The 480673-nt window shown below is 35.9% G+C and overlaps 12 protein-coding genes and 1 long non-coding RNA gene across 26 annotated transcripts; 7 read left to right on the top strand and 6 right to left on the bottom strand.

The window, feature by feature from the left end:
• Nucleotides 1-30483: 30483 nt before the first annotated feature.
• On the bottom strand, nucleotides 30484-50322 carry LOC123529643 (uncharacterized). The gene is made up of 3 exons (XM_053521267.1): nucleotides 50259-50322; nucleotides 31219-31335; nucleotides 30484-31032 (listed from the first exon to the last, which is right to left on the bottom strand). Exons 1-3 carry the CDS (start codon nucleotides 50320-50322, stop codon nucleotides 30599-30601), a joined length of 615 nt encoding a protein of 204 aa, XP_053377242.1. The 3' UTR covers nucleotides 30484-30598.
• LOC123529645 (uncharacterized) lies at nucleotides 40750-41944 on the top strand. The gene is made up of 2 exons (XR_006682183.2): nucleotides 40750-41090; nucleotides 41621-41944. It is a non-coding gene; the product is annotated as an uncharacterized LOC123529645 (long non-coding RNA).
• Nucleotides 50323-50370: 48 nt separating the features above from the next.
• Nucleotides 50371-223645, top strand: LOC123529641 (synapsin-like). 5 transcript variants are annotated; one of them, XM_045310046.2, is made up of 15 exons: nucleotides 50371-50507; nucleotides 63199-63329; nucleotides 114807-115305; nucleotides 118194-118251; nucleotides 129000-129091; nucleotides 133708-133858; nucleotides 135958-136047; nucleotides 179487-179549; nucleotides 181444-181586; nucleotides 192105-192179; nucleotides 204118-204220; nucleotides 207701-207816; nucleotides 209579-209759; nucleotides 211300-211481; nucleotides 217676-223645. In XM_045310046.2, the coding sequence occupies exons 3-15, from the start codon at nucleotides 115052-115054 to the stop codon at nucleotides 217845-217847; spliced, it is 1680 nt and encodes a 559-aa protein (XP_045165981.2). In that variant the 5' UTR covers nucleotides 50371-50507; nucleotides 63199-63329; nucleotides 114807-115051; the 3' UTR covers nucleotides 217848-223645. The 5 variants fall into 5 exon arrangements, with proteins under 5 accessions (XP_045165981.2, XP_045165984.2, XP_045165980.2 ...); XM_045310049.2 differs by lacking the exon at nucleotides 50371-50507 and adding an exon at nucleotides 53351-53558 and having other exon boundaries at nucleotides 211303-211481; XM_045310045.2 differs by lacking the exon at nucleotides 50371-50507 and adding an exon at nucleotides 53356-53558.
• On the bottom strand, nucleotides 145808-176593 carry LOC123529644 (metalloproteinase inhibitor 2-like). 2 transcript variants are annotated; one of them, XM_045310054.2, is made up of 6 exons: nucleotides 176338-176593; nucleotides 160804-160957; nucleotides 153666-153823; nucleotides 152181-152292; nucleotides 149692-149816; nucleotides 145808-146344 (listed from the first exon to the last, which is right to left on the bottom strand). In XM_045310054.2, exons 2-6 carry the CDS (start codon nucleotides 160931-160933, stop codon nucleotides 146141-146143), a joined length of 729 nt encoding a protein of 242 aa, XP_045165989.2. In that variant the 5' UTR covers nucleotides 160934-160957; nucleotides 176338-176593; the 3' UTR covers nucleotides 145808-146140. The 2 variants fall into 2 exon arrangements, with proteins under 2 accessions (XP_045165989.2, XP_045165990.2); XM_045310055.2 differs by lacking the exon at nucleotides 176338-176593 and adding an exon at nucleotides 163388-163537.
• Nucleotides 223646-229458: 5813 nt separating the features above from the next.
• On the bottom strand, nucleotides 229459-257950 carry LOC123529646 (twinfilin-1-like). Of its 3 annotated transcripts, none has more exons than XM_045310056.2 (11): nucleotides 257836-257950; nucleotides 254696-254773; nucleotides 254162-254212; nucleotides 249291-249418; nucleotides 247845-247940; nucleotides 247351-247455; nucleotides 240902-240919; nucleotides 234206-234331; nucleotides 231803-231953; nucleotides 231104-231225; nucleotides 229459-230462 (listed from the first exon to the last, which is right to left on the bottom strand). In XM_045310056.2, the coding sequence occupies exons 1-11, from the start codon at nucleotides 257858-257860 to the stop codon at nucleotides 230313-230315; spliced, it is 1050 nt and encodes a 349-aa protein (XP_045165991.2). In that variant the 5' UTR covers nucleotides 257861-257950; the 3' UTR covers nucleotides 229459-230312. The 3 variants fall into 3 exon arrangements, with proteins under 3 accessions (XP_045165991.2, XP_045165992.2, XP_045165993.2); XM_045310057.2 differs by lacking the exon at nucleotides 240902-240919 and adding an exon at nucleotides 240427-240441 and having other exon boundaries at nucleotides 257836-257917; XM_045310058.2 differs by lacking the exon at nucleotides 240902-240919 and having other exon boundaries at nucleotides 257836-257917.
• Nucleotides 257951-269892: 11942 nt separating this feature from the next.
• On the top strand, nucleotides 269893-305284 carry LOC123529647 (probable ATP-dependent RNA helicase ddx20). The gene is made up of 10 exons (XM_053521259.1): nucleotides 269893-270165; nucleotides 277790-277884; nucleotides 285467-285635; nucleotides 288379-288490; nucleotides 290886-291028; nucleotides 293547-293685; nucleotides 295765-295906; nucleotides 296741-296846; nucleotides 298848-298949; nucleotides 302200-305284. Exons 1-10 carry the CDS (start codon nucleotides 269982-269984, stop codon nucleotides 304500-304502), a joined length of 3495 nt encoding a protein of 1164 aa, XP_053377234.1. The 5' UTR covers nucleotides 269893-269981; the 3' UTR covers nucleotides 304503-305284.
• Nucleotides 305285-319298: 14014 nt separating this feature from the next.
• LOC123529652 (E3 ubiquitin-protein ligase MARCHF8-like) lies at nucleotides 319299-334130 on the bottom strand. Its single transcript, XM_045310071.2, has 4 exons — nucleotides 333998-334130; nucleotides 324927-325077; nucleotides 320184-320353; nucleotides 319299-319816 (listed from the first exon to the last, which is right to left on the bottom strand). The coding sequence occupies exons 1-4, from the start codon at nucleotides 334085-334087 to the stop codon at nucleotides 319430-319432; spliced, it is 798 nt and encodes a 265-aa protein (XP_045166006.2). The 5' UTR covers nucleotides 334088-334130; the 3' UTR covers nucleotides 319299-319429.
• A 9985-nt stretch (nucleotides 334131-344115) lies between these two features.
• LOC123529649 (serine protease 23-like) lies at nucleotides 344116-345644 on the top strand. Its single transcript, XM_045310064.2, has one exon. The coding sequence runs from the start codon at nucleotides 344139-344141 to the stop codon at nucleotides 345273-345275; it is 1137 nt and encodes a 378-aa protein (XP_045165999.2). The 5' UTR covers nucleotides 344116-344138; the 3' UTR covers nucleotides 345276-345644.
• Nucleotides 345645-353368: 7724 nt separating this feature from the next.
• Nucleotides 353369-365373, bottom strand: LOC123529651 (NADH dehydrogenase [ubiquinone] 1 alpha subcomplex assembly factor 3-like). The gene is made up of 5 exons (XM_045310070.2): nucleotides 365250-365373; nucleotides 360584-360809; nucleotides 359739-359805; nucleotides 359041-359141; nucleotides 353369-354385 (listed from the first exon to the last, which is right to left on the bottom strand). Exons 1-5 carry the CDS (start codon nucleotides 365309-365311, stop codon nucleotides 353918-353920), a joined length of 924 nt encoding a protein of 307 aa, XP_045166005.2. The 5' UTR covers nucleotides 365312-365373; the 3' UTR covers nucleotides 353369-353917.
• On the top strand, nucleotides 365365-389957 carry LOC123529650 (MTRF1L release factor glutamine methyltransferase-like). 4 transcript variants are annotated; one of them, XM_045310066.2, is made up of 12 exons: nucleotides 365371-365506; nucleotides 376803-377083; nucleotides 377897-378065; nucleotides 378519-378670; nucleotides 379392-379474; nucleotides 380198-380291; nucleotides 381545-381664; nucleotides 382175-382289; nucleotides 383132-383240; nucleotides 386142-386240; nucleotides 387516-387629; nucleotides 389431-389957. In XM_045310066.2, exons 3-12 carry the CDS (start codon nucleotides 377918-377920, stop codon nucleotides 389462-389464), a joined length of 1068 nt encoding a protein of 355 aa, XP_045166001.2. In that variant the 5' UTR covers nucleotides 365371-365506; nucleotides 376803-377083; nucleotides 377897-377917; the 3' UTR covers nucleotides 389465-389957. The 4 variants fall into 4 exon arrangements, with proteins under 4 accessions (XP_045166000.2, XP_045166002.2, XP_045166004.2 ...); XM_045310065.2 differs by lacking the exon at nucleotides 376803-377083 and having other exon boundaries at nucleotides 365365-365506; XM_045310069.2 differs by lacking the exon at nucleotides 378519-378670 and having other exon boundaries at nucleotides 365370-365506.
• A 2442-nt stretch (nucleotides 389958-392399) lies between these two features.
• On the bottom strand, nucleotides 392400-404203 carry LOC123529653 (uncharacterized). Of its 3 annotated transcripts, none has more exons than XR_006682184.2 (3): nucleotides 404054-404203; nucleotides 395901-396090; nucleotides 392400-395432 (listed from the first exon to the last, which is right to left on the bottom strand). XR_006682184.2 is itself a non-coding variant. In XM_045310073.2 (3 exons), the coding sequence occupies exons 1-3, from the start codon at nucleotides 402535-402537 to the stop codon at nucleotides 394952-394954; spliced, it is 690 nt and encodes a 229-aa protein (XP_045166008.2). In that variant the 5' UTR covers nucleotides 402538-402657; the 3' UTR covers nucleotides 392400-394951. The 3 variants fall into 3 exon arrangements, 2 of the variants coding, with proteins under 2 accessions (XP_045166008.2, XP_045166009.2); XM_045310073.2 differs by lacking the exon at nucleotides 404054-404203 and adding an exon at nucleotides 402519-402657; XM_045310074.2 differs by lacking the exon at nucleotides 404054-404203 and adding an exon at nucleotides 399994-400488.
• A 4040-nt stretch (nucleotides 404204-408243) lies between these two features.
• On the top strand, nucleotides 408244-460872 carry LOC123530500 (protein mono-ADP-ribosyltransferase PARP14-like). 2 transcript variants are annotated; one of them, XM_053521257.1, is made up of 24 exons: nucleotides 408244-408444; nucleotides 417041-417276; nucleotides 418350-418462; nucleotides 418718-420620; nucleotides 421346-421738; nucleotides 422078-422326; nucleotides 424645-424881; nucleotides 427346-427496; nucleotides 430497-430734; nucleotides 433529-433849; nucleotides 439134-439212; nucleotides 439457-440200; nucleotides 441328-441425; nucleotides 442820-443053; nucleotides 444406-444627; nucleotides 446764-446860; nucleotides 447135-447308; nucleotides 447615-447806; nucleotides 450708-450905; nucleotides 451267-451448; nucleotides 452194-452365; nucleotides 452577-452719; nucleotides 452980-453151; nucleotides 454236-460872. In XM_053521257.1, exons 2-24 carry the CDS (start codon nucleotides 417087-417089, stop codon nucleotides 454514-454516), a joined length of 6783 nt encoding a protein of 2260 aa, XP_053377232.1. In that variant the 5' UTR covers nucleotides 408244-408444; nucleotides 417041-417086; the 3' UTR covers nucleotides 454517-460872. The 2 variants fall into 2 exon arrangements, with proteins under 2 accessions (XP_053377232.1, XP_053377233.1); XM_053521258.1 differs by lacking the exon at nucleotides 417041-417276.
• A 5838-nt stretch (nucleotides 460873-466710) lies between these two features.
• Nucleotides 466711-474606, top strand: LOC123529166 (uncharacterized). Its single transcript, XM_045309386.2, has 2 exons — nucleotides 466711-467427; nucleotides 470687-474606. Exons 1-2 carry the CDS (start codon nucleotides 467060-467062, stop codon nucleotides 472065-472067), a joined length of 1749 nt encoding a protein of 582 aa, XP_045165321.2. The 5' UTR covers nucleotides 466711-467059; the 3' UTR covers nucleotides 472068-474606.
• The last annotated feature ends 6067 nt before the right edge of the window (nucleotides 474607-480673 follow it).

Below are 480673 nucleotides of genomic sequence, written 5' to 3'. Positions count from 1 at the left end.
ATTGTTATTTCATATCATAAATAATGTTAATATAGCCTACTATACGAAATTTGAGCTATATATACCGAAAAATGATGAAGTTATTAAATGTTTTCAAAGCGCACCATGTAAAAATCTTTTTTTCGCTATTTTCGCCTGTGATGTTTAATAGCAAAAAAGCTTGGCGTTCGTTTATTTTTTTAACTTATTGACATGGTTGTTTTTTTCATATCGTCAATAATATTAATAAAGCCTACAATACGAAATTTGAGCTATATAAAAAATGATTGCAAAACGTTACAATATAAGTTATTTATAGTAACAACAAAGGAAGTAAATCTTTAAAAAAAATCAAAGTCCACACAAATATCCTTACCATTAGAGATTTTTAGGTCAAAATACACCTTAAAATTTGATGTAACATGCATATTGTACTACAACTACAGAAAAGTGGTCTTGATTTTTCTCTACGACCAGTAATAAAAAAGTCACAATATAAGCTATTTATAATTAACAGCAAAGGGAAGTAATTACAGGTTCTTGCACATGACACTCAGTCTCATGATGGTGAATAATTGTACCAAGTTACATCAAAATCCCTCCATGCATGAAAAAGAAATGCTCCGGACAAAGTCATTTTTGAATTTAACCTTTGACCTCAAAATGTGACCTTGACCTTGACCTTTGAGATAGGAACCTGCGGTTTGCGTATGGCACTCCGTCTCACTGAGGTTAACATTCATGCCAAATATAAATGAGATTGCTCCATGCATGTCAAAGTTATGGTCCTGGCAAACAAATCCGGGCGAACATAAGCACACACATACACCGAAGCCATTTGGACAACTTTGTCTTCGCTTCCGTATGTGGGCTCGACAAAAAGTAGAAAGAGCTTTAAGAGATGATAAATACATGAATTATTATGCAAAAGCCATGATATGTATCATCTGCATACAGCCTTATTTTTAACGAAGATCAACAAGATCAACATGTTGAAAAAAAATATAATATAAATGGAAAATAACAAAATATAATGATATGAACTACAAGAAGAAACATAAATATATACATAAATATCATTGCGGGAAAACATATGTCAAAAGGACCTAAGAAACAATATTGTTTATACAGCTTTTCGCTGTACGGTTTCTAGAACTACTTAACTACATGAAGCCCTAGACAGAACCTTGCAGGACATGTGATGGCACAGGTATTGATTCAGAATAATGAACAATCTGCTTATATAATTCTAGGCAAAATTTTGCAGGTCATCAGAGGGCATAGGTATTGATTCAGTGGAATGAAAAATGTACTAGTAGTTCTGTACAAAATCTTGCGGGACACCAGAGAGCACAGCTATTGATCCAGTACTTTCATTTCAGTCCGTTGTTACGTCGAACTGATTTACGTCTGAAAACTGGCGTAATTGTTAGTGATTCACATTCTAATAAAATCTGAAAAGTAGATCCCTCGGAAGCACCGATAACAAGGCAAACAGTGAAAATTGCAGACTCGGTTTGATTGAGTCTGTTCATGAGCAGTAATGGAAAATGCAACTCTGCCCACGCCCGCTAGCACCGGCTTAAGCAGTATTCAATCTTCAAATTTAAATGAGTTGAAATCAATGATCCCGAAGGACCAGAAAAAATAACAACACTGAGATGAAGTCGGGGCGACTTTTTACGGCCGCCACACAGCACTTAACACCCGCTGTTGTGAAGTAAATAAAATCTGAAAAGTAGATCCCTCGGAAGCACCGAGAACAAGGCAAACAGTGAAAATTGCAGACTCGGTTTGATTGAGCACAAATTTAAATCTTTATAACAGAAGAAAATGAAATAAATATCTTAGTTTGCTATAGGCAATATATTTATCTCGCGGATAAAATCATTATTTAGCATCTCTGTCATGTTGTCTTCTGCAACGTACTGTCAAGAACTATATTAGTAGATTGTTCATATACTGCATATCTGTTTGTCCAAAACTATAGAAGATTGTTCATATTCCGAACCAATACTGTCTCCTACCATGTTCCTTCTTCTTTTTCTTCGTTCGCCCTACACTGTCAGACCAGCAGCCTTAATGAAACTCCATACAGTTTCTGGTGGATTGAGGTATCTATCGACCAAGTCGCAGCTCGATCCTGGTCATACCTTTCACATTTCTGGAGTAAATGCTCCGTAGTCTGATCTTCCTCACCACATGGACAGGTTGGTGATGGTACCAGTCTGTATTTCTTGTACATGGTCTCGTTAGCGCCTTAATGACGGGGACATTCTCCTGGTAGCTCACATGTGTTTTAGGTTGTTCCGATTGATCCTAGCTTAGCCAGTTGGCATGCCTCTACATTGCCTGCAAATCCACAATGGGATTGAATCTACTGAAGTCCTACTTCGCAGGTGATACTCAGGCTCTGCATTCTCCTGGCTAGCTGTGAATCTTTATTGTTGAACAGAGCTAGGCTTCCATGACAGACATTGCGTTAGGAAGACGACAGAGGAGCTTTCTTCTGTCGAGTCTTCATGAGAGCTTCAGTCTCCACTTTGTAATTGTTGCAGTGTTTTCCTGTGGCTGCATGTAGTGTTTCTCTCTTGCAAAATGGGTATAGAATGAAAACTCCTGCCCCTCCAATCTTTGATGGCGCACACGAGTCCATGTTTCTGGAGGATAGTCTTCATTGATCATAGGTAGCGTGAGGCTCTTCCAAATTTCTTCATTCTCTTTTTTTTCCGTGGACGAGATGAGGAACAGCAAGTCTCACAGTCACAGACAACAGATAATTCCCTAGAAGGGTTTGTAATGTCGTCTCTACCTAGGGGAGTCATTGTTATGTTCAGCTTAGTTTCGAACTTTCAAATGAGTGTCTTTGCCTCGTGAACGAAGCTGCTTCGTTTGAATCGATTTTTGCTGTAGCAATCTAACTTTCATTGGATGGTCTTGGAAAGACCTGAACTTCTCTGCTTGACCTGTCTTGTAATGGCTGTGTACCTGTTAGCTTCTCCATGAAGGAGATTGGTGTAGACTTTGTAGCACCTGTCATCATCCAACACAACTATTAAGACTGATTGGACGATAGCTTGCAGCCTTCTTTGGATCCTTCCCTTTCTTCTGGATGGGGATCATAACTGCCTTTTCCCATATCTGTGGAAGTAGTTCTTGTGTCCAGCTGTAGCTGTAAATTTCTAAGTGGACCAGCATTTCATTTGTGACTCCATCTGGTCCAGGAGACTTCTTTGTCTTCAACTGCCTGAGAGCTGTCTGTAGCTCATGTAGTTTAAGACTGTTTCATGCATTCTGATGTCCTTTGACTTTTGTTTACTTATATTCATACACGTGTGTTTTACTTGCCATACCTTTTTTTCCATAACGTGTTAGAGATTCCCCTGGAGGGGATTACTTTTATTTACTCTTCCCGTGTCTTTGGAACATGGTGGGGTAAGAGTGAGGTCGGGTGCGCACCATAAACTGGTTTAAGCTCCCCAGTGGTGTTTTTGCCACTGACCGTTCCAAGGCGGTGCCAGTGTGTTTCTTTGTTCATTTTGTCCTCGTGTATTGGCTTTGTGTTCGAGTGTGTGGTTTGTGGTGTGCACGTCTGTGTGCTGTGTGTTTCGTTTTAGGGAGGCTGCGTTTTTGGTACGTGGCATTCCCTGTTTGATATTTGTCTTTGTTTTTTGCTTGCCTTTCCCTTTTTTCTGTTCGGGCTTACTTTGCCATTCCCTGTTGATGTGATGTTGGAAACATCTTTGTAGCTGGAGGCAAAATAGTTTGCCACTTGTTTACCAGTCAACAGTTCACCAATCTATTCCAAAGATGTTGAACCTGTCCCTGCATATTCATCGTCCAGCTGTCTCGTCAATCTCCATTGCTTTTGACCATCTCGCTCTAGGTTGAGAGAGGCAGTTTTATTTCTCCAGCTCTTCCTCTGTGCTTTCAGTTTGTGCCAAGGAATTTGGCCTTGGCTCGCTGTAGAGAAAGGTTACATTCTTGTGAGGAATTGTTTTCTGCTTCCTACCTGACTTTTGATAACTTCGCCTGTAGATTCTCCAACTTACACTCCAGTAGGGCTTATAGTCCATTCTTGCCCCCCTTGTAATGGCACTGTAAGCAGCCGTTAGTATGCTGGCGTTGAAGTCTGATGTCTCTACCTTCCACTCTGATGTCTTTTACAGAGGTCATCATTCAGACTTCTTGTAGTTCAATCTGGGGGTGTTAGGTGAAGAAGAGGCTATACGGTCCAAAGTAAGATGGACTTGGCGAGGACTGGGCAAAGGTCGCTATCTCCTAGTTGCTCATCAACTTTGTTTGACATGTCCGTGTATATCATCAGTACATAAAGCAAGGTCAGGGGTTGACGTTGTTTGCCAGCTTCTGGAGTAAAAGGCTGGGGCATTGTCCGGTTTGTTGATAAAGTTTTGTTTGTTATCATCTTGCCAGATCTCCACTTCCTCTCCACGTTTATCCGGATGGTCATATCCTCAGCTTCGTGAGTGACTGTTAAAGTCTCTCTACGATGAACCTGGTTTCATCAGTTGCAAATTTGTCCAGGTACAGAGATTTGTCTGACACAAGTTGAACTTGTTCTTTCTGGGGCTCAGAACTAGGAATTCGGAGCCACCCATATGCATGTTGGTCTGGAAAATACAGATGTTATTCCTGACCAATGTCATAATGCCTCCTATTCGTCTGCCAATTCTGTCACAGCAAAAACACTGGTATCCTCTGACTTTAAAGGATTTCTAGGGGTTGCAGGTGACTTTCCTGAATGCAACAGACATTGATGGCTTTCTCATGAAGGATATGCTAAAGTTCAGCCTTCTTGTTGAAGACAACCTCCGCCTTCCACTGCATCAACCTGAAAGGCTGATGCTGATTGGCTCTCTCCCTTGGTATGTACTTCCTTCTTCGCTTTGCATGATATGGACTAAAGGAGGGACCCCCAGTAGCTGTGGGTGGACTCTGTCGAGGCTCAGAGCCCGACACTGAATCTCCCTGGAGGGGAGACTTACGCACTCGGTTTCTTTTTCAAGCACACAACACACTCTACACTATACTTGACGCATCAACAGACCAATGCCACACACTGTATTCCTTTATTTGTTCGTTTAGTCTTCATGTGTTTGCATTGTATGAGTGTGTTGGCAGTGTGCTTATCTGCATGCTGCGAGTTTCATTTTAGGGAGGCTGCGTTTTTGGAACATCGTGGCATTCCCTTTCTTGATATTCTTTTTTTTCAGTATGATGAACAATCTACTAGTTAAGTTCTTGATAGAATCTTGTAGGACACCTGATTACACGCATGTTGGTTCAGAACATGAACAATCTTCTAGCTGTTCTGGACAGAATCTTGCAGGACAACAGAGGACAGATATTGGTTCAGTCTGGTGAATGATCTACTGAATTTAGTTTTGTTCTGGATAGAATCTTGCAGGACACCAGAGGGCACATTATATTGGTTCAGATTAGGAAAATTCTTCTAGCATATCTAGACAGAACCTTGCAGGACACCAGGACAGAGCTATCGGTTCAGTATGGTTAAATGATCTGCTAGTTTAGTTCTGGATAGAACCTTGCAGGACAACAGAGGGAGCAAGTATTGATTACTATGATCAACAAGCTACTAGTTTAGTTCTGGATAGAATCATGCAGGGCACCAGAGTGCAAAGATATTGATTCAGTATGATGAATGATCTTCTACATAAATGTAGTTTATTTCTGGACAAAACCTTGCAGCACATCAGAGGGCACATATGTTGGTTAAGAATTTTAAAAATCTTGTAGTATTTCTGGACAGATAACAGCAAACGAAGATATTGATTCAGTATGATGAGCTACTACTAAGTTTAGTTCTGGAGAGAATCCTGCAGGACACAAAATAACACAGATGTTGGTTCAGTATAGTAGTTCTGGACAGAACCTTGCAGGAAACCAGACAGCACAGATATTGACTAGTTTAGTTCGCTGAAGAATCTTGGAAGACACGTAGAGGACACAGGTATTGATTCAGTATGACACTGATTTACTAGTTTAGTTTGGGGAAGAATCTTAAAGGACACCAGAGGACATAGGTATTTATTCAGAGGATGAGTGAGTTCTGTTTAGAGCTTTAAGAATAATAGGTTAGATTTTATTTGGGCCAACAATGAGATTTAAGCAGAGTTTGGAGCGAACTACTCTATGAGCCATCTTATTTGAATATCAATCTGTTGTTTCCCAACTGTCCTGGAGTGACATCTGGAATAGATGTTTATCAAATATTTACAAGAATATCCCTTGGAAGCATAAAATGCAACCAAGCAAAATAATCAGTCTGTTTGGAAAGCTCTGTTCATGAAAGGTAATAAAATGTAAAACAACCCTTATACGGCACTGCCATTAGCATAAACTAAGTGGAACTCTATCGTACAGTAACACTGAAAGAAATACAGTGGTTTCAGAGATTTTCCATATAGCCATATAGGGAAAACTAACTCGAACCTTGGAGGCCATGTTTACAATGAAAAATATTGACCTGAAGACATTTTGTAAATGGTCACTCAAGGAACATTGATGCACTGAACTGTTTAAGAGGAGATTTTTTCAAGTTTTCCATATAGCCATATAGAAACAAGAGGACCATGATGGTCCTGAATCGCTCACCTATCCCCACATGACCCAGTGTTGAACTGAGTATGACGTCGTTATTTCTATTATTTGACATAGTGACCTAGTTTTTGAGCACATGTGACCTAGATATCATCAAGATAAAAAATTCTGACCAATTTTCATGAAGATTCATTGAAAAATATGGCCTCTAGAGAGGTCACAAGGTTTTTCTATTATTTGACCTAATGACCTAGTTTTTGAAGGCACGTGACCCACTTTTAAATTTGACCTAGATATCATCAAGGTGAACATTCTCACCAATTTTCATGAAGATCCCGTGAAAAATATGGCCTCTAGAGAGGTCACAAGGTTTTTCTATTTTTCGACCTACTGACCTAGTTTTTGACCGCACATGACCCAGTTTCGAACCTGACCTAGATATCATCAAGCTGAACATTCTCACCAATTTTCATGAAGATCCATTGAGAAATATGGCCTCTAGAGAGGTCACAAGGTTTTTTCTATTTTTAGACCTACTGACCTAGTTTTTGACCCCACGTGACCCAGTTTCGAACTTGACCTAGATATCATCAAGGTGAGCATTCTGACCAATATTCATGAAGATCTCATGACAAATATGGCCTCTAGAGAGGTCACAAGGTTTTTCCATTTTTAGATCTACTGACCTAGTTTTTAACCCCACGTGACCAAGTTTCGAACTTGACCTAGATATCATCAAGGTTAACATTCTGACCAATTTTCATGAAGATCCATTGAAAAATATGGCCTCTAGAGAGGTCACAAGGTTTTTCTATTTTTAGACCTACTGACCTAGTTTTTGAACGCATGTGACCCAGTTTCGAACTTGACCTAGATATCATCAAGGTGAACATTCTGACCAATTTTCATGAAGATCTCATGAAAAATATGGCCTCTAGAGAGGTCACAAGGTTTTTCTATTTTTAGATCTACTGACCTAGTTTTTAACCCCACGAGACCCAGTTTCGAACTTGACCTAGATATCATCAAGGTGAACATTCTGACCAATTTTCATGAAGATCCATTGAGAAATATGGCCTCTAGAGAGGTCACAAGGTTTTTCTATTTTTAGATCTAATGACCTAGTTTTTGACCCCATGTGACCCAGTTTCGAACTTGACCTAGATATCATCAAGGTGAACATTCTGACCAATATTCATGAAGATCTCATGAAAAATATGGCCTCTAGAGAGGTCACAAGGTTTTTCTATTTTTAGATCTACTGACCTAGTTTTTAACCCCACGTGACCCAGTTTCAAACTTGACCTAGATATCATCAAGGTGAACATTCTGACCAATTTTCATGAAGATCCATTGAGAAATATGGCCTCTAGAGAGGTCACAAGGTTTTTCTATTTTTAGACCTAATGACCTAGTTTTTGATTGCACGTGACCCAGTTTCAAACTTGACCTAGATATCATCAAAGTGAACATTCTGACCAATTTTCATGAAGATCTTGTGAAATATATGGCCTCTAGAGAGGTCACAAGGTTTTTCTATTTTTAGATCTAATGACCTAGTTTTTGACTGCACGTGACCCAGTTTCGAACTTGACCTAGATATCATCAAGGGGAACATTCTGACCAATTTTCATAAAGATCCCATGAAAAATGTGACCTCTAGAGTGGTCACAAGCAAAAGTTTACGCACGCACGGACGACGGACACTGCGCGATCACAAAAGCTCACCTTGTCACTTTGTGACAGGTGAGCTAAAAACTAGTCCCATTAGAGTTCTTGTCTTTTTGATAAAAATGAATTTGGAGAATCTGGTAGATGGCCACTCAGTACACATTGCTGTATTATTTTGAACTCGTGCCAAAGGTTTCAGAAAAGATTTTTCAAGTTTTCCATGTAGCTACACAGTCTAAGACAGTAAAAGTGAGCCTTTGAAATAAAAGATTCTTTGTCTTATAAAACACTCTATCTTAAACAATTGTATTTTATCTCACCCACGACAATTTCTTATAAAATTTAGCTGAATCAAACAACCCCCTGCCTGACTCAATAAGCCACTATCTTTTATTCTGAAGCTCCTGTTTTTATAACAAGTATTTCCAGTCTGTCAGTCTCTCAACCATGATATCTCTGAGAAGATCCTTTGTTGAAGTTAATTACTGTGTTTGACTGACATAAAACCTGCACTACAACAACAAATTTGTATATATACTTGTATAAATCCCTATATAAGTCTATGTAAACCATGTGACCCCTGGGTTGGGGCCATATTTGACTTTAGGGGGATAATTTGAAAATCTTGGTAGAGGACCACTAGACAATGCTACATACAAAATATAAAAGCCCTAGGACCTGTGGTTTTGGACAAGAAAATTTTTAATGTCTTTCGTTTTGGTTGCCATAGCAACCACAATTCTGTATGGAATTCAATTCTTGAACAATTTTAAAGAAGACCATTCAAGAAACATCCCTGTGAAGTTTCATCAAAATTGGCCTGGTGATTTAGGAGGAAATGTTGTTTAAAGGAAAGTGTGGACGGACGGCGGACGGATGGTGAGCGATCACAATAGCTCACCCTCAGCACTTTATGCTCGGGTGAGCTAAGAAGGGCCAAGCAACCCCATTTGAACAAGAGCTCACAGAACACAAAATGCCCCCCCTTGATACATTCAGTAATCACACAAAGAACAGAAATTATTTGGTCACTGTGCACAAAAGTTCTACCGTTTTTGGTCAAAGTGACCTTGACCTTTGACCTATTGACCTCAAAATCAATAGGGGTCAACTGCTGATCAAGACCAACCTCCCTATCAACTTCCATGATCCTAGACCAAAGCGTTCTCGAGTTATCATCCGGAAACTGTTTAACTATTGATCAGTATAATTTCAACAGTCATGGTAAAGGGTCACACATGGACCATTTTCGTAAAGTTATTTTAAAATCAGACCAACAGTTTCAAACAAGAGGATCTTAAAATTTTTCCATTTTATACATATAGGGAAATGTGACCATACCCTCTGGCAGCCATGTTTTTTGACGAATCATAAAAACTTGAATAACCTTGGTAGAGGGTCACACAAGAACGATATGTCTAAAATTATTTCAAAATCAGGCCAGCTGTTTCACACAAGATTTTGAAAGTTTTATATACACATAGAAGAAAGTGACCACGCCCCCTGTTTGCCATTTTTTTTTGAATTGTTATAATTTGAAAAACCTAGGTAGAGGGTGACATAAGGACCATTTGTGGGAAATTATTTCATAATCAGACCAGCGATTAATGAGATGTTGTTTGTTTTTTAGCTCTAGTAGCCCCTATGAACACCTAAGCAGAACCATCTGAACAACTTTGGTAGAGGACCACCCAAGGAACATCATGGTCATGATTCATCAAAATCCATTCAGTTGTTTTGGAAGATGTTGTTTAAACACAGTTGTTGACGACGGATGGACAATTTGACGGACGGAGGCACAACGAATGCCGAACACAGCGAGATCACAATAGCTCACCACGAGCATTTTGTGCCGAGATGAGCTAAAAATCTACTTGTTGTGAAACTGCCTCATTTTAAAATGATTTCACACAAATTATTGTCCTTGTGTGACTTCCTACCAAGATTGTTCAAAGTATACCAATTCGTCAAACAAGAGGGTCATGATGACCCTTAATTGCTCACCTGAGTAATATGAGCCACATGTTTCAAATGGCAAACTGATGCTAAAATATTAGGAAGTAGGTTAGTACGTCAAATGCATGGTCACTGAAAGTCAGTTTTAAGATCGGTACATGTCAAAACTGTACATGTCATCCAAATTTCAAGGCTGTTTCTTAAACAAGAGTTGACGATGTATGTAACAAGAGTTGTTTGTATGTTACCAAGACCAACCCTAAACCTGATGAGATGATTCTGACAGTAGATAAAAAGAAAGTGAAATTGAGAAGCTTTCCTGAAAACAACATAGACTGTGGTGCCGGAGAGAGTTCAATAGCCCTCTTTAGTGTTTAAATAATCTAGGTAAGAAATAGTTGGGATAACTACTGCTGGTATATTGTGTAGTTAGCATCATGATCTATATCAAAACTAGATCAAAACCTCCAGTGTCCTTGAACCATCAAACTAATGCTCCCCTACTGAATCAGCCACCTCACAGAGATAACTTAATAATGTCATTTTATTTTCAAATATTAAATGCCTGATACAAAACCAATGATTATTTATTCCCTGTTCAGAATATTTAGAACTTTATCTGTAACTTCCAACATCTTTTTGTGATGTTTATCAAATAAAATTTCATTCCTTCTTTCCAAGTCTTCTCTTGTTGCCACATCTTTCCGCAGTAGGAAATAATCTGGCAGACTAGTCATAAATGCTTCTTTCCATGATTCATTTAAATACATGTCTAGTAGGATCTTGTAAACACAAGAAATTGGTAAAACTGTTGATCCACGACTTTTTAACCTAAAATCATAAAACAACAGAAAAAAGTTAAAGTAATTTGCTTCAAATGAACGTCTAAATACTAAAAAACATATACTTACAAATAAGTAACTAAAATTGAGTTAGCTAACTGGTTAAGCTGACATTACAAAAATAGCACAAACACCACATACATCTCATTAATAGAAACAAGAGGACCATGTTAGACTTAGTTTGTTCACCTGAGATTTACAGCTTGCTTGAACAGATTTGGTCGAGACAGCTAGGAATGTATCTGTGAAATTATTTTGAAATAGGGTCAATGTTTTCTGACAGGAATATTTTTTGAAGTTCCAACTAAATAAAGAAGGGCAGGTAATAACTTTGTGCATGTACCTGTGGGTAATGACATTGTGTGTGTGTGCATGTGTATTTTGGAGAGAAAGTGGGTGGGTGTGGTGGGGGAAGGGGGCTGGGAAGGAATGAAAACACAAGTTACTATACTAAGACATAATACCAAGAAATAGTAAAAACTAGAATGTGTCTGTAGGACACAGGGTGTGCCCCCCCCCCCCCCCCCCATTGGTACATTTGTCACAAATAAGGGGCAATAATTCAAATGCTTGCAGTGTTAATGGGGTTTAGCCTAAACAAACATTTTATGAAAAGGATTCATTATTCTAGGCCATATATTTTTGAGCTATGAGCATCACAAACAAAAAATCCACTATTTTGGCTATTTCAAGGGCCATAACTCTGTAATAAGCACAAAGATTCTCAAGAAGAATGCCAAGTGTGAAAGGTCACATCATGATAAATACTCTAGCAAGGTTTCATGAATTTACATTAAATTCTTTTTGAGCTAGGCACATAATTAGGTGAAAATGTTCATTTTTTTACTATTTCATGGGCCATAACTTTAAAAATTGTGGGTGGAGCCGGCCAAAAAATAGAAGGTGTGCAAGTTTATATCATGATAAAAACTTACGCAAGTTTTCAACCATTTGTATTAAATACTTTTTTAGCTAGGTGTGTCAAAAGGTGAAAATGTGCATTTTTGACTATTTCAGGGGCCATAACTCTGAAAATAGGGGGCAGAGTCAGACAAAAAATAGAAGGTGCCCAGGTTCATATCATGACAAAGACTCATACAAGGTTTAATCAATTTATATAAAATACTTTTTGAGCTAGGTACGTCACAAGGTGAAAATGTGCATTTTTGACTATTTCAGGGGCAATAACTCTAAAAATAGGGGGCAGAGCCAGACGAAAAATAGAAGGTGCGCAAGTTCATATCATGATAAAGACTCATGCAAGGTTTCATGAATTTATATCAAATACTTTTTGAGCTAGGCGCGTCACAAACTTGGGACGGATGCACAGACAGATGGATGCATGGACAAGTCCAAATCTGTATCATGCGGGGCACAAAAATCTTTTGAAAATAGGGGGTGGTAATGTTGACATGGGGTGGTGTTAGGGTGGTAATGTGGGTATTGGTAATTGGTATTCATGTTACTGAAATTAATCGCATATTTCTGCATTTCACATGTGTATTTATTTTCTACAGTGTTGCTACTTCTACTTTGTATTTGTAGTATTACTGGGACTGCCAAAGTGCATACCGACTCATGTACATCTCACTAACTAACAAGAGCTGTCCGTAAGACTTTTCTCAGTGCTTGACTTAAATAAGAGCTTTGTCAGTAAAAACTTTATAAAACTTCAACAAAATAAATCTTAAGTTAAAAAGGGGCATTACTCTGTCAAAATTCAAATCAAGAGTTATGGGGTTTGTTTCTCCTGGTACAGACTTTAATAGTACAAGTCAAAATCTTTTATAGTAACAGTGATATTTGACTTTATCACAAACTTTAACAAAAAAAATCTAAGTTAAAACAAGAGGGCCATGAAGGCCCTGTATCGCTCACCTGACCTATTGACCTAAAGATCATCAAGATTAACATTCTGACAAAGTTTCATTAAGATATGATCATAAATGTTGTCTCTAAAGTGTTAACTAGCTTTCCTCTGTTTTGACCTGGTGACCTAGTTTCTGACCCCACATGACCCACATTCGAACTTGATCGAAAGATCATCAAGATTAACATTCTGACTAAGTTTCATGAAGATAAAGTTATAAATTTTTGTGGCCTCTAGAGTGTTAACAAGTTTTTCCTTTGATTTGACCTAGTTTTTGACCTCACCTGACCCAGATTAAATCTTGACCTATAGATCATCAAGATTAACATTCTGACCAAGTTTCATTAAGATATGGTCATAAATGTGGCCTCTACAGTTTTAACTAGCTTTTCCTTTGATTTGACCTGGTGACCTAGTTTTTGATCCTACATGACCCAGATTAAAACTAGACCTTGAGACCATCAAGATAAACATTCTGACCAAGAATCATGAAGATACAGTCATAACGTGGCCTCTACAGTGTTAAGAAGCTTTTCCTTTGATTTGACCTGGTGACCTAGTTTTTGACCCCAGATGACTCAATATCAAACTCATCCAAGATTTTATTGAGGGTAACATTCTGACAAAGTTTCAATAAGATTGGGCCAAAATTGTGACCTCTAGAGTGTTAACAAGCTTTTCCTTTGATCTGACCTGGTGACCTAGTTTTTGACCCCAGATGATCAAATATTGAACTTGTCCAAGATTTTACTGAGGGTAACATTCTGACCAAGTTTCAATTAAGATTGGGCCAAAATTGTGACCTCTAGAGTGTTAACAAGCTTTTCCTTTGATTTGACCTGGTGACCTAGTTTTTGACCCCAGATGATCCAATATCGAAATTGTCCAAGATTTTACTGAGGGTTACATTCTGACCAAGTTTCAATTAAGATTGGGCCAAAATTGTGACCTCTAGAGTGTTAACAAGCTTTTCTTTTGATTTGACCTGGTGACCTACTTTTTGACCCCAGATGATCCAATATCGAAATTGTCCAAGATTTTATTTAGGGTAACATTCTGACCAAGTTTCAATTAAGACTGGGCCAAAATTGTGACCTCTAGAGTGTTAACAAGCTTCTCCTTTGATTTGACCTGGTGACCTAGTTTTTGACACCAAGATCGTTCAGACCAAGTATGGTGTAACTGTGACCAGCAAGCCAAGATCGTTCAGACCAAGTATGGTGTAACTGTGACCAGCAAGCCAAGATCGTTCAGACCAAGTATGGTGTAACTGTGACCAGCAAGCCAAGATCGTTCAGACCAAGTATGGTGTAACTGTGACCAGCAAGCCAAGATCATTCAGACCAAGTATGGTGTAACTGTGACCAGCAAGCCAAGATCATTCAGACCAAGTATGGTGTAACTGTGACAAGCAAGCAAAGATCATTCAGACCAAGTATGGTGTAACTGTGACCAGCACGCCAAGATCATTCAGACCAAGTATGGCGTAACTGCGACCAGCAACCCAAGATCATTCGGTCCAAGTATGGCGTAACTGCGACCAGCAACCCAAGATCATTCGGTCCAAGTATGGCGTAACTGTGACCAGCAAGTCAAGACCATTCAGACCAAGTATGGTGTATCTGTGACCAGCAAGCCAAGACCATTCAGACCAAGTATGGTGTAACTGTGACCAGCAAGCCAAGATGATTCAGACCAAGTATCGTGTAACTGTGACCAAGAGCTGTCACAGGAGAGTGTGCTCGACTATTTCGATGCTGGATAGTGAAACTGGGCACAATTGATAAAGCTTGAGCTGCTACTGGAGTGTTTAATGACTCCAACGTGGATGAAATATTGTGAAATAACTTGAGTCTGTGTCAAAAGTATTAAGTAATTAGAGAGATAAGGATCAAGTGTATCAAAACATTAAATATTAAGTATAATTCTTAGAAAAAGGGGGCATAATTCATGAAATATTGGTGCAAGAGTGATGCACCTTGTGTCACGTTGAATTAAATCCATTTTGTAATAACTGAGATATAGTGAAAATGCATCAAAATTAACCCTTAATTCTAAGTAAAAAGGGCATAATTCATGAAAAACTGGTGCAAGAGTTAATGGACCTTGTTGTGTCATATGATGTGGGTGATAAGCTGGAACAATTATTTTAAGTTTTAATTAAATCCATTCAGTTTTAATTGAGATAGAGTGAAAGTGCATCAAAACTTTAACCAGAAATTCTAAGTAAAAGGGGAGATAATTCATGAAATAATGGTGCAAGAGTTATGGCACTTGTGTCATATGATGTGGGTGATAAGGTGGAACAACTATTTTAAGTTTGAATCTAATCCATTTAGTAATAACTGAGATAGAGTGAAAGTCCATCAAAACTTAAACTAGAAATTCTAAGGGGGAAAAATTCATTAAATATTTGTACTAGAGTTATGCACCTTGTGTCATATGATCAGGGGTCTAGCTAGGTCCAATTTTTTGGGAGAAGTCACTTCTCCCTCAAGCTGATATAGGGAGAAGTGGGGAGACTTATGGGAGAAGTGGGAAGACTTTTCCTACTGCAATGATGTTGAGTGATTTGAAAGGTGGCTGTAATGTTCTTGATAAAAAGTATTGATGTGACCATTCATTTTCTTAGTTACATCATTTCCCATACAGTGGTTATTGTTTTGTTAAAAAATTCTGAAAAAAGTCGTTTTCAAAACTCAAGCTGATTCTGTAAATGTAACCAGCCGAATTTTGGTTATATCTTGTATTAAGTGTTTATTATTAACACCGAGTCATTCACCGAGGAATGTCAGTATCTCACTCGAATAAAACTGAAAGTAAACTGTGTAATCTAGAAATACATATTCAAATAAATTCATCGATGGAAGTCAATTTAAACATAGTTAATACATTACATGTCGTTCTTTTATCATAGATAACAAATAATTGTGTACCAAATTCCAATTAATCGCATGGTTAATCAGCAGTTTCTTTACAAAAAACTTTGCTTTTTGCACTCAAACATGTTGACAATTAAAAACAAAGTGTCAAAGATGTAAACACGACGCTAATTGGCTGAACACAATCAACGAGGTGTATCGGATAATTTGATTCGCTTTCACACTTCTTGGGAAAATCTCGCAAGTACCTGAAGTAGGCGGAGCTTAAATTATGCTCCCGGCGTGTGTTTGTGTATTCGGCACTCGATATGACACCGTGCAAGTTGTCAACAGTCCGGGTAGCACTAATTAGTGAGTGTGGAAATGAAAGAAAATCGGGCGACTTGCATTTCGCTTTGAGGTTAGATTTGAGTGAAGTTTGAAGTTCTAGAGCGCCTATTTCGCTCAAGTCGCCCACTCGCGAGAGCCCTGATATGACGTGGGAGATGGTGTGGCACAACTACTTTCAGTTTGAATCAAATTCATTTAGTAATAACTGAGGCAGAGTGGAAGTGCACCAAACCTTTAACCTGAAATTCTAAGTAAAAAGGGGGGATAATTCATGAAATACTGGTGCCAGTGTTATGACCCTTATGCCATATGATGTGTGTAATGATGTTGAACAACTATTTTAAGTTTGAATCAAATCCATTCAGTTATAACAGAGATAAAGTGAAAGTGCACCAAAACTTTAACCTGAAATTCTAAGTAAAAAGGGGGGATAATTTACGAAATATTGGTGCCAGAGTGTGCCATATGATGTGGGTGATGATGAGGAACAACCATTTTAAGTCTGAAGTAAATCCATAAAGTAATAACAAAGATAAAGTGCATCAAAACTTTAACCAAAGTGCGGACGCAGAAGGATGCCGACGCTGGGTCAAGTAGGATAGCTCTCCATACTTCCTATAGTCGAGCTAAAAATGTTTTGCCTACATTTTGCAGTTTGATTTAAATGATTCTGAATATAGTACTTTTCAACTGGAAGAAAAGCACTTACAAGAAGTATGTCAAAGGGAAAAGGTGCCTATTTTATTATGTCACTGAAGAAAGGTGCTTACTTGTAGAATTGTCAGTGAAGAGACAGGCTTACTTGCATTATGCCACTGAAGAAAGGTGCTTACCTGTAGAATTGTCAGTGAAGAGACAGGCTTACTTGCATTACGCCACTGAAGAAAGGTGCTTACTTGTAAAATTGTCAGTGAAGAGAGCGGCTTAATTGCATTATTTCACTGAAGAAAAGTGCTTACTTGTAAAACTATCAGTGAAGAGAGCAGCTTACTTGCATTATGCCACTGAAGAAAGGTGCTTACTTGAAAATTGTCAGTGAAGAGAGCGGCTTACTTGCATTATGTTGCTGACGAAAGGTGCTTACTTGTAAAACTATCAGTGAAGAGAGCAGCTTACTTGCATTATGCCACTGAAGAAAGGTGCTTACTTGTAAAATTGTCAGTGAAGAGAGCAGCTTACTTGCATTATGTCGCTGACGAAAGGTGCTTACTTGTAAAATTGTCAGTGAAGAGAGCGGCTTACTTGCATTATGCCGCTGAAGAAAGGTGCTTACTTGTAAAACTGTCAGTGAAGATAGCAGCTTACTTGCATTATGTCACTGAAGAAAGGTGCTTACTTGTAGAACTGTCAGTAAAGAGACAGGCTTACTTGCATTATGCCACTGAAGAAAGGTGCTTACTTGCAAAATTGTCAGTGAAGAGAGCGGCTTACTTGCATTATGCCACTGAAGAAAGGTGCTTACTTGTAAAATTGTCAGTGAAGAGAGCGGCTTACTTGCATTATGCCGCTGAAGAAAGGTGCTTACTTGTAAAATTGTCAGTGAAGAGAGCGGCTTACTTGCATTATGTCACTGAAGAAAGGTGCTTACTTGTAAAATTGTCAGTGAAGAGAGCGGCTTACTTGCATTATGTCGCTGAAGAAAGGTGCTTACTTGTAAAATTGTCAGTGAAGAGAGGGCTTACTTGCATTATGCGACTGAAGAAAGGTGCTTACTTGTAAAACTGTCAGTGAAGAGAGCAGCATTTACTATGCATTATGTCATGAGAGAAAGGTGCTTACTTGTAAAACTGTCAGTAAGAGACGGCTTACTTGCATTATGTCTGAAGAAAGGTGCTTACTTGTAAAATTGTCAGTGAAGAAAGTGGCTTACTTGCATTATTCCACTGAAGAAAGTGCTTACTTGCAAAACTATCAGTGAAGAGAGTGGCTTACTTGCATTATGCCGCTGAAGAAAGGTGCTTACTTGTAAAATTGTCAGTGAAGAGAGCGGCTTACTTGCATAATGTCACTGAAGAAAGGTGCTTACTTGTAAAATTGTCAGTGAAGAGAGCGGCTTACTTGCATTATGTCGCTGAAGAAAGGTGCTTACTTGTAAAATTGTCAGTGAAGAGAGCGGCTTACTTGCATTATTTCACTGAAGAAAAGTGCTTACTTGTAAAACTGTCAGTGAAGAGAGCGGCTTACTTGCATTATGCCACTGAAGAAAGGTGCTTACTTGTAAAATTGTCAGTGAAGAGAAAGGTGCTTACTTGTAAAACTGTCAGTGAAGAGAGCGGCTTACTTGCATTATGTCAATGAAGAAAGGTGCTTACTTGTAAAACTGTCAGTGAAGAGAGTGGCTTACTTGCATTATTTCACTGAAGAAAAGTGCTTACTTGTAAAACTATCAGTGAAGAGAGTGGCTTACTTGCATTATGCCGCTGAAGAAAGGTGCTTACTTGTAAAATTGTCAGTAAAGACAGCGGCTTCCTTGCATTATGCCGCTGAAGAAAGGTGCTTACTTGTAAAACTGTCAGTGAAGAGAGCGGCTTACTTGCATTATGCCGATGAAGAAAGGTGCTTACTTGTAAAATTGTCAGTGAAGAGAGCGGCTTACTTGCATTATGTCAATGAAGCTTACTTGTAAAATTGTCAGTGAAGAGAGCCGCTTACTTGCATTATGTCAATGAAGAAAGGTGCTTACTTGTAAAACTGTCAGTGAGGAGAGCGGCTTACTTGCATTATGCCACTGAAGAAAGGTGCTTACTTGTGAAAATGTCAGTGAGAGAAGGGCTTACTTGACTTTAATACGCATTGCATGAAGAAAGGTGCTTACTTGTAAAACTGTCAGTGAAGAGAGTGGCTTACTTGCATTATGTCACTGAAGAAAAGGTGCTTACTTTGAAAACTGTCAGTGAAGAGAGCTGGCTACTTGCATTATGCCGCTGAAGAAAGGTGCTTACTTGTAAATGTCAGTAAGAGAGCGGCTTCCTTGCATTATGCCGCTGAAGAAAGGTGCTTACTTGTAAACTGTCAGTGAAGAGAGCGGCTTACTTGCATTATGCCGATGAAGAAAGGTGCTTACATTGTAAAATTGTCAGTGAAGAGAGAAGTGTCTTACTTTGTAAAACTGTCAGTGAGGAGAGCGGCTTACTTGCATTATGCCATGAAGAAAGGTGCTTACTTGTAAAATTGTCAGTGAAGAGAGCGGCTTACTTGCATTATGCTAATGAAATGCTTACTTGTAAATGTCAGTGAAGAGAGCGGCTTACTTGCATTATGCAATGAAGAAAGGTGCTTACTTGTGAAACTGTCAGTGAAGAGAGCGGCTTACTTGCATTATGCCACTGAAGAAAGGTGCTTACTTGTAAAACTGTCAGTGAAGAGAGCCGTAACTGTATGAAAGCGACTTGCATTATGTCAATGAAGAAAGGTGCTTACTTGTAAAACTGTCAGTGAAGAGAGCGGCTTACTTGCATTATTTCAATGAAGAAAGGGGCTTACTTGTAAAACTATCAGTGAAGAGAGCGGCCTTACTTGCATTATGTCTGAAGAAAGGTGCTTACTGAAATTAGTAAACACGTCCCAATGAAGAAAGGTGCTTACTTGTAAAACTGTCAGTGAAGAGAGCGGCTTCTTGCATTATGCCGATGAAGAAAGGTGCTTACTTGTAAAACTGTCAGTGAAGAGAGCGGCTTACTTGCATTATGTCAATGAAGTTGCTTGTAAAACTGTCAGTGAAGAGAGCGCTTTACTTGCATTATGTCAATGAAGAAAGGTGCTTACTTGTAAAACTGTCAGTGAGAGAGCGCTTACTTGCATTACGCCGCTGAAGAAAGGTGCTTACTTGTAAAACTGTCAGTGGAGAAGCGGCTTACTTGCATTTGCCGCTGAAGAAAGGTGCTTACTTGTAAAACTGTCAGTGAAGAGAGCGGTTCTTGCATTTGCCGCTGAAGAAAGGTGCTTACTTGTGAAAACTGTCAGTGAAGAGAGCGGCTTACTTGCATTGATGCCGCTGAAGAAAGGTGCTTACTTTGAAAACTGTCAGTGAAGAGAGCGGCTTACTTGCATTTGCCGCTGAAGAAAGGTGCTTACTTGTAAACTGTCAGTGAAGAGCGGCTTACTTGCATTATGCCGCTGAAGAAAGGTGCTTACTTGTAAAACTGTCAGTGAAGAGAGCGGCTTACTTGCATTATGCCGCTGAAGAAAGGTGCTTACTTGTAAAACTGTCAGTGAAGAGAGCGGCTTACTTGCATTATGCCACTGAAGAAAGGTGCTTACTTGTAAAACTGTCAGTGAAGAGAGCGGCTTACTTGCTATTCATAAGTGCTACCTGAAACAATGAGAAGGTGCTTACTTGATAAAACTGTCAGTGAAGAGAGCGGCTCACTTGCATTATGTCAATGAAGAAAGGTGCTTACTTGTAAAACTGTCAGTGAAGAGAGCGGCTACTTGCATTATGTCAATGAAGAAAGGTGCTTACTTGTAAAACTGTCAGTGAAGAGAGCGGCTTACTTGCATTATGTTAATGAAGGGGTGCTTACTTGTAAAACTGTCAGTGAAGAGAGCAGCTTACTTGCATTATGCCCCTGAAGAAAGGTGCTTACTTTACTGTAGTAGATATACCAATTGAAGAAAGGTGCTTACTTGTAAAACTGTCAGTGAAGAGAGCGGCTTACTTGCATTATGCCGCTGAAGAAAGGTGCTTACTTGTAAAACTGTCAGTGAAGAGAGCGGCTTACTTGCATTATGTCAATGAAGAAAGGTGCTTGTAAAACTGTCAGTGAAGAGAGCGGTTCACTTGCATTATGTCAATGAAGAGGTGCTTACTTGTAAAACTGTCAGTGAAGAGAGCAGCTTACTTGCATTACGCCGCTGAAGAAAGGTGCTTACTTGTAAAACTGTCAGTGAAGAGAGCGGCTTACTTGCATTGTGCCGCTGAAGAAAGGTGCTTACTTGTAAAACTGTCAGTGAACAGAGCGGCTTACTTGCATTGTGCCGCTGAAGAAAGGTGCTTACTTGTAAAACTGTCAGTGAACAGAGCGGCTTACTTGCATTGTGCCGCTGAAGAAAGGTGCTTACTTGTAAAACTGTCAGTGAACAGAGCGGCTTACTTGCATTGTGCCGCTGACGAAAGGTGCTTACTTGTAAAACTGTCAGTGAAGAGAGCGGCTTACTTGCATTATGATGCTGAAGAAAGGTGCTTACTTGTAAAACTGTCAGTGAAGAGAGCGGCTTACTTGCATTATGCCGCTGAAGAAAGGTGCTTACTTGTAAAACTGTCAGTGAAGAGAGCGGCTTACTTGCATTATGCCGCTGAAGAAAGGTGCTTACTTGTAAAACTGTCAGTGAAGAGAGCGGCTTACTTGCATTATGCCACTGAAGACAGGTGCTTACTTGTAAAACTGTCAGTGAAGAGAGCGGCTTACTTGCATTATGCCCCGAAGAAAGGTGCTTACTTGAAAAACTGTCAGTGAAGAGAGCGGCTCACTTGCATTATGTCAATGAAGAAAGGTGCTTACTTGTAAAACTGTCAGTGAAGAGAGCGGCTCACTTGCATTATGTCAATGAAGAAAGGTGCTTACTTGTAAAACTGTCAGTGAAGAGAGCGGCTTACTTGCATTATGCCGCTGAAGAAAGGTGCTTACTTGTAAAACTGTCAGTGAAGAGAGCGGCTTACTTGCATATGTGCCGCTGAAGAAAGGTGCTTACTTTAAATGTCAGTGAACAAGTGCAGCTTTATTGACATGTTGATGAAGAAAGGTTTCTTACTTGTAAAATTGGTAGTGAGCAATCGGATTCCATGTTCCTGATAATTAAAGGTGCTGTGCCTTGTGAAAATGATCCCAATAAGAAGTAAGGCTTACGTCATTCTGTCAGTGGTGCCGCTGAAGAAAAGTAACTTACTTGTAAAACATCATAAAGAGAGGTTTTCATTTGGTATGCACATTTGCACGAAATGGCATGCTTACTTGTTTAATACTGTACATGAAGACTAATGGCTTAACTTACATTGTGCCGCTGCATTGAAAAAGGTGCCTTGACTGTTTAAAACTTCAGGAACGACGCTTACTTGCTTAAATTCCTTCCACCAATTGCTTATCTTACAGTGATGAAAACTGTGAGTTTTTGACAAACCTGATCCTTGAAAGCTTTCGGCAGATCTCCATTACAAATATTTAATATCTTGTCTGCAGCAAATGCTTACGCTTGGTGTAAAATTGTCCATCAATAGGTGCTACTTACATTTGCCACTAAGATGAGTAGCTTACTTGAATATAAACATTGTAGGAAAATGAAGGATTACTTGATTATGCACTTTGAAAACAGGCTGCTACTGAAACAGAATGTCATGAAAAGCGCTTTACTTGCATAATATCACTGAAAAAGGTGCATTCATAAAAGAAAACAGTCATGAAATGAGTCATGCTTCACGTTGTTCATGTTTGAACTGTAATGATAGTAACAGGTGACTTATTGTAAAAACTTCAAATTTATTTGGAGGCGCATCACACTCATATATATCATGAGAAATGGTGCGCGTTAACAAATAAAAATAAATAATGAATAAGTGGAGCTTAATCTTCCACATAGTTACCTGAGAAAAGTACTGTTACAATAAAAACTGATCAGTGCTGAGTGAGTCTAGCTTACTTTCTTTGATACCGCATGAAGTAAAGTCACCCCCTCACACATAGCCACTGCTTTCATTTATTGTCCAATGAATTACAAGGCTTGCTAGCTTTTAAAATTAAAAGCCTTTTGTAGAACTTACTATGACCTAAATCAATAGCAGGTATTGGTAGTGATCAACATCTGAAGTTTCCCTGATCCTCCACGTTCATTATGTCCAAAAGTTAAGACTTTGGACCTTGGATTTTAAGTCTAGTGAACCTCCATAACACATATCAAACTTTCGGTCAAATTCTGTCAGTGGTGGACCGTCTGGAGATAAATACACTAAATCTTTGTGCGGAAATACATCTAAAAAATGGTTTTCATGGTAAGTAGCAAACATTTTAGCATCCAAATCTTGTGCATGCTTAATCCTGTAATTGTTTTCAATACTTGTAACATGAATACTTAATGGCTGTAAATGACTTAAATTATGTGTCAACAAGTCTTGCATTTGTATAAAGGCACGGCGCTGCTCCTTGAGTTCTGTTTTAATACTAAAATCTATTATCACCGGAATTTCTGACTTCATAGCTTGAATTCCTTTCCACCATTTTATTTGCTTATCCCTTTGAACCCAGGTGAATGCAAATAGTAGTTGAGTTTTTTCTTTGACATTTAACTCCCATGATTTTCCATTTTTTGAATAAAGCTTTTTCCGTGCAAGTATCTCCCTATTACAAAGGTATTTTAAGTATCTTTGTCTAGCAGCAAATCCTTCGCATTGGGTGAGTAAAATTTTCCAATCAATAGGTCTGATTACATCTGGAACCTAAAACAATAAAGATGAGATTTATAACAAATATACTGTGAAATCATAAACATTTGTAAGGAGAAATATTTTTAATGGATTTTGATAATGATTTACTAAATCAAAACAAGAGCTGCCGGAGAACAGGAATGCTCAACTATTCAACAGCCTTGTCCATTGAATAAATGTTAAGTTGAAAAAGGGGCATAATTCAATAAAAAAGCAAAACAGTTATGAAACCTGTAAGTCATTTCTTCACGTTTGGTTATGTTTTTGTATACATGTAAGCTTGTATCTCAGTAACCTATGGTGGGAATGGATTGAAACTTCACACACATATTCATTTATTTATTTATTTGGGTTTTACGGCGCACCAACACACCATATAACCTATACTGTGTTGGTGCGCCGTAAAACCCAAATAAATAAATAAATAAATGAATAAGTGTGTGAAGTTTCAATCCATTCCCACCATAGGTTACTGAGATACAAGCTTACATGTATACAAAAACATAACCAAACATGACACCAATGCAGATGCTTGAGTGAGTTCAATAGCTCTAGCTGTTCTTTGAATACTCAAGCTAATGAAATGAACATATGAAGTTCCTACACCATCATCCAGAAATTTATGTCCACACCAAATAGCCACTCTGGCTCAAACTAGAGTTGTCACAGGAGTGACGAATTATACCCCTATAATATGGCCTTGTCACAGAACTAAACCAATGTAAAAGCCAAACTTGTTTGACCTTTGACCTACTGACCTAAAAATCAATAGAGGTCATCTGCTAGTCATGATCAACCTCCCTATGAAGTTTCATGATCCCTGGCCCAAGCGTTTTCAAGTTATTGTCCGTAAAAGGTTTAAATGACCTTTGACCTTTGGAACTCAAAATCATTAAGGGTCATCTGCTTGACATGACCGACCTCCCGATTAAGTTTCCTGATCCTAGTCCCAAACGTTCTGAAGTTATTGTCCGAAAACTGTTTAAATGTTCCGAGTCACTGTGACCTTGACCTTCGACCTACAGACCTCAAAGTTGAACTTACCCTGCATTTCATGATGTTACACCTGTGTACCAAAATTTATGATCCTAGGCCCAAGTGTTCTCAAGTTATCATCTGGAAACTGTTTAACTGTTCAGGGTCACTGTGACCTTGAACTTTCACCTACTGACCCCAAATTCGAACTTGACCTGTATTTTCTGATGTTACACCTGTGTACCAAAAATTATTTAAATTGGTCAAGCCTTTCATGAGTTATCATCCGAAAACCATGAAAACCAACGGACCGACCAACCATCCGCCAAGCTCACTCCTATATACCCCCCAAACTTCGTTTTGTGGGGGTATAATTATGACAATGTTACCCATACAGATATTGAGCTATCATTTATATCACCATTAGAAGCTTTGTTTGAAAAGGTAACAGTAGTGAGAAGAAACACTCACTGTCTCCTGTTTAATTCTTCTTATTGCACCTTTTATTCACAACAATCATGGAAATTACTTTATTATTAGAGATGGTCACACAATGAAAACTACGAAAATATTTTGAAATACGGCCAGTGTCCTCCTACAAGATTTTTAGTTACCACTAAATCAATACAGGCAGGTAATTCTTTAGTGAGTGGGTGGAAAAGGGAATGATGATTCAGGATTCTATGGGACAATAGCAGAGGGTCACCCTAGGAACTTTGCTGATAAATAATTTTCAAACTGAGCAAGCAGTTTCAGAGTCTGATCAAGACTTGCACTGTTTGCCATTCTGTCAGTACCTTTTTGGCAAGCACCCCTTTTAACATTTATTTAAATGGTACTGTCCAAATTGATTACCGGACCAGTCCATTTTAGAAATTTAGCAGGATAAGGGTTAATGAAAACCCTACAACTAAGCATGTCCATATAAGTTATGCAAGTTCTGGATTGCTAAACAAACTTGGAGAGACCAATATATAGTGACACCTAATTAAAGTACATAGAGGTTACATGATTTAGGAATACATACATATTGCTTATCAAGTTTCATCATTTCAAGTGTCACTTCAAGTTCCCTCTTCTTCTGCAGACCTTCCTCATCAAGGTTTGATATATAATCTTCCAACTCTTTCTGCCACATCTGTTTCTTGAGTCTATATTTTACTGGGGCATCTGCACATTCATTTGCACTTGCGCTGCTGTCATCCGAGAAACCGCATAAAGTCCTGCATAAAACTGAAATTGATGATTGAAACAAGATGCATGTCATTAATCTAAAACGTGATTTAGCATAGTGTATAACTTGAACATCATTGCATGGAAGACCCGCTGGATCAAAACAATTTTCAGATTAAATGTAGTCTAATAGTAATAGCTTATTGCATTTGAAAACATTCATAAACAAGGCTATCTGAGGAACCAATGGATGCTAAGAATTGTGAGGCAAAACTACCTTCAACTGGAAAGCTGATGCCAATATAGCAACAATGTTGAGCCCTTTATATGATGACACACTGCCTCAATCACTAAAAATTTTCAGCCAGTTAACTGGCAAATCAATGTTACAGTATTCGCAAGATCTTACATGACTTTTGACCCTTTGTGTGACCTTCTCACTACTAACTAAGTTATTGATCATCTAGATGTGTTTCAATAGGACACTGGTAGCCTGACTTCCTGTCTCTCTATATGACCATAATTTTATTTTTATCATATGTTACATGTTGATACTGCAAAACTTAGAAGTTTTTATATTACTTTATGTTGGAGGTGCAAGTCATCATTTGGGCTCGGGGTATGGGTACTACAAAACAGGAAAAGACAAACACAAATGGATCTGGAACTAGAATGTGTCTGTAGGACACAGGGTGTGCCCCCCACTGGTACATTTGCCACAAATAAGGGGAAATTATTCAAGTGTTTGCAGTCTTAATGGAGTATAGCCTCAAGAAACATTTTATGAAAAGGATTCATTATTCTAGGCCATATACTTTTTCAGCTATGAGCATCACAAACAAAAAATCCACTATTTTGGCTATTTCAAGGGCCATAACTCTGTAATAAGCGCTAAGATTCTCAAGAAGAATGCCAAGTGTGCAAGGTCACATCATGATAAAGACTCAAACAAGGTTACATCAAATACTTTTTGAGCTAGGCACATAATTAGGTGAAAATGTGCATTTTTTACTATTTCAGGTGCCATAACTTTAAAGTGGAGCCAGCCAAAAAATAAGAAGTGTGCAAGTTTATATCATGATAAAGACTCATGCAAGTTTTCATCCATTTATTTCATATACTTTTTGAGCTAGGTGCGTCACAAGGTGAAAATGTGCATTTTTGACTATTTCAGGGGCCATTACTCTGAAAATAGGGGACGGAGGCAGACAAAAAATAGGAGGTGCGCAAGTTCATATCATGATAAAGACTCATGCAAGGTTTAATCAATTTATATGTAATACTTTTTGAGTTAGGCGCGTCACAAAGTGAAAATGTGCATTTTTGACTATTTCAGGGGCCATAACTCTGGAAATATGGAGCGGACCCAGATGAAAAATAGGAGGTGCGCAAGTTCATATCATGATTAAGACTCATGCAAGGTTTCATGAATCTATATCAAATATTTTTTGAGCTACGCATGTCACAAGGTGAAAATGTGCATTTTTGACTATTTCAGGGGCCATAACTCTGGAAATAGGGTCTAAGCCAGATGAAAAACAGGAGATGCGCAAGTTCACATCATGATAAAGACTCATGTAAGGTTTCATCAATTTATATCAAATACTTTTTGAGCTAGGCGCGTCACAAACTTCGGACGGATGCGACAAGACCAAATCTATATGCTCCCACCACTCATGTGTGTGTGTGGGGGGGTGGGGGGGACACAAAAATTATTAGAACGATCTTTTACAGCACTATGTGACAGAGGGGTTCAATCCCAAATACACCTGAGATGCACAACTTTCATGAGTCCAGGTTCAAAACCTTTTGAGATATGAAACAAAAACTATAACCCTTGTCTGGCTGAGTGATAAAAAGAAACACACACACAGAACACCAGGTGCACAACGACAATTCTCTGTTATTTCATAATTATAGGTGGAATACTATCTGAGATAAGTGTAACACAAACTTTAAAGCTATTTCATGTGTATTTTTGCTTAAGTGAATTGCCTCTAACTGAATTCCATATTAACCATAGGTGCACAACCTTTTTGTTTTCTAGTCACTTTTTTTTGGCTCTATATAAGTCAAATATTATGAGACAACTGTTCCACAAACTGTAATGTCATTTATGCATATTTTTGACAAAGAGTCATGATTCCTGAATTAGCTGGACACTGCAAAGCTAGTCCATACCATTCCTTAGGAATTAAAGGATCTCCGTGCCCAGGTGGTTAAAGTTGCTGCATTTGAATCACTATCCTCTTGCGTCTTTGAGTTCAAGCCCTTCTCAGATTGTCACATGATGACAGCTTGCAGTGGAAGGTTAGTGTTCGTAAAACCATAAGCTGTTAATAAATTTTTATTAACTCTTTAATAAAATGAATTTTAACTTTACCTATAGCTTTATACTGTTGAGTAAATCGAGGACAGATGTGCCGCAGCTGTTCCAGAAACATATTTCATGTTTTGTTATCTGAAAAAGTCAAACACTGATTCTAACTTGGTCATAATTATACTATTGTTTTTCAGTTTCCTTATGTGTCTTATTCAAAACAAGAGAATGATGTCTACTGTGAAATCATTAATATTCGTGGGGGACTAATTTTTGTGGATTTCGTGATTTCGTGAGTTAATCCACGAAATTTAATCCCAACGAACAAGTAAAATTCCGATTCATTTTATGTTCAAAAGTTGATATCCTCGAATTCATATCCCCACGAAATTGCCGTTTTGACCAAAACCACGAAATTTCATGCCCACGAAATTAAATGATTTTACAGTATTATGATGAATTTATCAACATGTTAATTAAATGATTGGAAGACCTTCAACTTGATACTACCTTACATATACAAAAGCTTTACCAAAATTTGTTAAGCTTAAAAATAGGCATACTTTCATAAACTGCAAGTCAGAGATATTGAACCTGGCTCAGAATGGTCATTTCAAAGACACATGAAGGGTCTGAAAGTATTCAGTACATTAGTTTGTCACAATGTGTGAAACCTGCTTACATACAAAATGCTCAGTGGGCATCATTTTGTTGAAATGTAAGCCAGAGTTCTTCATCTTGCCAAATGGTATCCAAATATGAGATTGAAACTATTTGACCCAATACTTCCAGAGAAATGTGTGTTAATGAAGAACTTAAAGTTGAACATTTGATATTTTTATTAACAAGGATCATGATGGCCCTATATCGCTCACCTCAGTTTAGTTGCTACTAAATTATAGGGAAAAGACCACAGACCTTGGCAGCTGTTTTTTGATGTATTGGAAAAAAATTGATTACTCTTGGTAGAGGGTCACACAAGGACCATTTGTGTGAAGTTAATTCAAAATCAGGCCAGCAGTTTCATACAAGAAGATTTTTAAAGTTTCCATTATATACATAATAGGGAAAAGTGACCACGTCCCCTGGTGCCATGTTTTCTGATGAATCAAAATTATTTAAACATTCTTTGTAGAGGGTCACACAAGTACTATTTGTGTGAAATTATTTTAAAATCGGGCTAGGAGTTTCATACAAGAAGATAAAGTTTCCAATATATACATACTGGGAAAAGTGACCTCTGACCTTGGCGGCAATGTTCTTTGATGAATCGGAAAAAATTAAACAACCCTGGTAGAGGTTCACACAAAGACCATTTGTGTGAAATTATATAACAAGAGGCCCATTAGTTGCTCACCTGAGGCAGACCATGACCTTAACCTAATCAGATCTTGCTTCTGAAAAAGTTTAAACAGCATTCATGAAGCAGTTCATGAAAGGTTATTAACTGGTTGATGACTGATTTTGAAGACACTTGATTGATTGTTTTGATGGTAAAAAAAAAAATTAAAAAATTAACAAATGAATAAAATTAGAAAAAAAAAATTTTTCCTATGTAAGTCTACATAAAACCAGTGAGCTCCCTAAAAGGGGCCAACTTCTGCCAAAGGCCCCCATTTGAACAAATTTGGGAGAGGACCATATAATTATGCTACAGGCAAAGTTTAATGCAGATCCATCAAGCGGTTCAGGAAAAGAAGACTTTTAAAGGTAATTCTATTTTTAGCTCTAGCAGCCCCTAAAAGGGGTCAAGTGCCCCCATTGAACATACTTGGGAGGGGGCCATATAATGATTCTACACACAAAGTTTGATGAAGATCCATCAAGCAGTTCATGAGAAGAAGACTTTTAAAGGTATTTCTAGTTTTAGCTCTAGCGGCCTCTAAAAGGGGCCAAGGCCCAAGTGCCCCCATTTGAACAAACTTAAGAAAAGACCATATAATGATGCTTCAGACCAATTTTGATGAAGATCCATAAAGCAGTTCATGATAAGAAGTCATTTAAAGGTTTTTTCTATTTTCAGCTTTAGCGGCCCCTATATAAAGGGCCAAGTGCCCCCATTTGAACAAACTTGATAGAGGACCTTGCCAGGATGCTACAGACCAAATTTGGTGTTATTCCGACCAGCAGTTTCAGAGAAGAACATGTTTAAGTAAAAATCAATAGAGGAGGGACCATCCACCTATAGATACTAATAGCTCAACCATTGGTGAGCTAAAAAATAGGATCAGCAGTTTCATACAAAAAGAGTTTTAAACTTTTCACTACATACATATAGGGAAAACTGACCATGCCCTATGGTGGCCATGTTTTTTGATGTACATACATGTCACTCTGAACTGCCAAGGTGGTAGATTTGTTTCCAAAAAGTGGCAGATTGGGTATCAAAAGTGGGAGATGTTTCATTCCTTATTTACCCAGTTTACCATTATGTATGTTATGAAAGTACAGTAGATTGTCAAACTTAACCATAAATACAAGAAGATAACTTGTGACACAAATCATATCTTTTATTATTATTATTCAATCAATACATACTAAATAATTTCTTTAGTATAAACAATTTCCTACAGTCTATTGTATAAGCCTCTTTAAGGTTCACATTTATTTCCTGTTAAGTTTGTACAGACTACAGGCCTCTTTTGATGATCTGAGAAGTTCTTTGCTCATATTAAACCTAAAACATTCACTGTTCTCACTGAACTCGAACCTTAACAACGAATTCAAACTCAAAGTTCTGTTTGCCAAATTGTCTCTGTGATCTGTTTGAATTTTTCTAACTGTACTGAAACATCTCTTTGGATAAGCATTGCTGTGGGGCAGGGAAAGGACAGTCAGAGCTACTTCACTGCGCTGTCCAAACCTATGCCCACCACTCATTGTCTTCAGAATTTCGATCTTAAACCAGAAACTGTCAAGACTTGTGTCTTCACTGATAAATGGCAGCTCTGAGTCTTGACTCAGCTGGTAGTCAGCATACTCATCCATCAGCAGGTCTGCTTGAACATGGCACCCAAATCTGTTGGCCAGGCTTAATACTATTAAAAATAAAAAAGAAAAAATACTTATTTACAAAATCTATGTGAAAAAGACCTCATGTAGAAATGTGCGTGTGTGCTGTTGACTTACAATTAGCACTTTGTACAGGCTTGTAGATAGAAAGTAAAATCACAAAAAAAAATTTAATAAAATGTCTAGATAAATAAAATTATGTCAGCTAGTACCTGCAACAGCAGAAATGTCCTGTCTAGTAGATGGATTCACAAAGCCAAGGTTTTGCCTTGTGGGATCATTCAGTGGAAATTTCTTCAGCATTTTCTGGTGACTTCTTCCTGACTGACCTAATAATTAAACAAATACAACAAAACAAATCTGGTAAATTGAAGTTCTGCCACCCTGTTTTCTTGGATTGGTGCTATGGCTTCGTTTAATATGTGTGTGGTCTTGGTTTTTTTGCATGCAAACTTCTGGGCAATTTGCGAGTCTCAGGGAACATTTTCTTGCACAACTCTGTGAAGTGATCCGCTACAGAAAACATCAGATTATGTTCAACAACAAAGCTGGTGAAGAGTACTTTAGCATTTGTTATCTCATCTTCTAAGGGATTCTTCTCCAAGAACATGCTTTTCAAACTCGCTGTGGAAGAAGTATCTCTGGTTCTGCTAGCATGCTGAGATGTTCCAACATGTGTTTTAACATCATTGATTCCACCATGTGTAATTCCGAAGGAGGCTTTGCATAACTTGCAGTAAGTGTGTCAGTCAGTTTCCAGCTTGTCTTTGTAAAGTTTGTTGAACTTTGCTGTCCATTCAGGGTAAAACTTGCAGTCATACCTAGGTTTAGTATGCCATTTTTCCGGCGATTCTACATTTTTAGTAAATATTTTACATTTAGACATTGTTGCTGATCAAACAAAATGAAAGTGTAATAATTCATTAATCGCACTGAATTAAATAATGTAAATTAAAGGCAGTGGCTAGAGAACCGGACTTATTTGTCCGGAACCGGTTCTCTAACCAAAATTGGAATTTCATTTCTATGCATAAAGCTGTTGAAATTCACTTTGTTTCTTTGGGAAAGTGTCATGCATGTTATTATCTTAATTATTTTCACCATTGCAGCAAGCTAGGTATGCCCTTTCATTTATCAGTGTTTACTATGTCTCCAAAAGTGTTCTAGCCGCATACTGTCCGCCATATTGGAAGATAAACTTGTTCGAATGAATGCGAAATCTTCAGCATTGGAGCAAGCCGAAAATAAACTTGAAATTTAAACTTAAAAGGTACAATACAAAAAACAAGAGTGCAAGAATGTCACAATATACGCCCGTCACAGCAAATTTCTTTACTCTAGCACCTGTATTTGCAAATGGAATTTTAATTTTGTGGTAATTTTTGTAATAACTAAGTGTTTTGTTTTTCTTAGTCCACAAAAAAACTCCTTACCAGGTAGAGACACCTTAAAATACACCTAAAATTGGAAAGTAACATCTATGTTGTACCACAGAAAAGTGGTCTTGGTTTTTCCCTACGCTCAATTATAAAAAAGTTACAATATAAGTTATTTATAGTAACAACTAAGGGAAGTTAATCTTAAAAAAAAAAAAAAAAAAAAAAAAAAAAAAAAAAAAAAAAAAAAATATAAGTCCTCACAAAAATCTTTACCAGGTAGAGACTGGTCAAAATACACCTCAAAATTGGATGTAGCATGCATGTTGTACTACAGAAAAGTGGTCTCGATTTTTCCCTACGACTAGTAATGAAAAACTTACAATATAAGCTATTTATAGTAACAACAAAGGGAAGTAATTCTAAAGAAGGGAACTGCACATGACACTTCGTCTCATGATGATGTATAATTGTGTCAAGTTACATCAAAATCCCTCCATGCATGAAGAAGAAATGCTTCGGACAAAGTCATTCTTGTATCTGACCTTTGGCCTCTAAGTGTGACCTTGACCTTAGACCTAGGGACCTGGTTCTTGCGCATGACACTACGTCTCGTGGTGGTGAACATTTGTGCCAAGTTATATCAAAATCCCTCTATGCATGAAGAAGAAATGCTCCGGACAAGGTTTTCATTCTTGTATCCTTTGACCTCTAAGTGTGACCTTGACCTTAGACCTAGAGACCTGGTTCTTGCGCACGACACTCCGCCTCATGGTGGTGAACATTTGTGCCAAGTTATATCAAAATCCCTCTATGCATGAAGAAGAAATGCTCCGGACAAAGTTTTCATTCTTGTATCCTTTGACCTCTAAGTGTGACCTTCACCTTAGACCTAGGGACCTGGTTCTTGCGCATGACACTCCTTCTCATGATGATGAACAATTGTGCCAACTTTCATCAAAATCCCTCTATGCATGAAGAAGATATGCTCCGGACAAAGTCATTCTTGAATTTGACCTTTGACCTCTAAGTGTGACCTTGACCTTAGACCTAGGGACCTGGTTCTTGCGCATGACACTCCGTCTCATGATGGTGAACAACTGTGCCAAGTTTCATCAAAATCCCTTCATGCATGTAGAAGATATGCTCCGGACAAGGTCTGTGGACGCCGCCCGCCCGCCCGCCCGCCCGCCAGGGGCGTTCCCATAATACGTCCCGTTTTTCAAACGGGCGTATAAAAAGGAAACAATTAAAACAAACTAAGTAACTTCTGTTTATTAGTATTGATTACATATCTTTGAATGTGTAATGCCGAGGTGTTACAAACCAGTATATAAAGTGATCAGTTAATATGCAAGAAGTTTTAATGGCAATTAAATTAGTTTGTACATCTATAAACATGTAATGATGCAAATACAAAGTACAGAAATTAAAAATACTATTTTTAAAAAAAATCATTTAAACATTGTACAGGTTTAAAACAAATTACATTTAAAGACGACAAAGTAGTTTTCACGCATTCATTTCGTAATAGTTTACAACATTCCAATTAATATGGCGGACACGGTATGCGTCGAGTAGGCCTACACTATTGGAGACAGTGGATTTCATCAGTGTTATAAAATTCTGGTTCCCTAGCCTATGCACGGTATTTTGGTTAGAGAACCGGGTCCGGATGAATAAGTTCTCTAGCCACTGCCTAAATTAAAATTGCAAATATTTGCACTATCTTGATAGTCACACAACAAGGACCATTTGTATGAAATTATTTGAAAATCGAGCCAAGTGTTTCATACAAGAAGATTTTGTCCTGACCTGTTACCAGTATACCGCCAGTACTTTTACCTTGGGATCGAAATTATCTTTTGGTTCGCATACAGTGCTTTAGGGTATAGCGGATTTTAGGGTATAGAGGATAGGCTGATAAATTTTATATTTAGACTTGGATTATTGTATAAATTTTCATATCATTCTTTTACTGACATGCAAACAGACATTCTGGCATACATTTTAAATATTTGCTCGTTGTGTTATTTTTCATATGTCATCAAATGTAAAATAAAGCTATCCCCTATAGACTAAATCAGTGTATATGTAAAAAACGTCAGTGAATGAAAAGTATTTGATAGAAATTTAAAAAGCTGAATGTTTTTGAAAAGAGAATACATTATTATTCTGATTTATAGTAAAGAAGTCTTGGAAAGTTTGTTAAGATGTGGATTTTAAACTAATAATGTAAAAAATGACCAAAGCTATCCTGTACACCCTAAATCAGCTCATATGTAAACAATGGCGTGGAGAGAAAAAATACATGAATTTCTATGAAAAGCTGACTGTTTTAAGAAGAATAAATGTTTTCTGTCTGATATACTAAAAAAAACTATTATTGTCATTTCTTTGAATTGGAAAGCAGGAAAAATTAGTTAGCTATCCGCTATACCCTAAAGCACTGTAGTCTAAGGAATTTGGTGTCGAAACTTCTTGGTTAGCTCTAGATGCAGTAAATTTTATTGGTGATAGTAGTGTAGGGCCTATTCTATATACCTGTGTTAAACCTAACCCTACTGAACCTCTAGTCAGTGTATTGTACGCTCCAGTTTCTACCTGTATAGTCATATTCGATACTGCATTTAAGAGTAGGAAGTGGCTATTCCTACGGTCCCGTAAGAATAGCCTCACAGGCTATTCCTACGGCTCTCCCGTAAGAATAGTGAAATAGCCCACAGGTGGCTATTCCTACGGCTCTAAAGACAGTTTGTATGTCCACCTTGTATTGCATTGTACTGAATAAATTCAACTGGTATATTTTCGAACAAATTGTTTACTTTTCAGTTTCACACCCAGGGCGCCCCCTCCCAATAATTTGACCAATTAAGCTAATTCTCTTAACAATCTTTTGACAACGAGTCAATTTTAGCTGTGTCCTGCAGTTTTATAGTTGTTTTTGAGGTTTTAACAACCACTTTTTAAAAAAACAAAAAAAAAAAAAAAAAAAAACGTTGTTTAACATTTTATGGAACTGGGTTTGTTATAGGTCGGCTGACTTTCAAAATGTACGCCGCCCTAGCTCCCCACTCTAAAAATGCTTCCTACGTGCCTGACAAGCGCCTGGATTCTTCCTCTAGTACCAGAAAGACTGGAAAATTATCAAATGACACATTTTCCTGTCAATGTTATGTTAAGCATTTTCACACACAATATGTAGCTGTCCGGCAATGAAAGCCTTAATGCATGAATATTTGATCACCACCCGAAAAAAATGCACCTACCTTCCAATCAAAATTTAACAGTGACTTAATGATAATGAACATGTAATGGAGGCCAAATGCAAGTGGTATTAGAAAACTTATTTTTCCTTGAAAAGATAAAATTTTTATGCAGCTTCTTTAAGCCACGTCCTTTAACAAGTGCATGTACTTATTTCACATCTGCCAAATAAGTATCTATTGTGAAATTGGCGAATTCACCCAGATTTTCCCCTTTTCAATAAAAACATGAAAATGTACTCAGAATGTGAAACCCCTTATCTAATGCATTGTTTTATAAGAAGACTTATAATATTTTCTACATGTTCACAAGCACAGGCAGTAATTGTGGTCTAAACTGAAGTAAAACTCTTAAAAAGAAACTTTGAAAAAATAAACAAATTCCTTGAAAAACAGTACAAACTATTATCTGATGAATTGTTCTTCCACCGCTATAAACCATTTATCTACCTGGTACTAACAACATACCGGTAATTATTGGTTTTTAACCGATATTTGCGCTAAGTTCAGTGATTTGAATATTACTTCCTTTTCTTTAAAACAATGTAAAATAGCACTTACATATCTTAAAGACGATTATCTCTAAGTGAACTGAAAAAATAAGGCAATTAATTTGGATGGCAAGATATGGGAACCACAAACTGTGGTTTAAAATGAAATGATAATAATTTAAAATTACCAAAGTGCTCCCTGTAATCTTTATGACTTTATGGCGTGATTTTGCATATCGATGACCATCTGGCAAAATCAACACCTGTATTAACCTAATTAATACTTAGTATAAGTATTTTTTTCTTGAAAATTGGCATGCACACGTAGAAATATATACTTAATAAAAGCTTAAAAGGATTTTAAAAAGTATTCAACACTTTAGATTTTATGTCTTGATTTTGCCTTTTACTTGAGATTTTTTCGCATATAAATTCGGTTATTAATAAAACCCGGCCCGGCCCGGCCCGGCCCAAACCACGGAAATAGCCGATTCCGATTGTATGGAAACCACCGGAAACTTACGGACGGAAGGCTAATATAATTACGAATGATATCGTGTCGATATCAACTTGCATATTTAGAGTTTAGTAAAATGCACTGAACTTTATGAAGCCCGCGAGGAACTTCTTTGATGAATGGGTTAAAAGACTGCGTATTCTTGCAAAAACGTCTTAATATAATTTGTAAACTTGTACACAGGAATCGTTATACACAGCGTTGTTTTGACGAACCTTCTAATTAGTTCCCGAAAGTTTGTATCGTTATATAATACTTTATAATCACGTTTTGTCCAAAAAGGTGTTATATTTGGAAGAAAGGAATTCCTCTCGGGCCTCAAAGAGTTTTTGTTTCACCTGTGCATTCCTAAAGCCTAAATAATTCTTTGTGTCCAGTAACATGCCTAAAATAGTTAGTAAATAGGTAGGGTTTTTTTATACTTTTTTGTTCAATGAGACTTTACAGAAATTATTTTTATATTTCTAATATCACTGACAATTTCTAAAGAATAGAATGAGCAGTTTTTTTTAAACTTTTTATTAAAAAGTTTTTAAAAAATCTCAAAGACCATAAAACGTTTAGGGTCATGTGAAAAATTTAAATTAGGTCGGGATCCCGATTACGCACGGAGAATGCAGCGTTGAATATTGAAAAGTTTTACACACGGTACCCCATATTTTTAAAATATTCCTGTATAAATATATAGAAACAAATACTGAGATAGGTTTGTTCACGCAGTATTCTGAGTATCTTAGTCAACTGAATTGACGTACGATGAAAGTCACACATTGAATTTATTGTGGTACATTGCAGTTTGTGGCATAGTCTTTGCACTTCATTCTCATCCATCAGATGTTCGTCAAAAAGTTCATCCGGTGAACCACGGTAGAACTCTGGTATGCGAGAATGTTGCACTTTGGATATTCGATTTCATATTCGGCAGGTTGCTATGATGTTTTAACATCTTTTTTATTTTTATTTTTTTCAAGTTTGCAAGTAATCTCTGAATAATCTAACTTACTTCAGTTATATTCAAATTAGTTCAAAACTATATAGAGTAGAATCGTGATACAAATTTTACCTTTTTTTTCATTTTTGTACAGATGTCTCGTAATCCGGAGGTCGCGGGTTCGAATCCTGTCAGCGGATTTTGACCGTGACTCCAACAGTCCCTTCTTTCGGTGCGAGTACTGGTTAGTTTCCAGGAAGCAGTCATCGAGTGTATTTGACATTAGTTGGTGAACCAAAACTCGACGCGAAAAAGAAATCTTTTGAATGGGAACAAAATTACCATTTAACTGCACTCAATATATAGAACGATTCACACTGTTCCGTGAAAAAAGACCAAGTAAAAACCTGTTAAGGTTCGTTTGGATATTTACCAATGCTGTACACTTTCAGATTAAGCATTTAGATACTTCAAGATTAAACTTCAAAGGTTAGACATATCTTGCAAAACTTTGCAATTTATTTAGGTTGATTTGATATATTATTGTAAACAGAATGTCCTTTCAGTCAGTTTGCTAGTGCTCGGCATTTTTGATACATAACAACAGAAGAATCGTTTGAGCCCGCTAATCATAATTTACAAATAAGTCTGGAAAAAGCAAAATAAAACTTTAAATGGATGTTGTTTCTTCAAATCTCACAAATTTCTTCATTAAGATTTTTTTTTGTAAATTTATCAATATCACAGTGTACTGCAGACGATTTACTCCAACATTGCTTATTTTACTATGGTCACGTGACCACACCGGAAGTGAACTGTACTTGTATCTATATTGAACAGCTTTAATGCTGTCGCATTCTGAGACCCTACATTTTGTGAGTTTTTCATTGGTAGAACCAAACCTATCGTAACTATGCAAATTTAACTGTTGCTTTTTTTATATACAGAGTAATTGTACGATAGTTTGCAGTTTTTTACGAATGATCTGAGTGTAATTCTCCGGCTAAAATGGTTTGTTAAACTGCCCATGTGTGGCCAAATCCATAAAGCATCTCGGAAAAGTTTTAACCTTACATATTTTTTTTTCAGCTTTATGGTAAAGAAAGTGTAATGAGCGGGATTTTCCAAAAACAAGTTGCATCCTTCATAACTTGTTTAAATAATAGTAAAAGTTGATCTTCACCCGATATTACATTGTAATGAAAAGGTAAAGTTCGTACTTCTTACGCAAATCGCGTCGAGAAATCACATTTTAGCTCAACCCTAAATATATATACATGTAGTTGTGACGTTTCTGTTTTTAAGGAGATTAATTTTTTTTTTTGGGAGGGGGGGGGGGGGGGGGGGGGGTGTCCATTATATCCAAAAAGTAATTATGTTTCATTTGGTATAACAGGCCCATTGAAACCTGTATGTTTTCAAACGGAATGACTAAGTAGTGTGTTCTTTTTTTCCACAAATACAATTATGATAAAAAAAAAAATGAATTGTAATATGAGCGAAAAGTGATAAACAGGGGTCTCCTTCGTTTTCGCGGTATTGTCTTAATTTTCTCCTACCCTATTTTCACGCGCAGCTATTGCACACTCAATTTTTACATACAAATGCTTGTATCTAAGGGAAAAATAAGTTAATCACCAAAACAAGTTTACAACAGCATAAACTTCGTTTTAATTATATTCTTATTTTGTTAGCCATTTTCGATTTCTTTCCTATCTTTATTGTTACGCGTGTATACCTGAATACATGTTACACACAGAAGCGGCGTAATGAAAAACATAAAATAGTACTTCTTATTAAACACTTTATTGATCGTTCGCCACTCAGTATGTATCTTTTATTTTCTAAAAATGTTCCTGAAATGTTTTTGAATGAAATAAAATTATAAAATGACTACCAGGTTCATTTTCATGCTGCGGTGCTGGGAAAATTTGGACTGTGCATATCAAAGTCCCGACCAATTTAAAAGTCAGAATTAGCCGGGAAGAATTATTTCCTGTTGTGGCCTTTTAGGATTTTAAGCCCATTTTCGTCAACATTGTATTGTACATTTACAGTTTAAATACTAAACTCTTTCTCTACAGTAACTTACAATGGTCGCATTGAGAAATATTAGTCACGGATAGAGTTATTTCGGGGGATCACCATCTCAGGAATACATTACTTATTTTATTATACCGAAAAATTAATGAAATGATTTATTTAACATTAAAAAAGGCTATTACTTACCAAATAATGAAAACAGAATTAAGGAGGCTTTACTAGTAAGCACTTAGAAATTGTCGCGACTTTGCTGTATAAAAATACTTTCTGATAGGTATAGTCTTGAGGTTGCATAACGCTGTATTTATGGGCATATTTCAACAAAATCAGCAGCAGTAACATTCGAAAAAACGGCGATAACTACGGAACACATAATGAGAGCACTCATTTTCTTAGTATTTAGTAGTTAGTTAATTTCCAGTCTGATGGTGATAGTTTCAGTTTAATATTTGATGAAAAAATGTTTTCAAAATGTTGCATGTAGAACAAATCATTCAAAAGCAGAAAAGAAAAATAGGCCAGGTTCACACATGTATGAACACAAGACAAAGTAATTTAATCCTATGTATAAATATGCATCGTCTTTTAATCAGTACGAACGTATCGATCTCACATAGGGACATGAAAATGTAATATCACATGCGCAGAAAAACAAAATAGCGTTGCTGCGCATGTGATATGAAATTATTGTTCTTAACATTAAATCTATATCTATAGTCCTTTCCATTGTTCTAGATGTAGTCACATGTTCAACGATAAAAAGTCGTATTTTCTCGAAGGCGGAGCCAAACACACGTATTGACCTCCAGCTGTGACGTCCACACGTTAACGTTAAAACAATGCGACGTCGTTTACAATTAACTACGAAAGATGACCTAAGGCTGCAGACATTTGTATCTAATGTTTATACTTATGAGTAGGCTGGATTTAATAATAAAACAAATGTCGCCTTTTATGTGTTAGTGTTATTTCTAGAGCGACGCAGCGGGGCGCCCCGCCCCGCCCTTTTTAACTGCCGCCACGCTGCCCTAAAATCGGTCCTATGTTCCGCCCCTTTACTGCCCTTTTCAACTGCCGTCAGAGTGCCCTAAAATCGGTCCTGTGCTCCGCCCCGTTACTTCGCATTAGCCTCAAATTTGCATAATCACCTAAGCGCGTGTCGTATCGATTCAGCAGCCTGTTGTATACATAGACGATAATTACGTCACGGAGCGTGAACACACTACAGGTCACATGTTGTGTAATGATTAAATTATGTCAGCGTTATAATGATGTACGGAGATTTGATTGAAGGTTGTAATTGGGATCAAGGGATTACGACTAATTGTATAAATTAATACAAATAAAAGGACTTTGATCGGTGATAAATACGCAAAATTAAACATTGATTAGAATCAAAATATTGCCGTGTTTGTAACGCTATTAAAGAGACAATGGATTACGGTGCTGAAAACAAAAAGGTAAAAATCTGAATTCTAAAATTATATGTTCTTGTATCATTCTTAATTCAGAATTTGACGAGTTAAACCATAAATTCATAGTTTAAGTGAACATGCCTTCTGTAAAAAGAAAATTGGTTCAGTTAGAGAAAGAAAGGGCTAAAATTGCAATAAATAATCATTGTATGACATCGTTCTTCGGAGCTAGAGCAAGGTAAATAAATAGATTATTCTTTAATATTAAAGGCACTGACCGACCAGATCAAACATTTTTAGAGAAATTATTTTATTGTTTGCAGATGCATTCAATAGATGCGTTCACATGCATTTTATTTTTGCTTGATAAAGGTAGATCTATATTGAATCTAAATTTCATATTTAAAAAAATGCACAATTACTTCATATTGTTTATTTGATGAGGACTTTATACATTTGAAGTAAATACCTAAAGATAAATCATTTTAGTTAAAGTTGTCCATAGGATATCTATTATGGAAAAATTTTTTTTTTTTTTTTTTTGGTACTACAGGGTTTTAATTGTATTATTTCAGTGATGAGACAACTCAGGCTACCGAGGCTGTATTCGATCCAGCTCCTGTGCGTCGGGTGCCAGCCACCAGTATCAACAACTTCAACACCAAAACAACGGAAAACGCTGAAAGCTAAACACAAGATTGGCTTTGAATCTGCATGGACATTGACTAGACCTTGGTTATACAACAAACACGAATCTGAATACTTTTCACAGAAATATTGAAGACAAAATTGATACAGCTAATTTCATCACAATTAGAATTGCTAGATTACATTATATGAATGCTAATTTTGCAAAAGATATGAAATTATTCAACTGATTAAAGAAATGAACTGTATAATATTGTATTTGATTCTAATCCTTACTTCAATGCAAGGGAAGCAACACCATAATCAGGTGTAATTGTTCTAAAGCCCTCTCAAACAACATGTTAGAAAATGCCCTTCTTTCCTAATCGCGGTACGGATGCCCCCCTGCCCCTTTTTAGTAGCACCCTGCCCTTTTTGAGCCCTAGAAATAACACTATGTGTGGTCGATATGTGGATTTATCGACCTGTTAAAGCGATATCAAGCCGATAAATTCGCCCGAGGTTGATATTGCTTTTATCATATCAGGCTGATAAATCCACATATGAGTCACGCCGTGAGAAAACCAACATTGTCTATTGCGATTAGAGAAACCGTTAGCAAACAGCATGGATCCTGACCAGACTGTGCGGATGTTGGTTTTCTCATGGTGCGGCTCATATCGACCTCACCAAAAGGCAATTATTGTATAATATCACATGCGCAGAAATTGAAAATAAAATTTTGCGCACGAGATATAAAAACGCTTGTAAATATGATATATTATTCAAGTTAAACTAATAGGTAAATTGCATTGGACATTGTGTTGGGTATAATAATTTAACATCTGAATTGCACACATTTGTAATCCATGCTTTAAAATGTTCATTTTAAAAACAAAAAAGTTAACATTATGTGAATAGTTGTATAAGCATAGGCTGAAATAGTGCGTAGTCCGACCAGATCGTTTTTTTTTAATTCTGTGTTATAAAGGTATGCTAGTATTATTTCAAATATAAAAGAAAGAGAAATCAAAAATTAAATAATCTAAAAACAAAAATAACGTTAGCAGTAAATTGTTAAAACACGAAAGTTCATTGCTATCACTACCCTCCCATTTATCCATATTAGATATTTACCGTTTTTTATGGTATTGTTTTGTTTTGAACAGACTGAGCGGACATGTTTGGGGAGGGGGGGGTCGAAACTTTGCGACCGATCTTTCATATTTTAAACTCCAGTTCATTCATTTCTACAAGTTACTGTAACTCCGGGTATCATCTCAATACATATCACCCGGTTTTGTTTAAAGCTAAATTATATGATTTATCATTTGAACAACATTTTATATTTTTTTCCAGTTTTCTTGTATTTCAGGAACAAAGACCTATTACATAGATTTATACCTTTTTAGAAATGTTTACTTTGATACTTTTATGAAATTTTGTAATTGCCTCCCTTTAATATGAAAAAAATGTAAAAAGTGGGCTATTTTTTTTTTTTTTTTCTTTAAGGTTTTGATATAATTTATTGTTTTATATTCAGATTTGAATACTTGAACAACCTGAAACAAATGGCAAGTATAAAAACAGCGCATAGCTTCGAAGTTAATCTATTTTCGATCTATCTTGGTTGCGCAACCGAGATAGGCGAAAGGACTATAATAATAATTTCATAAACTTACATTTCAAATTAATTTTCGCAAAATGTGTACTTATCAATGCAAATCTTTGACAACCTTAATATAAGAGTGTTTATATTCATATGTTCCCTAAGGCAAGATATTTTTATTAAATTAATACTTAATATGCTAAAACGCTATCTTGGTCGGGCAACCAAATTTTATAAATACTTCCAGTGCACGCGGTATAGACCCCTTCGCCGTACTACACAACCTAGTGTCACATCGTTAGGTGTGAAATAACGACGCACCATTAACTAGCCTGTCCAGTTCTGTTGAAAGTATCCTGCAAACTGCTATCTCGTGTCTGTCCGGTACACAAAATGACACATCGACTGTCGAACGTATTACTTCTTTGATTGTGATTCAAATATCTTGTTATTTTAGGTCTTTGCTTATGTCAAGTGCAATACTTCATCAAACATACGTATCATCAATATTAAATACTTTGCTTCTGCTTTTGTAATAATAAAATAAAATATACATGTACATAAATTTGCCTTGATTAAGATGGCGGTATCACCATTCGTAATTATATTAGCCTTCCGTCCGTAAGTTTCCGGTGGTTTCCGTACAATCGGAATCGGCTATTTCCGTGGTTTGGGCCGGGCCGGGCCGGGCCGGGTTTTATTAATAACCTATAAATTCTGTCCAAATCAACACCCTCAAACGTTTTTCGTGAATAAAAGCTTAAAATGATTCTTTAAAAAATCATCACTTTAAATTTTATATCTTGATTTTGCCTTTCATTTAAAATTTCTGCGTATACAGTAGAATCTGGCGAAATCAACACCCGTATACGTTTTTCGTTTCAAAACCACCTTATATATAACTATTTTTTCTTGAAAATTGACATGCAAAGTTCTCTCTGGATGTGATACTAAAAGGTAAAAAATTTGTTCGAAAATATACCATTTAAATTAATTCCGTACAATGCAGTTCAAGATGGACATACAAAACTGTCTTTAGAGCTGTAGGAATAGCCACCTGCGGGCTATTTCACTACTCTTACGCTGCCAACGGAAAATTCAAAAGATGCCAAAGTGACGTCGATGACGTCGAAAACCGTTAGAAAATCTTGACGTCAGCGGTTATGTTCATGCTAATTGATGCTTTAATTGAATTGTTTTACATTGCGATTATAATTAGGGTTTTTGTCAGTAAATGAAATTTTCTTAAATCTGATCATATACAGGTTATTTGTTTGTGTGAGATTAAAGTATCTTTCACGAGTAAACACCGAATACAATATTTTCATGAGTGGTTTACCCACAGGTGAAAATATAAGATATGGCGTCCATGAGTGAAAGATATTTAGATATTACATGTAAAAACAAAGAAATTTTCTTTTTATTTCTGTTTTGACTAACTTTACACCCATTTTATAGTTTCTTACAAGTGAAAAATATCTTCAGTATTTAATATTTTTTCACTGTGAAAATACCAGCTATATTTCACTCTAACATTTCGATAAATCACTGAAAAGCATTTAATAAGACAGGTAATTCTATATGTTTAGAGCTAAAATGAATACTTTGGAAATACACTGTACTTGTATCTCGGGTCGTGGGTTTCGTTCTTGGGTTAATCACATATATAACTGTAAGCTTCAACATGCATATTCTGATCACTTCTTAATTAGGGATAAGAACAGACAATTTTCTCTTTGTGAAACATCCGAGGACATAAAACTAATGAAAACACTTTATTATGATGTTACATATGACAATTTACAGAAGACAGAACATGCGCGAATGCCGAAGCTGTTGGATAACCCGTGAAACAAGATATTTACGCTGTGAAAAAAAGTATATATTTCGTCTGTATATTTGGCGGATAAGAAACAAAAACAAAGACTTCTCGTTGCAGTACATCGTAAGCTGATCGGATTTTACGTTCGATATATGACAAACAAATTTTAAAATTGATAATCGCTGTGGCAGCATTATGATTTACATAGACAAATGCCACACTTTATCTTTCCTAATACGAATACTCCTGAAACTCATTCAAAATATATCCGCTGCTTGTGGATGTTTACAACTTTGAGCAAGATAATTAATTACCCCTTAAATCTCCTTATGAGTTGTGCATGATTTGAAAATATTTGAGCGTTTTTCTTCAAACCAATTTTAACCGATTCAATTTTGTCTTAATATTTTGCTTTTATTTTTCTTTTGCCTCAAAGGGACAGCCTCAAGACGAACAGATAGCAAACGTTCACTATTGTATACATATTGGATATGTATACATACTGGATATGAAACGTCACAAATCATTAGTATTTCAAGTTTGATATAAAACTACGTGCAGCTAATTTATTCTGTTTTACATCACATTGACTGACTAACCGCTTTAGGGAGCTTTTAGGCTTATAGGTTCATGTAAAGTGTTTGAGACTGCCCCTCGAGTAAATTTTGTTTCATGTTTTGAGACCTCATAGGCCTTTGTTTTGCATACATTGTATACCAAACCGTTCAGAAGGAGTAGACATGTCATTCAAGAGAGGTTGTTTAGCTCGGTACAATAAATATTTCTCTTTTATGACATGTACTTTGCTTGTCACATTCGGTTTTGTAAAAAAATCAAACTTCTTTTTCAAAAATATTTTGACATTAGGTGTTTACTTATGTGTGCCTAACATATTTCTCCAGGTACTCCCAGAGTTAAAATTGCTACAATACATCTACATTTCAAAAAATTTGCCAAAATTGCAAAACGAAAGTGAAAGTAGAGCTGTCAAAATGACAAAATACTCCTATATTTCAGAAAATATGTAAGTTAAACTGTATTCCAATACTAGGAGTACCTAGATAAATATGTTTACAGACACAAACAAAACGTATATTAAAGAAAAAATACTTTGAAAAAAAAGTTTGATATTTTCTACAAAATAGAACCGTGACGGTCGAAGTACCTGCAATTTTAGACAAATACTTATTCTCAAAGAAGCTTACCTTTGTGTAATGTAATTCCCTACTTCCTCTAAACAATTCAGTGTATTTTATAATAAACAGAAACGGTCTTCGGAGAATAAATTTCCAAAATCAAAATTCACCTGAGGGGTGGTGTCCAAACACTTTACATGAACCTTATGGCGTACAATAGGGGCCTCCGTGGCCGAGTGGTTAAGGTCGCTGACTTCAAATCACTTGCTCCTCATCGATGTGGGTTCGAGCCTCACTCGGGGCGTTGAATTCTTCATGTGAGGAAGCCATCCAGCTGGCTTACGGAAGGTCGGTGGTTCTACCCAGGTGCCCGCTCGTGATGAAATAATGCACGGAGGGTACCTGGGGTCTTCCTCCACATTAAAGCTGGAAAGTCGCCATATGACTATCATGTTGTCGGTGCGACGTTAAATCCAACAAAAAAAAAAACAACATATTGAAGACAATTATAGTTATGCCTCTGACTATGTAATTATTGTAATTTGCAACAACAGCTCCATTACAATCATTGTCAACATAATATTTGACATTCTTAACTAAATAAAAAATATCAACAACGGTAGTTACTTTCAACATACATGGAACTGAAACTGAACTATTATATGCAATTTTTCAGAAGCGATTTAGTTACATGTGGTTTTAAATTAATAAAATATATGTTGATGTTTTTATGGATTTACCGATATTTTTTCACGAGCATTTTAGTTACATACGGTGTTTCTTTACCATTTCCCCCGATCTTCAGCCGATCACCACAGGGACCGTGATATGTCTCGCCCAGGATCCGAGCTCCTGAATATGAATATAAGCTTCCCGGCGAGCATAATATAAAGTAAATACATTTCATTGTACTTGTCTTTAAAAGTAGATATGGCATTATTTCTTTTAATTATTTTATTACGATTTCTTTACATAAACCTGAAAAGAAGAGCTTAAACGCTGTCATGTTACAATAAATGATAATCGAGAGAGTTTTAGCCAATTTATAGGGAATCGATCCTAACCGATTATCGTTGCTTTGAAGTCGGGATCGATCCCTCTACAGTAGCATGCGTATTACCGAATGTGATATATACTATCGAATTAAAAAAATCTGTGCTTCCGGCACGTGCACAGAGCGTCTGACTTCGGACTTTGGAAGAATAATACGCTTTTTCCTTGTGACATAACTTGCGTCTGCACATCAGATACAAATATGGCAGTGTTGTTTTTTATTCTAAAATCTACCTTTAAATGATAGGGAAATCGATCCTGCGCGAAACGACGAAAAATCGGGATCGATCCCCTACGGTAACATTCGATATACCGATGACATATTTATTATCGAAAATGTGTCCTTCAATTTCTCAATAAACCATCGAGCATTTTCATCATTTTTTTTCAATGGTTGAAAGTGCGGATAGAAATATGCAACTCTCGGTAACTGTTTTGCGGTAATGCGGCCCGCTTGAAGATGCGAATGAAAATATATGGCTCTCGGTAACTGTTTAGGCGTATCAAGGCTCCGAGAGTCATAATTTCAATCCACACCAACTAATGGTAGATTCTTCTTCCTGCATACCGTATTCTTCAATTAAATAAACAAATGATTCCTTTTAAGTACTAATTTCATCATAGTAGCGTATGAATTTACGCATTCATTCATAAATTTACAGTATGTGAGTCATCTTAAACCCCGAGGGTAAGTTCACATCGAGCTCTAGGGAAGGGTAGGCTGTTGTGTAAATGATACTTACCCCACCAGTAAGTAACTGACCAATCAAAAATTGGGGCCGTGGAAGTATGTAAGACTTTTTTCCTGCACACTGAGCGCTGTGATAAAAGCAAGGAACCAGAAACCCTACCTCGCCATGGAGTTTGCGGAGTTCAGGTCTTCAGCAGGGAAGATACGATGGTGTACTAACTTATACCGTTCAAGTGGGTTATCGAGTACAGTGTCAGTCTCTACTCTACCCTAGAGCTTCGATGTGAACTTACCCCGAAGTGTATGACGAGTTTTTTCCAGCACAGGCAAACCTGTCTGGTATGCAAGAAGGTTTTTTCCAACACCGACAAAAACACGGGAAAATCCTGTCCAGCATGCAAGAAAAGGCAAATTGCGTTGCGCATATCATGTGTGACTTCTCTAATTTAAAAATAAAAGTTCACGTACTGAGGTGTTACAATGTAACTAATAATGTGAGTCTAAAAATCTACTTTTTACTCTTAACTCGGCTTTCCCTCTACTACGAAACACGTGTGCAACTAAAAATGTGAACGTTACTTTTTCTATATTTCAAAAAGAGCCATGAAAGGGAAATGAATCACAAAAAAAAAAAAACACAAAAACAAACAAACAATACATTGTACGATAAAGATGAATGTAGAAACTGTGTTCCGTCGTTCATTTAAAAAAAAACAACAACAACATAAGTTTGAAAATATCCTAATTATCCTAATAGTATTCAATATCTAAACACATCATAGTTTAATTAAAAGTTCTTTTGTTTTCATATCGACATCGTTTCAAATATTATAGGTAAAACTATATTTTTATTTGTTTGTCTGTACTTGAGTGCGCGTTGTATGCGTTGTTTGATTTCATTTTTTTCAACACCGGCAATGATTATAATATCTTATATAAACTTATTACAACACACACATTTATATATATTTAGTATTTTACATACTTCATTGGATGTCTAGTGTATTTTTATCACATCGGTAACCGTACGGGAATGTCTCGAACAGTCGCACACTTATATAAACAGTTCAAATTATTGAATATTGAATCAGTCTCCTTCGAGATATGAAGTTATAATCATATTATATAAAAATGAAATAAAATGTTGTTTGGTTTTTAAAGTCAGATCGACATAATTGTATGTCATGTGGCGACTCTCTAGAACCGTTGACCTTCCGTTTGCCAGCCGGATGCTTCCTCACATATAATAATTCAACACCCTAACGAACCAGCGACGGTGAAGGTCAAGTGATTCGAAGTCAGTGACCTTTATACACTCTGCCAATGAGACCCCTAAACACAATTTAATGGGTCCTAACTGTAAACATTCTCTAGATTCAGATTAATGTAAACATTACTCAAGCTGAAGGCACCTTAACAATAAAATCATTGCAAAGTATTACTTTATTTCAGGATCACAATTGTTTTTTTATATCTGTAAAATATTCATCACGATTTTATGAAAGATATAGGTTACAAGTTTGTTAAACTGTCGAGAACATTTCAAAGGCAGTGCAACGACACTTGGAAGTTCCTTACACAGAGCGTGAAAAGGACTTTTTCAGTAAAATATTTATGCCTCCAGTTTGATTCAATAGAACTTTGTTCGACTTTTTATTAGGAAATATCTTAGTTTTTAAATGGTTTGCTAGGCTGAACAATACTATCAACATAATATTTAGTAATTTGTTCAATGTATTTCGATTTACTGAATAAAAAACATTTCAATTGAATATTCTTCTCGCAAAACGTGCGTTGTAGTCATTTATCACGTTTCTTCGGTCAGTCGTACAACACCCAAACCAACGATAGGTATTTACTATTTCGGCGGGAACTTTTGATACGTTCACGTCTTTAAAGTGACGTCAACTCGAAAATGACGTCATAATATGCCAGTAAGATTGTTATGTTTTCATTTCCATAGAGACAATAGTATGTATATCTGCTTGGAAAATAATAACACTGACATCAAATAAACGGGGTAAATGTTCAGTTTAGATCGGCCCAAATCGGCCCTTGGCACTCAACGTAGTAAACAACATCGGCCCAAAATCGGCCCTTGGCACAGAAGTGGTTAAGAGTAACGAAACGCCTTTGGCTTTGGGTCTTCTTGTACTTGAAAGATTCAAGCGTGGGGAGAACAAAAAATATGTAGCTCCAACACTCATTAAAGGCACTACTATCGATACTTGCTTCATAAATAAATTTGTATAAACTAACAAAAAGATATGCTTACTTTCATAAATAAACACAGAAAGTTGGGTTGTTGTTGTTGTTGCAGTCCGCAACCGGTGTATCATTTAAAACGATGACTGTGATAATGGAAAATAAAGGTACTGTCTGCAATGAAATGAAACTCTGGAAGTTGTCAGACAGAAAAAAGTATTAGGAATAGTTATTGATGACGAACTAAGCTTCCATAAACACATTAATAACCGAACAAAATTTGGTTTCAAAGCTCTCAGCTTATAAGCACTTGACTTTGGTAATAAGAGAGGCACTGTAGATAGATAGATTTATTATCCAGGAATAGTCCCTATGCTCTATCAAAGAAGTATAAAATACATTTTTTACATTATTTTTATAGCTCTTTGGCTCTATATACGGAATGAACAAAAATAATAAAGGGAGGTAAAAAATACGTTGATTTAAAAACCTTTCTGAATGTCATAATTAAATATCTATAAGTTTAACACAGTCTTAGGGGGGGGGGGGGGGGGGGGGGGGGGGGGGGGGGGGGGGGTTGGGGATTGAGGTGGATATAACATATCGATACTTCATTCTGTAGAGGGGGCTATTCCTGGATATTGCCATTATTACAAGTATCACAGTTATATTCAATTATGACATACATATCACAGAATTAATCAGGAAATATTGCACACCTATTGATAAAATAATATCATACAACTAATAAAAGATAAAATCAGATTTTTCAGCACATTTCATACATTCAATGAGTTCCATTTTGACTGCTTTTTTAAAGGTATACTTATTTTTTAAAATTTTTATGTTTAATATTTGGAAGGCTATTCCAGTCATTTATAGCTTGAAAATAAAAAGTAGTCGATGTAGAACTGTCAACCCGAGGTACATGAAAGCTGTTAACACTATGTCTACAATTATAAGAATGTTTCTTAGAGACAAGAGAGAAGTAATTGTGCAAATATGCTAGACAACTATTATTAAAAATTTTATGAACATGATTGAGCCTTAGTTGTTTGACTCTGTTTTCAATATTAAGCCATCCAATATTACAAAAATCTGACACTTTCAAAGATCTCTTACAATCATAACCACAGATAAACCTGATAACTTTGTTTTGAGTCACTTTTAATCTATTTTTCAACTGTTTTGAAATACCACTACCGGTATACCAAGATGAAGAGGCATAGTCAAAATGACATTGTATTAAAGAATTACATAAATTCTTTCTCATATTCATGTTTAAACAGTTACTTTGCAGTTACAAAAATTTCAGTTTAGAATTTACTTTTTTAACAATGTTGTTAACTGTAGATGTAGCTGAAAGATCATTGTCTAATACACTTCCAAGATATTTAACAGATTTTTGTGATTCTATGGTATGACCATTACAAAATACATTGAATTTGTCAACCTTTGCTATATAGTTTTCTTTTAGAACCAAACAAGATACATTCAGTTTTGCCAAGATGCAGAGATAATTTGTTTTCAACTAACCATTTACTACAGTTTTCAAGCTCTCTTCCTAGAACATTTTCAATAACTTCTGGATCTTTATGAGAAAATAGGATAGCACTATCATCTGCATATAAAATTAATTTGCACTTATTACTAATACTAATACTCACATCATTGACATAGCATAGAAAAAGTAAAAGACCCAATATGCTTCCTTGTGGAATACCGCATGAAATATTCATAAAATCTGACATAGAATTATTCACATTGACTGTTTGTTTACGACCGGACAAATAAGAATGAAACCACTCAACTGACTCCACACCCATTCCTTTTAATTTGTCACAAAGAATTATATGGTCCACTGTGTCAAAAGCTTTCTGGAGATCCAGCATGATCATTCCTGTATACAGACCTTTGGAGTTTTGATTTTTGATATGGTCGGCAAGTGAATAAGGCATGAGTCAGTGGAGTAATTACATCTAAAGCCACTTTGAAATTCATATAAAAGACCTTGTTTAACAAGAAAAGACTCTAGCTGACTAAACAGCTTTTTCTAGAATTTTTGATATAATATACAGGATGCTAACTGGTCTTTTTTACTTCCCTCTGTACCATGTTTCTGTAATAACAATATTTGATACAAAATAGGGTTATGGAACCTGCATAGTGCTTATCAGCTCATGACAGTGTACAAGTGTGTGAAGTTTCAATCCATTCCCATAAGTGGGTACTGAGATACCAGCTTACATATAAGAATTAAACCAAAAACTCCTAAGTTGAAAAAGGGACATAATTTTGTAAAATGCAAAGTTGAGTTATTGACCCTTTGCACTGCATGTCATATCATGACAGTGAACAAGTGTGTGAAGTTTCAATCCTTTCCCATTAGTGGATACTGAGATACCAGCTTACATACAAAAACTTAACCAAAAATTTCTATGTTGAAAAAGGGGCATAATTTTGTAAAAAAGCAAAATAGAGTTATGGGACCTACTTTGTGCATGTAAGATCATGACAGTGAACAAGTGTGTGAAGTTTCAATCGATTCCCATTAGTGAGTACTGAGATACCAGCTTACATACAAAACCTTAACCAAAAATTTCTAAGTCGAAAAAGGGGCATAATTTTGTAAAAAAGCAAAATAGAGTTATGGAACCTGTGCATTGTAAGTCAGTTTATCACAGTTTAATAAGTGTGTGAAGTTTCAATCCATTCCCATGAGTGGTTACTGAGATACCAGCTTACATACAAAACCTTAACCAAAAATTTCTAAGTCAAAAAAGGGGCATAATTTTGTAAAAAAGCAAAATAGAGTTATGGAACCTGTGCAGTGTAAGTCAGTTTATCACAGTGAATAACTGTGTGAAGTTTCAATCCATTCCCGCAAGTGGTTGCTGAGATACCAGCTTACATACAAAAACTTAACCAAATCGGGACGCCGACGCAGACGCGGACGCCGACTCATGGGCGAGTCCAGTATCTCTACTATTCTATGAATAGTCGAGCTAAAAACTAGATATCGGACAATTTTTTTTTTGTTACATGCCCAGAATATTTGTGTGATGCGGTCACACAGAAAAAGAAGTAAAACTCAAACGACTTGGTAGTTGATTTAGCACTGGCTAAAAAGAGCAAAAAAAAAAAAAAAGAAAATGAAACGAACATACAACTGAAGTTATAATGGTTGCACATGGTCCAAGAATATTAATTTCCAATTTCTTCTTACAAACTCCTATGAGAGCATAGTGTCAAGGGAGCTAGATCACTGTGTAGGAGTTTGATCTTTCCCAGGAAAACAGCAGATCAGAGGGTGGATCCAGATACTTATGGTTAGAGGGGGAGCGCACTACTTTTAGGCGAGAATTGTGAGGTGATGATGCATTTTGTGAATTTGTGTTTGCGTGTATACCTGTATTAGTGCAGTATGTGACATAGTTTAGCATGAGTACAAAGAAACAATGCATGCATGACGAAGATTTTAAATTTTCAAGAATAAACAAATTTAGATTTTTCTGTTGCCTACTGTAGAGCCATTGCTTAAAATCAAAAATAGAAAACATTCTGAAATGAAGTTTTGCAAGTGGAGTAAAACAAAAGTCTGAGCAAAAAGCACTGAATAAATTTTGCTCACCAGATTCACTCCCACCTCTTCCCCGCTTTAAATCTGCTCTTGAATATAGTTTTATTGCAGTCCATGTGTCTGTCTAAACTTCCAACATCATGGGTAATAATTGTGTTGAGAGGATGTTTAAGGGAGCTCATGCTAAATACTGGAAAATGCTTTAAAGGCTTTGACTAAAAAATCATCTTTCTTTCAAATTTAAGTTTGGTCATATTATGAACATTAGAATATGATCATTAGAATATGACTTTTTGTTTCTTAACTATTTTAAAAATGCCAAGTCAAGAAAAAAAGTTTTCCACTTCATTACCAATACCTCTCAAGAGGATTTAGTGTTCATTGTACGTTAAATGTAGATATTTATAATTGAGGCAAGTTAGTTATCTTGAGTACGCATTACAAACGCTTTTCAATTTTCATCATAACAAGTACTAAAAACAACTAATTCTCATGTGTTTCCGTAACATTATTGTCTGTCAGTAATTAAGTTCCAAAGCATTCTTAAGAAATACAGCATTAATTTCCAGATACCTAAAGAAAATTATGTTCTTAAAATGTTTTCGAATGATCTGGAGGCTAGTGCCTTTAAGAATGTAGGATCAAGTTTGTTCTACAGTTAGAAATTTTTTCATATATAACTCTGTGAGTTTGAAGAACATTAGTTTCTAAGACAAATAAGGGCAGAAAAAACACAGGTCACCGCATTCATTTTTATTTTATAGGGCATTTTCTTCACACACTGCATAAGCATTTCTGAAATTACGTCATATTGAAAAATCGGGGTAGATCTACTTCGTAAATAATATCACACTTATGCGTGTTCAGACTGTACATCTGTGCTCAGACTGTACAACAGTATTGTCCTAATACCAGCTCTAATTTGTGGTTAAGATAAAAAAAAGCCATTAAAATATAATCTAGTTTGCATTTATAGTAGGCAGAGAATTTGGATTTAGGTATATACATGCAAGGGTCATGAATATTTATAAGCATGGATATAGAAACATGGTTGTTTAAGGAAATGATTTGAGGTGCAAAAATGGACAGTTCCCAATCAATAAAAGGACTATTTATTCTTATAACTAAATTAAACATAACAACATTGAAACTATATATCTCCTTAAAATCTAGGCCAAGTTTGAGAACCAGGCAGTTCGGATGAGTATCTCCTGAGTTTCTGCCGTATAGTGTCCTTTCAGTAACTAGTACTTTTCTTTTGATACCAACCCATATTAACATGCAATGTGTATGTCTATGAAATGTAGGTCTTTGTCAATAACCTACTAGTCCAGACCAGATCTTCACAGGATTGATCCTTGAATAAGTAACAGTTGCAAAAATTTACAGCATCGCCTCAAAATTCAGAGTATTTTCAAGGTCAAAACTAATTTTCTGCAAAGAGCATAATTAGACACACTTGCTGTAGTTTGTAACTGCTGTCCTTTATCAGATTTTGTGAGGACTTATTTTACAGGCACATTCAATAGTTTCCATAATGCACATCTTTGCCCGAATAGTGAGTTACCTGACATTGTCCTTTAGCTAGGGGTAAGAAGGTTTGCTTCCTCCATTTAGAGTTGCATTATAACTAACAAGCGAAGCTTCAACTAAAAACTATATTTTAAACTGATACAGTCTATTGTTGCGACTTCTGCAATATACAGAAAGAATCCCCTTTAGCTATATATAAATTGTTTTGAACTTTCAGATGTATACAGAATGAAAGTTCATGAATATTTTTGTAAAAGGGAGATAATAAGGATTTAGTTTAAACATATTTTGTTTCAGTAATACATGAAACATTTACAAAACATTAATTAAGGAATTGGACAGAAAGCTATATCAGCTTACAGTCGTCCTCTCCTTAAAATCCTAATAAGGATTTGACATATAACACAAAAATTAGCAATGCATGGTGTGGTATTTTTATGTTGTTTATTATACATTGTATCTAGTTTTCAGTTAGTTACACACAAAAAAAGAAAAGAAAAAAAGTCTTTTAGAATTTGCTTTGTTTAAAAAAATCTTTGTTTTTCATCAATTTCAAATGTAAAAGTGGTCAAAGCATGATTCCTTGATACAATGATGTGCCTCCATGTCAGCATTCATTCAGATATTGTATTGCAACTTAGCACAGCAAACTAACATAGCTTACTGCTGTATTTTTTCATACCTTGCTGAAAACTGTTATTTTTTAGCTCACTTCAGCACGAAGTGCTCAAGGTGAGGTATTGTGACCGGTCATTGTCCGTCGTGCATCGTCCATAAACATTTGCCTTGTGAATACTCTAGAGGCCACAGTTGTGACTCAATCTTTATGAAACTTGGTCAAAATGTCTTGATGATCTCTAGGCTAAGTTTGAAAGAGTCATGTTGGGTCAAAAACTAGGTCAGTAGGCCAGATCAGATAAAGCTTGTGAACACTCTAGAGGCCACAGTTTTAACTCAATCTTTATGAAACTTGGTCAGAATGTTTGTCTTGATGATCTCTTGTTAATTTCGAAATTGGGTCATGTGGGGTCGAAAACTAGGTCACCAGGTCAAATCAAAGAAAAAGCTTGTGAACACAGTTGTTACTCAATCTTTATGAAACTTGGTCGGATTATTTGCCTTGATGATCTTTAGGTCAAGTTTGAAACTTGGTCATGTGGGGAGAAAAACTAGGTCAGTAGACCAGATCAAATTAAAATCTTGTTAACACTCCAGAGACCACAATTTAAGTTTGAAACTCATGAGAATTAATCAGAATGTTTGTCTTGATGACCTCTAGGTCAAATTCAAATCTGGGTCATGTAGGGTCAAAAACTAGGTCACCCAGTCAAATCAAAGGAAAAGCTTGTGAAAGCTCTCAAGGCCATAGTTATGACTCAATTTTTAGCTCACCTGAGCACAAAGTGCCCAAGGTGAGCTTTTGTGATAGCCCTGTGTCCGTCGTCCGTCCGTCGTCCGTTGTCAACAATTTGACTGTTAACACTCTAGAGGTCACAATTTTGGCCTAATCTTAATGAAACTCGATCAGAATGTTACCCTCATAAAAATCTTGGACGAGTTCGATATTGGGTCATCTGGGGTCAAAAACTAGGTCACCAGGTCAAATCAAAGAAAAAGCTTGTTAACACTAGAGGTCACAATTTTGGCCCAATCTTAATGATATTTGGTCAGAATGTTACCTTCAATGAAATCTTGGATGAGTTCGCTTTTGGGTCATATGGGGTCAAAAACTAGGTCACCGGGTCAAATCTAAGGAAAAATTTATTAACACTCTTGAGGTCACAATTTTGGCCCAATCTTAATGAAAGTTGGTCAGAATGTTACTCATGATGATCTCAAAATCCAGTTTGAATTTGGGTCATGTAGGATCAAAAACTAGGTCACCAGGTCAAATCAAAGGAAAAGCTAGTTAACACTCTAGAGGCCACATTTATGACCATAATTATCATAATGAAACTTGGTCAGAATGTTAATCTTGATGATCTTTAGGTCAAGTTTGAATCTGGGTCATGTGGGGTCAAAAACTAGGTCACCGGGTCAAATCAAAGGAAAAGCTTGTTAACACTCTAGAGGCCACATTTATGACTATATCTTCATGAAACTTAGTCAGAATGTTAATCTTGATGATCTTTAGGCAAAATTCAAATCTGGGTCATGTGGGGGTCAAAAACTAGGTCACCAGGTCAAATCCAAGGAAAAGTTAGTTAACACTCTAGAGGCCACATTTATGACCATATCTTAATGAAACTATCTTGATGATCTTTAGGTCAGTAGGTCAGGTGAGTGATACAGGGCCTTCATGGCCCTCTTGTTACAAAACTTGGTCAGAATATTTGCCTTGATGATCTCTAGGTCAAGTTCGAAACAGGGTCATGTGGGGTGAAAAACTAGTTCAGTAGGCCAGATCAAAGGAAAACCTTGTTAACACTCTAGAGACCACAATTTATGTTTGAAACTCATGAATATTGGTCAGAATATTTGTCTTGATGACCTCTAGGTCAAGCTCAAATCTGGATTATGTGGGTTCACAAACTAGGTCACCCAGTCAAATCAAAGGAAAAGCTTGTGAACACTCTCAAGGCCATAGTTATGACTCAATCTTTACGAAACTTGGTCAGAATGTTTGTCTTGATGATCTCTAGATCAAGTTTGAAACTGGGTCATGTGGGGCCAAACACTACGTCACTAGGCCAGACAAAAGAAAAATCTTGTTAACACTCTAGAGTCTATTGTTTAGGTTTGAAACTCATAAGAATTGGTCAGAATGTTTTTCTTGATGACCTCTAGGTCAGGTTTGAATCTTGGTCATGTGGGTCAAAAACTAGGTCATCAGGTCAAGTCAAAGGAAAAGCTTGATAACAGTCTGGAGGCCACGTTTATGACCATATCTTCATGAAACGTGGTCAAAATGTTTATGAAAGTTAGGTCACTAGGTCAAATCAAAGAAAATGCTTCTGTACACTCAAGAGGCGACATTGTTGGTCCAATCTTGATGAAAATTGGTCAGAATATTTTTCTCCATGAAATCACTATGTAAAACATGTTTACACTGTTATGGTGTTTTACTCAGGTGAGCGACCTAGGGACATCTTGGCCCTCTTGTTTAACTCGCCTGAGCACAAAGTGCTAAAGGTGAGCTTTTGCAGTCACCTTGTATCCATCATCTGTGGTCTTGCACCATCAATAATTAATCTGTAAACACTCTATGGGTCAAAACTTTAGCCATGTCTTAATGAAACTTGGCCAGAATATTACCCTCAATAAAATCTTGGTTAGATGCTGGGGACAAAAAATAGGTCACTAGGTCAATAGGAAAACCTTGTTAACAATCTAGAGGCTACATTTTCTGTTTGATCTTCTTGCTATATCAGAATGTTTGTCTATGTAGCATACGAGAATTTCAATACTGGATTACTTGAGGTCAAAAACTAGGTCACATCGAAATTCCATTTTTTACACCGTACATTTTCTGCTAGATCTTCAAATGTTTATCTCTGTCTAATCTATGCCAAATAAAACTTGGGTTACAGAGGTAAAAAAACTAGGGTCAGTAGGTCAAATCATAGAAAGGTTTTGTTGACACTCTAGAGACAACACTTTTTTGTTTGATCTTCAAAAACTTGGTCAGAATATATCTTTCTGTTTAAATCTAAGTGGGTCACTTGATATCTTAAACTACTACTAGATTGAATCATACAAAAGCCTTGTTAATACTCTAGAGGCCACATTTTCCACTTCATCTTCATAAAAAGTTTTCAGAATGTTTGTCTTTATGAAATCTAGGTCAGATTTGAAATTTTATTATTTAGGTCAAAGTCTAGGTCACTAGGTAAAATCATGAAGTGATATTGTAAACACTTGTAAAGGCCATATTTTCTATCTGATCTTAATGAGACTTGATTGGAAGGTTTGTCTGTTAAAGTCAAGGATATATTTGTACCTAGATTACTTTGGGGGGAAACTAGGCCATTAGGTCAAATCACAGAAAAAGTTTGTTAACATTTTAGAGGCCAGCCCACTTTTTCAGCTTGATCATCATAAATCTTTGTCAGAATGTTTGTCTGTATGAAATCAAGGTCAGCTTCAAAAGTAGGGTACCTGAAGTCAAAAACTATGTCAACAGGTCAAATCATTGAAAAACTTAATGATCTACTTGATTATGATTAAACATGGTCAAAATGTTTGTTGCTATGAAATCTAGGCAAAATCACTGGTAGATACTAAAGTTATCTAGGGTAAGAACTAGGTCAGGTGAGGGATACAGGGCCTTTAGGGCTCTCTTGTTCTGTTTTTTTAGGTTGTTTGTCTTCATAAATGTTGTATCTTAAAACTGTGTGCATCACAGCCTGTCATTTTATTATTTGATATCTGACAATTGCTTAATCATTTAGGAAATCATGGCAGTTGAACAGATAGGTATATTTACAATTCATACAGTTCTTACAATGATGTCAGTAAATAAGAAACTAACATTTTCTTGGTAAGTAATTGGTTCATTCATGCTAAATAAAAAACCTTTTCAGCTGCCACGTTTTCTTAATAAATGATTAGTACATTTAATTTTAGTTTTTAGGCTCTCGTTTGTTTAAGAATGTAGCTGCCACATTTATTGTTAACAACATTATTTTTAGCTCACCTGTCACATAGTGACAAGGTGAGCTTTTGTGATCACCCTTCGTCCGTTGTCCGTCGTCAGTCTATCGGTGCGTGCGTCCGTGCGTCAACAATTTCTTGTCTGCACGATAGTGGTTTCATTTATGATTTTATTTTAACCAAACTTGCACACAACTTGTATCACCATAAGATCTCGGTTTCCTTTCTTGAACTGGCCAGATCCCATTATGGGTTCCAGAGTTATGGCCCCTGAAAGGGTCAAAATTAGCTATTTTGACCTTGTCTGCACAATAGCAGCTTTATTTATGATTTGATTTTTACCAAACTGGCACACAACTTGTATCACCATTAGATCTTGGTTCCTTTCTTGAACTGGCCAGATTCCATTATGGGTTCCAGAGTTATGTGAAAGGGCCAGAATTAGCTATTTTGACCTTGTCTGCACAATAACAGCTTCATTTATGATTTTATTTTAACCAAACTTGCACACAACTTGTATCACCATAAGATCTTGGTTCCTTTCTTGAACTGGCCAGATCCCAATATGGGTTCCAGAGTTATGGCCCCTGAAAGGGTCAGAATTAGCTATTTTGACATTGTCTGCACAATAGCAGCTTCATTTATGATTTGAATTTAATCAAACTAGCACAAAACTTGTGTCACCATAAGATCTTGATTCCTTTCTTGAACCGGCAAGATCCCAAAATGGGTTCCAGAGTTATGGCCCCTGAAAGGGCCAATATTAGCTATTTTGACCTCGTCTGCACAATAACAGCTTCATTTATGATTTGATTTTACCCAAACTTGCACACAACTTGTATCACCACAAGATCTTGGTTCCTTTCTTGAACTGGCCAGATTCCATCATGGGTTCCAGAGTTATGGCCCCTTAAAGGTCCAAAATTGGCTATTTTGGCTTTTGCAGCCATATGGAGACTTCGTTTATGGTTTTATTTAATACAAACTTCCAAAATATCTTCAACAACAATAAATCTTGGATTCCATGACAAATCAGATCCAATCGTAGGTTCCAGAGTTATTTTATATCTGATTACCTCCCTTGATTGTAATCAAAATGGATTTATATCAGTAAGTACTTATAGGACTTATTTGAAATTTCATTATTGTCATTAGTTGGACTGAGCCAATCAGGGTAGATACCTATGGACTGATTTTATTTCAAATTACCTCCCTTTATTTCAAATTAAAATAGGTATATCTCCGTAACTAATGAAGATACTGATCTGAAATTTCATTTATGTCAACAGATTTATTTGGCAGATCCTTCTTTTGTTCACTTACAATAATTTTTTTTTTAATTTCTTCCCTTTTACGTTACTATAAGTAGCTTATTTTTAGTAACTTTTTTATTATTGGCCGTAGGGAAAAACTGAGACTACTTTTCTGTGGTACAACATGGATGGTATCTCCAAATTTTAGGTGTATTTTGACATATCTGTACCTTGTAAGAATTTTTTTTCTTTTTGGTTAAATTTCTTCCCTTTGTTGTTCCTGTCCTTTGGACTTAGATATTTTTTCTGAGGACCTTCTTGTCCTCAAGTGCAATGATAACAGGTGAGCGATATAGGGCCATCATGGCCCTCTTGTCTTATATATTTGTCAAAAGTTTGAATATCTGATTTCCATTGTAAAACATGTTATTGAATTCATTGTTGTTATACCAGAAGAAGTGTTTTTTCTAACCATTTAATTATGCACATTCTCTATTTTCTGTTTTTATGCCCCCCTTTGAACAAGGAGGGGTATGTTGTTTTGCAATGTCGGTCTGCCAGTAGGTCGGTTGGTCTGTCGGTATGTAGACCCATCCGTTTCCGGATGATAACTAAAGAACGCTTGGGCCTAGGATCATGGAAGTTGATAGGGAGGTTAGTCATGACCAGCAGATGACCACTATTGATTTTTAGGTCATTAGGTCAAAGGTCAAGTCACAATGACCCAGAACAGTTGAACGGTTTCCGGATGATAACTTGAGAATGCTTGGGCCTAGGATCGTTAAAGTTGGTAGGGAGGTTAATCATGACCAGTAGATGACCCCTATTGATTTTGAGGTCAATGGGTCAAAGGTCAAAGTCACATTTACCCAGAACAATAGAACTTTTGTATACAGTGACCAAATAATTTCTGTTCCTTGTGCAATTAATGAATGCATCAAGGGGGGCATTTTGTGTTCTATGAGCTCTTGTTAACATAAAATTAAAAGCCTTACAAAACTTAAATAGGAACAACTGAAAATCAGTATTTGAAAAAAAAAATTTCATGTTAAGGTATTGGACCCGTAATAGAGTATCTCCTTTTCGAAGAGTATTCAATTCCTACCATAAACCTACTTTGACTGCAATTTTCATGGGGGGGGGGGGGGGGGGGGGGGGGGGCGTAGGTTCAAACCCCACTGGGACCAAATTTTTTTCTCCATGTTTTCCTTTTTTTCTAGTAAGTTTTTACTTCTTTCAAGACTAATTATGGATGAATTGTACAAAAGTGGAAAATTTTCATTTTATAAGCGATTTTTTGCTGTTCAATGTGAATTTACCTCTGAATCAGGAGGAGTAGAGTTAGACATCTTTAAAAATATTGAGTTACGCGCGGTAAACGTTCTCTAGTTTGCCTTCATTCTTTAGATTACATATTGTGGAAGAAATGCAGGTAGGTTTTACTATTGCCCCAATGTTATTTTTGAATGAAGTAAGCAAAATTCAAATCAGACCCACCGGATTCGACCTTGATTTTTCAATGTTGGAGTTAGAATTCTGTCTTATTAAATCTGTTTACTTGAGGCACCCTAGATAAAAATGATTTTTAAAGTTTTATTTTGTGTTTTATAATTGTTTAAGAATAGTCTGATGTTTCTTTTATCAAAATTAATGTTGTAATGAATTCTCTGCAAACGTTTTAGATAGTGGCCATCACATTGAATTTAGTCTCTTCCTGAGCGTTAGGAAATACCATAAATTATACAAAATTTACAAAAAATGGCACGGTAAAAGTTGTTTAAAATTTGCAAAACAGTGTGAAACATGGTCAACTTTAAGAATATACCAAGCAAATGCCATTTTTAAAACATTACTATTAGGGGTCCAATACCTTAAACCCCCTTTTGGTTAAATTAATATTGGTGTCATTTTGCGGTAAGCAAAGAGTTATCACATAGTATTTTCAATAGCAAAAGCATTTAATACTGAACTTTCCTGAGTATTACAAATAACTGCATTTTTAGAAATAAAATTACATTCATAATTACAAAAATTTACCCATCTTTCTGTAGTGGTGGCTTCCTATCCCATGGGAATAGAAGAAGCTAAATGGAAGAGTCCATTATTGGTATTGGTGAAATTGGAGCTATTGATTTGTGCCATACTCGGTGGGGGAAGCGAGCAGTTGCAGTTAGCAATAGAGGTAATATTTAATTTACTATGATCAATTATTGAGTGACTATATATAGTAAATCAATCTTTACTTCTTTCATGATAGATTAAATGGTTTTTCATCTATGCAGAAAAAAGACTCATAGCCAGATACAGTTTTTAAAAATATAAATTGTGTGAGGAGACTTTGTGTAGAAGCACAATATTGGAAATTGATCTACAGTATTGAAGTATAAGGGTAAGTTTTTGAATAATTCGCAGAGTCTGATCATGACAATGAATTTTGCATAGATTTTTCATAAAAAATTCTCGGTTCTTGAAAGTCAAAGCTTACAGTAACTGTTAATTGTAAATTTACTATACTGGTTGGGAACCATTTTCCGGACACATTTTCATATTTCGGCTCCATCATTCCCTAAAAAAATATTTGACATAAATGAAGCCCACACTGCACAAACTTCAGCTCCTTCCACGTCCGATGTTGTAATCAGCATCGCGTTGTGGCGTAAAATATGGGTTCCATGGGGCCTCAAATGGGGTCACTAAAATAAGTTATTTTTCCCGTCAAGTAAACCAGTATCCGGACAAATATTTTGACGGTGTTTTGTTTTTAACTTGATATCAAAATAAATAATTAAACTAGTTCTACACATTTCTTTGTCATTCATCTCTTCAAAATTGCAAATGAAACATAATTCGCCGTTCAATAGCAGCTACGAAAGCAAACCGAGGTTGACTATAAAAAAACTCGAATTTCGTCTTATACGAATTCTTGATAATTCCAATAGATATAGAATAAAATTATGCAAAAATCGACATCCCTGCATCTTATATAACTTTTAGCGTGACATTAAAAGTAGAACATGTTATCAGCAGACAATCATTATGTAGTTTGATTATTTCTACCCCACTTGATATCTCGGCATGTGTGAACTACTGCGCATGCGCAATGCTATCTTCATGCCCCGTTAAGACAGAAAGTTGTTTTGTCAACGCAGGTGAGTTATCATCAAAAACCCAAACATTATACAGCCTTATAAAATAGTGGTTTGTTGTAGACATGAAGAACAAACATCTAAATGATCTAGATGAAACAATTACATGAATAACAACGAAATAAAGCGGATATTACATGTGTCCGGAAACTGGTCCTGTCCGGAAAATGGTTCCCAACCAGTATGATTATCTTTGCATGTATATCTGAACTAGATGATGATATTGTTTGTTGATCTAAACTAGTACTCAGATTTTAAAAAAAAATTCACACTGTATCTCTTGTACTTCTTTAACTTTGCACTACTTTATATTTTTTTTTGAAGAAGTTCAGTGTCACACGCAACATTTCAAAAATAATGTATGTTTTGTTATTATGATATTGACATAATATCCACATTTGTCTTCCAAATTTGATCTGAGTAATTTTTGTTCTTATTTATAGTTGATGGCAAAAACCTTCCATATGTTTCAGGTTAACTAAATACAGATATTTCCTTTTTAAAGTGTGCTAGGTTTATTTGGTTATTTAAGGTACTTCCGCCATCTTGAATTTAGAGTGACCTTCATTTGAGGTGTGAAAATATAGTGAACAAAAGCTTTCAAATGCAGCTGTTCCAGAGTATAAAAACAGCTCAGTTTGCAAGACTTGAACTAAAAGAAGGTGTATAAAAAGTAAAACTAAAATTTGGAAAAAAAACAAAGAAGATATTTTACCTGCATTTTTCCAAATTTTTGGTTAGATTTATAAATCCTTTCAAAATACTTTTTCAAAAATTCATGAATGGCAAAAGTTAGTTCAAAGTTTCAGTTAGTGCATAGGAGAATTGTCTTACTGAATAGAACTAAACTTAGTACAAAATCTGTTTTCAAATCTGACCACCTCATGTATTAAAACGAAAATAAATCTGTACATATTGCTATTTTCAGCATACATAAAAGTAGTGCAATGTGCGGGCAATGATTTTTTTACGTATGGTGTACCAGACTGCCTAAAATTGTAAGACAAGTCTCAGACTTAATGTTAACAAGATTTAGCAACGATCCAAAATTCTTTTCAAGGATTGTGCAAGTATCATAAAGGTTTAATTTATTATAGCGGAATTTATGTACTTACGCGCTGCTTATCTCACGGAAAATGTGGTGGAAATAGAATTTTCGGCACCCCCTCTGTAACTACCGAAATTACTTAACGTAACTTTCTCACACATACGTGTTTGTATATCTATAAATTATAAAAAACAATCAAAATATTTGCTTTATCATGATATATGCAAATATTTTAGACAATCTTGAAACATTTGGCCACAGTATTTCCGCATACTGGTCCGGGACAAGTTCGATGTGTATATTGATTCCTTATTAGATGTTTCATGCGTCGTAAACTAACCAATTTTGATCTATCGACTTTTTATACAATATGAGAATTTATGCAGCATGTTTTTAAAAACACAGTGAGAATAAATCGCAGAAAAAATGTACAGCCAAATATGTTAGGAGGTAATACAATTTGTATACAATTGTAGATAACTACGAAACATTTTACAAAATGCAATCAGTTGAACTTCTCACGCAAAAACCTGATGATTAAAATCAGCAGTATCTCAAAAGTAACCTTTCTGTTTCTTGGTTCTTCGTTAAACAACGATATTTTTTCACACTTTCATAGATTTAAACTGATAATAAATGTGTATTGAAATTCAGGCATAGAAATGGACACTGACTTTACATTAGTGATTACTGCGGTGTTGACAGCGGAAGCAGCGGTCCAGTACTAACACTGTCTACGAAACCAAGGATAACGAGCTCTTTATCATTCTGAAAATTACGAACATTGGGATCAGTTTCAGTATACTAGTATTATACTTGCTATTTGCCGAGTGCACACTTGTTTTCTATCGTCGTTAATATAAAGCAGACTAGTAAATATCCATACAAATGCATAATCTCATAAACACTTCTTTAATGTATGTTCTCTGAAATTAACAAATAACTGGCTCAACTGAGACACCATACTTTAAAGTAAATTCAGTTTATTCACCACGAGGTTCAAAATGCACGGGAGTCTCGTGATAGTACATGCCTTTAATTTCACATGGTTAAAGTGTAAACAAATAGTTAAATTTGCTTCGTTTTATTTATCACGGAAAAGATCGGACGGTTTTTGATATTGGAATAATTTTAGAACATCTATGCATTTAAAGTTGAACGTTGATCGTTTTCTACAGGATGTAAAACTGAAACAAGTAAGCACTTTTACTTTTTCAGCAATGTTCCTCAGGTGAACTTTGACACTGTTTACAAACTTTAAAAAGAGAAACCAGTTTTGTGTCATCCTGAAATGCGTTGTTCGGCTGAAACTTATAGTTCCCGGAAAAGTTCTGAAATGGTTTATTTTGGGGATTTTTGTTTTATTTATGTATTCAACACAATGTGCAATATTTCCAGTTTTTGAAAATGATTGAAATTGAACTTAATTTTAGAAAAAGTTCCGATCTTTCAATAATATTTTGCCAGCGGATGCTTACACATTTTAAGTGAAACGCCTTTCTTGTCCAAAGGTGGTGTGTAAAGCGAAAAACTATCATTACACATTGCGTTTATTCTTTAAATGTAAAGGATCGGTAACAGATCAAGGAGATCGGGCAGTGCTAAACTATACTAACTGGATATCTCTAACAATGAATAAGGAGGCATATATATTTCAGTAAGGAAATCAAGACAAGATACAAGATACAAGAATCTTTATTTTGAGTCGGATGTTTTAACAATATAACATTAGCATTAGTAATAAGCTATTTGCCGACTATTTAACAAAGACATAAGAAGCAAATAAATATAACAAAACAGCCTGTAACTAAAAGATTAAGTTATGATTATAAAATACATATACATATTTAAAACATTACATATGGTTTTAAAAAACAAACAATGACAAGCAAAGTAAGGGTCCAAAGTAAGATAATATACTATTAAAATTAATCATTTTCGACACTATTTCCATATACATATCTACACGTACACCCATACACATACATACGCATGCACATATATACATTACATAACATACATATACATATTTACGAGCATACATACATGTATGCACTTGCCCACACATATAATAAGTATACACATATAATCTAAAAGCACATGAAATATAGCACATTTAAGCACATTTAAAGCACATTTAAAATTTTAAAAATCTGTGGGAGAGCTGCTGATCCTGACCAATGGCCTAAAAACTGCTATAAAACTACATGTAAATAAGAAACTGAAATTGCAAAACCAGCACAAAAGTGCGACAGGGAAGAAAAATAGTCTTAAGAAATCAAATATCCCCTCAAATTAGATTTGTGAAGAACTGATCAGCAACTATCTCACAGAGAGTCAAGATACAGTATAGTCCAGCGGCATGCAAACTAGCTGACAAAAGCTGGAGCTAAAGACTGAATCATTGTAAAACAAGGTTAAAAATACATAGTCTATTGGCATGCTGACTAGCTAACCAAAACTGGAACTGAAAATTGAAAAGATATAAAAATAAATAGCAACAAGAGGACTAAAAAGCAAGCAAAAAGGAAGCATGCAATAGGGCATCAAGATGAAATGTAACTGAGGTAAAAGAACAATCATATATTTAATTCCTTGAAATAAACATGGCGGCGAAATATTTTAGAAAAACTGTGCACGTGTTTTGCGCATTAGAATGTTTAACGACATTTTCTTGAAAAAGTAACGCTCGTGTGCACTATTTTGGCATTTCTTTGATTTGAAAGTAAATATTTTATAGCAATTTAGGTTGCATACGATACCGAAATTTTGCACCAAAAATGTTCACTCATTTTCTTCCAAAGCACTGTGGAGATAGGGTTCAACGTAGCTTTCATGCTCGCAAGTTTACCTACAGATATATCTTTTCAACTTTTATCATATATTTTTTGTGTTATTGCATTTCGAAAGCTGTTTCGAGGATTCTGATTTTTCACATGAATTTCTAAGTTCAATTTGCGGAAGAACCTTAAGTTGATTGTTACCTGATTTGAAATGTGTTTGGTGTTGTTATTTGACATAAATTTTATACAAGACTAATACAGAAATATAACATCTGTTTAACAGCCCATTTTAAGAATGCCTGTGACAAATCTTTTAACCCTTAGCCTGCTGGCACCGATTGGTTTTGCCTTTGCCTTTGCGACCAGTGCAGACCAAGATCAGCCTGCACATCCGTGCAGGCTGATCATGGTCTGCACTGTTCGCTATTCAGTCAGTAAATTTTCAGTGAACACCCCTTCGAATAATAAATGGTATTGCCCAAACTGAATGATGGAACAGTCCATTATAGAAATTTAGCAGGCTAAGGGTTAAAGAAAAAAATCAATAGCTTGCATGTTAAAAAGGAACTGATTAAATACTGAACTGGTTGCCAGCTTCAATAAGGAACATATTACTTTCAGTTTGCAAAATGATAGATTATGCAGAAAGTGTCTGTGAAAGGAGCAGGATTTGTTCAGGGTATTATCAGGCACATAGGTACTAAATCTGATTCAAGGAATGCAAACACAAAGCTAAATCTGAATCAAGTAAAGTAAACATTTACTAAATCAGTGTCAGGAGAGGTAAACATTTACTAAATCTAAGTCAAGAGAGGTAAACATGCCCTAAATCTAAGTCAAGTGAGGTAAACATGCACTAAATTTTGTGTCAAGTAAATTAACTATACATTAATTTTAAGTCAAGTTAGATAAATACATACTAAATAATCAGACACAATTGCACTAAATCTGAGTCAGGTGAGGTAAACCCACACAAAATTTCAGTCAAGTAAGATAAACATGTGCTAAATTTTAGTCTAGTAAGGTAAACATGCACTAAATGTGAACATGTGTTTATTAATCTGCGTCAGGTAAGGTAAATCTGCATTAAGTTAGCTTAAAGTTAATGTATTAAACATTCACTAAACATGAGTGCAGTAAGATAAAAGTTAGTTAAATACACACTGATTCTAAGTCAAGTATCATTTCTAATGTCCTTGAGTCAAGTAAGGTAAAGACTCACTAAATCTGAGCCAAGTAAGGTAAATATGCACTAAATATGTGTCCAGTCAGGTAAAAATGCATTAAATCAGATTGAAGTAAGGTAAACATTCACTAAATCAGAGACAAGTTAACACATGCCTTATTTGATTATAATAAGGTAATTATGTGTTAAATCTGAGTAAAATATGATAAATATGCACAAAGTTTCAGCACGTATAAAGGTAAATTAGAAATAAAGCTTAGTCAAGTAAGGTAAACATGTGGTAAATCTGAGTTGAGTAAGGTAAACATGTACCAGATCTTAGTCAAGTAAACGTGTGCCAAATCTGAGTCAATATGAATTTAGTCAAATAAGGTGAACATGAAACAAAGCTGTGTCAAATAAGGTTAGTATTGATTCAAAACTCATGCTTTGAAATCTAGATAAGGAAGTAGATGAAAGCCATCTTAAATTAGAAATTCTGCTGTCAACATGAGCAAAGGTTATTTTTTTACCATAGTTCTGAAAAGATCACTTAAAAGTATTGGAACTAAATCTTTGTAGAAAGATGAGACAGCAAAGATACTTCTACAGATAAAGTTTAAGTTAACCCTTAGCCTGTTAAATTTCTATAATGGACTGTTCCATCATTCAGTTTGGGCAGTACCATTTAGTATTCTAAGGGGTGTTTACTGAAAATTTACTGACTGAATAGCGAACAGTGCAGACCATGATCAGCCTGCACGGATGTGCAGGCTGATCTTGGTCTGCACTGGTCGCAAAGGGTTTTAATGCCATTTTTCGACAGTATTTCATTGTAAATTGAGACAATGTCGTTAAACATGCATTATATACTTTGAACATATTTTATGTATTCTCACATTGTATATGTAAGTTTGAAGTGAGAATAATCAAACAACAGTTGAATTACAAGTTTTATTACAATAGAAAGACATTTCAAAACATGGTGTTTATTTGTACTTAAGTTTTGGATATATGAGCTGCACCATGAGAAAACCAACATAGTGCATTTGTGACCAGCATGGATCCAGACCAGCCTGCACATCCGTGCAGTCTGGTCAGGATCCATGCTGTTCGCTTTCAAAGCCTATTGCAATTAGAGAAACCGTTAGCGAACAGCATGGATCCTGACCAGACTACATGTATGCGCAGGCTGGTTTGGATTCATTGCTGGTCACAAATGCACTATGTTGGTTTATTCATGGTGTGGCTCATATCTATAACTATGCTGGCACGGCTTTTTCTTGCATTCTTATATGGTTATACTATACGTTATAGTCAGATGCCAAATTTCTTTAGGGCAAAAATTTTAATATTATGCATCTGTATTGTAATACTGTGATTATATATGCAAAACTCAGGGATATCCAAACTAAATGTACTTGTAAATCAGTAATCCTTTTAGTCAATATACAGTTAAACCTGCATTAGTGGACACCTGTATTAGACAGCCATATGCCATAAGCCAGTCAGTCGGCTAACTTTAATTGTTGACTTTCAGTTCTAATTTCATCTTGTCTTAATTAAGCAGCCAAATTGTGTCACTGCCTTGGCTGGCTGCTAAATACAGGTTTGATGGTTTGTTGTTTCACCATCCATTCAACCTATTTATGTTATGCTCAATGGGACGTAATATGTTATGATGCTGGTGTCCATCTGTCTGTCTGTCCGTTAGCAATTATTTTGTGTCCGCAATGTAACTCTTGAACCCCTGGAAGGATTTTGAAGAAACTTGACAAAAATGTTCACCACATCGAGATGATATGAAGAGCCCATTCTTTGGATGGCTCGCTTCAAGGTCATAGTCACACTTAGGGGTCAAATGTCATACCTTTGGGCGTATATTGCTCCGCTTTGCAGGGCTCTTGTTATAGTATTGCTCTACAAAAAATATGCCTGTGGCCGTTTATTTGATATCAGACTGATGATAACATTATATTATTCTGAAGTCCTCATAAAGTTATACCACCTTTCAGGACAGCTATCTGATATGATACAGAAATATAGAAAATGATGCGGTTCTTATTTTGGCAAGTATAATCACATGATAATTGAGTTTTCTCATCACTACTGACCTTGTGGTTGTGATGTGAGTTCATATTAAGCAAATCTGCATTCATAATTTGTTTTAGCAGTTCTGATAATTGATCATTAGGCTTGTTAACACAGTTCAACTTTATAAAGATTTCTGCTGAATTGCCTCCCTTTAAATCTTGATTACTTCCCCGATCAAGGAGAAACTCTGGGGAGTACTAAATTCCTTATCAAGTCTTACAGCTTTGTGTATTACTGGCTTAATTTAAATTTTAGCCCTCCTTCAAGAGTTTAATGCTAATAATAGTATCACTTTAACGGTAATCTATTTCAGTCTACTTTCTGTGTAATTCTAGTGTTTTTGTAATTGGTTTGGGCTAAAATTTGTCATATTTCTTTTTAAAGTAAATTAATGGTGTCTATGACTTGGTAATAATTCAGTTATTGATTATAGTCTGGATGATCTGGATATCTAGTTAGATGGAAGGCAGTATATTGCAAGAAACGATCATTATCTGGATTATACCTCTTGTCTATAATATTGGTTTCATGAACAAAGCTCTGCTGATCCTGTAGGTGGTTAAAGGGAAAATTTGTGATTATTTTAGCCTAATTTTGACATAGCTGATTAGGAAAAAAGGAGATTTCTTCCAGGAAAATTGATTTTTGTGAAAGCTTCTTAGTACAGGCTGATTGATAGCATGGTATTTAGAATGTGTAGAGGTCATTAATGTTGTAATGATTTCATCTTGTGCAGGAAATTGTCCTGTTAATCAATCTAGAAATGCCCTGAAGATCATTAGTTTTAGAAGTAACATCAATGTAAGGGAGTGATCACCTTTATTTTGCCCTAAATAGACATTACTACTTTTTGCCGATTACCCATCTGTCACAATTTTCTTGACCTGATCACATCTCCAAAAAATACCAAAAAAAGTTCAGTGAAACTTTAAACAGATAAGAGGAAGTGCAATTGCAAGAATGATAACACTTTAATGAATAGAGGTTAAATTATCTCCTTTGTAGCTCGACTATTTGAAGAAAATGTAGAGCTATATTGCACTCACCCATTCATCAGCGTTCCAATTTCGTTAAGTTATTTTAATGTAAGCTGGTATCTCAGTAACCACTTGGAGGAATGGACTGAAACTTTACCAACTTATTAATTGTGATGAGCTTACTTGCAGAGCACAGGTTCAATAACTCTGTTTTGCATTTTTACAAAATGATGCCCCTTTTTCGACTTCAGTTTTTGGTGAAGTTTTTTTTATATGTAAGGTAACAATTCTCAGTACCCACCAACAGGAATGGATTGAAACTTCACACACTTCTCCGCTGTTACATGATCTTACATGCATTTCGCAGGTTACATATCTGTTTTGCAGTTTCACAAAATTATGCCCCTTTTTATGCCCCCGAAGGGAGGCATATAGTTTTTGAACCGTCTGTCCGTCTGTCAGTCTGACGGTCTGTCAGTCTGTCCGCAATTTTCGTGTCCGGTCCATATCTTTGTCATCGATGGATGGATTTTCAAATAACTTGGCATGAATGTGTACCACAGTAAGACGACGTGTCGCGCGCAAGACCCAGGTCTGTAGCTCAAAGGTCAAGGTCACACTTAGACATTAAAGGATAGTGCATTGATGGGCGTGTCCGTTCCATATCTTTGTCATCGATGGATGGATTTTCAAATAACTTGGCATGTATGTGTACCACAGTAAGACGACGTGTCGCGCGCAAGACCCAGGTCCGTAGCTCAAAGGTCAAGGTCACACTTAGACGTTAAAGGATAGTGCATTGATGGGTGTGTCCGGTCCATATTTTTGTCATCGATGGATGGATTTTCAAATAACTTGGCATGAATGTGTACCACAGTAAGACGACGTGTCGCACGCAAGACCCAGGTCCGTAGCTCAAAGGTCAAGGTCACACTTAGAGGTTAAAGGATAGTGCATTGATGGGCGTGTCCGGTCCATATCTTTGTCACCGATGGATGGATTTTCAAATAACTTGGCATGAATGTGTACCACAGTAAGACGACGTGTCGCACACAAGACTCAGGTCCGTAGCTCAAAGGTCAAGGTCACACTTAGACATTAAACGTCATTTTTCATGATAGTGCATTGATGGGCGTGTCCGGTCCATATCATTGTCATTCATGCATGGATTTTAAAATAACTACCCGTGAATGTGTGACACAGTAAGATGACGTGTCGTGCGCAAGACCCAGCTCTGTAGGTCAAAGGTCCTAAACTCTAACATCGGCCATAACTATTCATTCAAAGTGCCATCAGGGGCATGTGTCATCCTATGGAGACAGCTCTTGTTTAACTTCTGTATTCATTCAATTAACTTTCTTCTAAGTTACAAGGCTGTTGAAAAGTCGAGTGTTGCTGTCCATTGACTGCTGTCTTCTGACAGCTTGTTTTTTGTTTTTTGTTTTTTTTTGTCCAGAATGTAAATAGAGAAAGACTTACAATATTTAAATGGAACTTTGAATGTAGACATATATCAATGAGATGAAGTACAGAGCACATGAGTATTACAATTATTCTTTTTTGAATAGTTTTCAAATTATTTTTCCTTTAAATTTGTACATTTTTTTTTTCATTTCTGGGGCATATCTAAAGAGTACCGTACTGTAGATATTTACACAGAAATTTTTGGAAAGTATATAGTTATCTGTGAGAGGAAATGCATTACAGAAAAACCATAATTCTAACAGTTAGATTGATAAAGTTTACATCATGATCAATGGTTACGAATAACAAGCAGTGCAAGAACTATAACCTTTGAAGGCCTTCCACAATTGATTCTCATTTAATGCATTTCTAAACATAGTTATATAGTTTTTTTCTGGTCAGGTGCCAGTGCTTCAAATCTCTTCCACCTCACCTCTTTCATGTAAGGAAGCTGGCTGAAAGAAGACTGGACTGATTCCTCCAAGGTGCCCATTCATTCCTGAAATAATGCCAGGAGGGGGACTTCTTGCAGCATCAAAAGCTAGAAAGTGTGATGTTAAATAAAAAAAAACAATGATAAAACACAATGCATCTGACCACTTGATCCTTCAGGGAGTATCCTTTGTTCTATAGTGATCAGAAAATTTAATGTCCACTATACAAAGCTTGTTAGTATATTGACGCATAATAAGATCAATTCATTGCGTCACTGTATGATAGAAGCCATGTTTGAGTGAAGAGGGGGACAGTGTGGATTTGGTGGTAGGAATGAGGTTGATCACACGTTTCATTACATTTTATGAGCTGACTTGATCAAACCAATTCTGCATTTCTTTTGCTTGATTGTGCTAATGTGGCTTCTGTTCATTGACTTTTCAATTCACAGATTGGCAGAATTACAAATAGTAATTGAAATTTGACAAATTATGGATTTTGATGATCAGATATTATTTTCTGATGGTAAGTACTGGTAAGTATTTGTGATAGAATTATGCTTAAGTGGCGATGTCATTCAGAAAAGATGTAAATTTTGACCAAATGCTACAAATAATGTCTAAAGATGCATTGACATTGTTTTGACCTCACAACAGAAGTTTCAAATGTATCAAAATGAGCCGCGCCATGAGAAAACCAACATAGTGGGTTTGCGACCAGCATGGATCCAGACCAGCCTGCGCATCCGTACAGTCTGGTCAGGATCCATGCTGCTCGCTTTTAAAGTCTATTGGAATTGGAGAAACTGTTAGCGAACAGCATGGATCCTGACCAGACTGCGCGGATGCGCAGGCTGGTCTGGATCCATGCTGGTAGCAAACCCACTATGTTGGTTTTCTCATGGCACGGCTCAATGTTGAAGACTATTAGGTCATTGGGGCCATCCCTATATACGTCTGCAGCTATAATACTATTCTGCTGCTATGAATCCTTGAAAAAATACTTTTGCAAAGGGTAATGGGGTTGGGGTTGGGGGTAGAGATGTGAAATACACTTGAGCTTGCCTACAGTTCTTGCTCTCACTCCACCAATATTCCTGCTTTTCTTTTACTAAAAATCATTTTCATTTCTGGTTTATAATAGGAATTGTGTATTGTAAGCATTCCAGACAGGATCAAAATCAGATATTAAAGTCGTCAATGCTGTTTTATATATTAAAATTTTGTGTCTTATTTCTGTAGATCATTGTTAATTGAAATATAATACTGCATTGTTCTATAGACAGAGTTGCATAAGGCAGTATTCAAACAATACAAAAGACTTAACAACCTGAATTTCACATGAGTTTTCACCTGAACAAAGTTAAATGTTGATGATCCTTCATCTATCATTCTGCATCCGGCTTCAACATTGTATTTACACCTGATCTTTGTTCAAGGTAAGCTGTTTGTGTAGGTGAATGATCCACCTTCTGTCTTCTGACATCCTGCATCAACATTTTTAGCTCACCTGTCACAAAGTGACAAGGTGAGCTTTTGTGATCGCGCGGTGTCCGTCGTCCATCCGTGTGTCCGTCCGTCCGTGCGTGCATGCGTCCGTAAACTTTTGCTTGTGACCACTCTAGAGGTCACATCTTTCATGGGACCTTTATGAAAGTTGGTCAGAATGTTCATCTTGATGATATCTAGGACAAGTTCGAAACTGGGTCATGTGCCTTCAAAAACTAGGTCAGTAGGTCTAAAAATAGAAAAACCTTGTGAACTCTCTAGAGGCCATATATTTTACAAGATCTTCATGAAAATTGGTCAGAATGTTCACCTTGATGATATCTAGGTCAAGTTCGAAACTGGGTCACGTGTCATCAAAAACTAGGTCAGTAGGTCTAAAAATAGAAAAACCTTGTGACCGCTCTAGAGGCCATATATTTCACAAGATCTTCATGAAAATTAGTCAGAACGTTCACCTTGATGATATCTACGTCAAGTTCGAAACTTGGTCACGTGACATCAAAAACTAGGTCAGTAGGTGAAATAATAGAAAAACTTTGTGACCTCTCTGAAGGCCACATTTTTCATGGGATTTGTATGAAAGTTGGTCTGAATGTTCATCTTGATGATATCTAGGTCAAGTTCGAAACTGGGTCACGTGTGGTCAAAAACTAGGTCATTAGGTCTAAAAATAGAAAAACTTTGTGACCTCTCTAGAGGCCATATATTTCATGAGATCTTCATGAAAATTGGTCAGAATGTTCACCTTGATGATATCTAGGTCAAGTTCGAAAGTGGGTCACGTGCCTTCAAAAACTAGGTCAGTAGGTGAAATAATAGAAAAACCTTGTGACCTCTCTAGAGGCCATATTTTTCATGGGATCTCTATGAAAGTTGGTCTGAATGTTCATCTTGATGATATCTAGGTCAGTTTCGAAAGTGGGTCACGTGCCTTCAAAAACTAGGTCAGTAGGTCAAATAATAGAAAAACCTTGTGACCTCTCTAAAGGCCATATTTTTCATGGGATCTGTATGAAAGTTGGTCTGAATGTTATCTTGATGATATCTAGGTCAAGTTCGAAACAGGGTCAGGTACGGTCAAAAACTAGGTCAGTAGGTCTAAAAATAGAAAAACCTTGTGACGTCTCTAGAGGCCATACTTATGAATGGATCTCCATAAAAATTGGTCAGAATGTTCACCTTGATGATATCTAGGTCAAATTTGAAACTGGGTCACATGCCTTAAAAAGCTAGGTCAGTAGGTCAAATAATAAAAAAACCTTTTGACCTCTCTAGAGGCCATACTTTTCATGGGATCTGTATGAAAGTTGGTCTGAATGTTCACCTTGATGATATCTAGGTCAAGTTTGAAACTGGGTAAACTGCGGTCAAAAACTAGGTCAGTAGGTCTTAAATTATTAAAATCTTTTGAACTCTCTAGAGGCCATATTTTTCAATGGATCTTCATGAAAATTGATCTGAATGTTCACCTTGATGATATCTAGGTCAGATTTGAAACTGGGTCACGTGCGGTCAAAAACTAGGCCAGTAGGTATAAAAATTGAAAAACCTTGTGACCTCTCTAGAGGCCATATTTTTCATGAGATCTTCATGAAAATTAGTGAGAATGTTCACCTTGATGATATCTAGATAAAATTTAAAACAGGGTCACGGTCCTTCGAAAACTAGGTCAATAGGTCAAATAATAGAAAAACCTTGTGACCTCTCTAGAGACCATATTTTTCAATGGATCTTCTTGAAAATTGGTCAGAATTTATACCTTGATAATATCTAGGTCAAGTTCAAAACTGGGTCACATGAGCTCAAAAACTAGGTCACTATGTCAAATAATAGAAAAAACGATGTCATACTCAAAACTGGGTCATGTGGGAAGAGGTGAGCGATTCAGGACCATCATGGTCCTCTTGTTACTTAAACATCTCCTCCTCTGGAACTACTGGGCAGAATTACACCAAACTTTGCCAGTAACATCCTGGCATAGTCCTCTCTCTCTTAAGTTTCTTCAGATGTTTTAGCTTGGCTGGTTTTAAGGGCACCTGAGCTGGAAATAGAAAAGTCTATTAACAACATCTTCCGTGAACCACTAGGTGGTTCTTCATCAAACTTGGTATGTAGTATCCTTGTAAGGTCATCTCAGTTTTGTTCTAATGTTTCCAATTGTTCCTGTTACGTACTGTCAGGGCTAAAAATGAAAAAAAGTCTTAACTTCTTTTCATAAACAAGATGATTGTTCATCACCAAACTTAGTCTGTAACATAGTCCTCTCTAATATTTCTTCAAATGGTTTCACTTTTACCCTTTGAAAGGCCACCAAAACTAGAAATAGGAAAACCGTTGAACAGCTTGTTCTCATGAACCACGTGAAGGCTTTTTACCAAACTTTGTCTATAGCATCCTTGTACTTGGTCCTGTTTAGAGACCACAAAAGTTAACAATATAAAAACCCTGTACGCAGTATCTCATAAACCACTTAGTCTGTAGCAGCATTGTAACATCATTGCATGTTCCTATCTCATCATTGCATGTTCCTATTTAGAGCTAAAAACAGAAGAGTCTTATAAAAAACTTCTTCTCATGAAACCTTTGCAAAAATCTTTGCTAAACTTGATCCATGGTATTTTAAGCTCACATGAGCCAGAGGCTTAGGGTGAGCTATTGTGATCACCCGGCGTCCGGCATCCATTGTCCATTGTCCATTGTCCGTCATCCGTTGTCCGTCCATAAACTTTTACTTTAAATGACATCTCCTCATAAACCGCTAGGCCAATTTCATCCAAACTTCACAGGAATGTTCCTTGGGTGAAGCTCTACAAAAATTGTTCAAAGAATTGAATTCCATGCAGAACTCTGGTTGCCATGGCAACCGAAAGGAAAAACTTTAAAAATCTTCTTCTCAAAAACCAGAAGCCCTAGAGCTTAGATATTTGGTGTGAAGCATTGCCTAGTGGACCTCTACTAAAATTGTTCAAATCATGACCCCGGGGTCAAAATTGACCCCGCCCCAGGGGTCACTTGATTTTACATAGATTTCTATAGGAAAATCTTCAAATTTTTTAAAAAAATAAACCAGAAGGCCTAGAGCTTAGATATTTGACATGTAGCATTGCCTAGTGGACTTCTACAAAATTTGTTCAAATCATGACCCCGCCCCAGGGGTCACTTGATTTTACATAGGAAAACCTTCAAAAAGTTTCTAAAAATAAACCATAAGGCCTAGAGCTTACATATTTGACATGTAGCATTGCATAGTGGACCTCTACAAAATTTGTTCAAATCATGACCTCCGGGGTCAAATTGACCCTGCCCTATGGGGTTACTTGATTGTACATAGAAAAATCTTCAAAATTTTCTAAAAATAAACCAGAAGGCCTAGAGCTTAGATATTTGACCTGTAGCATTGCCTAGTGGACCTCTACAAAATTTGTTAAAATCTTTGCCCCCCCCCCCCCCCCCCCAGGGTCAAATTGACCCAGCCCCAGGGGTTACTTGATTGTACATAGGGAAATCTTTATGAATTTGCTGAAAATAAACCAGAAAGCCTAGATCTTAGATATTTGATATGTAGCATTGCCTAGTAGACTTCTACAAATTTGTTCAAATCATGACCCCCTGGATAAAATTGGCCCCGCCCCAGGGGTTACTTGATTGTACATCAGAAATCTTCCAAAAAAAATTCTAAAAATCATCAGTTTGACATTTGAAACATGTAGCTCATATTACTCAGGTGAGTGATCCAGTGTCATCATGACCCTATTGTTTTGTATTTTACTTTTGTTAACAAGCAAACTGACTGTAGGTAGGAGCTGTCTTTAAACAACTCCTCATGAATATGATGGACCAAACTTGATCTTTGCACCTTTGGTGGGACCTTGCTAATTTGCACTTATTGTTGTGCGTTTTTGGGCCACAACAACAAAAATAAAAAAGAAGTTTTAAATGATCTGCTTAATAGATGCTCAACAAACTGTCAGAAGCAAGGTCAAAAGGTCAAGGTTCTCCTCAGCTGAGCAGCTTTGGCACAGTTTGACCTTTTATTTAGAGATACATTCATGTGGAATCAAAAAATAGAATCTTTAAATTGAATCAAAAACTTATTCAGTAGTTTAACATGGCCGAGGGATCCATCCCTTACCCCAGCTGGACACCAACAGAGGCCCAGAGCCTTGTTTAGTTTTAGGTTATCAGTTTGGTCTTTATAAAAGTGACGAGCAAAATTTAAGACTCCTGTTCAGGTTTTAAATGTACATGTGCTCATTCTTGCTAAAGAACCAAAATGTTCTAGACAGGGAAGTAAAATATCGGATGATATATTATGTCATAGTTAGATAAAAATATTGAGGATCAGTTCTTATTGTTTCCCACCTCCACAATTTCAATTTTGAAGATCTGAGAAACGAACAATCCTGCTGGCAGAAAATGATTCTGCCTTTGTGACCAGTGCAGACCAAGATCAGTCTGCACTGTTAGCTATTCAGTCAGTAAATTTTCAGTGAACACCCCTTCGAATAAGAAATGGTATTGCCCAAATTGAATGATGGACCAGTCCATTTTAGAAATTTAGCAGTCTAAGGGTTAAAAAGCAGTAGAATATATGATTCGAACATGTCTTCATACAGATTTGCTTTCCAAATTTTAAGAAATACATGTAGCCAGTATACTTTCACCTTTTTCTCTGCATTAGACAGTTACCTAATATTGTGATTGCAAGAAGGAAAATATGTATTGATAAATTGGGAGAACATTCACTGGTTATAGCTGATACAGATTATTGATAAAAGAGATGCTCTTCCATAGTCCGGGAAATTTCAGATTTCTTGGAGCAGTTCCAATTGCATCTGGTTTTCCAAATTTATCATTTTGTGCTGCTGTATTTGGTTTAACATAATCTAATGCTATTGATCAACAATGATTAAAGGCTTTCTGTAAACTTCAATTATTGTACAAGTCTTTTTCTTTCTATTGGCAGGAAATAGAAATATGTTACGTTTTCCCTCTTTGAGCATTGAGACTTGTAATAGTGAATAATGTGAACAATTTAAGATTTTCTTGTCATGGGCAAGATAGAAGATAACTTTATACTTTATAGTAAAATATATCCTGTTTTATAGTTTTATATAGAAAATGGATGAGATTAAGAAAGAATATTTACCGGACTTGTCCTTTGATTCAGATACTCCCCAACTTCTTTACTCTTCCTGGGCCTGAACATACCCAGTCCTTGGACATTTAGTATATGTTTCTTCTTACCCTGCTAAATTTCTAAAATGGACTGGTCCATCATTCAGTTTTGGCAGTACCACTTATTATTCAAAGGGATGTTCACTGAAAATATACTGACTGAATAGCAAACAGTGCAGACCATGATCAGGTTGCACAGATGTGCAGGCTGATCTTGGTCTGCACTGGTCGCAAAGGCAGAATCACTTGCTGCCAGCATTGTAACTTCTTAACCCTTGTATCATAAAAAATTCATATATCACATAGTAAAATGATCCTTCATTAGCCTCTTTTAAACATTGTTAGAAAGTGTAGACATGGTACCTAAAATTTCAGAGAGCATCTGTTATTATTTTCTGTTTAAAACTTAATACTGGAGTACCTCAATTATATAATGGTTTAACATTGATACTTCATTTTTTCATGCTGAAAGGCAATATTTAATCCAAAAAATTTAGTCCTACTTGGAAAAGTGAAGTCAGTGACAGATGTCTCTTCTAGGACTATTTAGTTATGTGAACAAAGTACGCATAGATTCAGATATGTTTCCCAAAAATATAGTTTACTTCAAGATCTATGAATAATCATTCAAACAAAAAACTTGAGCAATATCTTTCATTTTCGAACAAAATAATTCAAAGACAATTATTTTTATTCATGACTGCCAATAATTTACAGGTACTGTATGATCATAGGAAAGGAAACATTATTCGCGAGAAAAAATATCAATAGACTATAAGAATTTTATGACATCAAATCCCTCAACATTTTACCAAATTCGTTTGCCAAGAATAATCAAGGCCTCAAAAGTTAAAAACAGAGCGATATAAAAATGTAACTATATTCTATCTGATGGTCACACCAAAACCATACCAAAAACTGTGCCGAAAGAAGTTATTTCACGTTTTATGACATGCACCTTGTGTTTACAAATGTACCTAATTTGCATATTGACTGAGGCGTACGGAATCACATTTACCTTGCGGAATCTGCTGTTTAACACAGAAACTTCTTTTAATATAATGCAGACGTTCTTTAGTATAAATAAAATGGTTATGTTAGTTAAAAAGAAATGACAATCACCTTTCTTTAGCTAATCCATCAAAATAACGAAGCCGGTTTCGCTGTGAAAAGTTCCCATATTTACTGTACGGTGCTATATGTTGAAATATTGCTAGCGTGAGATAAGCGATATGCGCTTCAGTTTTGCACTTGATTTGTTGTTGTTGTTGTTTAATAAGTAGCCTACGGTACCATCTCTAGAAAGTGGGCTAGAAGTTGTTTAGATGCAAATAAGTGCTAGTCAGACAGTGAAAAACATTTCTCAGATGATTTTTAGCTTGACTATTCAAAGAATAGATAGAGCTATTGGACTGACTCATGCGTCGTGTCTGCATCGGCGTCAGCTTCCCAATTTGGTCAAGTTTTTGTTAAGCTGGTGTCTCAGTAACCACTTATGGGAATGGATTGAAACTTCACACACTTATTCTCTGTCATGATCTGACATGTAATGCACAGCGTACATAACTCTACTTTGCATTTTTACAAAATTATGTACCTTTTTTGTCTTGGCAGTTTTTGGTTAAATTTTTGTATGTAAGCTGGTATCTCAGTATCCACTAATGGGAATGAATTGAAACTTCACACAATTGTCCATTGTCATGAACTGATATGCATTTTTAGCTCACTTGTCACATAGTGACAAGGTGAGCTTTTGTGACCGCCCTTCGTCTGTCGTCTGTTCACAATTTCTTGTGAACAAGATAGACCTAGAGACCACAGTTTGCAATCAATTTTTATCAAACTTGCACAAAACTTGTATTGGCATAATATCTCGGTTCCTTTCGAAAACTGGCCAGATCCCATCATGGGTTCCAGAGTTATAACACCTTAAAGGGCCAAAATTTACTATTTTTGGCTTGTGAACATGATAGAGACCAACTTTTGCAATAAACTTTAATCAAATTTGCACACAAGTTGTATTTGCATAATATCTCGGTTCCTTTCGAAAACTGGCCAGATCCCATCATGGGTTCTAGAGTTATTGCCCCTTAAAGGGCCAAAAATTTACTACTTTTGGCTTGTGAACACGATAGAGACCACATTTTGCAATCAACTTTAATCAGATTTACATACAACTTGTATTTGCATAATATCTCAGTTCCTTTCGAAAACTGGCCAGATCCCATCATGGGTTCTAGAGTTATGGCCCCTTAAAGGGCCAGAATTTGCTATTTTTTGCTTGTGAACATGATAGAGACCACATTTTGCAATCAACTTTAATCAGACTTGCACACAACTTGTATTGGCATACTGTCTTGGTTCCTTTCAAAAACTGGCCAATTTTGTACCGTACATAACCGCTTATAAGACGCATTTTTAGGAGTCATATTTCCGGGCCAAAGAGTGGGACGCATCTTATAAGCGCGTTCTACACTAAAATTAAAAGAAAATCTTAAAAAATCTTCAAATTACAGCTCAGTACATTTTTATATCTGTCACTGCAAACCGCTACTTTCGTTTTTCGGCTGCCATTTACATAGCGGTGATAAAATCTTTAACTGCACCTACCGTATTTCGGCCCACTATAAAAATCAATACTAATTTATTTTACGATTCAAAAAAGTTTGTTTTTTGTACAAATTTATTATTTTTCCTTTTAAAACACCAGAATGTATTGGCTCTAAATTAACTTGTAAATTGTAATGGAACATAGAAATATTTTCACAGCCTGCAAACCGAAAACAATTAAAAGGTAATTGGTGCCAATTACAGAGAACTGTTTTAGGGTGTTAAAACACACTCGTTATGAAATATTTGATGCTTCAGATCCGCAAATAAACAGCTTTGTGATTGACACTGATTGATGTCAAACTTCGGCATCTTCAAAGAATGGCGAACGGAAATTATTTTGCATAATTTTGGACTAATCTTCTTGCCAAATGACGGGCATGTAGAGATGGCTAGCTACTCGAAACTCGAACACGATTGGATAATATAACGAAGTGGGCATACCTGTATTTGACTGACAGATGTCAAGCTATGATTGATTGACACATGTCGTATTTGAAAGCCCAGCAATAAAGTCGCCGATATTATTTTAAAATACTTTATTTTATTTCGTTGAGTAACATCGGCAAATATTGTCAAAATTTCGGTCAATTTGTACACGTAATTTCGCCGTTTCTTAGGAGCTAAAATGTATTTTATTACATACAAAAAAGGATTTACGTTTAATAAAACAAGTCTGCAAAGTTTTGAATAATCTTGGTGAATAACGCCAATTTTTTCTAGACGTATTTTCGCCGTATTTTGGTTATTCTTATGCATTTTATTATACATAAAAATATTTTTAAAAATACTTTATTCTATTTCATTGTGCAACATCGACAAATATCGTCAAAATATCAGCTGTTTTGTAGACGTAAGTTCTCCGTTTCTAATTCATTTCAATGTATTTATCACAGAAAAATAATTGTATATAAGCTGATTATATATTTTAAAATTTAATAACCGAAGTTTGCATTTTTTTTTTGCAAAAAAAATCGGCGATTTTACCATTTTATTTTTCCCAAAACACATCATGTTCGAAAAATAATGCATTTCTACAAATATTTGACATTGTTGATACCAAAAAATGACCACGTCTTATATGAGGGTTAGTGGAAAAGACCACAGATTGCATGTCCAATGTCGGGATGCATCTTATAAGCGAGTGCGTCTTATAAGCGGTTATGTACGGTAACTTTTTTTATTATTGGTCATAGAGAATAAACGAGACCACTTTTCTGTGGTACAACATGGATGGTACCTCCAATTTTTAAGTGTAATTTTGCATATCTGTACCTGGTAAGGATTTTTTTTTGTGGACTTAGAAATTTTTGGGGAATTTCTTCCCATTTGTTGTTCCTGTCCTTTGGATTTTAACAGTCAAGTTCTTTAAATTTTGCCCCCTTCCTCTGATATAACCCTTTGGGCGTATATTGCCCTGCTTGGCGGAGCTCTTGTTTATTCTTGATTTGGCATTTTTTATGTCTAAATTTTAAAGAAAGATCACTTTTAGCCAAACTCTGGACGTCAGTGCCACTCATCTGCACCAATATCACCATGACTTCCTCAAAACATATTCAGCTCAGCATAGTATTATTTTGTCGAAAATAATTATTCGTCATGACCAAAAATAATTATTCATGATGAAAGATCTTGAAACTGGTCGTTTATATTTATATGGCAACCAAAATATACTTGAAACCTACCACCAGTTTCAGACTGTAAAGTTGTAGCATTTGCAACTCAGCTGCACTACAACATTAAATGTTAAAGGTTTTTTGTTTAGCATAGGTTGATGATGAAGCCCCACCTGGAATGGGGAGAAAAAATTATTTCCAGAAAACTGTTGATACCATGGCAGGTGTCATATTTACTTCCAAGTATTCAGTCTAGTCCAATACTGCATGAAACAGTTCCAGTTTAAGTAAAAATTCACCCAGTGCTGAACACTAGACAGGATATCAACCGCCACTGGGAATCAAACCCGGATTGCTGATATTGTAGTCCAACCTGCGAACCACTGTGCCAATATCTCCCTGTTATCTTGCCTTTGTCAAAATCCTTGGCACAAATGCCCACCACATTGAGATGACGTGCAGAGCGCATGTTCTTGATGTCCCGCTTCAAGGTCAAGGTCACACTTAGGGGTCAAAGGTCTTCACTCGGTAACTCTTTTACCCCTTGAAGAATTTCGAAGAAATTTGACACAATTGTTCACAACATCGAGACGATGTGCAGAGTGCATGTTTTGGATGGCTGGCTACAAGGTCAAGGTCACACTTAGGGGTCAAAGGTCATACTTTTGGGCGTATATTGCTCTGCATTGCGGTGCTCTTGTTTTGCTTGAATGTTTGAGCTGGTTAAGTTTGATTTTATACAGTCTTGCAGTACTGTGTTTAATTTATATGAAAATAGTAAATTAAAAATTGATAAAGCAGCTGTCCAAATAGAGTAAAGCATTTCCCTGTTTGAAGATTTTTAATGGAGAAATGACCACTTAATTGTCATTTTTGGACAGCATTTCTTGGTACTAAAGGGAATATTATACAGCTAGTAGTAATAATACGTAGGTTGCTTTAGCACAACAACATGCTTTGGGCACCATAAATAACTTAACATGGAGATGAGGGGATCCAACATTATGTATTCCCAAATGGGCACCGCTTAAAATCATATGTTGTGCTTCCGGTAGTACATATGTGGTAAACATTTCGCAGAAAAACTGATGAGATTTCTATTTGTGATTGAATTTTGTGAAAATGAGAAAAACTTATCCTCTGTGAAGCGGTATTACTGAAAATAAGCAACATTTTTATCAACAGATGTAATTGCCCTGCGCCTGCTTAAATTTTGCCCTCAAAACCTTCCGTATACTAAACCCCACCCAGAAGAAAAATTATATGGCAATCACTTTGCTAGAAAAATATTTATGGGCAAAAAACCAAATGGGATACATATCTTGTGTACTCCAGTGTGTATAATAGGAGTTAATACAAGACTTGCACTCTTGTGTACTTCAGTGTGTATAATAGGAGTTAATACTAGACTTGTACTCTTGTGTACTTCAGTGTGTATAATAGGAGTTAATACTAGACTTGCACTCTTGTGTACTTCAGCATGTATAATAGGAGTTATTACTAGACTTGCGCTATGTGTATTTCAGCGTGTATAATAGGAATTAATACTAGACTCGCACTCTTGTGTACTTCAGCGTGTATGATAGGAGTTAATACTAGACTCGCACTCTTGTGTACTTCAGCGTGTATGATAGGAGTTATTACTAGACTCGCACTCTTGTGTACTTCAGCGTGTATGATAGGAGTTATTACTAATCTTGCACTCTTGTGTACTTCAGCGTGTATGATAGGAGTTAAAACTAGACTTGCACTCATGTTAACTTCAGGGTGTATGATAGGAGTTAATACTAGACTTGCACTTTTGTGTACTTCAGCATGTATAATAGGAGTTAATACTAGACTTGCACTCTTGTGTACTTCAGCATGTATAATAGGAGTTATTACTAGACTTGTGCTATGTGTATTTCAGCGTGTATAATAGGAATTAATACTAGACTCGCACTCTTGTGTACTTCAGCGTGTATGATAGGAGTTAATACTAGACTCGCACTCTTGTGTACTTCAGCGTGTATGATAGGAGTTATTACTAGACTCGCACTCTTGTGTACTTCAGCGTGTATGATAAGAGTTATTACTAGTCTTGCACTCTTGTGTACTTCAGCGTGTATGATAGGAGTTAAAACTAGACTTGCACTCATGTTAACTTCAGGGTGTATGATAGGAGTTAATACTAGACTTGCACTTTTGTGTACTTCAGCATGTATAATAGGAGTTAATACTAGACTTGCACTCTTGTGTACTTCAGCATGTATAATAGGAGTTAATACTAGACTTGCACTTTTGTGTACTTCAGGGTGTATAATAGGAGTTAATACTAGACTTGCACTTTTGTGTACTTCAGGGTGTATAATAGGAGTTAATCTAGACTTGCACTTATGTACTTCATTGTGTATAATAGGAGTTAATCTAGACTTGCACTTATGTACTTCATTGTGTATAACAGTGCTAGTATAAGTATTACATTTGCTGTGATATGCAAGGACACATGTCATTAAATTGATAATCGTAGTATACTTTCAGCAGTACGATTTGAACAGCTAACCATAAGTGCTGGTATTAAAATAATCCCAGTTAACTATTAACCTTTACCATGCTAAATTTCTAAAATGAACTGATCCAGCGTTCAATTTGGGCAATGCCATTTATTATTCAAAGGGGTGGTCACTGAAAATTTACTAACTGAATAGCGAACAGTGCAGACCATGATTAGCCTGCACGGATGTGCAGGCTAATCTTGGTCTGCACTGGTGGCAAAGGCAGAATAACTTGCCGCCAGCAGGCTAAAGGTTAATGGTTGTTACACAACAGTAAACTGTTGTAGACAACAATATTTCTGAAGGATTTTCAAGAATGACATTTGTCTTCTGTGTGCAGACTGTATTAACTAACATACTCTCCAGGGTTCATAGCTAATTCCCCAACTAAATCTATCAAACCATTTAATGCAAAAACTTGCAAGATGGGGTTTATGTTGGTGCCAAACATGGCAATTATAGCAGAAGAGGTATACTCTTGGATTGATTTCCAATACCAAGCTGACACTTTCTTTACTCAAAGTGGAGGCTCATTAGTTATTGCCTTGGCTTGTACAGTGTGGCTATTGTACTTGTTATATTCTTCACATTTTATTTGCTGAACATACTTTGTTATGCATAAGTGTATCCGATATTGGAATAAACAGTTGTAATAGTGACAGTAAGTATATTTGATATATAACTGAGTATTTGGGTGATAAGTCAGACTGTCAGACATAAAGCAAATGAAGTAAGTTTTTACTGGGAGAGCTGACTAAAAGGTGGTAAATCAGGTTTTGATCAAGTAATGGATTTGTTAGAAAGTTTAACCCTTACCATGCTAAATTTCTATTATGGACTGGTCCAACTTCCAATTTGGGCAGTACCATTTATCATTTGAAGGGGTGTTTACTAAAAATTTACTGACTGAATAGCGAACAGTGTAGACCATGATCAGACTGCACGGATGTGCAGGCTGATCTTGGTCTGCACTGGTCGCAAAGGCAAAACCAATCGCCGCTAGCAGGCTAAGGGTTAACAATGATCATTTACATTTATTTGTATTGTCTGAGTGTTTAATACAGGAAGTATTTTTAAAACTTTATTTTCCTATCCTGGTTGCCCAACAAAGATAGTCAGTTATTTTAGCCTATGTATAAATTCAATAAACATAGTTTGCCTGCAGAATGATAGGAATATAAGTAATATTATATTGTATTTGTCAGAAATTCATTAGAAAATTTAGTATTACCTCCCTTTAGCTATCTTGATTGGGTCTCCAGGATAGATTGGGAATAAGTGAATTCAGAAGCTTCATACTGTAATAAAACTTGCATTTTTGTTCAGATTGTTGGAATGACACATGATTAATCATATGTAGTTGGGTACTTATCAAATAATCAAAGCCTCTTTGTGGTTTGTTGCTTGATATAATACAGGTCAGGGAATTGAACCACATGTGGGCTGTGGGCATTAGCTGGAGTGGTTAAATATCTAAACATCTGAAAAATAAACCATGGTAATTAAGACAATAAACCACAAGACGGCCTTGATTGCTTTCATTCTTACAGGCTTATTAAAACATTTTGATAAAAATTATGCTGGACTTCACTTACCTGAGTAGTAATGGACCTGAAGTCATGCAGTAATTTGACGTCATAATTAACGTTATCTATTGCAGAATATGCAAATTGAGCCATGCTAAGAGTTTTCAGTTGACTATTTCTTCTGTCTCTGATGACAAAGTCTATGAAGGCATATAGTGCTTGAACCATTCATCTCTCATATTCTATCAGTTGTCACACACTCTTGTGTACTAAACTTGTATCATTTCTATCCAGTTGAAATGAAACCTGGTATATATCATTAACATGAAGTGGACATTGAACTTTACATCTGAATTTTCTGTTGGGTATAGAGTCACAAAGACTAGAGGTTTTGTCACATGACAACTTTTCCAGTTTTTGATAGTGGAGTACAACTTTTGGTCTAAAAACAATTGTTATATTTTTAGAAATTCCCTAACAATTTCTCCAGTCTGAAAAATCTAATAAAATTCAAAAGTTTTATGTAAATGTCTTTGTTTATGAACAATCTGTGTAAACTTTAATCAGTTGGTTTGACAAAATTTAATGAAGATCCAGAAATTGTTAGGGAATTTCTAAAAATATAACAATCGTTTTCAGCCTAGAAGTTGTAAATGTTAGCCATGTCCATTCGGTGATTCCTGAACATAACTGCCAAGTTCAGTTTAGACTAGTTGCAAGGATTGGCTTTGTATCGATAGAAATAAATGAAAAACTCTACCTACCCATTTCCATGGAAAAAATTTGTCCTGGCTATTTCTCAGCAATTATTTGCCAGATTTCCATCTAAGCTTGTAATTATTATCAGTACCAAGCCTAGTTATGCACATGCGAAGCAGGTTCTATTTGGACAATTTTTCACTTTATCAATTTTTTCTTTATATGTATATGGAAAAATATTGTCTGCGCTGTTTCTCGGTCCTTGTATGCCAGTCTTTTATCAAACCTTGTAATTATCATTGGTTTTAAGTCAAGTTGTGCATGGCAAAGCATGTTCCATTTGAATGATATTTCACAAAGTTATGGCCCTTTATTAATTTTTTAGCTCACCTGAGCACAAAGTGCTCAGAGGTGAGTTTAAGTGATCGCCCTGTGTCCGTCGTCCGTCCGTCGTCAACAATTTGACTGTTAACACTCTAGAGGTCACATTTTTGGCCCAATCTTAATGAAACTTGGTCAGAATGTTACCCTCAATAAAATCTTGGATGAATTTGATATTGGGTCATCTGGGGTCAAAAACCAGGTCATCAGGTCAAATCAAAGGAAAAGTTTGTTAACACTCTAGAGGTCATAATTTTGGCCCAATCTTCATGAAACTTGGTCAGAATGTTACCCTCAATAAAATCTTGAACGAGTTTGATATTGGGTCATCTGGGGTCAAAAACTAGGTCACCAGGTCAAATCAAAGGAAAAGCTTGTTAACACTCTAGAGGTCACATTTGTGGCCCAATCTTAATGAAACTTGGTCAGAATGTTACCCTCAATAAAATCTTGGACAAGTTCGATATTGGGTCATCTGGGGTCAAAAACTAGGTCACCAGGTCAAATCAAAGGAAAAGCTTGTTAACACTCTAGAGGTCAAAATTTTGGCCCAATCTTAATGAAACTTGGTCAGAATGTTACCCTCAATAAAATCTTGGACAAGTTCGATATTGGGTCATCTAGGATCAAACACTAGGTCACATCAAAGGAAAAGCTTGTTAACACTCTAGAGGTCACATTTTTGGCCCAATCTTAAAGGGAATTCCTATAGTTTTTTATGCGCATCTTTCTGCGCAGCTGACACTTTCTATGAAAAACTGGACTGAAGTCAACATTTGTTGAAACATGTTACAGACAATCTTAAATATGAGGAAATTTGAATGAAATAACATTTTTGATAAGTTATATCAGTAATCACTGGTTTATGTTGTATTGACAAGTATCATGCCTGACAGGTATCTTGCTATTTTTGTGGTTGTGTTTTCACATTGCATTTTAGTACAAAGACAGTGTTGTTCATATAATGTAAGATAATTGACTTAGTACTGATAAGACAATATCACCGTTCAGATTATTTTAGTATTCAATTATAGAAAGAATTAAGAATTTTTAAAACTTTTTTTTAAACTTTTAGCAGACATACATGTAATCAATTAGGCCAGGTTCGCGCCATTTCCGTCCGAACAGGTGTTGCTTTCTAGCGGTCTTAACATATAATTTAGCCTGGTGACCCATACATTTTTAGCCATTTTTATGCTCACAATACAATTATCTATACACAAGGAGAAAAAGAAAAACATCTATGAAAGAGTTTTTTCAAAATTAAAAAAAAATATTCTTCACTATGGGTATTTTTCATTGAAAAAAGTTCACAAAAGTAAATATGAAACAATATTGTTTTTCATTTGTACCCATTATTGTAAGGATAGAGTATTACAAATATGACTATGATATCAAATAAGTATATAATAAAATCTGTAAAAAGAAAAAACCATATTGTGCTGCCTGGATGTATATTTTGGTTGGTATTTATAAAAAAGCAGAACATTATGAAAATGTTGAAAAATTGCTGTCAGTTTCAGCAACAGTGGGTGTGTTCAAAACAATTTTTCACAAAAACAAGCCTGGTGACCTATTGTTTTCATTTGTTCATTGTTTTCAGCACAAATTTTCCTATCATATATATGTGAATTTAAAAAAATTCTATGAAAGGAAAAAAAGTATAGGAATTCTCTTTAATGAAACTTGGTCAGAATGTTACCCTCAATAAAATCTTGGACGAGTTTGATATTAGGTCATCTGGGGTCAAAAACTAGGTCACCAGGTCAAATCAAAGGAAAAGCTTGTTAACACTCTAGAGGTCACAATTTTTGCCCAATCTTAATGAAACTTGGTCAGAATGTTACCCTTAATAAAATCTTGGACGAGTTTGATATTGGGTCATCTGGGATCAAAAACTAGGTCACCAGGTCAAATCAAAGGAGAAGCCACATTTATGATAATATCTTAATGAAACTTGGTCAGAATGTTAATATTGATGATCTTAAGGTCCAGTTTTAATCTGGGTCAGGTGGGGTCAAAAACTAGGTCACCAGGTCATATCAAAGGAAAAGCTTGTTAACACTTTAGAGGCCACATTTATGACTGTATCTTCATGAAACTTAGTCAGAATGTTAAACTTGATGATCTTTAGGTCAGATTCGAATCTGGGTCATGTCGGGTCAAAAACTAGGTCACGGGGTCAAATCAAAGGAATAGCTAGTTAACACTTTAGAGGCCACATTTATGATCATATTTTAATAAAACTTGGTCAGAATGTTAATCTTGATGATCTTTAGGTCAGTAGGTCAGGTGAGCGATACAGGGCCTTCATGGCCCTCTTGTTCTTCATATGTATATGGAAGAAATTCGTTTGCACTATTTCTCAGTCATTGTATGCCTGACTTTTATCAAACCTTGTTATTATTATCATCAGTACCAAGTGCAGTTGTGCATGTGCGAAACACGTTCCATTTGAATGATTTGTCACGAAGTTATGGCCCTTTATTTGTTTCAAATATGAATAGAATTGGAAAACGCTTCAATAATTTTCTAACATATTTCATATGCTGTTAAGTATAACTATTTGATGACCCATAGTAATTTCATGGTCCCTTGACCATGACCATGACCTGCTTTCTTCTTTTTATATGCCCGTCTCTGAAAGAGCGGGGTGTATTATGTGAACACCTGTGGCAGGCGGGCGGTCGGCGTCCAAAAGCATGTCCACTCTCTCTAAGTCTTAAGTTTTCATCCAATCTTCACCAAACTTGTTGACAATGTTTGTGGGCATAATATCTCGGCTAAGTTCGATAAGCACCCAAATCGCCCCAGGCACTCTTGGATTATGGCCCTTGAATTACTCTTAAAAACGGCGAATTTAGCCTTGTCCGCTCTCTAAGTCGAACAGTTTTCATCCGATCTTCACCAAACTGGGTGACTATGTTTTTGGGCATAATATCTTGGCCAAGTTTGATAACCACCCAATCGTCCCAGGCACTCTTGGATTATTGCCCTTGAATTACTCGAAATCTGCGAAATTAGCCTTGTCCATTCAAACAGTTTTGATCCGATTGTCAATTTCATCCCACATGGAACCTCACAAATACCTTGATTGCTTCTTACCTTTTTTTGGGGGGTTAATAAGGCATACAAAATCAACATTATTACCTTTATGACTGAATATTTAGACGGGCGTATTTTGTGACAGTCTGGCACTCTTGTTTAAGATATTGCCATAAAAATTTTATGATAAAATTTGGACCACTTGTACAGTTTTGAACACACATCTCAAAACTGACTTTCAGTGACCTTGATTTTGACCTACTGACCTACTTTCTTCTTTTTAAGATACAACTATGAAATTTGAAGATCTTATACAGTTTTGCATAACATTTTTTGTGCATCTTTGTACATGCAATGAATGTATCATATTTTCAATACCCCTGTTCCTCTGACAGTAAGCTGCTGTCTGGTGGTATTCATCACCATTAGTGATAGGTCTTGTTTTATTTTTTTCCAGGTGCTAACTAAAAGCACTTTAAAATGTCTGCAGTCACAACAGAATATATTTTCTTATTCCCCAAGTGATAGTTTTTGTTTTCAAATATCACATAAACCGAAGATATAGAAATTTGGTGTTTGGTATCTGTTGAGTGAATCAGGATTGCTCAGGAGACACATTGTCTCTGCAAATCTCATTGATGTACTATAAGTGATGTCGGATAGACAGTGATAAAGTCAGAAGTTATACTTTGAAAATATGGCCTTAAAAGTTAAAGCATAGCAAAAGTTCCTTCTAGGGCACATCTATATAAATATAAAATGATCATCTTGTAAAATTTTGGTTGCAATGTCTGTTTTATACTGCCAAAAAATTTCAAGTAAGTATTTACGCTAGTTATTTAACATAAATTGTTAAATCCAACAACAAATTAAATCTGTTACCACTTTCAGTAGAGTAAATACGGCAATAAGACATTGACCCGGTCAATCCATTACGATTTTATGCGTGAATTTGTTGCGCATAATTAGAGGGTCGCAGTGGGGTTTGTTTTCATATATTAATTATGCATTTCAAGGTAACGATAATATTTAGTTGCTTACATTTAAATTTGCTGATATATGTCTATCTGGTCGACTGAATGTATGTTATGTTCTTCAAGAATGGAGGAAATAACATCCTCGGGTTTAGTAATATGTAATCCTTGGAACGCGTTCAGTCAGAGTCACCTCAATTAGAAAAGAATAGTCTAACGTCAGAGGTTATTTCTAAGGTCACGGAGTTTTATTGGCCAGCTTGTAATGACAAGTAGCTCAGTCAAGTGTGACTTATTGAACTATAATATTCTTTCTCAAGAGAAGGAATAAAAATTCCTGATTTTGGGCCAATAAAAATTTTCCAGAGTGCTGTGTTTTTTTGTGAGTCAGTCTGTAGACAAAAAACAAACCTTAGTGACTTTTAAATTTGGTTGATGGGTAAAAGCATGAGGTACTAATTCATATACATATGTTCAGTATCTCTGTACATGTTGATATGTACTTCCACATTCTACTTTATGCCTTAAAACCTCCTGCCTGCAAGTTGAGACTTTGGCTAAAGCCACCTATACTTAGTTTTAACCCTTACCCTGCTAAATTTCTATAATGGACTGGTCCTTCATTCAATTTGGGCAATACCATTTATTATTTGAAGGGGTGTTGACTGAAAAATTACTGACTGAATAGTGAACAGTGCAGACCATGATCAGACTGCACGGATGTGCAGGCTGATCTTGGTCTGCACTGGTCGCAAAGGCAGAATCACTTGCCGCCAGCAGGCTAAAGGTTAATTAAATGTACCACCTATGTATTACTACATTTTGTAATGACTTATTTGATTGTTCCATGCTTGTTCCTTGTGATGGCTAAAAGCACTCTAAACTGACAGCAGTAAAATTACCAGATTTTTTTATTCTTTGGGTGATATATAAGCTTTTGTTTTAGAGTATCGACATAAATCGAAGATCCAGAAATTGCATGGTGTTCGGTATCTGTTTAGAGAATAAGAATTGCTCAGGAGACACATTGTCTCTTCACACCTCATTAAGATATAAGTAATGCTATATAAAAAAGTGACAAAAATAGAAGAGATATTTTGAGAATATGCCCTAAGCTTTTACTTTTGCTTTGCAATATGTTGCTGGTATATAGAATTTATGTACAACATGTATATTGTAATATATCCTGTCTATTTTTATACACCCATGAATAGGGGTCTAGTATGGAACATGAGCCATGGGCAGCATCCAGAAAAGTTGCCCACTCTCTAACTAGAGTAGTTCTTTTCCAGTAAAAGATCTACTGAACTTGGTCAATATAATCATCACCATTTTTGCATACAACTGGATCATCTTTGAAGTTATCAAAATTGTGAACGTTGGCAGTGTCTGCTCTCTTACTATAATATTTTTTTCCTTTACAGGGTTTTTTCTAGCTAATTTGGGAACATAGCCTATACCCCCAAAATTGGGAAATTTGACGTGTAAATGTTCCAAATTGGGAAATATTTAGTCCCATAGGATATAGTAAAGATGTGTTTAAGCACTCTCTCATACACTTGTTTCACATTGTGCAACCTCTTTTAACATACTTCCATTACAAAATTGTCCATAATTTGGTCAATGTTTGTTCAATTTTGATGAAATTTTTTTCAGAATATAGATTGGGAATTTTTGCACTCATTTTGGGAAAAATACATACTTTTTGGCATTGGGAATATTGCCGAATAACGGCTATAAAAACGGCCGAAAAAAAACCCTGCTTTATCTGCAGTGATACTACATAGAATCTGTTGTTGAAAAACGTAGGTTCGGGTGTGGGGGTTTATACTCCATTGATAAAATACACTTTAAATCCAGTTTTCAATGTTAGTTTATTATGAGATTTTGTCTAAGATGGAAATAAAGTCGTCATAATTATAATTCTCTCATTCCTCTGGTCTAAAGTCACTTAATATTATAACTGTAAAATATTTCATTTCTTGTTTCTATGATCTGTCATTTTCAAAGTCCGAGCCAAAAGTAAAGAAACCCCCTCCCTACTTCTGACCTAGGTTTATATACAAAAGCAGTTACCCTCCCATATTTGGAGTGTATCATAGTGATGAAAGACAAAGATTACCCCTAATATTTATGAGGATAACCGTTGACTGATGGTACCATCCCAAATACGGAGCCACCTCTAACTCTAACAAATCAGACATGTTTACGATGGTACATGATGACAACATACCCAGATAAAATGATACAAAATGAAACACACTCCAGTCCCAAGCAATTTATGAGGGTAACTGGTGAATGACATCTCTAGTAGCAGAGGCCAAAGTTTCTCATCAGTAGAATCAATTAATAAATCAGTTTTAATAAGACTGCTATATTTACAACACTCCCCCACCCTTAGCTTCTTAATTGTCCCCAATTAAGTTTAAACATTAAAATATAAGTGACTACTGAGCCAGACTCTTGCTGTCAAATACTATGAAGAAGATACATAAGAATATGAATACACATGTAAAAATAAAATCCAGTGTTGAATTCAGTTCATCTATAAGGTGAATATATATTTGTAAGCACTTTCACACAATGTTTATTTCACTCACACTAAGTCCTGGTGCCTTTATTTATTTTAACATTAACACAGTATGATGATAGAAATAGGCACAGTTTTGATTAATTCCATTGATATGGTAGTCGTCTTTACCATTTACTAATGTAAGTCCTGGTGCCTTTAATTTGTTTAACTTAATTTGAAAAAAAGGGAATAGGCACAATGTTTAATTTATATGGCTATGGTAGTCGTCTCTACCAAAGTTTTAAGTCCTGTGTGCCAAGAGCATCTAATTATACAACAAATGATTTTAATAAACGGCACAAATTTTCATATCTGAAAATGAAACCCACAAATAAATCCATTTGAATACACCAAGGCTGAATGGGATTATTATTACCAATGCAGCCACTAATTAAATCCATACAAAGAATAATTAATCCATTTGAATACACTTGTGCTGAATGGGATTATTATGACCAATGCAGCTACTCATTAAATCCATACAAAGAATAATGAAATGAATAAGTACACACTTATAATCCAGGATGAATATTAGTTAACACTTTAAATCCAGAAGGAATATGAACTTAATCCAAAAAATTAACACTTTTAATATTTATAACTATTGTGTACCATGTTGATATTGTCTGTATTGGGTCCTGTTCCTTGAACTTCTCCTCACTTGTTGACTGGTACTGTCCAGGCAGGATTTGGAAGTTTGCTGGTACCCTTTCATTTTTGCTCTATGATTATTTTCCTCAGACTTAACCATGTTTGATTGCCAATGGGTCATTTTATTTCCATGAAACGGTTTCAATCTGTCATGATGCACTATTCTGTACCGATTTCCGGATTCTGTCTCATTAAGTGGCCCCATTATGTCAGTTTGTATACGATCCATAGGATGGCCAACTGTGTACTCTGTTAATGGTGCCCTCGGTATGTTTTTCGGCCTTTTTCGGAATGCACACTTTTCACAACTTTTGATATGCAACTGGACGTATTCCTTCATTTTATACCAGTGATATTTGTGATGTAATTTTGAATATGTCTTTGAAATTCCTAAATGTGCTCCAGTAATTGAATCGTGACATAATATCAAAAGTTCCTTATAAAGTACTCTAGGCACTATCAACAAAAGCCGATGGTCCTTTGCACTGACAATGTACTTTTTAAATAACACTCCATCAATCAGAGTTAACAGGTCATAATTTAGCCAATAATTCCGCACACTTGGTGAATTCCCAGCCACCTTATCTCTCAGGGGTCGTCTGTTTTCTTCAAGCCACTGTATCACAATTCCTAAATCTGGGTCAGCTCTCTGTAATTTGGCCATTTTGACAGGTGAACAATTAACTGTGTTAAACTGTTTGAGACAACCTAAGTTAGATGTTTGCGCTGCATCCTCGGATAATGCAACATGTTCATCCAGTATAGAATTTACGTCCTTGTTCAACACCTCCTCGTTATTGTCACCAAAGTTGAAGCTATTTCCACTTTGTACGTACCCATTTAAATCCAGACTATTATGGAATCGAAGTCGTTGAACACGATTTCGGAAGTACCTCCCAGTCTGTTTTATTCCATGGAAAAGTGTATTGAAACATCCTATCAACTTCATGATTTGCAGCTGCATGAGCACAAAAATACTGCTCCATAACCCACTATTTTGAGCCTTCGCTCGTAATATGACTGGCCTATTCTGATTCCCCATATTCAAGTTTTTATCGAATAATGGAACAACATCATTGAATTGTGCAAAATCTGACCAGGAATCGTGCTTCTTCAAACAAGTCTGACACCCCTTACATGTTCATGACTGTCATCATCTTCAGTTGTGACAGAATCTTTTTCTTGTTGCTTTTTAGGTCCCATGATTGTCACTTAATTGTCACCACAAATATATTAAATAGAAATATATGTCCAAATTTCTGATAAGCACGTGTGTAAGTCCGTTTCCATCGCTGCCACCAGTGTTGAAAAACGTAGGTTCGGGTGTGGGGGTTTATACTCCATTGATAAAATACACTTTAAATCCAGTTTTCAATGTTAGTTTATTATGAGATTTTGTCTAAGATGGAAAATAAAGTCGTCATAATTATAATTCTCTCATTCCTCTGGTCTAAAGTCACTTAATATTATAACTGTAAAATATTTCATTTCTTGTTTCTATGATCTGTCATTTTCAAAGTCCGAGCCAAAAGTAAAGAAACCCCCTCCCTAGTTCTGACCTAGGTTTATATACAAAAGCAGTTACCCTCCCATATTTGGAGTGTATCATAGTGATGAAAGACAAAGATTACCCCTAATATTTATGAGGATAACCGTTGACTGATGGTACCATCCCAAATACAGAGCCACCTCTAACTCTAACAAATCAGACATGTTTACGATGGTACATGATGACAACATACCCAGATAAAATGATACAAAATGAAACACACTCCAGTCCCAAGCAATTTATGAGGGTAACTGGTGAATGACATCTCTAGTAGCAGAGGCCAAAGTTTCTCATCAGTAGAATCAATTAATAAATCAGTTTTAATAAGACTGCTATATTTACAACACTCCCCCACCCTTAGCTTCTTAATTGTCCCCAATTAAGTTTAAACATTAAAATATAAGTTACTACTGAGCCAGACTCTTGCTGTCAAATACTATGAAGAAGATACATAAGAATATGAATACCTAAACTATTATATCATTGAAATGCTCCTCAATATAAATGATTAAGTGTCGTGAACAGTAGCAAACATGCTATACTCTATGTTTTAATAAAACTCAGGATTACAGTTCGGAAGAACTAAGTGACTAAATACTTCTCAAAGTAGTATACATATAAAATGACTATTATACTAATGTGTGTATGAAACATTAAAAGTGTCAAAAAAAAAAAATCATCAACTGTCCTAGTAAAACACATGTAAAAATAAAATCCAGTGTTGAATTCAGTTCATCTATAAGGTGAATATATATTTGTAAGCACTTTCACACAATGTTTATTTCACTCACACTAAGTCCTGGTGCCTTTATTTATTTTAACATTAACACAGTATGATGATAGAAATAGGCACAGTTTTGATTAATTCCATTGATATGGTAGTCGTCTTTACCATTTACTAATGTAAGTCCTGGTGCCTTTAATTTGTTTAACTTAATTTGAAAAAAAGGGAATAGGCACAATGTTTAATTTATATGGCTATGGTAGTCGTCTCTACCAAAGTTTTAAGTCCTGTGTGCCAAGAGCATCTAATTATACAACAAATGATTTTAATAAACGGCACAAATTTTCATATCTGAAAATGAAACCCACAAATAAATCCATTTGAATACACCAAGGCTGAATGGGATTATTATTACCAATGCAGCCACTAATTAAATCCATACAAAGAATAATTAATCCATTTGAATACACTTGTGCTGAATGGGATTATTATGACCAATGCAGCTACTCATTAAATCCATACAAAGAATAATGAAATGAATAAGTACACACTTATAATCCAGGATGAATATTAGTTAACACTTTAAATCCAGAAGGAATATGAACTTAATCCAAAAAATTAACACTTTTAATATTTATAACTATTGTGTACCATGTTGATATTGTCTGTATTGGGTCCTGTTCCTTGAACTTCTCCTCACTTGTTGACTGGTACTGTCCAGGCAGGATTTGGAAGTTTGCTGGTACCCTTTCATTTTTGCTCTATGATTATTTTCCTCAGACTTAACCATGTTTGATTGCCAATGGGTCATTTTATTTCCATGAAACGGTTTCAATCTGTCATGATGCACTATTCTGTACCGATTTCCGGATTCTGTCTCATTAAGTGGCCCCATTATGTCAGTTTGTATACGATCCATAGGATGGCCAACTGTGTACTCTGTTAATGGTGCCTTCGGTCTGTTTTTCAGCCTTTTTCGGAATGCACACTTTTCACAACTTTTGATATGCAACTGGACGTATTCCTTCATTTTATACCAGTGATATTTGTGATGTAATTTTGAATATGTCTTTGAAATTCCTAAATGTGCTCCAGTAATTGAATCGTGACATAATATCAAAAGTTCCTTATAAAGTACTCTAGGCACTATCAACAAAAGCCGATGGTCCTTTGCACTGACAATGTACTTTTTGAATAACACTCCATCAATCAGAGTTAACAGGTCATAATTTAGCCAATAATTCCGCACACTTGGTGAATTCCCAGCCACCTTATCTCTCAGGGGTCGTCTGTTTTCTTCAAGCCACTGTATCACAATTCCTAAATCTGGGTCAGCTCTCTGTAATTTGGCCATTTTGACAGGTGAACAATTAACTGTGTTAAACTGTTTGAGACAACCTAAGTTAGATGTTTGCGCTGCATCCTCGGATAATGCAACATGTTCATCCAGTATAGAATTTACGTCCTTGTTCAACACCTCCTCGTTATTGTCACCAAAGTTGAAGCTATTTCCACTTTGTACGTACCCATTTAAATCCAGACTATTATGGAATCGAAGTCGTTGAACACAATTTCGGAAGTACTTCCCAGTCTGTTTTATTCCATGGAAAAGTGTATTGAAACATCCTATCAACTTCATGATTTGCAGCTGCATGAGCACAAAAATACTGCTCCATAACCCACTATTTTGAGCCTTCGCTCGTAATATGACTGGCCTATTCTGATTCCCCATATTCAAGTTTTTATCGAATAATGGAACAACGTCATTGAATTGTGCAAAATCTGACCAGGAATCATGCTTCTTCAAACAAGTCTGACACCCCTTACATGTTCATGACTGTCATCATCTTCAATTGTGACAGAATCTTTTTCTTGTTGCTTTTTAGGTCCCATGATTGTCACTTAATTGTCACCACAAATATATTAAATAGAAATATATGTCCAAATTTCTGATAAGCACGTGTGTAAGTCCGTTTCCGTCGCTGCCACCAGTGTTGAAAAACGTAGGTTCGGGTGTGGGGGTTTTATACTCCATTGATAAAATACACTTTAAATCCAGTTTTCAATGTTAGTTTATTATGAGATTTTTGTCTAAGATGGAAATAAAGTCGTCATAATTATAATTCTCTCATTCCTCTGGTCTAAAGTCACTTAATATTATAACTGTAAAATATTTCATTTCTTGTTTCTATGATCTGTCATTTTCAAAGTCCGAGCCAAAAGTAAAGAAACCCCCTCCCTAGTTCTGACCTAGGTTTATATACAAAAGCAGTTACCCTCCCATATTTGGAGTGTATCATAGTGATGAAAGACAAAGATTACCCCTAATATTTATGAGGATAACCGTTGACTGATGGTACCATCCCAAATACGGAGCCACCTCTAACAAATCAGACATGTTTACGATGGTACATGATGACAACATACCCAGATAAAATGATACAAAATGAAACACACTCCAGTCCCAAGCAGTTTATGAGGGTAACTGGTGAATGACATCTCTAGTAGCAGAGGCCAAAGTTTCTCATCAGTAGAATCAATTAATAAATCAGTTTTAATAAGACTGCTATATTTACAACACTGTATAAAATGTAGGAAAAGTTCAGTAAGCAATCAGTGTGAACAAGTGTTCCAGAAATTAGTCAAAAATGTGGTAGAAGAATAATGTTAACATCAAAATTATTTTCTGTGAAAGGTATATAATTATTGTAACAGTTAGGCACTCTTTGTTTTGTAGATGTCAGTACTCCATTGCCTTCTTATCCTGAGTTAATTAAACTAATATCCTGTCTGCATGCTTTATTACCTGCGGCCTGGAGGCCGCAGGTATATTGGAATACAACAAGTAGTATAGCACATGGGGACTGGGTGAGTTCACGTGACTTTTTACCGATATGCGATAGGCTTATCGCATTTATGGAATGCCGTTTTAGCAATAAAGCTGGCACTCTATATGATATATAGAGAAATATTTGTGATCTGAATTCCTCATTCATTAATTTCATATAATTTATTCAAACTTTCAGCAATGATTAATATTGATACCTAGATGTGCATAAGGATTTTTGTGTTAACTGCTCCTCAGTTCCCTAGAGTATGGTCCTGTGTTGTCAACGAAGTGCTGGTGAAGGCATGAATCACATTTGTGAAAGCTCTTGTAAAGTATTTCAGTATAGTCAAGGAATGTAAACCTGTTGAGCTAAAAGTTATGTTATACATGAAAGGGAAATATAGTTATTTTTGCTTAAAACAATTACTTTCAGAATTAAGAAATACATATTTCATTGATCTACTTGTCAATCATGTAGAATAGAGTAATATTTCCTACATTAAAGCGTAATGGTATAATAAAAAATACAAGTACGTTATTCACCCTTAAGTTACTTTTTAGGCTGAGTGGTCACACATATATACATCCATAACAATTTCTGGTTTGTATAACTTCTGGCTGCAGGAAATCTTTAGACTTGCCCATGCAAAAACAGGGCCTTTGCAGAATATACTTTTTATCTTTGCCAAATATTTGCCATAACCTTTGCAGAACAGTTGCAGCACATGATTGCTGAATATATTCCACAGACGAGTAGAAATGGAACGAAACGTGCAACTATTCTGCAAAGCTTTTACAAATATACACGCACATAGAATGCAAATACTTCGCAAACAATTTACAATTTGCAGCTGAAACTTCGGCAAATAAATCGCAAAGTGATAGCAAAGTAATCGCAAAGTGATAGCAAAGTATTTGCAACTTGAATGCAAATAATATGCAAAGTATTCGCAAATACGTAACAAATAGCAAAAAATGAATTTCTGAGGTTCAAAGAAAAGGACTTTGTTTAGTATCTGAAAAACAGATGTAAATTCACAAAACCATTTGCAGTTTAAATAACTATTAAAAGTCAATCATTGCAGTGATCATTCAGTAACAATAACTAAAATCATGTAATAATGACGTAAGTTTCAACAATTGCTTCAGTAAAAAGTGTTTTATATAACTATCATTGATTAACATTACCTTTCCACATGCTGCAATATTCTCTGGTTCTTGGAAGTCTTATTGCTTAACAACATGGTATTGCATTATCCTTATTCAACAAAGTTTATATCCAGAAAAAATAATTAGAATATAATAATCTGTTTAACACAAGTTTGCATCACCCAAAATATTTCTACTAACTGATTTGTAAACATTTCCTCACAATATTTTCAAAAATCCTGCCATTTGAATATAGACCAATCAGAAAACAGAATGGTTAATTGTATACTTCCTGTACCTAGAGTCTACCAGGAAAGCAAATTCATCTATGTTAACTATTTGCAAATGCTTTGCTCTTTCATTTGTGTACAAAGTGTTTATTTGCAATACCTTTGCTAACTAAATGAGCTAAGTGTTTGTTTGCAGATGCTTTGCTGTCTGCTAATTTAATAAAGTATTTGTTTGCAAAACCTTTGCAGTCTGTAATTTACCTAAGTGTTTATTTGCAAACCCTTTGCTTCAGTGTGATACGTTTTGCAGACTGTTTGCAAACGTCTGATGCAAATACTTTTCAATCACTTGGAATATAGTTTCTGAGAAAACAAATATTTAAAATATATTCTGCAAATACATGACAAAGGGTTAAATGTGTATGGGTGTTAAGAAACCTGGAACGCTGGTTCTTTCCTTCAGATAAAGGATTGTCCTGCTGTTTATTTACCAGAATTATATTTTCAGAGATAGCCACCTACTCAAATCAGCTTGACCTTGGGCCAGAGAATACACTTTATTATAACCCTTGCCTTGCTAAATTTCTAAAATGGACTAGTCCATTATTCAATTTGGGCAGTACCACTTATTATTCAAAGGGGATTTCACTGGAAATTTACTGACTGAATAGCGAACAGTGCAGACCATGATCAGCCTACACGAATGTGCAGGCTGATCCTGGTCTGCACTGGTCGCAAAGGCAGAACCAGTCGTGTCCAGCATGGTAAGGGATAATATTTGAATGGCTTGCAGAACAGTTCTCCAAACTACTGCTCAAGGTCCGAATTGAATGGCTCGATGGTCATTAGACAAACCATTTGCCTGAGGTATGGTGGCTGCAAAGCCATTCAATAAGTGTTTTATTACATGACATACATAATACATGAAATGAATGAACAAGAATTGAATAGATTCTGATGATGTAGCACAAAATACTGACTCAAAAATTTATATAAGGAGTCTTTTATATGTTTTTTTTTTTGTGGTTAAATGTATCCTTAATTCAACACAAGGTTTATGAATATATAGGTAACATGACAATAATTATGTCTCCCACCATACAGTGGTATGGGAGACAAATTGATTTATTATTCTGTCACAAATCTTGTCTGCACTCTAAGTCGAATATTTCTCATCCGATCTTCACCAGACTTGAACAAAATGTGTTTGCCAATAGGTCCTCGGCCAAGTTCCATAACTAGCCAAATCGGCCCAGGCACTTCAGAATTATGGCCCTTGAATTACTGAAAATTGCTCTATACACACTTGTCAGCACTCTTAAGTCGAACATTTCTCATCCGATTTTCACTAAACTTGAACAAAATGTGTTTGCCAATAAGTCCTCGGCCAAGTTTGATAACTAGCTAAATCAACCCAGGCATTCAGAATTATGGCCCTTGAATTACCGAAAATCGCTCTGTACACACTTGTCCACACTCCAAGTCAAACATTTCTCATAAACTTGAACAAAATGTGTTTGCCAATAAGTCCTCAGCCAAGTTCAATAACTAGCCATAATGGCCAGGCACTTCAGAATTATGGCCCTTGAATTACCAAAAATCACTCTTTACACAGATGCCAGTTATACATGTATTGGTGTATGGTTGACTCAGATACATAACTATTCAGATGATTAGGCAGTTGTGGGAGACATGCGCTTTTCTCAAAAGCAGCTCTAGTTTTAAAATGAAGGTCTACGAAACAGCACATAGATATTTTGCAAATTCAACGTTTGAGTATTCAGAAATAGAGTCAGTTCTCCTAATTTGTTGGCTATTTATAGTACTGATTGTGCTTTGGATTAATTCAGGAAACATATATTGAATAATCAATAGCTGTTTCTGACACTTTCAGAAAACCATCTAAAGATTAACTGCTTAGTGCTGCCTTCCAACCCTTTGATGTGCTTCATTCACAAATTTATTGTTATTCAGTGAAAATGTCTGTCTGACAAGCCGGTATGTCCAGTAAAATTCCCTGAATACTAGTAATTTCTGGATAAAATGACAGAATTCAAGTCCCTGGAAAATATCTAAATGTCTGGTCTCTTGTCAGTTTTATACAAAAAAAAAGGCATTATGAATGTGTCTTGAAAAAAGATATGCCCAAACCAAAATACAAGCATGCGGCAAGCTTGTGAGAAGTTTGCCATAAGCTTGCGCAAGCTTACAGCAATCTTAAAAAGATTGCAGCTATGTAATATAATGCTTGCGGATGCTCGCATAGAAATTAAGTTTGCGGAGAAGTCTTTCTTCGCAAGCTTGCAGCGAGCATCCTGCGATCTTAATACAATTTAAGGTTGCGACTAAGCTTGCGATAGAAATCAAGTTTGCAGATAAGTCTAACTTCCCAAGCTTGCAGTGGGCATCCTGCGATCTTAAGACTATTTAAGATTGCAAGATTGCCACTAGCTTGCAATCCTGTAACCTTTTTAAAACTCTTTTAGTTCACTGATACATATAAAAGGGAGGTAATATATTAAACCATTAAAATTAAACTTTTTATGTCAAAATTAGTTGTTTTAAAAAATATTGTCCCTGACTGTTAAATCTTTATCTATTGATCACTAAAAATACTGTGCAGTTTGTCAAATAAAAGGAAGTATATAATTACATTTTTAGACTTTTACATTAATAAAACTGTCTCACAAACTTAAGTAAGGTTTAGGAAGATAGTATAGTTTCAAGCTTGCAGGCAACCTTGTTATGATTACAAGGTTGCTGAGACTTGCAAATGATTTTGTCTACACCCATATAAGTGTGTTTAAGCTTGCAAGATTGCGCAAGCTTGCAATCTTATTATGATTGTGCAAACTTGCAAGGTCGCAATTAAGATTGCTAGGGTTCCAATAGCAAGCATGCGCAACCTTACAAGCTTGCAAGATCTTAAATAGGTTGCAGGAAGCAAGCAGATGAGTTTGCGCAAGCTTAAATTATGGTTGCGATGGTTCCAATCGCAATCTTGCTGCATGCTTGTTAAGAACACAACTGCAATCTTGCTGCGACCTTAATGCAAGCTTAATTAAGCTCGCCATTTTGGTTTGGGTGGACTCTGAAGAAGGGAGAGTGTATGGTTTTGCTTATTTTTGTCTCTTTGCCCACCATCGGTCTGTCCATTTTGTTTTCATTTTATAAGTGAAGAACAAGACTAACTTCATGTGATGATTGTCTTCAGTAAGTATAGGTTTGCCACTGTGTATTGAGCCATGTCTGCAGTTTAAAATATAGATTACTTCAGATTATGGGGTAAATGTATCATGTCTAGAGATGCTGGTCACACAAACAATGGGTCAGTGGATAACTGACCAGTGCGACAGATTTCAGGATAATTTCTCTGTTATTTGCTGTAATTGAAAATCAAAGTAGGTGAGTTGAAATGTCTGTTAAAGTATGGAATGCAGGAATCTCGCAAGGGAGCAACTTGAGCGAAGAAGTCTCCTATGCCAAAACCACCTTTTTCCATGATCAAAGCTAAATCAACTTCGCACACAAAATTTCCAATAAACAACAGAGAATACACGACATTGTGTCATCTGTGCCTGAAGCGTTAACTCCACCCACTCGCCTGTAAAAAAATTCACCTATGTACGGCAGTTGTTATCGATAAGTGGGTAATTGAAAAGGTGACGAAACTCGTTTGTTTATATTGTCTGTTACCATACAGATTTAAGGAAATACAACTGTTTGTTTGAAAATGCACGTGTTCAGTTGCTGATGTTTGACTTTTGACTGTTTTATGGATTAAAGAAATTGTGACAATGGCAGGTGCTCATTGATTATGTGCAGCTTTTGATTGTTAAAGGGATTAAAGATGTTGTGAAAACAGCAAGTGCTAATATGAATGTACATTAATTGCCCTTTAAAGAATTACAATTAGCGACTGTCAACTCATATCTGCAGCTGTTCAGTCAGCAAAATCAGCTATATCCAGATATACATGACCTACAGTTTGTCATTATCCTACAGCAAATGGACATGTCCAGGGCTATTCTAACCCAGAGTATTGGCCTCTGGACCATTGTAGTGAAATACAGATCTTAACTTTAGAAACTATGAAAAGAGAGCTGTAGGGACACTGGCAAGAGACTATACTGGTCACAAAGGCCAAATTGCTGTGGGGTCTTATACATTGCCTCGACTTGGTATACGGAGAAAACCACTTCTCCCTTGAGGCCTGGGGGAGAAGTGACAGGGGTTTAAGTCACTTCTCCCTGAAATCGTGTTCTAACTAGACCCCTGGGATGTCATCAAGGTTAACTGAAATAATGTGAATGACCTGTTGGTTACTGCAAAGCACTCATTTGCTAATACATGCAACATCTGTCTCCTGTCTGGTGTATCACAGAGAATTATCAATGAATGAAATATCCAAAGTACTGTATTTTTAAGTTATAGATACATGTAAGTAATGCTGTAAACAAAAAGCTGTGGCATTGAAAAAGGGGTTGTCTTTAAACCTACCACATTTAAGATTTAATACAATGGCATTAAATTTGGTATCTGTTTATATGATATGGCCAGTGATAGTCACTTACTGGATGCAAAATAACACAATATTATCAAAAATAAGTTAAATACTGAACAGGCGTATCACCTCTGTTAAATACCGGCCTTATTTCATTTCAGAAGACAAGAAATAAGACAGAATTTGTCCTGATATCTGTGGCATTTTAGGCAGAAATACCTTATTGGGACACATCAGAAATAATTTTTTACGTATTAGAACTACATGTAATATTTTATGTAGATTTATGTAGTAATTTATATATCTTATTTCATAAAACAGAATGAAAATGCAATACCTTAACGGTTCCTCTTTGTTCCTGGTAGTATATTTCTCAATTCAAAAAAAGCTATTTTATCTCAGAATCGTATGGTTACACTGCAACTGATAAAACAAAACCGAAACTAAGCTTTGTCATTTTCTTTGAAACGTCATGACGTCTTTCCTGTTTACGAACGTTGGTTTCCAGCGCTTTGTTTAAATATGCTACTATAAGAAATAGTTCTAAAAAGAGTTGTTCGATTGATTTTATTTGTACAATAATTTCTTGAAAATGGTATGCAAGAAAAAGATTTGATTACTGGCTGTAGGTACAGATGGGAATATATGACTCTCAGGAAACTGTTTACATAGTAACTCAGCCAAGCCTTGTTACTGCCTAAACAGTTACCCTCGAGCCAGGTATTCCCATCTGCACCTACAACTAGTGAAAGTATTTTATAATCTCTGACAGACTATATTTCTTAAATCCATCTTACATAATATTATGAGCTTGACAAAAAAAAATCGATATCACAGTGGTAGAGCATCCGCTTCGAATGCAGGAGGTTGTTGGTTCGATTCCCGGCTGCATCATACCAAAGACATGAAAGTTGCTTGGCACTCAGCATTAAAACGGGAACTGGCCTCTTCTCTCATACCTTTGTGGCGATGGATTCCATCAGGAATGAGGTGTCAAGAGTGATTGATATAAGTTGTAGAACTTCCGACCTAAAATAAATTATGTATAAACCCAAAAAAATTCTGGCATACTGGTTATCTCATAATATTTTTGGCATTTTCAAAGATACTTAAAAATTTAAGATCCTCCTTACCACCCTCAAAGACCTTCAAAATAGTGTTTAATTTTTATTTAAATCTTGCTTTAAAAAGCAACAGTTCACAAAAAAATCAAAAGGATTTGGTAGATGAAACAGTAAGACCTGCTTTCTGCTCTCTATCTCTGGAGAAAAGTCTTGGGCTAAAGTTATCACCAACAATTAATAGGGGGTTAGCACAAAACTATTGTATCTTATTCTTTATCTATATACAGTTACAATAGTTTTGCACTAAGCCATTATAGCTCTAATTTTTTCTGTTTACCTTGCAGATTTGTTGTAGTTCAGTGAAAATCAATGAACTAATTGCAAATTTTCCTGCTCTTTAATTATTCATCACAAATACATTGTTATTGACAAATAAATTGCAAGGACTTGTTTAAATTGAATGTAGATATATATCTGATATCTAATTAGCTGACTATCTTGTCAGTCAATATTGATACGGAAAACCATATTTCTCTAATTGCAGTCAATATTGCAATGTGTCATCTAGCCCTTACCCTGCTAAATTTCTATAATGAACTTGTCCATCTTTCAATTTGGACAGTACCATTAACTGTAAAAAGGGGTGTTTACCAAAAAGATACTGACTGAATGGCAAACAGTGCAGATCAGGATCAGACTGCACAGATGTGCAGGTTGATCATGTTCTTCACTGGTCACAAAGGCAGAATCAGTCGTGTCCAGCATGATAAGGGCTAGAACTTACTACATCATAAACCTTCTCAAAATCATTGCAAATGTGGTTGGTTCAATTTGGAATCATTAATATATTATGACGTGTACCGCAGTTAGCATGTATTAGGAGGCATATAGAACTTAATTTGGAACTTTACAATGGCTTTAAGGTATAAGAAAATGAACAATTTCTTATTTAGATTAAGGAGATATAGTGTTACTTAGATTTTGTTGTCAGGAGAAATTATGTAAATTAGTCAGATATTTTGTCACATAAGACCATAATATTATATTTTGATCATTTTATGTTGGAATGTATATTCAATGAAGTTGACCCTAAGTTAATTAAGAAATGTTCAGAGTCATAGATAATTCGTATTTGCTTTTGTTAGATCAGCATTAAAGATTGCTTCTTATATTTGCATCTTAAATATAAATTCAATTATACAAACTATTTTTAGCTCACCTGAGCAATGCTCAGGTGAGTTTTTCTGATCGCTCGATGTCCGGCGTCTGTCGTCCGTCGTCTGTCGTCTGTCGTCTGTCGTCTGTCGTCCGTCGTCTGTCAACATTTAGCTTGTGTATGCGATAGAGGCTGTATTTTTCAATTAATCTTCATGAATATTGGTCAGAATGATAACCTTGATGAAATCTAGGCCGAGTTCGAAAATGGGTCATCTCGGGTCAAAAACTAGGTCACTAGGTCAAATCAAAGAAAAACCTTGTGTATGCGATAGAGGCTGTATTTTTCATTTAATCTTCATGAATATTGGTCAGAATGATAACTTTGATGAAATCTAGGCCGAGTTCGAAAATGGGTCATCTCGGGTCAAAAACTAGGTCACTAGGTCAAATCAAAGAAAAACCTTGTGTATGCGATAGAGGCGGTATTTTTCAATTAATCTTCATGAGTATTGGTCAGAATAATAACCTTGATGAAATCTAGGCTGAGTTCGAAAATGGGTCATCTCGGGTCAAAAACTAGGTCACTAGGTCAAATCAAAGAAAAACCTTGTGTATGCGATAGAGGCTGTATTTTTCAATTCTTCTTCATGAATATTGGTCAGAGTGATAACCTTGATGAAATCTAGGCCGAGTTCGAAAATGGGTCATCTCGGGTCAAAAACTAGGTCACTAGGTCAAATCAAAGAAAAACCTTGTGTATGCGATAGAGGCTGTATTTTTCAATTGATCTTCATGAATTTTGGTCAGAATGATTGCCTTGAGGAAATCTAGGCTGAGTTCGAAAATGGGTCATCTCGGGTCAAAAACGAGGTCACTAGGTCAAATCAAAGAAAAACCTTGTGTATGCGATAGAGGCGGTATTTTTCAATTGATCTTCATGAATTTTGGTCAGAATGATTACCTTGATGAAATCTAGGCCGAGTTCGAAAATGGGTCATCTGGGGTCAAAAACTAGGTCACTAGGTCATATCACGTAAAAACCTTGTGTATGCGATAGAGGCTGTATTTTTCAATTGATCTTCATGAATTTTGGTCAGAATGATTACCTTGATGAAATTTAGACCAAATTCGAAAATGGGTCATCTAGGATCAAAAACTAGGTCACTAGGTCAAATCAAAGAAAAACCTTGTGTATGCAATGGAGGCTGTATTTTTCAACTGATCTTCATGAAATTTAGCCAGAATGATTACCTTGATAAAATCTAGGCCGAGTTCGAAAATGGATCATCTGGGGTCAAAAACTAGGTCACTAGGTCAAATCGAAGAAAAACATTGTGTATGCAATAGAGGATGTATTTTTCAATTGATCTTCATGAAATTTGGTCAGAGTGATTGCCTTGATGAAATCTAGGTCGATTTTGAATATGGGTTATCTGAGGTCAAAAACTAGGTCACTAGGTCAAATTAAAGAAAAATCTTGTGTCTGCGATAGAGACTGTTTTTTTCAATTGATTTTTATGAAATTTGGTCAGGTTGATTGCCTGAATGAAATCTAGGTCGCATTTGAATATAGGTCATCTGAGGTGAAAAACTAGGTCACTTGGTCAAATCAAAGAAAAACTTCTGTATGTGATAGAGGCTGTATTTTTCAGTTGATCTTCATGAATTTTGGTCAGAATGATTGCCTTGATAAAATCTAGGTCGAGTTTGAACATGGGTCATCTAGGGTCAAAAACTAGGTCATATCTAAGAAAATGCTTGTTTTATCGCAAGAGACCAATTTTTTTGTCCAATCTTAATGAAAATTGGTCAGAATATTTGTTTCCATGAAATCACTAGGTCAAACATGTTTTACACTGTTATGGAGTGTTTCTTAGGTGAGCGACCTAGGGCCATCTTGGCCCTCTTGTTAAATTAAAGCCTATCCCAAATATTTATATGAGCCGTGCCATGAGAAAACCAACATAGTGGGTTTGCGACCAGCATGGATCCAGACCAGCCTGCGCATCCGCGCAGTCTGGTCAGGCTCCATGCTGTTCGCTTTTAAAGCCTATTGGAATTGGAGAAACTGTTAGCGAACAGCATGGATCCTGACCAGACTGCGCGGATGCGCAGGCTGGTCTGGATCCATGCTGGTCGCACACCCACTATGTTGGTATTCTCATGGCACGGCTCATATGTATATAGAACCAAGTATCAGTCAAATTCAGCTGATACCAAATAAAATTAAAACAAATTCCACTTGTATATATTCATTGAACTAAGTATTAGTTTAATTCCGTTGATGTAGTAGATAGTGGGAGATGTCAAAGAGTCGAGCAAGTTGTGTATGAGAAAAATTGGAACCGCTGTCAAATACCCTTGCTGCATGAATGTTAGAGTCAACTAGTATGGCCTTGACACCTGGTTTTACTTTATCTGTGTGATATTCCAGCAAGTGTTAAGTATTATTTGCCACCTTTTCTCATATTTTTAAGCCCCCCACTCCCCACCCCCATCATACTCTCCAACTCACATTTGAAATTTATTATACATCCTTTCCTCACGTGACCATTTTTAACCTTTGCGATTGGCTATTGTATCCGATATCTTTGCAAAAGACGCTGGAACACCTTTTCGAAAAATGACTTAAATTTTTTTGGGCAGAAATGCATGTTCGTCCTTTTAGAATGAGGCCGACAATATGGGGTCAGTAGGATTAAGGTTAAGGTCACTGATACTAAAAATAGAGTAATTTGAGAGGTGGACTTAGTGTGTGAGTAGACTGCATGGAGACAAAGTTTAGAAGGGTTTCTGGTGTCACTAGTCAAGGTCATTACCAAAAATAGAAAAAAAAACGTTAACTAATGACTCGAGTCAGGAATGACATACGGCATTGAAATATCTGTGGTTCTGGTAACTGTACTTCTAACTTGCATGATGGATACAGACAGTCAGATGTGTATAGTTGACTGTGTGATGCAGAGTTGCAAAACCTGATTTTTTTGTGGAATTTCCACGTTTCTTGTTACTTTGTTATGTTCAAATATGAAATCTGTCAGGATAAATGGTGCATAGACCAAATTGCAGTAATTGCTTTTTTAGTAGAAAACATTTCATAGTACTGTTTTCAAGAGAAACAACTTGAAAAAACTTCTGATGGGAAAAAATATCTTCTTTTTTGTACTTGGAACTTTTTTTTCCCCTCAGATGTACTGGGGTTTTTTTTGGAATGGAACTTGGCAAGTGAATATATGACGATTTGGATGCTGTGAAAAAAAGTTAAGGAAATTAATTCCTTTTTTTACTTGACATTTAGTTGTGCTGAATGTGTCTGTTCTGTTATAATCCTTCTATTAAACTACTATAATAGGAGTGAAATTTTGCTATCTGAGTTAGCTGTAACCTGGTTATAGAGGCTATACACATTACTAGTGGAATATTGTTTCAAATTTCCATGGAAACCATCATTTATTTTGTCATTACTCCATAAAATGAAAGCCATAGTAGTATTTGTTCAAAGGTTCTGATATCTGATTATGAAATCGGTCATTAGTGTCTGGTCAGGATCCATGCTGTTCGCTAACGGTTTCTCAATTGCAATAGGCTTTGAAAGCAAACAGCATGGATCCTGACCAGACTGCACAGATGCGCAAGCTGGTCTGGATCCATGCTGGTCGCAAATGCACTATGTTGGTTTTCTCATGGTGCGGCTCAAAATGTTTATTTGGTGCCATTATTCGCAGGAATGAATGTTTTCATGTTTTGTTCATCTTGAGTGTGTAATGCAATCATATAAAATAACTCTAAATGCTAAAACTGTTTCTCAAATGAAAAGGTTACAAAATAACAAGTTTAGATATAACTACTTTGTTGAAATAATTAGCTGACAATGTTTCTGCAGAAAATATATGCTTTATGGTATTAATATGTATATAAGGGTTGAGATGTCAAGAAACATTTTGAAGTTCGCTCTATTAAATAAGTCATTCATTATTTAACAATAGTAGCTGTTGTGTTATAAAAGATAGATTTTCATAGTTTATTTCTGATTCTTTGCTTTCAGACGGCAGCCATGATGGATAAAAATATTCTCTGGAGAGTGTGGCCATAATCCCCATGGATATAATTCCAGACAGTTGACGATAGTGCTTTTTGACTATGTAAGATTTATGAGGGTGGTTCGGATATTGTGATATAGTGGCTCAAGGTGACAGCTTCTTATCATCACTTGATTTTAGTTCTATTGTTGCACCGCTTAAAACCGTCAAGATTTCGTTCGCAAACTTTCGCAGCACTTGGGACGGAGGGATGAACTTTCTACGCAGGAGATTCAGCTCAGGGGACCTATCTGGGGAGCTGCGGAATGATGATGAACTTAATTTTTCGAGACTCAATTTCTCTAAAAGGGGTCCATCCCCGAGCGCACCAAATTCTCCCACCAAAACACAAAGTACTGCTGGATTTTTCTCATCATCTTCATCTTCCAGTCAACCACACAAACCAGCTTACAATAAAGACCGATGCAAAACATTACTTGTCATTGATGATCAACACACTAATTGGTAAACTTATTTCTGTCATTTTAATGATTCTGGAGGTTTACAAACTGCATTTTAATTATATTACTGCACGGTTTCCAGTGTTATTTCAAATCAAATCAAATATATTTGTATTGCAGATTCGTAAGTTTGTATAATAATTGCCTTATTGATTTAAGACAATTTAAGTGGTTTTATTTTTGGATTGAGTTTTTAGCTCGACTATTCGAAGAATAAGTAGAGCTATCCTACTCATCACAGCGTGGGCGTCGGTGTCACACCTTGGGTTAAGTTTTTCGTACCAGTCCACATTTTGACAAAGTCTTTTGAGATAAAGCTTTGAAACTTTCAACACTTGTTTACCATCATCATGGCCAGTTATAGGCAAGAGCACATAACTCAGTCAAGGATTTTGGCTGAATTATGGCCCCTTTTGACTTAGAAATCATGGTTAAGTTTTTCGTACCAGTTCATATTTTGACAAAGTCTTTTGAGATAAAGCTTTGAAACTTTCAATATTTGTTTACCATCACCATGTCCAGTTATAGATAAGAGCACATAACTCCATCAAGGATTTTGGCTGAATTATGGCCCTTTTTGACTTAGAAATCTGGGTTAATATTTCGTACCAGTTCATATTTTGACAGTCTTTTGAGATAAAGCTTTGAAACTTTCAACACCTGTTTACCATCACCATGTCCAGTTATAGGCAAGAGTACATAACTCCATCAAGGATTTTGGCTGAATTATGGCCCCTTTTGTCTTAGAAATCATGGTTAAGTTTTTCGTACCAGTTCATATTTTGACAAAGTCTTTTGAGATAAAGCTTTGAAACTTTCAATACTTGTTTACCAGCACCATGTCCAGTTATAGGCAAGAGTACATAACTCCGTCAAGGATTTTGGCTGAATTATGGCCCTTTTTGACTTAGAAATCTGGGTTAATATTTCGTACCAGTTCATATTTTGACAAAGTCTTTTGAGATAAAGCTTTGAAACTTTCAACACCTGTTTACCATCACCATGTCCAGTTATAGGCAAGAGTACATAACTCCATCAAGGATTTTGGATGAATTATGGCCCATTTTGACTTAGAAATCTTTGTCAAGTTTTTCGTACCAGTTCATATTTTTTGTAAAGTGTTTGACATATTTTATCACTTGTTTAGTATAATAGTCTCTATCTGTAGGAAAGAGAACATAACTCTGTCATCTTTTTTGGCTGAATTATGGTCCTTTTTGGATTTTGAAATTGGTTCTGTTTTCATACAAGTCCATGTTTTGTCAAAACTATTTGACATATGGCTTTTAAACTTTGAACACTTGTTTATCATTATGATTTCCATCTGTAGGCAAGAGTACATAACTGTTTTGACTGAATTATGGCCCTTTTTGGACTTTGAAATTGGCTCATATATTGCCATTTAGTGCAAGACTTATAGAAATCAAAGTAATAAAGGAACATTGTTTGTCTAATCTATTTATTCCTTTTGTCTGAATATCCGTGGAAATATTTTGACCCCATTCTTCAATCAATTCTTCGAATAGTCGAAAGCGCTGTCATCAGATAGCTCTTGTTTTTTGTGAGGATTAGTTGATGACAATTCAATTATGGGCAGGTTTTAGTGGGTTTTAGTGAGGGAATGATAAAGACATTTAAGTAAGCTGAGGACAGAATAGTTGGAAAGTATTGGATCCCTTCTGCTTAATTTTGCATAATTTTCAATGTTTGTTTGCTTATTAGAATGGAATGTTACACAATAGTAAGTAAATGTTAGATTTGGGATTTTTTTTTTTTCTGAAAAAATAAAATTCAAAAAGTTTGCCTAGAAGATTAGAAACTTTCATCAAAATGTGTTATGTTGTCAATACTACAAAAGTCCTAAATGTTGTTCAGTCAGTTATTCTGAAATATTTCCTTAAAAAATGCAGTGATAAGGTGTTTGGGTATATACAGCAGAAAAATAATTTTGATGAAAATGTTTGGTCCTTTTAAGGGATTTTGGAATTACATTCTTCCAGTTCATCCCATTTACAATTATGATGGTAATATGCAAAAGAAAAGGCGCCAAAATTAGGATGACACCACTTAGTGCTAACGTGCTGCAGCTGTTCTTGTGAAGCCTGCATGTAGTCAAGGAGAACGTTCCTTAGATGACTTTGCAGTTGTTTTGTCTGGTGAACTACTGTCTGGGTAGCTGACAAAATTTTTTGCAGTATATAGAAAAGCCTTGTTAAATAAGATACTTTTACAAAAACTGAAATTATTTTTTCTGAGTTCATACAAAGTGAATGTGATCAGCAGAGTAACAATGAATATCTATCATCAAAACACAGAAATGTTTGATAAATGAACTACATCTTTACAAACAATCTACCTTACCATTACATATTCTGCCTTACTGTCCCGTATGATGGATACTTAAAATATTCTAGAAAAGTTGTCCCCCTTTGAAAATGAAATGTCATTTGTAAAGAAATGAAAATAAAGTATTTCTGATAACTATGTTCCACCTAGTTATGTGAAATTTCAGCTCTGGGACATTATTGCAATTGCATAAAAATGAAGATATATTACAGTTCTTTGAAAATGATGAGGTTTTAAAGGCATTGAACTGTCCAAAAATGTGGTCCCTTTATGCAGCCCTTTTCCAGAATTCAATGTATGTATCAGAATACTGACAATTGTTTTGTAGAGTAACGTACACGTTTTATATGCTGTTCAATTTTCATTTTAAAAAACAATGTCTTTCTATGATTTGGTGTTGTTTGAATTTTTTTCTCCAAATCTAAGGCTAAACGTTAAGTCTTGTTGCCCATTAAACCTGATTGAATTCTCTTTGGTTTGGATAACATTGGTTTATGCTTCTTTGATTATATTAAGGAAACCTTTATGTAACTTTTATTTTTTTAGGGCCAAATACTTCCAGGGTAGAAAAATATTTGGAGACTGGGATGTCAGAGTTGAGCAAGTAAGTGATTACTTTTTTATTATAAGTAGGCAATGCTGACTTGCACTGTTACTACTGTGAAAGCTTTAACATTTGTTGGGACTATTTTTCATGTTGATTTTTTTTTGCATCAAACCACAAAATTAAGTCCAAACAAACAATTAAAAGTCCCATTCATTATATCTTCAGAAATTGAAATCACCACAAAACAGCCATTTTATCTCAAACCATGACTTTTTATGCTCATGAAATTAAACTTTTTCATTGTTTTCACAATAAGCGTAAAGTTAAAAAGAAAATGGCCAAGTAGCATGTTTTTGCTAAATACATTTTTCCACATCTTTGTGAAAAGACTGGTTCAAAAGAATTGAAAAAAAAACTTTCTTTTGATGATCATTATCAAGGTCGAAAGCATCTTGATTTCTGTAGCAATACAGTTTTTTGCCAAGCAAGTTTCTAAAGATACACGGAGAATTTCACTTTAGACTAAACTCTCATGAATAATTGAGTTTATTAGCTTCATGCTACACTTGTCCCTCACACTTGCTTCAACTTTGTGTTTTGAGAATTCCTGAGCTTTGATAAACACATGTCTCTTACACTTGTTTCATCTTCATGTGAGAATCCATGACCTTGGACAAACACATGACCCTCACATTTGTTTAAGCTTGTTGTGAGAATCCCTGACCTCGGACACACACATGACCCTCACATTTGTTTCATGTGAGAATCCCTAAGCTCTCCCTCACACTTGCTTCATCCTGATGTGAGAATCCCTGACACATGTCCCACTTATTAGTTTCATCCAGATGTGAGATTCCCTGGCCTCAGACAAACACATGTCCTTCTTATTAGCTTCATCCAGATGTGAGATTCCCGGACCTCAGACAAACACATGATCCTCACACATGTTTAAGCTTGTTGTTAGAATTCCTGACACATGTCCCTCTTATTAGCTTCATCCAGATGTGAGTTTGCCTGGCCTCAGACAAACACATGTCCCTTACTTACTTCTTACATCTTATACTTACTTCATCTTGATGTGAGATTCCCTGACCTCAGACAAACACATGTTCCTCATACTTGTTTCATCCAAATTTGAGATTCCCTGACCTCAGACAAACACATGATCCTCACACATGTTTAAGCTTGTTGTGAGAATTCCTGACACATGTCCCTCTTATTAGCTTCATCCAGATGTGAGTTTGCCTGGCCTCAGACAAACACATGTCCCTTACTTACTTCTTACATCTTATACTTACTTCATCTTGATGTGAGATTCCCTGACCTCAGACAAACACATGTCCCTCATACTTGTTTCATCCAGATGTGAGATTGCCTGGCCTTAGACAAACACATGTCCCTCATACTTGCTTCATCCAGATGTGAGATTCCCTGGCCTTAGACAAACACATGTCCCTCATACTTGCTTCATCTGGATGTGAGATTCCCTAAACTCTTGACACAGTCCCTCACATTGACTTTGGCATGATGTGAGAATCCCTAAACCCTGATAAAACATGTCAGTCACTGCTTGTAATGTTAGAATCACTGAACTGCGACAATACATGTCCATCACACCTACTTTTCTCTGTGATTTTAGTTACTTACAACACTAGCCTAATAATCTGAGAATCCCTGAACTCTGACAAGATTGTACTAATGGGAGTATTTTGAACCAATGCATTTTTCTGTTAATTTAGCTCACCTGAACAATGGCAAGAGAATCTGATATCTATGTTCAGATTCCAATATTTTACTTTAAACAACTTATTCTCTTGAAGCCTCTGAAAGTCAAGCATTTTCTTTATTTCGCACTGTCTTGAAAAACCTAAAATGGCTGTCAGTCTTCTTCAGGAGTTGTCCATATGGGCAACCATTGGTGATCATAAAATAAACTTAAATATACACATGCTGCTAGAAAGGAAACTTTTTGTTAGTTTGAAACGGTCGATTATCAATATGTAAGTTGTTTGTTGAACAGCCCTTGAATAACAGTGGCATGTCTGATTTTTGAATTTTCCAGAAGTGCACTTGCTTTTGTCACTGGAAATTGCTAATGAAAAAAAATCACAAATTGCTGACAGAATATTTATGAGAATTGATAGAATACATTAGCCTGTTTGAAAGCATGGTATTATAGTTACATTGGGTCACTGGCTTTCACTATCAAGAATTTTACTGGAAAATGACTTTTATGACATTGTTCTAGCAGATGGGTCATGATTTACTTACTATCACTGGCAATGAAAAATGCAGAGAAAGTAGTTCTGAGCAAAATTATTTCCAAGCCCTTTTTCAGCTGGCATGTTCTAATCTCTGGCCTGGCCCGGCCTGGCCTGGCCTGGCCTGGCCTGGCCCGATGAGCCCAATTTCCGACTGAGCCGGGCCAGGCCAGGCCAGGCCAGGCCATAGATTTCAATTTCGTGAAAGTGATTTCTATAGCAACTTTAAAATCTGACTTTTGGAATAAGTTTGGATATTTCAGACATTGTATAAATACATTTTGAACTCCCACTCTGTAAAATTATACACCTGGGAATAAGCCTGTAGCTAACAAAACTATTATGTCTAATCTAAAGGTGATGCCTGATTAATTGTTATGACTATTATCAGGGGATCTCCACCTCAATTGACCCTTGACTGGTGGTTTGGTTTTCCCCAAATTGAATAACCTAACTAATTTTATTATTTTGTCTATTGAGGATTATTTAGTACTGTCTGAAATTATTGAACTAGCACTCAAGAATATATTTTGTAAGCTTCTGTAAAAAAATTGTGCCCAAACATAAATAAAAATATAAATATTGAAAATCAAATAAAATATAAACATTTCTTTACTGCCAGGTCGTACATGCAGATAAAGTTGTGCTGATAAACGTTCAGCTACCAATCTCGGGACTGTAAGTTCGAAACACCTGTTTGATCATTTTCATTATCATTTTTTTTAAATTTCCTCTGTAAACTTAGAATGCAGGAAAATTACCACTTATCGTGATTTATTGTTCATTTATTGAAAGAAATACACAAGTATTTGACATTATTCTACATACAAGTTATTACCATAAAATGTTGTAAGAATAAAACCAGTATCAATAAAATGACATTATATTGATTTAATGAAAACAATCTGAATTGAAATCGAACCCACGGTAACATGTGTGAAAGTCGGAGAACTTATCACTACGCCACTGTGCCATTGGTAAACTTTGCATGTTATTTTGGTCAATTTCGGTTACAAAAATGATGTAAAATAAAGAGTGGCACCTGTCAATACTAACGGACAACAACTTTCAATTTCTAAAATAATGCTACCTCCGTTCTAGAACCTGGGATAGTATGGTGCGGGGAAGCGATATATAAATTTTGTAGTTTAGGTTATACACATACTGAATATTTTTGTAAGATTGTTTTTATATTGATCTAAGTATGTGGAAAAAAATCATACAAAGTCTTGTGAAACAGGCTCAAGAACATCTTTTAGCATGAAATATATCACTTAGAAATAACATAAACACAATGCACCATTATTTTTTGTGCAAGAAAAATATCAATAATCTAAAATGCCAACACCCTGACAATGAGTTAGAGGTCCCATAATTAATGAATATTATTTTCATTACTTTTCCATAGATTGAACATCAAACACATTAAAGGTGGATAATCAGATTTTGGCCATGTAACGGATTTGTTCGAAACTTTAGCATCTGATCATTTACACTCATTTATGTTCACTTAACACTTAATACAAATTAGATTTTCACTGGAGGTATTTTAAAATTTCATTTTCCTATCCTGGTTGCCCAACCAAGATAGAGTTATTTTATCATAAGTATAAATTTGATAAACATACTTTGCCTAAGGAAATGTATAAATATTAGACATTTTGTAATATATTTGTAAAATATTTGCATTAAAAATTATGTATTTAGATGGAATTCATTAGAAACGCAAGTTTGAACAATTATTATTACCTCCCTTTGCCTATCTTGGTTGCGCAACCAAGATAGGTTGGAAATAAATGAATTCAGAAGCTACACACAGCTTTAAAACTTGCATTTTGGTTCAGATTGTTCAATAGTTGATATGTCTATCAAATGCAAATGTAAAACTAGACATTGTATCGAAATAAAAAGAAATACCCAGCTTTTTATATACTTTCATATTAAAGGGGAGTAATTACAAAATTTTATAAAAATAATAAAATATACATTTCAAATAGGAATCTAACTCTATGTAATCGGTCTTTTTGTTCCTTAAATAATTCTCTACCAGAACATACAAAAAGTAAAAAATGTCATTAAATGTTGATTAAATGTGATTGACCGCCTTTAAAAGTTCAACTGAACAGTGAAAAGGTCAGCTAAGGATAGTAGGGACACAACCTGTAATTACAATTCCCATAGAGATGTGTGTTCTCAGTGCATGTAAATATTCAGTTATATTGCAGCAGGTAAACTTATCAATGAAATTAGCCATTAGTTTTAAAACCAAGTGTTAAAGTTGACTATAAATAATTTAATTACAGAAAAAATGGGTAGTTATCATTTAGTTACACCATTTCCTTCAGTGCAAATCTGTATTTCAAATAAGATGAATGACGACTAATTAATGATTCTCCAGAGGACTGGCTGACATGCAGCAAGTAAACAATGCAGGTTAATACTGCCTGCTATTGTAATTGTATATTTAGATTTTATGCCATTCATTTGTCTATGTATAATAAAATCTGGCCTGGCCTGGCCCGGCCCAGTACAAAATAGAGCTCATCGGGCCAGGCCAGGCCAGGCCAGGCCAGGCCGGGCCAGGCCAGAGATTAGAACATGCCTTTTCAGCTGGATTACTCAAAGAACCATTAGGGCTACCATTATTTCCCCAGTGTCAGTGATGTCCTGGTATTGTGGTCAGCACTGATTTAAAGTTGAAAGTTTATGTAACGGTTGTGCCTTTTGTATCTTGGTGATGTAAGAATTCCTGACCTCTGACAAACGTATGTCCATCACACTTGCTTTATCCTGGTGTGAGAATTCCTTAACTCTGACTAAAACATGTCCTAATATGTCTGCCTCATTTGCTTCTCTTCTAAATATGAGAATCCCTGAACTCTGACAAACACATGTCCCTCACACTAACTTCTGCAGGATGTGAGAATTCCTATACTCTGACAAACACATGTCTGTCACACTAACTTCTCTCTGTAATGTGAGAATCCCTAACTCTGACAAACTGATGTAACAGTTCATCAGACTGACTTGTCTCTGTGGTATACCACAACTCTTTAATATATATAATGATGTGAGAATTCCTAACTCAGCAATATTGTACTAATGGGAATACTTAAAACCATTGCATTTTTCTGTTAATTTAGCTCACATAGGGTGAGAGGATCTGATATCTATCTTGAGATGCCAATGTTAAACACACTTTGCCAGAAGTATACTAACTCCGACTTCAGTCAAATTTTTCTCCTTAACAGCATTGAGGTGGAAGGGCAAAGAGAACTAAAGAGAGAATAGGCTTTAAACAACTGCTTTATCTGATTGATCTTTTTTGTTTTTGGATCAGCATTTTTATGTAAAAATTTCTGTGAAAACATTGAATAATTATGAAATCGCTAAATGTAAGATTGCTCACCTATTGTGTGACACTTAACAGGTATGTCTCTGGCTCTAATTAATGAATTGGCAGAGAATTTCTGTCTTTTCTTATGCAATTAAATGCACATCTGACAGTTTCTTTCTAGATTTTTACTTTTTTAGCTCGACTATACAAAGTATGGAGAGCTATCCTACTTAACCCCGTGTCAGCGTCCGCGCGGGCCATAACTCTTGCACCAATTTTTAATGAATTATCCCCACTTTTGACTTAGAATTTCAGGTTAAAGTTTTGATGCACTTTCTCTCTATCTCTGTAACTACTTGATGGATTTGATTTAAATTTAAAATAGTTGTTTCACATCATCACCCACATCATATGACACAAGTTCCATAACCAAATTTTTATGAAGTACAGTGGAACCTGTCTAATCCGAACATGCTCGGACCAGAAAAAAGTTTGGATTAGAGGGGTTTTCGGATTAGAAAGTTTTCTATTTCAGAACGATAAATTAGGCTATTTGTTATACACGATGTGTAGATTTATCTTGTGAAAAGGCAAACAAAAAATAGTTAAATCATAAGCATTATGTAGATAACATTAGTGTTATGTAAATTTCATGTTAATTTAACTTCGCAATATCACTTGTAAACATTTTTTTCACCACTCCTACATTCCTAGAAGGTAGCTAAAAGGAGGATATTTTTACTTGTCTGGTTATTGTAATGGTCCGATCTAGTACCCCATTTAGTGAATCAATTTGCTGCTTTAATGAACAAATTCTACAAAAATGTGTGAGGAAGATACAGATTAATAAGGATCTATTACATTGTCAGTACTTATTGCACATATGAGCCGTGCCATTGGAAAACCAACATAGTGGGTGTGCGACCAGCATGGATCCAGACCAGCCTGCACATCCACGCAGTCTGGTCAGGCTCCATGCTGTTCGCTTTTAAAGCCTATTGGAATTGGAGAAACTGTTAGCGAACAGCATGGATCGTGACCAGACTGCGCGGATGCGCAGGCTGGTCTGGATCCATGCTGGTCGCACACCCACTATGTTGGTTTTCCCATGGCACGGCTCATATGTCTATTCTTACAAATTTCTGTTCAGACAAACTACATAGACTTGTTTCTTTCAAACCTGTGCTAATTGCACACTTCTTCAAAGCAAAAATCTGACATGACTTTTGGTTCCTTTTTCTGTTGACACCTTTATATAGAGTAATAGTTAAGATTGTTAACAGACTCAAAAATGACAGAAGTGAGCAAGATTTATATCAGAGATATTGACTAAGGTTCGGATTAGAAGGGATTTTAATGTAATTAGATATAAAATTTTCAAAAGTCTGTTCGGTTTTCAGAGTAGAGAGGTTTTGGATTACAAGGCTATTTTTACAATAGAGAATGAATAAGAAAAAATAGGACCAAATAATTCGTTCAGTTTAGAGAGGTTTTCATATTAGAGGGTTTGGATTAGGGAGGTTCCACTGCCCCCTTTTTACTTAGAATTTCAGGTTAAAGTTTTGGTGAACTTTCACCCGATATTATTACAAAATGGATTTGATTCTTGAAACTTAAAATAGTTGTTCCACCTTATCACCCACATCATATGACACAAGGTCCATTACTCTGGCACCAATTTTTCATGAATAATGCCCCCTTTTATTTAAGAAATAATTTGTAGCAAATGAGTGCTTTAACACTATTTATGCACGATGGGTGGTTATACGTCTGGCGTAATAATGTCACGAGGGCGCAGCCCAAGTGAATTTATTTGAACGACTTACCCGAGCGTATAAATAGTGTTAAAGCATGCTTGTGCTATAAATTATTTCGATTCTAATATGCCCTTAATCTCAAACATTAGATAAAATATAGAAGCGCTTTTTCTTGGTCGCAACAAAAACTTTGACGTCATCGCACGTTAACGTGACGCCATTCTAGCGTAAGAGTGTTTTAAGCATATTAGAATTAGAATTTAAGGTTAATTTTGATGCATTTTCACTATATCTCTGTTATTACAGAGAGGATTTGATTCAAACTTAAAATAGTTGTTAGGCATCATCATTCACATCATATAACACAAGGACCACAACTTTAGCACAAGTATTTCATGAATTATCTCCCTTTTTACTTTGAATTTCAGGTTAATTTTTGGTGCACTCTCATTCTATCTCGGTTATTATCCCCCGACAAAAGTCGGAGGGATATAGTTTTGGCGTTGTCCATCTGTCCGTCCTTCCTTCCGTCCGTCCGTCCATCCATCCGGACGGAGCCATGTCTAGGAAGTGGTTGTGAATATTTATATAAAACTTCATATACATGTTTACCACAATGAGTTTTTGCGACCCGCCAAGTTTCAGTCAGATTGCCCTAGTAACACCAGAGTTATGGCCCTTAGAAGTTGCTAGTGTTAACTATATAGGGTACTATAAATATGGCAATTTCTGCATCATAACTTTTGATATATTTGACCTAGAACTATGAAACTTAAACAGACTTTAGATCACCATAATGTGGTTGTGTACACACAATTTCTTTCAGATTTATTTTGCAAATTAAGAGTTATTGCCCTTTAATTGTATAAAAATCCACATATTTGTACATAACAAACATACCATTTGGTAGAATTTCATTAAATTTCTTTCATTCTTTTCCATGAACATTTATTGTAAACATGTGAACTTGTGTACCCACACCTGGTCAAAAAAAATTATTCCTTATTTTAGATTTTTTTCAAACAAACGTCATGTACATGTTCACCGCTATGAGGTTATGGGGCCCATCCAGTTTCAGTCAGATTGCCCAAGTAACACCAGAGTTATCCCCCTTAGAAGTTTCTAGTGTTAACTATAAAGGGTACTGTAAATATGGCAATTTCTGCATCATAACTTTTGATATATTTGACCTAGAACTATGAAACTTAAACAGAATTTAGAGCACTATAATGTGGTTGTGCACACACACTTTCGTACGGATTTCTTTTGTAACTTCAGAGTTATTGCCCTTTAATTGTCTAAAAATCCACATATTTGTATGTAACAAACTTACCATTTAGCAGAATTTCATTAAATTTCTTCCATTTCTTTTCCCTGAACATTTATTATTAACATGTGAAGTTGTTCACCTACACCTGGTCACCCACTTGCCTTGGTCACAATCCCGCCCCCCCCCCCCACCTAAATTTTTTTTTATTTTTTTCATGCCATAATTTTGATTTTTTTCAAACTATTTATCAACATGCAAGTTGTACCATTCCCCCACCTCGCATTTGAATTAACTGCATTTAATTTTAAAAGCTAAGCTTAATACAGTAAGCATATCCCATTCAAAATAAATTCTTTAGTCAGGATCAAAGTATCATACATTTATTATGTACTCTTTAATTAAACATTTGTTTTCTGTTAAATTGATTTTGACTAATGAAATTATTTGCTTCTTATTAACGTCCTTAACCTTTTGCTGAATATATTTTTTTGCCATTCCTCACCACAAACCTTTTCGGCCGGTGATACCAATTCATTGAATTTGCTTGATACTAAAAGGATTTGATTCAATCTTAAAATAATTGTTACACATCATTACCCAAATCATGTGGCACAAGGTGCATCACTCTTGTACCAATATTTCATGAATTATGCCCCCTATTTGCTTAGAGTTATACTTATTTAATGTTTTGATAACTTTATCTTTATCTCTATAATTACGTAATTCTTTTTACACAAACATAACCTATTGTACAATACCTTCATCCACACTGGAGTCATTAAACACTCCAGTGACTACTCCAGCTTCCTCAGATGTGCCCATTTTCACTATCTAGCATCGAAATAGTCGAGCCCACTGTCTCCTGTAACAGCTCTTGTGTTTTTCATTTGTTGACTTCCTTGAATTAATGAAAAATAACTAGTAAAATGTATAGGTCAAGGTGTTCATTTGAAATTTATTGCATCCTCTATCAAGATGCAAAACCAGCAAAATATGCAAAAATGCCCTAACTTTTTTTCATTTCATTTTAAAATTTAGTTTTAATGCTCTTAAAGTAGTATTTTAAGGAAATGTTTAAACAGAATTTGTTCAAAATAAATTCCTAGCAATCTTTTTAAAGTATATAAAGATACTGATGGGCCACAACGCTCATTTTCAAAGAAAAAATTATTTTTGGTAAGTATTTTGATCTGTTTTAAAGCATTCCACCTAAAGACAAACGACATTTTCCGAAAAGAAATTTGACTGGAAAAAAATCTATTAGATGTGGTTTTAACTAGAAAAGTAGTATGTAAAAGTGAATGGAGATATATCTATTAGCTGTTCAAGGGTTTCCAGCAGCTCATTGCAAATATTGATGCCTGACACTTTCAGTATAAGTGTAACTGAAGTCATCTTAATGTGTCTAGTGTCTTTTCATTGCATAAAAGCCTATCCATTTGGCAGTGACATTGTCTTAGTTTATGTGAGAAAGATTCTTTGCAAAGTTCATGCCATTTAATTTGTTATCATACTCGAGGGAATGCCAGTATTTCTCTGTAATGTCTGAAATGCAGAAATTTAAATGATTAGACATAATTCTATAAGACAAGTTTTGTGCATAAATGTTTAAGAGAGGCTACATTATTAGATGGTCTCCTAAGGGAAGACAAATGGATTTGACTCCAGTTTTTCCAAGTTTCTAGCTGACATTTTGTCCAACCAATTCCTGTCTCTGTAAAAACTCTACTTTGCATAGGATGGAGGGGGATTCTTAGGGTTGGTACGGCTGTAATTGACAGAAGATTCACCAACCAGATTCTTTGCCCTAAAAGTCAATGTTGTGCATTGTGGTTCTAGTGATACTGGGCGTTTTTAACCCAAAGCTAAAATTATTTCGCATGGTTAATTTGAATGTTCCCTAAAATTACTTTGGACAGTCATTAAGATTATACAAAGCAGTAGGTCATTCTTTAAAAAATCAATGTCACATATAAAAGTCACTTATGGTTAAGTTGTCCTCTGCAATAAGTACATTTTAGCTTGATTTGAAAATAGGGCACATCATGTGAATGTAAGACACACCAAGCATATGTGCATAACTCCAACTGTAAGATCAAGATTTAAGAACAGTTTAGTAACCTACAGGATACAATGTATTGAAACTATCTTTTTCTTTTATATTCATTTTAATTTTTCAGGCAGAATTTAGTGAGATAAATCTGGCATCATACTCCGATACAGGTACTATGGTAGATATACAAGTTACCAGGCAGGGAACCAAAGTTGTAAGGTAGGTTAGCCAGTACTCCAATGTGATATGTTATAAAACTGAGATCGGAGACCAGTGTCGTAGCATCTGATTGGTTAATTTCGAACTCACTTATAAAACTGACCAATCACAAAGCATAATTCTAACAAACTCATTTTTTTTTAATCCCCCACCATGTGTGGTGGGGTGGGGGTTATAGTAATGGTCTCCGTCTGTCCTTCCATCCGTCCATCCATAGCACTTTGTGTCCACTCTGTATCTCCTAAACCCCTTGAAGGATTTTCATGAAACTTCAAATGATCACCTCATCAAGCCGTTAGCCGTTTTGGCTCAAAGGTTTGAAATCTATATCTCCTAAACCCTTGAAGGATTTTCAGATTCATTGATGTCATACATGGACTATAAAATATACTTAACAAGTTCAATGCTTCCACCCAATACCATTAACCCTTTCACTATCCATAACAGCAGCACGGGGGGAGTGGGGGGGGGGATATAGCTGCCTTTCAGACTGCCTTGTTAACTCTGAACCCTGGGCATGTATTCAATATTACTTTGAGGCAAAAGTGCTATACTAATTATTTGTTATAATTTTGTAGTTATATCTGTAGACATATAAAAAGGGGAAGTATTTGTTTACATGACAAGATTTAGCAAAAACAGACAGTAGGGAGTTTGAAATTTGTCAGTCAGTAAGCTATGAGGCACAGTTGTCCAGTGATAAGTTACCAATCTCATAACTAGATCACAAGTTTAATCCCTGGACCATCCGATTGAAATTACTACAATACTGTAATAGTCTCCTTGATGAGGTCCTGTGTAGGATGTTTTACTCTGGAAGTCTTTGAAATTAAAGCCTCTTTATTTTTGCACTGTCCTCAAAAGCCTAAAATGGTTGTCATTCCACTTGAGGAATTGTCCATATGGGCAACCAGTGCCAGCTATAAATAAACTTAAACAGTTAGCGTGTGTAACTTGTTACTGATCAACCCTCAAATAACAGTAGCATGGCTAATTTATGAATTTTCCAGAAATTAGTTTGACTGTGTTTGTGGAAATGGCTAATGACAAAAAAATCACAAATTGCTGGCAGAATGTTTATGAGAATTTATAGAATACATTAGCCTGTTTGAAAGCACGGTATTATAGTTCCTTTGGGTCACACTGGCTTTCAGTATCAATAATTTTACTAGAAAATGACAGATTGTTAATATGACATTGTTCTAGCAGATGGGTCATGATTTACTATCTCTGGCAGAAGATTTAGAGAAAGTAGTTCCAAATAAAATTGTATCCTAGTCTTTTTTAGCTTGATTACTCAAAGAACCATTAGGGCTGTTGTATTTGGCCCAGTGTCAGTGATGTCCTGGCTGCTTTCAGGTTGAAGTTTATGGAACAATTCTCACTGTTGCTATATTAACTGTCCCTGTACTTGTCAAACCTTGCGTGAGAATGGGTCATTTGTTTGTATTTTACACTTGATTGTACTATATGCTTTCAAAGGAACTTGATTGTGTTCTATGTTTTCAGTGAGGATCTTAGTGTAGATTTTTTTTAGCTCACCTGAGCACGAAGTCCTCAAAGGTAAGCTTTTGTGATCGCTCTATGTCAGTCGTCCGTCCGTCCGTCGTCAACAGTTTGACTGTTAACACTCTAGAGGTCACAATTTTGGCCCAATCTTAATGAAACTTGGTCAGAATGTTACACTCAATAAAATCTTGGACAAGGTCAATATCGGGTCATCTGGGTTTAAAAACTAGGTCATCAGGTCAAATCTAAGGAAAAGCTTGTTAACACTCTAGAGGTCACAATTTTGGCCAAAACTTAATGAAACTTAGTCATAATATTACTCTCAGTAAAATCTTGGATGAATTTGATATTGGGTCATCTGGGGTCAAAAACTAGATCATCAGGTCAAATCAAAGGAAAAGTTTGTTAACACTCTAGAGGTCATAATTTTGGCCCAATCTTAATGAAACTTGGTCATAATATTACTCTCAATAAAATCTTGGACGAGTTCGATATTGGGTTATCTGGGGTCAAAAACTAGGTCACCAGGTCAAATCAAAGGAAAAGCTTGTTAACACTGTAGAGGCAACATTTATGACTGTATCTTCATGAAACTTGGTCAGAATGTTAATCTTGATGATCTCAAGGTTCAGTTTGAATCTGGGTCATGTAGGATCAAAAACTAGGCCACCAGGTCAAATAAAAGGAAAAGCTCGTTAACACTGTAGAGGCCACATTTATGACCATTTCTTAATGAAACTTGATCAGAATGTTAGTCTTTATGATCGATAAGTCACGTTAACATCTGGGTCAGGTGGGGTTAAAAACTAGGTCAATAGGTCAAATCAAAGGAAAAGCTTGTTAACAATCTAGAGGCCACATTTTTGACTGTATCTTCATGAAACTTAGTCAGAATTAATTCATTAATTTATTCATTAATAAATATTCACAACCTAATGCAGTTCTATAATTAGTGCACACAAAAAAATAACAACTCAGACCTATTCTAACATTGATAAACTTTGGTGTTCCTTAGTTAGTGCAAAACAGCAAGCAGAAAGGTGGCCGTAAATAATAAAAAGGTTGTTAAAACAGTAGATAGATCTTGGATGTTGCACGTGTGTATTTGGCACTTGTGGATTTTGCCAAGCCAGATTACACTTGGCAATTGCACACCTTGTATGATCAACAGTGTCAAAATCCACACAAGCTGAATACAGTATCCCAGATGAAGCTACGGTGATAAGAACACAATCACTTTGGATATGAAAGTAGAACAAATCTGAATGAATTGAATGCACTAATTTCTCTCATTTTCACATCTCTACTGACAAACATTTACTATGCTGTCATTCCCACACCTTTTGTCCTTACCATACTGTCCAGAAAATCTTAAAAAAATTTAAATTAGAACTAAACTTCAAATACTAGACAAACCTCATTCTGTCACAGATAATTTTCTCCATATTCTATATTGCTTATATTGATTGAAGGCTTTTTCAGCATCTTCTCTTAGTTGCCATATAGAGCTTTCATTTTGGATTAATGATGATACATAAATAGAGGAAATTAAATTTGAACCCGTATGAACTAGCAGATGACAGATAACATTATATAATGGTCATGGTTTTTCATATGGGGGAAACATTTGTTAGAAAATATTCAAAAAACTGAAAACTAGGCCGTTTTTGAAATGGGGTTATATTACAAGTTAAAGCATAGCAAAAGTTCCTTCTAGGGCACATCTATATAAATATAATATGATCATCTTGTAAAATTTTGGTTGCAATGTCTGTTTTATACTGCCGAAAGATTTCAAGTAAGTATTTATGCTAGTTATTTAACATAAATTGTTAAATCCAACAACAAATTAAATCTGTTACCACTTTCAGTAGAGTAAATACGGCAATAAGACATTGACTCAGTCAATCCATTACGATTTCATGCCTGAATTTGTTGCGCATAATTAGAGGGTCGCAATGGGGCTTGTTTTCATATATTTACTGTGCATTTCAAGGTAACGATAATATTTAGTTGTTTACATTAAATTCGTGATATATGTCTATCTGGTGGACTGAATGTATGTTATGTTCTTCAAGAATGGAGGAAATAACATCCTCGGGTTTAGTTATATGTAATCCACGGAACGCGTTCAGTCAGAGTCGCCTCAATTAGGAAAGAATAGTCTAACGTCAGAGATTATTTCTAAGGTCACGGAGTTTTATTGGCCAGCTTGTAATGACAACAGCTTTCGGTATCAGTAGCTCAGTCAAGTGTGATTTATTGAACTATAATATTCCTTCTCAAGAGAAGGAATAATTATGTTGGTCAGTAGGTCTGTTGTCAAGAAGACCAGTTAGTTTCTGATCAACTAGAGAAGGTTTGGGTCTACAATGGAACCTCATGGGATAATTGCCTGAAGTCAGTATATGACCTCTATTGTTTGGGGGCTAAGTAGATTAAAGATGTCAGTGACCTTGGAAGTAAAAAAACAGTTTTGTAATCAACAGGTAGGGATGGCTTTACATAAATGACCAGCAGATTTCATAGCTGCAAGTGACAGTAGATGGCTCAAATAGATTTTTTGGGTAATTAGTCAAAGGTTAACCCTTTGCCTGCTGGCGGCAATAATTCTGCCTTTGCGACCAGTGCAGACCAAGATCAGCCTGCACATCCGTGCAGTCTGATCATGGTCTGCACTGTTCGCTATTCAGTCAGTAAATTTTAAGTAAACACCCCTTCGAATAATAAATGATATTGCCCAAATTGAATGATGGACCAGTCCATTATAGAAATTTAGCAGGCTAAGGGTTAATATCACAGCAAACTTTTGACTGAAAATTATACACTCATTTTCCTCCAGCAGACCATAATTCAGGGCGTATGTTTTTTACAAATATCATTTTCAGAGGAGAACGATGCAGAGTATAAAATCTTAACTTCCCATTGTCAGTGCCATCATTACAAATTCACATTATTCCTCACTTCAGTTAACATTTGAAGCTGTCTCACAAATAAGCACATTACACAGTAGGGACAGAAAATCTGAAATTAGCTTGATAAGGATGAAAACGAATGACATAATCCATGTGATGTAAAAGATCTGGATTTATTTTTTTTACTTTCAGATCTTTTAAGCCTGATTTTCTGCTGATTCGCCAACATGTACGAGATGCCGGGGAGGACTGGAGAAATATACTCATTGGTTTTCAGTATGGTGGAATTCCAAGTATTAACAATCTACATGCTTGCTATAATTTTCTAGATAAACCTTGGGTTGTAAGTATGATATACTTGTTACAATGGGATTTAGTGGTTATAAACAATCAATTTTGAATATATATGGCCAAAATTCTTATAGTACACAAATGAATCTGACTTAAGAATCAATCTTACCAATCAGAACTGATGACAGAATTAAAAGAAATAAATGTATATGACTTTAGAATCAAAGTTAAAAGTCAGAACAGAAGGCAGAATTAGAGGATCATTAACTTTGAATGAGCAGTGTGAACAACATGATAAATGTTTGAAAGCAATAGATGAAAGAGATACAAAAATAGAATTGTTTTATTTATAAATACTGATTACCGTATAACCCCGTATTAACGCCCCCCCCCTCTAATTAACGCCCCCCCCCCCATGTTTTTTGGGGAAAATAAAAAAATCTTACCTTCAAAAATTGGTCCTAGATCCAACACAATAATATCCAGATAATAACAATTCCATAACAATACAAATGAATTTAAAAAAAAAACCCACAGTTTATTAGCACAAACTTTTAAACACGTCAACAGGCATGGCACAAATAAATCTACTGTGTGTAAGTACTGAATATGCTACGTGCAGGTAAATCCACATAAACATCTGGGCTATAAACGCTACAGTATTGATCAAATTTAACTCGGATCACGTCACTCAGCGCGCTACTTTACACAGATTCCCAGTACGATGACGTATCGTGAAGTGCGTGAATTGGGATGAATAGGGGAGCGTTTATACGAGTTACTGACATTGTTTGGATCAAATTTTTCGTAAAATGCATCGCCCCCGGGGGCGTTTAAACGGGGTTATACGGTACATTGAATCAAGATTACTTTCAGCATAAATAGAATTTGATCATATTGATCATATAGTTTCAGTGTATGTCCTTGAAGTCTGCATTATAGTTTTTAAAGGGGAATATTCAACATTTGACAGTGCCTGTAGTTGGAAAGAGTTTAATGAAAAATATTAACTTGCGAAAAAGTTGCGAAAATCTGACTACAAACAAAAAAGATATGGCAATTTTTAAAAATATTATCAATTTAATGAAATGGCAGCCACTTTGGGCACAGTGACGTCATCTATTTTTCCTTTTATAGGCATTACCAGATATGGTATTTATGGCAAAATTATGTTAAATATAATTAAATAGGGAGTTAAATTTAAGGAATACACTTTTTCACACAAACCAAGGCTCATATTATATTACGGCCCACAAAATAAGATTCTCTCGGTTGTTATTTACTGATTTACCATATAAGTTAATGCCCATATAAGGATAGAATGATGATGTCACTGTGCCCAAAATGGCTGCCATTTCATTACAAAGATGGTATTCAAATGACCATACACTTTTTGTTTGTAGTCCTATTTAGATAATTTTTTTGCCACTGCTAATGTTTCACCTAGTTGAAATGTTGCCAAATGTTGCATATTCCCCTTTAAATGACAGTTATTAGCAAACACACTGGAAGATGTGTTACCAGTCATTGACAGTTAATTTTTATGCTCCACTTTCCCCAATTTGTTTTTGGAGGAGAAGGGAGGGCACTTAGAGTTGCCCTTGTCTGTATGTCTGAATTTGTGGTGTGCATTTCTCAAAAAGTATTTGACCAAGAGACTTCAAATCTCACAGGATTGCCATTCAGCATGTGAAGTTGTGCATCTGGGGTTTTAATTGGGATTTCACACAACCATACCAGAGTTATGGCCCTTGACCTAGTTAAAAATGTGCATAAGAAAGGCTGAAAAGTTTGTTTTGCATGTATCTCAAAAAGTATTTGACTTAGAGTCTTAAAACTTTACAGGGTTGTTATATAGTGTGTGAAGTTTTGCACCCAGTTTACTGACTGAATAGCAAACAGTGCAGACTGTGATCGCCCTGCATGGACATAAGGCTGAATGACTTGCCACCAGCAGGCTAAAGGTTGATAGGGTCTGATGCAGTTTGCCGCCTGTTTTCCAGTAGACTGGTGAAAAATAACAAGGTCATTTGTTTTATAGGAGCATCGGAAAGATTGACACTTCTTTCTCCATGTAGCCTGTATTTTATTTTGATGATGACTTCTCTAAAGAGAGACTTCAGATTATTCGTTGCTCCTTTTATTTTTCAGTTTGCCCAGTTAGTCCAGATACAGAACCGCTTAGGACACGAGAACTTTCCCCTGATACATCAAGCTTATTATCCAAACCATCGTGAAATGGTGAGTAATTTATGGGTGAGTGTCGCTCCACATTGGTCGTTGTCCAACCCTGCAACGAGCAAGCGACTGCCCACTTATTTAGCATTACTTGGTTTGTATACTTGGGGTACTGAATTGATTGCAGTACCAAATACAGAAATAAATAGATAATTAAAGTCTAAGTGACTGCAATTATTTCATTGCTCTTTTTTTTTAATTTTTCTTACATTTTATTCATATTTATTGCATTCTTTTTTATAATATCTTGCTTTCAATAGTTCAGTATAAACAATAAAATGTCTGTGAAGCAGTCATATATGATCAGTGCATATCGTATTGCTGAAATTAATAAAGAAATCTGAAAATTTATTGAAAAATCTTCTCGTTGACAAAAGATACGTTTTCTTATAAATGTTAGTCTAACCAGCTGTATAGGTAGAAGATATTGTTTATTTCCAGAAAATCAGTTTTATAACATAATATATGGCAGCTTCAAGACAGCTTCACAAATTATCCCTGTAATTTCCAATATCTATTGGAATGATTTATTGTCTTTCAGCTTCCTGCCCTTCATAATTGATCTATACCTTGTATTTTATTAGTTTTCCCAGCTTTCTTGTGTGTTGCCATTATTGCTTTTGGTAGTTGCTCAGTTTCCATTGTATGGCTTGCTTTTGAAAAATCTGTAAGATGTTTTATAAATGAGCCGTGCCATGGGAAAACCAACATAGTGGCTTTGCTAACGGTTTCTCTAATTGCAGTAGGCTTTAAAAGCGAACAGCATGGATCCTGACCAGACTGCGCGGATGTGCAGGCTGGTCTGGATCCATGCTGGTCGCAAACCCACTATGTTGGTTTTCTCATGGCGCGGCTCAAATGATATCTATAACAGGTTTTACAGTAGCTATTTTTGCAGGTTAGAACTTGATCAATATTAGAATGCTGGCACTATTTGCATTGAACAGGCTCTGAAGGTTGACAGTGAAATGAATTTAGTTTAAAGGGATGGCATTGAAGAATATACATTTTTATAAGCTTCAGAAGCCATTTGTTATTTTAACCTCAGTGCAAAAAGTGGAGAAAGTGTATTGACAGACAGTAGCACTTACCGTAACAACTTTCTGCACTGAGGTAACAATTTCTGAGTGTAATGGCAGAAGGAGAAAGGTGTATTTCTGCACTGAGGTAACGATTTTTGAGTGTAATGGCAGAAGGAGAAAAGGTGTATTTCTGCACTGAGGTAACGATTTCTGAGTGTAATGGCAGAAGGAGAAAGGTGTATTATCCTGTAATAAGGTGGTGGTTGTACTTGTATTTTGATAACACATGCCTTCCCCTATACTAAGTGTCCATGTGTTTGACCTATTGTTTCTAGGGTTGATAAGGTAGTGGGTATAAGTGGTGTCCATGACCTCATCCTTTTTATCTGGTATGTAAGATGATGGCTTTTGATGTTTACTGTCAGGAGACAAGTTTAAGCTCACAGTAACTAAAAAACATTTTGGCTGCCAGTTTTGAAAAAAAAAGTCTGAATGACACCATTTTGTATGTGTATTGATAAATATTAATGACCTTCTATTAAATAAACGTAAGAAAGAGAGGTTTTGAATGTGAGTTTTTTTTAACAGCCGGTCATATAGCATTTTAATTTTACATTACATATGATTGACAGAAATTAAATTAATGTATGTCTGTATTATTGTTATGTTTGTGATAACATTGAGTTGCCTGCAAGTGTAAAGAAAAATATGATCAGAGGTGCTTTGTGCACCTGGTGTTTTTATTAGCTCACCTGTCACATAGTGACAAGGTGAACTTTTGTGATCACCCTTCGTCCGTCATCCGTCGTCAGTCCGTCCATCCGTGCGTCCGTCAGTGCGTCAACAATTTCTTGTCTGCACGATAGTGGTTTCATTTATGATTTTATTTTAACCAAACTTGCACACAACTTGTATCACCATAAGATCTCGGTTCCTTTCTATAACTGGCCAGATCCCATTATGGGTTCCAGAGTTATGGCCCCTGAAAGGGCCAAAATTAGCTGTTTTGACCTTGTCTGCACAATAGCAGTTTTATTTATGATTTGATTTTTACCAAACTGGCACACAACTTGTATCACCATAAGATCTTGGTTCCTTTCTTGAACTGGCCAGATTCCAGTATGGGTTCCAGAGTTGTGGCCCCTGAAAGGGCCAGAATTAGCTATTTTGACCTTGTCTGCACAATAGCAGCTTCATGTATGATTTTATTTTAACCAAACATGCACACAACTTGTATCTCCATAAGATCTTGGTTCCTTTCTTGAACTGGCTAGACTGCCTTATGGGTTCAAGAGTGATGGCCCCTGAAAGGGCCAGAATTAGCTATTTTGACCTTGTCTGCACAATAGCAGCTTCATTTATGATTTGAATTTGATCAAACTTGCACAAAACTTGTGTCACCATAAGATCTCGATTCCATTCTTCAACCGGCCAGATCCCTTAATGGGTTCCAGAGTTAATACCCCTGAAAGGGCCAAAATTAGCTATTTTGACCTTGTCTGCACAATAGCAGCTTCATTTATGATTTGATTTTAACCACTCTTGCACACAACTTGTATCACCACAAGATCTTGGTTCCGTTTTTGAACTGGCCAGATTCCATCATGGGTTCCAGAGTTATGGCCCCTTAAAGGTCCAAAATTTGCTATTTTGGCTTTTGCAGCCATATAGAGACTTCATTTAAGGTTTTATTTGATACAAACTTCCAAAATATCTTCAACAACAATAAATCTTGGATTCCATGATGAATCAGATCCAGTCGTACGTTCCAGAGTTATTTAATATGATCTGATTACCTCCCCTGATTGTAATCAAAATGGATTGATATCAGTAAGTACTTATTGAATTTATTTGAAATTTCATTATTGTCATTAGTTGGACTGAGATAATCAGGGTAGATAACTATGGACTGATTTTATGTCAAATTACCTCCCTTTATTCCAAATTAAAATAGGTATATCTCCGTAACTAATGAAGATACTGATCTGAAATTTCATTTATGTCAACAGATTTATTTGGCAGATCCTTCTTTTGTTCACTTACAATAATTTTTTTTAATTACTTCCCTTTTACATTACTATAAATAGCGTATTTTTAGTAACTTTTTTATTATTGGCCGTAGGGAAAAACCGAGACCACTTTTCTGTGGTACAACATGGATGGTACCTCCAATTTTTAGGTGTATTTTGACATATCTGTACCTTGTAAGAGTTTATTTTTCTTTTTGGTTAAATTTCTTCCCTTTGTTGTTCCTGTCCTTTGGAATTAGATATTTTTTCTGAGTACCTTCTTGTCCTCAAGTGCAATGATAACAGGTGAGCAATATAGGGCCATCATGGCCCTCTTGTTTGAATGTTGGTGGGAGCACTTGCGCCAGAGCCAACACTGCTATAGATGTGATGGTATTTTTACTAATATGCGCAAACAGTGTCACTCAAGAATTGGAATTAGTATTAATCAGCGCTGTACCTTAAAATATACTACCAATAAGTCCCATATTCTTAAGGAAGTGATGAAAATGATATGTATAACAACTCATAAGTTGCACATTCCTAAGGAAGTGATAAAAATGAAATGTTTAACAACCAGTAAGTTGCACATTCTTAAGGAAGTGATAAAAATGATATGTATAACAACCAGTAAGTTGCACATTCTTAAGGAAGTGATAAAAATGATATGTATAACAACCAGTAAGTTGTAAGGTCTTAAAGATGTGATAAATATGATATGTAAAATACCCAAGTTACAGTATTTGATAACAGTTTTGCCTTCCTATAATGTTGGAAAGGTAAAAAATGAAATTTATCATCCAAAATAATGAGTTGTTTTAGTAAGGAAATGGTGCATTCAATTGTGAAGTTACCATATTATGTGACAATTAAAAAATGATGGAGATTAGAGTTAAACGCTGCCAGGAAATATTGAATTTATTGATTCTGTTCAAAGTGAGCAATTAAGATGTAGGATAGCGGAAAGCCCAGCAAACATTGATTTGGTATTCGGATATAGTTGATAGATGACTTGAAATCTCAAATATCATCAGTCTAGTCAGCCTCTCATTAATACTGTATTGTTTAGGCATCTGTATGTGCATATAACCAGTTCCAAAAAGATCTTTTGAAATAACTTTGGGTGGTAATTTGGATGTTATATCCTGCGGAAAGATTTTGTCCAACTAATTCCTCCCAGATTTATTGATAGATTGTTGTAATATATTTGATTTTTCATGTCAGCGTTAGATTCCAGTGAGCTGTATATGCCGATGATTCAGTATCTTGTCAGCTTGTTTACTCTAAATGAGCCGTGCCATGAGAAAACCAACATAGTGGCTTTGCAACCAGCATGGATCCAGACCAGCCTGCGCATCCGCGCAGTCTGGTCAGGATCCATGCTGTTTGTTAACAGTTCCTCTAATTGCAATATGCTTTCAGAGTGAACAGCATGGATTCTGACCAGACTGCGCGGATGCGCAGGCTGGTCTGGATCCATGCTGGTCACAAACGCAATATGTTGGTTTTCTCATGGCACGGATCAAATAATCTCTTCAGGGACTATGCATCAGAATTTCACTAAACTTGGTCTGTAGCATAGCTCTGTTCCACTGCGCAGAAAGACTCAATCATATGAAGGCAAATTTTTTTTTACCGATTGCATGAATGTATCTGCCGCAAAGCTTCATTCTTGTTTAGAAAATTATAAGGCTTGTTGTGATTAAAGTTTATAGAAGATAGAGCTAAGGTGATCCTTTTCTGCGGATATTTTAAGTCAACTTCCTTCAAATTGTTAAAGATGTTACTTAGAAATTGTTTACATGATGCTGATTAATTATTTTACTGTTGAGACAAATTTCAGGAAATGTTGAAACAAATTATGGGATATCCTGAAAGCAAAGTCTAAGATCTGGTGTACCGGCAGTTATTGCTGAGACCTATCTTCAAGCTTGATATATTAAAAAGGGTTAACAGAAAACATTCCTATTGATTTGTTCTTTGAGTTCTGTAGTTTGTATTCAACTCAGTTTTTGACATAGTCGTCACTTCCTTGCAATCAATATCTTTACATCAGTTTACAAATCATGTTTTTAGGGTTATTCTATTTCTTGGCAACAAATTTTGATAGACTGGTATTGTGATTATTGCTTAGGAGTTGTATGAGATGGTTTCGGCTAGCCAGTGTCATTTTGTTTTTTATTTGCAAATAGCCTACAAAAGTTCTGGCATTTGGACACTTGAAGAAATTTGCCTTAATTGAGATGGACAAGATTTCCTTCAAGAGGGAGAGGACTTTAATCAACTGACAGTATTGTCAAACAAATTATGCGATGTCTACAAACCAAAGGGCGAGAATTCTTGTAAAACTTCTAATAATTTTGTAAGAATGCCAAGTCTGTGGCAATATAGGAGGTATTGCAACTGTAACCTATGTAACCTAGTATTGTAAAGTGTAATGCAATTTCCAGTTTTAATCCCCAGCCCTTAATAATTTAATGAAAATGTGAATATATAGTTTTATGCATGGTCAGTTGTGTCAGTAAGAGAGGATGGAGCGGTCTGTGGGTAAAATGCCAGACTTGATTGGGTTCTTCACCCCTCCATTGAAATATTACTAATTGTACTTTTGATAGTGGTAAGGAACTTTATACGTTGTAGCCTGGTTACCTCTGGAATTGGAGGAGCTTCTGTATTTACTTCTTAAAACTGGAAGTCTCGTCCGGCTTTGCTTTTAGTAGACTATATTTGGAAATTTTACCCATCTGGCAAGTCGATAGACAATTTAGTTATAATATTTGTGTCTCACAACTGACTGGGTTTTATGATAGCAATAAATATGTTTGAGATATTCTTGAGATACAACTCCCAGACATATATATTCTGTATGTGCCAGACATGAAGATAAAATGCGGGTTAAAGCAAATCTGTTTTATCCCATTATTTATTTATAATTTTTTACAAATCAATGGAAATGCACTAGTAATTCAAAATAAATGCAGGTTGAATTTGGGAAAATACCTTCTACTCGATTTTTAACGTCCTGAGGTCTTCCCTTTGATTTTTGTGTATGTGGCAAGCAAATATTTAGACAGTGTGGCATTGTGAATACTAGGATCAATAGAGAAAATGAATGCTCTGTTATATTTTGACATGCTTGCCTTCCCTTTGCCTGGTAATAATCAATACAAGTTTTGCCTCCCCCAAAAATAACAAAACTACAGCTGAATCTCGAAGATAGATTATATAATTGAGTAATTTTTTGTTTCCTTGCAAAGTTTCTCTTTATCGGGACCTTTTTTTTTTGCACAAGACAAGGAAAATTTGGAAGATGAATTGTGTTTGCAGACAAAATATCTGATTTCAAGTGTGACATATTATGGTGTTCAGTTAGGGCCATCCTTTTACTTTGACCTTAGATTGATGATAATACCATGCGTAGGTGGAGGATACAATGCAGTTTTGTTATATGATGCAAAAACACGGTGAGAAGACATGATATTTTGCATCATTTATTTTGTGTTTTGGATTTCATGTTACAGTAGTATCCCCTGGACCTGAGGGTGATATTACAATGCAAATGTGAAATATTAAAAAACTTTATCATACTTTTGTAATATCACCCTTAGGTCTAAGGGACAACATGTGCGATAGTTCGAATTTGTGAAAACATGATGCAAGAAAGCAATTTTAACATCCACTACCGTATTTTTGTAATTTTGCCCATAAGTTGAAAGGACGATAGTGCACTTAGATGTGAAAGCTACGATGTGAAAGCAAATTACAGATATCACATCTTCAATTTTTCACATTTTGGTTTCATATTTTCACATCATACTTTTGTGGCAGTGCAATGTATCTTAGTTTTTTCACATCATCTTATCTCACTATGGCCTTTACTAGACCTCAGGATGCTAGAGCGAAAGACACAGGATTAAGGAGTAATCTAAAAGGTCCAGAACTGTTAAAGACTGCGCAAAATCATAACTCCTCTTAACTTAAATTTTCAATTACAGTATTTACCTTTTATTATATTTACTCTTACCACTCCTGTTTAGAGCAGAACTCCATGAAAGGGATTCTGTTATGATGGAAAGGCAGACAACATTTAAAGATGGACATTGATACAAAAAAATGTATCACTACCTGTGCTTACTTTTTGGATTATGTCCCGTTATTTTATTTACTCAATGCTTTGTGTGTATCGCAATCCCAAAACCATTGCAGGAACTTTGTTAATGGTGGACATTGGACAGAGGATATTGGGAGGAAGTGCATAGTACAAGAACCATAACTCTACCATATTTACTTTTTAGCTCACCTGAGCACGAAGTGCTCAAGGTGAGCTTTTGTGATCGCCCTGTGTCCGTCGTCATCTGTCGTCAGTTGTCCGTCCGTTGTCAACAATTTGACTGTTAACACTCTAGAGGTCACTATTTTGGCCAATCTTAATGAAACTTGGTCAGAATGTTACCCTCAATAAAATCTTGCACGAATTCGATATTGGGTCATCTTGGGTCAAAAACTAGGTCACCAGGTCAAATTAAAGGAAAAGATTGTTAACACTCTAGAAGTCACAATTTTTGCCCAATCTTAATGAAACTTGGTCAGAATGTTACCTTTAATAAAATCTTGGACGAATTTGATATTTGGTCATCTGGGGTCAAAATGTAGGTCACCAGGTCAAATCAAAGGAAACGCTTATTAACACTCTAGAGGTCACAATTTTGGCTCAATCTTTATGAAACAGTCAAAATGTTACCCTCAATAAAATCTTGGACAAGTTATATATTGGGTCATCTGGGGTCAAAAGCTAGGTCACCTGGTCAGATCAAAGGAAAAGCTTGTTAACACTCTAGAGGTCATAATTTTGGCCCAATCTTAATGAAACTTGGTCAGAACGTTACCCTCAATAAAATCTTGGATGAGCTTGATATTGGGTCACCTGTGGTCAAAAACTAGGTCACCGGGTCAAATCAAAGGAAAAGCTTGTTGACACTGTAGAGGCCACATTTACGACCATATCTTTATTAAAACTTGGTCAGAATGTTAATCTTGATGACTTTTAGGTCAGGTTCAAATCTGGGTCAGGTGGGGTCAAAAATTAGGTCACTAGGGCAAATCAAAGGAAAAGCTTGCTAACACTCTAGAGGCCACATTTATGACCATATCTTAATGAAACTTGGTCAGAATGTTAATCTTGGTGATCTTTAGGCCAATAGGTCAGGTGAGCGATACAGGGCCCTCTTGTTATATTTGTTACTTGATTTGTATATGATTCATTAGTTCTAAATAGTTCCTCTTCTCTTGACCACCTTTTACATAAATGTTTGTTATGGTTGGGGGTAGCCATGTCCAGCGTGGCTTTTTGTTTGGACAACTAATTTTAAATTATCTGTTTTTCAAATGAAACCTAAGGCATTACTTGCTGTGACTGGTAAATCATTTTTAATGTCTGACACACCAATTATGTCTCCTACCACACAGTGGTGTGGGAGACATTTTGATTTACTCCAGTCTGTGTGTGTGTGTGTGTGTCTGTCTGTCTGTTAGTGTGTCTGCCACAACTCTTGTCCACACTTTAAGTCGAACATTTCTCATCAGATCTTCACCAAACTTGAACAAAATGTGTTTGCCAATAAGTCCTCAGCAAAGTTCAATAACTAGTCAAATAGGCCAAGGCACTTCAGAATTATGGTCCCTGAAACTTGTTTTTGATAATCAAAACTCTGTAAGTCTGATAAGGCAGTTGTGGGAGACATGTTTTTCACATAGGCAGCTCTAATTTCTTTTAACTCTTTCACATTTTACAAATTTAACACTATGTATAATTATGGTGGGTGGGGTAGGGCCTATTGAAGCTTACTTGTACATGATGTCTTTACTGACTTAGTTTTCAAAATTTCTGAAACCCTTCATATTGGTATACTGTGTAGTCGGTAAAGTACAGTCAGAGTTCTGGTAAGACCACCTTTGAATAAATACCACCTGTCTAAAGACTTAAGTTTCATTTCAAAACACATGTAGTTTATATTTTAACCTGGAAATAAAGACATCTTCAGATAAAGACCATCTTCTAAAGACCATCTTCAAATTAAGACATCTTCAAATAAAGACCATCTTCTAAAGACCATCTTCAAATAAAGACCATCTTCAAATAAAGACATCTTCAGATAAAGACCATCTTCAAATAAAGACCATCTTCAAATAAAGACATCTTCAGATAAAGACCATCTTCAAATAAAGACATCTTCAGATAAAGACCATCTTCAAATAAAGACCATCTTCAGATAAAGACATCTTCAGATAAAGACCATCTTCAGATAAAGACATCTTCAGATAAAGACCGTCTTTATCTCTTCAGATAAAGACCATCTTCAAATCTTCAAATAAAGACCATCTTCAAATAAAGACATCTTCAGATAAAGACCATCTTCAGATAAAGACATCTTCAGATAAAGACCATCTTCAAATAAAGACCATCTTCAGATAAAGACCATCTTCAGATAAAGACATCTTCAGATAAAGACCATCTTCAGATAAAGACCAGACCATCTTCAGATAAAGACCATCTTCAGATAAAGACATCCTTAGATAAAGACCATCTTCAGATAAAGACCTCTTCAAATAAAGACCATCTTCAAATAAAGACCATATTTTAGCAATAAGAATACAACAAAGTTTGACTGCATGTAGAAAAGCATAATTATATTCACTTATGCCATAAAAGTTTGATGTATAGCAAATTATACAACAGTTTTTACTGTACTTTTTTATTATACTTTAATATATAGATATTATAATATAATAGACAGTTTCATATGTAGTTCAAACATTCACACTGTTAGGTTTTGTACAATATACTGAAGGGTTTTTATTTGTTTCTACCTACAGTATTCTAATCTGTGTGATACACCTTTTCTATAAATCTTCCACATGATGATATGCAATGCTTGTTCCAGTCGGTGGCACCTTGTTCTTTCCAATGTCAAGATATATTATACATATACCATTAGATTTTCTTGCTGATTTATAGGTAGTTAATTAGTTGTCAGATTTGTACAAATTTAAGTTAAAATAACAAGTTTATGGTTCCAGTCTACCAGACTTTAATTCTTGACGACATTTCCGCATTTTGCTGTTACGCATCCATTTACAGCCTGTTGTCGAGCTGTTTTTGTCATGAATACATGCAGAATTTCTCTCATGACATTTACCAATGGGCTTGTATGGGTCGAATACACACTGGTTGGCATCCTTTGAAGCTCTGGAGAAATGGGGGTTAATTATCTGGAATAGAGAATGAAGTCATATATGTCCGGACAAATTCTGATCTTCTGGCTGGATCTTAACACAACTTTATAAAAATGACTAGAAGCAAGCACCTAAGAATGTGTTTTCACCTTTATAAGTTCAGTAGTTTTTATCATGAAGATGACATCTTCAGAACCCTAATTGAGAGCTTGACTGATAATAGGAATGCAAGCATAATACATGCCTGTCTATATAACTAGGGGTTTTCCTTACCTAAGGGACAGCAAGGAATAAGAAACCGAGTGTTGACAAGATTTTGCAGCCATGCTGTCACAAAGAGTTTAGAAAATGGCTGCAGATGTATAATACTATTTGCTTGCCTATCATGTTAAAAGATATTGTAAAGTATAAAAAAACTGAAACTGAAACTGAATAATTTGATTAAATGCTATATTTCTATACAATGACGTATTCAATGGCATTGTACATAATAATAATAATAACAGTAATAACAACGACAATAATAATAATAACAATCATAACAGCTTTATTTAAACAAAATGTCATGACCGCACCCCCTGTGGTTATTTTACCTCTGTTGCGAACACCAGTGCTAAAAGCCTCACAGGGTAAGCCTGAACAGGCTGCATATAGAGTTTCAAACTCACTGGTTAATGGTGCTATCACAGATTATTTGAAAAAAAAAAAAAAAGAAATACTACACACTACTCTACCCACAGAGCCTGTACCAACAATAATGTTTAATTAAAGAAACCTTGAAAATATAAATGTTGAAATGAAAAACTTTTACAAAAATTTAAAAACTGTCATCAGCTGCAATCACATATAAAACAGTTATCAATGGCACAAATTCTCTTAGATACAGTGTCTTAAGATTTTTTTTTAATGTGTCAAGTGATTTATTTTGTGTAGTTCCTAACGGCAGTTCATACCACAGTGTTGGACCAATAATACAGAAGCGTCTATCATTGAATGTTTTGCACTAAGTCTTGTAAATCCCAATCTGGGTATTTTCCAGATTAATATTGAAAAGTATAGCTCATGACTTTATTATAGACTAGAACTGATGACATCACTTAAAGTAGTTCTGATGTAATCTCATTTCTCCAATTGAACAAAATTTCAAAATCTGCATCAGGTTTACAGAAACAAAAATCATCCTTTGAATAAATGGCAACCTTATTTAAACAGCAAAAATTACATTCTATCTAAAGATAAGATATGACAACAAAAATGTTGACTTGCGCAGTAGTTACAAATAATGTCTTAAAATTTGCTTAAAAACTGCATATCTTTTTAATCTTGGACAAATATCTGAATGCTAGGCACTTGGTCCTTCTAATCATGTATTATTAAACAATGTGTTAGTTTATAATTTCAATAAGTTTCATTAAAATCTATATTGTTCAAAATTATTCCCATAGACTCCTATCATAAAAACTTGATTGAGCTCTAGTATTTGTCTAACCAGACTTAGCAAAAACTTGAAGCAAACAGAGCCAAACTTTTTAGCTGCATTTTGAAGAATCAGGGTTTAATCAAATTCTACACTGTGGAAAAAAAAAGATCTAGATTTACAAACCTCAATAAGTGTTCACTACTTAAGACAACATATGTCCAGATAGACAGGGTAATCTCTCTCAGGCAGTTGATTGGACCATACTTTCCAGGCTGGGTAGGCAAGAATTGTAACACTGTTGTGTTCTAAGATCTTTGAATTATGTCACTACTTCATATTGGACTGCTCAAGCTAGAGAGCTAACGGTAAACAGAACAAGAGCTAACAGTAAATAGGACAAGAGCCAACAGTAAATAGAACGAGAGCTAACAGTAAATAGAACGAGAGCTAATAGTAAATAGAACAAGAGCCAACAGTTAATAGAACAAGAGCTAACAGTAAATAGGACAAGAGGTAACAGTAAATAGAACGAGAGCTTACAGTAAATAGAACGAGAGCTAATACTAAATAGAACAAGAGCCAACAGTTAATAGAACAAGAGCTAATAGTAAATAGGACAAGAGCCAACAGTAAATAGAACAAGAGCTAACAGTAAACAGAACAAAAGCTAACAGTAAATAAAACAAGATCATGATAATAATAATAAGCCAACAGTAAACAGAACAAGAGCTAACAGTAAATAGGACAAGAGCCAACAGTAAATAGAACGAGAGCTAATAGTAAATAGAACAAGAGCCAATAGTTAATAGAACAAGAGCTAACAGTAAATAGGACAAGAGCCAACAGTAAATAGAACAAGAGCTAACAGTAAATAGAACAAAAGCTAACAGTAAATAGAACAAGATCATAATAATAATAAGCCAACAGTAAACAAAACAAGAGCTAATAGTAATAGAACAAAGGTTCTAAGCTTGTATCAGTGAAATGATTGATGAAGTTTCCAAGATTTTCCAGAATAGATTGCCTATAAAGCTATGATTTATCATTCGTGAGGAAGCTGAAGGAAGAATGTTTGTGCTTTCCTAAATAGATAATTCTTGCAAAAAATTGCTGCTTTTGTTGTTGTTGTTGTTGTGAAGAAAGGTATGTTTTAACAGGAGTGTCCTTGTCTGTTAACAATATCACTTGCAGTTAAAACATTTTAGTCAGCCCATCTCACAACCTTAAAAAATTAAAAATTAAATCATGTTTTGTTTGGGATTTTACCCAGCCAGACCAGAGTTATGGCCATCAACTTTAGCTAAAAATATGCATTAAAGGCCTAATTGTTAGATCACAGATGTTCATTCGAACAAATTAATTTCCATGAAAGTATCTGTTGCATGTAATGAAAATGCTTGAATTAAACAAACCATAAACCAACCCATTATAGCAGTATAATCATAAAACCACAGAAATTTTTAGTAAACAAATAACATCTTTATAAACAACCCATCTGTCCAATACCGTTCTGTCCCATAGAGTTGGATGCTTAAAATATTGTAAAAGAGTTGACCCCCTTTGTAAAAGAATGCCATTTGGAAAGAAATAAAAGTAATCAATTGTTAAAAACAATGTTTAACTTAGTTATGTAAAGTTTAAGCACTTGTACATTGTTGCAAATGTATCAAAACGAAGACATGTAACAGCTGTTTAAAAATGGTGAGTTTTTAAAGGCGTTGGACTGCCCCTTCAGGCAGTCCCTTTCCGAAATTCAGTACATATATATGAGTAAATTGACAGTGATTTTGTGGAATAAAATAAATATTTTATATGATGTTTAATGTTCATGTAAAACAATTCTTTTTTTCTATGATTTGGTGATGTTAGCACCTTTTTCGCCGAAACACGGATCTAACTCTTAAATATTTTGTTCATTTAACTTGATGTTATCATGAATTTAGTCCTAATGAAATTAACTAACCTCACAGTCACAGTTCTTTGCATAAGTGAAGCGAAGTCCTTTCTTCTGCATTTTAGAGACCCAGGGCCAGGGTGTGAACATGGAGCTGCAAAGGTCAATTTCTAGGGCATCTTTACGATATTTTCCTGAAAAACAGTTTGAGAAATAAAACTTATGCTGTCATCAAAACTGTTACTGTCAACACTATAATACAAATGTAGGTCACAATTTTTATTTAGCCCAACTTGTCAAAATGTGTCCTGAATAATATCTCTGACAAAGTTGATACTGGGTGGTTTTCAGTCAAACACTAGATCATAGTAAGGTTCTATTATCACACTGGCCATAGCTTTTACTGAAGCGGTGGTTTATCCCAGAAACAGTGGATAAATATGGCTGGGTGAGTGGATTTCCCCTCTGATCAGTATGTTTACTCATGAATTCTTCCTTATTTCTAGCACACCAGAGCACACAGTGCTCAAGGTGATTTATTGTGACCTGTCATTGTCCGGCGTGCGTCGTCCGTCAACATTCGACTTGTGAACACTCTAGAGACCACATTTGTGACCCAATCTTTATGAAACTTGGTCAGAATGTTAGTCTTGATGATCTCTATGTCAGGTTCGAAACTATGTCATGTGGGGTCAAAAACTAGGTCTGTAGGTCAGATCAAAGGAAAAGCTTGTGAACCGTCTAGAGACCACATTTTTTACCCAATCTTTATGAAACTTGGTCAGAATGTTAGTCTTGATGATCTCTTGGGAAACTGGGTCATGTGGGGTCAAAAACTAGGTCAGTAGGTCAGGTAAAAGGAAAAGCTTGTGAACACTCTAGAGACCACAATTTTGACCCCATCTTTATGAATCTTGGTCAGAATGTTCGTCTTGATGATCTCTAGGTGAAGTTAGAAACTGGGCCATATGGGATCAAAAACTAGGTCAGATCAAAGGAAAAGCTTGTGAACACTCTAGAGACCACGTTTGTGACCCAATCTTTATGATACTTGGTCAAAATGTTAGTCTTGATGATCTCTAGGTCAAGTTTGAAACTGGGTCATGTGGGGTAAAAAACTAGGTCAGTAAATCATATCAAAGGAATAGCTTGTGAACACTCTAGAGACCACATTTGTGCCCCAATCTTTATGAAACTTGATCAGAATGTTAGTCTCGATGATCTCTAGGCCAGATTTGAATCTGGGTCATGTTGGGTCAAAAACTAGGTCAGTAGGTCAGATCAATGGAAAAGCTTGTGAACACTCTAGAGACCACATTTGTGACCCAATCTTTATGAAACTTGGTCAGAATGTTAGTCTTGATGATCTCTGGGTCAAGTTCAAAACTGGGTCATGTATGAGTAGCTAGGTCACCTGGTCAAAACAAAGGAAAAGCTTGTGAACACTCTAGAGGCCACAGTTGAGACCCAATATTTATGAAACTTAGTCAGAAAGTTTGGCTTGATGATTTCTAGGTAAAGTTTGAATCTGGGTCTTATGGGGTCAAAAACTAGGTCACCTGCCTGGTCAAATCAAAGGAAACGCTTGTGAACACTTTAGAAGCCACATTTGTGACTCAATCTTTATGAAACTGGGTCAGAATGTTTGTCTTAATCATTTCTAGGTCAAGTTTGAATCAGGGTCATGTGGGGGTCAAAAACTATGTCACCCAGTCAGATAAAAGGAAAAGCTTGTGAACTTTCTAGAGGCCACAGTTGTAACCAAATCTTTATGAAATTTATTCAGAATGTTTGTCTTGATGATCTATAGTTCAAATTAAACTCTTGGTCGTGTGGGGTCAAAAACTAGGTCAGTAGGCCAGATCAACTCTGGTGATTGATATACAGGGCCATCATGGCCCTCTTGTTTCATATTTTTCTTGAAACAGCTAGTGAGACAGGAACCCATATATGTACTCTTACAGCAACAAACACTTGTACAGTACAATTTTTAGCTCATCTGATTTTTTGGGGGGAAAAATGATGAGTTATTGTCATCATTTAATCTGCGTTGGCTTCGGCGTCGGTGTTGCCTGGTTAGATTTTATGTGTAGGTTAGCTTTTCTCCTAAACTATCAAAGCTATTGCTTTAAAACTGGCAACACTTGTTTTCCATCAATAGCTGACTCTCTGCAGCAAGAAACATAACTCCATTCTGCTTTTGCAAGAATTATGGCCCATTTTGGACTTGGAAAATATCAGATTTCTTGGTTAAGTTTTATGTTTAGGTCAGCTTTTCTCCTAAACTATCAAAGCTATTGCTTTGAAACTTGCAACACTTGTTCATCATCAAAAGCTGACTGTATACAGCAAGAACCATAACTCTACATTGCTTTTGGCAAGAATTATGGCCCGTTTTGGACTTAGAAAATCATGGGTAGGACAATATTTCTATTAATCAGAGACAAAAAAAAATCTGATGAGCATCTGCACCTACAAGGCGGTGCTCTTGTTTGTCATTTATGTAAACACAACAGCAGTCAATAGCTTCTTTTGCTGAATTAATGAAGAAAGCAGACCTGATAGAAGATAGTTTGTCCTTTCCTGTAGATGTACACCACACAGTCCATCATCGGGCGCAGTATAAATCTCTGTTACAGTGCTACTCTTGTCCAAACCAAGATTATTTTCCTGAAATAACAAATTTCATGACATATTCTGCGTCAGTAAGTTTACATTATAAATGTTTTTAATATATACATCTATAGATCAAAATGTAAAATTAACAGGAATCCAAATAATTTATATTTATTTCTGACTAATGAGTTAACATAAGCTGAGTACCAGTACCCTATTTAGCTTGAGTATGCTAAGAGTTATTACTCACCCATTCGTCAGTACGACATCCCGATTTGGTCAAGTTTTTGTATGTAAGCTGATATCACAATAACCACTAGAATGGATTGAAACTTCACACACTTATTCACTTTGATATCCCAAACCATAATGGCAAGCTTAATTAAGCTTGCATTATGGCCGCAGCAAGATTGCAGTTGCAGTCTTAACAAGAGTACAGCAAAATTGTGATTGGAACCATCGCAACCATTATTTAAACTTATAAAATTATATATGTACTTCCTTTAATTTGATAAACTGCACAGTTTATAAAACATTCACACTATTTGTAGATAATGACTTAATCAAGGACAATATTTTATAAAAAAAACATACTTTGACATTAAAAAAAATTAATATGGTTTCATTGTAAGACACAGATAAGTACGCAGCAGTACGTCTTAGTATGGGAGAAATGGTGAGAAATTGGGAACAAAAAGATACAGGACACGAGTAAGTACGGATAGGTATGGCTTACTACGTTGAATTACGTTTTACTGTGCCTGGCAACTTGCCCAACGCGTGGACAGGTCTGCGGTGAACTATGTTGAACTACGCTTAAGTACAGGCAGCCTCGGATAACTATCTTCAGCTACGGATCAAAATGCATGACTACGTTCGCATTAAGGTTTAGTAATGGGTCAGTAAGTTTCATATAAATAGGCCACGTGAAGCCAGCGTTTTCATTACGATCATCTTTGACATCATGTCAAACTACAGCAAGGTACGTTTCAGTATGAATAACTACATTTAGTACATTTAACTACGGATGAATAAGTTTCAACCAAGTTGGACTGAAGTCATGCTCAAATGGCTATGGATTGCTCAAACTTTCGTGCATGTTCAAAAGTTGGAGAAACTTGCAAGTTTGGGAAGTCTTGAATATGTCTTGACCAAGTGTTGGTACGGATTGATACTAATTACTACTTTGAGGTACGGCTCAGGTACTGATCAATACTGATTACTACACTTCTATCCGTAGCTAGACGTAGCTGTCCACGCCGTATGTGTGACTGGGGTATAAGTGGTTATACAACAGGATATATAAGGATTAAAGAATCTCAGAACCTAAGTCTTGTCATGTTTAATGGACTAGGTACTAAATTGAAGTATTGAAAAATGGTGTTAGCCTTAAATAAATTGTGTGCAACTGAACTCAACTGACTTACATTGATCTTGAATATTTGCTTGATTTTTACGTTATATTTGATAGCAACTTTTCTTCTGTTGATTATTGTTTCACTGGTGTTGGTCTCCTTGTCAAACATCGTATGCCTTTCTTTCTTGAATATCTCCTCTGCCTTTCCATGTAGTCTCACCTGCATCACTGAAAGATATTATAGGAGAGCCTGAATCTCTTCAATGTTGAGTTAATTTTAATGTGTGGCCCAGGAAAGCTGGACATGGACCCATGTTAATGTTGTTTGTGTGTAGGAAAACTAATAAATCACATTAGCCTCAAATCGAGCTTAGACTTAATTGGTTTACTGATGGTTTTGGTAGAGAAAGGTTATCAGAAAGTTTCTGTCATTTCTGTTGGCTTCAACTTTCTTCAACTGTTCTGATAAAGCCAAAGAATCTCTCAAATTTTTGTACTTTATACATACTATAAAATTAATAACCTGATTAATTTCAAGCTTCCATTTTGAGAGTTAATGTAATGTCATTAGTTTTCTTACACACAATATGTAAATTCATAGATAGATAAACTTGCAAATTTATAGAAAATCTGTAGAGCTAAATATTCAACTTTCTTAGACGTTGTCTGTGAATCAAAATAAGTAATACCAGTAATTCTGTTTTCCAGGGCCCGTATTCATAAAGCTTCTAAGGGAAAAATTTCCCTAAGGGACTAACTTAGGGAAAAGTTCCAAAGCATTTTGTGGACAATCGTCAAGATATTTGGATTGTCTAACAATATTGTCTCATAGAGTCTGGCATAGTAATGAAGATTATCAATAAATCTTATAAAGTTTACCCTTTTCTTTTATGCTATGTTGTTTAGGAAATTTTACAAAGTTAAGGATTTTCCTACGTTTTCTCTTTAGGAGCTTTATGAATACGGGCCCAGGTCTCTGTTACCAAGAGAACTATAGTAGAATTCCTACAGTATCACTGTACTTGTATGACCAATAAACACACCCCTGTAGGGCTGTCATTGATAGAAACGATATCGATGTATCAACGATATTTTTTTGTCGATTGATTATCGATTCCCATTTGCAAAAATCGATATTTTACAGAAACAAAAATCTATCCAAATAAACACTCAGACCCTAAAAAACAACTTAAGTTCACAATGTTGTGAATTTGGATAAATGCAAAAAAGGAGTGAAGGCAAAATAAAAATGAAAGATGCTGTTATAAATACAAATATAATCAAACAGAAATATGGAAAGTAGGCAATAAAACTAAAAATAGCATTTACAGGAAGGTATATAGTATGCATATGAACAAATAGGTCATTGATCTAACTTAATAATCGATATATCGATGTATCATCGATATTTGTCTTCTGATATATCGGTATCGTCGATATGCCTAAGACCCAATCAATGACAGCCCTACACCCCTGGTCTTTGGGAATTCCATATGGACATGCTTTTCTAAGATGGTACAATTTTTAGTTTGATTGTTCCAAGAATAGTGAGAGCTCATGTACCCGCCATGGTTTCTGCATGAGAGACTTACCGCATGCATGGCCATATTTCAGTAACCTGATTGTTTGTATTTGATTGAAACTTTACACACGACTTCTCAGTCATGAGACAGTCCTACTAATATGGTCAAATTACTGATAGCTTTTGGTTTAATTTGATGTACGTTGTGGCCCCTTTTTGGACAGTAAATTTGTTGAATGTTTTGCATGCAAGTAAATATCCAGCAGTTGCTGTATCTCAATTACGACTGAAACTTCATAAAGTTCTTCCAAGCATACTGAAATAGCCATTCTAGATAATTCTACATTGAATTTAAATGTAAGATATGGTTCTTTTTTTTTTCAACATGGAAAATTTGGTTAAAGTTTTGCACGTAACTAACTTTCAAGATGTAAAACTGCAGTTCTTGTCACTTTTCAGGGGTGATTTAAAATGTGTGTTGACAGAGAGATTCTCACGCTCACGTGCTGTGAAAACACCTTTTATAGCTCATCTGATTTTTTGAAAAAAAATGATGAGTTATTGTCATCACTTGAGCGGTTGTCGGCGTCGGCGTCGGCGTTGCCTGGTTAAGTTTTATGTTTAGGTCAGCTTTTCTCTTAAACTATCAAAGCTATTGTTTTGAAACTTGGAATACTTGTTTACAATCATAAGCTGACCCTGTATAGCAAGAAACATAACTCCATCTTGCTTTTTGCAAGATTTATGGCCCCTTTTGTACTTAGAAAATATCAGATTTCTTGGTTAAGTTTTATGTTTAGGTCAACTTTTCTCCTAAACTATCAAAGCTATTGCTTTGAAACTTGGAATACTTGTTCACCATCATAAGCAGACCCTGTACATCAAGAAACATAACTCCATCTTCCTTTTTGCAAGAATTATTGCCCCTTTTGGACTTAGAAAATCAGTTTTCTTGGTTAAGTTTTATGTTTAGGTCAGCTTTTATCCTAAACTATTACAGCTATTGTTTTAAAACTTGCAACACTTGTTCACCATCATAAGCTGACCCTGTACAGCAAGAAACATAACTCCATCCTGCTTTTTGCAAGATTTATGGCCCCTTTTGGACTTAGAAAATATCAGATTTCTTGGTTAAGTTTTTAGCTCACCTGTCACAAAGTGACAAGGTGAGCTTTTGTGATCGCGCGGTAAACTTTTGCTTGTGACCACTCTAGAGGTCACATTTTTCATGGGATCTTTATGAAAGTTGGTCAGAATGTTCATCTTGATGATATCTAGGTCAAGTTCGAAACTGGGTTAATTGCCATCAAAAACTAGGTCAGTAGGTCTAAAAATAGAAAAACCTTGTGACCTCTCTAGAGGCCATATATTTCACAAGATCTTCATGAAAATTGGTCAGAATGTTCACCTTGATGATATTTAGGTCAAATTCGAAACTGGGTCAGGTGCCATCAAAAACTAGGTCAGTAGATCTAAAAATAGAAAAACCTTGTGACCTCTCTAGAGGCCATATATTTCACAAGATCTTCATGAAAATTGGTCAGAATGTTCACCTTGATAATATCTAATCAAGTTCGAAAGTGGGTCACGTGCCTTCAAAAACTAGGTCAGTAGGTCAAATAATAGAAAAACCTTGTGACCTCTCTAGAGGCCATATTTTTCATGGGATCTGTATGAAAGTTGGTCTGAATGTTCATCTTGATGATATCTAGGTCGAGTTCGAAACTGGGTCATGTGCCGTCAAAAACTAGGTCAGTAGGTCTAAAAATAGAAAAACCTTGTGACCTCTCTAGAGGCCATATATTTCATGAGATCTTCATGAAAATTGGTCAGAATGTTCACCTTGATGATATCTAGGACAAGTTGGAAAGTGGGTCACGTGCGGTTAAAAACTAGGTCAGTAGGTCAAATAATAGAAAAACCTTGTGACCTCTCTAGAGGCCATATTTTTCATGGGATCTGTATGAAAATTGGTCTGAATGTTCATCTTGATGATATCTAGGTTAAATTTGAAAGTGGGTCACGTGCCGTCAAAAACTAGGTCAGTAGGTCAAATAATAGAAAAACCTTGTGACCTCTCTAAAGGCCATATTTTTCATGGGATCTGTATGAAAATTGGTCTGAATGTTCATCTTGATGATATCTAGGTCAAGTTCGAAACAGGGTTATGTGCAGTGAAAAACTATGTCATTAGGTCTAAAAATAGAAAAACCTTGTGACCTCTCTACAGACCATACTTGTGAATGGATCTCCATAAAAATTGGTCAGAATGTTCACCTTGATGATATCTAGGTCAAGTTTGAAACTGGGTCACGTGCCATAAAAAACTAGGTGAGTAGGTCAAATAATAAAAAAGCCTTGTGACCTCTCTAGAGGCCATACTTTTCATGGGATCTGTATGAAAGTTGGTCTGAATGTTCATCTTGATGATATCTAGGTCAAGTTTGAAACTGGGTCAACTGCTGTCAAAAACTAGGTCAGTAGGTCTAAAATTATTAAAATCTTTTGACCTCTCTAGAGACCATATTTTTCACATGGATCTTCATGAAAATTGGTCAGAATTTTATCTTGATAATATCTAGGTCAAGTTCAAAATGGGTCCCTAAGCAAAAAAACTAGGTCACTTATCAGATAATAGAAAAAACGACGTCATACTCAAACTGGTCATGTGGAAAGAGGTGAGCGATTCAGGACCATTCATGGTCCTCTTGTTTGTTTATGCAATTTTCTCTTAAACTATCAAACTATTGCTTTGAACTTGCAACTACTTGTTCACCATCATAAGCTGCCTGTTAAAAGCAAAACATAACTCCATCTGCTTTGCAATATTATTGCCTTTTGGACTTATGAAAATCATTTCTGGTTGAGTATTATGTTTAAGTCACTTCTCATAAACTATCAAGCTATGCTTTAAAACTTGCAACAGTTTTCACCGTCTAAGTGGACATCGTACAGTCAAGAAACATAACTTATCCTGCTTTTTGCAAGAATGATGGCCCTTTTAGACTTAGAATATCATGGGTAGGACATATTCTATTATACAAAAAATCAGATGCGTCAGCCCGAAGGCGTGTCTCGTTTATGCTGTCTCTGAAAGAGCATGCGTATTATGTGAACATCTGTAGGGCGGCGTCCAGTGCATGTCCAACAGTTTTCATCTGAATGTCACCAAACTTGCTGACGATGTTTTTGGGCGTAATATCTCATCCAGATTTGATAACCAGCAAAATCGCCCAAGGTACTCTTGGATTATGCCCTTGAATTAGGCCAAGTTCAATGACGGGCGTATTTTGTGACAGTCTGCCACTCTTGTTATGACTGAACTACACTTTTTACAATGTTTATGGGCATAATTTCTCGGCCAAGTTCGATAACCAGCCAAATTGCCCTAGGCACTCTTGGATTATGGCCCTTGAATTACTCTAAAAACTGCGAATTTAGCCTCATCCACTCTCTAAGTCCAACAGTTTTCATCAGAATGTCACCAAACTTGCTGACAATATTAAATTTTGTTGGCATAATATCTCGTCCAAGTTCGATAACCAGCCAAATTGCCTCAGGCACTCTTTTGTTATGGCCCTTGAATTACTTGAAAAACTGTGAATTATGCCTTGTCCGCTCTCTAAGTCAAACAGTTTTCATCCAATCTTCACCAGACTTGGTGACAATGTTTGTGGGCATAATCTCAGTCAAGTTTGATAACCAGCAAATCGCCCTTGGCAGTCTTGGATTATGGCCCTTGAATTACTTGAAAAACTGCAAATTTAGCCTTGTCCACTCTCTAAGGCGAACAGAGTTCATCCGATCTTCACCAAACTTGCAGATAATGTTTGTGGGCATAATATATCAGCCAAGTTCGATAACCAGCCAAATCGCCCTAGGCACTCTTGGATTATGGCCCTTGAATCACTCGAAATCTGCGAATTTAGCTTTGTTGGCTTTCTAAGTTGAACAGTTTTCATCCGATCTTCACCAAACTTGCTGATAATGTTTGTGGGCGTAATATCTCATCCAGATTTGATAACCAGCAAAATCGCCCAAGGTACTCTTGGATTATGGCCCTTGAATTAGGCCAAGTTCAATGACGGGCGTATTTTGTGACAGTCTGCCACTCTTGTTATGACTGAACTACACTTTGTACTACGTACCGGGTTTCATTTTATACATAGAGGATGACGTCACTACTTTGCACGTGCATGGTTTATCGCAAAATAACCATGATTGATTTTCTCCTATATGTATATAGAATATTTGCTGGTCGTGTTAGAATATTGAATAATCCAGTATGCTGTCTTATTGTTATCTATTCTTTTTTAAAGTTTTCTGTCAGTTTCAAAGGCTGCAAAATTTAATGCTTAATGAATTCTTATTGAAATCGTATGAATTTGAAATGTTGAAGGGAAAGTTAGGTTTCTTACAGTAATTTGCTGGTTTTGTCGACATACTTGTGATTAAACTTTAAAAGCTTTTTTATCTGTCAAATTGACCCTGTGGTAATACTTTCTATTAACTAGTATGTCATAAGTCAATTTGGCAAAGAGAGATGTTAATAATGATCTTTATAAAGATTGTTAAAGCATTTAGCATTTGTTTAATGAATGTTGTAGTAAGTTTATGTCTTTAAGTTCATGGAAAAATTGAACTCCGTTTCATGGGGGGAAAAAAAAACGAGAAAAAACCCCAACTAAACTTGAATGTATACATTTACTTATAAGAAAACCATATATACTGACAAATTTAAAAAAAAATCTTTAGGTTTCATGCCTTTATATTATGTGAAAAATATGCATGTTATGCAATTAAAAATTTAGCGCGGGGGTGTAAATTTCCAAGTAAAAAACACTCAGATTTGTTGAGATAATCTGCAGCTGAAAATAATGCAACATTTGTTTGTATGGGTAGTGGGTGTATGATTAATTAGGTAACTTCAAATCTCCTATAAATATCGCAAGGGCATCTGCTGTGAGGAAAAGGTAATCAAACATTATTGCTTGTAAGATTAGCCTGTTATAAGACCTTATTTTCAGCTTGGGTAAAAGAGAAAAAAATAAGATCAAATTTTTTCTGCAGGCTTTATATTATGGTAAAGGTCTTATGAAGCTAAACAGCGAACAGATGAACCAGACCGTTTCTTTCTCACATAAATTATATATGCTAAAAATATTCTATAAAATTATCAACATAATATTATATCAACAGTGAAAAAAACCCAGTTTTTTCTCCTCTATATTTCTTGGGTTCTATTGACCCAACTGCATGTTTTGTTGCAAAAATGCAAAACTCTTAATTTGGACAGTTCTGCCTGGAAACTGCAGTCTCCCCTAAGCTCAAGCCCCTCACATAGATTGGTATTAAGCAGTTTCAACTGTATTATAATGATGGCCAAGTGATTAAACAGACACTTGAACAAATAAACGAAAATACATTTAAAAACTTTCCAAATGATACTATTCTACAGAGCAAACCCTTATCATGCTTAAAACGTGACTGATTCTGCCTTTGCGACCAGTGTAGATCATGATCAGACTTGAGGGATCATGATTTGCACTGTTCACCATTCAGTCAGTACTTTTTATGGTAAGCACCCCTTTTAAACTGTTAATGGTACTGTCCAAATTGAAAGATGGATGAGTTCATTAAAGAAATTTAGCAGAGGAAGGGTTTAGATAGAATGAAAAAGTCTTACCAAAGTCAGCGTCGCAGAACTGTGTTTGTGGATGTGCTTGCAAACAGGAGCAGGCCTCGGCATAGTTGACACTGGTGACAGCAATAAACAGTAATATAACATACATTGTGACACTCCATAATGCAAACATTCTTACTTCTCAATAGTGCCAGACCTGAAACGGAATTTTTTATTTTTTGTTGATAATATAATATCTCACTGTGGGGAATCACATGATCAAAATAATCTCTAAACCAAAGTTATATTTTGAAGAACATGAATAAATTTCCTGTCATGATAAGATATGAAATTTAAACATAGCCTGCCATATGACTAATGAAAATTGTTAAATTATCATGGAGTCGGCAATAATGATAGATATCCTGTAATTACAAACACTAAGGAAAATAAGAAGTATCAGTTTCTTGAAGTGTTCCAGATAATCAGAAGGTGATTGTGATTGAAATCTATGTAGTTTTAGGATACATGTATGTTGGTGTATGAAAGGCTGTATCTTAGATTTACAAAAAAAAATTCTTCAATATTATCCGACATTATTCATAAATTTATTTTGGTTTAGAGATTATTTTGATCATGTGATTCCCCGCAGTGATATCTTTCAAATAACTCCTAGCATATACTCCCTGTGAAAAAGGTTCATGAACTTCATGAATTTATTCATGAATTTGTAAGAATTCATGAATTATTTCATGAATTATCAAAAAAGTTCATGAACTACAAGGAAAAGTTCACGAACTTAAATTCATGAAGTCTCAAGTTCAAGAATATTACTTTCATTTCATGAACTTGTAAATGTACTTCATGAACATTTCAGAAAATCCATTAAATGATTTAAGAAATTCATGAACTTGCAAATGAAATTCAGATAATGATTGAAATTGTGATTCAGAAACTACAGGGTTATGACCCTGTACAAAAATGTTCTAGAACTAGTATTAAGTTCTTGAACATTTAAGAACTTCTGAAGAACTTAGAGAACTGTTCTTGAACCAGCATAACAGTTCTTTGACTGTGATTCTAGAACAATGACAGTTCTTGAACATTGGTTCAAAAACTGCAAAATTTCAAGAACTTATAGAACTTTACCAGTTCCTGAACAGTTACTGTTGGTCTAGACTAAGACTAAGAACCAAAATTGTTCATGAACACAGGTTCATTAAAAGTACTAAAATTCAAAACCTTTTTCTAGTTCAGTGTAACCAGTTCTTGAACCCAGTTGTGAGTTTCTGAGCTGTTCATTCATTAAACATAAAACTTAGGTTTATTACCTTTTACAATAAATGAATAAGTTCCTGAACTTTTCATGAATGTTCATGAACAATAAATTCATAATGTCACATGATCAGTTTCCATTATTTTGTTGCATGCTGGTATATGTTTTGCACGTGATTCAGCAACTTTTGAGAAGTTTGTGCAGCAAATAAGAAGGAAATAATTATCATACTACAGGTAGGAATTGTTTAAAAGGAACATGAGTATACTGAAAATCAAATAAGTGATTATGGTGTTTTCATAAATCATTCATTTAAAAAAAAATAAAATCCTTTTAAAATGTCACAAGTTTTCACGACCCTGAAGCAAAGCTAGTACATGTATCTGAATTTCAATCTTGAGATTTAAGTAAATTATACATTGTTTAACTTAATGTTTTGTATTTTATACAGCAATTGTTTACTTCTTATTATGCTCCCAATCCCACTCTAGTTTACTGTTTTACTCAACATGTCATTTGTCGAGGGTGGAAAATGTCATTGTCACAGTGACTCAGCAGAGACTAAAAAAAACAGTCTCTGGCCAGGCTAACTGAACAATACTTTGACCTACAGGATTTTTTCTTGTATCAAGCTCTAATGAAATTGTTAAAAGAATTCCATTACATGCAGATCTGTCAGGTTTCATAGTGTTACACTCCACCAGGTTTCCTTGACTAGTTCATGAACTTTTTTTTTCTTTACAAAAATAGTTCATGAATAAATATTCATGAAAATCAAAATTTATGTTTCATGAATTTCAATATTCATGAATTAAAATTCATGTATGATATCGAGTTCATGAATAAAAATTCATGAGAATCAAAATTTATGTTTCATGAATTTCAATATTCATGAATTTGTTCATGAATAAATATTCATGAGAATCAAAATTTATGTTTCATGAATTCAATATTCATGAATTAAAATTCATGAATAAATATTCATGAGAGTCAAAATTTATGTTTCATGAATTTCAGTATTCATGAACTTGTTCATGTATTATTTTAAATTCATGAACAAGTTCATGAATATCGAAATTCATGAAACATAAATTTGGTCTCTCATGAATATTTATTCATGAACTATTTCATGAATTTGTTCATGAATAAATTCATGAAGTTCATGAACTTTTTTCACAGGGGAAGTTCATAAGCTAGATGTTTGAACAGTATTTAATTTCCCGCTCCATTGTAAGGCTTCTTGGAAAAGCTATAAATTTCCATCTATAACCTATTAAAGTGTCTGAATATAGCTTAACAATTAGGTTTTACAAGTGTTTTTGTAAACCTAGTTATGTAGTACAAATTAAATATGGACATATTCATACTGACCTTCAGGGGCATTAGATTATCAGATTAGAAAATTGTGATGTCCACCCACACATATATTTATCTAACTCTTTAATGTTATAATCCTGCATATATGATATAATGAAACTCTTTATCTGTCATTCATTAATGACACTAAACCTTTCTGAATGTTTCTGCAGTCAGTTAGTCAATTACTTCCTGGAGTCAAATAAATTCCTCTTTGATTCATAAAGCTAGTTAGTTTTTAAAGAGATGTTATTGACTCAAGATGTAAGGAAATACAAAATGAACAAAAACTTGCTGTAAAATAATGTAAAGTGGTAAGGACATTTTTTACTTGAATCAGTCAATTATATTTCCCACCTCCAAACCCAAATTTTCTTACTTAGTGTTTGGAATCATTTGTCCAATGGGATCGCACTGTTTTTAAAAAATCTTAAGGAAATTTGTTTTGGTTAATTGTCTAAGTATCTAAAACTTTATAAACCATAAAGATTGTATATAACACAGCTTTTAGCTCTCATTCTCGACTAATTTGATCTAATAAACACTGACTATTTAACTGATGATAAAAATCAGTGTTATTAAAACAAATAATGGAATATTTTTCAGCAGTTTTTGAGAAAATTTTATTTTCATGTTTAGCTTGACTGAGAGCTATTTCTACTCACACTGGCATCAGCGTCTGCATCCACATCCTGAGCATAGTTTAAGTTTTGGTGCATTTTCAATTTAACTTTAATATTACATGATGTATTTGTTTCAAACTTCAAATACTTGTTTCTCATTGTACACCCATATCATACATTAGTTTGGATCTAATAGCTCATGAGTTATGTCCCCTATTTACCTAGAATTTCAGGTATTAAAGTGTTTTAATGTACATTCACTGTTATAGTACTAAATGGATTCTGTTCAAACTTGAAACTGTCGTTCTTTTGAAATATACAACGAAAACTCTTGACAAACAAAAAAGTCTGTGGTTTGGTCATTAAAACTCAACTTGATATAAGCAGATACCTGGAAGATAAGTACATGGACCAATACATTTTTTTTTAGGAAAAAGGAAGACAATATGTCAATTTACAACTGTGAGAAGATTCAAACTTAAGATAGTTCGGATTTTTTGGAAGAATACGCTTTTTCCATATGCCTAATAAGCGTCCACATAACTTGTCTGAACCGCAACATCTTGCAAATCAGTACAAATCAGTACAAATATTGGCATTGTTATTTTTGAGTCGGCTAAACGCTGAAAGCGTTTTGACGAGTCCTTGCTGTTCAGCGGTTCTCTAAATGGACCAAATAACACAGTGAAGGGATGTAGTTCCATTAGATTTCTCAAACTTCAAACAGTTCACTGCATGAATGAAGTTAAGTTATGTCAATTCCCTTTGCTATGACCAATATACGATGTAATCTGTCATATTTATGACTTGTAATTGTGCAATACTCGAATGTAACTCATTAAGCATAAATGTGCATTTTATGAATTGCGCAGGCTTACAAAGCTTGCGTAACATCCAGCGAAAGACAAAAAATAGTTCCACAGGGCTCCAGATAAGATGCGTATTAGCGTAAATTACGTATAGAAATAATGCAAATACGCATGTCTAATAATTCCTAAGCGTAAAAAAAACGTATATAAAATTACAGAAATGCACACAATGCTTTTTTAAAAACAAAATCTGAATCGTCTGGATGCGTTAGGTAACATAGCCGATCCCGATCAGCCTTAATTCTCCCACATTGAACGTATACACGCATCGTATGATTTCTATAAACTTTGCGTGAGTTGAATTTTGCAGTCAGTAAAGGGATAAATTATCGGAAAAAGAAGCTCTTACTGGTTTGTTTAGTTACTACAGATATTAAAAATGATTTTAATTCTTATTTTTCGAGAAATAAACAAATCGGCGAAACATTAAATTGTATTTTCTTGTAGTTTCTGAAATCGAAAGTAGATCGTCTGTTTGGCTGCTTTCACGAAACGAAACAACTTTTTTATGAAAAGATTTAAATAAGAGGTAATTTAACCGTAAACTTCAATGTCAGATACTGCCAATTGCTGCTAAATGTCTTCGTATCATCACAATTTGTAAAATATATTGTTGAAACTGGAGAAAAGTGTAATCGTATCCGGATATAATATTTTGGGTAAATATTGAGCTGTGTTATGAAATTTTAACATTCAAGTAACATACATGATAGATATTATTGTAACAGAAATGATTCTAGAATTTATTTTTATTACACCTACATATAATCTATGTCAGACTCGTATTCTAGTCCTGAGGCATGATCTGAAAGTAAAAAGATGAAGTGACAGTCATACTTTGGGTATTGTAATACTAGAAAGAATCTAGATCGTAACCTATCTGGAATTTTGACTGGTTTGGATAATTTGCTTACGATTCAGGTTCGCAAAAAAATGAAACCGTCACCCATTCTGCTTTTCATGATGACACATGGCTTGATTTTTGCCGTCAGTAAGCGGATAAATTATCCAGAGAAAGAGCTCTTACTGATTTGTTTAATTACTACTGATTTTAAAAATGATTTTATTTTTTATTTTTCGAGAAATAAACAAATCAGCGAAACATTAAATTGTATTTTCTTGTAGTTTTTGAAATCGAAAGTAGATCGTCTATGTTAGAGTGCTTTGACGAAACGAAACAATTTTTTTTTATGAAATGATTTAAATAATTTCACCGTAAACTTCAATGTCAGATACTGCCAATTGCTGCTAAACTGTCTTCATATCATCACAATTTGTAAAACATATTGCAGACATCCCAACTTTTTCTGAATGCCAAGTGGGAGTTTTTGCTTTCCAAAGTGGGAGATTGAGGTGTCCAAGTGGGAGATTTTATACCGCGGTAATTATGTTCATGATAACGAAGCTTTTAACAAATCTAATGATAATATAAACTTATTTGCCCAGATAAAATCACTAGTCTTAAAACATTCACTTGTCTATATTTTGGAACAATAATACATGAAGCCTTCTGTGCAAAATTAAATAGTTATGGCACTTTAAGCACTATGTCTTAATTCAAAACACCACTGAGAATTAAACCTGCACTTTTATTTCTTTTTGTTGGAAAGAAGACTCCCCAGGTGAATTTTACATGACAAACAGTGCAGCTGTTAGAACTGTAAAAACAAAATGTATATAGCTAAAAGAATAAAAGTTCAAGCAATAGAAAATTTACTGTTTGATTCTCATCCCTGTCAACCAGTATTTAAAACCCCTCGCTCAAATACTTTTATTGATCAAAATCCTGTTATCCAAAATTGAATGTCCGGGTATTGTTACACTTTCGTAGATTTGCCTAAATCTCCAGTTAAAAGGATGTGTTTGACAAATTGTTTTGATGCAAAGACAGTTTAACAGCATTTGATAGTAAGTGATATTAAAATTTACCATGACATTTCCTCTTCTCAAAATGAATTTAAGAGAAATGTTTTAAAACCTAGCAGGTTGACTCGGCGACCATCTACTTTCGATTTCAAAAAGTTACAGAAAAAGGTAAAGCCAGTATAATTTCTAATCTAAATTTGATTGAATTTAATTAGATATCTAATGTCTGGATTTTAATTTCAATTGTGACACATTAATCAACACCTGGCTTTGTTGAATCGTGTAATAAACAATAATCAGCACGGGTAGAATAAGGTGCGAAAATATCCGAAAGGTGTTGTTTACAGACTCGATCAGTAGTGATACATACAGTATCAGATAGGCGCAAAGAAGTGGATTATTTCATAATTTTTGTTTTTTCATTGTTGTTTATGTTGTTTTGTTGTTGTTTTTTTAATCGGGAGTTTGAGACTTCTGATCGGGGTGATCGGGTTTTACAACCAGAATCGGGAGAAACCCGATCGGATCGGGAGAGTTGGGATGTCTGATATTGTTGAAACTGGAGATTTTGGCGGTATAAAAGAAAGTGTAATCATATCCGGATATAATATTTTGGGTAAATATCGAGCTGTGTTATGAAATTTAAACATTAAAGTAACAGACATGATAGATATTATTGTAACAGAAATGATTCTAGAATTTATTTTTATAATACATACATAGAATCAATATCAGACTTATATTCTAGTGCTGAGGCATGACCTGAAAGTAAAAATATGAAGTGACAGTCATTCATACTTTGAATATTGTAATACTAAAAAGAATCTAGATAATATTTTGAAATTGAAACATAAAATTTTCAGTTAGAAATCGCACCAAAGGCTGTATCAAGGGTCTACATTTTCAAAATTTCCTTGTGGTGATACCCCAAACCCTACTTGCAGGAGGGGGTATCCTCCCACACCCTCAGCAACATTTACATATCTTTAAACGCAAAAGTAAGTATACTTTAAATTCACATCCCTTATAATATAATTGAACAATACCTAGAGTGTGTGACACGGTTATTGCCAGGCCCCTTATCTGTAAAATATCTGAACAGTTCTTTCGTCCTTCCGTTACAAATTGTATGTGGCAATCCGCGCTATAAAATTTCAATATATAAATTTTCATATTCAAATTTTATCATGTGTGAATATATACCAGCCGATAATTGCCTGTTTTGGTAATGCCGGAGGCAAATGTTTACTGGAAAAATATTTATAGTCATGGGCAGTATCTTAGTGTCACCTGTCAAATTGTAGTTTGTACTTTCAACATTTTTATTTTTGCGAACCACTCTTCAATTTTAGAGAAATATATTGGGTTTAAATACTTGTATAATGTCAATCAAAGTTTTACTAGGAATCGATTGAATGTCCATTTCATCTATTGTAACAAAATCTCTGTTCAGTTGGGGAAAAAAAACTAAAACCAAACTGAAACTGGTAGACTATACTACCAGTACATCAATCATTAGCCGACTCTCAGGCCCTTCAGGCCTTTGATTATTAGCTCACCTATCACATAGTTACAGGGTGAGCTTTTGTGATTGCCCTGCGTCCGTTGTCCATCCGCAATTTCTTGTCTGCATGATAGTGGTTTCATTTATGATTTTATTCTTACAAAACTTGCACACAACTTGTATCACCACAAGATCTTGGTTCCTTTCTTGAACTGGCCAGATCTCATTATAGGTTTCAGAGTTATGGCCCTGAAAGGGCCAAAATTAGCTATTTTGACATTGTCTGCACAATAGCAGCTTTATTTATGATTTGAATTTAATCAAACTTGCACAAAACTTGTGTCACCATAAGATCCCGGTTCCTTTCTTGAACTGGCCAGATCCCTTTATTGGTTTCAGAGTTATGGCCCCTGAAAGGGCAAAAATTTGCTATTTTGACCTTGTCTGCACAATAGCAGCTTCATTTATGATTTGATTTTAGCCACACTTGCACACAACTTGTATCATCACAAGATCTTGGTTCCTTTCTTGAACTGGCCAGATTCCATTATGGGTTCCAGAGTTATGGCCCCTGATAGGGCCAGAATTAGCTATTTTGACCTTGTCTGCACAATAGCAGCTTCATTTATGATTTGAATTTAATCAAACTTGCACAAAACTTGTGTCACCATAAGATCTTGGTTCCTTTTTTGAACCGGCCAGATCCCTTAATGTGTTTCAGAGTTATGGCCCCTGAAAGGGCCAGAATTAGCTATTTTGACCTTGTCTGCACAATAGCAGCTTCTTAGACAGTTCTTTTCAAATCTTATGGGATGAGTTGAAGTTGGATAGATTCCCTTGAGGCAGTGCCTTATTTCATATTAAGGTTTAGCAGTATTTCACAAAACCACAGAATTTTTAGTAAACAAACAACATCTTTATAAACAACCCATCTGTCCAATACATTTTTACCATTCTGTCCCACAGAATTGGATACATATAATATTCTAAAAGAGTTGTCCCCCTTTAAAAAAGAATGCCATTTACAAAGAAATAAAAGTAAACAATTGTCGAAAACGATGTTTAACCTAGTTATATAAAGTTTAAGCACTTGTACATTGTTGCAAATGCTGTTCAAAGTGAAGACATGTAACAGATTTTTAAATATGGTGAGTTTTTAAAGGCGTTGAACTGTTCAAAAGTGTGACCCTTCATGCAGTCCCTTTCAGAAATTCAATAAATATTTGAGTAAATTGGCAGTGACTTTAAAAATTGTAGAACAATATAAATGTTTTACATGCTCTTTAATTTTCATGTAAAACAATTCTTTTTATGGCCCCGCCAAAATGGGGGGTGCATATAGTGTTACCCCTGTCCATGTGTGTGTTTGTCCGTGTGTTTGTGTGTTTGCAAAAGGGTGATGTTCATTTCCGGTCCATTAATTTGACATGCATGGTCTGATTTCAAATTAGTTTGACACAAATAATAAGCATGGATAGACGATATGTCATGCGCAAAACCAGGTCCCTAGCTCAGAAGTCAAGGTCACACTTAGAGGCCAAAGGTCACATACACAAGAATGGTTTATACTGATAATGTGGTCTTCGTGTCTGGTCCATAACTTTGACCTGCATGGTCCAATTTCAAAATGATTTGACACAAATAATAAGCATGGATAGACGATATGTCATGCGCAAAACCAGGTCCCTAGGTCTAAGGTCAAGGTCGCACTAAGAGGCCAAAGGTCACATACAAGAATGACTTTGTCTTGAGCATTTCTTCTTCATGCATGGAGGGATTTTGATGTAAGTTGGCTTAGTTGTATACCCTCATGAGACAGAATGTCATGCGCAAGAACCGGGTCCATAGTTTAGAACTACTTCCCTTTGTTGTTACTATAAATAGCTTATATTGTAACTTTTTTTATTACTGGTCATAGGGAAAAAATAAGTCCACTTTTCTGTAGTACAACATGTATGTTACATCCAATTTTGAGAAGTATTTTAACCTATCTCTACCTGGTAAGGATTTTTATGTGGACTTTTTGTTTTAGCTCACCTGTCACAAAGTGACAAGGTGAGCTTTTGTGATCGCGCGGTGTCCGTCGTCCGTCCGTGCGTCCGTAAACTTTTGCTTGTGACCACTCTAGAGGTCACATATTTCATGGGATCTTTATGAAATTTGGTCAGAATGTTCACCTTGATGATATCTAGGTCAAGTTCGAAACTGGGTCACGTGCCGTCAAAAACTAGGTCAGTAGGTCTAAAAATAGAAAAACCTTGTGACCTCTCTAGAGGCCATAATTTTCAATGGATCTTCATGAAAATTGGTCAGAATGTTCACCTTGATGATATCTAGGTCAAGTTCGAAACTGGGTCACATGCCATCAAAAACTAGGTCAGTAGGTCTAAAAATAGAAAAACCTTGTGACCTCTCTAGAGGCCATAATTTTCAATGGATCTTCATGAAAATTGGTCAGAATGTTCACCTTGATGATATCGAGGTCAAGTTTGAAACTGGGTCACATGCCTTTAAAAACTAGGTCAGTAGGTCTAAAAATAGAAAAACCTTGTGACCTCTCTAGAGGCCATATATTTCACAAGGTCTTCATGAAAATTGGTCAGAACATTCAACTTGATGATATCTAGGTCAAGTTCGAAACTGGGTCACGTGCCATCAAAAACTATGTCAGTAGGTCTAAAAATAGAAAAACCTTGTGACCTCTCTAGAGGCCATAATTTTCAATGGATCTTCATGAAAATTGGTCAGAATGTTCACCTTGATGATATCTAGGTCAAGTTCGAAACTGGGTCACATGCCTTTAAAAACTAGGTCAGTAGGTCTAAAAATAGAAAAACCTTGTGACCTCTCTAGAGGCCATATATTTCACAAGATCTTCATGAAAATTGGTCAGAACATTCAACTTGATGATATCTAGGTCAAGTTCGAAACTGGGTCACGTGCCTTCAAAAACTAGGACAGTAGGTCAAATAATAGAAAAACCTTGTGACCTCTCTTAAGGCCATATTTTTCATGGGATCTGTATGAAAGTTGGTCTGAATGTTCATCTTGATGATATCTAGGTCAAGTTTGAAACTGGGTCACGTGCGGTCAAAAACTAGGTCAGTAGGTCTAAAAATAGAAAAACCTTGTGACCTCTCTAAAGGCCATATTTTTCATGGGATCTGTATGAAAGTTGGTCTGAATGTTCGTCTTGATGATATCTAGGTCAGGTTTAAAAAACTGGGTCACGTGCCGTCAAAAACTAGGTCAGTAGGTCAAATAATAGAAAAACCTTGTGACCTCTCTGAAGGCCATATTTTTCATGGGTTCTGTATGAAAGTTGGTCTGAATGTTCGTCTTGATGATATCTAGGTCAAGTTCGAAATTTGGTCACATGCTGTCAAAAACTAGGCCAGTAGGTCAAAAAATAGAAAAACCTTGTGACCTCTCTAGAGGCCATATATTTCATGAAATCTTCATGAAAATTGGTCAGGATGTTCACCTTGATGATATCTAAGTCAAGTTGGAAAGTGGGTCACGTGCCTTTAAAAACTAGGTCAGTAGGTCAAATAATAGAAAAACCTTGTGACCTCTCTAGAGGCCATATTTTCCATGGGATCTGTATGAAAGTTGGTCTGAATGTTCATCTTGATGATATCGAGGACAAGTTCGAAAGTGGGTCACATGCAGTCAAAAACTAGGTCAGTAGGTCAAATAATAGAAAAACCTTGTGACCTCTCTAAAGGCCATATTTTTCAATGGATCTTCATGAAAGTTGGTCTGAATGTTCATCTTGATGATATCTAGGTCAAGTTCGAAACAGGGTCATGTGCGGTCAAAAACTAGGTCAGTAGGTCTTGAAATAGAAAAACCTTGTGACCTCTCTAGAGGCCATACTTGTGAATGGATCTCCATAAAGATTGGTCAGAATGTTCATCTTGATGATATCTAGGTCAAGTTTGAAAGTGGGTCACGTGCCTTGAAAAAATAGGTCAGTAGGTCCAATAATAGAAAAAAAGTTGTGACCTCTCTAGAGGCTATATTTTTCATGGGATCTGTATGAAAGTTGGTCTGAATGTTTATCTTGATGATATCTAGGTCAAGTTTAAAACTGGGTCAACTGCGATCAAAAACTAGGTCAGTAGGTCTTGAAATAGAAAAACTTTGTGACCTCTCTAGAGGCCATACCCTTGAATGGATCTTCATGAAAATTGGTCAGAATGTTCACCTTGATGATATCTAGGTCAGGTTTGAAACTGGGTCACGTGCCTTAAAAAACTAGGTCAATAGGTCAAATAATAGAAAAACCTTGTGACCTTTCTAGAGGCCATATATTTCACAAGATTTTCATGAAAATTGGTCAGAACGTTCACCTTGATGATATCTAGGTCAGGTTCAAAACTGGGTCACGTGCCGTCAAAAACTAGGTCAGTAGGTCAAATAATAGAAAAACCTTGTGACCTCTCTAAAGGCCATATTTTTCATGGGATCTGTATGAAAGTTGGTCTGAATGTTCGTCTTGATGATATCTAGGTCAAGTTCGAAATTTGGTCACATGCTGTCAAAAACTAGGCCAGTAGGTCAAAAAATAGAAAAACCTTGTGACCTCTCTTGAGGCCATATATTTCATGAAATCTTCATGAAAATTGGTCAGGATGTTCACCTTGATGATATCTAGGTCAAGTTGGAAAGTGGGTCACGTGCCTTTAAAAACTAGGTCAGTAGGTCAAATAATAGAAAAACCTTGTGACCTCTCTAGAGGCCATATTTTCCATGGGATCTGTATGAAAGTTGGTCTGAATGTTCATCTTGATGATATCGAGGTCAAGTTCGAAAGTAGGTCACATGCAGTCAAAAACTAGGTCAGTAGGTCAAATAATAGAAAAACCTTGTGACCTCTCTAAAGGCCATATTTTTCAATGGATCTTCATGAAAGGTGGTCTGAATGTTCATCTTGATGATATCTAGGTCAAGTTCGAAACAGGGTCATGTGCGGTCAAAAACTAGGTCAGTAGGTCTTGAAATAGAAAAGCCTTGTGACCTCTCTAGAGGCCATACTTGTGAATGGATCTCCATAAAGATTGGTCAGAATGTTCATCTTGATGATATCTAGGTCAAGTTTGAAAGTGGGTCATGTGCATTGAAAAAATAGGTCAGTAGGTCAAATAATAGAAAAAAAGTTGTGACCTCTCTAGAGGCTATATTTTTCATGGGATCTGTATGAAAGTTGGTCTGAATGTTTATCTTGATGATATCTAGGTCAAGTTTAAAACTGGGTCAACTGCGATCAAAAACTAGGTCAGTAGGTCTTGAAATAGAAAAACTTTGTGACCTCTCTAGAGGCCATACCCTTGAATGGATCTTCATGAAAATTGGTCAGAATGTTCACCTTGATGATATCTAGGTCAGGTTTGAAACTGGGTCACGTGCCTTAAAAAACTAGGTCAATAGGTCAGATAATAGAAAAACCTTGTGACCTCTCTAGAGACCATATTTTTCAATGGATCTTCATGAAAATTGGTCAGAATTTTTATCTTGATAATATCTAGGTCAAGTTCAAAACTGGGTCACATGAGCTCAAAAACTAGGTCACTATGTCAAATAATAGAAAAAACGACATCATACTCAAAACTGGATCATGTGGGAAGAGGTGAGCGATTCAGGACCATCATGGTCCTCTTGTTTAGGATTAACTATCCTTAGTTGTTACTATAAATAATTTATGCCTGTGACTTTTCTCATGTTGCAGGGGCATCCATGTCTGTGACGCATTTCTAGTTTTTTATGCCCCCGAATGGAGGCATATTAGTTTTCAACTGTCCATCCGTTAGTTCGTTCGTCACAATGTTAACTTGAAGGCACTTTACTCGCGAACCGCTGCACCCAGGACTTTCAAACTTCACGTGCTGATAGTACTTATTGATTATACCACCCCTACTGACTTTGGGGTCACCAAGTCAAAGGTCAAGGTCACAGGGGCCAACATTAACTTTTTGCATGAAGGCACTTTACTCGCCAACCACTGCACCCAGGACCTTCAAACTTCACATGCTGATAGTACTTATTGAGTACACCACTCTACTAACTTTGGGGTCACCAGGTCAAAGGGTCACAGGGGCCAGCGTTAACTTTTTGCATGAAGGCGTTTTACTCGCAAACCACTGCACCCAGGACCTTCAAACTTCACGTGCTGATAGTACTTATTGAGTACACCACTCCTACTGACTTTGGGGTCACCAGGTCAAAGGTCAAGGTCACAGGGGCCAACGTTAACTTTTTGCATGAAGGCACTTTACTCGCGAACCACTGCACCCAGGACCTTCAAACTTCATTTGCTGATAGTACTTATTGAGTACACCACCCCTACTGACTTTTGGGTCACCAGGTCAAAGGTCAAGGTCACAGGGGCCAACTTTAACTTTTTGCATGAAGGCACTTTACTTGCGAACCACTTCACCCAGGACCTTCAAACTTCACATGCTGATAATACTTATTGAGTACACCACCCCTACTGACTTTAGGATCACCAGGTCAAAGGTCAAGGTCACAGGGGCCAACGTTAACTTTTTGCATGAAGGCTTTTTACTCGCGAACCACTGTACCCAGGACCTTCAAACTTCACATGCTGATAGTACTTATTGAGTACACCACTCCTACTGATTTTGGGGTCACCAGGTCAAAGGTCAAGGTCACAGGGGCCAACGTTAACTTTTTGCATGAAGGCACTTTACTTGCGAACCACTTCACCCAGGACCTTCAAACTTCACATGCTGATAGTACTTATTGAGTACACCACCCCTACTGACTTTGGGGTCACCAGGTCAAAGGTCAAGGTGCTGCGGGGGCATTTGTCACCATTAGTGACAGCTCTTGTTTATGATTTGATGATGTACGAACTTTCTTCTCAGAAACATGGACGTAACTCTTAATCTACCGGTTCCGATTACTTAGACCTTCATCAGGATTATTATTGGATTGAATTGATTTAAATTCAAAGTATTCATTCCATATTATCACCTACATCTTGAATGACATGGTCCATAAAATGTAGGTATTATTCTTTCTGATTTAAACAAAGTTGGAGTCAACCATACTACCTCCCTGGCCCACTCTCTCTTGTACTATTATTGGAACATACCATAGTTATATTATCATAATGTAACATGCAAAGTATGGACAAGGGAGTCTATTACACATGTATGCTGCATTTTACCATCAATATTTTAGTGAACTTGGAAGAAAACAAAGAATAACATAGGGAAAGTTACACTTTGCCTGCTTAAAATTCCGTACAGAATGAATGGTATATCTTTTTGTACAGACATTTAATTTAATAAGTGTTTCCCTTGTTCAAAACAGTTTAGGCAAATAAAAAGATAATGTTAAAAGATACTGTGCAGGCAATATTATACATATAATCTGGTATCAGGAGGACAGTCTAATTAAAGAATTGATAGCAAATAACAATATGCGCACTCACATGTAAGCTGAACTGTTCCTGATTTCGGTAGAATGCATGGTCTTGAATCAGATGAGCAACATTTTTTTTTAAGATTACATCTAAATATTAAGTAGATTTGTTTAGTGTATAAAGAATTTCTTGTTCTTTGTTTACAGAAATTAAAAGTGAATGAAAAACATGCTATGATTACGTATGCTGTTGCACAGTAATTTATAAGCACATTGAGACTTACCCTATTTTTTAAGGTAGACCTATCAGTATTTTCACAGATCTTTATAATTATACAGCTAGGAGAGTTCACACATAATTTTATTTCCTGTGACAAAAAAAATGGAGGGGTATTAATCACTCCATTGATAGCTCTAGTTTACTGCATTATTTCACTGTCCGGTATTGAAATATAAAAGCTTGAAAAAGTCAAGCACATTATCTGGTCTGACAACACTTGTTTGTCCACATTCCACCTTGATAATCTGCTATTTGACCTGAATCTTTTACAGTATTGCACTTAAAGGAATACTGTTTTCTTAACTTGATAAGTATTTCACTAATTCTTAAACAAACCTTGAATTCATGTACAAGTATTTTACAAGAAAAAATTTAAATAAAATATTCTTTTTCCCATTTTTTGTATATTTAATATAAATGAAAAATCTTACCTTTAGTATTCTATTAGAGTTGATATATACACGTACAATATTCCAGTATTGCAGACATGCAGTGTTGTATGTTCTTCAAACTTTTTCTCCCAACTGATTATTTATATATATTGTAATAAAACTGAGAACAAAAAGTTAATGAAGCTTGTAACGAGCTAGTATGGGAATTACAGAGTTCCCAGATTGTAGTAGCTACAGGATATATATATAATTTGTTTGTTCTGTAGCTTATCAGACAGTCAACAATACAAAAACGATCTTATCTTACCATGTTATACCTGCAGTATGGTATGATGTTGGTAGTAGGAGAGAAATAATTGAGGTTAGGGTGGTTTAACCAAAATAGAAACTTATAGTATGGTAGTGGTGCATTAATTGCTATATAATTGAAGTATTTGTATTAAACATGTATGATTAATATTATCAAGGATTTTAAGTTGCTGAAAGCAATGCATAGTTTAAGATACCATGTCTTGAAACATACCAGTTTTCCATTTTAAAGGTGGTCAATCTTTTGTTTCGTTTATTCAGTTAGAAATTTGTTGAAGAAACAAAAAGACCTATTACATGTTGATTGATCCCTTTTACAAATGTATGTTTTACTGAATGTTTCATAAATTTTGTAATTATTTCCTGCCCCCATCTCCTTCCCCTTTCCATATGATTTTTTTCAGAATGCTGACTATAAATCTTTTTCCGATGCATCTGCATTAAATTTTGATAAATGTTGATAGAATAATTGTTGATAATTATGTGTCAACCATCTGAACCAAAATGCAAGTTTTAAAACTTTCTATAGCTTCAATATTCATTTATTTCCAATTGTGCAACTACAACCAAGACAAGTAAAGGGAGGTAATAATTTTTTTCAAACTTGCTTTTCTTATAAATTCAGCTAAATATATAATTTAAAGTACAGAATCATCAGAAATATACTGTTATGGTTGGGCAACCAGGATAGGAAAATCTGCAAATCTAAAAATACCACCAGTGAATATTTAACTTGTGTTAAGTGCTTTTAAGTGTAAGCGATAAGATGTTAAAGTTGTGAACAAATCCTTTACTTGACCAAAATCTGATTAACCACCTTTAAGACATTGAGTTAATTTTCTAATTCTTTTATTTTTGGCAAAACTGAAAAGCAGTTGGTCTTTTCTGCCACACCTTATATTGCAACTATGTAGGGTGGTTCAAATAGGAAGAGACCTTGGTGGTATGACTCAGATGCTTCAGCTCTTAAATGCCTGACAAATAATGACAATGGATGATAATGAAGGAAAAACAATGTTTTTGTTGAGTGTTAACTTGATTTTGCTGGAGTTACAAATCAGAATACTATATTTTCTCATAATTCTGGCTATGAACACTGATACAATAAATATCTAAATAATAAATATACTGCGCATAAAATTATGTATTTTATGACTAAAAGTAAAAAATCTTGTATTATTGAAATAAAATACCCTATTCAGTACAAAAAAGATACTATTAAATAATTTCTTGAAAACCCATAACTGATAGAATGACATTAGAAACCAAGAATAAACTTCGTATGGCCTAAGAAATTAAAGAATGTAAACATGTTGTTTTTTATAGGAATAATCCTACTTGATAAACTGCCCACATACATTTTTTTCTTTGAAGGGATGTACAGACATTCAGTGAGCAATTACATAAACATGCAAGGATGTAAGTTTCTCTGTAAACCTCTATTTCCAGTAACTACTATTCTGAGAACAGGATGTACTAGCAAACCAGTTAATGAGGACAGGGGATAGTAAACTAAATTTCTGGAAAAAATGTGTTGATAATCATAAAAACTGTGAGGTGAGAGTAGAGTAGAGTGAATGCATTTAAGATGTATTTAGCACTTCATTGTATGGCATTTTGAGCAGTCTGATGCAGTTGTTTTTCTGATTAAAACAAGTACAATATTAGTTTCAGGACCTTCAGTTTTGAGACAAAATTGCCCTAAATTGCAAACCTAGTGAAACCTGTCCCAATTATTTTCTAAAAATGGCTGACACATTTGTATGTTTCTTCTAGGGCACATCTATATAAATATATAATGATCATCTTGTAAAGTTTTGGTTGCAATGTCTGTTTTAAATATTGGTCATCAGTGTGTGGAACCACAGGATCTGACACAAGGACAAGACCATTCTACCTTATTGACATTCCGTATCCCCTGTTTAAGCGCCCCCTTTGGCATTACATTTTGCACCAAAGGTGTGTTTATTTCTGTACCAAAACACAAAAAACTAAAGTTTTGAAACAAAAAAAAGATCTGTGCTGTTTTCTACTGCCTAAAAATGTCATTGTCCTCACTTTGTCTAACCCTTACCCAAACTTTGCCTGCCTTCATTGTTCAGAAAAAGTACAAGTAGTTTCATAAAATATATCTTCCTTTCCAGTGGAAAACAGTCACCATGGCATAAGTAAATAAATAGACAGTCTCCATCCTCTTATTAATTAACTCCACACCAGTCCATTGAGTATTTTTTAACCATTGTATGTGTAATGCAAAACCATTGAGTATTTTTTAACCATTGTATGTGTAATGCAAAACCAGTCCATTGAGTAGCTTTGAACCAGACCATTGAGTAACTCTCTGCCAGTTCAGAGTATTTCTGTACCAGTCCACTGAGGAACTCTGCACTGCTCCATTGTGTAATTTTGTACCAGTCCATTTAGTAACTCTCTGCCAGTCCACAGAGTATTTCTGTACTAGTCCAGTGAGGAATTATGCACTGCTCCATTGAGTAACTCTCTGCCAGTCCACAGGGTATTTCTGTACCAGTCGGCTGAGGAACTCTGGACAAGTCCATCGGGTAATTTTGTACCAGTCCGTTGAGTAACACTCTGCCAGTCCACATGGTATTTCTGTACCAGTTCACTGAGGAGCTCCATTGCCTAATTTTGTACCAATCCACTGATTAACTCTCTGCCAGTCCACATGGTATTTCTGTACCAGTCCTCTGAGGAACTCTGCACAAGTCCATTGCCCAATTTTGTACCAATCCACTGAGTATCTATCAGTCCATTGAGTAACTCAGTGCTAAACCACTGAGTATTGCCTCACAAGTTCATTCTCTCATTTTATCTCATGTACAAACAAATCATTTATAAAAATCTTTTCTTGATTTCAGCTCATCACACCAAAGTTTCCAGTAGTAGTCAAGATTGGTCATGCACACTGTGGTAACGGAAAGGTAAGCTTTAAGAAAATGTCTACCGGTAATTCATTATCATCAGGGCCAAGACTAAAATGAAAGGAATGAATTTGCAATCTAGCCATTCCTTGTTTAGATCACTCAGTCATATACTAGTGTTTTGAAACCTCCTCAATGGTGGTTCAACCTTGGATAAGGAAAACAATATGTCATGTCAGTGTCATTTCATCGCCACTGTGTAACTAATTGCAAAGAGCAATGTCATTGTATCATAGAATAATAATATCTGTCATGTGTTTACGAATCGGATAGAAATATCTGTCCCGAGGGCACCTGCGCATTGAGTGGTAATGAGGCTTGTCAAATTACCACCCATCCGCAGGTGGCCGAGGGACAGATATTTCCTTCCGATTCGTAAACACATGACTGATATTTTTTCTTGCATATCGTATACATGCTAGCATTTTATTCTGGTAGATTATTTTTCTTGCATACCGTATTTTACAAATAACAGGTAGAAATACTTTCCTTATAGCACTCTTTCTTATAGTAGAGAATGAACACAAAGCGCGGGAAATTAACTTCTTTAAACAGAAGTGACGTCATGATGTTTTGCGTTACGCCCAATAACAAAGTTCCACTTTAGTTTTATCGTTTGTAGCGTAACTTTATGTTTTTATGGTAAACTAACGTATTTTGAATCGAGAAATATACTAAAAGGAACGGAGAGAAACTATCAAGGTACCTGTTTTTTTCGTATTTTACATAAACAGTATATTATCAGTGCATGAACCACTAGTTGTCATTAACAGCATGAAAGTCATCTGGCATGGGGGGTGCCAGATGGGTTTTGCCGGCATGGGTACAATCACCAGAAACGCCAGTCCAGTGTGCAAGAAAAGAAGTTTATAAACCCGTTGAGTCATCTATGGTCATGAGGTCAAATAATAGAATATCCTTTTAATGTTGTATAGGCCATATTTTCTACCTGGTCTATATGAAACCTGGACAGAATGTTTGACTTTATGGAATAAAGTTTGTCTCTCTTTCACACTCCAAAAACACCCATATAGTTAAGTCTAACTGGTCCATCTGGGATCAGAAGTAGGTCACTAGGTCAAATTCATAGCACTCCAGAGGCCACAATTTGCACTTGATTCGTGTGATACCTGATGATATTTTTTCTCTATGAAAGTTTTGTCACTTTAAAATTGTATCATCTGGGGTTGAAAACTTAGTAGCTTGTTTATCTGTAAAGCTTTTTAACATTTTAGAGACCATATTGCGAGTGGTCTATACAAACTGGTTAGGATGTTTGCCATGATGAAATATAGAAATTGGCTATCTAATTCTAAAAGATACATGATCCGCATGAAACTTGATAAGAATGGTTGTTTTTTTGAAGGTCAGATTCAAAACTGGTCATCTGGGGGTCAAAGTTAGGTCACTGTATCAAATCATTTTGGGAAACTTGTAATTTTCTATCTCAGTAACTTGAAATCTAATTAGAATATTACCTAGTGTATGTTGAAACTGCGTCATCAAGGCGTAACTACAGGATCACAACATCAAATGATAAAAAAGTCACATTTTTTACACGATCTTCATGGACATTTTCTTGGCCGCCAAGAATTCTATTTGTGCGTAATTTTTGTTAAGCAGCTGTCACCTTGTCATAATTAAAATGTGCAATCTAAGATTATTATTTCCTTCGTGTTTGATGCAGTTAACCCATCTGGATTGATACAAATAAGCTGAAATAAAAGCCGAAATGATCAGGGTGAAACTTTACTTTTGCTTGAAAAAAAAACTTACAATTATTCATTTATATGTCTTTGCTCATTTTGAATATGTACGAATTGAAACTGTATGTATGTAGAAAAATATATTGGAAAATCGCACAGTTTAAAACAGAGTGATTGTTTAATATCAGGTGAAAGTGGAGACCCACCATCAGTTCCAAGATATAGCAAGTGTGGTGGCACTCTCAAAGTCCTACGCTGCTACGGAACATTATATAGAAAGCAAATATGATATACACATACAGAAAATAGGAACGCATTATAAGGCTTTTCTGTAAGTATGTTGTACATTATGCCATTTTGTTCTAAAGTCTCGTCTACATCTGTCCAATGTTTTTCTACATAAACTTGAGTAATGACTCATTCAGCATGTGGCAAGGTTTCCTTTTTGAATCATTTACAGTTAATGAAATGTAATGTTGATTGGGGGAGACATAATGTTATCATGATATTCTTTCACTGTCTGAACAATATAATTTTGTGTGATCTTTTCGATGTACTTGGGAAAAAAAAAATGAATTTGGGAATTACAGAAATATTTGCAATAAAAGACATCAAAGGATGACAGAAACTACTTCTTTAATAACAACATTATACGGACTGACGGAGACATTTTCAACTCAATTAATATATTACATAATTTATAGTAGCCAAGTTGCTGAAAAATTGGAGTATAAACTCAGTATTAACCCTTGGCCTCCTGGTGGCAAGTGATTCAGCCTTTGAGACCAGTGCCAACCAAGATCAGCCTGCACATCCATGCAGTCTGATCATGGTCTGCACTGTTTGCCATTAAGTCAGTATCTTTTTGGTAAGCACCCCTTTTAACAGTTAATGGTACTGTCCAAATTGAAAGATGGACAAGTTCATTATAGAAATGTTAATGCTTTCTATTCAGCTCTTCTTGTCAATGCTGTGGCAGCTATGTATTAACTGGGAAAAAAAGGAACCAGTTCTATAGAAAAGATTATCCTCAGATATCACATCATTTTTTGTTGAGCCCACTTGCAGAAGCGGAGACATAGTTGTCCAAATAGCTGTTTGGTTTATGTACGTGTGTACGTGCTTGCATGCATGCGTGTGTGCGTCCATCCAGATTTGTTTGTCCAGACCATAACTTTGACATGCATGGAGCAATCTTGTTTATATTTGGCGTGAATGTTAACCTCAATGAGACAGAGTGTCATGCACAAATCACAGGTTCCTGTCTCAAAGGTCAAGGTCACAGTTGGAGGTCAAAGGTCGGGTTAGTTCTTATCCGGCCCATAACTTCGTTATGCATTGAGGAATCTTGTTTATATTTGGCATGAATGTCAATCTCAATGAGACGGAGTGTCATGCGCAAACCCCTGTCTCAAAGGTCAAGGTCACAGTTGGATGTCAAAGGTCATGTTAGATCTTATCTGGCCCATAACATGCATTGAGAATCTTGTTTATATTTGGAATGAATGTTTAACTCAGTGAGACAGACTCTATCACAAAGGTCAAAGTCACAGTTAGGGGTCAAAGGGTGGGCTTGACATGTTGTCCGTGGGCATCTAGTACTAACAAACTGGCACATATTGCTCTGTATACTTTGAAAACTTATTGAATGCAATAGTTTAATTAATCTATTGGACAGATGTAGATGATCCGTTTAAAAGTTACTGTTTTGCACTATCTGTAGTAGGGTGCTTGTTTTAAGTTAGCAACATTGTAGTCATGCATGTTAAAATTTGTGTGTTGTGTTGTTGTTGTTTTTTGTTGTTATAATAAATTATTTTATTACCCGAAATCATAACCAGAAGACAAGTAACATTCACATTTTTACATGTTTATTTGTACATTTCAGATATGAATACAGTCACATATTTCAATTACCGGCGCGTAAGATACTGTAAACAGTGCTAATTTAACCTATGAAATATTCCTTTCAATATAAAAGTTATTATCAATATGTTGGCAGAGTATGGCCACTCCAATGAAAGCTATTTGAAAAACCAGTCGACCGGGAGGAAACCAGACGTACTCGTAAAGCACCACGTCATTGCTCCACGTTACCTGTAGAGCAACAAGCAGCACCACACGGACGCAAGGAATACCACAGTACACCACAGTAAATTAAACATCCCCCAAAACTCGACGTTACCTGCAAAGCAATGAGGAATATTTAGCGGACCAACGGAGCAAGGCAAAGTACTGTGGTTCTAAGCAACGAGCAAGGCTACAGTACACAACAATATTTAGCGGACCAACGGAGCAAGGCAACGTACTGTAATTCTAAGCAACGAGCAAGGCTACAGTACACCACAATATTTAGCGGACCAATGGAGCAAGGCAACGTACTGTACTTCTAAGCAAGGCAAATACTATAATGAGCAAGGCTACAGTACACCACAGTAAATTAAATATTCCCCATAACTCGACGTTACCTGCAAAGTAATGAGGAACATTTAGCGGACCAATGGAGCAAGGCAACGTACTGTAATTCTAAGCGAAGCAAATACTATATGATGAGCAAGGCTATGACATCAGCAAGGCTATGATACATTTAAGCAAGGCTAGTCAGATATTGCCAAGGCACTAGAGCAATACCTTTAATATACACCGTAACATCCGTACCATCAAAACGTCCCAAAGCACGCCCGATCGCCCCCACGGTCGACAGAATTTTTCCAGGCCACAATAAATTTGCCAAAATTTATCCCCCAAAAATTCTGTGCAACGATTTCTTAAATTCTAAAACATACTATCTCAGCTTTACAACAATTATACTTGTTCTTTAAAACCAAACTGGTTCATCCATATAACTATAACATAATCGGATAGGCTATTTGAAAGACAAGTAGAGCAAATCCCACCAACATCACGTGATCACGTTTTGCCAATGTATGAAACAAGGAGCAGAAGGATTATCGATCGTCTTGAGTGATTCGGATCATTTGTTCATCATCATGATGATAATCTATAGTTCTATCTTTGAAAGAAATAGCTAACTTAAATGCTTACCTAAAATATATTTGTTTGGATACATGTTTTATCTTAAGATTTATGTCCTAATGTAATCCAATTAAAATTCAATTCCAACCATGTTGATATGCACTCCTACAAGGCTATACATCAATATCTAGAAAGACCATTATCCCTTTTATCCGCAAGCATTATCCCTTTTATCTGCAAGCATTATGTTGTTACTGCATTTTGGTTAGCTTTTCAATGAGTTTACCAGGCCTCAATCGGGTCGGGCATGACAACACAATCCAATACACTACGGTACCAATTTAAACATAGTATTATTGTATAGATCAACTTGATACTAATTAAAACGACTGCATGTATCGTTTGCTTGTTATGGTTCTCATGCATCGTTGAACTCAAGAAGATTGTCAATGAAAGAAGTAAAGTGCATACAGAAATGTTTTATACAAAATGTTTTCTGTATTGAAACGTTTTAATGAAGAAAATCATAATTATCAAACATTTTATCGTTTAAGTTACTGTGTGAGATTTATACATCAAGGCATGTCTGGACTATTAATTTATAATAATACTGCGGTAAAATACCGACGATAGCGGATGGGTCACACATCCCGAAAAATTGTCGTGCAATTATAAATGTATTTATAGATGAATAGATCTACTGCGGAACTAGGTCGATATATTTATCAATTTTGTACTTCTGTCGAATCGTATATTAAAAGAAAACCATGCTTTACTATGAAGACCCTGAATAATCGACTTTTCCAATAATGTTTCGCTATCGCTTTTTACTTATAAATACGTAATCGTTCTATAAATAGATTGCACTATGTCAAGATACTCAACTTAGTCAACCTTATTTGTAGATCTAAATCTAATACATAATGACGTTAACATAACACTGATTTATGAAATCCCGGTTCCGGGCTAAGGTCAAAAAACTACAGAATTTCGTTAACATGATATAGTGCTACATGAGCTATTCGAAGAGAATTCACTTACTGGAACAGGAGAAAAATTAAGACAACCAAAAACAACTTTATTCATACATAACGTAACAAACGACTGGTAGTTTGTTACAGATTTCAACTAAATCCCATGATAACCAGCTCTGAAGTTTTTGCTCACTACACATACATACTCCAATGGTAAAATCAACAGTCAAGAATGTTGTAATACAGTATGATGACTTCCAAAATTTTAAGAACCATAATATGATCTGTGATATTGGATTCGGCTAAATATTGGCAATATATCTTAACGCTACATATTTACAACTATGATGACCTAATCTTATATTAGTTAGCTTGTAACGCCAAACAAAAACGTGGCACTATATAATGGGAAACCAACTGCAAAACGGTTCTCTCTTGTTATTTGCAATGTCACGCCCTTTTAAAATGTCATGTTAACTGACACCAGTGCCCTTAGAATAAATACTAACAGCTCTAACTAAATACTATCAAGAATTAATGACAACCAATAAAAATATCATAGGAAAGCTAGCCACATATACATGTATAAATTCAATTTGATTTCTCTTTAGTTTTAAAAGTTTAGAATGGTGTAAAAAAAAATTTGAGGCCGCAACTTGAATTAACAAAGTTTCCGTGATATCTTATTTGACTCTGGTAACGATTTAATCTATATAATAATATAATAGAATCCGGTTCTGTATGGAAAATAACAAAATATATATTGTTTTTCAGCCTCTAAATTGACAAACACCACGATTCTGACCCCGTTTCTTCGAAAAATTCAAGTAACAATGTGTTTCGGGAAACGTAACAATCGTTTCAAATTTAATGTACGGAAAGTTGAGCTTCAACGAAACAGAATTTCCTCACAAAATTACCAAATGTAGTAGTGAAACAATTAACAATCCTGAACACCAAACAAAGAACAAACTGCCCAACTAATACTGTTTAAAAAAAAAACGTTTGAATCTTATTTTCATGATAGACCACTCGATTTTTTTTTTTTTTTTTTTTTTTTTTTTTTTTGTAAAACGTTTGCGAGCATTTAGCCTAAAATAACAGTGGACGAGTTACATAAAATTTATCAACAACATGCCTCACTCTATTTCAAAGATGCACTACAAAGTAACGGTACTCTTTGTAATCCGTCAACTCTACATGATTTGCATGAAAAATACATGAGGCACACAAGAATTTAGTTCAAAATTGACGGTGACATATTAAGCGAAGACAATGTGTATTGCATGAACTAATGTAGCGATATATATGTACGTCGGTGTGTTTAGTTAAATTTCAATCATATTTTGCTTCCCAGCATAAGAAAATTATTCCTCTATACGTAACAAACTATGTTGAAAAGAGATTGAATAAATAAGTCTTCAGATAATGTTGCGAAAACACATTTATCAAAGGAAGGGCCTAAATTATCCACCTGACATACATATTATACCTGTATATATACAACCTAGCAAGTTCAACATCATTATTTATTTTGGATTAAATACTGTGGATCTTAAATTTTCGATTCTATGGATGCACGTGTTCCCGTGCAATGTATTTGAAGATCATTACCGAAACCAGTCGGAAGAAAATGTAAGTACATCTAAGCCTAATATTGAACCAGTGAATTTGTTAGTGATATTTGTTTATGATATCGAAAGAGTTAAATGACCTAACCTGATCCAACGTTAACAGGTGCTGATGCCTGCGTTTGCATGCCGACAGATTCTCCTGGTCGCAAAGTGAAGGTCGTAATTAATAGTGCTTGAGAAAACCTACTTTAATATCTTACAGTTGCGTCCTTGTATAAATTTTTTCCTTACAATCTTTCTGGTTTCCATAACCCATCCGATCTTAATCCGTATACTATACCCTTGCAATACTAAACTATTCGACGGTCCCATAAAGGGGACATTAACGTAAAACACTCCGAAAATTTGCAATTTTAAACGTGGGAAGTAAATGAGCACAACAGTGTCATTGTCTTATGAAATGTGACGTCATCGATGTTACTACTTACTTTGCGAGCACCTTACGAGTAATAAAACGGAAATGCACTATGTGAATCTCGTGTATTGAAAGTACCACTGCCTGTCGGAATCAAGAAACTATTACGACAGTTGACTGAACTAGCAACATTATTGCTTTGGTTCGAATCTGTAAAATTATGAGAAATAGGGTCGCCACACCCCGTATAAAGTTTACAGTTAATACAATACACAATTAATTCATAATCGGTGCATAGATGTTAACGGGAAGACATTAACTGTGTATAACTATTTACTGACGTAAGTACTGTCATTACCAAACTGCAGAATTAATTGCGACTCCTTCAAAATTTGTTCGAAATCAATAACAAACCTACCGGCATTTTGTCTGATGCCTGGGATTTCTGGCAAATCCGCCATCTAGTTCGCCTTTCATTTCCTTCTCTTCATAATTATCTCGACAGGCTGGCTCGCCTCTACCTTTCTGGCGGGCTCTGCATCGACCACGTGGCATGGCTATTCAATTTAACATCGATCTGAAGCGCTAGCCAATACACCTTTAGTTCAACTGAGAAGATTGCACGTGCTCTCGATTTAATATAACGCTCGAGTGGTTCCCTGACGAATAGGCGTTTATCATTCATCTGTTATGTTTAGACAAGGAACTAGAAAACTGGATTACTTGACAACGACGATAGTTTATAGCTAACACACCTAGCAACGAGATAGATATTAATTTCGGGAAAAAATAAATGTAATTATTTTTAGGCAAAATAATTTTTTATTATTTTTATTTTATCCTTTTCAGTAAAATACTGAAATATATTAGTGAATAAAATTTATATTTTCACTGTTCCAAAGCAGTGCAGATATGCATTTTTATTTTTCACTGACGAATTTACCATTGAAAATGAAAGAGAAATAGAACCCTTTAGCTTTTTTTCAACATATTAAATATTATAATGTTGGGACATTGTGACATCATGTTCAAGTGTGAGAAGCCGTGGCTTCGATCGCTGGCCGCATCATACCAAAGACATAAAAAAAAATGGTAATAGTACAGCAGAAACTTCGAAAACCGGACTCTGTCCGGACCAATTCAAAAGTCCGGTTTTCAGAGGATTCCGGTTTTCAGAGGATTTTGCACAAATTTCTTAGAGGATTTATATATGTATAGTTTTATTTATTTCATCTGACTGCATCATGTTCAATGTCTTTTAGGGTTTTTTTCTTTTCCCAAATCTGCATTGTATCTCTCTGTTATATATTAAAACTGAAATATTTATCTATATAACAGAAAAAAACATCATTTAAAACAATATTTGAGCCGTGCCATGGGAAAACCAACATAGTGGGTGTGCGACCAGCATGGATCCAGACCAGCCTGCGCATCCGCGCAGTCTGGTCAGGCTCCATGCTGTTCGCTTTTAAAGCCTATTGGAATTGGAGAAACTGTTAGCGAACAGCATGGATCCTGACCAGACTGCGCGGATGCGCAGGCTGGTCTGGATCCATGCTGGTCGCACACCCACTATGTTGGTTTTCCCATGGCACGGCTCATTTTATAATGAAAGCTGTTTCGTTTATTGTGGTTTATTGTCTAGCTCCTATTAATCATGAAACATGCATCATGTGACAATCAGTATTTAATAAATTAATACCAATACCAATAATAATTAATAAGAATGAGAATATTTTTCATATTAAAAAATATAATTTTATGAAAAATCACCTGTACACCAATAGATCAGTTGACATCTCCGGATTAGATTAAAATGTTTTGCACTTTTTAAGCATATCTTTTATAGCAAATATACAAAATACAAACAGATAAATGTTTTTCACACCTACTTAGGTATAACAGTTGTGATTGTTAGTTGGTAACAAAAAAAATTATCACCGGCTTGAGAGTATGTTTTTTAAATCAATGCAAAGGCATAATAGACATGAATTTTGACACTTACTGTCCGGTTTTCAGAGGATTTTTTTTATGTACAATATTCCTTTGTGGCCGCGAAAAAACGTCTGGTTTTCAGAATTCAGAGTTTCCGGTATTCAGAGTACTTTTTTTAATTGAACTTATAAGGGACAAACTTGAGACTTTGAAAATCGTCTGATTTTCAGAGGATTCCGGTTTTTGGAGGGTCCGGTTTTCAGAGTTTCTACTGTAGTTACCTAGCTTGGCACTCAGCATTAAGAGGACAGTGCTAGGACTAGTCAGTATAATGTGACTGGGTGGGGTATCATGTCACATGTCTATGGCATGATATTCCAGTGAGGCAACACTACAAAGTTGGGCATTGTGCTCACTGCTACAAGCAGACACCATTGTTTATACGGCTGAAAACATTGTTGAAAAAGACATTAAACCTGAACCACACACACTCATAAGTGAACATACTCAAATGAAATGAGCATTTATTCATTAAGTGAATAATATCAGTTTAACTTGATATTGTATTTTTATACAACTTTTTAGTTTTCCAGTAATATAATGAGCCTGTAAATACCTCACCATCTAAAAAATAGATCCGGGACTTTTCAGAACAAAAGTAACTTCTGATTTCAAAGGATTAGAATTTCTTTAGTCTTTAAATCTTTGATTCAATGAATGAGGATATGCTGTCAAGATGTCAAGCTTACTGCACAATAACATTGGAAATTACATTCTTCTGTTAATTTGTATTTTTGAAATAATATTTCATAAGCACGAAAAAGGAAATACAAACCAGTATTATTGTTTTCATGAAATACATTTTAAATTTTCTTTTACAAATGAAAAAAAAATTATGTAAAATCGTTTTAGGTGTTTGTATGAGTTTGCTAAATGGACTTTTATTTCAAAAATTTGTTAAACAATTCGAATACTCACAAAAAGCAATTATACACCATTACTTGCCAACTGTGTTCATGTTGTTGTTTTGTGTCCTGTACTTTTAAAATATTGTGTGTGTATATATGTTGGACATCATTGTCAGAAGATGTGCCATTTCTCAGACATTTTTAGTTTACATTTTATTTATTAGATGTTGTGTTGTGTGCATTAGAGTCAGGGGATCATTTCTTTTCCCAGAATGGTAAGTATAGTCGTATTTCATTAAAGTTTTCATCAATTAACATGTCAGTATAATTATGCAGTCAAAAACAAAAATGCAATGAGTACACATTTTGTAATGAATAGTGATTTCATTTCTAATTTTAATTAAGAACTGGAGAGTTTATATGTAACTTTGGTGAATTTTTGAGGGCCAGGTATGCATCATAAGTAAACAAGCTGTTAAAATGAACATTTGTGCTGCTCTTCATGATGTATTGCAAGCTGTTAAAATGGAACATTTGTATTGTGCTACATGATGTATTGTGACTGTTAAAATGAACATAGTGCTGCTGTACTCAATGTATTGCAGGCTGTTAAAATTAACATTTGTGCTGCTCCTACTCAATGTATTGCAAGCTGTTAAAATGAACATTTGTGCTGCTCTCCACAATGTATTGCAAGCTGTTAAAATGAACTTTGTGCTGCTCTACACAATGTATTGCAGGCTGTTTAAATGAACATTTGTGCTGCTCTCCACAATGTATTGCAGGCTGTTAAAATGACCATTTGTGCTGCTCTACACAATGTATTGCAATCTGTTAAAATGAACATTTGTGCTGCTCTCCACAATGTATTGCAGGCTATTAAAATGAACTTTTTGCTGCTCTACACAATGTACTGCAGGCTGTTAAAATGAACGTTTGTGCTGCTCTAAACAATGTATTGCAGGCTGTTAAAATGAACATTTGTGCTGCTCTACACAATGTATTGCAATCTGTTAAAATGAACATTTGTGCTGCTCTAAACAATGTATTGCAAGCTGTTAAAATGAACTTTGTGCTGCTCTACACAATGTATTGCAGGCTGTTAAAATGAACATTTGTGCTGCTGTACTCAATGTATTGCAGGCTGTTAAAATGAACATTTGTGCTGCTCTACACAATGTATTGCAAGCTGTTAAAATGAACATTTGTGCTGCTCTACACAATGTATTGCAAGCTGTTAAAATGAACATTTTTGCTGCTCTAAACAATGTATTGCAATCTGTTAAAATGAACATTTGTGCTGCTCTTCACAATGTATTGCAAGCTGTTAAAATGAACATTTGTGCTGCTCTAAACAATGTATTGCAAGCTGTTAAAATGGAAATTTGTGCTGCTCTAAACAATGTATTGCAGGCTGTTAAAATGAACTTTGTGCTGCTCTAAACAATGTATTGCAGGCTGTTAAAATGAACATTTGTGCTGCTCTCCACAATGTATTGCAGGCTGTTAAAATGAACTTTGTGCTGCTCTACACAATGTATTGCAGGCTGTTAAAATGAACATTTGTGCTGCTCTACACAATGTATTGCAGGCTGTTAAAATGAACATTTGTGCTGCTCTAAACAATGTATTGCAGGCTGTTAAAATGAACTTTGTGCTGCTCTACACAATGTATTGCAGGCTGTTAAAATGAACATTTGTGCTGCTCTAAACAATGTATTGCAAGCTGTTAAAATGAACTTTGTGCTGCTCTACACAATGTATTGCAGGATGTAGGAAAAGTGATAAAATGATTCCTTGCAATATCTGATAATAATAATAAGATATGAAAAGACAAAAGAAACGTGTTAGAAATTTCTAGTGGATATTGCCATATTTGTTGTAGAAATATGACATTTTAAGACAAAAATAAGAGTATGTTATAAAACAGAAATGTTCATGTTCTGTGTCCTTGGTTAAAATTGTTTTTATTACAGGAATGATTTCTCTCAGGAAATCATAGCATTATCATTCAGTCTAGAATGAATTACATGTACAGAAACTTGTGTATTCATCAATATTTTTCAGACGTAAATCAATATCCGGAAACTGGAAGGCAAATACAGGGTCAGCAATGCTGGAACAGGTTCAGATGAATGATAGGTAATTGGCACACACTTTCTTGTCAGCAAAATATAGAATATTCATAGTGTAATTTGACGATAATTGTGTATTGTGAAGTAACATTGTATTCATAGTCCTTTCCCTCTGGCATATCAGTAAGTTATACCATGGAAGGAGAATTTATAAGAAAAATTATCATACAAATAACTTTCAGTCATAGAAATACTTGTTGCATGTGTATGCTTTACTTTTATACGCCAGTGTGGAAAAAACAGAAAAAAATTATGTGATGGCGCATGCATCTGTATGTCTGCCCCGCCATCAGTCCGTCATAGTTTGTGTCCAGAGCCTAACTTACTTTTTACCATTAAAGATATTTACTTTCAACTTGGCATATAGGTAGATGGCATTGAGAGGATGTGCTGAGCACTTGAACTGGCTCTGTAGGTCAGAGGTCAAGGTCACATTTTGAGCTCAAAGGTGAAACTGTCCATCTTATTTTAGAGCATACTTAATTACTATGCAAGGTATTGACTTAAAACTTGGCATCTATGTAGGTGGCAATAAGATGATATGCAGAGCACAGGAACCAGGTTTGTAGGTCAAAGGTCAGGCCCAAAGGTCAAATCTGACTTTCATATATCGTGTCTGGAGCATAACTTATTAACCATTCAAGGTATTTACTTCAAACTTGGCATGTAGGTAGGTAGGTAGTGATAAGATAATATGCAGAACACATGAACTAGGTCTGTAGGTTTAATGTCAAGGTCACAAATTGAGCTCATATGTCAAATCTGTCCACCATATTTAGTGACTGGAGCTTAACTTATTAACTATTCAAGGTATTGACTTCAAACTCGGGATGTAGGTAGGTGGTAAATGAGACAGTGTGCATAGTGCATGAACCAGGGTGGTAGGTCAAAGGGCAAGTTCACAGCGAGGTCAAATCTACCCTTCAGATTTCGTGCCGAGAAGATAACACCTCTTTGAAAAAAGAAGTGGTACTGCCAAAATTGCATGATGGACCAGTCCATTTTAGGAGGGTGAAGGTTAAGATATTGTTAAGTTTATTTTGTGAGTAGAATAATGGGTTTCTCTAAATAAGAGTATTTTCAAGTCCTTAATACGATCTAATTATGTCCTAAATAATATCTGAAAATATGTTTAATGATGTCGATAAACCTTTTAAGGATATCTCAACGTTTGTATCATTATTTGATTTATGGATACCAGTCATTCATACACAATGGTATTGCTGTGAGTATTCTGTATAACCTTTTGTTAAATTTTTGTGATATCAAATATTCATTTATGAATATCATAAATTAGAATAAAGATGTTGTTAAAACTAAATTAAGGATATCAAAAGATAAAACTGAATTGAAGATATTGATTAATCAGTTTTTGATACCTTTAAATGCGTTTAACGATATCCACTAATAATAAGTTGTATCATAAACGTAGTAGGGTATCGTATATGGGTGCACTTCCTTGCTTTATGAGCTAGCTTTTATAGTGACATGGTTGAGTGCCCATTTTATATGTGAGGAGTCCAGGGTTTGATTCTCCGTCAGGGCTGAAGTATTTTCAGTTTGTTACTTTTAGTGCCCAACGTAAATAACTCACAGGTAGATATACTTAGACACCTTGGAATGTTCCACAGAGGTTCAGACTCCAAGAATTCGAGGAAAAATTCTAAATGGAGGGGATGTATGTAGTAGGGTACAGTACAAAGGTGCACTTATACTACCTTGATTTATGAGTGTCCGCATTAGATACAAGAGGTCCAGGACTGAAGTATTTTCAGTCCGTTATATAAAATGAATGTTTGATATCTGTAAATGAATTAATTGTTTTCAAAAAATGATTTTGTGTTAAACATGAATTAATGATTTTTTTTTATGATATCCAGAAATGAATTTCAGATGTCACAAACTTTTGAATAAATAATAAAACCGGTCTAATAATATAACTCTAATTCAAGTAATTATCCTTTAACATGTGTAATGGTACACCAGGTTCTCAATAAAATTGAATAATTATGTTTTTGTCCCCAGGATCAATCTGTTGATTAGTAGTCCAAGGGGAATTGGAATACTGGCATTTTATGATATAATTGTTGAATTATTCAGTAAATCCATAAGGTAGTTCTATCAGCTATTTATTCCTGTTTGCCTTGGTGATTTCAAAAAAATATCTTCCTTTCTGATTTTTAGATTTGGTTTTCAGCTTCTTTGTTTTTAGCTCACCTGTCACATAGTGACAAAGTGAGCTTTTGTGATCACGTAGCGTCCGTCCGTCCGTAAACTTTTGCTTGTGACCACTCTAGAGGTCACATTTTTTGTGGGATCTTTATGAAAGTTGGTCAGAATGTTCATCTTGATGATATCTAGGTCAAGTTTGAAACTGGGTCACGTGCCATCAAAAACTAGGTCAGTAGGTCTAAAAATAGAAAAACCTTGTGACCTCTCTAGAGGCCATATATTTAACAAAATCTTCATGGAAATTGGTCAGAATGTTCATCTTGATGATATCTAGGTCAAGTTCGAAACTGGGTCACGTGCCATCAAAAACTAGGTCAATAGGTCTAAAAATAGAAAAACCTTGTGACCTCTCTAGAGGTCATATATTACACAAGATCTTCATGAAAATTGGTCAGAACGTTCACCTTGATGATATCTAGATCAAGTCTGAAACTGGGTCACGTGCCTTTAAAAACTAGGTCAGTAGATCTAAAAATAGAAAAACCTTGTGACCTCTCTAGAGGCCATATATTTCATGAGATCTTCATGAAAATTGGTCAGAATGTTCACCTTGATGATATTAAGGTCAAGTTTGAAAGTGGGTCACATGCCTTCAAAAACTAGGTCAGTAGGTCAAATAATAGAAAAACCTTGTGACCTCTCTAGAGGCCATATTTTTCATGGGATCTGTATGAAAATTGGTCAGAATGTTCATCTTGATGATATCTAGGTCAAGTTCGAAAGTGGGTCACGTGCCATCAAAAACTAGGTCAGTAGGTTAAATAATAGAAAAACCTTGTGACCTCTCTAAAGGTCATATTTTTCATGGGATCTGTATGAAAGTTGGTCTGAATGTTCATCTTGATGATATCTAGGTCAAGTTCGAAACAGGGTCATGTGCAGTCAAAAACTAGGTCAGTAGGTCTAAAAATAGAAAAACCTTGTGACCTCTCTAGAGGCCATACGTACAAATGGATCTCCATAAAAATTGGTCAGAATGTTCATCTTGATGATATCTAGGTCAAGTTTGAAAGTGGGTCACGTGCCATCAAAAAGTAGGTCAGTAGGTCAAATAATAAAAAAACATTGTGACCTCTCTAGAGGCCATATTTTTAATGGGATCTATATGAAAGTTGGTCTGAATGTTAATCTTGATGATATATAGGTCAAGTTTGAAACTGGGTCAACTGCGATCAAAAACTAGGTCAGTAGGTCTTGAAATAGAAAAACCTTGTGACCTCTCTAGAGGCCAAACCCTTGAATGGATCTTCATGAAAATTGGTCTAGGTCAAGTTTGAAACTGGGTCACGTGCCTTAAAAAACTAGGTCAGTAGGTCAGATAATAAAAAAACCCTGTGACCTCTCTAGAGGCCATACTTTTCATGGGATCTGTATGAAAGTTGGTCTGAATGTTCATCTTGATGATATCTAGGTCGAGTTTGAAACTGGGTCAACTGCGGTCAAAAACTAGGCCAGTAGATATAAAAATAGAAAAACCTTGTGACCTCTCTAGAGGCCATGTTTTTCATGAGATCTTCATGAAAATTTGTGAGAATGTTCAGAATTTTTATCTTGATAATATCTAGGTCAAGTTCAAAACTGGGTCACATGAGCTCAAAAACTAGGTCACTATGTCAAATAATAGAAAAAACGACGTCATACTCAAAACTGGGTCATGTGGGAAGAGGTGAGCGATTCAGGACCATCATGGTCCTCTTGTTCATTTATAGGATTCTGGATATTATCTTATTAATGAATGCTTCCAGTTAAAATATTAAAACTGTTTATATGGTTATTGCTTTCCTAGCAGTTGGAAGATTTGTTTGTTTGTTTTGGGTTTAACGCCGTTTTTCGACAGTATTTCAGTCATGTAACGGCGGGCAGTTAACCTAACCAGTGTTCCTGGATTCTGTACCAGTACAAACCTGTTCTCCGCAAGTAACTGCAAACTTCCCCACATGAATCAGAGGTGGAGGACTAATGATTTCAGACACAATGTCATTTATTAGATAGTCACGGAGAACATACGCCCCGCCCGAGGATCGAACTCGCAACCCTGCGATCCATAGACCAACGCTCTTACCTACTGAGCTAAGAGGGCAGGCCAGCAATTGGAAGAGGATAGGCAAATAATCAGTTTACCCGAGTCAGAAGATAAACTATTTGTGTGGAAGGTTGCTCCGATGTGTCTTTTTCTAAGCCTGAACTATTTGTGTGGAAGGTTGATCTGATGTCTCTTTCTGAGCCTGAACTGTTTATGTGGAAAGTTAATCTGATGTCTCTTTCAGAGGCTGAACATTTTGTGTGGAAGGTTGCTCTGATGTGTCTCTTTCAGAGCTTGAACTGGTTTTGTGGAATGTTGATCTGATGTCTCTTTCAGAGGCTGAACATTTTGTGTGAAAGGTTGATCTGATGTCTCTTTCTAAGGCTGAACTGTTTATGTGGAAAGTTAATCTGATGTCTCTTTCAGAGGCTGAACAGTTTGTGTGGAAGGCTGATCTGATGTCTCTTTCAGAGGCTGAACATTTTGTGTGGAAGGTTGCTCTGATGTGTCTCTTTCAGAGCTTGAACTGGTTTTGTGGAATGTTGATCTGATGTCTCTTTCTGAGCCTGAACATTTTGTGTGAAAGGTTGATCTGATGTCTCTTTCAGAGCTTGAACTGTTTTTGTGGAATGTTGATCTGATGTCTCTTTCAGAGGCTGAACATTTTGTGTGAAAGGTTGATCTGATGTGTCTCTTTCAGAGCTTGAACTGTTTTTGTGGAATGTTGATCTGATGTCTCTTTCTGAGCCTGAACAGTTTGTGTGGAAGGCTGATCTGATGTCTCTTTCAGAGGCTGAACAGTTTGTGTGGAAGGTTGCTCTGATGTGTCTTTTTCAGAGCTTGAACTGTTTTTATGGAATGTTGATCTGATGTCTCTTTCTGAGCCTGAATATTTTGTGTGGAAGGTTGCTCTGATGTGTCTCTTTCAGAGACTGAACATTTTGTGTGAAAGGTTGATCTGATGTCTCTTTCTGAGGCTGAACATTTTAAGTGGAAAGTTAATCTGATGTCTCTTTTAGAGCCTGAATATTTTGTGTAGAAGGTTGCTCTGATGTGTCTCTTTCAGAGCTTGAACTGTTTGTGTGGAAGGTTGCTCTGATGTGTCTCTTTCAGAGCTTGAACTATTTGTGTGGAAGGTTGCTCAGATGTGTCTCTTTCAGAGACTGAACTGTTTTTGTGGAAGGTTGCTCTGATGTGTCTCTTTCAGAGACTGAACTGTTTTTGTGGAAAGTTGCTCTGATGTGTCTCTTTCTGAGGCTGAACTGTTTGTGTGGAAGGTTGATCTGATGTCTCTTTCTGAGCCTGAACTTTTGTGTGAAAAGTTGATCTAATGTGTCTCTTTCAGAGACTGAACTGTTTGTGTGGAAGGTTGCTCTGATGTGTCTTTCTGAGGCTGAACTGTTTGTGTGGAAGGTTGATCTGATGTGTCTCTTTCAGAGACTGAACTGTTTGTGTGGAAGGTTGATCTGATGTCTCTTTCTGAGGTTGAACTGTTTGTGTGAAAAGTTGATCTGATGTGTCTCTTTCAGAGACTGAACTGTTTGTGTGGAAGGTTGCTCTGATGTCTCTTTCTGAGCCTGAACTGTTTGTGTAAAAAGTTGATCTGATGTGTCTCTTTCAGAGACTGAACTGTTTGTGTGGGAGGTTGCTCTGATGTGTCTTTCTGAGGCTGAACTGTTTGTGTGAAAAGTATCTCAGATATGTCTGTGCCCGAGGTCAACCTGGTGTCCGAATCTTGATTTTTTTTATGTGGAAGGTTGATGTATTGTCTCTGTTAGAGGCTTAACTGTTTGTGCTGGAGGTCAATCTGGTCAATCTGGTGCCTCTTTCAGAGGCTTAATTGCTTGTGCTGGAGATCAGTCTGTTGCTTCTGTCAGAGGCTTACTTGCTTGTGCTGGAGGTCAGTCTGGTGCCTCTGTTAGAGGCTTACTTGCTTGTGCTGGAGGTCAGTCTGGTGCCTCTGTCTGTCAGAGGCTTACTTGCTTGTGCTGGAGGTCAGTCTGGTGCCTCTGTCTGTCAGAGGCTTACTTGCTTGTGCTGGAGGTCAGTCTGGTGCCTCTGTCTGTCAGAGGCTTACTTGCTTGTGCTGGAGGTCAGTCTGGTGCCTCTGTCTGTCAGAGGCTTACTTGCTTGTGCTGGAGGTCAGTCTGGTGCCTCTGTCTGTCAGAGGCTTACTTGCTTGTGCTGGAGGTCAGTCTGGTGCCTCTGTCTGTCAGAGGCTTACTTGCTTGTGCTGGAGGTCAGTCTGGTGCCTCTGTCTGTCAGAGGCTTACTTGCTTGTGCTGGAAGTCAGTCTGGTGCCTCTGTCAGAGGCTTACTTACTTGCTTGTGCTGGAGGTCAGTCTGGTGCCTCTGTCAGAGGCTTACTTGCTTGTGCTGGAGGTCAGTCTGGTGCCTCTGTCAGAGGCTTACTTACTTGCTTGTGCTGGAGGTCAGTCTGGTGCCTCTGTCAGAGGCTTACTTGCTTGTGCTGGAGGTCAGTCTGGTGCCTCTGTCAGAGGCTTACTTACTTGCTTGTGCTGGAGGTCAGTCTGGTGCCTCTGTCAGAGGCTTACTTGCTTGTGCTGGAGGTCAGTCTGGTGCCTCTGTCAGAGGCTTACTTGCTTGTGCTGGAGGTCAGTCTGGTGCCTCTGTCAGAGGCTTACTTGCTTGTGCTGGAGGTCAGTCTGGTGCCTCTGTCAGAGGCTTACTTACTTGCTTGTGCTGGAGGTCAGTCTGGTGCCTCTGTCAGAGGCTTACTTGCTTGTGCTGGAGGTCAGTCTGGTGCCTCTGTCAGAGGCTTACTTGCTTGTGCTGGAAGTCAGTCTGGTGCCTCTGTCAGAGGCTTAATTGCTTGTGCTTGGGTCAGTCTGTTGCCTCTGTCAGAGGCTTAATTGCTTGTGCTGGATGTCAATCTGTTGCCTCTGTCAGAGGCTTAATTGCTTGTGCTTGGGTCAGTCTGTTGCCTCTGTCAGAGGCTTAATTGCTTGTGCTGGATGTCAATCTGTTGCCTCTGTCAGAGGCTTAATTGCTTGTGCTTGGGTCAGTCTGGTGCCTCTGTCAGAGGCTTAATTGCTTGTGCTGGAAGTCAGTCTGGTGCCTCTGTCAGAGGCTTAATTGCTTGTGCTTGGGTCAGTCTGTTGCCTCTGTCAGAGGCTTAATTGCTTGTGCTGGATGTCAATCTGTTGCCTCTGTCAGAGGCTTAATTGCTTGTGCTGGATGTCAATCTGTTGCCTCTGTCAGAGGCTTAATTGCTTGTGCTTGGGTCAGTCTGTTGCCTCTGTCAGAGGCTTAATTGCTTGTGCTGGATGTCAGTCTGTTGCCTCTGTCAGAGGCTTAATTGCTTGTGCTGGATGTCAATCTGTTGCCTCTGTCAGAGGCTTAATTGATTGTGCTTGGGTCAGTCTGTTGCCTCTGTCAGAGGCTTAATTGCTTGTGCTTGGGTCAGTCTGTTGCCTCTGTCAGAGGCTTAATTGCTTGTGCTGGATGTCAATCTGTTGCCTCTGTCAGAGGCTTAATTGCTTGTGCTTGGGTCAGTCTGGTGCCTCTGTCAGAGGCTTAATTGCTTGTGCTGGAAGTCAGTCTGGTGCCTCTGTCAGAGGCTTAATTGCTTGTGCTTGGGTCAGTCTGTTGCCTCTGTCAGAGGCTTAATTGCTTGTGCTGGATGTCAATCTGTTGCCTCTGTCAGAGGCTTAATTGCTTGTGCTGGATGTCAATCTGTTGCCTCTGTCAGAGGCTTAATTGCTTGTGCTTGGGTCAGTCTGGTGCCTCTGTCAGAGGCTTAATTGCTTGTGCTTGGGTCAGTCTGTTGCCTCTGTCAGAGGCTTAATTGCTTGTGCTGGATGTCAATCTGTTGCCTCTGTCAGAGGCTTAATTGCTTGTGCTTGGGTCAGTCTGGTGCCTCTGTCAGAGGCTTAATTGCTTGTGCTGGATGTCAATCTGTTGCCTCTGTCAGAGGCTTAATTGCTTATGCTTGAGTCAGTCTGGTGCCTCTGTCAGAGGCTTAATTGCTTGTGCTTGGGTCAGTCTAGTGCCTCTGTCAGAGGCTTAATTGCTTGTGCTGGATGTCAATCTGTTGCCTCTGTCAGAGGCTTAATTGCTTATGCTTGAGTCAGTCTGGTGCCTCTGTCAGAGGCTTAATTGCTTGTGCTTGGGTCAGTCTAGTGCCTCTGTCAGAGGCTTAATTGCTTGTGCTGGATGTCAGTCTGTTGCCTCTGTCAGAGGCTTAATTGCTTGTGCTTGGGTCAGTCTAGTGCCTCTGTCAGAGGCTTAATTGCTTGTGCTTGGGTCAGTCTAGTGCCTCTGTCAGAGGCTTAATTGCTTGTGCTGGATGTCAATCTGTTGCCTCTGTCAGAGGCTTAATTGCTTGTGCTTGGGTCAGTCTAGTGCCTCTGTCAGAGGCTTAATTGCTTGTGCTGGATGTCAATCTGTTGCCTCTGTCAGAGGCTTAATTGCTTGTGCTTGGGTCAGTCTAGTGCCTCTGTCAGAGGCTTAATTGCTTGTGCTGGATGTCAATCTGTTGCCTCTGTCAGAGGCTTAATTGCTTGTGCTTGGGTCAGTCTAGTGCCTCTGTCAGAGGCTTAATTGCTTGTGCTTGGGTCAATCTGGTGCCTCTGTCAGAGGCTTAATTGCTTGTGCTTGGGTCAGTCTAGTGCCTCTGTCAGAGGCTTAATTGCTTGTGCTGGATGTCAATCTGTTGCCTCTGTCAGAGGCTTAATTGCTTGTGCTTGGGTCAGTCTGTTGCCTCTGTCAGAGGCTTAATTGCTTGTGCTTGGGTCAGTCTAGTGCCTCTGTCAGAGGCTTAATTGCTTGTGCTGGAGGTCAGTCTAGTGCCTCTGTCAGAGGCTTAATTGCTTGTGCTGGAGGTCAGTCTAGTGCCTCTGTCAGAGGCTTAATTGCTTGTGCTGGAGGTCAGTCTAGTGCCTCTGTCAGAGGCTTAATTGCTTGTGCTGGAGGTCAGTCTAGTGCCTCTGTCAGAGACTTACTTGCTTGTGCTGGAGGTCAGTCTAGTGCCTCTGTCAGAGGCTTAATTGCTTATGTAGATGGTTGAACAATCTAGTGGTTTGTCAAAGACTAGACTAGCTGTTTGTGCCAGAAGTTGTCAGAATCTGGAGTGTTTTTGAAGAGATGTTTAAAATCTTTCTGCCATTTATTATTTCTTATCAGTAGTTTGCTTACAACATCATCTCCTTAAAACTCTTCTGCACAGAGCCCAGATTCTTGGAATGTTGTTTAAACAAGGAGGCCTATCTTCTGGAAATATGCAAATACAAATTGTTTATAAATCATCTTGTTCCCTCTCACAATTTCCTGATAAGATCAGATCAATTACTTGCAGAGGAAAATTTAGAAAATAAAAAAAAGATACAAAAATTCACACACCATGTTATTAAATGTTAACAACAATAAATCAAGTACAGACAGATTATTACTGAAACATATTCAAGCATAGTAAGAATAGTGGCACAGCAATTTAAATCTCCTGATAAATTTTTAAATATTTATGCTGAAATGATTATTCAGTCTTTGAACTTCGGCAAATAAATAATCAGTGCTAATTTGTGAAATAAAACTCATCTATGTTATCTGTTTGAGATACGATGTTGAAAGATTGTTCTTTCAAGTGAAACTTACCATTTGTAGGAAACTCTTCAAAAAGGAAACAACAATAGTCGTGTCAAGGCTTTTCAGTGAGGAAACATCATTAGTCTTCAATTTTCTCAAGGATTTCATCATTAAATTCAATTTTCTGGAAATGTTAACTGTTATTTCTTCCAAGTCATCAATATTCCAAACCACCTTAGTGTATCATTAAATGGAAAACCCCTATTTTGTCTGCCCATTTAAGAAATTGGATATTGCTGAAGGTAGAATCGTCAGCCTTTGTGGTAACATCTCGGATGATTCAAATTTCCTTGCATTCTCAAAACTTAAGTACCAGTAAACATAAAAGAATGAAGTGGTAAATAATCAGTTAATATATAGAAATACTATTAATTTCCCTATTAAACAAAGAAGACTGAACATGCTGTAAAGTCATAGTGTCAAACATCATAGAGACACTTTGGAAAATCACACAAAACAGGCAATTATTTGGTGATATCTACAAAGATGTAGATAATAATCCTATGTTAGAATTGAAATAATATGTCTCTACCAGTGAATTTGCTCTTGAATAAAATGTAGTTGTCATTCAGATGCTCATTATTAGATCTCCTTGGCTTCTAAACAAACAACGATTTTATTCAACAACATATCACTGTTTAGGAAGTATCATTTGAGCTGCACCATGAGAAAACCAACATGGTGGCTTTGCGACCAGCATAAATCCAGACCAGGATCCATGCTGTTCGCTAACTGTTTCTCTAATTGCAATAGGCTTTGAAAGCGAACAGCATGGATCCTGACCAGACTGCGTAGATGCCACTATGTTGGTTTTCTGATGGTGCGGCTCATTTATTAAGTAACATTTAGAAATGAAGTGACAGTTACCAGTTAATCACATGACGGAAACATATGGGGAAGTGCTACTTCTGCACAGAATTTCGAAGATTTTGATATTGAACATAAAGTAGACTAACATCACTGACTTTCATCACTGTCATATTAAACATCTGTAATATGATGCTAAAATCAGATTTTCTTAAAAGACAAATCATTGCATATGCTCTAGAAAGAATCTTTTGGTCTTGTTTCATGAAATATACGTGGTAATTTTAATTATTTAGCAACTACTGGATTTAGCAACTACTGGACACAATGTGAAGACAATGTGTCTCACAGCAGTAGTTCTCCACCTCTCTGATTCATGTGGGGAAAATGGTCAGTTACATGTAGAGAACATGTCAGTATAGTGAATACTCAATATAATAATTTGGTTTTTGTTGACAAATAGTAACTTCCAATATTGTAATAATGAAAATGGTCAAATGTGAATATTTGCATGTTATTTTGTTTATTTTATGACTTGTCATTGAATAAATCATTGTTTGGAGTTAGGTGCGAAGGAATTATATCACGAGGGTGCAGTCACTTAATGAAATATATTACTTCGATTCTAACACGTTACCATGGATTTTTAAGTAGAGTCTTGACGACATCCTTCAAATATTTGCCTGTTTTCAGTTGCGTTCTTTTTCAGGGTGCCGCTATGCCATTTAACGTTATGACGTAATAATTGTGACGTCAGAAAAATGAATTGTTGTATAATAACACACAACTTCCATCCTTCTTTGTTTAATAGGAAAATTAATCACATCATGTTAGAACTTAAAATATGTCGTGACCATGGAACAAAATAAGTGAACGCAGAGAAAACAATATTCTTTCTTTAAACTTATTTATGCTGTTATTTCATTATATATATTCTTGGCGATATATGACCATTTTGTGTCGATTCGCCATAAAACCCAACTCACTCACTCATTAGATATGAATTGGCTAATGCACAATATCATCTGTGCCGTATATGTTACAGGTACAAGGTTTTGGTGGACGAATGTACAAATTCTGATCTTTGCTGTATACAGTTAGCAATTAAAGGTACATGTTATTGGTGGACAAATGTACATGCTTTCATATTTTGCTAACTTATACAGGTACAAGTTATTAGTAATGCCATCTATGCTGTTGTATGTACAATTACATGTACATGTCCTGAGTGGACAGATGTGCAAGTTGTCATCTATGCTGTATATGTTACTAATTACAGGTACAAGTTATGGGTGGATGAGTGCAGCAAAATATTTGGTGGTCTAGATGTTCTTGTTGTAGAAGCTATTCAAGGGAAAGACGGCAAGGATTATATTATTGGGGTAAGATATTTTTTTAGCAAGAAATATGTCACAGTGTAAGGTATTACATAGTGTAGGAAACCATGTTTGCTTGATAGTATTATGTTTAAGAGTAAAAAATGGTAGGATAGTTCACTTGGTTAGGTAAGGAGTATGCTGTTGGGAGACTTTATTTATTATGTCTCCCACCACACAGTGGTGTGGGAGACATATTGATTTACTCCAGTCTGTGTGTGTGTGTGTGTGTCTGTCACAAAGCTTGTCCGCACTTTAAGTCGAACATTTCTCATCCGATTTTCACCAAACTTGAACAAAATGTGTTTGACCATGAGACCTCGGCCAAGTTCGATAACTAGCCAAATCGGTCGAGGCGTATTGGAGTTATGGCCCTTGAATTACCAAAAATCAGCCTTTTTACTCTTGTCCGCACTCTAATTCAAACATTTCTCATCCAATCCGCACCAAACTTGAACAAAATATGTTTGACCATGAGACCTCAGCCAAGTTTGATAACTAGCCAAATAGGTCCAGGCATTTTGGAGTTACAGCCCTTGAATTATTGAAAAATCTGCCTTTTTACTCTTGTCCGCACTCTAAGTCGAACATTTCTCATCCGATCTTCACCAAACTTGAACAAAATGTATTTGACCATGAGACCTCGGCCAAGTTTGGTAACTAGCCAAATCGGTCCAGGCTTTTTTGATTTATGGCCCTTGAATTACTGATTGGATCCACTCGTCCAGACCATCTAATTGGATTCACTCATCTAAGCCATCTAGAGACACTAGACATTTTTCATAGGGGCAGTTATGGGAGACATGCGCTTTTCTCAAAAGCATCTCTAGTTTTAAAATTGAAATTAAACCCAATTACTCAACTGGCAATGTTATTGGGTAGACTTAAGGGTGGTGTCAAACTTTATTCAGTATCTTCAGTTTGGGTTGACGTATTGCAATGTTCATTGGCTTATATACATAGCTTATAGTGATCAAAGTTAGGATGACAGTGTGGCAAGTCCAGAGAAAGTCAAGGTCACTGTTACTAAAAAGAGGAAAAACTGTACAGTCAACATCGTACTTGCAACCACCGCTGTTAAGCGGCTTTTAGACGACTAGCGACCACATTAATATAGTCCCCGACAGGTAAAATATTCGACAAAAGTGTCTATTAAGTGACTGGGCACCGGATTCCCGCCGGGCATTTCTTTTGTGTAATTAGCAAGTACGTTTTGCATCTGACTTAATGCACTTAACCTTTGAAACAGTGTAACTGATGAATAAACAGCTATATTTTCATGGTTTGTGGACTTGGAAAACTGTTTATGATCTTAAAACAGACTTTAGTTATATCAGCAGTTAAAAATAACTTTTCTCTTCACCTGACTGAAATTATTAAGAGACCATTCCATTAAGAGACCACTTTTTAGCAATCCCATTGGCAATGTCTTGATACAATGTTGACTGTACACTAAATTTCTTTTATTGGAATGGAGCTGGGCTTATAGGTAGCTGCGGTTAGTTGGGTTAAAGTCAAGGTTTACTAAGTTTTGCTATATTACTTGAAGAAATTTAAAGTCGATGCACTTGGCTAAGTATTGTTAGTCTCATAGATTTACATTTGAAAATGAAAAGGCAGCAGTTCAAAACCCTGTTGTGGCAGCTTTTCTGTAGATCAAAAACCATTACTCTCTCTTATGTAGAAGGTCATAAGCAGTGTTCTACTAAAATTTGCAGTTTTCATGGAATTTCCAAGACTGCTGTCTTGTAGAGTGATGCAACAAAAAGATTGCAAAGTAGTTTTCATCATGATTCCTTACTGTTACAACATACTTTACTAGGGACAGAGTTTATTTCAGAAAACCTCATCCTAGTATTTTCAATGACACATTGTTTTGTCGTTCCCATATTTGTCAGAACCTGGCAAAGAGTACAAATTGTTGTTCAAGTGTTAAATAGAATCCTGTAAGCATCACACTAAAATGAAACTGTTAACAGTTAAATACCATATAAGTGCATTTATGTTGGTTTTGAAGCATGTGCACCAGATGGAGCATCAAATAAAATGTGACAACCTTTCTTTAACATCTCCAGAAATGTTTGAAAACATCCATTAACTTTTGTGTTCAACAATTTAAAAGTTCCAGAGGAAGATCCTGTCAGTCAGTGCAAGACATAAAAATAATTGTATGTTTCCGGTAACATGTTAAAAAACATAGGGAAGGTTTGTCAGTATTTTTTTTAGTTTTATTTTTTTTTTTTATAAAGTGGGACTTTTCAGAATTATTTTTGTGTCATAAAATGAATACAAATAAGGGGGTTATGCCTTTAGAGCATCAGTAAGTTGATTTCTAACATCACTGACCATGTTTAAAGCATAAAAAGTACAGATTTGCAACTTTTTGTAAAAAAGTCGAAAACGGATTCCACCAGGGCCAGTGCTCTTTTGTGTTTCCAGTGAATGACTCTTTTGTGTTTCAGGTGAATGACTCCCATTACATTGCTCTTTTGTGTTTCTGATGAATAACTCTGACGTGACATTGCTCTTTTAAATCTCAGGTGAATGACTCTGCCATGACATTGCTCTTTTGTGTTTCAGGGGAATGACTCTGTCATGACATTGCTCTTTTATGTCTCAGGTGAATGACTCTGCCATGACATTGCTCTTTTGTGTTTCAGGGGAATGACTGTGTCATGACATTGCTCTTTTATGTTTCAGGTGAATGACTCTGCTGTGACATTGCTCTTTTGTGTTTTAAGGGAATGACTCTGCCATGACATTGCTCTTTTATGTCTCAGGTGAATGACTCTGCCGTGACATTGCTCTTTTGTGTTTCAGGTGAATGACTCTGCCATGACATTGCTCTTTTATGTTTCAGGGGAATAACTCTGCCGTGACATTGCACTTTTATGTTTCAGGTGAATGACTCTGCGGTGACATTGCTCTTTTATGTTTCAGGTGAATGACTCTGCCGTGACATTGCTGTTTTGTGTTTCAGGGGAATGACTCTGCCATGATATTGCTCTTTTGTGTTTAAGGTGAACGACTGTGCCTTTTATGTTTCAGAGGAATGACTCTGCCATGACATTGCTCTTTTGTGTTTCAGGTGAATGAGTCTGCCATGACATTACTCTTTTGTGTTTCAGGGGAATGACTCTGCCATGACATTGCTCTTTTGTGTTTCAGGTGAATGACTCTGCTGTGACATTGCTCTTTTATGTTTCAGGTGAATGACTCTGCCATGACATTGCTCTTTTATGTTTCAGGTGAATGACTCTGCCATGACATTACTCTTTTATGTTTCAGGTGAATGACTGCCATGACATTGCTCTTTTATGTTTCAGGGGAATGACTCTGCCGTGACATTGCTCTTTTGTGTTTCAGGTGAATGACTCTGCCATGACATTGCTCTTTTATGTTTCAGGGGAATGACTCTGCCGTGACATTGCTCTTTTATTTTTCAGGGGAATGACTCTGCCATGACATTGCTCTTTTGTGTTTCAGGTGAATGACTCTGCCATGACATTGCTCGGAGAGACACAGGAAGAAGATCGTAAACTCATTTCTGAACTAACTCTCTCAAAGATGCAAGCAACTTTAAAACCAGTCCAGACTTCCACGTAAATACTTTAATTTTGAATGTCTTTTTGCTCAAATTTTTAAACTGATAACTGTTGAAGCATTTTTGTGGCCCCTTCATGCATGGTGGGGGCATGGGTCTGTCCGTCCGAAGTTCATGACGCACCTAGCTCAATAAGTATTTGACATAAATTGATGAAACCTTACACGAGTCTTTATCATGATATGAACCTGTGCACCTATTTTTTGTCTGGCTCTGCCCCCTATTTTCAGAGTTATGGCCCCTGAAATAGTAAAAAATGCACATTTTCACCTTGTGCCTAGCTCAAAAAGTATTTGATGTAGATTCATGAAACCTTGCATGAGTCTTGATCATCATATGAACTTGCGCACCTTTTATTTTTCATTTGGGTCTGCCCCTTATTTTCAGAGTTATGGCCCCTGAAATAGTAAAAAATGCGCATTTTCACCTAATTATGTGCCTAGCTCAAAAATTATTTGATGTAAGTTCATGAAACCTTGCTTGAGTCTTTATCATGATGTGACCTTGCACATTTGGCATTCTTCTTGAGAATTTTAATGCTTATTACAGAGTCATGGCCCTTGAACAGTTGATTTTTGTTTGTGATGCTCATAGCTCAAAGTATATGGCCTAGAATAATGAATCCTTTTTATAAAATGTTTCTTGAGGCTATACCCCATTGAGACTGCAAACATTTGAATTATTCCCCTTATTTGTGACAAATTTACCAGTGGTTGCACACCCTGTGTCCTACAGACACATTCTAGTTACTTTTACAGCTAGGAAACAGTTAATAAAACTAACATCAGCTATTTACATCATTAAGATGATGTGATGAGCACACAGCCAGGTTACTAGGTCCAAGGTCGAGGTCACACTTGAAAGGTCAATGGTCAAATAACTTAACCTTTTTGTGTGCTCCATACCATCTAAACTGCTTGAAAATGTTTCATAAAACGAGTATCATGTGTTAACCTCATCAACACCACTTGCAGAGCACATGACTCAGGTCACAAAGTCAAAGGTCAAGGTTACAGAGGTCAAAGATCAAATTGCTTAAGTTCTTACCTTCTTTATCACTAAAATGAACTTTATAAAGCGATCAACAATTGTTGACCTCACAAAAATGACAAGCAAAATGACTACCCATGCCATTAGGTCAAAGGTCAAGGTCACAGAGGTCAAAGATCAAATTGCTTAAGTACTTACCTTCTTTTCTTTATCACTAAAATGAACTTTATAAAGCTGTCACCAATTGTTTACCTCACAAAAATGACAAGCAAAGTGACTACCCATGCCATTAGGTCAAAGGTCAAGGTCACACTTAGAGGTAAAAGATCAAATAACTTACATTTTTATCCACTTCTTATCATCTCAACCACTGGAAGGATTTTCATAAAACTAGGATCAATTTTTTAATCTCATCAAGAAGACATAGAGAGCACACAATGCAGGTCACTAGGTCCAAGGTCAAGGTCAGATTTGAAAGTCAGTGGTCATGATCAGAACATTTTACTTTCCCAGTAACAGAGTGGCATCAAGGTCACAGTGACCCAGAACAGTTAAACCATTTATAAGTTGATAGGACTGTTGATCATGACCAGCAGATGACCCCTATTTTGATGTTCGACTTAGACATTGGCTTACTTCTGTAACAAGGCCATATTGTGGGGGTATAATAATCGTCACTCCTGTGACAACTGTAGTAACTGTTGCTTTTAGTGATAGCTTTTATTACAACATAAAACAGTTGTACAAAAGAATACTGTCATGTTTTACAGGAAGACATCAACCAGTAGTTCTGTCATTGGTTATACCATGAATGGTAATGGTTCTGGTATGAGTCTCGGCAGTACAGGGAGCCAGCCTGCTGGTAGACCTCCTCCAGCAACAGCGCAACAACAGCGGCAGCATCCAGATCCCAGAGGTCAACAAGGTCAACCAGTACAACAACAACAACAGGTAAATCTAGAGGACTAATCTATATGTATCAACTGCCGGCAAAAAGGATCATTTTGGGCAAAGAGTGTGGTCAGATTTGAACCAGGGTTTATTATGCCCCCAGTTTTGAACACCAGGGTAGATAGATAGAAAGATTTATTTCTGCATAAAATGTATAGAACATGGCGTCACAATACATTATCCATGAAAACAGAAACAAACATGTAATAATGATCCACGTCAGCTACATAATACGCAAAGGATGACACAAAAAAGAGACGTGGAATCTCTTATTTCCATTGTGGTCCTTTAAATACAAAACAATTTGACATAGGAAGACATACTAGACATGGACTTTTTTATGTACCACAGAATTATAATTGTGTTATGATATTCCAGTGAATAATGTGTTTTACATTATTTTGTGTACATGTTGACCATGCAATGATGATTTTGACCTTGACCTTTGAACCTCATAACTTGGACATTATTTTAGTCCAGAAGTTGTAAATATATTAGTATAATTTTGGAAATGTGCATGTACATTTAATGCAATCAGAAGTGTCTGTACATGCAGTATATACTCCCGATACAATATAGTTATGCTCTAATTTTTCAATCAAAGTCACAGATTGAGGTAGAGTCACATAATTTATTAAATTTTGACTAATGAAATAAGTTTCGTTGTTACTTGTATTGTTAACATTTAAGTTACAAAACACTTCCTGAAAGCAGGTGGCTAAAACTGTGCAAAAGAAATAAAACTTTCAGGGCTAGAAAACATCTTTTTAATGATGTGTTAACATTTTATCCTAAAAATAACATTGACCTTGACCTTTAGTGACATTGATGAGCAGTGAATAGTGGGCTTAATATCTTTACATAAATTACTGCACACACTAAGTTCAGCATATGTATGCATTTTAAACTTTAGTTACCCCTCTACACAATTTTACATACAAATGCTCTGGACAAAAAATTCCTCAAGGGACTTGAGTCTCTAAACTTCAAGTAAATGCAAAAAACTAGACATAACAAGTTTATGAACTTCTCATTTATAATCATAAAACATTTGCATAGATTTCCATTCTTGGAGTTTTTCTATATGAACAAATTTAAATAAATACAAATCATACATATTAATGAATTCTGTCTGAAACAAGCAAAGTCTTATCCATTATAATTAATTTAATTCGTTTTTCCCTATTTTTCAGCAGTAATGCACTTTCCTGTTTGACAGGAGTTTTATCAGAAACAAAAGCAGGGTCTTTGATAATTCACTTGAAATTTTTTTATTCTTCTCATTTTCAGTGATTGCCGAGAGTGAAAAAATGTATAAACTTGTATGTTAAGCCAATATTTTTCAGAATATGTATCAAACTCTATTAGATATATATATAACCAAAGTCTTACGTTATTGATCTTAATCTTTTTATCTAAAAATATTATATATACCGGGTCTGTTTTGAGTTTATGGTTAATAGATTAGCTTTAGAAAAGTGTGTTTACCTCTAAAAAAAAAAGAAAAAAAATGCTCTGAAAACATGATTTTATATTTCAGCAGATGAATGGTCGCAAAGATGTAGATCTTAGGCAACAGCAAATAAATGGACCTCAATCACAAGGCCTACCCCATGCCCCACTACCCCAACAACAACAACAACAACAACAAGGTTTGCCCCATGCCCCAACTCAGCAACAACAGCAGCAACAAAGGCCTCAACCCCAGAGAGAAGGACCTCGGTAAGTCATTTGTAGACTTTACAACCAGTTTAAACTGTGTCACAATGTTGCATATATAGATTAGATTTGTATTGAGAAATATGCACATGTTCTTCAACGGAACTATTGCACAACTTTAGGAGTGCAGTATTCTTTGTAAAAGAACAAGTGCATATTTCCTGATGCAGATCTCATAATATTTTACTGATAGTGCCCCGTGCATATAGTGATTTAGCTGTCTGTCCATCCATTTGTTCGTCCGTCCGACCGACCCAGATTGCCTACAGCCCACATTAATGACCTGATTTAATTCATACTCACACTTAACAATCTTTCTAGCAAGACTTTCCAATTGACCTGTATATAAAGACCTTGACCCTCATCTGACCTTCACCTTCAAACTTAAAACATCGGAGGGGACTATAGGCATGCTATCCATCCATCCACAAATGTGGATCCTGCAATTACTCAAAAAAGTATTCAAGCTAGGTATGAGAATAGAGGGCAATATGAAGATTATGCACATACATGACTTGTGCTTGTAGGTCAAAGGTCAGGGTCACTATTGAAGGTCAAGTTAAAATTGTTTCCGCTCCATAACTTTTATAGCCATTGATGGATTATCTTAATGCTACACACAAACATTTCCCATGACGAGACAATGTGTCAGCACATGATCTAGGCTTGTCAGTTAAAAGTCAAGGACACTGTTAAACAGGGCTCCAGAAATTTGCCGGTTTCTTGGTTTTGGACCGATTTTTTACTTTCATAAAGTGAAAAAAACGGAAAATATCTGTCCAGTAAAAAATTAGAAAAAGTATAGATTTTGGTCTTAAATCTCAATACATAATCACCTGGCAAGCAGTAAATTATTGATTGCACCCTCAGATAATCAATAAACGTGTCAAATGGTCCGATTGTCAAATTGGTAATCGGACCATAATTAGCACATGACACTACAGTGCTCACGCAGCACGTTCCTTAAAGTTGCAAGCAGCCGACTGCAATGTATTAAAACATTTTTGACTGGACCCAAATGCTTCTGACTTTATCCAAATGCTTTTGACTGGGACCCACTTCTTTTATTTAGACAATTAGGTGACAGATTGTTTTATTTCAAAAGGCAATGTTTGAAGATGGGTAAAAAGAAACAAATGGTCATTGCATTTAAGGAGACACCACGCGAGAAAATGATATAAATAATTTTTATAATTACCGTCATCCTACGAATATAAGACGCACATTTTTTTACGAGATTCTGGTCTCGAAGGACCGATGCATCCTATATATGGGGATAGAAAAAGACCAAACATTTCTCTCGACTCAAAAATTAAGAAAATCGATCTTTGTTTACCCCGCGTACCTCTATATTGAAGAGAATTCAAGGGGAGTAAATACCAATGACTCGGGCATAGCTAATAGCCGGTATCGGGACCCGGCGTCTTAAATTATATTTGTATAAAATGTAAAATTTAGAGCTCGCGTAAAAAAAAAAGATAAATAAATGCTGTTTTTCATTAAAATATATTTTACAACGCATTTCTGTAACTGATCATTAAGTTTTTAACAAGACCTGTATAAAACTTTCCTGGCATGTTTTCACACATTTTGCATTAAAATATTTGAAACTCCATATCAGCAAAGAGTTAAATGTATTTTATACTTCTTTGATATCAGGTAGCCCAGAAATCGATTATCTACGGTAATCTTCAAACATAATTTTGATAGTTCTGTTGTCTATAATCCTCTTGGTACCCTACACATGGGAAATTCGATCTCACATAACCTACACATTTGGTCCTTGGTAGAGCACTCCAAAAAAATCTGAGGATGTTTGGCAGAGACTATGTGTCAAGTAAATCACTTTGACACATTGTATTTTATAAAATTCCGTCAAATAATGAGGAAACATCACAAAAAACCTGCTGTGTATACAGTATGGAAGTTATTGCTTTAAACTTGCAACACTTATTCACCATCAAAAGCTGACTCTGTACAGCAAAAAACATAACTCCATCCTACTGTTTGCAAGAATTATGGCCTCTTTTGGACTTAGAAAATATCAGATATTTCGTTAAGTTTTGTGTTTAGGTCAACTTTTCTTCTAAACTATCAAAGCTATTGCTTTAAAACTTGCAACACTTGTTCACCATCAAAAGCTGACTCTGTACAGGAAGATACATAACTCATCCTGCTTTTTGCAAGAATTATGGCCCCTTTTGAACTTTTGAAAATATCAGATTTCTTGGTTAAGTTTTGCATTTAGGTCCACTCTTCTCCTTTACTCTGTCATGTTTTACAAATAAAGTATATATGGTAATACAGTGGGTGGGGTAGTGCCAATGTCTTGATTTTGTTTCGGACCAATTGAGTTTTCAAAATTTCCGGAGCCCTATCCTGCTGTTAAAGGTCAAGTAAAAATTTGTTTCTGCTCCATAACTTTTAATTGCATTGAAGGATTTTTTATCACTACACAGGAGTGTTCCCTATGATTAGACTTGTTTCAGGCACATGACCCATGGTTGTTGGTCAAAGCTTAAGGTCACTATTGAAGGTAAAGTAAAATTGTTTCCATTCCATAAGTTTTATTTGCATTGACGGATTATCATAGTTCTGCACACAACTGTTCCCAATGATGAGACAGTGTGCCTCATACATTATTTATGCTTGTAGGTCAAGGTCACTGTTAAACTTTGTGTAAAAATAGTTTTAATGTCTCCCCCGCCCCCCCCCCACTCCCCCACTCCCCCACCCCCTTCACTCTACAGGGAGACGTATTGTTTTTGCCCTGTCCTTCCATCACACTTCATTTCTGATCAATAACTGGAAAACCATTTGACATAGGACCTTCAAACTTCATTGGACGGCAGGGCTTATGGAGAAAATGACCCATATTGTTTTTTGGGTCACTCCATCAAAGGTCAAGGTCATGAGCCTAAACATGGAAAACCATTTCCGATCAGTAACTGAGGAAATCTGTTAAAGATCAAGGTCACAGGGGCCTGAACATGGAAAACCATTTCCGGTCAGTAACTTGAGAACCACTTGACTTAGAATGTTGAAACTTCATAATTGGACATGCAGAATAAATAAACCATATTTATTTTGGGGTCACTCTGTCAAAGATCAAGGTCACAATGGAAATACATTTCCAGTCAATAACTTGAGAACCATTTGACCGAGAACCTTCAAACTTCATAGGGTGATACAGAGTAGATGACTCCTATTGTTTTTGGGGTCACTCCATCAAGGGGCCATCTGTCCGTCACACTTCATTTTTGATCAATAACTGGAGATTCATTTGACCTACAGCCTTCAAACCTTATAGGGTGATAGAGCTTACAGAGGAGATGACCCCTATTATTTTTGTGGTTACTAAATCATAGGCCATGGTCACAGGGACCTGTACATGAAAAATCATTTCTGATCAATAACTTCAGAACCACTTGACCCAGAATGTTGAAACTTCATAGGATGATTAGACATGTAGAGTAGATGACCCCTATTGCTTTTTGGGTCACTTGATCAAAAGTCAAGGTCACAGGGACCAGAACATGGAAAACAGTTTCTTATCAATAACTTGAGAACCATTTGACCCAGAACCTTCAAACTTCGTAGGATGATAGGACTTAAAGAGTAGATGACCCTTATAGTTTTTGGGGTCACTTGAGCTAAGGTCAAGGACACATGGGCCTGAACATGGAAAACTGTTTCCAATTCATTGCTTGAGAACCACTAGACCCGGAATGTTGAAACTTAGTGGGGTGATTGGACATGCCAAGTAGATGATCCCTATTGCAGCCAGCCATCAGTGTCTCTTTGACTTTCACTCCTGTCCCTTATTGACTTCTTGCCTATATAACTGCATTGGGGGAGAAATGGGCTTTTCTACAAAAGCATCTTCTAGTCATTTCTTAGCTCCTAAATGCACTGAAGCATTTTTAGCTAACAAGGTTTTTCACTGTATTGCCACTTAAATACTCTGTCACTTGTTTGATATACCTGTTGATCTGTGATTTGCATCTCCTACCTTTTCATGAGTGATGTAAATGGTCTATGTCTTTAACTCCCTGAGGCCGATATCATAATATACATGCTGCAGCGAGATAAGAATTACCAACCGACGTCGAAGAACATAATCTGATTTTCTCATAATCACACTCGCAGGCACTCAATTGAAATCATGCATGGAAATATTATTAACATCGGTGTAAATTAAATTTTACTTATAAAATCTTTGAAAAAATATTTATATTTATCCACTTTCGTCCGTAAGTTATATCCAAATAGAATTATAATTTCACTTCGAAACATTCATCATTTTTACACACCTATGGCGTTTAATAAATATTTGAACATTTCCGATTTTATTACTTTTTCAAATGTAAACACATTAGATTCCAATAAACAGAAATACATTATTAACACAGAGAATTGGCATCAGCATTACTCAAAATTAACACCCATTTTTGAGTGAATATCGATGGTTTATTTTGATGTATAATTTATTTCTAAATATGTACACAAACGTTGTGTGACACACACTGAGGCATTTAAGTTGTAATATTTGCACCTATCTTTGAAGAATTATTAAATTTACAAAAAGCGTGTATATACACACATTTTTATGTATGAAATATTTTTTGCTGTGTTAATTTTATCCATTTGAATTTAATGCGATGTAAGTGTACGGATATTTCAGATTTCTAAAAGTTAACATTATCTGACCATTCATTTCTATGATAATGAAATTTTATCGTCGGAATCATCATCCGACGGACTGATACGTCAAAATCAGCATGATAATGAATATTTTCTTCAATTTAAGAAAATTCTCGAGCAGCCGACATTATTTTAATCTTTAGAAATACAGTATGAACAAACACATCCGAGTTCGTCTTTTTTATTTCCTTTTAATACTGAAAATTTACAAACATTTATTTTAACGAGCAAACTAATTATTAGCATAAGTAATAATTATAACATCTAAGAAATAATAGCCGGTATGCAAAATAATCTTGCTTTTATCAGGATTATCAAAAATTAACAAGTATGTGACGCAATCAGCATGATCTCATTGCCACGACTATACTCGTCAATTGCCGTCCTGGGGAGTCCTGATAAAGCGCGTATAGTCGGATATCGACGCTACAGGGGTAGAAAATATAGCGCCTTTAGTCGCATTTTGGCCCCAAGGAGTTAAGGAAAAAAAATCTGTCTTAATGAAATTGCAAAAATGAGTTACTTTTACCTATATAAACTGTCAAATCATAGGTCAGTCAAGTAAACTACATTCTATTAGTACATTTATAGCAAAAAGGTAAAATTCAAGGCACAATCATTCACTTCATATAGATCTGTTTATTATACAAATACTGTTTATAGGGAATTCTGTAGCCTGTATCTAACCTGTTTCCAGATAATGGTTAGCTAGAAGTGTTGCTTCCTGAATGTCTTGTAGTCCAGTAGTCCATGTCTATCTTCTGCATTTATTTCTGTCAATTTTCAGTTTAAATGAAGCAGAGCCAATTTACCAGAGACTTTTAAGATCATTTTCCACCATTTACCAATTAAAGCAATCATGTCTTATCCATACAAAAGTAGAATTCTGTGATTAAAACTAAGCAAGGGAGTGCTTGAAAAAAAGATTTTTTTTCATTTAATTGCAGTCATGTCTAGATGCAATCAACTGGCATTACCTTTACCATATATTTTCACTTATAAGACGCACTCGCTTATAAGATGCACCCAGACATCGGACATGCAATCTGGGGTTTCTTTTAATTTCCTTGTAGTACATGTTTATAAGAATGCTCCCCACTCTTTGAACTTGAAATATGACTCTTAATAATGTGTCTTATAAGCGAAAATATATGATAATCAGAACAACTCGGTGTGTTTTTCTGCTTCATACTTATTGCTGACCTTCAACTGTGAATTGATGAAAGAGACTCTTTTTAAATTTACGAAATGGAATTTTGTTATTTGATGTATCTATGAAATAAATTTTGTTATAATATAATTCTTAACACAAGGGTGACATAATCTGAGAGAAAAGCGTATGTGAGTATACATGACAGAAAAATATCCCTACTACAATTTCTGAAACAACTGGACCTACAATAAGTTCTTCTTAACATGCAGATAAAAGTTATTGTTTAACTTCTACAGAGTGAATCTTGTATTAACTGTATCATCTTGTCTCACTGTTTCAGAGGTCCACCTCCACACAATATGGTGCACAGACCCCCACCCCCTCCCATGCCAGGTGAGGGACCCCAACCACAGGTGCAGAGGCAGATGTCAAAGGGCCAGTCGAAAGATGGGGAAGATGACACCATGAAAAACCTGCGTAAAACATTTGCTGGAATATTTGGCGATATGTAACGTCGGAAATAGATTTAGGAAACCATAGAACTCTTTTTCAGTTAGAAAACAAAAACCTATCAGGCCATTTTATGCTGTGTTAGGATGAACTGATATATCAAAACAATGCATAATAATTAATATATATATATATATACATTGTAAGTTTTGTTAGAATTGATGTTTTGTATACAAGTGCACCTGTTTATAGAATAGAAAATATGTTACTTGTGAATTACTGCCATTTTATGACTATATATATATATATATATATATATATACATACAATATTGTCACATAATTTTACACAAATTCTGTTTTGGTTTTGTTTTTAGATAAAATATCTTGATTGTTGAAAATGAGATCTGTGTCCATGATGATTTATAGTGTAAAGATTTCATCATGAAATATATTAAGGATTTATCTAGTTGTGTATGTCTTATTTATTTTTGTATGTTCTGTTATTCAAAGTAAGGAAAGAAATCCAGAAGTGGCAGTAGAAATGTAGAGAATAAATTGATTGATGCAAAAAATGCTGTAGTTGTATTGATGATATTATTTTACAGGGTAATATAAATATTTCTCATGTCCGATGTAAGAAACAAAACCTCCAGACTGTCTGTAATAACAATGGATTGCATTAGAAGTAAAAAAAGAGTAAACTATTAAAAGTGTTTATATGAATAACACTTTAACAATTCAAGTTTAAAATACAGGAGTATATTGGGTGGTTATTACAAGCAGATATAGATAGGAAAGTATCCATTTAGGTCAGTTAAGTACCCAAATTATTACATAAATATTGTTGACCAATTACTGCTGTTTGCATAATGACCATTTAAGCAAGTTTTAACAGTAATAAGTGTATAAAGTAAATGGTAGGCAAAATGCAGCATCATATTAACCACATTAAGGTATTTCTTTAAATGTTTGGACTTGCATTCAGTCATTTACATAATAGTATCTTTCTAATGGTGAACCTTTCTAATTGTGCATTTAGAAATATTGAACCTTTCTAATTGTGAATTTATAAATACTGAAGCTTTCTAATTGTGCATTTAGAAATATTGAACCTTTCTAATAATTATTGTGCATTTAGAAATTTTGACCCTTTCTAATTGTGAATTTAGAAATTTTGAACCTTTCTAATTGTGAATTTAGAAAATTTAATTTTGAACCTTTTCTGATTGTGAATTTAGAAATACTGAACCTTTCTAATTGTGCATTTAGAAATACTGAACCTTTCTAATTGTTAATTTAGAAATACTTAACCTTTCTAATTATGCATTTAGAAAAACTAAACTTTCCTAATTGTGCATACAGAAATACCGAACCTTTCTAATTGTGCATTTAGAATTACTGAACCTTTCTTACTGTGCTTTTAGAAATATTGAACCTTCCTAAATGTGCATTTAGATATAAAGATTTCTAATGGTGCATTTAGAGATACCAAACATGAAAAAACTTCATTCCTATTATTTTTTTCTGCAAAAGGAACAGCTTGTAACTTACATATTCTCACATTATGAGGTAGGTCATCTGTATCTATTTTAGTATCTGTAAAATTTTAATCATATAAAGATGGAATAGTTTGCCAAATATGTGTGCAGCTGTATTTATTACCGCAAAATCATCATATATAACCATCTCTTCAGTGTCCAAGGTGCATGTGAATGTTGTGTTGTCTGTAAATATTTATTACCCCGTAGCAGTTTCTCAAAAAGTTTGATTTTTTTATACAGACTATATCTGACAATGAAGATAAATCTTGTCAAGTGTTTGAAAAAAAAAGTTTATAAAGTAATAATTGCGTTAAAACAGGCACACATTAAGGGAAGGACTAGATCCTTTACCTTATTTACAAAACATATTTCGACTTATATTGATCGTAATATTCAGCAGTGTAGAAGGTCAGATACAATAATGTTATGTGCAAGAGGTTTTCCTCACTCCCCTATTAAATCACTATGTGTGAGTTATGTTGTCAGTAAATGAACCATAGGGTTTTTTTTCCCAAAGAAGAATTTCTTTAATGTCTATAATTTATTGCATCAAAAATTGTTAAAGAGCAAACATTCCATGACAACAATTTTCTGGGAGAGTTACAATAGTACTGCATCCCATTGTCCATTTCTAAGCTTTAAGATTGCATTCCATTGTTTATTTTCAAAATGTACATTGTCTGCTTTTGTACAAAAATTAGTTACTAGTTTTATAGATTTATATGATTGTAAGTTAATTATGATAACATTTGTGATTTGATTATTTAAACATTCCTGTTCATTTAAAAAAAAAAAAGAACATATACTAGTAAAAGGGTGGATAAAACTATGTGTATTGTATTATATTGAGGTTTCCTTACTGAATACAAGTCTGATAAGAATGAAATGAAAACATTAACATTCTACCATGTGAAAATATTTTGCAGCAGTTAGGTCACATATGGTCCAATGACTTGCTTTTAAAGATGGTATACTGGTATTATGGTGTAAGTCCTGAAACCAAAAACTGTTCAAAAATACTTTCCCTAACAAGCAACACATTTTATATAGCATTCTGCCCACTTGCATTTAATATTTTGAGTACTGGAAAACCACTTGATGTGGACATCAAAATTAAGCAAAAGTCTGTATCATTTTCTGTCCATCCCTGTATGATACTTTAGTGAATGCATAAAATTGTCTCAGTATACTGAACAGTGACAGAAATGTGTATCTGTTGTACAGTCCAACTTTGTTTCCTAGAACTCGGACAGCTCGCACACCTTCCTTAGCTCGAACTTGATGGCTTGGCAAAATTCCTCTATAATGTATGTTGTTCTATCTCGGATGGCTTGAACATCGATGGCTTGAACTCTAGGACTGTATCTCTGAACTGTACAGTTATAGTATTTTACAGATAACATGTTTTCGCTTAAACAACAAAAGGCGTGACTTGAATCTCAATTGTTGACAATCAGTTTGTACACTTCAGCATTGCAAATTTTTAACCCTTTGTGAAATTGGTAATTAAAAGAAAGTTTCTTGGTCTATAATTAGGTGATAGTCTCACCTGTCAGTTTGATGTATCTGTAATTATCTTATTTACTAGTCTTCTTAATTCAGTTATTAACCTTTAGCCTGCTGGCGGCAAATGATTTTGCCTTTGCAACCAGTACAGCCTGCACATCCGTTCGCTATTCAGTCACTTAATTTTCAGTGACGTCCCTTCGAATAATAAGTGGTACTGTCCATATTGAATGATGGACCAGTCCATTCTAGAAATTTAGTAGGGTAAAGGTTAAGATCCACATAAAATTTGAAATAGTATGCAGTTTAAAAGACATTTAACTGCTGTAAAGAAATGCAATTCCATATTCATATCATGTTAACTTACGGCATGCTTTGTGTGGTATGTTTTGTGTACTCTTAATACTACCTATTTTTCATCTAGCACATGCTACTTTAAGAATTTTTACGACTAAAACATCTTATGAAAATATTGTTTTACAGTTCTTTCAAAGTTATGAACAAAAATGAACTGTTCAACCAAACAGTTTTGAAAAATGTTTGACAAACCAATGCTACATTTAAACCTGATAAACGTATTCTCGGGTAACTTAATAAGTACAGTACTGGTGGGTTTTAGTATGTTTGTTCTGACCTTAAATATCAGAAAGTCAGAAATTTAATATTGATATACATAATACAGGTATGGAATATGTGCTAAAGATGCTACCTTGTAAGTCTTGCCTAATATATGCCATAAATCTGTGGTCGGCTAGCTCAAACTACATCTGGCTCAAACAAATGTCCATAGGCCCCACAAGTTGAAGTGAACAAAGTTGGACTGTTTATAATTCATTTTGTTCATTGTTTTACTTTTAGCTGTGATATTTGTTTTAAATCATTTAACTATTTGTTGGTTTTGTAGGAAACATTATTTATAACACCAATTTTTATAACATATTAACTTTAAAGTTACTGCTAGAAGTCTTTCTTCTTAAATATCATTATCTTGTAGTCAACTTTTCGATTTCTAGAAAGTAGTTAGCAATTAAATGTTTGTAGCGTAATATTAAAGAAAAACAATGTTTGGAGATGAGGGCTTCATTGAATTGGTAAATGTAGAAATTGAACAACATTGGCCATATACCATATAACAGGTATTTTTTACTTGCTGCTAATTTTTACTATTTTACACGACCAAATCAGATTCGTAAATATTGGCCTTGTTAGATTTGCCGCGTAATGTCAAGCAAACTGGTAGACCTTGTGATTTCGTAAATTTTAAAATCGTATATAATAAAATATGTGTTTTTACCCCAAATCCGTAAACTTTTACAGCAGTAAAAATAACCCGTTATACAGTACATATTTAAATGCTACTTTCTGTAGAACAATGCACTTATTGGAATGGAGGCATATTATGTATTTACACTTGAAGAGCACAGGTTCTTGTTACCCAATACATTGCCTATAAACCTTCTGGTTGAAAGAAACAAACTTGCAAAGATGGCAGAAAATTACATTTGAATGAAAAACTAAAGAAAGATTCTTTGCTTTTCAGTTTTTATGAAATCATGGGTGTGAAATTAAGCCATTTCATAATTTTGGTGTTACACTAGTGTAGTAGCATTTTGATGTTAACATCGTTTCATGTATAGAAGATGTTGGTCGAATTGACTCGGTCTGTAAAAAGTAGACAGGAACTTTGATGTTTTAGAAGAAACAGCTAACATGTGATAAAGATAATATATTTGTTCCTCTTTGCGATAAATATTTTATTTAACTCAATGAATAAGAAAAATAAATGCTCGGGCAGAGCCCTGCATATCACCATTTTATTCAGCTAGTTTAATAAATTCTCTGTGAATAGACACCCATGTAATATCCTGTAATCCTTAAAGAAAGAACATGATGAAATTCTATTCTAGTTTTGCTTTGCCATTCAGGAACCATTATTACTTTGGTCATTGACTTGCAAAATCAAATCCTAGAAAAAAAGAGCACTACTTCAAGTTTAAAAAATTTAAGAGACAAACTGGTGTGAACACAATGTAAATATAGTTTTTACAACATTCAGGCATGGACCATTTATGGGTGGAAATAAATATACTGTTCAATGTATTGATATTTTGGCACTCATTTACTGATTTTATATAGAAACATTTTTCATCATGTTTGTTGTAAATTCCTTATATATAATGTATTTTGTTTAAAAATTTTATAAGCTGTTTTGTATAGTTATTCGTTTTCAAATTATGTAAGCCTGCACATTGCTTGTTTGAATTAGAAGTGTATATTAAACTGTGTAGATAATCACATACATGTACTCATTATATTTAAAAGAGCTGTTTTACCTGTGTGGAAAATTTGTCCATATAAATTGGAAATATTGAAAAAATGGAATTTTAACAGATGGTTCCCAGTCCTGGAATTTGTTATAGTAGATTGCAAGCTAAGCTTTGTCTATGTCTATTTTAATGGGGGAAAATGTTGCAGCACACTTTTTCACTAACTGAATACATAAAATAACAGCTTGAATGACATACACATTGATATTGCATAATGCTGCCATTGTTACAAAATATATACCTCATATTTGACATTTTATAGTTAAAAGAAAGTGGAGACCCTAACCTTGTAAACAGTAATACAAATGTCTGTTAACTAATTTTTTCTCACTACTTGTATAGTTTTACAGTACAGGGCTGTTTACACCAAGAATATGCACAAGTTTTCCACAGTGAACATAGTATAGATACATTCCAGTAAATATGTTAGGTATGTATATATGCCTTGTGACTGTTTAAAAGTAAAAGCTAGTCAGATTCATTATTCTGTATTATTTGTTTGTATTTTTTTAATTCTTGCAACAAGACAGCCATGGTGGCCCAAGACTGCTCACTTAAGTTTTACAAATGGCTTGAACAGTTTTGATAGAGGTTAACTATGGAACATTTCAGTGAAATTATTTTGAAATCAGTTTCTGACAAGAGGAGTCTCAAAGTTTGCACTTTAGTCCTTTGGTAACAAAGGAGAATTTTTAAAAAAATGTTTCCTAATAGCCGGAGTAACTGTCCGCACTTGCTGATGGTCATGTTTTTAGCTCACCTGTCACAAAGTGACAAGGTGAGCTTTTGTGATCGCGCGGTGTCCGTTGTCCGTCGTCCGTCCGTCCGTCCGTAAACTTTTGCTTGTGACCACTCTAGAGGTCACATTTTTCATGGGATCTTTATGAAAGTTGGTCAGAATGTTCACCTTGATGATATCTAGGTCAAGTTCGAAACCGGGTCACGTGCCCTCAAAAACTAGGTCAGTAGGTCTAAAAATAGAAAAACCTTGTGACCTCTCTAGAGGCCATATATTTCACAAGATCTTCATGAAAATTGGTCAGAATGTTCACCTTGATGATATCTAGGTCAAGTTCGAAACTGGGTCACGTGGGGTCAAAAACTAGGTCAGTAGGTCTAAAAATAGAAAAACCTTGTGACCTCTCTAGAGGCCATATTTTTCATGAGATCTTCATGAATATTGGTCAGAATGTTTATCTTGATGATATCTAGGTCAAGTTCGAAACTGGGTCACGTAGGGTCAAAAACTAGGTCATTAGGTCTAAAAATAGAAAAACCTTGTGACCTCTCTAGAGGCCATATTTCTCAATGCATCTTCATGAAAATTGGTCAGAATGTTCATCTTGATGATATCTAGGTCAAGTTCGAAAGTGGGTCACGTGGGGTTAAAAACTAGGTCAGTAGATCTAAAAATAGAAAAACCTTGTGACCTCTGTAGAGGCCATATTTTTCATGAGATCTTCATGAATATTGGTCAGAATGTTCACCTTGATGATATCTAGGTCAGGTTCGAAACTGGGTCATGTGCGGTCAAAAACTAGGTCAGTAAGTCTAAAAATAGGAAAACCTTGTGACCTCTCTAGAGGCAATATTTTTCAATGGATCTTCATGAAAATTGGTCAGAATGTTTACCTTGAAGATATCTAGGTCAAGTTCGAAACTGGGTCACGTGGGGTTAAAAACTAGGTCAGTAGATCTAAAAATAGAAAAACCTTTTGACCTCTCTAGAGGCCATATTTTTCATGAGATCTTCATGAATATTGGTCAGAATGTTCATCTTGATGATATCTAGGTCAGGTTTGAAACTGGGTCAAGTGGGGTCAAAAACTAGGTCAGTAGGTCTAAAAATAGAAAAAACCTTGTGACCTCTCTAGAGGCCATATTTCGCAATGGATCTTCATGAAAATTGGTGAGAATGTTCAGCTTGATGATATCTAGGTCAGGTTCGTAACTGGGTCATGTGCAGTCAAAAACTAGGTCAGTAGGTCGAAGAAAAGAAAAACCTTGTGACCTCTCTAGAGGCCATATTTTTCACGAGATCTTCATGAAAATTGGTGAGAATGTTCACCTTGATGATATCTAGGTCAAGTTTAAAAGTGGGTCACGTGCCTTCAAAAACTAGGTCATTAGGTCAAATAATAGAAAAACCTTGTGACCTCTCTACAGGCCATATTTTTCAATGGATCTTCATGAAAATTGGTCAGAATTTTTTATCTTGATGATATCTAGGTCACATGTGCTCAAAAACTAGGTCACTATGTCAAATAATAGAAATAATGATGTCATACTCAGTTGAACACTGGGTCATGTGGAGATAGGTGAGCGATTCAGGACCATCATGGTCCTCTTGTTTAGCTCACCTGAGCACAAAGTGCTCAGGGTGAGGTATTGTGATCGCTCACCGTCCGGCGTCAGGCCGAGCGTTGTACGTCCGTCGTCACTTTCCTTTAAACAACATCTCCTCCTAAACCAACAGGCCAATTTTGATGAAACTTCACAGGGATGTTCCCTGGATGGTCTTCTTTAAAAATTGTTCAAAGAATTGAATTCCATACAGAATTCTGGTTGCCATGGCAACCAAAAGGAAAAACTTTGAAAATTTTCTTGTCCAAAACCGCAAGGTGTAGAGCCTCTATATTTGGCATGTTACATCATCTAATGGTTCTCTATGAAGTTAAAACTGCATCTAAAAATACCAGCACTATCCTGTCAAAGTCTATATTTATGAGTGCTGATACGACAGTAATAAGAATTGCTTCGTCTCGGCAATATCCACTTAGATAGGCATAAATATCTTCTTACGATTGTGGGTGGACAGTTATCTTATATTAACTATAATTATCTGAAAGAATAAATGTTCAGATGGGCATGAAAGCCATAGAAATTACTTTAGACACATTTTTGCGGGAAGCTGGTGTCACAATGAATGTACTCCTGTAAGGTTTATTTTTGTAATTACAGACAAACTTTCTTTTCTGTTGGTTTTATCTGCTTTGAAGCTTAAATAGAAAATCTTTACACAAATAATAGATAAAATAGAAGCTTGAACAAGAGGGCCATGATGGCCCTATATCGCTGACCTGCTATCATTGCGCTTGAGGACAAGAAGGCCCTCAGAAAAAATATCTAAGTCCAAAGGACAGGAACAACAAAGGGAAGAAATTTAACCAAAAACAAAAAAAAAAAATTCTTACAAGGTATAGATATGTCAAAATACACCTAAAAATTGGAAGTACCATCCATGTTGTACCACAGAAAAGTGGTCTCGATTTTTCCCTACGGGCAATAATAAAAAAGTTACTAAAAATAAGCTATTTATAGTAAAGTAAAAGGGAAGTAATTAAAAAAAAATATTGTAAGTGAACAAAAGAAGGATCTGCCAAATACATCTGTTGACATAAATGAAATTTCAGATCAGTATCTTCATTAGTTACAGAGATATACCCATTTTAATTTAAAATAAAGGGAGGTAATTTGACATAAAATCAGTCCATAGTTATCTACCCTGATTGTCTCAGTCCAACTAATAACAATAATGCAATTTCAAATAAGTCCTATAAGTACTTACTGATATAAATCCATTTTGATTACAATCAGGGGAGGTAATCAGATATAAAACAACTCTGGAACCTACGATTGGATCTGATTTGTCATGGAATCCAAGATTTATTTTTGTTGAAGATATTTTGGAAGTTTGTATCAAATAAAACCAAAAATGAAGTCTCTATATGGCTGCAAAAGCCAAAATAGTCAATTTTGGACCTTAAAGGGGCCATAACTCTGGAACCCATGAAGGAATCTGGCCAGTTCAAGAAAGGAAGCAAGATCTTGTGGTGATACAGGTTGTGTGCAAGTTTGGTTAAAATCAAATCATAAATGAAGCTTCTATTGTGCAGACAAGGTCAAAATAGCTAATTTTGGCCCTTTCAGGGGCCATAACTCTGGAACCCATAATGGGATCTGGCCGGTTCAAGAAAGGAACTGAGATCTTATGGTGACACAAGTTTTGTGCAAGTTTGATTAAATTCAAATCATAAAAGAAGCTGCTATTGTGCAGACAAGGTCAAAATAGCTAATTCTGGCCCTTTCAGGGGCCATAACTCTGGAACCCATAATGGAATCTGGCCAGTTCAAGAAAGGAACCAAGATCTTATGGTGATACAAGTTGTGTGCCAGTTTGGTAAAAATCAAATCATAAATAAAGCTGCTATTGTGCAGACAAGGTCAAAATAGCTAATTTTGGTCCTTTCAGGGGCCATAACTCTGGAACCCACAATGGGATCTGGCCAGGTCAAGAAAGGAATCATGATCTTATGGTGATACATGTTGTGTGCAAGTTTGGTTAAAATAAAATCATAAATGAAACCACTATCATGCAGACAAGAAATTGTTGACGGACGCACGGACTGACGACGGACGAAGGGTGATCACAAAAGCTCACCTTGTCACTATGTGACAGGTGAGCTAAAAATAATGTGACCATTACTGCTATGAGCATTTTAACACAAGATTATATTTCTAAAACAAAATAATTTTGCGTAATTTTCATGAAAGGTTTCAAGCTAAAGACTGTTGCATTTTTAAAAAGATTTTACTGAAAATTTGCAGAAAAAACTTTTTAGGCACCACTGTAATTGGAATTTTTACTTTTAGAAATTTCTACGGATCTACAAATAGCAGACTTGACTTGTATTTACTGCTTCAGTTATTAACATATTCAAGTATACTGTTCAAGGTAAGAAAAATGACTGATTTTGTAGTAAGTGCCCATTTTACTTGAATCTACTGGTGTCTGCATTTTGTTCATTAAGCTGATTTAGCAAGGCATATCTTTAATAAGCTAGATACTGTTCTAATAGTACAATTGATGTAAGAAAGTCAAAGTTGTTCTCAAAGTAGAATTTAGATTACAATTTGGATGAATGCTGCACTGGAAAGTGATTAGATATGAGCCGCGCCATGAGAAAACCAGCATAGTGCATTTGCGACCAGCATGGATCCAGACCAGCCTGCACATCCACGCAGGCTGGTCTTGATCCATGTTGGTCGCAAACGCACTATGTTGGTTTTATAACAATGCTGGAGTATGGTTGTTTAATCTAGTGTCACTAAGTCTTGATTCACCATGGAACACAACACACAGAAGGGAAATTATTTATATCTTATTTTAAAATCTGTTACTAAGTTTTACTAACAATATATAGCAAGTCTAACAGTTATCAGAGTAACAATATTATTTTATGCAATTGTATCCAAATTGTAAGTATATTTATTTTTGAGAATATATCCAGATGTACATCACAAAGTTTGATCACTAAGTCAAGTCTTGTTCTTTTTTTGTGTATGATTTTGCCAAGCTTTTATACAGAAGATATAGCTTGAAGGCTGTCTGGTCATAATTAAAATTTCATAAAAATAGTAATTTCAAACCTCAATCAGACTATACTCAATAGCATCCTAATTTGTTTGGTAGACTGGACGCTGGCTTTAGTCTTAGGCCCAGACAGTTTATATGATTTGTCCAATTTGTTTTACATTGTGACTAGGGGTTTCTGATTTGACTTTTATTTGACCAGCAGGCTTAATCTATTTGCTTTGCATATACATGTGAATTTCACAATGTGGTCATTGCACAATATATGATACAATAAATATAATCTATTTACTAATCAGAGTTAAATTAAGGTTGTTCAGTAATCAACATTAGGTAAAACTATAGAGTTTAAACAACAATATTTGAAAAACCAAATGTTCAAAAATTTACAGTGTAATAGTTTTCTCATGGTGCGGCTTATATGTACATACAGCAGTAAAAACAAACCCACCCAAAGTGAAGTTGCATAAAGAAGTCATTTGTAAGATCTCTGAAGATATCAGAATATTGATCATATCTTCAACATGATTAAATCTCTACTGAATCAGTCAAGGAACACTGTTGTACTGCATGTTATACAAGACATAGATACAGGAACAGTAGACCCTAGTTCAGTAAATTTCATATGCTGTAGATATGACTTACTTCTGAATCTTTATCATAGAAATATAAAAGTTATGTTTTCCAAGCTGTATAGGTTGACATTACTTGATCAACTGTACCAGTATTAAGATTCAAATATATGTAACAGTTAAATTTTGAGTAGACAAAGGAGGGGGGGATTTTTAGTCCTAAAAAAATATGTCACAATTTTGCCACTAGATACTAACTCAATACAGTGTATAGCCATAGATTTCATTGGATTTTATTTACACCAGTTTTAAGTATAGACAAGAACTGCAAGAAATAAACAAAATTAGAAATATACTTGGGTTTTATTTTATTTTTCTTTAACATTCAATAGAAACAAAAACATGTACAACATGTGAACATGGACTGAATCAACATAAATAAATGCGTGCCATTATGCCATTCAGTACTGCTCTTATAAACATGCATGCATGTATGATCAAAAATCAAATTCCTTCCTTGGACAAATTTTGTTCTATGTTTCCAGATAATGAGTTTATGGTAAAAGATCAGTCTAGAATCTGTGTGTAAATTCCAAGTGAAATATATGGGACAGCTGTGGCATAACAAACCTTTTAAACCTATTAAAGCAATGGGTGATCTTGAGCAATGTTCTAGTCTTTTGTGTGTGTGTTGTTTTTTTTTTTTCACAAAGGTATATGATATAATTTCTTTCATACAATACTTACCATTCCTTTGTCTCCTTCCCTCGAAGTATTCAAATGATTAATCCTATAAGCTATCAGAGTGTGCATATATCTATACCAAAATCAAGGCATAAAATGGGTAACAAGCATTAACAAACTTTGTAATTATGCAGATTAGTTGCAAATATTTAACAATCCCTGCTAGTGAATAAAGGAATGTCTGTAATATGCATGTAAATATGACTGAAATAAATGGGTACTAATAACATAGTGTGATCAAGTTCTCTATCCACATGCATCTGCACTTGTCGTGAAAAAAAAAAAATCACAAATTTCCAATGTAAAAATCTGTTTCTGCCATACTTGAATTCTTTAGATTTTTTTTTGTACATTTCTTCATCAAATGTTGTTAAAAGAATAATTTTTTACTCCCTGTCAAAAAGATACCATTTGTTTTACTGCATACAATTTATATTTTCAACCTAAATTTCAACACATTATCACTGGTCTGTATTTTTTATCAACTTCCTAGGTCCTTTCCTTGCAGGTCCTTTGGGTTTTTCAAATTTCATTGTGGCAATATTTTTCTTTGGATGCAGTTCATCATACAGGAACTCTTCTGTCAGTTCACTTGGATCATCTATCTCAAACTGTATAGATAGAAATAGGTAAAAAATATTAATTGGTCTTTGAATGTACAGTGTTTGCAAACATATGTCATACACTTTATGCAAAGTAGAATTAATGTGGATACAACTTATCACTATCTACATGCTTTACATTCCTCAGTTTATTCAAAATCTTTTAACTCTTTGCTTGTTTGTTGATAGGTTTAATGTTTCACCGAAACAATTATAGGTCATATGGTGACTTTCAAGCTTTAGATGGTGGAGAAAGACCCCAGGTGCCCCTACGTGCATTATTCTATCACGGGCAGGCATCTGGAGAGAACCAACAATTTTCTGTAAGCTAGCTGGATTGCTTCCTCACATGAAGAATTCAACGCCCCAAGCAAGGCTCGAATCCACATCGGTGAGGGGTAAGTGATTCGAAGTCAGCTACCTTAACCACTCTGCCACTGAGGCCTCCTTTTCAACTTTGAGATGAGTACAAGTTACAATGTGATTTCAAAGCTGTATAGACTATTTCGTTAATACCGACAGTGCAATCTCTCCTACACATATTTTATCATTATATAGCTAACTGAATAAATAAGATGCAATAATTGCATGCTGAAACACAATGTCATATCCAATAATTTACAATCAAAATGATAGGGAAGTAAACTTACCCTTTTTTCAATATTAAGTTTTAATGTCTGTTCAAGTTGATCGATGAACTGATTTTTACAAGCAGAATACAACATTCTCTCCTTTATAGGGCATTTATAGCCTGGCATCGAGTATATAAACACTGAAAAGTAAAATAATCTTGCAATGAGTTTAACATCGTTTTTTCTACTGTAATATAAGACAGTCTTGAATTGAAAATCGAAAAGATGTCCTTTTAGAAGCTTTTAGCACACATCATCTTATTATGAGATACATGTACATTTGTGCCAAGTAATATTAAAATCCCTGCATGGATGGCATAGTTATGGACCGAACAGGAAAAAAGCCCTGTTGACCTTTGACCTCCAACTGTGACCTTGACCTTTAAGCTAGGGGTCCGGGTTTTGTGCATGACACGTCGTTTCATTATGGGGAACATTTGTGCCAAGTAATATTAAAATCCCTTCATGGATGACACAGTTATGGACCAGACACGAAATGGCAGATGGTTGGACGGACGGAAAAGCGCATTCCTAGGGGACTAAAAATATGGTCCAGTGAATTTACATGAATATGTCACATAAGGACTTTGCAATATTTTTGCAATATTTTTGAGTGATAGGATATCCAGCATTCACAGAACATGCGGCATACTATATCAATTCTAAAAGGTTGAAAAAAAAAAGTACTTTCTACTGAAATGCAAAAATGAAATTTACCTTTAGAATTAAGAGAGTCACCTTCATGAATATGTTTAAATGAAAACAGATGATATCTTGCAGTCTCTGAAGGCACTTTGGAAGGCAACTCTTTTATTGATACGTCCCCTGAATCTGCTAACTCTATACTTTCTCCAGATATATTCAACTTCTGCAAAATAGATAAAAAAGTTTCATGTAATTTGTAATTCCACCCTTTTCCTTTATATCATTTATGACAGTTAAAATTAGTTGAAACAACTGTGTGGTTATTAACTATCTTGTGGTTATTGGGCTCTTCCAAAAAGTAAGATAGCTTCATTTACTTTATAAACTGGTAACAACCTATTTCCAGCCTGTGTCAACTTTCCAAACAAGAGCACCGCCTTGCGGGTGCTGACGCTCATCTGATTTTTTTTGTATAATAGAAATATTGTCCTACCCATGATTTTCTAAGTCTAAAAAGGGCCATCATTCTTGCAAAAAGCAGGATAGAGTAATGTTTTTGATGTACAGTGTCCACTTCTATGATGGGGGAAAACTGTTGCAAGTTTTAAAGCAATAGCTTTGATATTTATGAGAAAAATTGACTTAAACATAATCCCCAACCAAGAAAATGTTTTTTAAGTCCAAAAGGGCAATAATTATTGCAAAAAAAACAAGATGGGGTTATGTTGCTTGCTGTACAGGGGCAGCTTATGATGGTGAACAAGTGTTGCAAGTTTCAAAGCATAGCTTTGATAGTTTAGAGAAAAGTTGACCCAAACCCTAAAACTTAACCAAGAAATCTGATATTTTCTAAGTACAAAGGGGCCATAAAACTTGCAAAAAGCAGGATGGAGTTATGTTTCTTGCTGTACAGGGTCAGCTTAAATGGTGAACAAGTGTTGCAAGTTTTAAAGCAATAGCTTTGATAGTTTAGGATAAAAGCTGACCTAAACATAAAACTTAACCAAGAAAACTGATTTTCTAAGTCCAAAAGGGGCAATAATTCTTTCAAAAAGGGAAGATGGAGTTATGGTTTTTTGATGTACAAAGGGGCTGCTTATGAGGTGAACAAGTATTTCCAAGTTTCAAAACAATAGCTTTGATGTTTAGGAGAAAAGTTGACCTAAACATAAAACTTAACCAAGAAATCTGATATTTTTTTAAGTACAAAAGGGGCCATAAACTTGCAAAAAGCAAGATGGAGTTATGTTTCTTGCTATACGGGTCAGCTTATGATGGTGAACAAGTGTTGCAGTTTTAAAGCAATAGCTTTGATAGTTTAAGAGAAAAGTTGACCTAAACATAAATTAACCAAGAAATCTGATATTTTCTAAGTACAAAAGGGCCATAATCTTGCAAAAAGCAGATGGAGTTATGTTTCCCTTTTGTACAGGGTCAGCTTTTTGATGGTGAACAATGTTGCAAGTTTTAAAGCAATAGCTTTGATAGTTTAGGATAAAAGCTGACCTAAACATAACACTTAACAACAAGAAAACTGATTTTCTAAGTCCAAAAGGGGCAATAATTCTTGGGAAAAGCAAGATGGGGTTATTTTCTTGATGTACAGGGACTGCTTATGATGGTGCCAAGTATTCCAAGTTTCAAAGCAATAGCTTTGATAGTTTAGGAGAAAAGTTGACCTAAACATAAAACTTAACCAAGAAATCTGATATTTTCTAAGTACAAAAGGGGCCATAAATCTTGCAAAAAGCAAGATGGAGTTATGTTTCTTGCTTTTACAGGGTCAGCTTATGAGGTGAACAAGTGTTGCAAGTTTCAAGCAATAGCTTTGATAGTTTAGGAGAAAAGCTGACCTAAACATAAAACTTAACCAGGCAACGCCGACGCCGATGACAATAACTCATCATTTTTTTTCAAAAAATCAGATGAGCTAAAAATGTCTACAAATAATTATAAAATTCATGAGTGTATTTTTCCTGCTATAGCTCTTTTAAAGATCTTTCCAGAATCAGCAGGCTAGTTTTCAAAGTTATTAAGCAGAAATATTTCTTGTTAGAACCTGTATCTCTAGTAAAGCAATGTAGAAACCAAATGGCCTACAGACAGACAAAATACTTAGCAAATAAGTATACCCCTCTTCTTCCATGTGGGGCATAATTATTTTAAAATCAGTCAAGCTGTTTAAGAAATGTTGTTTAAGAATTTTTTTCTATTTTTAGCTCCAGCTATTTTTCATAAATTTCCAGCTGATGGTTTCAAAGGAGACATTATTTGAAGAAAACGTTGATGGATGGATGGCAAGCAATCTCAATAGTTCGATCATCATGGGCATATCTTGCTCTGGAAAGCTAAAAACACATTGATACCTTTCCCCTGACTATATTTACCAAATGAACATCGGATTTGTACTTCTTGGAAATCTGTTATACATTATGGTACTCTATTTTGATACATGTATTTCAGATCTATATTTACCAGCTGAACGTAGGATATCTTTTCCATATGGAAATCTACAAGTCTATGGGCGGCATCATCTGATATAGGGAATGACAGACTTTTCATCGTCTGATGTTTTGTATCTATATGGATATCTGTCCTTGTCTGAAAATACACAAAATATCTATGTCCTAAATATGCCACACTCAAATTAACCTTTACCCTGCTAAGTTTCTAAAACAGACTGGTCATTCATTCAATTTAGGCAATACCATTTATTATTTGAAAGGGTGTTCACTGAAAATTTACAGACTGCATTGACTGATTGCATTGTATGTGCAGGCTGACCTTGGTCTGCACTGGTTGCAAAGGCAAAATCACTATGTCTTGCCACCAGCAGGCTAAAGGTTAATTATAGCAAGCAGCCAGTCTCACCTTTATGTCTCTGAGATTTGTCTAAACTTAGATTTATGAAAGATTTCAAATCCCACCATAGCATGATTTATGTAAATCAATCACAAGAAATGCCTGATCTATTACTGTGAAATCATTAATTTTCATTCAGAGCTAATTTTTGCGGATTTCATGGTAGAGTCAATACATTAAATTCAATTTCAATGAACAAGTAAAGTTTGCATTGATTTCATATTTGAATTTTGAACTCCATTCATTCATACCCTCATGAAATAGGGATTGAGGCCAAGCATAGGAATTGAGTGCCCATGAAATTGAATGATTTAACAGTTCACTTTTTAATGAATGCAGCAACACAATAATATTAGTTTTTGCTACTGTGAAATCATTAATATTCGTGGGGGACTAATTTTCGTGGATTTCGTGGTTGAGTCAATCCACGAAATTTAATCCCAACAAACAAGTAAAATTCCCATTCATTTTATGTTAAAAAATTGAAATCCACGAATTCATATCCCCACGAAATTGCCTTTTTGACCAAAACCACAAAATTTCGTGCCCATGAAATTAAATGATTTCACAGTATATTTGTATATTTTATTTGTAATTTTTGTACAAAATTAGATTAAATAAACATTCCAATGTTCAGTGCTGTGTTCCATTATTCCTTCATTTTTATTTTTTTGTACAAATGTAAGCTTTTTTTTATACATTCTCTCTTGATTTTGTCCTGTTCAGGACTTGTAACTGCATTACAAACACACTGATTTTGATACCTGAAAGCAAGGAAATAGTAATATTAATATTTTTAAAACCTAAAGATGTGACATAAACATTTGTTCAAGACCAGTCTACTGTGAAGAAAGCTCAATTACATCATTGATAGCTTGATATTAAAACAAGTCAATATAACTCTTAAATTCATGCCAATTCACTTCATAGACAGAAGAAATTGTTCTTTAGTCGCATTATGCATATTGCACTACCACGTTTTCATGCATACAACAATACCAAAAGTAACTAGAAATGTGACTCAATAGAAAATGAATGCCCTAGCTATGTAATGTTGGGACACAGGAGTGAGTCCTGTCAGTAATGGGACTTGGACAAGAGTTATGGACTGGAAAAGAAAATTGACCATGTAATATATTTTCTTCACTTTTTAAGGACACTTGTCTTGTTATGGTGAAAATTCATACAAAGCCACTTGAAAATCCTTATATGAGCCGCACCAAGAGATAACCAACATAGTGGGTGTGCGACCAGCATGGATCCAGACCAGCCTGCGCATCCGCGCAGTCTGGTCAGGCTCCATGCTGTTCGCTTTTAAAACCTATTGGAATTGGAGAAACTGTTAGCGAACAGCATGGATCCTGACCAGTCTGCGCGGATGCGCAGGCTGGTCTGGATCCATGCTGGTCGCACACCCACTATGTTGGTTTTCTCATGGCACGGCTTATATATGAGTATAGGTTATACACCGCACAAGAAAAATGATGTAAATTCTTTTATTGTGTATTAACTTACTGTTATATCATTACCAAAAAAAAATATTGATTTGATTTGATCTGACTTGTTAACAGTAGAGATAAATAATCTTACATTTTTCATCTCTTAATGTGACCTTGACTGCACCTAGGTCTGCATTTTGCATGCAATACATTGTATTGTAATATGGTAGTTATTTGAGCATAGAGATTTTAAATTCGCTAATACCCCAGTCACATATACAGCGCGAATAGCTACGTCTAGCCACGGATAGAAATGTAGTAACCCGTATCGATCCGTACCTGAGCCGTACCTTAAAGTAGTAATGCGTATCAATCCTTACCAATCCGTGCTGCTCAGGTACGGATAGATACGGATTACTACGTTTCTTTCCGTAGCTAGAAGTAGCTTTCCGCACCGTATGTGTGACTGGGGTATAACGCTTAACAAACTTACTGACAAGACATAATTTTGTGCTTATCACAAACACACAAGAACAGACACACTGACAGAGGTAATGTTATATGCCCCTCATTTTTAATGGTGGCAGTCTAAAAGAACACCATATCCCCACATCTTTCACAGCGGAAGGGGAAATACTAGTAAATCAATAATTAACTTGGTTCTGCACTTCCACTGGAAGTTCCAGTTGATTCTATCTAACAAGATATCATTAACTTCCATTACCTAGTTGCAACATTACTGTGGAGACAAAATGCAAAGACTTAAATATAAAGAAGAGCTAAATTGAAAACTATTTAGAACAGGGTTTATACGGCTATTGCAATATGCACTTCCTCTTGTTGCCATCTATAATTTTGTGAATTTTCTTTAATTTGCTTACATAGCTGCAAAGTTATTTTATAACAAAATTCATAAAAATGGACAGTTAAAAAATTCCTACAGATATTTTTACTATTTTTACACTGTGTACTTCCTGTCATTGCCTTTCAACATTATTGAAATTTTCTATGTATTCCCATCAGTTGTTACAATGATACTGCCATGTACAAGCAGATGTCTGAATAGGATATAAAAACACAACTGAGGCCATATGGCAACTTTCCAGCCTTTAATGTTGGAGGAGACCCCAAGTGTCTCTCAAGGTATTCTTTCAAACAGGTGCAAAGACTTTCTCCAGGTGATCTTAAAGAGTTCTGGACAGAGTTATACAGTTCTTGTACTCTGCATTTCCACTTATTGCTGTCTGTCATTTGTTAAAGCACTAGCTGACACCCACGTAAATATAACTACACAAAAATTATCAAAGGGAATACAGTGTAACTTGGATAAACCTGAAATTAACAGCAGGGATCATCCGACAAGGTGACTTGAGCGATATTGTCGCTGTAAAGTTGGCCACTTCGCCTAATTATCACCTACGGGCGAAATCCGAATCGCCGAGTTTTTCAGAGTGTTGTAATCTGCTTATTTAGTTGTTAAACTTGATGCATATTCTAGATTAAATTACTGATAAATCCACACTCAACCCCGCCTACTCACCTGTCAAACTTCAGCCAATTGTAGCCTTAATATCACACTGTAGTTAATCAATAATATTGTAAGCCACCGGCATTTAAAAAAATTTCAATTGGCGTGTAAAAAGCCGATAAACCTAACGAGTGCATAATCTTATGCATCAATTGTATATTATTTCTTGATCTTATTAAAAATTACTTCAAAAATTATTTCAAATACGACCAATTTCGAAATGTATTGCCCAGGCGCAGTGGATAAGAAATAATTCCTCGGACATCTGAACTGCCGTACAAAATATTGTAAAAAGATCGCCAATATCTACAGAAAAGATTAATAAATAAATCAATTAAATGTATAAATCTGAACAAGTTGATGCAAGAATCGGGCATTATTAAAGCATGAGAAGCGAAACATAAATGAAAATTTTCACGGCGTTACAACGATCGTGCACCTGATAAATTTATAATTTATAAATAAATATATATTTACATGTAAATTTCAGATAAAAAATTAAAGGCGACTTTTTTATAATTAAGTTTGTACTTTATTTAGAAAATCATGAATATAATAATGCTATATTCAATTTCCTTAAATATTTACTGTTTATAAGTTATAGCAAAACCCACAGAAAGTGGATATATAGCCAGGAAACTGAATACTAGCCAAATCTTCTCCTTAAATTCCTCAGTTTCTCCCTAATTTTGTGGAGGGGTGACTTCCCCCTAAAATTCTGACCTAGGATGATCCCTGAACAGTAATACAAAAACTGATTATAGCAAGAAGACTATAGAGTTTCACAATTCAAACAAACACATATACACAGCTGGAAACTAGATCAAACCACTAGCAACCATTTTTGACATGAAGGTATCTGGGCAGTTTGCCTCTGGTTACATGATCACAACAACACTATGCAGCCTACAACAAATTATGACCCATAACAGGTAGAGAGAAAAATTACTTTAAAGAGCTTATTTAATGACTCTGACCTTTCTTGACACTGATTTACAGGTTGCAGGTTTGATCCCCGTGCAAATGTTCTCACTGATGATCAGAATGAAGACATTAAACCTGAGGATTCCTCTCGGCCACACCTAATTTACGTCGGGAAGCTGTCATTTACTTGTGGAAGAAAAGTGTCTATACTTGAATTACCAATCCTGGACCACCAGACAGGTTAAAGGCCACCAGTACAAAGTTAAATGCTATTGAAACACAGCATTAGAGTCTAAGACCCATGATCAGACAAACATCAAACAAAACCACTGTCACATTTTATCAAACAATGGCAAAATCTCAGCATGCCAGCACCTCTCAATATATCACTCAATCAATTCCAGGCTGACTGCATAAGCCTCTGAAACACGTATGTAATAACTGGCTATTATATATCTGAATACATATATTGTCAACATCTATATCACTGGCATGAACAATAACAACATTTGAGCCGTGCCATGGGAAAACCAACATAGTGGGTTTGCGACCAGCATGGATCCAGACCAGCCTGCGCATCCGCGCAGTCTGGTCAGGATCCATGCTGTTCGCTAACAGTTTCTCCAATTCCAGTAGGCTTTAAAAGCGAACAGCATGGATCCTGGCCAGACTGCGTGGATGCGCAGGCTGGTCTGGATCCATGCTGGTCGCAAAGCCACTATGTTGGTTTTCTCATGGCACGGCTCATTTTTTCAAAGAAAAATACAGAAACACTAAACACTGATTCCAAGAATGTATCATATTTGCATTAAAAGTGGTCACTTAGATTATACAGTTATAGGGTTACGTGAACATTTTGTGAATAAACGTATAGACCAACTTAAACTCTCTGAGAAATTCTTTCATGTAAAGTACTGGCCTGAAGTAATTTTAAAGTCTTTTTCTTTCAACAGTGTCTCTCTTATCTGGATAGAATTGTAAAATGTATATATAGAGGTACTTGTGAATGAACTACTTTGTCAAAGAACCTCCCCCCACCCCACCACACAAGAAAAAAGAAGTCATTGACTCAATTCCCTCCACATGCAAATGTTAGGATTTTTTCTTGTTTTCCCATGACTACATAAACAAAACGGAAATAAATACTGAACCTAGGACAAGGGCAATCTTATCAGTAAGATGAAGTCAAAATGTCTGCAAAAATGAACAATAAAACAAGAACTTTTCTTAAAGGGATTCTTTTGTGGTTTAATGGATAAAAAAATTAAATCATTTCAATTACTGTGGAATTGATGCTTTTATATTTTACTGCTATGTTTAATTCAAATAAATAAATAAATCATTTCTTACTTGAGAACAGAAGTGCACAATTGTCATTACTTTGTTAACATGACCCAGGTATGTCTGGTAAGGGAAACACATGAAAATATCATATTTCACTTTACTTTTGAATTGTAAGTCATTTTTTCCAAGGACAAGGTAAGATATTTTGTGTTTCATGTCCAGATTATTGATCAGATAGTTTGTCACTTATTTTCTTGACTTCATATATTGTCATATTGTGACTAATAAATAAAAAGTTATTTCAATAAAACAGCCCCTTTTTGTTCCAGTTAATTAGCTGAGTAACTTAATACAGATAAATCATGGATCTAAGACTTGAAAAAAATACTCCATGTATACTTTTAAAATTAAACTTAAATACCAGTTTTTGTTCACAATCATCTCTATACAGGCAGCTAATTATCAAAAAAAGAAAAGTTTTAAGATACCTTTCTCACAGTATTACATAACAGCATGTATACAGCTTTTTCTTTTGCCAAATTAAAATCTGTACAAGAAAACTATAAACATTTTTTTGGGGGAAAATGTTATTACAATATGACTGACCACTTTTAACACAATTCTGACACACTCTTATGTTTTTTAAATAAATATTATACCTTCATCTCAAGTTTCTACAAAAATGTAAAAAAAAAAGTTTTTTAAAAGTCTTACAGTCCCAGTCATGCTTTTAGCAGAATATAAAACAGTTAACTGTATCTGATAAAAGCTGACTAAAGCTAAACATAAACATAGAAACTTCTATATTATTGTTAGACTCTGATCACTAAGTTACCCAGAAAAAGGTTTCATGAAAGATTTCAAACAAAAAATAATGCTTCTCTAGAGAGAACAATGAAATTAAGATTTGTTAAGATGCAATTTTTGCTCATAGCAAAATTTCATCAAAATCTAAAAAAAATCTGAAACCACCAAGTTACTTATAAACTTATGAATTATACATATATATTTAAAGTAACTGACTTTTAGCCATAGCGTAAGACTTTATAGAGTTACAGAATTCCTAAATAAAGAATATTACAGATTATACATGCTAAATAGATCATGCCAATTTAGCTACATGATTCTACTTACATAAGGGCCTATGGCAATCTAAAGTTATAAGCAGGACTGATCAGCCATTATATTTTTGGTGTTATATAATTCCATATCATAACAAGAGGGCCATGATGGCCCTATATCGCTCACCTGAGTAGAGTTGCTTGCTTGAACAAATTTCTTAGCTAAAGCTTTAAGATCTAGGCCTTCTGGTTTATTTTTAGCAAATTTATGAAGATTTCCCTATGCACAATCAAGTAACCCTGGGGCTGGGTCAATTTGACCCTGGGGGTCAAGATTTGAATAAATTTGGTAGAGGTCCACTAGGCAATGCTACATATCAAATATCTAAGCTCTAGGCCTTCTGAGTTTTTTTTTTAGAAAATTTTGAAGATTTTTCTATGTACAATCAAGTAACCCCATGGGCGGAGCCAATTTGACCCCGGGGGTCATGATTTGAAAAAAATTTGTAGAAGTATACTGGGCAATGCTACATGTCAAATGTCTAAGATCTAGGCCTTCTGGTTTATTTTTAGAAATTTTTTGAAGATTTTCCTATGTAAAATCAAGTGAACCCTAGGGCGGGGTCAATTTTGACCCCGGGGTCATGATTTGAACAACTTTAGTAGAGGTCAACTAGGCAATGCTACATGAGAAATATCTAAGCTCTAGGCCTTCTGGTTTATTTTTAGAAATTATTTGAAGATTTTCATATGTAAAATCAAGTGACCCCTGGGGTGGGGTCAATTTTGATCCCGGGGTCATGATTTGAACAAATTTAGTAGAGGTCCACTAGGCAATGCTACATTTCAAATATTTAAGCTCCAGGGCTTATGTTTTTTGAGAAGAAGATTTTTTAAGATTTTCCTATGTACAATCAAGTAACCCCTGGGGCGGGGTCAATTTTGACCCCGGGGTTCATGATTTGAACAAATTTGGTAGAGGTCCACTAGGCAATGCTTCACACCATATATCTAAGCTCTAGGGCTTCTGGTTTTTGAGAAGAAGATTTTTTAAGATTTTCCTATGTAAAATCAAGTGACCCCTGGGGCAGGAACAATTTTGACCTTGGGGGTTATGATTTAAACAAATTTCGTAGAGGTACACTAGGTTATGCTACATGTCAAATATCTAAGCTTTAGGCCTTCTGGTTTATTTTTAGAAATTTTTTGAAGATTTTCGTATGTAAAATCAAGTGAACCCTAGGGCGGGGTCATGATTTGAACAACTTTAGTCGAGGCCCACTAGGCAATGCTACATGAGAAATATCTAAGCTCTAGGCCTTCTGGTTTATTTTTAGAAATTATTTGAAGATTTCATATGTAACATCAAGTGACCCCTGGGCAGGGTCAATTTTGACCCCGGGTCATGATTTGAACAAATTTGGTAGAGGTCTACTAGGCAATGCTTCACACCAAATATCTAAGCTCTAGGTCTTCTGGTTTTTGAGAAGAAGATTTTTAAAGTTTTTCCTTTCGGTTGCCATGGCAACCAGAGTTCTCCATGGAATTCAATTCTTTGAACAATTTTAAAAGGGGGCCACCCAAGGATCACTCCTGTGAAGTTTGGTATAATTCTGCCCAGTGGTTTTCAAGAAGAAGATTTTTTTACAAATTGTTGACGCACGACGGACAACGGACATCAAGCGGTCACAATAGCTCACAGGTGACAGGTGAGCTAAAAACATCTATTCAGATAGGCAAATCTTGCAGACACTTTGTTTGCTTTCAATGTAAGAGCTACTGTAACCCTAGAAATGTTCGCAAACTCTATATTTTGCGTTTTTCATGACAATAGGCGATTTGGTGGCTACAAAGTTTCACGGAATACTTTTGACGCGAGATACCAAAAAACTTACTAGCTTAAGAAAGTAACAAACAGGCAAAATAACAGGTATCTTAAGCAGGTAAGGTAAAATTGCACACAAAATTGCACGGGAAAATAACTGGTCACTTATCCTCAACACATGTTTTAAACTACCATGCTTTATTGTTGTGAGCAAATTCACGTTCCACAATACATAGTGAGCGATCAAAAATCTCTGCAAACTGCTTAATATCTTTATACAGAATTTTGTTACAACAACAAAAATGCTAAATATACAAGTGGTGCAAATAATAATTTTATTGAAAATATATTACTGATGACAAGGGACGCTGCCAGTGACCCTTCAATCCATTTGCAAATGAAGCCGTGAAAAAAAAGTTATAAAATCAGGTGAAAAAAAATAAAAAGGGAATTATCCAACTTAAATAGCGTGAAACCATTTCTAGGTTTACAGTAACTATACACTATATAACTACCACGTCAGTACAATAACACATTTTATAACATTTCAGAATGTATAATTGTTACATGTATATGGTGAAGAAAATCTAACATTGGCATGTTTTTGTTCTTTACATACTGCAAGTTGTATAAGCTAAGGTCTTAACTCGGATCAAACTATACAATGTTGCTTCCCTCTTATAGTTACAGCATACACTGCCTCCACATACACATTGGACTCTATTTCAAACAAGTTATATTTTAACAGTTTTGAATTTAGTTGTGAACTATTTATATTTCACTGGTTGAAGTAGTTCTAAAAGTTTGATAAAACAGAAGTAATGGGATAACCTTATGTATCCAGATAACGTAGAATTTAACTAGAAAATGCTTTTGTAAAAAAGCGCATGTCTCCCCCAATGCAAAGTCCTATAGGCAAGAAGTCAATAGGGGTCAGGAGCGAAAGTCAAAGAGACACTGATGGTTAGCTGCAATAGGGATCATCTACTTGGCATGTCCAGTCATCCCGCTAAATTTCAACACTCTTGGCCTAGTGGTTCTCAAGTCACTGTTCAGGCTCCTGTGACCTTGACCTTTGATCAAGTGACCTCAAAATAAATAGGGGTAAACTACTCTGCATGTCCGATCATCCTATTAAGTTTCAACATAGTAGGTCAAGTGGTTCTCAAGTTTAATCCAAAAAAATGATTTTACATAAACAGGCCACTGTGACCTTGACCTTTAATAGACTGACCCCAAGATCAATAGAGCTCATCTACTCTGCATGTTCAATCATCCTATGAAGTTTCAACATTCTGGGTCAAGTGGTTCTCAAGTTATTGATCCGAACTGGTTATCAATGTTCAGGCCTCTGTGACCTTGACCTTTAACGGAGGGACCCAAAAAACAATAGGTGTCATTTACTCTGCATGAACAATCATCCTATGAAGTTTCAACATTCTGGGTCGAGAGGTTCTCAAGTTATTGATTGGAAATGGTTTTCCATGTTCAGGCCCCTGTGGCCTTGACCTTTAACAGAGTGACCCTAAAATCGTTAGGGGTCATCTACTCTGCATGACCAATCATCCTATGAAGTTTCATCATTCTGGGTCAAGTGGTTCTCAAGTTACTGACCGTAAATGGTTTTCAATGTTCAGGCCCCTGTGACCTTGATCTTTCACAGAGTGACCCCAAAATCGTTAGGGGTCACTTACTCTGCATGACCAATCACCCTATTAAGTTTCAACATTCTGGGTCAAGTGGTTCTCAAGTTACTGACTGGAAATGGTTTTCAATGTTCGGGCCCTGTGACCTTGACCTTTAATGGAGTGACCCAAAATCGATAGGGGTCATCTACTTTGCATGTACAATCATCCTATGAAGTTTCAACTTTCTGGGCCAAGTGGTTCTCTAGTTATTGATCGGAAATGGTTTTCCATGTTCAGGCCCCTGTGACCTTGACCTTTGACGGAGTGACCCCAAAATCAATAGGGGTCATCTACTCTTCATGACTAATCATCCTATGAAGTTTCAACATTCTGGGTCAAGTGGTTCTCTAGTTATTAATCGGAAATGGTTTTCAATGTTCAGGCCCCTGTGACCTTGACCTTTGACAAAGTGACACCAAAATCAATAGGGGTCATCTACTCTTCATGACCAATCATCCTATGAAGTTTCAACATTCTGGGTCAAGTGGTTCTCTAGTTATTGATCGGAAATGGTTTTCAATGTTCAGGCCCCTGTGACCTTGACCTTTGACGGAATGACCCCAAAATCAATAGGGGTCATCTACTCTTCATGGCCAATCATCCTATGAAGTTTCAACATTCTGGGTCAAGTGGTTCTCTAGTTATTGATCGGAAATGGTTTTCAATGTTCAGGCCCCTGTGACCTTGACCTTTGACGGAGTGACCCCAAAAACAATAGGGGTCGTCTACTCCAGCAGCCCTACAACCCTATGAAGTTTGAAGGTTCTAGGTCAAATGGTTCTCCAGTTAATGCTCGGAAATGAAGTATGGCGTACGGACGGACGGACGGACAGGGCAAAAACAGTATGTCTCCTGGGGGAGACATAATTAAAACCCAGACTACATCTCAAATAAAAATCATTTTATGAAATAATGGCAACCCGTGAGTAAATTTTTAAAACTGCAGCTTTATTAACTTTCCAAAGATGAAATGTGAAATTAAAAAGAGGACATGTTATTACATTCCAGATTACGTCTAACAATCAGTTTAAAATGTGCAGATCTCTTTAATCATGCGTAAATATCTCTAACACTAGAGCTGCTTTTGAGAAAAGCTCATGTCTCCCACAACTGCCTCATCATCTAAATAGTAAGTCAGTCTTTATATACCGGTACTGTTTACTCACTACAAATATACCTTTGAATAGTAAAAATGCTGATTTTGGGTAAGTCAAGGGCCACAATTTCGGAGGGGCTGGGGTGATTTAGCTAGTTATCGAAGTTGGCCAAGGACTTCTGGTCAAACACATTTTGTTAAAGTTAGGTGAAGATCAGATGAGAAATGTTCAACTTACAGCTCAGACAAGAGTAAAAAGGCCTATTTTCTGTAACTCAAGTGCCATGATTTCCAAGTGCCGATGCTGATTTGGCCGCTTATCAAACTTGACTTATGGTCAAACGCATTTTGTTCAGGTCTAGTGAAGATCGGATGAGAAATGTTCGACTAAGAGCGCAGACAGGAGTAAAAAGGCTGATTTTCGGTAATTCTAGGGCCATAATTCTCAAGTGTCTTGGCTGATTTGGCTACTTATTGAACTTAGCAGAGGAATCATGGTCAAACACATTATGTTCAAGTTTGGTGAAGATCAGATGAGAAATGTTTGACTTAGAGTGCGGACAAGAGTAAAAAGGCTGATTTTCGGTTATTCAAGGGCCATAACTACAAAGTGCCTGGGCCATTGGCTAGTTATCGAACTTAGTCACTTATGGTCAAACATATTTTGTTCAAGTTTGGTGAAGCTCGGATGAGAAATGTTCGACATAGAGTGCTGACAAGATTTGTGACACACACACACACAGACTAAAGTAAATTAATATGTCTCCCACACCACTGTATGGTGGGAGATATAATAAGCACACAAAGATGTACATATTATTTTACCATTAAATAGATCATACATGTATCTATGACCGTGAGAAGTTTCATTCTAACACGATCCGCAGCAATTGCTATATAAACATATAGCGAAATCACCTATACATGAATCTACGATAAAATATGGTTGGCTGTTACATTTCACCCCCCTATGATTGTAACATTAGAGCTTCTACTTTAGTTCCATTACATACGAATTATTTCAGGGCCAAACGGTTGAAAACAGCACTTCAAAAACATAAATATAATAAAAACTCATACTGACCTATGTGTAGGTCCGTAAAACACGCTCTGATTTCTACGAGCGAATTCAATTAGCTTAATTATGATTCAGCGGTGACGTCATAAATGTATGACATAAAGTATGACGTCATAATGATGTGACATCATATAAAAGTTAATCTCGTCACTCGTAATACAGGGTCAACTTGCTATTTTGATGATTCTGTTCATAATTAGTTTGTGAGCTGTTAGATTACTAAATTATATATACTTTTCAAAATTCTGATAAAAAATAAACAAATGTATATACGTTCCATTGGCTATGCAACACTTTCTAACCATAGGGGGTAAATTGTAACAGCATATGACCCGAATGACGTATTACGCTGAAAATGTAGTACTGTAAAATGCGAATTATTTGCATTGTTAGAATCGAAATAATAAATATGTTCCAATAATTTTATCAATTAATAAAACATGGGCAGTCGTTTGGATGCAAATAATTAAATCACTTGTGCTGGGCACTCGTGATTTAATTATTACGCATCCAAACTCCTGCCCATATTTTATTAACTGATAAAATATAGGAACAGATTTATTATTTCTTAATTAAAATCTACACTGTAGAAAAATTTCTTTTCATTAACATGTTATCAAAATGTTATTTAAACCTTGCATGACAACCAAGGTACATAAATTAGAATAAAATAAAATTTAACGAATTTAGAAATATTGCTACATTTCTATATAATGTTAAGAATACAGATTAAATTTTTGAGCACAGTTAAGGATTTCATTTATTATGGGGTTGTATACAGCGAGGAGACACTCACTACAGACTATAGATGAGATGATGTAATATTATTTATTACCTCTGTTTGTTTGATATATTCAAGCTCCTCCTCCGCTGCTGTTAAAGGAGCTTTAGCTTTCTGTGAGATCAAATGTTTCTTGTATCCTGCTAGAGTTATATCCTCCTATAATATATAAAGGTATAGACCATTATACAAAACTATTTATACATCATGCATAATATATTTCACCAAAGCTGGTCTACATCTTTTTGATGTAACTGAATGGAATTGCCAATGTCAACTCTATTCACATCTTGAAGAACGAAACATCTTTCAAAGTCAGTATGAAATTCTGGAAGATAAGAAATGTCAGACAGTTAAAATAGAGAAAAGTGGAAACTTCACAGGTCGCTCAACATGACAAAAACGAAAATGTTGCAGGCTCAGTTTGATTGAGCCTGTTCATGGACGGTAGTGGAAATGCATGCTACCGTCCACGCCCTCTAGCCCCGGGTTGAGCAGAACTCAACATTTACACATGCTAAAAGTACAAAAAGCAATTAAAATCTTACTTGAACTGTTCCAAACATTTCATCTTTGATAATTCCAGTACCAAACTCTGTCTTCAAAGTTGACCTGGTGGCAGCATACAACATCTTCTCTCTCACCTACAAAATACAGAAAACAATTCCATCACTTCTTCTCCAATACTCAGTGCTAGTCCCATCCACCTAGTATAGGTCATTCTTTATACATACTTTTCTTTGTGACAAATATTTGAAGCAGTCAAAATAAATACAAATCAATACTTAGCTTGATACATTTTATTACTGACTACATGTAAATGGCACTTCTAAAGAACTCAATGTACACATAGTTCAGTTACAATGCAAGAACCAGTTGCAGCTGGAATGTAATAATGCAATACTAATGTTTTCCAGAGTTTTTTTATTCTAAAAGCTAAAATAATTAAGAAATGTACTGCCTAACCATGACTTTTTGAAGCCCTTCCATATATTACTAGCTTAAATAAAAGAGTTGCACCAAAAATGTTTTGGAGTTAAAAAATGTGCATAATTTTGAACCTGTAAGTCAGAGATGCGGACAGTAGTCATTTCATGATGCCAATGACTTAGAGAAAGTTGAAAAGCAAACAGAACAATAGGTCCTGAAAAATCTGTTTCCATGCACAACTTTCACAAAAACTTCTATGTGAAAAAGGGGGACAATTTTTACAAAAATACATGCCAGAGTTATGAAACCTGCCATGTGAGGTCAAATCATGATGCCAAAGATGTGTGAAGTGCTCGAAAACATTTGGTCATGTGGTTTCTGAGAAGCATGCATAAATACCAAACTTTTACAAAATGTCTAGGATAAAAAGGGGCATAATTTTGACAAACTGTAAGCCCGAGTTATGAAACCTGCTCTCTGATATCCTTTCATGATGTCAAAGACTTGTGACGAGTTTGAAAGTATTCTGTCAAGCAGTTTCTTAGAAACAACATTACACGCAAAACTTTTAACAAAATTACCATGTTAAAAAGTGGGATATTATTTTCAAAGTAACAGCTATAGCTATGTAACTTGTCCTGTGAGGTAACCTTATGATGCTGATGATGTATGAAGTTTGAAAGTGCCTGCACAATCAGTTTTTGAGAAACTTGCTTATATGCAAAATTTTAGCAACATTTTCTATGTTAAAAATGGGCATAACTTGGAGAAAATGTAAGACAGAGTTATGAATCCACTCTGTTTGATCATCCCATAATGCCTGAAATTTAAAACCAATTTGCCAATCAATTTTAGAGAAACCTGCTTACCTGTAAAACTTTGGTGATGCAAACCAGGAGGTGGATAACAAAGAAAGATTGAAAACAAAAACTTTACCATTTGGAATTTTCTGAATAGTTAAGACTTTAAATGACACACACACCAGTCTGCTTCCATCATGGAAATTTTAAGTACTTTAAAGTACAAAGTAGACATGTTGAAATACTAAGTAGATGTCAACTTACAGGTGAGAAATCTGGTGACCAAGCTATAAATATCCACAGGTATCCCTGGTTATTCTTGGTGTCCATTCTGTACATGATATAACATGGCTGCTTGTCCTCTAGTTGGCGTAATACTAATTCGTCATAATTTGTGTTCAGTTAAAGATATACTGTCCAACTTACAAACAAGAGGGCCATGATTGCCCGAGATCGCTCGCCTGAGTAAACAATTTTGATACAGGGTCACATATGGAATATATATGTGAAATTATTTTGAAATTAGGCCAGTGCTTTCTGACAAGAAGATATTTTAAAGTGTATTTCTTAGAGACAAACATTATGATCATCTTTTATGTAAATAATGTAAATCATTGACCTTTTTTTTTTCATTGATTTGATCAAATGGCCTAATTTTTCACCCAAGTGACCAAGTTACAAAATTATCCTAGATTTTAAACAGGCAAACATTCTGACCAAGTATCATGAAGATCAAGTAGACATTGTGGCCTCTAGAGTTTTAACAAGGTTTTTCTATTATTTATTAAGTGACCTACTATTTTAACTTAGGCATCTCATTTTTCAAGCTGAAATAGATTTCATAGAGACAAACATTCTGACAAAGATACATGATGATCAATTAGAAAATGTGGTTTCTAGAGTGTTAAGAAGGTTTTTCAATGATTTAACCTAGTGACCTAGTTTCAGACCTTATGTAACCAAATTTTACATTCTAACATTGATTTATGATGATTAAGTAGAAAATGTGGCCTAAATAGTGCTATTAAGATTTTTCTATGATTTTTGACCTAGTGACCTTGTTTAAGATCTCAGATTCATAACCAGTTTAAAAATTTTAACTATAATTCATACAGACAAATATTCTGGCAAGGTTTATGAAATTTACGTATAAAATGTGGCCTCTAGAGTGTCAACAAAGTTTTTTCTATGATTTGACACAGTGACTAGTTCTATGATTTGACACAGTAACCTAGTTTTTGACCTCAGGGTGAACCAGTTTTTAATTTGATCATAGACAACCATTCTGACAGTTTTATGAAAATCAAATACAAAACATGGCCCAGATAGTGTTAACAATGTTTTTCTATGATTTGACTCAGTGACCTAGTTTTTGACCTCAGGTAATACAATTTTGAACCTATCCTAGATTTCATGGACTGATGGAGATATTCTGATAAATATTCACGATAATCAAACAGAAAATGTGGCCTCTAGAGTGTTAACAAGGTTTTTCTATAATCTAACCTAGTAACCTAGTTTAGGGCCAAAATTGTGACCTCTAGAGTGTTAAGCAGGTAAGAATAAAGAACAAGAGGGCCATAATGGCCCTATATCGCTCACCTGTTATCATTGCACTTAAGGACAAGAAGGTCAAACAACAAAGGGAAGAAATTTAACCAAAACGAAAAAAAAATCTTAGAAGGTAAAGATATGTCAAAATACACCAAAAAAATTGGAGGTACCATCCATGTTGTACCACAGAAAAGTGGTCTCGGTGTTTCCCTACGGCTAATAATAAACAAGAGGGTCATGATGACCCTGAATCGCTCACCTGAGTAATATGAGCCACATATTTAAAATGGCAAACTGATGTTAAAATATTAGAAAGTAGGTCAGAAGGTCATATTCATGGTCAATGAAAGTCAGTTTTACGTTCGGTGTGCAAAACTGTATGTGTCATCCAAATTTCAAGGCTGTATCTTAAAAAACAAGAAAGTAGGTCAAGGTCACAGTCAGGTGACCCCTAATCACTTGGGGTCATCAGGTAATTATAATTAAACAGTCTAGGAAATATGATCTGATAATTTTTGAGGTATTTATTCCTATTTAACTCATATAACAAGTGACCCCCAGGGTGGGCCTCTTTTAACCCCGGGGGAATAATTTGAACATTCTTGTTAGACATCCACTAGGCAATGCTACATACCAAATATCAAAGGCCTAGGCCTTGAACTTTCAGACAAGAAGGTTTTTTTTCCTTTTATAAATCTATGTTAAATTTGGGACTCCCAGGGCAGGGCCTCTTTTCACCCCAGTGGCATAATTTGAACAATTTTGGTAGAGGACCACAAGGCAATGCAAAATACCAAATATCAAAAGCATAGGCCTTGCAGTTTCAGGCAAGAAGAGTTTTAAAGCTTTTTCCTATATAAGTCTATGTAAAACTTGAGACCCCCAGGGCAGGACCTCTTTTCAACCCAGGGATAATTTGAACAATTTTGGTAGAGGACCTCAAGGTAATGCTACATACTAAATGTCAAAGGCCTAGGTCTTGTGGTTTTAGAAAAGAAGATTTTTTAAAAGTTTTTTCCTATATAAGTCTATGTAAAACTTGGGACCCCCGGGGCAGGGCCTCTTTTCACCCCAGGGGCATAATTTGAACAAACTTCATAAAGGACCATTAGATGATGTAACATGCCAAATATCAAGGCTTTATGCCTTGCGGTTTTGGACATGAAGATTTTTAAAGTTTTTCCTTTTGGTTGCCATGGCAACCAGAGTTCTGCATGGAATTCAATTCTTTGAAAAATTTTGAAAGGGGACCTCCCAAGGATCATTCCTGTGAAGCTTGATGTAATTCTGTCCAGTGGTTTTCAAGAAGATTTTTTAAGAAAATGTTGACGGACGCACAACGCACGACGCACATTGAGCGGTCACAAAAGCTCACCATGAGCCTTTGGCTCAGGTGAGCTAAAAAGTTACTAAATAAGCTATTTATAGTAACATAAAAGGGAAGTAATTAAAACAAATTTATTGTAAGTGAACAAAAGAAGGATCTGCCAAATAAAAACAAGAGCACTGCAATGCAACGCAAATGCAGAGCAATATACATACAAAACAAAGTCATATGACCTTTGACCCCTTAGTGTGACCTTGACCTTGAAGTGAGCCATCCGAAACATGAGCTCTGCACGTCGTTTCGATGAGGTGAACATTTGTGTCAGGTTTCTTTGAAATCCTTCAAGGGGTTCAAGAGTTACAGAGCGGAAGGGAAATTGCTAACTAACAGACAGACACCGAGGCGATAACATAATATGTCCCTTTTGGCGTATAAAAAGGAATCGAGATCTTATGGTGATACCAGTTGTGTGCAAGTTTAGTTAAAATAAAATCATAAATAGAGCTGCTGTTGTGCAGACAAGGTCAAAATAGCAAATTTTGGCCCTTTTAGGGACCATAACTCTGGAACTCATTATGGGATCTGGCCAGTTCAAGAAAGGAACCAAGATCTTATGGTGACACAAGTTGTGTGCAAGTTTGATTAAAGCAGCATGCCTCCAGATTTGGCTAAAAAATAATCTTTCTTTCAAATTGAAGTTTGTCCATATAATGAACATTAGAATACAAATTTTTGTTTTTAACATATTTTAGAAGTTCCAAATCAAGGAAAAAGGATGACCGCGTCGGGAATCGAAACCCGAACCGCCACGGCAATAAAGACATTTTCCCGGCGTCGTAACTAATAGCGCTGTAGCTAAAGTAGTGAATAATGACTACAAAATATAGATATTTATAATCGAGACAGTTTACCTGGAGTAAAAGCATGACAAACACTTTTCAATTTTCATCGTAAAAAGTAGTAAAAACAGCAAATTCTCAAGTGTTTTCGTAACAGAAAGTTTGTCAGTAATTAAGTTTTAAAACCGTCTTAAGAAATATTGCATTTATTTCAAGATATCTAAAAAAAATAAATTTTTTTTTATTGTCAAACGATCTGGAGGCATGCTGCTTTAAATTCAAATCATAAATGAAGCTGCTATTGTGCAGACAAGATCAAAATAGCTAATTCTGGCCCTATCAGGGGCCATAACTCTGGAACCCATAATGGAATCTGGCCAGTTCAAGAAAGGAACCAAGATCTTGTGGTGATACAAGTTGTGTGCAAGTTTGGTTAAAATCAAATCATAAATGAAGCTGCTATTGTGCAGACAAGGTCAAAATAGCTAATTTTGGCCCTTTCAGGGGCCATAACTCTGGAACCTATTATGGGATCTGGCCAGTTCAAGAAAGGAACTGAGATCTTATGGTGACACAAGTTGTGTGCAAGTCTGATTAAATTCAAATCGTAAATGAAGCTGCTATAGTGCAGACAAGGTCAAAATAGCTAATTCTGGCCCTTTCAGGGGCCATAAAACTCTGGAACCCATAATGGAATCTGGCCAGTTCAAGAAAGGAACCAAGATCTTATGGTGACACAAGTTGTGTGCAAGTTTGGTAAAAATCAAATCATAAATAAAGCTGCTATTGTGCAGACAAGGTCAAAATAGCTAATTTTGGCCCTTTCAGGGGCCATAACTCTGGAACCCATAATGGGATCTGGCCAATTGAAAAAAGGAACCAAGATCTTATAGTGATACAAGTTGCATGCAAGTTTGGTTAAAATAAAATCATAAATGAAACCACTATCATGCAGACAAGAAATTGCTGACGCACGCAAGCACAGACGGACTGACGACAGAGGAAGGGTGACCACAAAAGCTCACCTTGTCACTATGTGACAGGTGAGCTAAAAATGCTGAAACTAAGACATTAATCAATAAATAGGTGGCACTTTTGAGTTCAAAAGGCAAAGGCAAAACTTGGTTTTGTCCTAAACTACAGTCAAGAGATTATTTAGATGAAGAGGTTGCCCTTCATGGCCAGATTTTCCTCAGAAGTTATCATCAAATGAATGTCGGACTAAGTATATGTTTTTTTTTCAAGTGCGTGACTGTCAACCTTTTTGTTTCTATCTACATGTATATGCATCATGAAGTAATATGTTTCCTATTACATAATCTAAACACTTACATACCATTAGAATTGCAAATTGTAATAAATATAAATGTCATAATGCAGTTATTGCTGACACTTTGAACCTAAAAAAAGGATATCTTCTTCCCATGTTCCTGATGGTTTTTCACAGTTTGCCAGTTCTAGTTGCTCTGAAACATGTGATAGCTGAGTATTAAAACCTAAAATTCTCATAAAAGGGGACATAATTCATGAACAATTGGTTATGGACTTGGTGTCATGATGTGGAAGAACCATTTTAAGTTAGAATGAAAGTTTGAAGCAAGTTATTCCATTAAGTTATAACTGAGATAAATCTAAAGTGCATCAAAACTGTAATCAAGTACAATGTGGAAAAGGACGCCGATGCTGGGGTGAGGATAGCTCTCCTGGTCCAAATACTTTGTATACCTTAGCTTAACATATATACATATACTCTTTGTCCCAAGTATAATAACACTGGTAAAACCAAACTATAATATCATATATTGTCATATCATATTAATGAAATAACTTCAAAAATTGTGAGCCAAGTTCACACTGGTGGCATAGTTGTGTATTAAAAAAAAAGAAGTGAGTTAAATCAATATCTAATTAAAGCTATTTAAGTGACAGGAATATTGTTGTATAATTACCATTTGCAATGGAAATCTTGATCAATCTAATGTGTCCATCTCTAGCTTTCGAAAGGAAGTCTTTTAAATCGTCCGAAGCTGAAAATAACAAACAGTTTACATTCAACTCCTGCCATCTATCACACCATCATATTAAGGCCACTGCAAAATTTGACATTCATACCCCTACCAAAAGCATTGTTTGAAAAATAACATTTGGTAATAAATAACATTCACTGTATATCTTTGAATACTACTGACTGTACCTTTTGTGTTCAATCTGGGAAATAATAGTTTTATATTTATTTAAGTCTTGTGCTTTTCAGTTAATATCATTTTTATGGCAGCATTTTTCCATTCCTCTTAATGACATGTATCATTGTAACAAGTTATACTAAAATCCCTTCAATGAAAATAATGTCATTATCTTCAATATTACAAATGCCAAAGATTAAGTAAAATTAGAAAGGGAGAAAATACTGTATACAACAAAAATTTTGTAAAGTCACATTCAATTCTCTTCAGTGAAATCAAAGTCATTCCTTCAAATTTTAAAACACAGGAAAAATGTAGTTTTTTTAATAACTTCATCATTATTTAAGGCAGAGTTTGAGGCCTTTCAATTCCTCTTCTAGACATGTATCATAATGTAACAGGCTGAAAATACTTCAGGCTTGAACAGGAATGGAACCCGGGACCTTTCACACCTAAGGTGGACACTTTACCACGTCGCTATATAAGTTGTTGGATCTTGTATATCATAGTAACCGAGCTGATCTTACGGCGTTGTTCTAGGGTTTGCCAGTTTAGTTCATTTATCATTTTGGAGACACTACTGGTGTAACTGTAGTCATTATTGACATATCTTGCTGCAGATCTTTGAACCTGCTCAATTTTATGGGTTAGGTATTTTTGCCATGGATGCCATATGGTGGAACAGTACTCTAACTGGGGTCTAACATAGGTTTTATATGCAACCTCTTTGACTCTTTTATTTGGGGTTTTGACATTACGTTTGAGGAATCTTAGGGAATTTTTTGCTTTTGATGTTACATTATTGATATGATTGGTCCATGATTGGTCTTTATTAATGATTATGCCTAAATATTTGGCAGAATCAGCCGATTTTAACTCGATGTCATGCAGCTTATAAGGGAATATTACAAGGTTTCTTTTGCGACTGACTCTTAGGACTTCGCACTTATCTGGATTGAATTCCATGGACCAATCAGACTCCCAGGTTTCGAGACTGAAAAGGTCTTGCTGTAGGGCTTGGGCATCACTGTTTGGTTTGACCGTAACATAGACTGTTGTATCATCTGCGAACAGCCTCACCTTGCCTTTAAAATAACACTTTCAGGCAGACCATTTATGTACGAGAGAAAGAGGCAAGGTCCGAGGACCTTGAACTATTTGATACCGTATTCAAAGATACCTTGCCTTTAAAATAACACTTTCAGGCAGATCATTTATGTACGAGAGGAAGAGGCAAGGTCCGAGGACCTTGAACTACTTGATACCGTATTCAAAGACACATTATCATGCAAGCTCCTTTTTTCCCAGAAGCATACGTCTGTGGAACAGTCTCCCTGTGTCTTTGCAAGCTAGTCCCAACTCAGAAGTATTTGTTGGGCAGCTACCACCCTTCTATCAGTTCTAATGCAACTTCTTGCTTTTACTTTTTAACCCGACCTGTAAAATAGTTCTTTTACTTTATCTTTGAGATGCACATAATCTCTGTATTCTTATTATTTTTAACAGCTATCCCTGACAAAGCGCCTGCCAGTTATAATTGATAACGATTGTTAAGCAGTATCCCTGTTTCTCGTATTCTCAGGGTTTCTCATATTTTCGTTTTTTGCCTTCAAGTTGTCAAATAATTTAATGTTTATTTTCTAGACAGGAATGGTACAAAACTGACACACTGAAAATTTCAAGTGATTTGAATGCATATTGACGAAACTATCAGCATTTTAATCAGTTTTCAAAAGAATCCTTATTTTTTTCTATTGATTATGCAATTAATTGTAATATTTCTTGATGTATTTACTACAGAATATATCTTTTTATAACACAATGGTAATTTCAATGTTTTAAATTCTACAACTTATTTGTGATGAAAAGTCAAATCTAAAACCACGGGAATACGAGAAACTCTTGGTCCATTTCTGTGGGTGAGGGTGGTATCAAATACAGAAACAAAATAATTAAATGGGATAATTTCAATAACATTTTATGACTCAATCTGAAAGACAAGTGAATTTTCTACAAAATAACACCCAAATGCTGTTTATGAAATGGTTAATCTGTTATTGGGAATAAAAACAACCCCTTAGGCCCCCGAGAATACTAGAAAACAGGATATAACATATAGACATATCGATAATATTATATTCGACCAAAAATTTCCTTAAAAACGCCGGTCGATAAAATCTCCTGGATTTTCAACTGAAATCTCCTTGAAAATTGTCCAGGGAACTTGACATGTATTCGCGATATCGACATTATGGATAAAATCCAATTTTCCGGTATTAACCACTAATAAACGCCCGTTCCCGTTTTTACGGTGAGGGGGGTATCGGCCATTATGCTACATGGCGGTAGTGTTTAGATTATCCATTTTTTCAAGTTTTAAACAAAGAAAATGAATAAAAAAGTATTGCAGATTATCATTAAACATTGTTGTAATTAAGATGTAGCAAAAATATCCTCAAAGTTTACTTTATTTTTGAAATTTTAGCTTTTATTCTACACTGCCGCTTCCGTGGCTCGATACCGAAGGTGTGAAATTATTCGCATTTTTCAAGGTAAACAGATTATTTTTGCAAAAACAAATGTTGCCGAGGTCGTAAAAGAGTATTTTCATTGTGAGAAAGTAAGAACTTTCCTACATCCTTATCTCCTGGCAAAAATAATCGCTAATATTGTACACGGTCTTTATATCGGTTAATCTCGCCAGCCCCCCTGACCCTGTACCGGAAAACGGGATTTATCAATAATGTCGATGTGGTCAATGTTAGAGCAAACTGATTTCTAACATCACGATCATATCAGCAAGGGTAGAAAAGTCGTTTTTATGTATTCTCAAAATTTTCCTTGACATGTTCGTTGTGTGTAAAAGCTTTCTAATGTTTCCGTTAAGAATATTACAGATCTTTTACCTGAAATACCAGTTTGATGAGACATTTCTTTTTGATTTTCTGAAACACGGAAGTGGAAATTGTAAACACCTACGTATCACGTGATCACATTCGCATCGGTTGTTCCTAATCCCCGTACTGTATCCGTACCATATATCATTATTCGGAATAGCGGAAAGTACACCCGGTTATTCTTACAGTATATAACACAAGAGCATCAAGTCGGCGGAGAACTGTCGGCTAATAATTTTGAAGATTGGATTGAAATAAAGGCTAATAAAGCTATAACTGCTACTGCGGTGCACTGCACTGCATGCCGTTTAAGGTAGTTCTGCACGTTTGAATCGAAACATTTTCTACAATGTAGAATTTGATTAAACTCTGATTTTTCAAAACTTCAGACTATACTAAGAAAATTCAGCATATAAAAAAGATGGGTCGTGTGCTTGATTTTTTACTAGATTAATTTGAAAAATTTGGACCTCGCGCATTTTTTTTATAATGAAAGTCTATGGGAAAATCATAACTATCATAACATTTTCGGGAATAGAAATTTTTCTACCATGTAGATTCTAATGAAACTTCTCGCAGTTGTAAATAAACATATGGCCTATAAGGTGGTGAAATAAAATGTATAGGTCCATGTGCTAATTGTTGAGATATTTGACCACGTTGAAAGTAAACCGCACATTTTTCGCTTATTTTAAGACATTATTTTGAATAATTTAATTTGTCAGATGTTTTAATATCATGTTTTAACTTTAGAAAGATAGTAACAATGCCATAGTAATAAATTTACTCACTGGTTGGCATTAATTCATAAAAGGATTTTCATTTCGTACGCCGAAACCAGGGTTTACTCTATGGTTTACCAAACGTGCAGAACCACCTTAACTACCGAAATTCAGCAAATAAAAAGGATAGCGTCGTCTGCTTGATTTTTTGCTCAACTGATCTGAAAAATTAGGACCTCACGCAATATTTCATAATGGGAGTCTATGGGAAAATCATAACTTTCATAACATTTTCGCGAATAGAAATTTTTCTACAATGTAGATTTTGATGAAACTTCTCACAGTTGTAAATGAACACATGGCCTACAATTTGGTGGAATAAATTTATAGGTCCGTGTGCTTATTTTTGAGGTATTTGACCAAGATTAAAATGAACCGGACATTTCATGCTAATTTTAAGACATATTTGGAATTTTTTAACATGTCATATGTTTTAATATGATATTTTGACTTTAGAAATATGGAAGTGTCTAGGGGTACGGATCCGTACCTCCAGAATCTGATTCAAAGGGTACGGATCCGTACCTCTAGACAAGCCTGTTAGAGGTTTTCTAGGGGTACGGACCTCCGTTTTTCTAGAGATTAAGGGTCATTTATGTTTTAAATTTTGTTGGAAATGAAATAACAAATAAGACTTCATCAGTATTCACCTAAAACTTGGATCTAAATGGTTTACAGATAACAGCATTCTTCTGATTTGTTACATTTTCTTTCGAACGTAAATAACCGAGGAACACCAAATAATTCACGAGGATTCGAACTGGCAGAAAAAAAGATATAAAGATTAAACAAAATAATGTTAAATATGTTGGGTAGCCGTTACGAGATACAATTTAAGGGACGTTTTCACAAACAGTTTCTTTTACTTTATGTTGCTTAACTGATTAAAAAACAATCAGTTCCGTGCCAATTACCATTATACCTTGTTAAATAACAAAATAAATAGGTGCATATTATTATGCCTGATTTTTTTTTGTTGAATTTCAAATAGAATTCATTTAAGGGATAGATTCATTCATTAATCTAGCTGTTATCAACAGTTTACTTTACAACAAACTGATCGGCACGGAACAGTGTATTCATTTGGAGTTCCTCGGTTATTTAGGTTTTGAAAGAGAAGATAAACAATCGGGTGAATGCCAATTGCCAAGTTTTAAGTGAAGAGTGGTTAAGTCTTATTTGTTATTTCATTTTCAACAAAATTTAAGTTATAAATAACCCTAAATCTCTAGAAAAAGGAGGTCCGTACCCCTAGAAAACCCCTAACAGGCTTGTCTAGAGGTACGGATCCGTACCACTAGAATATGATTCTAGAGGTACGGATCCGTACCCCTAGACACTTCCTAGAAATATAGCAACAGTGCCATTGTAATAAATCTACTCACAGGTTTCGACTAAATCATAAAATTATTTTCATTTCCGTACACCGAATCAAGGCTTTATTCTACGTTTTCCGGATAAATGACGTTTTGCCATCACTTCCGGTTTATCAAACATGCAGAACTACCTTAAAGACTGAAAAACGTCGCCTCTAACCATCTTAATAATTTCTAAACATGCTAAGCCTCGTTCTGAATTCCACATGCCAGCATCCTCACGAACAAGAACGGAAATCTATGACGTTATATATTTTTGAACATTTTCAAACAATAAATGCAAAAGATTTCTTGTAACCGAAATATTTCGACAAATTATATTATATATCTTCTAATGAAAGGCCCATAATTTGACAATAAAGTAAAAAAAAATAACGAAATTTAATGATATTCATATACAGACTTTGTTACTTTCCATTGTCTTACAGACAAGAGACAGTCACATCATTTCCCTTAGACCGTGTTACTTCCATTGTCTTACATGCGCTCATGTAGATCTGTTTGTGTTTTTTCATCTGCAGTAGTATATTCTAAATATACGCAGCGTGACGTAGACACAGGTAAAGACTCAGCCAATCAGTGCTCGCTGGAAAGCTCTAGTGGTCGTATTCCTTTACGGATGAATAGGATAGGGATAAGTTCTCTATACATTTTTCCTATTTTCCTAAAAGGTTTTCTGTTGAAATACTAAAAATCTTATGCTTATGCTATATTAATCTGGTATAATAATAATAATAATAATAATTTTCAGCTCCTTATTCCTTTTTGTAAGCCTATCATTAACTGCCTTATTTTTCTTTTACATAGAATCCACAGTATCATTTCTTCATTGTCACATTTTAATAACTTCTCCTACCAGCTAAAGAATCCTAAAGCGTATTAAATATAGTCGCCGGTTTCTACCGGCAACTAATTAGTTCTTGTACATGTAGTTTATGTAGTGTCGAAGCCTAAAGATCATCTAGATGCTAAACGTTTCCGCTCCTTTGGCCCATTTATATTTTTCCCCCATTCGGCATTAGTTAGTTGGTTATTTTTATGAGATTCTTGGAATATCCTTAATTCTATTCCATTTTGACATAATATTGGTAGATTCTATGTACATTCTAGTATTTTTATATTACCATTATTTAGATCTACATTTAAAAACTGCGAAAAACGGCGTTAAACCTAAAACAAACAAACAAACATTTAAAAATACCAAATTTTAAAAACGCAATTCGCTATTACAGTCTTTACACTCTATAATTGGATGCCATAAGAATATGAGGTCGTAAGTGCTACATAATTTCTACAGACCTATGAGCTTACACTTCTAAATGGTCGAATTGCGTAATTATGTACTGCAATTTACAAGTAGGGGCTATTGCACCTTCAGGCTTGTGGCCTGACCAGTGTTTATTCAGCCTAGATTTGAAACAGTTGAGTGTTGCTGCTTCAATTATACTTGTAGGGAGTGTATTGCATGTGTCTACAACACTATGACTGAATGCATTTTTCTTCTTGTGTTCACTTTGGCTCTAGGCTTGAATAGTTTTTTGTGTGTCCCCCCTTGTACTAGTATTTGTTCTGACATTGAGCATGTTAGTGGAAATTTTGTCAAGTTCATGCCTTAGTTATATACTTAATGATATCTGTTCTAGTTCTTGTTATTCTAGCGTCGGAAACCCAAGTCGGATTAACCTGTCGCTGTTCTCCAGTTCTTGAAGTTCATGAAGCATCTTTGTGGCTCTCCTATGCACATTTTCGATGGCGACTGATTCTTCCTTGCATTTCAGGGTCCGTATCACAGATGCATATTCTAAATGTGGACGTGCACGTGACTTTTATCATTGTAAAAACAATTCTTTATTCATTTACGTAAAGTTTTTAATTACCAGTCCAAATTTCCTGTTTGCAATATTAACTTCAGTACTTAATATGTTTGCTAAAGCACATATTACCCCTAGGTCTTTCTCTTCAGTTATATGTTTGAAAATATTTATTCTGTTATCAGTATATTTCATGTGATATTCTGTAATAGGTTTATTTCCTATGTGCATTATTTTGCATTTTTTCTATATCAAAAATCATTTGCCACTTATTTGCCTAATCGCAGGTATCGAAAATGTTATCCTGCAGCTTTTCTAAATCTCCGTTACCTCCTATGACCGAGTATAGCTTGGTGTCATCGATAAAGATCAGGAACAAAACAGGTCCTAACACACTAACATGTGGGACCACTGGTGACATTTTGTCACGAGGAAGTAGCACCATTGACTTTGACCCTCTGTAACCTATTGTTCAAGAAGTCTTCGATCCATTTGTAAATGTTACCCCTTATTCCGACACTCCAGATTTTCTTTAATGGCCTTTTATATGAAACTTTGTCAAATGCAGCATTGACATAAAGGTATATCATGACATCATGTCTATGTCATAGTTTTCGTCAATTGCAGACATCCATTCTTCAATGCATTCCAACAGTAGTTTAGTACAAGATCTCTATTTTCTAAATACATGTTGAAATTTTTAAATGATTTCATTATCTTTCAGATGTTTTACTATAGCGTTTCTTACATTTTCCCCCATTATCTTACAGTATATTGATGTTACACTATGGGTATATAATTTTCAACATTAGTGTTATTTCCACTTTTATGTATTGCTGTGACATTTGCCTTTTTCCCCATTCTTGTGGTAGTTAAACGCCGTCAAGTGATTTTCTGTATATAGTTGTTATAATTTCTTAGACTGCCTCCTTGCATTCGTAGATGATTTTGGGGTGTATTTCTGGCCCTTGGGATTTGAATAGATTTATTTCTTGAATTGCTTTCATTGTAATTATATCATTGATTTCAGTGTAATATATAGCATCATTTTTGTTCTTTCTGAATCTGGTATAGGATTTTTTCAAATGGCGAACACTGCTGTGAAATGCCTATTGAATTATTCAGGTATTTCTAATCATTGTTAGTTTTGGTTCCATTTATCACTATTCCATTGATTCCAGACATTGTTTTAGAGTTGGACCTAACATTCTTCCAGGTCTTTTATCTTTAACGTTCTCTGCTACAATTCTGTTCATATTTGTATTTTGATATTTCAAGGTGATTGCCTACCCTATTCCTTGCTATTCTGTAGTACTATTCCTTGCTGTTCTGTAGTAGGAGTGAGTGAGTTGGGTTTTAATCGACACGAAATGGTCATATATCGCCGAGAAGGAGTTATATTGTAAACGCCAATTGTAAAGCATACATTAAACCATTTATGTAAAAATGTAAGGAATTATATGTAAAGTGATTCTCTCTATATTTACATTTCAGCCATTTCCTTCTTTTGTCTTTAATGGCATTTGCAGTGTTATTGTCAATATAAGGAGTCCGGTGTCCTGGATTATTTGTCTTTTTTTGGAACATGCTTTTCGATACAATTGGTAAGTTTATTTTCAAATAATTCTCAAGACCTCTGAATCCCCATATCGTCCATAATTGTCCAATCTTTCGTTCTAATGTCATCTTTGATTGCGGTGAAGTTCGCTTTGTTATAATCAAATCTTGGTGCATTTTTGGTCTTTACCTCTTTGAAATAGATAAAATAAAAGATCAAAGTTAAATGATCAAATTTTCCTACACTCGGATTATATGTAAGTTCTTAAATCATAATCCTCTTCAATTGTGTAGATATAAAAAAGAAAACAAGGAAGAATATCCAACAGGCAAAGCCACGTTCCAAAAACGCAGCCTTCCCAAAGGCACACAAGAACAACACTCGCACACTACATACACAAACACACACACAAGGACAAAACAAACAAATACAGGAACACAGTGGGGCACCGCCTTGGAACGGTCAGTTGCAAAACCAAGACTGGGGAGTTTAAACCGGTTTATGGTGCACCTAACCTCACTCATACCCCCACCATGTTCCAAAGTCACAAGACAGTGTAAATAAAAGGCAACCCCGCCAGGTGAAACCCTAACATACGTAAAGGAAACAGAAGGCGTGTAATGTAAAACACAAAAATGCTCTTGTATATATACGTATGTACTCAATGCCTTTGCAGAAGACAGAGCAACAAGGGAAACACCCTTAAGGGTCCGACGAAACAGGCTAGAAGACGGACATCTTAATAGCTCAGTCCTGGTGGGATTTAAGAACTACTAATCATAGAGTCCTCCACCTGTTCCGTCAGGCACAATCAAAGAGGAAAGCGTAGCGTCCAACTGTAAAAGGGCTGAACACCAAACATGCGATGCGTCTCAAAACAGTTGGGTCATAACCTCTTTTCATAAAACGTTTAATCACTTTACTAAATACAATTGGAAAATTGCCATGACCCAAAATCTTATGAAGTTTGTAAACCACATCCCCGTGAAAAGCGGGTTTTGATATACCTTCTCGCAGAAGTGTCTTTAAATTGCTACTGTATTTCAAAATCAAATCTGAATTACGATAGTAAAATTTGGAAAAGTATTTACGTAATTTATAATAACGGTAGCCTTGTTGAAGAAGCTTATTTGTAATATATAAGTTACGTTCATTGATATCCTCAACATGACTACACGCTCTTGCAAACCAAATTAACTGAGAAATATATACCCATAAGATGTAGCATGGGGTACATCCCCATCCAAATGGGGGAAATTTACAATACTGAAATTGACCTTACGCCAGATAGCCTGTAACCACGCCTACCAGTTTTCAGGGGGAACAACTCATGCTAGGCCCGACAAACAAAGGAATCAAATGGCGACGGCAGAAATATTTTGCCGGACATTCTAGTTGATTTCGGCGTACGCTACCTCAAATTCACACGTATTTCTAAAGTGAAAAGACAAAACACAATCGTTAATAAGTGGATGTTCTGTAGCGAAACATAAATTCTACAAAAAACAACGATACGTTGTTGTTAAAAGCCGGGAACTGCACCCGAGTATGAGGAAAACTAAACAAGGCAGGGGGCCGAGCGGAAAACACGTAAAAAAGACGGAAATCTCTGAAACCATTATAGCTGATTTTGTGGGGTTTTTTTTAATTGTCCGTTTCTTTTTCATTATAGAAACGTCAAATTTCAATCTCCCGGAAATCATGTAGGGTATGACTATATTAAGCAGACTAGAATATTGATCTTTATTAATTAAGGTTGAAATCAGACTGTGGATTCTGAATCCTATTTCAAAATAATTAGATAAATTAAATAAGGTAATTTACATGTAAAAATTGTCACTTGTTTCATTTAAGAAATGTCGGATTTCGAAATACCGGAACTCATTTAAGATGCTCATATCATTGTTCAACATTATTCAGATACATAGCATTTAATGTCTAATACTTAGACATGATGTGTTTTAAGTATAAGTAAAGAAAGTTCTCTTATTAGAATTAAAACGTATAAATGATAAATAAATAAGATATAGTCCAAGGCGATGATATAGTCCACACTCATATTTCAAGACATATACCGACGCATCGCAGCTTAAAACAATTATGTTTGAGCCTATCAAATTTCTTTATAAAGTATACAGAATGAATGTATATTTTTTTGTTTAAGAACATATCTTCTTTATACGAAATATGCTATTTTTTCTGGAATTTTAGACGAAGTTTACGCTGTCTATTAAAATGAAATTTAGAACGAAAGCACACACCGAGTGCTAAGTCAAAACTTTGAGCGCCTAGAAAATTGTTGATTAGACTCATTAAAAATAATCTTATATTAATCATAGTTTTTTTATCATGTTTATTATTTGTTGTATTATCACTCAGGTATGACTTAACATACACCAGTGGGAGATTGATGTAAACCTTAAAAAATGCATAAATCATGTTTCCGGTACATTAAGGCATAATATTTACACGTTACCAGTCAAATAATATAGAACATCAAATACTTGTGTTTTATCAGTACATACCAGTTACTCTGGTAACTGATGGAATATTTTTACTATTGAATAAAGAATACTAGGCACTTTTGTTAAATAAGAAAGTTAATTTTCATAGAATTTTACACTGATTTAAATAAAATAATTAAAACGTTATAACACAATGAGTGCTAAGTCGAATTGCTTTGCTTTTAAACACCCTTATAAGATTTTTAAGATCAACTATTCTTGAGGACGTCCACAGAGCCTGATACATCGTTGACAATATTCGAGGTCTGAGAGTGGATTTGGAAAAGGGAAGCGCTCTAGTATTACACTCTCTTCCCTGTGTCTGATGTAAAGGTGTCGTAACGTCACCTTTTTACCATTTTGGACGATTTTTCGGTGGTATTTATATTCTTTGACTGGCGAGTCCGGCACTAAGTTTGACGGACAAAATGGCGGCTAACAACAAGGTTTATCAGTTCTGTTATCTGATTGGTCAGTTGGAACCTATCAATCAACACTGGCGTAAGGTCAATTAAAATCATCCCTCTTGGCATAAATTTTGGTATGTATAAAATTGTTGTAAATAGAGAGATGTAAATCTAGAAATGAAACAGTATTATCCGAGTTGTTAGTTTTATTTAACTGCAGCTCCCTGGGATAAATATTTTCCACTAACTGATCAAAAAACGGATTATCCATATCAAGTCTAGAATCAACGGTTCGTTTCCTGGCCGGTATCTAATTGGCTCATTCACGTGTTGACATAAAAACAAATATTTAATCCTTTCTACAAATTCAGTTTCAGAATGGTGTACACTTGTATATGTTGCAAGTAAATCCAAGTCGATATGTTTAGAATTAAAATTACCCAATGTTAAAAAAGTGGAAATGGTTCAACGCATACATGTAGTTCAGCATTTTGTACATTTTCTCCAAATTTATTCTTTCACTATTTGGACTTTTATAAATACAGCCAATTAATAGTTTGTCATTTCCTTCAATGCCGATTTCAACCTATACGGATTCGTTGAAATTGTTAAGATTTTCAATCTTATTTGCTCGTAGTTCTTGATTTACACAGATAACTGTTCCCCATTTACCGTTTTCACAGAAAATGCATCATATCCGTCAATTTTGTATAATTCTTCCGGGGTACAGTCAATAGTCGAGTTTTTTTTTTTTTTTTGGTAAATCTCAGTAATTGCTAAAATGCCACATATCTTTTCAGACAATATTGTTTTTTGGTTGCGGGTTTATCCCGCTACCAAAGTTAAAGTGTATTTCTGACAATCATTTCATCTTTATCTGATTCCAAATCACGTCCAAAGGATGTTCATGTGCTACACAAATTAGTCCCATTCATGAACAGTGCGGATGAATTTTCAATGAACAAGCAGTTCTTATTCAAGCTGTATCCACTCGCACTGACCATTTAGATTATATAAGATCTATCAATGATAAGGTACTCCAGCCCATGGTTACATCACAAGCTGGGTCAGGCAGAGTTCATCTTAGATATGAGGCACGTTAAATTTGTACTTGTTTCTCATTCATGTATATTCATAGACTAGCATTTAAACAGAAATTAAATCTACCAAAAACCCGCAACCATCAGACATTTCAAGGCTTTGATTATTTCTAGCTGCTTTTCTTTTGTGAAACAATCTGCATTGGTATATAGGGCATTTAATTCATCAAGCACTTTCTGTCAATCTTTTACAGAAAGTGCTTTTTTATTCACTTTATAACAATCGGTTAAAGCAGTTCCGTTCCTATTTACAGTTAAAACATTTATCGGTGTGACTGTAGTCTGTGCACGGTACTGCAGTCAGTCACACGTGCTTTACTTGAGCTCTTAAAATTGTGTGTCAGCCAGCCTGAATCACCCCTAGAACAGTCGCATCATTACTCTCGCGATTGTACTCTGTACTTGTTTGATAGCTAGGACTTTTATTCATTATAGTATCTTCACTGAAGACGTCACTTATTTGTTGACTAAAAATGTTTGAAGATACCTCCATTGGACTATTCCCTCCTTTTGGTGGTACTAATAGTAGGTTAGTCTCTACTTTGTTTTCATTATTTTCCTTATTTTTCTCTCTTCCTTTTATGCGTTCACTCCTTTGTTCCATTGTTAGGTCTCAAAGATAACTACCTTTTAACATTTGTCATTTTGATCAATTTACTCATAGGATGCTTTTAATTCATAAATGATTTTCATTTCTGTACGTTGAATGCAGACTTTATTCTACGTTTTCCGGATAAATGACGTTATTTTATAACTTCCGGTTCACCAAACCTGCAGAACTACCTTAAATCCAACCAGGACAGAACTGTTTTGATATATGACTTGTTTCGTCGGACCATAGAGAGCGTTTCTCCTGATGCTCTGTCTTCTGCAAAGGCATTGAGTACATGCGTTTGGGGTTTTACACAAATTTACAAGAGCATTTTTTTGTTTTACATGCCATGCCTTCTGTTGCCATTGTGTATGTTCGGGATTCGTCTGGCGGGAATTACTTTTAGTTACACTGTCCCGGGACTTTGGAACATGTTGGGGTAAGAATGAGGTTAGGTGTGCACCACAAACAGGATTAAACTCCCCAGTGGTGTTTTTTTTTCAACTGACCGTTCCAAGGCCATGACCTACTGAATTCCTTTATTTGTTCATTTTGTCCTAGTGTGTTTGCTTTGACATTCTCTTCTGGACATTTATCTTTTTTTAATGTTGTTTTTTAATTATCTCATTTTTTGGGGGGATGGAGGTTTAAATGCTTTTCTCTCGTTTAGAATTCTATAACAAATATAAAAAATCACTTTCACGATAAATTGAAAAAATATTTTTGAAATAGAAATAGATGCTTTTGTATTTGTAACATGTGCAAATGTTGAGGTCTACTTAACCCGTGACCAAAGAGCGTGGACGAAAAGTTGAATAACCAATAATTATCTCGTATAATAGAACTCCACTTTAGCAGTTTCTAAGGTTTTTTTTATTACCTTCCATGAACGACATAGTGGTCTGAGTCTGCTATCATTTTGGTTACATATAATTCAGACATGTTCAGTTTTACTGTTTGACCTACCAGATCCATAATAGGGTTAATTATGTGGGCTTTACGAATCATATGTAGCTCCTAGGTAAAGGTTAAGGTAAAAGTACATTTTATTTACCGTCGCTTTGTGAAACAATTAACATAAGCTTTGTAGAGCTTTTGAGCGACCCCATTTTAAGGAAAGTTTAAACCAATTATACCTTACCCCCAGCAATTTGCTGGTATCCATTTACAGCTGGGTTGAATGAAGAAATCATGATAAAGTGCCTTGCCCAAGGACACCACAATGAGAGAAGCCAGGATTCGAACCAGGGGCCTTCACCACCGTAGGAAAGCATCTTAGCCCTCTCGACCAATGCGTTCTAATTTCATATTTAATTATAATGAGATAAATGAGAAAAATATATCATCAAAAATGACCTATTAGTTATCCTATCTATTTAAAAAATACAGATATCATTCAAATTAAAGTCACAATTAAGAAAATAAAAGTCCATTTCGAAACCTCCGCGCAAGACTATTGTAAAATAATCATTAGTTAGTTACACTGATCTGTCAATTAATATGTAGTATAAACACGTTGAAGAGTCTAAATAATCATCTACTGTACGGATATCAAACAGGACGCTATGTTGCTGTTGTTGTTGTTGGTCAGGTAGATTCCCTCGTTGACTTGTCGAGGCACCCAAGGGTAAGAATCCTTTCCCTTGGTAAAAATCACTGTTCACCTTACAATCGTGAAATTTACACCATCAGTTATTGCAATTTATATTCAACAATGTTAACAAACCTATTTAGACAAATAAAACTTCAAACTCAAGTAAAAGTTGCAATAAAAGTTCATCAATAAAAGCGTGACTTTCCTCCACCGTTACATTTCATTTATTACATTACATGGAGTTTGTCCATTTCGTAGAAGAAAAGTTCATTTCGCAAAATGTTCTTAACAGAATATTTCGACCAATCATCATCTTTGTAACATTATGGTTTTGCAGACGATTTAAATATGGCGGCGGAAACGAATTTCACATGCGATATTTAGACGTTTTTCCCGAATGTTTTTAATGGCAGACTTTATTTTAAGTAAAGATGTCAAAAGTAGCACATAATTTACAAGATAAAGCAAGAACTGGAGATATTCAAATAACAGAAAGTGTTGACTTTGGAAGTTTATTGCTGTCTGACAATGTTCTAAAAGGTCTGAAAAATTCAGGGTTTGTTAGACCGTCACCGATACAGTTGAAAGCGATTCCGCTTGGAAGATGTGGTCTTGGTAAGATATATAATCAGAGGACAAATATTTTTCTCTGAAAATTGTTTCTTGTTAGCAATAACAGACGATTTCTTTTCTTTTAAATAAATGGCACACACTATATGCTTCTTACCCGTCGATTCATGACGCTTGTTTGGAAAATCGCGCATGCGCAACAAAAACAAAACATACATGCATACAATTTGTGCATTTAATAATAAAATCTAATGCCTACAACTTTATAAACTTCGAAGTTTTACATGTAATGTTTTTCATATGCAATTATTATTATTATTATACCAGATTTATATAGCGCCCTTTTCATGATAAACACGTTCAAAGGCGCTTTACAGCAACTGCAGCCACACAGGGCGCGAAATCATCCTCTACTAGTACAGACACAGAGCGATCTGACCAGAGGGACAGAGTGAGACAAAGCCCCCACAGAGAGATCAGAAATCAGATACAGGCTTGTCCGGCTAACTTAGCCTAGCTCGTTGCGAATAGACAGCCTGGTTCTTTAACGTGCCCAGTGTATAGCACTGATACACGCAAGGATTGCCTGGGTTCCTGACCAGTACACCTCTAGCCGGGTGGGAAACACTGAAAAGCGTTTCTGAAAATTCCCGAGTAGCTGCCGGGGATCGAACCCCCGACCTCAGGATTGGAAGGCCAGTGTGCAAACCACTGAGCTATCCGTCCACCATAACAATATGCAATGCATACCTTTTACCAAAGAGCTATAAAATAAACATATCGGCAACTTGAAAGGCATATAGAGCAAATCTCGCCAACATCCCGTGACAGCTGAATGAGATCTTGTTGTAAGCGTCTGTTGATCATGATTGATCAAGTCAGCAAACGCTTTGAAATAAGATTACTTTCGGATCATTTGTTTATCATGATAATGGCGCATTTTTAATGTTATTAGTATTTTCTACAATTTATGATTGAAAGTCTGAGAAATCAACAGTTTTCGCTTGAAAAAGGACTCAAATTGATTTATTACGTGCCGGGCGTACCACCAGTTTTATACTTCAGTAAGCGTCTGTTGATTTGATCATGATTGATCAAGTCGGCAAACGCTTTGAAATAAGATAACACGCTAACACGAGATGACGCGGGATTATCCCAAGTTGCCATTCTGTGTATTTTATAGTTCTTTGCTTTTACACAGCAGTGCTCCAGCTAGGATTAAAAAAGGGCAGGGTGCTGGCACTGAAAAGGGCACTTCTGGGGTGGTGGTTGGTTCGGGACTGTGCTCCCCAGGGAAAAAAATATAACTGATCCATGCATTCAGTGCATTTTAACATACTTTAGGCATGGAATTTGGCATAATTTAGGCATGTTTTTTTGGCACACTTTAGGCATGGTATATAAGGCATACTTTGTCTTTAAATAGGCTATGTCTGTCATCTCTAATTAATACACCTATTTATTAACTAAAAATTCTGCTGTTTGTATTTTACTTGGCATTGATTATCAACTTGTAACATTTCTTTGTAATTGCATACTGAATAACAATATCTATGTGTTTAGGCCTATTTTACTTGTTACAATTTCAGTACACATCTTCTCCATGTACTTGATATTTATAAATTTATACTGCAACTTATATACAGAAAATAAAGTTTGAACTTCCACTTAAATAAATGAAATCAGGCAAAGTTTTTAACTTACAACAGTCTAAAAGCAAGTTTAGCACTTGTAATAGAACGTATTCCGGGTATCCAAAATTTTATATCTGAGTATGGTTACACTTTTTTTCTAAAAGTCGTCTAATGTCCAGTTTACACAATATTTTTGAAAAATTATTATGATGCAAAGACAGTTTAACAGCATTTTACAGTATCTGACATTAAAATGTACCCTGTCATTACACCTTAGTAAACTAATTTCAAAAAAATCTTCATGAAAAATCGGCAATTTCATAAAGCAGACGACCAGGGGTTCCACTAGACCTGAAAACCCAAGGGTCCCAGGACCCTTGGCCCAAATTTTGAAGGGTCCTTTTCCAAAATACAGGAGTCCTGTCCCAACACGTCCATATAATTGACTATATTTTTTTATTTAGTAATACGTAGATCTTTACCTAAGAAAACAATAAACTCAAGATCATGTTACAGCATAATAAAAATGTCAGTTTCAGGTCATATAGTCTCAAATTGTAAACTAATATTTTTCAAAATTCATATTATTTTTATTAGGTTTTTCTTCAATATTTCATTTAATTTTTAATAACAGAATAATGCTATAACACTCTATTAAAATGTATCCAAAATGCACTATCCGGATACTGGTACACTTTCGGAATGTCATCGGAAAGTAGTTTTTGCTCAATTAACTTGGCCAACTAAGCTAAATCGAGAGATAGTTCCTCAAATAATGATGCTACTTATCATTAAAAACTGCATTGAAAGTCAGTTTTTTTAAGGAAATATGCATATGACATCGGGTGTAATTAGACTCGTGAACGCACATTCTAAACTTATTTTTGCTTTCGAAATTCACCAAAATTTGCAAAGTTTCTTGTTGAAATTACGGTATGATCACTGAATAGTGGTCTAATTTAAAGTTGGCATGAAAAAATCTTGCAGGTCACTTTTCACATGCTCGGTAATCAGCTGCTTACGATAATTTAATAATTGGCGCCTTTTTTGACAGTACACAGGATTAATACGCTTTATCAATTAATTTCAACACATCATTGATACTTGTTACCTATGTGCACTCGCCGTGACGTAACTTGCTGATAAAAAAATCAGTGAGGCATGTCTACAGGAGAAAGGGCGGAATTTAGCAGAAGATCAAAGGCAGGAGGGCATGACCGCGAGTGTTTATTTTGAATACACGTGTCTATCGTGGAAATAGTTTTACTGAAGGAAATGAACGATAAGAGGAGGGATTATCAAAGGAAAATGCCCCGGGTCCCGAAGGAGACACAGGCAAGTATCATGCCGGGTCCTTTGAGCGTCTTTTGAAAATCTCCCGGGTCCGGACCCGGGGTCCCGGGTCAAATGGAACCCCTGCAGACGACAACCTACTTTCGATTTCAAAAACTTGTAAAACGATAAAATCAAAATATTTTCCTATTTAAATTTGATTGTGATCGATTTTTATTAATTAGATTTAAATGTCTGCTGTCTGGACTTAAGTTTCAGTTGTGTATAAAGGGATATTTACGACTATATTACCGAAAACGAAAGTACACTTGACAGGTGGCGCGAAAATGATAATGATTTCAGACTGGTTAGCAAACTGTTTTAACACTAAGGTTCAGTGATTTTAATGCTAGTGGAGCAGTCTAAAATATCATGGTCTGCCTCGGGCACGATTACAGCAGGTAATTGTTTAATTGTTTGCTAATTATGTCAATGCCCCCCGGCGTGTATCACTCGATAAAAAGGGGGCAATAAAGCAGTGTATTATAATCAGTGAGGCAAAAAAGGGAAGTTTGGCTAAAATAAGAAATAAATGGTTGTAAAACGGGCAGGGTGCCTGGCGGGGCAACAGGGCGGAACAAATTTCGGAACGGGCAATGCGCCCTGCTGTAAATAGCTAGCTGGAGCACTGCACAGCAACCCTGGCCGTCTTGATCATTTGGACGCTCACTCATCGATTCGTGGAATTCTATTTTAGGCTATGAAGTCATGGAGTACAGATGCGCACCAAAATTTTTGCACCGCCGAACGATAGTTTGGTTCATTCCAGTCCACTGTGCTCAATATACGTTGAAGGATAACAGATTTGTCTAGCATTATAAGATGACTTCCAATACGACTATCAGAACTTTTGATACTTTTTATACGCCCGTTTGAAAAACGGGACGTATTATGGGAACGCCCCTGGCGGGCGGATGGGCGGGCGGGCGGGCGGGCGGGCGGGCGGCGTCCACAGACCTTGTCCGGAGCATATCTTCTACATGCATGGAGGGATTTTGATGAAACTTGGCACAGTTGTTCACCATCATGAGACGGAGTGTCATGCGCAAGAACCAGGTCCCTAGGTCTAAGGTCAAGGTCACACTTAGAGGTCAAAGGTCAAATTCAAGTATGACTTTGTCCGGAGCATATCTTCTTCATGCATAGAGGGATTTTGATGAAAGTTGGCACAATTGTTTATCATCATGAGACGGAGTGTCATGCGCAAGAACCAGGTCCCTAGGTCTAAGGTCAAGGTCACACTTAGAGGTCAAAGGATACAAGAAAGAAAACTTTGTCCGGAGCATATCTTCTTCATGCATGGAGGGATTTTGATATAACTTGGCACAAATGTTCACCACCATGAGGCAGAGTGTCATGCGCAAGAACCAGGTCCCTAGGTCTAAGGTCAAGGTCACACTTAGAGGTCAAAGGATACAAGAATGAAAACCTTGTCCGGAGCATTTCTTTTTCATGCATAGAGGGATTTTGATATAACTTGGCACAAATGTTCACCACCACGAGGCGGAGTGTCATGCGCAAGAACCAGGTCCCTAGGTCTAAGGTCAAGGTCACACTTAGAGGTCAAAGGATACAAGAATGAAAACCTTGTCCGAAGCATTTCTTCTTCATGCATAGAGGGATTTTGATATAACTTGGCACAAATGTTCACCACCACGAGGCGGAGTGTCATGCGCAAGAACCAGGTCCCTAGGTCTAAGGTCAAGGTCACACTTAGAGGCCAAAGGTCAGATACAGGAATGACTTTGTCCGAAGCATTTCTTCTTCATGCTTGGAGGGATTTTGATGTAATTTGACACAATTATACACCATCATGAGACAAAGTGTCATGCGCAGTTCCCTTCTTTAGAATTACTTCCCTTTGTTGTTACTATAAATAGCTTATATTGTAACTTTTTCATTACTAGTCGTAGGGAAAAATCGAGACCACTTTTCTGTAGTGCAACATGCATGCTACATCCAATTATGAGGTGTATTTTGACCAATCTCTACCTGGTAAAGATTTTTGTGTGGACTTAAAAAATTTTTTTGGATTTTTTTTTTTTTTTTTTTTTTTTCAAGATTAACTACCCTTAGTTGTTACTATAAATATCTTATATTGTAACTTTTTTATAATTGACCGTAGGGAAAAAACAAGACCACTTTTCTGTGGTACAACATAGATGTTTCTTTCAAATTTTAGGTGTATTTTAAGGTATCTCTACCTGGTAAGGAGTTTTTTTGTGGACTTAGAAAAACAAATGACTTACAGTGATTACTAAACAACCACAAAATTAAAATTCCATTTGCAAATACAGGTGCTAGAGTAAAGAAATTTGCTGTGACGGGCGTATATTGTGACATTCTGGCACTCTTGTTAAAACATCAAATTACAAAATATGAAGGGAATTAACAATGAAATGTAGAAGGGTTAGCGACTGACACGTCACCCACCCAAAACTACTTTCAGAAACAAATGTAGAGAATGTAGATAAACTTCAATGACAATTAAACTTGAAACATATGGAAAAATAGAAAGAACTTGTGTAACTTTAAGTAACAAAAAATGTTAAACATCGTACACTTGAGTTCATTGTGTGCAGTGTGGACATAGAAAGGTGCTGTGTCGTCTTACAACTCTTGTTGATGTACAGAATGCAAGGTGTACCCAATGCATGCAGTTGTCACATTGCGCCCAGTTGACAATTTTTAATGTGGGTAGCTCATGAATTGCCGGTGGAGAGCTCTTCTTACAAACACAGCAGACGTCACTTTCGTTTGTTCATCATCAAAGTCTGTATCAGAATCAACAGTGACTGGTTTGGTTCTGTTAATGTTAATTCGATCCACTTGTTGATGGCTTTGGACTGTAAAGTGGCATTGTCTTCTGTGTTGCTTTAGCCTTGTTTATGGTTTTATTTTTTTCGTATTCTTCAAGTTCCTCCATGTATTTGTCTCCGGTGATAGCTGTGCCAGCTGCATTAGGTTTCTGTACCTTTTTCTTGCCACATATGCAAGTGGAACACATTTCCCGTTGCTGGCGTTCTTCCTTTATGCGGAGGAATTCACCAACAGCATCCTTTCCAGCTTTCATTGCCTTTACCTTTTCTATGGGCTTATCTTCCCTGAAACTTTCGCACGGAATAAGCTTTTCTGGTGAAATAACCTCTTTACAAAGTGGGTAAATACCTGTTTTGCGAAATCCAGCTTGAATATTCAAAGGTGTCATGGCTTTCAAGTATGCTCTGCAGGTGATTGAACAAATTTCTTATTTGGTGATTGTTTGACCTAAATGTTGATGCATATATGAGGAACACTCTGAATAGTAGTAGTTCTTGAATGGTCCGAAGATTGAGACATCCAAAGGCTGTAGTAAGTGTGAAGAATGAGCCGGTAAAACAAACAAAATTAGACCCTGTTCCTTGGTCCAGCTGATCAACTGTGGTGTTTTGTGGGAACTATGACCATCATAGATGAGAAGTATAGGTTGAGAACTGGCTTGTGTAGGTCTTACATACGGTATGAAATGGGTCTTCAGGTAGTCTTGGAAGATTTCGCCATTTGACCAACCGGATTCGGACAGTACACCTTTGGCATCAGCTGTGGCTCCTTTCATGAGGTCTGGATTCCACCGTTTTCCTTTGAAAACGAAATATGGAGGAAGAGAATTTCCGAGGGCATTTTCACAAGCAGTCAGAGTTGTTGTAGTGCTTCTGGGCGAAGTAATGGCCTGTGGCTTTGTCCTAGGGTTTGCAACTATGTTGGGTGGGCGATGTTCTGGTTGAAGTCCGGTTTCGTCTAGGTTATAAATGAATTGTGGCTTGTCAAGTAAGTTGTTTTCAGTTAAAACCTGTTTTAGGTTGTCAAAATAACTTGTCAAGAACTTCAGGGGTTGCACACTTGGCACGCGTACTCACAAGCTTACGGGGGTTAACAGACGAAAGGCAGTCATTCCATCGGCGCAAAAATCCAGCCAACCAGTTATTACTCATGGCTTTATTTATCTTCTTTTTACCCAAATCAAATGCTAATTCGCCTGCTAATTGTTGTAACCTGACGTTGGTATACCCATAGCCCAACTCTGCTAAAATTTAAATACTCTTTATTGATAACGAACGAATACGCTGTATTGAACAGGCATTGGCAATTAATCTAATTAGCACTTGTTAACCAACATGAACTTATTAATCATAAGTAAGTTACTTGTGCATGGTCCTGTTAGGTTCTTTCAGAAAAATATTCTGCAGAGTTATGGGACTTTGTTTTTGTTACTATCTATATACATAAAGTCTATATATTTACTTAATTATGCAATCTTGTGTTCATCAGATTGCAATGTACTGTGTCAGTGCATTGGTGGGGGATGGGGGGAGGGGAACATTTATCACTTTCAGTGATAGCTCTAGTTTAGTTTGTTCATATTGATGTATGTTAATCTTGCATAATACATCTTGCATAATAATTTATAATGTCAGTTATTTATTGTGTGCTATGTTAAGGTGGTTTCAAAAGCTCATTAGGGCTATGTTATTTGTTACATTTGCACCATTTTGTAAATAAGATTGACTTTACTTGACTTTTTCAGCCTATAATATCCGACTATTATATTGGACCCTTTCCCAGTGCAAAATATGGATATTTTTTCCCATTTTCAGAAAAGACTTAAAAGGGTGAGTGTTGCCTTGTTCACACAGTTCATGTTTTGTTTTTGTTTCATATTTCAGATTTGATTGTTCAAGCGAAGTCAGGTACTGGAAAAACTTGTGTGTTCTCTGTGATAGCATTAGAAAGTACTGTGACAGATACTGTATCAACACAGGTATTACACATTCTTTTTAGAGCTTACAATGGTTAGTTATTGTTGCTCTGTTCATAGAGTAATGAATAGAGTATGCAGTAAGCAAAAAGCAGTCATGTTACCTTCTTTGCTACATAATTATTAATGTATATATATCTGAATTTATCATTTTTATGCCCCCGAAGGGAGGCATATAGTTTTTGAACCATCTGTCGGTCTGTCTGTCAGTCTGTCGGTCTGTCAGTCTGTCCGCAATTTTCGTGTCCGGTCCATATCTTTGTCATCGATGGATGGATTTTCAAATAACTTGGCATGAATGTGTACCACAGTAAGACGACGTGTTGCGCGCAAGACCCAGGTCCGTAGCTCAAAGGTCAAGGTCACACTTAGACATTAAAGGATAGTGCATTGATGGGCGTGTCCGGTCCATATCTTTGTCATCGATGGATGGATTTTTCAAATAACTTGGCATGAATGTGTACCACAGTAAGACGACGTGTCACACGAAAGACCCAGGTCCGTAGCTCAAAGGTCAAGGTCACACTTAGACGTTAAAGGATAGTGCATTGATGGTCGTGTCCGGTCCATATCTTTGTCATCGATGGATGGATTTTCAAATAACTTGGCATGAATGTGTACCACAGTAAGACGACGTGTTGCGCGCAAGACCCAGGTCCGTAGCTCAAAGGTCAAGGTCACACTTAGACATTAAAGGATAGTGCATTGATGGGCGTGTCCGGTCCATATCTTTGTCATCGATGGATGGATTTTTCAAATAACTTGGCATGAATGTGTACCACAGTAAGACGACGTGTCACACGAAAGACCCAGGTCCGTAGCTCAAAGGTCAAGGTCACACTTAGACGTTAAAGGATAGTGCATTGATGGTCGTGTCCGGTCCATATCTTTGTCATCGATGGATGGATTTTCAAATAACTTGGCATGAATGTGTACCACAGTAAGACGACGTGTCGCACGCAAGATCCAGGTCCGTAGCTCAAAGGTCAAGGTCACACTTAGACTTTAAAAGATAGTGCATTGATGGGCGTGTTCGGTCCATATCTTTGTCATCGATGGATGGATTTTCAAATAACTTGGCATGAATGTGTACCACAGTAAGACGACGTGTCGCACGCAAGACCCAGGTCCGTAGCTCAAAGGTCAAGGTCACACTTAGACGTTAAAGATCATTTTTCATGATAGTGCATTGATAGGCGTGTCCGGTCCATATCTTTGTCATTCATACATGGATTTTAAAATACCTACGCATGAATGTATGACACAGTAAGACGATGTGTCGCGCGCAAGACCCAGTTCCGTAGGTCAAAGGTCCTACACTCTAACATCGGCCATAACTATATATTCATTCAAAGTGCCATCGGGGGCATGTGTCATCCTATGGAGACAGCTGTTGTTAGCTCTACTTTTCAAAGAAAAAGTAGAGCTATTGTACTCGCCCCGGCGTCGGCATCGCCGTTTGTTAAAGTTTTTGATAAAGTCAAATATCTCTGTTACTATCAAAGCTATTGACTTGAAACTTACAATAGTTATTTACTATCAAAGTCTACACCAGGAGAAACAATCCCCATAACTCTGATTTGAATTTTGACAGAATTATGCCCCTTTTTAGCTCGACTTTTCGAAGAAAATGTAGAGCTGTTGCACTCACCCTGGCGTCGGTGTCGCCGTTGGTTAAAGTTTTTGATAAAGTCAAATATCTCTGTTACTATCAAAGCTATTGACTTGAAACTTAAAATATATATTTACTATCAAAGTCTACACCAGGAGAAACAATCCCTATAACTCTGGTTTGAATTTTGACAGAATTATGCCCCTTTTTAGCTCACCTGTCACATAGTGACATTTGTGATCACCCTTCGTCCGTCGTCAGTCCGTCCGTGCGTGCGTGCGTCCGTCAACAATTTCTTGTCTGCACGATAGTGGTTTCATTTATGATTTTATTTTAACCAAACTTGCACACAACTTGTATCACCATAAGTGGGTTCCAGAGTTATGGCCCCTGAAAGGGCCAAAATTAGCTATTTTGACCTTGTCTGCACAATAGCAGCTTTATTTATAATTTGTTTTTTTAACAAACTGGCACACAACTTGTATCACCATAAGATCTTGGTTCCTTTCTTGAACTGGCCAGTTTCCAATATGGGTTCCAGAGTTATGGCCCCTGAAAGGGCCAGAATTAGCTATTTTTACCTTGTCTGCACAATAGCAGCTTCGTTTATGATTTTATTTTAACCAAACTTGCACACAACTTGTGTCATCACCATAAGATCTTGGATCCTTCCTTCAACTGGCGAAATTCCATTATGGGTTCCAGAGTTATGGCCCCTGAAAGGGCCAGAATTAGCTATTTTGACCTTGTCTGCACAATAGCAGCTTCATTTATGATTTTATTTTAACCAAACTTGCACACAACTTGTGTCACCATAAGATCTTGGATCCTTTCTTCAACTGGCGAAATTCCTTTATGGGTTCCAGAGTTATGGCCCCTGAAAGGGCCAGAATTAGCTATTTTGACCTTGTCTGCACAATAGCAGCTTCATTTATGATTTGAATTTAATCAAACTTGCACAAAAACTTGTGTCACCATAAGATCTCGGTTCCTTTTTTAAACCGGCCAGATCCCTTAATGGGTTCCAGAGTTATGGCCCCTGAAAGGGCCAAAATTAGCTATTTTGACCTTGTCTGCACAATAGCAACTTCACTTATGATTGATTTTAACCAAACTTGCACACAACTTGTATTACACAAGATCTTGGTTCCTTTCTTGAATGGCAGATTCCATCATGGGTTCCAGAGTTATGGCCCTTAAAAGGGTCCAGAATTGGCTATTTTGGCTTTTGCAGCCATATAGATACTCATTTATGGTTTTATTTGATACAAACTTCCAAAATATCTTCAACAACAATGAATCTTGGATTCCATGACAAATCAGATCCTTTTATTTCAAATTAAAATGGGTATATCTCCGTACCTAATGAAGATACTGATCTGAAATTTCATTTATGTCAACAGATTTATTTGGCAGATCCTTCTTTTGTTCACTTACAATAATTGTTTTTTTAATTACTTCCCTTTTATGTTACTATAAATAGCTTATGTTTAGTAACTTTTTTATTATTGGCTGTAGGGAAAAACCGAGACCACTTTTCTGTGGTACAACATGGATGGTACCTCCAATTTTAGGTGTATTTTGACATATCTGTACCTTGTAAGAATTTTGTTTTCTTTTTGGTTAAATTTCTTCCCTTTGTTGTTCCTGTCCTTTGGACTTAGATATTTTTTCTGAGGACCTTCTTGTCCTCAAGTGCACTGATAACAGGTGAGCGATATAGGGCCATCATGGCCCTCTTGTTTAACTTAGAATTTTTGGTTAAAGTTTTTGATAAAGTGAAATATCTCTGTTACTGTCAAAGCTATTGACTTGAAACTTAAAATACTTATTTTCCATCAAAATCTACACCAGAAGAAACAATCCCCATAACTCTAATTGAATTTTGACAGAATTATGCCTCTTTTTTTTAAAACTTAGAATTTTTTGTTAAAATTTTTGATAAAGTCAAATATCTCTGTTACTATCAAAGCTTTTGACTTGAAACTTAAAATACCTATTTACCATCAAAGTCTACACCAGGAGAAACAACCCCCATAATTCTGGTTTGAATTTTGACAGAATTATGCCCCTTTTTAACTTAGAATTTATTGTTAAAATTTTTGATAAAGTCAAATATCTCTGTTACTATTAAAGCTTTTGACTTGAAACTCAATAGTTATTTTCTATCAAAGTCTACACCAGGAGACACAATTCCTATAACTCTGATTTGAATTTTGACAGAATTATGCCCCTTTTTAACTTAGAATTGAAAAAAAAATTTATTGATAAAGTCAAATATCTCTGTTACTATTAAAGCTTTTGACTTGAAACTCAAAATAGTTCTTTTCTATCAAAGTGTACACCAGGAGACAATTCCCATAACTCTGATTTGAATTTTGACAGAATTATATCCCTTTTTAACTTGAAATTTTTTTACTGGCAAAGCTCTAATTCAGAGTCAAGCACTGAGAAAAGTCAAGCGCGCTGTCTTAGGACAGCTCTTGTTAACTTAGAATTTTTGGTTAAAGTTTTTGATAAAGTCAAATATCTGTTACTATCAAAGCTATTGACTTGAAACTCAAAATACTTATTTACCATCAAAGTCAACACCTAGAAAAACAATCCTCATAACTCTGGTTTGAATTTTGACAGAATTATGCCCCTTTTTAACTAAGAATTTTTTGTTAAAATTTTTGATAAAGTCAAATATCTCTGTAACTATTAAAGCTTTTGACTTGAAACTCAAAATAGTTATTTTCTATCAAAGTCTACACCAGAAGACACAATTCCCATAACTCTGATTTGATTTTTGACAGAATTATATCCCTTTTTAACTTGGAATTTTTTTTACTGGCAAAGCTCTAATTCAGAGTCAAGCACTGAGAAAAGTCAAGCGCGCTGTCTTAGGACAGCTCTTGTGAACTTAGAATTTTTGGTTAAAGTTTTTGATAAAGTCAAATATCTCTGTTACTATCAAAGCTTTTGACTTGAAACTCAAAATAGTTATTTTCTATCAAAGTCTGCACCAGGAGACACAATTCACATAACTCTGATTTGAATTTTGACAGAATTATGCCCCTTTTTAACTTAGAATTTTTGGTTAAAGTTTTTGATAAAGTCAAATATCTCTGTTACTATCAAAGCTTTTGACTTGAAACTAAAAATACTTGATTACCATCAAAGTCTACATCAGGAGAAACAATCCCCATAACTCTGATTTCAATTTTGACAGAATTATGTCCCTTTTTAACTTAGATTTTTTCTTAAAATTTTTAATAAAGTCAAATATCTCTGTTACTATTTAAGCTTTTGACTTGAAACTCAAAATAGTTATTTTCTATCAAAGTCTACACCAGAAGACACAATTCCCATAACTCTGATTTGATTTTTGACAGAATTATATCCCTTTTTAACTTGGAATTTTTTTTACTGGCAAAGCTCTAGTTCAGAGTCAAGCACTGAGAAAAGTCAAGCGCGCTGTCTTAGGACAGCTCTTGTGAACTTAGAATTTTTGGTTAAAGTTTTTGATAAAGTCAAATATCTCTGTTACTATCAAAGCTTTTGACTTGAAACTTAAAATACTTGATTACCATCAAAGTCTACATCAGGAGAAACAATCCCCATAACTCTGATTTCAATTTTGACAGAATTATGTCCCTTTTTAACTTGGATTTTTTTTTTACTGGCAAAGCTCTAATTCAGAGTCAAGCACTGAGAAAAGTCGAGCGCGCTGTCTTACGGACAGCTCTTGTTTCCATTGTTGTATATCTGTTTTGCCAGTTGAAACAATTTGGATATATATACAGGGATTTTTGTACCCCCAAACAGTGAAGGTGTAAGGGATTGGGTATACTTGTTTTCTTCAGATTTTGGGGATGGTACTGGTTCCAATAAAATGGAAAAATCATTGTAAATTACAGACTTTGGGAAAAAATGAAAGTGATGCAGTAATAGTGTTAAGCTGTGAATGGTGTAGCAGGTGTGATACTCGAGGTTTTTGGGGATGACATCTTGTAGATCTGATATTGATAGGCAATTATAGCCAAATATTTTGTTGCGTTAGACTAAAAAAAAATTATTTTAAAAATAAAAATCCCAACATGAAGATGGGCCTGAGGTTGACAGAATTAGATACCTCTGATTTTTTGTGAGCATATAAATTATCATCATTAAACTGCTATTCAGCTCAATCAACACATCAATTTAAATGTACATTATTTCAAATTCAGTAATTCAAAAAAGATCGATTTGCATTGTCCATATCCTAATATTTATAGTCACGAAGCCTCTGGTTTACAAGATGTTTACAAATTTTATTGAACTTAAATGACTAAATTTTGTTATCAGCATCTTCACAAGGTATGTAGTGCACACTTTTTGTGTCATCTGCTGCGATAAATATTTGTCGGCATTGGAAAATGTTTATAGTTAAGATTCTTTTAAAAGATAATGTATATTTTTCAGTTTTTAGATGCAATTTTTGGATATGACATAAACTTCCAGTTATTTTTAGCTCACCTTAGCCAAAGGCTCAGGGTGAGCTATTTTGATCACTCACCGTCCGGCGTCAATCGTCCGGCATCCGTCAGTAAACTTTTACTTTAAACGACATCTCCTCATAAACCGCTAGGCCAATTTCATCCAAACTTCACAGGAATGTTCCTTGGGTGAAGCTCTACAAAAAATGTTCAAAGAATTGAATTCCATGCAGAACTCTGAAAGGAAAAACTTTAAAAATCTTCTTCTCAAAAACCAGAAGCCCTAGAGCTTAGATATTTGGTGTGAAGCATTACCTAGTGGACCTCTACCAGATTTGTTCAAATCATGACCCTGGGTTCAGAATTGACCCAGCCCCAGGGATCACTTGATTTTACATAGGAAAATCTTAAAAAATCTTCTTCTCAAAAACCAGAAGCCCTAGAGCTTAGATATTTGACATGTAGCATTGCCTAATGGACCTCTACTAAAGTTGTTCAAATCATGACCCCGTGGTCAAAATTGACCCCGCCCCAGGGGTCACTTGATTTTACATAGGAAAATCTTCAAATTTTAAAAAAAAATAAACCAGAAGGCCTAGAGCTTATATATTTGACATGTAGCATTGCCTAGTGGACCTCTACAAAATTTGTTCAAATCATGACCCCCGGGGTCAAAATTGACGCCGCCCCAGGAGTCACTTGATTTTACATTGGAAAATCTTCAAAAGTTTTCTAAAAATGAACCAGAAGGCCTAGAGCTTACATATTTCACATGTAGCATTGCCTAGTGGACCTCTACAAAATTTGTTCAAATCATGACACCCCCCCACCTCCCCCCCGGGGTCAATTTTTGACTCCGCCCCAGGGGTCACTTGATTTTATATAGTAAAATCTTCAAAAATTTTCTAAAAATAAACCAGAAGGCATAGATCTTAGATATTTGACATGTAGTACTTGTTGAACTTTGTTCAAATCATGACCCCCGGGGTAAAATTGGCCCCGCCCCAGGGGTTACTTGATTGTACATCGGAAAATCTTGCAAAAAATTTCTAAAAATCAACAGTATGACATTTGAAACATGTAGCTCATATTACTCAGGTGAGCGATTCAGGGTCATCATGACCCTCTCGTTTTTTTGTCAACTGAAGGGGAATTTTTGCCTTCTATTTGGGGGGAAAAACATACTTTTTCAAATGAGGACAGGCTCCATTTATCAGAGTTAGTTTATGAAGGGAAAACAAGAAATATCTTTTAAAAAGATAGTTTGCGAATTGTAGGAAGACAAGAAGTTATGAGGTTTTCATATCATTTGTTCTAGACTATCATCTGTCTATTAGTAACATTTTGCAAATAGCAAAACTAAACACCACTTTTAAACAATATAAGTGGTTCTCTGTTAATTGAGCAGCACAATAGTTTTCATACTTATAGCCAAAAAGAGCATATTCTAAATTTATGCAGCACAGTTTAATGGAAAGGCCTTGTGTTTGTTCAAATGGAACATGTTTTACAGGTATTGGTGTTGGCTCCAACAAGAGAGATAGCTGTCCAGATCTGGGAGGTGATCAACAGTATAGGGAGTGCCATTAAGGAACTAGAGTGCCAAACATTCATTGGAGGTCTGCCACTCCAGGAAGATAGAATTAAACTGAAGAAATGTCACATTGCAGTCGGCACTCCAGGTAATTACAGAATTTGCTGTGAATGCATTGAAATGAAATGGTACAATATATTACAATGATTTTATACAAAATTCCTATATCCTATGAAGGAATTACAGTTCAGTTGGACAGTTATATCGTGATTATTGTTGTTCAGTACCTGCTTTTGAAATGAAGAATGGGAGAGGCGCATGGAAGTGGACCATGTTTGTTTCTTCATGATACTTTTTCTTGTCTATATCTGCCATCCAAAAAGGGATTTTTGCTTGACTACATGAAGTATACAGGCAGCTGCCCGTCCCACCTTAGAGTGGGTGTCAGCATCAGCACCTTGTTAAAGTTTTAATCTTATTAATGGATAGATTTAATTCAGACCTTGGACAGTTCTGCCATGTCATCATTTGACAGAAGGTCCACAACTTTTCTGTGATGGACAAAGGTTGATGGCACCCGTCACCCAAGTGCTTCAATTATTTAAATTTTTCTTGACAGTTCAGATACTTCTCACATAAATAATTTGTTTCCGCTATGAGGGTATGACTGTAATCACCCCTGGACCAGGGATTGCTCTGTTGTCCTCAGATATGCCCTATTTTAATATCTAGCTCCGAAATAGTTAAGCATGCTGCCTTCTCCGACAGCTCTTATAGGAAAACAATGTTATGTGAGGGACAATGGCCAGTAACTCATAAGGTCAAGGTCACACAAGGAGGTTGTAGCTATACAGGGTCTGGTTTGAGGCTGGTACACAACTACAATTCAGAAAGGGATTTAAATATAACATGGCACAAAGGTTCAAAAACAAGTCAGAGGTTTATGGATGTGTTTTGTGTTCTATCCATAACTACTGTGCAGTCATTTTTCGAAATACAAACCACTTACAGGTATTTATATTATAGACAAGTGAAAGACGATGGGAAATGCTTTTTAGAAGTAAAACTGGCAAACTCTGGGTTGGGTGATTTTATTAGCTTACCTGTGCCAAAGGCTCATGGTGAGCTTTTGTGACCGCTCAATGTCCGTCATGACTGTGTCGTGCATCCGTCAACATTTTCTAAAAAAATCTTCTTGAAAACCACTGGACAGAATAACATCAAACTTCACAGGAATGATCCTTGGGTGGTCCCCTTTCAAAATTGTTCAAAGAATTGAATTCCATGCAGAACTCTGGTTGCCATGGCAACCAAAAGGAAAAACTTTAAAAATCTTCTTGTCCAAAACCGCAAGGCATAGAGCCTTGATATTTGGCATGTGACATCATCTAATGGTCCTCTATGAAGATTGTTCAAATTATGCCACAGGGGTGAAGAGGCCCCGCCAAGGGGGTCCCAAGTTTCACATAGACTTGTATAGGAAAAAACTTTAAAAATCTAAAACTACAAGACCTAGGCCTTTGATATGTGGTTTGTAGCATTACCTTGAGGTCCTCTACCAAAATTATTCAAATCATTACCCTGGGGTGAAAAGAGGCCCTGCCCTGGGGGTCTCAAGTTTTACATGGACTTGTATAGGAAAAATCTTTAAAAATCTTCTTGCTTGAAACTGCAAGGTCTATGCTTTTGATATTTGGTATGTTGCATTGCCTTGTGGTCCTCTACCAAAATTGTTCAAATTATGCCCCTGGGGTGAAAAGAGGCCCTGCCCTAGGGGTCCCAAATTTTACATAGACTTATATAGGGGAAACAAGTCTTCTTGTCTGAAAGTTCAAGACCTAGGCCTTTGATATTTGGTATGTAGCATTGCCTAGTGGATGTCTAACAAGATTGTTCAAATTATTCCCTTGGGGTGAAAAGAGGACCCGCCCTGGGCATCACTTTGTATGTGAGTAATATAGGAATAAATACCTCAAAAATTATCAGATCATGTTTCCTAATCCTAGACTGTTTAATTATAATTACCTGATGACCCCAAGTGATTAGAGGTCATCTGACTGTGACCTTGACCTACTAACCTACTTTCTTGTTTTTAGCTCTCCTGAGCACTTTGTGCTCAAGGTGAGCTTTTGTGATCGCCCTGTGTCTGTCGTCCGTCGTCGTCAACAGTTTGACTGTTAACACTCTAGAGGTCACAATTTTGGCCCAATCTTAATGAAACTTGGTCTGAATGTTACCCTCATTAAAATCTTGGACAAGTTCGATATTAGGTCATCTGGGATCAGAAACTAGGTCACCAGGTCAAATGAAAGGAAAAGCTTGTTAACACTCTGAGAGGTCAAAATTTTGTCCCAATCTTCATGAAACTTGGTCAGAATGTTACCCTCAATAAAATCTTGGACAAGTTCGATACTGGGTCATCTGGGGTCAAAAACTAGGTCACCAGGTCAAATCAAAGAAAAACTAGTTAACACTGTAGAGGCCACATTTATGACCATATCTTAATGAAATTTGGTCAGAATGTTAATCTTGATGATTCCTAGGTCAGGTGAGTGATACAGGGCCTTCATGGCCCTCTTGTTTAAGATACAGCCTTGAAATTTGAATGACATGTACAGTTTTGCACACCGATCCTAAAATGACTTTCATTGACCATGAACATGACCTTCTGACCTACTTTGTAATATTTTAGCATCAGTTTGCCATTTTAAACATGTGGCTCATATTACTCAGGTGAGCGATTCAGGGTCATCATGACCCTCTTGTCTTAATTTACACACTATTAGAAACAAACGTGAAATAATTTTGTGAAGGAATAGATCTGTCTAATTATAATTTATTGTGTAAATTGCAATTATTATTTTGCACACCATTATGTGTTAACTATTCAGGTCGTATAAAGCAGCTTATAGAAGGCGGTGTATTGAAGACTGACAGCCTTAGACTGTTCATTCTTGATGAAGCAGATAAACTACTGGAGGAAAGTTTCCAAGAACAAATCAAGTAAGTTTTGTACATTGTGTGTAAAGTTATAGTTGATCAAGGCTTGACATTAAGGACTGCCCTGTTGGTGGTGCCAGGTATAACTGTAGGCTGGACAGGCAGTGATAGAATGAAACACAACACAAAAGCTTTTGTTATATGTCCAAAGGGATGTATTATGTGATGATGCAGATCATACATATGACCTTCCGCTTGTTAGCAATTTTGTTTCAGCTCCGTAATTAAGAATGCTTTGAACCTGATATGCATATTTGTCATGGACAGTGGATTGTCCAATATTGATATTGAGGTCAGTTGATCAAAGGTTAAGGTCACAGTGACTATAAGTGTAAATGCCAGTTTCTGCTTGGTGTCTTGATAATACCTTGACATAAATTCTCATTCTTGGCAGGCACATTGCTCAAGGATGATTAGGCCTTACGGCGTTCCTATATTTTCCTACTTTTTTAAATGCCTCCTACTTTTTCCAACTTTTTTTATGAAAACCTTCTTCTACCCCTACTTTTTTGCTTAACATAAAAAGGAAAAAATAAACAGTCCTTCAGTTGTTATATTTGCAGATGATGGACGCTGTGTTGCTGGCAGTTTCTGGAGCCATTTGGTGCCTCCTGCAATACCTTGCCTCATATCAAGGTACCTATAATCTAACTAAACCATATGGGCACACTGATTCAAGCTCAGAAACTGCCAGTCAAGACATTAGGAGTCATCATTTGGTTGCCAGTGTATAGGCCGAATCCAGGGCTGGGCCGAGGGGGCTTGTGCCCCCCAGTTGTCGGAGGTTACCTGTACCTCTTTATGCACCCTACTATTTTGGCAAAGGAGAATTTTTTCTCAAAATTTAGACAAAGAAATGCACCAGATGCCACCATTTCGTGTCTGTATTTCAAAAAATTTTTCAAGGGGAGACCCTGACCCTCCTAATATAGGCAAAGGCACCCCCTCCAATACCTACCCACTCTCAGTGCTTGCTGTGGGCCTTGTCGGTGACGTCTTCGTTCTAGACTGGTGCCCCCCACCCCCTCCTCCCCCCAGTCAAGAATTCCTGGATCCTGGCAAGCTGTAGGTGTGTAATGCCTGTTTCTTGTAGATTCGAGCTTTCTCATCGATTCGAGCCCTTGTGTTTTAGTAAAATTCATGCTCAAGTAACATGTTCTTCCATCAGAAACTTGTCATTTACATTTTAAAATGCCTTGAAAAATATTAGTCATGAAACCACTGGAAAATTGAGTAAATACCTCTTTTAATATTTAACATCAAAAATTGCTTATTTCAAAAGGAAATTACTCAGTGGGCAATATTGTGACCCAAAATTTCAAATTAATAGCATCCTGAGCATATTTTGACTGTTGTAACAAGTGAACAAGAAGTCAATCTTTATAGAAATTTGCTTTATGGAAATAGACTGTGCAAACATTAACACTTATTGACCTACCAAATAAAGGGCTCGAATCGATGAGAAAGTTTTAAAATGATGTGGAGTTTGACCTCCTTCAGTCTCTTGCAAAAAAGTTCATATAAAAGATGATAACATTGTAATTCTTATTGTCCATTGTTAAATGCAAATATTTTTGTACCAAAATACAAAAAAATATTTAATTGAACACGTTTACAAAAATATGCACAACCCTTAAAGATTTAAGAGGCTCGAATCAAGGAGAAAGCAGCATATAACAGCTACGAAGCTAAGCATTGCAAATTTTAATTTTATGTTCATAACCGCCTACTTTTCCTCCTTTTTTTCTGCAAACCTCCTGTTTTTTCTTACTTTTTTGTGTAGGTACCTCCTACTTTTCTCCTACATTTTTGCAAGGCCATGCTGGAAGGCCTGGATAGTGGATAACCCTGTTGCTTTGAGGCCAATGGGTCAGGGTCATGAGGTTACAAAAATATACTTTCTATACTATAATATCTCTGAATATTATTTATTTATTTGGGTTTTATGGCACACCAACACAGTATAAGTTATATGGCGCCAAACAGGACTACAAATTTTGGTTTCATATCTCGTTTACATCGAAATAAAAACATGAGGTATGGAATCAAAATTTGCATACCTGCTGGAATCACAGGGCAGTGGTTCCAATTCTTTTCATACACAGATCGTCCCAGAACGACATGGGGCCTCTGAATATTAATTGTAAAGTGATTGTAAAGTGAAAAAAAAAAGAGGAATTTTAATTTTATTTTGTGTTAAAAGGGGCATCACTGAATATATGGATACACGAAGAAAGTCTATATGCATATTGGTGTAAACTCCTATCAATACCGGTATATTGATCCAGCCCTAGTATGGTATTTATTATATTATGTGTGTAATCACTGGTGTTTTATGTAACCACTGGAGTATGATATAGTATGTTTATAATCAGCAGGTTATGATATATTTTTTCAGCTGGATTTATTCCACTCTACCAGAGAACAAGCAGATGTTAGCATTGTCTGCTACCTATCCTGAGTACCTTGCAGAACATCTCACTGCTTACATGAGAAATCCAACGTTCCTACGTCTCAACATCTCAGATCCTGCACTCCTAGGTACATGTATAACAGATATTTAACTATGTATTTCATAATGCACGTAATCTGTATACATGTTAGTCAGTTGTTGAAGATTTAGTCTATGAAGACAAAATCTTAGAACTAACTTGATCTTAACTATTCTTTAGAAGTTGATGTTGCCCTCAATAAAATCTTGGACGAGTTCGATATTGGGTCATCTGGGGTAAAAAACTAGGTCACCAGGTCAAATCAAAGGAAAAGCTTGTTAACACTCTTAAGCAATGGTCACATTTACGTTCACGCACGTAGTTGGTTGTAGTTCATTTTAATCGTAGTTTGTCGTACGTTGAAGTACGTGTAAGTACGAACAACTACGTTCAACTACGAGTAAATCGGGTAGAGTTAACTAGGGTATCACTACGTCTTACCACGAGTTACTACGTTACACTACGTATATACTACGATCGAAGAACGAACAACTACGACAAATTACGATCAACTACGTTGAGCTACGGAAAAGCGTTTAGCCGTAGTGGAGCCCTAGTTTAGTTTAGCCGTAGTGGAGCCCTAGTTGATCGTAGTTGAACCGTACAGTCGATGTGTTTTTTTTTGTACTACGATCAAAAACGATACACACTACTGTTAAGTACGATCAAGTACGTTTAACTAAGATCAACTACGTTCAAACTACGGTCACAGTAGGGTCAAAACATCGTAGTTAATCGTAGTCAGATTTTGAACATGTCGAAAAATTATTTGCTTACTACGGACAAATCATAAGTTCGAACTATGATCATTACTACGTTTAACTACGATTATCTACGTGTAACTACGCTTAGTACGATCAACTACGATCATTCCTTACTACGATTAAGTACGTGTAGTGTGACCACGCCATTAGAGGTCACATATTTGGCCTTAATGAAAAATGGTCAGAATGTTATCCTCAATAAAATCTTGGGTCATCTGGGGTCAAAAGCTAGGTCACCGGGTCAAATCAAAGGAAAAGCTTGTTAACACTCCAGAGGTCACAATTTTGGCCCAACCTTACTTAAACTTGGTCAAAAACAAGGTCACCAGGTCAAATCAAAGGAAAAGCTTGTTAACACTGTAGAGGCCATATTTATGACTGTGTCTTCATGAAACTTGATCAGAATGTTAATATTGATAATTTCAAGGTCCAGTTTGAATATGGGTCATGTAGGATCAAAACCTAGGTCACCAGATCAAATCAAAGGAAAAGCTAGTTTACACTGTAGAGGCCACATTTATGACCATATCTTAATGAAACTTGGTCAGAATGTTATGCTTGATGATCTATAAGTCAGCTTTAAATCTGGGTCAGGTGGGGTCAAAAACTAGGTCACTCGGTCGAATCAAAGGAAAAGCTTGTTAACACTCTAGAGGCCACATTTATTACTTGATCCTCATGAAACTTGGTCGGAATGTTAATCTTGATGATCTTTAGGTGAAGTTCAAATCTGGGTCATGTGGGGTCAAAAACTAGGTCACGGGGTCAAATCAGAGGAAAAGCTTGTTAACACTAGAAGCCACATTTATGACTGTATCTTCATGAAACTTGGTCAAAATGTTAATCATGATGATCTCAAGATCCAGGTTGAATATGGATCATGTAGGATCAAAAACTAGGTCACCAGGTCAAATCAAAGGAAAAGCTAGTTTACACTGTAGAGGCCACATTTATGACCATATCTTGATGAAACTTGGCCAGAATGTTAATCTTGATGATCTATAGGTCAAATTTAAATCTGGGTCAGGTGGGGTCAAAAACTAGGTCACTAGGTCAAATCAAAGGAAAAGCTTCTAACACTGTAGAGGTCACATTTATGGCTGTATCTTCATGAAACTTGGTCAGAATGTTAATCTTGATGATCTTTAGGTCAAGTTTGAATCTGGGTCATATGGGGTCAAAAACTAGGTCAACAGGTCAGATCAAATGAAAAACTATTTAACACTGTAGAGGCCACATTTATGACCATATCTTAATGAAACTTGGTCAGAATGTTAATCTTGATGATCTTTAGGTCAATAGGTCAGGTGAGCGATACAGGGCCTTCATGGCCCTCTTGTTTATTGTTTAGGTCACATACTAATTTTGTGTACTTATATTCCCTGAAGTCAAAAATTCACTTCCAATACCTGTGAATGAGCAGATGTTAGGACTTCTTGAGTATGAACAAAAGTATCTTAACATTATTGTTTGGGGTGTCAGGGGGCCAAAATTCAGGGTCACTGACCTTAAGGCTAAAAACAGGTCCCGATCAATAATAGAAGAATGCTTCAAACTATGGCTGTTCGACTTAAAAGGATTATTTTCTGTGATCAAAAGATGACCCATACTGTTTTTTTTTTTGAGTCAGTCAATCAAAGGTTAAGATTGGAGTGAATGCAAGACTGACGTTTCTATCAAGTTATAATTGAGGACACTTATTTTACCAACAAATATTGTATTGTGATACATTAGTAATGCTAGAATTTCATTTAATACATGAGATAAATGATTATTGAACTGTGTTACTGTGATTTGTTTCAGGCATTCGTCAGTACTACCAGACTGTAGCTTATCATCCCTTGTCACATGTTATATTTGAAGAGAAGTGCAAGGTTCTCAGCAACATCCTTTCCTCTGTCAGCTTCCAACAGTGCCTGGTGTTCTCAAACCTTCAAACCAGGTAAGATATCAAACCAAGTAAAACATTGTATTCTCATACCTTAGAACCAGGTGAACCTCATATTTAAAAAAAAAATTTTAGCCCCATAAAACGTCATACTTTTAAATCAGGTACAACATCATATTTTAAAGCCTTCTTACCTGGTAAATCCGCTTGCTTACCTCAGTAGGGAGAGCACAGCTCTATGGATCGCAGGGCTGTGAGTTTGATCCCAGGGCCAGGTCTTTGTTCTCTGGGACGATTTGATAAAAGACACTGTGTCTGAAATAATTAATCCTTCACCTCTGATTCGTGTGAGGAAGTTGACAGTTACTTGCGGAGTACAGGTTTGTACTGGTACAGAATCCAGGAACACTGGTTACATTATCTGCCTGCTGTTACATAACTGAAATACTGTTATAAAACGGTGTTGAACCTAAAACAAACAAACAAATCTTACCAGGTAATATATTTTCATAGCCTCAAATCTGTAAAAAATAAATTTTTCAAATTTTGAGACCAGGTTAAAACCATATTCTCACAGAGTTAAACCTTTCGTCTTATTACAAGGTAAAACCTCATATTCTTGACATCAGGTGATTTTCTTCTTCTTCTTCTCGTATGCGACTACACTGTCAGACCAGTAGCCTTGATGAAACTTGTGGTTTGCCGCAGATCCTCAATGCCTCCATACAGTTTCTGGTGGATTGAGGTATCTATCGGCTAAGTCACAGCTCGCTCCTGGTCATGCCTTTTACATCTCTGAAGTATATGCTCCGCAGTCTGATCTTCCTCACCACATGGACAAGTTGGCAATGATGCCAGTCTGTATTTCTTGTACATGTGAGCATTGAGCTTGTTGTGCCCTGAGCAGAGCCTGACCATCATCACTTGTTCAGACCGATCAAGGAGATGAAAAGCATTTTCCTCCATCCTTGGTCTCGTTAGTGCCTTGATGATGGTGACTTTCTCCTTGTAACTCACAGGTTCTGTTGGTTGTTCTGAGCTCCTAGCTTAGCCAGTTTGTCTGCCTCTTCATTGCCTGCAAGTCCACAATGGGATGGAATCCACAGAAATACTACTTTGCAGGTTATACTCAGGCTTTGCATTCTCCTGGCTAGCTGCGTAGCTTTATTGTTGATCAGAGCTTCCATGACAGACAGTGCATCTGTGAGAAAGACGACTGAGGAGCTTTCTTCTGCCGAGTCTTCAACCACTGAGACGGTCTTCATGAGGGCTTCAGTCTTTGCCTTGTAATTGCTGTAGTGTTTTCCTGTGGCTGCATGTAGTGTTTCAAATAGTAAATTGCCGTTTTGACCAAAACCACGAAATTTCATGCCCACGAAATTAAATGATTTTACAGTATGCACGTAGACCACTTTTGCTGCAACTTCTTGAAATAGTCAAACCAAGTAAATAGTGTTCTCTATGGTTTCATAAGACAAATTCATTTAAAAATAAGTTTTAAGTAGCTTAAAGTAATAAATGTAAAATGAAATATCAGATTACCTACCTTAAGCATAAAATACCCATGTTTTAACATTTTCATTATGTCTCCCACCACACAGTGGTGTGGGAGACATATTGATTTAGTCCTGTCTGTGTATGTGTGTGTGTGTGTGTGTCTGTCAGTCTGTCTGTCACAAATCTTGTCCGCACAAGTCGAACATTTCTCATCCGATCTTCACCAAACTTGAACAAAATGTGTTTGCCAATAAGTCCTCTAACTAGTCATATTGGCCCAGGCACTTCGGAATTATGGCCCTTGAACATAATTACCGATAGGCTGGTTACTCTAACATGTAAACGGTATATAAAGACAGACTTACTATTCAGATGATTAGGCAGTTGTGGGAGACATGCGCTTTTCTCAAAAGCACCTCTAGTTACTTCTGTTTTGAAAGGAAGATGGATTGAGAAAGGTAGCTTACATGTACTGAACAGATATGCCTATGATAAGTAGCAATGTAAGGGTGTTTTGTGTATAAAGAATAAAAGTGTAGACTATTTTGTTCATTGACATTGACATGGTAAAAGGGGTTACCTGAACTAATAATTTGATACAAATGATTTTACAAGAGCTATTTGTTTATGTTACAGAGCACAGACTCTAGCTGATTCCTTGACAAGTCGTGGATGGCCAACTGCTTGTATAGCAGGTTGTTTAGACCAGAAGGAAAGAAACCACGCCATGGCTAAACTTAAAACATATAAATGTAGGATACTCATCTCTACTGATCTTGTAAGTTACTCTTCTGTCTACTGATAGACATACACAAGTTTGAATTCCATTGGAAAGTAATTCTCAGGTGAGCTATTGTGATGGCTCTGTTTCTGTTGTTGTGTGCTGTTCATCTTGTGTCCACATCATTCATTTTTCAGTTAACACTGTAGTAGTCTTAATTATGTCTCCCACCACACAGTGGTGAATACTAGGTCAAATTTGAAACTGTATTATCTAAGTTGAGAAAAACTTGGTCACTAGGTCAAATCATAGAAAAAACTCCTTTAGCCACATTTTCAACCTAACATTCATAGGACATAGAGTGTTTGTTTGTATTACATCTAGGATAAATTTGTATCTTGAGTTATTTTAGGTTTTTAAACTAGGCTAGAAAAGTTATAGAAAAAAAAAATCATGCCAGGTTTTTTACCTGATCTTCATGCAACCTGGTCAGATTAATGAAATGTAAGTCAACTTTTAATCTTAGCCATCTGGGGTAAAACTAGATCACTAAATGAAATCATAGGAAGCCTGATTAACACTCTAAAAGTCTTATTTCCTACCTGATTTTGTAGGTCAAATAATTGAAAAGTTGATTTGTTCTAAGTGACTTACCAAAAACCTGGCCTGAATATTTGTTGTAATGAAATCCAGGTAAATTTGAATACTAGGCTACCAGAGGTAAGAACTGGCAGGGTCTCCACTGTCGATCACCAATATCGCCATTTGCGATTTAAATTTGGAAAAACAATGCATGATTAGCATAGGGATTACGGCGGATGTGTAGGAAAGGTAGAAGAAGCGTGTTTCTAATGTAGCATTATTTATGAATTAATGCAAACTTCATTTCAGACATCACGAGGCATTGATGCAGACAAAGTTAATATGGTGATAAATTTGGATGTCCCTACGGATCATGAAACGTACCTTCACAGGATTGGTAGAGCAGGAAGATTTGGTAAGAAAATCATTTGAGCCGTGCCATGAGAAAACCAACATAGTGGGTTTGCGACCAGCATGGATCCAGACCAGCCTTCGCATCCGCGCAGTCTGGTCAGGATCCATGCTGTTCGCTTTTAAAGCCTATTGGAATTGGATAAACTGTTAGCTAACAGCATGGATCCTGGCCAGACTGCGCGGATGCGCAGGCTGGTCTGAATCCATGCTGGTCGCAAACCCACTATGTTGGTTTTCCCATGGCACGGCTTATTTGCAGTTATATTAACAGCTGGTTAGCATAAATCTTGGGATACCTTCATAAAGTTTTTAATAATAGGATTGTACATTAATTTTGGAACAAAACTTAGTATTTAGACATGTAGCATAAAATTCTTAAATCAGTACAATGGTTACAAATTTCTATAGTAAAAGTTAATAAAAACTGTTAGATTTGAAGGTCTGCATCTAATTTTTAACTAGGCTAAACATAATTGAAAACTTTGTTATTACGTTGGTGATTGTGCCGAATAGACAGATGGACAGCCTCAAGATTTTCATTTCTATTCATTAACTTGAGTTTTGATTTAGATACTGAAATTAAACTTAACTTATAGGCAGCTTATTTTAAGACCAAGGTTGGGATTGCATTTAAGGTTAGGGAATTCAAGATCTTACATAAGTCTGACCAAGCTGTGGCCCTTGTTTGACTTAGAAACTGTTGAATATCTGAGCAAGCAGTCTTGTGGATATCTGGTGTTGGTTATAAAAAGAGCCATTTAGAGGCCACAGGGTCAAATTCAAGGCCACATTTATGAAAACAGATTGTTATTCAGCATGTAAAGTTGTGCACCTGGTGTTTTTATTGGGATTTCACTCCGGTGTTGTGGCCCTTGACCATGTCAAAAATACAATGACAGGAGTGGATGCTGTCCTACGGACACACTCAGATCATCAAAAAGATGGTAGGTTTTTTTTTGTGGTCACTAGGGTCAAGGTCACTGTTAGGTAGAGGTCACTGTTTCTGAAAATTGAAAATGTTTGAAAAACCTGTGTTTCTTGGAATTCCTACATCTTTTTTTTTCAACCAGGTTTTTCAAAGTTGAAAACCTCGGTATTGGATTGGCAATGTGGTTGGGTGAATGGATGGATGGGCAGCATCCGGTTTTGGTTTTCGTTCAGTAGCTTAAGTTTGGGTAGAGATATTGAAATGAAACTTGGCTTATAGGTATCTTATTGTAAAACCAAGTTTAGGATTGAATTTCGGGTCGGTGAAGTCAATGTCAAGGTCACTGTTACTAAAAATAGAGAGAAAAAGCAGTTTCTGTTCAATAACTTTGATGGATTGATATTAAACCTGGCATATAAGTAGCTTATTGAAAAACCAAGGCTTGGATTGCATATGGGGACAGTTGGGTCAGGTTCAAGGTCAGTATAACTGGTTTAATTTGCATAATCAGTGTGGTGCAGTGGTTTAGAGCATCAGGCCAAAGCTGCATTTTGTACTGTGGAAGGGATGAATATTGGTACAAATTCCTACTGAGAGCTTATTTTTTGTAATAAGTCATTTTAATGCCATTGAGTCATTAAGAAGTCATACTTCTAGAAATATGGGTTTTTTTGCTGGATTTGGTGTCATACTGTCACTAAACCTAAGTGTAGTGTGTAGCAAGCTTATTATGAAAAACTGGCTTTGGATTGTATTTGAGGTCACTGTTACTAAAATAGGAAAACACTTTCTGCACAGTAGCTCTGCATAGGATCAAGATTACTGTTAGGTCAAAGTCAGTGTTGCTAAAAATAGAAAAAAAAATGTTTGAAAAACTGGTTTTCTGAGCATTTCCATGTCTCTTGTCAGTCTTTATTTACTTTGAGGGAGTGATTATTTTGATAATTTGAGAAGTCAAGCATAAGAAATATCCTGTAGAAGTGATTTCAAGATTTAAATTATTTATGAAGGCAGTAAAATGCATAGAACTTTGTAAGTATTGCTTCATTGCCTGAAAATATTTTGTGATTTCAGGATCATTCGGTATTGCTATATCTTTAGTAAGTGATGGACAAGAGCGAATGAATCTTGATGTTATAGAAAAAAGATGTAACACTCAAATCTACTCACTACCAGGTATATTCTGTATGGTAAAGTCTATAGTGCATAAACTGAAATAATTTGATACACATTTGTTTATTTAGTCCGGTAGGGTTTGTTTGGGTATCCTAGTCTGTTATTAGCATGTCTTAAAAGCATGGGTAGTGCTAAAAAATAACTCCACTGCATATATATAATTGGTAAAGTTGGACAGTATTGTCTACTATATAGTACAAGATATTGCTTAGCATGTTTGTTCCCCACTGATTTAATATGTTTTTCATTTATACAAGGAACTCTGTTTACCCAGCAGTGTCCTTGATTTTCTAACTTGATCTTGGTTATTCTCTGAAAGTGATTGACCAGTACCGTCATAGAGAGCACCCACCTTGTACTTGGCTGTTTTCTGCAAATAATTGCCAAGGCTCCTGGTAGACAGCATCCACCTTGTACTTGCTTATTCTTCAATACCCTTATAGAGAACATCCATCTTGTGCTTGGCTATTATTTGCAAGTGATTGATCATTACCCTTATAGAGAGCACTCACCTTGTGCTTGGCTATTTTCTGCAAGTAATGAACAAGGCTCCTGGTAGAGAGCACCTTGTTCTCGGTTATTCTTAGCAAGTGATTGATCAGTACCCTCATAGAGAGCACCCACGTCGTACTTGGCTATTTTCTGTAAGTGATTTGTCAGTTCTGTAATAGAGAGCACCCACCGTGTGCTTGGTTATTTTCTGCAAGTGATTTATCAGTTCTCTAATAGAGAGCACCCACCTTTTGCTTGGCCATTTTCTGTAAGTGATTTATCAGTTCTCTAATAGTGAGCACCCACCTTGTACCCGGCTATTTTCTGCAAGTGATTTATCAGTTCTCTAATAGAGAGCACCAACCTTGTACTCGGCCATTTTCTGCAAGTGATTTATCAGTTCTCTAATAGAGAGCACCCACCTTGTACTCGGCTATTTTCTGCAAGTGATTTATCAGTTCTCTAATAGAGTACTCGGCTATTTTCTGCAAGTGATTTATCAGTTCTCTAATAGAGAGCACCCACCTTGTGCTTGGCTATTTTCTGCAAATAAATGACAAGGCTCCTGGTAGAGAGTACCCACCTTATACTTGGTGAATTATTTGCAAGTGATTGATCAGTACCTTCATAGAGAGCACCAACCTTGTACATAGTTATTTTCTGCAAATTATTATGTCTTTCACATGTAGTGGGGGAGAGGTATTGACTTTGTGCAGTCAATTTGTTCTCTGTATGTCATAAAGTTTGTCCATGTATCTTCTCCGACACCACTTGGCAGATGTTCAGGTTAAATGACTTTTAGCAGACTTATAAATGGCCATTGATTTCTTATATTGTATATAGTGTTTTCACTACTTGCTGTATACTATTAGGCAGAATTTCACCAAATCTCACATAACTGTAGTTGTGCATATCATTGTCATGTTCTGCTTTACTTGATTTGACAAATTCTTTGATATCTGTGCTACTTCTCCTATATCACCGGTTGGTATTCAACCAAACTTCACAGGAGTTAGTACAGTCAAGCCTATTTGTGTATAATATCATTGGAATGTTATGGTTCAGTGATTTTTTTAGCTCATCTGAATTTTTGAAAAAAAATGGTGAGTTATTGTCATCACTTGAGCGGTTGTCGGCGTCGGCGTCTGCGTCGGCGTTGCCTGGTTAAGTTTTATGTTTAGGTCAGCTTTTCTCCTAAACTATCAAAGCTATTGCTTTGAAACTTGGAATACTTGTTCACCATCATAAGCTGACCCTGTATAGCAAGAAACATAACTCCATCTTGCTTTTTGCAAGATTTATGGCCCCTTTTGTACTTAGAAAATATCAGATTTCTTGGTTAAGTTTTATGTTTAGGTCAACTTTTCTCCTAAACTATCAAAGCTTTTGCTTTGAAACTTGGAATACTTGTTCACCATCATAAGCAGACCCTGTACATCAAGAAACACAACTCCATCTTGCTTTTTGCAAGAATTATTGCCCCTTTTGGACTTAGAAAATCAGTTTTCTTGGTTAAGTTTTATGTTTAGGTCAGCTTTTATCCTAAACTATCAAAGCTATTCCTTTAAAACTTGCAAACCTTGTTCACCATCATAAGCTGACCCTGTACAGCAAGAAACATAACTCCATCCTGCTTTTTGCAAGATTTATGGCCCCTTTTGGACTTAGAAAATATCAGATTTCTTGGTTAAGTTTTATGTTTAGGTCAACTTTTTCTCTTAAACTATCAAAGCTATTGCTTTAAAACTTGCAACTCTTGTTCACCATCATAAGCTGACCCTGTACAGCAAGCAACATAACTCCATCCTGCTTTTTGCAATAATTATTGCCCCTTTTGGACTTAGAAAAATGGTTGAATATTATGTTTAAGTCAACTTTTCTCATAAACTATCAAAGCTATTGCTTTAAAACTTGCAACAGTTTTTCACCATCATAAGTGGACACTGTACATCAAGAAACATAACTCTATCCTGCTTTTTGCAAGAGTGATGGCCCTTTTTAGACTTAGAAAATCATGGGTAGGACAATATTTCTATTATACAAAAAAAATCAGATGAGCGTCAGCACCCACAAGGCGGTGCTCTTGTTTCATGGAATTATGACCCTTAATTTGCGAAATTTTAAAATTTCTGCAAGTTAAATGATGGGAGACATACATTTTTTTTCGTGAAATACGATCTAGTTGACCAGTGCCCTCATAGAGAGGTCACCTTTTTTGCTTTGTTATTCTTTGCAAGTAATTGAGTAGTGTCCTCAGAGAGAGCACCTGCCTTGTATTTTGTTATTCTCTGCAAATAATTGTCCAGTGCCCTCATAGAGAGCACCTGCCTTTTACTTTGTTATTCTCTGCAAATAATTGTCCAGTGCCTGCATAGAGAGCACCTGCCTTGTACTTTGTTATTCTCTGTAAGTAATTGTCCAGTGCCTGCATAGAGAGCACCTGCCTTATACTTTGTTATTCTCTGCAAGTTATTGACCAGTGCCCTCATAGAGAACATTCGCCTTGTCTTGGTCATTTTCTGCAAGTAATAACCAGTTCCTATGTAGAAAGCACTCACCTTGTACTTGGTAATTTTTTGCAGGGAATTGACCAGTGCTCTCGCAGGGTACAACCACGTTGGCAAAGATATAATCTTGAGACCCCTGGAAAGGTCACTATTTACTCTTGGTATTATTGTCACATTAAAGGCTGATTAAATGATACAGAAAGATTGAAATACTAGTACTTTGTTTTCATTAGTTTAATTTTTTTTTTCAGACCCACTTCCTAGCGATTTAGCAAAACCAGACAGCCCTATCTTTCTAGATGATGTAGTGTCCTCAGAGGTGATACATACTGAGAAAACTCCCAGTGGCCAAGTCGGTCCATTGAAAGAGAAACTGGCAAGTTCATCCAGATCTGCAGGAAGTTATTCTGATACTAGTGCTGGTATTAAAGACAGAAATGGGTTCACAGATGTAGTCAATACTGGAAATGCAAATGTTTTCGAAAGCAAAATCAACAAAGGAAATTTAGGAGATACAAAAGTTAGCTTAAATGATATAAAAGATAAAAATGAGAATGACTCAAAGAAGTTTGTTAACGGTAACAGCAATGACGGATTAATGAGGCATCAGGTAGAAACTAGAACTTCAGTTGGTTATGAGGGTGTTGAATACTATGAGATGAGTGAAAATTCAGAGTTAAATTTAGGAGAAATAAGAGACACTTGTAAAGATAAGAAATTAAGAAACACTCCAACTGAAAAAAACAGTAATGGCAATCTTGGAGTTAGTGGAGCCGATTGTAAACCTGTAGACAAGGTTTATACACTGTCAGCTGTGGACAGTAAAGGAGGGAAAGATGGTGGTTTGACAGTAGAAGGTAACATGCCTAATGCTGAACTAGAGGAGGAAGTATCTTCAGACATGAATGTTCCGATAGATAAAATGAATATACCAAATAAATTAGAAAATAACATGATGCACAATGTTCAAAGTAGTGGTGTACATTCACTTAAAAATTGTAAACTTTCCACATTAAACTTTGAAAAGGTTAATATATGTAATGTTTACAAAAACAGCATTGGATTTAAAAGATTACCCAAACATCATTCTTACAGTACAGCTAGAGAATCATTGAAAATGTTTAGGGAAAACCTTGATACAGATAAAGAGACAGTTGATAATAAAACTGATCTCTCAATTCCAGAAGTGCAGAGTGATAACACAGAAAGTGAAATGCTGCAACATGCCATCGCTCAGTTACAAGACTTACTAGAAAATCGTCAGTCTGTATATAGCACTGAAACTTCAAGTGAAGTTGAAGTCCCTAAAGCTCTTGGTGTAAAAGTAAATGAAGTAGACATTATTAGTTCAGAGGATGAATTTGAGGCCAAGGAAGAGATGCTTAATAGAAAAAAGAATGCATCTCCTATACCAAATATAAATGTTGCTGAGGATTTGGAACAGAAAGGTTTTGATAATCAGAAGCCTGATGAATTTGAAGGGTCTTTGATTTTAGAGGAAAAATCAAAAGAAAAAGTAAAGAAAACTTTTCAAAAAGCTAGAAAGCAAAGATTTGGTTATCAAGGCAATTTTGCAATAGGTCATCTTTTGCAACAAGAAAGGGAGCAGAAGTTGGAAACTGAAAACCCAGCAAATGAAGGTTTAGATCTAGGAGCTGGGGATGTAGTTGAACTTGGTACAAAGAAAAGTGAATCGGTTAAGACACTGGCAATGCAAAGCTCAGAACAAGAAGGTGTACCAAACAATATTGAGACTATGGTTGGAGCTATGCCAGACAGATTCCAAGACCTATCTATTTACAGTAGAAATATAAGCAAATCAAACTTACCTGAATGTCAGACACAAAAAGATTTTTGTAAGGCATCTTTGCCATCTATGGTAAATGAGCAGAAAAGCACTTCTAGTTTTCCTTGTAGAACAGATGCAGATAAGAAAGTCCATAGTGAAAAAGTGGGAGAACACAAGGTCGGAGAAGATAGTTATAGAGAAACCGATTCCAGCTCTGTGTCGTCTACAACTGATTCTGAATCTTCAGAAGAAGACCTTGGTGCCTTACCAAAAATATACAAGAAAACCAGAGAATACGCCGATAGAGATACCAAACAGGCGGATATTACGAAAAATGATAGATTTACATGTAGAACAAGGATTGATTCAAGGTCTGATGACAGTGGAGTTTGTAGTAGACCATTATACCAGGAACAGTGGAGGCAGTGGTATGAACAGTACGAGAACTGGCATCAACAAAGTATGAACATGTGGGGTTACACAGGGATCCAAAACAACATACAAGATTTGAATAGTGAGGCAAACACACCAGACTATGGCTACTCTGGCTACTCTGGCTGGCAGTATCCAGCTCACTCTGTGTATTATCCATACCAGAATTACCATCAGAGCTATCCTTTTGATAATTTAAGGTATAACAGACCTTATTACCAGCCTCAAACTAGCTCAAACTCAACTGAAGAAATGGCAAGTACATTTCAGTTTCAAGAAGAGTACATCAAGGAAATGTCAAAATGTAGATCAAAGAAGAAAATGAAGAAATGAAAAACGTTACATAACTGTTTAAACTATTGAGCAGATAAGTGACAAATAGGGAGTCATGAAGTGGAAACCAGGAGTGAAATGAGAAATCTTAATATTTGTAGACTTACTGTTTAATAAATTTCCTGCTAATTGAGGTTTCGGTGTATATAAAATTACACACAAAAATAGTAAACATGTCTCCTAAAAAGTTCTGAATATTTATAAAATATTAAAGATGTCTGTTATATCTTCAGTGACTAGGAGAGATATATTGTTTTTGTCTTACTCATCAGTTTGTTTGGGAGTCTCAAAATTTTAAGTTGTTCTCTTAGCCCAGTAGGAAAAGCGCAGATCTGTGGATCGTGAGTTTGATCTCGAGGCTAGGCGTATGTTCTCCATGATGGTTTGGTAAAAGTAAATTGTATCTGAAATCATTCTTCCTCCACCTCTGATTCATGTGGGGTAGTTGGCAGTTACTTGTGGAGAACAGGTTTGTACTGGTACAGAATCCAGGAATACTGGTTGGGTTAATTGCTCGCCATTACATAACTAAATTACTGTTGAAAATGGTGTTAAACCCCAAAACAAACAAAGTCTTCTAGTCATCACATCTTCAAAACAGCATCTCAGATTTTGATAAATTTTCACTGTAAATGCTGTCATCGTTGTTCACAATATTAATGATCTGGTAAAGTTAACTGTGTTTTGATGTATTAAATTCTAGATTATTTTATATAGGTGTTATCAAATGAAATTGTACCGCAAAGCTGATTTCCATTATGTAATAAACAAGTATAATGTCAGCTTCATTTTCATGTTTTATGCTCCTGAAGTGTGTCATAGTGTAATAGACCATCTGTCTGTCCCTTCTGTTTCCAATCCATGGCTGAATAATGCTTTAGGGTAGGAACTTTAGACTTAAAAGACATTGTGACCAGCATATGAGTCTTGTCTAGTGATGTTATATATATAATACAATATTTTCTGGTCCTTATAATTTATGGAGTACATTCATTTTTATGCCCCCGGCATCTACTGATGCAGGAGGCATATAGTGATTGTCCTGTTCGTTCGTCCGTCCGTACGAGGTAAACAAAACGGGACCGTTTCGTCTAGCATCGATACCCCTAACTAGAATGACTTGATACTAAGGCAGATGTAACCTGTGACCATTCCTCATCTTCAGACATCACCTGACCTCAGTTTGACCTTGAACTTGACCTCGTTTTGGACTTGGGTTGCTTTGTATCGACAAGGATGCCACCGGGGGCATCAAGTGTTTATTGAACGCAGCTCCTTGTTACTTGAATAGAATTCCAGTAAAGCCGGTGCTAGTGGCATGAGGGGTTTGGAACATACAATTACCTGTCATAAAAATGTCAAAACAAGAGGGCCATGCCGGCCCTATATCACTCACCTGAGTTAAATTGCTTCCTTGAACAATTTCTTTGCGAAAGCTCCGAAAACAAAAAAGTAGGGGAGTAAGTCATGGTAAAGATAACTACCGAAATCTGTTAAGAATTATACATGCCATCCAAATTTCTGTACTGTAACTTAAAAAACAAGAAAGTAGATCAAAATTACGACTAAGATGAGTATTGAAATCTGTATCAAAAATTATACAAGTGATCCAAATTTCTATGCTTTAACTTGAACAAGAAGATTTTTTCCTATATAATTCGATGTAAAACAAGGCGCCCTGGGCTTGGCAAATATTGACCCCAGGGTCCTGATTTGAACAATCTTTGTACAGAACGACTAGAGCATGCCACATACTAAATATCTAAGCTCTGGGCCTTATGGTTTAAGACAAGAAATGTTTTAAACTTTTTACTCTAAACAAGTCTATTTAAACCATGTGCCCCTTCAGGGGCAGGCCCAGTTTTAACCCCAGGGGGATAATTTGAACAATTGCTTAAGAACTACTACACAATGCTACATATCAAATATCAAAGCCCTAGGCCCTGTGATTTTGTACAAGAATTTCAAAGATTTTCCTATATATGTCTATTTGAGCCGTGTGACCCACAGGGCAGGGCCATATCTAACCCCAGGGGGATAATTTGAACAATCTTGGTAGAAGACCACTAGACGATGCTACATATCAAATATGAAAGCTCTAGGCCCTGTGGTTTTGGACAAGAAGATTTTCAAAGCTTTTCCCTATATTTGTCTATATAATAAAATCTGGAAAGTAGATCCCTCGGAAGCACCGAAAACAAAGCAAACAGTGAAAATTGCAGACTCGGTTTGATTGAGTCTGTTCATGAGCAGTAATGGAAAATGCAACACTGCCCACCATGTGACCCCCAAGGTGGGGCCATATTTGACCCTAGTGGGATAATCTGAACATTTTGCTAGAGGATCACTAGATGATGCTATATACCAAATATCAAAGCCCTAGGTCATGTGATTTTGGACAAGAAGGTTTTCAAAGTTTTTCCCTATATAAGTCTATAATAAACCGTGTGATCCCCTGGTTGGTCCATCTTTAACCCTAGGGGGATAATTTGAACAATTTAGATGATGATACATGCAATCCTCTACCAAGACTGTTTAAATATTTCCCGTAGGGTCAAATATGGCCCGCCCGGGGGTCACATGGTTTATATTGACTTACATAGGGAAAAAAACCACAGGGCATAGGGCATTGATATTAGGTATGTGACATCATCTAGTGGTCCTCTACAAAGATTGTTCGAATTATGCCTCTGGGTTGAAAAGAGGTCATGGGGGTCTCAAGTTTTACATAGACTTTACAGGATTTTTTTTTTTGAAAAATCTTCTCGTCTTAAACCACAAGACATACTCCTTTGATATTTGGTATGTAGCATTGCCTAATGGTAAATTACCAAGATTGTTCAAATTATTACCTTGGGGTGAAAAGAGGCCCCGCCCCGGATGTCCCAATTTTATATAGACTTATATTGAAAAAAAAACTTCCTTTGATATTTGGTATGTAGCATTGCCTTGTGTTCCACTACTAAGTTTGTTCAACTTGTGTCCCTGGGGTGAAAAGAGGCCATGTCTCAGGGGTACCAAGTTTTACATGAGACTTACATAGGAAATTCTAAAAAAAAGTATTTATTCTGAAACTCTTAAGGCCTAGGCTTTTGATACTTGGTATGCTGCATGGCCTAGTGGTCCTTTACCAATATCATTCAAATTATGCCCCTGAGGCGAAAAGAGGCCCGACCTAGGGGGTCCCAAATTTTACACAGACTTGTATAGGAAACAAGATGGCCCTAGGTTGCTCACCTGAGAAACACACCATAATACATCATAACAGTGTTAAAATACAGCTTCTATCGCATATACAAACTTTTTCCTTGATGTGACCTAGTTTTTGACCCAACATGATCCATTTTCGAACTTGGCCTAGATTTCATCAAGAAAGATATTCTGATAAAAGTTCATGAAGATCAATTGAAAAATACAGCCTCTATCGCATACACAAGGTTTTTCCTTGATTTGACCTAGTGGTCTAGTTTTTGACCACATATGACCCATTTTCAAACTTTACCTAGATTTCATCAAGGCTATCATTTTGACAAAAATTCATGAGGATCAGTTGAAAAATACAGCCTCTATCGCATACATAAGGTTTTTCTTTGATTTAACCTCGTGACCTAGTTTTTGACCCCAGATAATCCATTTTCGAACCTGGCCTAGATTTCATCAAGGAGATCATTCTGATCAAAATTCACGAAGATCACTTGAAAAAAAATACAGCCCCTACGCATACACAAGTTTTTTCTTTGATTTGACCCAGTGACCTAGTTTTTGACCCCAGATAACCCATTTTCGAACTTAGCCTAGATTTCATCAAGGTTATCATTCTGACAAAAAATCATGAAGATCAATTGAAAATACAGCTTATATTGCATACACAAGGTTTTTCTTTGATTTGAACTAGTGACCTAGTTCTTGATCCCAGATGACCCATTTTCAAACTTGGACTAGATTACATCAAGTTAATCATTCTGATTAGAAATCATGAAGATCACTTGAAAATACAGCCTCTATCGCATACACAAAGTTTGACCCATTTTCAAAATTTGCCTAGATTTCATCAAGGTAAACATTCTGACAAAATTTCATGAAGATCACTTGAAAAATACAGCCTGTATCGCATACACAAGCTAAATATAGACAGACGACAGACAGACACCGGACATCGAGCGATCACAAAAACTCACCTGAGCATTGCTGAGGTGAGCTAAAAATGAAACAATCTTTTGAGCTCTCAATGCTACCTCTACCATTGAGCAAGTGGTCTTGATTTGCATCAGACACATCATCTTGTTATGGCCGCCATTTGTGCCGTGTTAGTTGAATATCCATGCATGCATAAACAAGAGCACCGCCAAGCGGGGCAATATACGCCCGAAGAGTTACATCAGAGGATGGGAGCAAAATTTAAAGACCTTGACTGTTGAAGCCCAAAGGACAGGAACAACAAGGGGAAGAAATTCCAACAAAAATCCACAAAAATCCTTACCAGCTATGTGAAAATACACCTATAAATTGGAGGTACCATCCATGTTGTACCACTGAAAAGTGGTCTCGGGTTTTCCCTACGACCAATAATAAAAAAGTTTCAAAATAAGCTATTTATAATAACATAAAAGGGAACTTATTAAAATATATTATTGTAAGTTAACAGAAGACGGATCTGCCAAATAAAAACACGAGCCATGTTAGACATGGCCAATCCCCCCGCCGGGCATATTATAATTGAAGGCTAAAGTTCCTGGCAAGTTAGTGTCTGAAAGTATTCATTTTGGGAAAAGCTTTGAAGAACCGTTTAGTTTTGGTCCACATCAGGGGTTTTAAAGATGTGGAAGAAAGAATTATTCAGTGGTGAGATGGTTTACTGCTAAATTTTATTAATTTTCATGAACAGTGGTGGACGGATAGCTCAGTGGTTTGCACACTGGCCTTCCAATCCTGAGGTCGGGGGTTCAATCCCCGGCAGCTACTCGGGAATTTTCAGAAACGCTTTTCAGTGTTTCCCACCCAACTAGAGGTGTACTGGTCAGGAACCCAGGCAATCCTTGCGTGTATCAGTGCTATACACTGGGCACGTTAAAGAACCAGGCTGTCTATTCGCAACGAGCTAGGCTAAGTTAGCCGGACAAGCCTGTATCTGATTTCTGATCTCTCTGTCGTGTGGGCTTTGTCTCACTCTGTCCGTCTGGTCAGATCGCTCTGTGTCTGTACTAGTAGAGGATGAATTATGCGCCCTGTGTGGCTGCATTTGAACTATGTAAAGCGCCTTTGAACGTGAAATTGATCATGAAAAGGGCGCTATATAAATCTGGTATAATAATAATAATAACAACATAGCTATGATGTTTTTCTATATGGCTACTGTAAAAAGAAGGAATGGAAAGCTAACAGGAAACAAGAGTGCCAGAATGTCACAATATATGCCCGTCACAGCAAATTTCTTTACTCTAGCAGCTGTATTTGCAAAATTAATGGAATTTTAGTTTTGTGGTTGTTTAGTAATCATTGTAAGTCTTTTGTTTTTCTAAGTCCACAAAAATTTCTTTACCAGGTGGAGATATCTTAAAATACAGCTAAAATTGGAAAGTAACATCCATGTTGTACCACAGAAAAGTAGTCTTGTTTTTTCCCTATGGTCAATTATAAAAATGTTACAACATAAGATATTTATAGTAACAACTAAGGGAAGTTAATCTTAAAAAAAAAAATGTAAGTCCACACAAAAGTCTTTACTAGGTACAGATTGGTCAAAATACACCTCAAAATTGGATGTAGCATGCATGTTGTACTACAGAAAAGTGGTCTCGATTTTTCCCTACGACTAGTAATGAAAAAGTTACAATAAAAGCTATTTAAAGTAACAACAAAGGGAAGTAATTCTAAAGAAGGGAACTGCGCATGACACTTCGTCTCATGTTGGTGTATAATTGTGCCAAGTTACATCAAAATCCCTCCATGCATGAAAAAGAAATGCTTCGGACAAAGTCATTCTTGTATCTGACCTTTAACCTCTAAGTGTGACCTTGACCTTAGACCTGGGGACCTGGATCTTGCGCATGACAATCTGTCTCGTGGTGGTGAACATTTGTGCCAAATTATATCAAAATCCCTCTATGCATGAAGAAGAAGTGCTCCGGACAAGGTTTTCATTCTTGTATCCTTTGACCTCTAAGTGTGACATTGACCCTAGAACTAGGGACCTGGTTCTTGCGCATGACACTCCACCTCGTGGTGGTGAACATTTGAACATTTGAGATATATCAAAATCCCTCCATGCATGAAAAAGATATGCTCCGGATGATTTTTTTTAAAGAAAATATGATAAAGGGCAATAACTAAAAAAATAGGCAAGGTAGAGTTATTGTTCTTGCACACTGCACTTCCTCCCAATGTGTTCTATCAGTGTATGAAAGTTTGAAGAAAATCCCTCCAGTACTTTTGGAGTTATGCTCCGGACAATTTTTTTTAAGAAAATATTATAAAGGGGAATAACTCAAAACATAGGCAAGGTAGAATTATTGTTCTTGCACATTGCACTTCCTCCCAATGTGTTCTATCAATGTATGAAGTTTGAAGAAAATCCCTCCAATACTTTTGGAGTTATGCTCCGGACAAAATTTTTTAAGAAAATATGATAAAGGGGAATAACTAAAAAAATAGCCAAGGTAGAGTTAAAGTTCTTGCACACTGTACTTCCTCCCAATGTGTTCTATCAGTGTATGAAGTTTGAAGAAAATCCATCCAGTACTTTTGGAGTTATGCTCCGAACAAGGATCGTTGCGGACGCACGGACGGACGCACGCACGGACGGAGAGCATTTCTAATATATAAGAGCACTGCAATGCAGAGCAATATACACAAAGCTAAGTCATATACAACCTTTGACCCCGAAGTGTGACCTTGACCTTGAAGCGAGTCATCCGAAACATGCGCTCTGCACGTCGTCTCAGTGTGGTGAACATGTGTGCCAAGTTTCTTTGAAATCCTTCAGGCAGTTCAAGAGTTACAGAGCGGATACGAAACAAACTGATATGATCTTTGACCCCTAAGTGTGACCTTGACTTTGAAGCGAGACATCTAAAACATGCGCTCTGCACGTCGTCTCTGTGTGGTGAACATTTGTGCCAAGTTTCTTTGAAATCCTTCAAGCAGTTCAAGAGTTACAGAGCGAACACGAAATTGCTAACGGACAGACAGACAGACGGACACCGGGAGTATAACATAATGCGTCCCTTTGAGCGTATAAAGTTATAGAGCATACAAGAAAATGACCTTTAATATTTGAAGTACAAGTTGGACTTTGACCTTTGAGCAAGGGGTCTGAATATTGGACGCAGCACGTCTTGTTATGGTGGCTATTGTTCTGTGTTACCTGAATTTATAGTCGAGATTTTGCATGCGAGATGTTGTCTAACTTATGTATCATACCTCGGTTTTTCTAAAATTGTGCAGGTATCGTATACTGAATACAGGTGCGGTAACTAATGTGCAGTTTAACCCCTCGATAATCGTTTACCTCGAGTTTCAAGTTTCTATACTATATGTGCGATTGTGCCATTACTTCAAACTTTCCAAAGCACAACAAAGTCACTGAGCGGACAAAATTTTACACACATGTGTAACACTACGGCCCCACCACATTCTTAATGGTGGAGATGTCTGTTGACCTTTGACCTTCAAGTGTAACCTTGACCTTTGAGTTAGAGGTAAGGGAGTTGTGCAAGACACATTTCTTTGTTGAGAATATTTGTGCAAAGTGAAGTTAAAATCCCTTAATGGATGGCAGAGTTACAGACCACGCATGAAAGTGTCGACAGATGGAATGGAGGATGGATGGAAAAACGCAATCAGATACCTTTGGACTGGTACTGCAGGTGTCTAATAAACTGTATATAGTTAGATTTTCTTTTTCCTCATTTGTAAGTTGATTGCTTTAACATTTTCTTTAGAGGTCGATTCGATTCGGACATAACATACCTTTGATTTTAAACTCAACAAGACTTGGTTTATCGTTTATTCAGTTAAAATCTATTATAACAATCCCTATTTGTATCATACCTCGGTGTTTTTTCTTAACAAATTTGGTGCAGGTAATTCGTATACACTGAATACAGGGTGCGGTAACTAAAAGTGTGCAGGTATTTAATACCCGCACGCTAGTTACCGCACTGTTGGATAGGAAAGTATGCCAGCGTGTCTGGAACAGTAGACAACGAAGTGTATTTTATTGATTTTCTGCTCTAGCATTGGTTTATTTTACCTGGGCTTTACACATTTGTAAAGCAAGGATTTTAAGTACTCACTTAACTGCTGTATATGGCATTGTGGAACGCCTACAACTACCATATATGGATGGCTATGATACAAAACAGAAAGAACATTAAAACTCTCGGGTAAACGATTTATACTCGGGGGCTACGCCCCCTCGTATAAATCGTTTACCCTCGAGTTTCAATGCTCTTTCTATTACATAACTAACTGACTAGATGAATTGTAATGACATTCCACATTTCATTTTGCAGGTTAAAGTAAGTAACTATAAACTATATTATTTAAATCACATTCTGACTTGATTCACCCTCTGTCTTGAAACTTTAGCTCAAAATTAAGATGCTGTCTTCCTTGTTCCAAATTTTATCTGTTGACAGGTAACAGCATTACCAAAACTACTTGTCTCTACTAGAAATGAGCCGCACCATGAGAAAACCCAACACAGTGCACTTGCGCCCCGCATGGATCCAGAACAGCCTGCGCATCCATGCAGTCTGGTCAGGATCCATGCTGTTCGCTAACAGTTTCTCTAATTGCAATAGGCTTTGAAAGCGAACAGCATGGATCCTGACCTTGGTTTTCTCATGGGGCGGTTCAAATAGTTTTCTCCTCTCCAACACATGTCTCATGTTTGTTGCTGTTGAAAACTGGCAATGAAAATTCAGGTTTATGTGTTTGGTTTAAAATATCACACACTAATAAATGAACAAGTAAACACAGTATCAATGTATAATGCTGCTAAAGATGAAAGTTGTCTTTTTTTATCAATTTTATGTAACTAGATTTTTCTTTGATATTGCAGTTGTACATACATAACTAGAATATAATTATATATATTTAACCAAATTTAATATATCTGGAAAGAATTGTCTAGATTCTAGATTAAAATTAATACGTGTAGTTGAAAAATAGTTCTTTACATGTCTGTCTAGTTAATTTACGTTATTGTGAAGTTCTTTTTTATATAAAAAATATGCCAATCATATTCACGTTTAGTATGAAGATATTTTGTGGGTTTTTTTGTCGGTCTCTCGCGAAAAACGACCTCCTACAGTATTTTACCAGGGCCGATCCTTTTTAAAGATTTTTCCTATACATATAAGTATATATAAAACTTAGGACCCCCGGGGCGGGGCCTCTTTTCACCCCAGGGTAACAATTTGAACAATCTTGGTAGAGAACCACAAGGTAATGCTACAAACCAAATATCAAAGGCCTAGCTAGGTCTTGTAATTTCAGACAAGAAGATTTTTAAAGTTTTTTTCTTATATAAGTCTAAGTAAAACTTGGGACCCCCAGAGCGGGGCATCTTTTCACCCCAGGGGCATAATTTGAATAATTTTCATAGAGGACCATTAGATAATGTCACATGCCAAATATCAATGCTCTATGCCTTGCGGTTTTTGACAAGAAGATTTTTAAAGTTTTTCCTTCCGGTTGCCATGGCAACCAGAGTTCTGCATGGAATTCAATTAATTAATTCTTTGACCAATTTTGAAAGGAGGGCAACCAAGGAACATTCCTGTGAAGTTTGGTGTAATTCTGCCTAGTGGTTTTCAAGAAGAAGATCTTTTTAGAAAATGTTGACGGACACACGACACACGACGGACATTGAGTGGTCACAAAAGCTCACCATGAGCCTTTGGCTCTGGTGAGCTAAAAACAAGAAAGTAGGTAAGTAGGTCAAGGTCACGGTCAAGTGACCCCTAATCACTCTGGGTCATCAGATAACTATAATTAAGAAGTCTAAGAAATATGATCTGATAATTTTTTAGGTATTTATTCCTATATAACTCATATAACAAGTGACCCCCAGGGTGGGGCCTCTTTACACCCCAGGGGCATAATTTGAACACTCTTTTTATAGGTCCACTACACAATGTTATTAACCAAATATCAAAAGCTTAGGTCTTGAACTTTCAGAAAAAAAGTTTTTTTAAACAAGAGAGTCATGATGACCCTGGATCGCTCACCTGAGTAATATGAGCTACATGCTTCAAATGTTAAGAAAGTCAGTAGGTCACATTCATGGTCAATGAAATTCAGTTTTACAATTTGTGTGCAAAACTGTGTATGTCATCAAAATTTCAAGGCTGTATCTTAAAAAAAACAAGAAAGTATGTCAGTAGGTCAAGGTCACAGTCAAGTGACATCATATTACTTGGGGTCTTAAGGTAATTATAATTAAACAGTCTTGGAAATAGGATCAGATGATTTTTCAAGTATTTTTCCTATATAACTCACATAATAGCTAAGTGACCCCAGGGCGGGGCCTCTTTTAACCCCAGGGGCATATTTGAATAATTTTGGTAGAGAACTACTAGACAATGCATCATACCAAATATCAAAAGCCTAGGTTGTATGGTTTCAGACAAGAAGATTTAAAAAAAAATCCTATATAAGTCTATATAAAACTTGGGACCCCAAGGGCAGGGCCTCTTTTCACCCAAGGGGTACACTTTGAACAATTTTGGTTGAGGACCATAAGACAATGCTACAAACCAAATATCATAGGTCTAAGTGTTGTGGTTCCAGACAAGAAGATTTTTAAACTTTTTTCCTATATAAGTCTATGTAAAACTTGGGACCCCCGGGGCGGGGCCATATTTGACCCTAGGGGGATAATCTGAACGATCTTGGTAGAGGACTACTAGATGATGCTACATACCAAATATCAAAGCCCTAGGCCATGTGGTTTTGAACAAGAAGTTTTCCTTACATAAGTCTATATAAACCATGTGACCCCCGGTGCGGGCCATATTTGACCCTAGTTTTTTCCTTTCGGTTGCCATGGGAACCAGAGTTCTGCATGGAATTCAATTCTTTGAATAATTTTGAAAATAGGCCATCCAAGGATCATCCCTGTGAAGTTTGGTGTAATTCTGCCCAGTGGTTTTCAAGAAGAAGATGTTTTAAGAAATTGTTGACGGACGGCGCACGACGGACATCAAGCGGTCACAATAGCTCACCTTGTCACTTCGTGACAGGTGAGCTAAAAATTAGTTTGGTATTATTTTTAAACTGTAGATCTATTAATTCACAAAACAATGCGTACGTACATCTTTTGTAACAATTCGACCAAAGGATCGGCCCTGGTAAAATTCTGTAGGAGATCGTTTTTCGCGAGAGACCGACAAAAAAAAACCCCACAAAATATCTTCATAATAAACGTGAATATGATTGGCATATTTCTATATAAAAAAGAACTTCACAATAACGTAAATTAACTAGACAGACATGTAAAGAACTATTTTTCAACTACATGTATTTAGAATGAAATATTTGTGACCTCAATGCAAAAGTACGGTGCCCCTAAAGTGACATGTTACACACATTTTTTCCAATTAGGTAATGTGAGACTTTTTTTTATTTCGTTTAAACGAAATCATTTCGTTTAAACGAAATCATTTCGTTTAAATGAAATAACTTATTTCGTTGAAACGAAATGATTTCGTTTAAACGAAATAATCATTTCGTTTAAACGAAATAACTTATTTCGTTTAAACGAAATCATTTCGTTTAAACGAAATAAGTTATTTCGTTTAAACGAAATCATTTCGTTTAAACGAAATAGTTATTTCGTTTAAACGAAATCATTTCGTTTAAACGAAATCATTTCGTTTAAACGAAATAACTTATTTCGTTTAAACGAAATCATTTCGTTTAAACGAAATCATTTCGTTTAAACGAAATAAAAAAAGTGTTACATTACCTAATTGGAAAAAAGTGTGTAACATGTCACTTTAGGGGCACCGTACAAAAGCCCAAAGCAATATTGGAAAATGGTAAAAATGATTGAAATGAATTATTTTTACAAAAGTAAAACAGGTACAATAGAAATGCGTTTGTACCAAGCCATTCTAAAATACCACTTAAGTTTATATAGCAATGAGACCAGATGTAAACTAGACCTGTCACAGGAGTGACGAATAATACCCCCACAATAAGGCCATGTCTCAGAAGCATGGCAACCATAAGAAAGAAATGGCCACAAGAAGTGTCAAGTCGAACTTGTCCTATATTTTATGTATCGAAAATTATTTAAATCTGTCAACCCTTTCATGAGTCTGAAAACCATGAGTTCATGGAGTTTGGCAAATTTTAAGTTGGAAAGGGGCCATTACTACGTCAAAAAATGGTGGTTTTAGGCAAATTCAAACTTGACCTGTATTTTATGATGTTACACCTGTGTACCAAAATTTAAATCTTTCAAACCTTTCATGAGTTAATGTCCGACAACTATGAGTTTGGCAAATTTTAAGATGAAAAGAGGCCATAACTACGTAAAAAATGGTGGTTTGTTGGCAAAGTCGAACTTGACCTGTATTTTATGATGTTACACCTGTGTACCAAAATGTATTTAAATCTGTCAAGCCTTTCATTTTGTCCGGAATGGACCAACAGACCGACAAGCTCACTCCTATATAACCCTAAACTTTGTTTGTGGGGGGATAATAAAGCGAACTTTCAACGTCACGCCCTTGGTGGCGATGAATCAGGCTGTAGATTTATGACAAGAATTCTACGTCTATATTTTGTAAAATCTAAACTGTTAAAATGTCAACGGTCTTTGATTCTAGTTTCTACATACAATCCATGTCCCTAACTAATTTTGCACTTGAATCGGTATGTTGTACTTCCGGTGATTTCTTTATCTGTATGAATTGATTATGTTTGTCTAATACAGGTCTCATAGATAGATGGATTTCAAACCCCAGTCAATTCAGGATGTCTCAACATCTTAACATCTTATAAAAATATAATGTGGAGCAGTATCAAAGGAACTAACATTAAACAAATAAAGTCAGTTTATATACATCCGAACAAAAGAAACGGTAAAATTTCATATAAAGTTATCAAGGTATACAATTCTTTTTTAAGGCTTTTAATAATCCTCTAACATATATCCAATTTCTCATAGAAATCTTATGTGTTAGTTTATTTTATCTGCCTCTAAAACACTTTATCACATGTTTGACGTCTCTGGAGTGAAATAAAGCCATTACATAAAATTGATATTACACTAGACTAAGTGTAATAAAGCTTTGACGAATTTTTGTGATGTTTCGACAGGAAAGGCTAACATTTGATAAAAAGAATATTACATTTGTGACTTTCCACATTTAATTTATTAAACTCGTTGAAAAAAATTGATAAAATGCTCGGCTGAGCCTAGGATTTTGTTATTTTATTCAACGAGTTTAATGTAGGGATAACGCATGTTTTTTTCGTGTTATAACATCTGCAGAATCCCGAGGGATTGGTTGGTACCCGAGCCCGGCAGGGCGAGTGTCACGGCACAGAACTTGAATATTAAAACGGGGAGAAAATGTGTAGGCGGCCGGGTAGCTCAGTCGGTAAAGCATCTTCTCACCCTGTGACACGAGGGTACCAACGTTTCCCGAGGGTTTCTGAAGATGTTACAACACAAAATAAACATGCGTTAACGCTATTCGTAGCATAAAACGCGAAAAAAAAAACTAATAAACGAAAAAATTATTCCTCGACGTCATTGAATTTCCATGAAACGTGCGGGAACGTCTGCAATGTTTTTTTCAAATTGACATCGTTTCCTTTTGAATTATCCATTTTGGGGCCGTAATGCGTTTACGCTTTGCCATGGGACGCGCATATATAAAAAGGTGTTTTAACAGCACGTAAGCGCGAGAATCTCTCTGTTAACACACGTTTTCTCTGCTGTTAAAACACCCCCGAAAAGTGACAAGAACATCAGTTTTATGCTGAAATATGACAAGACACTCATGTAATATCCTCTATTTAGTTAAAGTACAATACAGAAACGTTGTTTTATACCCGTTTTATCTAGTGTAGTAACACGCTTTTATAAATTCAGTTTATTATCGGTATTTAAAGGCATTTTTTTCTTAATAACTGATTCACAGGGGTGGTTTCAGTTTTTTAGTGGATGGTGCATTATCAATAGTTCCCCTTTGCCAATCTGTCGGTTATAGATGAAATGGGTAAAGTATATTTTTTCGTGCATGACCATGGTTCTCATAGTATACCTAGGGTTGGGGTATAACATGTACAACGGCATTTTCTTTCTGGTGTGGTGCCAGTGTCTTTAACCCTTAGCCTGCTGCAGGCGAATTTAACAGTCTTTGCAAACAGCTTGGAACCAGATCAGACGCCGATTAAATTGGCGTCTGATCAGGTTCCAAGCTGTTTGCTACTCTGACAATATTTCTTCCAATTTTGGAGCAAATTGAATGAACTTTACAATTTTAGCAGACGACAATTTATCTAGCATGCTAAAAGTTAAATACAGAAGACCAATTGTCATTTAAAGGATACTGTGACCTATCTTAATAGCGCTTTATTTCAATAAGCATTGGACATCCATTGTTTCACCTGTTACACGTAAGCAGACTGCAATTAGCAGTGACGTACTGATCTTCCATACCATTTGAATTTTCAATAAATTCCAATTGGATAGCATCTTAATAGTAAATATGAACAGGACAGACTCAAACTCTTCATTTCAACTGCTTTAAAATTAAATACCAAGAGATGAAGAAGGATATGTTTTTTTTTTTATTTCACATTCGTAGTAAAGCATTTTCAATTTCTTTTCCAAAGATGCCACGCTTTTACCAGAATTTCATATTTCAATGCACATATTCCCCTTTGTCCATTCCATCGATTCACACTGACGTACTTTGTTCCGCTGCCTGACGCCGCCGTAGATCTGCCGCCATTCTTTGAACAGCTTGCTGCAAAATTCGCCGCCGTTGAATGTAGAAAAACAGTTCTATAACCACCCATAACAATATTAATCCAAGTGTTAACGTAACAGAGAAAAACAAAAATGACAGACAAATAGAAAATACGATATGCGCTTTCTTCAGTTCGTGGTTTGTTGCCGACGGATCTTTTGTAACTTCTTGAAACTCCTTATCGGCGCCAAATGTCAGGATTCCCGTCAGGCCGGTTATCAGAAGGAGAAAGATGATAACACCGAGAAGAGCGGTACGTTTCCGGTGTGACAGCGGTTGAAACTGTAACAACTGTTGTCTCAGTGCCTCCAGAGCCTGAAGTATATCAACATTAATTTTACAATCTCTGAAAGGACGCTCCTAAATGAAAGCGATTCAGGCTACACAATTTGCCTTTCCCCAATCTGATAAAAACCAAATATTTTTTCTTTTCTTCATTTTGTCAGAGTAATAACTGAATTCGTGTTTACATGCTTTCATTCATAATCAGACCAAACATTTATAATGTAAGATATCTGGTACTTTTCTTAGTCAATCATAAAATTCAGAATTCGCCAGTTAAACTTATAATCTACAGCTATACTTAACGGTCTGTTTTAGCGAAGTCCTACTTAGTGTAATTTATTTAAATTTGACAAAAATACTGTCTTATCGTTTGCTCAGATTTCATTCAATTACTAACCTCGATTTGATTTACTCCCAGTAAGTTTGCCGGAGGTGAAACACCCCGGAACGTCCTGCAACAAATCTCACAATGGTTCGAGCCTTTGTATCGAACCCATTCCACCAAACAACTACGGTGAACTCTGGCAAGTTGACCTTTGCAGCCACACCGGCTTGTATCTAATGGTTCTGAAATGAACAAATAAAGGAATAATATATTGGAACACAGGGGTTAGACCTCAAAGAATGACCTTGAAGTCACCTTGTACCTGAGTAGCTGGTATGTGCTGTTAGCGCAGCACATATTCTAGTTACGGATTACATTTGTGCCCTTTACTGGAAAAGAAATAGACGTGTGTGACCTTGGTATTTGAGCTGCGGGATTAGTACTTGCATGCAACATATTGTCTGGCTATGGGAAACATTTTTTGCCAAAACATCACACTTTCTTGAAAGATAGCAGAATTATGAACCGAAGTGTTACAGACCATAATCTACACTTGTCATCTTGGCTGCTTTTGTATAGTTACAGACCTGGATTTTACAAGCAATGCATCTTCTCTTTTCCAAATTGTTCGTTCGAAACTTTGTCAGAATAATTTGTATATCTAATATATTGATAACGTAACACATAAGCACAGATAGTGCTTTCAGACTCCCTTTTCAATGCTATAATTATTGTTGAATTGCTGTAAATAATAGGATTTGGGTCATTTATGGACGATTTGGGTTAATTACAGTGATAACTGGATCCCAGCATCACACATTGGCTAAGTTCACGACGAACTCTGGGGTTGAGTAGAGACCGCTCTATAATCGATAACCCACTTGAACGGTGTAAGTTAGTACACCATTCGTACCTTCCTTACTGAAGAGCCAAACTCCTCAAACTCCGCTACGAGGCAGGGTTTATTGGTTCCTGGCGTTTTATCACAGCGCTCAATGTGCAGGGGGAAAAAGTTTTATATATTTCCAGGGCCAAATTTTTGACTCTTCCACGCGTTAAATACTACATATTAACAGATATTAACTAACAGATCAGTGTAACAGACTAGGCCAAATTTCTGATTGGTCAGTTACTTTACAAGTGGGAGAAAGTATCATTTACACAACAGCCTACCCTTCTCTGGTGCTCCGTCGTGAACTTAGCCATTATGTCATATACAATAGTTAAAGGGAACCAAATATTTGATAAAGCAAGTACTCGTTGTAAAATACTATGTATAAATTTGGACCAATCTGAACACGTTCTATAAATAGCAACAATCAAAGCTCACGTCTGCTAAGGTATAAAAAGGCAGATGGATGACAGACAGATCATTCCTTCTCCTTCCCTCCGGAGCGTACACGTTGCGGAGAAGGCATAGGGCATCGACAGACGTAGAAAGCCAAGACAGCTGTCGGTGTCCTGACTAATCCGGAGGGAGTGGCCCTAAAAGGGACTGTTTGTGACAAGGAGCTACGTACTTGGCTGACGGCTTGCTGTTCAGACGGCCTGCAGAACACTGACGGCATGCAGAGAAGCCCCCGAGCTGCTCAAACTCCACGCTCAACGTGGGGGGCGAGCGGGGAGGGGCCCATCACCCACAGCGGAGGAGTGGCGGAGGATTCCAGCGACAGCGGCTTGCAGCACTTACCGCCCTTTTAAGGGCGCCTTCGAGCAACCACGTCTCTTTACGGGTCTCTGTCGTTTAGGTCTCAATGGCCGTGACAGTGATTCACTTTTGGCATCAAAATTATTTTTCTTTGGCATATACACTACGGAAATTGCGTAGAGGTAAATTTTCCCCACTTTGGCTTCAAAAATTTATCTTTTACGGCATGCCTGGTGACATGCCGGGGGTCTATACTCTACATAGCTTAAATGCTATACTGTGCCCTATCGGGCGGATGGACCCTTATTAAACACAAATAACTGAACTGAACAGAGAGATCATTCGGTATCCAGAGATAGAAGAAGACACATCGAGGATTCAACTAATAATTTATCCCAGTACCTTGATAAGGAGGTTATTGCAAGTACACTTTCAGGACTCAGGGCGGATAAGTTATTAAAAAGAAAACGTTTGAAGTTCATAGACTAAAGAAGAGTTGCAGAATTTCAACAAAATTTCGAGCTATAGGGTCAGCGTATAGGAGTTTTACCTTAACGGTAGTTGAATGCTATCGATGATAGCATATATAGGCTGGGCATCGAAAAGCTGAGACGTAGACCAAGAGTTTAGTAATCTGCTGGGTAGAAGAAGGGTTCCAGGCTATAGACGGTTCAGCGTTATTGGCGAAGTACAGCCAAGGCATTGAGGATATACCTATATGGTAGTTGAATGCTACATGTGATAGCACATAGGCGCTGAGCATCCAGGAGTCAGGGCAATCATATAGAGTTGTAACTTCAATTAAGAGGACCGAGACCGAGCATCTATGCGATAGGACTCGTATGTTGTTGATTCAAAGACATTGTTTGACGGGAACTTCAACAAAAAGACCAGTCAAGTATAGTCTCCAGCCTTTTGAGCTAATTATTATTGATTGAAGATTGTTAGTTTGAAACATTTGGTGATTTGCCTGATCCTTGAAATTATCTAGCTCATAATTGAAATCATTTACGAATCACTGGTACACGAATCATTTAGGCAAGGTAGCCAGAGGAAAATTCTATATATATATATATGAGATATTTGGTCTCACCAGCTATACGTTTTAACAAAGGACATACTATTTCGTTTGTCAGCTAGTCTAAGACATAGTCACCTTAGGGACAGGACCCATTTCATTGTTCAAGATACTAAAGGTGTAGACACTTCCCTGGGTCATATAACTCGTATCCTGACAAACTTCTATCATTTAGTAAACAGATAATTTGAAAAGCTTAGCTTGGACAGTCTTTCAGTCAAGCCAAATACGGAATGGGGCAAATGTTTCCATGACTACTTGGGTAGGAGCATTAACAGCAGAAAATTCTGGGATTCTGTAACTGAAATTTTACTGACAAAAATGCTTTACATATTTCTAACTGTTGGTGTAAAATCGGCTGAGATAAAAGACTTACATGGAACGGAAATGGCCAATGACATGGTACAGAATAAACAGATTGGTCTTATGAAATCACATATATGCATACGTTATTGTTATTTTAATATGGACTTTCAGATGCAAGCACGTTAAGCTCATTTCACAACAACCACGTGATAACACGAGTCATAGCATCAAAAGGTAGAACGTAATAAATAGTTGTGTTTTCTTTAACCCATAATATATCCCAAACAGTAATTTGTCGTTGTTTGCAGTTCAGATGCGAAGGAATTATATCACGAGGGCGAAGCCCGAATGTGTAAACTTCAACGGAACTATTGAATACCAACAAATTTTAGAAAATTGATTTTCCAAATTATTGTGTACAGAATAAAATATTGCTATACATTACAAATACAAATGCTTAAAATGTAGATGAATATAGATAGATCATAAGCATTCAGCAAATTTACTAAATAAAATAACTAAGTTGAAAGAAGAAACTGCCTATGTTAGGGAAATTTTAAACAAGCTAGGCAATCTGACTTAAGTACTTGATCTTCTAAACGAAGATCTGAGAACGACCCATTCACATACGTCTTCTGTATATTTTGGATTTCCAGTATTGCTATTTTTATTTTAACCAATCAGACGACTTGTTCGAATGCCAAAGAGTAAGAAAAATATGCAGTTATTCCAGGGTTCGAACCCGGGACCCCTCGCTTACAAAGCAAGTGGCCTACCGACTGAGCTGACCGGCTATCTGACACAATACGACATATGAATTGTAAATATCAAAAGTCAAGGCTACAGGTAGATTTGCAACATGTTGTAAGCTAAGCTCTGATTGGCTAGCGAAAGGGTCGTCAGAACGAGGCCATGAATAGGTCGTTTTCAGATCCTAGGCGTAGCGTAATAGGAGATGTACTTTAGTCAGATTGACAAGCTAGGCCAATTCCAGCCAATAGTAACGCACCTGAAATTTTACCATGTGCTTGCGTTTTTGATGCCATGTAAATCATGATTTCACGGGGGAAAGTTGTCATTTTCCTACTTCCATTTCACACGTCTGATTATTTTTAGAAATCCTTTTGATCAAATTAAGGTAAAATATATATAGGAGTCATCTTGAAAATAAGATATTGCTTTCTGTACTTCTAAAGAACAAAAACACAAATCATTGGCAGTATTGTCTAAATGAAAATAGATTTTGTCAAAAAACATCTTACAGTAATAACAAATGCAGATCATTTGTTCGTCACTTTCCGATCATCTGGTATGAGCGGTCATCGAAGTGAAACCATTACCACGATATAAAAAATAGTGTGTGGAAGTTGTTCAAATGCAACATGCATTCCTACTGAATCATTTCTGGCCAGTCCGATTAATACCTTTGCATTAAAGTAATTCAGAGACTTTTCCGTCTGTATGTACGTTTACTTTAGATTTTAAAACAAATGGCAAGTATGGTATACTTTTGGAATAAAAACAAGCTCTTGAAGAAATGAATTGTCTCCAAACACACTGGAGACAGTATTAAAAATATGCAAAGAACCTGAAAATCGTACACTATCCCTGTCTAAACTGCATCTTAAGAAGATTTTTTTCTGTTTCTAATGACGTAATAATTATGATGTGTTGCATAGTAACACAGAGTTTCAGTCTTCTTTGTGTAATAGGAAATTGGGTCGTTTTAGAATAAAGATTTTTTCTAAGCCGTCAAAGAAATAAAAAAAACAAAAAATTCTACCAGAAGTTTCTCCATTGTCCTGGCAGATACGACAACAAGACGAGCTTGAACTCGCAGAGCAAGCTGCGGCAGTCTCACTAGTTCCACGACTTCCTGTGGAGGAACATGGTGCTTCTGGGTTTGGATCTTTGGTCTTCGTGCTCGGTCCAGGCTATGTTATATAGAAATAATTTATTTTCGTTAATTCACAGTCTGAAGACTATGGAATTTGACAACATTGATTCAGTGTACAAGAACGGATATATAGTTTTCTGACGTCAAATTTCTATTCAGGCAACCCTCCAGTGGGTTTATAAGTTTTTAAAGTTCATTTTGCACGTTCCATCAAAAATGACATTATTTCGAAATTTCAAAATCTTACAGAAGGCATATTTTCATTTCGACATACACGTATATACATACATTCAAAATAATTAGTCATATTAATGAAATGAAACACCTTATATATATATTTATCTTGCCTCCTACAAGTTTCTTGCATTTCTATCGGTCAATAGACGTCACGTGGAGACAGGATATATTCCATATCCTGCTAGTACATTTCAGATATGAATTTTGATTAAAAAAAAATGGCTGCCGCTTTGTTAATTTACAAAATATTAGATTATAGCATTAAGTAAAGGGTAGTCGGCAAGATAAAATCGTTACACAGCTTGTTGGTGACAGGATACGGGATATACGCTGTCTCGAAAATCCATATCAGGCTCGTGCTTCGCTCTCGCCTGATATGGATTTCCTCGACAGCGTATATCCCGTATCTTGTCACCAACCAGCAGTGTAACTAATAATATCCCTCAAGATTCTGCAGATGTTATAACACGAAAAAAACATGCGTTATCCATACAATCCATCCACATGTCAGTCAGTGCAGTGAATTTCAACGCCGTCTTTCTATCCAATAACTTTGCATTCAACGCATTGTATTTTTGAAACCATTTAATACAAAACTTCATGCCGCCCATTGAAACATTAAACGTTGCATTGAAAAACTTATGTCGATGCACCGTAATATGAAATCATCCGACAAAGCATGCTACAACGCAGAACAATGTGAAGACGTTTACACCAACATGAGAACGTGCAGTGTAAAATGAAACGGTTCATTACAACTTGACGTTACCAAGGATTTTTAAGTACATCCTTGACGACATTCATTAAATGTTTGCCCGTTTTCAGCTGGTTTCTTTTCCAGCGCGCCGCTATGCCGTTTGACGCCATGACGTAATAATTGTGACGTCAGAACAGTGATTTGTTGTATAATAATTCACTGTTTTCTGCCTTCTTTGTTTAATAGGAAAATGAATCGGATCGTGTTAGAATCGGTATTAAAGTTTACATTGAAGCCGATGGGAAATATATAATTTCTTTGATTATGAGAATCTGAACTCGAGTTTCGAGCAAATTTTGTGGTAGAAAGCTGTATTATATGATTCTGATACAAAAATAAAAAATAAATCTAAACTTCCCCGTAGGCAAAAGGAGAAAATCTTCTTTTTTTCTAGTTTTCAGGGGAGATAACTCATGAAAAAACCAAACTTATCAGGGGAGGTAATCTAAAGGAAATTTTTGAGAACTTCTGTCACTATATAGCTTGTCAATATGCACCTTACTTCTATCGTTTGACACTTTTAAAGCTTGCATTATCAAGCTGTATGTACACTTTTGGTGAAATTGAGGCCTATTACACCATGTTATCCTTAAAACCGTTTTCTGTAATTCGGAGCGACGTTTAAAAACTAGATGCCATGCAGCCCATGAAGCCATTCAACACATCGTTAGTACATGCCGGTCGACAAAAGGTTGAAAATATGAACATAGAACATAAGCTTTTCTTAGCCTATAAGACAAAATATTGAATCATTTGGTCTATAGTCAAAGAGGTTGGACACATCTTCCAATCTGGGCATATTACCTCGATCGGGGGTGTCTTACAGAGTTGTCTTCCTCCAATCGGGGTAATACAAGAACAGTAGTAAAGCGTATACATGTACAAGATTACATACGAAAACTTAACCAAAAACTGAGAGGACAAAAATGGGCATATTTTTTTTTTTGTAAAAAAAGCAAAAGAGAGTTATTAAACCTGTGTAATGTAAGTGCGTTTATCACAGTGAACAAGTCTGTGGAGTTTCAATCTATTCCCACAAGTGGTTACTGAGATACTAGTTTACATACAATTTTTTTTTACCAAATTGGGGGAAGGGGGAAGCATATGCTGCTCCCCAACCCTTCAAAATTGGTTGTAGGGGTGGGAGTGGTTGGAGTGCCCCCATCCCCTGCTCCTACGCCTATGAACATGTCCAAACTTGTGTCAACGGATTTCTTTTTACTTTACTTTAACTAACACTTTCATACAATTTTGTGGAAAATGTATAAAATATTGGAACCAGCAACAGTAGAAAAATAATTAGACATGGCACCTTGTAGGCAGGTAAGGTTACACTATTATATTACAGGCAAGAGTTCAAAGTTGTATCTGAAATGTGAAAGATTGCTTAAATTTACCCATCTCTCTCAAATGCTTTAAATAGTTACGATAATTATATTGCATGACAAAGGCTTGTTAGAGGTTAAGATGGAACTATCCCGAATCATTAAACTCAATTTTCTCTCTTCTGTTGTAATTAGTAAATACATAATTGCTTATATAACTTTATAAATGTGCCTTTGTGTAATATTAGGTTATTTAACATTGTTCTGTACAATACGGAGATATATTTGGACGAGTACTCAGCTGAGAAAACCATATTGGACGAGCCGCTAGGCGAGTTCAATATGGTTTTCTCAGCTGGGTACGAGTCCAAATATATCTCATATTGTACAGTACAATGTTAAATAACCTTTTTATTCTATATCTATTTTATCTTACTATAATAATAGTTTAAATTAAAAATGTTTCACTGAATATTGTATTCCTGCCTTTTCTAGTTTTTCCTAGCTTGGTATGAGTGCAAATATATATTATACAGAACAATGTTAGACCTTAAATAACCTTTTTATTCTATATTTATTTCACTTCATACGTAATATACGTAATTCATTGAATGTTGTTTTTTCTGCGTATCATTATTAAAAAAAGTATATGGTGCAACCTCCCTACAACAGCCATTTGGCGATTTGGGTGGTAATAATACTTGGCTGAGATATTATGCCCACAAACATTGCCAGCAAGTTTGGTGAAGATCGTATGAAAACTGTTAGACTTAAAAGAGCGGACAAGGCTAAATTCCCCGTTTTTCGAGTAATTCAAGGACTATAATCAAAGAGTGCCCGGTACAATTTGGCTGGTTATCGACATTGGCCGAGATGTAATGCCCATAAACATTGTCAGGAAGTTTGGTGAAGATCCGACGAAAACTGAATTATAGAGCAGACATGTTTTGGATGCTGACCGCCCGTCCGCTGCCATTCATAATCTTCTCCATTTTGTTTCTTAACCGTTAAATAAAAACTGCTGAGGTAGCTATTCAGACAGTCAGGGCTGATACCAATTTCTAGGTTTCGTCCGGAACGGCTTCTTTTAGCGACTTTTCAAATATTCCAACATCTGATGATCCTTTTTACTGTATTTTTAAATTTTTGATTATTAACGAACGTTTTAATATCTAAATCAGATAGCATTGTTATCCCTTGAATCGTTTTTGTGTTTTGTAAACAAAAAAATACTCAAATTAAATCCAGATTTCAAGACGCATAATCAAACTCTGTACATAGAGCGCCTACTTCGTCCGATTTACATTCGGAACATTTTCACGCGTTTCTGGCTTTATCGTATGTTTAACATGGGACTGTTGAACCGTCCAAATACAGAAAATACAGGATTTTTTGTACGCGCGTGCGTCCAAATACAGAAAATACAGGATTTTTGTACGCACGTGCATCCAAATACCGTAATATATTGTACGGTCACGTGTCTCAAACGAACGTTCGCGATTGGATAGATAAAATAGGTATAGAATAAAAATATATATTAAATATGGAAACTCACGTAAATATAATTACTTGCATAACGTCTTAGATATACATGTGACTAGTAAATTTGTACACATAATTACTTACATCACGTTGTAATATTCCATGTCATTAAACAAAATAAGGCCGCCGAAAACGATTTAATGTATACTTGTCTAATGTCTAATTTAGCCTACGGTGGCAGTTGAAAAATTATGTAACTAGTAGTTGCTAAGTGATGTTTTCACGCGGCCGCAGAAATGGGAGTCCTATGGGTAATAGACTGGAAGGTAGAAAATGGTGTTTGGGTGCTTTTCATCTTATAATGGTGGTTACTTATGCCCTGTTCTGTTCTCCTGTTAATGATGGGGGCATAAAAACATAGCTTGTTCAAGAAAGTTCATAATCATCGGAAGCCATGTCATACCAAAATTTAACAAGTGACCGAGTATTGCAGTGGCAATATATTCAGACTGTCCCCTACCGGTGGAAAACTTTGTCAGTGTTCGTCCCTTGTGGTTGTTGGCACACTGGAAACGTATGCAAGGAAACTGGAGCATTTGTTGACGGACCTACCGAATCTGCACTTACTAGGATACAACGATGAAGTTGGACAATCGGAATGCATGGCTAAAACGAACACGGTTCGAATATTATAGGCTTTAAGCAACAAGAACTGATGTGGTTAGCTACTTAGGACTTGCACTGTTTGCTTGTGGGTCTTGCATAATCCATGCACAAGCATGCCAGCATGCCAGCTTTATGTGCTATGAGGCTGATTGGAAATATCCAAACGGTGTGATGCTTTTAAGGATTCAGATTTGCGGACGGATAGTGGACGGATGCAAAGACAGATGGACGGAGTGCATTCCTATTGTCCCCTCCGTTGTTCCATCGGTAGGGGACTAAATACTTCAAGGCATTTAGGAGCTAAGAATCAAAGTCTATTTTCACTTAAATTTCAATAGTGACCTTGCCCTACAAAGATGTATCATGTACGCGACACATTGTCTTAACATGGGGAATATTTGCGTGCAGTACTAAGATAATTCATCAATGCACACAAACGTTATGGAGCGGAATATAATAGTCACCTTGACCTTTGACCGACAACCATGGGTCATGTGCGCGACACAAGTCTAATCATGGGGAACATTTCTGTGTAGTAATAAAATATCCTTCTATGCGATTGAAAATTATGGGGCAGAAAGCTTTATACTAGACAGTCAATGGTAACTTTGACCTCTGATTGACAGGGATGGGTATGCAAAGCAACACAGGCAACACATTATCTGGTTATGGGGACAAGTGTGTGAGTGTATATAAAAATGCTTCAATGCATTTAGAAGAGAAGGAACAAAAACTATTTTCACATTAATTTCAAAAGTGACCTTGACCTTTGACCACTAAGCATAGGTCATGTATGCGACATTTTGTCTGGTAACGAGGAACATTTGCTTGTAGTGGTAAGAAAATCCTTCAATGCATGGAGTGGAAACAGATTTTTACTTGACCTTAAACAGTGACCTTGACCTTTAACCGACAAGCCTAGATCATGTTTGACACATTGTCTCATCATGAGGAATTTTCAGTGTGTAGCACAAAGATAATCCATCAATGCATATAAAAGTTATGGAACGGAAACAATTTTTCTTGACCTTCAAAAGTGATCTAGACCTACGACCTACAAGCCTAAGTCATGCACACGCATAATCTACATAATTATTGCCCTCAGTTTTATGAACCTAGCTTGAATACTTTTGAGTAATTGCATGATCCAGATTTGCGGACGGACGGACAGGGGGCATTCCTATAGTTCCCAATGGTGTTACACCGGTAGGAGACTAAAAGGGACAGCTGAAACACATCGCATTTCATGTAGATGTCCTCCATAATTGAAAGAAATGTCAACTTGAATACATTTTCAGTTATGTTCTCGATTTCAGAATTTTCTGAGTTTTCAAAAGTTTCAGTATCTCATATCTACATTTTTAATATTTTTAGTTTATACATATCCATTTTAGGTCGATTGTGAAGGAAATTCTGCAACTTATATTAATCACTCTCGACACCTTATTCCTGATGGAATCCATCGCCACGAGGGTATGACAGAAGAGGCCAGTTTCCCTTTTGATGCTGAGCGCCAAGCAAGGGAGCTACTGTTACCATTTTTTCACGTCTTTGGTATGACGCGGCCGGGGATCGAACCCACGACCTCCCGCACTCGAAGCGGACGCTCTACCACTAGGTTATCGAGTTAATACTTTTGATATATCTATTTATTACCCTTGAACAATTTTATCTATTTTGCTTTTGTTAATAAAAGTCTGAATTTTAACAACAATAGTTCGGAATAATCTCACTATGTTGTTTATTCTTTATACCTTACATATATATGGAAATAAGTTGTAAAATATCTGTATTTGTACACTTAGTATGTCACCTTCAGAAAATAAAGTTATTATTATTATTATTGTTATTATTATTATAGTTGTCAACGTTAGTAATAAAAGTTATCCAAACTGTTGTACTTTTCTATTGTTCAGGTAATGTATCTGGAGATAAAATTATCAGACTAACTTGCTAATGCATATACGACAGATAAAATACCCGAAATAGCATTGTGTTTTATTATAATTCCCATAACTTAGCAAATTCGGTATGGTGCATTATCCTAAATTGATCCACAGACACTTATGGTAAGGACATCAAAGTTTCTCTGTTGTAATAAATGAATCTATTCTGTATTCGCTTTCATTTTAGCATCATTTTTAAAACATCATGAGCTCAAAAATTGACGTTCACCAAGGAGGCAAGGGACAGTAAATATGAAAATTCCACAAATCTGTGCTGATACCAGTGCGAAAAAAAAAATCCAATTTTGAGAAATTCCACGTAAATTTTGAGCGGATGTATTCACATACTTAGCATTGCACAATGAGACATTTTTAGCCTGCCGATTCTATTGTTTCTATGATAAAAACGGGTAAAACTCCAATTTCAGGACACTAAATTTTGAGGCAAAAAATGGCCCAAAATGCACACCTGGCGCGACCTGTACAATATTATCTGCAAATGACTGACCTAAAACACATGTATATTTTTAAAGCATGTGATCAGACGAAAATAATGGTGGGAAGAAAAGTGTCTCATAACCGTTTACTTTTTCCGCAAATTTGAGCTGAATCTGGATGGATGGATGACCGTTTCCATTTCGTCTGACTTCCGTTACCTCAGGTAAGATTTTAGACCCGGCCGTCTACACGGAGCTAGGAAACATATTTATTTTACACAATAACTACTCGTACGCAGGAATCCTCAGTTCTTTACATAAATAACCAGTTGAATATAAATGTCTTTAAAGTACATCTGTCTATTAAATTTAAAAACGTAACTGGCCTCTGTCACTCAATAAACAATGTTATTGTTCCTTCTCTTGTGAAGGAATATTTTAATTCGGTAAGTCACACTTGACTGAGCTACTGATATCGAAAGCTGTTGTCATTACAAGCTGGCCAATTAAACTCCGTGGCCTTAGAAATAACCTGTTCTTTCCTAATTGAGGCGACTCTCTGACTGAACGCGTTCCGTGGATTACGTATCACTAAACCCGAAGATGATTGATTGGTTCTTTTATTTCCTCCATTCTTGAAGAACATAACATATGAACATTCAGTTGACCAGATTGACATATATCAGCAAATTTAAATGTAAACAACTAAATATTATCGTTACCTTCAAATACATGGTTAATATGTGAAAAAACAAACCCATTGCGACCCTCTAATTATGCGCAACAAATTCACGCTTCGAATCGTAATGGATTGACCGGGTCAATGTCTTACTGCCGTATTTACTCTACTGAAAGTGGTAACAGATTTAATTTGTTGTTGGATTTAACAATTTATGTTAAATAACTAGCATAAATACTAACTTGACATTTTTGGCAGTATAAAACAGACATTGCAACCAAAATTTTACAAGATGATCATTTTATATTTATATAGATGTGCCCTAGAAGGAACTTTTGCTATGCTTTAACTTGTTATATACTATATGATTTAAACATTTTTCTATGTTTCAAATCAGTGATAGTTTAGTGCGGATTTTTCCAGACCCATCATCATAAATGGTCTGATTAAATTGAGTTACCCAATAGATAGGCGTTATTCAGGCAAGCACTTGCAAAAGTCAAAGCAGGAAAATCCACATACAAAGCACAAAATCCAACTTTTCGCATGCCAGTTGTTTGCCCTTTTTTTGCATAGAAAGTCCTCCTGGTTATCTCATCAGCTTACGGATTTGTTTTAAACTTTAAATATTTAGCATATGTAAACTTGAAGTTATATCAAAATAAAAATAATGAGGTTTTTAAATAAATTACATTGGTAATATGTATTAAACACCAAGACATGGATCTTCTTCTTCCTAATATAAACATCTAACAGGATTTACGTCAAGTTAAAATAAAAAGTTAAACGTTATTGACGATCTCAAAAAATGAAATACTTTCCCTATTGAAAAATTGTGTAAAGCCCATAATAATATTACCGTCAAATAAAATAAGCAGTCGATACGGAAATATGATTATTGATTTGTCTTCGTGACAACAAACTACCTACAAACTATCATATCTTGTTCGAATATAAGTTATATAATATCTGTCTCAAGCCTTTCCACTCATTCTACATAATTTTGACACCCTAAGACTGCTAGAGGGCCATCTTTGTGGCCCGACTAATGTACTTTCTTATTGCTTTATTCTTTGAATCAATATCCTGTTTCAACAATTTGCGATCTTTTTTGTACTATATGTATTTGTAATATTGAAACTGCAACAAAAAACTTATCAAAATATCAACGAAAATAAAAGTCTTGCAGATTTCTTCTTCCGAAGTGTACGAGATTACTGTAAAGTGCTGTAGTATACACGTTAATGTAAGAAGTACTAGGCAAATCACGGTAGATCTACTTTATTAGATAATGGTGTAAAATATAAATGAAAAAAATCGAAAAAAAAAAATACTTAAAGTAACATTCAATGTTTGCATACAGATGTTCCGCCATTATCTTTTAACAGCTACATAACGAAAATGAGAAACTTTATACAATCTACTTACATCCGCACTTGCTGCTGTGATGTTTTCGGATGAACTATCATTTGTCCTGATTGTAATCCATTCTTGCGAATTTTTAAAATCGCTACACATATCTCGCAATCAACAAACGGAATCAAAATCCCGCCAAAGAAAGAGACGTCAATAACATCTTTTTTACATGACGTCATGTCATTATTTGACCTAAGTGAGTCGGTATTATAATTAAATATTTAATTTTTGTGCGTATATTTGTTTATATATATTAGGTGTTTGCTTGGAGCAGTACATCTGATATCCAGACGCGAGACGTTAAAATCTTTGGATATCTCTGCCATCAAATTAGTATATATTTTGACGAAACTTTCAACGGAGGAACCTTCTACAGCAGCAGAAGAAATGCAGCATGATAACTGTATTTCTGTCAGCAAGGGGACGGCAAATTGGTTATTTGGTCTTCCCACTGTTCGACACACCTTATCCGTGAAAGGGTTTTCGTAAACTGCAGCTTCATTTTGCAAGATTCATTAACAATTTGAAGGCCTAATCATTTTAAAGGTCTCCTAGGTTAAAGTAAGAACGTTTCTGAATTTTCAAAATCTGACTAGAAACGCACCTTTCCCGTTAAATCGCTGTTTTGAAAAAAAAAGAAGAAGAAATTTTACGAATTTTTGCATGGACATGTTGCTTTCTTATGCTTAAATCTTGAAAGTTTTCTCACAATATCTTTACAAATAAAATTGAATTTTATATATATAAAAAAAAGTTTGCTGTCAACATGGCGATAAATTCAAAACTACTAAAAATGTTTCGAAATTTAGGAAGTTCCTATTATTATCACTAGAATAAAAAACTTCTTTGCACGTATAAAGTAATACATGCGCACGTATTAGTTTATACGTGCGAAGAAGTTTTTTATTCTAGTACGTGCGCACGTAGTTGTTTGTGCGCTTATGTTTTTTGTACTAGTACGTGCACACGTATAAGTTATTACGTGCGCACGTATTAATATAAAAACATCTATGTCACCTCTGTGCCACAGTAGAATGCTGTATAGTAATATTAATGATTTTTTTTCTGTCTTTAAGTTACTGAAGAGAAATTATTATCGACCTTTTTTTAACGCGGTTACATATCGCAAATAGACTTTTTTTCTTTCGCTTTACCAAATGTATAAGCAATTATTTGAAAATTCGTGTGCATTTCGTTGTACATAAAGTTACGAATGTTGGACTGAGATAACAAAATAATCATGAACAGTCTTTTGCCTTTAAACATCAAACATTTAAAAATTTAGAGACGGTTTAATGATATTTTACTGAAAAATAAGTTAATTAACCGTTTCACCACAAACCGTTTATCTATACAACTCTTTATTCTCCCTGTGCATTAGTGCTTTAGAATTTCCGTTGTCATGACAACACAAATTACAATTACTTGTAAAATATGATAGAATTTGATTTGCCTGAGATGACTGAATCACATTATACAAGTTTCTAGTTTCTGCATGGACAAAAGAAAAACAATGATATTCCAGCTATTTAAATTCATTATGCAATAATTATTTACTGTTTCCCTGGAATGGAAGTAGGTGAGCAGGCGAGGGATAAAATTCATTTATTATGAACCAAAATGACAGATAATTTGGACAGGATAAACTCCTTTAACCTCTGCCAAAACGTGCATATTTACGCTTAAATATCTAATAAACTTGTAAGGGCACGAGGGATTAACGACTTAAAGCACGCCTTTCCCCATTTTATAAGTGTATAATAGAGACGTTTGTGACATTTCTTTTGTTGCATGATACGGAGCCATTCAATGGGTCGCTTCTATATTTAGGAAATATAATGCGATTTAGGAAATATAATGCGTTCAGATGTCCTGGTATTTACATTAGAATTGTATTTATAGCATATTACAGGAAAGAATGAACGTATTACCGCGTGTGTCCCACGTTAAACTATTTAAAACTGTTTGAATAAATTTAAAGTTTCCAGAGTGCCAAGTATAAATTTAAAGTATAAATTTAAAGTTTCCAAATATAAATTTAAAGTTTTGAAGTACACAAGTAGCTCCATATTTGCAAAAAAATGGTCTTTGATATTACTTGATAATTAAACAGTGAAGCTATTTGATCTACTACTAACTAGACCTATTTCTCGACATAAATCAAGTGAAGGAAATCAATTGAAAAAATATGGTAATTAAGTGTGTTTAAATAAAAAAAAAAGATGAAGTAGTTGGAATAAATTTCCATGTCCAATAGGACAGTATATAAATCCTTGCAATTACTTAAAATCATACTTCTTACATTAGTAAGATAACATGCAAAATATCCGACTTCATAATTTCATTTGGTTTATGAATTTGTCTTTTATGACTTACATTCGTTTCCCAAAGCGAAAAGTTCTAAACCATCAAGCTTTCATATGACGTCTACTCTTGCTAAAGGTCGCACGCCTGGAGGTTATTATTTCCTTTTTATGCTGTACGACACCGCTCTAGGAAACTTGTTAATTATTTTTGATGTTTTCTGTGCGGGGGAGTGTGTCTGATGTATTGGCAGTCAATGTATGATTGTCGCAATGTCGCAAAATTATTATACATCTATCCGAAACGTTTTCACTTCAAAGAAAAATTCTGACCTTAGCGAGCGGCGACCAAACCTTGCACGAAATCGCCTCAGATTTCCTATAGGGAATGTTTTCAAAATTACCGAAATATCCCCCAAAAGGGATAAAAATGACAGATGGATCCTCTGATTATAAATGGGGCAGTGTGTCGTAATAAGTCAGATTCTACAGTTTTTGGTTGCGGGTTTATCCCGCTACCAAAGTTAAGTGTATTTCTGACAATCATGTAGCATCTTTATTTGATTCCAAATCACATCCAAAGGAATTTGTTCATGTGCTACACAAAGTAGTCCCATTCATGAACAATGCGGATGAATTATCAATGATCAAGCAGTTCTTATTCATCCTCTATCCATTCACACTGGCCATTTAGATTATATAAGATCTGTCAATGATTAGGTATTCCAGTCCATGGTTACATCACTGACTTCCAGCTGTTCATGTAAGGTCAGGCAGAGTTTATCTTAGATATGAGGCACATTAGTATTTGTTTCTTATACATGTATATTTATAGATTGGCATTTAAAATGAAAATAACTCTAGCAAAACCGGCAACCACCAGACATCTCAAGGCTTTGATTTAGTGAATGAATTTCTGTTGCATAGATAAAGCAAGAAATTGAATTTATAGATCTACATTAAACAAAATTTTTAAAAAAACTAAATGGAAGTCATATTTTCAGTATAGCGCTGGGAGAGTTTTCTTTAAATAGCAAAAAGATTGGGGATACATCGTGAGAAAGTCTGTTCAAGGAACATTTGTGCAATTACAAAATCATATACCATTATATCAGACTGGTTGCATGCTGATCCTTCTAGAGAGTGTCTTTTGTAAAAATATAAAATGGTTATAACATGACTGAAAAAGACAGGCAACAAACAGACGATATATGCGAATCCTACATGTGTTACAGGATATATGTTTGGTCAAAATATCTTTCACCGAGCGAATGACGGCACGAGCGAAAACGTACAATATGGTGTTTGAATGAGTGAAAGATATTTCAATAGCACAAGAAAACAAGCACAGTTTCTTTTTATTCCCTTTTTTTTTTTTTTTTTTTTTTTTGTATTTTAAGTGTCCTCCCAAATTGTACCTATTTTTCCAGCGCGACGCCACGTGAACTGCTTCACAAAATTTTGAGGACACGATATTTTGAAAAAAAAAATGTTGAATAATTATAAAGATCACGAAGTCGTGTGGATTCAGTTTTGCTCTTTACTTTATAATAAGAAAAATAACTTTTGGCTAGTTCTATAATTTTATACTCGTTTTGAAATTATGAGCCCGGCTGTTCGAAACTTTAATAGACTGTTACACTAATCGCCTGTTATTTTTTTTATTCAAAATACTAGTCTTGGTGGGAAACACGACTACGTTGTTAAAGTTTTACTGTAAAGACGTTTTTCGTGTTCATATTCCTTAAGTCATACATTCGTTTTTCTAAGTTTTCTAAAATGTTGAAATCACGGTTACTCTAAAAGTTAATCGACTGTAAGCTTAATCAACTGTTAAAGTTTCGAACAACTGGGCCATGGTGTCCGATTTACACCCCCACCCCCACCTTACCTACCCGAACGACGTCATTTTTCATGTTTTTAGAATGGCGTCAAATCGCGCGTGCAATCTCCTGAAAAAGGACAACTGATTACATTACTACACCAAGGAACTTGTTTTCTTTTTATACGTATAATAAATGTAAATATCTAAGTTGAATACATGACTGAAAATAAAACAAATGTTTCTGTTGTAAAGAAACCCCTCGAAAAGAATATGTTGAATTATTTCTGGCCAGTCTATTTAGCGCGGGCACGGTCGCAAATGTCAACACCTGAAACGGATGGAACAAATGCATTTCCAATAAAGCCGAGGGAGGCCAAGAATGCTTTGCTTTGTTTGGGTTTAACGCCGTTTTTCAACAGTATTTCAGTCATGTAACGGCGGGCCCAAGAATGCATCCAGTCAAGGCCATTACTGCTGGTAACAGTACCAGCTTAGGTAGCTCACCCACAGACACTTGGGGTCAGGTGAGCGGCTTTTTTTGCAAATTATCATACCATAAGTACTGCAAACAATTATTAAAACGATTAAAACAGTATTTAACGGCGTTTTAAAAATGCCACCAAATACCATCAAAGCATTTAGTAGTATTTAATGCTTTCATGGCATTTTTAAAACGCCGTCAAATACTATTTTAATTGTTTCAAAGAAGTATAAAATACATTATAGTTCTTTGATTGTTTTAATGATTGTTTGCAGTACTTATGGTATGATAATTTGCATAAAGCCGCTCACCTGACCCCAAGTGTCTGTGAGATAACCCAGTTCTTAAAAGCCCAGCCTGGTAACGGTCGCTGTACATGTAGTCTCTGATATTTATTGTTAGATGTGAATTAATTTTCATGATACTTAAAAAATATGTCCGACGTTAGTTTTTCGGCGAACGCCGTCTAAATTCGTTTTCGTTTCCTATGCCACGTGACTTCAGTTTGCAAATCAAACTACTTGATAACGCATTATAGATAATTTATCAAAATGGAAGATTTATGTAACACTCTGCCTGATTGGACGAGAGTGTCAATTTCTTTCACTCTGTTGATTGTGCTACGCTGAGTGAAATGTAGACAAAGCGTTTATCCTAAATGACGCTGTTCACAGTTTTAAAGCTTACTTTGGCTCGGTATATTTAGCAAGAATATTGATATATCTCAAAATGATAAGTAAGTTTAATAAATATGATAAAAACCTGTTCAAATACCAACATCTGTCAAATTAAAGACAGAGCTGAATACGGTCTGCGTATCACATAAATAAGGGTGTGATAAGAGTCTTTTATGTAGAGAAGTGCTTTTTAAAAAAATTTCCTTGTTACAATTGTCGTCTGTATATGAAAAGGTTTCTTGCTTTTGTGACTTATTCAGATTGCATATTGAAATGAGTACTTGTTTGCTTTGATATATTTGTTATAAATTATTTAACTGATTTATTATATATGAATATTTTTCTTTAGTATGGTATGCAAATATTGAACTCAGTTGAAATCTGTTTATTATATATATGCTATATAATGACTGAATCTCATTACACTGAAATGAAGGTACGCTGCATACAGTTTATCTATGTGATATGACTACGGTCAAACTTTCCTTATGAAACAAAAATATTGAAATAATTACAATTGTATGTTTTGCTTGACCTTCACTTTTTTATAGGTGTGACGTCATTGTCCAAAGATTCATGAGTAGCGAATATGCATTTGTTAAAGCGGGATCAGTTGGCCTATCTTAGAAATAAATAAAAATAATAAATAAAAAATCCTTTAATTGATTTTTTTCTCATGTATTCTAATCAAACTTGATTTGTAGCATCTTTATTAGGCCCGCAGCCAACTTTGTTCAGCTGGGACATTTGACCCCTTTTAGGGGCTGCTAGAGCTAAAACTAGAAATGCCTTTATACAGCGTCTCATGAACAGCTTGGTGGATCTTTGTCATACTTGGTCTGGAGCATCATTATAAGGTCCTCTTCCAAATTTATTTATATAGGAACTTGGGTCCTATTAGGGACCACTACAGCTAAAAGTAGATATGCCTTTCTTCGCATTAACCACTAAAATGTAATGGATTTTTATCAAACTCGATGTGTAACAATATCGTAAGGTCTCCTGCTATTTTGTTACAAATGGGGATAGGGACCAATTTAGCTAAAAATATAAACACGTTTAATGACCTCGCTTCATGAATCTTCATCAAACTACTGCTGTAATTATTCGTAAAAGGATAAACGAAACAAAATTGCAACCCTACGAAACCTTTGCGAAAAATTAAAATAGAACCATTTAAATTGTAAGTGCGGTGTTTAGTTTTGCAATTTGAAAAATGTTAGATGAAAGATGAATGCTAGATGAAAAATTCATAAACTTCTTTCCTTATTACAATTCGCCGACCATCATTTTTAAAGATATTTCTTGTTATGCTTCTGTTTGAATATACTAGTGTGTAAATTTTTGTCCGGAAGTAGATCTAATTTCTTCGATAAGAATTTACAGTTGTCCCGCGTTCGATTGTAGTTCCGTACCATAGAAACTGTAATATAATGTTAATGTCCAGGTTGAAAATTCACCGTGATATTAAAGGGAAAGGAATACCTCAAAATGAGTTATTATTCATATTAATGCAATCCTCAAGCCTTTCATAACACTGTAAGAATTTTTAAAATCGGACCAATATTGAAAAAGATACTGCAGTTTGAAATCTAAGAAAATAGCTGATCATGGAGGCAGCCGTTTTACTGTGTTAATGACGTCATTTACACACTGCTGAAGTTTTTATTCAAAAATTAACCTTTTAAATAGATTACTTCCATATGTGTCTTGAGTGTAAGATGTAAAATATGGTAATTTCTTTCATTATCTCTGGAGAAAAGTAGAGAAATTATTTTACATTAATAAGTAAATACAGTTCAAATTAGTATCTAGAAATTTGATAAATCCGCCATTTTTTTGTTATCATTGAAACAAAATGGCCACCATTTTGATCAAATATTAAACTGCTCAAAATTCTTTAAGTCAATTTTGAAAATTCTTTCACTTCTTAAAATGATTTAAGAAATTCTAGCAGACGGAATTAACATAGTAACAACATTGCCCTTCCCTTTAAGTACTTTTTCACAAGAATATAGACACATCCTTTTAAAACAGCCCAACGCGTGCTTCATGTAGAAAACACGTTTTATAAAATTCCAGTCCTCGTTTGAATGGTGGTTATGAAAATTTGATTTTTTTTTACTGAAAAGGAACACCGAAAAGTATGGTACCTTGAGGAAAACATTCCGACTTCCATAACCTTACTGATGGATTTTGTGAATTCAGTTCAGAAGTCAAACGGGTGCAAGTAAGAGTTCTTGTATTTTCAACATGTTCTGAGAAATATTTCCTTTCAAGCAATGTCAATACAAGTTTTACTTTGAGACAGCAAGTCAGGAAACTAAAAATCCGGAATTTAAAGGGAAAGGCAACGTTTTTCTAAAGTTAGTCTCATCAGCTGGGATTTCTTAAATCATATAAGGAAGTGAAAGAATTTTCAAAATCGGAGTAAAAATGAGAAAGTTATGAGAATTTAAATATTTGGTCAAAGTGGCGGCCATTTTGTTTCCATGACAACAACAAAAAAAAAATGGCGAATTTATCAAATTTTTATATACACATTTGAACAGTATTTACTTATTTCTGTAAAAAAATTTCTCAACTTTTTTCCAGCTAAAGTGAAAGAAGTTACACCTTACACTCGAGAAACATAAGAGAATTAATCCATTAAAAGGTTATTTGCTAAATAAAGAATTCAGCAGTGTGTAAATGACGTCATAAACACAATAAAAATGGATGCCTCCATGATCAGCCATTTTCTTTAATTTTAAACATATCCTTTTCAATAGTGGTCCGATTTTAAAAAATTCTTTCAGCGTTATGAAAGGCTTAATGATGGCCTCCATATAGAATTAAGTTATTTTCAGACTTTTCTTACCCTTTAAATATAACTTTCTGTCTGTGTTTAAGTTTAATTATCGTTCATCCGCTCTTCCGGACACAGTATAGCATTTAGCTATGTATAGTATAGACCTCCGACATGTTTCCCGGCATGCTGTTAAAGATAATTTTTAAGACAAAGTGGTGAAGAAAATTTACCTCTTCGCAATGTCCGTAGAGTATTAGCCAACAGTCCAAATAATTTTGAAGCCAAAATTGGATCTCTGTCACGGCTAATGAGACCATAAACGACAGAGACCCGAGGCGTGGTTGCATGACACTATTTGAGGCATCGCAAGTCGTCCTAACAAGAGTGGTTGGAGCCGCAAGTCGCTAGCTGGTGGTGCTGTCGCTGGTCCCTTGTCGTGGAGATGATGTGCCCCTCCCATCCCGCACCCCACGTTGTGAGTAGGGTTGCTTCTCTGCATGCCGTCAACAAGAGGGTAGTTCCTTTCACGCAAAACGGTCTCTTAGGGCCACTCCCGCCGTCTTTAGACAGGACACTGACAGAAAAAGGATAATATATGACCTAGTTTCGTCAATATACTAGTAATGTGCCTTCTCAAGACGTGCACTCACCGGCGGGTCGGAGAATATATTTATTTTAAATCTGTGCCAGTTTTTATAGCGTCACCTTGCTAAAATGAGATAGAAGTTGCCAACTTGAAAGTGGTGATATGTAGCAACCATATCTGCATGTACCTTTCTGTTCATTTTTTCATAAGTAGCACGGTAAAGATCTGTTTGCCACACTGATACGAACTGGTAGGTCTTACCGGCTCCTAGGTCTAACACGGATGTCGGATACTATCGGATAATAGTATTTGGAGCATAATCTTCCTCTCATGGCTTTTAAATAACTGAAAGGCAATAAGAACTGACATGCAATAAGGCATATTATCATGCTTTTTCGATAATACCGCCCAGTACACAAGAGACTATTCATAACCATTTGGTATATCGTCTCAGTAGCGAACTTGTATTTAATTGGATGATTTTCGCAATTATATTATGAAGCTTGCTATATATAGACATCGGGGAGATTTATTACCAGGAACATATTTTCAATGGATGCTTAGAAGCCGGTACGTGCTTTCTTGCCGTGGGAAAAAAGGTATGAGTTCTTAGAATTTTAAAATAATTATAGTATAACTATTTCAAATTGGTTATATAACATATAAAATAAACTTTTTCATTACAAATATAAAATTATGTTTCATAAACTGAAACATGTAAAAAGATGATAAATCTTTATAACTGTTTTAAGATTGTTAATCTGATCCGTTTATAATTTTCATTATTAAAATTTCATATATATTATATATATATATCCTAGCCATTTTGTGTTGCGATTTTCGGAGAAATTGCATTCTTGAAGATGGATCCCCACTAAATCCAATTTCTGAACAAGAGTAAACAAACATATTCTTGTAAAGATCTATTTGATTAACTTACTTATTCTTGTTAGGATGTATGTGAAAACAACGAACACATTTTTGTAAAAGTTACAATAAATGGACGATATAAAACATTTCTGTACAAAAAGATCTTGTCACATGCGGTATCATAAATTCGGCAGTCGCTCGTGTATAGAATGGTAGCTTTGCTAAATACAAAAATAGGAGCGTCAGCAAGATATGGATATCTTCTCATTATCTTGAGAATTGTAACGTGCTTGAGACTTAGTTGACAAGCAGCTACAAAGTGTACGTGCCAGTCTATAACAACTTATGATTAGCACATTGAAAGCGGAATCTTACTGTGGTACAGAGGTGATGTGACAATGATAGTTTTTTTTTATATAATACTACGTAAAAAGTAATGCGTGCGCACGTGATAGGTTAGCCTAAAATGCCGGCCAACCTCGTCGCAGCGCAGCGTTTTATTGTGTTGTTGACGGCGTTTCAGTGGCTAGCCTCGCAAGTGCGCACAATATTTGATGGTATTGAGTTACATTTTTTCCCCTTTGTATTTTCAGCATCTAGTGATAACTGTCGTAAAGAAAATGAATTGGTTGTCGTTCAGAAATTTCTTATACGTATTAACGACAACAAACGTCGTGTCACAATCTACATTTGAAAAAATAAAGCCGATGTTTTATCAGGCAGTCTTGGATGCTACTACGGATAGTTCAGAAGCGGAACCAAAAGATATCGACATTTTTTATTCGACATTTGATGAGAATGTCGAGTATCCATTGACACCAGGATACATCTCTCTCAGCAACAACCCGTATTTAAGTAGACAGAGGTATGAATCGAATGATGATTTCACATGGTATGGTCAGGGAGATCTTGGAAACGCATTCAGAGAAAAAAGAAACACAATTGACTCCAGCGATAAACTCCAAAAGAATTTTTACATTAAAAAACGTTTGTATATAGAACTTATGCCGGAAAACCGACCGATTTCAAGGCATAAAATGCGACTATTTCCGTATAGCAATGTTGTGAAAATTTCGTCTGGTTGTACTGGAACGTTACTAACGCCAGTCCACGTGCTGACTGCCGCTCATTGTGTACACGACGGACATGACTTCAAAGATAATATGGAAATGTTGAAAGTGGAAGTAACGGATCGAATGGGTTACAGAATACATTATATTGTTAAAATAAACGTACCGGTCATGTGGCTGAAAACACAGACGCTGCCGGAAGTTGGTCGTGGAGCGTTCGACTACGCTGTTTTGCAGCTGAATCTTCCAGTGAGCGGACGGAACAAATTTATGCAGTTGTCCTTACCAACAGTTAAAACGTTGAACTCAGATCTAGAGTTTTTAGGATTTAAATCAAATGGTCTATGGCTATCAACATGTGATGCATACGAAAGCATATTATTCATGAAAGGCAATATTGTACTTAGAAAATGCAAGTCGTCTGCCGGAAATTCCGGCGCAGCTGCCTTTTCAAATAGTGCTGTAGACGGAAATAAAATTGTAGGAATCTTGTCTAATACTGTGTCTACAGCAGACGAAGACACCAACTACGAGACTATTATGCTTCTTACATTACCAAAATGTTTAGACATTTGCGCAATGATTCACCCTGAAGGAGATAAATATGACGTTTGTGAAAACATAAGAAGGAATAACATACAGTATCTAGAAGTTGGTTCTACAAGAATCAAGCCGTTTTTTGGTTAATACAATTAATATTAACTTAAAAACATTGTAAAGAAATAACTGTTTACAACTACATTAAACGTTTTCTATGTTTCCGTGTTTCTGTCTGTTGAAAAAAAATATATGTTGGTTAAAATCTGACAAAGAAGCGCATTAATTAACGTTTGCCCGAAACGTGATAGGAAGTATTTTAATACACATACTGCAGAAATTATTTAAGTATGTTACCCCTGATAACGTTCACTGTTGTTCAATGGACATTTAAAGGTTATGCAAAAATGCCTTATTTTTCAATCATGTACATCTACCCGACGGCCCAAACATCCCTAACCCAAAGTAGAGATCGCCGTGACGTCACGCATTAACATGCTTGTCTGGTGGTAGGCAAAACAAATGTTTTTTTTTTACATCGTTTATGTATGGGATCGGAATTTTTATTTCGTAATAACTTTTTCGATCTTCGATGGATTTTGAAAATTCAGAAAGTTTTGAAATTCTTACAATCGTGGTCAAATATCTTTTTTAAATGAATAAAAGTTTTAAATGACATATATGATTTTAATAGCGGCGTAGTGGTGTTAAAAACTTCTAGGAAAGCACTGTAAGTTAAGCATTTATAATTTATAATTAATCCACTTTATTTCGAAGTAAAGATTAAAATTGATTATTGAATTGCTTGTTTTATAACATTTCCGTTGATCAAAAAATTATTAATATAATTTGTGTTTTAAGAAAGTTTAGGCCGTTAGAAAAACATCACTGTTTACAAAAAACATAGACGTTAGGCGTCTGCCCACCCGATAACAGTCTTATCAGTTCTAAAAATAGAAAATACAACTGATTTGTATACAAACACGATCTCTAACTCCTGGTGAAAACCATGAAACTGATTTTTATATTCCTTTTTTTTCTGGTATATGATGATATATGTAAAACAATATACGCCTACCTTGTATTTGAAAACGACATTACATTTTATTTACAACTAACCACTAGAATTCTAATTTTGGATATGTTTAATGCTTTCGACACGCACTGGAATACTAGTACTATACTTTGGATCCTACTTTAGTGAAACAATGTCACAGAATGTTTGAATAGAATTTAGTATCGGAAAAACTAGTACTAGACATAAGTGAAACTTGTGTGCATGATGCATTTGTAAAACTTTTGAGCCACGCCGTGCGTAAACCAACATAGTGCGTTTGTGACCAGCATGGATCCATGTTGCTTGCTTTCAAAGCCTATTGCCATTAGAGAAACCTTTAGAGAACAGCATGGGTCCTGACCAGACTGTGCGGATGCACAGGTTAGTCTGGATCCATGCTGGTCGCAAATGCACTATGTTGGTTTTCTCATGGCGCGGCTTAAATGTGTTTTATATTATTACCGCCACATTCAGCAAGTGCGCTGAAGTACGTACTAGCTGAAACAACTGATACGTATAAGACCTTCCTTGTACTAGTAAGAACTTATTAGCTAGATTCCTTATCAGCGTGAAAAAAACGTTATACGAATTTTACACAACAAAACGGTCAAGTAGCATTTACGTTTTAATTCTTTATTTTTATATAAACCATTTTGCTGTTTACCGTATGATTTACAGTTGTTTAGAGTTCAGATTCGTAGGCAATGAACCAAGTGGGCGTTAGCGTTAAAACATTTTTAAGTTATACTATGGTAAATCAGGTGACAAAATACATGAAGACATTGTTACTTTCATTCTAACACACTCATTAAAACATGATGATAAAATTATGCTGAATTTTATTCATCCTGGGCATAAGAAATTTACTGGATATCATGCAGTTGACGTCATAATAAACGTCAAAAAGTTATCTCAACGGTCTCGCGCGTCAACTATTGTTTATCGCTGATTATGACACAACTCCATTATTTTGTCAGTAAACAGGGAAGGCAGTCAAGCTTTGTATATTCTACGAAAAGTTAACTAATTTGGTTATTTTAGTGCGTTTGATGGCAGCGTTACAAAAAAAACAAGAGCTGTCACAGGAGACAGCGCGCTCGACTATTTCGGTGCTGGATAGTGAAACTGGGCACATCTGAGGAAACTAGAGCTGTCACTGGAGTGTTTAATGACTCCAATTGTGGATGAAGATATTACACAATAGCCTGAGTCTATGTCAAAAATATCAACTTAAAGTAATAAAGGAGGTAAAAATAAAATGTATCAAAACACTATATAAGTATATCCTCAGCAAAAAGGGGCATAATTCATTAAATGTTGGTGCCAGAGTTATGCACCTTGTGTCATATGGTGTGGGTGATGATGCTGAACATCTATTTTAAGTTTGAATCAAATCTATTCAGTAATAACAGAGACAGAGTGAAAGTGCATCAAAACTTTTACCTAAAATTCTAAGTAAAAAGAGGGAATAATTAATAAAAAATTGGTGCCAGAGTTATGCACCTTGCACCATATGGTGTGGGTGATGATGTTGAACAACTATTTTAAGTTTGAATCAAATCCATTCAGTAATAACAGAGACAGAGTGAAAGTGCATCAAAACTTTAACCTAAAATTCTAAGTAAAAAGGGGAAATAATTCATGAAAGATTTGTCCCAGAGTTATGCACCTTGTGTCATATGATAAGGGTAATATGTTTGAACAATTGTTTAAGTTTGATCAGAAACATTCAGTAATAACAGAGTTAGAGGAATGCACATAAACTTTACATTCTAAATAAAAAAAGGGTATACAATCAGTTTAAAATTGGTGCCATGAATGATTTATATCCTTTTGGTATATGATGTGGGTATGATGTGAAACAACTTGTATTTAAAGTTTGAATTCAATACATCCATAAACAGATGGTAGAGTGAAAGATGAACCTAACTAACTTTAACCTACTTCTAGTAAAAAGGGGTGAATAATTTCAGATGAAAAATGGTACGCAGGTATGCAACTTGTGTCATGTGGGGTGATGATGATTGAAAACTATTTAGAGTTTGAACAAATCATTCGTAATACAGCATGGATCAGTGAAGTGCTTCAAACTTTAACCATTAGAGAATCTAGAGAAAGCAGGGGTAATCATGACAGATGTGCGGAATTATGGCTTATGTCGGATATGATGGGAATGCATGATGTGGATAGTATTTCAGGGGCTAAATGCTTTCTAGTAATTACCAGAATAATTGAACAAAGGGATGCACAAACTTTAACCAAGTGGACGCGAAAGACCAACCGACCACGGGAGTATGGATAGCTCTCCTTTACCGATAGTCAGCTAAAATCGGCAACTGTCAATCTCATTGTTACACACCTACACCCTAACAAAAACGCTATAAGAATTTGTAACATCAAAATTTACCTTCCTTTGAAGTTTAATTTTTGAGTTCTTATATAAATTTTGCGTTGCTTATTTTACATGTAAATTGACAGTATGTGCAATGAACAATGGCGTCAAACATTTTTAATAAATAAATCAGTGAACAATTATATTAAAGATCTTAGCTTACGTTATCTGTAAATGACCACTCCTTAAAATGACAACAATTATGTGATTTTGCATCCGGCAGTTGAGGAATCATGTTCGGCTAATGGTTTTTAACTTCAATAGTTTAAAGTCGAACAGCTGGATCTCAGACAGGACTGCGGCTGTGCAGGCTAGTTTGATCCTGTTTTCGAAACCACTATTATTTCTCAGGGCGTTCATAAACATGATGTAAGGAATCTTGCATTTGGAATCAGATTTTTTTATGAATAGTTGTGAATAGAATATTACCAGTGTTTGGTTAGGGTCTATTGATTAACAGAGCTGTCCAAAAAAAATCGAGCACCGCTAGATTCGCATTTGACTTAAAACTGACTTTATCATCAATAAGAGACTAATTTAAAGGAAGATTTACACCATAGTCAACTTTATATTTACTAAGTATTTCAGAAATGAAAATTGCATAAAACTTAGTAAGAAAGGCATATTTCATTCTTAATTCATCAGTTATGGCATTGTAACTCACATGCAGATGGTGATTATAAAGAAATCTATTTTTTACTTAATTTCAAGTCATTATCTTTTAAAGTACCAAAGATGTCTATAAACAAAGCTTTAGAAAAAAAATAACATGAAAATAATTCCAAGTATATATAACAACTTGGTGACCTTGACTATGGGTATAATGGGCTCAGCCCCTGCACATACTTTGCCTGTATGCTGGACAATGTTTATGTGAAGTTGCAGTAAGATATAAGCAAAAGTAACAAAAAAACAACAACAAAGGTTGCTGAAAAACTTTAAACAAGAAAGCTCACACTGACGTCAATGCTGGGGCAAGTAAATAACACCCCTATTCTCCAAATAGTGGATCTTAAAATGAGTTCCATATAAGAGTGATTCACCACAAATGTGGTTAAAGTCTATCCAGAAGTATATATTTGAATAAAGTATGTTGTTTTTAACATTTTTCCATGTATCTTTATATAAACATGTTACATATTATGGGACTAGGCCTTTCACTTTGATGAAGTAGATTTCTGAAATTTTCAATATTGAGAAAACACCAAAGGGCCACGATGGCCCATAATCACTCACCTGTCCTTCTGAGTTTAGCATACAATATGACAAACATGTCCCATACAAGAAATAACACATTCAAGTTGTCAATAGCATGAAAGAAATACAGCAAAAATATATACAAGAGGGTCAAGATGACCCAGTATCGCTCACCTGTTAAACTTGGCCTTGGAATCATCAAGATAAACGTTCTGACCAATTTCCATGAAGATAGGGTCATACATATGGCCTCTAGTGTTAACAAGCTTTTCCTTTGATTTGAGCATGTGACCTAGTTCTGACCCCACATGACCCAATTTCGAACTCGGACTTGGAATCATCAAGATAAATATTCTGACAAAGTTTCATGAAGATAGGGTAATAAATGTGGCCTCAAGAGTGTAAACAAGCTTTTCCTTTAAATTTGAGTGACCTAGTTTTTGACACCACATGACCCAGTTTCGAACTTGGTCTAGAGATCATCAAGATGAACATTCTGTGCAAGTTTGTATCAAATCAAAGCATAAATGAAACCTCTATATAGGGTCATAACTCTGGAACCCATGATGGGATCTGGCCAGTTTCGAAAAGAACCGAGATATTATGCCAGTACAAGCTGTGTGCAAGTTTGGTTAAAAAATATATTGCAAAATTTGGTCTCCATCATGTTTGCAAGTTCACAAGAAATTGTGGACGGTTGTCGAGGATAACGGGCGATCACAAAAGCTCACCTTGTCTCTACATGACAGGTGAGCTAATAAAAATTGAAATAATGAGATGAATACCTTTCCATGGAGGAAACTATTTTCTGATGAAATATAATCCTGTAATTCTTCAATATAAAAGTTGCAAAAAACAGTAGAAATTTGAGCCGTGCCATGGGAAAACCAACATAGTGGCTTTGCGACCAGCATGGATCCAGACCAGCCTGCACATCCGCGCAGTCTGGTCAGGATCCATGCTGTTCGCTAACGGTTTCTCTAATTACAATAGGCTTTGAAAGCGAACAGCATGGATCCTGACCAGACTGCGCGGATGCGCAGGCTGGTCTGGATCCATGTTGGTCGCAAAGCCACTTTGTTGGTTTTCCCATGGCACGACTCATTTACATCTGCCTTGGCTAGTTATTAAGCAACAGTTCATGCACGTGTGCAAATATTTTACTTATAACTTGGTTTTAAGTCAAGATTTTACATGAATTGGCAAGACATGTTATTAACATTTAAAAGCAAAAGAATTTTGTTATGTTTCATTCCTTCTATTATATCTTTAAAATAAAACAAAACTAGATGTGTGTCCGAAGGAACTCCTGTCACTTTACATGGTTTTATGACTTAAGGCGAAACATTTCTTAAGATGTTTGCAATACAAACTTTAAGAACTTTATGTGTATTGTTCACTTAGTGAAGGACTATAACTCTAGCCTAGATGAGTAAAATCCCAAAGAAAACACCTTGTGCAAAACATAGGATATACTTTTTGGATATGTGCCACACAACTTTTATGCCCTTTTATGACCCAGTTCCAAACTTGGCCTAAGAATCATCAAGATAAACATTCTGATAGTTTCAAGAAGATAGGGTCATAATTATGGCCTCTAGAGTGTTAACAAGCTTTTCCTTTGATTTGACCGTGTAACCTAGTTTTTTACCCCATATGACCTAGTTTTAAACCTGACCTACAAATCATCAAGATAGACATTCTGAACAAGTTTCATGAAGATAGGGCAATAAATGTGGCCTCAAGAGTGTTAACAAGCTTTCCCTTTGATTTTACCAAGTGACCTACTTTTTGACACCACATGACCAAATATTTTTCTTTGCATAGGAATTATTAAGATAAATATTCTGACCAAGTTTCATGCAGATAGGGGCATAAAGGTATCCTATAGGGTGTTAATAAGCTTTTCGTTTGCTTTGATCTGATGACCTAGTTTTTGACCCTACATGATCCAGTTTCAAACTTGGCCTAGAGATCAAGATAAACATTCTGTGCAAGTTTGTATCAAACCAAGCATAAATGAAACCTTTATATGGCTGAAAAAGCCAAAATGGAAAATTTTGCCCCTTTCAGGGTCAGTAACTCTAGAACCCATGATGGAATCCAGTCACTTTTCGAAAGGAACCAAGATGTTATTGTGACTTACCGGTAAGAAAGATAAGCTGTATGCCCAAAAAAATCACACATCATTTGTGACCTTGACCTTGACCTAAGAGGCCCAGGTCATAAGTGTGACACACATTCTAGATACGGTTAACATTTGTGTCAAATTATTTCAAACCCCTTGACGATTGGCAGAGTTATGGACTGGACCAGAAACAGACCCTGTTAACATTTGGTTTCTAAGTGTCACCTTGCACTTGGAGCTAGGGGTCTGGGTCTTATGCATGACATGTCATCTCATTATGGGAAACATTTATGCCAAATTATTTGAAAATCCCTTCATGGATGGCAGTTATAGACTGGACACAAACAGACCATGATAACCTTTGACCTCTAAGTGTGACCTTGACCTTGGAGCTAGTGATCTGGGTTTTGCACAAGACACATCGTCTCAATATGGTGAACATTTATGCCAAGTGATTTCAAAATCCCTTTATGGATGGAAGAGTTACAGCCCGGACCAGAATTTACCGGACGCACTGACGGATGCATGCATGGACTTACAGTGGGATTTTAATATGCCCACCTTCATGGGCATAAAAATAGCAAATTTTGGCCCTTTAAGGGATCATAACTCTGGGACCCATGATGGGATTAAGCCAGTTTTTAAAGGAACCAAGATATCATACCAGTACAAGATGTATGCAAGTTTAATTAAAACGGACTGCAAAATATGGTCTCTACCATGTGAACAAGAAATTGTGGATTGACGACAGATGGACAGATGAAGGGTGATCAAAAAAGCTCAAATAGTGACAGGTGAGCTAAAAAGGCAAACATTCAGAGTTTCTACTGTACATTTTGCGATAAAAAATTGAGGTAGAGACAAGAGACAGAACATTATGACGTTAAACTGCACATGATGCTCAGTTTAATACTGCTTAAATAGGAAACACCCAGTGCAACTTTTCATCTGAAAATGTTGGAATTTAAATAAACATGATGCTAAGACCAGGTCTGATGAAGATACATCAAGCAGTTCATAAGAAGTTGTTTAAAGTTTTTTTTCTACTTTTTAGCACAAATGGCATCTCAAATGGGCCACTTGCCAAATTTGAACAAAAATGAGCGAGGACCTTATAATGTTTTTACAGACCAAGATCCAATGAATGGTTTATGAGAATAAGTGGTTTAAATGTTTTTCTATTTTGAGGGTCAGAGTTCAGCCATTTGTATAAACTTTATGAAGTTCCAAGTCAGGATGCTTCTGACCATGTTTAGTATAATTTCAGAGGTGAAGATGTTTAAGATGACGGAAAGGCAACCGATACTAATACCTCACCCCTTAGTCCAGCTGGGTTAAAAGTTAAATAGCAGGCATCATAATAAACTCTTTTTATGTTTGACTGATTCAGCCCTAATCTAAACGAAGTCCACCAATCATTGAATCAGATCATGTTAAGCATGTTTTTATTGTAAAATAAATAAAAAGTGTCCGTTCTGAAAGTCTGTTTGCTTGTTTTGGGTTTAACGCTGTTTTTCAACAGTATTTCAGTTATGTAACGGCGGGCAGTTAACCTAACCAGTGTTCCTGGATTCTGTACCAGTACAAACCTGTTCTCCACAAGTAACTGCCAACTTCCCAACATGAATTATCAGAGGTTGAGGATGAATGATTTCAGACACAATGTCTTTTATCAAATCGTCACAGAGAACATATGCCCCGCCCGAGAGCGAGAAAATAGAACTCGCGATCCGTACACCTATGCTCTCCCTACTGAGCTAAGCGGGTGAGTTCATTCTGAAAGTAAAACCATATTGCTTCTCAGTGTATATTTAAGGTTTGTAAACTTTTAATAAATATCAATGCAGATTAAAACGCAATATCACAATTTGTTTTAGAATATTTCCATAATTTTGCAAGACACAAGTAAACAGTGATTTGCTCTTTATTGTTAATGTCTAAATACCAAAGCTCTGCACAGAAAAACTTAAATTATATTGCCAGCCAAACACTTAAATTATATTGCCAGCCTAACAATTTCACTTTGTGTCTTTATCCTCTATTTTCCTTTCTTCTGAATATCTTTTCTTGTTTAATGTTTTTCTTTTCACCTTTTGATCATCAGTAACTTCTCTAACAATACTATCACTGGATAAAAAGTCTAGACTTTGTCCAAGAGGAGATTTCACAAAGTGAACATCAGACTCCTTCACTTCAACTACAGTATCTGCCTCAGTATCCTCAGTGGAATCATCCGGTAATTGTTTTATCTTCTCAGCACCTTTCTGAGGATCCTCTAACTTTTGTGTTTTTGTCTTGTCAGTGTTCCTTATTCTCGGCAATTCTTTTTCTTCAGAGTAAATCATGTCTGTGCTATCAAGGATATCATCATACACATTTTGTATATAATCTAATAAATCATTCTGTGATTCTTCTGGTGGAAGTATTGCCGCAGCAATCCAACGCTGATCATTATTTTGGAAATTAAATGCTGCAACAGCCTTATCCTGAAATAGTGAAACATGTCTGTTGTTAACTACAATCAAAGTAAACTGGTTCTAAACAGTACAGACAAGGAGGGTGGGTACCATTATTATTATTATCATACCAGATTTATATAGCACCCTTTTCATTCAACGGCACTTGACATAGTGCATTTCATTAAGTTACAGAAAAGGATATCGAAGAACCAGCAACAACACTGTGACATTATCTTACGCAGTAACAACATTGTGACATCACTTTACACAGCAGCAACATTGTGACATCATCTAACACAACAAAAACATTATGACATTCCATTACACAGCAACAACATGGTGACATCCCCTAGCACAGCAAAAACATGGTGACATCCCCTGACACAGCAACAGCATGGTGGCATCACCTTACACAGCAAAAATATGGTGACATCATCTAACATAGCAACAACATGGTGACATCACTTTAAACAGCAGCAACATTGTGACATCATCTAACACAACAACAAGAGGACCATGATGGTCCTGAATCGCTCACCTCTTCCCACATGACCCAGTTTTGAGTATGACGTTTTTTCTATTATTTGACCTATTGACCTAGTTTTCGAGCTCATGTGACCCAGTTCTGAACTTGACCTAGATATTATCAAGATAAAAATTCTGACCAACTTTCATGAAGATCCATTGAAAAATATGGTCTCTAGAGAGGTCACAAGGTTTTTCTATTATTTTATCTACTGGCCTAGTTTTTGACCGCACGTGACCCAGTTTCGAAACTTGACCTAGATATGATCAAGGTGAACATTCAGACCAATTTTTATGAAGATCCATTGAAAAATATGGCCTCTAGAGAGGTCAAAAGATTTTTCTAATTTTAGACCTACTGACCTAGTTTTTAACCGCAGTTGACCCAGTTTCAAACTTGACCTAGATATCATCAAGATGAACATTCAGACCAACTTTCATACAGATCCCATGAAAAGTATGGCCTCTAGAGAGGTCACAAGGTTTTTTTTATTATTTGACCTACTGACCTAGTTTTTTAAGGCATGTGACCCAGTTTCAAAATTGACCTAGATATCATCAAGGTGAACATTCTGACAAATTTTCATGAAGATCCATTCAAGGGTATGGCCTCTAGAGAGGGCACAAGGTTTTTCTATTTCAAGACCTACTGACCTAGTTTTTGATTGCAGTTGACCCAGTGTTGAACTTGACCTAGATATCATCAAGATAAACATTCAGACCAACTTTCATACAGATCCCATGAAAAATATGGCCTTTAGAGAGGTCACAAGGTTTTTCTATTATTTGACCTACTGACCTAGTTTTTGACGGCACGTGACCCACTTTGGAACTTGATCTAGATATCATCAAGATAAACATTCAGACCAACTTTCATGAAGATACCGTGAAAAATATGGCCTCTAGAGAGGTCACAAGGTTTTTCTATTATTTGACCTACTGACCTAGTTTTTGATGGCACGTGACCCACTTTTGAACTTGACCTAGATATCATCAAGATGAACATTCTGACCAACTTTCATGAAGATCTCATGAAATATATATGGCCTCTAGAGAGGTCACAAGGTTTTTCTATTTTTAGATCTAATGACCTAGTTTTAGACCGCATGTGACCCAGTTTCGAACCTGACCTAAATATCATCAAGATGAACATTCAGACCAACTTTCATATAGATCCCATGGAAAATATGGCCTTTAGAGAGGTCACAACGTTTTTCTATTATCTGACCTACTGACCTAGTTTTTGATGGCACGTGACCCAGTTTCGAACTTGACCTAGATATCATCAAGATGAACGTTCTGACCAATTTTCATGAAGATCTTGTGAAATATATGGCCTCTAGAGAGGTCACAAGGTTTTTCTATTTTTAGACCTACTGACCTACTTTTGGATCGGACGTGACCCAGTTTCGAGCTTGACCTAGATATCATCAAGATGAACATTCTGACCAATTTTTTATGAAGATCTTATGAAATATATGGCCTCTAGAGAGGTCACAAGGTTTTTCTATTTTTAGACCTACTGACCTAGTTTTTGATGGCACGTGACCCAGTTTCGAACTTGACCTAGATATCATCAAGATGAACATTCTGACCAACTTTCATAAAGATCCCACAAAAATGTGACCTCTTGAGTGGTCACAAGCAAAAGTTTACGGACGCACGGACGACGGACACCGCGCGATAACAAAAGCTCACCTTGTCACTTTGTGACAGGTGAGCTAAAAACATGATGACATTCCATTACACAGCAACAACATGGTGACATTCCCTTACAAAGCAACTACATTGTGACATCACTATAAACAGCAGCATCATTGTGACATCATCTAACATAGCAAAAACATAATGACATTCCCTTACACAGCAACAACATGGTGACATTCCCTAGCACAGCAAAAACATGGTGGCATCATCTTACACAGCAACAACATAATGACATCCCCTTACAAAGCAACTACATGGTGACATCACCTTATGCAGCAAAAACATAGTGACATCATCTAACATAGCAACAACATAATGACATCACCTTACAAAGCAACTACATGGTGACATCACCTTACACAGCAAAACTATGGTGACATCACCTAACATAGCAACAATATAGTGACATCATCTAACACAGCAACAATATAGTGACATCACCTTACACAGCAAAACTATGGTGACATCACCTAACACAGCAACAACATGGTGACATCCCCTTACAAAGCAACTACATGGTGACATCCCCTTACACAGCAAAAACATAGTGACAACACCTAACACAGCAACAACATGGTGACATCCCCTTACAAAGCAACTACATGGTGACATCACCTTACACAGCAACAACATGGTGGCATCCCTTACAAAGCAACTACATGGTGACATCCCCTTACAAGCAAAAAAAGTGACATCCCTTACAAAGCAACTATGGTGACATCTACCCTAATCCACAGCAACTAAGACATGGTGACCACCTCCCACTTACATACAAGCAACTACATGGTGACATCCCCTTACACAGCAAAAACATAGTGACAACACCTAACACAGCAACAATATAGTGACATCACCTTACACAGCAAAACTATGGTGACATCACCAAACACAGCAACAACATGGTGACATCCCCTTACAAAGCAACTACATGGTGACATCCCCTTACACAGCAAAAACATAGTGACAACACCTTACACAGCAACAACATGGTGACATCCCCTTACAAAGCAACTACATGGTGACATCACCTTACACAGCAAAAACATAGTGACGTGACATCACCTAACACAGCAACAACATGGTGACATCCCCTTACAAAGCAACTACATGGTGACATCCCCTTACACAGCAAAAACATAGTGACATCACCTAACACAGCAACAACATGGTGACATCCCCTTACAAAGCAACTACATGGTGACATCACCTTACACAGCAAAAACATAGTGACATCCCCTTACAAAGCAACTACATGGTGACATCACCTTTCACAGCAATAACATAGTGACATAATCTAACATAGCAACAACATAATGACATCACCTTACAAAGCAACTACATGGTGACATCACCTTACACAGCAAAAACATAGTGACATCCCCTTACAAAGCAACTACATGGTGACATCACCTTACACAGCAAAAACATAGTGACATCCCCTTACAAAGCAACTACATGGTGACATCACCTTACACAGCAAAAACATAGTGACATCACCTTACACAGCAAAAACATGGTGACATCACCTTATTCAGCAACAACATGCGCCCTCGTGAAATTATTACGCCCGACGTATAACCGCCCATCGCGTATAAATAGTGATAAAGCACAGTTTTGCTATAAATTATTTCTTAACTGATCTAGAAATTAGTTCTTGGTATTGAAACTTTGTAGATATTATTAACATTATATGGCATATATACGAACTTTGCAGCTACAAACTGGGTTATGCAACCTGCACAGTGCTTATCAGCTCATGACAGTGGACAAGTGTGTGAAGTTTCAATCCATTCCCATTTGTGGAAACTGAGATACCAGCTTACATAAAAAACTGAACCAAAAACTGCTAAGTTGAAAAAGGGGCATAATTTTGTAAATATGCAAAGTAGAGTTATTGAACCTATGCACTGCATGTTGTATCATAACAGTGAACAAGTGTGTGAAGTTTCAATCCATTCCAATCAGTGGATACTGAGATACCAGCTCACATACAAAAACTGAACCAAAAAGTCGAAAATGGGGCAAAATTTAAAAAAAATGCAAAGTAGAGTTATTGGACCTACACAGTCATATCAGATCATGACAGTGAACAATGGTGTGAAGTTTCAATTAATTCCCATTATTAGGTACTGAGATGCCAGCTTACATACAGAAACTTAACCAAAAATGTCTAAGTCGAAAAAGCGGCATCATTTTGAAAGGAAAAAAGCAAAATAAAGTTATGGAACCTGTGCAGTGTAAGTCAGTTTATCACAGTAAATAAGTGTGTGAAGTTTCAATCCATTCCCACAAGTGCTTATTGAGATACCAGCTTTCATACAAAAGCTTTACCAAATCGGGATACCGATGCGGAAGGGAACGAGGAGGCATGGGCGAGTTCAATAGCTCTAGCTATTCTTTGAATCGTCGAGGTAAAAAGTGGAAAAAGTTAAATATTTTACAATACTTACGGAGGCCATAACTTCAAAATTTATACGATTCTGTCTTAGAAATTTGATTGTATCTTTGGATAATTCTTGTTTGTGGCTACCAGTACCAATAATCACCAAATCTAGAAAATAAATAAAACATGATCTCTGGTAAAGAAACATTTCAAAATTTAAAGTGAACCTGACATTCACATTACACATCTTCACACTAAAATTTGCTCAGTATATGTATGCATTGCAAAACAAAAGTGCCAGTCACAAAATTCATCTGTCAAAGCAAATTACTTTGGCTGTAGTAAACAGCAGACAACTTGTAAATTTGCAGACATTGTAAATCTGCACAAATCTACATAATCCAAGGGCCATAACTCCTGAGTCACTGTGGCAATCTGGCTGGTAATCAAACTTGGCCCAGATATTATGCCCACAGACATTCTGGCTAAGTTTGGCACATGTATGAAAGCAGACATTGTCAATTTTTGCAATTTAAAGAAATCAATAGCTTAAGCCAAGATATTATGCCCAAAATCATTCTGACAAAGTTTATTGAACACAGGATACGAATTGAGGCAAATTTGTGGATGATGTGCATGACCACAACAGTTACAGATCTTATAATAGGTCCAATTCCAAAGCATATTGAGAACATTTTGGACAAACACTGCCATAACATAGCAGGTCACGCTCTTTCAAATACATTTAACTGAAACATTTCTTACCTAATTTAGGAGTTATCAGAGAAAACAAACTCAATGACCTCTCATTAATATCAGATGGACGAAATATCTAAAACAGAAAATATTTTTAATTATATATCTATGTTATGGATAAAATGCACATTCAATACAAATTCTGATTGTACAAGGCAGAATCACTTGCCACCAGCAGCTTAAAGGTTAGAGTTTCTTCTATTTCAGCTTTAGCATTCATGAAGTGCAGTCATGTAGAACCACTTGAACAAAGTTCAGATAGGTTCATACCAGAATATTACAGACCAAGCTTGGTTAAGATCGACCCACTGGTTCGTGATAAGTTGTTTGAAGGTTTTTTCTACTTCTGGCTCTGGCAGCCCATAGATGCAGTCGAGAAGAACTTTTTGAACAAACTTGAAAGAGGTCTAGGCAAGCAGGATAAAGTTCAAGTTTGGTGTATTTTTTACTAGTAGTTTTATATGAGAAGTCGCTCAAGTAAAATGCTGATGGCAATGAACGATGATGGACTCAGAGTGACCGCAGAAACTCACCTGAGTAAAATCAAGTCTGGGATTCAGTCAAAAATTAAAAACCTGAAAATCTACATTCTCAAACCTGAAATTTATTTTTCCAATAGAATGATATAAGGATATTATGGCAGTCAAAAGCCTGAAATCAGGACCAGTCCTGACAAATCCCAGGCCTGAAAATCCTCAAATGAGCTAAAAGCAACAGCATAACATTACAGATTACCAGCCTATATTCAAAGCCTATATTCAAAGCTTATCCATGTAAAAAATCTTGCAACAAGCAATACTCAGAATGACTGACCTGTCACCAGAATTGACCAAGCAATGGGCTATCATACTCACTTTCCACTTGAGAGCATTACGTGGGAAGAATACTGTTGGTCCAGATAATCTGACATTGTTTTGTAAACCAAATCCTAGCCCGCTGTATCTGGTAATGTAGATATGATCATCTTCCTGCTGGCTCAACAAAGTCATTTTACTTGATAAACTTGGATGCATTTCTGGGTCAAGATATTTTTCAATCACTTCTGGGGCCTTTGTTCTTTTTCTAAACCTGACAAAATGTCTGAAATGGAAATGTTTCTGTTTTGATATTATCTTGAAAGTACATAACTGTAATGACAGAGATAGAGTGAAAATGCATCAAAATTAACCTAAAATTCTAAGTAAATAGGGAGCATACTTCATGAAAAATTGGTGCCAGAGTTATAGACCTTGTGTCTATCAAATGCTAATTCTAACAAGAGCACCGCCTTGTGTGTGCAGACGCTCATCTGATTTTTTTGTCTCTGTCTATTGTCCTACTATGATTTTCTAAGTCCAAAAGGAGCAATAATTTTTGCAAAAAGCAATGTAGAGTTATGGTACTTGTTGTGCAGAGTTAGCTTTTAATGGTGAATAACTGCTTCAAGTTTTAAATCAATAGCTTAGACCGTTAATGAGAAAAGTTGACCTAAACATAAAACTTAACCATGAAAACTGATATTTTCTGAGTCCAAAAGGGGCCATAATTCTTGCAAAAAGCAGGATGGAGTTATATTTCTTGCTGTACATAGTCCACTTTAGATGGTGAACAAGTGTTGCAAGTTTTAAAGCAATAGCTTTGAAAGTTTAGGAGAAAAGTTGACCTAAACATAAAACTTAACCAGGAAATGCCAACGCCGATGCTGACACTGACGCCGATCATGTAATGACAATAACTCATCATTTTTTTCCAAAAAATCAGATGAGCTAAAAATGAAGGAAGTGGCTGGGAGTCAGGTAATCAATATCCTTGTACTGTGTTACAAGTGCATATGATAATTGCCAGGGAAAAGTTATAATTATACAGTTGTCATAAAGTTGTCACTATACCTTCTCATAATTCCAAGCCTTCTCACTGATCCGAGCCTTTGGAAAATTTATACTTGGAATCATTTTTTAGCTCAACTATTCATAGAATAGTAGAGCTATTGAACTCACCCGTGCATCAGCGTCTGCTTCCCGATTTGGTTAAGTTTTTGTATGTAAGCTGGTATCTCTGTATCCATTAATGGGAATGGATTAAAACTTCACATACTTGCTCATTGTCATTATCTAACATACACTGTGCAGGTCCCATAACTCTACTTTGCATTTTTTTTTTAAATTATGCCCCTTTTTCGACTTAGCAATTTTTGGTTAAGTTTTTGTATGTAAGCTTGTATCTCGGTATCCACTAATGGGAAAGGATTGAAACTTCACACACTTGTTCACTGTCATGATATGACATGCAGTGCAAAGGTTCAATAACTCTACTTTGCATTTTACACAATTATGCCCCTTTTTCGACTTAGCAGTTTTGGTTAAATTCTTACATGTAAGTAGCAGTGGGATCTCGATCAGTATCCACTAATGGGAAGGGATTGAATCTTAATACACTTGTCAACTGTCATGAGCTGATAAGCACTGTGCAGGTTCCATAACCCTGTTTTGCATTTTTACAAAATTATCCCCCTTGTTCGACTTTTGTATTCTTTCAATTGTCAAGGCTGTTAAACAGTCAAGCATTGCTGACCTCCAACAGCTCTTGTCATGCAAGCGCTTTAACATTGTTACATTTTATGCATAATTTTTTATACATGCTGAAACTAGAATGTGTCTGTAGGACACAGGGTGTGCCCCCCATTGGTACATTTGTCACAAATAAGCGGCAATATTTCAAATGTTTGCAGTGTTAATGGGGTTTAGCCTAAACAAACATTTTATGGAAAGGATTCATTATTCTAGGCCATATATTTTTGAGCTATGTGCATCACAAACAAAAAGTCCACTATTTTGGCTATTTCACGGGCCATAACTCTGTAATAAGCCCAAAGATTCTCAAGAAGAATGCCAAATGTGAAAGGTCAAATCATGATAAAGACTCAAGCAAGGTTTCATGAATTTACATTAAATATTTTTTGAGCGAGGCACATAATTAGGTGAAAATGTGCATTTTTTACTATTTCAGGGGTCATAACTTTAAAAATAAAGGATAGAGCTGACCAAAAAATAAGAGACTGTGTGCAAGTTATATCATGATAAAGACTTATGCAAGTTTTCAACCATTTATATTAAATACTTTTTGAGCTAGGTGCGTCAAAACGTGAAAATGTGCACATCTGACTATATTAGGGGCCATAACTCTGAAAACAGGCGGTGGAGCCAGACAAAAAATAGAAGGTGGGCAGGTTCATATCATGACAAAGACTCATACAAGGTTTAATCAATTTATATCACATACTTTTTGAGCTAGGCGCGTCACAAGGTGAAAATGGGCATTTTTGCCTATTTCAGGGGCTATAACTCTAAAAATAGGAGGCAGACCAAAAAAGAAAAATAGGAGGTGCGCAAGTTCATATCATGATTAAGACTCATGCAAGGTTTCATAAATCTATATCAAATACTTTTTGAGCTAGGCGTGTCACAAGGTGAAAATGTGCATTTTTGACTATTTCAGGGGCCATAACTCTAAAAATAGGGGGCTGAGCCAGACCAAAAATAGGAGGTGGGCAAGTTCATATCATGATAAAGCCTTATGCAAGGTTACATCAATTCATATCAAATACTTTTTGAGCTAGGCGCGTCCAAACTTCGGGTGGACGCAAGCACGGACAAGACCAAATCTATATGCCCCCCATCACTCATGGGGGGCACAAAAATGAGTAAAAAAGAAAATAGTATTATTCACATATATTACAAACAAAATGCTCATCTGATGATTTGCATATGAATTATATGATTTGCTTATTTAAAATCATAGGATTAATTAATACACCTTCTTATAGGCTATATTATAATTAAACTTAGTAAGCAAATTTGTGTACATGTACCTGTTTTTCATTTAAAAATCAAAACCTTTTCTTTTCAATAGCTAGAACAAATGATTTTGAGTCTTGGTTCAACTTGTAACAGTCTCAGGAAAAATGTGCGGCCTTGACCGGGACTTGAATCTGGGACCTTCGGGACCGGCTTACCATGCCAACGCTCTAAAAATTGAACTTCCAAAGGCCACCTAATACGACAACCACTACACACCTTCCCACTTAATTAATAATGACTTATTGCAAGACATTGGCACTCCTGGTCCATGTCTGCCGCAGACCGTTAACCGAATTCAGATGCACATCCGAGCCAATTAAACTGCTTCGCCCGGCAATTGCTCCCAGGGTGAACATCTTGGTAGAACCTCTAAATGTAACAGTCTCAGGAAAAATGTGCAGGCTTGACCGGGACTCAAACCTTGGCTTCCCATGCAAAAGCTCTCCAAATTGATTATTGAGCTTCCGAGGCCACTATACTATACAAGAACCACTACAAACAAGAAAACATCTGGCTGTGCCATAGGATGAGGGTCATCATGTGAAAGCTTTGATTAATCACTGACAATGATTTTTACGGGCTCTCCCATAAGAATAGTGAAAAGCCTGAATGTGTCTATTCCTACGGCTCTCCCGTACAAATTATGAAAAGACCTCAGGTGGTTATTCCTTTGGTAGTTTTGTTTTACACATCGTACTGAGTTCATTTGACTGATACAATTTCACCAAACTTCTTAACTTTTCCGGTACTGTATCGTAAGTGTAAAATACTCATTTAACTGAAATTTGCCTTCTAAATAAATCGGAAAACGATTGTTGTTGTACAGTTGGTTGAAAACACTTAATATTTATTAGTGTTTCAATATTAATAACCTATGTATTTACATCTGCATCTGTACAACCAACAATCGTTTTCTGACAAATTTCGGTTAAAAATAAGTATTTTACACTTACGATAAACTTACGTAGAGCCGCAGGAATAGCCTCCGGCGGGCTTTTCACTATTCTTACGTGAGAGCCGTATAAGAATCAGGTCTAGGAAAGTGGAATATTTACCGATGATCTATAAATTTACAGATTTTTCAATCTGTAAATTTACAGATCAAGTGTTTGAAAACTGCTAAAATCATATTTAGAAACAAAATCGCTGCCTGAAATTAACTGATTTACTTATGGTATGTATAAATAAAGGTCAATTGTAACTTTCAGTCATTTCTGTTGACCTTGATATTTCTTAAAATGCCAAAAACTCAAAGTCAACAATAATGGCTGAAACCCACAAATGACCTTAATTTATGCATGCTGTAAATAAACCAATTAATTCCAAGCTACGGTTTTGAGAATAAATGTGATTTCATCAGTTTTCAGACACACTAATTATCTGTAAATTTACAGATTGAAAAATTTATCAATTTACAGATAATCTGTAAATATTCCACTTTCCTAGATCTGAGAATAGCCACTAGGAATAACCACCTGTGGGCTTTTCACTATTCTTACGGGACCGTAAGAATAGTCACTTCCATTTTCTTAATATCAAACATCATACATGTAGGAATATATTTTTGCAACTGAAATGTTCTATCCGAAATAGTGTAAGTTACTATCGTACACAAACGTCGAACATATAAAATGCATTGTTCATAAGACAATTGTGAGATAACCATGTAGATAAGTTAACTCACCTGTTACAATGATGATTTTTGGACAAAAGTGTCCAGTTTTTGACTATTCTTCGGAGTGACATTTTTAGTAAATTACAAAACAGAAAGAGTATTCAAGGGGGATAACTCTCCACAAACTGTGTAAGCAGTCACTTGAATTGGATCAACAAGCCTGTTTTTTGACCACACTAAGCACATCTTGCTGCCAATCTTGCATTCCAACAGTTGAAATTTAGCCAATACAGTACATGTAATAGACCTAATGTTCGAATCTATAGGTAATTGCCTCAGTGTATATTGTGCATATTGCCATTGGCCAGGGTGACCTAACTCAAAGGTCTCTTTAAGTTTAGGCAGTGGCTAGGGTTACGGTACCGTAATCCTAGCCTCCGATTCTAGGATTACGGAAGTTCCGTATTTCTAGATAACCCTATAGGGATAGGCTAGGATTACGGAAGTATTTAAGAGGCATCAAATTTATGTTAGGACATGCATAAATGATGTTGTAAACTTACTTATTTCACTTAAAATAGCCACTTTTCATGCCTGTCGTATCATTTTGTGTTATCGATCCGCCAGTTTGGTGGGTTAGTAAAAGAAGAAAGAGAAAAGAAAAAAAGAAAAACGATTAAAAATGAAAGAAAAAATGCAAAATCATGACTACTCTAAACAAAAAACAAAATTACAATATTTAAAAAAAAAACCAAAAAAAAAAAAAAAAAAAAACCTTCAAACAAACACGATTACTTTTTGTGGAGATTGAAAAGAAAAAGAACTGAGCCATGAAGTGAGCGCCTCCTCATGATGTGGCCTGGATGTAGTTGGACAATTAAGTTTACAACATCATTTATGCATGTCCTAACATATATATTTGATTCCTCTAAAATACTTCCAGACAGATATTCCGTCTGTCTAAAATACTTCCGTAACCCTAGCCTAATCTCATAGGGTTGTCTAGGAATACGGAACTTCCGTAATCCTAGAATCGGAGGCTAGGATTACAGTACCGTAACCCTAGCCACTGCCTTAAGTTTAACTACAGTGACATTGAACCCAATGAAAAGCAAACCAGACAATGCCAAATAAATGCAAGAAGTATAACAATAATTGCCAGGTGCTTATTGCTGATGTACCAGTGTGTATATACTAGATCTAGTTGCATCCAGTATGGTTAAAAAAAAAAAAAAAAAGGACGTGTCAAAGGGTAACGGGTCTGATTTTAGAGGTACGTCTAGACAAGCCTCTTAGAGGTTTTCTAGGGGTTTGGACCACCTTTTTCTTAAGATTTAGGGTTATGTATATCTTAAATTTTGTTGAAAATGAAATAACAAATAGGAAGTGGCTATATTATAATATAGGTAGCCGGTTCTGGCTACCTATAGACTTTTAATCTAGGTAGTTCTAGATATAGCCGGCTCTATATCTCCATATCGTACATGAACATGTAAGTCAATGTAGCCGGCTTTAATAAACTATATTATAAAAGGTCATTATGTTATTTAAATAAATAATTACTACACAATTTCTCCGCCAATTTGTTTATTAGTCAATAGAGCGGGGTCGGGCATTTCCGACTGGCGTGTCTGAGCCGAACATTCTTACATGACGTCATAACTTTTGTCAGCGACATTGCACAAAGTTCTAAACCGGCCAAAACAATTAAAATTGGAAGCCTCACTCGGTTTCTACATATAGATTTTACACACACGTTACAGTGACGCTTAAGCTTCGACCCAGTAAGTATACCAGACACTGTTAATAAAAATTACTTAAAACGATAAGGTTGCGAACATCACGAGTTAAGGTTTTGTGTCTAAAGCATTTCTGTTTGTGGCTTTTATAAGTAGATAAACACATTTGTATACATTTTACTATGTTTTCACGGCTGTAAAAATGGAGATCAATGGACCACTTTAAATGATGTAATTTGTGTGTTCGGAAATACACTAATGAATTTTCACAGAGCGTCTTTTTCCGAACACAGTTTGTATTGTATTTAGTACTAGACCGAACGTTATGTTAACTGTCTTATAAAGGACATAGATCTATGTATGCATACATGTGATAAGTTCAGAATCCCAAAACTGGAGGTTTGCCATTTTTCAGCTGGAGTTGGGGTCTCAAAACTGGAGGTTTTTTATCGACATAAATAAGCGCGTGGACACATAACTTAGAGGCAAAATCCAACATTTTTGGCCACGCAATAATGTATATAAGTCTACACCAGAAGAAACAATCCTCATAACTCTTGATTTGAATTTTGACAGAGTTAAATGCGCATGCGTCGAGAACAGTTCACAACTTTTTCGTAAACTATACACAAAATAATAATTTACTTAAAACTTTCTTACAATACCCTTAATTTGTATAACTGGTGGTGGTAAGATACTTATTAGCTAACCAGCTGTGTAGATAATTCTTATTATCTTCCCAGCTTATTGGATGTTTTTGACTCGTACTGCAACTATACAATTTTCGGATAATTACACAATTCGGACAAAGAGTTGCTGGTTGGTCTAGAATCATACTAATCCAGCAAGGATGGAACTAAGGCTGACATTGTTATGCCTTTTCATCTTTATAGTTGCACATCATATTTTTCCCTGCTCAGCAAATCAGAGTAATTTACTGTGCGACCATTTCCCTCCAAAATCCAGTATTGTTGGTATCTCAGTTGCCAACGTCCTCAAAACAGTAATACCATCTAGAAAGCACAAAGAGAAACCCAGTGCTAGTAAGACATCCTTATTATTTCTTTTTTGTCTTCTGGCATGTCAGACCCCAGACATTGAACCAAACCCAGGCATCCTGTGTGACAACTGCGAAACTTGGTTTCACACAGACTGCGAAGGCATTGGCAGTCATACTTACGACAAACTCTCAGACTCAAAGTTCAGCTGGTACTGTCAACAGTGCGGCTCGCTAAACCACTCAAGTTCACTGACTGAATCCCTAGATACTCTCAGTGACACTTCTTACTATTCCCCTCTAAGTCACGACCACAGTAAAGTAAGTTTCAGCTTAAATAGCTCTTCTTTCCTCCATGAGCCTCCAGAAACCCCAAAGGCCTCATCTACCCCAATCCCTAAAAAGAAAAAGGTTACTCCCAAACCTAAACTAAAAACATCTGAACGTCTCACAGTCCTTAACATTAATTGTCGTTCTGTCAAAAACAAAATCCCTGAATTACACCTAGTTGACCAAATTAAACCAGATGTTATTTGCCTTACAGAAACATGGCTTAAGCCAGACATCAGTTCTTCCGAAATATTTACTGATAATCTTAATTATAAGGTATATAGGGATGACAGGAGTGAAGGTCAAGGTGGAGGAGTGATGATAGCTATATCTAACTCACTGATCAGCCAAGAACAACCAGACCTCAAGACTCATGCAACATAACCTGGGCCAAAATTACCATCACTGGCCTTAAAGATATCTTTGTCGGAGCCTACTATAAACCCCAAGAATTAGATGCCGACTCCCTATCCCAACTCTGGTTATCCCTTAGTAAAATACCCAAGGGCAGCATAGTATGGCTACTTGGAGACTTCAATCTCCCCGACATTGACTGGTCAAAAGAGTCCCCTAAACAAACTTGTAAAAACAGATCCTTTATGAAGAATTTATTGAAAGATATTCCCATTATAATCTTGAACAAATAGTTAAGATCCCAACTAGGTTATCCAACACCCTTGATCTCTTCTTTACAAACCATCCATCCCATGTTCACTTGGTTAAATCCCTACCGAGTCTAGCCACCTCGGATCATGATATTAATTTCATGAATTGAATCTTAATAGGGGCCGCCCCAACCCAACCTAGACGCCCTATAAAACTCTACACGAAGGCTAATTGGGAAGGGCTAAAATCTGACATGAAGGCTTTTGGTGCTAGCTTTTCACCGAAAACCATTCAGACCCTGAAGTAGCGTGGAATTCATTCAAGGACTGCCTTAATGAATCCCAGTCAAAACACATTCCATCTAAAATGTCTAAACCCCGTGCCGACTTGCCATGGTTAACCCCGAGAATTATCAGGCTTATACATAAGCGTGATAAACTGTACCAGAAACTACACAAATCTCCCTCCTCAGCCCGCCAACAAAGATTCAAATCCCTTAAGTCTTCTATCCAGAAGCAAATAAGAGCCCAATACTGGTCATATATGGAAAGTGTCATATTTGACCATGACTCACAACCTGGTAAAAACAAAAAGTTTTACAGCTTCATCAAGACACAACAAAAGAAAATGTCGGCATTGCCCCCCTTAAATCAGATGGTCTTACCTACACAGACCCCATCCAAAAGGCTACTATCTTAAACAAACAATTTGAATCTGTCTTTTCCCCTCCCCAGCCCCTTAGTCTGAAGCATTTATGTTCCAACGTCCTCTCATCCCCAGTCTCCATGATGAATAAGATCCAGGTCACCACTGAAGGTGTGGAAAAAACTGCTCTATGGCCTATCCCCACATAAAGCCTCAGGACCTGATGAATTATCCCCACGCATCCTAAAAGAACTCCACCATGAAATTGCTCCTGTACTTGCCCATATATACAGGTTATCTCTCGAATCTGGCCTAGTACCCAGTGATTGGAAAAAAGCCACCGTAGCCCCCGTATTTAAAAAAGGTCCCAAGTCTAAACCTAGTAACTATCGCCCAATTTCCCTAACTTGCATTGCTTCCAAAACTCCTTGAACACATGTTGTTTCCAATCTTATGACCTATTTGACAAGCATAAGCTACTTAGCCAGTTCCAGCACGGCTTTAGATCAGGTCACAGTTGTGAGACTCAGCTCATTAATTTCACTCAGGAACTTTACAATAACACTGAACAGGGTCAACAAACAGATGTTATTGTCATGGACTTCTCCAAGGCGTTTGACAAGGTCGATCACATTAGACTAATTTATAAACTACAAAGCCTTGGTGTCAACCCACAAATTACCAAATGGGTCAAATCTTTCCTGTCCAACCGCTCCCAGAAAGTCGCTGTTGATGGTCATTTTTCCAGTGAACTTCTGTACTGTCTGGAGTTCCCCAGGGGTCTGTTCTTGGGCCATGTCTCTTCCTGGTATATATCAATGACTTACCAGATTCCGTCAAATGTAACGCAAGAATGTTTGCAGATGACACCATAAATACCTTACCATCAACTCCATTTCAGATAGTATATCTCTGCAACAAGACCTGATTAGCTTAGAAACCTGGGAGAAGACATGGTCCATGGAGTTCAACCCGGACAAGTGTGAAGTCCTTAGAATTTTTAGAAAGAAAAATCCTGTAGTCTACCCCTACAAACTTCACAACATAGAGTTAAAAACTTGTGAGGCAGCTAAATACTTAGGCATAACCATTTCCAAAGATCTAAACTGGTCCAAACACATTGACAGTATCACTTCCAAAGCAACTTCCACTCTTCGCTTCATACAACGAAATGTCAAAACTGATAATAAAAAGGTCAAAATTGCTGCCTATAACACCTATGTCCGCCTCAACTTGAGTACTGTTCAAGCGTCTGGCATCCTTGGCAAAAAACCCTCACTAGCAAAGTCGAAATGTCCAAAGGTCAGCTGCTAGGTACGTCATGTATGACTACAGTTACAACCAGTAGTGTTACACAAATGCTGAAAACCTTAGAATGGAATACACTCCATATAGAAGGTTACACAATTCATTAGTAATGTTTTATAAAATAAGGACCCAGACAGTTGCAGTCGACCAATCTCATCTTATTCCAACTAGAAACCTAAATTACTTAATCCCCATGTCTCACACTCAGTACTTTTCTAACTCCTACTTCCCTAGGACCATCCGACTCTGGAACTCCCTACCAACTCATGTTAAATCTAGCCCCAGTCTCAGTATCTTTAGAGAGAGGCTGGCGGTGGTCAGTATGTAATTCTGTTGCCTCTGTCCCATTTTAACTGTAGCATACTGTCTTTTTTAGCTTTTATTCTTTTAACATTGTAACATATCAGTTCTTTAACAACTGTTTCTCTGACAGCGCCGCCCAGTGATAGTCGGAAATCGACGGTTGGGTGAAAGATGTAGATGTAGATGTAGATGTTATCATCTGTTATGCCACTTTTTAACTTCATTTGTTTTGTTAAAGTTTTATATAATGTCTAATATCTCAGTTACATACAATGCTATTGCCTATTAATAATGCCCCTTTTACTGGCAAAGCTTTAATTCAGAGTCAATCACTGAGAAAAGTTGAGCATGCTATCTTACAGAAGCTCAACTCATAAACTATGTTAATTCCTTACCCCACCCATTTTCGTATAAAAAATACTGATGATTTTGACATGAAAAATAGAAAACAGAAATGCATCAACATGTATTTACCCTTACTGGTTGGAGACCTAGAATTTCGGACAACCCAGAAAATCGGACAGTCGCGAAAACACTTATTTTGGCGTTATTTTTTATCATTTATTGTAAAGTGCACAGACGCTTGCTTTATGTGCAACATCCGCTGCAACAATTACAAATCGGTAAGTAAAACTTAAAAAATCGGTATATTTACATTTATTCACGAAATGTTGTGACACTTCTCGCTGGGGGAGCTGCATATGCTTTCAGTGCACATGCGCATACTTGTTTTGAGGTCCCAACATTATTAAAGAGGTACTCATCTACAGTCTGCTAAATGCAAACATAACAATTGTGTGTTTTAAAACAAGCGTCAAGGTTTTTTTTCGTCTATAACACAAGTTAAATGCGTTTAAACCATTTTTTTTACTTAAAATATTTGTGTCGTAAATAGGCCAGCTGAATGTTTTATTGTCTCGAAAGACTTATATCAAACATTAATAGTTGAATGTAAACAAGGTAAACATGTCTTTTTATCATTTTCACCAACCTAAAGTGATTGTGCGTGACAAAAATGATGATAATTAGCGTTTTCCTACTGTCCGATTTCTGGGTCCTGCAACACGCTAAAAAGTTTAATTTACGTACCCTCTTTTGGGCCTCAGTCACGTATTCAGTTTATTTTTATATAACAAACAAATTCGCGTTTTGCGACACCGAAGAACTGAACTTGATTCAGGTAACATTTCATGGATCTTGAATTAAAAATACAAATTTGACAGCTGAAAAAATTGTAAAATTGTCCGAATCTGGGTTGTCAACCAGTACCAAAATAATGTAGATTGATGTTGTCAAATAAATGAGTGTGTTTTCATGCAATTTTCAATGAAATAAGTCCGATTTAGTAGCAAATTAATTTGGTAAACATTGGAAGAAAATGGCGTAACTCCAGAAGGGGAACTAACACTCCTGTTCTAAAAATAGCCAGTAATGGGTTGGTTTTTCCAACAATTATTTATGTGATTTTATAACCGAGCAAAATTTTTCTTTGAATAATCAAAAATCATTTCAGTTGGGAATTATTTCTTATAACTGAGTTTCTTGCTTCAAATTGGTAAAAAATGGAGCTTTATTGGCAGTGAGAATGGGCAGATATTCGGCCCCGTGAGACCGGTGGAAAAGACCCTGCTTGTCTAATCCCTTATCATAACAAACAATTAATAATTAACCTGTGAAAAACAACTCTTTCCTCCAGCTACATGTGTGTCAAACATGTATAATACACAACAGTCGGTGACACTTTGATTTACTGTGTAAACATGTTTGGCACTCCTCGGTAATTATCAACCCAGTCATAATACTGATTTTTATTTTTTGAAAAGCGGGAGAAATATGGTTTTGGTCGGGAGACGGGAGGCAAGGTGAAAAAATCGGGATTTTGACCCTCCCGCGCGGGAGATCACATGTATGATGTATGTCCAGTTGGCTGAAAAGTTACCCATACTCATCAAACTTACACACATTTATTTCGGCAAAGAAATAATATTTTCTCAAAAATTAGACCCCCAAAAATGCACCAGATGCCACCATTTTAAATTTTCCAGGGGAGAGCCCTCTCCAGGGGGTATCCCCTCCCTTAATATTTAAACAAAAAAAATGCACCAGAGGCCACCATTTCATACCTGCATCAGAATTTCTAGGAAAGAGATCTCGAGCTCCCTGATGCTCAATAATGAGGTGGTTACCCTCTCCAGTATCTCATAATTTAGATAAAAAAGGCACCAGAGGCGGCCATTCCAATTACCTGTATTATAAAAAAAACCTCTAGGGCGTGAACCCTTGGCCCCCTAAAATGACAAGAATAACCCTCCAGTACCTTAAAATTTAGTCCCAAACACGCACCAGAGGCAACCATTTCATACCTGACCCCTTCCCCCACCCTACTCCCTCAAGAACCTCAAAATTTACACCAGAAAATGCACCAGAGGCCACCTGTATTTCAAGACTTTGCAGGGGAGAACCCCCTGACCCCCTAAACTGACAGGAATATGCCCTCAAGTACCTCAAACCTAAGACCAAAAATGCACAAGAGACCCCCATTTCATATCCGTATAATAATCCTTAGGGAGACCCCCTTGACATCCCCTCCCCAGCAGTGGCTGACCTATTTCATCTTTGCGCTATGCACCTCCCCAATGACACCTTCATTCTAAACTTCTGCTCTTCCGCCCCCACCCCAATCAAATATTTCTTGATCCGGCCTAGGGTCAAGGTATGTTAAGATCTGTTAAGATGAAAAACATGCTTTAGTACAAACATAAATAGGAAAAACGTAACTTGTGACCAATCAATGCAAGTATTGCACACTTGCTTGTTTTATTGCATTAGCCCGCCGACTCGCACACATGCATATGCACCTTGACTCATTTAAAGCAAAATAAATAAATTAATGTCTCTAGATGTACAACAATTATATTAAAATTGATAATTTGAGTAAAATACCTTTCTCCAGGAACTAACAGAATAGTGCCCTAAAACCGTTCTTAACAGAAAAGGGAAATCTTGACTGGCACAACACAAATTGCTGCTAACTAAATGGAAGAGGAAGACGCTGCTTTGTTTCCGTTTGGGGGTCTTTAATATTGAATGAAATCATTCGCATTAGTCTAATTAAGTCTAAAAATAATCAAATGAAACGTCAAAATAAAATAGATCTAGCTAATTGCTGTCAGTTTTTTGAAAATAAAACGTTTTGTTGTCTAATTTCACCTTTTTTTAAAAAATACACTCATGTTCGGAAATAGACCTTTAGTCTGTTCGGCTGACACTCCATGTTCGGAAATAGACACGAGCGGTCACCTTCTTTAAGTACATGTTTTCATAGTTATATAACGGTTGCAATACAAGTAAGGAGTATATTTCCGTACGTTAGATAAAGGTGAGCTATAAATAACTGCCTAGTTCGGCAATACCCTCTGTCATTCATCACTATGGAGAATCACGCTTAAGTGTTCGGAAATGCCCGACCCCGCTCTAATCTTGATTGGTTTTAATTGTTTGTTTGAACAATATAAAGAACTCTTTATTCTAAGGTAGCGTATACTGTGAAAGGTAATTACATATCAAAAGACATAATTCTAAAGGATCGCCGACAGTTGACATCGTCTATCAAAATTGTTTTTCAATATATATAATAAACTACAAAAAATTTTTGATTTAGGAAGCTATATAGGAGAGATCGTGTTTGTATACAAATCCATTGTATTTGCTATTTTTAGAACTGATAAGACAGTGATCTGGTTAGCAGACGCCGAGCGTCTATGTTTTTTTTGTAAACAGTGATGTTTTTCTAACGGCCTAAACTTTCTTAAAACACAAATTATATCAATAATTTTTTGATCGATGGAAAGGTTATAAAACAAGTAATTTATTAATGACTTTTATTTTGAAATAAAATGGATTAATCATGAAAGCTTAACTTACACTGTTTTTCTAAAAGTTTTAAACATCACTATGCCGCTATTAAAATTATATGTCATTTAAAACGGTTAGTCAATTGAAAAAAGATAACTAAATACGAAAATATGAAAATTGTAAGCATTTCATAACATGATAACGACACTCTGATTATTTGCTGATAACGTAACAAAATATCGGCCGATATGATATGTGTGCGTAAATAAGACGAAATGAACAGGTAACTCATGAAAAGTAAATAATGAATCACAAGAAATGTAATTTATTTAACTATTATAATGATCCTCTATAAAGCCAGCTACCTTCATATACGATATGTATATATAAAGAGCCGGCTTAGTAACCTAGACCTTAAGACTAAAGGTCTAGGTACCTGGAACCGGCTACCTAGCCACTGCCTAACAAATAAGACTTAACCAGCTAGTCTACACTTAAAACTTGGATCTAATTGGTTTACAGATACCAGCGTTCACTCAATTACAAGTTTAACTTCTCTTTCAAAACCTAAATAACTGAGGAACTCCAAATGAATACACTGTTCCGTGCCGATTACTGTGAAATCATTAATATTCATGGGGGACTAATTTTCGTGGATTTCGTGGTTGAGTCAATCCACGAAATTTAATCCCAACGAAGAAGTAAAATTCCCATTCATTTTATGTTCAAAATTAAAATCCACGAATTCATATTCCCACGAAATTGCCGTTTTGACCAAAACCACGAAATTTCATGCCCATGAAATTAAACGATTTTACAGTAGTTTGTCCAATAAACTGTTGATAACAGCTAGATTAAGGAATGAATCATCCCTTAAATGAATTCTATTTGAAATTCACCCCCCCCCCCCCCCCCCCCCACAAAAAAAAAAAAAAATAGGCATAATAACATGCACCTATTTATTTTGTTATTTAACAAGGTATAATGATAATCGGCACGGAACTGATTGTTTAATGATCAATTAAGCGACATAAGTAAAAGAAACTGTTTGTGAAAACGTCCCTTGTATATTATAACGGCTACCAAATGTGTGAAAATCATAAATACACTAAGGGTTAATTATCAATTAAATCTAGTTTTTTCCCAACATATTTAACATTATTTTGTTTAATCTTTATATCTTTTTTCTGCCAGTTTAAATTTTCATGATTTGTTTGGTGTTCCTCGGATATTTACGTTCCGAAACAAAATGTTACAAATCGGATGAATGTTGTTGTGAATTCTGAAGTGTTATTTTTATTTCATTTTCAACAAAATTTGAAGTGTAAATAACCCTTAATCTCCAGAAAAACGGATCCGTACCTCCAGAAACTGATTCTAGAGGTACGGATCCGTACCCCTAGACACTTCCTTGAAGAAAAAGGAGAGAGGAATATAGCAATGTGTATATAAAAATGTATATAGTTGGTCTATGATATCTATTGTCCGATTAGCTCAGTTGGTAGAGCATCTGAATTGCAAGCAGAAAGTCACAGGTTCGAGTCCTGTATCAGGCTGCACATTTTTCCACTCCTATTACACTATGTACTTACTTAAATAAGAACTGAACACATCAGTGGATGAATGCATCAATCATTTAAATAATGATTGGCCTTCGCTGCGTACTTTTGTCCCGGTTAAAAATGTTTTTTCTAAACATTCTATAGTAAACAGTTTTGGCTCGATGTTCCCATGTTATTGCTTCAACATTGTTCAAATCAGACTGGTAGAACATAAATTGTTTTCTGATACAGAAACAGCTCATTAACTCGTCAAGTTAAGAAATTTCTGCATCTACAGGTTACTCCCCAACAATCAACAAAGATTATGACTGTGAGGTGCTAGTCAGGAAAACAGTGTTAGTCTAAAATAAAATAGTTGAGTGCATTAATTAAAAGATAATAAGATAAAAGAAGAGTGCAAAGTTAAAATTAAAATGGAGATAATGCACCAGAGATGACCATCGCCAGCCTCTCTGTAAAGATACTGAGGCTGGGACTAGCTTGTATGTGACCTGGGAGAGTATTCCAGTAGCGGATAGCTCTAGGAAAGAAAGGCTTGAGATTGTACTGTGTTCGAGGGTATGAGGAAATTCAGATTTCACAATTATCATTTAACAAAAGCCACTAGCTTAATTTCTGAAATTTAGCATTTTGCTTTTAGCATTAACGTATATGACATACACATTTTTAGCATCCATCATATAGCATTTAATACTTAGTACTGGTATTTAGCATTAAATAATTGGCATTGAGCATTTTGGCAATTAGTATTACACACACAGGCAGGCGCCAATGTTGCTACTCTGAATGGCAAATGGAAATTAGCTAAGAATAAACTACATTTGAGCCGTGCCATGAGAAAACCACAATAGTGGCTTTGCGATCAGCATGGATCCAGACCAGCCTGTGCATCCGCGCAGTCTTGTCAGGATCCATGCTGTTCGCTAACAGTTTAGCTAATTGCAATAAGCTTTGAAAGCGAACAGCATGGATCTTGACCAGACTGCGCGGATGTGCAGGCTGGTCTGGATCCATGCTGGTCGCAAAGCCACTATGTTGGTTTTCTCATGGCACGGCTCATTTGCTTTACCAACAACATAATTTAAACAGTAGCCAGTGTATAGAAATTTGATTTCATTTTTTACCATTGCCAGAACATTATCTTCTATTCTGTTTCTTTCAAATTTTATGATTGTATGTTGTAATGTTTGCAGATTTAAGTAGCATTAAAGAAAGTACATACAAATATACTTAGAATTCTGTATATGATCCTTGATAAGATGCCCAATAAGTGTAATGCTCAGTGTTAAAATGCATAAAAGTTTACCAGTATTTTAATTATGTTGTTAAATATCTAAACAAATAAAAGAAACATTTTATTATAATACACAGGACAGTTTAGAAGACCCAGAGATGAGTTGTTTGTTTAACTTGCTAAGAAACTATGTGTACAGACGGAGTGCAGCAGACGGACTGTGCAGGAAGTACATGTACACAGCTACATGTGGAAGATACTGTACTTCCCTTTCCATTGAGAAAGGTTACAGAAGCTTCAGCACTAGTAAGTTTTCTGTTTAACCCTTAGCCTGCTAAATTTATAAAATGAGTTGGTCCATCATTCAGTTTTGGCAATACCATTTATTATTCGGAGGGATGTTCAATGAAAATTTACTGACTTAATAGCGAACAGTGCAGACCATGATCAGATCATGGTCTGCACTGTTCGCAAAGGCAGAATCATTTGTCCCCAGCAGGCTAAACATTAATTTATGTGTTCGCCTTATTATTGGGAGTTACATCAAAATAGGAACCCTTGATTGACTGTTTTTACTTTTGATGGTAAAATAACATAGTATTGAGTGAATGAGTTAATACTGAATTGCTTTACAGTTTAATATTTAAAAAATTAAAATGTTTCTGCTATTAGAAATGCATAAGTCCACTTGGTAATAAGAAAGTGAGTTAAAAAGTGTCACATAAAGTTCAATATTGAATTGTGACAAATTCTCTACAGGTTTCCATGTACACAATAGGACCTCTCATAGCAAAGTTATATCCTTCTCACGACTAATACAAACATGGACAGAACGGCTGTCACGTGCAGATGTACCAGAAGCAGAATGCTCTGTAAATCTCATTGTTGCGCATGCTTTTGGAAAGAAAATGGTTAGTCATTAAATAATTATTTTGTTGGGAGGGTGTTCTAGTCAGATATGAGCACAGATTTTGTATATTTATAGTCTTGCAGTTCTTGTAAGTGTTTTAAATTTGATCTGTTACTTGCCTAGTTTATAATTTGATATAATAGGAATATGAAACACAACCAAAATGTAGAAAAATGATACATTTTTTTTTCAAGAGAGAACACCCTTAAAACATATTGCGTATAATTGCACTGTTTGTAATATCAGATCATGCAAGACTATTCTTTCACAGAACTATCAAAAGTTTACATAGTAAGACAGTTGTGACTAGGTCAAACACATTTGACCTTATTAGACTAATTGAACTTTGAGGTATACAAGTACTGAAGTTGATCTGATTGGTTTTAGTAAATTATTGTTAAACTGAAACAGAAAGTGAATTATTTTTTACCATGAAAAATATCAAATACATTTTTCACTGGTAAGAAACTATGAGTCAGATTTAGTTAAAACATTGAATTAAAAGTTTATTTCATATGCAAGATTAAAATCTTTCATTTATGTCTTATGAAAAATGTAATTTTTTAATTGTTTATTTTTACTTCTGGCTAAATCTCTTTGGAAAGTATTACATGTGGTGTTCACAGTGTGAAAGATATTTTGATATTACAGTGAAAAACCCCCACACAAAAACACCATTGATTTATATTCTGTTTATACATGTAATTAATGGTTAATTTCAGGTACATGAGGTTGATATGAAAACAGTTCTATCTGAGCAGATTTTGAGAAGTATAGATGAAATGTGTAGTGAGAGACTAAAGAGGTAATTTATGTGCCGATGTACAAAAATAGGCAGCTAGCAGGACTCCTTTACAAGATATCATTGAATCCACCATCTAAAATCTATAATAATTAAGCCTTAGAAAGTTTATGTTGACTGCTTTGTTTAATTTACAAAAAAGACTCATTTAGTTTGATTTGCTTCATAATTTAGATGAGCTGTGCCATGGGAAAAACAGCGAAGTGTATTTGCAACCAGCATGGATCCAGACCAGCCTGCGCTTCCGCGCAGTGTGGTCAGGCTCCATGCTGTTCACTAACAGTTTCTCTAATTGCAATAGGCTTTGAAAATGAACAGCATGGATCCTGACCAGACTGCATGGATGCGCAGGCTGGTCTGGATCCATGCTGGTCGCAAATGCACTATGTTGTTTTTCTCATGGTGCGCCTTAGATGTACTTTATGTACATTTTAAGGTAGTCCATGTGTAATGACAATCTGACATTTCCAGTTGATTACCTGTTGTCATTATGTGATTTCAGCATTCTCCACTTATTGTGAAAGTTTATTGCCCTTTTTAGCTACATTTATGACTGAAAGATTCCATAATAACATTCAAGAATACAGTTTCACGCGAAGACCCTTGATTACTCGCGTAATGTGTAAAATATTCCCAAAATTATATATATGGCTCACATGCTAAACACTATTTATATTCAATGAAGGTCCGATTCATTATTTATCTATACCTTCTCTTTTTGTACAGGGTACCTGTACAATATATTATTGGAGAATGGGATTTCCATGATATGACGCTAGAGATGAGACAACCAGTACTTATACCACGGCCAGAAACTGAGGTGTTATTTTTTATCCACGTAACATAATTATATTGAATAAAAAACTTGACTTTTTACAAAGAATAGGAGTTGTCTAGTATATATCTAATTCTTTAAGCTAGGAAGATATAAGTATTTTTGAAAAAAAGTTTTAAACAAAAAAGTAATAATCTGATGGTTCACTTAGTTTCCTTACTCTTTTTATGCACCCTTCGAATAAGAGGGGCTTTGTTTTCCGCATTTTTGGTTAGACAGTTTAGTTTCCAATATTAACTTAAAACCCTAAGGCGTACTCTGATCAGACTTCATAGGATATCAGCTTTTGATCAGTAAATGACAACTACAGTTTTTTGGGCCATTCGGTCAAAGGTCAAAGTCAAATGACCTTGAGATTTAAAATATTTTACAAGATCAAGGTACTAGTAACTTTGAGACTGAAAATGGCTTCCAGTCAATAACTAGAGATTGCACTGGCCAAGCCTGTTAAACTTCAACATATGATTGCCTGTGGCCAGCAGATGATTGCAATAGTTTTATGGTCAGTAGGTCAAAAGTCATGGCCACAGTAGCCTTGATATTTTTAACATTGTTTAGTTTGAGAAAGGTTAGGCCTGCATTCACCAAACTTCATAGCATTGCTGTCTCTGGCCTGTAGATGACCAAATTGTTTTTGAAATCAGTAGGTCAAATATTGCCTTTGGTCAGTAGAAGACCACTGTGACTTCTGTTGTTTTGGTAGTGAGTCACAATAACATTTATTATCGATTATTTGAGAATGCTTTGGCTTATGGCTATCATTCTATATAACATGAGTGGCTATGTTCTGTAGATGAGCCCTACTGTATTGAGGTTTTAGGGCAAGGCCTGTGTGGTCTTCAGACTTAATATTTTAGGATATGCATCTGGAAAGCACCAAGGCATTTGGCCATCAAACTTCATAGCATGTTCATCCATGGTCAGTAAATTTTGCCCTTTTATTTTAATGTCAGTTAGTTCAAGGTCATGATGACTGAACCCTGGAAACAGAAAATTATACAACTGTTTGCCTTTAACAGGCTGTTATGGGGGGAATATGATGTTCTACAAACAGCTCTTTTCAACCTGAATTCGTCTCGTTTCTTTTGGCAGCAGTTAGAAATGGGTTCTTTGTTATAAATTTGTATATATTTTGTAACTATATTAAGTCTGTCTGTTCCAAATGCAAGGTTTAGTAACTGGTTTATGAACGTTATTTCTTTAAGCAGTGATAGTCAAGATTTTCTCATATCACACAGGAACTTGCAAGCATTATAGTTGATGAGTGGCCTTTGGAACGTGAACAAGAAGGGACTTTTCTGGAGATTGGTTGTGGGACTGGAGCACTATCTTTGTATATACTTAGCAAGTTACCAAATGTATATTTGTTTTAACAGAAATTTTTACATAATGATATGCTTTCAAAACTACTACATGTATTACTTTTACAATGTCAATTCTTATCATGCACACCTTTGAAATTTTGGTGAAGTATTTTTAAAAATATTTGTGGCAAATAGCTACTGTGAAATCAAATAATTTCATAGCATGAATTTTTATGATATTAGGCAATACAGCTGTTTCACAGGGATATGAATTTGTGGCTTCAGATTTGAACATAAAATGTATAGGAATTTACTTGTTTCTTGGGAATAAATTTTGTGAATTGACTTGACCAAAAAATCAGTGAAAGTTAGTCCCCCATGGATATTACTGTTTTCACAGTACATAGTGATTTCATCATAAATTGAATTTCAGAATTAGTGCATTCATTAATCAAGATTTCATAACAATACTAATAGATTGTATATGAATGATTGAATAAAAAAAGTTCAAATGCTGTATTTGATAAAGTAGAATGTATAAGTTACACCAGCCTTGTATTGTAGGTACAGTGTATTGCTGTGGATAAAAGTGAAACTGCCTGCACTTTAACATTGACAAATGCTTCTCGCTTCAATCTTCAAGACAGAATACAAGTGATCCATGGAGACATATTTAAAGGTTACATTTGAACATTAATGTTTTAAGACGATTTAATTTATATATTGGATGTTTCAAGTGGCCTTGAAAATGAAGGTATACAAGTATTGTTTGCATCGCTCTGTTCGTCCTCTCTGCATGTAGAGCAGGTGCAAATATTATCATCAGCATACAGTTTTTGGCACTTTCTTATTAATTCAGTAGTGTTCCTATATACACATGTCACTGATTATTTGATGATGTCACTTTTACCAGGAATAAGATTGCATTGTTTTGAAGATTTGAGAAACATACTTTTTTGCTGAGACCAAAGTTTTTTGTCTACGGCTGTGAAAACGAAAGTAGATCTATGCTACCACTACACTTTTGATCAATTTTAGATGATCATCCATGGTATGAAAAAGTGTGTGTAATTGTGATCATGGTCTTCCTCTTTTGATAATTTACATAATGTACAGTGTTATATATTATATCAGAAGGGAAAATGTTCTTGACATTTTATCATATTTCTTTATCATCCAGCATCAACATTTGAACAGTATTTGATAAAGTATCTAGAAGAATTATATGAGCCGTGCCATGGGAAAACCAACATAGTGGGTATGCGACCAGCATGGATCCAGACCAGCCTGCGCATCCGCGCAGTCTGGTCAGGATCCATGCTGTTCGCTAATAGTTTCTCCATTTCCAATAGGCTTTAAAAGCGAACAGCATGGAGCCTGACCAGACTGCGCGGATGCGCAGGCTGGTCTGGATCCATGCTGGTCGCATACCCACTATGTTGGTTTTCTCATGGTCCGGCTCATATATATTTTCAATGTGTATGTATAGAAGAAGAACTTTTTTGACCATTCATTTTACAGATCAAACAATATCAGAGTTATCCTGTAATGGACCATACAACGTTCTAGTGAGCAACCCTCCATATTTGACCTCAGATGAGATGGACACCCTTGAAAAGGAAGTTGCTGGGTACATTTACTGTTTGTAAAACAATAATTGTGAAATTCATGTTGATAATGTTTTTTGAAATAGCTCTTCTAATGTCCGCATCAAATGATAATGGACAAATCCATAAAATATAAGTATAAAACCTATTGTAATTAGACAAACCGTTAGCCAACAGCATGGATCCTGACCAGACTGCGCGGATGCGAATGCGCAGGCTGGTCTGGATCCATGCTGGTGGCAAACACACTATGTTGGTTTTGTCATGGCATGGCTCAATAGTTAATACTGATCACAGAAGTGTTAACTGCAACTATAAACTTCCATTCATATCAAACAGTAATGGCTTTTCAAAAGTGGATGATAAAATTATTTGCTTGTATATTTTTAGCTCGACTATTCATAGAATAGTAGAGCTATTGGACTCGCCCATGCGTCGGCGTCCGCGTCCACGTCCGCGTCCGCGTCCCGATTTGGTTAAGTTTTTGTATGTAAGCTGGTATCTCGGCAACCACTTGTGGGAATGGATTGAAACTTCACACACTTATTCACTGTGATAAACTGACTTACATTGCACAGGTTCCATAACTCTGTTTTGCTTTTTTACAAAATTATGCCCCTTTTTTGACTTAGAAATTTTTGGTTAAGGTTTTGTATGTAAGCTGGTATCTCAGTAACCACTTGTGGGAATGGATTGAAACTTCACACACTTATTTACTGTGATAAACTGACTTACATTGCACAGGTTCCATAACTCTATTTTGCTTTTTTACAAAATTATGCCCCTTTTTCGACTTAGAATTTTTTGGTTAAGGTTTTGTATGTAAGCTGGTATCTCAGTACTCACTAATGGGAATGGATTGAAACTTCACACACTTGTTCACTGTCATGATCTGACATGCCCAAAGCAGGTCCAATAACTTTATTTTGCTTTTTTACAAAATTATGCCCCTTTTTCAACATAGAAATTTTTGGTTAAGTTTTTGTATGTAAGCTGGTATCTCAGTATCCACTAATTGGAAAGGATTGAAACTTCACACACTAGTTCACTGTCATGAGCTGTTAAGCACTATGCAGGTTCCATGACCCTATTTTACTTTTTTACTAAATTATGCCCCTTTTTCGACTTTCTTATTCATTCAAGCGACAAGGCTGTTAAATAGTCGAGCGTTGCTGTCCTCCGACAGCTCTTGTTTATGAGCCTATGAAACAATTCCGTCTCAGATCACATGACCATAATATTATATTGTGTTTTTACATGACCTTGTATATAGGGCTGTCATCGATAGAAACGATATCGATGTATCAACAATATATTTTTGTCGATCGGTTATCGATTCCCATTTTCAAAAATCGATATTTTACAGAGAGAAAAAACTATCCAGATAAACACCCAGACCCTCAAAAACAATTAAGTTCACAAAACTGTACATTTATGTAAAATGTAAAAGAGAAGTGAAGGCAAAATAAAAATGAAAGTTTTTATTAATTTTTATTTCTTTTATTTCATAAATACAAATACAACACAATCAAACAGTAATATGATAAGTATGCAATAAAACTAAAAATAGCATTTACAGGATGGTATATAGTATGCATATGAACTAAAAGGTTGTTAATCTAACTTAATAATCGATATATCGATGTATCGTCGATTTTTGTCTCCTGATATATCGGTATTGTCGATATGCCTAAGACCCAATCAATGACAGCCCTACTTGTATATAAATCGCAGGTCCATAGTTTGTGTTATTGACCAGTCTATAGTTAAACACAACATTTTGCTAGGCTAAAGTCAAAACTGTAATAAAAAAAAACTATTTCTGATACCACGTTATAAAACACTTAGCGAATGGCTTGCTGGTCAATAGTCAGAACTACTGATTCCAGGTTCTTCAGACCTCTGACAATACATTTGAGTAATTTGGTTAGCAAGTCATTGAAGAACTGTATAATATGTGAAATAAAACAAGGAATGAAAAAAGAACAACATGTAAAACAGATATGAAAGAAAGGAAAAACAACAACAACAGAACAAAACAGCATTTCTAAAATATGTTATGCTTAAGTGATGTCACGTTGACATGTGATGATGTCAATACTTTTGTTGAGACCAGGAAAGAGGGCTACTATATTTTATGTACTGTTTTATAATAAGAGTATATTAAAATCGAAATAATGTATAGCAAAATCATGTTTTACTTTAATTAATACACTCAAATCGGTTATACACCCCCAGAATAATTCACTCGGGCTATGTCCTCGTGAAATTATTCCATGGTCGTATAACCTGTTTTCTTGCATTTATAATGTTAAAACACAGTTTTTCTATACATTTCCCAAATAATGTCACTTGTTATTTTAAAATATTGAATATTAATATTCTTTATCTCGTAAAACATAAACACACAAGTTTCTAGAATTCTGAACACTACATGTAAGACTGCTTGCTATGAAATTACTGTTCTAAATCAAGCAAAACTTACCCAGTATTATATACAGTAATTCTATGCAGAAATTCTCATTAATATCCTGGGAATTTCTTGAGAAAATCCTGGGAAATATTCCTAGGAATTTCCCATGAAGCTCCTGGTCCTGGTACCTAAATGCCACAATGTGCAATAGAATATGTACAATCTAAAATTATTGAATGGCTTGCAGGTCAATGGTCAAAACTATTACCCAAGGTCTGAAGGATCGAGGGTCCATAGCTTTGAATATTGACTGGCAAGACATTTGAAGTGTTTTATTACATGACATCAGAAATTAATTTTCACATAGTTCTTTTCAAATATTTGAGTTATAGGCCTAGTAAACAGGTTGAATATAGACTGGTCAGATAGGATTAACTATGGACCAGTGATATATTGAAGGGTTCATGTAATATATTTGGTTATAAAATTAAAGGGTAGTGTTTTATTCAAGGTATGAGGATCATGGTGCGCTGCATGGTGGAACTGATGGTCTAGATATAATTTGCAGAATACTTGCAGAATCATGCAATCTCATTAAGGATAAACAAAGGTTTGTTTCCCAGTGTCAGTTTGTTTCTGTCATCAATTTTGAAAATCTTTCATTTCTTTCAAAGAGAAAAGTGTTTGAATAGATACTTTTATGATCAGATGAGTTTTTCAAGAAAAGTATGGAAAGCATGATTTTTAGCTTGACCTTTTTTTAGCTCACCTGAGCACAAAGTGCTCAAAGGTGAGCTTTTGTGATTGCCCTGTGTTCGTCGTCCGTCGTCGTCTGTCCGTCCGTTGTCAGTCGTCCATCGTCAACAATTGACTGTTAACACTCTAGAGGTCACAATTTTGGCCCAATCTTAACGAAACTTGGTCAAAATGTTACCCTCAATAAAATCTTGGAGAAGTTTGATTTTAGGTCATCTGGGGTCAAAAACTAGGTTACCAGGTCAATCAAAGGAAAAGCTTGTTAACACTCTAGAGGTCACAATTTTGGCCCTATCTTAATGAAACTTGGTCAGAATGTTACCCTTAATAAAATCTTGGACGAATTTGATATTGGGTCATCTGGGGTCAAAAACTAGGTCACCAGGTCAAATCAAAGGAAAAACTTGTTATCATTCTAAAGGTCATAATTTTGGGATAAAGCTAAATGCTTTTAAAAATTTACACAATGTTTTAGCATTATGAGAAGATCTCACAGGACAAGCTAATAAAGTCCGCTTTTATTTTGTCAAAATTATGCCCTGTTTTAGCTTAGAAAAATTTTACAGTAAGTTCTACATGCAAGAAGGTTTCTCAAAATCTTCTACGCCAAATGCTTTCAATCTTCACACATGACTTTAGCATCATGATATGACCCCAAGTGGCAAGTAACATAACTGACTTTTATTTTTGTCAAAGACGTGCCCCTTTTTAACAGAGAAGTTTGGTGACAGTTTTGCATGTAAGCATGTTTCTCATGAACTACTTGTCAAAATATTTTCAGATTCTCCGCACATCCTTGGCGTCATGGGTTGACTTCACATGGCAATTTCATAACTCTGGCTTACATTTTAGCAAAATTATGTGCCTTTCTCAGCTTCAAATAGTTTAGTGCACTGGCATTAGACAGCTCTTAATAATTCTTTCAGTTTACTGCAGGAGATCATTAAAGACTTTTCTTGCTAAGATTTTCTGCTACAAATACAGAAAACTGTACATGTAGACATCATGCAGTATTGATGTTAAACAAAAAATAATGTGCGTTTTCGTGATGTTGTGATTCTAATTTGCTTATTTCAAATGAATATCTAATGAAAAGTTGACATGACTGAGGTATCTGATTTTCATTTAGTGTCCTTTGGCTTGAAGTGGGGTTGGAACAGCCAGAGAAAATCAAGAAGATTGTTGAATTACATCCTGAATTCATGCTTTCATACATAAAGACAATACAGGATTTCACACAAAGGTAACATACTTTATGAAATAGTATACTTTCAGAGGTATATGCTTTACACTTAGTGAATAGCTTAATGGTCAGAAGTTTTGACTATTGACTGGCAAGTCATTCAGTAAGTGTTTATTATGTGACATTAGAAATAAGTTTTAAATTGTTTTTCTTCAAGTTTTGACTTTAGCCAGCAAATTTTAGTTTGGAACTATAAACTGGTGGAGGGATCCAGTAATGAACATAGATATAAATGCAAATGAGTTAAGGGAGAGAAATAGTTTTCTTTTAATCAACACTTGTGTGAACTGTGATTCTAACACGACTAGTATTAAGTGCTATATAAAGATATTATAGCAAAATAGCCTATATATGAATCTTCGATAAAATATGGCTGGCTGATATAGTTTACCTCCTACTATTGTGACATAAGAGATTCTACTTCTGTTCCATGGCCAAACTGTCTATACCCTGGGCACGTTAAAGAACCAGACTGTCTATTCGAAAAGACCTAGGCTAAGTTAGCTGGACACGTCTGTATCTGAAAAAGTTCTCTCTGTCTGTTCTGGGGGCTTTATCTCACTCTGTCCCTCTGGTCAGATAGCTCTGTGTCTGTACTAGTAGAGGATGATTTCGCGCCCTGTGTGGCTGCAGTATATGTAAAGCGCCCTTGAACGTGTTTATCATGAAAAGGGCGCTATATAAATCTGGTATAGTAGTAGTAGTTGTAAACAACTTTTCAAAAACATAGTTATTATAAAATGCCGTACTGACTTATTTGCAGGGCTGTAGAACACATTTTGATCTCTACGAGGGAATTAAATCAGTTAATCAAAAGTATGACATAAAGTATGACGTCATACAAAACTAAAGGTCGTAACACTGGGTCAGACAGCAAAAAATGATTCTGTTCATGAAATGTTTGCGAGCTGTTCGATTACTAGTTTATAAATACTTCTCAAAACTCTGATAAAAAAGAAACAAATATCTAAATGTTCCGTTGGCTATGCATCACTTTTTAACCACATGGGTAAATTGTAACAGCAGATGACCCATATGACATATTGCACTGAAGATGTAGAATTGTTAATTGCAATTTAGCTGATCTATCTGCATTGTTAGAATTGAAATGATAAACTTGTTCCAATAATTGTGTCAGTTAATAAAATACGGGCAGTCATCCGGACGCGAAAAATTGGAATGTTTCTCATTGCAGAGTTGGTGCAGCCGTTCGGCGCATGCGCGGAATTATTATCAAATGGAACGCACGGCAAAAATACTCATTTTTTTTGCATGTCCGCATGCATTTAGTGTATAATGTGCATAATATATTGACTAAAGGTTAGGGTTAGAATCACCATGGTTACAAAATATATACATTTAAGGTATTTTTGTTCAAATTTAGTTAATCCGGTATATACCGGAGTCTGTAATATATCACGGGCGCACCAACTCTGTATTTAGTCACAGCCGAAAAATTGAATCACTTGTGCTAGCGCCATGATTTAATTATTACGCATCCTAACTCCTGCCCATATTTTATTAACTGATGAAACACAGAAACATATTTATTATTCCTTAATTCTAAAATGTACACCATATATCAATGTGTTTTGAATGAATTTTAAGGTTTAATTGACTGGTTACACTCAAAGTTTAATACACGTATATAGATTAAGTACAATTGGTTAACAGTAGTATAGTATATTGTACATTCTTGTGAGTGAGAATGCAGAAACAGACCATTTGAAACATCTTAAAACTGAAAAGCATTAGACTAATATGATAAAATATTTGAATTTTAAGGCATTTTCTTTTAAAGGGGGAGGTTTTGCAAGTTGCAGCTGAAGAAATGAAGAAGAAATAGTTGTTGATAATATGACAACAGGCAAGAGATCTGAGTGACAGTAGACCATGATGATAATGTGACTGGTATTGATGTGGTGAGATGAACAATGTTATCTTTGACTAGTACCAGAATGCAATAGCATCACAAGTGGCACATGAAACACCTGGGAGTCTTGATCATACAAAAATCGAAAAGCTGATTACAAGTTGGAATGGCGAAAATGGCAACAAAGAACCAGCTGTGTCCTTGACTTTGACATCCTAGTATAATCACCATCAGTAACGTGTACAGTTTCATTAAATTTGAAAACAAAATGTAAATCTTTGTACTAAATTGTATTAAAAGGGGACTGCTTTATAGAATTCCGCTAAAGACAGTGCTAGTGGGTGCGAGATGTTTTGCACTTTCCATTTTATGCTTGCAAAGGATTTTTTTAACATATTTTATTAAAGGTTCGTCATAAAATAATTGGAAACATAATAAAACATGATGAACATAGATTTTGTTTTATCCATTCTGTCCTTACAATTTAAATTTGCCTAAGTGGTTGTGTGTTGAAACTTTTCCTGAGCTGCATGCTTGTAAAGCAGAATGACAGTTTTAGTAAACATTTTTAGCTCAATGGAACTTTGTTCAGGGCGAGCTTTTAGTATTGTTAAATGGTTTGTAGTCCATCGTCTGTCGTCCTGCATTAAAAGTTTACTACTGAGACATCTTTCTCCAAACAACTAGTCAGGCCTTGGTCTGTAGCATTCTGACATGGACCTCTCTCAGATCTGTTCAAATGCTTATTCTTTGCCGCTAAAATTGTACAAATAAAAAACCTTTAAATATCTCGTCTGGAACAGTGCAAAGAAGTATAAGATACACAGAATGGCAACTGGCTGTAATCTCGCGTGATCTCGTGTCAGAGTGTGAATTGGCGTTATCTTAGTAAAAACAAACATCGGCGAGCATGGAGTTAGATCTATTTATGTTTATAGCTCTTTGAACAGTGTGAAGGAACTTCAGGAAAATTTGTTGGAGTTATCCTATTGTGATCCTTTCTCAAGTTTGTTCAAATGGTTTGGCTTGACATCTTTTAGGGGCTGGTAGAACTTAAAGATCCTGTCAACAACTTCTTCTTATGAACAAGTTCATGGACCTCCACAAGGCTTGGTCTTGAGCATCTGTGTAAGGTATTTTCTCAATTTTGTTCAAACCAGACCACCAGAGCTATAAAAAACAACCTTTAAATGACTTCTTCACATGAACAACTTGATAGATCTTCATCAAACTTGGTCTGTAGCATTGTTGTATGGTCTTGTCTGAAGGTTGTTAAATGGTTTTGCTTAATCATGCCACCAGAGCTAGTAAAAGAAAAACATTCAAAAAATTCTTCCTCATGTACTACTTGATGAATCTTCAGGACTTGGTCTGTAACCTCCTCACTCAGATTTGTTCTTATTCAAACAGTTCTCTTTGACCCCCTGAAGGGTTACCAAAACTAAAAATAGAAAAGCATTAAGTGTCCTTACATGGTCCTCTTAGTAATTGGTTCAACTTGTTTAGATCTAGTTTTGCTAAAAAAATATAGACAAGACTTTGAACAAGTTCTTGTCATGAAATGCTTGAATGATCTTCACTAAACTTTTTGTTTGTTTGTTTTGTGTTTAACGCCGTTTTTCAACAGTATTTCAGTCATATAACGGCGGGCAGTTAACCTAACCAGTGTTCCTGGATTCTGTACCAGTACAAACCTGTTCTCCGCAAGTAACTGTCAACTTCCCCACATGAATCAGAGGTGGAGGACTAATGATTTCAGACACAATGTCGTTTATCAAATAGTCCCGGAGAACATACGCCCCGCCCGAGGATCGAACTCACGACACCGCGATCCGTAGACCGACGCTCTACCTACTGAGCTAAGCGGACGGGCTTCACTAAACTTGGTATATACCATATTTGATGGACGTTCCTCAATTTCATTCAAATACTTGCACTTGGCTGCAGGTTGGAGCTACCAGAGCTTAAAAAAACGAACAATTGAAAGTTGAAAGTGGTAAACTTACTTGCTAACCTAATAGTTTATGTTTTTGATATAGTCTGCATAGCAGTATTGTGACCAGGCAGACCATTCTAAAGTGTAGCGTGAGTAAATAATGAGAACTTGAAAAATACATGCCAGTATACTAGTAAACCTGGCGGAGACAATACAGGTGCATGAAGTGTGTAATCCTTACAGGGTATGGAGACAAGGAATAGTAATCAAACACCAATATTACTTGAAAATCTCATGTTACCTGGTGTCATTTCTACGGTGTTCAAGTGACCTTAAACTTGTTGCATTTTAGAAACACTGAAATAAGTGGAGCTGTCTTTTTGAACCATCTTATTTGCACAATGCTGCTCTTTTTCAGTTTTGTTTTTGTCCTTTCCAGTGAGAAGCATTCTCATCCATCAGATGTTCGTCAAAATCCCGAGACGTTCATCCGGGGAACCACGGTAGACCTCTGGTATGCGAGAATGGTTAGAAGTGACCAAACTCCAAACAGAGAAAGTTTTTGTAAGCAAAGGATAGGGCATTTTTCATTTAAGTATCTGCGACTCGGCTGATGAATCATTTTTGCCTGTTGTGCAGATTTTATGGATGCGAGTGTTCCAAGGTTTAGAAGTGTTCATCCCTGAGTATGGACCTGATCTTATCAAACCGCTAGTTTAATGGGAACTGAAGGAAGAAATTGCCTCGTTTGTCTGTCATATCGTTCGAAAGCCTCTATCCAAGAAATGGTTCTCGCCCATCAGATTGGACCAAAGCCATTTGAGCCAACACTGTTCAATGAGAGTTGTCTGTTCGAGTTCAATCAAGCAGCGGAGATAGACATTAGTCAATTAAAAACGTGTCTATAATAAACAGTTATTAAACTGGATGCATGTGCAATAATAGACAAACTTAACATACATAAGTCAATATATTGTTTATTCTTAGCATTAATTAATGTGTTAATACGAATATAAAAAAATATCGATACACGAGTATGATGATAAATTCAAATATTTGCCCCCGTCACGTCACGTGCAAGCATTTCCAATTTATGCACGTGATATTTTTTCAACAAAGCTGTTGGTTTGGTGTACAGTCTTACGGTGGCGAATTTTTATGAAAATACTTGTGACTAGAATAAGCGTTGGTTAGATATGTTCCATGAGTCATATTCAGGTCATTTCTAAAGATGTCACAAGTATTTCCGGTAGGTTTCAGCAATTTATCATTCTAAAGAATACATTGGTAACTATATTGTAATATAACAATAATAATAGTAATAATAACGTACACTTTAAATATAATCATCTCGGCGCAAAAAAGTGGATGATTGTTGTAAAAAGCACTTAATCCCTTTTTGGCTGTTACGGTATGTCATGAAGTTTTGAATTAATTTTCAAAAATCCATTATAGATTTGGGTATGCATTCGCTTTCAAATTGATGGAAGATAATTATAACTTTTTTGTGATAAGATCCTTAACCTTCACAAAGTTCTGTGTTCAACTTGGTGTAGTATTTTAATGACAACTTATATCACATATTAAAGAAAGTAATATATTTTTAAACGTTAATAACCAAGAATAGCACTGTGATTCTCGTATAAAAATATATTTTGTACATATTGATGTTAAAATCGCAACTACCAATGACATTTCTAGTATTCAAACTAATTCTGTAGTACTTTTGGAGACCTGGTCCTAAGGGTAACTTTATGTTGTTACCAGTTTCGTAACAGTTGCATCTTGTCGGTTGTGTGCATAATTTGAGCCGTGCCATGAGAAAACCAACATAGTGGGTTTGCGACTAGCATGGATCCAGACCAGCCTGTGCATCCGTGCAGTCTGGTCAGGATACATGCTGTTCGCTTTTAAAGCCTATTGGAATTGGAGAAACTGTTAGCGAACAGCATGGATCCTGACCAGACTGCGCGGATGCGCAGGCTGGTCTGGATCCATGCTGGTAGCAAACCCACTATGTTGGTTTTCTCATGGCACGGCTCATTTATAGACTGAGCAATGGGGTTTCAATTCGAAACTGGTCCCTTTCTAGATCTATTTGTTTGTGTGTGGTTGTTTTTGTTTTCGTTGCAGATTTTTTAAGTATAAACTGTTGTCTGGATATGTATATATTACACGGTTATTCTAACAGAACCTTGATCTGCATTGTTGTAATCGGCTCGAGTGGATTATGCCAAGTATGAGCAAGAAGAGCCGAATGCGCATCATCGCAATGCAATTCAAGGTACTGCTTTAATGAATCTTTTATTATATACATATACCTATTTCTAGTGTAACAGCAGTCAAAATTTACTACAATTGTAGATAAATAAAACTAAACATTCGTTTTGAAACAGTGAATGTTTCGGCGCATTGACTCGAGACCCCAAACATTACGTCATTTCCGATTGAATAGACCCCGACATTACATCTCTGACTGAATATTTTTCATTACACAATGGGAGTTGAATACAGGGTTTTGTATTAGTTAGTGAAAAAACATGCTGTTTTTGAGACAGAAAATTCGTAGGTGTACACATAATAAAAGTGTATATTTGATACACAGCAATTGAGCATCTAAGAAATGTTTACATGTAGTATTACGCTGTTACATTTTCTCATCATTCTAACATTAGGCGGTAACTTAAGACTTTTAAAACAAAATACATACTGTCACTAAATACGAGGAAAGCTGACATAAAATAAAATGTACAAAATAAACATGTAAAAATACATATTCAAATACATGATTATACGAAAAAAAGTAGTGACATCTGTGGAAAAAATGGTCTAAATTTTCCTTATTATTTATTCATACATGTATAACAATAATCATTTATTCACTAATGTAAATAATCTGCTGCTTTATCGAGCAGAAAAAATCTACGATTGTAAACAACTATAAGACTAACAATTTTGTCCAAGACATGGTATGTACGGCGCACCATAGTTCAAACGGCCACAGGCACGGTATGTATGATGCACTTAGTCCATGCGGCGCTAGACACGGACTACGGCGCATCCGGCGTAGATCATTCGGTCAAAGACACGGACTATACGGCGCATCCTAAATATTATTTTCGGAAATAATCACTACTTTAAATGTAGGTGACAAAATGAAGATGGTAAAACGAATTATTGTTTTTTCTTTAAAATAGTTGTGCGTGCTGAGAACTAGATTAAAATCTTGCGTAAATAGAAATACGCACAACCGTGTCTTACGCTTCAAAATAAATACATGTTCTATACAACTGGCAAACAAAACCAAACTCACTGAAACTGGCTGAATTACGGGACTAGAATATACACAATAACATGCAAAAATAGTTTAGCACCATATTTAGCGGTTAATCATCCATGTGTTACAGGTGTGATACATCTTCCGGCGGTAACTTGTTTTGTTTTATCTTGTTAACTTACTGTCTGATTATGTAAGCTCGAAAACAGTTCGATTTTTTTTTAAAATAAACGCTTTTACAACGAAAACATTTGTCGTCTGGATGTGATCATTTGTCTTTGGTCTCTTGCGACAACAATGCTTTGGTCTCTAGCAACAATTACTGAAGGTATTCCGTTGGAAGAATTGATAACTTCTCTATATGGTGGTGGCCTGATAATATAACCATTGATTGTTGCCCGGGAACCGGTATCGTCTGTACGTAAAATCTGAGCTGTTCTTGGTGGTGAATTATTCAAATGATCTCCAAAGTGTAAATTGCGTGTATTAATTTGTCTTTGTTCATTATGATGAGGATTTTCACTTCTGACTTGTGGATTTCCTGTGCAAACTTCCACATGAGGTGTTCTGTTTAATACTGGGGTAACTGTTACTGCTGCATCGGATCCGGGAACCAGGTCCACGGTGTCACGTGACTGTGATAATGTTGATTCAGGCCGTCTTTCATCGACTCGAATTCGAAACAAATTATTGCTGTGAATTTCTGGAACATGCTCTCTGAAAATTAAAAACAGAAAAAAATGAAATATACAATAAAAAGGAAAGAGCTATTGGCAAATAATATAATTGAATAAAGTTGTGTGTTGTTATGTTGAGTAAGATGGATAATTTGATAAATATGTTGCATTTTTAACAAATTTCCGAAGTTGTTGGTTTAAAATCTGTTAAATACGCAATTTTAGATAATCCTGCTGAAGGAAAATACACGGATTACGTGTTCCCCGTCCCTTGCTAAAATCAAAATATATGTTATATATAGACGTACTGACCGACAGACCATCCAGTATGTGTCTCATGACGTGACGCCAGAAAAAAATAACAGAAAAAGATCTTTTTAAGTATTGGCCTTTGCCCTAGCAAACATGTGGTCATACATCATAAGCTATTGACTGGCGATTTAAGTAAAAAGTCCAACAAAAAGTTGGAATAATTCATATTTGTTGCTTTTTCCTTCATTTTACTTACAGATAATCGAATTGCTCAAATGGATGTTTCTTCTTGGCCAGGATGATTCGACCGAGCAGTGCTAGGAGGGTGATTAGGAGTATCCCACCCACACACCACACGATGATCGTCAACGTTTCAACACCGCCTTCCTCAATTATGATAAGTTCTGTCGTGTTTCCACTGACTTTAATTGTAGAAACGGCACTCACTGAAATGATACAAATATGAAGTTTTCCATAACTGTTTTATGAAGAAACAACAAAACCCAATATTGAAAGAATTTCTAACAGAAATGGCCATGAAAGATTCCTCGACAGGACAAAACTTCTGCTAAACTAATGTTCAATTGAAAGTTTCGTATATTTTTACTTAGTTTACCTAGTTAAATGTCACAAAATATTAGTAGTAGGGCAGTAATTTACACTGGTTCCCTTAACACGGAAAGGGGAACAAAATCGAAATTGTCTTTAATTCCATATGACATGTTCTCTTTTCACCAAGATTCGCGTATACTAATTTAAAACTTACTTGAAACTTGATAGCTGATGCTCGTTCATATATATATTTTAGCACTGATTTTTCGAGAGAAACAAAACTTTCAATATATTCGGGCACTTTAAATTCTTTCGAAGTACCTATGTCAACAAATTTCACCGATATTCTCATTAATGATTTATTTCAAACCCTTTATAAATATCTAATCAGTTCACTGGCCTGAGAAAATGTCTCATTTCCCTACATGATGGTCAATGAACGGGAGCTGCCCATAACAACAAAATGAGTTGCCCAAACACATACACACTGAGCTTTTGTCCGTTAAATTAACCCTTACTCTCCTGTATTTCTATAATGAACTTGTCCATCCTTCAATTGAACAATACTACTGTGAAAAGGGGTGCTTACCTAAAAGATACTGACTGAATAGCGAACAGTGCAGATCATGATCGAACTGCACGGATGTGCAGGCTGATCATGATCTACTGGTCGTAAAGGCAGAATCAGTCGTGTTCAGCATGATAAGGGTTAAGGGTTAATGGGCGTTTTATTCCAGGAGGTAGCGCCACTGATATCATAGGGACATTAAAAAATAACCTTTATTAATATGCGTAACATACATACAAGTGTAATTACCGCGAAACAAACTAGTATAAAAGTAGAGTGATCTTTATCTGGACAATTCGATTACACCCGTTGTCACAGACCCGAGAGGCATAAAGTATATTTGAACAATTACTACAGTTTCTATGCAATCAAAATTAAACTTGATATGAAGTTGACATGCGCATATTGCCGGGACTCTTAATTTTTGACATGTCCTTTTTTCGATATTTTAATGACACATTGAGAATTTAACTGCTCTTACAGTTTCCATCTAATACAATTGAAACCAACATCAAGTGAACAATAAAATCAAGCAATATTAACTGAAGGGCGTAGAGCACTATCTCTTCGGTCAATTCCCCGATGCCGTACCGCTCTGGTCTCGGTATCTGATGCAGTACACATTGACATCAATTAACAAAACGGACAGATTATACATTTTGAGTAAAATTTACATCTCTTATTCAAATAAATACAAATTAAAGTCTTGTTATATACACGAGAGATCGTTGCCCCTCAAACAGATAATGATCATGAACTTTGATGTGGAGATTTTATGTTAATTTAACAACAATTTTATGCAATACAGAGAAATAAATAAGGCAAAAGTAATCGAAACAATTACATACGTAAGCACTTGTGGTCGTTTAAGGTCGTTCCACTTTAATGCAATACCTGTGGACCAATTACTGAGGTCTTAATAAATAAGGGTATTTCACCTTAATTCTAGGGTACAGAGTCCAATTTAATTATGATTTTGTGTTCAACAATGTTGCGTAGGCGAATGGTGATGTCCATTTTTTTTGTTGTACATATTGGGGTACTTACTAGAAAATCAGTTAATAACGCAGTTGCATGCAATGCAGAATACTCAAATGTTCTAGTTATCTTAGCCTGGAATTCCAGTCTAACAATTTCTAACTCGCATATTGACAATATCAGAAACTCGATGAGTGCCAATTAACAACAATAAGGGATCTTTAATACATATATAGTTGGTATGCTTTTTTCTAACAAAGCACGGGATCTGATATATGTCAATGATGGCGATACAGTATCACTCTAAATATGCATTATGTTATATTAATGCTACATGGCTAGGTATGAATTAGCATGCCGGTAAAAATCCTTTTGAATCTTTATTCAACAATCTTAAATACGAAATTTCATTCTTAAATTGATGAGAAAAAAAAAACTGTAATGGAATACTTCCAAATATTAAAGGGAAGTAATTCTGTTAAAGATACACCAACTTCGATAACTATTCTTTTCTTTTGTTGGTCAGTATATTACTTACTAACTGTAACTAAACAGAAACTAAGCACGATCAAAGTCAGATCTTTATTTTACCAACTTTAACCGTAACTATGTAAAAAGGACAGACATGAAAAAATCCGGTGTAGATAAAATACAAATATTGTCTACTGTGTAGTCAGAAGGGTACAGTTATGTTGCATAATTAACTGCCCATAAATATGATAATGACATGCGATTCTTCATCTTCCATGACACTAAGCCAAGGGCGAAACGCAAATATATTCCAGTATGAGCATCGTTAATACCCGTCCAAATTCCTCAAGTCAAAAGTTAAATTATTGACCTCTGACTTGGTGTTAATTTATGACCTGTCAAAACTTTAGTCATTTTTAATTGACTCGCCCGCCGAATAAGTCAAAATATCGTAATTTTAAAATTGACGGAAACGTACGCATAGTATTAAAAAAAGTAGAGCTAAAGGTGCTTATTTTCATTATGATTTTATCCAGTAATTAACAGTCAACAGATTTTCATAATAATCTTTTTAAGTGTAAAGAATAAATCAGTAATAGTAGTGGCTTGTGCACAAATGCATCTATGAATTTAAAATACACGTAATGTGCGTGTACTTCGAATTCACCATTGAAATTTAACCTCGGTTTCCGAAATATCATTCACCCTTATGGTGCTTTATGTTGCAAAATCATCTGATCTATAAACACCTAGGAATAAAAAATATTTGTTGTGCAGTTCTTATATTTGAATAAACAGCAACAGGAATAAAAAAAACGCATAATATACAGTTGATCTTTATGTAACTGTGTTGAATAAATGTGTGCCATGTCATTAAATACAAGTTATTTTTGTTCCTTAATCAAAACAAGATTAAACTGACCAAAACATTTAACCCAAAGTGAAATATTACCCGTGATTGTTTTGCAAATACTTCGCCTTAAGGATACATAACGAATGTACTGAGTGTGCTGTAAGAAAATAATATGTTATCGCCGATTTCATAACGGAAAACATGTAAATTAATGAAGAAAATTATTAGATACACATTAATGAGTTCCCTAAGGGCGCACGTAATTCGTCGTAAGGAGAAAAAACAAGTGTCGCCACGAGGGACACCAAATTGCCAACAATTCATTAATTCTCTTGTTAATGAAATAACGACATGCATGCTTACGGCCTCAAGTTCACCAGACGTTAGAAACATTTTATTAATGCCTGCATGTGCGTTAAGCCTGGTATAACGTTTTTTTTTATCATACGCCACCTTGTTAATGTGTGTTGAAACACGTATAGGCACCTAGTTTCGTAATATACCTTTGAAATAATGTTTCATGTTCATATGCGACAACTCATTGACATACTTTACACCATGCTACACCCCAGACCCACGTCCTGCTTTTTAGAAGATGCAAAACAGGCCACTCCCAGTCATGATTTTTAAGGCTAAGCAAAATAAATCTATCTTCAACTACAATTTACACTACATTTGCACATGTAGGCAAATTTATATTAAATTTTTTGAACGCATATATTGTGGGTATCCGCTTAACTAAAAATGAATTTTGGAGCGATTTTACTTTTGCTTATTATAATAACCCTCTCTCACACAAACACACCCTCCACCCCATCCGATGCCCCCGCCGCCCCCTAAAAAGTAAAAAAAAAAAAAAAACCTGCCTGCAATATAACGTTATGAATCAATTTTATACCTGTCTAACAGAATTAGTTGTGTACTTACTCGATTATAATTTCATACAAAATATTTCCTTTTAACAAAGACAGCCCAAAACAGAATAAGCAAACCGACATAAATGTAAGAAGAACAGCATTCAATTTAATGATTCCATAAAATGAATTATATATCGCTCATACACAATCATTACCATACTCTCATATTACCAAGTTAGATACCATGTGTCGTATATTGATTCATTTTCTCCAGTTTTAGTGATAATACCTCATTTTCTGTTACCCTGGAAACTGTAATCTCATGTATAACGTATTGATAAATTTGAGTCTTATACGCAAATGAGTAAATGATTTTCATTGATTAGTTAAATGCTGGGATAAGCTTAATATAAGTATAGCGCACCATATTGCGCTTTTGAAGTTACCGACACATGTTTAACTATTCCTAAATTCTAGAAATTTAATCTATTATTTTATTTACTCCCACTGATTGTTACTAAAAGCTTGAGGCTTACTGTCAACATGCCGCTATCTAAGGTGAAAGTGCGTGACACTGTGTGGGTTCGAGCCCACAACCTGATAAGCAACCAATAGTTAATTCATATGGTCAGCGAATGCATTCGGCTCTATCTGGTAGAAACTTGGTAGTTTTTATATGTGTTATAAATTGGACAATGTCATTTGCAAAAAAAAAAAAAAAAAAAAAAAAAAAAAAAAAAAAATAAAATAAAAATAAATTAAAAAGCACGTTTTCACATGAAATAAATTTAAGGGTATGTTTTTGATAGAAATAAAATGTTGCAAGCATTTAACAATCACAATCATGACATACTTTTACATGTTACTTGAAAGTAAAGGGTCATAATAACTTTGTGTAAAATAGTTTCCGTATGTAATTGTGAGTTTTATATCCTTTATATATACAACATATACAACCTGGTACCCGTTTTAAGTCACTTGTAAGTATACGATATCGTTTGATGTACAAACACATTATTTACAAAAGTATCGGTTCATGTTGACATTCGAAAAACTTGACGTGAAAATAAAATCGAAGAACAAAGAAAATGAAATATCATAATTGGAACAGCTCGAAAAAGGGCTTGCTATCCACGAAACCACCAATAACGAACGCGAAATTTTTTTTGAATACACGGGTAGGGTCAGCAGATATATAGATAGCCGGACGGAAAAGCAGCTTAAGGATGTTGAACTTCTTTAACAGACGGCTTTTCTTCCACAGTCTTGGCCTGACTCGGTTAGAATTAAAGTAGTTTAAGAATGGGCTGTTTTCTTCAATACTAAAATGCTTTGGTACAAGATGAAATATATCTATTTAAAAAAACAAATTGTTGTATATGTCGTTTGTACAACAGGGACATAAGTTATGCATACGGGTTGATAACTCCAACTCAACTTTAACAAATACACTGCAGATGCCTACATTTCTTTCACTTAAGAGCATCCACAACATCACGTGCAGTGTTAATCACTCAAACCCAACGCTTATATAGTTATAATCATACTAGGGTGCTAACAGTTTCTACACCTAGAGCGTCCACAGAACAACATCACGTGCAGGGCTAAACCCTCGAACCCAACCCTTACAATCTACACTACAGTTGCTTACAGTTCCTGTACCTAGAGCGTCCAGAACAACATCACGTGCAGGGCTAAACCCTCGAACCCAACCCTTACAATCTATACTCCACATGCTTACAGTTCCTGTACATAGACCGTCCACAGAACAACATCACGTGCAGGGCTAAACCCTCGAACCCAACCCTTACAATCTACACTACAGATGCTTACAGTTCCTGTACCTAGACCGTCCAGAACAACATCACGTGCAGGGCTAAACCCTCGAACCCAACCCTTACAATCTTCACTACAGATGCTTACAGTTCCTGTACCAAGAGTGTCAACAGAACATCACATGTGTCTACAGATAGATCGGATTATTGACATTGCAAATTGAAACAATATAGAGATGTGATAGTATTGTAGGAACTGATACAACGAAATTTGTACAATCCGAAAGTTAAATAGACATAGTAAGATAACAGAGATAAGTAAGATTTGCGCCTTTGGAGGGTCATTTAGTACATTTATTGGAGCCAGTTTCTCAATAAATTTATTTGTTTATTTTGCTGTCCGTTTATATGCTTTAGTTTTTTTCCATTGTCTAACGACTTAAATGGAAACATAATGGCGAAATCTTCGTATATAACGTAATAGTTTGCAATACTACTACTACTACTAATAATAATATACAGAAGATGTTTTTTCTTTCATTTTAACATTGAAATATCTTCACTAGACTCTTTTTATCTGATGCATTTTCAATGTTTAACACGATTTTACTAATGTTGTTGTTCAGTACCACTAAAAATAAACTTATGATTTTGACATTACCTAATAGTATTTCACTCCAAACAAGCATTAATATAGTATCATTGTCAATATAATGAATTAAACGAAAAAAAAAACAACACAAAAAAAAAACGCTGCCTCAGAATTTTTTTATACATTCCAATGTCTATATAAAAGCAGTACCAAAAACTGTCACAGTACCTGTTACGGATGTATCCATAATTTTAAAAATATCTCCAAACTGGGTTCTGTTTAATGCAATATAAACCCCGTTATTTTTTAAATATTCTTTTCATTTCCGCGTTAGAATGATGCGGAAACGTAACAAAAATTGTAACAGACGATATTACAAGTCGTTCGAACGCTTGTTGAAATTGAAATGAGTAAAGCTGCAAGCGTTTGATGTACATAAAAGTTTAAGCAAGCGCGTGGTCAAATTAGAAGGGATGGCCGCGGGTTATTGTTTATATTTATTGCGATGTTCTATCTAACAAAGCCAATTATTAAACATGTAATCGGTGTACTGTTTTCCTGTGATCTTAGTATCAATTTTCTCACCTTTAAATTGAGTAGGAACTTAAAAGGGTAAAAGTGTGACAATTATTATTATTTTTATTTCTGTAAAATTTTAATCTGTTCGTTACAGCCAGTTCTGAGCTTGTCTGAAATAAGAGAAGGGTCGACCGGCGTTGAAAACACAGTATATATTCATTTTTACGAAAAAAATCTTGTTCAGTCGTTTAGAAATTAGTTATTATGCCGCATGTTCTGCAGAAGTAATTGATATCTTTTCCAGTTAGAGAGATAGGCATATGACAAAGTCGTATAAATTCATGACATCATTTTGCTTGTACTTCATCGAAAATCGAGTATATCTTTTTTTTAGTTTTTGACAGGCATTGGATCAGCAAACAAGAGAAAAATAGTAATAAAGTCGAAAACTGTAAACTGTTTTGAAATACTGCTGTATGAAACTTCTACGAAAATCTCCAAAAAAGGACATTTAATCAATTTCTAATATATATTTCACGTATATTTCAACTTTTTATGATAATGTCAAAATAAAAAAGAAAGAAAGAAAAAAAAACATACTAATTTAGTATCATATATATATGTGCGATAACTAAAGAAACGAAATCTTGAAGTGACATCGACGCCGGCTTGCAATATGTTATTGTTGTTATCTTATCTGTTGCATGAATATGGCCTTTAAATTGAATTATGCTGAAATTTGTTTCGACTCCACAACGTGTGGATGATGGCCGACACAACGATATCCCTTTCCCCCACCCCAGCTCCAACAAAAAGACAAGTTTTCTGGCTGGTACTGTGGGCGGCTGGGCGGGTTTGTGCGGTGCTGAGGTGGTATTCGAAAGGGCCTTTGAATGAGGGGACGGATTGAATATAGAGCATCTCGCAACAATAAAAACTACGTGATTACCGTTCAATCAAAGAGCTATAAAAATAATTTATACTTCTTTGGTTCAATCACTGAACTGCATTAAACTCTCAATCTGTCAACGACACCGAGTTATTCTATATCAAAAAATCTGACAAACTATGAATTGATCAGCGTAAATAGATAAAACAAAACAATATTTGTAGATAGATAATACTGCAACTGAATAAGGGAAATGCCATGGAATATACAAATTACGATATACATGTACAATATAGACATGAAATAAAAAAGTATGGATGCTCTAAAACAAGTGTAAAATAATTAAAACACTTACGATATCAGGTAACATTCCAATTTTACACTTGAACAAATTAAAATATCTGAAGAATTTATTTAATCAAATTCATTTTATTGAAAAGATCTGTGGAAGTTAGCCCAGTACACAGTTAAACTACGATAATGATTTGTGTCGACATGTCATTATAAACGTATCCAATCATCACAAATCTATATTTTTGGCACATCAACGATGGTTAATTATAAGTATCCTTGAACGATATAAATTTATAAATTCGTCCAGTCAGATTTTTGTCTTTTTTGCATCAATGTTTAAATGTTTATATACATAACATCTATGTCATTCTCCATTTGTGTGAAATGATGATAGTACTGACAGAAGACGTCCCGATGACAGATCCTTACTGTTTTACATGCATGGTACATGTTATTTTTCAAAATGAATTCACTGTTAATTATTTCAGTCGACCGAAACACTTTATCGTCATGCTAATATACCAGTTGCAAAAAAAAAAAGAAGAAAAATGAACAGAACAAACAGAAGAGAAGGGAACAAATAATAAAAAGCAAAATGAAACAACACCATATAAGGCATATTAATGCAAGAAAGAACCGGAATTGAAAGAAATTAAACAAATAATGGAGACATTTATACATTGAACAAAAATACCTGATCAGTCACGTGGTTTTTCTTTTTTTCTATTCTATACATGGATTGAGTTAATGGTGACGAGTAGTTAAATATACTCTTAGAATAAGCAACAACGTAGCAACCCGGTGTGGCCCCTTCCGCAGCAACAACTTGACTATCTGCTATAGTCTCTTCAGCAACAACAACATGACTACCTGTCTCTTCAACAGGAATAACATGGCTACCCGGCAAAGCCCATTCAGCAGCAACAACTTGGCTATCTGGTATAATCTTTTCAGAAGCAAAACGTCACAATCTGGTATAGTCCTTTCGACAGAAACTACGTAAATTCCTGGTATAATCTCTTCAGCAGCAACAACGTGACTACCTGGTATAACCTCTTCAGCAGCAACAACATGACTACCTGGTATACTAGTAATCTCTTCAGCAGCAACAACATGACTGCCTGGTATAATCTCTTCAGCAGCAACAACATGGCTATCTGGTATAATCTTTTCAGCAGCAACAACGTGGTAATCTGGTATAGTTCTTTCAACAGAAACTACGTGACTCTCTTCAGCAACAAGGCAGTCTGAAAGACAGCTAAATTCCCCGCCACTGCTATGGATAGTGAAAGGGTAAACCTTTGATTTTAGCTGTGAACTTGATCTTGAACTGACAAGGCTGACTCATGAATTCTGCACAACGTCTTGATGAGGTGATCATTTGACCAAAGTTTCATGAAAATCTTTCAAGGGGTTTAAGAGATACAGAGCTGAAACCTTTGACCTTCAGCTGTGACCTTGACCTTGAGTTGACATGGCTGATTCATGAGTTCTTGATGAGGTGATCATTTGACCCAAGTTTGATGAAAATCCTTCAAGGGGTTAAGGAGATACAGAGTGGACACCAAATGGAAGGCTCAAACCTTCAAACCTTAGTTGTGACCTTGACCTTGAGCTGGCATGGTTGACTCATAAGTTCTGCACATTGTTCTGATGAGGTTATCATTTGACCCAAGTTTTATAAAATTCCTTCAAGGGGTTTATGAGATATAGAGCGGACACAAAATGGAAGGCTCAAACATTTGACCCTAAGTTGTGACCTTGACCTTGAGCCGGCATGGCTGACTCATGGGTTCTGCACATCGTTTTGATGAGGTGATCATTTGAACCAAGTTTTATAAAATTCCTTCAAAGGGTTTAGGAGATATAGAGCGGACACAAAATGGCAGGCTCAAACCTTTGACATTGAGTTGTGACCTTGACCTTGAACTTACAAGGCTGACTCATGGGTTCTGCACATCGTCTTGATGAGGTGATCATTTGACCCAAGGTTCATGAAAATCCTTCAAGGGGTTTAGGAGATATGGACCGGACACGATTTTGTTACGGGCGGAAGGACGGACGCAGACCATTCCTATAATCCCTCCACCACAGTCAGTTAAAGTTTGGAACAACTAGGCCCTGGTTGAGCACCTTCCTATGCAAACGTGTCAACCTGGTTTAGTCCTTTCCGCAGAAAAAAAAACTTTGCCATCTGGTACGTGTAGCCCCTTCCGGAGTATCAACAGAACAATGCCTCGTACATATTTACATAATTCCAAACTATGCAGTAAAACGAGTAAGATCATATGTGAACAATATTCTCTTAAAAGCCAGCGCAAATCCTGCTGTACAGTTTTGGGACAGGCAGATGTTGCTATTCTGCACTCCCGCCAAAACAATGTATGCCAAGGGGCATCTTTAAATAGCAATATACATGACTGTCTAGCAATAGCACAGCTTTCTGTGAGCGGCGGTTATGTCCAGAATTATTATATATGCAATCAGTCTGTTAACAAACTAGTCAGTAGTGCATTTCAACGCCGTTTTGTTTTTTAAAAATCCATCCTGCCCACCAAACACCCACTTAACATGAAATGACATAATAAAATCTTGCAGCGATGTACGTAATGTGAAATGATTAATAATTTAATATCGATTTAAGACACTATGTTTGACACAAATATGGCCTAAATTACCCATCTCATATTTTCTGCAAAAAAAAACTTCTCTAAAGCGGATCAATATTTCTATATCACTTGACTAGGCGTAAAATTCCGATTCTATACACTGATGGATGACCGTTCCGGTTTTATTTTAGGTTTGTTTTAGACCCGACCGTCACTATAAGGAGCCAGGAAATTCGATTCAAGCATTCTTTTTTTTTAAACAACAATTACTCCTTCATGCACATATTTGTTTATATAAACGTGATAAATATTTTTTTTACCAACTGAATATGAATACCTATAGTATAAATTTTCTTATTTCATTCAGAAAACAATACGAAACTTGCTCTAGGACGGATTACACCAAACCGGAAATGACTACTCAGTGTTACATGTGAAGTAGTCCAAAATGTAGTTCCATGCTATGGATGAAATCTGGTATAATGAGTGACATGAGGAGGTGACAGTTAAATTTTTGGCTTATGTTTATTGCTTATAGTACTGAGAATAGATCTAGACCATTTTCATTGTAAATTTCTTGGAATAAGTTTTATTCTTTGCGAAAAATGTCTACCTACGCGTAACTGCTAAACGGCTGTTTTCATGGGGGCATTTTTAGAGGGTGATGTTTCTCAGAACAGATTATTTTTCTTATATTCAACATAACATGTCAATATTTTTCTATTTTTGATAAGAAGACATGTTATACTAAATGACCATATATGGTTTTCATATCATTGAAATGCTCTAAAGTGCTGAAAATGAGGTCTGAATGTTTTGTTATTAATATGAAATAAATAAGGACTTGAATTGGTAGAGTGTAACCTATAAAGCAAATTGCATACCTAAGAGGTATTCCGAATGAGAGAAGCTATTTGCAATACACATGTACTTATATTTCAAATCTGTCATATTGCGTATAAGGTATACACCATTTTTCTTAAGAGTTTCTTCGTCCCAATATATTATATGAACTTAAATAAATATACAACATAGTCCTAGAATGGATAACTTAGATGCCGGCGGAGCAACGAATGAAAGAGAATCTTCGACCCATTTCTAAACAGAGAAATAGTGTACATTGTTAAAAAAAAGAGAAATTTGATTGAATTCAATATTGCACTTTGTGTCAAGGGAGAGCCTATATATAAACATTTGACAATATACACCTACATTAAGGTGTATAATCCTTTAAATTAACGAAAGTAAACGTACAAACGCCGAAATTATTTGCTGAAAATTCTCCCCATGACGCGATCCTAGGAAACACTGAGTTATTTTTCTTATGGGCGTTATCTCCATTTACCGTCAGAAATATAAAACAAATTGACCGTCGGATTATTTTGACTAGATCCCCTCACCCTTACCAATTTTGTTTGAAAAGGAATATGGCTGCAAACCAATCATGTTTTATCTATCGGTCTAAAATGTATAGATCTATATACCAAGGACAGAATGTCGTTGAAGCAGAAATATTTTTTTCCTGAACAAACACACACACACACATTAACAAATCTCAGTTGCGAACTTCTAGGTGCTTTAAATAATCAGACCGTAGTTTACCGAATGTAAAATGTATTGCTTAAAGGCTGAGGATCGATTGCATTTAGTACGGTGGGGGAAAACGAAAGTAGGATGATTAATATTTTTGTTTTCCGAAATTCAGTTTAAATAAACAGGAAGAAACGAATACGTTTAAGTGATTTGTAACTGTTTATACGAATTTACCTGACAATAAAGTACAACACTGACACAGGAAGTTTGTGTTTTCACAAACGAAACAAAATGCTGGAGATTACTTAAGGTAAATTTTAACCCTAATTTTTTTTTATTTATATCGGTCACAAAAAATCTTTAAGATAAGACTGGATAGTGTCGAGTGTCGATCGCTCTAATGTTTTGCAACCATGTAGCTCATTCAGATATTTAATATATATATATATATTTTTACAATAGGCAATTAAAGTTCTAGGCCTACTTTTGCTTATAATCATAATACGGCCGTGCTGATAAAATAAAAACAATAAGAATACGGTTTACCCCATACTCAAACTGATTTTGTTTTGAAACCGTATACCAGTATCATAAGTAATCTTAATCACATATATTATTGTACTATTTAATTGACCTGTCAAAACACGTTCCCGGCTTTCATGTTAATCTTATATAGGCTCGAACAGAATATAATGAAAGCCGGGTCCATTTTTTGACAGGTCAAATAAATTGCACAATATTAGTATGATATTTCCTTATAAACACGTTACATTTAAATTTCATCTATCTCGAACTTAGACTTACATTGTTTAAAAAAACCTTATAATAAATATTCTTTTAACTAGGTATATTATTAGAGTATAAATTTTCCTTATAAACACGTAACATGTAATTGTGAAACCGGATTTAAAAATGAGCGAAACTCCAGATAGGAAGGTGAACTCGGGAGCACATTTTTGTTGGAACCCTTTCAGTATCTGTTTATTGAAACCCTGTCTGCACCTATATGTTGGAACCCTGTCTGCACCTATATATTGGAACCCTGTCTGCACCTATATGTTGGAATCCTGTCTGCACATTTTTGTTGGACTCATGTCAATACATGTATATTGGAACCCTGTCGGCACCTATATGTTGGAACCCTGTCTGCACCTATATGTTGGAATCCTGTCAGCACCTATATATTGGAACCCTGTCTGCACCTATATGTTGGAACCCTGTCTGCACCTATATATTGGAACCCTGTCTGCACCTATATGTTGGAACCCTGTCTGCACCTATATGTTGGAACCCTGTCTGCACCTATATGTTGGGATCCTGTCTGCACCTATATATTGGAACCCTGTCTGCACCTATATGTTGGAATCCTGTCTGCACCTATATATTGGAACCCTGTCTGCACCTGTATGTTGGAACCCTGTCTGCACCTATATATTGGAACCGTCTGCACCTATATGTTGAACCTGTCTGCACCTTATATGGACCCTGTCTGCACCTATATGTTGGAATCCTGTCTGCACATTTTGTTGGACTCATGTCAATACATGTATATTGGAACCCTGTCGGCATCTATATGTTGGAACCCTGTCTGCACCTATATATTGGAACCCTGTCTGCACCTATATGTTGGAATCCTGTCAGCACATTTTTGTTGGACTCATGTCAATACATGTATATTGGAACCCTGTCTGCACCTATATGTTGGAACCCTGTCTGCACCTATATGTTGGAATCCTGTCAGCACTATTTGTTGGACCATGTCAATACATTATATTGGAACCCTGTCTGACCATAGTTGGAACCCTTTGCACTATAGTTGGAATCCTTCAGCACATATTTGTTAGACCCATGTCAACACTTGTATCTTAGATTCCAGTCAATACATGCTTATTGGAATCCCGCCGGCACCTATATGTTGGAATCCTGCATCAGTAGGCCTACATTTGTGTTGAAATCCTGAGAGTAGCAGTGTGTTGGAACCATATCAGCACTCTCGTAAAACATGTGTTTGAACTCTGTCAACACACATGCTTTGGACCTTGTCAGCACATGTGCGTTGAAACCCTGTCAGAAATAGAATTTGATCATTATCTCCACAATATATCAAAGTTGAGAAAACATGAGATCGTCAACATTTATTTTTTTTCCACCAATGTGGAAAATGCGTTTTATGTTCTAAGACCCGCTTGAGGTAGAGATACGTACTTTAATGAAATAAGAATAATTATCGCAAACAATTAGGACTTGGGAAAACAATTGAATTGAATTAACTATATGTATTACAATTTAGTTCGCAACAGTGATTGAAACATTCACCTGGATTAAAATTTACAAATGTTGTAACTGTCAAAGTCTCTTTCAAACTTGAAATATGTTTCAGTCGGCTTTCTGTTAAGATAGTTCGGCACGTTTGATAAGCCGGAAATATTAACGTAACTTATATGTTGATTTTTAATTTTCATTTATCCAGATAACTTAGAATAAAACATAAACCCGGCATACGGAAAGGAAAATCATCGTACTTCAAAATGTCATAACCCACGAGTACATTTATAAATACGGCAACATTTTTTTCTTCCCAAAGATAAAAATGGTAACAAAAATGTATATACATGAAATTATTCTAAATAATGCCTTCAATCTGCTTGAAAATTGCGGATCATGTACAAAGATGGAGAAAAAAAATCACGCGGACCTATCTTATGTTGATTTTTAATTGCGAATTGTGTCATTTAAATCTACATTAATATAGAATTATAGAAAAATACCATTTATTCGAGAAAAATGTAGCCAGAATTATGATTTTCCCCCAGAGTCTCGCTATGAAAACTTGTATGAAGACCGTTTTTATTCAAATCAGTCTTGACCCTGTCTTATTTATTTGCCGAATTTTCTTTGTACATAAAATGAGAGTTTAATCCAAATCTACAATGTACAAAATATTTGATCAGAACTTGTAGAGTGCCTTAATGAGAATTGGAAGACTATGTAATATAGGTATGTGTTAAGAATTGAATGCTTTTTTGAGTGTTTTTACGGGTATAAACCACATATGGACTTCTTGCAAATCCATGAATCGCGCTAAAATCGTTTGCAAGAAGTCCCAGTGTGGTATATACTCATAAAATCGCACAAAAATAGCATTATTTTATTACATTTACATTTTTACAGTAGCTTGCTTAAAAAATAAGTGGTTTGCTTTCTGTGAGTATCAGAAAATCAAAATAAATGTCAAAGTATCGATCTTTTCAACATCTAAGTATAACAGCCAAAGCGACCCGCCCACGTTCAACTGTAATTTGCTGTCCTATGAAAATACAATAACAAAACTAGAAATTGCTTTGTAAAAAAGCAGCATGTCTCCCCCAATGCAAAGTCCTATAGGCAAGAAGTCAATAGGGTCAGGAGCGAAAGTCAAAGAGACCTGATGGTTGGCTGCAATAGGATCATCACTTGCATGTCCATCATCCCGCTAAGTTTTTCAAACACTCTTGGCCTAGCGTCTCAAGTCACTGTTCAGGCTCCTGTGACCTTGACCTTTGATAAAGTGACCCAAAATAATAGGGGTCATCACTTCTACATGTCCAATCATCCTATTATAGTTTCAATATTCTAGTCAAGTGGTTCTCAAGTTATTTCCGGAAATGATTTTACATGACCAACCTCTGTGACCTTGACCTTTTATAACTGACCCAAACAAATCAATAGGTGTCATCTACTCAGCATGTTCAATCAATACCATGAAGTTTCAACATTCTAGGTCAAGTGGTTCTCAAGTTATGTGATCGAAATGTTTTCCAATGTTCAGGTCCTGTGACCTTGACCTTCACAGATGACCCAAAATTGATAGGGGCCATCACTCTACATGTTCAATCATCTATGAAGTTTCAACATTCTGGTCAAGGCGTCACTTTTGATCGAAAAGGTTATCAATGTTCGGCCCCTTGACCTTGACCTTTAATGAGTGACCCAAAACAAATAGGGTCATTACTCTGCAGGAACAATCACTGTAAGTTCAACATTCTGGGTCAGAGGTTCTCAAGTTATTGATTAGAAACGGTTTCGATATTCAGCCCTGTGCCTTGACCTTTAACAAGTGACCCCAAAATCGATAGGGTCATCTACTCTGCATGACCAATCATCCAATGAAGTTTCAACATTCTGGGTCAAGTGGTTCTCAAGTTACTGACCGGAAATGGTTAATCAATGTTCAGTGCCCCTGTGACCTTGACCTTCAACAAGCTTGACTCACAAAATCAACAGGGTCACTACTCGCATGAACAAATCATGAGTTCAACATTCTGGTCAAGTTTTCACGAGTAATTGATCGAATGATTTTTCCAGTTCTGCCCCTGTGAGCTTGACTCGACGGCAGTACCCAAAATCAACAGGGGTCATCTACTCTGCATGACCAATCATGAAGTTTCAACATTTTGGTCAGTCGTTCTCGAGTTATATCGAATGTTTTCCAGTTCAGCCCCTGTGAGCTTGAACTTCGACGGAGTAACCCAAAATCAATAGGACTCTACTTTCCAGACCAATCATCCTGTGAAGTTCAACATTCGGCTCAAGTCGTTCTCAGTTGGATCGAAATGCATTTTCCATGTCAGGCCCATGACCTTGACCTCGACGGAGTACCCCAAAATCTATAGGGGTCATCTTCCTTTCCATTCAATCAAAATTCTATAATTTCAAACATTCTGGGTCAAGTCGTTCTCAAGTTATTATCGAAAATGTTCCATGTTCAGGCCCCTGAGACTTGACCTTTACGGAGTGGACCCCAAAAACAATAGGGTACGTTTTCTCCATAAGCCCTACCAATCTATGAAGTTTGAAGTGTTCTAGGTCAAATGTCTCTAGTTATTGCTCGGAAATGAAGTGTGAGTACGGACGGACGAAAGGGCAAAAACAATATGTCTCCCCCAGAGGGGGTGGGGGTGGGTGGGGGTGTGGAAGACACAATAACGTTCAATCCAGTGAAAACCTATACGATTGTGTCGATTCAATTTTGATCTTTGCCATCTGAAAAATTTAAATAGCTATATTTGAACTAAAAATGGCCGCCTCAAATTATGTTGTTTTCTTATTAATTAGATTTCTTGAAAATGTACTGTATGCATTTTGCATGTAACATAAATGCATGAGTCTATCAAACGAGTTCAATTGGAACATCTATTTCTATCTTCAATATACATGTAAGATGGAGTGATTTCTGCTTAAAGGGTGATAAATCTCTTGTTATTTTACAAATCAAATCAAATTTGCTACTTTTTCAAAACACTGACATGAGATGAACCAAATACATTCTTTTAAACACAATATGTGTAAATCAACCATACTGAATGTCTTATTAAGAAAAATGTACCATATAAAGCATATCAATAAAGTAATAAGGTGGGGGTGGAGGCGTGGGGGGGGGGGTGTAAAAACTAAAATATGCTTTTGCTGCTTGGCATTATAAATAATAAGACAATTATCCAGTTATCAGTGAACTGATTGCATTTATTATATAAAATAAGTCAACATAAACCTTGTGTGTTAATATTATCAGTATTTATCTTTTAGGTTTGATAAAAATGTAGTTAATTACAAAATGCGAGAGATGTATCCATGTGTTATAGAATGAAAATTCACAGTATACCTTATATCTGCATTGTTTAACTAAATAAATCAACTGCAGTTGTGTTGCAAACACTGCTTCAGTCTGAAAGCTTAACTTAAATAAAATAAATAAGAAATACAGTAAAGTAATGTTAAGATACATGGTGTTTTCACTATCAAATTATTGTGCATTTTGTTGTGTTATACTTTCACTCAATGGCGACAGTCTCAGAGCAACGCATGACAGAGTGGTTAAAGGACGTTGAGTTTCGAATAACTTTTACGTCACCTCTGTGCATTGAAACCGTACAGATGAAGTAGAATTTTTTCATGTGAAATACCAATGCAACTGGCTTACCGACGGTTGTTGGACCTACCCAAGCACCTGGCCATGCCTAAAATGATGCCCAGAGGGACACTTAACCTTAGCCTTCCTTTACCATTCAAAGCTAGAAAATTGCCATATTCCTAAATTGTTTTGGCGTGACACAATACTTAACAAAATAGACCTTCATGGCCCAGTTCTTTGTGGCAATCTTATGTGGCACATGTTTGTTGAAAGTTTCACATCACATTAATACAGCTCAATGTCTACTGAGCTGTAATTGTCGAGGAAGAGTCTGGGCATCATTTCAAATATTGGTGGCCACCTGGTAGAACCGTTGATCGCACGCAAGTCAGTTGGATGGCTGACATGACGACCCAAGCAGGGTTCGAACCCACAGAGGTTATGGTCAAGTGATTTGATACAATCAACCTTAACCTTCTGGCGACGGAGATGACTCGGTAATGCTCAGCCAGCTAACTAGAAATAACAATATTTATATTTATCAACATGTATAGTAAAGCTGTTCCTAATCTCAGAAATTTCACTGAAGACACCTTTTAGATACTGTTACTTACCATTTCTTGGTATTACAAGAGGTCATTCACTTTAGTTTTGTTGTGCAGCATTTCTTTGTATATTCAACTTCTGTCCTATCTGCAAGTCGACATGTTAAGAAATTGTGAAACCAAACTGATAACATAAAAAAAGAAATAAAGTAGATTTGAATACAAATTACATGTATTAAGGTCTAACAATATTACTGCCATATCTATGATTGGCAATCTGTTGAACAAATGTTTCTTTAATCAAGTGGTCATAGCTCTAGCTGTTTTTCTTGAAGAAAATGTTCTAAGAAGGTCTTGTTCAAGACACATTTAAGGGTGGCTGTTAATACTTCGTAATTATTCAAAGATATTGGATTAAATTTGACTGAAATCATCACATCACGAAAGAACACGTATCAAATGCCTCTATAAGTGAAATATATAATATTTTATAATTAAACGGCACGTATTTATTCACAGTTCGACGGACATATTCCTTTCTAATTCATATAGATATTTCAGTCTATAATATTACAGTTAGAATTAAATAATTATCAAACGAAACGTGAGTATGTGGGGTAAGTGGGGATGGAATTCTCCATACTTCATACAGACAGACTTATTTATTTCCAATGTTAGTTACTCCCAACTAGTTCATAGCCTGAAATCTGGCTTTTGATATTGCTCGTTTGTGTAGTGCTGCAGACAGTTTATTAAAGTCATATCTTACAATTATACTTAAAGTTATTTAAAACTTCTTAAGTAAATTCATGTTGCCTTATACTTTCCGATCCCAATTTATGACACTGTTATATTCTATTTGTGATAAAGTTGTACTTTTACATGTTTAGAGTATTCTAGTTTAAATGAAAGGGAAAATCAGTTACATCTTTAATTTCATCTACGTCTTTAAATATTAGATATAATGTTTAAGGTAAATGTCTTAAGCATGTTTTAGAATAATCATACTATTTCTTTTTAAAAAGGATCGCATTAAACATGTAAGGATCTGATATATACATAAACAAAGGATTTTTTTTCTTAATTTGCATTTGAAAATATGTTTTTCATGTACAAAAATCATTTCTTAGCTAAACTTCATATGAACATGATAAATAACAGCCCTTGCCTTTAAGAAATATAAATTAGCAAGAAAACAGATTTATTTGAAGGCTAGACTAAATATATAACTGTATAATCATTAAAATACTATTCAAGATGGCTGCTATACTGATGGCCAAAAACCATGTTACCAAAGGAATTGTTAATAGGCGACACAAACTTTCATGAAAAATACCTTTCTAAATATAGGAAAACGATCCACGGGATTACAATTCGCCACAGACTATTGAGTCTATATTTCTGTCTGTGCCATATTGTTGGCGCCAAGGGTGGAATGTAGTAATGACACTGTCCGCCTGTTCGTTAGTTCTTTTGTCTATCCGTCCTCCGTCCGTTTCGGCTATAACAGTTCAATGGCTTGTAATGAAATTTAACATAATTGTTAAACAAGATGAGGTGTGTTTTGAAAGAGTAATTGTTAATTTTCAAATTAGAAAGCTCACTTGAAATAGGTTTAGTGTTAGCATATTCCAGGTACTTTCAAACGATTCAAATGATTCCAATGAAACTTAATGGTGGTCAGTCACATTTTAGCAACATTTTATGACAAATTCCAGTTTTCATATATTCTGTTAGAGATTGTTGATAAACAAAAAAACCCATTACATAGAGTTAGATCCCTACTGGAAATGTATATTATATTACTTTTCGTGAAATTTTGTAATTACCTCTCTTTTATATAAAACTATTTAAAAGTAGGACTGTTTCTTTAGATTTCAACATAATTTGGATTTGATAAATATCGGGATATTTCAACTACCTGAAACAAAAAGCAAGTTTTGAAACAGCGTGTAGCTTTGGAATTCATATATTTTCAATCTATCTCGGTTACCCAACCGAGATCGGCAAATGAGGTAATAATAATTTATAAACGTGCGTTTCTAATGAATTTTGGAAAAATATATACTTGTCCATGCACATCTTTGACAAATTTGATACGGTAGTGCTTATATTCATATTATTCCTTAGGCAATATATGTATACTTAACGTTATCCTGGTTGAGGTATCAGGATAGAAAAAGCAAATTTTAGAAATACTTCCAGTAAAAATCTAACATGTATTAAGAACACAGTGAACACACATAAGTGTAAATGATTAGTTGTTAAAGTTTTTAACAAATCATTAGTTGTTTCAAATCTAATTAACCACCTTTAACACAGTTTTGTCCTGGTTTTAAAGTCATATGTGTGCTTTAGTATTTTTATCATAATTTCGATTTTTATCGTATCATATCAAGTTTGTTCATAGTTCGTTTTTAAAATACCATTAATCACACAGTTTATAAAATACTTTTCGCATTTCTTTTAAGAACTTAACAGATTTGTAACGTACCTGGAAACGTAATTGCGAACACAATGTCTGAGTTGTACGAGAGATGTGTGGTATTAAAGAATTTACCGCCTACCTGTGATGAAAGTAAAGTGAGAGAAGCGCTCGATCTGGCGCATGGTGATTGGTGTTTCCAACACAAATACGAGAAGCTACACAGACATGTAGAATTTGACAATGATATCAGATGGATAGTTCTCTTCAAATCAAAACAGGGTAACGTTCTGTACAGCTTTCTACCCATAACATCGTAACATTATGTACAGCTTTCTACCTATAACAGGGTAACATTCTATACAGCTTTCTACCCATAACATGGTAACATTCTATACAGCTTTCTACCCATAACATGGTAACATTCTGTACAGCTTTCTACCCATAACAGGGTAACATTTTATACAGCTTTCTACCATAACAGGGTAACATTCTGTACAGCTTTCTACCTATAACAGTGTAACATTCTGTACAGCTTTCTACCAGTAATAGGGTAACGTTCTGTACAGCTTTCTACCAATATCAGGGTAACATTCTGTACAGCTTTCTACGCATAACAGGGTAACATTCTATACAGCTTTCTACCATAACATGGTAACATTCTGTTCAACTTTCTACCAATAACAGGGTAACATTCTATACAGCTTTCTACCCATAACAGGGTAACATTCTATACAGCTTTGTACCATAACAGGGTAACATTCTGTACAGCTTTCTACCCGTAACAGGGTAACATTCTGACAGCTTTCTACCCATAATAGTGTAACATTCTGTACAGCTTTCTACCGGTAACAGGGTAACATTCTGTACAGCTTTCTACCCATAACATGGTAACATTCTGTATAGCTTTCTACCCATAACATGGTAACATTCTGTATAGCTTTCTACCCATAACATGGTAACATTCTGTACAGCTGTCTACCCATAATAGTGTAACATACTGTACAGCTTTCTACCCGTAACAGGGTAACATTTCGTCACCTCAGCGCAAAACTGCAAAAGGGCTTCTTTATTTCAGTGCACGTATTCACTTTTTTGCGCTCAGGTGAAGATTTGTTTTTCCAATTTTTATTTTTGATTTAATTAGATCTATATACTTTACAACTTTACATTGCACTGATGTGATCAATTATATTAATTTGTTATTCTATATAGTCCTAAAATGTTTACGTTTAGCAGTGAACAACGAACATTTGCTAAATGAGACAGCGTCTAATTTGACATTGGTCGAGTCAAGACATGAAAATGCTTTATATTTATTCGCAGTAGTAATGTAAGTTTTTGTTTTTTGATAGATGCTGTTGATTGTATAAAGAAGGGTGAATGGGAGTGCAACGAAGTGAGGGGAGGCTGTCACGTAACACCAGATTATTGTTCAGGATGTATTATTCCTGACGAATGGACAGAGGTAACATTACGCTGTGCATTGAATTTCACAGTTTGAGAATTTAAGAATAAATTCAATTAGAATTTCCAGTATAAGCAATTGAGTTTTGGAGAGATAGCGTGTGTACTCAAGTAAAAGAAAGTGGTTTAAATACCACAGAATATTACCGACTACTGTCTTGTTGGTATCATAATCTGGCAACACCTTTAATCACCTTATCGCCATATAATGTTGACCCGAAAAAATGACATTTGTGTCTTAAATACTGTATTACAGGATACCTCTGTAGAAGATGAGGATTGGGACATGGCCAGCAGTTTGTATAAAACTGATTGTGCAGTAGGCACATCCGAAGAGTTTCTCCACTCTTTTGTAAAGGTGAAATTGAACACAAACGATGACCATACTGACAGTGATAATGATGGAACAGAAGATGAAGAAGTTACTGTACCGGAATTCGGTTCAAATAATAGAAACGGAAAGCAAGTTGATCCTGTACAAACAGATTTTGGTCAAAATACTTCAAAACTTAGTTCCAGTGAGATAGTGAAGTATCATAATGACTTTGAAACTTTATGCAGTGACATAGAGCCTTCCGGCAGTATTTTTGGTAGTGGAAATCAAAAAAGAAAGTTGAATATTTCCTCTGAAAAGGAAGTCACAGATGCCTCTAAGACGAATACAAGGTCATTAAGTTCCCGTGACAGCCTACATTTGTCAGAAGAACGCTTATCGTCTAGTGATTTATTTGGTAGTGGCGGCACAAAAGTTAAAGCAGAAATAAAAAATGAAGCGACAAGTGATACATCTGAGAAACGCGATGAAACTATAGTACCAAAGAACCTGACTGGAGAAATTAGCGATAGGGATCCAGAAAACAGAATACCATCTGGGGAATTATTTGGAAGTGGTGGTGGTAAAGGGAAGGTACAGATTGAGACCCAGTCTAAAAAATTTCATAATTCTGAAAGAGAGAAAGAGCTGATAGCATCAAACGTAGGAATTGATGATGATGGAAAAATGAATAGTTTTTCATCTTGTGAATTGTTTGACAGTGGCAACAGAAGAAATAAAGCCAGTCATAAATCATCTGATGATATATTTGACAATGGTGGTAGGGGAGAATCGCATTGTAATAACGATGGAACAGATAATGGAAAACGTATGCCACATGGTGATATACGTTATAGAATGACAGAAAAAGACGATGTAGGGAATATGCCACCTAGAGATATACAGCATGCTGAAAGAGTGCCGAAGAAATCTTTCAGTGTGTCTGTTAGGTCAGCAGATCTGTTTGGAAGTGGCTTTGAAAACACAGAATCTATGGAGTTTCAATACAATAAAGAAAACGACCAGTCAGCTGAAGGATGTACAGAAGATATGAATGAGGGTAAGAGAGATAATACAGCCGAAACTGCTACTGCGAATGAACAGCGGGGGGAAACCGTGTCAGCAAAATATAATTCGACATGTAATGATGTTGGTCAAGACGCAACGCCATCATATCATCAAGTTGGGCAATACCTCCAGACTGGAATGCCGTATCAAAACCCTCAAGCCGTATCTGATATGAATTACGCAACATACATGCCAATGGAACAACCTAGGCAACGTCTTCAAAATATACCATCTCAAGGAATTCCAAATATGGGATACCTCGGAAATCCATTTTATCAATTGCCCTATCACTTCCCGATGGCACCAGTACAGATGGATGAAAAGGGGCAACCCGTACATCAGTTTTTTCCTGGCATGATGCCACCGATTCAGTTTGATGAAAAGGGCAAACCCATAACGGGCCAACCTGGTATGATGATTCCGCAAGTCTATTATATACCCTATGTCCCAAGTCCGACTAAGTTTGCACCAACAAGTCAACAGCCAAGTGAAAGAAAGGATCATTTGCAGAGGGATCCTAGCTCATCTCCACAGTTATCAGGAAAGCTAGATAACACACCAGATATGACAACATCTTTTATTTACGACACTCCTTACAGCTCAGATCAGACAAACATATCTAATTATTCAACTCCTCGAAGTTCAGAAGATGCATTCTATAGTTTAGGAAAAGAATGTCCAGATCACGTGGTTTCCCGCAACACTATCGCAGAAAGACGAAATGACGATAATCTTAACCACGCACTTTTATCTCAGAGCAAACATGGGGAAAGTGATGGTAAGTTATTGTATGTTTTATTTAAAACACAAAGGCACTGTCACACTTTATATGTTTGAAGAACGTTCGATCTTGTCTAGTTGTGACTGACATAACACGTTAAGTCGTTTTGAAATTATTTTGCACAGAAATTTGAATGATATGATTATACCACCGGAAAGACCTATAGTCCAAATTGCAAGGACACAATTTAGTGTCAAAAATATCTCCGGCATATGTTTTTATTTCCGTCGATACCTCTGTGATTAATCAATGGATTTTAGATTTTTTAACTTAACCTTGTTGCATACAAAGACTGGATACACATTTGGTGTTTAAACGTAAGCGTCATCCCTGCCATTTTTCAGTGGAATTTGTATTAAGGTTGCTTGAGAAATTGCTGGAAATAGTATTTGCATGTAATGTTTAGGGCTGTCAGTGTCTGCTTGACCCAGTTTTAAAACGTTTTGCTAAAATGTTAATCTTGTTGTGGCGATGGTTTTGAATGCATTAATAATATTACACCCGTCCAGTTTTTTCACCTCTGTTACATAAAAAATAGCGGCTAAGCATGATTGTTCTTTGGGGGTCTCCTTGTCTTGAGTTCTTTGATATGTTATAATTATAATAAATAATTGAGTTTAAAGGTCTCATCCTTAAGACGTTTGACGTAGGACACCTCTCTAAAGGGGGCTAATCATCTTTCAACTGTGTGATATCAGTTGCAGTTATGAAACTAATTTCAGCAAATATTTACGAAGAAATAGATGAAGATAAGTTAAAGTCGTTTACGGAAACGACAAAGGTCTCAGAAAAGGGAACAACCGACTTGACACGACCACCTCTGCCACCTGCATCTCGTCCACCAATAAAAACCCAAGAAGTTTCTAAATTTAAGAAACATACTGTACCAATTTTTGATGACAGTAATTCGTCGGGTGATAAAGAGGAACATAATACAGAAGGCGAGGAAGAAAGTTGTCGAACAATACTAGTGAGAGGGTTATCAACAGCGGTATCAAAGGATGCCCTGGAACTTTACTTTGAAAATAAGAGAAAAACTGGAGGCGGAGAAATAGTGGACGCATCTATAGATGAGAAAAAGCTGGAAGCAGTTATAGAGTTCAAGAAGAACGAAGGTAATTTATGCATGTTTAAGATTAAGCCGGTCTCAGGGGGTGTTAGGGGTACTGAACAAAACATTACCTCTCATGAACAGACTCAGTCAAACCGAGTGTGCTTATTTTGCTGGATTGCGTTCTGTGCTTCCAAAGGATCTTCTTACAGATTTTATTAGTCATATTTTGAAACCTCATCTCCTGTATATCCTATGTATCTCTTTTCTTACTTTAAGCGCAAAAGCCATAATTCATCTTGCTTGTTAATTATAAGTTTGTTCACTCAGACTTTAATGGCTGCATTTGGTATATACTTATATATATACCTGGCTTGTTCAATGTTTGTTCGCTCAATTTTAGATGCAAAAGAAGTAATTCGACGGGCTCTTTCTGGAGAGAAATTTGCACTATCAGGATGTCATCTTCATGTTTCTGAATATCATCCACCGCCGTTGGATCCCTTGAAAGTTTTCATACGTGAAATTGCAGAGACCACAACCATTGAATGTATCACTAACTTCCTGGCAGCTAGTACAAACTCGGAGCCATTTGATGTTGTATATGGCGAAACACCTGGTACAGCCATGGCCAGCTTCGATACACCTCCAGGTACTAACATATTCATTAAACAAATATTAACATCATTAGTTACTGTGCGCATATATTATCTGTCAGATTTTGAAATGATTTCTAAAGACCGTTAATAAAGTTACAGTTATTACGTGTAAGTCTTTTTCAAAATATTTTGATTTTTTTATATCCCGCCTTCGGCGGGGGATATAGTTTTGGCGTTGTCCGTCCGTCTTTCCGACGTCTGTCCGACCGTCCGTTCAGTACGTCCAGTCGTCCGTCCGTAGTCATACCTGTGGCATGGTTTGGAGTATTTAAATAAAACATTGTAGAAATGTTAACTAATGCAGGGAAATGTCACCCTGCAAGTTTAGGTGAGATTGCTTGAGTAAGAGAAGATTTATGGCCCTTTGTACATGTATATATATTACTTATATAGTGTTTTATTCAATTTTTTGTCCGCCCGGAGTGATATCTTAGACATGTTTGGAAGTATTTCGAGGAACATGATAGAAATTTTAACTACTGTAGGGCAGTGCAGCCCTGCAAGTTGCATTCAGATTGGTTGAGGAAGACATGATTTATGGTCCTTTGCACTTATATATAAAGTATATATATATAGTGTTTTATTCGATTTTTTTTCCGCCCAGAGTCATATCTCACAATTGGTTTGTAGGATTTCAACACAACATGGTAGAAACGTTAACAGCCTGCCCGCTTAGCTCAATAAGGAGAGCGCAGATCTACGGATTGCGGGATCGTGAGTTCGATCCCCGGGCTGGGCGTATGTTCTCCCTGATTATTTGATAAAAGACATTGTGTCTGATATCATTCGTCCTCCACCTCTGATTAATGTTGGGAAGTTGGCAGTTACTTGCGGAGAACAGGTTTGTACTGGCACAGAATCCAGGAACACTGGTTAGGTTATCTGCCCGCTGTTACATAACTGAAATACTGTTGAAAAAAGGTGTAAACCCAAAACAAAACAAAAAAGAAAAAGAAACGTTAACTGCTATAAAGAAATGTTTCAGTTGGATTGCTTGAGGAAGACAAGTTTAGTCCATTTGTACTTACATATATATATATATATAGTATATAAATAGTCCATTTTCCGTCCGTCCGAAGTCATATTTCAGACATGATCTAATGGATTTCAATAACACATGGTAGAAATGTTAACTGCTGTAAGGAAATGCGGCCCTCCAAGCTTTAGACATATTGCTGAAAGAAAACGAGATTTATGGTTCTTTGTACTTATACATATCACATAAATTCGGTTTTTATTCCATTTTCTGTCCGTCCGGAGTCATACCTCAGACACGGTTTGAAGAATTTCAATCAATAAAACAGTAGTAATGTTAACTGTAATTGGGAAGTATGGTCCTGCAAGAATCAGGATCACATTAGTTATGACCTAGCCTGGGAATCCAGTCTGACAATTTCTGTCTGCAAATTGACAATATCAGAAACTCGATGAATGCCAATTAACACTAATAAGCGCAAATTTACTGGGATCTTTAATGCATAGATATTAGGTATGATTTCTTCTGACAAAGCGCGAATTATCAACGACTTCCCAGGCTAGTTATGTACCTTAGTACTTGCATAATGTTTACTAAATGGGGGTATATCTTTACAAATTTTATGGCATTTTAAGGTGCAGTTTGTTTTGCTATTGGATATTGTGACCAGGCATAGTACATATATAGCTTTCTTGGAAACAGATGTACGGTATATGTTCTGGTCACTGGGGTCAAGATCATGGTCGCTGTCACTAAAAATAGAAATTGTTTCTGCTCAATAACTTTATTAAGGAATATGATGTTGCGGCCAAACTTGGAATTTAGGAAGCTTGCATAGTGGCCGTGGTTTAAGATGTATTTTGGGTTGCTTGGGTCACTGTCAAGAACTGTAACTAAAAATAGAAAATGGTTTTCTCACAATAACTTCAGTTAGGAATGAGGCAAGCAGACCAAACCTGGTAAAGAGTTAGCTTTCATAGAGGCCAATGTCAAGGTCATTGTTACCAAATACAGAAAAATGGTTTTCAATCAATAATTTAGTAAGGAATGAGTAGCTTTCAAAGAGACTGAAGTTCAATTGCGTTTAAGTGCTTTTTTCATTTTCAAAAGTGAATGTTTTATCTTGTTCGGCGGATGATACCAGTTCACTGAATTTGCTTGTTATCGTTAACTCCAAACGTTTTCATAAGTTTATGCTATCTTCAGTAGATGATATTATATATCAAACTTAAATATACTAGTGAGAAAAAATAAGAGCCAGCCAATTATCACAATGCGACCATATCATTGTAGTGGTGGAGATATTTGTGGTACTCATTTTTTTTTATTCTTCAGACATACCTAAACTACGACAGCTGTGCGACAGACGCAAATGTGAGGGCAGAAATTGGAAAATTGTTGATGTTGAACTGGCTCGTAGTGTCAAGGTTACTGGGCTGAGTACACAAACCACTCCAGATTCACTCTGTCTTTATTTTGAAAATAAAAGACGAAGTCAAGGTGGTGATGTTGAAACAACTAAATATCGGGAAGAATTTGGGGACTTTATTGTGACATTTGTAAATGCTGAAGGTATATTTAACAAGTTTTTTAGTTTAATCATATTTTATTGTAATTATCACACAAGGCAATAATTTACAGATATATATGTAAATATATATACAACAGCAAACAGTCATTACATCAAGCAATATAATACTACTATACATTAAGATACTTTCAGTAACTTTGCAAAGGTGCGATAATACAAAAGGGTTGGACCACAAGTTTTGCCAACATTAGAAGTCGGTCCGTCCCTGTTTATATATTTAATAGGTAGGGAATAATGTTGTGATATTTATTTTCACGTTTGAATTAACTGAGCAGTATCATTTTATAGGATAACTTCAGGTATGTGTGACCAATATGTTTTTGGATGTAATATAAACGTATAAATACCGATTAATATCAAATTGAATCATAATTAGGTCAATTAGAACATAAATAATTTGTATTTAAATGTTAGCCACTAATGTGTTTCAGCCTGTTTTTTAGGAAAACATTTGTTTTTTAATGTAAGGATTACAGCCACTACTGTGTTCCAGCTTGTTTTATAGGGAACACATTTGTATTTTAATGTTAGTGTTACATCCACTAACGTGTTACCGCTTGTTTATATTGAACACATTTGTACTTTAATGTTTGGGTTACAGCCACGAACGTGTTTCCGCTTGTTTTATAGGGAATACATTTGTACTTTAGTATTAGGATTACAGCCACGAACGTGTTTCAGCTTGTTTTATAGGGAACACATTTGTACTTTAATGACAGCGTTACAGCCACGAACGTGTTTCAACTTGTTTTATAGGGAACACATTTGTACTTTAATGATAGGGTCACAGCCACTAATGTGTCATGGTTTACATTGACTTATATAGGGAAAACTTTCAAAATCTTCTTGTCCAAAACCACAGGACCTAGGGCTTTGATATTTTGTATGTAGCATCATCTAGTGGTCCTTTACCAAGATTGTTCAAATTATCTCCCTAGGTTCAAATATGGCCCCGCCAAGCGGGGTACATGGTTTATATAGACTTGTATAGGAAAAAACTTTAAAAATCTTCTTTTCTGAAACCACAAGACCTAGGCCTTTGATATTTGGTATGTAGCATTGCCTTGTGGTCCCCTACAAAGAGTTTTCAAATTATTACCCTGGGGTAAAAAGAGGCCCTGCCCCGGGGGTCCCTAGTTTTACATAGACTTATATAGGACAAAAAATTAAAAATCTTCTTGTCTGAAACTGCAAGGCCTAGGCTTTTGATATTTGGGATGTTGCATTGCCTAGTGGTCCTCTATCAAGAGTATTCAAATTATGCCCCTGAGTTGAAAAGAGACTCCACCCAGGGGGTCCCAAGTTTTACATAGACTTATACAGGAAAAAACTTCAAAAAATTTCTTGCCTAAACTGCAAGGCATAGGCTTATGATATTTGGTATGTTGCATGACCTAGTGGTCTACTACGAAATTGTTCAAATTATGCCCCTGGGGTAAAAGAGGCCCTGCCCTGGGGGTCCCAAGTTTTACATAGACTTATATAGAAAAAAACTTTAAAAATCTTCTTGTCTGAAAGTTCAAGGCCTAGATCTTTGATATTTTGTATGCATCATTGGCTAGTTGATCTCTAACAAGATTGTTCGAATTATGCCCCTGGGGTGAAAAGAGGCCCCACCCCGGGGGTCACTTGTTATATGAGTTATATCCGAAAAATACTTCAAAAACTATCAGATCACATTTCCTTTACTGTTTGATTATAATTACCTGATAACCCCAAGTGATAAGGGATTACCCGACTGTGACCTTGACCTACTGACCTACTTTCTTGTTTTTTTTTAAGATACAACCTTGAAATTTGGATGACATGTACAATTTTGCACACCGATCTTAAACTGACTTTCAGTGACCATGAATGTGACCTACTGACCTATTTTCTTGTTTTTTTTTAAGATACAGCCTTGAAATTGGATAACATGTACAGTTTTGCACTCTAATCTTAAAAATGACTTTTAGTGACCATGAATGTGACCTACTGACCTACTTCCTTGTTTTTTAAGATACAGCCTTGAAATTTGGATGACATGTACAGTTTTGCACACCGATCCTAAAACTGACTTTCAGTGACCATGAGTGTGACCTACTGACCTACTTTTTTGTTTTTTTTTAAGATACAGTCTTGAAAGTTTGGTGACATGTACAGTTTTGTACATCGTTCTTAAAACTGACTTTCAGTGACCATGAATGTGACCTACTGACCTACTTTCTTAATATTTTAGCATCAGTTTGACATTTGAAACATGTAGCTCATATAACCCAGGTGAGCGATCCAGGGTCGTCATGAACCTCTTGTTTTATAGAGTACTAAAGACATGACTTAGTAAGCAAATATCTTCTCATACAATTCATAGATTTATGTTATTACGGCAGGCAATTATATAACAGTTCTAAATGTAGAAAAAAAAATTGAAGCATAATATTAAAATGGATTTGATATTTTGAACAGATGCAGAACGTGTGTGCAAGGCCAAACATAAACTTGGTGGCAAGGAAATCACGGTTACTCTTTTCTACCCGTGTCTTGAACTAGACGAAGACTTCATTGTACGCATACCACCAGCTATACTATTAGATGAACTTGAAGAATACATCCCAAAGTACGTATAATTACTTTCCTGTCCGGATAACCGTGATCATAACACTGTTCAGTTGCCATTGTTGGTCTCCTGCTGGATGAATACCAGTATTGAGGACTATCGACTTGCGCTATGCAAGTCATTTTGTGCGCCTGACAGCCCGTCGACCCGTTCGCCATATTTTCATCTGTCATAACGTTAATTGATTTTAGAACTGCTTGCACCTAAAACCACTATGACACGAGGGCATCCAAAATCAGACTTCTATCTTAAAGATCAAGGCCACACTGAGGTCAAATATTGTCGGTAACAAGGTAACTTTATATGTATGGGAATCGGGTATTTTTAGCCCACCATCATCAGATGGTGGGCTATTCAAATCACTCTGCGTCCGTGGTCCGTCGTTCTTCCGTCCGTCCGTCCGTCATTCCGTCCGTCCGTCCTTCCGTTAACAATTTCTCGTTATCGCATCTCCTCAGAAACTACCAGGGGGATTTTGACCAAACAAATCAGACTGGTTCAACAATTTTTGAATGAGTTATGGCCCTTTGTTTATTTCTATAATTTACATAGATTTATATAGGGAAAAACTTTGAAAATCTTCTTGTCCAAAACCACAGAGCTTTAATATTTGATATGAAGCATCATCTAGTGGTCCTCTACCAAGATGATTCAAATTATTTCCCTGGGGTCTAATATGGCCCCGCCCCGGGGGTCACATGTTTTATATAGACTTGTATAGGGAAAAACTTTGAAAAACCTCTTGTTCAAAACCACAGGGCCTAGGGCTTTGATATTTTGTATGTGACATCATCTAGTGGTCTTCTACTAAGATTGTTCAAATTATCCCCCTAGGGTCAAATATGGCACCGCCCCGGGGGTCACATGGTTTACATAGACTTATATAGGGAAAAAACTTTGAAAATCTTCTTGTCAATAACCTACAACATTCAGATTTGGACCACATGTATGGTTTTGAGTGGCAAGATGAACCTTGACATGAGTTGACCTTGATTTTGACCTAGTGACCTACTTCCACATTTATGTAGCTACAGCCTTCAAATTTGGACCACATGCATAGTTTTGTGCACTGAAAAAAACTTTGACCTTGACATTGACATAGTGACCTACTTTCACATTTTTGAAGGTACAGGCTTCAAATTTGGACCACATGCATAGTCTTGTGTTCTGAAATGAAATTTGACCTTTACATTGACCTGGTGACCTACTTTCACATTTCTCAAGCTACAGCCTTCAAATTTGGACCACGTGCATAGTTTTGTGTACCGAAACAAACTTCGACCTTTACATTGACCTAGTGACCTACTTTCACATTTTTGAAGGTACAGGCTTTAAATTTGGACCACATGCATAGTTCTGTGTTCCGAAATAAAATTTGACCTTGTTTTTGACCTGGTGACCTACTTTCACATTTCTGTAGCTACAGGCTTCAAATTTAGACCACATGCATAGGATTGTGTACCGAAGCAAACTTTGACCTTGACATTGACCTAGTGACCTACTTTCACATTTTAGAAGGTACAGGCTTTAAATTTGGACCACGTGCATAGGTTTGTGTTCTGAAGTGTAATTTGACCTTGATTTTGGCCTAGTTACCTACTTTCACATTTCTCAAGCTACAGCCTTCAAATTTGGACCAATTGCATAGTTTTGTGTACCGAAATAAACTTTGACCTTAAGATTGACCTAGTGACCTACTTTCAAATTTTTCAAACTACAGCCTTCAAACTTGATGCACATGCATAGTTTTGTGTACAAAGAACTTTGTCCTTGAAATTGATCTAGTGACCTACTTTCACATTTCTCAAGCTACAGCTTTCGAATTTGGACCACATGCACAGTGTTGTGTATGGAAATGAAATTTGACCTTGAGCTAGTCATTCAGTCTTGAAATTTGGAACACTCAAAAATGGCACATTGGTGGGCGCCAAGATCACTCTGTGATCTCTTGTTTCATGTTCCGTATTTTTATGCATATACAATAATTATAATGAACTTGGCACAATTATTAGTTGTAACATAGTAACGTTTTATGTACGGGAACAGAGGTAAAGATCCCGTTTAGAGGTCAAATAATTTAGAAGAGTTTTCGTATTTCACCTTCGTATTTTATCCATGGTAAATTGAGCATAGAAAAGAAATTGGCGTGTCAGTCATGCAGAAGACGCAAAATCATAGCTTAGGTAGCAGATCTTTTTAAACGGTAAAGATTGTTATCTTTTGATGGATACTCGTGTATCTTTTCACAAACATTCATCATAACTAGACGACAGCTGTGCATGATCTAGACCATTAGGTCTAAGATCAAGATCATACTTAGCGATCAAACACAAGGTAATTGTTTTGTCTGGTCTGTGCCTTTGATGCATAACTGTGTATTCAAATATATTAGCACAGACATTTACCATAACAAGACAGTATGCAAGATTCACATTGGTCAAGGTCACCCAGAGAGTTTGTTAATTTTATATTGACAATGAAGTTTATTGTGTTGACTTCGTAGCATGGCGGTCACATAGGAGTCGTTGTCGGGGAGAAAAGCTTGTCGGCTCATATCTTGAGTCGGACATTGAGACTTGAGTGGACATAACAAATTCATTTTACAGGGTTACTATGAAAAGGCCGCGGTCACAGTGAAGTTTGAAGAAAAAGTTTGTCTGCTTGATATTTTGAGAAGGCAAATGATCTTGTCATTCCGTAACTCGGTATATACAGATGAGCCTTCGGTCAAAGTGTAATAGTTTCGTTTTGATAATTTACATTTACAATAAAATTCTTCATTAAAGAGATGTTCTTGTTTCATGATGAGTGTTCCTTTACGGGATACACATGGAACCATTCGATATATGCACACTCCCATCATTGCTGGCTTGTCCTTATAATTCTTACCGGTTAAATTTATTTCTACCCGTACTGTGGATTTTCTTATTATGATTTATAAATATATATATCGTCCATGATGGCATTTTGTTGTTTTTAATTCATTGTATTGTTCTATAGGTTTCTTATGAATTCTAAAAAATACAAAGCAGACTTTGAAAGCAAAATACAGACTCATCATGGAAGTATCACCTGGCCCTCCGGGGAACAAAACGTCCTCGAAATAAAATGTACGGTCGACCCAAATGATAAGAAAGGCAATGTTAAAGTCAAGAACTGGACTGAGACATGTACATCTATAGCTAAGGAGATGACTGATGGCTTAATTGTTGACAAAAGCAGTAGTGTTGCTGTAGAGGTAACTTACTTAACGTTTTAGAAAAATGTAAACTGAAATTAATTTATACTAAGGAATTTTAAATTCTGGCATAGCAACATAAATATATAAATACTTTCAGACATATATATCTAGAACATATTTTCAAAGGCAGTTTCCAATGATACATATTGTGACAGGAGGAAATCTGATATCGCCATTTATCTGTTTTTATGTGGCACGATAGTATTTCATTCTGAATTTTTATGCCCCCGAAGGGAGGCATATTAGTTTTCAACTGTCCGTCCGTTCGTTTAACACAACGTTAACTTTAGCATGAAGGCACTTTACTCGCGAACGACTGCACCCAGGACCTTCAAACTTCACATGCTGATAGTACTTATTGAGTATACGACCCCTACTGACTTTGAGGTCACCAGGTCAAAGGTCAAGGTCACAGGGGCCAGTGTTAACTTTTAGCATGAAGGCACTTTACCTGCGAACCACTGCACCCAGGACCTTTAAACTTCACATGCTAATAGTACTTATTGAGTACACAACCCCTATTGACTTTGGGGTCACCAGGTCAAAGGTCAAGGTCACCAGGTCAAAGGTCAAGGCGCTGCGAGGGCATTTGTCACCATTAGTGACAGCTCTTGTTTATAATCACCCGTCATAGAAGAAGGGGTATTTTTCATGTTCCGCCCTCACATCCGTCTGTCAGTCAATCGGCTGCCTATTGATCCGTACTCTTGTCCAGTCCATATCGTTTAACGTCTTTCACGAAACTTTGGTGATGCGGTTACCTCCACTAAAATATAGGAAACCGATGTTACAGCCACATCAGCCCTAGATCAAATTAACAATTTTAGGCAAAACTTTTGCGACCGGCCCGTCTGTCATTTAGACAGTATGCAGAATTCATACTCTTATGATACCGGCTGGTTTCTGTGACAAGATGTTCCTTCATCTCAGTTGTTTGACACCCGTCTCCATTAGTTCGTGGTGAAGCTTTCCAGCTGGCTTTCGGAATGCCCAAAAGCGCTGTTCGTGTACCCGCTTATACATGCAGCTATATCTAGAGGGGCACTCGATGTCTTCCTCAAACACCGTAGATTGAAAGTCATAATAAGGCCTTAATATTACGATATGCCTTTAATTCAAACCGATTAATCTGCCCAAGGTCAACGCAACAAATTTGAATCTTGGGTTATGGTTCAGTCCATACACCCAAAAGCAAAAGAAAATATCTTTTTAAACCCATTGATGGGTTGGTATGAAAAAAGGTCATCAGTGTAGTTTATCAGCGTAATAAGCAGACCCAGCATACGAATCTCGTCAATCAAGCTCACAAGTTTTAGCGTTTATAGTTTCTAAATCCCAGGAAGGCTGTCAATGAAACATTAGTCAGATGTGTTATCAAACCAGAAGTCACGTTAGTGTTAGAAATTCAATCTGGTTAATACAATTTTATTATTTTTATTTTATTCTGATAAGTCTCTGACCCAGTACTGCAGATTTATAGGGTGGAGTACAATCGCAAATTGTAGCTCAATAACAGATCTGACTTAAATTTATAAATTCGAAGAGACTGACTAACTGTTTAGATGTTCTGATTAAACATCCTCTTGTAGTTAAAATAGAAAAAGTCGGAACTCCACAGACTCGGTTTGATTGAGCCTGTTCAGTAGTAGTGGAAAACCATGCTACCGTCCACACCATCTAGCCCCAGGTTGCGCAGAACTCAACATATCCTACAAGTACAAAAACAATTTAGAGACAAATGCAGACGTGTTAACTCATCAAATATGCCAGTTAAGTATATGTACAGAACGTACAAGAATAAATATATATTAGCTACAGAAATCCAAATTGATAGTTGAACGTATGATTTTAACAAAAGATAGTGGGTAGGGCCACAATTTATTATGACCCCACATTTTTAAGGGGCGGGGAGCAGATAGCTTTGCTGCTGTCCGTACGTCCGTCTGTCCGACCGTATGTACGTCCCGAAATCTTGTGTGTCCAACTCCTCCAACACTATTAGCCTGATTTGCTTCAAACTTTTATAGATGAACAAGCTTGATGTGCAGATGATCATAAAGGAAGGAACTTTTGCTGTGACTACTTTTACCGCAGTTTTTGCCCTTTGATAGTTTTGCTCTATCTGATATAGGAAAAATCTTGTGTGTCCAACTCCACTAAAACTGTTTAAATGATATGCTTGGAAGTTTCACAGATGATGGATCTTGATTTTGAAGATGACCACAAATAATGGACCTTTTTCTCCGCTATTTTTTCTAGCATTATGGCCCTTTCTTAATTTCACAAAAAAGGCCATAGTGAAGAAATTTGATGTGTTCAATTCCTCATACACTTTTTTGAAGGAATAGATTCAAAGTTGCTCAGATGCACAACCTTATACGAATATGATCATAAAGAATGACGCACTATGTGGGGGCATCCTTGTCCTATGGACACAATTCTAATTACTACAAGGTTAGTCCTTCCTTCTGGATACATTTAAGATGAATGAATAAAAGACCCACAAAGGCGGGACCCACTTATCATCACAATTTGCGTAATGCATAGAAAATTTGACGTAGTATTGTTTTATACTGCAAATAACATAAAAATAAAAAATCTAGAAATATTTACGATCAAGCATACGGATGACTTTCAAGCTTGAGATATTAATCTTAAATGATATTAAGCAGTAAAATTGTCCTAAGGGATTGAAAATATTTATTGCGTGTTAGAACCATGTCCATTCTATTATAAACATGCTTACAAATACCTTATTTTTTCCAAATCTGTTTTACATTTTTATTAAAAGGTATGGACTCAAATGAAAGAACGTTTACAAGAAATTGAGGTGCCAGATCCAGAATCAGTTGCTGTGTTCCTTGAAAGTAATGTATGTGTGATTGTACTGGTTGGGGCAAAAGATCCCGTACTGACCACGTCTAAACAGATAAAGGGGATTATTAACGATATTGAAAAGAAAATGGAAAATGAACGCCAGATAATAACAAAGAAAAGAAAATTGAAGCATTATGAAATGGCACTAGTACGTGCATCAAGACTTGAAGCAACGTTAAAAAAAATGCTTACCGAGTTCAGTATTGACAATGAACAAAGGGAGATCATTTTCAAGGTAATAGTATTAACGGATTTTTTTCTCATCACCTTTCAAATAACCTTTCTTCTGGTGTATTTATTTTCTGTGATATAACAAACATTTGTTTGCAGGTGAACGTGCGATTTATTTTTATAGATATAAAAAACAATTTTAAAAATATAATCAGCACACGTGAACACAAAGTGCTCGAAGCAAGATGTTTTGATCATTGATCCATCCATCGTCTGGCCCTCTGTTGACCACACATTTCTTTCAACGACTTCTCTTCTGAAACACGGTTTAATGGAAATTGATGAAACTTACATTTGATGTTCCTTGTATTGTCCAACGTTTTTTTTTCTCACCAAAATATTCGGCGAAATACAACCCTATTCCACCTGAAAATAGTATTTTTTCCCTTCTCGAAGCGTAAAAATTTCCTCTGAAGATAAGAAAAATCTCCATTCAGTTGAATCATAATTCACGATATTTTGTTATTTCTATATAGAAAATAGCCCACCGTGATACCGAGATATCGACACCGGTTTTACAAGAGTAACTTACTTTGATAAATCAGTATCATCGAAGCGCTTATGTCGCACAACGCGAATTCTTTTCATTACTAATGAACAGCATATAAAGATACACTGTTGAAATTGTCAAGATCAGGTTAGTCTGTAAATGACTTGCGTTCTATTTGTTTGGCGGGATAGTGTCTGTTGGTCAGTCAGGTTTTGATTTTATGCTTTGGGAAGGGACCAATGTCTGTTGTAAATTTTGGTAGGGCAGTTTGGCTTGGGATTGAATGCTCAACATTTTCTGCTCAAAATGGATGCCTTATCCTCCACATCAGCAAAACTTATTTGGTTATATAATAGTGGTCTTGCCATCTGGTATTACTATGCTGCATTGTGTTATATGTAATATATGTCACATGCCCTTAATTGCCCTAAATTTATCAGTTAACTTGTTTATTTCAACATCGACAAAAATTCTCTTTTTCTTAGATTTACGTTGTTTTTTACCCTCCAAAGGGCACCGACCCCCTTCCCCTAAAAGTGAAAAAAAAAGAAAAAAAAAACAAAAGGAAAAAAAACAACAAACAGTAGTCCATCTCTAAAGTTGTTCAAACGCTTCCGCTTGGTTGCAGCAAGAGATAAATTATTCCAGTTTGCCAAGAGGCACGACCCCAAGAACGTAAAATTTTAAAATATCTACCAAACCATCCACTGATACGATTTTGAAATGATTCCTTGATGATCCTCTACCAATAATATTCAGTTTATTTAAATTCTTCAGAAACCACGGCCAACAGAGATGCCTCTTTTCCCTATATATATATAACCAGCGGAAACTTAAAAACAATTCTTGTTTGACAGAAACTGTTGGTTAATTTTGAAAATAAGTTCACACGAATGATTCACCAAGACTGTTAAAATATTTTGGGTTTTCAAAAGACATAGCCGCCAGAGCTGAATATATAAAAGTCTTTAAATTAATACTCCTTCTAAACGTCTATAATGTTCATTTTTTAGGTCACCTGTGCACGAAGTGATTAAGGGTAACTTTTGTGATCGCCCTGTGTCCGTCGTCCGTCGTCGTCCGTCGTCAACAATTTGATTGTTTACACTCTAGAGGTCACAATTTTGGCCCAATCTTAATAAAACTTGGTCAGAATGTTACCCTTAATAAAATCTTGGATGATAATGGGTCATCTGGGGTCGAAAGCTAGGTCACCAGGTCAAATCAAAGGAAAAACTTGTTAACACTCTAGAGGCCACAGTTATGACAATATCCCTATGAAACCTTGTCAAAATGTTAATCTTGATAATCTTTAGGCCAAGTCCAGATCTGGGTCATGTGTGGTCAAAAACTAGGTCACCAGGTCAAAAAATCAATGGAAAAGCTTGTTAACATTCTGGAGGCCACATTTATGACTATATATTCATGAAACCTAAGCAGAATGTTAATCTTGATGATCTTAGGTCAAGATCGAATCTGGGTCAGGTTGGGTCAAAAATTAGGTCACCAGGTCAAATCAAAGGAAAAGCTATTTAACACCCTAGATGCCACATTTATGAACATATCTTAATGAAACTTGGTAAGAATGTTGATCTTGATGATCTTTAGGTCAAGTTAAAATCTGGGTTAGGTGGGGTTTAAACTAGGTCACCAGGTAAATCGGAAGAAAAGCTAGTTTACACTCTAGAGGCCACATTTATGACCTTATCTTCATGAAACTTAACCAAAATGTCAATCTTGATGATCTTTAGGTCAGGATCGAATCTGGTTCAGGTGGAATCAAAAACTAGGTCACCAGGTCAAATCAAAGGAAAAGCTTGTTTACACTCTGGAGGCCACATTTATGAAATATCATTATGAAACTTGGTCAGAATGTTAATCTTGAAGATCTTTAGGTCAAGGTCAAATCTGGGTCAAGTGGCTTCAAAAACTAGGTCACCGGGTCAAAAAATCGAAGTAAGAGCTTGTTAACACTCTAGGGGCCACATTCATGATGTAACTTTATGAAACTTGGTCATCATGTGAACCTTGATGATCTTAAGGTCAAGTTCGAATCTAGGTTATGAGGAGTTAATAACTAGGTCACCAGTTTAAATCAAAGGAAAAGCTAGTTAACACTCTAAAGGCCACATTTATGACCACATCTTAATGAAACTTGTCAGAGTGTTAATCTTGAAGATCTTTAGGTCAAGCTCCAATCTGGGTCAGGTGGTGTCAGAAACTAGGTCACCAGGTCAGATCAAAGGTAAAACTTGTTAACACTCCAGAGACCTAATTTTAAGTTTGAAACTCATGAGAATTGATCAGAATGTATTTCTTGATGACTTCTGGGTCAGAATGGTCAAAACATAGGTTACCAGGTCAAATCAAATGAAGAACTTGTTAACACACTAGAGGCCACATTTATGACCATATCTTCACGGAACTTGGTCAGAATGTTTTTCTTGGTGATCTTTAGATCAAGTTTGAATCTAGATCATGATGGGTCAAAAACTAGGTCACCAGGTCAAATCAAATGGAACTTGGTCAGAATGCTATCATTGATGATCTTTAGGTCTAGCGCTAGAATAATACTCATATAAAACTCTAGAAGTCACATTGCCATTTTGATCTTCATAAAACTTTGTCAAAATGTATATCTTTATGAAGTCAAGGCCAACTTAGATTCTAACTTATCAGGGGTTAGAATTAGACCAGTTGAGCTATACAGGGCTTTCAGGGCCCTCTTGTTTAGTTTTTCAGCAAGCACCGCTTCTGGATGATTGGTAACTTTTCCCTTATATATATTACGGATATCTAAAAATAATTTATGGTGTCTGAAATTATTCGTCCTCCGCCGCTGATTCATCTGGAGAAGGTTTGTACTGGTACAGAATCCAGGAACACTGGTTAGGTAAACTGCCCGCCGTTACATAAATGAAATACTGTTGAAAAAACGGCTTTAAACCGAAAACAAACAAACAAACAAACAAAATAATTTAGCCAGAAACTGCAGCCCGATTTGAAAACAGAATGCACAAATACTCCTTTTGTGCCCACATTAAAGTGTAGCTGAAATTGTCCTGATTCGTCAAAAACATCGCCACTAGAGGTAAAAGAAACCGAAATGTTCAGTTGTTTTTCATTATCACCATTACCGTTGGTCCAATTTAGAGAGAAATTTGCTTAAGGAAAAGTAGCTAGAAACCAGAAGAGCAGGTGAAATTTTCGTCCCCTCCCATCCATTAAACCCTTGTGGAATGTTTGTTGTTATACCTGTTTGAACTGTGAAAATCTGGTGAGCTATATAACGATATCGTGGGTCTCTTGTTTGGTAAATATCTAGCTAGATGTATTATATAAGTGTGGCATTTGGAAATTTGTAGGAATAAGATGCGAGTATTTTTCTAATTGATTATGTACTGACTATTGTAAAATATATCAACTCCCTAAGTTCGCGACTATCATTGATTCGCGGCCATCTTTGTTTTCACATTATCTCCAATGTAAACATAGGTCCCGTATACACAACCGTGGAAATGTTTTGACAAGAGGTTACTCTACCGTGACGACCTTAATTTTTACGAAAATAATGCCCTTTAAATATCGAAGAGCCTTTAAAAGTATTTTTTCTATTAATTTACCTTATTTCCTTATTCCCAAAATTCCTCATTGTTAAAGTCCATTTTTAGGCAAAAAACAACAACAAAACAAAAAAAAAAAAAAAAAAAAAAAAAAAAAAAACACACAAAAAACCCCACAAAAAACAACAAGAATCTCTTACTTTTCTCCTTCGTCTGCATGCTTAGTCAACCGCCATATTTGAACAGTGGCGCCACCTATTATGAATTAGGCCAAGCATATTTTTATTGTTAAGTTTTCAAGTGATTCTTTTTCTGTTTTAAAGCCACTCAGCAGCCAATTGGGTAAAAATATGGGCTGAATTCACAAACCGTAATGACATAAGCTTACTATTGTGTTTGAGAGGGAGTGGAATCTGTTCTATGTGAATCAAAAATGTATATTCTGCGGGGGATATAAATTCACTGAATTTGCTTGTTGTCTTTGTGTTCACGCTGGTGTTCACCACGTCAAATATAGCACTTCATAAAACTTTAAAATTCGAAATTAAATTTTAATTGAAACCATGTTTTTACTAGGAAAACGAGTGCTCACACGTTTTGATGATTTTTGAAATGTACTGCTGTCTCACTCAGATGTGACACAAAGCTTACTGAATAACTGTATTCCTTAGTTTTTCCTTGATGGTAATTATACATGATTTGCAAGAATTTGTTTTAGAGAAATACAAGTATCTACTGACATGTGTTAGGCCAAAAAAATTTTATTTTTTATTTTATTTATCTAAACATTTTATTAAATGAATGAAGCAGTTATGCACAGTATTTGATATATTGAGGTCAGTTTAAGCTCATACTTGTTTCTACAGATTTTATCTATGTTTTTGGTAAAATATACTGAAAAGAGATATATTGAATAAGTTTACAGATGAAGTTGTGAAAACACATTTATCCAGGGAGGGTCTAACTTGCTAACTGTCATCTTGCAATGTTGCTGTATAATACCAGTATTATCAGAATGGCTTTCACAAAATTCATGTGGGAGGACAAAGTAGGTCAATAGGTTGCTGTAGGTCTTTACATTACACGAATGGTAAAACCGAATTGAAATGAACTTATTGTAGTATGTGCAAGATTTGATGTGAGCTTATTGACGTCTATTGCAGATAATAAAAACAAATATTCCATTATCTTAGTTGTACTGTACCCTAAATAAACAAATGTTATTTTGAACCTAGGGAATGCAAAACGACGTAGACGAAGCACTTGCAAAGCTTGATGCCAAACTGAAATCATTCGTAAAGAAGACAGTACCTGGTATGTGTACAAAGATTACTAGTAGTATCTTTGAAACAAATTGATTCTGTCGAAAATTAGTTTTATTTTGCTATTCGCCTATGTAAGTCATTGATAAATGGACACAAGAGCAGGTTTTATTTTGTTATTAAATTTAATAGTATTTTGTAGAGTATTTTTGTTCTAAGTCACTCGTTTTTCATATGTATGAAGAGAAAACTACTAGCAAAACATATTTACAGCAGATGTTGCTACATGATTTCAGCAATCTCGAAACAAGCAATAGATTTACTTTTCAAGAAGGAAGCTAGGGATATAGTGAAGAAGAAGATGGTTGAGAGAAAAGTTATCGGTGTTTGGGATTCGGTCAGAGGCAGTAGTCTAGTGATGTACAGCAAGAATGAAAAGGAACTGGATGTTGCTATAGAAATCCTACAGTGTACAATTGTTATGGATTATTTTGATCTTGATTCAGAAAAGAGGGATATCCTTGACAGCAAGGATGGTCAAGCAAAAATTGCAGAATTCGAGGAAAATCATAAAGGTTGTGTTCTTTTTGCAGTTCAGCAAAACGAGTTTCGTTTCGTTTGTGTAGATGACATACACAAGGAAATTAGAGATGAATTCACTAAACTTTTCGATCTTCACTCGGTAATTTCCAAACCTGTTTACACGGAACCTGGAATATTCAGTTATATTACCACATACAAAAAACGAGAAATCGAAGCTATTGAAAACCAGTATAAACGTTTATCAGTTTTGATAGCAGTTAAAGACACGTCAAGAAGACCAGGATTTATAGTAAAAGGGAAAAAGGATGGCTGCAAGCTTGCGATAGCTAAGTTACAAACTCTGATTGATTCAGTTGTGCACAAAGATCATACTATTTCATGGCCGGGCTTCGACAAGTATATACAAAGCAGTGAAGGAATGGATTGTATTAAAGTTATTGAAATAAATGAGAAATGTGTGATAAAAATTTCCTCGGAAGTACTCAGTTCTGGATTAGGTAACATAACTTAAGATATATTGTTTTTTCTTTCGCAAGAGAGAGAGAGAGAGTTTGATTATTTTAGGACGGTCGGTCTGCCTGTCTGCATGTCGTTCGGTACATCATTTGGTTTTCAGTCAAATATTAGAGAATGCTTGCTTTCACAATGGTAAAACCTTATAGTATGATTGACGGTGGCCTTTAGATGATCCCAAATGTTAAGGGAGTATTTGCTCAGAAGTCAAGGTCAAAATGACTATTGAGACTGGAAACGCTTTCCTTTAAACAACTAAGACAATGCTTATAGAGTTCATCTACTAGACGTCCGATCGATAATTTAAGTACGCTTTGGCTGTCAATCTTCAGAGGTTTGTTGCCTCTATTCGGTAGATGACTCCTGTTGTTTTTAAACCATTTGGTCAAAGGTCAAAGCGACAGCATACAAAATTACCCAACTGCCTCCGAAGGCCATCATGGGGCATATATGTTTCGCAAACAGGTCTTCCTTACATTTGTGAAGGTAATCCTAAATATTAAGTTAAAGAGCTTTATCTTACATATAGGTCACTTTCAGTTAACATGTTCCTGAACAGTCATTAATTTTCTTAACAAGGTTGAAACTATCACTCAATTGGATGCAACTCAATATTTGAAATAGAAGATAAAATCTGTGGAAAGATCGTTTGGAATCATAGAAGGAAACCAAGCAAGATAATAACAGATCAATTCGAGTCTGATTGTGATAAGTAATGAATTGTGCAACACCCCGCAAGCCCCTTAGCACCAGTTTAAGCGGAATTCTATTACAGTACAAAATGTTCCTCATGATACAAAAGGATAAGAAAATATAACAACACTGAGACCAAGTATAGACAGACCTTTTACAGCCGATACACGGCACTTAAAGACCGCTAGATATAAATCTAATTGATTGCAGTAGTTCTGTTTTTGTATATCCTTTTGCAATTTTCATGGTCTCTTTTCATCGTACCAGCATTTACATGCGGTATCGAAAATCATATGTATATTGAACAAAAAATCATGTCCTTACAATTGACTCTAATTTCCTATTATATTTTGATGTATCATTGAGTTTTCCAGATCAAAATTTACAAATTCTATTGAGTTTGTCGTCCTCTTTTTAGAAAGCACGACGAGGAAGAAAGCAATTTCACCAGAGCGGACAGAAAAACGTGGTAGAATCACAAAGGAGGTCAAGGTTGGATCTTTAGCCTCAGAAAATGTAAGAATAATAATATTCCTTTTGTGTAAAAAGGGTATCAGCAGAAAAAAAATCGTCACATGGCCAAATGGGAAATATCATGATTGCCGATGTAGCTGTTCTCTGTAAACGAGAGCCATTCTGAAAATAATGACAATCGTGCTTGAATATGGTATACAGGCTGTGTACAGACTTCGAAAGTAGTTTACCCCTTCAAAGTATTTGGCATTGACTTCCACGCACTTCTGAAGTGAACGCTGCAGAGTAGTCTCCTCTTTGTATGGTCTTAAGTAAATGAAAAGTGCCACTCCCAAGTGCTTAATTCGATAAGTTTTGCGCTCTATCAGCATCTTTTTCAGTCTTGGAAAGAGGAAAAAGACAAAAGAACTTAGTTATGGTGAATAAGCGGGATCGTGCATTTGTACCACTTTTTTCTCTCAGAAACTTTTGAACGATAGCATTTTTATGAGCCACAACGTAGTCTTGGATCAACTGGGGACCGCGAAAAGTCCTTGGACGCATTTTGGTATTTTCATTTAACAGCTTCCAGTACTTTGTCTCTATTGAGTTAAAGAAGATAGAATACAAAACGTTTTGACACTTTTAGTTCTTTTTGCAATTATTGCGGTCACCTTTTCGCTGCCGCTGTGTGTTGTCAACGTAGCTCCAGGTCTCATCTCCTGTGAGAAGTTGTGACATTGTGCGATCATCTAAATTTGAGAACGTTTTCAGCGATTCTTTAGCACATTTGACCCTATTGGCCTTTTGCTCCTCGGTTAACATGTGAGGCATACATCAGGCACAAACCTTTCTTAAACTCGAGAGCTTGGTGAGAATCTGTTGAGTTCTCCCCGTTGACATGCCAAGAAAGGACACTTTCTCGGATATCGTGTGCCTGGCGTCTTCATCAATCAGACATCTTACAGTAGCAACGTTTTTTGACTTCACTGCTGTTTTGTGCCTACCAGCACGAGCTGTATCTTTAAGAACTTCCTGACCATTTTTAAACTGACGCACTCACCGGTAAACAGTTTTTTCTGATACTGCAGACTTTCCATATGAAGGATGCAGTTCAGTGAGTATCTGTGTTGCAGGTATTGCTAAGGAACAACGTATTTTTATAGATGCTCTGATTTCAGATTTTTGTTCGCCTTTCATAGCTACTTATATTTTGCTTAGTGTATATGACTACACCTGATAGAAACTGAATATGTCCGAAACGGTACGATTGTTTTCCATAAAACTTCGCAGGATTATCAGAGTCATACATGTATCGTCTTTGTAAAACAAGAGTTTCTTGCGCGTCAAACTTGTACTGAAGCGCGCGATTGCCATTATGTTCAGAATGGCCCTCTTACGTACACTGTTGTTTTATAAATTCTGACATATTCTAGTCAGTTTGAAATCATTTTCAGGTTGATGTAATCGTCAACTCGACTAACAAAGATCTTGACCTGAAAATTGGTGCCATATCTCGTACTTTACTGAAAGCGGGTGGTGATATGCTCGACCAAGAATGTAAGACTAAATATCCTGATGGTATCAAATCTGGCGAGGTAGCAGTTACATCTGGTGGGGCAATGAAATGCAAGGAGTTATATCATGGACTTCTCGCAAAATGGGATGGTGGTCAGGGTCATGCGGAAAGGGTTTGTATTCGATAAATCTCTCGATGAAAATAAATGTAACCTTTTCTTAAAAATTGATGAACTGTTCCGATGCCTCCGTGCTGAGTGGTTAAGGTCGCTGACTTTAAAATCACTTGTCTTTCACAGTCCTCACTTGAGGCGTAGACTTCCATATGTGAAGAAGCCATCGAGCTTGCTTACGGAACGTCGTTGTTGTACCCAGGTGCCTACCTGTGATGAAACGGTGCCTAGAGGGACACCTGGGGTCTTCCGCCACCGCGAAAATCTGGAAAGTCGCCATATGACCTACAATTGTGTGACTTTAACTCAACAAAATAAAAACAAAACAAATCAAAGCCTTGAAATGTCTGATGGTTGCGGATTTTTGGTAGATTTATTTTCTGTTTAAATGCCAGTCTATGAATATACATGAATGAGAAACAAATGCAAATTTAATGTGCCTCATATCTAAGATGAACTCTGCCTGACCTAGCTTGTGAAGTAACCATGGGCTGGAATACCTTATCATTGATAGATTTTATATAATCTAAATGGTCAGTGTGAGTGGATACAGGTTGAATAAGAACTGCTTGTTCATTGATAATCATCCGCACTGTTCATGAATGGGACTATTTTGTGTAGCACATGAACATCCTTTGGATGTGATTCGGAATTAAATAAAGATGCTATGATTGTCAGAAATACACTTTAACTTTGGTAGCGGGATAAACCCGCAACCAAAAACGTACAAGAAAAAAAAAGACGAACTGTTTCAAACCATGTTAGACATTTGTGTTTATCAAGTAAACCGCAAAACAAAATGATTTAGTTTGAAAGTAATACTAAGTATAATATTTCTTATTATGTTCAACCTTATTTGCACTTGCGTATCTTTCTGGTATCGTATGGTGTTATGTGCATATTATATAATGTCTTAGAAGAAAAAAAAACATTTCGCGAGTGTTTTCAAACATAATAAGTATTGTTCTTTTGTCTCGAGGTAAATCTTTGGAATGGGAACACTTTTGTATCAAAACGACCGTCTTGATATTGAGAATTCTGTAGCAGACACTTAATAACATACAGTTTTCAAAAAGATACGATAGTCAGACAGATTCGCCTTTTAAGTCATAAGATAACAAATGAGAATTATTAGAAGACAATGATGCTGGAAGTGGGCTTTATAAAACGAAGCTTGTATGTCAAACATTTGTGATATATTATAAAAGATATCTAGTCAGTGTTAAACCCAAAACAAACAAACAAACAAAATCTAGTCAGTGTATAACACATATTTCTGCACGGGTTTGCAACCTCTGATTTCTTTATTTATAATAGTTATCGTATTCCTTTTTCTCTTAAACATACTGAAGGTGATGGAGAATTTCGTGAAGGGTTGTCTTACCCTTGCACACGCACGCAAATATTCTTCAATAGCCTTTCCAGCTTTGGGGACGGGTGCGATGGGATTTCCAGCCGATGTGGTTGCTCAGTCGATGTCGGACATTGTCGATGCTTTTGAAGCCAAACATCCTGACACAAGTTTGAGAACAGTGCGGTTTGTGATATGGTCGGAGGACAAAGTGACTGAGAGGGTAAATAAATGATAAGTTAATGTTTATGAATAACAATGTAATTTGTTGTAATAGGCATAGTTTATTGTATATTCTTACGAGTTTAAAGTAATATATTTCCATGCCGAGTTTACTCGACATCATAAACAAGATATAAAAACGTAGGACTGTATTCCACATTTATACAATATGCCACTTCACGCAGGTTATTAACGCTTTCTTTAATCCTACTTTAAAATTAAGTTCTCATACACCCCCAGCTTTTATTATATTTGACTGGCATATCCTAGTAGGTTGTCCCCCTTGAAAATTACCCGATAATCAATATTGGTTTACCTAGTGATGTCACTTTGAGCAATAGATTTTACAGGAAATTTATTTTCAATGATTAATTTCAAATATATATTTAAGTTTGTGAATATTTTAACACATATGACAGTATACATCAATTTCTCCTCTTCAATTTCATGTGAAAATAATTATTCTAACTGAATATCTTCTTGCTTCCAATTTTGTTTTATAAGTATCACCATCGCTTATATTGAACATATAGTGAAAATCACTAAACTTTTCAATTTCTTTTATTTTAGAGGCAAATAAACTATAATTTTTCAAAACATGACAACTTATTAACACATATGAGGGTGTTCTTGACTTTATAAACAATACAATGGTATATTTATAATTGTAATTGGGTAAAAGCTTCTTGCATCCATTTAACGTCGAAGTGTCTCAAGAAATTAAAAAATGTTGGATTTCTTAAGCTCTGATGTTACTTAAACGGTGATAAATTACGGAACTCATATACCAGCAAATGACTTACGATTCAATATAGATATGGAAATAATAACGTTCATAATTGTCACATTAGATAAAAATAGAAAAAAAAGAGAACAAAACTGAATAGAACAGAGATTTGATTTTTCACCCAACTGTTTAAGTAATTGCAACTGTGTGGTATGAGAACAATACGAATTAACATAAATTACATTAGTTCCGACTGAAAGCTAAATATCCTTAGACTATTAAAACATTCGACAGGAGTAAATGACGTCAATAAGAATAATTTTCTTAGGAAATAGTGCAAATTGCAAGTTTTGCGATAAGGGAAAGCTGGTGTTCGGGTGGGGGGGAGGAGTGTGCATTTACTTAAAATAAGATACTACTGACAGCATGATTTCCCCGCTGTACGAAGAAAGGGGGAAATTAACAGACGACTAATATCATGTCTATTTTGGAAATGAAATCCAAGCCTGAAAACAAAAGAAACAAACGAAAAAACAGTTATAATAGTCATGCTTTCCATGAGTTTGCACGACTTAAATAGACCTACAATTTTGTCACGGTTTTGTTCGTGGAAAGCATGCAAAATTGTCACCTTTACAGCTAAAGAAACTTTAGTTTACACAGGTAAATTTGATTTCATGATTGAATTGTATAATAAGCACAAACAGATATACGAATGGCATATTTAATTTATATATATCATTGTTTATACAAAACTAAGTAACTCAGACACTGTTAATACATGTAAGAATGATATTTCTATATGAATCTATAATTTAAAAACATGATTTATATAAAAACTGCCTACATGTTTCGTTTCTTTCTGTGGTGTAATATGCGAGCTTTATTTCCATGTATTGGCCAAAGCAATATATTAAAATCAATGCAAAATCTGTAACAAAGAATTATTGATTTGGGTTGTGAATGAAACGAGTTTAGCTAATATAAGGGAGATAATCCAATTTGAAGAGAATAGCTTTAACACAGTCAATAATTAAGGGAGAGAATTCTCGAAAATTGTCATTAAAAGCTGACCATGGCGAAAGAAAGATAACTATGTTTTGTTCATATTTTGTTTCGTGCCCGTTCAAATAGTTTATAGTATTCTGGAAACTGATTGTCACTTGTTTTAACAACAGTTTTTCATACTTTAACCTAAAATAAACAAGAATATTACATCTCTATGCTTTGTAAACTTTAATTAATATTTCTTGTATTTGCTCATAAATGAAACGAGTCCATATTTGTCCGGAATATTTATCGAAAGCAGGGATTTACAGATTTTAGTATGCATTCAAAATACAATAAAAGACGCCTTTTCCGTTATGTTTGAAATGGTAAAGCAGTGTACATAATTTTAATTAATCGCAGGCTTTTAAAGATGTAGAATCCAAAACGTTGCGACGAGGGCCAAGTAGTAGACAGAGCTATCGTTATTCCGAAGCAAGTGAAAACCTTATCGTCAAAAGTAAGTTATTATTGCCCCGATTTTAAAGACGGTGTTTTGTTTGAATTAAATCAATACGAATTATCATTAATGAATTATTTATACGAAATTGCAGTTTATTATCCATTCGAGATCAAGTCGCTAGATAACATATCATTTACTTCAGCATCGTATGCAAAGGAACCAAATTGAAAATACGGCACAGTAGCGACTGCCTTTGTAAGGAATTGAAATATAATTAGCATAAACATGGAAATTATCAAACTGCCCATGTTCAAACCCAATATTTTTTCAGATAAAGGATATAGTACAACTATAGGTCCGGTTTCAGTCAGCATCGTCAAAGATGATCTAACTACACTCACATCAGGAGCAATTGTGAACAGCACAACGGATGATTTGAATTTGAATAGTGGCGCCATCTCAAAAGCTATTTTAGCTGCTGCAGGTTTTTCGATACAAAATGAAGGTATGAAATATAAGAGTACTTGAATAACTGTTTAAAAAGACATCGTGCATTTATTGCTATTTTGTTCTGCGTTAAATGTCTATGAAAATTGGTTGTACCTGGCTTAACAACCTGGCGTACACTAAATGATTTTTATATACCCATTTTATCGTATAATAACTGGAAATCACTGCTCAATATGTATGCGTCCGTTGAGTTTTATTTTACGCTTTACATTTTTTACATTGAGACGATGGTTCTTAGATATATTATAATAAGCCAGATATTGTTTTATATTCCGAAGAAATTGTAATCTTATATTTGTAGCCTTATCCAGACAAAGTCGGTTCGCAAAGGATGGATTTGTTGTGACTAGCCCAGGAAAACTTATGTGTCAAAATATAATTCACGTGAGAGCAAGAAACAGTTTGCATAACTGGGCGGATACAATAAAGAAATGTTTGATCATAACAGAAAAGCTGGGTTTGAATTCGATTGCCTTCCCTGCGCTTGGAACAGGTAATATAATAAGTTCGCCTGTATGGAATGCAATGATGAACTATTGTCGTCGCCTTCTTCAGTTGTCTGTCCTTTCGTTCACGAAATACAAATATCGTCTCTGAAATCGCTATGTGAAGTTGGATGGAACCATATACATGTAGTAGAGATAGGGGGAAAAGATGTCGAAAACTTACTTAATCTAGGTCGTCGTTGTAACAAGCTTGTTTGATAAAATTTTCTGATACGGCCTTACTAAGGCTGATTTCTGCCATATCGTTCATATTTTTTTGGCATTTGAAGTTCGTCCGTCTGTCTGTTCTTTCGTCTATACGCATTAAGCTTGACTTTTCTTCTTCTCAATATACCCTGGCTGGATTTCAGTTAAACTTAACAGGACAGGAGTTATTGCATTGGTTTGAAGCCAAGTTGCATGCATCGTCGAAAAGTCCCGTTCTGATATTTTTTTTGCGGAGTTATTTCCCCTAGCATAAAATGTGTCCGGGCTACTCCTTTGAGGTTTGAATGCAGATTCATAGAATTATCAGTATCAAGCCTGTCATGCATCCACGGTGGGTCTTAGTGTTGATTAATATTAATTTAATTATGGGCATTTGTTAACATATATTAAATTCTATGAAGAGATTCTTCTCTAAAACAATTATTATTATTATTATTTACCAGATATTATAGCGCTCTTTTCATCTATAAAATAAACGTTCAAAAGCGCTGTAAAAACTACATATCACAGGATGTGTTGGACACACAATACAAAACAAAAAGTATATTATTAAAAATATCAGCATTAAAATTATCAATTAAGAAAGCTGGAATCAAAGTTGTGTTATGTTGGGCGTACGTGGTTTTCCACTTTTTTATGCCAGCGAAGGTGGGCATATTAAAATCGCACTGTCCGTCCGTCCGTGCGTCTGTGCGTCCGTGTGTCTGTGCGTCCGGTATTCTTGTCTGGGCTGTAACTCTTCTATCCATAATGGGATTTTGAAATAACTTTGCATAAATGTTCACCATAATGAGACGAAGTGTCATGCGCAAGACCCAGACCCCTTGCTGCAAACGTCATACTTAGAGGTCAAAGGTTAACATGGTCTGTTTCGTGTCCGGTCCATAACTCTGCCATCCGTGAAAGAATTTTGAAAGAACTTGGCATAAATGTTTACCATAATGAGACGACGTGTCGTGCGCAAGACCCAGACCCCTAGTTCCAAGGTCAAGGTCACACTTACAGGTCAAAGGTTAACAGGGTATGTATCGTGTCATGTCCATAACTCTGCCATTCATTAAGGCATTTTGAAATTTCTTGTCATGTGTTCACCATGATGAGACGACGTGTCATGAGCAAGACCCAGACCCCTAGTTCCAAGGTCAAGGTCACACTTACAGGTCAAAGGTTAAAAGGGTATGTATCGTGTCATGTCCATAACTCTGCCATTCATTAAGGCATTTTGAAATTACTTGTCATAAGTGTTCACCATGATGAGACGACGTGTCATGAGCAAGACCCAGACCCCTAGTTCCAAGGTCAATGTCACACTAAGTGGCCAAAGGTTAACATAGTCAGTTTCTTGTCCGGTCCATAACCCATTGGTGAAGGGATTTTGAAATTACTTGGCATAAATGTTCCCTATAATGAGGTGAGGTGCCATGCGCAAGACCCAGACCCCTAGCTCCAAGGTCAAGGTCACACTTAGAAGTCAAAGGTGTTTCTTGTCTGGTCCATAACTCTGCCATTCATTCAAGGGATTTGAAAATAATTTGACACAAATGTTAACCGTATTGAGAAGATGTGTAACACTTACGACGGAGGCCTGTGAGGTCAAGGTTACAAAATGATATGTGATTTTTTGCGAATGCAACTGTGGCATTCTTGGGCCTACTTTGGGGGCATTTGTCACCAATAGTGACAGCTCTTGTTATTTTTTGACTACATATTAATTATACTGTATGTTTTAAAGAACAATAGACAACAGAAAATGACGTCTATTGCGCAGTCATACATGTTTCCATAGCCTTGAAGCAAAAGTGTGTGTTTTAATGATCTTTTGAAAGCATCCAAAATTTTAGCGTTTGTAATGGTAGACGGAAGAGTATTCTATAACTTCGATGCAGCTGATGAAAAACTTCGACCACCTTACCTCACAGTTTTGCTTTTTGGAACAACTAGTTGTTTTGAATTGTTCTTGAATCTCAAATTTCTTGCTGGCTTGTAGAGTTCTAGCAAGTCTTTAACATAGATCGGTGATTGGTCATGTAATGATTTGTATGTGTGAATTAAAATCTTTAAGTCTACTTTGTGAGCCAATATATCCAATGCAGTTCTTTTTAGACCGGTGTAATGTGATCATAACGCGATATTCTCGATATGATTCGAGCTGCAGTGTTCTGAATATGTTGAAGTCTATTCAACGAGGACTTCGGAACACCATACAACAACACATTGTGATAATCAAGGTGTGGATGGACGAGAGAGTTTACTTACGATGTTGTAGCATCTGTATTTAGATATTTTCTGATATACAAACTGATTTAATATGTTTTTCCATGCTCATTTTGGAGTGTAGAAAAACAAAAAAATTCCTTACACATTTAGGAGGTTTAATGTTCTTTTCTCCAGTTTTCATAGAAACTGATTCAATATGTTTTTCGTTTCTTTGAGATGTAAATACAATGACATCAGTTTTATCGGCATTGATTTGCAATTTATTGCTGTTTGTCCACGATACAATTTCGACGAGACGGTTTTCAACGCATCATAAAACATCCGGATTTGTTGTTCTGAAAGATGAATAAAGCTGCCCATCGCCGGCTTTGAGGTCTTCCTAACTAGATTGAATGGTGTTATAATAATCAGTATAGGTTCATGCAAAAATGTGATGTCTATTCAGTTTATATTATATACTGTAGGTGGAAAAGGAGTACCACCAGATCGTATGGCAAAACTCATGATAGAAACGTTCCAGGATTATATCAAATCCTCAGACTTTCAAAAATGTCTGAAAACAATTAGGATTGTCATTTTTGAGGAGAGGATGCTAGACTTGTTCATATCAGAAGTCAAGGCAACGCTAGATCCTGTAAAAGCAAGCAAAGGAAAAGGATTTTGTAAGCATATTTCAAATAAATAATTATTTTCTTATAATCTCCATTTCTTATCCCGGCCAGTATAGCCATAGATATTTTTTAAATCGTTAGAATGAAAATATAAATAAAGGATATTAATATAATCTAAAGTGTTATGAAGTTAGAGATTTTAAACATGACATATTCCTTTGGGAAAATGACCATTCAGAAGAAAAGGTTCTAGTCTGAAATACGGAAATAATAACAGCGATTCTGTTAGTATTAACCTTGCTAGTGATCCTTGTTACTTAAAAATCAAATCTCTATGCATTTATAATAGATTAACCCATTCTTTATATAGTCACATGTATAATGATTTGTAGCATAGGAAACATGTTTGCAGTTTCAGATTTAAAATTCTGGGAATCAAAATCTGTTGCGGTAGAAACACCTGGTGTAACATTTCATATCTATTGCGGATCCCGTTATTTTGTTGATGGTGTCATAGGGAAAGTCATTGAAATTCGGAGAGAAAAAGATATGTTCGTTCCTAAACAAGTCCTCGAAAATATGGAAGAAACACACGTAACGTTTCTATTACTATGTTCTTTCAAAGAAATTATGCTTTTGAACTCAATGAGTAATTTTGTCCTTTGCTCGTTTGCTCATTATGTCACATAATCGTATTACTTTTAATGAGACATGATTATATAAATAATGAGAGAATAGGAAAAAGAGACTTACCAGTATTCTACGTAGGATCAAACATTGTCTTTGTGGAGGAAACCAATAAACGGTGTTTAACTTTTCAAAGTGCCTATTTACTAAATTTGTATTAACACTTGAACTGAGCCATTAAACAAATGTTACCCCGTTTTTTGTTCAGTTTTCATATTTGTAGTAACATTTGCCAGATACACAAATATTTACATTTATTAATAATTCATTAGAGTGTCAATTTTTTATGGTGTTCATACAGACGAAATAACTGCCGAATAATGCAGAAGCGTCTTTATGTTAAATGTACGGACTACACCAGTCCCACAATGTGCCTATATTCACCTCCCCTGACTGTCCGAAATGTGAATGGATGCAAGTATTAGACCAGGTTTAAAATATTAGTGAATACCAGACAAAAATGATTTTACCCTTACAATTCCAAGAAGCCGATATTTCAGTTTTCACTGATTTTGTTCTCCGCATAAAAAAATGTCAAAGTTTCGAGTACACTCTATTCTTCGAATCTGTTCATTGCGGCATTGATTGCAACGTATGAATACAACGTTATAAATTTAGTTATAAATATTTGTTTGAACCCGTTTCATTTTAGAAATTAGACTTAAGACGTATTGGATATTCAAATGGAGCCAAAGTTGTTGTGGAAAAATCCCGCGTGAAAGTGATGGGGTATGGAAAAGCAGCAGACACTGCTATCAGAAAAACTCAGGAGTACATAACTTCTGTTGAGAGGGATATGAAAAAAGGAATTTCTTCCTCTGCCGGTACGGAGAATGTTTTTCATCTGTTTCATTTTAATTTAAATATTATTATTGATGTGATAAAGTCAGTTGCTGCTTCTTTCGATATATTTTCTCTGATATTAAGCGTTCTTAAAACATAAAATTATACACATAACCAAACAGGTCTTTAATTGAATAGGTAGAACATGTACATTTTTAAGCCCATTTTTAGTAGTCTGATTTTTTTTTTCAGTGAAACTACCGTCAAGTTGGACAAAAATGAAACTATCTGACCCTACAAAAACTGTGTTGTTGTTACCAGGGGATCCGGATACAGCATGGGTGACTAGAAAGTTTGCAGCGGAATCTGGCTATCCACAAACAAGCATCGTTAAGGTCTTATAATTCAACTTGAATTATTTTCACTTACTTGTGAAGCTGTGCTTTAATTATTATATGTTTTGCATAGAACACACCGTTGTTTTAGAATATGCATGCTAGCATTTCATAGTTCTCTCAAATAGTAAATCTTTGAATTTGTTTATAATAAACAGTAGCTCTAGTTTACAACAAATGACTCATTCTTAAATAATATTTCTATAAATAAAGTGTACATCCTAAATGTGTTAATTTCCTGCTATCCTTTTTGTTACAAGATTGAGCGGATACAAAACCTGACAATGTTCACGCATTATATTGGTAAAAAGAAGCAGATGGAAATACATAATAGCGGTGGACGAAAGGTAGAACAACTGCTGTGGCATGGGACAAAGAGTACAGCTGTAGAAAACATCAAACACAAAGGATTCGATAGAAACTATAATACAGGTGTAGTATATTTTAGGAAATACATGTATGACTCTACCTTTGATTGTTGTTTGGAGTTAACATGTCAGTAAGGTTGACATTTATAAGGACTTTTCAGGAGTTACAAGACATGGTGCAACAAACGCACAGAAATACATGCTTGCTATGTAAGTTAACTTCTCCAGCGAAATTATTGCATTTAATTTTTTTACAATTTTTTTTTTATAAATGTGTAAACGCCAGAAGTAAATCATGCTTATGAGATGCTTATTTAAATAAAAGAAATGAATGCATTAGTTTACGCACGCTAGTGAGACAGCCTTATAACGAAACTTTCTTTGATGAGGTTTTATCACGGTGCATCGTGTTGCCGGATACATATGCTTGTTTCTTGATCACCAGATGGAAACAAATACAATCTTTAGGGACAATCTATCAAATGCTATTCACCTATCTGCCCAGATGTATTTCCACATCCGGACAGTTTACAGTATGTATTGAGATTACTGGGGATAGAGCTAAACATTCTAAACAAATTTATTATCCGCCGTCAGAAATAATTGTCGGTGTCATATGCAGCCCTTATCTCGTAAACCAATTATAAATTGTCCATGAAATGTGGTTCAAACATTCATCTCGTCTTAAGCCGATAACCTCATTTGAAGAATTTTCTTTAAATTTAATCAAGTGTTTTCCTAATCACAACTCAAGTTTCGAGTTCGGTCAGTATTACCTGAACCAATTTCAAGAAGGGTTGGCCAAAGCCAAAGTAAAGTCAAATGATTTAGCACTGAAGTATTTCTATCATTTCTCGGAAAATAGACACACTGCGGCTTACACATAATTTCTTTCCTGGGTTATTGTTTTACTTCAGTCATACGAACTGCTTTTTTAAAACAATATTTCTGTTTATTTAGGAGCAAGCTTTGGAAAAAATCTTCAGGCAGTATCTAATGTGATTAATGTAAATGCTATATTCAGTTGTAGTAGTTTCACATAAAACTCAGATATAAAATGCGACATGTTCCTCATCTAATTGAATAGGCCTTGTATTAAAAAACGGATTTCTTTTTGTTCTAAAAATCTGCTTTATGTCACATTACAGGTGCTTCACATGGTTCAGGAGTATATTTTGCCGTGAAGGCTTCCATGTCTGCACAGGGATATTGTCGGGCGGATGCCAACGGTCATAAACATATATTTTTGGCGCATGTTTTGACTGGTGAATATTGTGTCGGCCAAAACGGTATTAGAGTACCACCGGTAAAATCTATAACTCCGTACGCAACTTATGATTCGACAACAGACAATGTGCAGGCTCCGAACTTTTTTGTTATTTTTCATGACGCGCAGGCATACCCGTCGTTTCTGATTACATTTACATAGACATCAGTGTCTCAGACATATAAAAGTAAAAAGAAACTGCAGTATAATTCAATGCATCCATTTTAAATGTTTTACCTTGATATTTAAGACAAATTTGTAAGTAAATATTAGTAACATTTACTTTCCTTAAGCGGTTCGTACAATCAGGTGTATGGAGATAAACAAAGGGAAACACGTGTGATAGGAATGTTACGAGGAACATTGTTGATTGTTATATTGCTTTGACTATGCTTTTATACATATCTGCATTCACTGAAGTTTAAGAACAGAAAGGAACGGATAATTTTAAAGCTTAGCAGGAGTCGCACGAATTAAGGAGTATTTCATTTATTAGAAAACACGTTTTCGTGTATTCAGAGGTTACAGAACTCATATTTAGTTTTAACACTTACCCTGCTAAATTTCTATGAATGAACTTGTGCATCTTTCAATAGGAAAGTACCGTTAACTGTTAAAAGGGGTGCTTTCCAAAAGAAAGACACTGACTGAATTGCGAACAGTGCAGATGTTGATCAGACTGTACGGATGTGCAGGCTGATCATGATTGCATTGGTCGCACAGGCAGAATCAATCACGTCCAGCATGATAAGGGTTAAAATACAGAAAATACATTAACAAGATTAACTTTTTACTCTTGATGATTGGTTTTGCAGGATTTTATTGTAAAGACTTTAGTTCACGTCATTATCCCATTTCTCTACAATATGAGTACAGATTGTGTTTCATGAAAACGTTTACCCACGAAATACATGTGCAGAAGCAGCATTTAATTATCATACGGTAGCTTGCGCAATGTTCGAAAATGCTAATATTAATTTGAGAACCGGATTTTTAAACAAACTTTTATTTTAATTTTTCGCAAATGAATTCTGGGTCCGCATCATCAGTGTTAAAGCCTGTCTGAAATTTAGCTGTAGAATATCGAGTTTTAATCTAATGCTTTTATAATTATATAAGTCCGCCCGCTTAGCTAAACAAGGATCGCGGGGTCGCGAGTTCGATCCTCGGGCGGGACGTATGTTCTCCGTGACGATTTGATAAAAGACATTGCGTCTGAAATCCTCGTCCTCCGCCTCTGATAATTCATGTGGGGAAGTTGGCAGTTACTTGCGGAGAATAGGTTTGTACTGGTACAGAATCCAGGAAATCGGGTTAGGTTAACTGCCCGCCGTTACATGATTGAAATACTGTTGAAAAATGGCGTTAAACCGAAAACAAACAAACAAATACTTATTTATACTAGATATTTTTATCTGAGCTGTCTGTTGCCGGAGAAGGTACACTCGTGCCAGAACAACGAGGAAATTATGCGTTTTAAAGTTCAAACCTAAAATGTTTTGGTTTGAAACACTGGCACCAGAGCAGAAAGAAAATGCCTCTATACATGTTATACCATACCCCTAGGTATCATATAAGAACCATGGTCATGAACAGGAAAATATACTTACCCTAAATAAGTACTGTGGATATTGAACAAGTGGTGATTTATCTTCCATTGTGTACCGGCCACTTTTCTTCAATATTTCTTATCTGAAGGAATTAACGTGTAGTTTACAGTTTTTTCAACGTTACACAAAAAACTTCGTTGAACTTCCCTAGTGATGCTCCAGTCTAGATTACAGACACGCCCTGATTGGCTGATGTGAAAATGTATGTCAGTCGCGGTTTAACTACACGTGTTCGCTCATATGTATATATGCAGCAAAAATGTGCAATATGAATTAAATAAGCAGTACAAATGTATAACAATGTATGACTTCAAATTCAAAATCATATATAAGATGAACTTCATTCATCATTTCGAGTTTTATTTGTTAACAGTGAATATTTTGCATTCTGTTTTTGTTTGTTTCGCTTCACATGTGCATACTGCCATGACCTCTAGACCGGATGTTCATTAGGGGAGTTCACGCAAGTTTTTTTCTGTAACGTCAACGAAAGCATAAAATATAGTTAGTACCTCTGCAATATGAAATATTGATACAATATGACTGGTGCAAAGTGGAAGATAAATTACCGCTTGTTCAATATGCTGGGTACCCATTCATCGAACTGCGCGTTTTAGGTGAGGAATTTACGACTGAAATGGGTTAGTGCACTTTCCCGTTCATGACCATGGCTCTTATATGATACCTAGGGGTATAACATGTATAGAGCCATTTTCTTTCTGCTCTGGTGCCAGTGGTTTGAAACGCTTACTTACATGAAAACGGGCCATACTTATTATTAAGAAAATCATAAACCTTAGTTGTTAAGACTGACAGCAGACATGTATGTAAATGAAAATAAAAACAAAAGCTGCACTGAATGCATAATCAATACTTTAAATGTACGTACAAAGACTTCCAAATTTTCTTGAAAGTTTTTAAATGGTATTTACGTATGTTAGGTGCCTATGGGTGTTTCTCTTTTGACATATTATTTTGCTTCTGATCCTGTGACGTAGTTTTTGCGCATGTGCATAAGCGCCGAAATGATTAACATGGAAGTTCAGGGAAGATGGTTTTAAATTTTAAATGATTAGTTATAGGAGTCATTCCCTATTTGCTACTTGTTTTTTCATGACCAAATATGGAATAATAAAAATTTGACCATTTTTAGCTGTATGGAGTAACAACATTCTTATCTTTTAAATATGTGCCCGTGGTTACCGTTTCCGTGTGTAATAATTCTATTTTTATTATCGATCGGTCGGTAGGTTGGACCGTTACTTTTCATGGTTTCCGGACAATAACTCATGAAAGGCTTGACAGATTTAAATAAATTATGGTACACAGGTGTAACATCATTAAATACAGGTCAAGTTCAGCTTTGCTTACAAACCACCTTTTACGTAGTTTTGGCCCCCTTTTCAACTTAAAATTTCCCAAACTCATGGTTTCCGGACAAAAACTAATGAAAGGCTTGACAGATTTAGATAATTTTTGATACACATGTTTAACATCATAAGATATAGGTCAAGTTCGACTTTGGCTACAAACCACCAAATATTTTGACGTAGTAGTTACTTAAAATTTGCCAAACTCATGGTTTCCGGACAATAACTTGTGAAAGGCTTGACAGATTTAAATAAATTTTGGTACGCAGGTATAACATCATAAAATACAGGTCAAATTCGACGTTGCCTACAAACCATCTTTTTTGACGTAGTTATGACCCCTTTCCAACTTAAAATTTGCCAAACTCATGGTTTCCGAACTCATGAAAGGGTTGACAGATTGAAATAATGTTTGATACACAGGTGTAACATCATCTTATGGTTGCCATACTTTTGTGACAAGGCCATATTGTGGGGGTATTATTCGTCACTCCTGTGACAGTTCTAGTTTTATTTTAAATATTGATTTATTAGTAGTATATTGTAGGCGTTGTTATTTGCCACATTTCTTTCATATGATAGGGGGTATAGGCGAAATTCCGGATACTGCTTTGTACATGCATGTAAAGTTAATTTATGCTAATTTTTAACCCACTTTATTGTGTTATTTTATTGGTATGTATTTAATAAGTTTTATACTACTGTTTCTGTATAAGCATTTGTTCAGGTTTGTTGTATGTTGTGTGTCGTATTTTTTTATTAAGTATGTAACTCACTCTGCGACTCCTTAATGTACGAGGCTCCGTCAAATCTTAATGTAGGCATGGCTATGCCCGCTCCCTTTTCCGTAATTAACACCAAACGTATTACACAGGACGTACATCTGGAACAAACATCCATAAACAGTGTCTCATATTTTTAGTTTTATACTTTGATTTTTTAAAGTTAAGTATTTATGTGTTTAATGTTTGATATGCATGATTATGGTCAAACTATTTACAAATGTCACCTAACAATAAGGCAAAAAGTGGCCTTTGAACCAAGCCGACTTGTATTTTAAAGTAGCCTTGCTCTATTATCTCAATGTAGGTTTCTTACAGGCTGACCTTTAGTAATATCAGAACAATGGTCTTTCTTGAGAGCTTTTGCTGATTGCACAACATTGACTATTTGTCCTTCCAAAATACCATTTGATCAATATATGAGTATATATAGTGGTAAATGTGTTTATAGTAGTGAACTGTTTAGTCAATATTCATTACTGCGTATTCATAAGCTGTTTTTCTACGGAGGAGGTGAAGAAAACAACAGCAACAACAACAATACCCTCCATGTAAATGCACCAATGTAATCGTCAACATATAACACTTGGGTTATAATTTTCTTGTTAAATTTTATCCGGGCACGTTTTAAACAATTTATTTAGTGTCAGGCGGTGTTGTTTATTTACGTGACTGTCGTGTATGTTACTCGCTAGTTAAACTTACTAATTCAAACTGTCGAAATACGTAATTCGAAATATGACCGTGTAGTTTTCGCACTTCAGATATCACTGTTCTACCCTGTAAGGGTCTCTTCGGCACGACAATATAGCCATAGCATGCACAAACGAGTAGTTATATGTCCGGGAACTGCTTAAACCCGCAGTCGGGTACCTTACGTTTTCCAAGCTGTGAGGATATGCCGTAGATGGTGCCGAACGAAAAATATTTTACTGTTTTACATATATCTGGAGGCTTTCGGCGTGGTTCGATTTCTAACGAACGGCACATATACCCGCACTCTACAACGAACAAAAGTATATTTCAAGATTTCATTTAGCTTCAGTTTAGGTTATACATTGATGCACGGTTATTTGAAGAATATGCAGATATAATAGTGTGCTATGTGTTGACACTTTCTCGTACTATTATCACAGAATAGATAAATTAGACTTCCAAAGTCTGGTATTTAGGCAAAATACGAAGTCAAAACAAAATTATTCATTAACATTTCGTCCATTGAGAGCCAGACGGACTCGTCAGCATATGGATAAAGAACGTTGATGAGCCCTTCTGGCTCTCAATTGACGAAATTTTTTGATTTTTTGCAGACAGACATACGTTAAAATCTGGCGGTTAACGAAGTTAAACGATGAGACGAAATTTTGAGTTACGTAGATCGAAAATTCGAAAAAAAACAAAACAAACAAACAAAACAAGTTGAAATTTTGAGATACTAAGTCAGAATGTTGCTCAACAGCAATCTTTAAGTGACATTGTGGCGGCCGTAAGAAATATCCACGTCCTTAGATTCGATGATTTTTGTCGAGCCCGCTTGCGGAAGCGAAGACATAGTTGTCCAAATGGCTGTTCGGTGTATGTGCGTACGTTCGTGCGTGCGCTCGTGTGTGCGTCCGTGCGTCCGTCCGGATTTGTTTGTCCGGACCATAACTTTGACGTGATTTGGCATGAATGTTAACCTCAGTGAGACGGAGTATCATGCGCTAACCCCCGGTTCCTATCTCAAAGGTCAAGGTCACACTTACAGGTCAAAGGTCAAATTCAGAAATGACTTTGTCCGTAGCATTTCTTCTTCATGCATGGAGGGAGTTTGATGTTACTTGGCACAATTGTTCACCATCATGTGATGGAGTGTCATGCGTAAGAACCAGGTCCCTTGGTCTAAGGTCAAGGTCATACTTAGAGGTCAAAGGATACAAGAATGACAGCTTTGTCCGGAGCATTTCTTCTTCATGCATGGAGGGATTTTGATGTAACTTTGCACAAATGTTCACCACCATAAGACGGAATGTGCAAGAACCAGGTCCCTAGGTCTAAGGTTAAGGTCACACTTAGAGGTCAAAAGTCAGATACAAGAATGACTTTGTCTGGAGCATTTCTTTTTGATGCATAGAGGGATTTTGATGTAACTTGACACAATTGTTCATCACCATGAGACGGAGTGTCGTGCGCAAGATCCTAGAATTACTTCCCTTTGTTGTTACTATAAATAGCTTTTATTCGTAACTTTTTTTATTTCTGGTCGTAGGGAAAAATCAAGACCACTTTTCTGTAGTATAACATACATGTAACATCCAATTTTCAGGTGTATTTTGAACTATCTCTACTGGTGAGGATTTTTATGTGGACTTAGAATTTCGCTTAGGCCGATGCTAGCGGTCTGGAGAGGTGTATTGTGTATGTTTCCAAAGGATCTTTTACAGACTTTATTGTTAATATGTTGAAATTGACATGCGATGTTTTATTCGATGTTATTATTCTGGTAAATACACATATCTTTTTGTTGCGAATTAAATAATATTCTTAACTGTCGTTTAAGTTTTGTTCTCCTATATAATAGGATTATTATAATAGTAGCTCGATCTGGGATGCTTATTCGGCTCGAGTGGATTTTACTAGATCGGATCTCACGAGGCGCTAAAGCTACTGTTATGATGACCCTTTTATTATATATGTACATCTTTAACTTTAACTTTAGTACTGTACATGTCTGTATTAATTTGATAGTGCTTGATGTAATATTTTAAAACCTGTAACTGTGTCTGTTTTGTCTTAAATATCCCTTTTGATAATAGTATAACCCAGAAGACCGATTTTTGAAAAAATGTTAGTAATCAACTTTTGGCGGATGTAAAGTTACCGCTTCTTCTTTCTGTTTGTCAATCCAAAATATAGATATTATTTCGCAGAAGTACTTGTTACAACATTTCGAAGTGCGGTGTACATGGTCCTAAATGTTATCCAGGATAGGTGAAACGTTGTTGAATAGTAAACTGTTTTGTAGGGGCATATAACAACATTGCTGTGTACAGTGCATAATATCCGTCCTATCTTAAATCGAGGGTTCAACGCAATAAGGGCGTATCTACATATAATAATCATATGTAGATACGCCCTTATTGCGTTGAACCCTCGAAATGGCATTGGGAGTTAGAGTGAAGTGGTGTCATGAATTGTGAACATGACTCTTTTATAAAATCTATCAATCCAAGTTAGAAAAAATTGGTGGAAATTTAATTTTTGAGTGGAAATACAGGAAAATTTTAAATACTGCCCGTTTCTAAGAGATATTATCTTATCATGGAATAAAATCAAGCTAATGCCCTTAAGCAAATAAGGAAATATAATAACTGCAAAATAAAATCGAACAACAAAACTTTTTTTTTTTATAAATCATTGTTTCAAAGGGGGAATTCTTTACCTGAAACATTTATATTATTTCAGAATTAACCAGATATATTCATTTGACAAATTAAAGAGTTATATAGTATTCCAAGTGGAATTATCTTAAGATTAAGACGGTAACAAGATGCATACCTTTCTTTCTTTCTTCCGTTAATGACTTCGATCAAGACTGATCATTACGTCATGCGGAAGCCAAGTTAAACAGTCAGAAAAGTTGATAAGACAATTACCCATATCTAATACAATTTATAAAAGAAGTAATTTTGAAGCCGAAATCACTCTGACAACTTATTTACATGTTTAAAAAGGGTAGCTAAAACTATTTACAAGGCCATACTACATTACATTGGCCTTCTTAAAGGAGTCCACTGTGCCAATAGAAACAGTTGATTCAGACAGGCCATTCTAGACTGGTACTAACCTAGGGAAAAGAATATTTGACACAGTCTGTGTGTGGGGAAGGTCTATGTTATTGGAAACGGTGACTGTGTCTGGTTCTAAGTGACCTACTTGTAATCGGGGCCAAGTACCTATCCTTGTCAGTATAAACTAGGTTATTATGTATTTTGTAGAAAAAGGTTAGACTTGAGACCCCTCTTCTACGCTCTAGACTATCCATACCTAATCCAGTCAACATGTCACCCACATGACTAGACCTACAACATCTCCTACATGCCAATCTTTCCGCAGTGCGTTGAACCTTTTCAATCCTCTACACATTATGCTGAGTGTATGGATTCCGTACCGGGAACGCATACTCAATTTGGGGCTTGACTAAAGTTTTGTATGCCTTAAATCTTGTCCCCTGTGGGACAAAGGAAAGGTAATGATGTATGAAACCCAGTGTTCTAGTGGCCTTGCTAGACACATTGTCTTTGTGTTTGGACCAATCCAAAGTATTGGTGAAAGTTACACCTAGATACTTAGCAGAGTCAATTGCTTCCAGGACTTGACCATGAAACAAGTAATTACGTTTGATAAGGTTAACCTGTCTATGTCTGGAAATTCTCATAACCTTGCATTTGGCCACACTAAATTTCATTAACCAAGTTTGCCCCCACTGATGCAGTTTGTTCAAATCATCTCGTGATCAGACAATCTGACTAGGATTGGATATCACGATACAACATACAGTCGTCAGCAAAAAGACGCACTGTTGATGTGATACCTTCAGGTAGGTCGTTAATAAATAAAAGAAATACCACTGTCCAAGCACTAAGCCTTGAGGAACACCAGATACTTCAGTGCAATGAGGTTATTATAATTGCGTTTTTTTTCCGTATATTACGCAATTCACATGACAATTGGTTGAAAAAGTTATCAATTAGTATAGATAACTTTTGAGAACGTTAAGATATTACAACTTACTCTTTGAGAACTGTATATACAATATGAGAACGTAACAAATCAATGCTACTACTTACTCTAGATACATTATGAGAACGTACAAAATAAAAATAATAACTCTAGATAAATATTGTGAATGTATTCTCACTTTGGTCTAATCTCTGTTTATTTCTTTGATCTTACGTTTCCCATTTTAATTTCGTGTGTGTGCGTACGTGTGTGTGTGTGTCTGGGGTGGGGGAGGGGCGTTGAGATTTGTCTTGGAGCCAGAATTTTTTCTTTCTCAATAAAAAACATACTTTTGTTATTCAAGAACTAATAAGCACTATAAAGTATGATTATTATAATAGTAGCTTGATCTAGAATGCTGTATTCGACTCATACAGATCGGATCTCACGTGGCGCGCAGGGTGTGATCTAATCTTCAAACTCTATGACAGCCAAATACAAAATCACACATCCAGATACTGTTATAATGACTAATAATAATAATGACCTCTAATTTTTTACTGTTGTTTTGATATCGGACGAAACCATCAGCTAGTTTGTCGATGTTAAAATAGAACTGAGTGAAGTTTTTGTACGCTATTTATAAAACTGTGTCAGAACATGCATATTAAATGAAAGTAGTCCGGCAACATACAATACAAAAGGTATTTTTTAGCCTATTTTTTGATTTTTTTTTGTTTGAAAACGTAATAGAAAATAAAATTTATTTATCGGCAAATTTATATTTTGTTTGATTTTATACGGAAAAAATCCACTATAACCATAAATATACGAAGACGCATGCTACATCTACACGCGGCTATAGGCGATCCTTAGCATGTAGGAGGAACTTAAATTGTCATCCTTTATCGGTTGGCAACCAGTGGCTGGAAACTCTGCTGTGAGCCTATGGTCAATTTTTAAGTGCATTAAAACATTCACCAACAATATTTAAATTGAAATTTAACTTTAGATTTCCAAAATGATCATAATCCATACTTTTTTTAACTATTATTCCTATAAAATAAGGCTCCGAAACGATGATTGCTTTGAACGGCTGGCAGTCAATAGTTTCATGGTTTACAATGTTTGCTATGTATGTGCTAAAACACAGCAAACAAAAAGTACAAAGTAAATGCTAGAATAGCTATTATTGACAAAATCCACGAGAGTCAGGTCGAGCTACTGTTATAATCCCATTCTACATTGCATAGGTTACGATTCATTTATTGCAAAGCCCGGTTGTTCGAAACTTTAACCGGCTGTTAAATAACCGCTGGTTAAATTTTGATTTAAAATATTAGTCTTGGTGGGAAACACCGGTATGCTATTTGGCTTTTAATGTAAAGAATTAGAAGTGTTCATATTTCATACATTTAAAGTTAATCAACCGTTAGCTTAATAACAATGAAGAAAGAATACTTTTTATGTAATAACTTTATCATTTAACTGTTAGATATTTAATTTAAAAACAATTATGGCTTTCAGAGCAATGGAAATATTTTTTGATCTGACCTTGACCTGGAGCCAGATTTCTTTCTGTTATTTTGAGCCAAAAATTTTATTTTCAGTAGCCTCTTTGTTTGCCAGAATTTTTTTTGACACCTCTCCCCCACCCCATAGAATATCAAATGACTCAGCCGTGAAAAACTACTTTCTGTTGTAATCAATGGGATTTGATGTAAATACTGTTTAAAGCATTTTAGTATCCGGGTGAATTTTCTGCACAGCAGACCAGCAAGAGTTCATGGTCAATATAATAAAGAATCGTATAAAAGTCCAGTAACTCTTGTTTCTCATGAAAATATTACAAATGTATTGTACAAAAACAGTTTCATGAGGGCTTTTAAGAGACGTTAATAGAAAAGGCATAAATATGGAAAAGTAGCAAAAACATGTGGCATGTGTAACTTTTAAATAACAGGTTTTTCATGACATATAGATAAAGGGAAATGTGCATTTGTATGCAGGCGTCCATCCGTCTAATTTTTATAACTTTGCCGTACATTTGGAAAATACTTTATGCTTGCCTCAGTGAGATGTATGAGGGTTGGGCAATGGTCATGGTCACAAAAATTTATCTCACCTAGGCATATAGTAATTTCCCACTGTGCGACAACAAAAAATAGACGAGCGGACGAACGGACAAACGCATATTACCCTTTATCTATCTACATGTTTATTTTTTTTTGTAATTTAAAAGTGTCACTGATAGACACACTGATGGATTGAAGGTTGGGGTTTGGTTGAGGGGTTGGTGGTAAGAGTGAGCAAATTCTTCTGGTGGACTAAATTTATCATAACTATTAAATAGTACTAACTTTATCTCCAATTTGATCAATATTATAATGTTATTCCGAGAGACAAAAAGACGACATTCAGCGGGGCGGCGTTTGGCGGGCGCCGTCGTTGTTTCGCTGCGACAGAACGAAATAGCGAAATGGCACAAATAAGCCACCATAGAAAACACGGTTTCTGTGTTACATTATCCGTTCAGTTTCAGTAATGTAAAACTGAGATTTAAATTACTTGCATAGATGATATCCAGTGCCACTGTAGTAAATACTCAATCACTGTACCATTATCTTATGTATCTAACAACATTTGTTGTTGAAAATGAAACAAAATATTTATTGTGTATAAGTCTCGTTCATTAAACATGTTACAATTTTCAAAATGCTCTTACGCAGTCACCGAGAAGATTATTATCTGTGTAATAAAAAGACCTGATCGTCCCTAATCCCCTAATAAAAAGGTGTTGATAAGCAATAACCTTGCAAAAAGCTGTTAATTGGTAACAAACAACTATCGAAAAGGGCTTTAATATTGCTGTTTCAGAGGCTCCGAAAACAATTTACTCAAATGTTGCATTATATAAATTCTTTATAACATATTTATGGTAAAAACTTAAACTAAGGGGTATAAGTATAATTATAAGAATTTTTAAAATACGAGACGGTGGTTTAGAAAGAAATATATATAGTTGCAACGTGCATCATGTCTTCTATTTTTTTATTTATTAACATGATACGTCAGCATGTTTCCCTGTAACATTTCTTTTGCGGTAAGCTTGTAATTCCCAAAAGTTATGGTTCGCCTTAATATAACTGAAATTATTCCCGCACTATTATTATCACTTAATACTATGTTGTAACAATAATATTTTCAGTATCATCGGCAGCTAAACTTCGGGCGGGTTCGTGCGTTTCCGCACGCGTCCGGAAATACCACGGACATGGCAAATAAAGAAATAATACGAAAATCACCAACTTTTAAACGTCTAGGGAAGCAAGAAGACATTAAAATAATTTCAAAATAAAAACATATATAAAAAGTTTATTGTCTGTAATATACTTCGTTGAATAACGCCGTTTTTCAACAGTATTTCAGTCATGTAACGGCGGGCAGTTAACCTAACCAGTGTTCCTGGGTTCTGTACCAGTACAAACCTGTTCTCCGCAAGTAACTGCCAACTTCCCCACATGAATTATCAGAGGTGGAGGACTAATGATTTCAGACACAATGTCGTTTATCAAATAGTCACGGAGAACATACGCCCCGCCCGAGGATCGAACTCGCGACCCCGCGATCCGTAGACCAACGCTCTTACCTACTGAGCTAAGCGGGCGGGCTTACTTCAATAGGATAATAAATATTCTCAATGTATGAATAAAGTGACTACAGGGAAAAGAATAAGATACGTATCACAGGTTTTTGCTTATTTTATTCAGTAACTGTATGCCGTAAACAGAGACTGATAGTGATGTTTTTTAATCGCCAAGGGAAGCATTAATTCTTCATTTTAGATAAATGAATTTTATATCTTTGTAAAGAGAAAAGAATGACGAACACTTCAATAGGATAATAAATATTGTGTGTTCGTTCTAATTAAAACAATATTTGTTCAAACTTTTTTTCCTTCTTTGTTTCTATTGGAAAATATCAACCAGATAAAAATCGATATCGCACTGCCAGGTGATTTCAAGGGGGATAATTTTACCGATAAGACGACAAATTTTACCTAATTGTTGATCATGGTATAGATTAGAGTGGCATTATCGTAAAATACATTTGCAAAAAATAGTTATCGCGTAGTGATAAAATCATCTGTTCAAACAGACAGACGACCGGAAAATGAACCACTACTAATAAGGATCTTCAAGGTTTTTAACATTGTACTTCAGCACACCACTGAGGACAAATATGTCGACCACAGACGAGAACTTAGAAAACGCTGCAGAAATAAATCATGGACGAGAGTATTCCACTGAGAATGACACTTGCATGCCATCTTCTGCCAAAGAAAGCACAATCGAGCTTCAAAACAGTCAGTTTAGAAGTTTCGAATCGGAAGAAGCGCCAGAAGATGACGCGATAGAACAAACACGAGAGAGGATTAGAGCATTTAGTTCGAATATCATGACTGAACGAAGTGGACTAAATCGGTCATCGTCCGAAGAAAATGCTTCAATGACTATAAGGTGTGATAAACATTTTGGAGAGGTGATTAAACTCTATTGTGAAAGACATGACGTAGTTTGCTGCTGTATATGCCATGCCAAACATCACAGGTAAATTGATCTTACTATTCTGTTCTCTTCTGAAACAAATAGTTACTGATTATTATAAAGTATTAGTTTTTATACTTTTTCTGTTGTTTTTTTTAACCCAAAGAAGCAGAATATTTTGCGAAAAGTGGTTAAGATAGGGGTACATGGGCTCATTACAGACTTAGCTTAAAATTTTTTCTTTGACGTGAAGTTACATAGAGTATGTATCTATTCCATGATCTAGCAGCACATAGAATTCAGTATATGTTACGGTAAGGAATCGCGATCCTACCCAAAACATTTCTTGGAAAAGATATGGTGCAGTTTAAAACTATTCCAGAAAAAATATCTAACGAAGTTTAGAAGTACACCCTAAGTCTTGCCATTTGATTTCATTTATGACATCAAAATTTGCCAAAACAAATAGTGGGTTTCAAAGTCGTTTCAGACAAAGCAATCTGATCAAATTATATTCAAATGTACAATACTACAAGTCTTAATAATTAGAGTACAGTACAGTTGGGGTCCGGGGGATCAGCTGTGACAATTTGAATTCTACGAGACAGGATTAGATTATTTAGTGCACCCTACAAGCCTTACATAATTGGAAGACAGGTAATGATGGTGGTTCAGGCTCCACCCACTCTACCGGAAAGATGCTGCTTTTAAAAGTCATTTCACGCACGCACGCACAAAACATCCTAGCAAATCATGTTGATATCTAAACTCATTTCAAATCTGAACAAGTACATGTAACGTTTTGAGTACACGACAGAGCGTTCAATGGTCTTTCACGAGAAATGAATTGTTGATTTTTTAAAGACAAATGGTACTATTTTAAAGTTATTTTAGAAGCAACTTTGTTAGCAAATCATACTGTGACATGCGCAAAAGCATACTCTACTAGTAAGTATAAATGCTTTGGAAAAACTATTTGTGAAAGTTTTAATTGACTCTGCCACTTCACAAAAAAGCACAACGCACCAAGTGCCCAAGTCAATGAAAACAAAATCAAGTCTGGATATCGTTTTTGTAGAAATGTGTATGATTTAGGTATTTCTGACATCCTGACAATAAGTTTATAATGCACATATATCTTAAAATAGGGGAATACACATTACAAAATTACATCTTCAAAGAAGTTGACCCTTGGGTGACCCTTTGCCACGATTTTTAGCTCACCTGAGCAGGAAGTGCTCAAAGTGAGTTTTTGTGATCGCCCTGTGTCCGTCGTCCGTCATCGTCCGTCGTTTGTCGTCAACAGTTTGACTGCTAACACTCTAGAGGTCAAATTTTTTCCCATTTTTAATGAATCTCTATGTGTTTATCTTGGTTAATGTGGGTCATGTGGGGTAAAAAAATAGGTAACCATGTCAAATCAAAAGTAAAGCTTGTAAGCACTCCAGAGACCTAATTTTAAGTAAAACTTGAAACTCATGAAAATTGATCTGAATGTTTGTCTTGATGTCCTCTAGGTCAGATTCGAGTCTGGGTCTTGTGGGATTAGAAACTAGGTCACCAGGTCAAATCAAAGGAAAGCTGGTTACCATTCAAAGGTAAAGTTTTAATCAGGGTTATATGTGGACAAAAACAAGGTCACCAGATCCAATCAAAGGTAAAGCTTGTTAACAATCTAGAGGCCTCATTTATCACTATCTTCATGAAACTTGGTCAAAATGTTAATCTTTATGATCTTTAAGTCAAGTTTTAATCTGAGTTATGTGGGGTAAAAAGCTAGGTCACTAGGTCAAATCAAATCAAGCTAGTTACCACTCTACAGGCCACATTTATAACCATATAACCTTAATAAAACTTGGTCAGAATGTTAATCTTGATGATCTTTAGGTCATATTCCAATCTTGGTCAGATGGGATCAAAAACTAAGTCACCAGTTTAGATCAAAGGTAAAGCATGTCAACACTCTAGAGACCTAAGTTTAAGTTTCAAACTCATGAGAATTGATCAGAATGTTTGTCTTGATGACCTCTGGGTCAAAATCGGATCTGGGTCATGTGGGGTAAAAAACTAGGTCACCAGTTCAGATCACAGGTAAAGCTTGCTAACACTCTAGAGTCCTAAATTTGATATAAAACTCATGAGAAATTATCAGAATATTTGTCCTGATGAACTCTGGGTCAAATTCGAATCTGGGTCATGTGGGGGTCAAAAACTAGGTCACCAAATCAAATGAAAAGCTTGTTAACACTCGTACTTTTCCAATTTAAAACAACACCCTGCTTTTCGAGCGCTAGAATAACACTCGTATAAAACTCTAGAAGTCACATTTTCTACTTGATCTTCCTAAAACTTTGTCAAAATGTTTGTCTCCATTAAATCAAGGCCAGCTTAGATTCTAACATATCAGGGGTTAGAATTTGGTCAGGTGAGCGATACAGGCCCCTCAGGACCCTCTTGTTAAAATTACGTTTGGTTGTCAAAAATTGCCGCTAGAGTATATGGTCATGTTTCCCTTACATGTAGTGGAAACTTTCAGAAGTATCTGGCTCAGTTTTGAAATCCTTTCTTACAAATGTTCCGTTCTTGACCCTTTACTGACTCGGAAATTCTATTTCGACTTTGCTTTTTGCAGTGGTTCATACGCAGTCGTGCCACGATCTCTTTATTAGCCAGAGTTATTTTCCTTTAATTATTTTACAATCCATAACTTCTCACTTAACAAATTAATTCATTGATGGATCTCCATGAAATTTAACACAAATATACACCACTATATGGGGTGATGCATGCATATATTTAATATGAAATCCTTAGTAACTGCAGAGTTATCCCCTTTAATTGTTTTAAAATTCATAAATCACCACAAAACAAAGCAAGCCGTTAACGGATCCTGATGAAACTAATAGATCACTATAAAGCTGAGTTTTCCCTTTGATTTTGTAAAACATGAAATAAAATCTCTTTCAAAATATACTTCCCTTATTCTCAACACAACTTATTCGGCGGGGGATATAAATTCACTGAATTTGCTTGTTCTATTTTGATATACTGTCAATTCCTGTGTTAAACGGACCAGTCTTGAACAAAGGCAATTGTCGTAAACTCTGCTTATAAAGACAATGACTCCCCACCCCTTTACCCATAAATAGTGTAGATTTACCTGTGTTGAGAAATCACCTGCCACCAAAGACCACATTCGTTACTTTCTAAGGATGCCTTTTATAGACTGTACTGTCAGTCATATTTCTTAATCAACACAAAATATTTTCATAAACCAGTATAAGAAACCTTTTGGCATAATTGTGTTTTATTTTTTATGTAGCCAATGTCGTGAATCCGATATAAAGTACATTCCCGATGTCGCTAGCGGAATTGGTGAGACAGATCACACCGAGAAAGTACTGCAATGCATGTCATTGATCAGTGATGCTGCATCTGATTACCAGAAACGTCGGATAGATGAACTTGTTTTACTTGACGAAGACAAGAATGTTATAATGCAAGACATTAGACAGTTCACGCAGACAATAGTAAAGAAAATTGAAGAACTGGAAAAAGCATCAATTGAAGAAGTTGTAAAACGACACAAAGCTCTCTCTAGGAAGATCAGCAATGACATTGCTTTTTTGGATGATATGATACAAAAGGTGATGCAAGAACGTCGTATTATTGCTGAACACACTGGAAATAGTGCGGACTTGTTCATTCTCTTGAATACTGGGAAGAATAACAATGATGAAAACTTAAAGAAGTTGACAGATGTTCAAGCTCATGCGGAGCGGGTAGGATTGTGTTACTCGCTTTGTTATAGTATTGAATCTTTCTTTCGGGATCTCGAGAAGTTAGGAGAATTACTCGAACCGGTAGATGTTGATGAGACGAAATTTTACAACGTAAAAGTAAGCGAAGACCAAAACCCCTGTCAGATAACAGATATCACCATACTCCAGGATGACACTTTTGCTATTACGGATTATGGAAATGGTAAGATAAAAAGGCTTGGTCAGGACTTCAGTGTGAAACAAACAGTATGTATTACTGGAGGCCCATGTGGTATAACAACAACGGGTGAAAGTGAAGTACTCGTGAGTCTAACTTTAGATAAAAAATTACAGTTTCTTTCGTTTGGTTGGTTCAAGACAAGTTTAGGTGATTGTATAAATGTAAACAAATACTGCAGAGGTGTTACATATAGCGGCTACACCAATAAAATATATGTTGCATGTGGAGGCGGGGATTTGTTAAACGAAGGTCCAGGTGAAGTAAGGGTATACGACCGAAAAGGTACCTTTCTCAAAGTTTATGATACAGATCAGTCTAGAAAACCTCTCTTTAAACATCCAGTACATATGGCCATAAGCAAAAGTGGTTCAGAACTGTTTATTACTGACAGTAAAAATGGTCTTATAGTCATTGACAATAAAGGCGATAAGCTCTATGAGGTATCAGTACCATTCACAAAAGAAACGTCTGGAATTTGTGAGCTGGATGGCGACGAACGATTAATTATAACCTGCAAAGTTTCAGGCAACATTGTTGAACTGGTAAAACAAAAAAATGGTGTTTTCAGAATGATGTCTGAAGTATCGGTGACCGCGGGAAATCCCGTTTCTCTTGCTTATCTTAAAAGTGCGAACTCTGTTGTGATTATCAGTGAAAAAACTGATCAGATATGTGTGAAAAAGCTCAAGCCATATAATTAATGGCCGACTTAATTTATTGTGAATATTTGTCGTTCTGTCAATTCCGAGTTATAAGAAATGAATGCTGAGTATATGTCCAAAAGTGGCTATATATCCATACTGAAGCTACTCATGAAGAAAGAGAGGAATGTTGAATAAAGCATTTACATCCTTCATACAGTTATAGATAGAAAGACACGTTTCGAAATCACATGTATAAAATGTCTCTGTTGAAAATCAGTTTTAACCTTTTGGTAATATGGATAATCAAAGACTAAATAACATAATGTTTATTTATTTGGATAAATAATGCCGCAAGCTATTGGTATAAGAACTTGAATTGAAGAGTTAGTCAAAGTCAGCAGTTTGCAACTGTACGTGCTGGTTTTGAATACTGTTTACAAAGGTGAAGTTTTAAATGTCATTTTACGAAAGACTATGTAGGACTTTGTTCAAGAATGGAATCAGATTGTAAATCGAGAGAATGCACAGTTGGAAAGGGAAAATGGAGGTAGGCGGGCGGAGGGGAGTTGACAAGCTCAAAATATAAAAATTGAGAAACCTTCAAACAGAACTTTGAAGTTGAACCGAAAGTTAAGACTCTTTTGAATAGGTCCTACATGTGTGGTCTTGCGAATTTCACTATTGGCACAGCCCCGATACGCAGATTCAAGTTATAGATAGAGTTTATGATGTGAATTCTTCGTGGAAAAGAAACCGATAGGGAGGGAAATGGAGCTCGAATTGTCTTTTTTTTCTCGAAGAATTCTCTTTATAATCTCTATCTGACATAGTGAGAAATGTACGTTTGACCAATCAGAATTGTAGAGTCAGTCGTGTTGACGTTTTCAGTTCGTATCAAATTCTCTATCTACCTTTGCCAGACACCTCGAAGTAACAAAAATGTGTCGGCTTTCTTTGAAATATTAACGAAGGGGCGGTCATTGGTACGCATGCGCATTCAGTAGACGCTCTTCAGCGTCACAGTAGAGCCGTTCTTTGAAACTTATTGCTACAGTCACACTGGTCTTCAGAAAAAAAAAGAAGCCACATTTTTGAAAAACTGACTAGCTCGGACTGGTCAAAAAGTAGGCTGCATACTGTTGGCAGTTACAGTGGCGTTACAGGAAGGGATAGAACCTGTTTCCATTGAGGATGAAATTTGTTTATTATTTCATTGTCCTTTGTACAACTCTCCTCGTATAAAATTGTTAGAAGAAGCTTCTGAATATGATTTTTAAGAATTGTAATGATAACGAAAAACCGGTTTTATCTTCTTTCAAGCTGAACTTCCAAAGCATGTTTTAAAATCTTAGATAAGAAAAAAAGGTTAAATAAAATTAGGTCATGTAAACAAAATGTACTATAGTAATGGACTTCTATTTTCTAATGTATACTATATAGTAATTCAGTTTTAATTGTGACTATGTACAAACAACTAAAAACTGTTTAAAACTGAATGAGGATTAAAACTGTACAGATATAAGATTTAATTGTCCAGTGCAGATTGTTTAAGTACAGTAGTTATTATAATTTTATGATTTTATAAAATGCAGTAACTTGTAACTCTTGTCAGAAAGGTTTTCATGACATTGCTCTTGTGTACAGTCTCATGCAAAATGAGACAAAATTAAAAAAATCTTACCATATCTAATCTTATATACAAACATAACTTTACAAAAATATAATAAAGAGTAACTGGAAGGGTTAGGGCATTTGGGTTGTAATTGAAATGTGAGACAAAGAAGAGTTATAATACTTCCCGGCAATGTACTAATGGTATCTCCGAGTTTAATTATTTTTGAGGTATTTCACACACACACACACACACACACGCGCACACACACACACACACACACACACACAAACACATATACTAAATTTTTGAGAAAGGGTCTTCATCGAAATAAAATTCAACCATGAGCTATCTACATGTTTTGTACCGTGGGTACTTTAGTAGGCTACGTATTCGGAACGTGTCATTCCGTATTGGATATTCATCCAGGGTTGTTGTGATGACTGTGAATGATTGTGCTACTTTTTGTTTAATCTGTCTAATACATACAATTGTTACTGAGATACTGCTTGATAAGTAGTTACACGTAAAGCTTAAACAAACTTGAAAAAGGAACAAAGTTGAAAAGTCCACAGTATGTATGAAATTCAGTAGTTAACTAACATGGTTATTTTATTGAATTTGTTGATAAGAGAGCCTTGTATGACGTTTCGTTCCATTACATGCAGTGGTTACTGAGTTATGACGATGCAAACAAAAATGTAGTGAATACGTGATGCCAACGGCGACGGCGACGCCGGCATTCGGATTTATAAATAAGCTTCGATTAGACGAGCTAAGAATGGATCATTGAAATGCACTTTTCCTTTCCTTTTCCAGATTTTGAAGGCTATTCGTAATTATATTAACTTCCGTTTTTATAAGTTGATAATTCAAAATACTAGTGTTGAAATGTGATAAATTTCTAAATAGGTATATATTTGATACATAATTATTGCTGTGGTGTAATAGCGTTCTACGCATCATTGCTGAAATAAAAGATATGTACATCATCGTTCGCGTCCTTAACTATTCCATGTCACTGTTGTTACATAGCTTAAGCAGCTATCAACGTTTACCAAAACCATTTGCAACATCTGCAACATTTTTGTAACATGTTTCTATGGTTGCAATAATGATATACTTAATTCGCATTTTATGCATCAGGTAGATAAATAATGATTATTGCATTTACCTAGAGTAAACTATGCTCACAGAATTTTGGCTTTTATATCTCCAGTTTCTTCTTCAAATACTGTTTTGACGGTAAGTTACATTTAAGTTTATAGATTGCTTCCCGGAATACATTTCTAAAACCAGTGTGTAAAATTTTGACAAATGCACAGCTATATTTGCGAAAATCGTTGCCATGATTTATGAAGTAATTGCCCTTTTTAGCTCGACTATACGAAGTATGAAGAGCAATCCTACACGACCCGGCGTCGGTGTCCTGCGTCCGCACATTGGTTAAAGTTTTTATGCGCTTTCTCCTTATCTTTGTTATTACTTGACGGATATGCTTCAAACTTAAAACAGGTTTTCCTCACCATCACACACATCATATGGCAAAAGGGTCATAACTCTGACATCAATCAATATTTTATGAATTATGCCCCTTTTTACTTAGAATTTCAGGTTAATGTTTTGGTGCACTTTCACTTGATTTCAGTTATTACTAAATGGATTTGATTCAAACTTAAAATAGTTGTTTCACATCATCACCCACATCATATGACATAGGTCCAAGGCACCAATTTTTCATGAATTATGCCCCCTTTTTATTTAGAATCTTATGTTAATTTTGATGCATTTCCACTATATCTTAGTTATTTCAGAAGGTATTTGATTTAAACTTAAAATAATTGTTCATCATTATCACCTACATCATATAACACAAGGGTCATAACTGTGACACCTGTATTTTATGAGTTTTCCCCCTTTTTACTTGAAATTTCAGGTTAAAATGTTGTTGCAGTTTCACTCAATCTATGTTATTACCAAACGGATTTGATTCAAACTTTAAATAGTTGTACCACATCGTCATCCGCATCATATGACACAAAGATAATAACTCTTACACCAATATTTTAATTATCCCCATTTTTACTAAAAATTTCAGGTTTGTCATACATTTGTCTGTCTGCTGTATTGGGAAGAAATGTCATGTCCTTTCAAATCTGTATCTCTACATGTATTGAGTATTCTATTGTAGTATATTGGAGCACCAAGTTAGGCGTTTTCCATCATGCAATGAATATTGTCCCTTGCAATAACCTATACTTGTCCCGACCTGCCCAGACAACACAGTGTGTATGTTATATTTAAAGTTAGACACATGACCACTTCGTTTGATGTTACAAGGGTCGCCAATAATACATGTACTAAATATATATTGCACATGAAAGTCCTGACAAAGAATTATGAAATTTCGTCCCAAAACATCTTCTTGCTTGATTGATTCGCCTAACTTTTCGGGATCCCGTAAAAAAAGAAGTCAGTACTTTAATAAAGTGTGTAACAGAATCCTACATTCCTAACCGCTTCGCATTAACATTAGTTTAAACATCTATCACCTTCTTTAAGTGCGATATTGTTATTCTTCCCTTCCCAGGATTCAAGAGAACGAACAAGTCAGCGTGTTCAGCAATAATACGCCGTTCTTGCATCACCTTTTTTATCATATCATCTAGTAGCAGAGCAATGTCTGTGCTAATCTTTCTATAGAGAGCTTTGTGTAATTTAATAACGTGTTAAATAGATGAATGCCGTTAATTAAGGTAGTGGACCCGTAATGTCAATAGGCAATTTTTGAAGGAATACCCATTCTCATACACAATTTTGGCATCCGAACGGAAAATACCGATACACTACATTGGTGAAAATCTATGTAAAAATTAGAGGACCATTTTGACGGTATATCGCCCTATAGCTGGCAACAGGGTTTCACATATCAAACATGTGTATCAAGAAACATTTCGGTCAATTCTATTTGAAATTAAGACAAGAAGATTTTAATAGCTACAAATTCAGTGTTGTTATATTTTCTTAGTCATTTTGGGATGATGGTGTCCATTTAATATCTTCGTAACAGACATCCGCTCAAGAGGCTTGAAGGATGTTGCACTTTCCATTAACTCTCATAAATCGAGTCTACTATCATTTGGCTTGGTTATTTCCCTTGCTTCCAAATGATCTTCAGTGTTCTTATATTTTCTGGTCATTTGGGATCATGTAGCCTGGGAAGCCGTTGATAATATTTATGCTTTGTCAGAAGAAATCATACTAATATCTATGCATTAAAGACCCTCCACTTAATTGGCGCTAATTAGTGTTAATTGGCATTCATCGAGTTTCTGGTATTATCAACGCCTGGGGAAATCTGAAGGAGTTTCCATGTAACTATTGATACTCGATTTTCTATAAATAACCTAATTAACATGTGATCATATTTGTGCTTGTTTTAAACGAAAACGAGGCAATGCTGTCGAAAATTCGTAAATTTTCGTAGATCACTAGGTCTGCATTAATTAATATAATATCTTACAATTTGGTAAGTATGACACACATTTAAGTTTATTCTGACCTATTTAAAAGTTGTCACAACTTGTTGGAAAAGCTATGAGAGGTACAAACTGGTATTTGTCTTTAGCCGGAAATGTTCGGAAACCTTCGTAAATACACGATTCCGATCTGTCTTTTCCGTGAGAATTCCGTTTCTATTTTTAGCCGCGGATAATTGCTTTCAGAAGTTATCGTTCTTTATCATACAACCGCATATTTCGGGTGTAATATAGGTGGCGCTGCGGTCGGAAAACAGGTTTCCCCAGGCTGTCAATTTGCAGGTAGAAAAAAGTTAGAAATTGTCAGACTGGATTCCCAGGCTAGGGATCATGGAGTCAATACAATGTTTATGGATGATAACAGGTTTCCGCTTAAGCCAGTGCTAAAGGACACGAGGGGCGTTTCACATTTTACAAGGAAATTCATTGATGCAAGCATCAAAGACGCCGCCAAGTGTTGTGTCTGAAGTACATTTATTGCAATATGAGAAATCACCTAATCATTACTTTATTAGACTGACTGGCTGCAAGTTATCAACATTAGCACATAAAACAATATATGTTATAAACTGTTTAAAACATGAAGAATAAACATGATAGAAAAGTTTTACCATGCAATACAAATCCTCTACCTGCAATGACATTAACATTGCGAGTAGGTGGTCCCTTTACATACAAAATTAAAGTAATTATTTCACTAACTAAGGTCACCTCCTGTGAAAAGTTCTTATATGCAGGAGCGTGTGTATGAAGTTTCACAGAAATGCAGTTTGTTGGGAAATGAGGAAATGTTGAAATTATTTCAAAGTTGTGGTTCACAGAAACCATTATTTTTATTATCATGTAATGTAATGAGTGTTTTCTATTTACTGATGAAGTTTTATGGACCTTAGTCACCTACATTATAGATTTCAGAATGCAGATTTTACACAGCAATTTACTGTTTCCCTTGCCAAAAACAACCAAAAATTTTGCCCAAGAAAAGAATGATATAACATAAATAATCTCCATATTGCCCCTATTCGCAAAGCATGAATCTTTCTTATATACAAAATGTACTTTTGAATATCATAGAATTCATTTTTTTTCCGGACGAACGATAAACTTGAAGTCCTCGTTGAACTGTAAGGTTACTAGGAGTATTAGTCTGGCTACCGACTAGATAATCTTTTTTTTTTTTTTAGAAAAAATAATTCTTTTATATATTTTGACTTCATCAGTCTTGGCTCTGATTATCTAGTCTGGTAAACTCTGGTCAGAGCTTGTGACCGATATCTCATGATAAACCGTTAACTGACCGATCACACAGTATGGCACACTGCAATAAATTTCTCCTATGGATAGAGATCTTAATCAGCATTTAGTTAACAGGTGGTTAGCACTAGTCTGTGTTCAGACCGTATGCTTTGTTCACAGGAGATAACTCCTGAGGCAATACAAATTTTGTATCATTATGTCCCTTTTATTCTCAAAACATACGGTCTGTGCAAATCTGGTTTGAGCATCTCCTGAATTCTGGAGATCGACCTTTATCTAAGGTCAAGCTATTACAGCTGAAAATGATCATGTTACATGACCTGGTGGTTCTGGGATATTTATTGCCATTCACACATGTTTATATACAACCCCTTGATCTGTAGATTACAGGGAGCACTTTGGTAAAAATTATTGAACTAGAAAGAATACCTAATGAATAATTGATATATAGTGGATTAATGCTGTTGTTTAACTTTTTAGATATTATGTATTCTGTGTTTAAATTTGAATGATTTATTAAAAAAAGATGTTGCACAGATGAAAATGCTTCTATATAATAATTCATGTCTTAATTGCTAAAATAAGGAAATGCTGATTATAATCTACAATGGAAAACAATTGGAGTTTTAAGAACAGAACTAACACCTTCCTACAAAACAGAAATCATGTATAATGTGGGAACTTGAAGTGAAACTGCTCCCAAGGGTCAGAAAGAAACTGACAACAGTTGGCAACCAAAACAATGATTTGGGTGTTTTATGAAACAACTGAAAAATATATCTGCCTATCACTGATCTGTTTCAATTCATTATTCTAAAATAAATTTCTTTATTTTGAAATAAATAAGCGTGATCTGTAAATAGTTTGCTTTGAATTTCTCTTTCTTGCTTTTCATTGACTTATTATGTACAACTCGCATGAAAGGGAAAAAATATAAGAGAACATCTAGAAAAAGGAGGAAGTCGTTTCCTGAGTCTCCTTTTCAGCCGCAGAAAGTAAACCAGTTTAAATCAATAATACAGTATGTTCTTTTTGCCCAGTTTTTCTAGTAGAAACTACTAGGGCCCCCTGCTTACTTGTGAAGCAATTAACCTTATCACTATAGCAGTAAAATTCCTGGCCCCTGTAGAGTCATTGGACAACAGGTCATCACAATAGTGATTTATTGTGGTGTATTTGTATTTGGATCATTTTGATATGTACTTGTATTGTTATAGCTTGAATCTATTACAAAAGGAAGTCTGTGTTATTTATAATTCAATATTGTGAAATTTATTTCAAAAAGATGTGTTTGTTTACAATTGTGGCAAATGAAAACGTCAAGTAAAAATATTATATATCTTAAGCATTTTGTATTTTCTAATTAAGCCCCAGTTTGATATTCTATATCATCTGAAAATAATATTATAAAGAGTATTCCATATTCTATTTCCTAATTAAACTGCATGACCAAGATCAAATACATAGAGCATCATGTGGATTTAAGAAAATGGAAATAAACATTCATGTTATAAAAGTGGTAATATGACAAAATCTTCAGTTTTAATAGAAAATCATTTTTAGCCAAAATCTGGAGTCCAGTCCCTTTGAGAAAGCGATTTGGTTTTAACAGTGTTTCAGGCTCATTTATTGAAAAAGTATTAAAGGCACTAACCTACATATCTAACCATCTATGATCTAACGTGTCACACACAATTAAGGTCAAACAGTCAAAGTCAGGTGAGCGAATTCTGTTAAAAATAAGAAAAAATATCCTTATGATTCACATCATTTACATAGTTTACATGATTTTGAAGAAAAAACGTGTATCTTTAATTAAGATGTTGCAGTTTTGAAACTTTTGATATTGAGATGTACCAATAAATATTTATACATAACTTAATAATTGTTCAGCGAAATATAGTACAGTCCAACTTTGTTCAAGTGCTCCAACTTGCTCGGCCATGTACCAGGCTGGACATGATTAATTCTGCCTTTGCGACCAGTGTAGATCATGATAGGCCTGCATATTCGTGCTGTCTAATCATGATCTGCACTGTTCGCCATTCAGCCAGTATAATTTTGGTAAACATCCCTTTTAACAGTTAATGATACTGTTCTAATTGAAAGATGGACAAGTTCATTATAGAAATTTAACAGTGTAAGGGTTAAAAGATTTGTTTTGATAGATGATGTAATAATGTCTTATTAGTGCTTCCAAACAGTTCTATTAGCTTGAACATGCTTGGCATCCGCGTAAAATACTAGTATGACGG

This window comes from Mercenaria mercenaria, chromosome 13 (assembly GCF_021730395.1).
Source record: "Mercenaria mercenaria strain notata chromosome 13, MADL_Memer_1, whole genome shotgun sequence".
In the NCBI taxonomy this organism is placed as follows: domain Eukaryota; kingdom Metazoa; phylum Mollusca; class Bivalvia; order Venerida; family Veneridae; genus Mercenaria; species Mercenaria mercenaria.
The sequence above is the reverse complement of the archived record's forward strand: the minus strand, read 5'-3'. Positions and strand labels throughout refer to the sequence as shown.

Excerpts from the sequence above, each read along its gene's own strand:
- LOC123529653 (XM_045310073.2), bottom strand. Across the intron at positions 395,433-395,900 it reads TTTGAGCAATTCGATTATCT|AGAGCATGTTCCAGAAATTC; the intron begins GTAAGTAAAATG and ends TTTAATTTTCAG.
- LOC123529649 (XM_045310064.2), top strand. The coding sequence starts at position 344,139 with ATGAATTGGTTGTCGTTCAGAAATTTCTTATACGTATTAACGACAACA.
- LOC123529641 (XM_045310046.2), top strand. The coding sequence starts at position 115,052 with ATGAACTTTCTACGCAGGAGATTCAGCTCAGGGGACCTATCTGGGGAG. Across the intron at positions 115,306-118,193 it reads GATGATCAACACACTAATTG|GGCCAAATACTTCCAGGGTA; the intron begins GTAAACTTATTT and ends TTATTTTTTTAG. Across the intron at positions 192,180-204,117 it reads CAGGTTCAGATGAATGATAG|GTACAAGTTATGGGTGGATG; the intron begins GTAATTGGCACA and ends TACTAATTACAG.
- LOC123529647 (XM_053521259.1), top strand. The coding sequence starts at position 269,982 with ATGTCAAAAGTAGCACATAATTTACAAGATAAAGCAAGAACTGGAGAT. Across the intron at positions 270,166-277,789 it reads GCTTGGAAGATGTGGTCTTG|ATTTGATTGTTCAAGCGAAG; the intron begins GTAAGATATATA and ends TTCATATTTCAG. Across the intron at positions 288,491-290,885 it reads AGTTTCCAAGAACAAATCAA|CTGGATTTATTCCACTCTAC; the intron begins GTAAGTTTTGTA and ends ATATTTTTTCAG.
- LOC123529652 (XM_045310071.2), bottom strand. The coding sequence starts at position 334,087 with ATGTGTAGCGATTTTAAAAATTCGCAAGAATGGATTACAATCAGGACA. Across the intron at positions 320,354-324,926 it reads GGACAATGGAGAAACTTCTG|AACCATTAGATACAAGCCGG; the intron begins GTAGAATTTTTT and ends TGTTCATTTCAG. Across the intron at positions 319,817-320,183 it reads TGGGAGTAAATCAAATCGAG|GCTCTGGAGGCACTGAGACA; the intron begins GTTAGTAATTGA and ends GATATACTTCAG.
- LOC123529166 (XM_045309386.2), top strand. The coding sequence starts at position 467,060 with ATGTCGACCACAGACGAGAACTTAGAAAACGCTGCAGAAATAAATCAT. Across the intron at positions 467,428-470,686 it reads TGCCATGCCAAACATCACAG|CCAATGTCGTGAATCCGATA; the intron begins GTAAATTGATCT and ends TTTTTTATGTAG.
- LOC123530500 (XM_053521257.1), top strand. The coding sequence starts at position 417,087 with ATGTCTGAGTTGTACGAGAGATGTGTGGTATTAAAGAATTTACCGCCT. Across the intron at positions 427,497-430,496 it reads CTTGAAGAATACATCCCAAA|GTTTCTTATGAATTCTAAAA; the intron begins GTACGTATAATT and ends ATTGTTCTATAG. Across the intron at positions 430,735-433,528 it reads GCAGTAGTGTTGCTGTAGAG|GTATGGACTCAAATGAAAGA; the intron begins GTAACTTACTTA and ends TTTTATTAAAAG.
- LOC123529646 (XM_045310056.2), bottom strand. The coding sequence starts at position 257,860 with ATGTCTCATCAAACTGGTATTTCAG. Across the intron at positions 254,774-257,835 it reads TCATCAAACTGGTATTTCAG|CTTCGGACGATTTAAAAGAC; the intron begins GTAAAAGATCTG and ends TGTTATTTTCAG. Across the intron at positions 249,419-254,161 it reads ATCAGGAACATGGGAAGAAG|ATTATGACGAATTAGTATTA; the intron begins ATATCCTTTTTT and ends AACTGAACACAA.
- LOC123529650 (XM_045310065.2), top strand. The coding sequence starts at position 377,918 with ATGAGTTGTTTGTTTAACTTGCTAAGAAACTATGTGTACAGACGGAGT. Across the intron at positions 381,665-382,174 it reads TACTTAGCAAGTTACCAAAT|GTACAGTGTATTGCTGTGGA; the intron begins GTATATTTGTTT and ends CTTGTATTGTAG. Across the intron at positions 387,630-389,430 it reads ATACAGGATTTCACACAAAG|GGGGAGGTTTTGCAAGTTGC; the intron begins GTAACATACTTT and ends TTTCTTTTAAAG.
- LOC123529644 (XM_045310054.2), bottom strand. The coding sequence starts at position 160,933 with ATGTTTGCATTATGGAGTGTCACAATGTATGTTATATTACTGTTTATT. Across the intron at positions 153,824-160,803 it reads GTTCTGCGACGCTGACTTTG|TGATGCAGGTGAGACTACAT; the intron begins GTAAGACTTTTT and ends AATATCTTTCAG. Across the intron at positions 149,817-152,180 it reads GACAAACTATCTTCTATCAG|GAAAATATCGTAAAGATGCC; the intron begins GTCTGCTTTCTT and ends ACTGTTTTTCAG.
- LOC123529651 (XM_045310070.2), bottom strand. The coding sequence starts at position 365,311 with ATGTCACTCCGAAGAATAGTCAAAAACTGGACACTTTTGTCCAAAAAT. Across the intron at positions 359,806-360,583 it reads GTAATGCTCTCAAGTGGAAA|ATATTTCGTCCATCTGATAT; the intron begins GTGAGTATGATA and ends TTTCTGTTTTAG. Across the intron at positions 354,386-359,040 it reads ATTTTGAAGTTATGGCCTCC|GATAAGGCTGTTGCAGCATT; the intron begins GTAAGTATTGTA and ends TCACTATTTCAG.
- LOC123529643 (XM_053521267.1), bottom strand. The coding sequence starts at position 50,322 with ATGATACACCGGTTGCGGACTGCAACAACAACAACAACCCAACTTTCT. Across the intron at positions 31,336-50,258 it reads TTCTGTGTTTATTTATGAAA|GTCAGTCAGGAAGAAGTCAC; the intron begins GTAAGCATATCT and ends TTTAATTATTAG. Across the intron at positions 31,033-31,218 it reads GGACATTTCTGCTGTTGCAG|TATTAAGCCTGGCCAACAGA; the intron begins GTACTAGCTGAC and ends TATTTTTAATAG.